The sequence below is a fragment of the Homo sapiens genome, chromosome 6 (genome assembly GCF_000001405.40).
Source record: "Homo sapiens chromosome 6, GRCh38.p14 Primary Assembly".
Lineage (NCBI taxonomy): Eukaryota > Metazoa > Chordata > Mammalia > Primates > Hominidae > Homo > Homo sapiens.
The window spans coordinates 52219941-52738197 of NC_000006.12; the positions used below are offsets into that span (position 1 = coordinate 52219941).

The following is a 518257-nucleotide window of genomic DNA, read 5'->3' on the forward strand; positions in this document are numbered from 1 at the left end:
GCCTAGTGAAGCCATGGGTGTGGGACTGCCACTGAGACCCCAGAAATATAGGACCACCAGTGTGCAGTAACAGTCAGGGAGAGTTGCAGGTATGAGACTCTAGCATGAAAGGGCTGAAGTGTGAGCTGAGCCCAAGAAAGCTAAGGGAAGAGGACTTCTTGAGGTTTTTGGGGTTCATTCCCAACCCCAGTATGTCCAGGAGGCAACACATAGAGTAAAAGATTATTCTACAGTCTTGAGATTTAGTGTCTGCTCTTTTGGGGTTTCAGACTTGCTTGGGGCCCATTACCCGTTTTTTCCTGTCTGTCTCTCCCTTTTGGAATGGAAATATTTACTCATGCCTCTTCCACCATTATATTTCGGAAGTAGATAATGTGTTTGATTTCACAGGCTCACATCTGGAAGGGGTTTGCCTTGAATTTGAGATGACTTTGGACTTTGGGTTTGGACTTTTGACTTGGTGCTGGAACAGGTTATGAAATTTGGAACTATAGGGATAAAGTGAATGTACTTTGCATGTGAGAAGGACATAAGTTTTGGGGACTAGGTGTGAAATGCACATTGTACCCTATAAATACGTATAATTATGTGTTAATTTTTTTAAACTGAAATATTATACTGCCACAAAAATATGCTTCCAATATGGTTTTCATAACATGAGAAATGTTTAAATTAAGTGTCTGTAAAAGTTGTTTTATAAAATGAAGAAGAAGAAGAGAAACTTGAGCTGGTACACACTCTCGTCCTCTCCCCATGGGATGCCCCCACCACGTTATGATGCGACAAGGCCCTCACTAGATACAACCTCTCAACCTTAGACTTCCCAGCCTCTAGAACTGAAAGAAATAAATTTATTTTCTTTATAAATTACCCAGTCTGTGATGTTCTGTGATGGCAACAGAAAACAGACTAAGACAACCCAAATGCCCATTAACTAGTGTATGAATAAATCAATTTTAGTATATCCATACAATGGGGTATATTCAACAATGAAAAAGAACAAACCACTAGCACACAATGACATGAATGAATCTTAAAAGCATTATACTAAAGTGAAAGAGCTAATTACTAGAGAATACAATCTCAGACAACCTGCTGCCCAAATTTTAGCAAAAGCTCTGTTGTAAAAAAAAAAAAATTGTATTTATATTTGAACCATACATTCAGTCTGCCATTTCACTTATCAGTGATGAGCATACAATTTTGCCCAAGCACAAGTTCCAAAAAAGAAAAAGAAAAATATTTGTAGGCTACCATTTATTTTATAAATTTTATGTTTTCTTTCTATCGAAAGTTTAATATCTGCAACTGGCCTTAAGCATTCATTTAACATTTCTTTAACTGAGGATTTCAGATTATTTGCCAAAATTTCTTAAATGACACACAGAGTACATAGTACAGTATCTGGTTTCAACATTTTGCCGTTGAATAGATGTTGTTGTTGGGTAAATTATTCACATGTCTTCACTGTCCCACATAACTTAGACTTTATCTCTGTGTCACATCCAGTTGCTTCCCACAAGCCCCTGCCTCCCTCGCCTCGGTCCACCTTCTCTCTCAGCAAGCTCTGTGGTTAACCAAACTGTCTACAGCCCTCCTGATCAACTGATGGCTCACCATAGTGATGCTCACCACAATAATCTTATAACCCTGTTCTCAGTTCCAGACAGAAAAAAGGAAAAAAAGGTGCATATGCTTTCTTCACTGCAGCCAAGTAGAAATCCTCATCTTGAATAATAATATGGGTGAATTAAGCACAATCAGAGAGAAAACCACTCCAAAGCCATTCTCTTTGGTGACTCTTCTCCTTCCTTCTAAGACTCTTTGTCTACCCTCAGCATCAGCCTCAAGATGAGGGCTAAAGAAAAATTAAACAGGACAAACTTTTCTCCACTTCTGGAAAAAGCAAAATATCCCACAGTCATTCATAACTCGATCTGGAATACTCCTGAATTGTTACTGTAGTTGCAATTTTTCTAAATCTCTTCAAACACTGCTAGATCAACAAGTCTAAATAAGTTCTAAACAAAATAAGAAAGAACAGTTGAAAAAGGGAAAGAAGGAAGACGGGAGGGAGGGAGGGAGGGATGGAGGAAGGGAGGGAGGGAGGGAAGTCCTACAAGGAAATTGTTGTTCCACATACATGACATTTCTAAGCGTTCATTTTGGATTACTCCTTAAACGCCTTGAAATGGGCTTTGAGCATTTTACAACTAAGAGAACTAAGGTAAGACAGGTGTCCATACATGTGCTAAGTACTCAGATGTGACTTAAAGAATCGATTCTCTTAATCACTCATGTTTATGTAAGCAGCACATATTAGAAAATGGGTCCCAGTGCTTTGGGAGGCTGAGACAGGAGAATTGCTTGAGGCCAGGGGTTCAAGACCAACCTAAACAACAAAGCAAGATCCCCCCACCGTATCTAAAAAATATTTGTTTAAAAAATTAGCCAGGTGTGGTGACACACTTCTGTAACCCCAACTACTTGGGAGGCTTAAGTGGCAGAATCACTTGAGCTCAGGAGTTCAAAGTTACAGTGAGCTATGTTGCACCACTGCACTCCATCCTGGGTGACCAAATGAGCCCCTATCTCAAAAAAAAGAAAGAAAAAGAAAATTAAGTTGATCCATCTTAAGAATAATCATGACTCAGCTACACTATTCTTCCACTTTCTCATCTCTATTCAGATCAGTTTCAATTAAAGGACAAATTTTAGAGACATGTATTGTGTCTCAGCTTACAGAGTGATTTTTAATGGACAAATGCATGTGATTGACTGCATATTGTTTTTATTGCATGTAAACATAGCATGTCTAAACAATGTAAACATAAGACAGACAAATTATAAGGCTAAGGTAACTCCTGTTAAGGAGATATGTATTAAATTCATCAATATCTCTCAGCAACTCACAAAAAGGCTATGATTCCTGGGTGTTCTGTTGCTTGAGTATGTTTAGGAACATCTGCCCCAATAATCCCTATGTCTATTCTGCCAATTTTTTCATTCTCTTCCAGACCTTAACATCCACCCACAACCCCTCATCATTCTCTTCTTGCTCCCCAGAGCACCTTTCTGAGATGAAGGCCTCCAACGTGCATCTTTTCCTCAGTTACAACCCTTCTTTCTGCCTCAGAAGCACTCATCCCCACGTCTGCCCTCTCACCCTCTGCCACCTCCTTGAAACCATGCGTGATTCCCTTTAGCCTTGGTATCTTTCATCTCATTTTCTTCTTGGCATCTTTCATCTCCTCTTCTCTGTGGTACCCTACTGCTGTAAAAGAGATTTGTCCATCTAAGATGCCTAGAAGTTAAACATCCCAAGAACTCTTTATCCAGCACAAATGTGTACAACAATGTTTTGAGAAAAGTGACTCGAGGAATAATGCTCCTTGTCTTTGTTTAGCAACCTCTCCCACAACATCAAGCAGCAGCACACTTCAAAATGTGAGGACCAAGGGTGACCTGTCTGCCCCAATTCTTTTAGGCTATGCTGCTGTGAAAGGGTGCACAGGCTAAGTCTTCTCAGGCCTCAGGATACTCTTGAGAGCTACATCCTCAGTGCTCACATTGCCATGGTCACCTCATTGTGCAGATGAGGACAGCTGGGTCCTTTACCAAAACCAAAGAAAATACTTGTTTCTTTCGATGGCTGAGTCTCAGTGTTTTGTCGTAGAGCATCATTCCCAATCCTTATGGTAACTGCTACAGCCACGATTGCATCTCTCACAGTCAGATGCGATGACCAAGCAGTCAGAACCTGTCACTTCTACTTCCTCACCTCTCCTTGCCTCCTAAGCCTTTGTATTTTGCTTCTATGACAATAAAGCAATGAAACTTGATCTCTGCAAAATCATCTTCTAATCATTTTTTGAAGAACGTCTCCACTCTTGGTTTCCCCCACATTTCACTCTTCTGGTCATTTACTTCCATCTTGGTCTCCTCTGAGACCCCTTTTTCCTTCCCCCAAGAAAATATCCCCCAAGGAGTTGTCTTCAAATCAGCTTTAGCAAAATGACACATATTGGCCCAAGTGACTGGGAAGGGGAAGGGGCTACAGGACCTAAGGCCCAGGAACTAGAACTGAACTCTCCACCTACCAGGACTCTCACTGTCTACATCCATCTCTCATCTCTGCTTGCCTCTGCCTCTGAGTATTAGCCTCATCCCCTCCTACTGCAAAGAAACTTTGCTTATATGGTGGGGAATGTGCCCAGGTGCAGCGCAGCCATGAACTCCCAATGAAAAGAGAGCACTTTCTTCTCCCTTGTTGGCTGAGGCTCTAGGTAGTTCCAGTGTCTTGATGCTGTCACAGAAACCGGTGGCCTTAGTACAGAGTTCCTCCAACAAAAATGGTTACTGTATGCTGACATATCTCTGAGAAAATCCTAGGAAAGTTGAATAGGTGACAAAACCTTGCAAGGTGCCCACTAGACACTGGAAACAGCAATAACTCCTGATGGATGGGAGGGCTCAGCTCTTGCTAAATAATTTATCCTTCACACTCCCATGAGAATCTTATCCGAGGCTTTCCAGAACAGTAGTTTTCCAAACTGGCATTGCCTGTACACCTGGAAACTTGCAGAAAAACCAGAGGAATAAGTGAGAGAATAAATAATAAAAGAATCGTAACTTATGAAGACTTCCTTGTAGATACCAGTGATTATTTGGGGGGGTTTCTTGCCCAAGAGAAGCCACAGGTAAAGTTGTGAAGTTGAGAAAGATGTTATTTGGTGTCCTACCCTCTTCTTTCTGTCTCTCTTTTCCTCATCCTCTAGACACCCAGTGACTCCATGGTACCTTTCATCATCAAAATCAAGGACTATACATCCGAGGTCTCTCTAATTTTTTTCCCAAAAGAAAATTCCCTTTTATGGTGAAATAATCTCAGTTGGCAGTAAGGAAAAAGAACCTCATAAAACTAATTCACATTAACGTGTGCATGCCTAATATACCATCTTTCCCTGGTTTGTGTTTCTGAATCCCAGGTTATATAGACTGAATCACCAACTATCTCAAGGACTCCACAATTTCTATTTCTGGACTTTACCTTCAGCTTCTTCCTGTGAAACTGGATCAATATATCCAATTACCCATAGGCATCATATTTAACATCTAAACTCATTGTCTTCTCTACCTGAAAAATGCTTGTCTTTAAATAGTGTCATTTTGGTTTCCAGCAGAGGCATCCACCCATTGGCCCCATCAGACCCTGGAAAGTTTTCCCAAACTCCTCTGTTTCCTTAGCCTCTCACCACCCCCAACCCCAATCAGAGATGAACAGTTACCAAATCCTACTGATTCAATATTTCCCTATCCTCCAGACCCACTGACGTTTCAGGACTTCATTATTTCTTGCTTGAGTTTTAACAATAACATTCAACCATCATAGCATCTCCACACAACACCAACCTGATCAAATCTGATCCGATCTCACCCTGTTACCAGAGGGAGCTCCCTAAAACCCAAAATCGATCATTTCACTCCCTTGCCTAAAACCTTGAAATAGCTCTCCATTATTTGGAGAAGAAAATTCAAATTTCTTAAAGGCCTTAAATCCCTTCATATTTTGGTCCCCGTTTATCTCTTTGGTCACACGTTCTTCTGCCCCCCTGCCCCAGAAACTGTACTTCATGTTTCTGCTTTGCCAACGGTTCATATTTTCTGAGCATGGGATGCCATTCTGTGCCACCGTGCCCATGCACACACTGTGCTTTCCAGCCAAAAACCCTTCTGCTTCCCAGTCTTCCCAGTAAACTTCTATTCGTCCTTTATTTAATGTAATTATTTGTTACTTACTTATTTATTTATTTTGAAACAGAGTCTCGCTCGTCACCCAGGCTGGAGGGCAGTGGCATGATCTCAGCTCACTGCAATCTTCGCCTCCCGGTTTCAAGTGATTCTCATGCCTCGGCCTCCCGAGTAGCTGGGATTACAGGTGCCAGCCACCACAGTCAGCTAATTTTTGTATTTTTAGTAGAGATAGTGTTTCACCATGTTGGCCAGGCTGGTCTCAGATTCCCAGCCTCAAGTGATCCACCTGCCTTGGCCTCCCAAAGTGCTAGGATTACAGGTGTGAGGCACCACACCCAGCCCAATCATCCTTTAGTTGGAACACCAATGTCATCTTCTTTGGCAACCCATATAGGACCAACCCTCTATCGAAAAACAACTCAATGTCAGTTTCTTTCATCTTGACTCTGTACTTCATATCTATTTATATTGTTATATTTGTCACACCGTATTGGAATTGTTTTTGTAGACATGTTAAAAAAAAAAAGAAATTTCTATTTAAAACCACAACCAACTTAATTGCTTTTGCCCTCAGGGAGTGGCGTTATTTTTCCCCTGAGTAGAAATGTTTGCAAAATACTTGGAAAGGCAGTATTTGGTGCAAGGGATAAGGTCTCCAGGACCTGCATTAGCAGACAACAGAGAAACAAAAAGCTAAACCATACTGCAAATGGAAGGTGGTAAGCAGGAAGGGGGACAAGGTGAGAGCTGAGGAAAGATGGAGTCAGGGGCAGAACTACCAGGAAACAGGCAAGGAGCCCATGGAGAAGTGTTAGCCTCTGACGATTCCTCAATGCCAATGGTGGCCAAAGAATGTTTAAGAACAGGAATACCTACTATTAAGTGTGGAGTTAATTGCACCATAGTGCTGCTGAGTAGATCCCGCTGTCACTCTACATCCCTGGTGACATCTAGCGCACACGCAAATGCCGGGTGTGCTTTTCCCACAAGGCAAAGCGTCTAGGTCAGCTCAGAGCAGCGCCGTTTGCAGGAGGTGGGCCGCGAGTGCAGAAGATCAACACTGCAGCACCTTAGGAAGCCAGCGCCCTAAAGGAAGGCTAAGATTCCCTAAGGAATCCCCACAGGTATGGAGGGAAGGCCCACTGGGTGGTTTGAACCAATTATTGACTAAATTTCAATAGACATGATGACCCCAGCTGACAGGGGTTGAATTTGCTAACTTTTTTTCTGTCTCCCTTCTCAACCATGAGCATCATAACAGAAAGAATGGTGCCATATTGATCTTTCACTCCCCAGTGGGGAACATGGTGCTGCATGTTTAAAAAGAAGGTTTTCAGAGGATATCTAGAAAATGGAATCTACCTTACCGGGTTAATGTGTCAACCTTCTAGAAGTGCATATTTTTCAAAAAGCCCTCAAAAGTGATGTCTTAAAGAGAGTATTTCAGCAGCGCACAAAAATGTATTTTGGAGGCAGAGTCTCCTCCCAGTGCCTCATAAATTACATCACGTAGAAAAATGGTCTGTTTTGCTAAGCTTGAGTTGCAGCCATAGCTGACATTCCTGGAGCCATACAGGGATAGGAACAAAGAGCGGAGGCACTGGAAGTGGAGGAGGCAAGTTTTCCTAAAGACATGAAACAGCACACCCACAAAGACAAATGGTCACCCGCTCAACCCTACTGCCCTTTCATGTATCAAATTCAAGAAGTTTGGTGAAGACAACGGATTTCAAATAATCTTTATATTAAATATGATCGTCATGCAATGTTAACTTTTATGCATTTAACCTTGAACCACTACTAGTAAAATGAGGGTCATTTTGGAGGCTAGAAATGTAGGTCAGACATCTCAGTTTAAGTTTGTGGAAGGAGCACTCCACCAACACTGACTTCCTCCCCTTGGGGTTACTGTAAGAAGTTGTCTGTTTGGGTCAGATGGTGAGAAGCCAACTTTGGGCCCCATAGTGCTCTTCATTGTCTCCCACACAGGGCATGCAGCAGTCAAACCGAAACAGCATCCTTGCTGCTTGCTTTCAGAATCCACCACATGGGTGAGTCAGAGACATTTCCCACCCTGCATCTTCTGCTGTCATCAAACACATTGTTTAGCTGGGCTGGCCACTGGAGAAAGCAAATTTTCTGTAATAGACTAATTGAATTGAATTGGGGCCTAGACACAATGAACCTGAATTATGGCTTTGCAGAAGGAGACATTGACATAGAGATCACAAATGGGTAGATCATACCTAATAATTGCTAGAGTGAATGCTCTTCCAGCCTGGAAACAGAATGCTTAGGCTAATCAAATATCCAACTTGATGAAGAGTTACCCATGCAAGAAAGATTTTTCAAAGAAGAAGAAAGCACTCAGATACACGTAAGCATACTATTAGTTTTCTATTGCTACTTTAACAAATTACCACAAAGTTTTTGGCTTAAAACAGCACACATTTCTCTTACAGTTCACTGGGCCAAAATCAAAGTGTCAGCCAGACTTTTCACCTCTGGAGGCTCTAGGAGAGAATTATGGTTTGCCTTTTCCAGCTTCCAAAGCTGCAGTCTTTGCATTCCTTGGTTTGTAGTCCCTTCCTCCATCTTCGAAGCCACCTCTGTAGCACCCTGTTTCCATCCTCACATTGCCTTATGTCTCTGTAGTCAAATCTCCCCTGCCTCCCTCTCATGCAGAGTCCAGTGATTACATTCAGGGCCCACCCGCATAATTCAGAATAATCTCCCCATCTCAAAATCCTTGATTAATTACATCTGCAAAGTCTCTCTGGCCGTATAAGGGAATATTCCCAGGTTCCAAAGACTAGGACATAAATATCTTTGGTGAATGTTATTCAGCCTAGCACATCATGCAGGAAAGAATTTTTTTTTTTTTTTCTTTTGAGACGGAGTCTCGCTCTGTCGCCCAGGCTGGAGGGGCAGTGGCGTGATGATCTCAGCTCACTGCAAGCTCTGCCTCCTGGGTTCACGCCATTCTCCTGCCTCAGCCTCCCCAGTAGCTGGGACTACAGGCGCCTGCCACCACGCCTGGCTAACTTTTTGTATTTTTAGTAGAGACGGGGTTTCACCGTGTTAGCCGGGATGGTCTCGATCTCCTGATCTCATGATCCGCCCACCTCAGCCTCCCAAAGTGCTGAGATTACAGGCTTGAGCCACCATGCCCGGCCAAAAAATTTTCAAATAAGAAAATCAGATACACATGGGGCTGTAACACAACAGAACATTCCCTTGATTATGTAGAGAACAGTATCTAAGGTTGTCATTATGAATATCAATTCATCACCACATTCTAACATAAATTTATCACCATATTCTATTCTAACACAGCAATGCTTGTTAATACAGAGTGCTGATAAATAACTGAAACCAGAGGCTCAGCTCTATTTTACTTCAGAATAAATTATGAAATGTGGGCTTGTTTTTCATTCAGTATCTTGGGGCAAATAGCAGAATCTGAAAATCTGCATTTCCAGGAGGCAAGCATTTTCCTGCCTTGCATAAAATATGTCTTGAAGCTCCTTATTTTTTTCTGAAAAATGCATGTATGTGGGCCCCTTAATTATGCAGATGTAAACAGACACTTGAAAAGCCATGGTTCCCGGGGACTAAATTGCTCTTTGTAAAAGGTGATGTAAAAGGTCATATATACTGTAGGCAGAGTTGCATTTCTTCAGACTATGCCCTTTGTAGAAAAGTGTCTTTCTAACTAATGATATATACTGAGTTGTTGTGTACTGTTGCTGATTATTATATAGAGGTGTGTATTTTCATGCTTTTCATTTTAGTTGTTGAGATAGCCAAAATTGCAGCAAAGATATAAAGGCACAACTTTGAACTCTTGCTGGATGATAAAACAAAAAATAGAATTGGGTTAGATATAATCCAGCTTCCTTAGAAACAAATATCAAGCTAAGTGAACATTTAGAAAATGTAGGCCAGGTGTGGTGGCTCATGCCTGTAATCCCAACACTTTAGGAGGCCAAGCTAGGAAGAAGGTACAAGGCCAGGAGTTCAAGACCAGCCTAGGCCAAATAGTGAGATTTTGTCTCTACAAAAACAAATAATCAACCCATTGTGGTGGTGCACACCTGTAGTCCTATCTGTCCTATCTACTCAGGCTGAAGCAGGAAGATTGCTAGAGCCAAGGAGCTCAAGGCTGCTGTGAGCTGTGATTGGGCCACTGCATTCCAGCCTGGGCAATAGGGCAAGACTTTGTCTCTAAAACAAAAAGAAAGAAAAGAAAATGTAATAATATTGGGCTATGGCAGTCTAAAATAATTGTTCTTGGAACCTGATGTGATTACTAGTGCCATGTAATAAATCATCCCAAAATTATATTATGTAAAACCAAAGCCATTTTATTTTGATAACAAAAATTCAGGAAGAGTTCAGCTGGGCAATTCTCTTCAGATCTCGTGAGCAGGCAAGCATCATAGGCATGTAGTTTGTGTAGCAGTAGCACAGGGCCCTGCACTTAAAAGGGCCCCACAGTTGCTTTAATGTTCTGTTTGACAGTCTTAATTTTTGTAACAATAGGCCCCACACTTTAAGTTTTGCACTGGAATCCACAGATGATATAGCTCGACCTACTCATGATGTTGCATTCAGATATTGGCTGGAGTTTCATCGACTGAAGTCTCAGCTAGGCTGGATGTCCTTACTCTTCACATAGCTGGCAGTGGATACTGGCTATTGGCTGGGAGCTCCTGTGAGACTGCCAACCAGAGCACCTACAAGTGACCTTTCCTGGAGGGAAAATGTAGTTGGACTTCTTGCATCGCAGTTGGCTCCCCAAGAGTGAACATTTGAAGGGAATAAGATGGAAGCTGCATAGACTTTTATGACCTAGGCTTGGAAATCATGGAGCCTGACAGAGTTTACCAGGCCTCTATCTGCAGGTGGCTGAGTGGGGCAGGAATTGATGTCTAAAAACAGACAGTTGGTCAAAGTGGTGAACAATTTCAGGAAAAGTTTAGAGGAAATGAGGATGTTGCTTAAAGCTTCCCAGAAAACCCTGGGGACAAGGGCTTGGTAAAGGACTGGACTTCCCATAGGCAAGCAAGATGAGGGCCATTATAATTTGAGATATTGATGGAAGCTGGCCAACCCAAGGATCTATTGGTTAGCTTTCTAATGAGCTTTCCACAAAGCTTAAAATGTCGTAATTGTATGACTAAGCAAATATTGTAGCTTGCTCTCCCTGACCATTCACAGAAAAAGTGATCCTCAGAAAAGATGCCATGGTTTAGAGCCTCTCACAAAGGGAAGTGATTTGTGGCAGATCTCCCACAAAAGGCAATGGAGCTTGGTGATGAAATGCAGAAGTCTACCACCATATCACTATTATAACCTTAGGAAAGATACTATCTCAATCTGTGCCACAATTTTCTCATATGTATAATGGGCCTATTTAATATTTCCTACCTCACAGAGTTATGATGATGATTAATTAAGTGCATGCATGTGAAGTTAGAAGTGTGTTTTCTGTTGTAACCAGTGAGCAAGTGTTAGCTTTTATCACAAAGCATTCTAGTACTAATGAGAATCATGGAGAATCCCTTGGTACTCATCTACTGTACAGTAGAAGTAATTATATCATTGCTTCACCCAGCAAAACTCATTTCCATATGGCAAGAACCACAATTCATTCCAATTCTTAAACCGAAATCATAGTTCTTAATAGATCTCACAAAGCTCAGCAACACAGATCCGAACAGAAAGATCTGTTTTCTTTTATATTTAATTCTATTTTTTCTGTACTTTCAAATACAGCAGCCAGAAGTTTGGCATCCCATATGTAGACACACTCAATATCAAAAGGCAGAAGCAAACCTTGCTTTCTTAATGGATCCCACTTGGGGTTTGAGGTGACCGCAGAAGACAAACAGGCTTTTGACAAGTGGTCTGTGGGAAGTCTGAGTGTTTTTTCCCTTAGAGGTTGAGAAGCCCAGGAATGTGAGATCAGCAGATGCCTGGGACCCTGGGGAACTCTTGCCTGATGGATTAGTATCTTCAGAATACTAAGCACTTTTCCATGAGCATGGTGTCCCTTACAAGGGGGACAGTCGCACTTAGATCCCACTCCAACGTTCAGCCTGCACGCCCCATCCAAGCAGTGCCTCCCAGAGCTGATTTCTGTCAAAGCCATGAGAATGTGGTTGTGGGAAATGGTTACAGGGCTTCTGGTGTTGTCACCACTATAAACAAAGTCTGGTCCTCACCTCAGGCCATACAAAGGGCTGCGGTGTGTCACCTATAGATAGCACGTAACAAAACCACAGAGGTAAGCCAGTGGAATCAGAAGGCTCCGAATATGTTCACAGCCACAACCCCAGAACAACTCATAAACTCATTTTTGTCTAATGCATTGATTTCTTTGGCTTTCAAAACAAGAATTTAAAGGTGGAAACATTCATTCACAGGCTCTGCATAACCACTAAGACTAAAACAGCTCGTTGGAACTGGGAACTGCCCTAAATGCTTTACATGTATTATTTCTTTTAATCCACTTTACAATCCTATGAGACAGACATTATCACCCCGCTTTATAGTTGAGGAAACTAAGACTCAGAGAAATTAACTAATTTGCCCCAAGGTAGGCCATAGATATGAAAACACACACACGCGTACAGAATTTTGATATTCAAGGCAACTATCCATATGCAAAGACATAAACTCTTCTGTTTGTATCACATAGTTTATAATTTTAAAAAGTAATTAAAACAGTTACAAGCATTATTTAACTTTTTAAAGTTAATAATTATTCTTTTATTTTTGGAGCTAAAGGTCCAAAAATAAAAGAATAACTAAATAAATTCTGGTTCATCAACTTGAAAGAATTACACAGCTACTAAAAATCATTGTGAATACTTTATGGAAACATTGGAAATACATAGAGTATAATGTGAAGTTAAAAATTACCAAATACAAATTGCATGTATCTTACAGTTACAGCCTTATAAAATATATATCTGTGAGGCAAATGAGCAGAAGAGAAAGAAAAACATTAATGTGATCTATTATTGTGGTAGAATAATAGATGGATTTTATCTTTCTTAATAATACACTAAACAATACACCTACCATGTCAGTAACTATTCCAAGTACCTTATAGATTATTATTCTATTCTCTCAATGACTTTATGAAGTAGGCGCTATTATCATCTCTATTTTACATATGAGGAAAAAGAGACACAGAGAGGCTAGGTAACAAGACCCAAATCATTAGCAACTAGTACAGCTAGTAAGGTCCAGAACTGATATTTTAACCCGGCATCTGGCTCCAGCGTCCACACACTAAGTCATTATGCCTTGCTCTCTGATATTGCCATGACATCTGTACCATTTAAGGGAAGAAATCAACATTTTGCCAGCAAGAACATCTTGATGCTCAAATCGTGATCATTTTTTATCTTAGTTTTGAAATATGTTCTTCTTCACTACTGAACAAAATTCTCAAAATCAGTACCCACTGAACTGGCAGGGAGCCAGAAATAGGTCACAATTTTTAAAGCACACAGTTATCTAGCTGAACGTGTATCACTCCTAAAACTAATTGAGCTAAAAATATTTTTCTTCCAATTTATACCAGCGGAGTGGGATACGATAGACATCTGGGTCCAGGGGGAATTTTTTAATGAATTGAATCTACAGCTTTCTTAACTTTTCACAGATGGAAAATTGATTTATACACAGGATCTATATACTAATATATACCTGCACTATATATACTATACTATATTATTATATGTATAGAAATTAAATAAAGAAAGCAAATTTGAAAACCATGAGGAACAATATAACTGTGTTTTTTTTTCTTTTATGAATGCCTAATCTGCCAGCAAACTGTGGTATCTAGACATAAAAATGGGTTCTGAGTTTCTTTGGGCCAAGCAAAATGGGAAACCTAAGTCCTCCTGTGCCTCTTGAAATAATGACTACCAGTTACCAAGCCTACTATTACCTGGTTACTGTATTAAGTAATTTACCTTTTTTTAATTTCGATTGCTTTACACAGAGCTCTTTAAAATAGATATTATATTGCATTTAACGTATGAAGAAGCTGAATCTCAGAAGGACAAAATTGACTAAATTCATACAAGCAGAAAATGGTAGAACCAGGATTCAAAGCCAAAAGCTGTCTACATATTAAATGCATATTTTCTACCTCTCCTTTTAGGGAAGGGAGTGGGGGAAGAAAAATCAACTTACTATTTTTCTCACTGTAACTTACAAGTAAAATTTATCACACAGAGCTTTATATATATAGGTGACTTTTATCCAAATTTGGGGAGGTAGGGAACGGGAAAGGAAGAGAGAAACAGAGACAGAGAAAGAATATGTTGGTTTTTTTCCCCTTAGCCAAGCATTCATCAAAAAGAACTGGATGTTGAAAGAAAAGACTATATGCTTTCAAGTTTCCACGTGGAAAGAAAGGTTTCTCTCTCCACACATGATGAAGCAACGTTGTATTTGAACACCTAAACTGCTCAACTTCAGCCACTTCTCCTACAGGAAAAACAAAGGCTCTCCCAGAAAGCTGAGCGCAGAGCAAAAGAACACAGCCTACGCACTCTGCCTCAGCAGTGGCTTCCAGTCACCAAATAAAACAAATTACCCATAAAACAGTCATTTCTTTCCTTTCAACGTATACTGAGGAATCTGGGAACAACTGGACACAGTTCGCCACCTTGTGAGCAGGAGAAGACGTGCAGTTTCCTGAAGGACAGCCAACCCTCAGTGCAGAAGCCACAGAGAGAAGCTTTGTGACTCAGGGCCCCAGGCTCCAGAGCACCACATACGATGTCTTTGGAGATGTGCGGTGCGGGGTTATTTCTGCACTCTCTCCCAGGGCCAGCCTGAGGCCACATAAATAACTGAAATGGGTCTTTATTGCACACACTACAGCATTGCTGCAAAACCCTTATCAAAGTCATGAACTTGGAGTCAACGAACCTGTTTCTGCTACTAACTACCAAGTGACCTTGAGCAAGTCGCCTAATTCCTGTGGGCCACATTTGCAAATGAGAAAGATTGACCAGGTGATCTACAGGGGCTCATCCAGCTCTAAAAATGTGAGTGTGCTGTCGGAGTGAAATTGCTTTCTCTCCGATCTTCTCACTGGCCTTCAGATTTCTGATCTCTTTTGCACTCTATCACCAAAGTTATCTTGTGAAATATAGCGATACTCCTGTTGTTCCTGTAACGGAGCTTACAAAACCATCCATGAGTGGCCCATTTGCCCACTGTTCTTTGTCTACTACCAAGTGAATTCATTCATTTATTCATTAAAGAAATATTTGTTATGTGTTCCCCACCGCGTCCCCATGTCCACACTATCCTGAGCAAATAGAACTACTTTCAGTCCCCCAGCATACCAGGTTTTTTTGTATCTCTTGCCTTTGCTCATGCTGTTACATTTGCTTGGAATGCCTTTCCCACATCTTCCTCCAAATCAATTCATATTCGTCTCAGTGCAAAAGTCATCTTGTTTCTGAAACTTTCCAGGAATTTCCTATATCTTCCTAACATTTCATACCTTGATTACAGTATTTGGCACACTGCCTTGAAAGTACATGTGTACATGTGTAATGAAATGTGAAATAATGTCTTTCTTTTTTTGAGGCAAAGTCTTACTGTCACCGAGGCTGGAGTGCAATGATGAGATCATAGCTCACTGCAGCCTCCAACTTCTAGTTCAAGCGATCCTCCCATCTCAGTCTCCCAAGTAGCTAGGACTACAGGTGTGTGCCACCATGCCTGGCTAATTGTGTGTGTGTGCGTGTGTGTGTGTGTAAAGAGAGAGAGAGATGGGATCTGTGTTGATTAGACTGCTCTTGAACTCCTGGTCTCAAGCAATCCTCCCTCCTTGGCCTCCCAAAGTGTTGGGATTACAGGCATGAGCCACCACACTGGGCTGAGATAATATCTTGATACACTCAGTGGTGCAATTCTTTTCCCCCTGAAATTTCCTTTATGCTTCCCTCACTACTCAGACAGAGGGCTTTTTACATGCACTACCCCTAGGGTACAGCTATTACTGCCCAAACGAACAGAAAACTTTCTTCACACAGATGTGAGCATCACAATGAACTTGTGAAATTCAGAGCAAAATTGTGAAGCTGATAGCTATGAGAGGAAGGTATTTTACATGTTAAGAACCTGAACATTTTAAGTACAAAAGTCAATATTTATATCCTAAGCACAAGATTCTGGAGCAAAGAGATAGAGAAAGAGTTCGCCTCCCCAACCACTCCCATTCCACACCCACCAACAGACTAAACAGGTCAAAATGGGAGCCAGGCTCCTGCTGACTGCCCATCCTCAAGCCAAGTCCTAGGTGGGAGTGAGAACTTATAGCCCACTTTCTCTCTGGTACCTGGGAGGCAGCAGCATTGCCGACGTGCTCTGAGTTAGTGGCATGCTGGAAGTAAAGGAGAAAATGTGGTGTGCAACAGAAGCACCAGAAGACCTCTGAGTTTCCTCAGAGTGGCATGGAGATCAAAATCTGGAAGCTTGCGTGCCCCTAAGATGTTAAAGAGATGGACAAAAGACAAACAGTGACCCCTAAAGGGCCCAGAAGTCAGAGGAGGAAACAAAGTGGCCACCATGGCCCTTATGACCAGGGGCTCTTTGGATGGCCTCTATTAACACATGGCCCTTCCATATGCATTTCTTACTTTTCTTTGTGTCTCCACTGGCTAGCACAGTGGCCAAGAAGTACTTGCTTTGTAAAATAATGTAGTTGGGATAATGAAGCAGGAAAGTGTCACTAGGGAACCTGAGTTCTGTTTGCACCATTTTCCTTAACTCTCTATGTAACCAACCTCCAAGCATCATTAATAACAAAACAACTCTAACACTGGTGCTCTGATGAGGAAATATGAAAAACAAATGATAGGCATATAGAATTCCAAAATGTGTAGGGCTACACAGTCTGTGAGTACAAGCTGGGAATGCAAACAAACACCTGAAGTATTTTTAAATTATTAATACTTTATTATATTAGCACTGAATATATTAATTTTTCTCCTAACATTTTAGATATCAAATATAAAGTGTAGTACATACACACATACATTGTGAATATTTTCTGTTTCCATCCGTGCAGGTCTTATTAAGAGTCCTGTGAAGTGGAGGGAATTGGGGGTCAGACAGGACTTGTTGCAGAGCACTGGGTAAGGAGTGGCATTTCTACAGCTTCTTCAGCTGAGTGGATATGCACCTCTTACTGCACATGGTGGATGACAGGGGTGACGCAGGTGCAGCCAACAGTCACCAGCACCTTCTCCAACTGGAAAGAAACAGAGCAGCCTTGGTGCTTCCTCCGGACGACCAGGGTCTCTTGCTGGATGGGAACGGAATTCATGGAGATGTCTTCCTTTCCTTGAGCATTGATGCAGCCCAAGTTCCTACACTGGGCCTGTACAACTTCCGAGGGGTACCGGTTGGGGTCCCAAGTGACACTGCAGGAGGAGCAAGCCAAAGCACAATGGTGAGGCATGGGGGAGGAAGACAGCGAATGAGAGCCCCACAGCACTGAGTGTTCACCTGCAGGGAGGCAGTTCTGCAGGGCTGTGGCACAGGTTCTGGAGCCACACAGCCTGGAAGCATACACCAGCCTCTGGCAGTGGCTTACCTTTCTAAGCCTCAGTTTCCTCAACTATAAGATGGGGATTTTCATATACCATTTTCTCATGCAACTGTTGAGAATACTCAGTGATACAAGTACATATAAAATACCCCACTGTACAAATGTTAGCATTCAATTAACATTAGATCTTTCATTGGCATTATTATTATTATTATTACAATTCTTTATTCTCTGCCTGGAGATTGAACGTCACTAGTCAGTCTTCCATCACTAGTCGGTCTACAGAGCCTGCTGCTTGGAAAGGAAAGCCACAGCCCCAGAGGTCTGTGAATCTCAGACCTTCTCTCCATTTCTCCTTTAATAGGCCCCTCTGCCTGGAGGCATAAAGACCACAACATTTATCCTGCCAGCTTGCCATTGTACATATTCCACTTGTAGTGTGACAGGACCCCCACCAGGTTACTTGAGGGTGTGTGTCCACTGTCTGAACCCTGAAGGACGGGCAGTGAGCCAAGGCCACCATGCACAGCCAAGGAGCAGGCCACCGAGAACCCAAACATCTCAGAGAGTATCTGAGAACCTACCAAGGAAAACAGTCCCATTGGACACACACAGTAGGCAAAGAGCCAGAAAATTCGCTTAAGAGCAGCTTAGAGATGGGAGGCAGAGCGGATCTCTAGATCTGTCCTGCTGTGGCCCTAGGGCGCCCCATAGTAAGTCTTAATAAACTCATCCACTCGCTAAGCTGGACTTGTCCAAGTCATTCTTTGATCTCTCCATATCTTCCCAGTTCGAGGCAGGGGGCACTACCGTCCCAAGGTTTTCTCATAACACACTCACATGAGAAGCTATGTGACAACCCCAGAAGCACTTCAATTGTCCCTGGAATCTACTTTGATACTTACATTTGGAGAGTATGAGGGAGTGCTTGGTCTTCCAAGAACCTGTATCTTAATGCCAAATTACAAGACTGTACCCTGAAGGTCTCCACCTAACATCCCATTTCCCAGACTGGCCTTTCTCCTCCACTCATTCCCACTCCTTAAATGATAATGTCTAATCTGAGTGAATCTCCTTAAACCGACTTTTCTGTTTCCCATTTATCCTCATGAGGAGATAATTATGCAATCTGCTTTAAAGAACCCTCTCTTCCAACACAGGAAAATTTGTGAATTCTATCCTAGAACTACATGAAGCAGAAAAAGGCACAAAGTCTATGAGAACGTGGAAGCAAAATATTAGGACCATCAACCACAAAGGTGAACCTAGTCCAAAACAAGAAAGATATGAGCTCCCAGGTAAAGTGAAATTTTCATTGTTAAGAGGATTTTCCCTTTTATTTTTTCTATGTATTCTACATTTTCTACTTTATGATTAGAATGAATTAACATATTTTTCCAAAGAATGTGAAAATCAGTCTCATTTGCACTTACGTGTAATTCCAGGGGGAGGTGGAGCGGCTCTCGATGTTACGTGACATGGAAACGCGCTGGTTTTCATTGATGATGCCAATGTCAAGCTTCATACTACCTCCTGGCACAGGCGGGCAACTCTCAGGCTTTTGGAAAAAAGTATGTCCTACTTTGGGGATTTTCCGAGCTGCCGCCTCACTCAGAAAGGCAAGCCCCAATATCGACAGCAGCAAGTACTTGACCTGGAAAATAGAAGACGCTGCAATCAGTTAGAGACTCGCCTCACCTACTAGCAAGAGATGCATGGTCTGGCGGAACTCAGCATTCCTGTCCTTTTATGGGATCAGGGCTTCTCTTTGCACCTCAGTTCCTCACCTGGAAATGGGAACACTCACACCTAAAGGTATCAAGGTGCCAAACTGAGAACTAAACTCAGTAGCCTAGCTAGTAACTGAAGCCCTCCATAGTCTAAAAGCTCCCAAACAGTGAGACAGAAAGATGCAAGGGTCTGAGATTGAGTTAAAATCCTATCCTGGCTTCCTTGCTGAGCCTCTAGTTTCTCTTCCTTCCAACTGGATAATAATGCTCACTTTATGAGACTACTAATGAGATTAAATAGAATGTTCTATATAAAACACCTATAAATCTGTATAAGAAAAATAGAGGCTTAATAAACGATAGCTCTTGTTTTTATTTCCAACTTGATATCCCATGAATCTCCCACAAAATCCTTCTTCGGAGCCACCCCTCTACCTAGAATACACTGCCTAGAATACTCTGTCTGTCAAAATCCTACCCTTCCATTAAGGCCCAGCTCAGATGTGATCTCCTCTAAGAACAGTCCCTAAAATGGTTCAATCAGAAGCATGTTTATTATCCTTAAATTATAAAGCTTTGATCATCTAGCACTCAAGCAGCATTTTTTAATTGTCTAGAAATGTAGTATTTGTGTTCCTGTCAGATCTACACCCATTAGATTGTAAGTTCCTGCATATTACACATTTTCCATAAACACTTTTGGAATGAATGAGTGAATGAGTGAATGAATGAACAAAATGATACAGCTAAATTGAACTATATAGTTAAGCTCACTGCATTAAGAAAAACATTACGCAAAACCAACGATAGCAAAGTTCCAATTATCCATGCTAATTGAAAGAAACCGGGGCACTAATGATGCACCACAAGAGAGAATATGGAAACTATTTCTCTTTAGCTCTGGAGCATTTTTTTTATACTTACGTTGAAATGCCAGTTTATCTGGTGTTATAGGAATGCGCAAAGAATGAAAGTGCACTGAAGACCTAATGAAAAGAAAAGCTACAAATCTTGCCAGATTCCCTTTGTCACAACCATGCTTTGCTCACCCACCATTGCCACTGACCCTTACTGGGGATGAGCAAGGCCCATCACCAACTCTCAACATAATACAGAAGAAGAGCTGAAGGCCGGGTGCAGTGGCTCACGCCTGTAATCCCAGCATTTTGGGAAGCCGAGGTGGGTGGATCACCTGAAGTCAGGAGTTCAGGACCAGCCTGGCCAACATGGTGAAACCTCGTCTCTACTAAAAATATAAAAATTAGCCAGGCGTGGTGGTGCACGCCTGCAATCCCAGCTACTCGGGAGGCTGAGGCAGGAGAATCCTTTGAACCTAGGAGGTGGAGGTTGCAGTGAGCCGAAATTGCACCACTGCACTCCAGCCTGGGCGACAGTGCGAGACTCCTGCTTGGAAAAAAAAAAAAAAAAAAAAGAGCTGAAAATAAGTTGCTTTTATTCTCTAGGCTTAGCGTTGTTCAGGCTCACACCTTCCATGAGTTAAGGTAGGGAAGGTGATTAGACATGTTGGTTTCAAAGGCCTTCCTTTTCATATTTTGCAGATACTAGAGACAAAAAACAATAAGAGTAAACAAAAAGGTCATAGTGTCCATTTGCCATACTGAGGAAGCTGACACTAAAAAGAAGTTGAAAGCAAGATTGACCCAGAAGAGTCAGAATGAGGCTGATTTGCCTTTAGATAATCAGCAATCATCAACTTTCATCCCCCACAATCGTTCATTCATTCAACAACTAGCTCTTGACTTTACAGTGTGGTAGCTCAGGGCATGGGCTTCAGAGTCAGAAGTCCAGGGTCTGTAACTCAATTCCAGGACTCTTAGAAGCGATGACTCTGTTTCCTCAAAAAAAAAAAAAATGTGAAGATTAAATGAGATGATCCATATAAATTATGAAGAACACTGGCAGCATATGATAAGTATCCAATACTGGCGACTCTTGCTAACTCTATATTGTGCTACACAGTGGACTAGACAGATGTGGAATTTACACTCATATACCTTGTCTTGACAAACTGCTATGGCGTTTGTTTGTTTGTTTGTTTGTTTGTTTGTTTTGATGGAGTCTCACTCTGTCGCCCAGGCTGGAGTACAGTGGCACAATCTTGGTTTACTGCAATCTCCGCCTCCCAGGTTCAAGCGATTCTCCTGCCTCAGCCTTCCGAGTAGCTGGGATTACATACGTGCGCCACCACACCTGATAATTTTTTGTATTTTTAGTAGATATAGGGTTTCATCATGTGGTCAGGCTGGTCTTGAACTCCTGACCTCAAGTGATCTGCCCACCTCGGCCTCCCAAAATGCTGGGATTACAGGCCTGAGCTACCGCGCCTGGCCTGCTATGACTTTTTTTTTAAAAGATGCCAACTTATATTAGAGGGTCTTAGATAACTTCCCAAGCCTACCAATCACATATTTAGGGTTCTTAAGTAAATTCCTCCTTTGTGTTTTCTCTTTCCTCTTCTGTGTCATACTCACTGAATCACTATTAATTTTCATTATGAAAACTTTTAAATACATACATTGGAGTTATATGACTTAGCAATAATTACAATGCTTCTAACAAGTCATTATTACATTTGCTTATATATTCTTAGAGTATATTAGAAAATTCTTTTACATCTCTTTAAACACTGGATTTTCACAACTACCTGGTGAGGTAATCAGAGCTAGTATTAATTATCCCAATTAGACAGGTGAAAGAGTTCTGTCCCAGAGGGAATAAATAACTTGATTGGGTTCACCAGCCTATGAGTACCAGTCTGGGGACTCAAACCTAGGTGTCAGTAGTCAGTGCTATTGTCATTGAAGGTCATTTTTATTATTACCAACATTAATCTTAGTTTTGTCTCATTAGAAGAGCTAAGTGTTTTAGGTAATGTGACAGCTGTACTAGATGTGCATAAGTGTTGTAGGTCACATAGCTCGTTATCAGGAAATCAGATGATGTCTGCAAATACTCCAATTTGCTCCACAAAGCTTTTGATCTGAAACTGTAGATTTTAGTGGTTATGTAATACAGAGCAGGGGCTCTGAACCAGGCTGTTGCTGGTTCTTAAGAATGATTTAAACAGCACCTCTCAGAGAAATCCAGAGCATGACTTGAACTCTTATATGCCACCTATAAAGCAGATGAATAGATATCGCTCTCAATCTGTATAATAGGGGACAGGGGCAAGGGAAAGCACCAGGTGAAGGTGAGCTGTAACAGGACAACAACCTTCTCAGCCTAGCTTTGCACCTCACTCTAATGTGAGCTCACCTGAGCAACCTGAACATCCATCCTCTATACTCACCAGCAATGTGTGGACACATGTAAGCATGCACCTGGCCAACCTCTAGGTCCATGAGAATTTGCCTCAACTACTTATTGAAGATGTCCTATCTGCCTGCACCTCTCAACTTCTAATCCTATTCCAATGCTCCTTGCACTGTTATGTTTCTTGCTGACAACCCAACAGATTTCTTTAAGGAAACTAGAATTAGAAATAGCTATGGAGCACAAAGCTACCCAACAGAATTGCTTGGATGCAATGGCTTTAAATTCACAAATCTTGCCTCTGAACCAAAGAAAAGCATACTGTATGTGGAGACAGAAAGCTTAGATTGGTGTACCAGTTCTTGTGCTTACAGTATCCAGCAATGTTAAATAAATAGCTTAATTGAGCTTTTGTTCATCTGTATAAAGTGGAAAGTATTCCCATCTACTTCAGTGGATTGATCAGAATTTCCAGGACAATAATAACAATATTAATATGAACAGTTAACACTTACTGAATGCTTTCTCTATCATTATCAGTCGTTGTTTATTAGAATGGCCAAATTAACTGAAAATTAAGCATACACAAATCTGCCAGTACAGAGTATAGACTCATTTATTCTCAAAGATATTAATTAATCCTCCCAATAAATGCCATGAGAAAGATGCCATTGTTATCCCCACCATACAGTTGAGGAAACGGAGGCACAGAGAAGATAAATAACTTACCCAAAAATCCTACATTTAGCAAGCAGTGGAGCCAGGTCTGCCTGACATCAAAGCCTATGCCCCTAAATATGGCACTTTGCTGAGCTACATGTAATCTTTAAAATAACACATAAATATAAAATAAAACATACCATTGCTATATGCCATGAACCTTTTATGATATTCAAGCTCTTTTAAGTTGTATGGCTTGTAAAAGGAGAAAAAAAGGAAATTATCTAAGCCAATAATATGATGCGGGATTTCCTAACCCCTGTTTTCATGTACCTCTATAGTAAATTCTTCTCAGGCCTTATCTGACTAATGTCAGGCAAGATTCCAGACCTGCTGGGGCTAGATTTTCATTGCATTAACATCTCTCTTTCCTCCAAGAAGAATGAGATGGTACAAAATAAATAAATAGCAATCAGAGACATGGGAAATTTCCCTTCTCTAGGAGCTGTCCAAAGTCAACACTGGGTGATTTCATTTCTTCCATCCAGGGCACTCCTGTAATCTCAGGGGAATCATTAAACCTCTTGAGGCCCCAGTTTCCTTGGTTAAAATGTATATGTACATAATCCCTAAAGTGCTGGCCAAGCTCCCACCATGAGATAAGAATTTCAGGCCAACCTGACTCTATAATGGATGGCCACAGGAAAGAACATGCTAGTTGTCTGTGATGCCAAGGACTGCACACACTAACACCACCTGGGCACACACTAACACCACCTGGGCAAAAGCCATTGGGTGAGGAGCTGCATTTTTTTTTCTTTGAGACAGAGTCTCGCTATGTCACCCAGGATGGAGTGCAGTGGCGTGATCTTGGCTCATTGCAACCTCCGCCTCCCAGGTTCAAGCCATTCTCCTGCCTCAGCCTCCCGAGTAGCTGGGATTACAGGCAACTGACCCATGCCCAGCTAATTTTTGTATTTTTAGTAGAGACAGGGTTTCAAGTTAGTCAGGCTGGTCTCAAACCCCTGACCTCAAGTGATCCACCCACCTCAGCCTCTCAAAGTGCTGGGATTACAGGCGTGAGCCACCAGGCTCGACCTAATTTCTGTATTTTTAGTAGAGACCGGGTTTCGCTATGTTGGTCAGGCTGGTCTCGAACTCCTGAACTCATGTGACCCGCCCGCCTTGGCCTCCTAAAGTGCTGGGATTACAGGCATGAGCCACCACGCCTGGCCAGGAGCTGCATTTTTATGCCATTATAACTTTTCTAGTTATTTTTTTCTTTTTCTCCACCAGACAGGAGTCAAAATTAAAGTCATCTCTGTTTTTTAAGAAGTAATTCCAAAAAGACCCCAATCAAACCTAATTCCTTAGGATTCTGTTTTCTGAAATCCTAGGCATGACAGTCCTTAAACCAGAATGATTGCTGCTACTCACCATGGCTGGGCCATGCAGGGTCTTCACTGTCATGTTGCGCTGGTGGCTTACTTTGTGCAGGAAGCTCTTTCTGTGAATGTATCTTCCTGTGTATGCCTGTGTTCTATCAATGAGAGTACCTGTTAGTTTTATAGCAATCATTGCCCCTGTTTCGATTGACCTGCTTACTGTCTTTAAGTTGTGGTTGACCCGGAGTTACTGACGAATGCAGGGGTTTTTTTTTTTATTCCATTTCCCGAAGGGGAACAAAAGGGGGACCCTAAAGAAAGGGATGACAGGAAAAGGACCAAATTTTTCTTTCCTTCTACCCTACTTCCACCCCCATTGCCCACAAATCAGAGCAAAATTTTTAATTTACTACAGAGATGAACCAAGTTAGAAATTGTTGTCAAATCTTTTTTGTTCTTCCACAAATTGCCAACACCCTTGTCACGGACCATATGTTCTACTTTCCAGTCACGCAATATGAATCGTGATTTAAATGGGAGAAAACTCATCCTTAGAGGAGCCTTGGTACTAAACTATCTTTACCTCCATTTTATGAATGGGAAAACAAAACTAAAGAAATGAATGACATAAGTGAAAAATTCAGAAATGATATACCCTGGTAGTTTTGTTATCTCCCTGAACTAATTATTTTTTAACCCCATGGTTAGACTCCTACTGGTGCTTAATAAATAATCACTATTCATTGTGTTGATAAAACAAACTGTTTTCCTCTGCTCTCACACCACAACCAGCAACACAAAAGATTTCCATGACCATGTATGTGGGCATTTATCTCCATCAACCAGCAAGCAATCAATTCTGCATCCAACGCCAGCTAAGCATCTTCTAATCCAATTCAATTCTGACGCTATCTCCAGGTAGGTAGAGTCAGATCCCACAGGCTGAAGGCTCAGTCCCACAAAACTGCTCCCACTTTAAGCACCAATCACAGGTCCAAGCCTCTGGGACTTCTGACTGACTGGCCTCAAGTTCAGGTTCCCACAAACCGCTTGAGTTTGATTAGGCTTGATTAATTTGTTAGAACAGCTCACAAAACTTAGGGAACACTAATTTATATTTACCAGTATATTCTAAAGGATATTTTTAAGGATACAAGTCAACAGCCAGATGAAAAGGTACACAGGGCAAGGTTTGAAAGGGTCACAAGCACAGAAGTGTTCTTTCCCATGGAGCTGGGGTGCACCACCCTCCCAGCACAGGGATGAGTTACTGTTTACCTTTCTTAGAACTTCCACAAGTTCAGCGGTCCAAAGGCTCTTTGTATCCCATCCTCTTGGGCCTTTTATGGAGTCTTCATTGGGCAGACATGATTACAACATGGAAAACTGTAAACAAATGTGATTGGATAAAAAGGGTATAACCTGATATTAACAGGTTGAATGAGGAAATTCAGCCAGGCCTGCCTGTTCAGATTTTTCTTGGCCTCTCTGAGCAGCCTTCCTTCCTCCTGGGTAGAGGGGAGGACCCTTCCTGAATTGAGGGTCTTATGGCCTATGATTAGACAAGGTAAATCAAAGAATTTCTTTATGGCCAGCTCCAAGACAAAAGGTGTGGGGGGTGATGTTAGATGACAGGATATTTTCTGTTTCTATGGTCTTGGGGAGAAAAGGTGGGCAGGAGAAGTTCAGAGAGGGAGATTCTTTTTTCTGAGGCCTATTTCTTAGGCCTAAAGTGCCCCAACATTACAATAAAAGACTGTCTTTTTCACCTTTATTGCTCTGAAGCTGTCTGAAGCTGCTTCAGGAAACAAAGACAAAAAAGCTAAATACCCTAACAAAAGATATGCTTATTATTTTTATCACTTAGGATATAACGAGGGCTGTGGGAGTTATGAACCAGGAGCCATGGACAAATATACATATATGTAAAATCACATTGATGCAACACTTAAATGCCCATTACCTTGGCTATCTCTAAGAATGGTTTTTTTTAACCAAAATTAATTAGCAAGTAGAAGCCTTTAAATGCAAGATTGGCAGCCCTGGCACTGCAGCTGGGGCAGCAGAGCCAGGACGGCCCAGGAACTGACAGACTGAGGGATAGGCAGACTGACCATAGCCGACCAGCCAAAGCCCATCAGCCTGCTCAAGAACCTGCTGGCCAGTGGCTTTGGTGGCATGTGCCTGGTGTTCATGGGGCACCCTCTGGACACTGTCAAGGTCCGACTGCAGACACAGCCACCGAGTTTGCCTAGACAGCCTCCCATGTACTCTGGGACCTTTGACTCTCTCCCAAAGACTCTTAGAAGGGACATCACAGGGCTATATAAGGGAATGGCTGCCCCTATCATCGGTGTCACCCCCATCTTTGCTGTGTGCTTCTTTGGGTTTGGTTTGAGGAAGAAACTATGACAGAAACACCCAGAAGATGTGCTCAGCTATCCCCAGCTGTTTGCAGCTGGGATGTTATCTGGTACATTCACCACAGGCATCGCGACCCCTGGAGAACCCATCAAGTCCTTGTTACACTTTCAGCCTTCTTCAGGGGAAACCAAGTACACTGGAACCTTGGACTGTGCAAAGAAGTTGTACCAGGAGTTTCAGATCCGAGGCATCTACAAAGGGACCGTGCTTACCCTTATGTGAGACGTTCCAGCTAGCGGAACGTATTTCATGACAAATGAATGGCTAAAAAATATCTTCACTCCGGAAGGAAAGAGGGTCTGTGAGCTCAGTGTGCCTTGAATCCTGGTGGCTGGGTGCATTGCAGGGATCTTCAACTGGGCAATGGCAGTCCCGCAAGATGTGCTCAAGTATCCCTTCCAGACGCACCTCCTGGGAAATATCCTAACAGTTTTGGAGATGTGCTGAGGGAGCTGATCTGGGATGAAGGAATCACATCCTTGTCTAAAGGGTCTGATGCAGTGATGACCCGAGCCTTCCCAGCCAATGCAGCCTGTTTCCTTGGCCTTGAAGTTGCCATGAAGTTTCTTAATTGGGCCACCCCCAACTTGTGAGGCAGAAGGCTGCTCAAGACTTCTGGATGCTGGAACTGTTGCTGAGAAGGAAGAGTAGTGGGCAGAACTAAGCAGACTTGGAGAATGAGGGGAGGAGACGGTGGGATCAGAGCTCTGCGCATGGACTTGGTGAGACTGTTGCCTTAATGACATCCTCTACCTTGTATAAGTTGGTGTGTCATTTCGCAACTTGAATTCATTCTTGTCAATGTAAGGGACCTTAAGAGGATTTGGAGATCTAGTAGTTTCTAGACCAGATACTACCTGTGGCAAGAATACTGCCTACCAGTTGACGGTTGGCCCTACCACACCCAAAGTGTTTCTCATTAAAGAGGTAATCTCAGCTTCTCACTGGAGGCACTTTGGATGCTTTCAACCAGCTGACCAGGGGCTGAGATCATCTTCAATCCCTAGCCAGGAACACCCACTTGATTTCCAGGGTACCACCTAATCCTGGGCTGCACATGGGGATTTGGACTTGAGCCCCACATCTGTGTCCAACTGGACTGGGCATATATGCTTAGGAAGAGATAACCTATTAGCTATTGATTTTTGCTTTTTTTTTTTTACACAAGTAATCAAAAGTAAAACTAGAGTAGAGTAGCCTAATTTCCCAAGAATGGGTGAAAAACTTTCCTTTCTACACAGTGAGGACAGTCCCAGCCTGCTGGGATAAGTGAGAAAACCCAGGGTGAAGGAAGGCTCTTTCTGCACAATCTTTTCTCATGAGAGCGCCATATTTTTGTTTCCAATTTTTGAAGGAAAAAAATTAAGCGTTTAAATGCTCTGACATGAAATTTAAATGACCTGCAAAAAGTTAATTTGTCTCAGTTCAGTTCAGGTTGTCAAACATTTGTTAAACACATTCTATGTGTCAGGCATTGTGCCCTAGAGATACACAGACATTCCCCAAAAAACAGTAACTTATCTTTTTTTACATTCATTAAGATTGGGTAAAATTACACATCATCTTTTCATAAGGCAGGACACATTCTAGCAGGGCAAAGTTATTTTCCTCTAGCGTAACATGTTCGAACAACTCTTTGCCATTTTCTTCACATGAAGAAAATGAAGAGAAAGTTGTTCTTAGGTTCATTGGAAGGCCCTGAAAAACCGATCAAAATTCTGTGATCACAGGCCTTCCATCCACCCTGCTCCCCTCCATGCCTGTGCAATCCTCTGCAGCTCTCTCTGGAACAACCAGAAGTGTAACTTCTACAAAAAGATTTCCTCAAATCACCCTTTCAGGCATTGTTCCCTTCCTCAACCTCTTGTGCCAATACTTGTGTATCTTGCCCTCACATACATGTTTTAGGATAGTTCCCTGGGATCTTCATATATTTGGGTAACTTTACCCTGCTTCCCAATAATCTCTACCAGCCTCCTTCTCCAAATATACATCCTCAAATATACAATCTAGATTAAACAGTGTATTCTATGCAAAGACAGACTCAAGTCCCCTGGCCAACCCCTTCTAGCCAGACTGAACCCCCTAAGCCCATCTTACGGAGAATTTTCAAGGCCTCCCCAGGAGTGACCTTCCATGTGCACAGTGAAGGTAGCTCCATGAAATCAAGAGCCATGTTTTCATCTTTGCTTATATCACTCATGCTCCCAAAGCAACATGTGCAATAGACCTTTAAATGTGTACTAAATTGAGTGGATTGAGTCACTCATTTTCTTCAGTGATCTCTTTTCCATTCAGAGCTGTACCTCAATGCATAGAAGAATATACCAGCTCTCTTGAAAGAAAGAATGAATAAATCAGTTGGAACCAAGAGTACCGAATTCAAAACAAGAGGATTTGCTAGATTGCAGGGGAGAACAAAATGGTTCTTTATGTAAGCAGGAGGCAACACTGACCTTTGGTCACAGTTTTCCCCCTTGGGGTAAAAACAACTCTTATCAGGATGCCAGACTGGTAACTGGCTATCACTGAGTTCAAACTAAATCAACAGATCCAGATTCTTATCTCATCTAGCATTCATTGAGCACTTCCTATAATGTAAATCATGTGCTAATACCAGGGACACACTAATGAACATATGATGGGCACACGGCTGACTATGGTGGAACCCTTCACTGACTGGCTCTATACCACTCATGATCTAAGCTGTCACCAGCTTTAAGAGTTTCAATAATGCATTGGAGCCATTATTCAACACACTGACAGCGAGATGACTACAGTCAACTCCAAGAGCCCACAAAAAGAGATACCAAAAGACTCTGTTGTCTTAGCAATGAGTTACACACAGCCTCAAATGTGGTAAAATACTATACTTCTTCAAACATCCAAATCAGCAAGATGTTTTCATGCCCTCATATGTGCTTGGAGCCATGATACATTTTGTTGGGGCTAGTAGCACAGGCAATAGACTGTATTATTACAGTCTCTACCTTAATGAGCTTAAAACAGTCATGGAAAAAAGTGAACACGCACATATAAACCAGTAAGATAATAATATGAGATTGCTGGGAATAATGATAAAATAAATGTACACATTTAGTTTAACAAATACAACTTTTAAAAACTTTTATTCTCATTTTTAAAAGGGGTATCTAGCCAGGTGTGGTGGCTCATGCCTGCAATCCCCACACTTTGGGAGGCCAAGGAGGGCAGATCACTTGAGGCCAGGAGTTTGAGACCAGCCTGGGCAACATGGCAAAACCCTCTACAAAAAATACAAAACTTAGCTGGGTGTAGTGGTGCACACCTGTAGTCCCAGCTAATTGGGAGGCTGGGGCCAGAGGATCACTTGAGCCCAGCTACTCAGGAGGTTGAGGCTGCAGTGAGCAGAGATTGTGCCACTGCTCTCCAGCCTGGGTTACAGAGTGAGACCCTCTCTCAAAAAGAAAAAAGAAAAAAAGTGCATCTAATCAAGATATACTACTGCAACATGACAGTATATCTGCAGTTACAGAAATTTATGCCTTGAAGTAAAGTGCTATCATAACAGAAAGCATGAAACAGTGGTCAGGTAGCACGCCATAGGCTGGACAGACGATAATCCATGCTCTACAATGGCAAAACATTTAGTTAAACCATTGCCTGCAATAACTTGAGAGGCAGATCTTGTACCTAATAAACTTGAAGCTCTAGAGAAAGAGATTAGAAAACAGAATGTTAGTTGCATGTGTTTGGATACTGTTGTCTGCATTTGGCCAAGTAACACATAAAAGAGATGAGCTCAGGAAAGAGTTGGCAGGTTGATAAACAAAAATGAAAGGAAATGAAGACAGTTCAGAAATTCAGAACCCTAATTACCCAGGCGTGGCGGTGGGCGCCTGTAATCCCAGCTACTGTGGAGGCTGAAGCAGGAGAATCACTTGAGCCTGGAGGCAAAGGTGAGCCGAGATTACGGCACTGCATTCCAGCCTGGGCAACAGAGCAATTGACTCTGTCTCAAAAAAAAGGAAAGAAATTAAGAAATTCAGAGCCCTGTAAGGTTGCAACAGAAGATTGAAAAAGCCTTTGAAAAAGAAATGCACAATAAAACCTTTCAACCAAGTAAATTACCGAAGGGCAAGAATTAGAATGAAGCATCTGGAAAAAAATGTTTAACTGGATAAAAGGACTCAATTAAAAGTGTAAAAGTATAGTTCTAGTAATCTGCCATCAAATCAAGACAGAGTTATAGGAATGAAGAAACAAAGAAATAGAAATGTTCTGGGAATTATGCCTCAAAAAGAATTGACTCAGATTAGAAGTTCACTAAGTTTTTGAGAGAGCTCTAGAAATTAATCAGGAACCAATCCTCAGTCCCCCAACCATCAAGGAACAAGAATTAAAGCTCTAAGAAAGGTATATTCACCAACACCATGTCAGATGTGACCAAAGAGATTACAGGGAGAAAAAATAAATTTTTTAAACCTTCCAAGAAGTGGAGCCAGGGACCACAGAGTAAAAAGGAAGTGAGCCTCTCCCAAAAAGCAGAAAACTACAGACCCCACAAACTCTACATCATTCTTGGGGTTTTTTTTTCCTTTTAATGCAAAACATTTCCAGTTTCAGACTTTTTTGAAACTACTAATTCAATGTTTCATATTTGTTTGAGTCAAATATTCAAAACCATTATGCACTTTCTAGAATCTCCACAAAATCACAATTCATAGAAACTAACCCTTCTTTTTAAATGTAATGATTAGGTATGAGTGCGGTGGCTCACGCCTGTAATCCCAGCACTTTGGAAGGCCGAGGCGGGTAGATAGCTTGACCTCAGGAGTTGGAGGCCAGCCTGGGTAACATGGTGAGACTTTGTCTCTACAAAAAAAATACAAAAATTAGCCAGGCATGGTGGTGCACACCTGTAGTCCCAGCTACTCAGGAGGTTGAGATGAGGGGATCACTTTAGCTAGGAAGTCAAGGCTCCAGTGAGCTGTGATCGTGCCACTGCACTCCAGCCTGGACAACAGATCGAGATCCTATCTCAAAAAAAAAGAAAAGAAATGATTATTTGTCAGATGAAAATGCTGTGCTAGGGTCTTCATATGCCAATATTTGTGAGAGTAGAAATTACTTGGGGTATAGGTAAACAAAACATAAAAAACACAGAAGTCTTCCTTTCCCTTCTGTCTCTGTAGTTGTCTCTCATTCATTCTCTCTCTCTCTTTCTCAAAGCATGCAATTTCTGATCTTCTGATGAAAAAAAAGCCGGGAGAGATGGCAGTGAGAGAAGGGGATCAGAGGCAAAAGCTGAGAAAAGAAAAGTAAGGAGAAAAAAATACTTCGGAAAGGAGTTTCCCCAGAGTGCTGTGTGAGGATCCCGGACGGAATACAGTTTAAGTGGCTGGACAAAGTTCCAGATCGCATGAGGGACCTCTCAATTCTGAATCTATTCTGTGGACCTGTGAAGGCTTTTGCATTCAAGTTTTATCTACTTGTTAGCGGAAACATCATTTATTAAACACTCACTCTGTACCAGTCTCTGTGCTGGGTAACAGGAAGAAAAAGTGCTACCAAAAAAAAAATTGCCATAACAGTTTTCTCCTTCCAAGAGAGCTGCAAATTTTATATCAGACCAGATGGCACTTCTGTCTTGAAGAGAACTTACCTTTTTGGAAGTGCAAAGACAGAGCCTATTCCAGGGTAAAGACAGGGAAATTGCTACACATAAAAAATAATATGGTCAGGCACAGTGGCTCATGCCTATAATCCCAGCACTTTGGGAGGCTGAGGCGGGAGGATCAATTGAGGCCAGGAGTTCAAGACCAGCCTGGGCAACACAAAGAGGCCTCCATCTCTACACAAAATAAAAAAAAAAATGCTGGGCATGGTGGTGTGCACCTGTAGTCCCAGCTACTTGAGGGGCTGAGGTGGGAGAATCGCTTGAGCCTAGGCAGTCAGGGCTTCAGTGAGCCATGATCCTGCCACTGCTCTCCAGCCTGGGTGACAGAGCAAGATCTTGTCTTCAAAATAATTATAATAATAGGAATTTCAGTTAACCCTAGAGAGAAGAGAAATGAGAGCTGCCATCCAGAAACTCCTAGTATCTGAGATGACCAGGGAACTAAGAGTCATGAGCTTTATATTCAAATTGTTTCAATGTGTATGTTGTGCTTTAATTCTTTAATTAATTCTTTAATTCTCTTCCATTATTTCCATGTCTAAGGTAAACCTCTTTATATACAAAACAGGTTTATGATGTCTACATGGAGCATATATATATATATATGGAGAGAGAGAGAGAGAGAGAGGACAACAGCCTCAGGAGGGGAGGCAGCACGTATGGATAGAGCAAGATTTAGAATGAGAAAGTTGGCTCTTTCTTACCCCTCAATCCTGCAATCTAGGAGAATCTTACTGCTCAAAGTTTGGTCCTGGGAACAGCAGCATCTAGCTTGTTCGCACCTGGGGGCTTGTTAAAACTGGAGACTCTCCAGCCCCCATCCCAAACCTACTCAATCAGGCTGCATTTTCACAAGATGCCTAAATGATTCATATCACATGAAAGCCTGGGATGCACCTCATTAGGGAACATTAGGGAAGGTGCTGAACTTCCCATAAAATTGCAGTGAGGTTCACGGAACACATTACATTTTCTGAAACAGAAATTGAGACTCAAGTATCCTTGAAAGGCTATTGAGATTTGAAAAAAAAAAAAAAAAAGACGTCTTAAATCTCAGAGCTTCACTCCCTCATAGCTAAGAACCATACCTATCTTCCTACTTTGGAAGGCTCTTTGGCAAGCGTGGGGATGAAGAGAATAATGGGAAACTGAGGCTGTTCTTTGTCAACGTTAGGCGGTGGCCTCCGTGGGCGTGGTCTGTCCTTGCAACCGCGGGCTGGCAGCAACTCCTCAGGGTTTCGTGCAGACTTCACTTACTCAGCAAGCAAGCTGATTTCCTGCGTTGAGGTGGATGGAATTAATCAACATGCTGCCAGAATGCAATGCCTGGGGAAAGCCCAGCTGAGCATCTGTCAAACACTGTCACATTTTCCTGGCTTCCTCCCACCAAAATTTCTCCTCAGTTTGATGAACCTGGGATCAGCAACTTTTGCTCCTGTCCTTTCCCCAAGGACAACAAACTCCACTGACAACCAACAGAGTTTTGGGATGGTGGGTGGGGATGACAAGCCTGGGCCCGGAAAGATGACCTTTCACTCCATTCTTGCCCAGGATTAAATTTCCGAGCCTTTAGGCATTGGCCCAAATCTCATGCCTGCCCCCCAACCTCATTTATTAAAGCAAATTCCTTTCCCAAACCCTCCACATGCCACACACTCAATTTTCTGCTTTTGCTCCACAAAATAGTTTGAATTTCTGAGTCTTCACCCTCTCCAGGCTAGTGTCTTGTTCCTGGAATGACCATTTCAGTTCTGCTCACCTGGGTTCTATCCAACCTCAATATCCACGTTCTCAGACCCAAAACCCACTCATGTCTTTCCTTCTTCCAAACTCTCATCATACTTTCATGACATTTCATTTAGCAATTAACTAGAGACAATGAGAGACAACTTTTTAACTGTCTACTTGAATGGCTATTTGCATGTGCTTTGGCTATTTGTATGTGCTTTGGCTTTTTACATGTTAAAGTGTTTATTCCTAATCTGCTCTCTGGATCTTAAACTTGTTGAAGGAGACAACTGTGACTTCTTTCCGCCTTTTACCCTTCCCACCATTCTCAAACCCCTAGCAAATTATTCTGCCCATAGCTGTAGATATTTATTGACTTGATTTAATTTGATGTTAATACTAGCTTATTTCTTCTTCTACCTAATTTCTTGCTACCTTCAATTTCTAATATATCAGTACTCACAAAGTTGTCAACAAAAATGATTAAAGTCGGAATGTTCTAGAGAAGAGAAAACTTACACCACATATTTTCAAAACTTTAGAAATTTTTCAAAAGGGAAAGAGATTGGACTATCTCTAGAACACCAAATCTTGATGAACAACTGGTAGTGATGTTCCAGAGTAGAGTTATGCATGGAGGGGCTGTTTGGATTGGACCACCTCCAAGGTCCCTTCCAAATTTGTGATCCTATGGAAATTCAACAAAAAATGGTATTTCATTTAAAGATACAATTTCAGTCTTGGAAGTAGGGGTGTGTGTGTCTGCGTGTGTGTGCGCGCGTGCGCGTGCACGGATGCACACATGTATATGGGGTGGGGTAATAATATATCTTCTGCCCTCTTCAGTTTTTTCCTTCTTCTGTGGAAAACAATCACATGACTCCAAATGCTAAAAATTCCAAGTGTCTTAACTGTATGTTTCCCATGAAGATCTGGATTGAGAAGAGAATAAGAGGCAGCAGAGATCCAGTGAGAGCACTGAAACAACCACACTTCTGAGAAATGTGTTACTTTCACTCCTGCACGGATCTGACTCAGAATGATGATTCTCAGGTTCTCCTAATTTCAGTTGAAATGCTGTGGAAGGACACAATGAAATGGCTTTCCTGTGAGGGACACTTCTTCATCTGTGCAGAGGTAAGGGCTTGAAGGATGTATGAAGGGCAAAGGAGAAAAAAAAAATGAATATGGGGAGGTACCTGGGAAGGAAAAGTGGAACCTGCCTGCTCTTCCTCTGTCTGCCCTCCGGGGTCCAGAGCAGAAGGCAGGAGCTCCTAAGTTAGCAGGGCTCATTCCACTGCTCTCTCTAATGCTTTTGGCCCTGAGAAGGACTGGGGGCAGGGTAGTGTCAAAGGAAGGTGGATGAGAAAGGACACCAAGGAAAAAATAAAGACTGAAATGGTTCTTGGCTATGCAGAGCCCAGCCCTTGTTTAAGCTGGAGAGAAGGCTTCTTGTAGATTGCACATTTATGTCGATTATGCAGATTTTGCGTTAAACAACTCAGGAGAATACCACTAGCAACTTTGTTATCCTGTGACATCTCTGATACCTTACAGGTCATCCCTAGACCTGGAAACCCATTAGTTTAGCCATTAAGTCAGGCAAGACATCTCCATATCTTTGATATCTCAGCTATCATAGATTTCAGGAGCCACACAGGTCTTTGGAAACAATCTGGTGCAACCCACTCAGCTGATGATGGGAGTTAGAATGGCTTTCCTACAGATAGCCAGTGGTGGAGAAGCTTGGCCTGGACCCAGGCCTCTTGACTCCCTCTAGACTCTGTCTACAAATAAAGGGATCCCTCTCTCCAGCTCTTTCAGGGCCATTTTTCCCTGGTCTAACACTATCAGCTCTTTAACAATGTGCTGACAAAGGAGGGAAATGATTATAATAGGAATAGCCCTGAGCTCTGCCTCCTGTCAGATCAGTGGGGCATTAGATTCTCATAGGAGAGGGAATCCTATTGTGAACTGCATGTGTGAGGGATCTAGGTTGTGCACTCCTTATGAGAATCTAATGCCTGATGATCTGAGGTGGAACGGTTTCACCCCAAAACCATCTGCTCTCCAGCCCCACATTCACCCTTGGACTGGGAAAAACTGACTTCCATGAAACCAGTCCCTGGTACAAAAAAAGTTGGGGGGTTGTCAGAGGACCAAATTTATAAGGCAAGCAGCACCTTCTAAGTGATACCTAGGACTTGGGGTCAAGATACCTGAGCAATTCTGTTCTCTAAAAATGAGAAATGAAATTAATCTTTGGACTTTTTATCTGAACCCTTTTTAGCCTTTACACATTATCTTTTACACATTTATCTTTGTATGAGAAAGGATTTTTTGTTTTGTTTTGTTTTGTTTTGTTTTGTTTGAGATGGAGTTTCACTCTTGTTGCCCAGGCTGGAGTGCAATGGCACAATCTCAGCTCACTGCAACCTCTGCCTCCCTGGTTCAAGTGATGCTCCTGACTCAGCCCCCAAAGTAGCTGGGATTACAGGCATGTGCCACCACGCCCAGCTAATTTGTTTTGTATTTAGTAGAGATGGAGTTTCACCATGTTGGTCTGGCTGGTCTCAAACGCCTGACCTCAGGTGATCCACCCACCTCGGCCTCCCAAAGCGCTGGGATTATAGGCATGAGCCACCGCACCCAGCCTGTATTAGGAAGATTAATGGAAACAAGATCAGACCAGGTGATTTCAATAATAGTGGGTTTTTTTTGTTTTGTTTTGTTTTGTTTTGTTTTGAGACAAAATCTTGCTCTGTTGCCCAGACTGGAGTGCAGTGGCACGATCTCAGCTCACTGCAACCTCTACCTCCTGAGTTCAGGCAATCCTCCAGCCTCAGCCTCCCAAGAAGCTGGGAGTACAGGCACGTGCCACCACACTGGCTAATTTTTTGTATTTTTAGTAGAGACGGGGTTCACCATGTTGCCCAGGCTGGTCACAAACTCCTGAGCTCAGGCAATCCACCCACCCCAGCCTTTCAAAGTGCTGGGATTACAGGCATGAGCCACCACGCCCAGCCAATGATATCTCTTAAGATGCAATATTCCACCAACGTTTCACCTCAGGTTTTCAAAGCTTATACAGTGGTAAAAGTTGCCTTTTCTGCACTTTCTCTGTTAATAATAGGAAGAATTTTTAAACCACTTCCATAACTCTGAATTGCAGATATTACTGAAAGTATTACGTCATGAGAAGTCTATGTGTGAGATCTTAAAAATAAACTTCAAATCTCAACCAGACTAAATGTGGCAATTTTTAAAAGGTAGGGATGGGATTGAGGATTATACCCAGTGTCAGCAAAGACGTAGGACAATAAAATCATCCTCATACATACGTGTGAGATATATATAAATCAGCAAGTTAGTGAGGTATACCTAAAACTTTAATAATGTTCCTATTTTTGGTCCAGCAATTATACTTCTAGGAAATTGTCCTAAGTAAAATAAGCATGTGAACCAAAATTTGGCAACATGGTTTTTCATCACAGCATAATTTGTAATCTGAAAAACTGATAATATCCAACTACAGGTATCTGAAAAAACATACCAGATAAGTTCTCTGTGGGTGACTAGATCATAAGTATATTTTATTTATTTCTTATGGTTATTTATAGTGTTTCACCAATGAAAAGATCCTAGTTTTGTAACAGGAAAAAAAAATATTTGAATTGTTCTTCGTTTAAGAATGTTAACAGGCTCCAGCAGGGCAGTTTCCTGATAACTAGAGTGACTACACTAGCACAAGCTTTGTGAGACAATATGAAATAGCAAACACCAGTCACTGCCAAAAAGGCCCCTTTGCTCTCAGGGCAAATCCCTGAGATGGCTCAGACAGCATCACCAGCTATGGATGGTCTTCCACTTCATCTCTGAATGCCAGTACCCACACGCCTCGTCACACTAGAATTCTGTCATCCCATCCACGAGATTCACTCATAGATGTAGCTCTGACCACCTCCAGCTCCCCAGAGCACTCCCAGCCCTTTGAAGGGAGCACACAGTATGCTGGTTAGAACATAGTAGTTGGCTGGGCGCGGTGGCTCATGCCTGTAATCCCAACACTTTGGGAGGCCAAGGTGGGTGGATCATCTGAGGTTGGGAGTTCACGACCAGCCTGACTAACATAGAGAAACCCTGTCTCTATTAAAAATACAAAATTAGCCAGGCGTGGTGGCGCATGCCTGTAATCCCAGCTAGTCAGGAGGCTGAGGCAGGAGAATCACTTGAACCTGGGAGGCAGAGGTTGTGGCAAGCAGAGATCGTGCCATTGCAATCCAGCCTGGGCAACAAGAGCAAAACTCTGTCTCAAAAAAAAAAAAAAAAACCATAGTTAAGAATCAAGAGTGCCAGTAGGATCTCCACATTCTAGCTCTGAGACCCTGGGCAAATTATCTAATCTTTCTAGGCCTATTTCCTTCTCTATAAAATTGAGACAATAAAATCCACGTCACAGAGTGGAAGATTTAATTATTATAATTTATATGGTGCCTAGTATATAGCAGCAGGGCCGTCGCTTCTCATCTGCCCCACACACGAGTACATAAAGTTGTGCCTGGGAGCCAAAGTTTGGTTGGGAGTTTAGAACCTATATACATCATCCCTATGTTAAACTCTAATTTTCTCAGCTTTTTATTCTCCCTTAGGGTTAAATGTGACCTGTCAACATTTGCCTTTCTCCTGCAATCAGATTTTCAAACATCTGACTTTTAAGTTCAGTTTCAAAAACATTTTTTGTCCCTAAATTCCTAAACCAGTTTGTTAATCTCAAGTGCCTAATCTGAAACTTGCTTATACAAATTGGATATACTATGAAGTGTCACTCTTAAAACTGGTTTTAAGATTCACCAAATTGAGTTATAGTAGTTATATTAGGGTAGTAAGGTAATTTTTATTCTCTAGCTTCCTGAATATTCCATGTTATATTCGTAGTAATATTTTCTTTAAATAGGCCAGGTGCAGTGACTCATGCCTGTAATGCCAGCACTTTGGGAGGCTGAGGTTGGAGGATTGTTTGAGGCCAGGAACTCCAGACCAGCCCGGGCAACATAGAGACCCCCATCTCTACAAAAGATTTAAAAATCAGCCAGGCATGGTAGTCCCAGCTGTCTGGGAGGCTGAGGTGGAAAGATTGCTTAAGCCCAGGAGTTTGAGGCTGCAGTGAGCCGTGTTTGCACCCTCCAGCCTGGACGACAGAGCAAGACTGTCTCAAAGAGAAAAAAAAAATAACCACACACTTTTGTTTTTGGAGGTTTTTATCAGGTTTTATTGTGGTTCCTATTCAGGACTACATGCACTGAAATTACTAGAAAAGCAGCACAGCACACATACGCAAGATTACAGGAGCTGACCTTTCTATTGCAAGGTTAAATAGTGGTACTTCAAGCTAGGAAGGTTTAGCTTGCTACAAAATATACCTGCTGGGAGAACTATTATCAGAATGGTAAATCTCAGCAGAGGCTAATATCCCCCTACAGGCTGTGGGAAAATACTTAGAACTTAACAGTAAAAATATTCACAAAAAGACTGAAGAGAATGAGCTAGGATTACATGCTGGTTAATAACGGACCAGCCAGAATCCAAGACATATCACTAAGGCGCCAGACCTGAAAAAGAAAGTAAACCAGGTTTACTTTTCAGGAATTTAAAATGGAGTTAAAATTAATTTTGTTCTAAAGTGTTTCTAGGATGGCCAGGTGCAGCAGCTCATGCCTGTAATCCCAGCACTTTGGGAGGCCAAGGCGAGCGGATCACCTGAGGTCAGGAGCTCGGGACCAGCCTGGCCAACATGGTGAAACCCCCATCTCTACTAAAAATACAAAAAGTAGCCAGACATGCTGGCAAGCGCCTGTAATCCCAGTTACTTGGGAGGCTGAGGCAGGAGAATCAGTTGAACCCAAGAGCCAAGATCATGCCACTACACTCCAGCCTGGGAGACAAAGTGAGACTGTGTCAAAAAAAAAAAAAAAAAGTGTTTCTAGAAATTCAATAAAATCTCTTGAAATAGCTGGCAACATCCTGGGACACTATCCACAAAATAAGGAAGCATAGAAATCACTGTCCCTAAAAGGCATATTTAACATGGTGACCAACAACTCATTCTGACCTGCCTCTCCAAGCAGTCCAACCCAGGTTTTATCAAGTGGTGCCAGTGCTAACGTCTTGTGGGTGGAACTGGCACTGAATGTAAAGAAAATCATAGCCAGGCATGGTGGCTCATGCCTATAATCCCAACACTTTGGGAGGCTGAGGCGGGAAGCTCACTTGAGCTCAGGAGTTCGAGACCAGCCTGGGCAACATCAACACCGTCCTTACAAAAAATGTAAAAATTAGCTGGGCAGAGTGATGTGCACCTGTGGTCCCAGCCACTCAGGAGGCTCAAGAAGGAAGATCACTTGAGCCCAGGAGGTTGAGGCTGCAGTGAGCCATGTTTGTACCACTGCACTCCAGCTTGGGCTACAGAGCAAGACTCTATCTCAATTTCAAAAAGAAAGAAAGAAAATCACATTCATTACCAGAAGGGACCTCAGAAATCACGTAGTTCAACCACCTCCTTTTCCAGATGTAGAAACCATGCACTTTCCTCTAAGTGGCCAGCCTAGCTTGGCATGTTAACTCTGGTACCTAGTGTCAGAAAAGGAACTCAGATGCACATGCCTTTGCTTACCAGTGCAGGGCTCATGTCACCCTGCCAACCTTTTGGCTCTCAGGTGAGAGTTCCTATGCAACCAGAGTTTAACGCTCCACCCTCCCCACTTCCCTACATGTACAGCAGACATGGCGTTACCTGGCTCTTGAGAAGTGGGGAAAGGAAAGGATGGCAAGGAAGGGAAAGAGCTTGCACAGAGCTTGTTAGGGCTGAGCACCTGAGGCAGCCAGCACACAGGTGACTCTTGTGCTTGCCATATTCTACTGACCAAACCCTCCAGGCAGAGCTCACTTCACAAGCTCAGAATCATTAGGACAACTGGTGTAGTCTGAAATCTCCTCAGGAGACATGAGAAAGAGAGGGCTGGCAGATTCACTCGTTTCTGTGAACCTTTCTCCTCTTTATCCCCCTTGATGTTTTCCTACCACCCGGCCCTGTTGTGAGGTAACACTGTCCTCAGGAGAAAGCTGAAAAATGCATTGCCGAGCTAGCGCCGAGAGGGTCCTCTCTGGGGGAAGTGCTTGCCTCAGAGCCACACTGACCGGAATGTGGGAACCATCAGAGAGTGGAAAGGCAGGGAAGAGATGAGAGTTCAGGAATGCAGCCAGGGTGAAATCATTGTAAATGGTTTTGATTAAAGGATCATGTTTCATAAACATTTGTCAAAATGAATCACTTTGTTTTAATGGGCCCTCGAACTTGCAGTAATCAAAACCACTGCCATGAAGTAGTAATACACCAGGTGGGAACCTGCCATCTGCTTTCCCAATTATGTTTCACAAGCATCCTACAAGGCAGGAATCATCCCCATTTTACAGCTGAAATAAAGAGTAGCATAAAACTTACCTGAAGTTATTCGGTAAATGGCGGAGAAGAGATTCAATTTCAACAATCCTTACCAAATTGTCCTTTTTGAAAACCACCCTTTCATTTTGCCACTTCATTTATCCAGGGGAGTTAAGGAATAAGGTGCCATTTTTCAAGATACAAAAACTTACTTCTCTAAGCTCCCCAAATTATTTTAACTACAGTATTTCAGACCACAAACCTAAATGTAAACAGACTTCTCTTTTGGAATGAGGCACGCAGATAATTTAGCAGTTTTCTCTGGTGAATCTGGGTCACCACTGCAATCTCTGCAGGGTGGCAACAGCGATACCCTCAGGGGTGACTGGACTTGAGACATGTCAGCCCACTTGAGCAGCCTCTTTCAGGTCCCCACAGTAGGTCCTGCAGTGGATCACCTGTCAACAAGCAAGAACCTATCCTGGAAAAGCTTACCAGCTCTTTTCTGTTCTTGTAAGCTGGGAACTACATAAACAAGTTTCTTAAAACTCAATGTAAAGGTTGAATCATGCTATTTTAATACAATTAGTATCTATTGTGGCTGCTATAGTCTTCTACCTACTATTCTTTTGACTAGCTTGAAGAGTGATGAAATGGTCAGCAAAGTCAACCTGATATTACAGCTATTATCACAATGGTAGGTGCACATATCCCCCCACTCTGTGCCTCAGTTTCCTCAGAGGTGAAGGACAGACTAAGAGTCCCATTGACAGAATGTTTGCCTTTCTAGAACAAATCACTTGAGGAGATCCCTAAGAACTCCTAGAACTGTTCTTCATAGCTGTACCCCATCAGTAGCACCTGACATCCTCATGGTCCTCCCTGGATTCCTATATCTCTGTGTGTGCCCTCATTTGGTATATAATCATACTTAATTTTTTTTTAATAAAGACAGGGTCTCGCCATGTTGCCCAGGCTGGCCTTAAACTCCTGGACTCAAGCAATCCGCCTGCCTCAGCCTCCCAAAGTGCTGAGATTACAGGCATGAGCCACCGTGCCCAGCTGTACACTTTATATTTTGAAATTTTCACCAACATATTGACATATCCCCAGCCTAGAAGCCTCAGAGCAGAAAGCGCCACTTTTGCACCCACTGCTATACCTAGCACAACTTCTGACTTATTGCCAATGCTCAACAAATGGCAAATTCTTCCTTCTGGTACCACTGCACTCTCTTTTGAAACTGTGCTCTCTAGACCACTTCCAGTAGGACTTAGATCTCGCTCGCATCAGTGAGGGGGAAAAAAAAATCCCAGATAAAACAGAATTCCCCAATAATTTTGTACTACTCCCTTTAAGAAAAAAATCCCTTTGTCCTAACGAACCAAAGAATATCTCCTGCTTTGTGGTAAAGGATCACCCCTCAGCAAAAATGGAAAAGAAAATACCTCAGCAATCTTACAGCCAAGAACTGGCACAACTTCAGAGCCACATCTGCCACCAGAAAGCAGCTTCCGGTCCATGTGACCGAGGCCCCCCATAAAGTCACATGATTCTTCTAAGTAACTTGAAAAATTCTTCAGAAGCTATTCAAACCATATAACGGTAGGACAGAAGTCCCGCCCTGGCCCCATCACAAGCTTCTGTGCAAACAGGCTAACCAACCCCAAAGAGTGGACACCCAGGTAGTTTCAAAAGCATCCTGTAGGCTGGGCACAGTGGCTCACACCTATAATCTCACAGTTTAGGAGGCCGAGATGGGAGAATCACTTGAGTCCAGGAGTTCAAGGCCAGCCTGGGCAACAGACAGACCTCATCTCTACTAAAAATTAAAAATAAAAACTTAGCGGGGCATGATGGCACGTGTCTGTGGTCTCAGCTACTAGGGAGGCTGAGGCAGGAGGATCACTTGAGCCCAGGAGGTCAAGGCTGTCATCAGCTGTGATTGTACCACTGCACTCTAGTCTGGGCACAAAGCGAGACCCTGTCTCAAAAAAAAAAAAAAAAAAAAAAAAAAAGATACTGTAACAAGATCTCATTATGGGCAAGAACTCCCAGGATTTTGAGGTGTCTGACGTATCGGGTATTCTATCTTTATGAAGGATAAGTTTAGATTCAGGCAAAAAGCGCCAGGCAGAGGGGCAATTCTTCTCCTGAACTTTTACTCACTAGCCTCCCGTGGCCATTTAGCTATTTTAAATTGGCAGGGTTTGGTCTATACTATCAATTTTGACTGATAAACGCTGGTGCTGCTGAAGAAGAAAACTGCCTCTAGAGAAGACATGACCCCCAGAGATCACAGCAGGCTGCTGCCACCTTGTGGTAGTTTGCTGCAAATGCGGGAGCAGCAAACCCTGCACGATTGCTCTCAAGGAAAACAATTCAATGTTATGTATAAAAAACACACTATGACTATTAAGACCATGTGTACGAAATGGCTAAGTTTATTCAACATCTCGGATATTCATCTGGATATTGGGTTTGTTTTGTGATACAATACATATTCACCTTAACTGGTGCTACTGCAAAGAAAGCTTTCTTGACCTGCATGACGTGCCTCAGAGCTTCTCTCCACCAATTGGAACCACCCAAAGCCTAGTCTAGACCAAAGTGCTCTGGAGAAAAAAAACAAAACAAAAAAACAGCAAACAGAAAACAGTTGTGCCCCCAAAAGTACTCAGAAGTCATATGTTATTTACAATTGGGTTTGTGTGGGATGGGAAGTAGGGCGGATGAGCCAGTGCTTTTGCAATGAAGATGCAATAGTCATTGTCCTCTCCCACTGTCTCCTCTTTCCTCACCCCATGGCAGCTTTCATGACCCATTCCCAAAGGGTCCACCGAGTCCTGAACTCAGCTTCATCACCAACATTCCTCGCCTTCAGTTGAATTCAACACTGTTAAGGGAGTAGAGGCAAAGACTTGGGTCAGGGAGAGGGTGGGAAACACAGAACAAACTCTCTCGGCACAACCCAAGTTCAGAGACGAGGCCTCCTCAGATGAGGAAGATGATGCCCTCAGACACCATGACCTGATTGTCATCCTGCATCTTGCTCAGAGCAGCCTGGATCTCAACTGAAGAGAAGGGCTCTTCGCTGTCCCGGTTGATGGATTCTGTGAGGCGATTCATGCCGATTGACTGCGCATGAGCTTCCCGGAACACATCCAAGAGGGCCACCTTGAATGCCTTCAACCTGCCCCAGACAGAAGAAAGGGGGAAGAGGAGTAAACAAACCCAAATGCTCTCAGGAAACAGCTATACTAGGAAAATCCATAGTATTAATACAGTAGAGGCGTCCCCTCAATATTCTTTCTCACACACACATCTGCCTCTGATGGCAGTGCTACCCTTGAGGAGCCCCCTTTAAAGCTAAACTATTGTACTAGCGTGTGGGAAATTGGCATTCCCATTCACTGTAAAATAGTAACCCGGTCAGCGTCAATGCGGGACAATTTAACAGCACTTACTAAACCCTTAAAAGCGTATATCCTTTGGCCCAGGGAGCCCATTTCTAGGAACTCACCTTATAGCTATACTTGCATGAGTGCACACTGATAAATTTAATACTGTTTTACTGTAAACAGGGAACAACCCAAATGTCTATCATCAGAGAATTTCATTAAATTTTTACCCATCCATACCATGGAAACCCTGCAGTCATTAAAAAGAATGAGATCAAACAAGCACAGTGGCTTATGCCTGTAATCCCAGCCTTTTGGGAGGCTCAGGTAGAAGGACTGCTTGAGGCCAGGAGTCCAAGACCAGCCTGGGCAACATGGTGAGATCCCGTCTCTACAAAAAGTAAAAAATAAACACTGTAAAAAAGTAAAAAATAAACACTGCACTCCGGTCTCAAAAAAAAAAGTGAGATCTATACGAGCTGATTCAAGCATTTTAAGATACAGTTGATGGTTGTCCTTGAGGGATAGAGTTACAATTGATTTTAATTTTTTTTCTAAATACTTTTCAATGTGTTTCAAATTTTTTTCAGTAAATACACTGTATTATGTGTTTAAAGTATAAAAAGAAAAAACGTAAAACTTGGCTATGGAGTTTCTTGGTGTCCAGTAAACAAAATTCATAGATAAAAATGTTTCCTAAAACCCTGGTGGTAAAAATTCTTCATTTCAAAAACAAATGGCCAAAATGTATCTATCCCACCAAGAAGAATCTGAGGTTACAGTAAGACATTAAGTTTTATCCTTATTGTAAAACTCTTCTCTCTCAGAAAGAGAGAATTATTAATTTAAACAACTGAAGATTCTGGGTAAAGGACATCCAGAAGTTCTTCATGCTTTTCTCATAACTTTTCAGTAAGTTTGAAATTAAATGAGAATATAAAATGTTAAAAGCTGCAGGCCTCTAGTTTTGAGTTCTATTGATGACCAGCAGTTTGTTTCCCACCCTCTCCAAGGGAACAAAGTCCCTTCCTCAGCGATACACAGAATTCTTGAAGGGGCAGGAGCAACATCCGTACTCACCTGGATTCACTCAACTCCACTTTCTGGGATTCCTTGGTCTCCTGTGAGTCTGCCGTCTTTGGAGTGTGTACTTCAGAGGGTTGATGGTTGTAGAGATGGGGAAGATAAGCAAGGTGAAGCCATTTCCACAAACACTAGAGAAATCATCTCCACTCCCAATCTCTCACTCAGCCTGCTGAACACTCCTATTTCCTAGGGTTCTTATGGGGCCAGGCAGAACAATTAGGATATAGGGAAATCTTCATTGGATGATGAAGGAATTTAGTCAGGCAGGAGACCCTCAATGTATATATTATCTGAAATGCTTATACCAGGTGAAACAGCACAGCACAGTTCATCAAGGAGGTGTATATAATATAGCAAAGCTTTTTCCAAAGTTTCCCCTGAAGCTCTCTTGGGACAAACCTCTTGGACATAGGCCCCAAGCAGGGAGCCAAACAAACAGGAGTCCACAAGAAAATAAAGTGCACAGAGCAACTGGAAAAGTCCAAGAGTCACAGGAACAACCTCTTTCATCAGTAAGTGGGCTCACTCACCTTGAGGCATTTCCTCCTCTGTGTCACTGAAGTCATAGGGGTCGTATGAATCCCCATCTTTGGCATCTGGCTGGCGAGTCTTCCTTCTAAAATACCCACAGCAGTTAAGAGAGAGAAAGAGTTTGGAGACAGAAAGGCAAGGAAGCCCCATCACGTGCCTCTAACTACGGAGAAAAGGAAACAGAACCACTAAGTCAAAGTGAAGCACTAGGCTTAGGCCTTTGCAAACTGCTGCTTGTTCCAAACGAGACCAAGTCCCCAGACTAGAACACAAACAGGCGCTGCTTCCCAACGCTCTTTTCCACATCACTCACCCTTATAAATTCAACTATAAGCATGAAGGTTTTTCCCTTAGAATTTTGAAGTATATATTCAAAACCCTCAGTGGTTGGGTTGCTGTTCCTACTATTTAGCATTTCTTCAGTAGAGGGGTCAAAAGCACACAAGAAGGACTCGCTCTCCTTCTCTTTTACCCAGGGTATCTTCTTTTTTTTTTTTTTTTGAGACGGACGGAGTCTCACTCTGTCACCCAGGCTGGAGTGCAGTGGTGTGATCTCCACTCACTGCAAGCTCTGCCTCCTGGGTTCACGCCATTCTCCTGCCTCAGCCTCCCAAGTAGCTGGGACTACAGGTGCCTGCCACCACGCCAGCCTAATTTTTTGTATTTTTAGTAGAGACAGGGTTTCACTGTTAGCCAGGATGGTCTTGATCTCCTGACCTCGTGATCCGCCTGCCTCGGCCTCCCAAAGTGCTGGGATTACAGGCGTGAGCCACCGCGCCCAGCCTACCCAGGTTATCTTCATCCTCAAACCCCGCAGGTCTAGGAACACTCTCCATGAACAACCTGACATCAATAAGCAGCGCTGGTTCCACCTTCTACCCTCTACTTCTCTCCCCAGTCCCACTGGAACTTACTACTTTTTTTTTTTTTTTTTGAGATGGGATCTCTCTCTGTCGCCCAGGCTGGAGTGCAGTGGCACGATCCTGGTTCACTGCAACCTCTGCCTCCCAGGCTCAAGCAATCCTCCGACCCCAGCCTACCGAGCAGCTGGGACCACAAGTGTCCGCCACCACGCCCAGCTAATTTTTCTATTTTTTGTAGAGACAGTTTTGCCATATTTCCCAGGCTGGTCTCAAACTCCTGGACTCAAGTGACCCACCCGCCTCGGCCTCCCAAATTGCTAAGATTACAGGCGTGCACCCCCAACTTCTTGGCCACTAACTTTTTAATCTCATTTGCTTGCCCCACCTTACCTCTTCCTCTTCTGCTCCTGGTCCTCTTGGCTTTTCTCCTCTTCATCTTCTGTCTCTGATTCATCCTCACTTCGCTTCTTACGTTTCTTCTCCTTCTCCAGAACCTAAGACCAAGGCAAGTGTGGCTGGGCTAGAGGGGTCACTGATGCAGGGGAACTGCATCAAGAACTCCCAGTCCCTTCTGCATCATAAGCAGGAAAGACTTCCATGTTTCCAATGGTTTACCTAGCTCCTCTTGTCCCTAAGTCCCAGGACCAGGGGCAGAAGTAGAGACTGCTACCCATCTTTTCAAAATGCTGGGAAGTATGTTAAATGCTGTTTATATAGTAGGTACTCAATAAATGTTTACTGAATAAAGAAACAAATGTCTAGCCCATAATGGTTAAGTGAAAACAATCCATTTCCTTATAAATCAGGTGTCTAATTGAAATCCAAGACAACCCTTAACCTAGCAAAAAGCGAGGAAGAGTTTATCAGACTCACAACTCAACCCTTAACCTAGCAAAAAGCGAGGAAGAGTTTATCAGACTTACAACTCAACCCTTAACCTAGCAAAAAGTGAGGACGAGTTTATCAGACTCACAACTCAACCCTTAACCTAGCAAAAAGCAAGGAAGAGTTTATTAGACTCACAACTCAACCCCAAAAGGCTAACATTCACCAGACTGGGGTGGGAGTGGGCAACTAGGAAAAGGGAGTCTAGGCTTTGAGGCTTGATATCTAAAATGACAGAGGTGCAATGTCACAAACAGAAATAGGGAAACAGGATGAGTGGCAAGTTTGAGAGTTCAACTTTAAACATGAGCTTCTGAGGTGCCAATGGGACATTTGAAGAGACTACCAAGAGGAAAGGTAGAGTGGGACAAGGAAGATTACCAAGGTAGCTCTTTTGAAAACACCTACTTTTTTTTTTAAGATGCAAAGGAAGTAGGGGTAGACAGAGAAGCAGCTAACTGAAAGTACAGCACATCAACTAAACCAGAATCTCTAGGAGCCCTGGAATCAGCATTTTAAAGCTTTCCATCTGATTCTCTGGTGCAGTCAGGGTTGAGAATCACTGAGTGTTTCAGAGGAAAGAGTGAGGCAGACTGATGACTGGAAGACAAATACTGCTTTCTGTTGACAATCCAAATGTAGCCGTCAGCCACGGAAGGCTGGGAAGCCCATGCATCTGTAATATATCCAGGAGATCCTCTCATGCCCAGGCATCTGAATCCTCACCTTCTTAAAGTAAGCATACTGGACCAACTCCACAGCTTCCTCTGCATCCTGCAGGTCCACAGTCTTGCTCATGCGGGCCTTCGCATGGGCTGTGGCCAGTCGAATCAGAGTTTCCAGTGTTCGGGCTGTAACTGGAGATGTCTAGGGAAGAAAAGGGAGGATTGCTTATCCCAAGTCTTTTAGGCATGCCCATCAATCCTACTGCACAGAAAGGGAAATGACACTACCAGAAAAGCCCCAGGAGGCCCAAGCAAAGAATTCAGAGTTCTGTGTTCTCTACAGATACCATATAAAAATGAGAAAGATGATAGCAATGATCAAGGAAATATACACAAGAGTGTTGCAGGAAGGAGGAGCAAGTGAACAGGGAAGATTAGGCATCTAACAACTGGAAAGATAAAAAGCTACAGCGTAGAAAAGAGAAGGGAGAAAAATCATCAGTGATTGCAGGCCTGCAATGCAGCAGGAAGTTTGCCTTTATATACATTCTGTCATTTCACCCTCTTAATAACTTGGAGAAGTTTTATACATGAAGGAAATGGGACTCAAAGACCTTCAAGGAGATTTTCCAAAGTCACACTAAAGGAGGGATAGGAAAGAAGTAATCTGAGGACAAAAACGTAACTTCAGTAAACTCAGTCCGGAGAAGGAGAACTCTGACACATTCCTAACAAATGTTTCTCACAGGGGCCGATGAATACCAAACTGGGATGCCTTTATCTTTTAAAATGCTATTGTCTGAATGGCCTTTCTTGACCTAATCAATCAGAATGAATTGGAAATGAATGAATCAGAAATCTCAGTGTTTAGGACTAGATATGTGTACAAGTTTCAGGTGATTCTGATGTATCCAATCCTCTCATTTTATGGATAAGAAAGCTGACCTGACAGGTGAAAGGATTTGTCCACAGTCCAAAAGCTAGCTGCAGAGCTGGGATCAGACATGAAACTACTTCCAGCCCGGACGTGGTGGCTCACATCTGTAATCCTAGCACTTTGGGAGGCCAAGGCAGGCGGATCACAAGGTCAGGAGCTTGAGACCACCCTGACCAACATGGTGAAACCCCATCTCTATTAAAAATACAAAAGAAAAATTAGCCCGGTGTGGTGGCGCATGCCTGTAATCCCAGCTACTCAGGAGGCTGAGGCAGGAGAATAGCTTGAACCCGGGAGGCAGAGGTTGCAGTGAGCCAAGATCATGCCACTGCACTCCAGCCTGGGCAACAGAGCGAGATTCCATCTCAAAAAAAAAAAAAAAAAGAAAAAAAAAGAAACTACTTCCTTCTGTCACACCTCCCGGGTCTCCCATTATATGACCCCATCACTGACGTATCCTGGTCACTTCTTGTTTCAAGTTTCCTAAATTACCATGTATATCCACAATGACATTCAAAAATAAATACATTCACATTTAAATTCATTCATCAAATCTTGTAATAATTTAGAAAGCTACCGGAGTTTGGAAGTCATACACTCCATGACAAGTTCTAATTCTTAAACCACCTAAAAAGCTGGTGAAATCCTGGCCTGCACTAGCAGACCTAGAGAATCCAAATTCTCTTGGAATTCACTTACAGACCCCACACTAAGACAATTAAAATAGTGTATGACGCTCAGTTCTAGGTTCAATGAGAGGGCCTGGGACACACCAGAAGTTCGCATGTGGAAAGGAACAGTTAAAAAGAAAGTAAGCTGTTTAATGAGGAAGACAGGCGATACACAACCTCCAGAAAACAAGACTAACACCCACAGGTAAAAGTTGTGGGAAAATAGGTTTAAGCTTAATAAATATTCTAAAATTTCAAAACAGTGATGCTCTGCGCATGCTGTCACTGGGGGTATTAAGAAGTCCCGGCCGGGCTCATGCCTATAATCCCAGCACTTTGGAAGGCCGAGATGGGCGGATCACGAGGTCAGGAGATTGAGACCAGCCTGGTCAACACAGTGAAACCCCGTCTCTACTAAAAATACAAAATTAGCCGGGCATGGTGGCACGCACCTGTAGTCCCACCTACCCGGGAGGCGGAGGTTGCAGTGAGCCCAGACCATGCCACTGCACTCCAGCCTGGGTAACACAGCAAGACCGCATCTCAAAAAAAAAGTCCCAGCAGGGATTTGAAAAGACAGAGTGGGTGAGGCTTGAGTAGATGATCTGGGATCATGTCTAATCCAAGAATCTATGTCTATGTAACATAATAAGAGTTCTGGACTTGGGTCTTTCTGCTGTAAAATCCTATGTGAACTACACTGCCCCTAAAAGATTTAGACAAATTTGGGCCGGGCATGGTGGCTCACACCTGTAATCCCAGCACTTTGGGAGGCCAAGCCGGGCGGATCACCTGAGGTAGGAAGTTCCAGAGCAGCCTGACCAACATGGAGAAACCTGGTCTCTATTAAAAACACAAAATTAGCCGGGTGTAGTGGTGCATGCCTGTAATCCCAGCTACTCAGGAGGCTGAGGCAGAACAATCGCTTGAACCAGGGAGGTGGAGATTGCAGTGAGTTGAGATCGCGCCATTGCACTCCAGCCTAGCCAACAAGAGTGAAACTCTGTCTCACCAAAACAAAAACAAAAACAAAACAAAAAAAAGATTTAGACAAATTCATGGACACCTATATTAGGTTACCAGAAATTGCTTTGAATAACCATCATGGTTGCCTGTTAGTCATTTTTTCAAAGTCCAGTCCAAATATCATACTCTCTGGGAATCCTTCCTTGACATTCATACCCCTTCAGGGAAGTCTAAAAGAAATTAACAGTTTATTCGTCTATGCTCAAATAGCCTTTCACGTTCATTCCTTTGTAAGTACCACACTGGGGTAAATATTTATAAATATGTACGGAAGTCTTTCTATCTACCTTTGTGCTTCCCCCGCTCCGGATCTGAGCTCTTTGAAAAGAGTGTTTATTAATTTTACATTGCTTGTAAGAGGAAAGACTAGGTCACTTCCCAGAAGTCACTCCTATGTTTGCTGAATGAATCACAGCTTCTGGAGGCCAATGTCATTTTAACTAATAAGAGACATGTTATCTCTGGGGTCCTTATTTCATTTTCCTTTATAAAAGGAAATGATTAAAATTGTATAACAGGAAGCCCTTCAGACCAGGAAAAAAGTCACTAAGTTAAAATGCTTTCAAAGCTCCCAGATAGCAGGGACTCCTGCCCAGCCATATACCTAAGGGACCCCAAGCCTAGGCTCCCCCAGGCACTCACCCTGGCGGTGTCTGAGCTCATGCTATCCTGGCTGCGCAGGCGTGAATACTCTTCTGCAATGTAGGTGGCCGACTCCTGTGTCAGGACAGGCTTGATGATTTTGGCCACATGGATGTACTTCTTCATGAATGCTGCACTCACCATCTTCTCCCTGGAGCCACACACAGTGAATTCCATCTCCCTGCCACACCTTACCACCTGCCTGGATTAGTGGCTTTGCCTCTCAGAAAAGCCAGGGTCAAAACAAAGCCTAGAACCCATTATCATAACTCCCATTTATATGGAACATAGACAAGACTCTTTCACATATTTTTATTTAATTATTACAGGTATTATTTGTAAGTTAGGTAGTTTAGGCAGAAAGTTTAGGTATTATTTGCTCTATTTTGTAGGTGGGAAAACTACAGCTCAGAGAAGCTCAAGTTGACTAAAAGTTTTCTGACTCCAAATTCTACATTCTTAAACCAACAGCTTTGAAGATTATGCTATGCTTCTTACTGCATCATGGCCAAAAATAGGTGTAAGATCCCACATTTCATGCTTTGAGCACCTGATCACACGTCTCCTTCACCAAGTCTACCTACAAAGTCTCAAATGTTTGCTATCTGCTGACCCTTCATCACAAATGGCTACATGACACTTGCCATCTTTCATATATAAGGCACACCCACCATCAGGCGTATCATCAAAACTCTATTTTAAGAAAAGACCTGAACCTGCGCTGAATCACCTAAACATTTACAAGGCAACTGGCCAGGATAAAGGATATATTGTGGACCCAGAAAAGAAGAAAATTAATCCACGTGGTTATGACTCCAGGCATGGCTTTGACCTGGGCATATAAGGCCTTAGCTAAGCTTAGATATACACATGCTCTAATATAACACATATTTCAGGTTCCCTTGAGGAAGAGTTATGAGAATGCTCACTTTTTCTTCTTGGTCCCATGTAGAAGGTTGTCATGCTTCTCATAAATCTGGGTGTCCTGCTGATCTTCCTGGCTAAAGTTGGGATCATCTGTGGCCAGGATATCCACAGCACTACCCAAGGGCATAGCTGGTATACCCAAGTTAGGAGAAAGGAGAGTAATAAAGAGTTTAACCCAGGGGAAATTGCTTCTTCTATAGCACAAGAAGGGGAGACACCAAGATTCATAAAGAAAGGGCCCAAAAAGAATCAGACACATGGAACCCACAAATAAAGATAGTGGAACTGCCTGGCTCACACAAGATGCTCAGTTATTCCCAGACCCAGAAATGGACAAAAGACACACCTTAGGATACCCTCCACTAAGCAAGAAGGGGAGGTGGCTAAACAGTTGAGGGCTCTTCAACATCAACCCGGACACTGAAACACCTACCACCACCTGGGTTGGGCCTGAGAAACTACCATCTGTTTAGCGCCTTTCCATTAGTTACTCTTACTATTCTTATGGCCTCACCATCGCCATCCTGCTCCCCAGGTGCTCTGTAACGGTGCATCCGAAGGACATGGTCTGAGATCTCCCGATCCTGCTCAGGATCCATCTGATCCAGCATGATGAAGAGCAAGTCAAATCGTGACAGCAGTGAGTCCTGTAGCCCAATGTTCTCCATTGGAGTCTTATACTGGTCATACTGGGGAATGCGAGGACAACAGAAGTGGACATGACATCAATAGGAAGAAAGAACAACAAGGCTGCTGCAGTTCTGGGAGTGGGAATGAAAGGCTTGACCTCAAAGAGCAAAACAGACAAAAAGCAGTGAAAAAGGGAAGTGTTTTAAAGCCATTAAACAATGTAAATCATCTCTTCTACCTGCAACCCTTCTTTAACTGAGCTTCCTAGGAAGCCCCACTTTCTACTACAGGAACCTCTAACAGGCTGAGTGTAGGTCTGAAAACCAGGCCCCTGCTTCCCAAACCTTATTCTGCTCTTCTCATTCCCAAGGCAGGACCTGACTCTGAAAGATGATCCCTTTCCCCTACCTGTCATAAAGACAGGGCAAGTTGGTTAGGCTACAAGCACTTAGAACTTTTTGGAGTCCCTTACTCAGAAGATACAAGTAAAACCTCAACTAAAATGGTCAATGATCTATATATCATAACATCTTAGAAACTGGCCAGGCACATCCACTCACACCTGTAATCCCAGCACTTTGGGAGTCTGAGGCAGGTGGACTGCTTGAGCCCAGGAGTTCGAGACCAGCCTGGGCAACATGCAAAACCCTGTCCCTATAAAAACTTAAAAAGAAAAAAAAATTTGCCAGGCATGGTGGTACGCATCTGTAGTCCAAGCTACTCAAGTGGCTGAGGTGGGAGGATCACCTGAGCCCAGGGAGGTCGAGGCTGCAGTGAGCCAGGATCACTCCACTGTACTCCAGCTTGGGTGGCAGGGTAAGACTATGTCTCAGAAAAAAAAAAAAAAAATCAAGGGAGTTTTTCCTTGGGATTCAAAAACCCCAATACTCTCCTTTCAATTCTGGGCCTACTGGACTGATACTTACCCATCCACATACACTTCACAGTCAGAGAACATAACAACCTTTAGGTAATAATGATTTTGACCATGTTCACGTTTCAGGTCCTGCCATTTTTCTTGTATTTCCCAATCACTCTTGAGAATGACATAAACATACATTATCATTTATTTTATTTTATTTTACTTTTAAAGATGAGGTCTCACTATATTGCCTAGGTTGGTCTCAAACTCCTAGGCTCAAGTGATCCTCCCACCTCAGCCTCCCAAAGTGCTAGGATTACAGGCATGAGACACTGCGCCCAGCCCTATCATTAATTTTAAAAGCTATGGTTTTCAACCTTGGCTACACATTAAAACCAAACCTGTGGAGCCCTTCTAAACCATAGCTACCAAGAGCTCCAACTCAAGAGATTTTAATTCAGAAACTCTGAACGGGGGACCATGCAACTGTATGTATAAAAAACACCATCGCATCGCAACAAGGTGTTCCCATACACTGTGGGATTGATTATAAACTGCCAGGACACAGCATGAGCTCTGGGCTCAAATCCTGGCTCTGCGATTTTCAAGTTTGTGGCTCTTGAGCAAGTTACATAATCTTTTGTACCTCCATTTTCTCATCTGTAAAATAAAGATAACTACACATTGTGAGGTAGTTACTGATAGGATAAAAGGAGTTGGTAAATACAAAGCATTTATGAGCATTCATTAATAGAAGTATTAATATGGTACAATCTTTAAAGAGGGTAATTTTGCAATCTCTACCAAAAGAAAAATGCACATAACTCTTAATCCAGTAATTTCCTTGCTAGGTATTTATACTACAGATATATTCCCAAATCTATCCACACACATAAAGGGATGGCCACTACAGCTTCATTCAAAATAGGGAGGAAAAAATGGAAACCACTAAATACCCATCAGATGGAGACTAGTTAAATACATCCCTGTGACGGAATACTAGAAATCTATTTTTTTAAAAGGAAAAACTCAACAAACCCCACGCACAGACAAATATAAAAGATTATATCTAGCACATCACAGTCATGGTAAAAACAGAGATAATTCTTAACAAGGAAATAGTGTATTTGCTGGTACATGCTTAAAGTTTTGTTTCCTGCAACACTTCAAAGCTGTTATTTCTTGGCAAAGTGACAGGAGAGAGAAGCAAGTCTTTTCGTTTTCATACTATATACCTGTTCTGTTTAGAAATTCTCCCGCCACATGCATGTAGTCCTTTTATTTAATGGACGGTTAAATATGTTAAATGGACTGTTTAACTGTACTGTTAAAAAGTTACTTTTAAATAAGGAACTTTCCAGGGGATTCTGCTGTGCAGGAATGGGTGAGGAACACTGCTCTAAACAAAGGACAATAACAAGAAAATGGCCTTACTTTTAGTCTTTGGCCTATTATTCCCCTGGGTCACCTAGAATACACTTCTCAGCCCAGTTAGTCAGCAAAACCAAATGAAGGTGAGGACAATGGTTGGGGCCTGATTCCACTTACCCTGCCGTAGACAGGGTTGGCAGCTGCCAAAACACTGCAGCGGGCATTCAGCCGAGCATGGATGCCAGCCTTGGCAATGGTCACTCGACCCTGCTCCATCACTTCATGGATGGCTGTGCGATCCATGTCAGACATTTTGTCAAATTCATCAATGCAAACCACGCCTCGGTCAGCCAGGACCATGGCCCCTGCTTCCAGACGGCGCTCTCCTGGGAAGTGAGAAGGTAAAAATACGTGCTACAGTCTAGGTTATAGGGGCCAGAAGGGAAGGATTTCAATCTCCTTCCTAGGAATCTCTCACTTTGCACGTGAGAATGCGGCAATGGTGTGTTGGCTCCGAGAAACTTAGAGGAAACCCTGGTGGGTCACCTTTTCAGCTCTAATCTAAATATTAATAGTATCTCTTTGTCCCACTTTGACCCCTAAGTAACTAGCTTCTCACAAATTTCCTTCATAGATTCTCTCTTCGGCCTCAACCTCAAGTAATACCCCAACTAGACCTCTGCCTTCTCTTCACTGGTCTCCAAATCCCTTCCTCTAGTTCATAAAATAGTACAATCTTCATTTTTATTTCCTTTCTAATGTGCTAAGACTTAATCCTTTAAATCGAAAACATTCCTGTAAATAGATGAACACCAAAGACTTAAATAATTCACCCACCATTGCTGAATACTCAGTCCTCTATAATCTGGACCCAACTAACCTATCAGCTGTATCTTCAGAACACAAGCCAGGGCACACAAAGGATCTATGCTCAGGCTCTCTGCTGGGCCTTTGCCAAGGACCCTTACACCCTTACCTGTTTCCTGGTCTGTGGTGACAGCAGCCGTCAGACCCACTCCAGAGGAGCCCCGGCCAGTGGTGGGGATAGCTCGGGGTGCAGTGCAAAGCACATACCGCAGAAGCTGAGACTTGGCAACGGATGGGTCTCCTGTAGGGTGGGGGCAGTGATGACTCTCTAGGAAACTCCCCAGCACCCCCAGCAAATTCTGCCTTTCTAGCACAGCTCTTGACACAACAGAGTCACACAGTAAGTGGATTTTAATATTTTTCCTTCGCTTTTCCCTTCACCACTCACGGAAGAATATTTATATACTATAAATCAGGAATTCCAGAGATGACAAAAAAAAAAAAGATTCATTTTAGCCTTTTGTCCTTTGATAGGACTGAAATACTGCTAAGTACAGAATATACAATCTTACATATTATAGGTCTCCACAACCACTCCATCAGAACAACAGTCTAAAGCAAATCCCCAACATCGTACCTATTAGAAGAATATTGATGTCCCCACGGATGTGGCTGCCATTTTCTAGGTCTCGTTCCACCCCTCCCAAGAGCAAGCAGAGGATTGCTTTCTTGACATAGTCATGCCCATGGATACTTGGGGCCAATGACTTGGCCAGCTGGTCAAAGATATCCTACAGGAGAAATAACCAATGGCAAGCCTAGTGAGATTCAATGGGACTTTGTGGAGCTCCACTTTATATACTTTGGCCTATAGAAAATACTTGAAGAGGGCCAGGCGCAGTGGCTCAGGTCTGTAATCCTAGCACTTTGGGAGGCCGAGGCAGGCAGATCACGAGGTCAGGAGTTCGAGACCAGCCTGGCCAACATGGTGAAACCCCATCTCTACTAAAAATACAAAAAATTAGCCAGGCGTGGTGGTGTGCGCCTGTAATCCCAGCTACTTGGGAGGCTGAGGCAGGAGAATCACTTAAACCCAAGAGGCGGAGGTTGCAGTGAGCAGAGATCGCACCATTGCACTCCAGCCTCGGTCACAGAGCAAGATTCCGTCTCACCAAAAAAAAAAAAAAAAAAAAAAAAAAAGAAAATACTTGAAGAAACACACAAACAGGTACATTGTTCCTAACTGCAAAAAATTATTTTCTAAGACAAATTACACTATCAGGCCATTATCAGAGTAGGCACAGAGCAGCCTGGATTCCAAAACTTGTTTAGAGGTTTAATCTTTAAGGGAAAAAAGTATCCCCAGGTTCAAAACATTTTAGGTTTAATAAGAACATGTACTGTGCTTGAACAGTAACCTTTATCATCACACATTCATATATGTAGTTCAATTCTAAATGTGGATATACATCCTATCTTAAAAAGATAAAAACAAGTTGGAGAACTAAAACAAAGAAAAAATGTTTAAGTAGTAATGCATCACTAACGCCTTCAGTAATAAATAGACTTACTGGTACACGGGCAAGTTAACACCTATCCTAATATTTGTACTAGGCTCATTTAGCAGCCCAGCAGGTAGCAGGTATTAAAATTGTTTAATAACAACAGAATTACTAAAGAACAAACAGCAAAAACACCCTTCATTTGTTGATTGAGACAAAAATAGAAAAAGCTAACACCAAACCTCAACCCTTCCTTCTGATCTAGTACAAAAATAGCCATGCACCAAAACACAACTCTTAGAAATCCATTCCCACCCTCAAATTTCTAAAGGATGCCCAGACCTTGGATCGGGTTTTACTGAACTTCTTGATCTTGGCTATATCCTCAGCAGAGAAAGAGGGCTGAGCATCCTTGCTCATCTGCTTAACATTACAGGCAATCAGGACAGTCCTGGGACAAACAGAATAAAGAGGAAACCCGTTATATTCAATTCCTAACATCAGTAGCTAGTACCCCTAGCAGGAGTAAGCCTTTTTAGGCTGCCAAACTAGACCAGCCAATTAGAGTTGGTGGGGAGGGGGCAGGTAGCTATTGTGAATTAAACAACTGGTTCTGTCTGTGATCCAAATATGCTGATCATGCCCCACCTCTGGAATTGACCCACAGAACTTCAGACAGAACTGTGTATGGGGACGAAGTGTAATTAAATGAGAAACTCCCAGGAAAGCCATGAGGCTGTAATCATTGTCACCAATAACTCTCATTTTTGGCATATGATGGTTAAGTATCACCAGCTTTATCTGATAGAAAAGAGGTATTGAAGGTATCCTGTCTCCCAGGCAGGTAGAGTGCTCCACCTATCAGATATAACTCTCTGGAATATGGCAAACTGGAGAAAGGATATTACCAGAAATGGAAGCTGTCAACAGCATTCCATATACTTTAAGGCAGACCCTTTACCTGAAGGTCCCAGAGGTGTAGCCTCCCTTCTTTCCAGGAAGGCAACGGTAGGTTCCCACCACCTGAACCCGGTCACCAGGCTTCGCTTTATCCACCAAGTCATCATCCAGAATGACGTCCACAGAGCGGGGGAGCTGGCCGGCTGGGGCCTTCTCCGGCATCTCCTGGATGGTGATGGTCTGGTGATCCTTGTAGACAGAAAGGCCATATTCTGTCTCAAGGGGATTGTTCTCCTCATCCTAGAAAAAGGCACACAGAGGGACAGAGTGATCTCCGTCCTGTCTTAAAAATGCCACACTCACCTGTCATGGCAAATAAGATGACTTCATAAAATTTTATTATTCAGTAACAAAAAAAGCCAAGTACCTTCTCTAGCTTTTTGTGTTCCTGTCTGTTTTAGTAACAACCATCGAATGGAAGGGGCAACCCATAGTCTGAATGGACTATGGTTATATTAACATCTAAATTAAGATTCTTACTTCCCCTCTAAAGCTGAATATATGCTTACATTCTGAAGCAGTTTTTCCACTCCTAGGTAATACCCAACAGAAACATTCACCCAAAGCCATGCATTGTAATGCTCATAGCAACATTATGCCTAGTAGTCAAAAATTTTAAAGTGTAAAAATGCCATCAATAGTGTAATGGTTAAACACGGTATATTCACATAAATGAATACTATACAGCAATAAAAATGTATGAAACACACCTATACACAACATGGATAAATCTCATAAACACAATGTTGAGCATAAAAAGCCCATAAGTATTTAAATAAAAAACAGCTGAAAGTAATCCATACTGTTAGACATCAGGATAGTGGTTACCCCTAGGTAACATGAGCCCTCAAGAGGGACTTCTGTGTGCTAATATTTCCTCATTTGGAGCTGGTTACACAGGTGTACTCAGCTTGTAAAAATTCATCAAGCTATACACTTATGTGAGCTTTCCTGTACGTATATTAAAGTTTTACTTCCTTCACATTTGAATTTTCTAAAAACACAGTTGTCACTTATTGAGTGTTTGCTATGTGCCAGGCACTGTGCTATTACTTCACAAAATTATCTCATGTAATTATCACAACAACTTTGTAAAGAAGGTATTTTCACACGTCATGCACAAGGAAACCAGGAGACTAGGAGAGATTAAGTAAGTTCCCCCAGGTCACACAGTTAAGTAGCAGAGTCTTGACTTGATACAGGTGTTAACTCCAAAGCCCACGCTCTTAAGCATCACCATAGACAACCTCCAGAAGATCTGGTCCAATGTATTTCACTTTTCAAGTAAAGAAGCTTGGCCACAGTAATCAACAGAAGAGTACTTCCCAAGTACTTCCTGAAGAGGAAATTCTAAAAAAGTGGAGATCTTAAGGTCCGAAGAAGACAACAGAATGACTTAGAAAATACAACTGGCATGAATTAAAGAGACACAGGTCCTAGTCCTTAAGGCCATCACTAACTGGGACCGTAAGCAAATTGTTTAACTTCTCTGATCTCAGCATTTCATCTGGAGGTAGACTAAATGATGCTAAAGTATGTTTAAGTTATAATTCTAAGATATTCATTCGTTTTTGTTTATGTTTCATTTCTCCACCACTGTGAAGACTAATGACGAGGACTGGGTCTTATTTATATCCTTGTCCTCCATAGCGCCTAATAGTGCTTTGAATACAGTAGTTCTCAATTAAAATTTGATGAGGGGAGGAGAGGAATTGTTTGATAGAATCAGTTCAGACATCAAGTAATCCATATAAATGATCTTTTGTCTCCAGAGGAAAACCTTGCATTGTCCTCAATCCAGATCAATCTGAACACCAAGAAGAAAGCATTTTCCTATGCCAACCTGCTCCCAAACCCGCAACAAAATATTTGTAAAGATTACATAACAGTCTAGCATTATTTTTCTACTTTTTAAAAAGCAGATTCTAAAATTATAACGTTGTTAAAACATCTATGTAGATGACTTCTTCTTTTGACTATTCCTTAATTTTCTAAAATGAACAAGTGTTTTCTTAAAAAAATAATAAGAGTTGTGGCTGGGCATGGTGGTTCATGTCTGTAATCTCAATACTTTGGAAGATGGAAGCAGGAGGATCACTTGAGGCCACGACTTCCAGTCCAGCCTGGGCAACATAGCGAGACCCTGTCTCTAGAAAAAAGTGAAAAAAAAAATTAGCGGACCTGGTGGTGCATGCCTATAATCCCAGGTACTCAGGAGGCTAAGGTGAGAAGATTCGTTGAGTCCAGGAGTTTCAGGCTGCAGTGTTCTATAATGGCACCACTGCACTCCAGCCTGAGAGAGACAGATCCCGTCTCTAAAAAAAAAAATAAGAATTGTGAAGCCAGGTGGCGTAGCACATGCCTGCAATCCCAACTACTTGGGAGGATCACTTGAGCCCCGGAGTTTGCAAATTTAGTGCACCATGACTGCACCTGCAAATACCCACTGCACTCCAACTTAGGCAACATAGGAGAACCTCATCTTTAAAAATAAATAAATAAATAAATAAGAATTGTGGGCTTTTCATATTAAACTCTGGCCTGCAATCAATCTTTCCTTTGGATTAATCCTTATTTTTCACCCTTTACAGAAAAAAGACTTCAGATATTACACAATTCCTTGCCTTAAAACAGGTATCTTTGATTCCAACCTCCAAGACAGCTCAACTGATTTATCCCCCTTACCTTGGTAGGATAGACAGAGCTGGAGGGAAAGGCCACCAGGGTGGTGAGATCAGAATAACGTCGCTCTATGGTCTTCTTAGTAGCAGGACAGTAGTGGACACTGCGGACGACTTTGGGACGAACTAGAGAACCTAGGGATGGAAAATGTGCATATATAAACTCACCCAACTAGACGATGATACAGGTGGAACCCAAACATATGCAAGCCTATAATGACTCCAAATACTGTGTTTTTTTGACTAGGTTACGATATTTCAATATTACCTTTTATTCACTTTTTTATTTATATATAGACCACCACCATATCCATGTAAAATTTTAAGTACCACCAATCCCAACTAATAAATAGGTGGAGTTAGAGGTTGGAATTAGAGATTGCCAGGAACCAAGACTCCTCCAGCTCTCAGCAGAATTCATCATTCTACTAATACATGTGATTACTCAAGGTCCCCCAATCATTGTACACACTGAGCCCTCCAAGTTTTACCACGTAATTCCAATGCTCCACCTCTTTGAAGCCACAAGCTACCCAGATCTACTTTGCCTCTCCTGCTTTCCCCATCTCCCTGTCTATTCATTTCCTAAGCGGCCCCCTTTAACCCACTTACATTTAGTGACAATGCCCTCCACACAGACCACACAGCTGAGGAAGCAGGAGGTAAGAGTCCGCGGGGAGACGTGCTTGGAGCCAAAGCTGCCTTCCAGTCCTACGTAGAACTCCTCATACTGCTTGGCATAGGTAGCATCAATGGAGGCCACAAAATCCTTTAAGGCCCGCTGGAAGGCAACCAGCTCCTCAAAGGCATTGTTCAGAAGCCTGTACATAAGCAAGAGAAAGAAAAATTAGACTGGGCAGAACTCAAAAAAATGGATCCTCAAAACAGCAGACATTCTTAGATCATTAAAAACAATGAGAAAATCCAGCTTCTGCTTTCTCCTATAAGTCTCAGTAAAACACCATCCTATAAGACTCAGTAAAATACCAGAACTAAGGACCAACTTCACCTCAACTTATCAAAGATATAAAAATGATATTCAGCTAAACATTGGAAGGAGGGGCATTTGGGAGGAAAATGCCAACCACCCACTTTTTGAAAAAAAAAAAAAAAAAAATAGGTGCAGGTGAGCTACGAGGGCTTGTAGATCAATCCTGTTTCATACAAGTCCTCTCCTGAGAGGCTGTTCCAATCTGGCCAAGAGGGAAGGGAGCCATTCTCACTGACAGCCAGTATATCCCCTTGCCTCTCACCGGTTAGCCCTCTTCTCGTTTTTCCTGCGCAGGTCATTCACATTGACAATCAGCCGGTATTGGTTGTCACTGATCAGCTCCCGAACTTTGCTCTGATAAATTCCCTGGTCTTCCTGCAAAACAGCCACCACATATCACCATAGCCACAAATTTAAAAACAATGTTTCTAAACAGAAGTAGTTCTCATAGCCAGATAGCTAAGTCAATCTCTGCAGCAGAGCTGAATCCCCAGTAAGTATGTGCTCATCAATTTCTCCCTTTCATTCACTGTTTTTAGATTCGAAATAACACCCTAAGAGGGGACTATAAGAATTATAATGACTTCCTCAAGGTCCATGCTGTTATTCCCATCATCATGGACAACTTTTCTGCATGCTGTAATTTCTGTCTTTAGTGGAGAATTAAAATGAGCTCATGAGAAGTCTAAATGGACAGTAAGTGCAAACTTTGTTAAAATGTTAAGTTAAACCTAGCAATGTGAATGTTAAAGGTAACAACGTGAATAGATGGATATGTTGTTTCACTGTAGTAATCATTTCACCATGTATATCAAAACATGTGCACTTCAAATATATACAATAAAAATGTAAATAAAACAGACTCTTAATAGTCACATTAAAATGGCTTTTCATTTAAGAATTATGTAAAAAGTAATATTTTTTCCAATCATCTCTATAATACGGAAAGGGTTCTCATACCCCGACCTAAAGGAATAGAGAATCTCAGCTATTTGGTCACATCATCAACCCTTCAAGATGGTTTTTTCAACATTCTATGGCTTTAAGTCTTGGGTTGCACATAAAATCCCCTTGGCCTGCACACAAAACACTTTTTATCTGCATCTTAGTTGGTATTGAAAAAGAATGCAGCCGAATTATGGAGTCTTTTCCTCCAGGTAAAACGTCAGTCCCTAAAATCTGAGCACTCTGCAACGCGGCTGGTCACTATAGCCCTAGGGCAGCCCCTCCCCCACAGTCTCCTCAAATCAAGAGAGAGCAGTGAAATGCAAAAGGCCGAGGTGGGCTTTGCCAATCTGCTTGCACTTAATGGGAACCTGTCGCCTTTTGCGCGCCCGGACCATCGCTTGTACTTAAGAGAAAGCTGGCTTCCTAAGAGTTCACTTATCGAACACAAACTAGCGAGTCCGGCGTTGAGAAGTTACAAGATTGGGGCTGGAGGCTCGGGCCCGGCAGGCTCCGCTGCGGCACACGGTCTGGAGGTCTGGCGGGCCTCTGGCTTCCCGGCCGGGCCGCGTCCGCAGGGGCTCCGAGCGCTAGAGCCCGCGCGCCGGCGCCTCCCTCACCTCGTCGTCCAGGAAGTCCAGGTAATCTCTCTGAGCCTCCCGCAGCTCCACATCGTCCAGCACCACGGTACCCGCCATGCCCGCTGCCAAAGAACTACCTCCACCAAAGTCGCGTGGAGGTTCCCAGGATGACTCCACCCCGGCGCGAAAACTTCCGAACTCTTCCCGCCACCAAAGGTTACCTCGAGGAAGAGGCGGGGACCTTGGGAGCATATAAGCATTATGATTGGCTGAGTTCTCTGAGGTCGGACTAGCGACTGTCCAATCAAAAGCTTCTTCTTCTTCGGGTTTTCCGCTGCGCGCCCCGCGGTGGCGGGAAACGTACCATCCGGGATTCTCTGTTCCTCCCCTCCCTCCGCCTCACTCACTGACGAGCAAACTGACCAATAGGGCTGAGAGGAGGCTCACAGAGGCTGGTCATTGAGCAGCTGGAGGGGACAGGCTGGCGAGAGGGAAAGCATTGCGTTCTGGGAGTTGTAGTGTTCTCCCTCCTTTCCGGATGTTTTTGCAGGGTTTTTCAAGCTGCAGAACTTTTGACCCGATGCAACGACCAAATTCAGAGGATGGTGCTTTATAACGCAGGGAGATGAAAACATAAAAGCAAATCATTTTTAAGATATATCCAAATCAGAACTGCCCTCCAGTGGCATCCTAGTGTAAAAGTGGATTTTGAGAATCTATAGGATAGAATATAGAACTACAGTACCTTAGGGAAAGATTAGTTAAAAACCCATTTGCTATCTGATACCGTTGCCTGACGAACTCCATAAAGACATCGCCGCAGAGAAGGATGAAGTGAAAAAAAAAATCTGTGTTTACCCTGCCCCCTAGAGACTTCATCGTGTGTTATACAAATTTTGGAAACCGTTACTACTCCATCTTACTTAATAACAGGTAAATTAAAGGCTTTCTGGTCTTATAAAAAGATCACAAGATCCTTTTAAGTAACTTAGCTTACTGAACGATCAGCTCAAGAGGGGAAAAAGTGTTTCACGTCACTTTGATTAAATATCAATCAGTAACTAACAGCAAATCTGAAACCATAATGACTAAAAGATCATCGCACGTCCAAATTTGTATGTTTGTTTTCAGTCCGTCGTGGTTGGCTTTTTCTTATATTTCTAGTTTTATTTTGAGATATAATGTATATACAGTAAAATGCACAAATCTTAAGTGTACAGCTCAGTGAATTTTTACCTGTGCTTACACCCATGTAACCACTCTGCACAATAAAGAGCAAGCCCATTGCCCCAGCATGTGTTTTTAATTTTACTGAACAAGAAGCTGAAATACTGGATTGCCCAACATCAGACATTTGATAATTCTTTATCTGAAATTTCAGCCAACTATTAGCTTATGTTTTAAAGTCTTCAGGACTCACTATGTACTGATAAATATTCTAAGAATAATCTGCCTAAACAAAATATATAGGCCATCTATTTGTGTGGGTATATGTATTTCTAGTTATTATTCAGTTTATAGTTACTGTATGTTTTGTGCCATCCTAGTGGGCAGATAAATCGATCCTTAGCCAAAGCAAAAAGGCTGTCATTTGACTGCTTGCTTTTATGTTTATTAACGGGCAAAAAAAAAAGAAAATTCTAGAATAAAGATACTGTTTGCCGTTATATAGCAAGAGGTAATTACTGATTTATTAAGACTTTTTACTCATAACTCTTATTTTATGAACTTATTGGACAGAGTACTGAGATATCCTCTGCTCTGGAAACAATTTGAAATTAACACTAAAAGAACCGGGAAGCTTAGTTCAAACTAGCAAAGAAGTCGAGTCATTTGTAGTAGAAAGTCCAAAAGAGTGGAAATCTGAAAACCACATCTTTGATTCTCACACTTTTTTCTGGGCTTGTTTCCTTATATACAGTATAAGATGAAGAAACTGAATTAGAATATCTCTGATAATCTGTCTTACTCTAACATTCCATGAGCTAATGGCAAATTTGGAAACTATGTAAAGACAATTCTATTTAATGAATTAATCATGCCATGGTCTTTGATAAAGACTTGATTTGTCCCAATATAATCATCTTCAGCTGTGAAGGACACACCGCTATTTAATTGGTGTTTCTCCCTTCTTTCATTAGGGCATGAAATCTTTAAGCAGAGGAAATGTATTTCCTTTGTTATCCCCGACACCTGCAAACTGCCCAAAATCAATCAGGTTGTTGCTACAGAAAAATTAGGGGCATTTGTACATATCTCATAAAAAGTCCAGCTGAGCTTAGCCCGTAGTCCTCCTCTATCCTGATTCAAAATTAAAAAGCACATATAATCTAATAAAGTAGTGTATCTACAGTTTCCATACTTGGGTCACATTCCTGCTTTCCTCCATTTCAATTTTCTTTCCACCCTAGACTTTAATGGACTCAAGCCCATCTCCAAGGCTGCCTAAACGCTAGGGGGCTCCCTGGAGAGCAGAGTATACAGGAAGAGAATGGAAAGAAAACAAGATTGCAAAGAGATTGCAAAATAGATGTAATACTGCCATTTTTCTATGTCCTCAGGGTCCAAAAAATACCCAAAGACACAATACAAATCCATAATAAATATTATTACAAGAAATTATATATACCTTTGTTCAAACTAATGAACATTATATGTTGCAAAACATTTCAAATAATACCCTGTAATTAATAACTTGTTTAGGCACTCAGGAAAGTGCCATAATTCATTAGCAGTCCTTTGACATTTACTCAAAGGCCACCAAAGCTTGGAGGTGAGCAAATCTATGCCTCCAGGTGTCACAGCAGCTCAAGGAATAATCTGTAGGCACAGGCTTGCCCTAACCTCACAGTTCTGCAGTGTGAAGTCAGAATCTTCAGATGCTGTAGCATCTAGAGTTTCAAGCACCAAGACAGGCAGATTTGGTTACTCTTTCTGGCTGCTCTGTATATTACCTGCACGACTAGGCAACTTACTTAACCACTCTGTGCCTCAGTTTCTTCACCTTTCAAATTAGGTTAGTAGTATCTAACTCAAATGTTTAAGTATCCAGTGAAGTCATAACAGATGTAAACTACTGAAAAAAGTGCCTGGTATGTAGTAAGCATTAAATAAATGTTAACCATTGGTAGTGGTGGTGAATGGTAGTTGGAGAGGAGTCAAGGGATAGGAGAAGGGGAGGAAGCACTGTAGTGCATTCTGAAACAATTCAGACAACCAAATTCAAACCCCCTTCCCACTTCCACCAAAAAACTTACAATACAACCAACCCAGACACTTCCTTGAGTGGGACCTTTTTCTGCTGGAAGTCCAATTGGCTAAAAAAAATAACATAGGCAGGGTGTTGTTTGGCTCGGATTCCGACAGTGTTGGAAGCCATCAGATGCATTTACTCCATGCTCAAAGAACATTATGGAATACTAAATGGACTCCTTTATAAAACTCTTTTAAAAGAGTCTGGTCAGCCGGCACAGTGGCTCACACCAGTAATCCTAGCAATTTGTGAGGCCGAGGCAAGTGGATCACCTGAGGTCAGGAGTTCAAGACCAGCCTGGCCAACATAGTGAAACCCCGTCTCTACCAAAAATACAAAAAAATTAGCTAGGCATGGTGGCCGGCACCTATAATCCCAGCTACTTGGAAGACTGAGGCAGGATAATCGCTTGAACCCAGGAGGCGGAGGTTGCAATAAGCCAAGATCACGCCATTGCACTCCAGCCTGGGTGACAAAAGTGAAACTCTGTCTCAAAAAATAAATAAATAAACGAGTCTGATCACCTTTCTTGTCTCCCTTTTGCACTCTTCTGTTGCTTCCTGGAGTCCTTCCGGTTAGATATGCTAAAAAGAGCCGGAAAATCCAGGAGCCAGACAGAGAACATCAGTGATCATGATTTTCCCATTAAATATAACAACACAGTTGGCTTGCCAACAATTAGTGATTCATTGGTATTTGCCAAGGTTAATTTCAGTAATCTGATTTCTTAGTCCGTAAGAAGTCATCCCCATTCTTTTTCTTTCTGAGAGATAGGTTCACTATGCTGCCCAGAATGGTCTTAAACTCCTGGCCTCAAGTGATCCTACCACCTTGGCGTGAGCCACCATGCCCAGCCCCCATTCTTTTTTTTTTTTTTTTGACGAAGTCTCGCTCTGTCGCCCAGACTGGAGTGCAGTGTGCAATCTCGGCTCACTGCCACCTCTACCTCTCGGGTTCAAGCAATTCTCCTGCCTCAGCCTCCCGAGTAGCTGGGATTACAGGCAGGCGCCACCATGCCCAGCTAATTTTTGTATTTTTAGCAGAGACTGGGTTTCACCATGTTGGTCAGGCTTGAACTCCTGACCTCATGATCCACCCACCTCGGCCTCTCAAAGTGCTGGAATTACAGGTGTGAGCCACTGCACCCGGCTGAGCCCCCATTCTTAATTGTACAAGTCTTTACTGATGCTCTGAAGAGCTTTGCTTCAATGCTTAGAACCACAGATTTGCAGAAGGAAATGATTAAACACAAATTGAGTGAATATGAATATAGCATATGAAATGCTCTGATAATAACTCCATTCTGTAAATCTGTCTAGATTTGTTGTAAGCATGCATTTTTAAAGATACAGTCCCTTAATGTAATAAAATGATGTACATTGGCATGGTAGGGGAAAAAAGAAATAAATGTTTTTAAAAATGATGAAGAGCTTTAGCCATACCAAACAATCAAATATTAGTTAAGCATCTGTAATCTGTATACCTAATTCTGTCCTGGAACAAAGACTTTTAGATCAGTGCTGCTGGATAGAAATATACAAGACACATACATAATTCTAAATTTTATAGTAGCCACATTTTAAAAAGTAAAAAAGAAACAGTTGAAATTAATTTAGTAATATATTTAACCTAACATATCCAAAATATTGCCATTTCAATATGTAATCAATATTAAAAAGTGTTGAGAATTTTTTCTTTTTTCTTTTTCTTTTTTTTTTTTTTTTTTTTTTTTTTGACAGGATCTTGCTCTATCACCCAGGTTGGAGTGCAGTTGCTCAGTCACAGCTCACTGCAGCCTCAACATCCCAGGCTCAAGCAATGCCTCAGGCTCCCAAGTAGCTGGGACCACAGGCATGTGCCACCATGCCCGGCTAATTCAATTTTTTGTAGAGATGGGGTCTGGCTATGTTGCTCAGGCTGGTCTGGAACTCCTGGCCTCAAGCAATTCCCCCACCTAGGCCTCCCAAAGTGCTGGGATTACTTTTACTCTTTTTTTTTTCCTTTTTGCTGTCTTAAAAATCCTGTGTGTACTACCCCCATCTCAATTCAGACTGGCCATATTTCAAGTGTTTCATCACTACATGTGGATATTGACTGCTACATTAGACAGAAAGCTTTAGAGTATAAAAATCTCTCTTGAAATAGTTTATGATTTAGCTTGAAATAATAGTAACCATTCATTGAGCATGTACTATGTGCCAGACACTTTGCTAAGCACTTTATAAACCATAAAATCTCATTTAATTTTTACCTCACCTTGTGAAGTGGTCATTTTTAATCCTCATTTTACAAGTGAGAATACTAAAGTTTAAAAGATCTCAGAATTCTGTACTAGCAAGAGGCAGGGGTAGGATTTGAACCCAGATCTTTATTACTATACCAAATAGCATTTAAGAACAAATGAGGGCTGGGCACGGTGGCTACGCCTATAATCCCAACACTTTGAGAGGGCAAGGCAGGTGGATCACCTGAGGTCAAGAGTTCAAGACCAGCCTGGCTAACATGGCAAAACCTCATCTCTATAAGAAATTAGCCAGGCATGGTGGTGTGCACCTGTAGTCCCAGCTACTCCAGAGGCTGAGGCAGGAAAATTGCTTGAACCTGAGAGGCAGAAGTTGCAGTGAGCCAAGATCGCACCACTGCACTCCAGACTGGGCAACAGAGTGAGACTGTCTCGAAAAACAAAAAAACAAATGAATATGTTAAGGTTCAAACGTAGAATCTGATCCTTTACACTCAGTAGAATTTACTTCAATATTAAGTGAACAGGTATTTCTTATTTTAAAATATTTTAATTGAGTTAAAAATATGTGATATGGGCATAGTATAAAACATCATATTTATTAAAAATAACATATAAATTTGCACTGATTGAGGGAAGGCTAATGAGAGGAGGGAGTATTTGATTTGAGGATCAAAAGTGGGCAATATTGCCTCTAGAGAGATGTGGCAGCAAGGACATTTTAAGTAAAGGCAGACATGGCCAAGCCCTTAGGAGATACTAATGTGACTAGAATGAAGGGTCCACAGGAAAGGTGAGTACAGGGTACGACTGAAAGCAGCTGGGTACATTGGGCCTGACTCTAGAGGTCACAGCCAACAGAATAAGTACACAGTGCCTGATTTAGTAGGAAAAAGGGAGCCATTGATGGCTTTTGAGCAAAGGAGAGACTATCAAAGTTGTGCTTTAGGAACATTAATCTGGCCAGAGCATGTGTAGAATTAATTATTTCAATCAAATAAAAGGAAATGAAGCTGGGGCCAGGCTCAGTGGCTCATGCCTGTAATTCCAGCACTCTGGGAGGCTGAGGTGGGTGGATCACCTGAGGTCAGGAGTTTGAGACCAGCCTGGCCAACATGGTGAAACCCTGTCTCTACTAAAAATACCAAAAATTAGCCGGGTATAGTGGCGCACGCCTGGAATCCTAGCTACTCAGTAGGCTGAGACAGGAGAATCGCTTGAACCCAGAAGGCGGAGGTTGCAGTGAGGCAAGATTGCACCACTGCACTCCAGCCTGGGCAACAAGAGCGAAACAAAAAACAAAAAAACAAAAAAACAAAAAAAAGCAAACAACAACAACAAAAAGAAATGAGGCCAGGAAAAGTTGTTCAAAAGTGGATCAGAAAGGAAAGGATGAGGGCAAGACATTTCAGAGGGAAAACCGACAGATAGAAAAGCTATTTGGATAGAAGCAGGAGTGAGGGAAAAGGAGGGTGATATGGTTTGGCTGTGTCCCCACCCCCGAATCTCATCTTGAATTGTAACTGGCATAATTCCCACGTGTTGTGGGTGGGACCTGGTGGGAGATAACTGAATTATGGGGGCAGTTTCCCCCATACTGTTCTGGTGGTAGTGAATAAGTCTCACGAAATCTGATGGCTTTATAAGGGATTTCAGCTTGCGCTTGGTTCTCATTTCTCCCTTGTCTGCTACCATGTAAGATGTGCCCTTCACCTTCCACCATGATCGTGAGGCTTCCCGGCCAGGTGGAACTGTGAAGCCTTTAAACTTCTTTTTCTTTGTAAATTACCCAGTCTTGGGTATGTCTTTATCAGCAGTATGAAAACAGGCTAATACAGAGGGATAAAAATTATATGTAGGTAGCATAAATTAGACACAGTGCCTCGAGGGCTTACAGAAAGCATACAATGTTAAAGATCTTTATTTAGATCTTTAGTTAGAATGAAGAGTTGTTTTATAGTTAACACAAAGGAAAAGAAATTTCAGAGACAGTCAAGTCTCCCAAAACATCGGTAGTCAAAGGAAGAATTCAACCTTGACATTTAGTTTCAAAACTTTGGCGCCGGGCGCGGTGGCTGACGCCTGTAATCCCAGCACTTCGGGAAGCCGAGGCGGGCGGATCACGAGGTCAAGAGATCGAGACCATCCTGGCTAACACGGTGAAACCCCGTCTCCACTAAAAAATACAAAAAACAATTAGCCGGGCATGGTGGCGGGCGCCTGTAGTCCCAGCTACTCGCGAGGCTGAGGCAGGAGAATGGCGTGAACCCGGGAGGCGGAGCTTTCAGTGAGCCGAGATGGCGCCACTGCACTCCAGCCTGGGCGACAGAGCGAGACTCCATCTCAAAAAAAAAAACTTTGTCTGGGACAGTATAGAAAAGGAAGAGAAGTTGTATTTTGTTGAATTTTAAAACAAAGTACCATATACAAAGTATGTCTCAATAAGGGAAAGTATACATAAAGTATGCCTTAATCAAGTTTATTCTAAAAACCTAAGCAAAGGAAATAAATAAAATTATAAAAGCCTCATGACTGCATCTGGTTAGAAAGGGGGCTGGAGAGCCAATGCTCCTTGAAATGAGTTGAATATTTCTTTTAATTGTTTCCATGTTATTTGCCTGAGAAACTGTAGCTCCTATCCACAGCATTCACACCATCAGTGTGATAGGCTGATAGAAGCCAGGGCTTGGGACAACTGAATCTCATTGTATCCTTTACTCACCGAACATTTGACAACACAGGAGCAAAACCTGAAAGATGCTTGTGAGGCACTGTGAGATACAAGCTGCAGAAATGGTTGTATTGATCAATCACTTGCCCTTCAGAGAAATATAATAAAATCATCCTTCCTATCCCTCACCTCAAATCATACCCACAGTTCCCTTCCAGCATCTTACTACATTCTTCCAGGTCAATTTCAGGAATCTTTAGATAAAAAGAAACACAGTCCTTCGTTACTGTTCTTCCAGCCCTCCTGTATTCTGCTGGTTTTAGAGAGTGTAGAAAAGCTGTTGGAACTCTAATTTTACATTTTATGTACTATAAGGATCAAAACAAAAATATCTGAGAAGCTTAGAGATCTAATGTTCACCTCTTTTGCCCAGCCTTTCACTGGATTCTTTGATGAGCCTCCAAAAAATATCTCTGATCTGAAACCAAACCCAGATGGAAATTTTTCCTGGCCTCTGTCCATCTGGTCAGCCACCTGTTTCTCTGTTAATACAGGAAGGGGATATGAGAAAACTGAAGGTGTTGGCTCAGAGCCTGTAGAGGTCTGGGGAAGGTGGCTTTTAAAATAATCATTCTTTATTCACTGGCATGCTTCAGTGCCACCTTCATTACTTGGAAATGCAAAGTACTCCAACAATATTTATTAAAAAAATAAATGAATGTCAGAGTACATATTAAAATTTCAGAGCTGGAAGTCACCTTACAGGCCATTTAGTCTAAAGCTCCATTTCATAGTTTAGATAACTGAGGTCCAGAAAAATCGATTACACTCTAAAATTAACATATTTAAAATGAAATGTTTTTTAAAGGTAGAGAAATACTCAGGACAGAACAAGACCCTCAAAGAAAAGTAGATTTGAGCAAATCATACTTTTAAGATTCAAAAATACATTATTGAAAGACTAAATTAATGGACTGGGTGAAAGCAGAGCATACTTATTTGAAAAGAGATAAACTAGGAGATGGAGCTGAGGAAATTGCTCATGAGATGGCAGAGTGGGGGAAATGGAGATATAATATGAAAAATAATTTAATATTCTTTGCTTAGGATTTATATTTTATATCCCTATAAATGCAAAAAACGATGGTAAGCAAATAAATTGGTAAACACAAAGGTAAATCTAAGAAAGTCTTGACTGTAAAAATCAATACTAATAATAATAACTAGAAGGCCGGGCGCAGTGGCTCACACCTATAATCCCAGCACTTTGGGAGGTCGAGGCGGGTGGATCACGAGGTCAGGAGATCGAGACCATCCTGGCTAACACTGTGAAACCCCGTCTCTATTAAAAATAACAAAAAAAATTAGCCGGGCGTGGTGGTGGGCGCCTGTAGTCCCAGCTACTTGGGAGGCTGAGGCAGGAGAATGGCGTGAACCCAGCAGGCGGAGCTTGCAGTGAGCCCAGATCACCCCACTGCACTCCAGCCTGGGCGACAGGGTGAGACTCTGTCTCAAAAATAAATAAGTAAATAAATAAATAAATGATAATGACTAGGCAGAGAGTTAAAAACTAGATGTAAATAACTAGGATTGTCTTGCAGTATTTTTTTTTCAATGATGGAAAAGTTCTGTATCTGCTCTGCCCAATCTGGTAGCCATTAGCCACATGTAACTATTGTACATTTGAAATGTGGCTATGCAACTAAGGAAAATAATTTTTAATTTTATTTAACACTGATTAATTTAAATTTAAATAGCCACATATGGCAAGTAGCTATTGTATTAGCACAGCTTTAGACAATAATAACATGGCAAGTGACTAGAGCCAATCAAAGTTAAAAATCTAAGATCTTTGTATTATTTGGGAGGAGAATGCAGATTTTGAAGGCAGTTGTTTGTGTTAAAAATTTAAGGATAAAGCCTAGAAAAATAAAAAGAGAATGTATCATTTCTAAAGTAGTAGAGGAAAAGGAAACAAAGAAAACACTATAAATAAACAGAAGATAGTAAGAGAGGTGGAAAAAATTAAAGAAAAGCATGGTAAGTAGAAAGCACAAGAAATACAATGGAAATAAATAAGCAATGAACTAGTTTATTTTTTGGTAGAATACAGAAGTTTAATGGAGCTACCATATGAGAACACTGGGTGAAAATATCAGGTAACAAAAGATATACACAGTATTAGGCCTTTTTATATAAAGTTTCAAAACATACAAACTTACTATTTATTTTGCTAACACAAAAATATAGCAAAATATAACAATATTCCTGGGATGAATGACACAAACCCACTCATAGAAGAGGGACAAAAGAAGGGCAGGTCTTTGGTTGAGTATAAATATTTTATTTAAAAAAAAATACTTGAAGCAAAATGTTAACATATACAAAATCTGGGTAGTGAGTGTGAGTTTCAAACCATTTTCTGTTTGAAACTGATAATAGTTTCAAGCTATTATCTTTTATAAATAAAAACTGAAATTCAAAAGGAACACATTAGGCCAAACTATCCAAATACTTTCCTCTTTTCTTTGTGTTGGATTATTTCTATCTGACTGGTTTAGATCTTAGGAATTAAACTTGGTTTCTTGTTGATTAGGAAAGTTCTGTCCACAAAATAATAATCTAACATTTTATTAATGCCCTCCCCACAGCAGAGGACTAAGGAGCTGGATATCCCATTTCCTGTTTCCTTAGAATAGGGTGATGTGGTTTAGATGTTTGTCCCCTCCAAATCTCCTATTGAAATGTAATCCCCAGCCCAGGTGCAGTGCTCGTGCCTGTAATCCTAGCACTTTGGGGGGCCAAGGCAAGTGGATCACTTGAGGTCAGGAGCTCAAGACCAGCCTGGCCAACATGGTGAAACCCTGTCTCTACTAAAAATACAAAAATTAGCCAGGCGTGGTGGCACATGCCTGTAATCCCAGCTACTCGGGAGGCTGAGGCAGGAGAATCACTTGAATATGGGAGGCGGAGGTTGCGGTGAGCCAAGAATGTGCCACTGCACTCCAGCCTGGATGACAGAGCAAGATTCTGTCTCAAAAAAAAAAAGAAAGAAAAGAAAAGAAAAAAGAAATGTAATCCCCAGTGTTGGAGGTTGGAGGTGGGGCCTGGTAGGAGATGTTTGGATCAAGAGGGCAGATCCTTCACCAAATGGCTTAGCACCATGCTTCTGGTGATAAGTGAGTTCTTGCTGTGATCTGGTTGTTTAAAGTGTGTGGCACCTCCTATCTGTCTCTCTTGCTCCCACTCTCGTCATGTGATGTGCCTGCTCCCCCTTTACCTTCTGCCATGATTGTAAGCTTCCTGAGGCCCTCACCAGGAGCCAAGTGGACATTTGTGCCATGCTTGTACAACCTGCAGAAGCATGAGCAAATTAAACCTCTTTTCTTTATAAATTACCCAGTCTCAGGAACTCCTTGATAGCAACTCAAAAATGGACTAATACATGGGGTTAGCAAAACCTTCCCATGCCCCCAGTGGATACCTGAAATGGCAGATAGTACAAATCCTATATATACTACATTTCTTGCTATACATATGATAATGTTTAATTTATGGATTAGGTTCAGTAAGAGATTAAAAACAATAACCAATAATAAAATAGAAAATTATGATATACCAGCATCACTACTCTTACATTTTGGGCCAGCATTAAATTTAATAAGGGTTGTTGTAGGGAAGTGTGGGGCTCCTTGGTTCTTGTCTTCTCGACAAAAAGAATTCAGCCAAGAGACCAATTAGTGAAGCAAGCAAAAATGGTTTATTATGGAAATAAAAGTACACTGTAAGAGAGGAGTGGGCTGACCTGGCTGGGAACAGCCCCAAGAGTTCTGCAATGCAGTTTTTATTACGTTGGACTTTTTGTTTAAGTTCTGGCCTCTGTCTCAAGCCTTTGTCTTTGTCTAGTTTCCTGGCTTCTGTCTTAAGTCTCTGCCTTTGTCCCCATCTAGTTTCCCGACCAGGCTTATGGGACCCTCCCTTACTGTTGGTTAATGTGCATGATTGGGGCCCAGCGATCCATATGAATCCTACCTAATGGCAGTGTGTCTCATAACCACCACCCCAGGAAGGTCAAATCTGTACTTATTGCTCATGTGTATCTCTTAGGAATTCCCCTTTTGCTCTTTTCCCCCTCCTATTAGCATGTAGCTAGCTACTTTCTGACAGTTTAACCACAGAATGAACGATTGCTGGGCTTTTTTTTTTTTTTGACAGAGTCTCTCTCTGTCGTGCCCAGGCTAGAGTGCGGTGGCGCAATCTCGGCTCACTGCAACCTCCGCCTCCTGGGTTCAAGCGATTCCCCCGAGTAGCTGGGATTATAGGTGCCCGCCACCATGCCCGAGTGCGATCTCGGCTCACTGCAACCTCCACCTCCTGGGTTCAAACGATTCTCCTGCCTCACCCTCCCGAGTAGCTGGGACAACAGGCACACACCACCATGCCCAGCTAATTTTTGTATTTTTAGTAGAGACAGGGTTTCACCATGTTGGCCAGGATGGTCTCGATCTCTTGCCCTTGTGATCCACCCGCCTCGGCCTCCCAAAGTGCTGGGATTACAGGCGAGAGCCACTGCGCCTGGCATAATTTTTTGTATTTTTAGTAAAGACGGGGTTTCACCATGTTGGTCAGGCTGGTCTTAAACTCCCGACCTCAAGTGATCCACCCGCCTCAGCCTCCCAAAGTCCTGGGATTACAGGCGATTACTGGGCATCTTAAGGGGAGTTTCAGGGTATTCCTTTTTGCATACCTTGAAGAAGTAACATTTCTCAGTGTCCCCTCAAGGAGGGGACATTCCTTTCGGTATTTCCCCTCCTCTCTGCTCATATTTAGCATGCATGTTTCAGGCAGTCTCTGAGATGCTAGATTTTCCAGCACTTCCTCCTCCAGGGGCTCCCTCTCATGCTCACATCTAACCATCTGCCTGTTCTAACAGGGTTACTTGAACACAAGCACTGCGATACCTCAACAGTTGATGTGATCGCCAAGACCCTGTTAAGTGACTAATGGGGGGTAGATACACTGGGCAAAGGGATGATTCACCTCCCAGGCAGAACACAGGGAACAGCAAGAAACTTCATCATGCTGCTCAGAATGAAGGACAATTTATTATGAATTATTTCTAGACTTTTCCATTGAATATGTTCAGGCCACAGTTGACTGTGAGTATCTGAAACCAAGAAAAGCAACACTGCAGATGAGGGGGGACACTTGTATTCAACTCTGTTCTATTAACGGAATTAGTGAGTACCCTTAGGTGCCATTTTATGGCAGTAGAGGAGGAGGAAAGAAGAGACAGAAGAAAAGGATAAGGATAGAAAGGGAGAAGGGGAAAGAAGGAGAAAGGGTTGTGGTAGAGGGCTCCCAATTGCCTTTGCTCACACAGAAGCCGCCAGCACCATATCCCTATAAATGACAGTTGGATGGAACAACCTAGTCTTCTTGCTTTGACATTTTTCACTGGGTGCTTCTTTCATCATATTGCAATTAGTGTTTACATGCCTGTTTACTCCAGTGAACCATGTCTTGTTCTGCTTCTTACCCTGAGCACTTAGCCCAGTGCTTGACACACACAGAGTAGGCCTTAATAATGTCTGTTGAATTAACACTGAATACACAACTTCAGATCTTAATTGATTTCTTGCCCTCTTGTTTCCATTCATACAGCTTCCTTTTGTTCTGTGAGCCCTCCCAGCCTTTCTCTTTTGCTTCATTGAGTTCATGGTCCCCCTTTCAGGCCCTCAAAATTGTAAACCTTTATGCTTTTCCTTTTTTTTTTTTTTTTTTGAGACTGAGTTTCACTCTTGTTGCCCAGGCTGGAGTGCAATGGCACCATCTTGGCTCATTGCAACCTCCGCCTCCTGAGTTCAAGTGATTCTCCTGCCTCAGCCTCCCGAGTAGCTGGAATTACAGGCATGTGCCACCACATCCAGCTAATTTTGTATTTTTAGTAGAGACAGGGTTTCTCCATGTTGGTTAGGCTGGTTGCGAACTCCCGACCTCAGGTGATCCGCAAGCCTCGGCCTCCCAAAGTGTTGGGATTACAGGCGTGAGCCACCGCATCTGGCACTTTTATGCTTTTTCCATTTTTGGCTCTAAGTTGGGACACTTAAACTAGTTCTAGGTGGCCCACAGAGTGCCTTCTTAGGAAGACAAAGGAAACAGGCTGGGGACAGTGTCTGGGAACAGGAACTTTCTGGGGCCCCAGAAGTATCAGTATCACCAATTCCTGAGCCTGACTTTTTTTACTTTGTGAGGGGTTTGACAGGGAGCTATGGTTGAGAGGATAGAGGAGAGGAATGTGGCAGTTCCTGATACCAAGTTTTCATATCCTTCCCACCGCTTTGTCCCAGGCCGAAGCATAGAGGCCTACAAGCATTCCCTCACACCCAGCCCTGGCCTGCCAAAGCCAGCCCTGGTCTTTGTGGTAACAAACTTCTCTCTCTTTCCCTCCCCCTTTTTTTTTTTTGAGATGGAGTTTTGTTCTCGTTGCCCAGGCTGGAGTGTAATGGTGCAAACTCGGCTCACTGCAACCTCCACCTCCAGGGTTCAAGTGATTCTCCTCCCTCAGCCTCCCAAGTGGCTGGGATTACAGGCATGCGCCACCACGCCCGGCTAATTTTGTATTTTTAAGTAGAGATCGGGTTTCACCATGTTGGTCAGGCTGGTCTCAAACTCCTGACCTCAGATGATCCACCTGCCTTGGCTTCCCAAAGTGCTGGGATTACAGGTGTGAGTCGCCACGCCCGGCCACAATCCTCTCTTTTCAAAAGAAATCAGCTGTGCTTACAGCTGTGGGTGGGGTGGTGCTGTCTTACTAGAGCAAGAAGTCTAGCCTGGCAAGATATTTCTGTCAACTGCACTGTGGGAACCAATCTGTTCTGTTAAGTTGTAGCTCAAGGGATTTTCTCATGAAGACATGGGGTGCAATGTCTCCTGGAGGCCAGCTGGCTCACCTTGGGCCCATTTCCTCATTGGCCAACCAGCATACAAGACCTGCTCACCGGGCAGCAGTGAGCTGCTTGACAGCCATATTGAGGTGGAGGCAAGTAAGGAGGAAAGCTGAATGTCAGTGAGATATTGGCACAGTCTTCGTACACTACAGTGAGGCAGATACGTGTGGGCAGAGCCACCTGTGGCTTACTTAGAGGAAGGCTGCTATTTGCTTCAAGAGAGGACAAAACCAACAGGTCCATACTTATCTCTCCCTGTCAGCAGATTTGGGTGGCTGTGGCTGGCCAAGGACACAGCCATGAGATAGACTCATGAGACAGCCAGTCTCACTGGGCTCTGGACAGGACTTGGGTCTCTGGATGGGTCACAGCCTGGGTGAATGACAGCCAGGAGAACAACTCTCTGGTTCCATTCCTCCCTGCCTTAGGCTCTAGCTTGAGCAAAGTGGTAGCAGAGCACAGGGGCCTAGGACATTAGCAAGTTCAACTATATTGGAGCCTTCACAGAAGCATGTGTTTTTCTAGGAGCATCCCTGATGAGCTCCAGCAGTTAAAGGAGGATGAAAACAATAGCCTCAGCAAATTCTGCAGCAGTTGGGGGCATCCCTGGGAGTCTTTTTTCAATAACATTGTCCCTCACCTATTGCATGACCAGCCACTCTCTGAAATAAAGGTAGAAATAGGTGCAGGATCTTTCAAGTTGAGCCTGGCTAAGTGAGGTCCACCCTGACCCTCCCATCACCCACTGGGGTTGGAAAGAAAGAAGAGGAATCCTCCAAACTTACCGACCCACAGCCTCCAAACTGCCCCAATAGGAAGGCTATGCAGCAGGAAGGAGTTGTGAACTGTGAACTTTCACATAGCACAAAGGACTTGCCCAAACACTATGCTAAGAGACTTGACCAGACTTCAGCCTGGCTTCTGCCTACACTAGACTGTGTCCCTGTCTTAGTCTGTTTGTGCTGATATGACAAAATGTCTGAAACCAGGTCATTTATAAAAGAACAGAAATTTATTTCCACATAGTTCTGGGGGCTGAGAAGTCCAAGATCAAGGCATTAGCAGGTTCAGTGTCTGGTGAGGGCCTCTGTCTTTGCTTCCAAGATGGTGCCTAGAATGCTGTATCCTCACGTGGCAGAAGAGCAGAACAGCGAAAGGGGGCTAGTTACCTCCAGCCACTAATAAGGTCACTAATCACATTTTATAAGGTCACTGATCACATTTATGAGAGCTCCACCATCATGACTTAATCACCCCCTGAAGGCCCCACTTGTTAGTGCTATCACATTGGTGATTAAGTTGCAACATGTGACTTTGGGGAGACATTCAGACCACAGCAGTCCCTAAAGGTGGCCCCAGCCCCTGTGCGAAGTCTTTGCTCAGAAAAACACAATGCTGCTAAGCTGCAAAATGTACTGTGTCCCAACCCACTTTGCCAAACAGTTTTCAGTAATTTTCCACTCACTCCTTCTGTAATTTTCCATTTTTCCCAGACTTTCTTTGTCCTCTCTTTTTTTTTACTTCCCCATACCCCCTTTTAATTACCTCTATGATCTCCCTTTAAATGTCCCATTTACCATTGTCTTAGTTGGAGGTGAGCTCAGTTTATACTAAAGTCTCTCTTCAATACTGCAGTGGTTCGAATAAAATATCTTTCTTTAAAAAGTGACTGATGCTCTTCTCTTCAACAAGACCAATCTGGAATTTCCACCAATGGCCTCAGCCCTCATGCTCCCAGGCCAAGAAATAGTGGGACCATCCCAGGCACAACAGTGGGATCTATATGGGGTCTGCTGAGCCCCAGCAGAGATATGACACAGGCTCACTATCATGGAGAAGCCAGCCATCAACAGGCCCCTGAAGATAGTTGACCACAACACTGCCCTCCTGACCTAATCACCTCCCCAAAAGCCCCACCTCTTAATATAATCGCCTTGGGAGTTAGGTTTCAACACATGAATTTTGAGAGGACCCACACATTCAGATCATAGCACCATTAAACAACAACTTTGCCCCCTGCCCCTAGCCCCTGGTAATCACCATTCTACTTTCTATACATACATACGAATTTGATTACTTTAGATACCTCATATTATTGGAATCATGCAGTATTTTTCCTTTTGCAATTGGTTTCACTTAGCATAATGTCCTCAAGTTTCATCCATGTTATAGCATGTGACAGGATTTCCTTCATAATAGACAGGCCACATAATATTCCATCGTATGTATACACCACATCTTGTTTATCCAGTCATCCATCAGTGAACATTTGGGTTGTTTCCACCTCTTGGCTATTGTGAATAATGCCGCTGTGAACATTCTGTATCTCTTGACATTCTGTTTTCAGTTCTTTTGGATATATACCCAGAAGTGGATTGCTGATCATTCTATTTTTAATTTTTTGAGTACCCACCATACTGTTTTCCGAAGATGATGGGCATTTTTATTATTGGTGAATACCCTGGACTTAATATAATGCCTAGGCATAAAGGAGACCTTCAAATGCTTTTTGAATACATAAATAATAACAGAAGAGACTAAGGGTAATAAAAACACAGACTTAGGCCTCTCCACCGTGACCTTTTTTAGCTAAGGCTTAGCCATAATCATTAAAAGCCCTGATCCAGAGGCCTATCTATTCCACGCTTCAAAGCTGAGACAGAATGAAACATAAGAGCCAAGTGCAGTGGCACATGCCCGTAAATTCCAGCACTTCAGGAGGTTGAGACAGGAGGAACACTTGAGGCCCGGAGTTTGAGACCAGCATGGGCAACATAGCGCAATGCCCCGTCTCTACAAAAAAAAAAAAACATTTAATTAGCCATGGGTAGTGGCACATGCCTGTGATCCCAGCTACAGCTACTTGGGAGGCTGAGGCAGGAGAATCACTTGAGCCCAGGAATTCAAGTTTACAGTGAGCTATGATCGCACCACTGCACTCTAGCCTGGGCAACAGACAAAGACCTTGTCTTAAAAAAAAAAAAAAGAAACACAATTCATTTAAGGATCTTTTAATTAAAATCCTACATTTATTTTCCTTTTGTTCACTTTGTTATCTATCCATTTCCTTTATTAAATTTTTAAATTTCTTCTAACAGAAAAAGTATTGATGCCAGTTCCAATAGTTACTTTCCTGCCCTTTGGGGCAGGACAGTTCGATATGTGTACCTCCAGAAGCCCCAGCACACATTAGGAAGCCATCTTTGGTCCAGAACTTCTCTATCTGTGCTATCTTTCAGCACCTCCTCAAAGTCAGGCTGGTTTTCCAGGCGATAGCACAGATGGCATCCACAACCTCATAGAAGGCATGCTCAGCAATAGATCTGTCTACCCCAAGGAACTTAGCAGCAAGACACAGAGGCACCAGGGAGGCCAGCAATGCAACCCAGTAGCTACTTTCTGAGACACAGACAGAGGCAATTTTATGTGGATGGTTTTCCTTTGAAGATGTGTGGCCAGCTTTTCAAAGATAAAGTAAAATGTCTCCTTAGACATCAGGAAGGTTTGCCTCCAACTGTCGGGGATGTCTGCCCACTCAGAGGTCCTGCTGAAGATGGGACAATGTGGAGAGAGCTCTGGTCCTGTGGGCTCTAAGAGATCAAGCATCTGGCTCTATGAACAGAGAACAGATGACCTGCTTTGGTTCTCCAATATTGATTCAGTTTGACCTGCATGGTCTGGGCCAGGGAAGCCACCTGCTCAGCCTCTTCACTCTCAGCCACAAGCACAGCAGCAATGGCTCTCCTTTGCAGGACAGCTTGTGCAAGATGTTGCAGTCCCCCCTGAGCTTGATGCTGAAAGCATGCTTTGAGGGTGGTGGAGGCCTTTGAGTTGAGTTGGGTACAGTGATGTGTGAGTGTGTGTGACTTTCCTAATAAAAGTCAATGAAATTTTCCCCCAGGTAACCGTGGAAGCTCAGGGTTGAGTTAGTTGATGAATATCAGGCCTTCCATTATGAAGTGAATGCAGGTATGAATGAAATTATATCTGTGTAACCACACATCAGTATCTTCCCTCCATGTTCTTACAGAATCAGTCAGCAATACAAGAGCCAAAGTAAAACAGCTCAGAGAAAATAAGACTCATTCTTAGTGTGGATATCATTCTTTTCCTCACACAGACTTCCTCTCCTTAATGACCCCTTCCTTCTAAAGGACTTTTCATTTTTCCTGGCCTTCTTGTAGCAGGACGAGCCACAGACAGAGCTCCTCAGACACGGAATTAAAGAAGGAAGGAATTTATTCGGCTGGGAGCATTGGCAAGACTCCTGTCTCAAGAGCCAAGCTCCCCAAGTGAGCAATTCCTGTCCCTTTTAAGGGCTCACAACTCTAAAGGGGTCCACATGAGAGGGTTCTGATGGATTGAGCAAGCAGCGGGTATGTGACTGGGGGCTGCATGCACCAGTAATCAGAACGAGACAGAACAGGACAGGGATTTTTACAATGCTCTTCCATACAATGTCTGGAATCTATAGATAACATAACCAGTTAGGTCAGGGGTTGATCTTTAACTACCAGGCCCAGGACGCGGCGCCGGGCTGTCTGCCTGTGGATTTCATTTCTGCCTTTTAGTTTTTACTTCTTCTTTTGTTGGAGGCAGAAATTGGGCATAAGACAATATGAGGGGTGGTCTCCTCCCTTATTCTGACTCTCTTCACCAAGCAAACACATTGGCAAAATTCTACAGAAGTCTCTCCCACACACTAAAATCAAGGAGTGCCCTGAAAAACCAAAATAAGGGCCGGGCACAGTGGCTCATGCCTGTAATCCCAGCACTTTGGGAGGCCGAGGCGGGCGCATCACCTGAGGTCAGAAGTTGGAGACTAGCCTGACCAACATGAAGAAACCCTGTCTCTACTAAAAATACAAAAATAAAAATAAAAAAAAAATTAGCCGGACGTGGCGGTGCATGCCCATAATCCCAGCTACTAGGGAGGGCTGAGGCAGGAGAATCCCTTGAACCCGGGAGGCAGAGGTTGCAGTGAGCCAAGATTGCATCATTGCACTCCAGCCTGGGCAACAGAGTGAGACTCCGTCTCAAAAATAAAAATTAAAAAAAAAAAAATTGGCAAAATTCTACAGGAAGTCCCTCCCACACACTAAATTCAAAGAGTGCCCTGACAAACCAAACTGCTTCACCAGTTTTACTTGCCCTGATCATCTAACGTCCCCCACAAGCAGGCACATGAAGATGGTTAGTTTTTTGTTTTGTTTTTGTTTTGTTTTAAGACAAAAAGCCAAGACCTTTTTCAATCTCGGGTTTCTGCCTTTTAGTTAAAAAATTCACTCTATATTTCAATCTATTATGAGGAAGGACCTGCTTGACAGGAGTGAAAAAAAAATCAATTATTCCTTAAAGTTTTCAGAAAGAAAAACCACATGGAAGAATAGACTTTAACATTAGCATTGGATATTTCTAGATCTCAGCGCTCTCACATTGCCAAGTCACTTGGAATGTCTAATCAGCTGCCTAATGGAGGAACTGAGACTGCAAAGCATTCTTGACACACCACTGCAGTGCTTTCTCTTTCATACTGCAGTGCTTTCCTGCTGTTTCTTACTTAATGAAAATCTACTTCCATAATATCATGATGTGTTTTTTGAGCTGCTCTTTCTCTAAGAGCTGGTGTCCATCCTAGGTGGGGCTAGGAGTCAGAAGATGCATGCATATTCTAGCTCCAAAGGGTGTGTGACCTTAGGAAAGTTACCCTCCCTTTCTCTGTCCCAAGTGTTCTCCTTATAAAACAAGCATGTTGGACTCACCTAATCCTAACTAAGGCCTTTAGTTGCTGTAACATCTTAAAATTAATTCAAAAGACCAGATCTCACAGGATCTCTGCTAAGATGGCTATAACTTGTCGTCTTAGAGATTGTTTCTAAGGTAGTAAAATAAATACAACGTGGTAAATATTATGAACTCAGCAACGCATTCCACAAATATTTATTGAGCCCCTTTAATGTGCTAGGAATTATGACAGGCACAGGAGATGAAGTGAGACAGCCATTATAGATACTAAATCTCATGTTCGTTATCGGATCAGCAGCTTGGAAAAAGAATCAGTACTTTGTCATTTCTTTCTAGGTAGCTGTTTGTGACTGGAAAGTCTGTGCTTGTTATTGCTGGCAAATTCTTGACGTGGGCAGGACTGCATATTCTGGCACTTAGGACTTTAATGATTTCCATGAATCTTTTCATGTAGTAATTAAACATATTTCCTAAAATTCTATCTAGGTGGGAGTCACTGCCACCACCTTGAGACTTACTGTAGTCTCATTGTAATAGTATGCTTCCTGTCTACCTGTCTGAAAAATTACTCTATTACTGGACTTTTTGGCATCTTCCACTTGAAAATGACAACTTAGCCAACCGACAGTGATCAAGAGGAAATGAGAGTTTCTGTTCTCCTTTCTTTGCCTTATGATTTCTTTTGATGTAAGACATCATGATCCGACTTTAGCAATACCGCCTCTTCATCGGGCTCACAACTCTGTGCTACATGAATTCCTTTGCTTCCTCCTTAGTTATTAACTCAAGTTACCATCTTAGATGGCAGGCCTTTTCATAAAGCCACTTAAAGTCCCTCCAAGCAGTGCTAGACTGCTCTCACTGGACCCCACCAGGAGAGGTGGAGGTGGAGGGGAGCCTTAGGCTGATTCTTCCCCACCCCATTTTCTACCTAGGAGCAAGGCCTGCTGCTGCTTTCTATCTGTTCATTGGTTGAGACCTTTCCATCTGTTAATTGCTTGGAGAAAAGAGGAAGAAAAACAAGGGATCTTGGCCCCTGCCCTCCTCTTAAATCGCCATCCCCTACCCCCAACACCTTAAAAAAATGATAATAAAGTACATGAAGACAGTTTGAGAGCTTTAGGTTTCCCACTGAGGTTTGGAGCTTCTCTCATGGGAACCGGTCCCCAGGCTGCATTCACGAATTGCTCTCATCTCCATTCTCCCACAGGTTTGTTCTCCACCCGTACCCCCCACCTCGCCCGGCTATCTTACTCCCTGCGATTTCTATAGGAAAAAGTGTGTTCTTGGCAGGGCGTGGTGGCTCATGCCTGTAATCCCAACACTTTGGGAGGCCGAGGCGGGCGGATCACCTGAGGTCGGGAGTTCGAGACCAACCTGACCAACATGGAGAAACCCTGTCTCTACTAAAAATACAAAAAAGCCAGGTGTGGTGGTGCGTGCCTGTAATCCCAGCTGCTTGGGAGGCTGAGGCAGGAGAATCGCTTGAACCCGGGAGGCAGAGGTTGAGGTGAGCCGAGATCGCCACGGTACTCCAGCCTGGGCAACAAGAGCGAAACGCCGTCTTAAAAAAAAAAAAAAAGTGTGTTCTTAAACTGGAAAACCTCGGTATGTCAAGGCCTGCACTTCATGTGTCCGGGCCCAGATGAACTGAGGACTGACCTCAAATGCCTCGCTCACCTGGCTCCCAGCTCACCTGGGAGAAGCGTTTCTGTTCGCGGAACCTGAACTTCAGGTTCGGAGACGAGGAGGTGGCCGTCCCCCGTCCCGCCCCCAACCCGATGAGGGCGTTGTCAGCCAGGGGGCCTGCCAGGTGTTCACCCCTATCCCACGGACATCCTGCATTCCTGGCCGCTTGGCGCCCCACGGACCGATGGACAGACAGCACTGCAGCCACAGAGCGTCGCACAGTAGCCACCGCGCTGGCCCCGGGCCTCCGCTCACCTCCCTCCCTCTCCCGGCCTCCCCACTCTCACTCCTTCAGCTACCTTCCCCTAGCTTCCTCCAAGCCTCCTTCACTTTTTTAAGTAACTTCCTCCTCCTCCCCGTTTCTCTCCCTGCCCCTCCCCTCCCCTTCTTTCTATGATTTCCAGCTTAGAAAAGTTTCCAAAAGGGTCCAAGGAACTCCCATCTGCCCTTTTCCCGGATTCACCAATTGTTTCCTTTCTCTCCATATTCAGACACTTTTAATAACCTCAGGGATGGTCCCTCCCTCACTCCCCGGGACACCTGAAGGATCTCTCTGCGTCATCTGTTGTTGAGGGGCCTGCACTTCCAGACACAGAAAGTTGACTTTAGAGTTAAAGAATAGTAAACTGCATTTACAGCTCTTGGGAACTTTTTAAAAAGAAGAAGAAGAAGAAGAAAGTAAAAAGAATAGTCAATTGCAAATGTCCCCCAGAGGAGGTAACACATGACTGCAGGGTATCATTTTTGGATCTTAGATACCTGGGCTACCTTGCTGCTATTAACACCTAAAATGAATGAGTTTAGCAAACTTATTTCAAGCTGACTCTTAGCTGAAAGCATATCCTTGCAGCAAAGGAGTTGATCTGCAGGGATAGGTCAGGGGAAAGGAAGAGACCAGAGAAAGAAAGAAAAAAGTATCCAGTCTAAAAAACAAAAGTAAAACAACAGCAAACCATTAAAACCACATGTTCTGGCTTTCCACTTCCTGTCTTTGTAGTAAAGATTTCCCTGAGTGAATACAAAACAAAATTCACAGACCTGATATTCCTTGGTGTGGCAAGTTGGCTGCTAGAAGACTTTGACTGGTAGAGAAATAAATGCTTAAATCCGACCTGCAACAAGATTGTTCTGGCTTTGTCAGCAGGCTTCTTGACCTGTTGCTTCTAGAACCAGCTGTGTGGCCTCCAGAGTCCCTTCCTTCTCTGTGAGGAAGGATGTGGACTGAAAGACTATTGGCACCTGCAACACTGAATACTCACAGGGCAAGCTCATGGCTTGTGGACTCAATTCTGCCAGGGTAACTGTTTTGTTGTAATTTTTAAAATTAGTTGATAACATTAAATTTTAGGAGATTGCTTATAAAAATCTGGATTTCTGGCCGGGTGCGGTGGCTCATGCCTGTAATCCCAACACTTTGGGAGGCCGAGGCAGGTGGAAAACGAGCTCAGGAGTTTGAGACCAGCCTGGCCAAGATGGTGAAATCCCGTCTCTACTAAAAATACAAAAATCAGCCGGGCGCAGTGGCGGGCACCTGTAATCCCAGCTACTCAGGAGGCTGAGGCAGGAGAATCACTTGAACCTGGGAGGCGGAGGTTACAGTGAGCCAAGATCGCTCCACTGCACTCTATCCTGGGCGACAGAGCAAGACTCCGTCTCAAAAAAAAAAAAAAAATCTGGATTTCCAGCCTTTTGAAAAAAAATATGCTTTTTGTCAACACTGGGCCGATATTTCCCACGTATCAGCAAAAGACAGTTATTAGACACATAGACACAGTCCTTACCAAGCCAGATTCACACTTTGCTACCTGCCAGATCCCTCTAGGCATTTGGGAGTGAGGGGTTCTGCTCCTCCTCAGCTCTAACTCCGTGCTAGTGGGGGGAGAGACATAATAAACAAGTAAACAAATACATATGATTTTTTACAAAAATTATAATAAGTTCTATGAAAGAAATAAAGCAGGGAACTGAGGCAGAGGCAGCATTCTAGGATAGGTAGGATAGGTGATCAGGGAAGGCTTCCCTGTGGAGGTGACTTTTTTGTTTTGAGGCAGGGTCTTGCTCTGTCACCCAGGCTGGAGTGTGGTGGTACAATCATAGCTCACTGCAGCCTTGAACTCCTGGGTTCAAGCAATCCTCCCACCTGAACCTCCCAAGTAGCTAGGACTACAGGTGCATGCCATTGCACATGGCTAATTTTATATTTTTTTGTAGAGATGGGGTCTTGCTCTGTTGCCTAGGCTGGTCTCAAACTTCTGGCCTCAAGCAGTCCCCTACCACCACGTCCCAAAGTGTTGGGATTACAGGTGTGAGCCACCGTGCCCAGCCTGGAGGTGACCTTTAAGCTGAGATCTGAATAGTGAGACGGACCTGGACTAAGTGTATCTGGAGAAGAGTGCTCTATGCAGGAGGAACAGCAACTGCCTTAATATTGATGACTCTTTGTACCATTAGGGATGAGTATCTGAACACCTTCTAAGAGTTAGGTGGTATACTGCTTTTTGTTTTTTAGTTTTTTTGAGACGGAGTTTTGCTCTTGTTGCTCAGGCTGGAGTGCAGTGGCACGGTCTCGGCTCATTGTAACCTACACCTCCTGGGTTCAAGCGATTCTCCTGCCTCAGCTTCCCAAGTAGCTGGGACTACAGGCGCATGCCACCACGCCCAGCTAATTTTTTGTATTTTTAGTAGAGACGGGGTTTCACCGTGTTAGCGAGGATGGTCTTGATGTCCTGACCTCATGATCCACCCGCTTCAGCCTCCCAAAGTGCTGGTATTACAGGCATGAGCCACCGCGTCCGGCCTACTGTTTTTATATCTAAGTAGCATGGTCCATGATGGTCAAGGCCATTTATAATGGGGTTATGCATCTTACCTAACTGACCCAATGACTATGTCTATAATGTAGCAATCCTTTCCTTTAATAGAGCCGAGACCCTCTCCCCAATATCCAACATTCATCCCTGCCTCTGATTTTCTTTTTGCTCTTCTCTGACCTAAAATACTATTTCTCTCTTTTGTCCTTCAAGGTTTAAAGTTCTATCTCCCCCATTAAGAAAGATTATTCAGTTGGAGCTGTTTAGTACCTTGACTGTAATAGTGGATAGGTAACACTACATAAGTGATACAATTGTATAAAACTTAATACATACACACACACACACGAATACAAGTAAAACTGGGGAAATTGGAACAACATCAGTGAGTGTGTCAATGCCAATATCCTGATGGTACTATCATACTACAGTTTTACAAAATGTAACCACTAGGGACACTGAGCTAAGTGTACAGGGGAGCTCGCTGTATTACTTCTTTTTTTTTTTTTTTTTTTGAGACGAAGTCTTGCTCTGTTGCCAGGCTAGAGTGCAATGGCACAATGATCTTGACTCACTGTAATTTCTGCCTCCCAGGTTCAAGCGATTCTCCTGCCTCAGCCTCCTGGGTAGCTGGGATTACAGGTGCATGCCACCACACTCAGCTAATTTTTCTATATTTAGTAGAGACGGGGTTTCATCATGTTGGCCAGGTTGGTCTCGATCTCCTGACCTTGTGATCTTCCCACCTCGGCCTCCCAAAGTGCTGGGATTACAGGCATAAGCCACTGTGTCTGGCCTCTGTACTATTTCTTATAAGCATGTGTAAATCTGTAATTACATCAAATTTTTAAAATGAATAACCAAAAAATTATATTTCTCATAGAAACAGTCTTATTATTTTTTATTAATTTTTTTACAAAATAGATTTTTCAACTGGTTCATGAAAATGAGCAAAATGTATTGTCTAAATAAAGCCATACCAATTTTTCACCTTATGAGAAATGGAAGTTAGGTTCATTTGGAATAATCTCTTCTCAATGAAAACTTGTTGGTGCCTAGCAATGACTTCCCTTTTTTTATGTTTATAGGATGCCCTTCAAGAACTTTGCCCAGGACTCTGGCATCTATGGTTTGCAGAATCAACCTTCTTCCCCTTTTCACAAAATGGAATAGTGTGTACCCAGCCACAGTCTTCTGGCGTCTCTCCCCGGCCCCACAGTCCCTGAAAAGCTGCCAACAGTCTTCTCATATATAAATTCTGTTGGTACCCCAGCCGGAATTTGTCCAAGCTTGGAGACATAAGCTCATTGAAAGCTAGGCATTCTCATACAATACCCCATTTATTTTGTGCCTCAATGTCTTCCTGCTGATATTTGTATGAAGAACATTCAACTTTAGAAAAGTTGGAACAGGGAAGCTGGTGTTTAGAGGTGGAAGCCAGTAAGTTCCGGGTGCAAATCCAGATTCTTTCATTCTCCAAAGGTCTGATCTTGGGCTAGGTTATCCAATTCTTTGAACTTCAGTTTGCTAATCTGTAAGATGGGAATAATAATCGCTATTATTATTACTATTAGGTTTCAGGTTGTAGTGAAGATTGAATAAGATAATATTTGTAAAAATGCAGAGCACGAATGGATAGTAACAACAAAGCAGGTGAGATGAACAGATCTGCTTCCTCATAGATATGGGGATTAATGGGATTTCAGAGTTGGAGAGCACTAGAGAAGTCACCCAGTCCTACCTCCTGCTCAGCGAGAGTGGTACTCATGAGCCAGCACATTTCAGCATGAACCAGCTTCTCCCTGTCACCTATCACCATCCCATTCGCTCCTCAACAACATGCCTGTACCTTCCATCCCCCATCAAAACCTTTAGAAGGCCTTTTCTCTGTGCCAGTACTTTAAACCCTTTATCTCATTAATCCTTACAACAACCCTGTGATACGTTTTTAATGTTCCTTTTACAGCTATGGAAACTGAGGCTCAGAGATATTAAGTAACTTATCGAAGGCTACACAGTTAATAAACAGGATTCAGCCCAGGTCTGTCTGTAACCAATGCTCCTACTCTTTTCTGCAATATTACATGGCCTTTAAAAAAAAAATTCTTATTTTTCTCAAACAGCTCATTCTTGGCTTTATCCATTTTGTCAGCTGTCCTGAAAGTCCCTCTTTTAGGTGTCCGTCTTTTAGGTGTATCCTTCTGCTATGCACTAAATAGTGTCCACTGAAAATTCATATGTTGCAATGAACTTTAATCCCCAATGTGATGGTCTATGGAGATGGGGCCTTTGGGAGGTACTTAGGATTAGATGAAGTCTGACAGCGGGACTGTCACACTGAAGTCAGTGCCCTCATAAGAAGAGGCACCAGAGAGCTCACTCCACCATAGCCCCAGCACACAAACAGGAGGTCATGTGAGTAAACAGTAATGGCAGCCTCCTACAAGCCAAGAGAAGAGGCCTCAGGATGAGACCTGCCTTGCCAGCACCTTGATCTTGGACTTCCCAGCCTACCGAACTGTAAGAAATAAATTTCTGTGCCTTAAGCCATCGAAAAGTCTATGGCATTTTGTTATGACAGCCTGAGCAGACTAAGCCACCTTCATTGCATCTACATTCTCTTTTCTCAATGCGGCATTTTTCAAATCTGAGCTGACTAATGAGTTTGCATTTCAGCTTGATGGGTCTCTCCAGCTCTCAATTTCCTGCCTTCCCCATTGTTCATTGTATCCTCAGTGTTCAGTTTTTGACAGTTCTCTTATTCTCTGGAGACATCCTCCTGTTTAGTGTCTCAGGCCATGTAATCAGATCTGTGATTTTTCCCTGAATGGTTTGACATTTGCCTTCATAACATCTGACAGTGTCCATTCTTGTGTACTCCAAACTTTGAAAAGATACAGGTCTGCTCAGTTCTGGGGCATAGTGAAAAAAAGAAAGAAGGCATGGATACTTTTACCTAGGCTTCTAGTCCTTCAAGTTGACCCCATTAGTTTCTGCTTGGAGAAACTTTGGGGTCCAAGTTATGCCCAGACTACAGTGTCCCCTTACTTCCTCTGCTTCCTAGGAGCTGCAGTTCTTGGCCAGGCAAATCAACAGGTTAACAGATATGACGCGTAAGCTTTCCTGCCCTTACTGATACCTCCTCTCCCCGAATTGCTCTAGCATTTGTTGTTTATTCCTTCCAGTTTAGCCCTTGATTGCTGGGCCTTGTATCCATTAGGCAAAGTGCTCAGGACCTACATTTCTTCTATTTTTAATTGGCTCTTATTGGCAAATCTGGAATCAGGCAACATCTCATTCTACAAAATAGAATGAGTATTCCTGGACCTACAGTTCTTTCTAGGTCCACAAAAATGTCTGAGACTTTCAGGGATGAGGGGAGAATGACATTAAAAAAAAAAGTTTGCAAAATCAAAATTAATATATGTATCTTTAAATGTCCATAAATTTAACATGATGAAAATTAATTAACTGCAACTCAATTCTACTCTAATTATGTGGTGATATACGTGGTGTTTGATGTAAAATGTGGGTTCAATATATTTTGTACTATGTGGGGGTAGCAGAGCCTCTGAGATTAGAAATGCCTGGGACCTACTGGAGTCTTAAAACTGCTCTGCTTGATTGTTTTACTCTATGCTTTGTTCTAATTTCTTACATCATTCTTGATGATTTAGTAGCATCATGCTACTAAATAGGTAGTCAAATCCTTTAACATATTGCTATACCATGTGTTAAGTACTGTGTTCAGTACTTAGGGTGGGAGTGAGGGGTGATTCACAAAAGATAAAATGGGGGCCCTGGGCCTAAGGAGTTCAAAGTCTAGTTGGTAAGAAGCAGCTTTATCTTTCCCCACTTTCCTTTGCCTCCCCTCGCTTCTTTCAGTTCTTCAAATTCACTGAGTTTCTTCCTTCCTACCCCAGGACCTTTGCAGATGCTGTTCCTTGGAATACTTTTCCTGCTACCATTTGCTCAACTTCCTAACTCCTATCCATTCTTCATTTTAAATGTCACTCCCACTGGGCACAGTGGCTCATGCCTGTAATCCCAGCACTTTGGGAGGCCGAGGTGGGCGGATCACGAGGTCAAGAGTTCGAGACGAACCTGGCCAATATGGTGAAACCCCCGTCTCTACTAAAAATACAAAAAAAAAAAAAAAATTAGCCAGGCCTGGTGGCGGGTGCCTGTAGTCCCAGCTACGTGGGAGGCTAAGGCAGGAGAATCGCTTGAACCCGGGAGATGGAGGTTGCAGTGAGCCAAGATCTTGCCACTGCACTCCAGTCTGGGCGACAGAGCAAGACTCTGTCTCAAAAAAAATAAAAATAAAATAAAAATAAATGCCACTCCCTTAGAGACTTTCCCTGACAACACCCTGCCTTCACCCGCTAACCCATCTAATTTAGGTTCTACCTGCTATTCTTTCATAGCTTCCAAATGTTTTTGGTTTTGCCTTTGTAGCCCTTAGCATTTGGAATTACTTTACGCTTGCTTATTTATTTACAGTTTATCCTGCCTCACTTAAGGGTAGAATGAGGGTAGAGAAAAGGTTGGTTTTGTTCACTGCTGTCTATCAAGTGCTGATCACATCGTCTGGCAGACAGTAAGTGTTCATTAAGCATTTGTTTAATAAACAAAAAAGGAAGGGCACACACTCTTAAAGCAGTTAAATAGCAATGTGAAAATGCCTAGGATGAAAAGGAAATCAGAAGCAAGATATGGATATATAAGGGAGGGGTTGGGAGAGTTTCAATGGAGAGGAAGGATGGCTGGGACCTGGATAGATGGAAAGGAGGAGGCTGGGCATGCTGAGTTGGAGGCAACAGCGTGAGGAAGAGCCTGGATTGCTGGTCTGGGAACAGTTGAAACACTGGCCTGGCTGCCTGATTCACTCTCCCGGGTGGTAGAAGACCACATCAGACAAGTAGGTTCAGGCCATATTGTGGAGGGCCTTGAAAGCTGTCCTAACAGAAATGGGAAGCCATTGATGATAGTGATGAGACATCATAAAAGCAGTGGGAGATTAACTGCAGAGTGGATGGTGAACTGGACAGAGAACAGAGACAGTGTTCAGGGAGATCAACTAGCAGATCCTTGCAGTTACTCATAGTTGAGATTATTTATTTATTCATTCATTCATTTATTTATTTGAGACAGTCTCACTCTGTCATAAAGGATGGAGTGCAGTGGCATGACCTCAGCTTATTGCAACCTCCCTCTCCCAAGTTCAAGCGATTCTCGTGCCTCAGCCTCCCGAGTAGCTGGGATTACAGGCGTGTGCCACCAGCCCAGTTAATTTTTGTATTTTTAGTAGAGACAGTTTCACCATGTTGGCCAGGATGGTCTCGAACTCCTGGACTCAAGTGATCTGCCTGCCTCAGCCTCCCAAAGTGCTGGGATTACAGGCATGAGCCACCGTGCCGGGCCCTATAGTTGAGAGTCTAAGGGCTCTTTGAAAGCAGGGATCCTATTTTTTGTATTATTTTATATCCAACACTATCCCATATTAAATTCTATGTACTCTATGGTTTGAACCATAAGTGACATAGACAAGAAAACAAAATCTGACATTAATTCACTAAATAATACTTAGTTGGAAAAATGTGAAAACAGAAGCATACATTTCCTTGAAACTTCAGAACAATCTGAACCATGGGTTTATTTTGTTTTATTTTTTATCATCAAGTATTTGAGATAATTAAAGCATGAGTTTACATTTTTTCTTTCTAAATAAAAAAAGAAACAATTATTCAATCTTCATTGCATAGATGGTAATAGGGACACAGACGGAGAAAATCAGGACTATGTCGTGTGTTTGTTGCCCTAATATTGCTGCCATTTTTCTCCCACTGCCCAATACAGCATCGTCTGCCCACTAAGCACAAATCTCTAATTACGGAGGCTCTGACTGCCACTGGGTCGACTATTGGCCTCTGTGACTGGGTGTCTCCATATATTTCCTCATCTTATCTAGTTCTTTTCAAGTTTCTCTTTGAAATACAGACCTTATCAAGTGAGAAAAATGCTTACTCCATGTAAAATATAAAGCTGATACTAAAACAATATTGAATTAAAGGAGAATGTGAAATATAAATATCTATGCATTTGTTAAAAATGATAATGTTGTTTGTATTTTTTGCTGTGGAGGAAACCCATGTGGCAAAGACCTTCATGTCCATTCTTCCTTTGGTTCATATAGTAGAACCCCCATGATGAGCTGGTCGTGCCATTTCTTGCAGCTGCATGTGGACATGTGTCTAAGTCCTTTATAGGTCTATAGTAACATGCTTAAATAAGAATATCTTATATCTCATCCTGTCATTCTTCCTAGAAGCTCAAAACGTTTTGTTTTCAAAAATAACACTTTTCATTAAGCAAAATTTCAATATTCATAATGTTCAAGATATTATAATATTTCTATCACCAAGATATTTTACAGCTGTTTTAAAAACCAACCACTTTCCGGCCGGGCATGGTGGCTAATGCCTGTAATCCCGGCACTTTGGGAGGCCAAGGCTGGTGGACCACGAGGTCAGGAGATCAAGACCAGCCAGACCAACGTGGTGAAACCCCATCTCTATTAAAAATACAAAAAATTAGCTGGGCGTGGTGGTGGGCACCTGTAGTCCCAGCTACTCAGGAGGCTGAGGCAGGAGAATGGCGTGAACCTGGGAGGCGGACCTTGTAGTGAGCTGAAATTGTGCCACTGCACTCCAGCCTGAACGACAGAGAGAGACTCCGTCTCAAAAAAAAAAAAAAAACACTTTCCAACACACTCAAGAACTTTTTTTTACTTATTTTAATACCTGTGTATGTCTTTGAAAGAAAATGGAATAATGAAGAAAAAAGCAAGTGGCATAATTGCATTTTTAAATGTGAAATAATTTTCTTGGCAATTATTTGCACAAAAAATATTTAGACTATTTATTTAACATTTTAATGCCCAGTTTTATAATATATAATTAATAGTACCAATATGTCACATGGAAAAACTGATGCACAGAAGATGTATGTCAATCACGGCTCTCTGCAGTAAGCAATGGAAGCCAACTTCAGCTAATTTAGCACAAAAAAGATTTATTTTAAAAGTATTGGGGGTCAGGTGCAGTAGTTCACACCTGTAATCCCAGCACTTTGGGAGGCCAAGGCGGGCGGCTTGCTTGTGACCAGGAGTTAGAAATCAGCCTTGCCAACATGGTGAAACCCCATCTCTACTAAAAATACAAAAATTAGCTGGGCATGGCGGTGCATGCCTGTGCCTATAATCCCAGCTAGTCAGGAGGCTGAGGCAGGAGAATCACTTGAACCCAGGAGATGAAGGTTGCAGTGAGCTGAAATTGTGCCACTGCACTCCAGCCAGGGTGACAGAGTGAGTGAGACTCTGTCTCAAATAAATAAATAAATAAATAAAGTATTGGGAAAATCATAGAATTTTCCAGGGTGTGAACACCGTGACTTAGAGGCCACATTGCAAAACTGACATTCCTGAGGAAGTTTAAGTTCTGTAGTCTTAAAGTGGAACTATCTAGTGGAAACTAAACATCCTGGTGGAGCAAAGGCACAATTTGGTGACTTTGGCATGCCCATGAGGGCTGAAGGCATTCTTGATTATAAAATCAGGAAATCATGGCCTAAGGCTTAAGTTTAGTTTACATGACAGATGATGACCAATATTTCTAATTTAATTCAAGTGCAAATACATCCACCGTCTTATCAATCTTACAAAATTGAAACCACAGGACATTTTAAATAATGCATATATCTTATCTGTTGTATTACAAATACAGATTAACAAACCCAATATTAAATAGCCACCTAATTTATTTGTGCATATTCAAGCCTCAAAAAGTTGCCCCCTTCAACCCCACCCCAAACTCTCACAGTCATTGAAGCCACTATTCAGAATTTAAAAGGAGTTAAAATGGATTATTGGTGACAGTTCAGGCACAGGGCAAGAGCCAGTCCTGGCATTCTGACTGAGAAGGTTGCAATACCAAATGGCTTGTTAATTCTTCCTCTGACCAGAGCAGAAAGTACTCTTCTCTACAGATGCTTGTTATGAGTCATCCAGATGCCTTAACTCTGGCTGATTTCAAGGTTAGAGAGACAGAGTGAGAAATAAAACGTCTTTCAACACCTGCACCTCGATTTTGGCCATGCCCTTTGGGACCAGCATTTCAGGACGATGTCCACAAGGAATGTGGACTTCACCTGGAAGTGTAGTCTGATAGTTATTTGCTGCTTGTGAAAGAGGAAATGCCCCACTGATGTTCTTTTATTGCACAATCTCACTACTTTCAAGACAAGAAGAAAGAGGATTGATAATAATAAAAATTTCTAGCATTTATTGCACATACACTGTGTGCCTGGGATTGTGCCAAGCACTTAGATACTTTATATCCTTTCCTCCCTGCAATAATTTCTGCGCAGAAGATACTGCTATGTCTCCATTTTACAAATGAGGAAACTGAAGCTCTGAAGGTTATACAGCTTCTTCAAGGACAAACACATAAATAGCAAGAGGTAGCCTGGGACTGGAATCCAGTTTGTATAATGCCAGAGCTGGTGTTCTGAGCCACCATGCCACACTTCATATCTTTCCTGTAGGATCCTCTAGTTTTCTTTCCTTCTTTGCCCATTTTCTAACCAGGACTGCAGACTTTCAATATTCTCCACTCCTTACCTGTCAGTCCATGGCAAGACCTCTCTTGCCTGTCAGTCCATGGCAAGACCCCAGGACTTTAATTATTAGGATGTTCTTACTAGACTCTCAAAGAATCAGCCACAGGATGATGAAATTATCATGCTAAGCACTTTCTCTCTCTCTTTTTTTTTTTTTTTTGAGACAGAGTCTCACTGTGTTGCCCAGGCTGGAGTGCAGTGGCACAGTCTTGGCTCACTGCAACCTCCACCTCCTGGGTTCAAGTGATTCTCATGCCTCAGCCTCTGGAGTAGCTGGGATTACAGGCATGTGCCACCACACCCAGCTAATTTTTGTATTTTTAGTAGAGGCGGGGTTTCGCCATGTTGGCCAGGCTGGTCTCGAACTCTTGACCTCTCCAAGGTGATCTGCCTGCCTTGGCCTCCCAAAGTGCTGGGATTACAAGTGTGAGACACTGTGCCCGGCCTAAGCTAAGCACTCTCTTAGAGGCTGCTGTGCAAACTCCTGCTCCATCTGCTCTGAGTTTGCATCTCATAAATGGAGTGTAGCCTTAGTAGTTCTGTCTGGTGTGGCTTTACCTCTGGTTGCTTGGGACTTGAGCCATTTCTTCCAGCCAACTCCGTGGCCACCAGGAAGAAGACCAATAAAGAATAGAAACTTCAACTCCAAGATATATTTGGAACTTACTTCTTGGCTTATCTGACAGAAGGAGCCCCACAAATTCCCCTCTGACTCAGCTTGGGTTTATGCTTTCCCTCTGGGCCCTAAGTCCCTGCATGCTCTGCTCCTATCCCTAGGCCTGGCAGAGGAAGGGTTTTTCTTCTCAAGCCCAGGAGATTCCCCTCCTGGGCTCAGGCCATTCTGCACTAACTCTGCCCTTTCTAATTGTCTCCTTCTGGAGCGGGAGAGTCTCCAACATTCCAGGTTCCCTGAAAGCCCTACCCTCTCTCCTGAACCCTTTTTCTGCATCCACCAGTCCTTCTTAAGGCTGTATTCTCTAATCATTGATAGTTTTTTAGTTGATTCTCTTACAGTTGTCAAATAGCAGTTATATCACTTGCAGGTACTAAAATTTTCGCCTCTTCTTTTCCAATTTTTAAGCCTCTAATTTTAAAATTTTGCTTAAATTGAGTACAAGATACTTTACAAAACCAAAAATCTAAAACATGTAATTTACAACAAGAGAATAAAACCTTTTTTTTTTGTTTTTGAGATGGAGTCTTGCTCTGTCTCCAGCCAGGCTAGAGTGCAGTGGCACAATCTCGGCTCACTGCAATCTCCGCCTCCCGGGTTCAAGGGATTCCCCCGGCTCAGCCACCCAAGTAGCTGAGACTACAGACGTGCACCACCATGCCTGGCTAATTTTTTTTTGTATTTTAGTAGAGACAGGGTTTCACCATGTTGGCCAGGATGGTCTTGATCTCTTGACCTCGTGATCCGCCCGCCTTGGCCTCCCAAAGTGCTGGGATTACAGGCATGAGTCATCGCACCCGGCCAAGAAAGCCATTTTTACAGCAGAGGTTACTACATTGTTTTATGGTTATAATTATATGCTGTAGTTATAATCTTTCAAGTGGCTGTCTCGATTATTAAATTATGATCTTCCTGGAGGGCAGGAACTGTTATTCACCTTCATGTCCCCAGCACTTAGCTTTGTAATCTTGACAAATGGTTTTCTGAAAAATTAAAGAAAAACCAATAATGCCACTATAAATAGGTTAAAATAACTATCATTTATACGGTGTCTGCTAATGTCGTCTGGTATGAATGTCAACAAGCCTTATTTCTCAAATTTTTTGAGACCATGGAACATAATATGGTTTTTAGGTCACAACACATTCTCACTTCATCCTAGATCTCAGTTCTGCCAACAAAGTATCTGCTTTAGATACCCAACAACTTTTCTCTATCACCAAACACCATCTGCCCAAGACCACATGAACTGTGCTGGGCAGCTCCAGTGCGCTGGACAACCCAGAAAGTTGAAGACTCCAACCTTCAGGTAGAGGGCAGAAGTAATGTGGATTTTTCTTTTTTTCTTTTTTTTGAGATGGAGTCTCGCTCTGTCACCCAGGCTGGAGTGCAGTGGTGCCATCTCGGCTCACTGCAAGTTCCGCCTCCCGGGTTCATGCCATTCTCCTGCCTCAGCCTCCCGAGTAGCTGGGACTACAGGCGCCCGCCACCATGCCCGGCTAATTTTTTGTATTTTTAGTAGAGACGGGGTTTCACCGTGTTAGCCAGGATGGTCTTGATCTCCTGACCTCGTGATCTGCCCACCTCAGCCTCCCAAAGTGCTGGGATTACAGGTGTGAGCCACCGCGCCCGGCCAGTAATGTGGATTTTTCTGAGTACAGCTTGACACAGCATTTTGTAGGGCATGAAAGGGGACTGAAATCATTTTGACCATATATCCTTTCCTCCCTGCAAGAATTTCTGTGCAGAAGACACTGCTATGTCTCCATTTTACAAATGAGGAAACTGAAGCTCTGAAGGTTATGCAGCTTCTTCAAGGACAAACACATAAATAATGAGAGGTAGCCTGGGACTGGAATCCAGTTTGTATGATGCCAAAGCTGGTGTTCTGAGCCACCATGCCAGAACACAGATGGGGCTGGGAGCAGTGGCTCATGTCTGTAATCCCAGAACTGTGTGAGGCCGAAGCAGGTGGATCACCTGAGGTCAGGAGTTTGAGACCAGCCTAGCCAACATGGTGAAACTCTGCCTCTACTAAAAATGCAAAAATCAGCCGAGTGTGGTAGCAGGCACCTGTAATCCTAGCTACTCGAGAGGCTGAGGCAGGACAATTGCTTGAACCCGGGAGGTGGAGGGTGGAGGTTGCAGTGAACTGAGACTGCGCCACTGTACTCCAGTCTGGGCAATGGAACAAGACTCCATCTCAAAAAACAAACGAACAAACAAACAAAAAAAACCCACAGATGGTAACTGACCTCAGCCACAACTTGAGGCTACTTCCACTGCCTCCAAGTCTCCAAGTCAAGTGTGCTTTCCATTAGGAATTCTTTTTTCTGAGCAGATCTCAACTGTTGGTTTAAAATAGTCAGTAAACCATGCCATAAGCATACGTGCTATCATCTCAGCCTTGTTTTTCCATTTATAGAACAAATGCAGAGTAGATTTTGCATAATTCTTAAGGGCCTTTAGATTTTCGAAATGGTAAATGAGTGCTGGGCTTCAACTCCAAGTCACTGGCTGTATTATCTCCTAATAAGAGAGTTAGCCTGTCCTTTGAAGTTTGAAGCCAGGCACTGACTTCTCTCTAGCTATTAAAATCCTGGATGTCATCTTCATCCAATAGAAGGCTGTTTTATCTACACTGAAAACCTCTTGTTTAGAGTAGCCACCATCATCAATGATCTTAGCTAGATCTTCTGGATAATTTGCTGCACCTTCTAAATGTGTTAGCACTTGCTACTTCACCTTGCACTTTTAAGTTACAGAGATGGCTTTTTTTTCCTTAAACCTCATGCATCAACCTCTGCTAGCTTAAAATTTTTCTCCTGAAGCTTCCTCACCTCCCTCAGTTTTCACAGAATTAAAAAGAGTTAGGGTCTTGCTCTGGATGAGGCTTTGGCTTGAAGAAATGTTGTAGTTGGTTTGATCTTCTATCCAGACCACTCAAACTTTTTCCATATCAGCAATAAGGCTATTTCGCTTTCTTATTATGCATGTGTTCACCAGAGTAGAACATTTCATTTCCGTCAACAACTTTTCCTTTGCATTCCCCACTTGGCTGTTTAGTGCAAAAGGTCCAGCTTTCTGCCCACCTCAGCTATAAATATGTCTTACTCACTAAACTTAATCATTTCTAGCTTTTGCTGTAAAGTGGGAGACGTGCAAATCTCCCTTTCACTTAAGCACTTAGAGGCCATTGTAGGGTTATTAATTGGTCTAATTTCAATATTGTTGTGTCTCAGAGAATAGGAAGGCCTCATCAGAGGAAGAGAGATGCGGAACAGCCAGTCATTAGAGCAGTCAGAACATATACAGCATTTACCAATTAAATTTACCGTCTTGTATGAGCATGGCTCATGGCACCCCAAAACGATTGCAATAGTAACATCAAAGATCGCTGATCATAGATCACCACAAAAGATATAATGATAAGGAAAAAGTTTGAAAAATTGCAAGAATTAACAAAATGTGACACAGAGACATGAAGTGAGCATATGCTGTTGGAAAAATGGAGCTGATAGACTTGCTGGACACAGGGTTGCCACAGACACTCAATTTGTAAAAACACAGTATCTGCTAAGTGCAATAAAACAAGATATACTTGTATTCACGATCTCTGTCTTCTATCCATGATAGAGTCCCCTAACCCTGTGGCTTTCCTGAGTGGTATGACCCAGACACTTGTCCCTCAGGGGACTGAGCTCCTGATCACCTTGCCCTCCTCAGGCTCTGGCTGCTGCAAGGGAGTACCAAGTAGATCACCTGGGGTCAGAAATATTCTTTCCTTTCCCCATTTTATAACAACAGGGCTACCTCCTCCAGAAGATTAAAACTAGTTACCTCTTCAGGCCTGCTGATTTCTTGGCAGGAAGGACCTAAAGTAACAGGGCAACAGACGATGCTTCAAATAGAATGGTACTCTCACTGTATACCCTGGTGGAACATCCTCTTCCCAGGAGTGGAGATCTCTAAACTCACAGGGCCCAGACTTGCAGGGACAGGATGCAAACATTCTCCAAGTGGGTCCCTGGCAGTGTGGGTAAGCAGGGCCACTCCTGCTCCTACCGCTTGGTTCTCAAAACCGTGTGTTCTACCTATTTGGGACACCACACCATATGATGATGTTGCTTTAGGATATACTCTGTAAGGGTCGGGCCTGGTGGCTCACACCTGTAATCCCAGCACTTTGGGAGGCTGAGGCAGGTGGATCACTTGAGGTCAGGAGTTTGAGACCAGCCTGGCCAACATGGCAAAACCCCGTCTCTACTGAAAATACAAAAAATAGCTGGGCGTGATGGCGGGCACATACAATCCCAGCTACTTGGGAGGCTGAGACAAGAGAATCACTTGAACTCCGTGGGCGGAGGGTGCAGTGAGCAGAGATCATGCCACTTCACTCCAGCCTGGGTGAAAACGTGAAACTCCATCTCAAAAAAAAAAAAAAAAAAAGGATATACATTATAAAGTATCACCTTCAAGCTGGCCTCTCATTTGCACCTCTACAAGCCATTCTGCTGCTCTATGTGGTGCAGTGTTGTTAGCGATGGAAAAGATCTGAGTTACCACGAATTACTGGCAGTGAATCCATAGGGTCCACAGCAACTTAAGTCTGTGCCTCTTCAGAAGAAAGAATTTGACTGAGGGGCATAAAGCAGAAAAAAATACCCAGGCAAGTTTCAGAGCAGGAGTGGAAGTTTATTTAAAAGTCTTTGGAACAGGAGAGAATGGAAAATTCTCTTGAAAGAGACTCAGCCGGACACCTGAATGTCCAAGAAAGAAAAGGGTGCAAAAGAAGACAGAAAAAAGGGGGTCTTTAACCTTGATCCCAGGACTTACAGGCTCACCTCTTTCCCATAACTCTTCCCTTAGGGTGGGCTTTCCTCATATGTGGTACTTTCCTTACCCTTTGGAATTGAGCAGGCACTGTGTGTATAGGGAGTTATATGCATGCCCATCTGAGGCTTTCTTCCCTTTTCCAGTGGAGTGTACCTGGAAGATCATACGTCCACATTTTTGTCTCTTAACACGCATGCCCAGGAAGTTGCTTATCCCTAGGGCCTGCATTCAATTAACATTTTGATGTTAAGAGGTGTGGACCGTCAGGAATTGGCCTCTCCCTGGTGCTTCCAAATTATCATTTTTAGAGAGGCAATGCGATAATTGCTGAGCCATCACTCAACATTTCTAGTGGGTGCGGGGAGAGCACTCTCCTGCCCCGCTCATGCCTATCTACCTGTAACAGTATGGATAGAGCCATTGAGTCCTATGACCATGTACTCACTGTCACATCTTATGGGTTGTAAAGTGTGTCCTTTATTCCAGTTTGATCTTTTGTAGGATCTCCTCCCAGTGGATCAAACACTCTGTAAACCTCGGACAGTGGTGCTGTCTGGGGCCTTGTAAACAGGAAAGACGGAGGCAAAGCTAAAATATTTGTTGATTCCAGTCAAGATGAATTGTCCCTCTTATCAGAGCTTTCTTTATTGCTTTGGTAAATGAAATGTCCTCTGGACCCTACCATGGAAAATTGTCCTCTGGTGGGTTTTCCATCCTTACATAACAAATCCACTCAAACATACCCCTTTCTATGAGATATTTGATTCCTTTTTCCACTGTTTGCAACAGAAGTTCTGATATTTACTTCTCATTTAATGTGGGCATCACTTTCTCCAAATGTGTAAAGAGCCATCCCAGCAGTGTACTGGGGTCCATGCCAGGATATTAAATCCTATATCCCAGAAAAATGGTCCCATATCAATCAACTCTCCCTCAGCCTCTTCCTCTTGATCCTATAACCTCAGAATCTAAACCCATACATCATCTTATTACCAGTGGAGGGTCTTGACTACTAGTTGTCCAGGTCCTTGGTGTGTTTTTTGTTTGTTTTTTTTGAGACATTCTTGCTCTATCGCCCAGGCTGGAGTGCAATGGCACAATCTTGGCTCACTGCAACCTCCACCTTCCGAGTTCAAGCGATTCTCCTGCCTCAGCCTTCTGAGTAGCTGGGATTACAGGTGCCCGCCACCACCCCCAGCTAATGTTTGTAATTTTAGTAGAGACGGGGTTTCACCATTTTGGTCAAGCTGGTCTCGAACTCCTGACCTCAGGTGATCCTCCCGTCTTGACCCCCCCAAAGTGCTGGGATTACAGGTGTGAGCCACTGTGCCTGGCCCCTGACAGCTGGAATTTATTAAAGCAAGAAAACACTCCGCAGGGTGGGAGTGGTCTCAAGCAAGCAGCTCAAGGGCCCAGTTACAAAGTTTTCTGGGCTTTAAGTACCCCGTTTGAAGTTCTTATCGGATACCCCTTACCTGGATGAAGGATTGGGTCTGTGGCTAATTAAAGGCTGAGGTGGGCCGGGCGCAGTGGCTCACGCCTGTAATCCCAGCACTTTGGGAGGCTGAGGCGGACGGAACACGAGGTGAGGAGTTCGAGACCAGCCTGGCTGACATGGTAAAACCCTGTCTCTACTAAAAATACAAAAATTAGCCGGGCATGGTGGTGTGCTCCTGTAGTCTCAGCTATTCAGGAGGCTGAGGCAGAAGAATCGCTTGAACCCGGGAGGCGGAGGTTGCAGTGAGCCGAGATCGCACCCCTGTACTCCAGCCTGGGAGACAGAGTGAGACTCCGCCTCAAAAAACAAAACAAAACAAAAAGAAAGAAAGGCTGAGGTGAATTGGGGCCCTATGAAGATAAAAGGGACGGCCCGTGCTCGGCCTGCAGCTAATCCAAGGCACTGTCCCTTTCCATCTGGTATGTGGTGGAAGGGGGAGGGTTGCAGGGAGAGTAGCCTTTGATCCTTTGTTACTCGGAGTAGGGAGATGTAGTTTTTCCCGTTTGGTTTAGCCTTAGGAAGTTTGTGTTAATTGGCTTCAGGTTGCCTGCCTTCAGTCCCACTTGTTTTCCTTTTGATCCAGCTTTGGGAAGTCAGCATGAATTGGCCTTAGATTTCCTGCTCCCAGAACTTGGTGTTTTCTCTTTTAGGAAGTCAGCACAAATTGGCCTTAAGTTCGCTGTCTCTAGGCCCTATTCTCCTGCCTCAATCTCTTTCAGCTCTGCTGGTGCAGACTGACCAGGTCCTGCAGCTCCTGTAGTCCTTTTCCTCCTTTAGCTGCTGAGAATTTAATCTTTTTTCTTTGGAACCTTGTACTTTTGTGCTTCAGTGCCTAGCCTGATCTTCAACCTTGTCTGTTCTCCAGCTATAGATGAGAGTCTCCTTGTACTGACAAGAAAGCCCTCTGACTTTTATGTTTAGCTGATTTAATTGCTGGGTTAATCACCCTCAGCCTTTCCTTGTCTTTCTCCAGAACATCTTTTGCCCTCAGCAACAGTCATCTGATCCTACTGTCCTTATAATTGCTAATTTCCTCATGCTTCTCAAATACTGGTTCCATTGCCCCAGCCAGTGCATTCCCTTCCAAAGGTATGCCCTTCCAGAAAGTGTTAGCAATCATTCTGCTACTGTGTGCAAGGCTTTATCCATGCTCTACCAACCACCCGTGATGGGTCTGTCAACCAGAAAGTATCTGAGGCAGGGCTCCATCAATTTAGAAGTTTATTTTGCCAAGGTTAAGGACATGCCCAGAAGAAAGAAACACAGAATCACAGAAGTAATCTGTGGTCTGTGACTTTCTCTAAAGATGAATTTGAGGTCTTCAATATCCAAAGAGGGAAAGTGGGCTGGAGGGGAAAGAAGGAGGGTATGGTAGTCTACATGTTGCAAGGGAAAAGGAGTAGGTAGGGGGATAGTCAATGATGTATTCATATTGTGCTCAGTAAATCGGCACTTTATATAAGGTGAACATAGAATGGAGGTATTTAGCCTTTTATTTAAATATCTCCTGTGGAGATATTTAGCCTTGTATTTGTAGTTATTTGCTTAGGAACAAAAGGAAAGGCAGTTTCTTCCATAACTCAGCTTTCAGCTTAATGTTTTTTTCTTTTGGCATAGTGAATTGGGTCCCCAGATTTTCTTTTCCTTCTTTCCAGCCAGTTGGTGGGTGACCAGCTTCAGCGCCTGCTTTCTTGCACCACATGGGTCTCTGGAACTGGGATGACCCTGAAGAGTTGTCCCCATGTTGGGGACATTGACCAGTCATTGAATGGAGCCTGCCCTGGGAGGGGGAACGAACCTTGGATAAAGTTGCTATCTTCATAGGAGGATAACTACAAGAAAAAGGGCTTAGTGGCCGGGTGCAGTGGCTCACGCCTGTAATCCCAGCATTTTGGGAGGCTGAAGCAGGCGGATCATGAGGTCAGGAGCTCGAGACCAGCCTGGCCAACATAGTGAAGCCCCATTTCTACTAAAAAAAAAAAAAAAATACAAAAATTAGCCGGGCTGTAGCAGGACAAGCCACAGACAAAAGCCTTCAGACACCAAGTTAAAGAAGGAAGGGCTTTATTTGGCTGGGAGCTTCAGCAAGACTCACGTCTCCAACAACCAAGCTCCCCAAGTGAGCAATTCCTGTCCCTTTTAAGGGCTCACAACTCTAAGGGGATCCACGTGAGAGGGTCGTGATCGATTGAGCAAGCAGGGGGTACGTGAATGGGGGCTGCATGTTCTGGTAATTAGAACGGAACAGAACAGGACAAGGACTTTCAGTGCTTTTCTATACAATGTCTGTAATCTATAGATAACATAACCGATTAGGTCAGGGGTTGATCTTTAACTACAGGCCCAGGGTGTGGCGCCGGGCTGTCTGCCTGTGGATTTCATTTCTGCCTTTTAGTTTTTACTTCTTTCTTGGAGGCAGAAATTGGGCTTAAGACAATATGAGGGGTGGTCTCCTCCCTTAGGCATGGTGGCACACGCCTATAATCTCAGCTACTTAGGAGGCTGAGGCAGGAGAATCACTTGAACCCAGGAGGCAGAGGATGCAGTGAGCTGAGATCACATCACTGCACTCCAGCCTGGGCAAAAGAGCAAGACTCTGTCAAAAAAAAACAAAAACAAAAAACCCACCAATTGTTCAGGAAAAAATGGTAACACCTTTTGTGTTCCTTTGTTCGGAGACTTAGTAGCTTGTTCTGGGGAAGTTTCCCCACTTGATGACCCAGACCTCCCACCAAACAAATAAAAATCTGGGAGTGGCTTGGTTAATGAAACTACTGATAAGGGGTCAATTGGCCTCTTACCTTCCTTGTAAGCTACCCAACCCAGACCAAAAATAGGCTAGTGTGGGTGTGGACTCCAGGCTGTCCCACAGCAGAACAGGCAGGGAAGCTTGTGTAACCCCAACAAATAAATCAAGTACTGTGTGCTTCTGCTTTGAGGCCTGTTGCCATGTGGAACCCACGCTAATCAGACACACGAATCTACCTCCCAAGACCTTGAAAGATAATTTATGTCTTTAGGAAGCCTGGTGAAAAGGAAGTTTTATCACATTTAATAAAAAAAATTATACTTTAAAAAATCCTACTTGGACAGCTCATTTCTGAGTTCCCTCCATCCAAGCTGCTGCTCTCTACATCTGTCTTATCTACTGCTGGCAAACCCTAAAAGCCCCTTTCATCTACCTTCTGAATGTATTCTTTTCCTTTACAAGTATATACGCAGAAAATTTTTGTAAGTTAAATTTGTCTTTCTCTGCACTTTTCAATTCTCCCTCCCTCATAGTAAACATCACACAAAGGGCAAACACAGACTCCTTAATAGAGTGGAGTGTGGGGGGAGGGTGAAGTTTGATCCTGTCACACTTGGATTGGTAAATATATTTTTAATGCTATATTTGACTGTGGCACACTTCACCAGGTGAGAACCCAATAATAAATTAAAATGTTTGAATTGTCCCTTCTTTGCAGCTGCCATCTCATTCTTATGATCACCCACCCCATTCTCGGTCTACTCATTGCCTATTAAAGTGTTTCCATGGTGCTTTGTCTGCAATAGACCTGGCTGCTTTCCACTCTTCCTTTCTTTTCTTTTTTCTTTTCTCTTTTTTTTTTTTTGAGACAGAGTTTCGCTCTGTTGCCCAGGCTAGAGTGCAGTGGCGCTATCTCGGCTCACGGCAACCTCTGCCTCCTGGGTTCAAGTGATTCTTCTGCCTCAGCCTCCCAAGTAGCTGGGCATACAGGCATGTGCCACCATGCCTGGCTAATTTTGTATTTTTAGTAGAGATGGGGTTTCTCCGTGTTGGTCAGGCTGGTCGTGAACTCCTGACCTCAGGTGATCTACCTGCCTCGGCCTCCCATAGTGCTGGCATTACAGGTGTGAGCCACCGCACCAGGCCCCACTCCTCCTTTCAAAGAAGCCTTGCTGACCTGCCCTATAAAGGAGAACACATGAATGTGAGGTGCAGGCTTACACAAATACATAAATATAATTTTGCATATCATTTCAGGGAGTTCATGGACCACTGGATAAGCTCCAGTTAAAGACCACTTATTTAGTCTTCTTGCCTAACAAGCTCTCAGTTCCTGAAATTCTGATGCCAAGATTTTATTTATTTTTATTTTTTGAGACAGAATCTCGCTCTGTCTCCCAGGCTGGAGTGCGATGGCGCGATCTCAGCTCACTGCAACCTCCGCCTCCCAGGTTCAAGTGATCCTCCCGCCTCAGCCTCCCAAATAGCTGGGATTACAAGCGTGCACCACCACTCCTGGCTAATTTTTGTATTTTTTAGTAGAGACAGGATTTCACCATGTTGGCCAGGCTGGTCTCAAACTCCTGACCTCAGTGATCCGCCCACTTTGGCCTCCCAAAGTGCTAGGATAACAGGCCTGAGTGACTGTACCTGATCTTTGATGCCAAATTTTAGCTAACCTAATACACACTTAGATGCCTGCAATAAGATGCAAAATCATTTTTTTTTCTGTATTGGCAAGTGAATAGTCTTTATAAATTGCATAAAGCATGTGTAGATTGTGTACTAGAGAAGCCAACATTTTTATTCATTCATTTGTTCATTTGTTGATTACTCATTCATTTTACAAATATTTGTTTAGGCATTACTATTTTGGAGTAATACATTTATGTAAAATCAACCTCCAACTTTAAAAATCAGACCAGTTAATGGGAAGAACCAATATGTAAATAGACAGTTAACAATAGTGTGCTATGGCTGAGGGTGCTGAGGGAGCCTTGGAGAAAGTGAAGGGTGAGGGGAGGGTGGCGTGGAGAGGGCACCTAATTCAGCCTGGGAGTTGGGTATGGGCTGAGAGTGATTTCAGGCGGAGCTTCTGGGAGAAGGTGACACATAAACTGTATCTTGGGGGAGTTCTTAGAGTTCTCAGAAGGCAAGAGTGGGAGAAAGATAATCTCTCTAGATGGATCAATACTTTCAAAGAGCCAGAGTCAGAAAAGAGCATGGTGCATTGGAAAACTTGTCATTGGTTTGCTTCGGCTGGAATGGAGTGTGGATATGGAGACATGGCAGGAGCTGGAGCAAGGGCCACTTCACACAGGGTGTGAAATGCTAGTTGGAGGAACTTACTCTTTATCTCAATGGGGTGTGGAGCCTCTGAAAGCTATTTAGCAAGGCATGATGTAATCAGATTTGCATGCAGAATGGCAAGGTACAGTGGTAATCACACCCATACATGGGGATTGTTTCTATATACGTTGTATTTAAAACTGGAAAATAATAAAGAATTAAAATTGTGAATGACTTGCTTTACATAAATTAAAATAGGTACCAGGCTATGCCTTTAATAACAGCACTCTCAGCTACCTGTTTTTTGCTTTTTTTTTTTTTGAGACGGAGTTTCGCCCTTGTTGCCCAGGCTGGAGTGCAATGGTGTGATCTCAGCTCACCACAACCTCTGCCTCCCGGGTTCAAGAGATTCTCCTGCCTCAGCCTCCTGAGTAGCTGGGATTACAGGCATGTGCCACCATGCCCGGCTAATTTTTTGTATTTTTAGTAGAGACGGGGTTTCTCCATGTTGGTCAGGCTGATCTCAAACTCCCCACCTCACGTGATCCACCTGCCTCGGCCTCCCAAAATGCTGGGATTACAGGCATGAGCCACCATGCCCGTCCTGCTACTTGCTTTTAAATATTATTTTGAATGGTGTTAATGCCAGAGCTGAGGAAATAGCACATATAACTCACATTCCAGCTTGTCTTTGTCCTAGCTCTTAGAGAAGAACGCTATATAACCTCTAATACCAATGGAGATTTAAGTATTGTAGTGCTTCTTTATAACTTTATATTTATTTCCAATTTATCTTTATGTTTTCCAATAATTACATTTTTAGTTTAAAAAAGAGAAAAAATAGAAAGGAAGAAAACATTCATAGGACAGGTATATCATTAAGTGAATATTTTACTTACTCACATGTTTATAAAATGTTTTTATGAATATAATACCCCTTCCCTGAGTAGTCTGTGGTCTATGCTTTACTTTCCAGCTAAATTTTAGGAAACTGCATCAGAATTTAAGTCAAGGGAGTGAGTAATGCATGGTGAATATTATCTGTTATTGGTATATTGCAACAGGAAAAAAAAATAAAACCTAACTGACTGAGTGACTCAATGTCTATTTCAATCTCCTTTGAGTATGCCTTCCCATACTGCAGAATTGGGAAGCCAAAAACTACATTTTCCAAATTCCCCAGGTAGAGTTTCTAAGGATGTGACTTAGGTTGTGACAATTAGACACACTGACATAAGACTCCAAATTCAGAGTTGAATGAGTTGTTGGGGCACAAGGCGGGCAGGGCAGGAAGCATCTATTCTGCTTGTGCGGAGCACAGCAACCCTAGGTTGTGAGTTTGCTAGCTCAGCTGACACTCCCTAACTGTGGCAGAAGCAGCAACTCCCCTGGCAACTCAGTTCTGAGTGTGACTTTGTTCCTAGTAATTCAGCCTCAAATCCACTTCTTCAGCTCTCCCACTGATTCTGTAAGCCAATTAATACCTTGCAATAATCTTTTTGGCTTAAACTAGCTAGGGAAGGCTATGCTTTCTGCACCTGAACCATGACCAATGTAGTCAGCGAAACCTGAGCCTTTGAGAAAAAGCTGAGGAGAAGCCAGAAAAGTAGCAGTAAAACCAGGACAGGCTGCTACCCTACAATCAAGACAGAAGAGAGTTTCAATAAGCAATGAAACACTGCAGAGAGGCCAAGACAGACACAAATATGAAGTAAAAACGATTCAGCCAGGAGGTCAAAGATGATGTGGAGAGGAGCCATTTCATGGAGTGGCAGGGGAGGAAGCCATATTGCAGGTGGTTGAGGAGAGTCTTCCATTTTATTTGGACTTAATTTTTTTGAGACAGGTCTCGCTCTGTGGCCCAGGCTGGAGTGCAGTGGCGTGATCTCGGTTCATTGCAACCTCCACCTCCCGGGTTCAAGCAATTCTCTGCCTCAGCCTCCTGAGTAGTTGGGATTACAGGCACACACCACCACGCCCGGCTAATTTTTGTATGTTTAGTAGAGATGGTGTTTCACCATGTTGGCCAGGCTGGTCTTGATCTCCTGACCTTGTGATCGATCCGCCTTAGCCTCCCAAAGTGCTGGGATTACAGGAGTGAGCCACCACGCCCCACGTGGACTCAATTTATGAAGTAAGAGTCAGGTGCTGACTACATGATGTGAGAGGTACAGGAAGGTTTTTACATTTCCTATTACTGTGCCTAGAAGCCTACATGGTGGCCCAATCAGGAGGTAGGAATTTTTCTTCTGTCGTCATCTATTAAAGGGGCTCTAGCCCCAACTCTGCCACTGGGAGTTCTGTGAAATAGTTCTCTGAAATTCCATTTTAAAAGAGAAAAAGTTCTTTAGAAAATGGGCATATGGCTAGGTGCAGCTGCTCACACCTGCAATTCCGGCACGTTGGGAGGCCAAGGTGGGAGAATTGCTTGAGCCCAGGAGTTTAAGACCAGCCTGGGCAACATAGCAAGACGCTATCTCTAAAAAAAAATACAAAAATTAGCCGGGTATGGTGATGTATACCTGTAGTCCCCACTACTCAGAAGGCTGAGGTGGGAGGATTGCTTGAGCTAAAGAGGTCGAGGCTGCAGTGAGCTAGGATTGAGCCACTGCACTCCAGCCTGGGCAATGGAGTGACACCCCGTCTCAAGAAAGAAAGAAAGAAAGAGAGAAAGAGAGAAAGAGAGAAAGAGAGAAAGAGAGAAAGAGAGAAAGAGAGAGAGAGAGAGAGAGAGAGAGAGAGAAGGAAGGAAGGAAGGAAGGAAGGAAGGAAGGAAGGAAGGAAGGAAGGAGAGAGAGAGAGAGAGAGAAAGAAGGAAGGAAGGAAGGAAGGAAGGAAGGAGAAAGAAAGAAAGAAAAAGAAAGAAAGAAAGAAAGAAAGAAAGAAAGAAAGAAAGAAAGAAAGAAAGAAAGAAAAGACAAAGAAAACAGGCATACTAATACCTGTCCTGCCTTCTGCACAGGCAGAATGGTGAAAGAGATAAGAGCACAGGATTTGGACTTGGTCAGACCCAGGCTTTAATCCTGATTTTGCCGCTAGTTAGCTGTGTGACCTTGGGCAAGTTATGTATACCTAGCTTTCTCCTCTGGAAATTAGGGATAAGAGTATCAGCTTCACAGTGATTATGACGATTAGTTGAGGTATGTAAGGCATTCAGCACAGTGACTGGCAGGTAGCAAGCTCTCAGAAGATGACAGTTAATTTCATAAGTGGTCCAAAATACCTTTTGGGAGATAATGCTCACGAGTGTTTTATTCACAGGGTTGCTGGCCAAATGAGAAAATGCACAGGAAAGCAAAATGTAACAGGCCTATCAGGATGAAAACACTGTGAGAAAGGTCACACATTAAACCACAAATGTTTTGGGTTCCTTGACAACTAGATTGTGCTACAGAGTTGGTAGGGTAGGGAGGAAGAGGAGAAGCTGAACTTCAACTGCTGCAGTTTTTCCTGGGGCTGGCCCTTGTTAGAATAATAGACACTCTACCATAGAGAGGCAGTTGATTCACCTATACCTGTTGGATAAAAAAGAAAACCATGTGGCTGGTGGAGCTGAGAAAGTGGAAAGAATAAAGGGAGCAGAAGATATATTGCTTGAAATCAGGCAAAAGTTCCATATATCAAAAGCCTCATTCTGGCTGACTTCATCACCAAACTCCCCTCCCAGAGGCCTCTGCCTGGGCTTTTGCAGAAAACATGTACAAACTCTATGCAAAGTAAGAATCCAAAATAGCTTATTTAGAAATAAACCACCTGCTTGTACAAACAGGAAGATCTGAAATCCCTGGAGTTGGGCAAGTGAGTTCCTTGCTTCCCTGCCTAGCCCAGCCTCCTACTGGACCCCCACTACCACAAAGGGATGGAATTACACTCCTTTCTCTCCAGCCTCTTTGCTTTGCTTTTTCCTTTTATTTTTAGTTGTCATGTAATAATTGTACAAATTGATGGGATATGGAGTGCTATTTCTTTTTCTTTTTTTTTTTGAGATGGAGTCTCGCTCTTTCACCCAGGCTGGAGTGCAGTGGTGCAATCTCAGCTCACTGCAACCTCCGCCTCCCGGGTTCAAGCGATTCTCCTGCCTCAGCCTCCTGAGTAGCTGTGACTACAGGCACGCATCACCATGCCCAGCTAATTTTTTGTATTTTTAGTAGAGACGGGGTTTCACAATGTTAGCCAGGTTGGTCTCAATCTCCTGACCTTGTGATCAGCCTGCCTCAGCCTCCCAAAGTGCTGGGATTACAGGCGTGAGCCACCGCACCCAGCTGGAGTGCTATTTTAATACATGCATACAATGAGTAATGATCAAATCAGGGTAATTAGCATATCATCACTTCAAACACTTACCATTTCTTTGTGTTGTGAACATTCAAAATCATCTTGTAGCTTTTTGAGAATATACAATAAATTATAATTAACCACATTCGCAAAGCACCAGAACTCTCACCCTCCTCCCCTCCCTCACCCACCCTTCCCAGCCTCTAATACTCACAATTCTACTCTCTACTTCCATGGGCTCAAAAAATTTATTTTATCTCCCACATGAGTGAGATCATGCGGTATTTGTCTTTCAGTGCTTGGTGTATTTCACTTAACATAAAGTCCTCCAGGCTCATCTATGCCATGAATGACAGGATTTTCTTCTTTTTTATTCCAACCCCTTTTCTTTGTTCCTTCTCATGGGAACACATCAATAAAGGCACCTACTGGTGGCCAAAGGGGGCTCTCTGATGCCACCACCCCATTCCCTATCCTACCCTTTATCCCATCCTTTATTCCTGTCAGAGACTAAACAGAGACAGGGGAATGAGTTTTCACTGTGGATTACTTAATTTTTTTAGGTCACAGTGTTCTAATCAGTAATCATCCATCTTTCTGTTACCTCATTCTGTGAGGCGAAGAATTTAAAGCCTGCTTGAATTCAAGGTCAGGCTGCCTTCTGCAGCTGGAGGCATCCCCAGCAGGCCAAGGCTTCACTCTCTCAGCTGGTGTCAGGGACCCTTAGGGAGTGGACAGAATAGCATGTGGAAAGAGGCAGTGTGACCAGCCTTGCCACCTGTTTCACAGGTGGCACTGCTGGCTGAGTCAGTCTGCTAAGGAGGACAGCCCTGGAACTGGTCAGAGAAGGCTTAGTAAATCTCTTCTGATTGCTAACCTCTGAGACCTCACAGCCTATAATTTCCCAAGACAGACCTGTTATTACAAACAGTCAACCTAGTAATCACTGCCCAAGCCCAGGTGTCCTGAAGAAGTAGGGTGGAAGCTTGCATTGAAAAAGGAAAATGATAAGGAGATATTTGCCCAGCAAAGATATTCTGTAGAACAGATAACATGGGCACATTGTACTGCCTTCCTCCATCTTCCCACAGCACCTACCAAAGTCCTGGCAAGCCATCAAATTAGGCTTATAGGTAGCTGCCCTTTCTGAAGGCTACATTCAAATTTTTCTAAAAGATAATTTGATTTCATTCAGTTCAACCCAGTGAGTTTATACATTTATTTTAGCATCTATTCTATGCTTGGTACTGTGAGGATGAGCCATGAATTAAAACATCAGGTCAGCGTATACTCGACACAGTTGTAGAAATGAGAACCTTTACTTTTTCACAGTGAAGACCGAGGAAGCTGAAAAGAATGCTTTTGGTTTTCTTCCCTCTACCCCAGACTCTCCCAAGGCCATACTTTTCTCTCTCTCTCTCACTCTGGGGGAAGAAATATTGAAATTTTTTATCTAAGGCTTTTTCCTAGAATTTGAACTGCATAGGGAACATTGCTTCATCATCAACATTTTCTTTCATTTTCAACCTCTTTCCACCTGCCCTAAAAACATGTTTGAATCTAACCCACCCCTACTGTTCTTTCTCTACCTTCATTTCTTCCTGGGATACAGTTTTTCATCTTTTGCTCATGCAATTAATTATTCATTCATTAATTTAACAAATATTTAGTGATGAACAGTATGAGTAAGGCCCTTTCCTACGCTGGAGACAAAAATGAATAAAGCCTTGTTCCTTTAATGAAGCAGTCCCTAACCTTTTTTGACACCAGGAACTGTGTGGCCTAAGTGAGTTACATATTCCCTCTGAGACTCAGTTTACCCTAAGATTCTGTTAACTGGGAATAACTATGTATTTGAGAGTTATTGTGAGGGTTAAATGATATATCGTGTGAAAAGCTCCTGTCACATGGTCAGTGCTAAACAAATATTAGTCACCTTTCCTTGCATGACACTATACATTCTTAGCTCTTTGCCCATTTCTCAGACTGCTTAACCTAGAATTTCTTTGCTGGATCTGTGTTATCCCTATCCCCCTGAATTGTAGGCATTACTTAATAGAAATTTGTTTTTGAGGGTTACCCAGGATCCCCTCACCAAAATTCCAGGGAAAGTTCAGGACTGTAGTTTGGAGACCCCGCCCCTTCCCACTTCCAGCACCATCCCTCATCCCCAGCCTGAGTGGTCTTGGGACAGCAGAAATGGGGGTGACATGTGACCCAGGTTTGGCCAATCAGAGCCTTGCATTCTCCTGAAAGAACAACGATTGGTTCAATGATGGGCACGACACTCCTCTAGACTTCTTTGCTTATATGAGCCGCGAATTCCTCTTTTTGCTTAAGCTCTTTGGATTGGGCTTTCTGACACTTAGAAGCAAAGGAGTTTGAACTGAGAGAGAAATAAGTTAACACTCACTCCTCATTCATTTAACAAATGCTTACTAAGCATCTTCCATTTACTAAACACTGTGCTAAGAAAGTGGCTAGACACCATCCCTATCTTCAAGAAGCTTATAGTTTCATAAGAGAAAAGTAAGTAGGTAATGACAATACAGTGCTATTGGAACTACAGAAAGGGGCTGTACCACACGCTCTTAAAGCCCATAGAGGGGACAATCTAAGTTGGTGTCATGGAAGGCTTTCCAGAGTGTATAATCTACATGGAGACCCAAAAGATACAAGGCCAGGCAATGATAAGGGGAGGGGTGAAGAATGTTTCATGCAGTGAGAAATGGTAAGCAAAGGCTTAGAGAAAATAGCACATGGCATTTTTGGAGACCTGTAAGAAGTGTAATAGTGTTCTAGGGAGAAGGTCAATCAAGAATCTAGAGAGGTAAGCAAGAGCTAAACCATGAAAGACTCTGTAAGCTTAAGGAGTTTCAGTGGCAATTTGAAAGCCTTTGAGCAGGCACGTAGGAGGAAATGGTCACCTACTGCTGCAAACACAAATGTGTCATCCATTCCCACAGCTGTAAATCTCCTCTACTTCTAGGTAGATTAGGTCCCAATCTATGTCTCGGGCCTTGTCTTGAGCTCCAGGTAGGCAACTCCATGAGGATTTCCTATGGGAACTTCAGATAAATCTCCATCTTACTCCCTTCTCTTCTTGTTCTGTTTAAGTCCTCAAATTCAATAATAGCATTGTCCTCTTTCCAGTCGCTGACTGGCTTTGGGGCCCTGAGTCATCTTTATTTCCTCCCTTCCCTACACGACACTCAATGGCTGCCAAGTCACGGCAATTATATATTCAGAATGTCTCTTCCATTTTTATGTGAACTGAAGGAATTATATTTTTAATTTCCCAGAAAGCTTTTTCATCTTTCTTCTTCTGGTAACTGAGCTGGGTATGTGACCCAGGCCTGGCTACTCATAGTGTATGCGGCAGATAGATGCTAGGGTGACCCCCACAGGATCCCCACTTCCTGGCGTTCATGCCTTCATGTGACCCTCTCCCCTTAAGTGTAGGTAGAAACTATAACTTCCTTTTATGCAATAGACTATGGCAAAGGTGAGACGATGTCACGTTCATAATTACATTACATTGTATGAGATTCATCTTGCTAGGAGACTTGCTCTGGAGACTTTAATTGCTGTTCTGATGAAATTCGTAGCCATGTGGGGAAAGCCCACCTGACAAGGAACTGTGGGCAGCTTCTAGGAGGTGAAAACAGCCTCAAGCCAACAGCCAGCAAGAATCCACAGACCTCAGTCCTACAGCTACAAGGAAACAAATTCTGTCAACAACCTCAGTGAGCTTAGAATAAGATATTTTGCAATTGAGCCTCCATGTAAAAACCCAGCACTGGCCAACCCCTTGATTTCAGCCTTGCAGAAAATCCAGGTAAGCTGTGCCAGGAGCTGTACTCCTGACCTATGGAAACTGTGCGATAAGAAATGCATCTTGGGTTGAAAAATTACCTATTGGTTACAATGTGCATTATTCAGGTGATGGGTACACTAAAAGCCCAGACTTCACCACTATTCAATATATGCATATAGGAAACCTGCACTTGTGCCCCCCAAAGATAGAAAAATAAAGATAATAAAAAATAAAAAAGAAACGCATCTTGTTTTAAGTCACTAAGTTAGTGATAAATTTTTATGCAGCAATAGGAAACAAGTACAATGTCCCATTCTCATTGCCTGGAAGATATGTTAGTTGCATACATACTGACTATTTTTCTGTATGTTCTTTCTGTTAGAATACTAATTATGTTTTAGATATTGGGAAACCATGTGCTTTGAGGGCACCTCTCCAACTCTAGCGGGTATAGGGTTAATTGGTCCAAGCCAGCCATATTTTATCCAGTTTGCCTCACCAACGACAGGCTATGCCAACATGTGTATCCTATTCCATAAAATTTAAGAGGATATTTCCTGGGACACTTTCCTCACCCTTAATATGGATGCAAGTCAAGGACTTGTTTCTTCCTGCCCTAGACTTTGCTACTTGATATGATTCTAGGATATGCAGGAGCCATCTTGCCCTTGAAGGGAAAGTTAAGAGAACAGCAGAGAAGTCTACCAGGGACCCTGATGTTATTGAGTCTATATATATATATATATATATATATATATATATTATTTTATTTTTTATTTTTTATTTTTTTTTTTGAGACAGAGTCTTGCTCTGTTGCCAGGCTGGAGTGCAGTGGTAGAATCTTGGCTTGCTGTAACCTCTGCCTCCTGGGTTCAAGCGATTCTCCTGCCTCAGCCTGCCGAGTAGCTGGAATTATAGGCACACACCACCACACCTGGCTAATTTTTGTATTTTTAGTAAAGGTGGGGTTTCACCATGTTGGCCAGGATGGTCTTGATCTCTTTTTTTTTTTTTTTCTTTTTTTTCAGTTGGAGTCTCCCTCTGTCACCCAGGCTGGAGTGCAGTGGCACAATCTTGGCTCACTGCTAGCTCTACCTCCTGGGTTCATGCCATTCTCCTGCCTCAGCGTCCTGAGTAAGTGGGACTACAGGCACCCGCCACCATGCCCAGCTAATTTTTTGTATTTTTAGTAGAGACAGGGTTTCACCATGTTAGCCAGGATGGTCTCGATCTCCTGACTTTGTGATCCGCCCACCTCGGCCTCCCAAAATGCTGGGATTACAGGCATGAGCCACTGCGCCTAGCCCAGTCTTGGTCTCTTGACTTCTTGATCCGCCCACCTTGGCCTCCCAAAGTGCTGGGATTGCAGGCACAAGCCACTGCGCCTAGCCTGAGTCACTATATGAACCTCATAACTTCTTGTAAGTAAAGTATTATATCATCCTCATTATTTAAGCCATTTTTAAATGGGTATCAGTAACTCTCAGCCAAAAGCACTCTAACTGAAACCTTGTAAAAGATTCAGAGCAAGGAATGGGCATGTCACCAAAGCAGGGCCTCTCGGAGCTGATTGATGTCTGGATTCTGGACAAAGTTCTTTAGGCTTGCTAAGTTGGAGAAGGAAGTGAATCCCAGACTAATGGGCACTGTCTTTACCACCACAATCACAGGGCCTCTGTGCAGAAATGAATGAGGCCAAACTTATGGAGAGAGGAAAGACATAGCAGTAATAAGTCGCCATGCTGTCACTGAAGCTTTGGTTTCCTGCAGCTCATTTTGTTTGGTTCTTTTAAATTACCTCACATTCTTTCCAGTTATGTCAACTAATAAATGCATTCTTTTGCTTACATGAGGTTGTGCTCTATTTCTATCAGTTGCACTGAAAGTAACCCAAGAATACACTTTCTTTTCTGCCCCTCTAGAGCCTGCAGCCCACTGACATAATTTATTGCCCACTAGTTTGTCTCTCTCACCCTTTAGTCTATTGTTTCTCTGTATATGGTTAGCCATTTCCCTCCTGAAAAGCCCTCAGGGCTCCTCATGGAAGGCAGCTAGAAACCAGAATTCCTCAGACTGACATTCACAATCTAGCCCCAGCCTACCTTTTCAACATTTTCTATTACAGTGTTTCTTAAACATTTCACTTTTGACTATCACTCACAATAGGAAATATTGTATATACAAGCATTTTAAACTTTTATTTTATTTTATTTCATTTGAGATGGAGTCTCACTCTGTCGCCCAGGCTGCGGTGCAGTGGCACGATGCATTTTAAACTTTTATATTCAATTGTTACAAAAATATTAAGAGCTCCTACCTTACCTTGAGATGCATCATAGTAATAAGGTTTTCTTTCTGTCTTTAATTTAATTTATTTATTTATGTATTTTGAGACAGTGTCTTGCTCTTTCACCCAGGCTGGAGTGCAGTGGTGTGATCTCGGCTCACTGCAACCTCCGCCTTCCGGGTTCAAGCGATTCTCCTGCCTCAGCCTTCCGAATAGCTGAGATTACAGGCGTGCACCATCATGCCCAGCTAATTTTTGTATTTTTAATAGAGACAGGGTTTCACTATGTTGGCAAGGCTGGTCTCGAACTCCTGACCTTAGGTGATCCACCTGCCTCGGCCTCCCGAAGTGCTGGGATTACTGCACCTGGCCTATTTCTGTCTTTAATTTTAAGAATCAGTTGTTTAGTGACATATTGAATATTTTAAGAAAAGTCTTTTTTTGTCATTTACATATATGAACAGGAAATGAAGTAAGTACCATTTTCAATATAAAAAAAAGTGTTTATACATTCAAAGTTTCCCCCAAGAAGAGCTCATTTTTTAAAATTTAATTCAAGGGAAGCCAGTAGAAAATGTTCTGTCAAGTTACCTAAAATATAGCAGATCTTTAGTCACTTGAAATAGAATTAAGTGAGTAAAAAGGAAGTTTGCATTAGTGTTGATATAACAAGTTTCAGTTGAAAGGAGTTGGCTTGCTGCACATTGATATTCTCAGCACTCCCAATCTCTGTTATGAACACATTCCTCTATCTTTCAGTAACATCTTGTATCCTTTTCTCATGGACCTTGCCAACCTCCAGCCACCATGTTGTGTTTCATATATTTCTTAACTTTTTATTTTGAGATACTTGTAGACTCACAATTGTAAGAAATGTTACAGAGAAATCTCCCATACCCTTCACCAGTTTCCCTCAATGTAACATCTTGCATAACTATAGTACAATATTACAACCAGGAAGTTGATGTTGATACAATACACTCATCTTGTTCAAATTTCACCAGTTTTACATGCACCCACTTGTGTGTGTGTGTGTGTGTACATTTAGTTCTACATAGTTTATCACAGGTGTAGAATTGTATGACCACCACCACAGTCGGATATGGAGAAGTTTCATCCTGGGGATTCCTCATGCTGCACTTTTAAAACCACAGCCACATCCTGCTCTTCCTCCTCCCCTAACCTTTGGCATCTACTAATCTAGGGGTCCCCAACCTCCGGCCATTTTCTGATACCAAGCTGCACAGCAGGAGGTGAGTGGCAGGTGAGCAAGCATTGCTGCCTGAGCTTCGCCTCCTGTCAGATCAGCCACCGCATTAGATTCTCATAGGAGTGGAACCCTATTGTGAACTGCACATGCTAGGGATCTAGGTTTCATGGTCCTCCTGAGAACCTAATGCCTGATGATCTGAGGTGGAACAGTTTCATCTCGAAACCATACCCCTACTCCCCATCTATGGAAAAATTGTCTCCCATGAAACTGGTCTCTGGTGTTAAAAAGTTTGGGGACCATTGGACTAATCTGTTCTCCATTTTTATAATTTTGCTATTTCAATGATATTGTGAAAATGGACCATTTAGTAAATAACCTTTTAATATTGCTTTTTTTTTTTTTTTTGGCTTAGCATAATTCCCTTGAGATTCATTCAAGTTGTTTCCTGTATCAATGATTCATTCTTTTATGTTGCTGAGTAGTACTCCATGACATGGATGTAACACAGTTTAACTGTTTCCCAGTTGAAGGACATTTGGGTTGTTTCCACTTTGGTGCTATTATAAATAAAGCTATTAAAAATTCATGTAGATAACAAAACTAAACAAATGCTGGTTACAGCCCACTAAATTGATTGCATGGCCAATGAATGGGCATGACCTGCATTTTTTTTTTTTTTTTTTTGAGACAGAGTCTCACTCTGTCACCCAGACTGGAGTGCAGTGGGACAATCTCAGCTCACTGCAACCTCCTCCTCCTGGGTTCAAGCAATTCTCATGCCTCAGTCTCCCAAGTAGCTGTGATTACAGGCGCCTGCCACCACACCCAGCTAATTTTTGTATTTTTAGTAGAGATGGGGTTTTGCCATGTTGGCCAGGCTGGTCTCAAACTCCTGACCTCAGGCGATCCGCCTGCCTCGGCCTTCCAAAGTGCTGGGATTATAGGCATGAGTCACCACACCCGGCCTATGACCCGCAATTTTTAAAAAATGTTTTCAGTTACTTGGCCTTAGTAACCTTGTTCTCAAGCCACACTAGAGGTCTTGCTTTCCTCATACATGGCCCTTAGGCTCCCTATTTCTGTACTCCTGTTAAGGCTGTGCTTTGTGCCAAAAATTCTCTCCCTGAAGCATCTTTGGCTATTGAAGTCTCACTTATTAATATAAGTTAGGAATGCTTTTGACTACAAACCGCAGAAAAAGTGGACAAAAATATTTGATATCATTTGGATATTTGTCCCTGCCCAAATCTCATGTTGAATTTTAATCCCCAATGCTGGAGGTGGGGCCTGGTGGGAGGTGTTTTGATTACGGGGGTGGATCCTTCATGGCTTGGTGCTCTCTTTGTGACAGTGAGTTCTCGTGAGATTTGGTTTTTTAAAGGTGTGTGGTACCTTCCCCCCACCACTCTCTCTCTTGCTCTGCCCTGTGACCTGCCTGCTCCCCCTTTGCCTTTCTGCCATGATTGTGAGCTTCCTGAGGCTTCCCTGGAAGCCAAGCAGATGCTAGCACCATGCTTCCAGCAAAGCCTGCAAAACCATGAGCCAATCAAACCTTTTTTCTTTATAAATTACCTAGTCTCAAGTATTTCTTTCTTTTCTTCTTTTTGAGACAGAGCCTTGCTCTGTTCCCCAGGCTGGAGTGCAGTGGTGCGATCTTAGCTCACTCCAACCTCCGCCTTCTGAGTTCAAGCAATTCTCCTGCCTCAGCCTGCTGAGTAACTGGGATTACAGGTGCCCGCCACCACAACCGGCTAATTTTTTTATTTTTAGTAGAGACAGGGTTTCGTCATGTTAGCCAGGCTGGTCTTGAACTCCTGACCTCAGGTGATCCGCCCACCTTGGCCTCCCAAATTGCTGGGATTACAGACGTGAGCCACCGTGCCCGGCTGTATTTCTTTATAGCATTGCAAGAACAACCTAATACAGGAAAGAAAGGAAAGACAGAAGAAAGGAAGAAAAGAAGAAAGGAAGAAAGAGGAAGGAAGGAAGGAAGGAGAAAGAGGGAGGGAGGGTGGGAAAAGAAGAGATTTTTCTTTTGCCATAACAAGTATTGCCTAGAGCAAGGGTTGACAACCTTTTCTATGTCCAGAGAGTAAATATTTTATACTTTGCAGACTAAGCGGCAAAATTGAAGATATTGTGTAGGCACTTATATAACAGAAAATAAAATCCTCCCTGTCCTATTTGCTTGAGGTGGGCATGCTTTGCATCCAGTTGCCTTCTGCTGCAGACAGTCTTGGAAGAAAGAGCTTATCAGCCCAAGGAGGGGCCTGGCCAGCCAGGTGTGTAATAAATATTGCCAACCCCCCATGGTCAGTTTCACTCTCCACCCCGGTAACATCCAGTGCCCTGTGCACCCTTCTCTACTCCTGGCAAGCCCAGCCACATCAATTTGGGCAGCTAACCAGAGACAAGGTGGCTTGCAGGGTCACCAACTCCTGGAGTGAGATTCCAGCACTCAGTGCCCAACAGCTGTCAACAATGGAGTCCCCAATGTGTTGGTGGCAATCAGCTGGGCCCTAGGCACTGCAATGCATACCTGCCTACTGGCCTGGGGGCAAGTGCTGGGAGCAGAAGGGAAAGTAGGGGCAGAGGATGCCTTGGCTTAGTCTCTTGGCTCCCAGTGCTAGCCTGCTCAGGCGCACCCTGAGGCATATAAACAGATTTGCCATGGGGGCTGCAGTTTGCCAATCCTTGTTTACAGCAAGTAATTGCTAGTTATTGTTTGGGTAGCTTGAAGATATCAGGACTGACATCTCTGTGATTCTGTGATTCTCTTGGTCTTTCCCTCATGGTCTCAAGATAACTGCTTCAAATCCAACCTTAACATTTGCATTCAATTCAGGAGGGAGGATAAAACAGAAGGGACCATAGACTGTCTCCTTTACTAACAGATGTTTTTCCAGAGCCATGACCAGCAGATTCTCTTTATGTCGCATGGGCCAGAACTGGGTCCATGGCTTAATTCTCAATGTCTCTCAAAATGGTGATCTGCATGCCACGGCAGCACTGGGCTTCTGTGGTCCTCATTTAGCAGACAAAGCAGAAAAAAAGTTTATCTCTTTACTAATGATTCCTGCCAGTCCTGGTGGTCCAGTTCAAATGGTCCAGTTTGAGTTACATTCCCATCCCTGTGGCCAAGGGGGTAAGAAACAGTGCTTGGCCAGCCTGGGTCTATTCCTTTCCCATAAGCCAGGGGATGTGATTGTCAGTGCTGTGGTGTGAGGGAGGGTGTGTTTCTAAAGGAAAATGTGCCAGGCAGAAACAAATATGTACTCCAGAAGGGAGTCAATATGCTTTTGCCAAATTAAATTGAAGTATGATAATGAAGTAGTTATATGCAAGATTTTAATGGATTCTTAAATACTGCTATCCTGGCAGCATTCTGGGCTGTACACAAAATACTTGATAGTATTTGCTTTCAAGAAGTATACAGCCAGCTGGGCACGGTGGCTCACACCTGTAATCCCAGCACTTTGGGAGGCTGAGGTGGGCAGATCACGAGGTCAGGAGATTGAGACCATCCTGGCTAACACAGTGAAATGCCATCTCTATTAAAAATACAAAAAACAAATTAGCTGGGCATGGTGGCATGCACCTGTAGTCCCAGCTACTTAGGAGGCTGAGGCAGGAGCTTGCAGTGAACTGAGATTGCACCACTGCACTCCAGCCTGGGTGACAGGGTGAGACTCCACCTCAAAAAAAAAAAAAAAAAAAAAAAGTACACAGCCTGGAATAAACAATGGTTATTTAGCTATAAATAATTATTTTGGTGACAAGTGAAAAATATATGGCTGGGCACAGTGGTTCATGCCTGTAATCCCAGCACTTTGGGAGGCCAAGGCAGGTGGATTGCTTGAGCTCAGGAGTTTGAGACCAGCCTGAGCAATGTGGCAAAACCCCATCTCTACAAAAAAACAAAAAAAAAACCAAAAAATTAGTTGGGTGTGGTGGCATGTGCCTGTAGTCCCAGCTATTCAGGAGGCTGAGGTGGGATAGCACGAGCCCAGGAAGTTGAGACTGTCATGAGCCATGATTGTGCCACTGCACTCCAGCCTGGGCGACAAAGCAAGACCCTGTCTCAAAAAAGAAAAAGAAAAATATATAGCATAGACAAAGCCATGAGATTCTGAATAACAGGGACTCAGAAGTCAAAAGTATATTTTGCATAAACAAACTGAAACAGAGAAGATTTAAATGATGTATCTATAGGTGCACTGAAAGTCGTGATTCAGGTTGGGTCAAAATACAGAGTTGTTACCTGGGAAGGATCGATTAAACTTCCTGAGTTCATCCAGTTTGGAGTTTTTCAAACAGGCCCTTAGATGAGAGGTACTCTATCCTGGCAGACATAGGGAGTACCTACAGACTGTGATCATGTTTCACCTTGGCATGCTCAAAGCATCTGGCTAGACATTAGACATTTTCTGTGCCTGGCAAGACACATGCTATCTGCAGCCTGTTTGGGACTCGGCCATGAAAGAACCATTTAACAACCAGTGATACAGTACATCCTTGATGACTCAAGACATTCTAGGTTTCTTCTTTTTCCTTTGCCAAGTTTAGACTAGGACAGAGGAAGGGGTAAGTGGCAGTGGAAACCATAAGGCAAAGAGTAGATAGTTGCTGGGTATGTCACACTAAGGTGGGGTTATTAGGTAGAGATGGTCAGAGGACTTGGTAATAACAAAAACAAAGAGCAGAAAATCCTCCTAATGTGTCCTATCCAGTTCAATGTTGCCTTTATTTAACAATTACCAAATTAAACCACTATGCCACAGCATGTAGAAATTCTCACTTGTCAGCCACAGTCAAAATCTCCTAAAAATTCAACAAGATTTGATTCAAAAAAATCACACACACTCCCTAAAATGCAGTTATACCCTCCTTACTAGTGACAATAATCAGGGTAAATAGCACAAACACCAATTCATATTTGCCATTAAATAATGCAAGAATATTCCAGATTTCCATGATGCTGGGGGTATGAGACTAAGAAGGAGGGAGTATTGAAGGGACAGGCCTCTAGAGTGAATATAAGAAGCCCTTCAGTCTTCACTCTGACACATCTGTGTGCTATCAGACCAGGTTCTTTAGCTTTCTGGGTCTCAGTTTCCTCATCTGTCAAATGACAAAGTGACTTCTAACGTCTCTTCTGACTCTATTTTTAAAAATCTTTATGCCTATATTAAAAGCATTCTGAATGCTTTTAACTCTTCTGGTTATTGGCAACAGAAACTCGAGCTAGCTAAAGATCAAAAGAGATGTTTATTAGAAACTCTAGTTTGCAAGGAATGGGACATTAGTAAATTTTCTTTGGCTCAAACAAGATCTAATTCTGTTCTTCCATCTCATTGTGCTGGGAGGAGCATGTAGGATAGGGTGTGTGTAGGTGCAGGGGTCAAGGGTTGAGAAGGGATGCTATTCAAAGTATTTAACAACTGCTATAACTACAAAGACGCATACCAGGGGAACATCGGTCTGGGTGAAAGTGTTTGGGGGTTGGTGAAATGGTCAGAGGAGGCAGTGAAGGAGAATGGATAAAACAAATAGCTCTTCTTCTTTCCGATTCTTTGCCTCCAATAAACAAGAATATGGGTACCTCAATACATTAGCTCAACACATAAAGATACATGGGCATGTAATGGAAGTCAAGGGCAGAGATACAGCCAGCTTGCCAGAATGAATGGAAGCAGGGACTTGAATGCCCCTAAGAATTTAGATTCATCTCTTGCAGCTGCTCTTCTCTTTAGAACTAGTTCACTCTCTTATCTCTGTCATCTGCTGAGACAAGTTTCACCTGGTTTTCCAGTTAGCATGCTGCCAACATCGCCTGAGTTTACTTTTTGTTGTTGTTGTTGTTGTTCAAAATATCACATAGCAAGGATGAACCTAATCCAAATTCCTCTTGAAGGGTATCTAATTGGCAAAGCTTGGGCCAGGTACCCTTACTTGGACAATCTAACTGTGACAAGGCTAGGATCCTGTTGATATTACTATGTGGATGGTGGCATAGGAGGGATACTGACAGTTTTAACAATTGGTATGTTATGGGCAGAACCATTGAGAATGGACACAAGCCATTAACAATCCACTGGTTCCAGAGCCAGACCAGGGCATTCTAGCTAAATATCAGCCTGGGATGAGGAAAAAAGAGGACCAATTTTCAGAAAATGGAGAATAATTGTTGTGAATTGAGCAGTAATCCAAGAGTATAAGGAAGAATCCAAGAGTACATTACAGAGTATAAGAAAGAAACAGTCAACCCTTTTAAAAAATGAAGTAATAATGTTCCTGGAAACTTTTTAGCAATTAGAGGGATTAAGTGCCATTTTGGTTTTTATTTGATTATAGGTAAGAGTTCCATACAATAGTGTGCTAAGTATTGCAAACAATAAAGGAAAAATACAGCATAAGATACCTCTTACACTCTGCCCCCAGAAGTTTTCACACTGATTTGAGAAGTCAGACACAGTGAACATTTACAGAACTAGGCATTTAATTGTATAGCCTACACAGCGAGTGCCCTAGGAGTCAGAAAAGAGTTTCCTGTGGCTAGACTAGTCAGGGACGCCTTCAGGGAGCAGCTGAGGATGCTTTCTACAGCTCCTTTCAGCATAAAGATTTTCCAAATTCTATGGATTAATAAAGAGACATTCCTCCATTTGGATTTTGAAGGATGTACTCTAAAGGTGTGGGAAAGCCTTCTAAGTCAAGGATGGGAATGCAAAAACTTTTGCTAAAAGTTAAACACCAGTCTTCTGAATAAAGTACGGATGCACCCTACAAAATGGATGAAGCTTGAAAACGTTATGCTAAGTGGAAACAGACACAAAAGCCACATATTATATGATTCCATTTGTATGAAATATCCACAATAGGCAAACTCACAGACACAGAAGCATAATTAGTGGTTGCCAGGAGCTAGGGGCAACAGGGAATGCAGAGTGACTGCTAATGGATGTGGGGTTTCTTTTGAGGATGACAAAAATATTCTGGAATTAGATAATGATGACCATTGTACAACCTTCTAATTATACCAAAACCCACTTAATTAGACGCTTAAAAAATGGTGAATTTTGGCTGGGCATGGTGGCTCATGCCTGTAATCCCAGCACTTTAGAGGCCAAGGCAGGAGGATCACTTGACACAGGAGTTTAAGACCAGCCTGGTTAACACAGCAAGACTTCATCTCTGTGAACAAATTAGCTGGGTGTGGTAGTGTGCACCTCCAGTTCTAGGTACTCATGAGGCTAAGATGGGAGGATCCCTTGAGCCCCAGATATCAAAGCTGCAGTGAGCTATGATTGTGCCACTGTACTCCAGCCTGGGCGACAGAGTGAGACTCTGTCTCTAAAAAGAAAAAAGACAGGTGAATTTTATGGTATGTGAATTATAACTCCATAGAAATAAAAAAGTGACAAAACCAAAATAACTTGCCAGCCTTCTGGTTAGAAATAACTTCTTTGGGCCGGGCACGGTGGCACACGCCTGTAATCCCAGTACTTGGGGAGGCCAAGGCAGGTGGATCACCTAAGGTGAGGAGTTTGTGATCAGCCTGACTAACATGGTGGAACCTCGTCTCTACTAAATACAAAAAAATAAAAAAATAAAAATAGGCCGGGTGCGGTGGCTCATGCCTGTAATCCCAGGATTTTGGGAGGCCAAGGCGGGCAGATTACCTGAGGTCAGGAGTTCGAGACCAGCCTGACCAACATGGGAAACTCCATCTCTACTAAAAATACAAAATTAGCCGGGTGTGGTGGCACATGCCTGTAATCACAGCTACTCGGGAGGCTGAGGTGGTAGAATCGCTTGAACCTGGGAGGCGGAGGTTGCAGTGAGCCAAGATCGTGCCATTGCACTCCAGCCTGGGCAACAAGAGTGAAATTCTGTTTCCAAAAAAAAAAAAAAAAAATAGCTGGGCATGGTGGCTGAGACAGGAGAATCACTTGTACCCAGGAGGCAGAGGCTGCAGTGAGCCAAGATCATGCCATTGCACTCCAGCCTGGGCAACAAGAGCGAAACTCTATCTCAAAAAAAAAAGAAATAACTTATTTGGGCTGGGCGCAGTGGCTCACACCTGTAATCTCAGCACTTTGGGAGGCCGAGGTAGGCGGATCACAAGGTCAGAAGATCGAGACCATCTTGGCTAACACGATGAAACCCCATCTTTATTAAAACTACAAAAAATTAGCCTGGCATGGCTGCACATGCCTATAGTCCCACCCACTTGGGGGGCTGAGGCAGGAGAATCGTTTGAACCTGGGAGGCGGAGGTTACAGTGAGCCGAGATCGCGCCACTGCACTCTAGCCTGGTCGACAGAGCGAGACTCTGTCTCAAAAAAAAAAAAAAAAGAAGTAACTTCTTTGTCATTTGTCTTCTTTTTTTACCCTCTCAACCTGTACTTGTCCTACTTATACCTGTGCTATGAATGTCCACTAACAACCTCCTCATCTATCATACCAGACCAGAACTCGCCCCAGTCTTCAATTGCAGCTGAGTATTTTCCCTGGTGACCCCATAGATACCTCAAATAAAACATGACCAAAATGAAACTGCAATTTTTGAATCAAATCTCCTTTTCCTCCTCTACTTCCTCTGTTAGTTGGTAATTTCCCTAACCACCAGTCACTTAGGCCTTCTATGTGCAGGTAATTCTTCATCTCATTTATTTGTTTGTTTATACATTTAGCTAACTTTTTAAAAGACTTGTATCTATCAGGCAGTGTGCTTTGTCCTGGGAGCATAGCCGTGAACAAGATTCACATGATTTTAGCTGTCATGGAGAAGGCTTTAATAAGAAATTCCAACATAGTGAGATAAAAAACTACGACATGGAAAATACGGAAATCTATATGAATGCACAGCATAGGATCCAGCTTCCTACCTATAATTAGCCACCAAATGCTACTGACTTTGCCTTTAATTATGAATACCTCTTGGATCTGGTGTTTGCTCTTCAGCCACAGTAACCTTGCCTTCCTTCAAGCTCTTAGCATCTCGCACCTACAACTGCTTTCTAACCAGTGTCCTTGTCCCAGTGTCTCATGCCTGGAGCCTTGCTAAGTCTCAGATCCTTCTCCCACACTGCTGCCAGCAAGATTTTTCAAAAACAAAATATCTCTTCGTGTGAATTCCCTGCTTATAATTTTTTATCTCCAATAGCAAGCAACCCAGCACCTGAGGGCTATAACTTGCTCCCATCAGAGCAGAGGTCCACATCAATAGAGCTTGAGGACATGAAGGGGGTTTATCCTTCTTCCCCAGCTCTGGTGGAAAATCATTGTGTAGTTCAAGTTCCTTCTCAGGATATGCAAAGTCCTTCAAAATGTGAGCCCGGCTTACTTCTCCAGTCTCATATCTTGCGATGGTTCCTCCCATTTGGTAGGATAGATTTTCTTTCTCTTTAACCTTCCCCAGGCTTCATGGTTTGCACATCACCAAGCTGAGAATGCTCTCTAAGGCAGAGAAGTTGACAGATTTTCTTTTAATATCATAAGTTATCAGGTGGCTAAACTAGACCACATGAAAGGCCTGATGATCTTTTTCAGATATTTGAGCCTAAGGCCAGTTCATGGGCTCTATCCCCCCACCTACTTGATTTGAAGCTCCTGACCCAGTCCAGTAGCAGCAGTGGATGAAATTGAGTGACTTAAAATGTACCTAAGACTGAACATAAGAAGAGGCCAGGTGCAGTGGTTCACACTTGTAATCCCAGCACTTTAGGAGGCTGAGGCGAGAGGGTTGTTTGAGGCCAGGAGTTTGAGCCCAGACAGGGCAACATATGGTGACCCCATTTGAACAAAAAGTTAACCAGATGTGCTGGTATGTGCCTGTAGTCCTAGCTACTCAGGAGGCTGAGGCAGGAGGACTGCTTGAGCCCAGGAGTTCAAGGCTGTAGTGAGCTATGATTGTGCTACTGCACCCCAGCCTGGGCAACAGAAAGAGACCCTATCTCTAAACAAAACAAAAAAAAAGAGAGAGAGAGAGAAGAGAAGGGAAGGAAGGGGAAAGGGAAGGGCAAGAGGAGGAAGAGGAAGAAAGAAGAATGAGGAGGAGGAGGAGGAGGACAACGATGACACTGGGCAGAGCTGGGAGTGGAGGGAATGCAAACATTTAAATGGGCCAAAGAAATGGGGAAGGAGAAAGCAAGCAGAGAGCCCAGAGGAGAGATGACTCTCCTGCCCTTGCTTACACAAGGTGCTGACCACACAGCCACTGCGAAAGTCGATACTAAATCTTGGTGCTAGTTAGAGGAACTGGTAGGTTGAGTGAAACAGGAAGAGGAGCTGCTCCTGAATATCTGTTCCCCTGAGGATTTTATATGAGTCAGAGCATGTCATGGGAACCCAAAGTAAAGGACTGTGTTTACTTTCTTTTATACTCCATGTGTGTGATGAGGTGACTAACGGTCAAACTATTTGGTCACGGACTGTATAGCTCTCTCTTCCATGCTGAGGGGTATAAGCAGGAGTTGCACCCATGATTTTTTTCCTGTAAGTGTCATACTGCTGTGTGCCTCTGTGCTTTTGCACCTGCTATTCCTCAGCCCTGAATGCTTTCCTCCCCTCTTGTCTGCTTATTAGTCTCAGCCTTCATGACTCACCCTAAGCTTTTGCTGACCCTCCCAACACTAAAAAGCTTGGTAACTAGAGAGCTAGGAATGCCTCTTCTGTTTTTTTCATAGTGTCTAGTGTACCTTTCTTGTAGCCCTTGTAACACTGCATTGTCATCATTTCTTTAAATATGTTTTCTCCACTAGATCAGAGAGTGAAGATTGCACCATGTTCATTTCTTTGTCCTGAGATCTTAGCAAAGTGCTTTTAGCACCTAGGTGGTTTTCAATAAATATATTCTGAATGGATGAAATAATTAATAATAGAATATTGCATACTGAGCAATAGCCATGTGTCCCCTTTGTCCCCAGACTAAATTTTATTTAGTGTCTTCATGGCATTGTAATAAGGTACTTCCCTTCTGACCTAAACAATTTGCTGACCCCTTGTCAGAAATGTGGAGGGATCAGGGCTAATTGGATTTGTCCAAAGAGAAAAAGAGAGAGATTTAAAGCAGTCAGGCCTCATCCTGCTGCAGCGTTTGCTGGACTCAATCTCAATAGAATTGCATCCACTGGCACAATTCTTTTCCAGTCCTGATTTAATAGAGGGGACAAGAGATGTCAAATGCACCATTAAAGAGAAGCATAGGTAGAAGGCAGACTGCTCAGATCCAATGCTGCTAGTCAAAGGACCAGATGTACCCATTAGTGGCCGTTAGAAGGGGGCTCATTGCCTATGAATCTCAGGTTCCTGGAAGTCTGAGCACGCCAAGACTGACCTCCCTGCCACCCACACCTGCTGTACCACAGATGATGAACTGACTCTGACAGTTTTTGGTTGCCTGTAGCAAGTTACCTCTTTTAACATCTAATTTAAAAGAGAATAAATATTTGTTGTTGTTATGAGCTCAGAAGCACAGGATGTTCACAAAGCACCCCACACATCACCATCACAATTGCTATAATTAACTTTACTGTATTTTTGTTGTATAATAATCTATAGCTAATTATAGCCCATTAGAGTTGTATGTACATACCGAGAAATTAGCGACAGCCATTTACGTATGTATTTATTTTATAAAGAATATTTGGAAAATATTGGAAATAATTTTTTAAATGTTATCCTGGAAATGTCATTATAAATGTACAGCTTCTTTCTCTTTATTTATTTTTTTTTTTGCAGTGCATGTACAGCGTATCTTCTTTGAAAAAAAAAAGGATCACTTGGCTGGGCATGGTGGCTCACACCTGTAATCCCAGCACTATGGGAGGTCAAGGCAGGCAGATCACCTGAGGTCATGAGTTCAAGAACACCCTGGCTAACATGGTGAAACCCCGTTTCTACTAAAAATACAAAAATTAGCCAGGCATGGCACACTCCCGTAATTCTAGCTGCTTAGGAGGCTGAGGCAGGAGAATCGCTTGAACCCAAGAGGTGGAGACTGCAGTGAGCCGAGATCGTGCCACTGCACTCTAGCCTGTGCGACAGAGTGAGACTCTGTCTCAAAGAAAAAAAAAATTGGATCACACTGCACTATAACCTGCTCTGTTTTACTAAACCATAGAACCACAGACTGCATATTTCTCTGTGCCATACAGTCTATGTGATTTTTGAAGACTGCACAGTATTTCACATCATGCATAGACCCTAGTTAATTTAGTCAGTCCTCAGTCATCATACCTTATTGCAGGGAATACTTGCTTTGTAAGCCTCCTGCTGGAACTTCCCCTTGACATTGCCAGGATTTGAAGGCTCTTGTCAAAACCCCCAGGCTGTCAGATGATTTTTGGAGGTTACCTGGAACGTTTAGGGAGAAAGACCCGATAAACCTGGCTTTCACACTCAGAGTAGCTTCCAGGGTTCTTCCTGGATGTCCTCAGGGCTGGAGGATCCCAGGCTAGTGGGAAGGATAATCAGAGAATTTTAATTTAATTGAGAGGGAGAACAAAGGAGAATTTTACTTTAGTTTGAACTATTCAGGATACTTCTTCAGTATGTCAAATTCTTGCAACTCAGTTTACTTCAGTTTTTTGTTTGCTTTTTAAGACAGAGTCTTACTCTGTCGCCCAGGCTGGAGTGCAGTGGCGCAGTCTCGGCTCGCTGCAACATCTGCCTCCTGGGTTCAAGTGATTCTCCTGCCTCAGCCTCCTGAGGAGCTGGAATTACAGGCATGCCCCACCATGCCAGGCTAATTTTTTGTATTTTTAGTAGAGACGGGGTTTCACCATGTTGGTCAGGCTGGTCTCGAACTCCTGACCTCGTGCTCCACCCGTCTCGGCCTCCCAAAGCGCTGGGATTACAGGCGTGAGCCACCACGCCTGGCCAATTTACTTCAGTTTAATTCAATTTGACAATTTAAAAAATTGAGCGGTTCATTACCATAGCACTGCTTGCTGGGACCAGAATTAACCCCTGCTCATTCTTTTCCCTTCTCTCTCCCTTCCTCTCAGATTGGAAGACATGCTTCTCTTTAACTGCTTCTTCTTGTCCTCCTTGTTTCCACCCCGGGGCATGTTTTCTTCTGGAACATTTGTAGGTCATTCTAGCCTTCTCTAAGGGTTCAATAGTAAATGATGATGGACTCCTGGACTAAGTGGATTCTCAATGTGCCAAGAATTTACATTATTTGGTTCACACATTTAACAAATATATTTTGAACACATACTATTTGCTATGTCATATGGGTAGGACAATGATTATCATGTATACAAACCTCTCTCCGTAGGAGCTTACAGTCCAGCGGAGGAGCCAAAGAAGTAAAAAGAGATCTGCAAAATGAAAGTATCACAAGAGAGGTCAACTCAAGATGCTATTTCCCATCAGAACAGAAGTCACCCTTGACTAAAACCACAACTTTAAACTTGGCCCAACATCCAGTGCCTTGTCCCCAGGGGTGCAAATATGGACTGGAAAGGACCCCAATTTATCTGCCCTGCCCTGAGGTCTGGGCTGGGATATAGCCCAGGTCTCATCTATCCTGAGGGGCCTTCCAGATGGACACATGGACAGCCAGTTCTGGCCCCCTGACTTACTCCTCTGTAGTGAAAACAGACTCAGTAAACACAAGCTGAATTAAACTGGCCAATTGTTGCATTGATTTTTTTTTTCTTTTTAGATAATTAAAACCCTGAAACCAAGGCAGAGTCAAGCATGAATAATGCAATTGCTACTCATCTTGTCCAAGATTGCCATTTTCACCGTCCCATCCTATTTAAAGAAAGAGAGAACTGAGATAAGTATCCCTGAGAAAGGCTTCAACTAAAGAGCTATGGACAGGGACACTCTGTCACTTCCTGGGATTTTGACCCCCAGCTGTCCAACAGAGGAGGGTCTGTGCCTTCGCTCATTAGCCTAACTTAGATGATAGGTGACAAACTGAAGTGAGCTATAGGGAGTTGTCCACTTCCAGGCTGCTATCAGTATACCAGCTGGGGTGTGGCAAAGTCCAGAGGTTCAAGCCTCGGTTTTTCATCCTGGGTGAGTTCATATGGCTTTCCTTTTCTAGTCCTAAGCCTGAGAAATTTCTCTCCAAAATCTTCTTTTAGAACACAGTCCAGATTGAACTGAAGTTGGGCAGAGTAAAAAATGTTTACTTCTGGTTGGGCACAGTGGCTCACACTTGTAATCCCAGCACTATGAGAGGCTGAGGTGGGTAGATCATTTGAGGTCAGGAGTTCAAGACCAGCCTGGCCAACATGGTGAAACCCCGTCTCTACTAAAAATACAAAAAATAGCTGGGTGTGGTGACGGGCGTCTGTAATCCCAGCTGCCTGGGAGGCCAAAGGAGGAGAATTGCTTGAGCCTAGGAGGCGGAGGTTGTAGTGAGCTGAGATCGCACCACTGCACATCAGCCTGGTGAGAGAGTGAGACCCTGTCTCAAAAAAAAAAAAGAAAAGAAAAGAAAAGAAAAGAAATGTTAACTTCTCGAAGCTTTTGGTATCAGTCTGAAGTTCAATCTTTCTGATTTTCCCAGTGCTCAGGAATTGCCCACCTCCCTCTCTCCCCCAGGATAAAATGACTGAGAATCAGGAGCAAAGTGGATAGAAGAAACAAAATTGTCAGACCTTTTAAAGAGGAGGGAAACCAAGTCCATTTACCCTAAGGCTTTTTAGTTGCAAATTTCTGCTGGAGAATAAGGAAAGGCCTTGTGTTTTGATATCTACACTTTTATTTGCTGTTAAATTACCATGATCCAATTACACACTGTATTTCCTAAATCTGGGTTTTGTTTAGGAACAGGTGTTAAAATGAACACTTACACACATCAAATGTTGTTGGACTGTAGGAATTCATATTATTTTATTAATACTATTCAGCCATAAAAAATGAAATCCTTTGCACCAAAAGGGATGGAACTGGAGGTCATTATGTTAAGTAAAATAAACCAGGCACAGACAGACAAATACCATATGATCTCATTCATGTGTGGGAACTTAAAAAGTTGATTTCATGGAGGTATGGAGTAGAATGATGGTTACCAGGGGCTGGAAAGGGAGGGGGAAGTGAAGAGAGGTTGGTTAATAAGTACAAACACACAGTTAGGTAGAAGGAGTGAGTTCCAGTGTTCAACAGTACAGTAGGGTGACTATAATTAACAACAATATATTATATATTTCAAAACAGCTGGAAGAGAATATTTGAAGTGTTCCCAACACCAATAAGTGATAATGGTGGCTCACGCCCATAATCCCAGCATTGTGGGAGGCCACGGCAGGAGGATCGCTTGAGCCTGGGAGTTTGAGACAAGCCTAGGCAACATCGTGAAACCTGGTCTCTACAAAAAAAATACAAAAAATTAGTCAGGCATGGTGGTGTGCACCTGTAGTCTCAGCTACTTGAGAGGCTGAGGTGGGGGGATCACCCGAGCCCAGAAGGTTGAGGCTGCAGTGAGCTGTGATTGTGCCACTGCACTCCTGCCTGGGTGACAGAGTGAGACCCTGTCTCAAAAAAATAAAAAGTAAATTGAAATAAAAAAATTAATTTAAAAATGTTTTTAAAAAGATAGATGTTTGAGGTGATGGGTACTCTAAATACCCTGATTTGATCATTACATATTGTATGCATATGTCAACATTTACATGTACCTCATAAATATGTACCATTATTAGCATCGATTAAAAATTTTAAAATAAATAAATTAGATAAGACTTTTAAAATAATGCTAAGTCCTTTTATCATTTATTCTTATAGTTTGCCATCTGAAACTCTTCAACTAGGAACTAGTTACATTAGAGAATGAGAGATCAGATATAAGGCCTCAAAACCTCACATGTGCCCAGGGCTTACGGAGGGCCCAGGAGCAATTTCTACATCTCTTTTTTGTCTACATGGGTTAATTTATTTGCTCCCTGAATTGTTATTATTAAAAGTAAACAAAAAGGAAAAAATGGCATGAGCAATTCCTAATGAAAATCAAATTAGCTTTAGTGAGCCCCTACCATTCCACCATTAAATGGATAAAATAGACAGACAGTACAAGAAAATCATGATTTTTATTTTTAATCTGACTAACCACAGTTCTTTAGCATCCTGTATGTGAAATTAGTATCATGGTTACTTTTCCCAGTTGGCCATTTGGCAGGGGATCTAAATAGAAAAACTAAGTATGGATGGCTATCTGATCATGGAATGTCAAGGAATGATGGATTTGACTTCACGGTAAAAAAATACAGACATTCAAGTTTCCCCAAATTCTTCCTATGTAGTCCACTGGGATAGTATATCTTTTCTGCAAGTAGAAAGCATTGAAACAAAGATCCCATAAACAACCACCTAAGCTGGGCACGGTGGCTCACGCCTGTAATCCCAGCACTTTGGGAGGCTGAAGAGGGCAGATCACCTGAGGTCAGGAGTTCGAGACCAGCCTGCCCAACATGGCGAAACCCCTGTCTCTACTAAAAATACAAAAAAATAGCAGGGTGTGGTGGTGGGCACCTGTAATCCCAGCTACTCAGGAGGCTGAGGCAGGAGAATTGCTTGAACCCGGGAGGTGGAGGTTGTAGTGAGCCGAGATTGCGCCATCACACTCCAACCTGGGCGACAAGAGCGAAACTCCGTCTCAAAAAAAAAAACCCACTTAAATGAAGTCATTGTCTTTTCACCCATTTAATCAGGCCTTCATTATAAGATATGTGGGTACAATTATTATTTTTGTGTTAGAGATAAGGATTCTGAAGTATAGAAAAGTTAAGTTACTGGCCAGGCATGGTGCCTCATGCCTGTAATCCCAGCACTTTGGGACCAACATGGCAAAACGGCATCTCTACTAAAAATACAAAAAATTAGCTGGGCGTGGTGGTGTGTGCCTGTAATTCCCGATACCTGAGAGGCTGAGGCACAAGAATTACTTAAAAAAAACCCCGAGAGGCCAAGGTTGCAGTGAGCCGAGATCATGCCACTGCACTCCAGCCTGGGCGACAGAGTGAGACTGTCTCCAAAAAAAAAAAAAAAAAGGAAGAAGAAAAGTTAAGTTACCTACTGAAGGCTCTTACTCCCAAGGCCACACTTTTAACCACTATGCAAAGTGCCTCTCCTTTTCTCTGACAAGATAGTGAAGAAATTAATAGTCCTCAGTCCTTTCATAAGATATAAAAAGAAAACAAAAATAGTACAGCTTTTAAATAACTCTTCACTGTAGCAGTTTTCACAAACAGGTCTACTTTTAGTATAAACCAGTATATATACCAGAATGTTCCAGGCAAGTGGTTTTAACTATTTCACACTTCCATTTCTCCATGTTACAATAAGACTACCAGTTTTTACCCCTTTCCTACTTCATATAAGTGTATGAAGTTGAGTAATATGATGTCATCAAACATACTTTGAGCTTCTTGGAAAAGTGATATGTAAACACAAAGTAGAGTGTTTATAAAAACAGTGTCAATGTGGTATGTATCCAATGTAAAATAGATCAAATTATTTTATTAGAGATTCGGACAAAAATAACTCTTTAATCTTATCTATTTTTTCATCATTTTGCATACTGCCTGTGTCTGTGGCTTTCAAGGGCAATCTGAAAGGGAACTAGGTCTGATACGTGTTGATTGGATTCGCAGTTTAGCATTCTCCTTATTGAGGAAATACTGCAGTACCCAAGATCTTGGCTGTTTCCAGGTTTTGGAAAAATCTCAGGTCAAAATTGTGTTGCCAGATGGGATTATTACATAGAGGAAAGTTGGCTGTGAATTTCCATATACCAAAGGCCATCCTAACTGTCTTTTATGAAGGACCCAACAGGCTTTTATTATAATTCAAAAATAGCCAGGTCACCCTAGGACTTTTTCCAGTGTTACCAAAACATCACTTTTACTGCCCAAACGGAAGTAGGCCATTACCTCACAGTAGAAAATAAAAGAAGCTAGCTTGAGACCAAGGTAGTTTTAAAAGGCATGAAGGATGAGAACCACCATTCTTATTTAGTGGCTCTGGACAGCGTCACTTGGAAACAGAACTGCCTCATGCACAGATAACAATGCCTGACACCCATTACACTTTACATGCACGTTCACATCTGCCTTTTGGATAAAGGGCAAGAAGAAAGGAACATTTACCATTGAGAAAGAATTAGAAGCCTTGTTAGTCTCCTTTTAAGACTTCTTCACATTCCACATGGATTAACTGTTAGGGAGAAAAACACTGCAAAAATAATCAGCAATGCATTTCGGAGGCTCATCAGCTCCCGGCTGACAGCTCACGTTAGTTGGATGAAGGCTGTGGATAGGCTTTTAGATGTGCTAACCTGTAATTTTGTTTCTAGAGTGGCCCAAAGTGGAAGGAGTTTTCACTCCCTCTCAATAAGCCCTCTTGTACGGTTGTGACCTCTGGCCTATCATAGGTTTTTGACGATAAAGGAGAGCCCGGGTTTTTGAGGTTAAGGGAGAGTTCCCTGACATCTTTGGGGTGAAGAAGAGATGGAGGGAGCAAAGCTGCCAAAGACCTCCTGTGACATTTCCACTAGTATCCACCTATAAGTAAGTGCTGGACTATGATTCCCTGGGGAGATCAGTGGCTCTAAAGACAGGCCCCTGGGCTCTTTCCTGGCTCTGACTCAGCTTCAAACCTGCCGTGCAACTGCTCAGAGTCTAAATGTCTTCATTTATGGAACTGAAATAATCCTGCTAAGATTACTTTCTTTGCTTCGTGATGTTTGCCTGAGAATAAGTAGCTGGGACTACAGGCGTGTGCCACCACGCCCATCTAATTTTTGTATTTTTTGCAGAGACAGGGTCTCACCTTGTTACCCAGGCTGGTCTCGAACTCCTGGGCTTAAGCAATCTGCCCACTTTGGCTTCCCAAAGTTCTGGGATTACAGGTGTGAACCATCACACTCGGCTAAAATGTTTTGAAAAATGGAAACATTGTACAAATGTGAGATGTTGTGCAACATGTCACTGAAACACGGTGGTATAAGAGAAGTTTTGGGAACCAGCAGACCAGAATTAGGCCTGAGAAAATCTTACAGTAAGCAGACCAGAATTAGGCCGTCTGAGAAAATCTTACAGTAAGCAGACCAGAATTAGGCCTGTCTGACAAAATCTTACAGTAAGCAGGCCATCTTCCCAGGCCTTCTCTTTTCTCCAGATAATGAAGAAGGCTTTTTAAAAGCAAAGCCAACTTGATTTGTTAATTGATCATCCAACTTCTTAACTGTCTTTTTCTCATGGTAAAATACCGAGAACATTGTGGGTGAGGAGCAAGTCGGGAGGTGGAACCCACCCCCGCACCCTGCCTCCAATAGATTGTATGTGTGGGTCGCTATTGCTGGGACCCACGAAGGCTGTGGATTGAGGACACAGGGTAGAAGTGGGATCTTCTGCAGGTCAGTGTCAGATGTGTCTGTGTGATGTAGTCATGGGAGAGGCGCGAGTCTTGGGCGGGTGTATCTTAGGGGTGTGGAAGTGTCTGCAAGGGCCTCCGTGGTATGTCATCACATTATTTATATCATGGGCATGACCCTGAACGTTCACCCGAGAGTGGTGAGAGAAAGGCCAGGATTTAAATCAGTCTTGACAGCGCAGATGAAGTTTGTTATTGTTTTCCGCCCTTCCCGAGGGACTTCGGAAATGGCCCCCTGAGAGGTGAATTCTTGGAAAGAATATGAGGGCGGTTAAGGCGTCTCTGTCTCAAACTCTCCGGATTTTTTGCAGCTACCAGGGACTGCGAGGGTCTGCGTCCTGGGTGGAAGGAAGCGGCGTCAGTCAACTTCCTCGCAGCGGCGGCAGCGGCGCGGGCTGCAGCGGAGCGCGCGGGTCTGCGCATCCCGCCCCCGGGTCGGGAAGGGGCGGAGCTGGGCGTCACCCGCCCCCGGCGGTCTCCTCCTCCCGGCCGCTCCCCCGAGCCGAGCCCGCCGCGGTCACAGCCACCCGCGGGAAGCTCGTGGCCGGGACCCCGAGGCGGGAGCGCGGGCTGGGCCGGGCTGGGCTACGCGCACGGGCTCGGCCGCCGCCCCTGCCGGTGAGTCCCGCCGCGGGAGGCGCGGAACGGGTCGAGTTGGGTATTGGGACCGCGAGGTCGGGGAGCCCCGGGGCCCGAGCTCGGGAGGCGGGGACGTCAGGATCGCGGCGTTGGGGAGTCCTCGCACCCCGAGCTCAGAGGGGAGGTCCAGAGTCGCAGCGTTGGGAACCTGAGGCCAGGGGCCGGAGTTTAGGGCCCCGATGTTGAGTCTCCGAATCCAAGCCCGGAAGGGGGGACGACGGGTTAGGATGCTGGGGAGCCCTGGAGCTCTGAACGGCTGTAGTGGGGTGGCCAGGACTGCGATGCTGGGGAGTCATGGAGCCTGAGCCTGGAGAGCTGGCGGGGGTGTGGGGACCGCGATGTTGGGAAGGCTGAGCCCGGAGGGCGGGAGATTCAGGACCAAGACGTGGGGGAGTCCGACAGGGCAGAACGAGGGGCGTCCTGTCCGCATTTGTGGGGCGCCCTCCGCAGGGCGGAGGGGAACGGAACCTGGGAGGGGAGTGCGGAGGAGAGGAAGCCCGGGGCGGTAGGGAGAGCCCGAGGAAGGGCAGCCCGAGGTAGGGGAACCCCGGAAAGAGTAGGGTGGGTCTAGGCATGTGCTTTCGCCGGGGAAAGATGGAGGGGGCTTCTCTGAGAGGGTGGGCGCGAGGAGCGGAGTTGTGATGGGAACCGCCGGCAGCTGGCTAATGGGCGGATGCTGGGGCTTGGCTGGATGGGAACGCCGCGGTGGGGTGTCGGAGGTGGCTGGTGGGGCTGGAACGCTGGGAACGTCTGTCTAGGCTATGAGAACGCAGCGCCCTCGGTGGAACAGGGTCGTAGATAACTCGAGAGGGAATCTAGTCTAGGGAGCAAGACCGGGCATCCCCAGACGGAGGCGGGTGGGGACCTCGCACTCAGCGCGCTTGGGGAATATTCGGAGCCTGGGTTTGGGGGCTGCTGCACCTTGCCGACCCGGTGCGGGGACCTGGAGGTAGCCGGGCACAGCAGCTTCCTGTGCAGCTGTGGGTGCTCCAGGCACTGGCAGACTAGTGGGAAGTCCAGGAGCCTTGGCAGGCTCATTGTCTTGACCTAAGTTGCATTCCATATTTCTTAGCTGGGTTAGAAATGATTTTGTCCAGGAACCCAATGAGAAGAGCCTGGGCTAAAAAAATTAGTTATGGAGTGAGATTTCAAATGTACAGGTAATACCTACCCGTGTGTGTGCGCGCCTTAGGGATAACTCATACAATACACTGTATGTGTGATTTTTAGACCCACGTGTGTACTACTTGTTCCAGTACTCTGAGAAGCTGTTTCTGGGTAAAAACGAGGAAAATCCACAACAAATACACACACCAAACAATGTCCACAAACGCACTGCATTCCAGTCGAGTTAAACATGAGAGTATTGTACAGTTTGGGAGTATTTGCTTGTCAGTGAAGACTCCTGTTACTGAAGTTAATAGGAGTTGCCTGCATGGAAGGTAGACTGCCCTTGACTGCCCTGTTAAGGTTATCCACAACGTGTACCCAGCCCTGAGCTGCTGCACCCTTGACCAGGTCAACTGGAAGGGAGCCAGACTGCTTAGGACCTCAGTGGATGAGTATCCAAGTGTGTATCTAAAAACAAAGGACCAAGGCATGGCTTTGTTTTTGTTTTTGTTTTTTATTTCTGCTGTTTGTCCTTGGGTGCGTGTCCTTCAATTATTAGTTAAATGTTGACTATCTTACATTAACCCATCTTGTATTGTTAATTATGTATGGTAATTATTTCAGTTATTTGGCGTAACAACCAATTCTGGAAGACCCAGAGTAGAGGAATCTTATTAAGTGGATATATCCATTGAAAGATATGTTTTTTTTTTTTTTTTTTTTGCGGGTGTGTGTATGCACCAGATTTCCTTCTGGTGCATATAGGTCCATCTTCTGACACACACTGAGATTTGAGCTTCATTGGATAAACAAGGATTATTTTGGCAACTAGCATTTGTTGGGTCTGTTTTTAATTCATGAAAAGGAAATCTTTAATAATTATGCAAGTTAACAGGATAGAAAGCGATTTATTCATTTTACAAGAATCATTTCAGGATAAGCATATTTCCATTAAGGGTGTGTGTATACCTTATTGAGTGGTCAGGACCTTGCATCAAAATCTGCACTATCATTCCTGCAGCAGTGTACTTATTCACTTGGACGTAACACTTGCTGATGCTTCCAATTCTTTATCCAAATGTTAAAATAAATATGCCAGTATTTATACATTCAAATCAGTATTTCTCCCCTTCAAAAGCCTGCTCTTGGCAAGCTGTGTACTAATTCTAGTGATGCTGTCACTACTGAGAATAATTTTGGAGCTCCTGCTTTGGAGTTGCCTTCCGAGTTTGCAACACATTTCCTGATTGCCTCAGTGGTGGCAAACCTTCCTCAGCTGGGAAACAGCCAGGCACTGTGCGGGGCCAACTTGGGCTTCCGAGGTGGGGAATCGAGGTTGTCAATAAGTATGCTCATTAAAGTAATGAAAATTCTCTTGAAAGACTGGCAGTTCTAAAAGGGGCATTTAGTAATGGCATGGAGTATGTATTTAGGATTGGAAGGAATTACAGTTGGTCCCTGAATAACACCGGGGTTAGGGGCTCCCATCATCTCCACAGTGGAAATTTTGAGTACAACATTTAACTCCTCAAAAACTTAACTACTTTGAAGCACAACCTTCATTTTGGTGTTTATGCTCTGGTATGTATGTAAAGTAATTGGTCCTGTCACTTTATTGTTATAGCTTATGGCTTATTGGGCTAGAAAAAGTAAGCCTTTCTTTGCCCCTCCTGATACTTGTTACTAGGCAGTCTCTGTCATTGTGGATTTTTACAGAAAGCAAAACAAAAATACAAAAGACTTGTTGTCTCACCAAAAAAAAAAAGGTACCCAGAAAGCCATTTGCCCCAGCTGTAGGTAATGCCTGGTGCTTGATTTTTGATGTGAAAGGATCCACAGAAGTAAAGGGAAGAGAATGATTTCTGAACATTCATTTCAACTTTGGGATTTCATGGCACACAGTAAAAAATGTACTGAACATATCCCTTTTTAAAATTCGCATTTTTTTTTTCAGGTTGTGTTGCATAAAGCTTCATACAGCCACAGCTTGAATCTTGATCTAGCTGTGGTTTGGGGCAAGTTGTTTCATCTCTTTTGGCCTCAGTTTTCTTAAAATGAAGATATTAATGAGTATGTACCTCATGGGGCTGTGATGAAGATGAAATAACATTGATGCGTGTAGAACACTTGAGTTCGGTGCCGGACACATCATGAGTGCTCAACAGAGTCTACTTATTCTTGTTAGGAATATTATTTATTGATAGTCTTATGTTAAAATTCCTTTGAAGCCATGTGGAAATTTATCATTTCCCAGGTAATGATATTCCCTTCAGTTAGGTTTTGCAACTAACTACAAATAGAACATTTTGGTTTTTGCCCTCCTGGTCTTTTAAGAGTTTTTAAAGGGTAACCTGAAAAGCAACGACAATTAGTTATTTTTTATTTATTCAGAAACGAGGAAATACAGACTCCAAATAAGTGGAGTCAGTGCTCCCAGTTACTTTCTTTTGAATTCAGATTTTTTTTTTAAATGAGCATTCCTGTTATGATTGTATATTATGTATAACAGTTTGGTGTGGTAAGGCAAATCTGAAAGAAAAAAGTTTAAAAGCCTCTTCTCTAATTTTTTTCCCTTCATCCAATGAAAATATTATTCTAACGAAACAGCTACAGTTCTCTTGGCACGTATTGAAAGAGACGATTCTGGTAAACATTCCCTTCATTCCAAATGTGAGTTTTGCTCTGCTGTGTTTTTTAAACAATAGGGAAGAATAGCCTGGCACTGAAATCTCAGCTCTTCTGTAAATGTCAACACTAGTTTTTTTTCAAGTTTATAAATTTTATTTTATATATATATGTACATATATTAGAAAGATGGGAAAGTTTCATCTTAATTTTAATCAGATGATTAGGGGCTGCTATGAAATAGTTAATGTTTCATGAAATGTTGACCATTTAGTGAGAATTCTCTGTTCTAGGCAAGCAAGTGCTGGAGATGGAGAGGCTTGAGACACAGGCTTTGCCCTTCAGAAGTTCATTCACATCATGTGCTCTCTTACAATGATGCAGGAACAAAAGCTTCTTCTCCTAATGGCCTGTGGAGCTAAGAATTCATATGGATTTTACTACATGATATTTTCCTTCAATTTCTCAAAGAAGGGTAAATAGGTGGATCTCTCAATAGTGTTCATATTTTTGAGGTGGATTAACTCTTTCAAAATTAGATCCCAATATGTACTCAGAGGCCATAAAAGGAGAAAATAGCTATAATTAGTGAATTACAAAGTATATCTGCAGGATGGGGTGGTATTATTGCTATACGAAACTTTCCTGGAATGTTGTGTTTGGTTTTTGCTCTGTCTTCTGAGTAGCGGTTTATGTACTTGTAAAGGACCAGGAAACAATATACATTGTGGCTTAGACTGGAGCCATGATTCTTTTTTTTTTGAGATGAAGTCTCCCTCTGTCACCCAGGCTGGAGTGCAATGGCGCAATCTCGGCTCACTGCAACCTCCATCTCCTGGGTTCAAGCAATTATCCTGCCTCAGCCTCCTGAGTAGCTGGGATTGCAGGCGCGCACCACCACACCCAGCTAATTTTTGTATTTTTGTAATTTTTGACCACCATGTTGGTCAGGCTGGTCTCGAACTCCTGACCTCGTGATCTGCCCATCTTGGCCTCCCAAAGTGCTGGGATTACAGGCGTAAACCACTGTGCCCAGCCTGGAGCTGTGATTCTTAATGGGGAGAAGTGGGTGGTGAATTTGCCCCTTTCCCCCAGAGGATGAAATTTGGTGGTGTCTGGAGACATTTTTGATTGTCATACCTGGAGGGGGAGGGATGTTACTGGCATCTAATGAGTGGAGTCCAGAGATGCTGCTAACCATCCTAAAATGCACAGGACAGCCCCGCACAACAAACAGTTATCTGGTTCAAAACATCAGTAGTGCTGAGAAGCCCTTGGCTAGAGCGTGGGATTTGGAGTAAAAATAAACCTGCATTAGCACCCTGACACCACCATTTCTTAACTGTGCCACCCTGGGTGTGTTACTTAATCTGAGTATCCATAGGATGCATATCTGAAGAGATGTGAGTTAGAGTGTGTATGAAATGCTTAACACACAGAAGGATCGCAATAAGTGTCAACTCTTAGTATCATGACTGGTAGATCTAGGTCAAAATCCAAAGACTGTGCTTTAAACAGACACAGCTTTTGTTTCTTAACCTATTATGTACAGAAAGAATTCAGGTTTCTTGTTTTCATTTGTGTGCCCAAGGATAGGGCAGGGGCACAGATGTAGGGCCTCCAGCGTCTCTGGTACCTTCTGCATTTTGTCCTAGGTTCTGCCAGACAGCTAAGTGTACTCTGCAGATCAACCACGCAAACAGGACAGTCCCCCAGACTTGTGTAGAGGAAAGATGAGGATGGAGGAGCTTTCTGTTCCATGTGGGCTACACTTGGAAGGGGGAGATAGCCAGGCCAGGAAGCTCCTTCTGATTGAACTTATTATCTCCCAGGCTTCTGAAGGCTCTTCTCAGACCCTTGTCTAGACATGACCAGAGAGTTTCCTTTGCTGTGTGAGCAGGTGAGGAGGTCTGGCCATTTCCCTCCCCTTTGCTTTTCTTTAGCCAGGTATGGTGATTCATGCCTGTAATCCCAGCACTTTGGGAAGCTGAGATGGGAAGATCGCTTGAGCCCCAGGAGTTCAAGACCAGCCTGGGCAACATGGCAAGACCCCATCTCTACAAAATATACAAAAAATAGCCAGGTGTGGTGGCACGTGCCTGTAGTCCCAACTACTTGGGACGTGCACACACACACACACGAGCCACATGAGTGAGTAATCAACTCAGTAACAAGCAGATCTTCAGCAAACGGGCAAGTGGAGCAAATTCTGGGCACAGAGAATGTTTAGCAGATAAGGATGTAAATAAGTAACAGTGTTTTCTTAGCTGTGATCTAGAAACCATTGGTACTGTGGTTCTCAGTCCTGGCTATAGGATAGAATCACCTGGGGTTGTCCAAGAATATTGATGCCCTAGCCCCACCCCAGACCATTGTTTGCGAGTCAAGGTGAGTAGCACCTGGGTATCAGATTTTTTTAATTTTTGGGTGTGAGTTGAGGGTCAAGGACCACTGCCGTGTGAAATGCATGACTTGTATTTAAAAAAAAAGAAGAAAAGGGAATTAAAAATATCTAAGTAACGTAAGTGTTGTTAAACTTTTGTTTAGTCTTGGGTATATGTTGGCTTCTAATTGGTTGTGGTCAAAGTTTGAAAAACATTGTTTTAGAACCTTAGAGGTGTTTAATTAATACTGATAAATTTACCTCATTCAATATTTCTGTGTGCACATCTGCTGGACAGTTTTCAAAGTAGTTTTATATATCTTCTCAAATATGACTTTTGCTACCATCCCATGAGGCATAAAGAGCAAATATACTGATTTTTTTTTAACAGATGAAGAGTGATATGGTTTAGCTCTGTGTCTCCCACCCAAATCTCACCTTGAATTGTATAATCCCCACGTGTCAAGGGCGGGACCAGGTGGAAATAATTAAATCATGGGGGCAGTTTTCCCCATGCTGTTCTCATGATAGTGAGTGAGTTCTCTCGAGATCTGATGGTTTTTTAAGGGGCTTCTCCCATTGCTTGGCACTCATTCTCTCTCCTGAGAGAAAGATTTTTCTTTTCTCAATGTCTTGGAGGGTATAGGCTTCCAAACCATCTGGGTGGCAAATAAACTGTTCATATTTTCCTATGTGAGGAATATTCAATACCATATCAGAGCAATATTTTTTGAATGAGCAAATAATAATTATGATAAATGTTAATATACAATGGAGGTAATAGGTGACTTCAAAATTTCAAGACAAGTACACCTAGGGAAGACCCAAGGCTGGTTCACCTCTCTTTCCAGGGTGACCTGGTTCCTGACTTTAATCAACCCTCAGTTCCTAGGGCTGTAAGAATTTGAGAAAGACCAGAGCTAGGGTTATTGATTTAAGAGCTTTTTGTTGATTTTGAGACACAGCTAACAGTAGAGGTGGTGACATTTATCCTTTTCAGGTCCAAGATTAAAAGGAGCAAAGAAGAAGAAAAAAATCTCTATTCTCAAAGAATAGAGAATTGAGTACTTTCCAACAATATTGTGAAACTCTGTATTTGCCCTGTCCTTAACACCTGCTCTTTTGACTCCAAGAGAATACCAAAAGGTTCAAAATAAATCCGTAGTCAGGAAACTGGAGGTGAGCTACAAAACCAGGCGAAGATGGACATAAAATATACATACTCTGCTGAATAATGTCTATGGATCATAATTTTGGGAGAAATGACTGTTGGTGAAAACTATAAAGAGAATTTGGTAAATCTGTATAAAATATGGAAGAGCAGATAGTATATAGTCAGTGATGGAGTTTAATGGCTCTCAAATTAGAAAATTTATATTTTCCATGGTGAATTCATTCCAGAAATCCCATCTTAGCTTTTTTATTCCTGCACTTAAGCAAGATAAAGTCATTACTATTATTCCCTTGAGTTGTCAGAGACCCTGAGTACTTTAGAAAGTGGAATTAGTTTCATGGGCTAATACTCAATTGCCTGCAGTGCTAAAATGTTACCCAGATAGGTTCAAGAATGTCACTGAAACCAGGTGGCATTTCAAGAAAGTAGAAACTGATTCCGCAAATCTTGGTTTGATGAAGAGGTTCATGTTAATTCATGAAGTGCTAAAGGTATTTCTTGGATTGCATGGGTTTTTTTTTTTCCCCTCTTTAAAATATACTGAATAATGACTTGTTTATGACTTATATCTCTGGAACTATTGCCACCTTCTGAGAAGCTGCTGGTCTGAGGGTCTCAGACAATGTCTTTGTCTCATCTGGGATGTAAATATCTTAGATTTTTGTAGGTCTCAAGAATCAGTCTAACTCGGACACTTGGGAGGGAGAGGGAGAAAAAGGCAATAGATGTTGTTGGGGCATAAATGAAATAAGGCCAGAGCGGCAGAGGTGGGGTTCAAATAGGATATTTGTCAGTTCATTTACAGGGATATTTTTGGCCACTTAATAAGTACCCAACACTGCTAGATTCCTTGAGAGATGTAAGAGAAGCGTAAAGCACGTCTTTTTGTGCTTAAGGAGCCTAATACATTTGGAGTGTCTGCTTTTTTTTTCCATGAAGGAGAAAACTTTAGAACGTTTATAATTGTGTGTAGGACTCTGAGGCACTGGTAGTAGGTGCAGTACCCCTCAGTGTGAGACAGGGTAAAGTCAGTGGGAGCTCTTACAGTTTGAGTGTAATTCAGGAGAAACAACCTGAGTGAGATCTTGAAAGAAGAAGAATATCCAAAGAGGGGGACATTTATGATGGGAGACATAGCTTCTGCAATGGCACAGAGGCAAAAATCAGAATAGTATATGGTATGTAAGGCCCTGAGGAAATCACTTTATTTGGCTTCATTTTTCTTCGTATCACTTGGCACCACTTCACATGTATGTGTGTGTGTGTTTACTCCCTATCTTCTGCATTGGATTGCAGTGGTCAGCTACATAAGGAATACATAGAGCAGGACCTCAGATCTAGATTCCCTTTTGCAATTGGGTGTTTGCAGAAAGGAAAAAATTAAATCACTCATTGAAAAATATTTTTCAAGGGTCTACTTTACTATATGCTTGGTTGGCAGATTTCTAGGTACAGGAGATAACAGAGATGAACAAGGTCCCTGCCTTCATGCAACATATATTCTCTTGGGGGAGACAAACAATAAACAAGTAAATCAGGAAATGTATGATTTTAGGTAGTGAAAAATGCTATGAGGAAAAATAAATCAGGATAAGGGGAAAGAGAGTGCCAGTTTTAGGTAAGGGTAAGGTAAGGGTAAAATTTTAGATTAGCTCGCTTTTAGCTTCCCTAGAGAAGCCAAAGACCACTGAAGTCTTTGCTAATGGAGTTCCAGCTTTATTATATGCTCATCTTGTCCAGTGACCCTCTCAACAATATATGTACAGTGGACATTCAGCAAGTATTTCATAATAGTAATAACAATGGTCTTGCTAGACTTGAATTGGAGCACTTTTTTTCTCCTTTTTACTGTCTATAAAAGAAGCATGAATAGAAGAATTCTTCTATTACAGAAGAAGCATGAATTGCATAGGAGAGGACACACAGGTACTGTTGACAATAACACAGTGATCCATACATCCATCTCTGTGGAAAAGAAGATTGAACACAGCTGCATCAAAATGTAAAAGAAAATATTAAACTCTTTATAATTATGTGGCTGTGATACATCTCATGGCCTAGAGAACCATTGGGTCTAAATATTAACCAAATTCCAAAGGAGGTAATAATATATCCATGCATATGTAAAAGCATACAAAGACATAAAATAGCTACCATGTATTGAGCAATCACTGTGTGCCAGGCATTGTGCAATGTACTTTACTTGCATTACCTTTGGTCCCTGCAACAACCTTAGGAGGGAGATATCCCAGTACAAATGAAACAGAGATGAAGTGGCTAGTGCAAGGGCTCTTAAAGTTAGTGTCAGAGCAAAGATGGCAGATGCCTTGTTTGTGTGGGGGCATGAAATCGTGTTTGGAAATGCTGGTTTAATTAAGGGATTCCTTGGAGTGCATATCTAGCTTGGCATTACTCCAGGGTGGAGTTCCCTGTCTGTCCAGCTCAGCACTCTATCTAAGAAATCCTAGAAGCTGGGAATTTCTGGGGCTGGCTCTGAATTGATGTAAGTGGTTTCCTGAACCCACTGGAGGCATGGAGTGCATTGAACATTTTTTCACTATTTTGTATGCCTGTGAAACCACATACATGTCTGTCAGGCAGCTGCACGAGCCATTAAAACTTGGAAATGCTTAGCTTTTGGCTGGAAATGACAGTAGCTCAGTTTGGAGCCACTACCAGCTCAACTAAAGCTGACTCGGAACTCTGATTCTGTATATCTGTAAAAGATCTAGGTAATGAATATTGGAAGGATGTGAGATTTAGTAAACTTCCAAAGCATAGAGAACCAATAATGATCAACTTATTGTTACTGATAGTGAAAAGGTTGGGCAGTAGTGGATGATCTAGAGTGACAGTGAAGTTCTCCATGTGTTTAACTCCCTCATGTTGGCCCCAGAACCCACCCATGTTTCTAGAGAGGCAGGCTGGTCTCTTGGCACCTCTGTGACCTGGAAACAATGCCCTCAAAACCTCTGATCTACAACAGATTACATTTAATGAGCACATGTGTGCTAAGAGTTTTACATGTATTTCTCTCTCTCTTTCTTTCTCTCTCTCTCTTAAACTTTCTGTTATTGAAATTTCAAACAGGCAGAGGTAGACAATATGGTATAATAAATCCCCATGTGCCCATCAACCAATTTCAGTAATTATTAGCTCATGGCCAACTCCATATATATATATATATATGGATATATATATATATATCTTCAGATTATTTTAAAGCAAATCCCAGACATCATATTATTTGTGAACATTCTAAAATGTGTTTCCAAAAGGTAAGGACCCTTTTATTATAATTCTTTAAACTTCACAATAACACTGTTAGATATCACTATATCCCTATTTGACAGATGAAGGCTCTGAGACACAAGGAGTTTAAATTACTTGCCCCTGGTCACCCAACTTGTAACTGACGGAGTCAGGATTCAAATCCAAGTTGCCTAACTCCAAAGCCCATCTTGTTTACTGCCATGCTACATGGTTGCTACCAGACCCCACTGTTGTAGCTAATCCTTGCATTACAGAATTGGATCCTGGGATTAACAAACTCCCACGGACATGACTGTTGATTTCTATGAATTCAACCATTTTCCCATTGCTGCAAATTGGGTTCATTTAGGTACACAGGGACAGAATAGCTGTGAAAGGCCCGTCTGAAAGAAAGAAAGGACCAGCCTGAAATATTAATGGATTCTATTAGGGCAGCAAAACTGATAAAGCAGTCAAACCCTTCTTGTGATAGTGTTTTAAATCTTGGAGAAATCCACAATGAAAAGGACTTAATAGAAAATACGACTGTCATTGGGCCATAGCTGCCAAGGGAACTAAAAGGTTTCTTTTAAATGAATTCTCCTTTGGTTTTCTCTTGGCGGAAGGAATCAGCCGTCCCACTGAGTCTTTTCAGTTTGTTTCTAGCACAGCTAATTGTGTTTATTTGTCTCCGGAATCACATGCCTCTCTCCTCTCCCTTGCTTTTTCTTAGGGTCTCTTGCCTGCTGTGTACTGCTTTTACTGCCAGAAATGTTCTCCTCACCTGGGAGCCAGTTGGCTGCCAACACTGAGTAGGTACTGGGAGGCTGATTCTGCCTCTCCAGAGATCTGACCTGGCCTGGGTGTCCAAGATTGCCTTAGGGTAGAGGGAGAGATTGGATAAGCTGGCTACAAAAGGATCTGTTTTTTTTTTTTTTCCTCAGATGTGTCCACTTGGTCCATAACAGCATTAAGAACAGAGCAGACAGCAAGTAAATAAATCGTATTGACTAATTGATCAAGATAGCTTTGCTAGTTGATACGGTTTAGATCTGTGTCTCCACCCAAATCTCATGTTCAGTTATAATCCCCAGTGTTGGAAGTGGGGCATGGTGACTAGATCATGGGGGCAGTTTCTCATGGCTTCACATCATCCCCATTGAAGTTGTCATCCTGATGGTTCTCATGAGATCTGGTTGTCTAAAAGTATGTGACACCTCCCCACTCCCTCTCTTACTCCTGTTCCAGCATTGTGAAGTACTTGCTCCCCCTTTGCCTTCTGCCATGATTGTAACCTTCCTGAGGCCTCCCCAGAAAGTGGGCAGATGCCAGCATCATGCTTCCTGTACAGCCTGCAGAACCGTGGCCAATTAAACCTCTTTGCTTTGTAAATTACCCAGTGTCCAGTATTTCTTTATAACAATGAGAGAATGGGCTAATACACTAGTCAAGTTCAAGAAACTTTGGTTCTCCATTTTTCCTATCAAAACATCACATTGACTTTCCTGCTTAATAGTTTCCTTTGTCATTGGGATCACTGCACTGATATTTACTCGCTTCTTTCCTCCTCCTCCCCTCCCTCTTTTCGTTTTGTTTCGTTTCTTTCATTTCTTCTTTTGACAGGGTCTTACTCTGTTGCCCAGGCTGTAAGTACAGTGGTGTAATCATAGCTCACTGTGACCTTGAGCACCTGGGCTCAAGTGATCCTCTTGTTTCAGCCTTGTTATTAGGTAGGATTACAGTCACATACCACGATGCCCAGCTAATTTTTTGCAGGGTCTTGCTATGTTGGTGCCCAGGTTGGTCTTGAACTCCTGGGCTCAAGCCATTCTCCTGCCTTGGCCTCATAAAGTGCTGGGATTATAGGTATGAGCCTATAGGTATTTGCTTGATTCCTAAACCTCTGTTTCCTTTTCTTCCCCCTTACCTGTCCTGTCCCATCACAGAAGCCATATAACTGCTGGAGAACTTCCTAGCTCTTTTTTTAACCATCTTACTCATAGAGTTCTAGAAGATGGTAGTTGTCAGGATGCAATTGAAGAAAAGCCTAGAAATTCCACCTTTGGCTCTCTATGGGACATGCCAAGGAGGACCTCATTATTATTAGAGATAATAATTAATATAATATTATATTAATATAATAATATTAGAGATAATGAGGGAAATACATTTTCAGGGACAATGTATTTTATTTAAAGATATGTTATTGCAAATATTTTGAAATAGTTTTTTATTATTGATATGATCACTACTTTTTAAAAACGTTTAGTGGGAAAAACAGTAGACGACAAGTCACTTAGTTGTCTATAGTAGAGTCAGCTCGGGGGTGGCAAATATATGGCTCTGTGCCACTGTTCCCTCCTGAGCCCCACCTCCCTCAAGAGCTTGTGGCAGACATTGTAAATCCATAACACCTTGCCCTCTAAACTCCAGTCCAGGCCTGGAATGCTGCTCAACACGTGATTTCAGGAAGCCATTACCAAGCAATAGAGGTTGGCATGACAAGTGAAATCTATTTGCCATCTCCTAAATAAGTAGTCTATAAAGCCCTTCCTGCACTAAAATTCAGTGAGCTCTTTAGCCTGTGGTCATATTAGGTCCCTAACAGCTAGGGAGCAGATCTCCTCATTCATTGACATTACCACATAGATGCCAAACCCTCTCTGGAAAACAGAAGAGAAAGCAAAATTTTTTTGATTAATTTTTTTTTAAGATGCAGGGTCTCACTCTGTCACCTAGGTTGGAGTGCAATGGTGTGATCTGATCATAGCTTACTACAGCCTCCCCTCCTGGGCTCAAGTGATCCTCCCTCCTCAGCCTCCCAAGTACTTGGGACTACAGGTGCATGGCACCACTCCTGGCTAATTTTTATGTGTTTATTTATTTATTCTTTTGTAGAGACAGGGTCTGTGTTGCCCAAGCTGGTCTTGAGCTCCTGGGCTCAAGTGATCCTACTGCCTTGGCCTTCCAAAGCACTAGGATTACAGGTATGAGCCACCATGCCTGGCTGGGATGCTTTAAACACTGATGGTTCATGGAAGATTTGGAAGTTGCAACTCTCCCTTTGCAACTTATAGTAGGTCCTTCAGTGGTTTGTCAGTAAGACTAAATCAAATCATTCTTAAGGAAGAAAAATGCTAATGCAGTGCTGAAGGGGAAGAAAAGGAATTGAAACCCAGAGCCTGTCCTGTTCCTACTCTGGTATAGCAGTTGTATTAAACTGAATCTAGATTATGTGTAGTTTAATGAGATGGGAAAGCAAAAAACTTAGTGCCTGGTTATAACTAACTTGCTGTCACATAGTAGTTCTCTTTTGAAGAAATTTGGAGAGTATTAAGATAATGCGTATGAAGCATCAAGACTTCCTTGGTGAGGTTTTAAGTGTTCATGACCATATTTTAGACAATGTATTGGACAGCAGTAATGGCTTAGGCCAGTCCGTAGTCACCAAAATCATTGTGAGCTGGTAGGCTATGCAGGCAGAAGCTGTGTGGGCTGCTCCAGGCCTGCCTGTCTCTAAGAGGCTTGACAGAGGATGCCAGGCTGCTTTCTGGGTGGTTAAGATCAGACTGTGTATGCACTGGTGTGGTTTTCTCTTGTTTTAATCAACAGTACATTCTTTTGCAAGGAAAAGACAAACTGAGGCTCATTTTGGAATGCTCTGATTTCAGAGCAAGGACAGGCAGAGATACTTTTCCATTTTGGAAGTCTCAACTGAATATTGGATATGGGGTGAGGAAAAGCAGGAAGAAAAACCCATATAGGTTAGACAAAATATTAGATTAGCCAAGTATTTTTAAAGTATTTTCTAAAAATTAGATAAGATTTAGAGCTTACCCCCACCCCATTAATTGTATACTTTTGTCTAGTGATGCGTATGTAAAAATCATACTTAAGCTGAAATCACTTCTGGCTTACTGTTGTTCTTTATTTTCTGCATCTTTTTGGATGTCATATAAAAAGAGGCCCCCCAAATCATCATTTGCTTGTTATTTGGGAATGCGAAAGTAATTGAATTCTCTGGAGGGATGAGTGGTGGTTGAGGCTGAAATAGCAAGTTGGGAATGAATGCAACTTTTCAGTAGATACTATAATCCTTTGTCAAAGGGAGTGCTGGGGTGATGGAAATGAAACTGCAAGTGCTGACCTTGAATTTCTGGTAACATTGAGTGCTTGTCTCTTCCCAGCCCATGTGATCTATGGACTTGCCCAAATAGCTTCTTGCTGGTACTGTATCCTCTGTTTTCTAAAGGCACCTTAGGGACTTCAAAAGGCACACTTTTGCTTTAAAATGCATCGTATTTTAATGTTAACTCGATGGTAAACTTATATAATATTGGCTGTTAGACACTGAATAAGCTTAAAATGGAAAAGTGACACTTTCTCGACCTGCATTCATCTTACTCCTTGTAATTGCATTCATTTTTTTTCAACTTTAATTCAGAAATCTTAAGTAGTTGGCCTTTATTATTATTTTCAGTTTACGGCATTATTGGTACCAGAAGGATTGTGGTTTATTTTAAGTATATGATTCATTTAATCTGATGGGACTCAGGCTTGGACTGTCTGCTTTCCAGCCCACTTTGCCTCCAAGATCAATGCAACCTCAAAGAAGGAAAGTTTTAAGTTTTTTAATGGTGTTTATGATTGATGTACCTTGTTGATATTAATAACTGTATCTGCTACATTATAGCTTTGATTAATCACAGTCTTCAAGTAAACTGACTTGCTGACATATTCCACTTTAGAGAAAAAAATATCAAAACACAGGAAAATCAAATGCTATTAGGACTTTTGTTTAAGAGCAATTTCGCAGGGAGAACATCCTTGGGACTTGTTTAAGAAGCAACTTCCCAAAAGCCTAGGAAGTTTTGTTTAAGAGCAAAACTTAAAGGGGAAACTTAGTTTTGGTTAAGAGCAAAACTTAAAGGGGAAACTTAACTTCCCCTTTAAGTTTTGCTCTTAACCAAAACTTCCTAGGCTTACCATAGACACAGTCCTATCTTCTTCGCATTGGTATCTCTATTAGCCAAACTTTATATGGAAAGAGATAAAGGACCTGGACAAAATTATGTTCACTTACACATTTAGGAAAGTGGACTAATACATTGGTAGAATGATTTCCAATAAACGAGGTTGAAACAGAAAGCATTTCCTGAATAGCATAAAAGTTTAGGGTGTGGGCTCTGGAGCCAGACTACCTGGGCACAGATTCTGGCTCCACCACTTCCTGTCTGGATTTTGGGCAAGGGACTTCACCTGTTTCCTCATCTGTACAATAGCTAAAAATAGTAGATTCCATTTCATAGAGTTGAGAGGAGTAAATGTTTTATTTATTTAAGTCACATGCAATGACCTTAGAACCATGTGTAGTAGAGAGTAAGTGCTCAATATATGTAAGTCATTTTAGTAATTATCACTGGCAACTGGATAAAGAACAGTAACAGTGAAGAAGAAATGCTATATCTCTGGTTTCTGGCTTGAGCACCTGGGTGCAGCCATTTACTGAGATAGGAACAAGAAGCACAGGACAGAAGTAGGGTTAGTGGAAGAAGCTTGATTCTCTTTTGGTAGTGTTCATTTGAGGTATCTTTGTTACAGCTAAGCAGAGTTATCAAGTGGGCATCAAATATACCCCATTCCAGATATAACAAAATTTTGTGGAATATTATTCAACCTTAAAAAGGAAGAAAATTGGCCAGGCGCGGTGGCTGAGGCATGTAATCCCAGCACTTTGGGAGGCCGAGGCGGGCGGATCACGAGGTCAGGAGTTCAAGACCAGCCTGACCAACATGATGAAACCCTGTCTCTACTAAAAATACAAAAATTAGCTGGGCGTGGTGGTGTATGCCTGAAATCCCAGCTACTTGGGAGGCTGAGGCAGGAGAATCACTTGAACCTGGGAGGTGGAGGTTGCAGTGAGCTGAGATTGGGCCTCTGCACTCCAGCCTGGGCGACAGAGCAAGATTCTGTCTAAAAAAAAAGGGGGGGAAGAAAATTGACCAGGCATGGTGGCTTAAACCTGTAATCCCAGCACTTTGGGAGGCTGAGGTGGGTGGATCACCTGAGGTCAGGAGTTCGAGACCAGCCTAACTGATATGGTGAAACCCCTTCTCTACTAAAAATACAAAAATTAGCCAGGCATGGTGGTGGGCGCCTGTAGTCCCAGCTACTCGGGAAGCTGAGACAGGAGAATTGCTTGCACGTGGGAGGCAGAGATTGCAGTGAGCCAAGATCGTGCCACTGCACTCCAGCCTGAGTGACAAAGCAATACTCTTTATCAAAAAAAAAAAAAAAAAAAAAAGGAAATTCTGGCACATGCTATGACATGGATGACCCTTGGGGATATTATGCTAAGCAAAATAAGCCAGTCACAAAAGGAAAGCACTGTATGATTCCACTTATATAACGGACCTAGAGTAGTGTTCTCTGAATTCATAGAGACGGAAAGTAGAATGGCGGTTGCCAGGGGATTGGGAAGAGGGAGCCATGGGGAGTTGTTTAATGGATACAGAGTTTCAGTTTTGCAAGATGAAAAGAGTTCTGGAGATCGGTTGCACAACACTGTGAATTGATTTAACACTACTGAACTGTACACTTAAAATGGTAAGATGGTAAATTTTATGTTAGGTATTTTACTTTATTTTTATTTTTTGAGACAGAGTCTCGCTCTGTTGCCTAGGCTGGAGTGCAGTGTCGCGATCTCGACTCACTGCAACCTCCGCCTCCTGGGTTCAAGTGATTTTCCTGCCTCAGCCTCCCGAGTAGCTGGGATTACAGGTGCGTACCGCCACACCCAGCTTTCTTTTTTTTTTTTTTTTTTTTTTTTTGAGATGGAGTCTCGCTCTGTCCCCCAGGCTGGAGTGCAGTGCTGCGATCTCGGCTCACTGCGAGCTCCGCCTCCCGGGTTCACGCCATTCTCCTGCTTCAGCCTCCGAAGTAGCTGGGACTATAGGCGCCTGCTACCGCGCCCGGCTAATTTTTTTGTATTTTTAGTACAGATGGGGTTTCACCGTGTTAGCCAGGATGGTCTCGATCTGCTGACCTCGTGATCCGCCTGTCTCGGCCTCCCAAAGTGCTGGGATTACAGGCGTGAGCCACCGCACCTGGCCGCTATTTTGTATTTTTAAGAGATGGGGTTTCACCATGTTGGCCAGGCTGGTCTTCAACTCCTGACCTCATGAGATCCACCTGCCTTGGCCTCCCAAAGTGCTGGGATTACAGGCGTGAGCCACCCGACCCGGCCTGGATTTTTTTAAAGTGTGAGCAGAAAATAACATGTTAAGTCACAAGGTGATAAGTAGTACTATGGAAAACAAAGAAAAAGTAGAGCAGAGTTAGGTGTTGTGGAATGCCAGGGAGAGTAGAAATGCGGTATTAAATCAATAGGGTGGTTGGGAAGCCTCCTTGAAGAGGTGAGATTTGAGCAAAGACTGGAAGGAGTTGTTTGTCTCTTGGCTACTATTAAAATCTGTGTCTAAATCTGCCAGGGTCCACCCGTGGTATGGCAATGCTCAGTCAATAATCAAGCTGTGTATATCTTTTAAAGTACATATTCGTGGGCAGCTGTGGACGTGGACATTTCAACTCATTTGGAAAAACAATCCAGGCAGTCAGGTAGCACTTCACAGATTATAATCAGATATCATCTGAGACTTGAGGTTATGTTACAGTAAGGACAAATGGTTATTCTTATATGTGGCCTTTTCTAAAATCAACCTATAACCTAGAAACAAACACCAAGGGTTTGATTTCTTTAGTTATTCCAAAATTTGCATGTTGTTGTTTGTCCTGAGAAGTTGTGGTGCCTTGGGAGCTGAGAAAACGTACATTTTTCAATATGAGTTTTAAACGCCTTCATTAAGACTAGGATTTTCCAGGCTTCAACTGACCTTCCTGTCAACTTAAAGAGGGCAGCTTAAAAATCCTTACTTCATGTATTCTTTATTTGATGGATCATATGGCATGGAATGGTGAGCTGCTTATAAAAATCCTGTGACCTGGACATGTTTTATTACAAATTTATGAGGCTGGTATAAACAGGTATCAACTTGCTATCATTTAAGCCAATACTTTGTACTCACGAACAAACTGAAAGAGGTTTGCATCCTTGGATACTTGAACTGATTTTTCCACATATAATTTCTTAACCTCATTTTTCTAGGTCTAATAAAAAGAAGTATACTGAGCATAAATCTCTACTTTGGAACAGGAAAAAATCTCCCCCACCCTCCTCCTCCCACTGAACTTTGTGGGGAAATTAATATCTATGGATGGACAGGCACCTTTGCTTTTCCCCAATCCTGTCTTCTGGTCAAGAATTCTAAAGCTACAACACTAGCAGCAACTCAGAACACACATGGCTGTTTGTAACTCTCTTGCCAGGCCACATTTATAGAATAATTGCTAAGGTGACAGGAACTAGGTGGGGGAAGAGGAAACGGATTCTCTCTCTAAGTCCTTTCTACACTAATGGCAACAAGCATTGGTGGATTCAAAAAGCACAGCAATGGCTGGGTGCGGTGGCTCGGGCCTGTAGGCCCTATACTTTGGGAGGCCAAGGCGGGTGGAATGATTGAGCCCAGGAGTTCAAGATCAGCCTGGTCAACATGGTGAAACCCCAGCTCTACAAAAAGTATAAAAATTAGTCAGGTGTGGTGGTAAGTGCCTGTAGTCTCAACTACTCAGGAGGCTGAGGTGGGAGAATAGCTTGAGCCCAGAGGTTGAGGCTGCAGTGAGCTATGACTGTGCCACTGCACTCCAGCCTGGGTGAGATCTTATCTCAAAAGAAAAGAAAAAAAGCACAGCACCAATCTCAGAAATTGCCCCCTACTCCAATTTTTGTTAACATTCTTATCCACCCAATGTTTGATTTCTTTTAGTTCTGAACACAATTCTTATAAAATTACTGGCATAAATGTAATATTTTGGGTGATTTAACAAGAAAGGAGGAGAAATATTTTCCTTTATCTTTATGCATACACAGCTCTCTATGGGCATTTAGCCTCAGCTGGTTGTTGAGCTCAGGGTATACCCTAAACATTTAGTTTCTCCCACATACATTAGAGAGCCCCATGAAAATACATAAATAATAACACATGAGAATGTAGCAGCCATTAGGTGTATATTATTGTCATAAGATATATATCATTAGATAATGATAGCAGTACTTGGTAGCAAAAGGAGAGTTTAGTGGATTCAACAGATGTTTGTTGAGGGGCCACTCTGGCAAAAATCTGTGCTAGGGTCTAAGCAGGGAGGTACCATACAACACAATACTTGCCCATAAGAAACTTATGGCCTACTTGGGAATACTCAGGTAACTACAGAACAAGGTTGTATATGGTAGCATCATTTAAGTGATACAAACTGGAGGATGCAGGAGAATGGATGGAAGAAGATATTGCTTTGACCAGGTGAGTTGGAAGTCATGGAAGAATTGGCATGTGAGAAGTGCCTTCAGGGACAGATAAGGTTTTCTGACAGGAAGCTATTCCAGGTAAAGGCAACAACCTGGGCAAAAGTCTATAAAGGAATCCCCTTCTAGTCATATACATATCCAATAAGACATGGGCAAGACTAGACTGCAGCCTAGGGTGTCGGAGCAAATCACTAGAAACAACCTCCATGTCCATCCACAGGAGGATGAACTAAAGAATTGTGGTATATTCATACAGTGGAAGTAGTCAGCAAAGAAAATGAGTCAACTAGAGAATAGCAACTAATGTGGAAAAACACAAACGTAGATTAAATGAAAGAAGAATGTTAGGTACAAAATTTGTATCAAGGTTAAAAATATCCAAAAAAATCTTATTTATAAATTTCATGTGGTTTTATTGTATCATTATATGTAGATATAACTATAATTTCAAAATGTTTTCATGTGAAAACAGTGGGAATGAAAACCACCCACAATGCATAGAGACTGCCAGTGGGGAGGGTGGGAAGGGAATGGGTAGACATAGGAAGCTACGTTTCAGTTGAATCCATTTTTTTTTAAGACAGGGTCTCACTCTGTCACCCAGACTAGAATGCGGTGTCACTATCATGGCTCACTGCAGCCTCAATCTCCCAGGAGCAAGCAGTCCTCCCCCTTAGCTGGGGCCACAGGCACATACTACCATGCTCAGCTAATTTTCTAAAAGTTATTTTGTAGAAACAGGATCTCCCTATGTTGCCCAGGCTGGTCTCAAACTCCTGGGTTCAAGTGATCAGCCTCCCAAAGTGTTGGGATTATTGGTGTGAGCCACTATGCCCAGGTAATTGTATCTGCTTTAGAGAGAAGAGGACAAACAGATAGATACACTAATATATTTATAGACACATATAAACACATATACTATGTACATATCTATTTTAAGATCTAAAGTAGACATCACGTTAACGTGATAAATGTTACGTTATTCTCTACACTCTTCTACATACTTGAAATATTTCATAATATAAAAATGAAGGAGAAAGTCACAGTTCAGGTTTAGGAATAGCAAATGGTATAGAACAGTGATTCTCAAACCTTAACATGACCCTTGGCAAGAAATACATTTTATTTTAGAAACCAGGAATTCGGCCGGGCGCGGTGGCTCACGCCTGTAATCCCAGCACTTTGGGAGGCCGAGGCGGGCGGATCACGAGGTCAGGAGATCGAGACCATCCCGGCTAAAACGGTGAAACCCCGTCTCTACTAAAAATACAAAAAATTAGCCGGGCGTGGTGGCGGGCGCCTGTAGTCCCAGCTACTTGGGAGGCTGAGGCAGGAGAATGGCGTGAATCCGGGAGGCGGAGCTTGCAGTGAGCCGAGATCCCGCCACTGCACTCCAGCCTGGGCGACAGAGCGAGAGTCCGTCTCAAAAAAAAAAAAAAAAACCAGGAATTCCATGACAGTACTTATCCTTAATATACTGGATGTACTCTAACATGTTAATATTTGCTCTTTTATTCTGCATGATATCAAGCAGTGGTTGATGCTTACAGATGCAGATAAAGGCTAGGTCCTGGAAGGCTTTGACGGTCAGGCTCAGGAATGTAAGCTTTAGTTGGCAAAGAGGAAAGGCCCACTGGTGGCTTTGGGGCATGTTATGTGAGCTAAACTTTAGCTAAATCAAAAAAGGTGGAACTGAGGCCAGAGATTGGATGATCCAAAATCAGTCAGGAGGTTATCACCATTAGTGTAACTGGAACAGGGTATGGGTCTGCAGGGGAAGTGAAAAAAAGGGACAGGTTTTGCATTTGCTGTGATTAAAAATAATACAGATAATATGGATTTGATGACTGGGGTTTCAGGGAAGCGGGAGGGAAATGAGACAAATTTCACTCTTGATTTCAAGGCTTGATGCCTGAGAGATTGGTTACATCAATAACAACTATGTATATCAGGAGAAATTTGGTTTTAAACACTATGTTTAAGGTGCTGATGGGGACATCTACACATACGTAGTGAAGCCATGGCTGAGGTTAAAAGGAATGCATAATGGTTTCACAATGTACTATGGCTTTCTATAGCAGTACACAGTACCTGGTGAGGGAAAAAATGAAAGGTGTAATCAAGGTGGGGCCAGGCAGGCAGACCTAGCAAAGGTGTGGCGGGTGGAGGGTGAGGAGTGCTGGTTAGGGCAGAGTGAAATGGCTAGCACTGGGTTGGGTTTGTATTGGGATGGCAGTGAGTCCAAATGCAATGGGTCACTGAGAGAAGAAGAGTTGAGAGACTAGAGGTTATGAGACACCCAAAAAGTATCTTTAGCAGGTGTGATGAAATATTACAGGTGGAAGTTAGGAGTGTTGTAATCAAGGAGGAGGAATTTCAAACCTGAAATCTTGGAGCTAAAATAATTCTAAGTTAGAAAAAGAATACTATTCTGAAATTCATATGGAAACAAAGAGCCTAAATAGTGAAAGCAATCCTAAGCAAAAGGAACAAAGCCAGAGGCATCACATTACCCAACTTCAAAATACTACAAGGCTATAGTAACCAAAAGGCTACAGTAGCATGGTACTGGTACAAAAAAAGACACACAGACCAATGGAATAGAGAACCCAGAAATAAAGCTGCACGCCTACAATCAACTGATCTTTGATAAAGTTGACAAAAATAAACAATGGGGAAAGGATATCCTATTCAATAAATGGTGCTGGGAAAACTGGCCAACCATATGCAGAAGAATGAAACTGGTCTCCTACCTATCACCATATACAAAAATTAACTCACAATGGATTAAAGACTTAAATGTATGATATGGTTTGGCTGTGTCCCCACCCAATCTCATCTTGAATTGTAGCTCCTATAATGCCTACGTGTTGTGGGAGGGACCCGTTGGGAGATAATTGGATCATGGGGGCAGTGTCCCCCATACTGTTCTCGTGGTAGTGAATAAGTCTCACAAGATCTCATGGTTTTATTAGGGGAAACCCCTTTCACTTGAGAGGGGGAAACCCCTCTCATTCTCTCTCTACTGGCTGCCATATAAGACATCCCTTTTCTCTTCCATCGTCTTCTGCCATGATTGTGAGGCCTCTCCAGCCATGTGGAACTGTGAGTCAGTTAAACCTCTTTACTTTATAAATTACCTAGTCTCAGGTATGTCTTTGTCAGCAGCATGAAAATAGACTAATACAATGTAAGACCTCAAACTATAAACATCCTTCAAGAAAATCTAGGAAGTACCCTTCTCGACATAGGCCTTGGGGAAGATTTATAACTAAGTCCTCAAAAGCATCTGCAACAAAAACAAAAAATTGACAAGTGAGACCTAATTAAACTAAAGAGCTTCTGCAAAGCAAAAGGAAAACTATTGGCCATGCACCATGGCGTATGTCTGGAATTCTAGCACTTTGGGGGGCAAGGTGGGTAGATTGCCTGAGCCCAGGAGTTTGAGACCAGCCTGGGCAACATGGTGAAACCCCACTCTCTACAAAAAAATACAAAAAATTAGCTGGGCATCTGGTGTGCGCAGGTAGTCCCAGCTACTTGAGAGGCTGAAGTGGGAGGATCACCTGAGCCTGGAAAGGTTGAGGCTACAGTGAGCCATGATCACACCACTGCTCTCCAGTCTAGGTGACAGAGTGAGACCCTGTCTCAAAACAAAAAAGAAACTTTCAACAGAGGAAACAGACAACCTACAGAATGGGAGAAAATATTCATACATTATGCAGGGGTCTAATATCCAGCATCTATAAGGAACTTTAAATCACCAAGCAAAAAACAACTCAATTAAAAAGTGGGCAAAGGAAATGAGCAGACACTTCTCAAAAGAAGACAGACAAGTGGCCAAAAACATATGAAAAAATGCTCAACATCACTAATCATTAGAGAAATGCAAATCAAAACTACAACCAGATACTATCTCACACCAGTCAGAATGGCTATTATTTAAATTAAAAAAAAATAACAGGTGTTGGTGAGGCTGCAGAGGTTAGGGAACGTTTATACAGTGTTGGTGAGAATGTAAATTAATTTCAGCCACTGAAGAAAGCAGTTTGGAGATTTCTCAGAGAACCAAACACAACTACCATTTGACCTAGCAACCACATTACTGGGTATGTACTCAAAGGAAAACAAATTGTTCTACCAAAAAGACACATGTACTCATATGTTCATCACAGCACTATTCAAAAATAGCAAAGATCAACCTAGGAATGAACCTCAGTGCCCATCAACAGTGAATTGAATAAAGAAATTGTGGTATGTACACATAATGGAATACTGTGGAGCTGTAAAACAGAATTTGCAGCAACATTATCTTAAGTGAATTAATGCAGAAACAGAAAACCAAATACCACATGTTTTTACTTATAAGTAAGAGCTAAACATTGGGTATACATGGACATAGAGAAGGGAAAAATAGACACAGGACTACAAGAAGGGAGAAGGAGGGACCGGGGCAAGGTTGAAAAACTACCTGTTGGGTACTATGCTCACTACCTGGATGATGGACTCAGTCATACCGCAAACCTCAGCATCATGCAATATACTCTTGTAACAAACCTGCACATATACCTCCTGAATAGAAAAGAAAAGTTGAAAAATTTTTAAAATGAAGTAATTCTGAGTGATAAACAATCACAACCTTTGTAGATACTACAGGTTAGGCAGGTAGGTAATTGTAATATCATGGAGATGAAAGCTGTAGCTTTGTGATAGTTTACAATTACTGATCTGAACTGAGTAGATTGACTTTTCAAATGAAGCTCTTCTATGGAATAACTAATGATTTTTTTTTTTGAGACGGAGTCTCACTCTGTCACCCAGGCTGCAGTGCAGTGGCACAATCTTGGCTCACTTCTCTGCAACTGATTATTAATTACTACTTCTAATTACAGAAAAGGCCACACTGGGAAGTGGAGCAGGGTCTTCAGGGGTGCCCTTAGGAAAGAGCCCTGATGGGATGTCTTGGGAGAGAAGGCTCTGGATAGTGCTCCTGGGTCACTACAGTGAGCCAGGATTCCTAGTCCATCAGCAGCTCAGAGATGGACAAGCACTATCTTCTCATCTAATACTTCCTTTTCATTCACAGCTGATAGATGTTCTTTCACAAAGACGCAGTCAGTTGGCTGGACTCTTGGGACACGGGTCAGAATTATTGGGGTCTGCCCATACCTTATTGTTGATTTGGTTTAGGGCTTTGAATAGGTCACTTAAATTCAGTGTACCTCAGTTATTCTCACAATCAAGTAACACAAGCTAAAATCTTTGAAAAAATATTTTGAATAACTTCCTTATGCAACCCAATGAATTTCACAATTTAATATAAAGGAAGACACATGTATAGCCAGTTATAGCATAATGCTAAGAGGATGCTATAAACTGAAGTGTCTCCCCAAATTAATATGTTGAAATCCTAACCCCTAATGTAAGGATATTAGGGGGTGGGGCCGTTAGGAGGTGATCACCTAGATCAGGGATCCCCCAACCCCCAGTACCTGTCTGTGGCCTGTTAGGAACTGAGCTGCACAGCAGGAGGTGATCAGTGGGCGAGTAAGCAAAGCTTCATCAGTATTTACAGCCGCTCTGCTTTGCTGGCTTTACTGCCTGAGTTCCTGTCAGATCAGCAGCAGCATTAGATTTTCATAGGCGTGCCAATCCTATTGTGAACTGCACATGCAAAGGATCTAGGTTGTACTCTCCTTATGAAAATCTAATGCCTGATGATCTGTTACTGTCTGCCATCACCCCAGATGGGACCGTCTAGTTGCAGTAAAACAAGCTGAGGGCTCCCAGTGATTCTACATTATGGTGAGTTGTATAATTATTTCCTTATATATTATAATGTAAAAATAATAGAAATAGGCTGGATCCGGTAGCTCATGCCTGTAATCCCAGCGCCTTGGGAAGCCAAGGTGGGCGGGTCACTTGAGGTCAGGAGTTTGAGACCAGCCTGGCCAACATGGCGAAACCCCATCTCTACTAAAAATACAAAAATCAGCTAGGTGTGGTGGTGCATGCCTGTAATCCCAGCTACTTGGGTGGCTGAGGCACAAGAATGGCTTGAGCCTGGGAGGTGGAGGTTGCAGTGAGCTGAGTTGGCATCACTGCACTCCAGCCTGGGCAACAGAGCAAGACCCTGTGTCAGGAAAAAAAAAAAAAAGCAATAAATGTAATGGGTTTGAATCATCATGAAACCATACTCCTCAACCCCCAGCCCCCATACGTGGAAAAATTGTCTTCCATGAAATTGGTCCCTGGTGCTGAAAAGGTTGGGGACCACTGACCTAGATGAATGCCTAGATGAATGGTATTACTGCCTTTATAAAAGAAACTCAGGAGAGCTCCCTTGCCTCTTCTGCCATGTGAGGACATAACAAGAAGACAGTCATGTTTGAACCAGAAGTGGGCCCTCACTGGACACCAAATCTGCTGGTGCCTTCATCTTGGACTTTTGCAGCCTCTAGAAACTGTGAAAAATAGATTTCTGTTGTTTATAAGCCACCTAGTCTTTGATATTTCCTTACAGCACCCTGAATGGACAAAGACAGAGGGCTTAATAAGACATGATGAGTTCTACTTCAGGCTGTCGCTAAGCTTCACAGGGGAGGGGTTATATCTGAGCCTGAATTTGAGAGAGAAGTGGGTTTTGCCAGGCACAGCAGGCTACAATAACATTGGCGATGTCAAGTGTGTGGCTTGTTCAGGCAATCAGGACAGTCTGTTCTGCCTTTTGTATGCAACAAGAATAAAAACGAGTTCTAACAGTGCTCCAGTGTTATTTTACATTATGTTTCTCTGCCTGGCCCCTCCTTTTCCTAAGTCTTTGCTTAGGCATTCTTGGTCATAAAAATGACAAATGGTAGGAGATGATAGACCAAAAACAAGCTGATGGTTAGAAATTCAGCCAGCAATTTAAATATTGGTGCGGATACCTAGCAAGTGGATGAACCACACAAATAAATAAGATCCAACTCAAATGGTGTTTTCTTTTGAAAACCCACATTTTCGTTTTCTTAGATCTCACTGGTTTTTACCTTTAGAAGCAGGCAAAGGATAGTCATTCACTTTGTTTTTGAACAATGATCTATTGACACATTCTGGGGACATCTTTCCTCTGACTGTTTGCTGATAGAAATAAAGCATAGGTAAGCCAGTGTTCCTGTCTCCAGAGGCTTGCAATTCAATAAGCAGAAGAGAGAAGGCTCTCTACACACACAGTAGTGAAGTAATGGGCAAGCCTGATGTTCTCCTTACCAAAATATGTGGAATAGATAGATAAGGGTTGGGGGCGGGGGAGGAATCAAGATGGCCTGGAGAAGGCTTTGTGGTGATTTGGAATTGAACTAAGGCCTTGGAGATATCTAAGGAGAAATGAAGAATAAAGTGACTTGCTTGACTCTTTATAGCAAATAAAATTGCTGGGTCTTAGAACCACCAGGAGAGTGTACTGTTGTCACTGCAGAAGAGTTAATGTTTAATTGCTAGGGAACACAGCTTTCTTTATATGGTGCTCCAAACTCTAGCTCGATTTGTTATCTGATTTTCTGCTGTGGAAAGGGCATTTCCAAGATTGATTTCCTGCCAGTGGAAATGAGCAGCTCTCTTCACGTTCACCCGGGTTGGCCCGGGTCCCAGCTGGTTTGCAGATCAGTGATGAAGCTTCCTGCCGGTGAGAAGCTAGATCTAGTTGAGAGGTTGCCTGACTGAAGCCAAACCACACCTAACGAAGCCGATAGTTACACTCATGTAGAAAGTCCAGGGAGACACCTGTCCCTAGGCTTTAATTAGTGGGAGTTTCAGACAGCAAAGTTTACCTTTACTCAAACAAGAAGCCTCAGAAGAACATGATCTTCACACCTGAACTGTTGATTGCCTGGAGACTGCTCAGTGTGTTCTCCCAGTAAATTGTTCCCAGCTCCTCTGACTTCTCCCACTCGACAGATTAAACACAGATACTATTTATTCCATGTGGCAGATGCATTCTCTGTCTGTAATGATGCATTTTGAAACCAGTACTTTCTCAAGTGAGATTAGCTGAGATGTGGAAAGTATAGGAAGTGACAGAACAGACAGAAATTCTAGCTAGAGGGTTCTAGTTAGATAAAGAGAAAAAGGCACTCAGAGGAAATTTGCTCTGCTCATCTTTCCCAGGGCACAGCAACAAATTAAGGCTGTCTTTTCTTTCTCCTCTTAGGAATATTATAGGGCACCACAGAGGAAAAGATTCATAAGTGGAGAGCTCACTGAGCCCAGAAGGACACATCTTGCTGCCAGATCTGTGGCAAAAAGGTGTACCTTACTTTTTTTTTATAGGCACGGTTCAGCCGTACCACAAACCCACATGGTCAGGAAGTGACTCACGTATTAATGCCGTTTGAGTTTGTGTGCTGTGGGGAAGGTCTTTTGACAATATTGTGTATACTGGCTTTTCCAATCTAAGAGAACATCTTTGCTGCATTAACAGTAGATGTTACATATTTTTTTCCCTTTAAACCCCCCATGACCAATAGCTTACCCTATGGCAAGTATAGTTAGGTTACTCGTAATAATTAATTTGGTATGCTAACTAGTTGAGCTCACAGAAAAATGCAAGTATGGGTGTATTCCTTTATAATGCTGGGGTGTTTCTTGGGGAGGGTCTTAATATTTTACCAACTTAGGTTTTACCAATTTTTGCATATTTATGTCAAATATTCCTATTTGCAGAGTAGTACTAACTTTTGCTTTCCAATTACAAAAGTAGTAAATGTTTGTTGTTAAAAAGTACGATAATGATAGTATTTCCAGAAGAAAAGTAAAATTCCCCACAATCCCTTCATGGCAATAGCTATATTGTTTTGATTATATGCACTTCCATACTTCATCTGTACCATGTTTGTATGATTACAAAAATAGGGCTGGGCGGAACACATACTTTAAATTTGTTTTTTCCTTTACATGTCTTTGACTCATTTATTCATTCAAGAAATCTTTTTTGAGAATGTACAATGTGCTAGTCCATCACTTTTCTAAGTGCAGTGGAGACTACAGTGAAAAACCAATGGAGCTCACATATCATGTGTATCTTTGTATAACAATAAATGTAAATATGCTAGTTATTTTAATAAGTGCATAGTATTCTATTTTATAGATTTATCTTAATTTACACAATCAAATACTCCATTTTTGGATGTCGAAATTCTGTTTGTTAGGTTTTGTTAAATATAGGGAGGAAATATGCACTGACCATTGGTGAATCTGAATCGATGTTCAAATGATCTCTGCTAATAACAGGATTGCACTGGTAGTGCCATTCTTTCAAATATGACTTTACAAATAGTGATATGCTCCTTGGAAGATGTAGCTATAAAGATCAGTATGAGCCCAGAGTTCTCTCACTTAACGACTATGGAGATCCTGAGGCATGTGAGACTGTTTCCAACTCCACCTCTGGCTCAAAGGCTGCTTAAAGCACAGTTCCAGTCCTTATAAATGGACACCAAGTTGTCATTTTGGCTGCTATTCCTTTGCAGCCATTTATAATTATGCAGTGATGTGTGAAGCTGGGCTTCTGTGAATTCTGGAAGCATTTCTTTTGCCTTTGATAGGAATTGCTGCTCATTTGTCCTCTATCCAACAACCAGCAGGTCACTTTCCTACCATCTGTGTGAGTCCCACACACAGTGACATGAAGTGATGTCACAGGATCTGTTTGTTGGTGATTCCAGCATGCTGCTTGATGTTCAGTACAAAGCAAAACATAGCCCAGATGAATTACAGAATTTTACAGTATTAGAGCTTATATAGATTACACCCCCATCTTAAGGACAAGGGCACCAAGGCATAGAGAGGTTGAATAATTTGCTTAAAAATCACTTAGAGCACTTTGGGAGGCCTAGGCGGGCAGATTGCCTGAGCTCAGGAGTTCGAGACCAGCCTGGGCAACACGGTGAAACCCCGTCTCTACTAAAATGCAAAAAAAACTAGCTGGGTGTGGCAGTGTGCGCCCTTAGTCCCAACTACTCGGGAGGCTGAGGCGGGAGAATTGCTTGAACCCAGGAGGCGGAGGTTACAATGAGGCAAGATCGCGCCACTGCATTCCAGCCTGGGTGACAGAGCGAGACTCCATCTCAAAAAAAAAAAAAAAAGTGTCACATAGTGATAGAGCTAGAACTAAACATTGGGACTTCTAATTTCTTGCCCAGTGTTCTTTCCAGGGAATCAGCTATTCCAAGTTTGTGGTAGATTCACATAGCATCCTTGTAATAGGTCAGGAAACACTATTGCTTTGGAGTGCTTCTATTTGTCATCCAGATAAAATGTCTTCAGTACCAAACAATGCCAGTTTCCCAAATATGGAGCTTTTCTTTAATTCCCCACTTTGTTAATTTGGGAAAGGCTTTTTAGGTAGCTTGCTATATGCATAGCAGATTTAGTGATCTCATTGTCATTGTGCTTTCCATTAGTAGGCTGATAAATGACCTCAGGTTTATGATTGGAATGTCTCACTACACCAGTTCTGTAAAGCTAGCCACAACAAACCATGTGTCTCTTTAATATGAAAGAAGCCCATCAGATTTATGATCATATTTATCTGGGCTAATAGACCTATTTGGATTATTTGATAGATTCCACTCAGATTTTGTGGAAGTCACATTTTATTCTCTTAGGGAGTATTGGAATCTGATTTACAAGTAAACTCAGTGTCAAAGATCTGAGAAACTTTGCAGTACTGATTGTTTTTGTAAGGCCAACTGCAAGTTATTTTTGTTAATGAAGCAAAGCAGTATTGCAGCAGCATATTTGAAGTTGTATATCAAAAAATATTGGGGTTTAGTCATAGAGGGCATTTTTTGAGGCATAGTGGTTAAGAACGCAGACTTTAGAGTCAACTGCTTAGTCACCTCCTGGATCTATCACATACTGTGCAGCCTTGGACAAGTTATGTAATCTCTCTGTAACTGTTTCCTTATCTGTGAAATGGGAATGATAATAGTACTGGTGTCAGGTATTGTTGGGAAGTTTAAATAAGTTAATATTTTCAAAGCACCCAAAACACTGTCTGGTATGTGCTAAACATCATATAAGTGTTTGATACTATTATTCTGACACTTTCTCTCTCTTTTTTTTTTTTTTTTTTTTGAGACGGCGTCTTGCTCTGTTGTCCAGGCTGGAGTGCAGTGGCATAACCATGGCTCACTGTAGCCTCAATCTCCTGGGCTCAAGTGATCCTCCCACCTCAGCATCCTGAGTAATTGGGACTACAGGTGTGCGCCACCATGCCTGGCTAATTTTTAAATTTAGAGATAGAGTCTTGCTGTGTTGCCAAGGCTGGTCTTGAACTCCTGGGCTCAAGCTATCCTCCCCGTTCGGCTTCCCAAAGTGCTGGGATTACAGGTGTGAGCCACTGTACCTGGTCGATTTGGACACTTTCCATTCATTCATTCATTCGTTCATTCAGTGATTTCTTGGAATATCAATGTGATAGGCACAATGCTAATGATAAAAATATTCTCAGCCCTCAAAGGATCTTGCAGTTTAGTGGTCAGAGAGACATATAATGCAAACCATGTAGGCATACAGTAAGGAAAGTCCTATAATGAAGGACTTTAAGTGCAGTGGCAGTTAGGTGAAGGAGCACCTGAGGGGAAGCCTTCACAGGGACCATTTGAGATGGGACATGAAGCATGAGTAGGAGTTGGCCAGTGGACATCAGTGGTGTGGGCATTCCAGGCATGCATAGAAGCACAAAGTCCTGAGAGGATGGCAGAATAACTGGAACACAAAGTGTCAGAGTGGGAGATGCTTTGGGGACAGTTAAAGAGACGCACAGGTAGGGGACCAGGAAGGCCTCCTGTATCCTACAGAGGTTCCTGTGAGAGATAATAAGGACTCAAATTCAGACAGGGGCCAATGAGAGGGAACCCAGCAGATGGAGGAGTTGGCCAGGAGCAGTGAGTGCAGTGACACGGTTACACCTGTTTCTCAGGTGATAGGAGACGTGCCCAGGTGCTGCTCTGCTTATCGATATAGTTCCTCTCTGAAAGTTAAATGGTCTTTTATGGGTACTTCACGTATTTTTACTGTGTTTTCAGGGGATAACAACTATCACCAAAAACGTGTCATTTCATTGTTTTATTGAAAGTTACTGAAAAGGAAATGCATTTTAGGTAGTTTCCATCAGTCAGAACTACGAAAACAAAACCAAACCTTAAGAATACAGATGATCCCCAACTTAGGATGGTGTGAAAGTGATACACATTCAATAGAAACCATACTTTGCATTTGGGGTTTTGATTTTTTCCAAGGCTAGTGATAGGTGGTGAAATACTCTAGCAATTCTGGGCAGCAGCAGTAACCTGCAGCTCCCAGTCAGCCATGTGATCTCAAAACAACCAGTACCCTACGGTGTCCTCTGTTGCCAGATGACTTTCCCCACCTGTAGGCTAAGTGTGTGTTCTGAGCACATTTAAGGTAGTGTAGGCTAAGAGTGGTTACGTTCAGTAGATTAGGTGCATTAAATGCATTTTCAACTTAAGACGTTTTCAACTTAACAATGGGTTTACTGGGCTATAACCCATCATATGTCAAGGAACATCTGTATTTAGCTTAGTTCTGTGATTTACTTTTAAAAAGAACACCTAAATGCACAATTTTTGGCTAAAATGTCAGATTTTTAACCATGAACTTGGGATTTTTACCCCATTTTTCTCTTTCCATTAAAAAAAAAATTTGAAAGGCGCTTCTAAGATAAATTTTTAAGATTAGATCCCGGCCGGGCACAGTGACTGACGCCTGTAATCCCAACACTTTGGGAGGCTGAGGTGGGTAGATCACCTGAGGTCAGGAGTTTGAGACCAGCCTGACTAATATGGTAAAACTCTGTCTCTACTAAAAATTCAAAAAATTAGCTGGGCATAGTGGCATGCACCTGCAGTTTAGTCCCAGCTACTTGGGAGGCTGAGACAGGAGAATTGCTTGAACCCGGGAGGCGGAGGTTGCAGTGAGCCAAGATTGCGCCATTGCACTCCAGCCTGGGCGACACAGCGAGACTTCGTCTCAAAAAAAAAAAAAAAAAAAAAGATTAGATCCCTACATAATGCAAGGCATTATTCAACATTTTTTAACACTTTCTTATAAACATTAAGTGAATTCATGGTACATATACTCAGTAAATAGAACTTTTAATTCCAATTCCATTATAATCTGACTCTAATTAAAAATCCTTAAAGGAGATAGGGGAGTTCAAATATCCCACTGCTCTAGATGTGTCCAAATGAATGTCCTCCATGGGCACTTCAAACTCAACATTTTCAAACATGTCTTTCAGCCCAGACCTGACCCAGGGAGGCAGTATTATGATGATTCCCAGGAGTGTTACAAAACAAATAATATTCCTTTTTGATTTTAAAAAATTGCATTAAAATCAATTATAAGGTAGAAAATACGTGTGGATAGATTTATTTTTACTAAGTTATATCCTTCAGTGGGCTCTTTATTTGAAATATTACTAGGACTTTATGTACATGTTTTGCCTCTTGAAAGTACTATTCCATTACTGACCATTTTGTTATTATTCATTCTGTTTTCTTCCTAAAAAGTGGATAGACAGGAAATCACCTCCTCTCACCCACCCACCCTTTTTTATGAGGACAATGACACTGAGTAATTGATTGTCTTAGGCATAGCCACACACCTGAGTAGAGCAAATACTAATAGCCAGACTTCCTGACTCCCAAACCATTACTTCTTTTTTCCTTCACCTTTGCAGAAGAGAAAGAAATTGGTGCCATGAGCCTGGGCCTAAAGAACTGTTCATTCAGTAAATAATTATAAGGTGTCTTCTATATGCCAGATATTATTTTCAACATGGGGACTTCTGCACCTAACAGTCCCTGCCTTTAAAGGAGCTGGTGGCTAATGGGAAAGTAAGTGGAGTAAACAAACGAACCCAGCTCCATGAATGAAGAAAACTGGGAGAGGCAAGGCCAGAGTCTAATGAAGGCTGGAGAGAGCCCTAAGCCAGTCTGGGAGTTAAGAAAAGCTTCCTGGTGGAGCCGACTTCTAGTTAGAGTGTTGAAAATGACCCAGAGTTGCTGGGCTAGAGGGTACTGAGTTTGCATGCATGGGAGATAGAGTGTCAAGAACTCCCAGTATTAAGAGTATTAAGATCTGGGCCAACAAATTGGCCTTAGAGGTATGGGCTCTGGGAGAGGAGGCTGGAATAGGAAGGAAAACAGAGAAAGGATCTGTTTGAATAATTAGGGCTTAGAATTTGTATTGTAAACAAACAATGGTGAGCTGTTGAAGAATTTTGAGGAGGGAATGATAATCAGATTTCCATTTTTAAACTGTTGCCCTGAAGTGATTTGGAGAATGAAGTGAGGGTTGGGGATGTGAGTTAGGAGAGCCATTATTGATGATGAAAGGTCAGTTATGAGACTGCTATTGTCATCATTAACATAAGTTAATTTTGAAGACCTAAATTAAGGGAGAGCAGTAGAAATGGAAAGGGCAAATGGCTTCCAGAAATGTTGAGATAAAATCAGCAAACCTCGATTCTGATTAGATGTAGGGGACGAGTCAAGTCTGGGTTGAAGGAAATGTCTGGAGATGAGTCTGAAGTGCCCATGGGGGACATTCTTTTGGACACATCTAGAGAAGTTGGATATTTTAATTCAAACCTCAGAAAAGATCTGGTTGGAGGCAAATTTGGAAATCAGCGGATACAGGTGTAGCTGAAGCTAAGGGCCTGGGAGAAGTACCTGTCTGAGAGGCACTGTGGATGGTGAAAAGGGGGCAGATACCACAATTGACAGGGATGGTGGGAGAAGAAAGCCAAGGTGGGGCCAGAGAGGGTAGTGTCATTGTCACTTAAGCCAAGAGAGGAGGCATTGGTTAGCATTGGGAATCCTTGCAGAGCTCAGGAGAGATAAGCATTAAAACAGGGTAATAGTTTCACGGGAGAGAAATGACTCTCATTTCCTCTGTAACATCAAACCTAAACTTTCACTAATTCCACTGCACCTAGCCCACTCCCTTCCTCATTACTCCCCAGTAGCCCCTCTGCTCACAGACCTACCAGGAAGTCATACCATTCCTATGCTCTTATTTTGCCTCTTTGCTAGAATGCCCCAATTCTCACTTGTCTGAGCTCTATCCAGCCTTCTAGGGCTAACACAAGCCCACTTCCCCCCAACGCTGCCCCAGGATACTCCGAGTTTGTTCTCTTCTATAGATCTATTTGTATTTCGCTCTAGTTTACACTTGTTTATGTGTGTCATCTGGTGTTGTTGGCTGTTGATTCATGAAGTTTGACTCTTCTAAGCTTCTTGAGGTAAAGGGTCTTATTGTATTCTTCCTCTGCGGCCTTTGTAGCCTGGAATAGTGTTGAATAGATAATCCTTGCTCTGAAAAAGATTTCTGGTTGATCAAAATTACAAGACTTGAGATTATCCAGTTAATAAAAATTCTTGAGGAAGATTTAAATTTCAGCTGTCCAGGAGCTGGAGTGAACCCTGTGCAAAGGAGATTGTTCTAAGGTAGAATCTTGGTCAGCTGATAGTCACATCAGGTTAGGTAGGAGGGTGTGGGAACAGAGGCCAGAAGTGAGGGAGGGGCTCTCTTACTCAGTGCAGCCACCTGGGAAGGCTGGGAGGCTTCAACATCATGATGACAATATGTGGTTTCCTCCAAAACGGGCTCAAATTTTACAGCTGGTCCTTTGAATCATGGAAGCATTGCCCATACCTGCTTGGTGAAAGTGAGGCCTAAGAGGGAGGGGGGCAGACCCCACTTGACAGTGGTTTCTGAAGTTAATGATGATAAAAGAATTATAACTCATGGTACCATTTTTGTAGCTGTGTTAGCTGCTCTCAAAGGGAGAATTTCATGGCAGAGGAAGAGGTGGTTGCTAAGGAAATGACAGAAAAAAAGAAAACAACCCAAACCCTCTTTCTGACCACAAGTTTAGAATTTTTCTTTTCTTTTTTCTTTTTTTTTTTTTTTTTTTGAGGCAGAGTTTCACTCTTGTTGCCCACGCTGGAGTGCAATGGCGTGATCTTGGCTCACTGCAACCTCCACCTCTCTGGTTCAAGTGATTCTCCTGCCTCAGCCTTCTGAGTAGTTGGGATTACAGGAGCCTGCTAACACACCCAGCTAATTTTTTGTATTTTTAGTAGTGACGGGGTTTCACTATATTGGCCAGGCTGGTCTTGAACTTCTGACCTCAGGTGATCTGCCCACCTCAGCCTCCCAAAGTGCTGGGATTACAGGTGTGAGCCACCATGCGTGACCTTAGAATTTTTCATGACCTTGCACTACCAAAGGGAAATTTAAGTCCTTTCTTGTTGTTGTTTTTGAGATGAAGTCTCGCTTTGTCACCCAGGCTGGAGTGCAGTGGCACGATCTCGGCTCACTGCAACCTCCTCCTCCTGGGTTCAAGTGATTCTCCTGCCTCAGCCTCCCTAGTAGCTGGGATTACAGGCACCGGCCACCATGCCCAGCTAATTTTTGTATTTTTAGTAGAGATGGTGTTTCAGCATGTTGGTCAGGGTGGTCCCGAACTCCTGACCTCAAGCAGTCCACCCACCTCAGCCTCCCAAAGTGCTGGGATTTACAGGCGTGAGCCACTGTCCCTGGCTGGGAAATTTAAGCCCTTTTTACCCTCAGAGGACAGATCTTTGCAACCCTCTCATTCCTGAGAGGTAAGGAATCATATTCTGAGTTAGAGCCTATGGTGGTTGTATCCCTGGACTCTCAGGTTCCTTTGTGGCTATTGGGTTACACACTCCAGGGGGTGGAGTTATTAAGAAGACCCTGAGATCTCTGTGGCTGCATTTTAAAGATCTCATTTGTAAGGGAAATGATGATTCTGCCAATTTCTCTCCCCTTGTGCACCTTTTCTTTTGAAGTTAAAGTTAATATCCCTTTGGACTTGTACCTCTCTGCTTCTTAGTTCTATAAATCTCTTCCTAGTTTATTTTCTGAAAGAGTGAAGTAGAAATAATTTCCAGAAAATAACTTGTCAACATAAAGTCATGAGGGAGGCTGGTGATATGAGAAATAGAAGGAACTGTCAGAGCTCTGCAGTCATGGTCTTCTGCAGACCAATAATAAGGCAGTATCATGTTCCGTCCTTTCTCCCTCAGAACAGACAGATGCCAGTTAGTTCCCAGGTCTGAATTGTGCTCTCTTCCAATCGCTAAACTACTAAAACCCAAAGTTTTAGTCTTTAGAAATTCAGTTGAGTTGTCAGTTTATAAGAACCTGCTATGTGATGGATACGCTATTTTAAGGATATGAAGATTAGTAGGAATTGTGTGGTTATATATTATTTAACTCTGGATGCAGGAATCGTCTGATTGGTTTGGGTTCCCAAAGATGAGAGAAATAGCCTTGATTTTAGACAGCATGCAGACAGGGATACTGGGAGCATCTTTGGGGATTCCTTCTTCTATAGTCACTGGGGTTATACCCAGTGACTCACCTTGATTTCTCCCAGCCATAAAATCAGACTGGTAATTTCATCTGGTTTGCTCTCTACTTCACAAGAGGTAGTAGAAGACTATATCTAAAGAATAGAGCACTTTAATTCCCCAGAACTCCAACAAGCCCAGCACCCCCAGATTATATGTTGCTAACAGCAACAGGGCAACTTGAGAAGTTATCCCACATCCCAGGCCCATTCCTGTAGTTCGTCCACCAAGGTCAGTTGGAGAAACTTCCATCCAGAACTGAACTCTAAGGCACTCGGATCCCTCTGCTGGCTGATAGCAGAAGCACCACTTAGCTTTTTCTTTTCTTTTTGTTTTCAAATGAATTCAGGTATTCTAATTAGCATTTTCTTTCTCTCTCCCACACTCCCTCTTTCTGTGTTTCTCTTTCTGGCTGACTGTAATCCTTAATACACTTCTCTTGGTGTCTTTAATTCCTACATTGAGCTTGAGTTCATAGCCCATTCCTGGTAGAAGACCACTGTCTGATGGGTGCTGGCTAAATGAATGCCTCAATACAGGGTTACAGGGGCTGCCATAGAAATAGGTTCAAGGTATGGAGGGGACATTAGGCCCTGAACTCATGAATGATTCCTGCATCTCATATCAGTGATGGTCATAATAATGGCAAGTAGTTATGCAGACTTGGAACCAAGCACTTTGTTAAACACTTTACAGCCATTATGTCATATAGTTCTTTTTCAGCCCTGTAAGGCAGCTTCTCTGTCATTTACTCCACAGATAACAAAGCTCAGGCTGGATTCATGCAGCTTGTTGATGGTGGGGCTCAGGATGTGAGTTCAGGTCTCTCTGGCACCAATGTCATAACTGCAAACTACAATGACTTCAGATACTCCAGGCTTTCCAAGCCCATATCTTGGCAGAAGTTCTTTGACCTTGCTCTCTGCCTAGAAGTCTCTTCCGCCTTTATCTTTTCTCAGGAATTCTGATTTTTCCTTCAAGATTCAGTTCAGGGTCACTTCAAGAGGGCTATACCCCCATCCTTTCCCTGTTTTGGTTGTTTGCTGAGACCTCTGTGAACCAGTGTTTGTCTCTAATGGAGCACTTATTGCACATTTTTGTGTTGATTCCCCTACATGTCTGTCTCCCCAGTAAACTTTGATCTCTTTGAAGGCAGGAAGTGTATCTTACCAGTCTTTGTATCCCTAGTACCTAGTACCTAGCACAGAGCCCAGCTCATAGCAATAAAAATGACAGCAATATTTCACATTTACTACGCACTTACCTTGGGCTGGGCAGAGTGCTAAGCACTTCATTTTTTAGACCCTCTCATTTAACTATCACACAACCCATATAATATATAGAATTATGAAGAAACTGAGGCTGAGAGAATTCTATAACTTGCCCAAGGTCACCCCAGTAAGTGGCAAAACTGGAGCTTGACTCCAGGTCTCCCTGAACTTCTTTACATTTTATTAATTTTCATGCCCTACACTTTTTTACCTGATTAGGTATTTTTTCTCTTCCAATATTGATTGAGACGTATGAGTAGGAATTACATTTTCTTTGCTAAAATTAGTAAGCACCTTGAACAGTACTTGCTGTATGTGCTCCAGTACTTGCTGTATGTGCTTGCTGTATGTGCTCCATTTAGATAAATCAGATATTAAATTTTTCTGAAGAAAAAAGCTTGGGAAACATAATTACATAAGGTAACTAGAAATGATCAAAATCTATTTCTTTACCTAGCAACTTCAGATGAAATTTTGCAGCAGTTTCATGAAATATTTTATGAAATAATTGCTGTATTCGTCTGTCACTGAGAAATACAAGTGTAAGTTAAGCATTTCTGAAGCCTGAAATTCACCGAGTGCAGTTTTAATTACCCAAGAGAAGCAAATCTAAAACTACTTGCTTTTCAGAGCATAATTTAAAAAATGAACAACAGTCTTTGCAATGAGATTTTATGTTAAATTTAGGTCACATGTTAATTTTAACTGTTAGGATATCCTAGAATGTGCATTGTTCTTTACCAACCTAACTGACGAGTCAATTTGCCTGTCTTAAATATGAGGCTTAGTCAGTTGCTCACCTCATATTTTCAAAGTACCAGTGAAATTAGTGGATAGTTTAAGATTAGGTAGGTGCTAAAGAAATACAGTCTATCATTAGCTATATCAATATTTGTAATTCTTATACTTCAATATGATATTTCATGCTATTAAAGCCTGTTTATTACATTTTAATATCGAGAAAAGCCCATATCCTTTAAAGGTTACCTTACTTATAATTAAATCTTGATAATCATTAAGTCATTGGTATCACTAAATTATGTTAGGGTAGCTAACATTTCCATTTTACAAGATGTAACTTTGCCTCACACTGAGTGTAGTAAACATAGAATATTGGGACAGGCCAGGCATGGTGGCTTAACGCCTGTAATTCCAGCACTTTTGGAGGATGAGGTGGGAAGATCATTTGAGGTTAGAAGTTCGAGACCAGCCTGGCCAACATGGTGAAACCCCATCTCTACTAAAAATATAAAAATTAGCTGGGTGTGGTGGTGCATGCCTGTAATACCAGCTACTTGGGAGGCTGAGGCAGGAGAATTGCTTGAACCCGGGAGACGGAAGTTGCAGTGAACCAAGATTGCGCCACTGCATCCCAGCTGGGCGACAGAGCAAGACCCTGTTTCAAAAAAAATCTTCGGGAGGCTGAGGTGGGCGGATCACCTGAGGTCGGGCGTTCCAGACCAGCCTGACCAACATGGAGAAACCCCATCTCTACTGAAAATACAAAATTAGCCAGGCGTGGTGGCACATGCCTGTAATCCCAGCTACTTGGGAGGCTGAGGCAGGAGAATTGCTTGAACCCGGGAGGCGGAGGTTGTGGTGAGCCGAGATGGTACCATTGCATTCCAGCCTGGGCAACAAGAGTGAAACTCTGTCTCAAAAAAAAAAAAAAAAAAGAAAGAAAGAAAAAAAAGAATATTGGGACAGTAAGGGATCTTGGTCCAACTCCATTATTCTACAGATGAATTAAAGGAGGCTCAAAGAAGCTGTCTGCAGCTCCTTGCTTCCTCTACTGTACCAGAAAGCCACGTTGCATTAAAATAACCACGGATCCTAGCCGGCCTGGTGGCTCACGCCTGTAATCTCAACACTTGGGGAGGCTGAGGAGGGAGGAGTGCTTGAGCCCAGGAGTTTGGGCCCAGCCTGCTGTACATAGCGACACCCCTGTCTCTACAACAACAGCAGCAACAAAAAATTATCCGGGCGTGTTGGCGTGCATCTATGGTCCTAGCTACTCTGGAGGATCACCTGAGCCCAGGAATTAGAGGTTGCAATGAGCTGTGATCGTGCCACTGCACTCTAGCCTGGGCGACAGAGTGATACCCCGTCTCAAAAGAAAAGAAAATAGCCATAGTTCCTTGTCCGTCTTAGCTGCATTCGTGTCTCACTGCGGCTTTGCCAATTTTCCTTTCTTTTCTGCAGGTTGCATACCCTGTCCTGAGGGCGCGGCACGGAGTGCATGCGGGCCGCTGCCATGACGACCGCCATCTTGGAGCGCCTGAGCACCCTGTCGGTCAGCGGGCAGCAGCTGCGCCGCCTGCCCAAGATCCTGGAGGATGGGCTTCCCAAGATGCCTTGCACTGTCCCAGAAACGGATGTGCCCCAGCTCTTCCGGGAGCCTTACATCCGCACCGGCTACCGCCCCACGGGGCACGAGTGGCGCTACTACTTCTTCAGCCTCTTTCAGAAACACAACGAGGTGGTCAACGTCTGGACCCATTTACTGGCAGCCCTGGCCGTCCTCTTGCGATTCTGGGCCTTTGCCGAGGCTGAGGCCTTGCCATGGGCGTCTACCCACTCCCTGCCTCTGCTCCTCTTCATCCTGTCGTCAATCACTTACCTCACCTGCAGCCTTCTGGCCCACCTGCTGCAGTCCAAGTCAGAGCTCTCCCACTACACCTTCTACTTTGTGGACTATGTTGGCGTGAGCGTTTACCAATATGGCAGTGCTTTGGCTCATTTCTTCTACAGCTCTGACCAGGCCTGGTATGACCGGTTCTGGCTTTTCTTCTTGCCAGCAGCTGCCTTCTGTGGCTGGTTATCTTGTGCTGGCTGTTGCTATGCCAAATATCGTTACCGGAGGCCTTATCCAGTCATGAGGAAGATCTGTCAAGTGGTGCCAGCAGGTCTGGCTTTTATCCTAGACATCAGCCCTGTGGCACACCGTGTGGCGCTCTGTCACCTGGCTGGCTGCCAGGAGCAAGCAGCCTGGTACCACACCCTCCAGATCCTCTTCTTCCTGGTTAGCGCTTATTTCTTCTCCTGCCCCGTGCCTGAGAAGTACTTCCCGGGTTCCTGTGACATCGTGGGCCATGGGCATCAGATCTTCCATGCATTTCTGTCCATCTGTACGCTCTCCCAGCTGGAGGCCATCCTCCTGGACTACCAGGGGCGGCAGGAGATCTTCCTGCAGCGCCATGGACCCCTATCTGTCCACATGGCCTGCCTCTCCTTCTTCTTCCTGGCTGCCTGCAGTGCTGCCACCGCAGCCCTTCTGAGGCACAAAGTCAAGGCCAGACTGACCAAGAAAGATTCCTGAGGCTGGCAAGTGGGGCAACGTGTGGAGGAAGCCCCTCATAATTTGGAGAAAACTTGATACAATAGAAGCTGACTTTTAAGGCATTGGCTTTTAAATTAATACATATATCCAAGGATATGTTATAGCTGCAGTGTTTGAAAGCCAAAGGATTTAAGAGTTTTGTTGTTGTTAATAAAAGGAATACTCCTTTTCCTTTTGGATCATAGCTTAACAAGGCACAGGAAGGGAAGGGATCTTGACTAAGATTCATGAGACATTGAATTAAGGAGAATCATCTTCATGCCTGAAAATTTAGCAAAATTCCGACTATGGCCTCCAGGGGCAATTCCTAAAAGCTGAATGGATAATAAAATTGGACTGGAAAGTAAGTAGGTGGCTGGTCCTCACCCTGTTGGAATGGCTATCCTACTATGCTGTTCTTTGGTAATGGAATAAATTGACCCAAGGACCGAATTTCATTTGGATTTCAAATTGTCCAGAGTGGAAAAGCCTTCAAGATGACATGATGAATTACTCAGTTCATCTGATTTCTGGTCCCTCCTTTCTCGACAACTATAATACTAACCCTTTTCTCAGGATAACTGTCTACACCTGGCAGTTTTCTCTGACGTGCTGTTCACTCACATCCCTACCTTGCATGGTAATATAAAGGACTAGGAAGCAGTCATACTTCCAGGAAATGCTTGGATTCATGTGGACATTCAGGAAGCTTATTCTCATATAATACTAATCTAAACAGTACTAGAAATTACAGTGCCAAGAGCCACCAGGAGGCCCAGCCAATAAGCATAGATACTATATGGTATCATGGGACCCATCTATTTTTTACCAGTGGACTACAGGATTACTTGAGAGTTATCAGGGCTGCCTAACAGACCAGGAGATCTGGGGGTTGCACCAGGGAATCGCCATATTTGACCAGCATGTTTTAAAAGCTCTTGGTAGGATTAGTTGGTTCTAAGGATCCCTCTAGGGACCTCATTATTTCAAGAGGAACCCAAAGTCCAGCCTCCTACATAGATGCTGCCCCACGAAGGACCCACAAAACTAACCTAGTTCAGGGTTCTCAGGCAGGCAGTTCTGCTTCAGCTTAGAGCAGAACCCATAAAATACTCAAGTACTGGGATAGGCAAGCATGTGTGTTTACTGTGGATTGGTCCCTGAAGGCTCCTTTGGGTGAGAACATGTGAACCAGGCACCCTGGTTTGTTTGGAGCATTGCTGCCCAGAAGCTTCTATGGGATAGGTGGTGCTTGGGATTGATGTGTTGTGGCCATGCAGCCCTCCCTGAGGATTGACTTCTGCACTAATCCAGTGAAGGAGGCTGTGTCAAAAGAAGGGCTCAGAAGCCCTCTTTTCAGAGGCAATGATTCCTGTCAGTATGAGGTCCCTTAGTTACTAAAAAGGGACATGATTTAACTCCAGTTTGATGAACCTCCTCCGAGTTTACTTTATTGTCTTCAAATCTTTTGTTTTCTTCCTTTTTGTGAGATTTGTGGGTTTTGTGCCTTATAAATGGAAATGTATGAACACAATATATGCTCATGTAGAATTTTCTGTTCTGGGTTATTGGGATAAGAAAAAATATATATTGCTCTTCAACTAGTGAATGAAAGAAACTTCAGAAAGCTAGAATTGCTTATCAATCAAAAGACTTTCTCAATCTATTTTGGCCACAAACAAACATATTCAACTGAAGCTTTCCAATAATCTTTATATCAAGAAAGCATGCGTCTTGTCAGCTACATTGTTTTCTTAGATGGATTTCTCCTGTTAATCCTCAAATATCTGAACTTCTGTGTTACCCAAGTGTCTTATACAAGCTTCTGGTGTCTAGGACAAATTTATGGCAAATAAAATTAGCAAAACTGAACTGGGTTGAACTGAACAAGAGGATGGGGGAATTGTGCAAATACGTTGTTAGTAGAAGGTCAATTTAAAATAGGGACTAGAAATTATTTGAAGTTTTCTTTATTACGGATTCAAAGACTTATTTTGAAAGTTGGAAGGAGAAGGGAGGGAAGAGAGCAGAAGGGAAGAAGGTGTAAGTCAAGCTCTTGAATATAACTGGTGGTATTGTGGGCAGAGATCTTTAGTTCAAATCCACGTATTTTTTAAAAGAGAGAACCGGAGGTAGAGCAATGATCAGATGGGTGCACAGACCAGTGCCAATCTGAACATTGTTAATGGCCTGTGACATGATGAGCACAGGAACAGGCATGAAGATATTGCCATACAATTTTAATTTATACAAGTATTGGCCCCTCAAGTGGTTGGAAATTTTTTTTTTAATCTCTTTTTCTGAGACAGGGTCTTACTCTGTCGCCCAGGCTGGAGTGCAGTGATGCAATCACGGCTCACTGCAGCCTCGACCTCCCCAGCTCAAGCAATCCTCCCACCTCAGCCTCCTAAGTACCTGGTACTACAGGCGCGTGCCACCACACCTGGCTAATTTTTGCATTTTTTGTAGAGACAGGGTTTTGCCACGTTGCTTAGGCTGGTCTTGAACTCCTGAACTCAAGTGATCCGCCCACCTCAGCCTCCCAAAGTGTTGGGATTACAGACATTAGCCATCACGCCTGCCCTAGAAACAGTTTTTTAATAGGAGATATTTGAGAGGCATTGAGGTAGGAGACTCTATGACATGCCCTCAGAATATCAGAATCTTCTTAGAAATAAACTAGGAAATGCAGATGTTTTTAACTACTCAGACTTTTGAGGAATTAATCCTTTTAAAACATTTTTGTTAAAGTTAGTGTATCAGTAAGAAACAGACCTAGTTTAAAAGGAATAATCAACAATTTTATAAAGGAGATGGCTTATTCAACCATAGCCCCTCCAACATATCTACTGGAAATTCTGCTGGTTAACTTTATCTCTCTCTCTCTTAATTTAGACTTTCAACCTATGAAAATGTAAATACCTTTGAAAAAACTAAACTATCAGTCATTTACATCCTCTCATGAATGAAATGCAGTGTAGGGAGAGGAGATGGCAGGACACAGCAAACAGGACACATTTGCCTGCTTCTCTCTTGCCTAATTCTTCCTGACCTGTATTTACTGATGCTTAATAATACTTGTAAGACTCTAGGGGTTCATTTCCCATTTCAGCGGAAAGTACTTCACTCAACAACAATATTCTCAAGAGTCTTCTACTGGAAGCTAGAAAGAAATAGGAATTTAAGTCCATAGAATGAAGGTAGTTATTCCTGCCTGTGTTGCCCACCTGTTCACAAAAAGTACCTTTATGCTTGAAAACATTAGGTTCTTTGGTTACTGCACTGTAGTTTCAAATGGATCCTCCAGATGGCATTCATGTCTTACTCAGAAAGGGCACTGCCATTGTCCCCAAGGCTTCTGTCTACTAATTCTATTGGTCTTGTGTTTTGCTTGCTTGGCAAAAAAAAAAAAAAAAAAAAAAAAAAAAAAAATGGAGCTATTTTCTGTCTATATAAATCTACTTATATGAATAACCATTAAAGTGATTTTGTATATGCATTGTTGTAGTGTCAGCAGTTTAAAGAAACAGCTACTTTGTTTCTTTGACAAGGTCTTAACAAGGACTACCCTGAAGAGGCCCCCTCTGAAAGGTTTTATTTATACAAACATTGTCAGGAAAAGGAGGTCAGGACACTATCTCTACCAAGAAGCAGGAAAGTATAAAAACTTTTAAAAAATCTCCATGCCTTATCCCCCATACACATATCCCCCATACACACACCCTAATACCTACTTGTGAGTAGAACAAATTGCTTCCCCACAAAATGCTATGAAGTTGATTTCTCTGAAGATTTCAATGTAATTAAATAAATATTCCTAGTTTCATAGATGATAGTGTAAAAGATTTCAACATTTTTAATTCATTGGCTACAATTTTATAAATGTAAAAATTATGAATTATACTATGATTTAACTATAGCAGGTACTACAATGTACGTGTTGTGAAATGTGGCATCTATTAACCAACTAATTATGTAGCCTTCAAAGTTAGATTAAAAGAGCTGTGTAAAAGGTGATTCTCTAGGCACTGCTGAAGCTGCAACTGCAGCTTCAGGCTATAGTACTATCATAATCACTAAGAAAACAGCATTTCTATGGCTAGAGGCTCCACTGGTCGAATTATGGTTGTCACTCTTGCCCAAACCCTTTTTTTTTCACCAGCAGGGGCCCCAGGCAGTTTGAAAATCCTTCTGTTGTTACTGTTACTAGTTTAACCACTCTTCAGTTATTAATTTAGCAAGAATTTATTGAGCACCTATTGGTGAAAGGTACCACCTTGGCTCTGGAGACACCACAGTGTGGAAAAACACACTCTGTGGGCAGAGAGTCTGCCGTCTGCTAAATGAGGACCAGTATCTTTTCCTTGGGCCATGAGGGTCCCTCTCCCCGGATCGTGGTTCCAATCACAGCCTGAGGGCCAGGAGGCTGGGACCTGGTTTGGGCCAGAACTTCTTCATAAGGATTAAGCCCTCTCTCCCCTTTACCTCCAGAGGTTGGAAACATCTTCCCCTGTAGCAAGGCAGTCACCTTAAAGCTGCCTCTACTTCCCGTTACTCCTGCTACTTCTCCGACCCTTCTCACTACCCTCTAGTTGTTTTAACTCAGTCATGGGGATCCTTGACACATCCAGACAGAGAGAGAGAGAAGGCCTAAATTTCCACAAGCAGTAGCGACTTCCCAGGTACATAAAGTCCCATCCTTCAAGGAAGAGGATGTGTGGTTCCAACCTGAATACAGGTTCCTAACTTGGTAAGTTGAAAACAGCATGCTGCACTCTGGCTACCTCCTTAAAACAATAACCATATCCTTTGTGGAATTATTATAGAAGTAATTTAACATGGAAGGAAAATCATTGCATTAAAAAGATAATTCATTTAAATATTAACTTTGGGAGCATATCTATCTATGGTAAGGGCTTTTCTTACATAACAGGATTCTCACTGGAAGAGGTATTCACTATATTTTAAGATTCCAAGAGGCCTGGACCATATGGAAGGCTACAGAATAACAGCTCAAATTTTATTGTGCATTATGATTTCTAAAACATTTCCACATCAATATGAGCTTCTAAACTGTATGAGGTAAGTAAGGCCAAACAGGTCTCCATTGAACTAGGAAACACTAGAAAGGTCAAGTGACTGGTTTGAAGCCACACAACTAGTTATAATGTTTAAACTCATTTTTCCTTCAGAAAAATTCACGGTCCAGCTAATCAGAAACATCAGCACCAAATACTTGCAGAGCTTTTTACAGCAAATGAAGCACTTTTATGCATTATGTACACTTTGACATAATCTTTTAACTTTTGATCCTAATATCTCATGCATAGCCAGGGTTGCATCATTTCTTTTTTGAGTTAAAGTGACTTCACTCCACCCACATCCTTGGATGCAGAATAAAGCATTCATTGCATCACAGAGGCTTCTCAGAACCCCAAAGTTCATTGTCCATGGGCCCTTGGGGACTGGATTATAAAGTCAAGTCCTACTCTCCAGTCAGTTTCCTGAAAATATGTTTGGATCCTTGGATGAGAAAGTCCTGCCAAATCTCAAATCCTCCCTTTTATCTTTTGATGGGATTGTCAGTTCTTTAAACAATCACCTTTCCCCGGGATTTTGACAAGAGATATGAACTTGAACATGGGATTTAAAAAATGTTTCTCTGCCATATGAAAGAGTTTTGCAGACTTACTAGAAAGCACAAAAAAGTCTTTGATTATTTCTTAAAGCAATATATGCTTATTAAAGAAACTAGAAAAGTAGTAAGAAAAGATAATCCTTGGATCCATCAGTAAAATAAAATCCCTGTTAGGGAAAAATAAGGCTTATGTCAAAATATTGTCAATGATAAAAGGTGTAGCAGTGTCATGTAAAGATTCCTGAAAAAACAGATATTGTAAACTAGAAATTTTAAGCAGCCTAGTATTTTATTCTTTAAGTTACAAAATCAACCGTCTGGCTCAGTTTACAGGAGTACCGAGAATGACATTACACTCCCTTCTGACATTATATTATGTAGGTAATTTGATGTTGTTGTGGCTGATACTGGCTCATTAATCCAAGCCAATGATACATTGTCTCTCATGTTGAAAGAATTGCATGGAATGTTTCTCCTGAATCAAGCTCTCAGAGAGGACTGTGCTAGAAATACCTTTACTGGAGGTAAGGACTGGCCTGCTGAACCTGTGAGTATGTGGATTCATTGTCAGTCCTTCCACAGTGACCACTGCTGGATACCAGGCTCTGTTCTAGGCACCTGGGATACAGGAATGAATAAAACACACAAATTCCTGCCCTTATGGAGAAACAATGAACCAAATCAATAAATTATATATTAGAAGATAACAGTGCCAAGGAGAAACAGAGAGCAAGGAAGAGAGATAGACTGGAGAAATTGGTAAGTGTGCCATTTTAAACAGGATCAGGGAAGAATACCAAAAAAGGTGATGGAGCCAGCTCTGTTTCTCACCCAGGCAAAGGGAAGAAGTGCAAGGGCTCTGAGCCTAGGGCATGCCAGGAATGGCCAGGAGGGAAAATGCAGAGAGGGAAAATACAGCAGAAGATGAGGACAAGTTGTATAGGTCTTGTGAAGAATTGCTTTTACTGTGACTTTGGGAATGGGGTATGTGAGGAAGAATTCTGTCCAAGGAAATTCAGGGTAGCTATCTATCGATATGGATTAATTACTAATTGCACATTACTTTGCCTTTAGGAAATAGAGCAAATTCTGTTTCCTGCAATATGCACAAAACCAGACTGACATCAAGTTATTCCATGTGTAGGCCAGCAAACTCTGTGTTCCTGTGGCCACACTCTCATGCTTGCAGAATTCTTCCCAGATTCCTCCCAGAGCATTTTTAAAGTGCCCAGAATGTTGACCTCTGCTTCTGACATAGGCTTTGAATGTTTTCTCATTCTTTGGACACTAGTTTGTACTCTGGATAATCCTCTGGGCAGAAATGACATGACATGTCTAAGGCAGAGCCTATAAATTGGGGATAATAACAGTTTACATTATCTAGTACTCACCACTTGCCAAGAACTGAGCTGAGCTGTTTTCCTAGATTCCTTCATTTAACCCTCATAGTAGCCCTGTGAGGTAGGCACTAATACTGCCTCCATTTTGCAAATGAGGAAACTGAGGCATAAAGTAAATTTGCCCACAACTACCTGGCTCTTAAGTAATGGAATCTCACAGACACTCAGGCCTTTGAATCCAGAGTCTATATTCTTAGCCACTAAAATTAAGTGAATGTAGAAGATTCTTTCCTCTAACTTCTCACATTGTCACTTGTGTGAACCATAAAAAGTTTAAAATTAAGAGGGAAGTGTAATGTAGATTTCCATCTCCCCACCCCTGATAAATGAAGTAAACCTAAGGATGCAGTTCTCATTTTATTTCTAGACACTTTAGCCAAGCAAAAGTCCTTATACTGTTATTGTCGAATGGTACCAAGGCTGAGATTCCTAAGTGTATTTTGTGCTAGAATACAACATGGCGCTACTCACATTACAATCTCAGAAGCCCTCTGTAATGACCTGAAGGATCTGAAGGACAGAAACTCACTTTAAGAACCACTGACTTCAAATTATTTTTGCATGCTTCTCTAATGTTTATAAAATGACTCTAGTGAATACTTTCTCATCTTTAGGACCTTTTAATATATCTTATTCCTCATTAAAATAAATTTGAGCATGATTCCAGGCTAAACAAATTTCTTAAAGACAGCAATGGCAACATGCAAAATATCTCCATCTAGTGTTTTCTCTTTTCTAAACAAGAACAAATTATCTTGGAATCTGACTAATTTTGCTCCAGGAAAAATACCTTTGCACACAGTACCCGGCACAAAGTTTGTGTTCGGAAAGTGCTAGTGGTAATCACACAGTCATTATTTCTTTTTCTATTTTTTTTTTTTGAGATGGAGTTTTGCTCTTGTTGCCCAGGGTGGAGTCCAGTGGCGCAATCTCAGCTCACCACAACCTTTAGCTCCCAGGTTCAGGCGATTCTGCCTCAGCCTCCCTAGTAGCTGGGATTACAGGCATGTGCCACCACGCCCCGCTAATTTTGTATTTTTAGTAGAGACCAGGTTTCTCCATGTTGGTCAGGCTGGTCTCGAACTCCCACCCTCAGGTGATTCGCCCGCCTCAGCCTCTCAAAGTGCCGAGATTACAGGTGTGAGCCACCGCACCTGGCCCACAGTCATTATTTCTATCACTTCACGCTGAGCAGGGTGTTGTGAGTTCTGCACAAATTCATCCACACTCTCCAAGGGCTCCCAGACGTCTCTCACCAGAACAGGAGCTCTCTGTCCTTGGGAGGGATTTTTCTCCACCCACAACGGAATAAGATGTAGTTCATCTTCCCTGGGAAATGGGGGATTTCTTGCTTTCCTCCACATTCCTTCCCTGACATTCAGTCTGCATGATCAAAGACTCTCTCAGGCATCAGGAAGAACCTTCCATTGGTACACACACACACCACCCAGACATTCTGGCAGCACCGCCCTTTCTCACTATGGTCCCCAAGTGTTCTCAGACTACAGAAGAAACCCTACTGGTCCACATACTCATTTTTTCTACCTTTTGATTCCCATCTATTATGTGTTTGTGTCCCTTAGATATATTGAAGTCCTAAACCCCGCTGCCTCAATTAGTGACCTTATTTGGAGACAGGGTAGTTGTACATGTAAGCAGTTAAGATGAGGTCATACTGGACAATCTCTTAATTCAATATGACTGGTGTCCATATAAGAAGAGGAGAAGACACAGAGGAAAGACAGCCATGTGAAGACACATAGACACACACAGGGGACAGCATCATGTGACAATGTAGGCAGAGATGGGAGTTATGTATCTGCAAGCTAAAGAGTGCCAAGGATTTCTGGTAATAAGCAGAAACTGGGGGATGGGGTGTGTGGGTTAGGGTGGCGGGGCAGGCAGAGAGAGAGAATGGCCTTGCCAGCACCCTGATTTCAGACTTCTAGCCTTCAGAACTGTGACAGAAAAAAAATTCTTTTTAAGCCACCCAGCTTGTGGTACTTTGTTACGATGACCCTAGAAAACTTAATACAGCATCGCAGGGCCAACCTCAGTTTTAACCTCCCTATGAAATTGACAGTTTTTTCTAACCAGTGGCTCTTGGTCTCTCAACTCAGCAAGCACAGGTAGAGAATGGGACACGAAGACCCCTCCCTTCCCCCCCATCTATACCCTATTAAAGGGAGAAATGGGATTTGCAGATCTCAGCAGAGATACAGATGGGAAGCTTATCATGTGTGTGAATACAATAGAACCTCTGTGGTAGGGAGTTAAGTACAGAGAAAATGTTGTGAACAGCCAGTTTCAGTGTGGCTGTGTTTCCCATCTGAGTCTACCCTGTGTAAGCAGGTGCTCCTGGGTTGCACCTTGGCAACTTCCCACCTGGGTCTTTGCCTCTACTCTTGGTACTCACAACCAACTCATCTACCTGCAAGCACCTTCATCTTTGGGTGCAAAGGTTTTATATTCACCGTCTGCCTCGCATTCTAGTGGTGATAAAAAAAATAGTAAACCAAACAAATAGGGAAAAGACCATGGCTCCACGGAAAGCTCCAGCCATCTAGCCTCCTCTGTGGCCCACCAGAAAGCTGTTGTGCTCTTTTCATAAACTCTACGTTGAAAAGAGATTAGATGCCCTCCTACCCTCTAAAAGGATCTGGGTGTGTGTGTGTGTGTGTCTAAAAGGATCTGGGTGTGTGTGTGTGTGTGTGTGTGTGTGTATGTGTATGTGTGTGTGTGTGTGTGTGTGTGATATTTATTCAGAGTTGGTAGGTGGGGGGTGGGTAAAAAGGAAAGAAAGACTTAACTCACACAAACCAAACCCTTCTACATGTTGCATTCTCTAAAGTGCCCAACATATTTCCCTACCCCCCTTTTCTCCTTTCTTTTTACCTTAATCTGTCTTTAATTTTCCATAGTTTTTCCAATTCCCAGTCACTGACCAAACTGTCCATTCACCATGCTCCCCCAGACAATGGTAATAGCAAACAGTCAGTGAGCGCTTACTATGTGCCAGGCACTACAGTAAGTGCTAACATATATGAACTCATTTAATGCTCACAACAACCTTGTGAATTGGGAATAACAATTATTATTCCTGTTTATGGCTATTAAAAGGTTAAGAAACTTCTGCAGGGTCACAGAGCTGGTAAGTGGTAGGATTTGCAACTCTGCAGTCTGACTCTGCAGTCCATAATATTTTATTTTTATTTTTTTATTACGAAAAACCTTGAGCATATACAAAAGTAGATAGAATTGTATGATGAATTCCCATGTAATCACATACACAATTATCAAATCATGGGGAATCTAGTTTCATCTACATCCCTACTCACTTGCTTCTGTCCATATTATTTTGGACATTATATAATTATATAATATATACTATCTCATATATTATATAAGATATTATATAATATCTATAATTTTATAGATGTTATATAATTTTTCCTACAATACATGCTTTTTATGTATCCTTAAAAGATGAAGACTCTTTACACAAGAATACAATATCATTATCATGTCTAAAAAACTGAAGAACAATTCCTTACCATCAAATATCCTGTGTTTGAATTCCCAATGGTCTCACAAATGTGATAATTATTTCAAAGTATTTAGTTTAAATCAGGATCCCAATAGGACCCACACATTGCAATTGGTTGACTTTTTACTTAAATCTCTTTCTAATTTATAGGTTTCCCTTCTACCCCAGTCTTTTTACTCCTTTCCAATTCAGTTGTTGGCCAAACAATCATTTGTCCTGGAGAGTTTCCTACAGTCCACTCACTTTACCGCTACATCATTCTGCCTTTGGGGTACTATATTGTAGACTTTTCATTCCATAGATTTTAAAGAGGGGAAAACTCAATGAAGTGATTTCTAGACTCACTGGAGCTTTCATGAACTACATGAAATTATAAGTACATGTGAATGTGTGCATTTTAGGGAACCAAAGTCTAAAGCTTTTACAAGATTTTAAAAATGATCCCATGACCCTCAAACAATTAATGGTCATTAGCTCTGGTCCTGGCTTTTCATTTTAGAGATGAAAAGCAGGAGACTTGGATAGGTAAATTGTCCAAACTCACACAAATATTCTTAACAGGACAGGAATGTGGCTCTCAGGACCTAACCTGTTCTACTTTCTGTTTCATGCTGCATATGTGAAAGGGGAAAAGGAAAGTGGTTTGAGATGCTCAATAGAAGGTGTCAATTTCCCTATTGTTTCAAAGTTGCCATTTACCTGAATTAATGAATTCACTTCTTGTCCACATTTGGAATCTAAAACTCTAGTCAATGTTACTACCACAACATTCTCACACTTCTCTTTCTCCGTACTATTGAGAGCTTTATTATGCCAGAGATGTCTCACAAGCAGGATGCCAAGATCAATGATCTGTCCTGAGCTAAATGAGGACTGTCTTTCCTAGATGTCAGAGGATTGAGGTGGAGTGTAAGAAATACTCAATTGGGAACCAGTCATTAATTGATAGTTCCTTGATCTCTTTTGGTCTGGAGATTTCTCATTAGTAAAATGAGCTAACCGGACTGTGTCAATTACTTTTCAAGCATTTTGACTGTGATCATGATATACTCTCACTATGAATGTATATGTATGTATATATCTTGAAAAAACTTTCACTGAATTATTCTTACAAACAAAATGGAATGCATCTGGATAGTTTCTATTCTATTCTTTTTTAAAAATAATTCTCGTTGTGGTCACAACCTATTAAGTTGATTTGAAGAACTGCTAAAGGAAATCTGCAGCAGTTTGAAAAATACTTTCCCACGTGACCGCTGAGTCATTCATTCATTAACTGTAGTAGGTCAGTAATTTTCCAACTATTTAATGGACATCTATGTAGTGCTAGGCACTGTGATGAGAGTTAGGAAAATGGCAATGAAAAAATGAAGACCATCTTCTTATGACGCTTATATCCTGTGAAGTATGTTCCATCAGCTTTGACAAGGAAAGAGAATTCCAACGGAATCAGCTAAAGCTATTGAATAGGTTTGACTTAAGGGAGGAAAAAGCAGCAGAAATACAGGTTTTTCCAAACCCCAGGCAGGAGCCCACATCAAGACTAAAATAGTCTAGACCCAAATGATGTAATTTTTGTGTCAAATGAAGATCTCCTGTGGATCCTAAATCTAATCACTGGATGTTTCTCCTTTTCCCATACTTTGCAAAGATCGAAGTGGATGACTGGGCCCTCTTTTTAGATAAAATATTTCAGAGGCCATGGAGTGATGGAAAGGAATGCTAGAGAGCACTCTGACTGAGGGACACCCCCTGGCCATATTCACGTGCTCACCACACCCCCAAGTACCTGCAAAACCTGCAGGTATGTAATTGGTTGTTTTCTTTTCCAGAAATTTTGCTGTACCATTTTTACCCAGCAGAGGGAAGCAGAACACCAAATCACTGCAGAAGTAATCCAGGACACATGCACACACAGCCCTTTGGTATTTTTTGTCCTGTGAATTTAGGTATTATAGAATGAGAATGTCACAGTTTTGAAAACAAATTCTGGGTAAAGTCAGCTCTGGGCAAAATGCTGAAAGAGGAGAGGTTTATTTTAGCTGACTGCTTATGGCCTGTCCCATCAGGATTGCCTGGAAGACATTACCCAGCCCACAAGGCCCTCTTTCAGGCTTGGCTCCTGGCAGTCTGACCTTTCAATTTTTTTCCATTCCCCAAGTTTTGGAACACCTGCTAAAATCATGCAATATTTCTGTGGTCTTCTGAGTCAGGCTTTATGCAATGGCCTTTCAATCATGGCATTTCCTACTTTAGCTGCCAGGAATGGTCAGTTTCCTGCCCTCTTTTATATATTCCACTAAGTGGGAAATGGTGGGTACAAACTGAAGTGCAATGCATGCTAAGTGGTCATGTAGACTGGAGTGCAGTGGCATGATCTCTGTTCACTGCAACCTCTGCCTCCCCGGTTCAAGCGATTCTCCTGCCTCAGCCTCCTGAGTAGCTGGGACTACAGGCATGTGCCACCACGTCCAGCTAATTTTTGTATTTTTAGTAGAGATGGGGTTTCGCCAGGCTGGTCTCAAAATCTTGGCCTCAAGTGATTTGCCCACCTTGGCCTCCCAAAGTGCTGGGGTTACGGGCATGAGCCACTGCACCCGACTGGGATACAAACTCTTAATCACAGCAGACCTTCTGAGGATCCAGGTACCTTTCTGAAGCCCTGCCTTTCCTCCCGCCCCACTTCTTTACAGACTTGTCCCTGTGCCTTTTAACACTAATGCAGTACGTCTGACTTCCCCTCCTCAGAGATGATAGCATTTTTAGGAGGCCATAGACCAACAGAAGTTGTCTTCATGCATTTCTGGGGTCCGAAAGTAGTTAAAACACACCCCTTAGCCATTTAACTGGCGTGCTTTTCTGGAAAGAAAGGCATGAGCAGAGGGCACTCCTCAAATAGAAACAGATGCGATAATGGACAATAGGCTTAGGCATGACTCAGCCTTTCCAGCTCCACACGCTCCTTCCCTACCCAACCCAGGAATATAGATCCAAGTGCAACCATGCACTTAGTCAAGAAGAGCTCTTCAAAGTGTGTCCTAATGCCATGAAATTTACTTTTAATAAGAGAGTGGGTAGGGAGGGATCATGGAACTTCTAACAGTTTAAGGTTATCATGAAGAGTCAGCAAAAATTACAGTAACCAGTGATTCTGGGTAATCAGCGTCAATGAGGTGGAGAGAAGTGGGAGAGGTGCCTTATCTTTGAAAGGTTAAACTTGCCATCTTTTTTTTTTTTTTTCCTTTTTTTGAGACGGAGTTTTGCTCTTGTTGCCCAGGCTGGAGTGCAATGGCGCGATCTCGGCTCACTGCAACCTCTACCTCCCGGGTTCAAGCGATTCTCGTGCCTCAGCCTCCCAAGTAGCTGGGATTACAGGCATGCGCCCCCATGCCCAGCTAATTTTGTATTTTTAGTAGAGGTGGGGTTTCACTATGTTGTCCAGGCTGGTCTCAAACTCTGACCTCAGGCGATCCACCCGCCTCGGCCTCCCAAAGTGCTGGGATTACAGGCGTGAGCCACCGCACCCAGCAAACTTGCCATCTTGACATATTCCTCCAGTGACTGGCATCCATCCTCAGTTGGTGTCTAAGGTATAATACAACGGACAGGTACTTTAAAAGTTTTCAGTAACTTCCACAATGCTAACCAATGTTTGAGGAATATGATTACATTTATTTTTTTAAAAAATAAGCAAGTTTTGTAAAAAGCACCAAAGGCAAAAAAACTTCATTGAAGTTTTTAAAAAATGTATTAAACTGCTGCATTAAGGTAATGTACTTACAGAAAAAGAAAAAGAGGTTTAAAAAAGGACAAGAACAGGAAACAGATGTAGTAAGGGGAGAAGAGTTAGAAAGGAAACTCTCTGGGCAGGGTATGGTAAGCAGGCATCAATAACTGCCTCAGGTGCCACTTAATGCATTCATGTCCTGGGCCTCCTGAGCGTCACACAAATTAGTGAAACCCAACAGGGGGATTTGCTCTGACAAGCAGCAATAAAAGTAAAGCTGCTGTCTGTATTGGCAGTAAACTACCTGTGACACTGAGATATGCCTTCTGTGTCTGGCTTATTACTCTATCATGTTCCTAAACTGGCTTGTCACAAACGCCTGTTACAAAAATCAGATTCCTGGCCTCCATGTCAGACCTAATGAATCCAAATCTCTCGGCACGTGGGTTTTGATTACTTTTTATTTTTAAGCTCCTCAGCAATGATGGATAGCTTTCTCCCCCCCCCCCCAAAAAAAATGTTTCAGGAATAGGATTATGTTTCTTTTAAGAAAAAATAATTTAAGCAAGTTTTGTAAAAAGCATCAAAGGCTATACCTATGATGCTGACAATATTTCACCTCACTTATCTGCTTCTTTCCCAAGACTTAGTCTTTCTCTTTGAAGGAGCTGTGTTCCTCCTAGTGGTTCTGATCTTTTTCATTGCAGCTGCAGGTACAAACGAGGGATTGAGGTGACCACCCTTCAACCTGCAGCTCTTCAGTCAACAAAAATCAAGTACCTATCAGAGTGCACCCTGCCCTGCAGCACATATTCAAGGCTTTCCCTACAAAAACAAAGGTGTTTAACCGAAGGGATTGATGGTAGAATAAAGAGAGCTGGGCGCGGTGGCTCATGCCTGTAATCCCAGCACTTTGGGAGGCGAGGTGGGCGGATCGCTTGACCCCAGGAATTCGAGACCAGCTTGGGCAACATAGTGGGACACTATCTCTACGGAAGGAGGGAAGTAGGGAAGGAAGGAAGGAAGCAAGGAGGGAAGGAGGGACGGAGGGAAGGAGGGAAGGAAGGAAGGAAAAAGAAAAGAAAGGAAAGAAAGAAAGGAAAGAAAGAAAGAGAAAGATTGATTTTAAAAAAGAGTTAAAAGGGGAAAAATACAATGTGGCAGTGGGAGAATTAAGGATGAGATGATTGCATTAGTTCATTGACCATCCCTGAGCAACAGAAACACAATCATGGGTAATCCTCGGCCCCTGCCTACAAGAAGCATGGGTCTAGTTTAGTAGCACTGCCAACTGGACCGACCATTTACACTTCTGTGTGAAATGGGGCAGAGGGGGGAGAAAAGAGTGCCTGAGCTCACAGCGTTGGCGGGGCGCAGTGAGGTCCGCCAGGACTAGGTGGAAGGAGAGAAGGAACGTCCCTCTCTGCAACTCATCTAAGGGCCTGCTCGGACCCCGGATCTCACAGCGAGAACTACCGCCTCGCTACACCCGCCTTTCCCCGCGCCACCCAACAGCTCCCACGTCTCATCCTCCGGGAGCGGGGCGGGGCGAAGCGGAAGAGGAGGGGCCGACACAACCACGCCCACTAGCCGCGCTCCAAGGCCGCGGCCCACTTACCGCGAGAACGCGGAGTCCTGCGGATGGCGCACGCGCAAACCTCCTGTGATGCCTGCGCCTCCTGGCCCCGCCTTCCGCTCGTGGGAGTTCCGGATGTTTAGCGTTACCATGGATCCTGGAGGTGCCCGCGAACACTGCTTGTCGCCTGGGCAACCGGAGAGGACGAAGCAGGACCTAGGTGGCGGCGGTGGTACCGGCTGCAATGGTGTCCAATCCCGTGCATGGCTTGCCCTTTCTTCCGGGCACGTCCTTTAAGGACTCTACGGTGAGCAGTTATCTGCCAGACTCCCACCTGTCCCCACCTTCCAGCAGCCCAGGAGGTTTCCCCGCTCAGTGCACCTCCATTCCCCTCCACTCAAGTCTGTCTTCTCTCCAAACACGTCTTCTGTCCTGACCCTGTTCTTTATTCTGGGCCGAACTTCTGCCGTTCTTCCCTAGCCATCCTCATCCCCTCTCTCCGATCCTTTGCCCTCCGCCTCATCCCTCTCTAGTTTTTTCCCACTCCATCTTGGCAGTGTGTTGGCGCCTTCATTCTCATCCCGTTAGCCGCGTTCTTTCTTACGGCCCTGCTCCTCCAAGCCCCTGCCTCTTGTCCCTTTAGATCACTGTTTCCCCCACCCTACTCCCAACCTATCTCTGGGCCCTCTCCCTAGCTCGTTCTCTCACATCATAACCTGTCTCCGTCCATCGCCGCCCTTAAAACCCCCCGCCACTATGCACCTTCAACCTCATTCCCACAGGTCCGTCATTCCCGCCCCACCTCTTCCTCTTCTGAATCCTGTACCCGGTAGTATCTCCCACTCCCAGCTCCATTTCCTGTTTTGTATGTATATCGATTCCGCTCCTCTTCTTTCCGCCAGGTCTTTTTCCTTTCTTCTTTATGCTTGCATCCAACCCCATTCTTTTTTCTCCATCTTCTACATTTTCCACAATTTAGTCCCATCCTCTCCCCATTCCTTTCTTTCTCCGTTGCGGGTTTTCCCCAAAACTTGCTCACCTTCCTCCCAAAGCATCTTTCCCTGCTTTGTAAGAGATATTCCTTTCCAGTTCCCTCAAGAATTGATTAGTTGCTGTTTATTCTTCCCCGGCCCTGTTCTTTTTATTCTAACGTTTTTGTAAAAAGATTCCTGTTTAGATTTTGTTTTGCTCCTTCCCCAACCTTGTGTTTTTATTTGCATTTTCTAGACAAAATTTTTTAAAAAGTAGCAGCAGCTTGGATTCTTTTTTTTTTTTAAACTCTTGCCACAGTTTAGCTCTTAAAATTATTTGGTTTGTTTTAATTCTGACAGGGCTACTGAAATGTATGTGCTGAAAAATCAATAATGAGATTCAGTAGACTGATCATCATAGATGAGCTAACAGTAGTTTATGTTTATATAGTTTAATACTTTAAACTCTTGCCTTCCTCTCCAGCTTCACAAAGTTAAAATATTTTGTCAATTTATTTTCTTTGGAAGAATCAATTTAGAATGAAATCGAAAGTTTGGTGAGAGAATTTGTATTCTGAATCTCTGTAATTATCCCTGCATTAAGACACAACATCATAGATTTTTAGTTTCAGTGGACTTTTCAGTTTTATGTAATTTAGAAAATGTTGTAGGCACTTGCCTGCCCTATACAGGATGAGCTTAAGCTTTTGGTGTTGGTGAGTATAGACAGGGCTGAGTTGATACAGGGAATTACAGAGGTGTGGATGGAAGTGCAAAGCTCTAAAAACATATTGCTGTATTACAAGTAAGAAGAACTGTGCATTGGACATATTTCAGATTTTAAATACACTGGCCAAGTGTCAACCAATTTGCCCTATTTGAAATTTGAAAAGCATCGTCAGTATATCTTCAGCAGTGAAGGACTGAATATGTATTAATGTAATTCTAAAGACATGCAGATAAGAAGTTAAAAAATTTTTAAAGGGGAGTGGGAAAACGATTTTAAAAAAAGACACACAGAAGGTGAACCATAATGGACAAGAGGGGTGGAAAGGGCCGAGGTTGCCTTGCCTGGGGTGTCTGTGAGTTATGGCTGAATGATGGTAGAGACATTTGTCTAAAACAAAGAAATAAACTGAAGTCACTGATGTTGCTTCTGTCTTTGGTGGTGGAAGAAGAGCTTGAAGTTCCATAAATTACCCAATGAGGATGTCAACTCAGCGCATTTTGTTCTATGTCATGTTTACTATATACCTGGAGCAGTCCCTGTCAACTGACTTGTGACTCTGAATACATGACCTTTAAAAACAAATGTCATACATTTGTTTTTATGGGTTATATACAGTTTATAACCCTTTTAGCAAAAGAAGTTTATTCTGTTGTACCTTTCATGTTAGTACAGATCTTGAAAGATGGTAGGCTGGGCTCTAAAGCAATTAGGATGTAGAAAGTTTTTTTCATAAAAATATTTTTTATGATTAATCTTAAATTGTATCTATGTATATATTTGAATATTATAGATAAGTAATTGTGAAAGTATCCTCACAACAGAAAAAGGAAACCATTAACATAACCTCTAATTTGCCTTTCTACTCTTTTTTATTTAATCTTTTAAATAAAAATGTGTTCATTGTAAAAAATCAACATAATTTAGAAATGTATAATACAGAGGACCAAACCAGTCTCTTCATGCACATATTTCCATGCTTATAATTGCAGTACACATATAATTTTATATGTTGCTTTTTCAGGCTTATTAAATCATAAATATTTTCACCAGGTTGCCACGTGATCTCTAAAATCAATATTTTAATGACAGCACCATAATCCATTGAGTGAGTTTTCGATCATTTACTCATGTCTTCATATGACTGTCTTTTAGATTGTCTTCAACATTTACCATTGTAATGGGCAGCTTCAGGCATATAGTTCTTTCTCATAATTCTGAATCATATTCGTAAATAAATGGTCGGGGTAGAATTATTGAGTTCAAGACTTTAAATATATACCATCCAGTTGCTTTCCAAAGAGTTGTAAGAATGTATCACTGTCATTGTGACAAGAGGGACAGGTAAAAATAAATTCATTCCATGTAAAAATAAAATTCACAGAACCGTATCTTCTAGGTTCTACAGTTTTTACGGCCCCAGATATCAGATGAAAAACATGAGAAGACTAGTGAAAAACTTAAGAGTATAGATGAGATACTCTTTTAATCTCTCATGCAAGGTGAATTGGTAGTTAAATTGGGCATTACAGAGCACAGCTTTAAATTTTACTTTAAGCTTAGGTGGCTACTTCGCTCCTTGTTCTTGTTCAAGTGTTTTAACTTAAAATACAGAATCTTTTAATGTAGGTAAGCTTTTGTTTTGTTTTGTTTTTTTGAGACAGAGTCTCACTGTTGCCCAGGCTGGAGTGCAGTGGTTCAATCATAGCTTATTGCAGCTTGGACCTCCCAGGCTCAAGTGATCCTTCCACCTCAGCCGACTATAATAGGCACAAGCCACCACACCCAGCTAATTTTTTTTTTTTTTTTTTTTTTTTTTTAGTTTTTGTAGAGACAGCATCTTGTTGCCCAGGCTGGTCTCGAACTCTGGGGCTGAAGTGATTCTCCCTCTTCAGCCTCCCAGAGTTCTGGGATTATAGGCACGAGCCACCATGCCCAGCCTTAATGTTGGTAAGCTTCTTGATGTAAGTTTTGTGATGCTTATAAGCAAAGATTCAAGTTATATTTTTAAAAGTTAGTTTTTTTTTTACCTAACAAATATTTGTCTAATGTTATTAATGACACATTCTTTTCTTCTTCAGAAAACAGCCTTCCACAGAAGTCAGACGCTGAGCTACAGGAACGGCTATGCAATTGTTCGACGTCCAACAGTTGGGATAGGCGGAGACCGGCTCCAGTTCAACCAGCTGTCCCAGGCTGAGCTGGATGAGTTGGCCAGTAAGGCACCAGTCTTAACTTATGGCCAACCTAAACAAGCCCCACCTGCGGATTTTATTCCTGCGCATGTGGCCTTTGACAAAAAGGTATCATCTGGAATTTTAGGGTACCCCTTGAATTAGGGTCTGAGAGCCAACTGCTTGCAAAAAAGTTAAAACAGTAAACCACAGAATTTCCAAAGGGCTCTGAGGAGAAAATTGTTCAGATGCCTTAACCCTTAGTCATGGACAGCTGAACTCAGGCTAAAAAGAGGCTTTCTTTAGTCAGGAAGCTGATTACAGGGAGTAAAGTAGTTCCCTGTAGACTTCACCAGACTATTTTCCAAATGCAGTTAAAGAAAAGTTGGCTATAATTCTGAATTCTTGAATTTATATTCTATGTTTATCAGCCGTGTGTTCTCCACTTTTTAAAGGTAACTGTATTCTGTAATGGTGACATATCTAATCTTCATGAGATGCAGAATATCATTATGAAAACAATGACTCCATCTATTGTCAGTTTTCTGCAAGGCAGTCTCCATAAGTTTTTGGTTTTCAGGGAACATTTCATGTTTGATATTACATAACCAATGGGTGGTATAACATTTTTGTTTGTTTCTCATTTATCTTTATGTTTTTGCAATGTGAGTTTCCTCATTTCCATCTATTGACATTACCACATCATTCTTGTTTTTCCTTGTCAATGAGCCTCCTCTTTTCACTAAAGTGAAGTAGCCCTAGCCCTGACCATGTAGCAGAATCACTGGCGAGATTTTTAAGAAAGTTACGTTATTCCAACCCTCATCAGTTCTAATTTCCAGATGAGCTTTATGTGTAACTGGTTCTGAGAAGTACTGATCAGTTTTGATAAGTTAGCTTTCTTAATTTACTCTTAGTCTGTTTCTTTTCTTGTCTTAATTTTTATTTTATTATTCCTGTTAAATGTCTATAACATTTTCATCCAGCCAGCCAACTTTTATTGAGTACCTGTTGTAAGCTAGAGGCTGGGGAGGAGCTATGCCATTTACATGATAGTCACTTATTTTTAAACAATTTCAGTCTCTCAACTAGAATCTGTATCATTTCCTCTTCCCCACTTAACTCATTTATAGGGACACATTCACATATGCATTCATAGGCCGAACCTAAACATCCACTAAACAGTATGATTTATATAATTGGATGTATCTTTTCCTTTTGCTTGTTTCTTTTGTTTATTTGTGGCTTTGACAGACATTGCAAAATCAGCAGAGAAGGGAGAGGGCTGAAAATACAAGAGAGAAGTGGGATAGGCACTAAATAATTACCAAGATATGAATCCTGGTATGTTTAATTTTTACTGAAAAGAATAGTAAGTAACTGTTATAAAGTAGAAGGTGATAAAGTGATATATGTCGTAAGAAAGTATTAGTAAAATTCAGAGGAGAAATTGCGCTTGAGTAGGAAATAGGCTTCCTATTTTTTGTTTTCTATGTTATTTTACACTAATTGTTGTTACTTAATTTGTACTTATTTAATATTCATAATTCATTTCTTTAAGGATAGTGCACATAAAAATATTATTTTTATTTTCCAATTCATTTTACTTGGATCATCACAATTTCTAGATAAATGAGCCTTAGCATAGATAATGGGGTAGAGAGAAGCTAAATGCATGACTTTGAAACTAAGTTTGTTTGTTTATAATAAGGGAATTATGGTTTCTCTGAATTAAATGAAGGTTCTAATTTTAAATGAAGGACCTCTAATACCCAGAGGTCCACATAATAGCCAACATATTTGTCTATATTTTGGAAATTCTTAGGACTGTTCCTCATAGACAGAATATAACTTCATTTCTTACTTAGGTAATAAAGACCAGGACATCTATTCCAAGTGCCCTCATCTTTTCCCCTTGCTCCTGTATAATTCCAGCATCACCTACTATATTGTGTTTCCCAGACTGACTTCCAGCTCTTTATTTCTGATGTTCTTCTTTCATCTTTTTCATCTTCAAGTTTCATATTATTTCTATTTCAGACACTCTAGTGACTGCTTCTCTAGCTAGAGTCATATCATCCTGTCCTCTTTCTATAATACCTTGTGATGCCTTTAAGCAAGATAACTTTGTTTCTCACTTGACTGTCAAATCACTTACAATCTGACTTCTCCCTACCCACAGCCCCAGAATACTTTCTCCTAGGTAGCCAGTGCTGTCCTTTTACCAGATCTAGAGAGGTTTACTTTGCCAGCATTGTCTTTGGCTTGTTTATGCCATCTGACACTGTTGACCCTTCCTCCCTTCTTGAAACTGTGCTCTTCTTTTGCCTCCATGACTCTCATTTTCCTCCTTCTTTCTATGTGGTTGCTTATTCTTTAGCCTCCCTTCCTCTTTTCAATTCTTAACTTACAAGTATTTTCAAGGCTCTATCTCATTCTTTATATAATTTTCTTGAGATCTCACCCACTTTCGTGATTTCAACCGTCACCTCACCGTAGAGAATGTCACTATTTAGTTCCAACTCTGACATCATTGAGACTCCAGATCTGTATCCCCCTGGCCCATGGGATATCTTCACCTGGATGAACTGTTGGTACCTCAAGTTCTGTATGTCTCTAACTTATCTCTATCCCTCACCTTTTCCCATAGATCTGCTTTCCCTGTGTGGTTCCACTAGGTAATCCAAGCTTGAAACCTGAGCCATCTTTGGCTTTTTCTCTCCTTTATCCTCCACACTTAATGAGTTGCCAAGTCAAATATCTCTCACTTTCATTTCCTCTGCCACTATCATAGTTCAGACAAGCCAAATGACTACCTAACTGTTGTTTTAGTCTCATTCCTAGTCCTTATGCTTATAACAGGTATGCTGCCTTGTTTATTCTCTAGAGTTCAGCTCTGATTATGTCATTTTTCTGGGAAAATGCCATCAGGCTTTCTTAACCAATACAGTAAACATTACCACCATTCACCTCACTGTGACATGAAAGTCATCTTTCATTCTTCTTTCCCCTCACAATCCACATCTAATCTATTAGCAAGTTCTATTGTTTCTGCTTCTAAAATATGTAACTAATTCATTTACTTATTTTCATCCTCACTATTACCATAAATTTATTTTCCACAGAGCAGCCAGGCTTATTTTTTGAAAATCAGATTATGTCACATACTGACTGAAACACTTCCATGGCTTCCCTATCATCTATAAAGATCCAACTCTACAGGTTCCTCACAGCCCTACTGGAGCTGGCCCTCCCTGCTCTCTCCCCAGCCTCATCTTGGGTCCTTTTTCTCACCTATCATGTTTCAATACATTGGATTTATTTTTACTGATTTCCTTGAAATGGCAGCATTTGAAAATTCCAATTCAGGGCCTTTTTGTACATGGCATTTCTCCTATCTGAAATAGCTTCCCCACCATCCTTAAGTGGCTGACTCCATCTTTCCTTTCAGTGAGGCTTTTCCTGGCCACTCTGCTATGGCAGTTCCTCCTCATTTTTCTATATCACTTCCCTCTCTTTTTTTTTTTTCCCCTTTGCAGCACTATATTATAATTTGTGTTGCTGATTTGTTTAGTGTTTATCTGTCCCACCTGAGTGTATACTTCATGAAGGTAAGGACTTATATAGTTTATTATATATTTAGTGCTCAATAAATATCAGTTCTAAAATGACATGAATAATTAACAAAATTTATTTCTTGTCTGTGTCACTGCTGAAAATTGGCAAGTCAAACACGTACCATATATGCTTATAATAATGTAAAATTAAAAATGTGACTTGGCTTTTTATAATTGTGTGTGATATGAAAATATTTATGCAGCATTTCCCCCCTTCATCTTGAAGTAAATACAAATATTTTTATGTTTATTGTGGCATTCTGAGCACTTCCTGGGAGTTAGAAGACCTGGATTCTAATTCTGGGTCTCCTACCAGCTAACATTGTGACCTTGTAGTCACAATCTCTAATTTCCTCGTCTATAAACTCAGAAGGTTAGAATACATGATAATCAGGAGCCCAGCCTGCTATAAAATTCCATGAAAAGTATATTTTTAAACACAGTATTTAAATATAATTTTTCTTTTCTTTCTACGTAACAATCAAGTTCTTATTCTACCTGGGAAAGCTGATGTTATCCCACTACTTTAAAAACAATTTTTTTTATTTCCATAGGTTACTGGGGAACAGGTCGTGTTTGGTTACATGAGTAAGTTCTATAGTGGTGATTTGTGAGATTTTGGTGCACCCATCACCCAGGCAGTATACAGTGCCCCCAATTTGTAGTCTTTTATCCCTCACCCCCTTCCCACCCTTTCCCCCTGAGTCCCCAAAGTTCATTGTGTCATTCTTATGCCTTTGCATCCTCATACCTTAGCTACCACTTATGAGTGAGAACATACAATGTTTGGTTTTCTATTCCTGAGTTACTTCACTTAGAATAATAGTCTCCAGTCTCATCCAAGTCACTGTGAATGCTATTAATTCATTCCTTTTTATGGCTAAATAGTATTCCATCATATATATCACATTTTCTTTGTCCACTTATTGATTGATGGGTATTTGGGTTGGTTCCATATTTTTGCAGTTGCAAATTGTGCTGCTATAAACATGCATGTACAAGTATCTTTTTTGTATGATGAGTTCTTTTCCAATGGGTAGATACCCAGTAGTGGGATTGCTGGATCAAATGGTGGTTCTACTTTTAGTTCTTTGAGGAATCTTCACACTTTTAGTTCTTTAAGGAATCTTCCATAGTGGTTGTACTAGTTTACATTCCCACCAGCAGTTCCCAGTTCATTGCATCCACACCAACATCTAATATTTTATGATGTTTTGATTATGGCCATTCTTGCAGGACTAAGATGATATCACATTGTGGTTTTGATTTACATTTCCCTGATCATTAGTGATGTTGAACATTTTTTCATATGTTTGTTGGCCATTTGTATATCTTCTTTTGAGAATTGTCTATTCATGTCCTTAGCCCACTTTTTGATGGGCTTCTTTGTTTTTCCTTGCTAATTTGTTTGAGTTCATTGTAAATTCTGGATATTAATCTTTTGTCAGATGTATAGATTATGAAGATTTTTTCCCACTCTGTGGGTTGTCTGTTTACTCTGTTGACTGTTCCTTTTGCCGTGAAAAAGCTCTTTAGGTTAATTAAGTCCCAGCTATATATCTTTGTTTTTATTGCATTTGCTTTTGGGTTCTTGGTCATGAAACCCTTGCCTAAGCCAATGTCTAGAAGAGGTTTTCCAATGTTATTTTCTAGAATTTTTATAGTTTCAGGTCTTAGATTTAAGTCCTTGATCCATCTTGAGTTGATTTTTATATAAGGTGAGAGATGAGGATCCAGTTTTATTCTCCTACTTGTGGCTTGCCAATTATCCCAGCACAATTTGTTGAATAGGGTGTCCTTTCCTCACTTTATGTTTTTGTTTGCTTTGTCAAAGATCAGTTGGCTGTAAGTATTTGGCTTTATTTCTGGGCTCTCTGTTCTATTCCATTGGTCTATGTGCCTATTTTTATACCAGTACCATGCTGTTTTGGTAACTATGGTCTTATAGTATAGTTTGAAATCAGGTAGTGTGATGCCTCCAGGTTTATTCTTTTTGCTTATTCTTGCTTTGGCTATGCGGGCTCTTTTTAGGTTCTATATGAAGTTTAGGATTGTTTTTTCTAATTCTGTGAAGAATGATAGTGGTATTTTGATGGGAATTGCATTGAATTTTTAGATTGCTTTTGGCAGTATGGTCATTTTCACAATGTTGATTCCCACCCTATCAGCATGGAATGTGTTTCCATTATTTGTTTCATTATTTGTGTCATCTGTTATTTCTTTCAGCAGTGTTTTGTAGTTTTCCTTGTAGAGGTCTTTCACCTCCTTGGTTATGTATATTTCTAAGTTTTTGTTTGTTTGTTTGTTTTTCAGCTATTGTAAAAGGGGTTGAGTTCTTGATTTGATTCTCAGCTTGGTCGCTGTTGGTGTAAAGAAGAGCTACTGATATGTGTATATTAATTTTGTATCCAGAAACTTCGCTGAATTCTTTTATCAGTTCTAGGAGCTTTCTGGAGGAGTCTTTAGGATTTTCCAGGTAAACAATCATATCATCAGTGAACAGTGACAGTTTGACTTCTTTACCTATTTGGATGACCTTTATTTCTTTCTGTTGTCTGATTGCTCTGCCTAGGACTTCTTCTAGTACTGTGCTGAAGAGGAGTGGAGAGAGTGGGCATCCTTATGTTGTCCCAGTTCTCAGAGGGAATGCTTTCAACTTTTCCCCATTCAGCATTATGTTGGCTGTGGGTCTGTCATAGATGGCTTTTATTACATTGAGGTATGTCCCTTGTATCAATTTTGCTGAGAATTTTAATCAGAAAGGGGTACTAGATTTTGTTGATTGCTTTTTCTGCATCTATTGAGATGATCGTGTGATTTTTGTTTTTAATTCTGTTTATGTGGTGTATCACATTTATTGACTTGCGTATGTTAAATCATCCCTGCATCCCTGGTATGAAAACCACTTAATCGTGGTGGATTATCTTTTTCATATGTTGTTGAATTCGGTTAGCTAGTATTTTGTTAAGGATTTTAGCATCTATGTTCATCAGGGATATCAGTCTATAGTTTTATTTTTTGGTTATGTCCTTTCCTGGTTTTGGTATTAGGGTGATACTGCCTTCATAGAATGATTTATGGAGGATTCCCTCTTTCTCTATCTTGTAGAATAGTGCCAATAGTACCAGTTTTTCTTTGAATATCTGGTAGAATTCTTCTGTGAATCTGTCTGGTCCTGGACTTTTTCCTGCTGGTAGTTTTTTAATTATTTCAGTCTTGCTGCTTGTTGTTGGTCTGTTCAGGGTATCTAATTCTACCTGAATTAAGCTAGCAGGGTTTTATCTTTCAGGAATTTATCTATCTACTCTAGTTTTCTAGTTTATGTGCGTAAAGGTGTTCATAGTAGCCTTGAATGACCTTTTGTATTTCTGTGGTGTCAGTTGTAATATCTTCCATTTTGTTTCTAATTGAGCTTATTGGATTTTCTCTCTTCTTTTCTTGGTTAATCTTGCTAATGGTCTATCAATTTTATGTAGCTTTTCAAAGAACCAGCTTTTTGTTTCATTTATCTTTTGTTTTTTTTGTTTGTTTATTTCAATTTCATTTGTTTCTGCTTTGATCTTGGTTATTTTCTTTCTTCTGCTGGGTTTGGGTTTGGTTTGTTCTTGTTTTTCTAGTTCCTTGAGGTGTGGCCTTAGATTGTCTGTTAGTGCTCTTTCAGACTTTTTGATGTAGGCGTTTTGGGGTTTGAACTTTTCTCTTAGCACTGCCTTTGCTGTATCCCAGAGGCTTTGATAGGTTGTGTCATTATTGTCATTCAGTTCGAATGATTGTTTAATTTCCATCTTGATTTTATTTTTGACCCAAAGCTCACTTAGGAGCAGGTTATTTAATTTCCATGTATTTGCATGGTTTTGAAGGTTCCTTTTGGAGTTGACGTCCAATTTTATTCCACTATGGTCTGAGAGAGTGCTTGATATAATTTCAATTTTCTTAAATTTATTGAGGCTAATTTTGTGGCCTATCATATGGTCTGTCTTGGAGAAAGTTCTATGCGCTGTTGAATAGAATGTATATTCTGCGGTTGTTGGGTAGAATGTTTTGTAAATATATTAAGTCCATTTGTTCCAGGGTATAGTTTAAATCCATTGTTTCTTTGTTGACTTTCTGTCTTGGCCTGGCTAGTGCTATCAGTGGAGTATTGAAGTCCCCCCCTATTATTATGTTGCTGTCTATCTCATTTCTTAGGTCTATTAGTAATTGTTTTATAAATTGGGTGCTCCAGTGTTAGGTGCATATATATTTAGGATTATGACATTTTCCTGTTGGACAGGTCTTTTATCATTATATAATGTCCCTCTTTGTCTTTTTTAATTGCTGTTGCTTTAAAGTTTGTTTTGTCTGATACAAGAATAGCCACTCCTGCTCACTTTTGGTGTCCATTTGCATGGAGTTTCTTTATCCACCCCTTTACCTTAAATTTACATGAGTCCTTATGTATTAGGTGAGTCTCTTGAAGGCAGCAGATGGTTGGTGAATTCTTATCCATTCTGCGATTCTGTATCTTTTAATTGGAGCATTTAGGCTATTTACATTCAACATTAGTATTAAGATGTGAGATACCATTCTGTTCATCGTGGTATTTGTTGTCTGTATACCTGGATTTTTTGTTTTTTGTTTTTAATTGTATTTTTGTTTTATAGGTCCTGTGAGATTTATGCTTTAAAGAGGTTCTGTTTTGATGTGTTTTGATTTGTTTCAAGATTCAGAGCTCTTTTTAGCAGTTCTTGTAGTGCTAGCTTGGTAGTGGCAAATTCTCTCAGAATTTGTTTTTCTGAAAAAGACTGTATCTTTCCTTCATTTATGAAGCTTAGTTTCACTGAATACAAAATTCTTGGCTGATAATTCTTTTGTTTAAGGAGGCTGAAGATAGGGCCCCAATCCCTTCTAGCTTGTAGGGTTTCTGCTGAGAAACTGCTATTAATCTGATAGGTTTTCCTTTATAGGTTACCTGGTGCATTTGCCTCACAGCTCTTAAGATTCTTTCCTTCATCTTAACTTTAAATAACCTGAGGAAAGTGTGCCTAGGTGATGATCTTTTTGTAGTGAATTTCCCAGGTATTCTTTGAGCTTCTTGTGTTTGGATGTCTAGAGAAGTTTTCCTTGATTATTCCCCCAAATATGTTTTCCAGACTTTTAGATTTTTCTTCTTCAGGAATGCTGATTATTCTTAGGTTTGGTTATTTAACATAATCCCAAACTTTTTAGAGGCTTTGTTCATATTTTCTTATTCTTTTTTCTTTGTCTTTGTTGGATTGGGTTAATTAGAAAACCTTGTCTTTGAGCTCTGAAGTTCTTTCTTCTGCTTGTTTGATTCTATTGCTGAGACTTTCCAGAGCAGTTTGCATTTCTATAAGCACATCCATTGTTTCCTGAAGTTTTTATTGTTTTTTATTTATGCTATTTCATTGAAAAAAATTTCCCTTCACTTCTTGTATCTTTTTTATTTCCTTAAATTGGGCTTTGCCTTTCTCTGGTGCCTTCCTGATCAGCTTAATAACTAACCTTCTAAATTATTAGGTAAATTAGGGATTTCTTCTTGGTTTCAATCTATTGCTGGTGAGCTAGTGTGATTTTTGGGGGCATTAAAGAACCTTGTTTTGTCATATTACCAGAGTTGGTTTTCTGGTTCCTTCTCATTTGGGTAGACTCTATCAGAGGGAAGGTATAGGGCTCAAGGCTGTTGTTCAGATTCTTTTGTCCCACGGGGTGTTCCCTTGATGTAGCATTCTCTCCCTTTTCCTATGGATGTGGCTTTCTGAGAGCCGAGCTGTAGTGATTGTTATCTCTCTTCTGGATCTAGCCATCCAGCAAGTCTGCCAGGCTCCAGGCTGGTACTGGGGGTTGTCTGCACAGAGTCCTGTGCTGTGAGCCGTCTGTGGGTCTCTCAGCCATAGATACCAGCACCTGCTCCAGTGGAGGTGGCAGGGGGGTGAAACGGACTCTGTGAGGGTCCTTAGCCTTGGTTGTTTAATGTACTATTTTTGTGCTGGTTGGTCTCCTGCCAGGAGGTGGTGTTTTCAAGATAGCATTAGCTGTGGTAGTATGGGGGGAACAGGCAGTGGGTGGGCCCCTAGAACTCCCAAGAGTATATGCCCTTTGTCTTCAGTTACCAGGGTGGGTAGGGAAGGACCGTTAGGTTGGGGCAGGGCAAGATGTGTTTGAGCTCAGACTCTCCTTGGGCAGGTCTTGCTGTGGCTGCTGTGGAGGATGGGGGTGAGGGTCTGAGGTCAATGGAGTTGTGTTCCTAGGAAGATTATGGCTGCCTCTACTGTATACTTCAGGTTGTCAGGGAAGTGGGGGAAAGCCAGCAGTCATAGACCTCACCCAGCTCCCATGCAACCCAAAGGTCCAATCTCACTCCCACTGTCCCGCCCCTCTCCAACAGCACCAAGTCTGTTTCCAGGCAGTGGGTGAGCAAGGCTGAGAACTTGCCCCAGGCTACCTGCCTCCCAGCTTTGAAAGCAAGTGGGGCTTTCCTTCTTCCCCCACCTGTGGAATCTGTACACTGGATTCACACCTTCTCCCGAGTTCTGGCCAGGAGACTTCTCAATTGGTTCAAATCATTACACAGTTCAGCTGGAGGTTCCCTTCTTCCTGTGGCCTTTTCCCAGTGCCTCTGGCTGCCCTCCCCAAGTACCCCTGTGAAGCAAGGCAGAAATGGCTTGGTAGGGGACCCCAGGGAGACCATAGGACTTTTCCCGCTGCTTCCTCTACCCCCGTATTTCACTCGCCTCTCTGAATTGACCCAGCTCCAGGTAAGGTCAGAATCTTCTCCTGTAATCTAGACCTTCAGGTTCCTCAGTGGGGGTGTGTGTTCGGGGACAGATGATCTCCCTTTCCCACTTCCATAGTTTGGGCACTCACAGTATTTGGGGTGTCTCCCGGGTCCTACAAGAGCAATTTGCTTCCTTCAGAGGGTCTGTGGATTCTCTCTGCTTACCTAATTTATTCCTGCAGTCATCCTGGAGCAAAAAAGCTCACAGTGCAAGCCTTCACACGCTGCTCTGCCCGTCTGAGTGGGAGCTGCAATCTAGTCCTACCTTCCATCTGCCATGATTCCAGGGAAACTTTCCAAAGAGCTTTTCTACATTAACTCTTCTATCCCATTCATTCTTTGTGGGAGGAGCACAGAACTCTTAATTCTGTTCTTAATAAATAGATAAGTGCCTTTTAAAAATTAACAATTAAGTAATTCTTTTCGGTTAGCATATTCTTTACCTGAGACCATATATATATATATATATACATACACACATATAACAAGACCATATATATATGTGTATCTCCTTGCCTCCCATTCTCAGGCCAACTTCCTGTTGCCATAGGCATTTTCATGCCCACCAATCTTAGAAAACAGATGGTTTGGGAGCATGGCTGTGGCCACAGACTTGATCTTTGGTTATCTTCTCTGTGATTCTCTTCTCACTCCTTTGGTGAGTTGTCCAGGTTCATGGCTTGAAATGTCCTCTTTATGATGATAAGTTGTCCTCTAAACATATGTATACATAAATGCCTATTTGCCATCTCATCTTGAATGTCTAATAAATATCTCAAATTAAGCATATCTAAAACTGAACTCCCAATTTTGTCTTCTTACCCCCAAAATCTGTTCTGCAGCAATCTTCTTCATATCAATTTGATAGTAATTCTATGCTTTCAGTTGCTTGGCCAAAAATGTTTGCATTATCCTTGAATGTTCTGTAATATTTACTTCTTCCCCTAAACCCAGTCCTGCAGTATAAATTACCCCCTGCAGTATACAACTTGTGCTGTCACTTAAATTCAGTAAGTCTAAAATCAAACTCACCATCTGCCATACCCAAATTATCTTCTCCTTATGTTTACATTTCTATGAGATCACCACTATATCGCCAGCACTGGGTTTTCCTCAACACCTCATCTGCTTCCACCTTCCCACTTCCTTACTATCAATCCAGTCAGACTTCTGCTTTTCCATTGCTGGTAATTAATTACTGCAGACCTGGACTATTGAAGGGGCTTCCAGTCTGATTGCCATGCCTAGTACTTCCTCCTCCATCATAGCCTGCATACTGCTGCTGGGTTTCCTTCCTCTGCTTCTGTTATTACCACTGCTTAGAAGCCCCCCTTGTATCCTCTGCTGATCTAAAATCTTTCACTCTTCAAGTCTAATACATCTTTTGTTTCCTCCTAGTTAAGCTTTCTCTGACCACTTTAGTCCACACAGATTCCTTCTTGGAACCACGATAGCATTTGTTACCTGAGAAGTAGCAAGATGTGTGGAGAGAATATTGGGTTGTGAGTTAATAGTCTGAATTTCAGTTCCAGTTCTGGCCCTAACCCCTTACATGGCCTCAGGCACGCCACCTTACCACCCTGGGTCTCAGTTTCCTCCTTTATAAAATAAGTGGGGTTGGGCTAGCTGATCAGTTCAGCTTTAACATTTTATGTATTTATAAATATATGGCTCAGATACAGGCCATTTTATATATGAATTACTATGATCATGTCCCCCCTTTCAGTTCTTTGCAGTTGATCTAAAATGTTACTTCAACATTATCTGTCCTTTGCTTTTACCATGTTATTTTTCTCCTTCAAACATTCCACTGCACTTATCCATTTTATCTTTTTATTATGAGTTTTAAGGCCTTCATTATATTCACATTTCTCCTATGCACTTGTATGCACTTGCCAGTTCTCTTGGTTTTTATCTTGTTTTTCCACAGTAGTTACGCTACCCATTTTTTTTTTTAGCAACAGTGTCCGTGTATAGAATTATTTCATCTTTCCATTTATCAAGCCATATTTCTGTTTCATTTAGGATCTTCTTGATTTGTTCCTCTTATTCTAGTAGAGGCTTGGGTAAACTATCTTGCCTGCTTAGAATCCCATTCTAATACTTTCTCTCCTTGAAAAGACACATTAAAAACAGAGACAAAATAACAGAAATTTAAAAATCCCAAAGCATGTTAACATATTCTTTTTATAATATTGTTTTATGCTTTTTATTTTTTATTTTTTTGAGATGGAGTTTCACTCTGTCACCCACGCTGGAGTGCAGTGGCGCTAACTCAGCTCACTGCAGCCTCCACCTCCTGGGTTCAAATGATTCTCCTACCATAGCCTCCCAAGTAGGTGGAATTACAGTTGCCCACCACCAAGCCTGGCTAATTTTTGTATTTTTAGTACAGACGGGGTTTCACCATGTTGGCCAGACTGGTCTCAAACACCTTAACTCAGGTGATCTGCCTGCCTTGGCCTCCCGGTGTGCTGGGATTACAGGCGTAAGCCACCACGCCTGGCATAGTTTATGTTTTTTAAATGTGTAATCTATATATTGATACCATGTTGACTTCACATTGATGATGATGCTCCCCAGAGGACCAATGGTTTGCTCAATGTAATATATATGTTCCTGAGCACAAGGAGGGTATTTACACACGTTTTAGAGATTGTATAGCGGATTGATGATGAGGGTATGTACACACCCTTCAAAGATTCTGTAGTGGATTGATGATGTGAAAGTCATTCATATAAAGTTTATAATAATGAACGTAATTAATATACATTTACAAAGGACTACACTTCTAAAGAAGTGCAATTAACCCTTCATTTTCAGTTTGAAACCAAAAATCGCAATCTTATCCAAGATTTTTTACTCTTCCCAGAAGTTCTGGGAGGGACTTTTGACATGGAGGTGAAGCTAGTAGAGTTAAGTCCTTTAAGATGTATTCTCACCAAGGAACATATGCAATAAATAGTTTATACACATTGTGAGTATTTAAAGCAGATGTCAGCAAACTTTTTCTGTAAAGGGCAGTTAGCGTATATTTTGGCCATTGCAGTGGTTTTAGCCTGCGTAGTCTGCCACAACAAAATACCACAGATTGAGTGGTTTAAATAATAGAATTTATTTTCTCACAGTTCTGGAGGTTGGAGGTCCAAGATCAAGGTGCCAGCTGGTTTGAATTCTGGTGAGGGCTCTCTTCCTGGCTTGCATACAGCGGTCTTCTTGCTATGTCTTCATGTGGCCTTACCTTGGTGTGTACATGTGGGAGTTAGGGGAGGGAAGTAACTCTCTTTCTCTTCTTCTCTTCTAAGGCAACCAGTTCTATGGGATTAGACTTAAAGGTGGCATACCTCTATCCTTAAGATCTGGTTTAACCTTAATTACCTCCTAAGGATCCTGTCTCCAAATATAGTCACATTGAGGGTTAGGGGTTCAACATATGAATTTTGGGGATGAGGGGGACACAATTTAGTCTGTGTATCTCTGTCACAACTATTCAACTCTTCCCTTGTAATGGGAGAGCAGCTGTTAACAAAAAAGCGTAAATTATTTACATAATTATTTGTGGATTGAAAATTTAAATTTTTATAATTTCCATGTGTTATGAAACATTTTTTAAAATTTTTTAAACCATTTAAATATGTAAAACCCACTCTTAGCTTGCAGGTCATAAAAAAAACAGGTGGCAGGTTAGATTTGTCCCATGGACTATAGTTTGCAGTATCTGTAGTTTTAGAGTATCAAGATTTACAGGATAGAAGTGATGAGTGTTAAAATCTCCCTGTGTGGTTCTGTTTTCAGGAAGGTACTTGATATTTTTCAGATGACTATGACAAGCTAATAGTACACCATTTCTCCTTTCCTTGTATGTTATAGGTACTGAAATTTGATGCCTATTTCCAAGAAGATGTTCCTATGTCAACTGAGGAACAGTATAGGATCCGTCAGGTGAACATTTACTATTATCTAGAAGATGACAGCATGTCTGTCATAGAGCCTGTTGTAGAAAATTCTGGAATCCTTCAAGGCAAGTTAATAAAACGCCAGCGGCTAGCCAAGAATGACCGGGGTGACCATTACCATTGGAAAGACCTAAATCGAGGAATAAACATCACAATTTATGGCAAAACTTTCCGCGTTGTTGACTGTGACCAATTCACACAGGTATAGCATATATTTTTGAAAGTTGTGGGGTCTGAGGCATCATTCTAATTTATAGAAGGATACATTTCATTTATTAGGGTAAGGGGAGGACATTGGTAATCTGTCCTGCATGAATTATTATGAATGGCTAGGTATTTGCATGTGTGTATGTGCTAATATGTGCCAACACTAATAGTAACATAATTTTTTCAGAATGATATTAATACTTATTCACTCAAAATCAAACTCTCATCATAGCTGAATAATTTGGTAAGAAACCAGGTTAAAATGGCAGTTCAAACAGGGAGTAGGGGAATAGCATCCCTGCTGGGATGTAAGTATGGAAGAGGGATTAAACGTTTTATCTTAAGTGTGAGTTTACAAAAATAGCACTACTTCTATTAGCAGATATGAGCCTAAAATTTTTTGTGTAGCTCATATATTTTTGGTAAATGATACTTGCTATATTCTAGGAAAGCTTACCATCTAAAGAATTTCTGAAATGAAACCATTTTTAAATGAAAAAACCTCTTCTATATGTAAAAAGTCCTCTATTTCGTAAGTTTGGATTTTTTAATACAAAGGAAACTTTTATTAAAGTTACATGCATAGAGGATATAGGTGGCCTTTCTTTACTACAAAGTGTAGGAATTAGGAAGTCAATTCCAAATTTGTCTTAGTTAAAAAAATATTTCTAGCAGCAAAGATATAGTTTCTGAAGTATTTTATGTCCCTATTCCAGGATACCTAGTGCCATATGTGACTAATTTTTACCATGCACTGAGCTCCTATGAATCCATTATTGTTTTCATTTAGTAGTTTGTTTAACAGATATTTATTTGCATGCCTGCTTTGTTCCATGCACTGTTCTAGGTGCCAGATGTTTTCAGGAAGGTACTTGATATTTTTCAGATGACTATGACAAGCTAATAGTGCACCATTTCTCCTTTCCTTGCATGTTATAGGTACTTGCCCCTATAGAGGTTCCAATCTTGTTGGAGGAGATAAGCAATAGCAAATAAATAGATTGGTTATATGTCAGATGATGATAACAGCAATGGAGGAAAATAAAGCTGAGTAAAGGGAATGGAAGTTGAGGGGCTCTTTATAGAGGCGGATCAGAGAATGCCTCAGTGATAAGATGACATATGAATAGAGGCCTGAAGGAAGTAAAGAAAGGAGCCATGGCATCAGTGCCATTCCAAAGCAATAGAGAAAAATAGCTTCAAAAGTAGAGGTGCTAGACCATCTTTGAGATATTCTCCCGTTCCAACATATTTTTATCTCTTTGCTTTTTAGGTGTCTGAGGTCTTATATATCATAGGCAGTTTCACAATTGTACCAACAGTGAGAAATGATAAAATGTTATCTAAACATAAATGTATTAACAATTATTTTTACAGTTGTGTTTTCATAACAATTATTTTTACAGTTGTGTTTTTATGGGCAATTTGAACATTTGCAAGTTAATCACTGAGCGTTTGACCTAATCTATTTATAGTCGGTTCTCATTATTGACAGTAATTAGGACTATAAAGTCACCACAAACACTGAATTAGTGAATACTGAACCACTAGTCTTAGAGGAAATACAGGGTTAGGTTCCCACTAATCTCTGGCCACATTTTTGTCAACTGATCAATACATAAGTTTGATTCATGTATGTTTCTGTTTAAAGACACCTTATTTAATATATACGGTTGATTCATTAACATTAAACTCACACCCAACAGCACTATAACTCACGTCTGAACAAAGCTTATCTAAGACATGCATTTTCTCCATGAGGTGTGTTACAGCCTTCTTGTGCTTAGGAACACTAAATAGCACTTCATCACTAGGCACTGGGACCCTTTAAACAGCAAAATCACCAACAAAAAACACAAAAATGCAAAAAATCTGGCACCTTCATGTATATGTATATGTATGTGTATATGTATCACATTTTCTTTTTCCAGTTTACCATTGATGGGCATTCAGGTTGATTCCATGTCTTTGCTATTATGAATAGTGCTGCGATGAACATACTTGCGGGTATGTCTTTATGGCAGAATGATTTATATTCCTTTGGGTATATACCCAATAATGAGATTCCTAGGTCAAATGGTAGTTCTGTTTTCAGGTCTTTTAGGAATCACTACACTGCTTTCTACAATGGTTGAACTAATTTATACTCTCATCACCAGTGTATAAACATTTCTTTTTCTCCACAACCTTGACAGCACCTGTTATTTTTTTACTTTTTAATAATAGCCATTCTGACTGGTGTGAGATGATATTTCATTGTGGTTTTGATTTGCATTTCTCTAATGATAGTGATGTTGAGCTTTTTTTTCATATGGTTATTGGCCATGTGTATGTCTTCTTTTGAGAAGTGTCTGTTCATGTCCTTTGCCCACTTTTTAATGGGGTTCTTTGCTTTTTTTCTTGTAAATTAAAGTTTCTTATAGATGGTGCATATTGGACCTTTGTCAGATGCATAGTTTGCAAATATTTCTTTCCCATTCTTTAGATAGTCTTTTTACTCTGTTGATGCTTTCTTTTGCTCTGCGGAAGCTCTTACGTTTAATTAGATACCATTTGTCAATTTTTGCTTTTGTTGTGATTGCTTTTGGTGTCTTTGTCATGAAATCTTTGCCCATTCCTATGTTTAGAATAGTGTTGCCTTGGTTGTCTTCCAGGGTGTTTATAGTTTTGGGTTTTACATTTAAGTCTTTTATCTATCTTGAGTTGATTTTTATATCTGGTGTAAGATATATGGCTAGCATATGGCTAGCAGGTTATCCCAGCACCTTTCCCCATTGCTTATTTTTGTCAACTTTGTTGAAGATCACATAATTATAGGTGTGTAGCCTTATTTCTGAGCTCCCTATTCTATTCCATTGGTCTATGTGTCTGTTTTTGTACCAGTACTGTACTGTTTTGGTTACTGTAGCCCTGTAGTATAGTTTGAAGGCAGGTAACATGATGCCTCCAGCTTTGTTCTTTTGCTTAGAATTGCCTTGACTATTCAGGCTCTTTTTGGGTACCATTGAATTTTAAAGTATTTTTTTCTAGTTCTGTGAAGAGTGTCACTGGCAATTTGATAGGAATAGCATTGAATCTGTACATTGCTTTGGGCAGTATGGTGACTGTAAAGATATTGATTTTTCGTATCCATGAGCATGTAATGTTTTTTCATTTGCTTGTGTTATCTCTGATTTCCTTAAGCAGTGTTTTGTAATTCTCATTGTAGAGATCTTTCATCTCCCTGGTTAGCTGTATTCCTAGGTATCTTATTCTTTTTGTGACAGTTGTAAATGGGATTGTGTTCCTGATTTTACTCTCAGCTTGGCTGTTGTTGGTGTATAGGAGTGCTAGTGATTTTTGTATGTTGATTTTGTGTCCTAAAATTTTGCCGAAGTTGTTTATTAACTTAAGGAGTTTTTGGGATGAGGCTCTGGAGTTTTCTAGATATAGAATCATGTTTTCTCCAAACAGGGATAGTTTGACTTTCTCTCTTCCTACTTGGATGTCCTTCATTTCTTTCTCTTGACTGATTGTTCTGGCCAAGACTTCCAATATTGTCTTGGATAGAAGTTGTGGAAGAGGGCATCCTTTTCTTGTGTCAGTTTTCAAGAGGAATGCTTCCAGCTTTTCCCTGTTCAATATAATGTTGGCTGTGGGTTTTTCATAGATGGCTCTGATTATTTTGAGGTGTGTTCCTTTAATACCTAGTTTATTTATTTATTTATTTTATTATTATACTTTAAGTTATGGGGTACATGCGCACAACGTGCAGGTTTGTTGCATATGTATACATGTGCCATGTTGGTGTGCTGTACCCATTAATTTGTCATTCAATTAGGTATATCTCCTAGTGGTATCCCTCCCCACACCCCCCACCCTATGACAGGCCCCAGTATGTGATGTTCCCCACCCTGTGTCCAAGTGTTCTCATTGTTCAATTCCCACCTATGAGTGAGAATATGCAGTGTTTGGTTTTCTGTCCTTGCGATAGTTTGCTCAGAATGATGGTTTCCAGCTTCATCCATGTCCCTACAAAGGACATGAGCTCATCATTTTTTATGGCTGCATAGTATTCCATGGTGTATATGTGCCACATTTTCTTAATCCAGTCTATCATTGTTGGACATTTGGGTTGGTTCCAAGTCTTTGCTATTGTGAATAGTGCCGCAATAAACATATGTGTGCATGTGACTTTATAGCAGCATGATTTATAATCCTTTGGGTATATGCCCAGTAATGGGATGGCTGGGTCATATGGTATTTCTTGTTCTGGATCCTTGAGGAATCACCACACTGTCTTCCACAATGGTTGAATTAGTTTACATTCCCACCAACAGTGTAAAAGCATTCCTATTTCTCCACATCCTCTCCAGCACCTGTTGTTTCCTGACTTTTTAATGATCTCCATGCTAACTGGCATGAGATGTGTGGTTTTGATTTGCATTTCTCTGATGGCCAGTGATGATGAGCATTTTTTCACGTATCTGTTGGCTGCATAAATGTCTTCTTTTGAGAAGTGTCTGTTCATATCCTTCGCCCACTTTTTGATGGGGTTGTTTTATTTTTTCTTGTAAATTTGTTTAAGTTCTTTGTAGATTCTGGATATTAGCCCTTTGTCAGATGGGTAGATTGTAAAAATTTTCTCCCATTCTGTAGGTTGCCTGTTCACTCAGATGGTAGTTTATTTTGCTGTGCAGAAGCTCTTTAGTTTAATTACATCCCATTGGTCAATTTTGGCTTTTGTTGCCATTGCTTTTGGTGTTTTAGTCATGAAGTCCTTGCCCATGCCTATGTCCTGAATGGTATTACCTAGGTTTTCTTCTAGGGTGTTTATGGTTTTAGGTCTAACATTTAAGTCTTTAATCCATCTTGAATTAATTTTTGTATAAGGTGTAAGGAAGGGATCCAGTTTCAGCTTTCTACATATGGCTAGCCAGTTTTCCCAGCACCATTTATTAAATAGGGAATCCTTTCCCCATTGCTTGTTTTTCTCAGGTTTGTCAAAGATCAGATGGTTGTAGATGTGTGGTATTATTTCCGAGGGCTCTGTTCTGTTCCATTGGTCTATATCTCTGTTTTGGTACCAGTACCATGTTGTTTTGGTTACTGTAGCCTTGTACTATAGTTTGAAGTCAGGTAGCGTGATGCCTCCAGCTTTGTTCTTTTGGCTTAGGATTGTCTTGGCAATGCAGACTCTTTTTTGGTTCCATATGAACTTTAAAGTAATTTTTTCCAATTCTGTGAAGAAAGTCATTGGTAGCTTGATGGGGATGGCATTGAGTCTATAAATTACCTTGTGCAGTATGGCCATTTTCACAATATTGATTCTTCCTACCCATGAGTATGGAATGTTCTTCCATTTGTTTGTGTCCTCTTTTATTTCATTGAGCAGTGGTTTGTAGTTCTCCTTGAAGAGGTCCTTCATGTCCCTTGTAAGTTGGATTCCTAGGCATTTTATTCTCTTTGAAGCAATTGTGAATGGGAGTTCACTCATGATTTGGCTCTCTGTTTGTCTGTTATTGGTGTATAAGAATGCTTGTGATTTTCGCACATTGATTTTGTATCCTGAGACTTTGCTGAAGTTGCTTATCAGCTTAAGGAGATTTTGGGCTGAGAGGATAGGGTTTTCTAAATATACAATCATGTCATCTGCAAACAGGAACAATTTGACTTCCTCTTTTCCTAATTGAATACCCTTTATTTCTTTCTCTTGCCTGATTGCCCTGGCCAGAACTTCCAACACTCTGTTGAATAGGAGTGGTGAGAGAGGGCATCCCTGTCTTGTGCCAGTTTTCAAAGGGAATGCTTCCAGTTTTTGCCCATTCAGTATGATATTGGCTGTGGGTTTGTCATAAATAGCTCTTATTATTTTGAGATATGTCCCATCAATACCTAGTTTATTGAGAGGTTTTAGCATGAAGGACTGTTGAATTTTGTCAAAGGCCTTTTCTGCATCTATTGAGATAATCACGTGGTTTTTGTCTTTGGTTCCGTTTATATGATGGATTCCATTTATTGATTCGTGTATGTTGAACCAGCCTTGCATCCAAGGGAGGAAGCCAACTTGATCGTGGTGGATAGGCTTTTTGATGTGCTGCTGGATTCGGTTTGCCAGTATTTTATGGAGGATTTTTGCATCGATGTTTATCAGGGATATTGGTCTAAAATTCTCTTTTTTTGTTGTGTCTCTGCCAGGTTTTGGTATCAGGATGATGTTGGCCTCATAAAATGAATTAGGGAGGATTCCCTCTTTTTCTATTGATTGGAATAGTTTCAGAAAGAATGGTACTAGCTCCTCTTTGTACCTCTGGTAGAATTCGGGTGTGAATCTGTCTGGTCCTGGACTGTTTTTGGTTGGTAGGCTATTAATTATTGCCTCAATTTCAGAACCTGTTATTGGTCTATTCAGGGATTCAACTTCTTCCCAGTTTAGTGTTGGGAGGGTGTGTGTGTCCAGGAATTTATCCATTTCCTCTAGATTTTCCAGTTTTTTTTTTTTTTGGTGTAGAGGTGTTTATAGTATTTTCTGATGGTAGGTTGTATTTCTGTGGGATCGATGGTGATATCCCCTTTATCATTTTTTATTGCATCTATTTGATTCTTCTCTCTTTTCTTCTTTATTAGTCTTGCTAGCGGTCTATCAGTTTTGTTGATCTTTTCAAAAAACCAGCTCCTGGATTCATTGATTTTTTTTTTTGGTTTTTTAATTAATTAATTTATTTATTTTTTTATTATTATACTTTAAGTTTTAGGGTACATGTGCACATTGTGCAGGTTAGTTACATACGTATACATGTGCCATGCTAGTGTGCTGCACCCACTAACTTGTCGTCTAGCATTAGGTATATCTCCCAATGCTGTCCCTCCCCCCTCCCCCTACCCCGCAGCAGTCCCCAGAGTGTGATGTTCCCCTTCCTGTGTCCATGTGATCTCATTGGGATTCATTGATTTTTTGAAGGGTTTTTTGTGTCTCTATCTCCTTCAGTTCTGCTCTGTTCTTAGTTATTTCTTGCCTTCTGCTAGCTTTTGAATGTGTTTGCTCTTGCTTCTCTGGTTCTTTTAATTGTGATGTTAGGGTGTCAATTTTAGATCTTACCTGCTTTCTCTTGTGGGCATTTAGTGCTATAAATTTCCTTCTACACACTGCTTTAAATGTGTCCCAGAGATTCTGGTATGTTGTGTCTTTGTTCTCATTGGTTTCAAAGAACATCTTTATTTCTGCCTTCATTTTGTCATGTACCCAGTAGTCATTCAGGAGCAGGTTGTTCAATTTCCATGTAGTTGAGTGGTTTTGAGTGAGTTTCTTAATCCTGAGTTCTAGTTTGATTGCACTGTGGTCTGAGAGACAGTTTTATATAATTTCTGTTCTTTTACATTTGCTGAGGAGTGCTTTACTTCCAACTATGTGGTCAATTTTGGAATAAGTGCGATGTGGTGCTGAGAAGAATGTATATTCTGTTGATTTGGGGTGGAGAGTTCTGTAGATGTCTATTAGGTCTGCTTGGGGCAGAGCTGAGTTAAATTCCTGGTTATCCTTATTAACTTTCTGTCTTGTTGATCTGTCTAATGTTGACAGTGGGGTGTTAAAGTCTCCCATTATTATTGTATGGGAGTCTAAGTCTCTTTGTATGTCACTAAGGACTTGCTTTATGAATCTGGGTGCTCCTGTATTGGGTGCATATATATTTAGGATAGTTAGTTCTTCTTGTTGAATTGATCCCTTTACCATTATGTAACGACATTCTTTGTCTCTTTTGATCTTTCTTGGTTTAAAGTCTGTTTTATCAGAGACTAGGATTGCAACCCCTGCTTTTTTTTGTTTTCCATTTGCTTGGTAGATCTTCTGCCATCCCTTTATTTTGAGCCTGTGTGTGTCTCTGCACGTCAGATGGGTCTCCTGAATACAGCACACTGATGGGTCTTGAGTCTTTATCCAATTTGCCAGTCTGTGTCTTTTAATTGGAGCATTTAGTTCATTTACATTTAAGGTTAATATTGTTAAGTGTGAATTTGATCCTGTCATTATGATGTTAGATGGTTATTTTGCTCATTAGTTGATGCAGTTTCTTCCTAGCATTGATGGTTTTTACAATTTGGCATGTTTTTGCAGTGGCTGGTACCGGTTGTTCCTTTCCATGTTTAGTGCTTCCTTCAGGAGTTCTTTTAGGGCAGGCCTGGTGGTGACAAAATCTGTCAGCATTTGTTTGTCTATAAAGGATTTTATTTCTCCTTCACTTATGAAGCTTAGTTTGGCTGGATATGAAATTCTGGATTGAAAATTCTTTTCTTTAAGAATGTTGATTATTGGCCCCCACTCTCTTCTGGCTTGTAGAGTTTCTGCCGAGAGATCCGCTGTTGGTCTGAATGGCTTCACTTTGTGGGTAACCCGAACTTTCTCTCTGGCTGCCCTTAACATTTTTTTCCTTCATTTCAACTTTGGTGAATCTGACAATTATGTGCCTTGGAGTTGCTCTTCTCAAGGAGTATCTTTGTGGCATTCTCTGTATTTCCTGAATTTGAATGTTAGCCTGCCTCACTAGTTTGGGGAAGTTCTCTTGGATAATATCCTGCAGAATGTTTTCCAACTTGGTTACATTCTCCCCATCACTTTCAGGTACACCAGTCAGACGTAGATTTGGTCTTTTCACATAGTTCCATATTTCTTGGAGGCTTTGTTCATTTCTTTTTACTCTTTTTTCTCTAAACTTCTCTTCTCACTTCATTTCATTCATTTGATCTTCAATCACTGATACCCTTTCTTCCACTTGATCTAATCGGCTACTGAAGCTTATGCATGCATCACATAGTTCTCATGCCATGGTTTTCAGCTCCATCAGGTCATGTAAGGACTTTTCTACACTGTTTATTCTAGTTAGCCATTCGTCTAATCTTTTTTTCAAGGTTTTTAGCTTCTTTGCGATGGGTTCGAACATCCTCCTTTAGCTCGGAGAAGTTTGTTATTACTGATTGTCTGAAGCCTTTTTCTCTCAATTCATCAAAGTCATTCTGCATCCAGCTTTGTTCCATTGCTGGCGAGGAGCTGCGTTCCTTTGGAGGAGAAGAGGCACTCTGATTTTTAGAATTTTTAGCTTTTCTGCTCTGGTTTCTCCCCATGTTTGTGGTTTTATCTACCTTTGGTCTTTGATGATGGTGACGTACAGATAGGTTTTTGGTGTGGATGTCCTTTCTGTTTGTTAGTTTTCCTTCTAACAGTCAGGACCCTCAGCTGCAGGTCTGTTGGAGTCTGCTGGAGGTCCACTTCAGACCCTGTTTGCCTGGGTATCACCAGTGGAGGCTGCAGAACAGTGAATATTGCTGAACAGCAGATGTTGCTGCCTGATCCTTCCTCTGGAAGCTTCGTCTCAGAGGGGCACCTGGCTGTATGAGGTGTCAGTTGGCCCCTACTGGGAGGTGTCTCCCAGTTAGGCTACTTGGGGGTCAGGGACCCACTTGAGGAGGCAGTCTGTCCGTTCTCAGATCTCAAACTTCGTGCTGGGAGAACCACTACTCTCTTCAAAGCTGTCAGACAGGGACGTTTAAGTCTGCAGAAGTTTCTGCTGCCTTTTGTTCAGCTATGCCCTGCCCTCAGAGGTGGAGTCTACAGAGGCAGGCAGGCCTCCTTGAGGTGCCATGGGCTCCACCCAGTTCGAGCTTCCCAGCTGCTTTGTTTAGCTGCTCAAGCCTCAGCAATGGCGGATGCCCCTCCACCAGCCTCGCTGCCGCCTTGCAGTTCAATCTCACGCTGCTGTGCTAGCAGTGAGAGAGGCTCTGTGGGTGTGGGACCCTCTGAGCCAGGTGCGGGATATAATCTCCTGGTGTGCCATTTGCTAAGGCCATTGGAAAAGTGCAGTATTAGGGTGGGAGTGTCCTGTTTTTCCAGATACTGTCTGTCACAGCTTCCCTTTGCTAGGAAAGGGAATTCCCCGACCCCTTGTGCTTCCCAGATGAGGCAATGCCCTGCCCTGCTCCGTGGGCTGCACCCACTGTCTGACAAACCCCAGTGAGATGAACCCAGTACCTCAGTTGGTAATGCAGAAATCACCCGTCTTCTGCGTTGCTCATGCTGGGAGCTTCAGACTGGAGCTGTTCCTGTTCGGCCATCCTGGAACCTCTCCTACCTAGTTTATTGAGAGTTTTTCTCATTAAGGGATATTGAATTTTACCCAAAGTCTTTTATATAGCTATTGAGATAATTATGTGGTTTCTGTCTCTAGTTTTGTTTATGTGATGAATCACATTTATTGATTTGTGTATGTTGAACCAACTTTGCATGCTGGAAATGAAGCCTACTTGATTGTGGTGGATTACCTTTTTGATGTGCTTCTGGATTCAGTTTGCAGATATTTTGTTGAGGATATTTGCATTGATGTTCATCAAATATATTGGCCTGAAGTTTTCTTTTTCTGTTGTGTCTCTGCCAGGTTTTGGTATCAGAATGATGCTGGCCTCATAGAATGAGTTAGGGAGGAATCCCTCCTCCTCAACTTTTTGGAATATTTTCTGTAGGAACAGTACCAGCTCTTGGCTGGGTGCGGTGGCTCACGCCTGTAATCCCAGCACTTTGGGAGGCTGAGGCGGGTGGATCATGAGGTCGGGAGATCGAGACCATCCTGGCTAACACAGTGAAACCCCATCTCTACTAAAAATACAAAAAATTAGCCAGGCGTGGTGGCAGGCGCCTGTAGTCCCAGCTACTCGGGGCTGAGGCAGGAGAATGGCGTGAACCCAGGAGACAGAGCTTGCAATGAGCCGAGATTGTGCCACTGCACTCCAGTCTGGGCGACAGAGCAAGACTCCATCTCAAAAAAAAAAAAAAAAATAGTACCAGCTCTTCTTTGTATATCTGATAGAATTCAGCTGTGAATCCCTCTGGCCCTGGGCCTTTTTTGGTTCATAGGCTATTGATTACTGATTCATTTTCAGAGCTTGTTATCAGTCTGTTCAGGGAATCAGTTTCTTCCTAGTTCAGTCTTGGGTGAGTGTATGTGTCCAGGAATTTATCCATCTCTTCTAGGTTTTCTAGTGTTGTGCATACAAGTGTTCATAATATTCTCTGATGGTTGCTTATAATTCTGTGGGGTCAGTGGTAACATCCCCTTTGTTGTTTCTAATTGTGTTTATTTAGATCTTCTCTCTTCTACATTAGTCTAGCTAGTGGCCTATCTTTTTAATAAAAACCAACTCCTGGATTCATTGATCTTTTGAATGGTTTTTTGTGTCTTGATTTCCTTCAGTTCAGCTCTGATTTTGGTTATTCCTTGTCTTCTGCTAGCTTTGAGGTTGATTTGCTCTTGCTTCTGTAGTTCTTTCAGTTGTGATATTAGGTTGTTAATTTGAGATGTAACTTTTTGACATCGGCATTTAGTGCTATAAATTTCCGTCTTAATACTGCCTTAGCTGTGTCCCAGAGATTCTGGTATGTCATATCTTTGTTCCATTACTTTCAAAGAAATTCTTGATTTCTGCCTTAATTTCATTATTTACCCAAAAGTCATTCAGGAGCAGGTTGTTTAATGTCCATGTAATTGCATGGTTTTGAGTGGTTTTTTTAGTTTTGACTTCTATTTTTATTATGCTGTCATCTGGGAGTGTGTTTGCTATGATTTTGGTTCTTTTGCATTTCCTGAGAATTGTTTTCTGTTTGATTATGTGGTCGATTTTAGAATATGTGCCATGTGGTGATGAGAATAACGTATACTCTGTTGTTTTTGGGTGGAAGGTTCTGTAGAGGTAGGTCACATCCATTTGGTCCAATGTTGAGTTAGGTCCTGAATATCTTTGTTAATTTTCTGCCTCAATGATCTGTTTAATACTGTCAGGGAAGTTTTAAAGTCTCCCACTGCTGTTGTATGGGAGTCCAAGTCTCATTGTAGATATCTAAGAACTTGCTTTATGAATCTGGGTGTTCCTGTATTGGGTGCATATGTATTTAGCATAGTTAGTTTTTTTTGTTGAGTTGGATCCTTTACCATTATACAGTGCCCTTCTTTGTCTTTTTTGATCTTTGGTGGTTTAAAGTCTGTTTTGTCTGAAATTAGGACTGCAACCCCTGCTTTTTTCTATTTTCCATCTGCTTGGTAGATTTTCTTCTATCCCTTTATTTTGAACCTTTGGGTGTCATTGCGTGTGAGATAGGTCTCTTGAAGACAGCATACCATTGGGTCTTCCTTTTTTATCTAGCTTGTTATTCTGCATTGTGGTTTTTTTGTTTGTTTGTTTGTTTTGTTTGTTTGTTTTTGAGACAGAATCTCACTTTGTCACCCAGGTTGGCGTGCAGTGGCGTGCTCTCAGCTCACTGCAAACTCTGCCTCCCAGGCTCAAGTGATTCTCCTGCCTCAGCCTCCCGAGTAGCTGGGATTACAGGTGTGTACCACCATGCCTGGCTAATTTTTGTATTTTTTAGCAGAGACTGGGTTTCACCATGTTGGCCAGGCTGGTCCTAAACTCCTGACCTCAAGTGATCCACCCACCTCTGCCTCCCAAAGTACTGGGATTACAGGCATGAGCCACCATGCCTGGCCTCTGTGCCTTTTAAATGGGGCCTTTAGCCCATTTATAATTAAGATTAGTGTTGATATGTGTAGATTTGATCCTGTCATTGTGTTGTTAGCTGGTTATTATGCTGGTTTGTTTGTGTGGTTGCTTTATAGTGTCACTGGTCTGTGTACTTGTGTGTTTTGTATTGGCTGGTAATGGCCTTTTCTTTCCATATTTAGTGCTCCTTTTAAGATCTCTTGTAAGGCAGGTCTGGTGGTAATGAACTCTGTCAGCATTTGCTTATCAGAAAAGGATCTTATTTCTCCTTTGCTAAGAAGCTTAGTTTGGCTAGATATGAAATTCTTGGTTGAAGATTTTTCTTCTTTAAGAATGTTGAATATAGGCCCCCAATCTCTTCTGGCTTATAGGGTTTCAGCTGAGAAGTCCAGTGTTAGCCTGATGGGGTTCCCTTTGTACGTGACCTGCCCTTTCTCTGTAGCTGCTTTTAACATTCTTTCTTTCATTTTGACCTTGGAAAATCTGATGATTATGTGGCTTGGGGATGATCTCCTTGCATAGAATCTTGCAGGGATTCTTTGTATTTCCTTAATTTGATTGTTGGCCTCTCTAGCGAGGTTGAGGAGGTTTTTGTGGACAATATCCTGAAATATGTTTTCCAAGTTGTTTGCTTTCTCACTGTCCCTTTCAGGAATGTCTGGTGAAATTTGAGCACTTGGTTTGTCTTTCCTATTTTGCTAACACGTTTTCTGGTCTAATATAACCAGTGGGTATGCTTTCTTTTTTTTCTTTTTTGGTGAGGGGAAGGGACTTAATCATATACAGTATTTGTTTTAAGTGAATTAGAAAATTGGGAATATGATTTCAGCCTAACTTGGCCATTGTGCATCTTGCCTCCAGACCTAATAGGAATTACATATTGTTTGAAACCATGGTTAGGTTCCAGATATATGAAAGTAAGCAATCCTAAGACTTACTCTGTTACAGGCACCTAACTAAATTTGATTGATTTAAATTATTTGAAAACAGTTATTTTGCCATTGTGCCTCCCAACTAGCTTAGCAAATACCTAGCAATATAACAATATAAAATACTTCAGGTAACTCTCAATTATTACCTGCATTATGGAGTTGGCTCAGTTGGAGACTTAATACAGCTTACATGCGCTCAAGCAGCAAACTAATGTTTAACTTAAGCAATGGCATAGAAATCATTATTACACTTTTTCTTTCTTTTTTTCTTTATTTGAGGCGGGGTCTTGCTGTGACGCAGGCTGGAGTGCAGTGTCATGATCATGGCTCACTGCAGCCTTGACCTCCTGAGCTCAAGCAGTCTACTCACTTCAGCCTCCTGAGTAGCCTGGACTGCAGGCAAATGCCATCAAACCAGTCTAACTTTTAAATGTTTTTGTAGAAACAGGGTCTCACTATGTTGCTCAGGCTGATTGTGAACTCCTGCGTTTCAGGAGTCCTCCTACCTCAGCCTCCCAAAGTGCTGAGATTGTAGGCCTGAGCCACAGTGCCTGGCCCATACACTTATTTTTATATAATCAGTTTATAACTTACTCTGAAAAGCTCCAAGAAAGATGATCATTGTTAACTTTCAATTATTTAGGTATTTTTAGAAAGCCAAGGAATTGAGTTAAATCCACCAGAGAAGATGGCTCTTGATCCTTACACTGAACTCCGAAAACAGCCTCTTCGTAAGTATGTCACCCCATCAGACTTTGATCAACTCAAGCAATTTCTCACCTTTGACAAACAGGTAAGTGACATAGGAACCACAATAGGCTTACTTATTTCCAAATGTGACCTACATTTATTGGCAAAAGGTTTGGGTAGCTGTATTGGTAACTATTTTGAAACATTACAGCTATAATTGAACTGTTTGGACACAGTACTGTCTTTCTGCTTTCATCAAGGGTTACAGGTACAGGAATGCCTACATTTCATATGGAGATCCAAAGAAGATCGTGGAGTTGCGGAGTTGTTTTGTGAACCTCACCAAACATTTAAATCTCAAAGCAATTCCTGAGCTACATCTGCTTCCCACCTTACGTTTCCAATTGACAATTTCTTTCCCTTAAAATGAGCTAATTTCATAGACTCCTTTGTGAAACCATAAATCGATTATTAGGAAATTTCACAAATATGCATACATGTAGGTTGTAATGTTAAAATGTTTAATTTCACAGAAGCCCCACTACAGATGCTTCCTTGTTAAATGTTATATTAATATTGGAGTCCAGAATGTTCTGAGCATTTTCCAACTCTGTTCCAACCTTCCTAATCCTCTCCCTTGTGAGCTGATGTGTATAAGCAGATTTAAATCCTTCCCTTTCTGTACTAAAGGGAGAAAGAAAAGGAAGAGATCACCCTCAGTGCTTCTTTGCTGCTCCTTTTCTTTAGACATTTAACCCCTTTTAGTTCAGAAAATGTAAACTAGCACTAGCATGGTCTTTTAAGGATTTTGTTCATATCAGTCATATATCTGTTATTATTTTGTATTTAAAGATTGTGTTTATTCCCACGATTTGAAGAAGCCTAGCCAAAAAAAAAAAAAAAAAGATTGTGTTTATATTATTGCTAGAAGATATGTGTTGATGGGACCAAAAAAAGACTGGTTAATAAATAAAAATTTTTTCTACACTAATTATATATAAACCATATTCACATGTACCTTTATTAATATATATATACCACTATGTAAAGAACTTCATTGCTCTTTTAATTTAGCTTCTCTTTCACTGACTAATATTTTGGATCAAAGTGAGCTCTTCTTTTTTGGCACAAACTTATAATCCTATTATTTAATTCTTTCCAGCTGCTGACATATAGTACATAATTTCAGATGTTTTAGTATGTTTGATGAATATTTCTTTTTTTTTCAATTTACCCCATCTGAAATTACTTCATAGTCTTTCCAGCTAGTCTTTCCATCGTTGATACATAATTGCCAAAGTAGCCAAGTTGAACTCCCTACTTTTAGGATTCTTGAGTCACTACTTTGGATTCTTCAAAGGTCCTTCGATTCTATGCAATCTGGGATGATACAGACAGCATGTATGGTGAATGTCGGACCTACATCATTCATTACTATCTTATGGATGATACGGTGGAAATTCGAGAGGTCCACGAACGGAATGATGGGAGAGATCCTTTCCCACTCCTAATGAACCGCCAGCGTGTGCCCAAAGTTTTGGTGGAAAATGCAAGTATGTTTGATTCAGTTTATTCTCTGTTACTTGGGATGTTTTTAGGTTCTTAAAGGAGTTACTTAATCAGTATGCAAAATTCGTTTATACTTGGAAGCCTCTAGCTATTTTTGCTTAGATGCTCAGAAAATGGCTTCCCACAGCTTTCCTCCTTTACTTGCCCCTCGGTCCAGGCGTGCCCCCAAGACAGTCTGGTACCCAGGTCAAGGAAACAAAACCAAAACAACAGTGGGAGATTTATTTAAAGTGCAGCAGAGCAAGGTTTCTGAACTGAAACAATTTAATATTAGATTTTTAATGCATTTTTCAAACAGGCTTGTTTTCATTCAAGGATATGAATGAAAGCTTAGCTTTTCTTTATATGCTTTCCTGACTTTGCTTCTCACTTCAACTACTTCCTAAACAGGAAGTTTCTATGTGGTTTAACTTGAGATTGGAAAAGGCATGTCTGTGACTCATAGAGGTGAGGTCCATTGTGTCAAACCCAGCTCATTCTTTACTGGTTTAAAATTACCTAGCATGGGCTGGGCATGATGGCTCACTCCTGTAATCCCAGCACTTTGGGAGACTGAGGCGGGTGGATTGCTTGAGCCCAAGAGTTTGAGACCAGCCTGGGCAACGTGATGAAACCTCCTCTCTACAAAAAATACAAAAATTAGCCATGCTTGGTGCCGCACACCTGTATTCCCAGCTACTTGGGAGGCTGAGGTGGGAGGATCATCTGAGCCTGGGAGGTCGAGGCTGCGGTGAGCTGTGATTGTGGTGCTGCACTCCAGCCTGGGCAACAGTGAGATCCTATCTCCAGAAAAAGAAAAAAAGTTACCTACCATATTTGAGAGTGGCAGTGCAACAAAATGGCAGCAAATACCTGCTGTTCACTGTTTCCTGGGATGAGTAGGCTTGCTTTAGTTATTGTCTTAGTAGTTTTTACATTTCTCTTAGAATAATGTCATCTTGGTCACATGTAATGACTGATAGCTCTTATGTTTGGGTGGCTGACAGGATTCTGTAAATGTGTTCACTGATTTTTTTTTCTTTTTACTATATTTTTTGGGAATTAGGATATAAGAAATTTCAGGTATTGGGGCTGGGCACGGTGGCTCACACCTGTAATCCCAGCACTTTGGGAGGCCAAGGCAGGTGGATCATGAAGTCAGGAGATCGAGACCATTCTAGCTAACATGGTGAAACCCCATCTCTACTAAAAATACAAAAAATTAGCTGGGCGTGGTGGCGTGCACCTGTAGTCCCAGCTACTCAGGAGGCTGAGGCAGGAGAATTGTTTGAACCCGGGAGGTGGAGGTTGTGGCGAGCCAAGATCGTGCCACTGCACTCCAGCCTGGGTGACAGAGTGAGACTCCATCTCAAAAAAAAAAAGAAAAAGAAATTTCAGGTATTGAGCAAGAAGTTTGTCTACATTAGAGGTTATAAATAAATGTGTAGTCTGAGGCTAAATTCAACGTGTCTGTACATATTGCTTCACTTGCACAGTGCTTTTTTATGAAAAATGCAGTATTATTTGTGGGCAAGGAGTTGGAGGTTTCCATCATTGAGAGAATGGATAAGCAAAAATGTAGTGAAGGTACATTTTGATTAATATACAGTAGTTAGAAGCAGTAAACAAGATGTACACAGAAAGCAAGTGGATGGATCTTAAAAACATAGTGCTGTGTAGGAAAAAATACATGAAATTAGATATATAATGCTATAACACATGCAAAACATAGTACACGTAGGACACATTCAGTCACATAGCTGCATTAGAATGATTGCATGTGAGGAGAGGAGAATGAGATTGGGGAAAAGGATAAAAGGGAGTGAAAATTGTCATCATTTTAGAATTAGGAAAGTTTATGTTATATATTTTTTTAAAAAAATGAAAATACTGCTAATTCAGCTTGTATTCTCAAATAGAAACAACTGGATCTGTGCCCTAGTTCAACATAGTTTGGCTTCTACCTACTATACATATTCTTATAATCAGTTCTCTACAGAACCGTCTTAGAGTTCAATGACAATGGGACTAATATAGTAATTTTGGCCTTTCAGAATGCTTAAACAAGCCTGAAATCCATGCAGTTCGGAGCTAACAAACATTAGATTTACAATAGATAAAGAAAATGGATAGGAATATATTCAGGGTGGCATGAAAAGTCTCACTGAAACTAAATCCCTTTAAATGACAGATTCCAGGTTTGTCTCTGCTTTATCAATGTGACCTATATTGAAAACTTAATATATAATTATCCTCTTCTATAATTTCCCAATTAAAAATTTTTTATCAAAGTTGCATGGAGAGGCAGCCTGGTGGCATATATAGGGTTCTTTTAAAAAGTAGGAAACAGGCTGGTCGCTGTGGCCGAAGCCTATAATCCCGTCACTTTGGGAGGCCAAGGTGGGAGGATCACCTGAAGTCAGGAGTTCGAGACCAGTCTGGCCAACATGGTGAAACCCCCTCTCTACTAAAAAATACAAAAATTACCTGGGCATGGTGGCAGGTGCCTGTAGTCCCAGCTACTTAGGAGGCTGAGGCAGGAGAATTGCTTGAAGCCAGGAGACAGAGGCTGCAGTGAGCGGAGATTGCGCCACTTCACTCCAGCCTGGGCAACAGAGCAAGACTCCATCTCAAAAAAAGAAAAAAGGTATCAGTCATGAGGTACAGAAAAGGCTATGTTCCCATCAGCTACATAATTCCTTTAACTAGAAGGGTAGTGTTAAAAGAATGATGTCTAATTGACTCTCAAAGGCATTTATCCAATGGGTGATTTTTATTAAATTCAATTAAACAAGAGGTAAATAATCTGCTATGGGAACCATTTCACATGCTAAATGCTATGGAGGACAAAATGTAACTCCCATTCCTAGAATCCTATCTTTCAGTCATTTCTAGTGTCATTAAGAAGACAAGGCATATAAAATACACAAAGCTGTTAAGTAATAACATGAGTATACCAGATTATCTGATTATGTAATTAGTTAAGTCATGCAGACCGAGGTCAGAAGGACAAAGGTGTGGGCCTGAAAAACTAAAGAAGTCTTTGTGGAAGAGCTGGGATTAGACTCAGATTTAGAATGGCAGAGAACAAAGAGCTCACTAGAAAGAAGAACAAGAGCAAAAGTTGGGAATTAGGAACAAGTATGGCATGTTTGGGGGCGCCCAAGAGATGGTGGCTAGGCAGAGAGTTTGTATTAGACAGTAATAGGAAATTATGGGAGTAACTTTCAGAAGTCCTCTCAACCAGGGCCTCCTTTTAAGTAGCTAAGATAAATCAAAATTATATATTTATAATGGATGGAGTTAAAATATCAGAAATTCAGAAAGTTATTTCTTCGTCAAGGGCAATTGCATATTACCAATAGGTGGCAGGTAATATCAAAACAGGACATCTTTTGACTTAACAAAAGCTTTCTACTCAGCTCTTGAACCCAAGGAACCAGGTTCTGAAAGTCTAAATATGTTAGTTATCCTTCAGACTGGCTTTCATAGTTTGATCTTGCCCTTGCCTGTTAGATGAATCTTGAACACCCCTTAGACCTTTAGTGTTCCAGAAAGTTGAATGTATTTCCTCACTTTCTGTGCATCTTTGTTGGCTCACTCAGTCATTCGAATAATATTAATCGAACATCCATATAGATGAAGGAAACACCATGCTAGGCAATGGAGATCTGAAACTACTATAAGCCCCATATCTCAAAGACTTTACAATCTGATGAGATCAACATACAGATCAATGAAATAGAACAAATTGTCCAGAAATAGATGCACACATATGAGGTCATTTGATTTTTGACAAAGGTAAAAAAGCAATTTGGTGGAGAAATGATTGTCTTTTTAACAAAAGGTGCTGGAACAATTCAATAGCCTATGCAAAAGTAAATAAATAAATAAACTTCAACCCTTACCTCACCATACATAAAAGTTAACCCCAAATGGATCATAGACCTGGGCGACAGAGTGAGACCCTGTCTCAGAGCAGGGGGAAAAAAAAAGCAAATGTAATGAAAACAAAAATTGACAATTGGGACCTAATTAAACTAAAGAGCTTGTGCATTGCAAAAGAAGCTATCAACAGAGGAAACAGCCTACAGAATGGGAGAAAATATTTGAAACAATGCATTTGACAAATGTCTAATATCCAGAATCTATAAGGAACTTAAATCAACAAGAAAAATAACAAATAACCCCATTGAAAAGTAGGCAAAGGACATGAACAGACACTTCTCAAAAGAAAACATACAAATGGACAACAAACATTTTAAAAATGCCCAACATCACTAATCATCAGAGGGATGCAATCATACCAGTCAGAATGGCTATTATTAAGTCAAAAAATAACAGATGTTGGCAAGCTTGCAGAGAAAAGGGAATGCTTATCACTGTTGGTGGGAATGTGAACTAGTTCAGCCCCTGAGGAAAACAGTTTGGAGATTTCTCCAAAAGTAGAACTACACCAATCCCATTATTGGGTATATACCCAAAAGAAAATAAATTGTTGTATCCAAAAGATACTTGTATTCATGTTTATTGCAGCACTGTTCACAATAGCAAAGACATGGAATCAACCCAGGTGCCCATCACTGGTGGATTGGATAAAGAAAATGTGTTAATGGTACATATACACCATGGAATACTATATGGCCATAAAAAATAAAATCATATTCTTTGCAGCAACGTGGATGCAGGTAGAGGCCATTATACTAAGTGAATTAACACAGAAACAGAGCATTGGGTATACACATGGACACAAAGACAGGAACAATAGACACTGGGGACTCCAAAAGGAAGAAGTAAGGGAGAGGGACAAGGGTTGAAGAACTACCTATCAGGTACTGTGTTCACTATTTGGGTGACAGGATCAATAGCTCAAACTTCAGCATCATGCAATATACCTGTGCAACCAACCTGTACATGTACCCTGAGTCTAAAATTTAAAAATAAATACATAAATAATAAAAGTTTTGCTTTTCAAAAGACACTGTTAGGAAAGTGAAAGGAAAAGCTAAAGATTGGGAAAAATATTTGTAAAACATATTTGAGAAGGTACTTGTCATAGGATATATAAAGTGGCTCTTAAAACTTAGGAAAACAACCCAAATAAAAAATAGGTAAAGGATTAGAATAGATACCTCACCAAAAGCATGCATGTATGACAAGTTAGCACACAAAAATATATTTGCCATAGTTACTTATTAGAGAAATGCAAATTAAAACCATGTAAGATACTACTGTATACCCACTAGAATGTCCAAAATTAAAAAGACTGACCATACCAAGTGTTGACAAGGATGTGAAGCAGCTGAAAATTTCACACACTGCTAGTGGAAGGTCAGCTGAAACAACCACGTTGAAAAATAGCGTGACAGGTTTTTTTGTTTTGTTTGTTTGTTTGTTTGTTTGTTTTTTTGAGACGGAGTCTCGCTTTGTCGCCCAGGCTGGAGTGCAGTGGCATGGTCTTGGCTCACTGCAAGCTCCGCCTCCCAGGTTCACACCATTCTCCTGCCTCAGCCTCCCGAGTAGCTGGGACTACAGGCGCCTGCCACTACGCCCGGCTAATTTTTTGTATTTTTAGTAGAGATGGGGTTTCACCATGTTAGCCAGGATGGTCTCGATCTCCTGACCTCGTGATCCACCCGCCTCGGCCTCCCAAAGTAATCTGAGATTACAGGCATGAGCCACCGTACCCGGCTGACAGTTTGTTTTTTAAAATTGCACATATATCTACCATACAAACCAGCCATTCTTTTCTTGGGTATTTGCCAAGAGAAAGGAAAACATATGTCCACACAGAAACTTATGTGAATGTTTATGGCAGCTTTTTTTATAATAGCCAAAAGTTGGAAAGAATGCAAATGTCTATTAACAGTTAGTGAGTAAACAATTATTGTATATCAGTACTTTGGAATACTACTAAAAAACAAAACAATTATTGATGTATGAAACAACATGAATGAATCTCAAAGTAACTATGCTAAGAGAATGAATTCAGACAAAAATACATGCCATATAATTCCATTGGTGTAAAATTAATATAAATACAATATAAATAAGCAAAATAGATCAGTGATTGCGTGAGGATGGTGAGAAGGAGAGTTAGATTATAAAAGGTCATGAGGAGACTTTTGGATGTGATTGGATGTTTATTATTTTGATTGTAATGATGGTTTCATGGGTAAATACATATGTCAAGCAACATCAAAATTGTATACTCCAAAAATGTGCAGCTTATTGTAGTCAATTACACCTCAGTAAAGTTGTAAAAATATAAATTCCTATCTAGATATGTCATAGTCAAATGTAAGAACACTAGATTCGAAAAGATCATGAAAGCAGCTCCAAAGAAAAAGGTAACCCATACCAGATGGAAGTTAGAATGACAGCTGACTTCTGTAGCAACAGTGATTACCAGAAGACAGTAAAATAATATCTTCAGAGTGCTGAGAAAAAAATAAGAGTTTAATGCCTAGAGAAACTGTCTTTCAGGAAGACAGTGAAATACATTTCCAGGCAAACAAAACAGATTTTACTAACAGCAGACCTTTACTGGGAAACTTCTAGAGTATACTTCAAGTGGAAAGAAAATGAATGCAGAAGTAAAGTCTAAGATACAAAAAGTCGTGAATAAAGAAAATAGCAAAGTAGGATAAATCTAAATAATCATTAACTATACAAATTAAAAGAACAATATTGAATTTGTGAGAGTTAAAAATATCAAAGTAGAACTGACATGTATTACAGTAATAGCATAAGAAAGGGTGATAGGATTAAATATATAACAAGTTTTGAAAATTTTTTTTTAACTTTTAAGTTCAGGGGTACATGTGCAGGTTTGTTTTATGAGTGAGCTTGTGTCATGCAGGTTTGTTGTACATTTTGTCTCCCAGGTATTAAGCCTAACACCCATCAGTTATTTTTCCTGATCTTCTCCCTCCTCCCACCCTTCACCCTCCAATAGACCCCAGTGTGTATTGTTCCCTCCTATGTGTCCATGTGCTCTCATCATTTAGCTTCCACTTATAATTGAGAAACGTGGTACTTGATTTTCTGTTCCTGCATTAGTTTGCTAAAGATAATGGCCTTCAGCTGCATCCATGTTCCTGCACAGGATATGATCTCATTCTTTTTTATGGCTGCATAGTATTCCATGGTGTATATATACCACATTTTCTTTATTCAATCTGTCATTGATGGGCATTTAGGTTGATTCTATGTCTTTGCTATTATGAATAGTGCTGCAGTGATCATACACTTGCGTTTCTTTATGATAGGATGATTTATATTCCTTTGGAGATATACCCAGTAATGTGATTGCTGGGTCGAATGGGTAGTTCTGTTTTTAGGTCTTTGAGGAATCACCACACTGCTTTCCACGGTGTTTGAACTCATTTACCCTCCCATGAACAATATATAAAAGTGTTTTTAAAAACATACTTAAGATATAGGCAAATATCTTTAAAAAGAAAAATAAATAGCAAAAGAAACTGATGAGGTATAAAACAACTGATGAAGCTATATTAGTATAATACAAAAAGACATTTGGGCAAAAAGCTTTGATTGAGATGAAGAGGATCATTACCTATTGCAAGAATATTTTATTTACTAGGAAAATATAATAATTCTAAACTTGAATGCAGTAATAACATGGATTCAAAATATAAGAAAAATCTGTAGCACCATTATTCAGTGAGACTGGAAAAATATAGCATAATAGTGGGAGCCATTAAAACATTTCTTTCAATAGTTGTTAGATCAAAAAGACAAATCAATAAACAGGTATAAGACTTGAATAATATTATTATTCATTTAATATATATATGCTTACCCAACACCCAATTTTCAACAAAATTAAGTTAGAAGTCAATTTTGGAAATATAACATGAAAAAAACCGTGTATTTGGAAATTGAAAAACATATTTTCAGATAACCCATGAGTTAAAAAAAAATATTGTCAGAAAATACCTAGAACTGAATGGTAGCAAAAACTCTTAAAACTCTAAAAAAAAGAGGTACTTGGAGGAAAATATATAGCTTTAAATGCTTACTTAAGAAAGAAGAAAGATGACAATAAGTTAGGCATATTTCTTAAAAAGTTAGAAATCTAAAGAATTTAAAAATTAAAATATTAAGAAATTAAAAGAAGGAAATCATAAAATAAGAGGCTGAAAATAAAGAAATTGAAAACAAAGGTAACAGAGAAGATTTGTCAAGTCAAAAGTCATCTCCTTGAAAGGACTAATAAAGTGACAAACTATAGACAAGATTTATGAAGGGATAAACAAAAGAAGGCACATATACACCATATTAAAAATGAAAGAAGTGGCTGGGCATGGTGGCTCACACCTGTAATCCCAGCACTTTGGGAGGCCAAGGCAGGCGGATCACTTGAGGTCAGGAGTTCGAGACCAGCCTGGCTAATGTGGTGTGAAACTCCATTTCTACTAAAAATGCAAAAATTAGCCCAGCATGGTGGCACGCACCTGTAGTCCTAGCTACTTAGGAGGCTGAGGCAGGAGAATTGCTTGAACCTGGAAGGCAGAGGTTGCAGTGAGCCGAGATTGTGCCAGTGCACTCCAGGCTGGGCAACAGGGCAAGACTGTCTCAAAAAAAAAAAAAAAAGCATTCTTTAAAGTGCCATAGCCATTAAACATAAAATAAAATAATAATACAACTTTATGCCAATAAATTTAAAAACTTAGGTAAAATGAGTAAAGTTTTTTTTGTTTTGTTTTTGTTTGTTTTGTTTTGTTTGTTTTTGTCTTTGAGACGGAGTCTCTCTCTGTCGCCCAGGCTGGAGTGCAGTGGCCTGATCTCGGCTCACTGCAAGCTCCGCCTCCCGGGTTCACACCATTCTCCCGCCTCAGCCTCCCGAGTAGCTGGGACTACAGGTGCCCGCCACCACACCCAGCTAATTTTTTTTTTTTTTTTTGTATTTTTAGTAGAGACAGAGTTTCACCGTGTTAGCCAGCGTGGTTTTGATCCGCCCACCTCGGCCTCCCAAAGTGCTGAGATTATAGGCATGAGCCACTGTGCCCGGCCAAAACGAGCAAAGTTTTAAAAAAGTATAACTTGTTTATGAAGAAATAGAAAACCAAATATCTTCAGCCATTAAAGAAATAGATTTAGTTTAAACATTTCCCACAAAAAATCCAGCAGATCCAGATAATCTTACAGATGATTTTTGACAAACATTTAAAGAACAGGTAATTCTAAGCTTAACACAAACCCTTTTAGAGAGAAGAACTTCTTAATTCTTTCATTTAAAAAGGCCAGTGAAACCAAAGTCACCATGAGAAAGAAAAACTACAGTCATTCTCACTTAAGAAGATATGTGCAAAAATCCTAAACAAGATATCAGTAAACCTGATCCAGCATTATATGAAAAAATAATTTGTTGAGCAAACAAAGGCAGATGGCTGGACAGCACACACACATATACCAGATCTCCTGGAATATTGTATACTAAAGGAAGTTAATATAATCACAAGCTATGTCCCTCATTGCCCATCACTTCCTGGGGAAGCTCAAAGGGAGGTAGTAGGGTTGAGAATAGACATAGGGAGACAGATCCCTTGGACTATAGAGCTGTTATTAATAAGATGCATTATTAGGGAAATACCAGGCCCTCCTTTGCTATGATCAAGGGCTGGAGTTCAAACTTTTATGCCTGTTATAGCAGAAACTTAGCCTTATTCCAGTTTTTCAATCTCAGTAATTACTAGTTAGGAGAACATCAGCCTACTTTTCATCCCCCTTGTGATCAGGGTTCTGTGCCAAAGCTTTGTGGTTACAACTATAAGATGTGGCACTCTACTAGAACTGATTGACTCTTAAGATTTCCTTGGATGCCAGGCTGCAGGTAATCAATCTTAAACAAGTTAATCCTTAGTTCTCATGAAACAGTAAGACAAGAATGGAATTATTCCACAAATGCAAGATTGATTCTACATTTGGAAATTATTTATTCCCACATGAATGGATTATTGTCATCATCTCATTGACTGTCCCTGCCCCCTGTCTCCAGGACTAGCTTACACTGTCCTCATAGCAGTGATTACAACCTGAAATGAAACCATCATTTATATAATTTTTTAGTGTCTGTCTCCCCAAAGAGAATATTTTCTCCATGAAGTCAGGAATTGTATCTACAGTGTTAATTATCGTAATCCCAGTATTTAGCAGTGTACCTAGTACATGATATAGATGGTCACTAGTAATTGCTGGATGAATGGATAAACGGGTGGGAATTTGAGCTAAATGACTTGGATCTTTCCTAGACCTAGGACTTTATACTTACAGAAGGACATTTGTTCTTTCCTCCTGTAGTGATTTATTTTAAGCATTAATTTGCTAAAATTAGTGATTTATAGTGATAGTTTGAGCTGAATATGGGAGAGAGACTTCACAAAAACCGTATTATGTACGTGTCGTATCAACAGATGGAAATACACAGCCAAGTGTTCTAGTGGGAATGTTGGGGAGACCCTGACTCTTGACCAGAGCAAAAGACTGCACTCCCTCAGGTTCTCAAGAATGCCTGGCAGTTGTGTGTCAAGTCTTTCTTGACACACTCATTCCTTCTTTTTTTCTCTCTAACACCATCTTATATTAGAGAACTTCCCTCAGTGTGTGCTAGAAATCTCTGACCAAGAAGTGTTGGAATGGTATACTGCTAAAGACTTCATTGTTGGGAAGTCACTCACTATCCTTGGGAGAACTTTCTTCATTTATGATTGTGATCCATTTACTCGACGGTATTACAAAGAGAAGTTTGGAATCACTGATTTACCACGTATTGATGTGAGCAAGCGGGAACCACCTCCAGTAAAACAGGTAATCAGATAGTACTTCTTAGTGTGGTGAGAAAACTAATTTTTTGAGGTAGAAATTTAAGAAAAAAAGACTTCTATGCAAATATTCGATAAATAATGGACAAAGTATATGTAACACAGTAGTTCACAAAAGAAGAAATACAAATGACAAAAAAATTATGAGAAGACCCTCAATCTAACTGATAATCAGTGAAATAGAATGAAAATAATGATGTTTTTGGATCTGTTCAATTTTAAAAGATTCATGATATCCAGTGTTTGCCCTATATGAAGAAATGGGAATTTTCATATACTGTTTATAGGAAAGCCAGTCAGAGTAAACTTTCTGAAAGGCAATTTGTTGTCTATTTTATTTTGAAAAAAATAAAATAGACATTTTATTTTTATAAGTAAATAAAATGTATATTTTCTGGCTGGGCACAGTGGCTCATATCTGTAATCCAGCACTTTGGGAGGCCAGGGCAGGTGGATCCCTTGAAGTCAGGAGTTCTAGACCAGCCTGGCCAACGTAGTGAAACCTTGTCTCTACTAAAAATACAAAAATTAGCCGAGTGTAGTGGTGCGCACCTGTAATCCCAGCTCCTCGGGAGGCTGAGGCATGAGGATCACTTTAACCTGTGAGATGGAGGTTGCAGTGAGCCGAGATCATGCCATTGCACTCCAGCCTGGGCAACAGAATGAGTGAAAGTCTGTCTCAAAAAAATATGTATATATTATATATCTATATAATATATATAATATCTATCTATATATATATTATAAATCATATTGTTTATAATATATGATATTGGATATATATGATAGGACACATCATAATATGGTTTATATTATGACATATAGATATAGATATATCTCATATCTTTTACCTGGAAATATACTTTGGGAACTCTAAAAATGTATATGGAAGAATGTGTATTGTAGCATTATTTATAAAAAAATAAAGTGTGAGGAGATTGACAAAATAAATGATATCCACTCATGAAATGGATGTATGAAAATACATGCATTCATACAATTAAAAGACAGTTAAAATACACCCATTCATAAAAGACTACTATGTGTGTAAAGTATCACTGGGCCCTTTCTCCTCAAAAGAAAGGCATGAATAAAATTATGGAATGTTTGAGTACCTCCAGCCAGGGCCCTGCCTTCCCTTCCAGCGGCTGCTCCTCTTGCTTGCAGTTGGCCTCCAGTCGTACTGAGTTCTCTGGTTCTACCAGTACAGCATCTTGTTTTACTCCCAGGAACTTTTGCTTGTGCTCTTCCTCCTTGAACCACTTTTCTGTTATTCTTACATGCAGCTCTTTTTTATCCTCCAATACCCAGTGTAGGCTTCTTCCCCAAGAAGTCTTTTCTAAAGCTCCAGGTAGGGCAAAAAGCCTTTCATCTCTATTCCTGGGGTATTCTCTGCCTCCCTCTACTAGCACTTCTCTATTATATTAAATTATCTGCTAGTGAATATTTTGTACTAGATTGTAACTCCCTTGAGGCCAAGGACTATGTCCTATTCATCTTTCTCTCCTAGTACCTAATACAGTGCCTAATAAATAGGAGGTATATAATATGTTTCTTGAACTGGACTGAAGAAAATTGGCTATGAAGGTGTTCTGCAAAAAGGAAGTGATGTCTTAGGCAAAACTTTTAGAAACAATGTTTTATAGAAACGATTACAAAGAAGGATTTGGATTTTGGTATGCTGTGAGTTCCCAGAGGCAATACAATTTCTGGAAGGAAGTGTGGGTGATAATACCTCTTGCTGTCAGTTTTTTCTCTGATAGATTTCTTTATCAATGATGTGTTCATTGATTAAGAACAATGATAAACCCTCTCCTGGTGTAATGCATTGTGAAAAGAAAAAGAATTATGATAAACTCTCTGCCCCCAAGTTTCTTGGCAGCATTTGATGCAGTACACAGGGGAAAATACCATGAGAACAGATTTAGATTTTGATCAAGGAAACTATTTTACCACTTCAGTTAATAGATAAGGATGGTTATCTAACCAGGAGGTAGAGTAGTGAGAGATTACAACATAGTGATGCCCTTTTCTTGGTGAAAGGACTTTGACTTTTTTTTTTTTTTTTTTAAGACAGGGTCTTGCTCTGTGTCCCAGGCTGGAGTGCAGTGGTGCAGTCTTGGCTCACTGCAACGTCCACCTCCCAGGTTCAAGCGATTCTTGTGCCTCAGCCTCCCCAGTAGCTGGGACTACAGGTCGTGCCACCACACCCAGCTAATTTTTGTATTTTTAGTACAGACGGGGTTTCACCATGTTGGCCAGGCTGGTCTGGAACTCCCTACCTCAGGTGATCCACCCACCTTGGCCTCCCAAAGTGCTAGTATTACAGGCATGAGCCACCGCACCGGCCTGATCTGTCTTTTGAGCCAATGGAATTTTTTGAGTCTTAGAATACCTCTGTTCCCCATCCTTATTACTATCATCTTTTTTTTCTCCTAACCTATCTTGAAGTAAAGAAAAGAGAGGGAAGCCCTGGATAAAGAGCAGAGGGGAACTGAAGATCTACTGTAGATTTTGGTTGGTTGTTTTGCTCTATCCCAGCCCTTTTGTATAATAAAACTAATTTTATATAATAAAACATCTATACATATGGCACATTAATTATAGTGTTTGGTCAGTTTCTTTCCCGTACTTTCTCTATAATAAATAGCTCTATAATAAACAAATTCCACCTGTCCATGAAATTTGTTAGAGATAAATAGAATGCCAATTACCAATCAGCAAACGCTTTTTAGTCATTATACCTCAGTCATTTTAACCCTAAATAACATAAATGGAAACCAGGGATAGGAATTTGTAGCAGAGTCTAGAGGAATAAAGCTAGAGCCAAGCCAATGCAGGGATAGAAGTAGATACGAAATGGATATATTCAATTCGAGAGGTATGGCACTTGTAAGTCAAGCTTCTCTGCTAGATCAGGAATAAGTAAACATAAATGCAATAGCCAGATGTGTTTTCTGTCAGGCTGGCTCCATCTGGAGGCATGCTGGTAGGGAAAAGAAAGAAACCAGAACTAGGAGAGCTAATCTGCTATGGAGACTTCCCCTGAAAGCAGTATCTGAAGGTTATGGTACTCTGGGGTTCTAAGGGTACTACTAGCTTGGTTGAAGATGTCCAGACAGAAACTCTGGTAAGTGGATCATATGAGCAGGAGTATCTAGGAGTGATGATATCCATAGTCAGATGAGTGTTCATCTAGTTTACAACGGGACCCACCCAAGCAGTAGCTTGAAGTATGAGAAGCAAGGTGCAAGGATACCGTACATATGGACTGATATTTAGGGAAGGTCTTTATTCCAGGCAGGGGAAGTGAGTATATTCAGGAAAAACAGGTAAAGTTTGTTAAAATACAATAGGAATTTGAGAAGAAGGCCCAGAGGCTTTATAGCTACCTTCTTATTGCAAAATCCTTCAACCCTCAGTGACCTCCCTATTGGCCCCCCAGCCAGGATGCTCTCATTGTGTGGTGTTGGTACAAGTGCAAAGCAAGTTCAGATACCACCACTTTGCAGTTTCTGCCTAGCCTCCAGAGAAAACTCAGATGCTTAGCATGTAGGCCGTCAGCTCAGGGTTCCTCTGTCCATAGTTACCTGTAAATTCACTGAGTAGTGGTTTTGCAATTGAAGCAAATTAGGTCATTTTCCATCTGCTAAATCCACTAGTCATATTCTAGCCATGATTACCACATTAACTACAGTCCCAGCAAGTGATTTTGGGGTCAGTGTTCCAAGTAGTACGCCGTAGACAAATTTAATAGTCCTTTGTTGTTGAAGAAATACTCTGTTATGGATGGTACTAGGGACTATATGGACTTACTTGTTAAAGTGCCTGAAAATAATATATAAAAAGATTTTGTGGAGGTATATACAAGAGAAAATGTGTGCTACACAGGACCCTCACTGGGGTGGGACTAGGTCCTGCTTTTGTAGTAAGGGGTCAGTGGACATCAGCAATAGTTTCTCTGTAGCCCTGAGAGTTACTTTAGAGCATCATCAGTTACTTCTGTGATCAGTGAACATGATGCAAAATCCACAGAGGAAGGGGATAAGTGATATGTTATATTTTCTGACTATATTTGTTTATGTAGAAAATATATTTGCATAAGTATTTTCTAGAGTTTTTTCTTTAAACTTATAGTTACCTTTAATGTAATCTTAACACAAGTAGTATCTGCCTTACTTCTTGCTTCCTATGTATCTCCAGGAGTTGCCTCCTTATAACGGTTTTGGACTAGTGGAAGATTCTGCTCAGAATTGTTTTGCTCTCATTCCAAAAGCTCCAAAAAAAGACGTTATTAAAATGCTGGTGAATGATAACAAGGTGCTTCGTTATTTGGCTGTACTGGTGAGGCTAATTTTTATATACTAAAGATTCTCTTCTATCTCAGTACTGTGTACAATTGTTTATTTTATCTGTAAGCTGTAGATTAACAGCTGTCAGAGTTATGTGTTGACTCAACCAACCATTGTATCTAGTACCCAGCCTTCAGGGAGGTTGGATAGTATTAAGTATGGTGCCCCTGAACTAAGACCTAGATCAAGTCCTATCTCTCCCAAGAATCTTTCTTAAGATCATTAATCTCTCACTCTTACACCTCAAATGTTGACAGATCTTTTGCCTCTTTTATTAAGTAACTATGAAATTGCTTAATATTCAAACCATGTGTGTATCTGTGTGGCTTTTTGGTATACTGTGATTTCTTTGAGGTTAGGGACCATGTCTTAGTAAGTTTTGCGTTTATCTGTGATATCTTGCCTGATATCTTGAGAGGTTATGTGACTAATAGTTAAGAGCATGGAGTTGGAAATAGACATACACTCAAATTCTGCATATCCCATTAATTAGCAGAATTGTATGAGAGAAGTTGCTGATAGAAATTCAAAGTGTAAGGTCTTTAAAATGGAAAAAAAATGTAGAATAGGAACCTAACCATTTTATTAGAAATATGAACATAAATAGCAGAAGTTGAAATAAGTTATATCTCAGAATAGGAATTAGGAGCTGGGGGTAGGAGGTGTCAGGTGACTTTTCAAACTATATACATGTATTTGAAAAGATAAAAACTAAGGTGAAGACAACTGAATAATAGATTTTAGAAAACGATTGCACAAAGCTTTAAATAAAAAGAGAGTTCTGGCTAAAAACAAAATTTTTTAAGAAAACAACAAAACAGCAAAATGTAGGCCAACTAGAACACTCTCCATAAGAATTCTGACCAATAAAGGTTTTGTGGTACTAGATTCTTTCAGTTACTGTTAAAATTCAAGCGGCTTGTTGAATTATTATATGGTAACTATAACTCCTTAAGGGCAGGAATCATGTCCTTCTAGACTTTGTAGGTACTCAGTAACTGTTCGTTCAGTAGGCAAAAGAATTTATTTCTGCACACATTATCCATGAGTAAGGCAATACAATATTGTACCCATTTTATGTTTCAAAACTTAAGAAACAGAAAGGCTAATTGTCTTGTCCCAGGTCCAGTGCTGCTTAGACAGGGGTAGGACTAGAACTCAGCCTTCTGGCTTTCAACCCAGTATTCTTTTGATGAAGAACCAGTATAATACTTAGGATTAGAAAAGGGAAAGGAACTCCTATGAGTCTGTAAACTGCAAAATTGTAAGCTTACCTTTGATAATGAAAAACCTGGAAAAATTAATACAAAGTTGATTACAAAAATGGCTATGAATAGTGTTAGATATTGCTAAATGAGGAGAAAAGATAAATTTCTTTTGATTGCAGCCTTCTGTACTCACAAGCAACCTGGTCAAACATGATATATCACTAAAAGTTAAAGCATTTACAGAGAACTTCTATTTCTAGCAATGATAGACCAAATAATTTGGATCAGCCCTCTTGCTGAGGTGTATGTTTGTGTGTATGTGTATGTTTATGTGTGTTAGCACTTGAAGGTGCTGGACAACTAGCAAGATGTGAAGAATCACAGAGCAAGAACCAGGGGAACAATGAGAACCGCAGAAGTGAACCTGACATTTGGGTTCATTTTTCCGCTAGGCGTGTTTGCTGATTCCAGAAGACCCACCTGTGAGGACAAACATTGGAATCTATTTAGGGCCTGTCAAAGGCAGAAGCTCCTGGGAAACCCTCTGTGCTTAAGTCTGTCTGTAGCTAATCTTTGAAGGGACTGTTGTCTGGCTTTGAATTATCATAGTCCCTGATTGTCTCAGTTTTACAAATCAGATTAAGGTGATCCTGGATTATAATAACCCCAGGTGACTGTCAGAAGCAAACAAATTCTCTGCAGATGACATCATTTTCAGCTTCAATTTATTTCTACAATTTTAAAAATACAATGTGTGGCACTCACAAAAACAATATTAATAATACAATGTTCAGAAACAAGACAAGATAACATAAAGAAAAGTGACCAGAAATAAGAGACAATAGAATATACTTATAGGGATTTCAGATACTGGCACTATGAAACTTAAACTTAAGCCGGGAGCAGTGGCTCACACCTGTAATCCCAACACTTTGGGAGGCCAAGGAGGGCAGATCACTTGAGGTCAGGAATTTGAGACCAGCCTGGCCAACATGCTAAAACCCTGCATCTACTAAAAAAATACAAAAATTAGCCAGGCATGGTGGCATGCACCTGTAATCCCAGGTACTCAGGAGGCTGAGATATGAGAATCGCTTGAACCTGGGAGGTGGAAGTTGCAGTGAGCCAAGATTGTGCCACTGTACTCCAGCCTGGGCGACAGAGCAAGACTCCGTCTAAAAATAAAATAAAATAAATAAATAACTAAATAATAAAATTAAAAAAAAAATTTTTAAAAACCTTTGTTTACCATGTTTAAGGAGATAAAGAATAAGATTGAGAATTTCAGCAAAAGATGAGAAATAAGCCAAAAAAGTCTATTTCAGTTTTGAAAAATCATCACATTAACAGAATAAAAGAGAAAAATTAAATTTTGAAAAGCATTTGCTAAAATCAATCTAATATGATTTAAAAATAAAACTCGCATATACCCCTGAACCTAAAATAAAAGTTTAAAAAAGTAAAAATGAAAGAAAACAAAACTTTTAATAAAAAAAAAGAATAAAAGGGGGTTTCCTTTATCTGTTAAAGGTTATGTATGAAAAGTCTACTGCAAACAGCTTACTTAGTGATGAAATGTCGAAAGGGTACTTTCTGAGATTAGGAACAAGGCAAGACTGCTATCACCCCTTCTGGTCCACATTGTTCTGGAAGTCCTAGCTGGAACAGTGAAACAGGAAGCGAATAAACAAGTATATGGATTGAAGAGGAAAAAATAAAATTGTCATTATCCAAAATGAACAATTGTATATATAGAAAATAAAGAATCTACCTTCTACATTAGGGAAGTCAATATACAAATAGCAACAAAGAAAACATAAAGTTAAAAAATACCATTTACTATAGCATCAAAAATATTAAATTCCTAGGTATAAATTAAATTCCTTGGTATAATATTTTAGGTGTTACATACAAAAGATATGTAACACCTAAAAGATGTATCTTTATCATACAAGAGATATGTAATATCTTTTACATACAAGAGATATGTAATATCTTTTACATACAAGAGATATGTAATATCTTTTACATACAAGAGATATGTAATATCTTTTACATACAAGAGATATGTAACACCTAGGTGTTACATATCTTTTAGGTGTTACATACAAAAACACTTTAGGTGTTACATATCTTTTAGGTGTTACATACAAAAGATATGTTACATACCAAAAATATGTAACACCTAAAATATTATTGAGAGAAAATTAAGAAGACCTAAATAAATGAAGGGATATACCATGTTCATTGGCTAGAAAATTCAGTATTATAAAAATATTTTCCCCAAATTGATCTATGGTTTAAAATTAAGTCAAAAAATCCAAAAATGTTTTTATTTTTACAGACAAATTGATTCTATAATTTAAGTGGAGAGGCAAAGCACCAGGAATAGCCAAGATACTCTTGGAGAAGAGCAAGATCAGTGGATTTTGCTCACAAAAATATCACTGTGTATTAAAAGTCACAGTAATTAAAATAACATGTTATTGGTGCAAGGATAAACAAACCAATGGAACAGATTAGACAGCCCAGGAAAAGACATATGACAAATACAGCACTGCAGAGGGGCTGGGAAAGGAAGATGTTTCTAATCAGTGATATCAAACAATCAGATATTCATGTAACAAAAAAGAAAATTTGACCTCCATCTCACTCCAAAAGTGGAAATCAGGTCTAGGTAGATTGAAAATCTAAATGTGAAAGGTAAAACAATAAAACTTCTTAGCAATAAATAATCTTAACATTATAGTAGGGAAAGATTTATTTAGTCGGATACAAAAAACCAGTCATGTTTTAAAAATGGATAAATGACCGGGCACGGTGGTTCATGCCTGTAATCCCAGCACTTTGGGAGACCAAGGTGGGCAGACTGCCCCAGCTCAGGAGTTTGAGACCAGTATGGCCAACATGTTGAAACCCTGACCCTACTAAAAATACAAAAAATTAGCTGGGCATGTTAGTGCACGCCTGTAGTCCCAGCCACTTGGGAGGCTGAGGCAGGAGAATCACTTGAGTCTGGGGGGCGGAGGTTGCAGTGAGCCGAGACTGAGCCACTTCACTTCAGCCTGGGTGGCAGAGAAAGGCTCTGTCTCCTTAATTAATTAATTAATTAAAATGGATAAATTTGATTATATTAAGATAAAGAATTTCTGTTCTTCCAAAAAACACCATTAAGATTGTAAAAAAAGGCAAGCTTCAAGTGGGAGCAGATGTTTAATACAGAAATCAACCAAGATCTTATATTCAGAATATATAAAGAACACTCTGAAATCATTAAGAAAAATGAGCAAGAAACTTGAACAGGCATTTCACAAAAGAGGATATCCAAGAGGCAACTAAACATATTAGAAGGGCCAGGTGCAGTGATTCACACCTGTTTTCCCAGCACTTTGGGAGGCGGAGGCAGGAAGATCACTTGAACCCTATGTCATAGGGCAACATAATGAGACCCTATCGCTACAAAGATAAAAAAATAAGTTAATTGGGCTTGGTGGCATGTGCCTATAGTCCCAGTTACCTGGGACACTAAGGCGGGAGGATCACTTGAACCCAGGAGTTCGAAGCTGTAGTGAGCTATGATCCTGCCACTGCACTCCAACCTGGGCAACAGAGACTCTGTCTTTAAAAATATGTACATATGAGAAGTTGCTTAGCTTCGTTAGTAACTAAAGAAGTGCAGATTACAATCATAGTGAGTTGCCTCTACCCACCCATCAGAATCATTAATATGTTGATGAGAATATGTAACCATAGGAACTCTCATACTCTTTACTAAGAGAGTATACCCACTTTGTAAAACAGTTTGGCATAATAAATTTACTAGATGGTGCTAAGGGTGCAATATATGTTCACCAAAAAATAAGAATGTTTATAATAGCGTAATTCATAATAGCAAAAATAGACCTAAATGTCTACCTACAACAGACTGGATAAGTTGTGGTATATTTGTGTCATAATTTGATTTCTGTTCAATGAAAATTAAGGAACTACAGCTACTAATAACAACATGGCTAAATCACATAAACATAATTTTGAATGTAAGAATCCAGACACAAAAGAATGCATACATATTATGTAATTCATTTATATGAAGATTAAAAAGCAGACAAAACAAAACTTTATGGATGTCTGCTTTGTAGCAAAACTAAAGAAAACCATACAATTCAAGGCAATGGCCTGTTTGGTGGGGGAAGGATAGAATATTGATTGGGAGGTTCTGGCAGCGTTCTGTTTCTCAACCTGGATGGTGGTTATATGGGTGTTTACTTTATTAAAATTCTTTCGGCTGTGCATTTTGATATTTTTATTGTTGTTTTGGGTTTTTTTTTTTTGCAGTTTTCTCTCTGTGTTACTGCTCACAGTAAAAAAAATTAAAAGAAAGCCAACAGAACTATTAGTAAAGAAATAGTGGATATCTTTATGTGGGCAGGAAAAAAGAGGTGATATTCTGGTCATGGTAATTTTCAGATGTTTTCCCCTGACCTATTGGGTGAAATAGAGAATGTATTCATTAGACTCATCACAAAAGTTCTTGAGGAAGAAAGGGTGCTTGACAATAAGGGGAAAAGGTTTATGAGTGAGGCGGGGACTTCAAAAGAAAATATATGGAAATTCAAAAAGAAAGGAGTATGCTATAGAAATGATCAGAGACAAATTAATTAAATCCCATGGAGGTCAGACTAAGACACTGGATGTGTTCTGAGAAAATAACATGTACTAAATCCTAGTAGGCAATTGGTGCCTAAGTAAAAATATGCTGGTAAACTCTCTGGGACTGAGAGTGGAATGCTGGCTGAGAAACTTGGCAAAGCTTTCGAAGAACAGAAACATGATTTGAACCATAATCTTCAAAGCAGCTGAATGTCTTCCAAGAGATACGCAAGACAGTACCATGTGTGGTGTTTGTTAAGAAAATATTACAGCCTCTGTTTATTTTATTTACTATGAGTGCATTTATTTTATAGCCTCTGATATTTTTATATGTGCCTTTTAATGCACAAACTATATTTATATAGAAGAACATATGTTTAATTATTAATTCATTCAACAAATATTAAAGGACTACTCTGGGCTAGATATGGTTCTAGATACCAAAGGTACAGTGGAGAACAAGATAGACAAATATTTGCTCTCATGGAGCTTACATTCTAGTTGACATTCTAGTCAAATAAATACATTGTATAAGGATAGGTAGTAACATGTGCTGTAAAAAATAAAATGAGACAGAGAATGATGGGGAAGGGGCTCATTTATATCAGCAGAATGGGGAAAGCCTCTCTGAGGAGGTCATAGCAGAGCAGAAACCAAACGAATAGCTGAGGGAGCCAGCCAGGGGAATACCTGAGAGAGCTTCATGTAAGACCGAGACAGTGTGCAGTGAATGGAGGGCAAAAAGGTGGAAATGACAGGTCGGGGGCCAGCCAGGGCTCTGCAACCAGTGGTATAACAAGGCCAGAGGAATGGGCTGATGGGAGCAGTCCAGGTAACAAGAAAGTATAGATAACAAGCTGCAGAGAATTTAAAAATAAAACCAACTAAAAGTTGGTCTGTTTCTTCTTATTATCATGTGCCTGTAATTCTAAACAACATCAGTGATACTCATCCCCAAAGGGATGGCTCCTCCATACAGTAGAATTTCAGTTAATTAATGTAAAAGAAAAGTGGGAAGTAGTAAAATTATCATTAGGCACACACTGCTGTAATCATGGTTGCAGATAAGATCCAGCAATGGCTGCTAAAATTAGTGGGAAAACCTTTGAGGAGAAACAGGATTCCCATAATCTCAAAACATCTCCCCCAAGATGTTTTGTAATTGCAAAGGGAAATATGGTAACTTTAAGGGAAGAAATCCAGCAGAAACCTTAACCAAGTGATCAAGGTCAGTGTTATCCATAATAAGATATATTGACATCATAAACTCCCTGGTATACACTAAAGACATGGTATCTTTTCTGGGTTACTTTTGCCAAAAATGCAAAAATGAGATGCCTGAGGAACATTCAAGAAAATAATTGATGAGTAGTCTTCAAAAGCGTCAAAGTCATGAAAGAGAAGGGCAGATTGAGGAACTATCTATCACATATTGGAGGAGACTAAAGAGAAATAATAACTAAATGCAATGTGGGATCCTGGATGGGATCCTGAAACAAAAAGAGCATTTGTGAGAAACAGGGTGAAATTTGAATAAGGACCATAGTTTATTTACTAATATTGTACTATTGTTATTTTCCTGGTTCAGATAATTGTACTAATGGCTATATAGGATGTTAACATTAGGAGAACCTTGGTGAGGGGAGTGATAATTCTCTGTAATATTTATGCTTTTCTATAAATGTAAACCTCATTCCCAATAAAGACAATAATTTTTTTAAAGTTTTATAGTACTCTTTCCTGCCATAATAAACCATTACCATTGTCCCCCCCAACCCCCCGGTATGCCCCTGCTTAGAAGTTTGTATTTTATTCTAAGTGTGCTAGAAATTCTTTGAAGGTTTGAGAGCAGAGGAGTGATATGATTTGATTTTAACTATATTGTAGTTGTTTAACATTTATATTTTTATTACATGGGTGTACAATCCAAATGATTTGGAGACTATTAGATGAAGGAATGATATGAGAAAATTATTTTACTAAGAGAAAAATCTAATGACTTTTTTAATAGATGAGGAATTATTACACAAACAATCCCATGGTCTTAATGAGAAGATGTGCTACAGTTACAATATGAGCGGATTTCAGTCAGGAATAAACAAATCTGTATTAAGTTTTGTTGGAACTGGAATTTCTTCCTTAGGGGTTGTGTGATCACTCTGCAATTTGATTTAGAAAAAGTCTCATCTGACAAAGGGCTAATATCCAGCATCTACAATGAACTCAAACAGATTTACAAGAAAAAAATAAACAACCCCATCAAAAAGTGGGCAAAGGACATGAACAGACACTTCTCAAAAGAAGACATTTATGCAGCCAAAAAACACATGAAAAAATGCTCATCATCACTGGCCATCAGAGAAATGCAAATCAAAACCACAAAGACATACCATCTCACACCAGTTAGAATGGCAGTCATTAAAAGGTCAGGAAACAACAGGTGCTGGAGAGGATGTGGAGAAATAGGAACACTTTTACACTGTTGGTGGGACTGTAGACTAGTTCAACCATTGTGGAAGTCAGTGTGGTGATTCCTCAGGGATCTAGAACTGGAAATACCATTTGACCCAGCCATCCCATTACTGGGTATATACCGAAAGGACTATAAATCATGCTGCTATAAAGACACATGCACACGTATGTTTATTGCGGCATTATTCACAATAGCAAAGACTTGGAACCAACCCAAATGTCCAACAATGATAGACTGGATTAAGAAAATGTGGCACATATACACCATGGAATACTATGCAGCCATAAAATTGATGAGTTCATGTCCTTTGTAGGGACATGGATGAAATTGGAAATCATCATTCTCAGTAAACTATCGCAAGAACAAAAAACCAAACACCGCATATTCTCACTCATAGGTGGGAATTGAACAATGAGATCACATGGACACAGGAAGGGGAATTTCACACTCTGGGGACTGTGGTGGGGTGGGAGGAGGGGGGAGGGATAGCATTGGGAGATATACCTAATGCTAGATGACGAGTTAGTGGGTGCAGTGCACCAGCATGGCACATGTATACATATGTAACTAACCTGCACAATGTGCACATGTACCCTAAAACTTAAACTATAATAAAAAAAAAGAAAAAGTCTTGTCTACAAGGTAGTTTCTCAGAATCACTTTCAATTCTTTGATTTTATATTACTCTTATCCCTTCTTTTTGAATTTTATTTTTTACATTATGTATATAAATTGATTTGCTTAAAAAACGAAACCTTGCATAATCATCTTAGTGTTCATGAAGTTGAACATAATGTCAGCCAACAGGTCTCAACTAGCAGCCTGTGGTCAGAATGTAGCCCACATATATGTTCTAGTATACTGTGTTTGTTTGGGCTTCATGGTGCTTTAAAAGAGTTGGAATCAGTACTTTAAAATCAGAGGTTTAAAATAATAATCCACATTTTTATCTTTTGAAAAACTGAAAGATCTAGCAACATTGGGCCTACATTCTCACAAGGCAACAATTGAGTTGAGTTGGTGCGGCCTCCCTTGGGAAGCTTCCCTTAGATGAGGCATGTTCTTCCCAGAGACACCAGAGTTTCCCCATAGATGGTTTGTTTATATTGTAAAAACCCAGACTGCTTCATTTATATCCTATACCTGGCCCCTATAGGCATTTAAGTTGGCACATCTGCATAGACCATGAACCTTCATAATATCCTCTTTTCTTCACCTTTGTAGGAATCCCCCATCCCAGAAGACAAAGACCGCAGATTTGTCTTCTCTTACTTTCTAGCTACCGACATGATCAGTATCTTTGAGCCTCCTGTTCGCAATTCTGGTATCATTGGGGGCAAGTACCTTGGCAGGACTAAAGTTGTTAAACCATACTCTACAGTGGACAACCCTGTCTACTATGGCCCCAGTGACTTCTTCATTGGTGCTGTGATTGAAGGTAGGTCTAAACACAGTCCAGAATTTCCTACTGGCTGCCTGAATGAGTTCTTAATTGGAATTTAATTCATTTAACCCTGTAAGAGGCAATTAGATTGTATTGCAACTGAGATAAAGCTACTATCCTTGTATATATGGTATAATGTGTTAATCGCCTTCCTAATCAATTAAACTCTTAAGTTGATTGCATTTGTTGGCTACAGATGTCGACAATAAGTTTTGTAAATACTGAGCAAACGACTGCATATTAGTATGTCGTTTAAAGAAAGCTCATTAGTTTCTGTCATAAATGCATACCTGTGAATTTATCATTGGAGGGTTAATACTATTTTACTCCTGATTGCGTGAGAGAACATCACCAAGCTAAGTGTGTTGCTACCTTCTCTCCAGTGTTTGGTCACCGGTTCATCATCCTTGATACAGACGAGTATGTTTTGAAATACATGGAGAGCAACGCTGCCCAGTATTCACCAGAAGCACTCGCGTCAATTCAGAACCATGTCCGAAAGCGAGAAGCGCCTGCTCCAGAAGCAGAAAGGTGTGTGTTTGATTGCTAGGGTTTGGCACACTCAAGATATTCAGGAAGTAATTCTTGAGAAAACAAATGAGTAATCACATTTTAGATTTTCTGATTTCTCTCACCAGGTGGGAATTATTAGATATAAACAGAAGGTTCCCTGTGTCAATGTAATAGCTAGTAACTTAGAACTTTTTCAACTTCATTTGTTTAGCAAATACAGTTGACCCTTGAACAATGTGGGAGTTAGGGGTACCAGCCTCCCTCCACAGCTGAAAATTCATGTATAACTTTTGACACCCCAAAACTTAACTACTAATAGCCTACTCTTGACTGTAAGCCTTACTGATAACATAAACAGTTGATTAACACATATTTTCTGTCATGTGTATTGCATCCTGTATTCTTACAATACGGTAAGCTAGAGAAAATTAAGAAAATAATAAGAAAGAGAAAATTATTTACTATTCATTAAGTGGTAGTGGATCATCTTAAAGGTCTTCATCCTTATCTTCGTGTTGAGTAGGCTGAGAAGGATGGGTTGGTTTTGCTGTCTCAAGGGTGGCAAAGCAGAAGAAAATCCAAGTTTCAGTGGGCCTGTGCAATGCAAATTCTTGTTGTTCAAGAGTCAGCTATAATTATTAAATGCCTATTATGTGTCAGAGACTATCACTAGGCCCTTGGACTTTTATCAGTAAACAAAATAGACAAGAAGTTGCTGCCCACATTGAGTTGACCTTCCAAGCAGCAGGAGATAGACAATAACACAAATAAATTATACAGTATATTGGGTGATGAATGCTGTAAAAATTGGAGCAAATTAAGAGTAATAAGTGTTTCTGGAGAGTGGCAGTAGGTTGTGAAGGTAGGTCAGGGTAGGTGGTTGTACCTTGAGGTGACAATGAACAAACACTTGAGGGGAGTTAGCTGGGTGGATTTCTGGAGGAAGTGCTTTTCAGGAAGAGGAAATAGCGCATGCAAAGGCCCTAAATACTAGCAATATTTTACTTAAAGTACTCAAGGAACATTGGGAAGAAGTAGGCCAGTGGGGGTGGCTGAAATTGAGTGAGTGAGAGGAAGAGGAGTAGGAGATGGAATTAGAAAATTAACAATGGGCTAGATTGTGTAGGACTTACTAGGTCTTTGGAAAGGTGCTGGCTTTTTTCTCTGAATGAAATGAGCCATTGGGAGCAGGGGCATCTGAATAGAGGAGTAGCAAGATTTGACATATATTTTAAAAGAACTATCCTGGCTGTTTTGTTGAAAGTAGATTAGGAGAGAGATTAGTTAAGAGACTATTGCAGTATTCCAGGCAAGAGACGGTGATGTTTGGGCCCAGGATGGTGGTATCAGTGGAGGTGGGGAGAAGTGGTCTGATTTGGATGTATTTTGAAGGTAGCACCAATTGGACTTCAGATAGATTTTCTAGGGGATGTGAGGGGAAAAGAATAATTAAGGATGACTCCAAGATGTTTGGCCTGAGGAACAGGAAGGAAGAAATTGTGATCACCTGAGATGGGGAAGATGCGGGATGTGGGTAGAGCAGTTGCCTTCTTTGTTGGTTGGGGTGGGGATTTCAGTTCTGGATATATCGTATATTAGGTTTAAGACAGCCAAGTAGAGAGCATATAGTCTGTTGGATATGTAAATCTGGAGTTTGAGTGAGAGGTCTGGGCTGGCGATGTAAATGTGGGTGTTGTTGGCATATAGTGATATTTTAGGCTGTGAGACTGCATGATCTCTCTCTCTCTCTCTCTCTCTCTCTCTCTCTCTCGACAGGATCTCGCTCTGTACCCAGGCTGGCATGCAGTGCCAATAGTGGAATAATAGCTCACTGCAGCCTCAAACTCCTGAGATCCTCCTTGAGTTCAGCTTCCCAAGTAGCTGGAACTACAGGTGTACACCACTATTCCTAGCTAATTTTTAAATTTTCAGTAGAGACAGGGGTCTCAGTTTGTTGCCCAGAACTCCTGGGCTCAAGTGATTCTGCCTCCTTGGCCTCCCAAAGTGCTAGGATTACAGGCGTGAGCCATTGCTCCTGGCCTGGGTGAAATCTCTAAAGGAGTTAATGTAGCTAAAGAAAAGAATGGCTCTAAGAACTAAGCTCTGGGGTCCACCAACGCTTACAGTTAAGGAGACTGAAAAGGAAAACGAATAAAGCAGGAAGAAAATGTGGTATCCTGGATGTCAAATGAAGGGGTAGCATAGGACTGTAAAAAATAACATGCAAAACAATTTTAATAATCAAAGGGAAAATGTACAATTGTTCTGTGCCCTTTAAAAATTTTTGTCACTGCCAGGCGCGGTGGCTCATGCCTGTAATCCCAGCACTTTGGGAGGCCGAGGTGGGCGGATCATGAGGTCAGGAGTTCAAGACCAGCCTGACCAACATGGTGAACCCCCGTCTCTGCTAAAAATACAAAAAAATTAGCTAGGCATGGTGGTGCAGACCTATAATCCCAGCTACTCAGGAGGCTGAGGCAGGAGAATCACTTGAACCCAGGAGGCGGAGGTCGCAGTGAGCCAAGATTGCGCCACTGCACTCCAGCCTGGGCGACAGAGCAAGTCTCCGTCTCAAAAAAAAAAAAAATTTGTCACAGCATTAAAAATGTTATGGTTGTAAATGTATAAGGACATGAAAAAATAGTAAAACTAATTTTTACTTAGCACATTGTAATTTAAAACACTGATAACATTAATAATTAAAGTGTTTTATTTCTTTATAAAAACTTTATCAAAAGTGGTTTGAGCAGCACTTGCCTACTTCTCATTGTATAACTTATGATGCAGACTGAACGTCTGTTCTGTGCCTTGGTGAATTGTCATATTCCTGTTTAAGATTGGATCAACTTCCAACATTTTATGATTTTTGCTTTCAATGTTATAAAATATGTCTTAGACTTCCTTTAATGAGAATGAAATATCTCTGAGAGTTCTTTTAATGTGAAGCATTTTATAGGCATCTGGGATATCTTCATTCTTTTTATTACAAACACTTTTCTCATTTATGTTGATAGGTTTGCCTTCACCAGTTTCCACTGGCTGCACATCCAGATTCTCTTGAAAGGCAGCTGTGTCGACATTCCTACAGTCAGCTTTCTCTTCTATAACTCTATTTATATTTGACTTGAATTCACTTCTTGCATCTTTGCTGTACTTTCATCCTTATTGGCCAATTCTCTCTTTTGATTTTCCATTTTTGTAAAATAAAGTTTGTGTATCACTGAGAGACAAGGAGGCAAGATAGCTACACACTTTACTGTCTGCGTGAACTATAAAACAAATATACAGTGACTAGTCACCAACAGACTTTGAAAGAAGTGATGTAATTGTCACTGATTGTGATATGCATCTGTTTAATTACATTGTGGTTAGTGGACTAAAGTCCTGACAGATAAGTTTGTACTTTATGCAATTACTCATAGTTATTAACTGTGTTAACTGAAATTTGAACCATGTTGTTGGGGGAATGGGTTATTTTACTAAATGGTGGTAATCGAAATTCATGCATCTTGTAACTGTGCAAACTGAGAAATGCCATCATATCAAGGAAGACAGACTTGATGGAGGACAGGTGAGCTTCAAAATTAGGGCTCAGCCAGAGAGAGTTATTGGCTTTTCCCAAGAAAGAATTCCAGGGAGAGCTGGTGCTGTTAAACAGCAACTGTTTTTAAGCAACAGTGTACAGCAGCAGCTGAGGTTCTGCTCCTTGTAGAGTAGGGATACCCCATAGGCATTGTGCCCAGAATTGTAGCTCAAAGGCAGTTCTGCACTCATATTATGCAGAAATTTCCAGGAAAAGGGTGGTAACTTCCAGGTGTTCGCGTCGTTGCTGTGGAAAGGGGTGGTTACTTCCGGATGTTGTCATGGCAATGGTAAACTGATATGGCGCACTGGTGGGCATGTCTTATGGAAAGCTGCCTCTGCCCCAGACCTATTTTAGCTAGTCCTCAATTTGGCCCTGTGTCTGAGCCGAGCCTCCAGAGTCGAGCCCCACTTCCTACCTCAGAATGATTCATTATGTCAGATGGGGATTTAGCAATATTAAGGGAATTGGGGACCTTGGAGACCTTAATGAGGAGTTTCAGTGGAATGGGAAGAGGGGGAGAACCTGATGGCAGTAGATTTAAGAGAGAATGGGAGAGAGGAATTCTGGATCAGAGCGGAGACTACTCTTTTGGGGAGGTTTGGTGCAAGGGACAACAGAAAAATGGGGCAGCAGCTGGCAGAGAAAGTGAAGTCAGGAGAAGTTTTTGTTTTATTTTGTTTTTGCTTTTGTTTTTACATAGAATAAATAGCATGTTTGTATGCTAATGGGAATGATTCCATAGAGAGGAAAACATTGATAAGTGTGTGAGAGAGCGGGGACAATTTCTGGAGTTTGTGAGAGGATGGGGTTTAGTATGAGTGGAGGAATTGGCTTCAGATAGAAGCACCAACTATTCACCTAGGGCAGTATTTCTCAAACTTCCGGGTCTTGAGACACCTTTATACCCTTAAAAATTATTGAGGGCCCCAAAGAGTTTTTATGTGTTTATATCTATTGCTATTTAGCATATTAGAAATTGTATCTGAAAAATTTTCAAATATTAATTTATTTTGAAAACGATAAACCCATTTCATGTCAACACAACATAATTTTGTGAAAAATCAGTTTTTACAAACAAAAAAAATTTAGTGAGAAGAGTGATATTGCTTTACATTTTTGCAAACCTCTTAATGTCTGACTTACTTAGTAGTAGAAGATGACTGGATTTTCATGTGCTTTTGTATTCTGCCTGCGGTGATAGCCTGTGTTGTGTGACCTTTGGAAAACTCCATTGTGCACTTATGGGAAAACAAGAGTAAAAAGACAAATAATGACTAAGTATTATCACAAGAATAATTTTGACTTCACAGACCCCTGAAGGGTCTTGGGAACCTCCAAGAGTCCTGGGATTACTCTTTAAAACCTTGATCTAGGGCAACAGGCAAAAGGCAGCATATGTGGGTTCAGATTCTGGTAGGTGGGTAGATATTGGGAGGCCTTGTGATTGTTTCGTGATAGTAGTGCAGTAGAAACAGTGAGGATAGAGGGAGATGTTGGAGGTTTCAAGAGAGAGGAGAAGTTATGAAATGCTCTATTTTATTGAATATATAAATATCAATAAAATGAATATGAAATAAAATCTAAAACAGCATATTTTAGCTACTACTAAGAAAGAAAAAATTGCCAAATATAATCCATATCATTAATTGAAAATGCATGTTAATTCCACAGATGTTAAAATGTAAAAAAAAAAATTGTCTCATTTCATGGACACATCTTTAAAAAAAAATGCCTCAGGACTTAAACAAATATGATAGCTCTCCAGGAAAGTGGGAGGTTGAACGGACTAGAGAAGCGTAGTTTGGTGGTTGGACAGCATTAAAGGCCCACTTCATATTCATAGTCATATATTTAATTCAAGTACTTCCCGAAAGTTTTTTTCTGTAATTGTCACTTGTTTATGCAAATACCAGCAGACACTGGAAAGCTTCTTGCTTCAGCATACCACTAATTAAATCATCTTTAAAATTTTTTTAAATTTAGTAATTTAAGTTTTTTAAAATGTAGTAATGAGGAAAAGATACCACTGTGACTCTTAGAATATGATATCAATAAAAATAAGGAGAAATTCAAATTTTAGGTTGCCATATGGATATGGTTTGTTTGGCCCCAGCAAGCTATGGTTTTAGATATGGTTTGTTTGGCCCCATGAAGCCTTATGTTGAAATCTGATCCCCATTGTTGGAGATGGGCCTCATGGAAGGTGTCTGGATCCTGAGGGCAGATCCATCATAAATAGCTTGGTGCCATTCTCATAGGAATGAGTTCTCACTTGTAGTTCCCATGAGAACTGTTGTTGAAAAGAGCCTGGCACCACCTACTCTCTCTCTCTTGCCTCTTCTCTTATCATGTGATCTCTGCACATGTCTGCTCCCCTTCCCCTTCCACCATGAAGGGAAGCAGCCTGACATTTTCACTAGAAGCAAATGTTGGTACCATGTTCCTTATACAGTCTGCAGAACTCTGAGCCAAATAAGCCTGCTTTTCTTTTTTAAATAAATTACCAGCCTCAGTTATTTCATAGCAACACAAATGGACTACGACATGGGGTAAGAGATCCATTGCCATCCTCATTTTGATCCTCACCCCCGCCCTTCTTCTCTTGTGATGGGTCAGAGAGATGAGTTAGGAAAAACACATGGAGACGATACAAATCCACTGTCGCATCTTCTGTGCCTCTTAGCTATTCTGCGTTTAGCTCCCGACTCACCCATCTGATAAAGAATCGCGATCTAAGGAAATGCAGTTACAAATATATTTTGCCACTCATTGCAGAGTCATGAAAGGGGATCATGAGTACTTGTCAGACCAGTACTTTTTATGTCAATTGTCAGTTCTAAGATGATGAAATTTGGAGTTGGCCATTTGCTTTCTCTGAGCCAGAAAATTAGAATAATGCATAGGTAACTGAGTATTAACTTCATCTTCAAGTTCTTAAATTCTCTTTGGGTTTGGGGTCCTCCACTGCAGTATTTTGAACTCAAGACTTAAGGCCAGCAAATGCACACACTTATTAACCTACCTTCCACAGGAAATCCACATGTGTGAATAGCATAGATACATACACACATTTGTTCATATGTATTATTCTTGTTCCATTAACATGCCTATTTGTGCACTTTAGCTTCAAGAGGACCCTACTCACTTACTCAATTATCTTTTTAATCCTTTTCTTTTTCACTTCTAGCTACTTTTCCCATGAGAATTTTCCAAATATTCTCATTTTCTTTTCCATTTTCTTTAAGGAGATAGAAGTAATTGGTTTCAAATATGAGATCAAATGATCCAATGTGGGCTTCATCAGTTTTCTCACCCTTCATCTTAGAATGTTTCTCTACTATCACTCTTCTTCTCTTTACCTTCTTTTGTCAGAGATAAGTAACTCCTCCTATTTCTTCAAATCTAATTCTTCTATTTTGTGTCTGTAACCACTTTCCTCCTGACTGCTCCAGAATCTTTTTGACTTTTTTTAATGACTGCTTCATAAATTGCTTTCTTGAAGGTCATTGGTTGTTTCCAAGTATAATGGACTCTTCTCATTTAGTCATTAATTCAACAGATATTTGAGCTTATACCATATACCAAACTTTATATTAAATGCTTAGGCAATTATATGAGAGAATAGGGAGCTCATAATCTAGAGCAAGGGTTGGCAATTTTTTTTTTTTTAAGTGAAGGGACAGGTAGTAAGTAGTTTAGGCTTTGTGGGTCATACCTTCTTTGGCATGACTACTCAACTCTACCCTTACAGCGTGAAAGCAGCCGTAAACAATACATAAATGAATAGGAGTGGCTATATTTCAATAAAATTTTATGTATAAAAAATAGGCAGCAGGTTGGCTTTGGCCTGGGTGTCATAGTTTGCTGACCCCTTGGTATAGTCTTTAGTTTTTCTGATCTACATATAATATTGATTACTCTTTATTACCCCTCTTTTGAAATCCTCTCTTGAGTTCTGGAAATTCAAAGTTTCTGGTAGTCCTACCTCTCTTAAAGCCTATTGTGTGTGTCTTTCCTACTTCCGTCTACTAGGTTGGCATTTCTCAAGGTCCTGTTTTTGGTCCTTTTGCTTGCCTTCTCTAAACTTTCTAGACATTGCAGTATCTGAATTGCTCTCCATTCTGCTGAATCTATTTTCAACATGTCTTTGTCCATCTGAGCCACCAGCATCTCCCACTTTGTACAACTAAAAATGAAGCCATTGTCATTTTCATCTTTCTAGCACACCTGCTCTTCCTTATTCCTTCTTTTTGCTTATCTGTCTCATTTTCTAAGTGGAGGACTTTGCCAGGATGCTCATAGCAAAATATTCTAAGAGCACACAGAAAACTGTGACATCCCTCTTACCTCTGGAAGATTAGCCACTCTATAAAACACGTTCACTTTTATGGAAGTTATGGAAGGTCATTGGAGGGCTTGGCACAGAGTTCAACTAGCATGTTAGGACCTCCGGCCACCTCTCAGTTGGCAGTCCCTGTTGGACATAACCAGCTGGCCCCTCTGTTTTCTTGTTGAGCCATGTGAGCAAACCTTGCCCTGTAACTTGCAGCTCTTTTCCAGAGTGTGCCCTGACTTGGGCTTTGGCAATAAAGTAGGGGCTGTAACTTTAACTAGCTCTTCCTTAAACAGTACCACCTATTGCCATCTATCTGTGAATTTACTCCATCTTGCTCAAAGGCAGCAGATGCCATGGGTATTTTTCCTGCTGTATAAAGGGGAATGGGAATCTGGCTTCTTTGGGAAAGGGAGAGTTATTGTCTCTTTCCCCAAATGATTGGATGATCACATTTTAACTTTATATGTTTCATGGCTCTAGTTCTTGGAAACACATGCAAGATTGAGGTTTGACTGCTTTCTGCCACTAAAATAGCTCCCTGGTGGTCATTCATAATTTAGTATATATGATTTGAATTACATTCATCAGATAAACACATTCTGCTTCTATAATTAATAATGCCAGAGAGCATTTAGATATTGGGGATTATTACAACAATTTTTATTGTTCTTGGCTTACTACAAAAGTAACACATGACCAGAATTTGAAAATTTAGGGAATAAAAATCTAGGTAATAGAAATGGAAATAAACAAAAATTTTTGAAAATCTTATAACTCAGAGATAACTGCTTCTAATATTTTGTTTTTAAAGATGCATATAAAGTGGAAAATTCTGTAATACTATTTTGCTTTTTTCACTTGATAGTCTATCATGAACCCTTGTGAAATGAAATATTTGAAGACACAGATATGAAGGGACCAAGGAAAAGCTTTGTTCCTACCCCATCTTTCATGTACCCACTTCTTACCCTCCACTCCCCATAGGTAACTACCTCTTTCATTTATTTTTTTGAATATCTTTTCAGAGTTTCTTTAAATAATATAAGCAACTTTAAGTATATACTCTTATTCCCCCACAACTTTTATAACACAAGGTAACACTCTATACATACTTTTATGTCTTGAGTTTCTCACTAAAAATATCTTTATACTCTTTCTGCAGCATTGTCAATGGCTGCAGTATTATTCTGTTGCTTTATTGTAGTGTAAATTATTTAATTCCCTATTTTTGGACATTTAGACTATCTCAAAACAATCTTATAGATGTATCTTTGCATACAACCCATGATTATTTCCTTAGGATAAATTATTTGAGATTATTTGCTGGACTTTTGCTTCATGTTTCCAAATTTTTCCTGAAAGGTTATTCCACTTTATACCTTCCCCAGCAAGACTTGCCAGCAGGTAAAAGAGGGAAATAAGTTAAACAGAGGCTATTTGCAACAGTGAACTTTAAAAATATTATACGCAAGAAAAGTAAATACAGAAAAGCAATGGTAGATTGATAGTTTTCAAGTTACGGAAGGAGAGGAATTCAGTGAGAGGTGACTGGGCATAATTGAGAGAATATGTTGGAACTGGAGTGGGATGTGAGTGCTAGTTTTGCCGCTGACATGGGATCTGGGATCAGTCACTCGGGTCTTCAAATGTGTTTTCTCATCACTGAAAGAGGGAAGAATGCTTACTGACTTTATGTGGCCCATTTTGTTCTAAAAGGATTTATGAAGATGAAATATGAGGGAATCTTTCAGCTCTAAAATTTTTAATTTTATAACTGTACCTTCATGTTCAGAGGAAATAAAAATTGAGCCTCTACTTATTGTGGTTGTTTTTTGAAGGGTTAGACCTCTCTCTTCCCAACACCCTGTGTTACTATTCTCTCTTAATTTCAGTAAATGCTAAGCCCAAACTTCTCACTCTACCTCACAGAGCAATCTCTTAGCTTCCATAGATAACCTTTCACAAAATTCAGTGTGAATTGGAGAGGGAATAATATTAAAACTATAAAAGGTTGATTCTTGGCTACAGATCTATAGCTATATATTTATATCTATCATCTCTCTTTATATATATCACTCAGGCATTTAGTTGTAGATGAGGAAACATTAATCTGCAACAGTAGTAAGAGACAATGATGTGATTCTCACAGATACCAAATTTGGCATGGTGGTGGTATTAGATTTGCCTCCTTGTGATGCAGTGATTAACAGATGGCAGGAAAGGAGGCTGAGCAAGAAGGGAGGAAATTCAAAAACTGCCCCCAGTCGGGCCTTCCTGATGTGGAGGTCAGCTATCGGCCTGTGGGCAAGTGTTCAGTTATTGGTCAGCTCAGTCTCAAAGCTGTGATTAGAAGCTTCCCTGATTTCATCAAGTAAGAACTTTGGTCACCGAGATGAGACTGATCAAGAATAAATACCATGTGCAGTCATTTCCTTCCTTTCTCTACAGCAAGCAAACTGAAAAGGATCCAGGCGTGCAGGAATTGGAAGCATTAATAGACACAATTCAGAAGCAACTGAAAGATCACTCATGCAAAGACAACATTCGTGAGGCATTTCAAATTTATGACAAGGAAGCTTCAGGATATGTGGACAGAGACATGTTCTTTAAAATCTGTGAATCGCTTAACGTCCCAGTGGATGACTCCTTGGTTAAGGAGGTCAGTATGAATTACTCTTCTGAGTTCATTGCAGAGGCTAGGCACTGATCATTCTTTTCTAAAGGCAATTGTGTGTGTATTTCACTACAACTGGGCCAGATTTAGGATGTTCAGATCAGATCTACTATTCTGTCCTGATTAGGTATTGCCCGTTGATTCTAGCATTGGTATTCTTTTCTAATTGCTGTTGCAGGGCATCTCTTTAAGTGGGCCTGGGGCTGGACAACACAGAGTGGTTAGTAGACCAACATGTCAGGACTGAAGAAGGGCAACAGAGACGATCCAGGAGGGGTGGCTACCAAGGGGAGACTCAAAGATAAGTTGATAGAGCAGACTGGTTGGCAGCCTTTGATACCCTTCACAGCTGATACCTACACTGGCCCATCAGTAGGGTTAGCATGAAAGAAGGCATGACCACTGCAGGAGGGCTGTGGCATCTGTCAGTAGTGGTAGCATGGCCAGCAGCTGATGGAGGAAGGGCATGGAAGTTTTCTTCCTTGAATTTTCATAAGTGAGTTGAAGGGGGACTTTCATGCCTTTTCTTCATTATAAACCCTTTAGCCAGGGTTCCCTTGGAAGTCAGAACAAAGTCCCCCTGAGAAATGCCAAGGACTGTGGCTTATGATCATTGAGACATTCTTACTGATTAAAAATATTGAGATTCTGAGGCCTTTTTAAAGATCTTTTAGCCAAAACAGGTGTTCAGAATTTAAGAGTCATTTAGGAAAGGGTTTGGTTTAGGGCTAGTGACTAGGTTGGAGATGAGGATTTTTCATAGACAGAAACATTAGCAGGGAGTGAGTAGGAGGGCAGATAGAAGAGTATTTGTTCATGTGGACCAAACACACATTTAGCTCCCCAAATTTTAGGTTGACAGCATGCCCAACTTTTGATTTTCAAATTCTTCATACTGTCTGATGTGGGAACTGACATGGGAGAGAGGGATGGCAGTCATTGGCAAGTGGAGCAGGGAAGTGGGGGTGGGACAGATTTGCACATCTTATAAAAATAACCACAGAAAATCAGTCTGTTACCAGTCACAGTCGAGTTTTAAGGGACACAGGTTGAGCAGTGGCATAACCAGACCCTTCCGTTAGGCTGTGGTAGCAAGAGCCTGCTATTTAAAAAGTCTTACTCCTCATGAGCTGAGTGGACAGTCTTTTATTTGAATATAAAAACAACTAAAAGTGCTTTTATAAATATGGATGTTAGTTCTGAAATCTTGGGAAATGTGGCAGACTGCCACGGTTACTTGAGACATCTCTACGACAATTACTACTGTTACTACTTGAGACCGTCATTACGAGAGTTAACGAAGGAAGATGAAAGCAGAAATGAAAACTTAAAACAAAAGTAACTATTTTAAAGGAAGGGAAAGAAGAGAGCTCCCTGCTTCTAGTGAGCAAAGGCAACCGCCCGAGCTGCTACAGCCCTTCATATTTATTGGGTAGAAAGAGCAGGGATTAATTGATCACAGGTTCACATTATTGCTAACAGGCTTCAGATGTGTCTAATCACAAGAAACACTTGTGCCTGGGTCGTGACTGCCTTCAGCGTTCCTTCTGGGCAGCAGACGCAGTTTGTCAGTTTGCCAACATCCTGCTTTCATGAGAAACAGTTTACTGTTTACTCATAGAGCCTCCAGTGGTATACTGAGTTGATCATGACGCTCATTCTTTCGGCCTTCAACAGGGAAGGTCATTTACTCCATCCAGCTTTGGTTTCATTAAGTGTAAGATGGGGATAATGTCTGTCCTACCTGCCAGGTTCACAGGATCATTTCAGAATCAACTTGAGGATACAAAAATTCTGAACTGATTTACAAAGGCTCGGGATCATTATGCATAAGCGCACTCTGCAGTTGAGCTGACGGAAGCCCTGCAGATCTGTCTCACCTATTCTCTTTGCTCTCTCTGCAGTTAATCAGGATGTGCTCTCATGGAGAAGGCAAAATTAACTACTATAACTTTGTTCGTGCTTTCTCAAACTGACCTGCTGATGAGAAAATGCAAGACAATTTTTGATACTGGAACTATGCTTTGAAATACACCTTACACTCTTCATAGAGGCATTTACAGGGTTCCTGAAGTTTTATTTCTGTTTTGGTTCTTCTTTCACTCCTACTGAAGTCGAAACTAAATTGGATCTAATAGGATCTAAGATTGGTGCCTTATTTAGGGTGATAGGGGTATAGCAATGTCTAATTTTGTGTGTCAAATTGACTTGGCCACAGGGGGCCCAAATATTTCCTTTCTTTCTTTTTAAAAAAATAAATTTTTTTAGAGATGGGATCTCACTCTGTCATACAGGCTGGAGTGTGGTGGCACTATCCTAGTTCTATGAAGCCTCAGACTCCTGGGCTCAAGTGATCCTCCCACTTCAACCTCCCCAGTAGCTGGGACAACAGGCTCAAGCCACCATGCCCAGCTAATTTTTAAAATTATTTTGTAGAGACAAGGTCTTGCTAGGTTGCCTGAACTTGTCTCAAACTCATGAGCTCCAGAAATTCTCCCACCTCAGCCTCCAAAAGTGCTGGGATTATAGGCATGAGCCACTGTGCCCAGCCTCAGATATTTCATTATTCTGGGGGTTTCTCTGAAGGTATTTTTCGATGAGATAAACATTTGAATCAGAAGACTAAGTAAAACAGATAGTCCTCCCTAATGTGGGTGGGCCTCCTCCAATCATTTGAAGACATGAGTAGAATAAAAAGGCTGACCTTTCCCCAGGTAAGAGAATTCCTCCTGCCTGACTGGCTTCAAATTGGAACATCAGCCTTTTCTTGCCTTCAGACACAAATGGAAACATCAGCTGTTGGTCTGGAGCCTGCTGACCTTCAGACTGGACCTAAACCATCAGCTCTCCTAAGTCATAGGCCTTTGGATTCAGACTGGAATTATACCTTTAGCTCTCCTGGGTCTCCAGCTTGCCAATTTACCCTGCAGATCTTGGGACTTGTAAGCCTTCATAATTGTGTGAGCAATTTCTTATAACTCTCTCTTTCTCTCTCTCTACATATATATATATATATATATTTTATATGTACACATTCATACACACACACGCTTATATGTATACATATAGTATGTATATGTGTATATATATTATGTATATACATATATGTGCACACATCTCTACTAAAAATAGAAAAATTAGCCAGGTGTGGTGGCGTGTGCCTGTAGTCCCAGCCACTCGGGAGGCTTAAATGGGAGAATCACTTGAACCCTGGAGGCAGAGGTTGCAGTGAGCCAAGACCACGCCACTGCACTCCATCCAGCCTGGGTGACAGAGCAAGACTCCATCTCAAAAAAAAAAAGGTTAGAAAAATGCTGCTTTTAGAGAGCCTGGCCTTGAGAGAGGAAGGAAAGACTAGTTGCAGTTACTATTCTCTGGTGAGCTCTGACTGGCTTTTTACAAACAGGGCTTCTCTTTGGTTGAAGTCAGCCACTAAGTTCATCTTTAAACATGCTATCTCAAATTCCCCGAAGCCACCCAAAATGTGGTATGAATGAGGATAGAGTTACACAGAATTCAGACTGCTTTGCCCTCTCAGAACTTCTAGGGAACTTCCCTTGGTGTTTCCTTCCCTAACGAGCTCAGCCACTTGTAACCAGCTTATTGAAAGGGCTGTGAATGTATTATGTTGATTCCTTTTCTGTTCCAGGTTATTATCTTGGGAATAACCCATGTTTTGTTTTGTTTTACCCTCAGTCGCTCATAACTATTTAAAACAGTATCTCTTTCAAGTACAGATGCTCCTCTACTTATGGGGCTATGTCTCAATAAACTCACGTAAGTAAAAAATATCACAAGTTGAAAACACATTTAATAACCCTGATAAGCCCATTGTAAAGTAGGCAAATAAGTTGGACCATTGAAAGTTGGGGACTATCTGTATTTTAGAAGTTTTTTCAGCTTAAAAATTACCAAGCTCTATCCTACTTGGCCCAGCTCAGTCCTTCCCCCAGGCTTAGAAGCCTGTGGTAAAGAGTGTGTGTATACTGGGGTGATGATAGTGGTTTCTTCTTACTCCCTTCTTTCTGTCTTCTGCTCCCTTTGTTCCTATTCAGCCATGCTGCTGTTTCTAGCCCATGTAGGCTCTGGGAAAGGTTAAGCGGGTAGAAACCAGAGAAAAAGGGCAAAGTCTTATTTCTGTGGCTAGTAATGTCGTAATGTGGGGCCAGGTCTGAGTGACATGTGCCGAAAGGCTGACTCTTTCTCCCAGAGCACCTTTTCTCTCTTTTTGGATTCAGGGGGTACATGTGCAGGTTTGTTACATGAGTATATTGCACCCAGGTAGTGAGCATAGTGCCCAGTAAGTAGTTTTTCCACACATACCCCCTCCTTCCCTTCCCACTCTGGTAGTCCCCAGTGTCTATTGTTCCCATCATTATGTCTATGTGTATTCAATGTTTAGCTCCCACTTAGAAGTAAGAACATGCAATATTTGGTTTCCTATTCCTGCATCAATTCACTTTAGGATAATGGCCTCCAGCTGCATCCATGTTGCTGCAGAATACATGATTTCATTTTTTATGGCTGCGTAGTATTCCATGGTGTAGATATACTTCATTTAAAAAATCTAATCCACCATTGATTGGCACCTAGGTTGATTCCATGTCCTTTGCTCAGAGCCCCGTTTTGGTGAGTTCTTAGAACTCTTTCCAACCGGAAACTGCCCAGTGCACCACTCTCAGATGGACGGGACCCAGTCTGTACCTGATCACCCCGGCTCTAATGGTATGGTCTCCAAGGCTCCTTCTGATCTTCCCAGGAGGCCCTTTCAGGCTGACACACCTTCCAGGGTGTGCACTCTCGCCATGTTCTCACCCAGATGGCTCTCTTGGCTGTGTAATTAGGCAGCTCAATCCCTTTCCTTTAGACTGTTTCAGGGGAGAACCAGGTACCCCAAATCTTATGCTCTCCAAACTCCAGGGGACAGACACATGTCAAACCCTGAGTCTTTTAAAGTATACCCTCACTTAGCTTGCAGACCCAAGGCACTCCAGCCCCTTTCAAGAAGCTTGCACTTTCTGATATTTTCTCCATCACTCTTGCCTCCTGTGGTAGAGGAGCTTTGGGCTACTCCTTAACAAATCATTCATGGATCGGCAGCAAATCTGCAACATATGGATATATTTGCCAATTTTTGTCCTCAGCTTTGGGTCTCAGCCAAAATGGAGATTTAGGAAAGTCTCATTTAGCATCCTCTAGCCTGCTTTTGGCTGTTTTGTTTTGTTTTTGTGTTTGTTTTTTAGAGACAGGGTCTTACTCTGTTGCCAGACTGGAATGCGGTGGTGTGACCATAGCTCACTGCAGCCTCAAACTCCTGGGCTCATGCAATCCTCCTGCCTCAGCCTTCTGAGTAGCTAGGCCTGTAGTCTCAGAGGGAACTGTCTTCAATAAAGTTGGCACTGTCCACATACACTCCTTAAGTTTGCTGTCCACTTCTTGCCTTGCATCTCCTTTTAAGTTTACTTAAGACTGAGAAGCTGAGATCTGACAGCACCAACACAAGGTATAAAAGAGATTTCATGAAAGACCAAAGCCAGCAGGCCATTTCTGTGGTGTCCAAACACTCGCTGCTCACCTGTTTATACAAAGCAGCAAGTATAGGAGCCACAAACGTCAGAGCAAATCACTTTTTCTACTAAAATCCTGAATGGCAGTGCAGCCATTAGATGTCACTAATTACCTTATGCTACAGTCATAGCTGGCATGCATCTGGAGTGTCAGGTTCAGGTGGTGGAAGGGAGCTGAGCATTACCCTGTAGCAAGCAATATTGTAGGAAGCAGAAATGATCATCACTTCAAACTGGCCACCAGGGAGTTGAAAGATTCTAATACACACACACACCCACACACACACACACACAAAGAGAGAATGAGAATTATTAAGATTAGCACTGGTAGCTGAAGCTATCAGGTCTAACTGAAGCATTTGACTAAGACTGCTTATAGTGCTTACGGCTTTGGGACTAATAAAAATCTGCCTTGCGGGTAAAGATGGGCTGTGAGTTAGCCACTACTCAGAAACCTGGGCCTGTACCTTGTCTGCACCATCAGGGGGCCTTGAAAATACCATCCAATTAAGGTGTATCAAATCCATATCTATAGGCTTTGAGGGTATTTGGGACACATAGGTAGAGAAGACGTCTCTAAATGTTGTCCAGAGAATCCACTTGGTTAAGTGACTCCTGAGTATCCTGCTGGCACATAAGTTCATTTTAAAAAGCCAATATGAGTGCTTTATATGTACCATGAACTTAGCATTCAGTATCTCTAAATCTCTCACCATGACTCCCCACAAAACATGAAACCCTTTTGACACAGATGCACAAAAAGACTCGGAAGGGTTAACTGCTTGAGTTCACCTAGCTTCTCATGGCAGAGCAGGACCCAACTCTACAATGAAGCTTGCCATGCATCAGAACCACTCACCTTCACCTCAAGCAAACATTTCCTCTTTCTCACACCCCATGGGTGTCCTTGACTAACTGCCACCTGTAACTGCACTCATCTTTTGAGATCTTTTTCCAAAGAAAGATGGTTCTGGTAAACACAGCAAGCAGCTACAGCCAACAGCAGCCATGTAAGTGACACCAGCAATCCCCACTATTACTAATACTTGGATGTCTTCTAGTCAGCACCAACATATTTGTTGGCCTTTACACAAACGAAACCCCATTTCCTCCAAGCTAAATAACATCATAGTATAGTAGGCATCAAGGATGATGTGCTTGTTTCTGGAGCTTCCTACCCACAAACCCCATGTTAAGAAAACCTCTTTTCCACTTTACTATTAAAGAGTCAAATAAAAATGATGCTTATTGCTATCCAGCACTTGACATAACTGACTCTCCATCCTTAATTCCCTAATTCATATCACAATGGACAAATACGGGTCAAAATATATAAGAAATGACTAATATAGTGAAAAATAATAGACATGAGGGCTAAAATTCATTGCAAACTCCTTTAAGCAAACGTAAACATCCACGTTAAAAGCATCACTGTATAAAAGCACGTCAAGGAAATAATTATGAGACAATTCTGATAATTTTCTGCCTTTTATTGTTATTTCAGAAAATATTTGATCATTTGTTCCAAAATGTACATTTAAAAAATCCATACAAAACTGTAATTTGTTTTAAAACCAGACAGAAACAGTGGAAAAATGATTTTGAAAAAAAGTTCACCAAAAGCAAAAAGACACCCCTCCCCCCAACCCTTTTTTACATGAAAGCATAAATACGGCAGGTACAAATTTTCCTTGAGTTCCTTGTTGAAATTTGGTCCATATGAACAGGCTAGAGTAGAAAACAGACACTTTGTCCACATTTGCATTATCAGTTGCTCAGGGCACCAGCAGCCTTAGTTCATCCTTCAGATGTTTTTTTAAACAGAGGAACCGAAAAATGAGGTTTACAGTCTCATCACATGAACACTCAAATCTGTACCCAAGGAAACAGCGGTATTATATTTACTGTCACAGCTAGACCCTATCAGGTGAACAGGGCTCTCCACCTGCGGCTGTTGCTTCGCAAAATATCCTTCCTCTCCACGTGAACAAGTAGCTCTAGAGTGCTTTTAGGCAGAGTGACGGTGATGTCATGGGCACCACGCCAATCTTATTCCTGGACAATGACTTAAGCCCCATCGTGAGAATGGTTTTTTCCTCTTCAACACATTTTTTAAAAATAGACCTCTAAGATGATGCTACATGTTCTAAAAGAGTGCCACAGAAACCCACCCAGGATCACAAGAATGACAACAAAAGGAAAGTGGCTATTTCTTGTGTAAGGGATGACGACTCCCCCTCCCATGGGTCCCATTTCTCCCCCAGTTGCAGGTGTTTTAAGGGACAGAAAGGCTGTGGAAAGGACCACTGGCTGGGAGAGTTATTGCACAACCCGGAAGAGTGAGAAAAACGTGGGCGGGCAAGGGGTAGGGGAGAGGGTTGCTGCGACTAAAACAAGGTAACACTGAATTAGGAGCTCGAACAGTTCTGCAACAGTCAGACATGTATGTGTTTATGTGTTAGCACTTGGAGACTGGGAAGTAAAAGTAAACACCTTTATCATATAAACTTTGGGCTGAATGGGAAGCAAAATAGACCAAAAGAGGTTACGGCAAGTGGGCCTTTTAAAAAAAATCTGGGGGTGGGGAAAATAACGGAGAAGGAGTTTGCTATGTGGGGCCAGAGGAGAGTTTTCGAAGTGGGGGCTGGAAGCTCTGGGCTTCTCTTAATAGGTATGCTTGTGGTTGGGCCACCTCACAGACTTCCACAGCCACCCAGCTGGGCCAGAAGAGAACTGACACAAGGGAGAAACCAAAAACAAAACAGAACACACCACAGACCCTAATCCTGGGCAGCGGGGTTAGAAACAAATGGGGTGAAACTGTCACAATCCGTGTCCCTTTTATATATAACTATACTGAGGTATGGTGTCCTTGGCTGCCGTCGAGCCCTGGCAACTGGGGGCTGGCCACGGAGTACAAGTTGAAAACCACACAGCAAAGTAAGGCACTTATTCTCACACACAGGCGCACGCACGCAATCTGCTTGGGACAAAAAGTCTACAGGGGTTGCCAAGCACGAAAGGCTACATGGAGACTGCAAATCCCAATGCTCGTCTTTATAGCTCTGCCACTCCAGGGAACTCCATAAAAGAATGAGGCAGCTTTCACTGGGGAGAACTGGTCTTCAGCCTTTGCAAGGTGGAGCTAACACTCATGTGAGTAGTGGGGTAGAGTGAGAAGTTGGTAAAGTCTTCCTCACTGGGACAACCTTGAGCTGGAGAGAGATCCTATTTAGGTTTTCCAGTCATCTGACAATGACCTAATCCTCCAATAATCCTGAAAATCCTCTCCTGAGAAAAGGAACCATAAGCTCGGAAGGCAGAGTGAGGGAGGAAGAGCACTCCATTGTCTTGACTCAAAAGCTTTCAGCACTCCCTCTGTTAGAGGAGAGAGCTTAGAACATCAAGAATTGAAGTTTGTGCACTTGTGCCATAGGCCCTTAAGCAAAAGAATTAGTTATGTGCAGACTTCCCTACCTCTCACACCAGGCCTAGAAAAACCAACTAGGAAGGCTGAAGCATACAAAGGAAACCCAAGCGAAGGCCTTTTCTAGGCACAAGGGGGTCGGCAACCCACTTCCAATTAAAGCATCCATGGAAGATAAGAATTTTGTTGTGGAATCCTGGGAGGAGATGCACTCTTTCACCCAACCTCTTATTAGCTGCTTAGAAAAAAGAAGGGGTACTGACAAAGGAGGTCCCAAAAGAGACCCCAGAAGCACACACCCACCCCAAGCTTCAGGGGTTCTTAGGGTCCCAGGGTTTCCGGTCAAGAGAAGGATCTGTGAACGTGGCCAGGGCAGAGGTGTCTATTGGGGTTTCTTAAATGTTGGGAAGTTATGCCTTGGGACATGAACAGACAAGTTTCTCAGCAACCATTTCGGTCTGGTGGCCCAGACACACATGGGATTAGAACTGACTCAAAAGGGAGGACAGCAGATCCCCCGCCGGCTCAGCCTGCTCCCCTCTCACCCAGAACCATCCCCTACCTTCAAAAGGAACACATGCAATTTATTAATAGTGCAGCTATCAGCGCCCGGATGGTAAAAATAACTCCCATCATCACTGCACCTCCAAGGAGGGGAGCGGGTAGCACAGATCCTTGGTCCACCAGCGCCACCTCCCTCTCCTCCTGCTGTGTCTGTTGGCTTCCCCACAAATGTAAGTTAGTTAGCCAGGGCTGTCGAGAGGCCACAGTTGCTGGGGTAGGTTTACGTCTTTTCTCCTGCTCTTGGTGCATGGTGCTGAGCTCTCAAGCTTGGAGGTGTCTGGCAGAGCCTTCACAAATGGCTTGGCACTTTGGGGCAGGAGAGAATGCATAAAACTGAAGAAAACAGCCAAAGTGGCCAAAATTAGAACAAGCTAGCCCAACACGCTCATAGGATGAAGTGGAATTATTTCAGCTCTGGCAACACAGTCTGTGTCAACCTGCCACAGACTTGGCTCTGCTGTGAAATAAACGTGCCAGGGAGGGTGGCAGGGGGAGGGGGGTGACAAAGTACCCTACAACTACCCTCTAACCACCCCCCCCAAACATCCCTGAAGCCCAGGCTGGCAAGATGCCAGCCCCACTCATGGTCTCAGGGTTTTTTTTTGTTTTTTTTTTTTTTTTTACATAAAATAAACCCTTAGCACACCCGTCCACTGGGAAGCAGAGCCTAAGCTGACCCCGGCCACTGGGCTGGTGGGACCACATCCAAGGCATGAAGTACTGGCAGCACGGGGAGCTTGCAAGAGACAGGGACATGAAGTTGTGGCGTCTCTGGCACGCAAGTGTCCTGGGACAGAGCAATGGAAACCTACAGGCATGAGAATGAGGGTTGCTTGATGGCAAGATTTCAGCTGCTCTGCTCACACTACCTCTCCAGCAACTGGCACAACGCAGGCACCTGGCACATCCCAGCATGCCATACATATCTGTTGAAGCCACAACTCAACAGTTTAACCTGGACTCACCTGAGAGAGGCCTCCTGCATGTGAAGCCCTGCCAATGACACAGCCTGGAGAGCACCTAGGATGGGTGTTCTCTAATGGGGGAGGAAGGTGGGCTTAGGAGGCTGCTGGCTGAACATGCGATTTGCAGTTATTAGGCAAGGTGGGGGGCCTGAACTCAATTATAGACTCTGTCAGGGCTGTTTGACTAAAGTGGCTAAGGGATCCCATATCAGGTCTGCTGTGTTGAAACCAAACTGCCCTTTTACCAACGTTTCTGCTGTGCAGCCCAGAGAAGTGTCAGGGAAGGAGAGGGAGAAATGGGGGAAATACATATTTTCAAAAACACTGTCTCACTTCCTAAGGGTAATCAAAAGCAACCACGGGTAGCTCTTCCCATTTCTGCAACCTTATCGTAGAGAGGGATGAAGGCCTCCAATGGCGTTAGGAAACAAATCCCTCAGTTACTGGGAAGCTAAAATTTATCTATGATGTAAGTGACTTGGAGAAGGGGAGTTGCCTTGATGAAAAGACCCATTTCCCCCCTTTTGAATCTAAATCCAAGGTTTGGTTTCTACTGTGATGTCAGAAAGATGACCAGTATTCCAAATGACACTACTATTCCTGCACCTACCAAGAACTACTCCCCTTTGCCTCAAAACAGAGTTCGGAGGTTCTTAATTGGGACTTTTGTTTTTTTAGACAGAATTTCGCTCTTGTTGTCCAGGCTGGAGTGCCATGGTACAATCTCCGCTCACTGCAACCTCCGCCTTCTAGGTTCAAGCGATTCTCCTGCCTCAGCCTCCCGAGTAGCTGGGATTACAGGTGCCTGCCACTACACCTAATTTTTTGTATTTTTAGTAGAGATGGGGTTTCACCATGTTGGCCAGGCTGGTCTTGAACTCCTAACCTCAGGTGATCTGCCCACCTCGACCTCCCAAAGTGCTGGGATAACAGGCGTAAGCTACTGCGTCCGGCCGTAATTAGGACCGGCTTTTTAAAGCTGAACGCCCCTTCTAAAAGTCCTCACAAGGCACCAAAAGGACTTGGAGGCCTTCTCTTCAGGTGGAGGGGAGGGGAAAGAATCTGTGAGGGAAGGGGCCAGAAAGGCGCCTATCATCTACCCAGAGAGTGACTCTCAGTCAGTCATGGTTTCATGCAGTCTAAAATGCTGTAGTTGTGCTCAAAAAACGACAATTCCAAAGAACACTCAACAAGGGCGGCCAGATGAACAGCGGTCCAAGTGACCCTCCCTGAACACCAAGGGACCAGCATGGGGCTGAAGCCCTTGAGACTTAGTGTTTCTGCAGCTAGAGATGAAGTCAAGGTAGTAAGTTTGGCCCCTGACGGGGCTGGCTGGCTCTGGAGGTGAGGACCAGCCTATCTCAGGCAGGTATATGAACTGCTGTTTGGTTTGGTTTTGAATGCTTGTGAATGGCTGAAAAAGCAATGGCGACTGGGACTGCTGGAGAAAGGCCTAGGTCGACTCCACTGTGGGTTCTGCCACCATTACCTTTCTGGAGGTGCCTGCTGCGCAGTTTGCTCTGCTCTCGCTCTAAGCAGTGGGAAGACGTGTCCCCCCCCACAGAGCGACAGCAGGCTGGCTTCCAATCCGCGGCCAGCCACTGGTAGGAGCTCGAGTCACGGGACCCAACCGAGTTCACACCATCCTTCTGGATTGAGTTGTCACGTCCCAAAGCCAAATGCCTTGGCATTTACAACGAGCAGTGGCTGCTGTGCCTCAAGATGGTACATGCAGAACTGGAATCATATATCTCGTCAGTTAATCAGCACCAAGGAGATTATGATCCGAGATGGCCGCTCTCTTCTTGCCCATCCACATGAGGACCACCAAGGGCCTACCAGCCCCAGGCTTCTGACCGGCAGGCCCTGGGGGACCGAAGGACAGGACTGCAATCTTAGCTCCCCTCCCATTGTAAAAATCAGACAGAAAAATTGCAAGATAAGGTGAAAATAGGAAGTAAAAAGGAAAAGCAGCAGCCATAAGGCAAGAGACAGAGCAAGCAGAAAGGTGCCAGCCATGGGCGCCTGGCGTTCCAGAAAAGCCAGCACAGGACAGGAGTGAGGACAGGAGGTGGCCTGAGGGGGAGAAAGAGAAAGATTTTTGGCTTTATTGAGAATGGTTTGTGGAAGAATAAGAGGAAGCCAAGAAGAAGGAAAGCGAAACGCCCCCTCCCCCCATTGCAAGACAGGTTTCGGCTGTTTGAGACGGAGCATCACAGGCAGGAAGGAGGAGGCAGGGAGGGGGCCTGGGCTCCTTGCCCCCTGCTCGGCCCCCACCAAGAGGATTCCTGTTCTTAGCACTTTGGCCTTAGGGAGACTTGAGTTTCTTAGTCCGTGGGGAGGTTCCGTTCTCTGCCTTCACCACTCCATTTTCATGGTAACCTGGGAAGTGGAGAGAGACAAGCATACATGGTGTTTCTGCTGGAGCTAAGGCAGAAGAGGGGAGGGTGGGGCCAGGCCAAGGAAGGGGCCCGGGCAGCCCAGCTGCTATACATGGATGCACCAAAGGGGCGCCAGGCTGCAGCCTTGCACAGCAAATGCAAGCCAGCAGACGGCTCCCAGGAGGGTCCTGTCTTCCCCAGGGCCCTGGACTAGTGGCCCTGTTTGAGAGGCTTGGTCTCTGACTGCACTTTAGCAGGAGGGGCCTGGGATGACACACAGTAACTCAGCAACAACAGAGGCCAGCCTGCCCAAGCCTGAGGCTGGGGCTAGATACTCGCCGAAATCACTTAGATGCTGTCACTGCTCACTGTCCTCAGTTCTTCTCAGGCCCCTGCAAGGCATCAGCCCACTTCCAGTTCAGCAAGAACTCCCAGGAGCAGTGGCCACAGAAGGGAGGGGGACAAGAGGCTGTAGGAACAAGGCCTCAAGCAGGATGCCTGACACTCCTCTGGCAGAAAAATTGTGCTCTATTGTTCAAAATACCTCCGTGCGCTTGCTCAAATTCAGAGGTACTGGCTGCAGTCTTATGCCCCATACCTCCCCCGCCAGCCAGGCCTGACTCTGTGACACACCCAGCTGCGCGCGTGTCTGGTTCAAACACACATAAGCCTTTGCCAAGCAGGTGGCCACCTAGAGAAAAGCAGGTGAGTCAGAAAGCAGCGCCCAGTGCAGACAGGCCCCCAGGCTGGGCAGAACGTGCAGGGCTGGCAGGGCCTGAGGACCTGCTGAAGGTGGGTGATGACTGGAGTGCGTGCACGGGCCAAAGGATAAGTGTCCCACCCCTACCCCCCACCTAGCACTATGTCACTGTGAGTCATTCTTGGAGACAGAGGAGGAGCCAGCAAGCTGGGAGGCAGGGGCAGGCTAAGATGTGGAGCAAAAGGGCAGGTGAGGACAGAGGCCGCCGTCCGGCACTGAGAATGGGCGGCGGCGGCAGTAGCAGCACTTGGCTGGGGTCCAGAAGCCACCCTGAGGACACGCTTCCTGCCAGAGTTCCCCACCCAGCCACTGCCCTGCCCCGTGGTGGCCAGGGCTCCCAGCCTAGTTAGGGCCAGCCCCACCCACAGCCTGTCCCTGGCCCACACCCAGCCACGTGCCAATCAGGGAGCTAGGAGCCCCAGCCCTGAGGTAAGAGTCAGGAAGGAGAAGCTGGCAGGATTGGTCTGGGCAGCGCCCAAGAAGCCAGGTGCCTTGGCTCCTCCCACCCATCCCAGACAGACTTCCCTGGCTCCACTCTCTGCCAAGGGCCCTGGCACTCACCAGATTCCCTCTTGATGAGCCTGGCTGGTAGTCTGGGTGTGGCTGGGACTCTCCGCTTTGCACTCTGCTCATTCCAGTATTCCCGCCAGTGCCGCAGCTGGGAGTGGATGAAGCGCCACATGAGCCAGGCCTGGGCGGCACACACCAGCAGCAGCACGCAGAGCCTGCAGAGCAGGGGGTTAGGGGCTTAGGCTGGGGCTTGGGCTCACAGCCTTGGGCTGGGTTGTGCAGGGGAGAACAAGGGCCAGGGGCCCTGCAGTTCCCATGGCTTATCACGTCCGCCTTCACCACTGGCCCTCTTCGATACCACCACTATCACCAGGAAGAATGTGTGCTTCAGTCAGTCTCTGCTCCAGCATACATCACATGTGCCAGGGAGACGGGAAGGAAGTGGCGACAGACGTACGGCCAGCTCTACAATCACGCTACTCCTATGACGAGGGAGGGGTCCATGGCTGTGTCTGTTTTGCGCCCATTGCACAGAACAAGACTAATGTAAGCTCCACAAATATTGGTAGCATTCAAATGAACTGAATTTCTGGAAGAGTGGCTTCTCATTTAACATGTCACTTAAAAGTGGAGCAACCCTGGACAAATCACTCTCCTGGGCCTAGGGGCTCCGGAAAATAGTGGCTTCCTCACTGCCACAGGAGGCCACTGGCCAAGCCATTAAGCACATGGTTTTAAAGCACCCACACACAAGAAGAGGAGAATGATATCAACTGAGAGACTGGGTGTGATGCCTCTGTGCACCACAAAGTGCCAGACAAATGTAAGGGATTCCTATTTGGACTACAGTCTGAGCAAACCAGGACTAGGGGATGAAGATGGTTTGGATGGAACCAGAGGCTGCTATCTCTTCTCCCCTCAGGCCTGATATCCAGAGATTTCCAAAAAATAACAATATGTGGGAGACTAAAGGGTCTGCTGCCTCCAGACCTTCTGCAAGGGCTGTGCCAAGTTCAGGAGGCTCCCTGGCTTATCACCTTGGACTTCTGCTCGACTCACCTGCAAAACAAAGTGTTGAAGTTCCCTTTCTCGGGATCAAATGCCTGGTTTTCCATGCGAGCCAGTCCAAAGCCAATGGCCAGCACGGCAAGGGTGAGGATGAAGAGGCGGGTAACCCCAAAAACAGCAGCCCAGGCACTGAACCTGCTCACAGAGGCAGAAGAGGGATGTCAGTCTTTAGCGCCCTTGAAGGAATCTTCACCCACTTCTCCAGAAGAGACCCCGAGTGGGAAGAGGATTCAAGGGTGGCTGGGGAAAGTGCTTGAGGGACGAGATATCTAAAATCAGATGTTCCAGAAAAAAATAACGGGAGGGCACCACCTGCAGGTAAGCGGGCAGTGTGCAACCAGGGAGGGACCCTCCAACCATCCGGGCCTCGGGGGAACCCCTGCCCAGGCCTCTAAGCGGGCCAGCCTGCAGCAGACCCACTTACAGTTTCTCGTTGTTTTCATCTGCAAAGTAGAAGAGTCTAGCCGTGTGGAAGAGGAACTCAGTTGAGTACTGCAGCAGCAGCAAGATCAGGCCCAGGCGGCTCAGGCTGGGGGTGGGGAAGACTAGACTTACATTCCCTCCAAGATGCTGCGTGGAGCAGAAGCCATTGCATCTTGGCTCAGGCTGTCCCCTGTGCCTGGCTGGGCTCTGCTTTCCACTCCCACTTTCCCTGGCTGGCTCTGCTCCATCCTTTGGATTCAGTTTAGCTCTCACACCTTTAAGACATTTTTCCTAATACCGACCCGCTGGCCGTTCAGCTGTCCTGTCTCAGTCAGATGCCCTTGCCTGCTCCCACAGCAAACCTCGCATAGGCCCTTCACAGTACTTAGCACCTTGCACTCATCACCTAGGCTGGAACCAAGTACATAAAAGGTACTCAGAACACATTTGCTGAGCTCTGAGTATAGGAATATGAAATGTTCCTGTTGTCTGACTTTCCATTATCCAAGTCTTCACAGCTCCGAGGTACATGCAGAAGCAGCAAGTGCTCCTTCTGTGTGGCCCTGCTTATACGTTCTTCCCCGGTCCTCGCCACTGCTACGGTGACAGTGCAGACTGGCTTCTTAGACCCGTTATGCATGTGACACATGACCATCCAACACAAGGGCAGAGCTGGCATCACCCCACAGCCTTCAGCCCTCAAAGACCCATCCGGGAACTGACGCTGCTACAGGCCACCAGAGACAGGAGACAGAGTTTGAGAGCTCCTTCCCTGCCTCAGTCTTACTAATCCAAGTCAGTCATTCACACAGGATGCCTGCTGCAAGGACCTAGTCCAACGCACCTCGGGATTTCCAGGCACCTCGGCAGAAAGTTACACACAGTGAGCTCTGTAAGTGCCAGCCTAGAGAAAGTGTGGGGTGCTTTTACTGCATGGATAACACTCAGCAAAAGCCCAAATTATCAATGACACAGCTTATTAACATCAAAAGGATTCTTTTCATAAAAGAGGCTCTTCGAGAACTAATATTATAGCAATTCTTTCTGCCTCTAGAACAACCAAGAGAGACCTACTCTCCATGTCATTATAAACCAAAGGGAAGGGAATTCCAGGGCTACGAGCTCTAGCAGTGTTTGCATTGGACACTGTGAGGTAAGAGCCCAGCTTTGGGAGGCCTTCAAGCTGCAAAGCCATGGTTCAAAGGCCGACATCCACTGGAAGTCTTCCTGGCTGTCTCTGTTGAGGGTCTTCTTCTGGGTTGCAGAGCAGATGATACATACTGTGTTATGGTGTTCATCACTCTCAACTGTCCTTACTTATGTCTATAACTGTCTCTTCAGAATGAGAATGAACCACTGAAGATAAAGAATCTTCCATTACCATCTTTGTATTGCCAAGTCTTAGCATAGTGCTAGGCACACAGAGGATGTCAACAAATGCCTGATAATTATATGAGTGTGTGGACAGATGCATGGACATAAAAGGGCAAGGAAATCTGGCTGGCTCCATGGTCTCACTCACTTTAAGAGGTATGCTCCAGCTATATGCACCAGGTACAGGCAAATATACTGGAGCTGGCGGGGAATTTCCTCCTGGAAACAAGAGAAGCAGATGGTAAATTTGCTAATTCCCTAACTGAAGATTCAGGGAAGGGGGAAAAGTGCAGGGGGATGAGAGAGGGCCAGGCTCCTCTGGGCTGCTTTAACACACAGTCCCATGTCCCACGAGTCCCACAGTCCCACTGCACCAGGCTGCTGAAATTCAAGGGCATTCAGGTCCATTCCCAAATTCCAGCAGCCTTGGGTCTAGTGTCAGAGGGTGAGGTTTGGATTGAGAAATAAGAGACAGGGACTGGAGAAGAGGGCTCTTGGAAATAATTCAGAAGGAAACTATAAAAAGTAAAAATAAAAAAAGACTATGGAAATGGCAAAGACCTCTCCTTTGACATCTATAAGATGAGAGTTAGGTTTCCTCCAAAGCCACAGGTCTGGTGGAAGAGGCAGGCAAGAGACTGACACTGGTGGTCAACTACATGACACTTCTCCAAGAGATGACTCAGCATGTTGCTCAATCCCCAACATATTCCTATCACCACCCAACACTCCATGCTTCTGGAGAAAAGGAAGGGAGGTACCCCTGGGAATAGCAGGAGGGGAGTGGTCAATGAATGGCCTCCAAGAAGGGAGAGAAGTGAGCACTCACCTTCCGTACCTTCTGGAAGTATAGCTCAGGAAGTGCGTGCAGCCAGTAGGCCAGCTGGCATAGGTAGAAAAACTTCACCTGGAAGCTGGAGACAAGGGGGCAAGTCACACGGGCAGGATAGAGAAAAGTGTCCCTGCAGGTGCTGGCCAAGCACAGGAGGGAAAAGCATGGGCTGAGACTCTGCCTGTGAGGAGCTGGTCCAGGAGCAAGGGAGTTAGGCCAGTGACCGCCGCACCCTGAGCCTGGGACCCTGGCTTCTCCATTGGCCTGTGCCCTTGTTCCACATACAAAACCACTTAAAGGACACGGAAAGTCCACAGAAAGAAACAAACATGATTAAAATAGTGCAGAGGAGGAGGAATCCTTCAGCCTTGAGGAGGGAGCTGATTACAGAGCACTGTTGGAGATAGGGACCAACAGATACACTGAGACAACAAACAGCTCTAAGTAGCAAGGGAAGGTTCTAACTCAGCCCTACATCCTTTGCTATTATTGCTCTTAAAGATCTCGGGAAAGGCAGCCAGGCGTGGTGGCTCACGCCTGTAACCCCAGCACTTTGGGAGGCTGAGGCAGGTGGATCACCTGAAGTCAGGAGTTTGAGACCAGCCTGGCCAACATGGTGAAATCCCATCTCTACTAAAAATACAAAAATTAGCTGGGCGTGGTGGCACATGTCTGTAATCCAAGCTACTTGGGAGGCTGAGGCAGGAGAATCGCTTAAACCCAGGAGGTGGAGGTTGCAGTGAGCTGAAATCATGCCATTGCACTCCACCCTGGGCAACAAGAGCAAATCTCCATCTCAGAAAAAAGACAAAAAACAAAGATCTCGGGAAAGGCAAAGGGTGGCCTCCTGAGGGAGATGGCCCCAGGTATTGCCCTTGGGGTACACTGCCCTCTTGGCAGCACTATATGAGGCAGAGGACACTGGCTCTGACAGACCACCAGCCATGGCAGGCCAGAAGGGAAGACACTCTGTGGATGTCAGGGGGTCGCCAAGAAGGTAGAAACCCAGAGGGCATTATGGAGAGAGATGTTCTGCTTCTGAATCTGTCTCATGCAGTTGAGGGACCTCTGTGATGGGAGCCAGCACAGATGGAATTTCATCTGGGGATTCTCTGGTCAAGCATGCTGAGAAGAAGTGGCTTCCAGACAAGTCTACCATCCACAATAGGCTCAGGGCATGATCTGCTCGTCAGGCCAGCTGGGCCTGTGGTGTTCTGGCCACACTCCGCTGGGACAGGAAGGCAGTGGGCCCGGTCGCTCCTCCCTGGGGCTGAGTCAACAGAATACTCACGGGAGGTGCACATGCGGGTAGTCTTCCCAGAGGCTTCTTGGGTTTGTTAAGTATCCTTCCTGCAGTGGGCAAGAAGAGAGACCATTTAGAGATGTGGACGTGAGACCTGCTGGGGCCCTGGGACCGGTCCAGGGGTCAGGGATGCATCCAGTCCCCACCTGACAGAAAGAGGAAGGAACAGGAAATGTGAAAACAGAGAACTTCTCTGTGTGGGACCCCTGGCGCTTGGCTGGTTTCTTTACTGTGGAAGAGTCATGCTGGAGTAGGAAGGGCCACGCTCTGAGGTCCAACGACCCATATCTGAAGATGAGTCTGACAAGCGAATTAGTCTTGCTCCTCTGAGCAAGCTAATTAGTTTCCCTAAGCCACAGCTGGCTCATCTGCAAAACAAAATAAAAATACCCACCCTCACAGAGTTATTGTTGGAAATGAATGGGATAGTTTATGTGCCAGTGTCTAGTCCTGTGCCTGGCATGCAGGCGCTCAGGAAATGCCTCCATAATGAATAAGCAAATGAACTCTAGAATCACCACTCGCTGGAAAAATGAAAAGCCTACTTTGGCTTTTCACAGCCTGCTGAATAAAAAACATGGCAGGACCCCATAGGCCTCACCATGCAGCTGGACTCTGACACCTACCACACTGTGTCATTACTGTCAGTTGTTTCCATTACTCTTGCAAGTCCCTTCACACTAGGGCCTTTTCTTGCCTATCTTTAGAATTCTAACATGTAGTCCAGCACCTTATATGGGGTGGGGATGGCAACATGAAAATCCTTCCATCACAAAACATCTAGAAATGCTGGGTGAAATCTAATGAATATTCTTTTAAATGCAAAGAGCTGAGCTCACAGTAAGAAAGGGAAACCCCCTGGGACCCAAAGGGAGAGGGAGGCTAAAAGGCAGAGCAGTAAAGTGACACTGTAGCAGCCCAAAAGGCACTAGTTATGGGCCAGGGTTTTTGTGCCCATGTGAGAACAGAAGATGGTGCCTTGGGAGGTGGAACCCAAGACCTTGTATAAGACCAGGACCTCTGAAAGGCCACAATCTCAGAGAAAGGAAAAGACTAGAAAGTGTTTGCTGACCAACACAGGGAAATGAAGATGTCTGCTCAGCCCATACCCAAGGTGAAAACAAAATCATTTATTCTAAAAATCTGCAACCTCAGGTTCACTCTGAGTTTGGAGGTGAAATATACTACCTGTGTGATCCAAAAGCCGCCAAGGTAAGAAATTAGAATTAATAGTGTGGTGGGCCAGTGATACCCTGGGGACATACCCTCATCCAAGGATGCTCCACAGATAAAACCTTGCTAAAGATGAATTTATAATCCAAGAGTACAAAGCATGGGAAGAAATAATCTACCACAAGCAAGAGTCAGCTGAAACTACAGGAGTGCAATACACACCAGTTGGTTGAATGAATGAATGATGAATGCTTTGGGCAATTTCTCTCTTCTGAAGAAAGGGCTCTTATTTGTCACTCAGAGAAGGCAGAGCAGATTAGATTAGGATGACTTCATTTTAGAAATGGGAAAATGAAAAAACAGATAGGAAGGATCTCCTGAAATAAGATAGTTTTGTTTTGTTTTTTTGATATGGAGTTTTGCTCTTGTTGCCCAGGCTGGAGTGCAATGGCACGATCTCAGCTCACTGCAACCTCTGCCTTGCAGGTTCAAGCGATTCTCCCGCCTCAGTCCTCCTGAGTAGCTGGGATTACAAGCACGCAACACCACACCCGGCTATTTTTTGTACTTTTAGCAGAGACGGGGTTTCACTATGTTGACCAGGCTGGTCTCAAACTCCTGACCTCACTTGCCTCGACCTCCCAAAGTGCTGTGATTACAGGCGTGCACCATTGCGCCCAGCCAAGATAGTTTTTCAGTAGCACAGCTGAAATCCGAGTTGGGCCACAAGCCTTCTGGTCCAATAACTTCAGGCTAGGTTGCTTCAGTAAATCAGAAAATCAGCTGAGCTGGTGGCTTTGATGAGAAGGCTGAGAACCTCAGATGTTCACACTGGGATTAAAGGCAGAGGTTTTACAGTGCTCAGAATGAGGCCAACAGGGTTTAGTAAGAAGCATTCTAGGTTATTGTCTATTAGGATCTTTAGTTGTATTTCCAAGTGAGGGCTGATCCACCCACCTTTGAGTCACTAAACGCCCTGTGACCTATCAGCATGCCTTTCGGGTATAGTCCACGGCCCTAATCCCACAAACTTGGGCCTCCATGAGCACAATAACCTGACTGATAAGTCCTTTTATCGGATACATCTATACCACTGTAGTCACAGTCACCTGGATTAGAAGGAAATGATCTCACTTCGAACTTACATGGCCTCATTTCTAATCTCTTCTCACTACCACTCTCTCCTCCCTGGGTCACGTGCCGATTGAGGAATAAAAGTGGATGAGGCTCTCGGGTGGTGGCGTGTGTGGTGGCGGTGACAGTTGTGAGCTCTCTCAAATACACTGCTTCTATCACCTCTACCCACCCACTCTGTCGGGCATACGCCTGCCTTCATCAGCTCTCCTGCCCCAGGCTACCTCATTCCAGGGACATCAGAAAGGTGAGAATGTCTCTTCCTAGAGGAAGCAGGAATGTACTTAGCAGGAAAAATGGTACTTCTGAAACTGAGGTGGGAGAGAAAGTTTTGCCCAAACAAGACTCGCCAAGAAAAGCAGCACTGAGAGCAATGTAAAGCCCAGAAAATCTCGTGATTTTAAACAGGAACGCTCCTTGGCTTGGCCTCTTACTTAGAGACAAAGAGGTCAGAACTTTGAAGCCAAAAAGCAAAGAAACTCCCCAGAAAAATGTTGCCTGCTTGTGAATGTCCAGTCCACGGGGACTGGAGGAGGAAAAGGGTGGAGGGAGGAGAGCAGGGGGAGCCAGAGGAAAAATGACTCACTGCTCTGAGAACAGCCTTTTCCAGACCTCTGTCCAGGCAGCTGTCTGAAGGAGGACTGAGGCTGGGGCACCCTCTGAGCTCAGGCACGCAAAGCACCTGAGTCCACAGGGGGCTGAGTGTGACCCAGCAAGCACCTGAAACCCACCCCAAATCCCATCCACTGACAGGCCCCAGCAGATGGTTTGGAGAGGCTTTTGAAATCCTTTGTTCTCTCGATTCTACAAATCCACCCATGAGCTAAGCAAGGCCTCAACAAGGTGGAGAGATCCCTCCTGTTTCCCCAGCAGCCTTCCTTTTGGTGTGTGAACAAACACAACCACGAAGAACAGCATAATTCAGATATAGCACAGGCAAGTGCTACATAAATTCAGACATACCTTATATTATTTGACCATCAGAACAACCATGCACTAAAAATCTGCCCTAAAGCAACTAGTCTGTTAGTAGAAACCGGTCCTGGTACAAGCACCAGCATTAAGGACATTCCCTCTACTTGGTTCTAAAATCTACGGTGGATTTTAGGTTCTAAAAGATGAAGCCAAATATAGCAAGGAAGTCAGACAGGGAAGACCAAACGCCCACCCATCCTGCTTTCTCCAGTGGAGTGTTTTTTTTCTTTTTCCCTCAACAATGAGTAGTCGATCAAAGGTAGATTAAAAGTTGGAGGCTGACATTCCTATAAAATTATTGGCGGTCCAGCCACACTCCCACTGCTCTGCCTCTATATATGCAGAGAGAAATGTTTCAATCAAACACCAGAATAATACTGGTATTTCTGGTGGGAGGAATTTGCTTTTTTGAACTTCTCTATATTGTTCACTTTTTAAAAAATGATCATTTATGATATTTATTAAAACAACCAATTCATTACTTTAAAAATGTTGAAGGCTGGAGAGAGAAGATGCATTTGCAGTTTATTCACTCATTCTCATAGCCAACATTTAGTGGGCACTTAGTATGTGCCAGGCACCATACCAGGGATACAGCAGTGAGCACCGTGCCTGCTAGCAGGCAGCTCAGAATCTAGTGGGAGAAACAGAGAATACAGAATACACAATCAAGAGAAGCACCAGCAACAGGCACAGTGCAGAAAATGCAAATTGGTGGGGGGTTCTCTGAGGAGATGGTATTTAGGCAGAGACTTGGATGGCAAGAAGGAGTTGGCCATGGGATGGCAGGGGATGGAGCCCTTGAGCAGAGAAATCACCAGTACAAAGCCCAGGATGCAGAACAGCCAGGCCAAAAGTGGGGGTGTGGCCAGTGAGATGAGACCAGCAAGATTAGCAGGGCCCAGATCACATGAATGGGGAGGAAAAAACGATTTCACTGCAAGTGTGATGGGACTTTTAAGCACGGGAATGTATGGTTTTATTTCTGTTTTAAAAGATCCATCTGGCTGAGCAGAAAATGGATTGGGGTGGGAGGGTACAAGAGTGGAAACAGTCTCCTTCTAGAAAAAAGATATTTAGTGTCTAGGCAAGAGATGATGGTGGCTTGGACTATACAGATCGAGGTTTCTCAATCTTGGCACTATGGCCAGATAGTTCTTTGTTGTGGAGGCTGTCCTGTGCATTAAACGCCATATCGTAGCATCCCTGGCCTCCACCCACTAGATACCAGTAGCATATTGCCAAATGTCCCCTACAGGCCCAAATCTCCCCTGGTCAAAGGTCACTAGACTAGGGTTGGTGGTGCAGGCAGAAAGCAGCAGACAGTCTCAATGTGTTTGGGAGGCAGAGCTGGCAGGACCTGCCGATGAAATGACTGTGGAGAGTGAGAGAAAGAAGAGTCATGAAAAAATTTGCATCATAACAGAAAAATATTATTTTTTTAAAAAAACAAGCTGTTTTTATGCCTTTTACAGAACTACATCTCTTCTTCTTCAATCACTTTCCTTCCAGGAAGCACAGTTCCAACGGAGGAGGGCAAGGAGTCAAATGTTGTTAGGAAGAGTTGGCGGGGGTCGGGGGTCACTGGAGCTTTCCGTGGTCCCCTGGTCTCTGTGCCTATTGAATATGTTGAGTGGGGAACTGGCTCTTCCCAGAATAAAAAACTGTTATGTGCCTCCCCAAGAAAAGCCTATGTGCTCTCAAACTAATTAGCATCATGTTCAAATCCTTGAAGAACTGAGAGAGGCAAAGACAGAGCTGTTGAGCATTTCACACCCTGGAAGGCGTGTTAAGCAACTTGGCTCTAGCCTCCAAATCTGGTCGCCACGTGTCACAGCTGGGGTGGAATGTTTGGGGGTGAAGTTGAAAGGGTAAAAGTGATTCAGAGATGAGGCAATCCTCCTGAACGGCGTCTTTGGTATCTTGAGGCTGTTCTGCTTCAAAGCAGCTTAGGCCTCCGGGGGTGGGCATGAACTGAACGTCAAGGGACTGGGTGTGGTCTGAAACCTGGAAGTCTAGGGACTTGTGTGCATGGCACAACAGCAGGGATGCACTGTTCACACAGTGTCAATCTGCCCCTGGGACTGTGACAGCCTTGCCTGAGAGGACAGAAGTCTTGGGCCCCCCATTTAAAATTCCTAGTATTCTGCTTAGGAAAGCTGCTCTATGATGAAATGATAATAGGAATAAAAACAATGTACAAAAGGACACGTTGACTCTGGCTTTGAGAATAGGAATTCAACATTCAACTCTGGAGACAGAGTTCCTTGTGATGGGAGCGCCCATCACTGTCACTGAAAGAAGAGGAAGAAAGTGAGGGATCTGTGGAAGGCCGGGAAGGAAATCTTAAAGAGGTCACAGGGTTGCTGAATTTTCCAAGACCCAGGCATGGATTTCTCAGGGGGCCAGGTTACAGGAAGGTAGAGCTCCAGGTGGTGGTGGGTACTAACTCAATACTTCCTAGCAGGACAGGCAAGGTCTTGTTACAGGAAACTCCAAAGGACCATCCACATTCCTTTCTATGAGGGAATTTTGCTGTATCAAAGGCTGCTTGAAATAAGAGTCTGTTTACATAGAAAGGAGGGGAAAATTGTCTGGTCCTGCAGGCATTTGTTGAAACGGCATTGACTCTCACAGGATTTGATGAGCTGACAGAGTGAGGCTGGCCTCGTTTATAGAAGGCCAAGGTAGTAAAACAGAGAGTAAGCTGGGCTTGGAACTCTATCTCCAAGTCCAAACTATCCTTTGCTGTTTCAAAACCACAGAACCACAGGCATACTGCAAAATTTGAGCTTGGAACTCTTCAATCTGTAACATGGGTATCAGAATGAACATCAAATGTATCTTATGGGACAGTGTTTGTAGAAGAGCCTTGTAAAACAATACAGTATTATGTAGATACATGGTATCATTACTGCAGTATTGCATAATGATTATAACAAGTGGTGACTGTTGGCCAAGATGACTCTCTCCAGCTATAAAATGGCATCTCTCTGTAATACCATGAGGATGCAAACATAGCTTCAGTTCTAAGAAGCTAAGAAGGTTCTAAGAAACTTGTTCCCCTTAACAGAAAAAGAAAAAGAGCAAGGGGTCCTTTGCAGTCATTTGATTAGCAATCCCAGAGCTGGAATTGCCCCTTGGTTTGAGCTCTCCCGCTTCAGCAGTCCTGAGAATGGCTCACCGTCACCACCACGTAGAAGCACCAAATCACCGAGGTGAAATGAAAGACGACCAGCTGTCCAGATTCATTGAACTTGCTGTGTTTGACTTTGGAGAGATGAAGCCGTTTGCTGATTTTCTAAAGAATAAAGAAAACCCCTCATATTAATATACAAATGTATCCATATTGGGCAGGTTTCAAACTCTTGTATTCTCCCCACAGAAGGGTTGAACATCGTTAGAAGTTTGCAGCTGGCCATAATCCAAGTCATTTGGTGTAAGCCTACTGCGTGCATACAGTGCTTGGTCTAAGGCAAGCATTTTGAGAAAGTGGCAAGATGAATGTCTCTAGCCTATGTGTAAAGAAAATAACCCCAATTACTCAATGTGCCCCAGACCCATAAGGACACCATCTCCAGACAGCTTTCTCTCTGTGTAATAAATACTGCTGTCCCATGTGCTGATTAAAGGAGGCTGTGAACAGAAACCAAAGTGTGGTGAAGGAAGCCCAGGCAATAGACCCAACCAGTGCAAGCAAGTTGGAGGATGAATGGGTGCAGAGCTGCAGTTTCCTCCAAGGCCAGGTCCTCCACCCCAAGGCACCTCCCCAGCTTCTGATCTCAGAATCCAGACATGTCACTTACATCTAAAATGTACTCCTGAACCACAGCATGCAAGATGATGGTGATGAAGATGTAGAACAAGATTGTGACCAGGTCCTTAGGGCCATAGTGGTAGTGCACGGTCTCACTGTCTGTGGAGGTAATAAAAGTCCCATCAGCATCCCTGGGGGAAGGAAATACTCTGGGACCCAAAACTGAAATGAGATGGGAGGCGAAATGCGCCATCAAATGCTACCCGTTTGCTATAGCCTCAGACTCAGAAGAAGGTTTCTGCCCCAGAATCCTGCCCACCCTCTGGTCTTAGCACTTGGAAGCACCAATGGAGATGGCTAAGGAGAACCAAGTGCATGGCTGTATTGTCATAACAGTATCTCCTGAGTCTGTGCAGCAGAGCACAGTGGTTATAACAGAGCCAGGGTTAGAGACCACCAATCCCCATCACTGGCTCTATCACTCCCTAACTGTGTGACTGTGGATAAAGGACTAACCTCTTTGAGCCTCAGTTTCCTCCCCTGTAAAATGGGACTATAGTTATGCTTTCTCAAGAAAGCACCGCGTAAGGGCTAAATGTGGACTCAGAAGCTGGACTCTTCAGTTTGTATTGCAGCTCTGTCCTATGTGACCCAGGGGTATCTCCATGTGTGACTTTTCTGTACCTCAGTTTTCTCATCTGAAAAATGAGGACAACATTTCCTGCATAGTAAGTTTATTATGAGAATTAAATGAATAAATGCGAAGTGCTTAGAACAGTGTCTGGCACATAGTTAAGTGCTATATATGCACTTGCTATTATTTTTGTTGTTGGGCTAGTGCAAGGATCAAATGAGATAATTTGCTTACAACAGTACCAACAATTTACAGTAAGTCTGCAATAAATGGTGGCTTATTAAAATACAATTAAATAGTAATAAATTAGACAACATCCCAGGTATAGAAATCTTGTGAAACTCCGCCATTGCAGCCTGTGGACAGAGGAGAATCTGCATCCTTGCTCCAGTCAGTGGGCAGCAGGCTGCGGGGCTGTGAGCCTGGTGGCCGTGTGCCTGGGTCTGGGCTGCTCTCTGCAACCCCCACCTCCACCAGGCAAATGGCTGCTCTCCAGCTGTGCTGCATTCGCTCTGAGTCACACACACATGAGTCATCTCACTGCTGGGATGCATTTACCAGAAGGTAGCCAGGCTCAGTTTGTTTCAGGGTGGCCAGGGAACAAAGTCAAGCTGATTGGGTCACTCTGGGAGTCCACCCTAATCTCAGCCACCCTAGACTGGGAGAATGTAACGGTGGGCAGTGGTGAGGGGGTGGGAGGAGGTGGCGAGGACAGAGAGAACATGATCTTGGAAATCAGACAAACTTTCCTTTTTCCTCTCCCTCTTCCTTTCCACAAAGACCTATTCTGTGAGAGGCACTGGGCTAACTGTTGAAACATGGAGATAAAAGACACCACCCCCGGTTGGAAAACATACAGTGCAGCAGGGAGACTAACAGACAGATGTACGATTACACTACAGACGGGCAGCGCTCCTGAGAAGCACATACAGTGAGCCACAGCAGGCGAGGGCCCCACTCTGGCTAGGGTGGAGGTTGTGGGTAAACTGTTCACTGGTCAGGGTGAACAGAACGGCATTGGAACTCGGGGACCAGCAGGAGAGGCCGGTATTGGGGACATCCTAGCCAGAGAAAGCAGCATCCACAAAGAATGAAGGGACTGAGGCTGGACTGCTGGGGGCGGAGGGGAGGTCACCGTGGTGAGCGGCGGGCTGCTGTGCGTGGCCTTGTGTGCCATGTAAAAGGGTGTGGACTTTATCCTGAAGGCAACGTGGAAATATTGAAGAATTCAAATTAAACAGGAAAATGATGACATTTGCGTTTTGGAACATTTACTCTGGCAGCAGTGAACATGCCCAGAGGTAAGGACACCGGTTAGAAAGCTGTTCCTGTGATCCAGGTAAGAAGCCACAGGGCCTGAATCAAGGCAGGAGAAGAGAGAGGAAGGGAGAAGGAGGGCTGTCAGTGAGAGAGAGCTGATGAGCCTTGGCCACTGAGGACCGAAGGGCTGGGATCCAGGATGGGGAGTCAGGCACTGAACACCCGAGGAGAAGACACGAAGATGAGGGAGAGGAGACTCATGGCCCAGCCTCTCCACTCTACCACATGTGACGCCAGGATTACATTTTCCTTGCCTTCTTCATAAAGAGACCAATTAGGTGGCCGCATATTTTGAAATTATAAAATAACTAAACATAGTTTCATCATCAAGATCATCCTTACTAGGCATAATGGGATTTATACTCAACCAAACAAGCACAGTCCAAAAATCAGTGAAACAGTACCTGACAAGACCTTAGATTATCCATTTTAAAGCCCTTTACGAGGGTCACCTGCCATTCTTGATACCAAATACTAGGGTTCCAAAGAAATATGACTATAATCTGAAATCCTTCTTGAAACTAGAATGAATGTAGAAATAAACACAGACTCGTGTTCCTCTGCTGTTGAGACCTGCGCACATGCATCCTCATTGGCTGACGAACCACGCACAGGGCTCCATGCTGGGCACTGGGAGACGGCAGTGAGCAAGGTGGGCACAGCCCCTGCCCTCTTGGAGCTTAGCGGGTACACACCACATCCTTGTACACTTAAACACCAGCAGCCAAAGAACTGTAACTCAACAACAAAAACCAAACAACCTGATTCTAAAAGGGACAAAGTTCTTGAAGAGACATTTCTCCAAAGAAGAAATACAAATGGCCAATAAAGACATGAAAGATACTCAACACCACTCATCATTAGGGCACTACAAATCAAAACCACAACAAGGTTATCTCCTCACACCCATAAGGACGGTTACAATGAGGAAAAAACAAACAAGCAAAAAACAGAAAAACAACAAGTATTGGTGAGGATGTGGAGAAACTGGGAACTTTGTACATTGTTGGTGGGAATGTAAAATGGTACAGCCACTGCAGAAAACAGTATAGTGATTCTTCAGAAAGTTAACAATACAATTACCACATATTTCAGTAATTCCACTTCTGAGTGTTGGGGTAATTGAAGGCCAGATTTCAATAAAATATTTGTACATCCATGTCCATAGCAGCACTATTCACAACAGCCAAAAAGATGGAAGCGACGCAGGTGTCCATGGATTGATGAATGAATAAACAACATGTGCTGTATACATACAGTGGAAGATGATTCAGCCTTAAAAAAAAAAAAAGGAAATTCTGACACATGCTACAACATGGGTGGACCTCGAGGACATTAGACTAAGTTGAATAAGTCAGTCACAAAAGGACAAATACTGTATGATTCGATTTATATATGAGTTACCTAGACTAGTCAAATTCAGAGACAGAAAGCAAAATGGTGGTTACCAAGGGCTGGGAGTGAGAGGAATGGGAAGGTGCTATTTAATGGGTACGGGGTTTGTTTTGCAAGATGAAAAGTGTTCTGAAAATTGGTTGTATAATAACGTGAATGTACTTAACAATACTGAACTGTACATTTAGAAATGGTTAAGATGGTAAGTTTTATGTTATGTGTATTTTACAATTTAAAAAACAACAACAGCCAGCTGTGTCAATGCTCTGAAGTGGACTGAAGGCTGGGGGTGTGGAGCAGAAGGTTGGGGACCTGCAGAGGTGGGAGATCAGGAAGCACCCCTTAGAGGTCAGGGCAAGACATGCGGACTGTACCCTAAAGGAATGAGAGCTACTGGAGGATTTTCGTCACATGTTCATAGAGACCTCTCTTCCTGCCACAGGGAGAATGGGTTAGAGTGGCAAGGCTGGAAGCCAGGAGAGCAGTCAGAAGGTGCCCGTGGGAATTCCAGGCAGAGCAATCGGAGAAGAGATGGGCGTCGGATAGAGTCAGTGACGGAATCAAAAGAACCAGCTAACAGCTGGCTACGCGGATGGATTCTCAAGTTCCTTCTGGAACAGTACCTATATTCTATAGCCTCTTTCATGGTTTTAAAATTCTGCAACATGCATTATCTCGTCTGATCATCCTAACTATCTCATGAGATAAGCAAGGAAAGTGAATGAGGAAAGAGTTCACAGAGTTAAGGGACACAGTCCGTTTCTTGGGTTTCCTCACTCCTAGAACCCAGCCACCAAATGCCACCTCAAGGTCAACACAGCCCCCCATCCCACCCCATCACAGCTCCATTTCTGGTAATATACCATTCCTCTGACCTCTTACTCCTACAATCATAAGGAACAGCTTCATACACAAATAATCAAAAGCTATATTCTGATTCGCACAAATTATCTCCATGGTTTCCCTCCTTACCTGCTATCCTCCTACTTTTTGTTTTGTTTTGTTTTTTGAGACAGAGTCACCCAGGCTGGAGTGTAATGGCGCAGTCTTGGCTCACCACAACCTCCCGGGTTCAAGCAATTCTCTTGCCTCAGCCTCCCAAGTAGCTGGGATTACAGGCGCGGGCCACCAGTTCCGGCAAATTTTTTTTTTTTGTATTTTTAGTAGAGATGTGTTTTTGCCATGTTGGCCAGGCTGGTCTTGAACTCTTGACCTAAGATGATCCACCTGCCTTGGCTTCCCAAAGTGCTGGGATTACAGGTGTGAGCCACTGCACCCAGCCCTATCTTCCTACTTTTGATCAGAGGAGGAAAGTAGTAGGTTGGTGCAAACGTAGTAATAAATTGGTTTGGCCCTGTTTTCATAGAACTATAGAGGTTGGACCTTTGTCCCCTTCCAGATGCCTACAAACAAACTGATGTTTTTGATTTTTTTTTCTTTTTAAATTTTGGTTGCCACTAATTCTTATAAAAATCCTCACACAAGGCTGGGCGCGGTGGCTCACACCTGTAATCCCAGCACTTTGGGAGGCCGAGGCAGGCGGATCAAGAGATCAGGAGCTCGAGACCATCCTGGCTAACATGGTGAAACCCCCGTCTCCACTAAAAATACAAAAAAAAATTAGCCGGGCGTGGTGGCGGGCACCTGTAGTCCCAGCTACTCGGGAGGCTGAGGCAGGAGAATGGCGTGAACCCGGGAGGGGAAGCTTGCAGTGAGCCGAGATTGCGCCACTGCACTCTAGCCTGGGAGACAGAGCGAGAGACTCCATCTCAAAAAAATAAAATAAAATAAAATAAAATAAAACAAAACAAAATAAAATAAAATAAAATAAAAATAAATAAATAAAAATCCTCACACGACCCAGGTTAGAGCTCCCACTTCTCATAGACTGCCCCTGTCGTGCATGAGCTCTCAAAAAGAACAGCAATCGTTTGGCAATAATCTATTCTATTTTTTTAGAAGAATAAGTCCAGCACATCTCTGGCCTATGAGGCCAGAGAGGTGACTCTGATTTTGGATCAAAACAAAACGCCTACAGGGACCGGGGGGAGCACAAATGAGCCAGGTGGTCCAGGTGTCTTAAGATAGCTGCTTTCAATACAGAGGCCCACTGCATTAAGCAGGTCATATTCTTCACTTCCACAGAGAAATATGCTTTCCACTGCTTTTCTTTAAACATATCACCCTCTGGTCTATCTTTCACATCTCCACTTTGAGAGAAACAAGTTTAAGAGATATCCACTGACCTTTTAACCTTACTAAAATAAATACACGTTAAAACTGAGATAAACAGTAGTAACTGGCAGCCTCGATGTCAGGAACACACTAGAGAGGAGGGGCACACCCCACACTGTGTCCCACAGGGGTGAGGGAGGCAGTGGCGTAGCTGCATCTCAGCCACTGTGGCTGCAGGAGAGGCGCAACCCAGTGGCTGGAGTCCCAATGTTTCAAAAGCAAAGAAAAATCTTTACGTGAAATCATCTGATTTTAAAATGCTGGTGACTAATTCGAAATTTTTAAAAACACTGCATGGGCCAACACCAGACTGGCCAAAGAAAACACATCTGTAGGCCAACTCTGACTACAGGCCACAGATTTGTAACCTCCAACCTTCATGACCCCTGATACCTTTCCAACACCAATACTCTATGAGCCTTCTTCCTATATAACCCTATGGAGTACGCCAATATGCTCTAGTGTAGGAATTAATCTAGCTTTGGGAAAAAGCACCTTCAATAATGACCTTCCTACTGTAGTGGGTTATCCCACCTCCCATCAAAAATGACACTTACTTTGCTTATCTTTGATTACAGTTTAAAGAGAGACCTGAAATAATCAGAATCTTGGCTGTTTTGACAACCTCTGTGAGCAGCTGTCCCTTTTGGGGAGTCACATTCTGCTTGACCTCCTGCTCCGTTTCCTATGACTAATAGATATTTTCCTGTTTCCTTCTGAGGTCACCTGCAAGCGGCTTCTCCTGCCTGCCTTTACATTTCCCAGTCCTGTCTGGATCCCACTGTGCGGTCTCTGACCTCCTCTGCACAACCTGAGCTGGTGTCCACTTCTTACTGACATCCCATCTGCTTCTGAGAACTCATGTGAGCCAGGGCAGGCATCTGCCCTAGAAGCTTCTTCTTTTGTCTGAAAGCTAGTTGTTTAAAGAGCATCACTGTACTCCTAGTTTCTTTCCGAATCCCTGCAAATCTGGATTTGTAAAATTTTCTTCTATTGGTTGCTGTGCCAAGAGCCAACTCTGTTTTCGTATTATTTTGAATTTTTTACACTATATATAAATCCAGAATTAGATATGGAAACACCACCACAAACAAAATCTGGAGGCAAATGATCACCTGGGGAAAATATTTACAATTCAGATCAGAGACAAAGGGCTAATCTTGCTAATATGTAGTAAGTTGCTATAATTTCACAATAAAAGGATTTTTAAAAATCGAGTAGAAATGAACAAAGGATATAAACAGACAAGCCACAGAAAAAAGAAACAGAAAAGATGGCTGTTATACATTTAAAAAAATGCTCAGCCTTACACAGAAGAGATATGCAAATTAAAGCTACACTAAGATACCATTTCATACCTATCAGATTGGCAAAAATACAAAGCTTGACAATATATTCTTGCTAAGGCTGTGGGGAAACAGACTCTTTCTTACACACTGCCAGCAGGAATGTAAAACGGTACCACCTCTTTGGAGGGCAATTTGGCAATTTCTGTTGAGATTACAAACGCATCAATCCTTCGATGCAGCAATTCTACTTCTGGAAATTTATCCTGCAGCTGGTACCTGCTACAGTCAAAATGACGTGTGTACAAGGTTACACACCACAGCACTGTTTTTAATGGTAAATGAATGGAAACAACCCATGTTGTTTTATCTATAGGGAACTGGTAGATATAGTTATAATACACCAGGGTTACTCAACATGTGGCCATGGGCCAATAGCATCAGTAACACCTGTGAGCTTAAAAACACGCATTCTTGGGCCCTACCCCAGGCCTATTGGCTCAGAAACTTAAAGTAGAAATCTGTATTTAACTACACCTCCAGGTGATGCTGACCCAGCAAAAATTTAAAAAATATTTATGTAAGCAATAGAGCGATTTAAAAACATCAGAGAGAAATGAAATCAAGAGCAGGTAAAACTGTAACTGAGAGATTTATGAATCAGAATACCAGTTACTTTAGGAGGGGTGCTGACTGGAAGGGGCAGAAGGAAGCTGGGGTGCTGTATCTTGATCTAGGCTAGAGCTGCATTAAACCTCAAAACACATTTTTAGAAAGTTGATGACGCTCTCTGCATATTGATATGAAATGATATCTAGGATACATTATTTGGTGGAGAAAAAAGCCAGGTACAGAAGAAGCATATAGTATTCCATCTTTTATGTAAGAAAGGGCAGGAAAGAAAAATATGCATTTGTATTTGCATAAAGCAACTCTGGATTGCCAGTTAAGAAATTCTTGGGGCGGGGGGTGGGTACACAAGACACAACAGGGACTGCCCACAGGGAGTAGGGGTGTGAAAGGGACGGAGGGCAGGGTGGGAACAAGACTCTCTCCCTCTGTAGTCATGGACTGGATGGGGCACAGGGAAGCTAGGAAGTGGGAAATACTCTATCTTGGTCTAGGTTCAATCGGTACAAAAAACCTTGACCTAGGTTAGAGCTGTACAGGAAAGTGTTTTAATACAGATTTATACTTGAACTGTGTGAATGTATTTCTATTCAAAAAACAATTTTTAAGTAAGTCTTCAAATTCTTCCTGCTTTGTACAGATAAAGTGGTGTCTTCTTCTCTACCTTGTTGCTCTATTTTTTTTTTCTTCCATAGGGAGCGAGAATGGGCATGAAAAGACCTGGAGCTCACTTCTGGAGCCATCAGTTGTCTGTCATATGACCCAGGGTCCCTCTGTCTCAGTTAACCCTTCTGAACAATGGGATAAAACCATCTACCTTTTCTCACAGAGCTACACACTGTAAGGTGCTATGCAAATAGATGAAAGTATTATGCCTACTTCCAACAGAAACAATCAGACGCTAAAGGAACAGAAGAGTCACTTGCTCTATCCATGCATGATACTGAGCACCTCTCATGGGAACATTTACTCTTCAGAGTAATCCCGGGATTATCTCCATTTACTGACATGGCAGCTGAGGCATAGAGGTGAGCAGTCGCTGTGCCCCCAGGACCTGCAGCTAGGCAGCAGTGGGGCCAGGACTCAGCTGTGCTACTGACGCCAGGGCCAAATCCATTAGCTCCCCATCAGGCCTCTCTGCCTCCTGATACCCCTTCAAATCACACAGAAGGTGCCCTCATTAAACCCTGAAGGCCTGCCCCACTCCCCCAGGTGGCAGGGAAAAAAGAGGAGCTTAAGACAGGCATGGGGCAAGCAGCCTCCAAGGGCAGCATTGTCCCCACTCTCCAGGCTGCTGGCCTACTCCCTCTGTGGCCTCCCAACCTAGAAGATGTGACCAGTGGTGTTTTAACTACAAGCATCACCATAGTTCTCAGACACATAAGCACAGATACACACACACACAGAGGCTGTTATGGGTTGAATTGTACCTCCATTAAAAAATATTTGGGCCAGGTGCAGTGCCTTAGGCCTGTAATCCCAGCACTTTGGGAGGCCAAGGCGGGTGGATCACGAGATCAGGAGTTCAAGACCAGCCTGGCCAACACAGTGAAACCCCATCTCTACTAAAAATACAAAAATTAGCTGGGCTTGGTGGCAGGTGCCTGTAATCCCAGCTACTCAGGAGGCTGAAGCAGGAGAATAACTTGAACCCAGGAGGTGGAGGTTGCAGTGAGCCGAGATTGTGCCACTGCACTCCAGCCTGGGTGACAGAGCTAGACTCCTGTCCTAATTCAGATTGAGTCTTTACAGAGATAAATTAAAATGAGGTCATTAGGGTGGGACCTGTTTCAATATGACTGGTGGTCTTCTAAAAAGGGAGAAATTTAGACACAGAGACAGACACAAACAGAGGGAGGGTGATGACAAGAGACAGGGAGATGACGACCATTTACAAGCCAAGAGAGACCTAGAACAGATCCTTCCCTCACAGCCCTCAGAAGGAATCAACCCTGCCACCATCTTGATTTCAGACTTCTGGTCTCCAGAACTGTGAGACAATACATTTCTGTTGTTTAAGCCATTCAGTTTGTGGTACTTTGTTATGGCCATCCTAGGAAATACACACAGACAGACACACACACACACACACACACACACACACACACACACACACACACACACACACACGCCAGAGAATTAAAGATCTGACAGATCTTCAGAGTTACCATTTTAACCCCACATTGCATGCTTTGTAATATATTTTCTCCATTTTTATAGTAAGGAAGGAAGATAAAGAAAGGATACTTCCATGACATAAAACAATGTAGCAAAGATGAATGAAGGGCTGAAGAGAAGTTGATAAGATCCCAGGTTTCTGCATTGCTTTTTGTTTTTGTTTTTTTTGGCCCAGGCTGGAGTACAGTGGCACAATCTCAGCTCACTGCAATCTCTGCCTCCCAGGCTCAAGCGATTCTTGTGCCTCGGCCTCCTGAGTAGCTGGAATTACAGGTGTGCCCCACCACACCCAGCTAATTTTTTTGCATTTTTAATAGAGACTGGGTTTCACCATGTTGGCCAGGCTGGTCTCAAACTCCTGACCTCAAGTGATCTGCTCACCTCGGCCTCCCAAAGTGCTGGGATTATAAGCATGAGCCACTGCACCCGGCCTGCATTGCTTTCTTGATGCACCATTCCTTTTTATAAAGCTGTAACCCTCCCTGTAGCTTTCCAGAAAGAAATATACAAGGATTCCTAGGTGCCAGGCACATACTACAGACTCCACTGTACTTCAAAGTTCTGTGGCTTCTGCATACAACATCGCCTGGGCATGACACATGCATTCCATAGGCTGCCTCACGTGAAGAATGCTTACAGCTAGGGGAAGGTGTGAACTTTTTAAAATTCATTGAGAGCTATAAAGAAAAAATAATCTCTCAAGAATCACATACAAAAAAATTTTTTTTAATTAAGGCTTTTTTTTTAAACTTACAGAAAAAATAACAATTTCAACAAACCCACTGTTAAATTGACAAAAATTATTTCAGTCAAAACAACTGATTAGAAAAAAAAATTATCCAGCTGGGCATGGTGGCTCACACCTGTAATCCCAGCACTTTGAGAGGCCGAGGTGGCGGATCACTTGAGGTCAGGGGTTCCAGACCAACCTGGCCAACATGGTGAAACCCATCCCTACTAACAATACAAAAATTAGCCGGGCGTGGTGGCGGGCGCCTGCAGTCCTTGCTACTCGGGAGGCTGAGGCAGGAGAATAGCTTGAACCCAGGAGGTGGAGGATGCAGTGGGAAGAGATTGTGCCACTGTACTCCAGCCTGGGCAACAGAGCAAGACTCTATCTCAAAAAAAAAAAAAGAAAAGAAAAGAAAAGAAAAAAATTATCCTACCTAGGTAGAAGAAACGATTTGATCAGGAGAAATAGGAAAGTGAAATTCAAGTAAAGATGTGGGGTGGGGTCCAGGTCAGAAAGGGTGCGGGGTGGGGTGGGGTGGGAGGAAGAGCAAGATGATTCACTAGGAGAAGACATTTGGGGGCTCAGTGCAGCAGTTCAAAGATGTGGGTCAGCAGGTGCTGGCCACCGTTCCCGCTGACTGCAGGCTTCAGGCTGGTTAACAATCAGCCACAGCCACTCTGTGGTTCTGCTTATTTAAACTGCCACAAGCTCCACATGGAATGGGATAAATTATCAGAGCTACGACAGGGAATTGCATAAAAATCAAGCTGCGTCTGAAGAAGACACTTCTAGGTTGCACGGAGGTGTTCAGTGTGTGAAAATTCATTGAGCTGAACACATGATTTGTCCACCTTTCTGCACAATTGTTACACTTAATAAGTTTTAGTTATTGGAAAAAAAAATCAAGTCCAGGGCTGGCCATAAGACCTGGGTCAGAGGCTCCCCATTCTTTTTCAGATGGCCAACCAATAAGGCCAGGGACACTGGGGGCCGTGGTTTTTCTCTTATTCATACAAACAGAACCTCAGGGCCAGAGAGCTTTGTGGCTGTTTGGCTCAACAGGGCCAGGACAGAGCCAAGTCTCTACCTCCCTGGTTGGGACTGCCTATGCCCACTGCCCCATTTGATAAACCCAGCTTTTCTAAAGCTTTCCAGAACCCTGGTGCTGTACAGGTGTGAGCACCCCAGCCCCTCCTTGGCTCTCGCTGGTGCATCCTTGGGAGCACCAATCAATTCTCTGAGCCTCAGTTTCCTTGGCTATAAAAGGAGCAGGCCAGACTAGATGAGTCTCAAGTCTCCTCCAGGTGTATGGGCCACAGATTAGGTAGCTTTCATCCGTAATCAAGTATGGCTTCCATCTCCAGAGCCACCGCTGCCCACCTGTCTCTTTCCTTTCTTGACCCCCATGAGCTCATCTTACAAAGAGGGGCTCAGCTTGATAAGTGATGTCAATCTTTCAAGTATATGATACAAGCAGGAGACAACACTAATTCCTGCCAACCAGCAAAGGGAACAAGAATCATTTTGAGCCCTGGAAAAAGGCCTTTGGCTGAATGAGGCTTTAAAACCATCTGTCTGAGGTTGTTTTGACTGCAGCAAGTCTCATCCTAGAAGAGGCTGCGAGAACAATGGCCAAGCTATAGTGTAGGAGGTTCTCAGGCCTTTCATCTCTGGCTGCAAAATGCAACAGAGCAGATGGTAGTAATAAAGCCAACTGGGATCCTCAGGGCTCTGGGATGGATTCTTGTTACCTTTGATCACTGTAAAACAAACCTTTCTCTGGAAGAGTTCCCTCAACCTTAGCCTTGGTGTTCTAGGTGTGCAGCAGCAGGCAGGCTGAGCAACATCAAAGCTACCAGAACTTCTGCTCACACTGCCTTACAAACGTGTACATGACTTTTTTTTTTTTTTTTTTTTTTGAGACCGAGTCTCGCTCTGTCACCCAGGCTGGAGTGCAGTGGCGTGGTCTCAGCTCACTGCAACCTCCGCCTCCTGGGTTCAAGTGATTCTCCTGCCTAAGCCTCCCGAGCAGCTGGGACTACAAGTGCCCACCACCACGCCCGGCTAATTTTTTTGTATTTTTAGTAGAGATGGGGTTTCACCGTGTTAGCCAGGATGGTCTCGATCTCCTGACCTCTTGATCCGCCCGCCTCGGCCTCCCGAAGTGCTGGGATTACAGGTGTGAGCCACCGTGCCCAGCCACAAATGTGTACATGACTTCTTAGGAAGCTGTATAGCACCAGCTGGAAACCAACTCCACCAGTGATACTCCCCACCTCCCCCCAGCTTTCCCAGACCAAATATTTATAGAAAAACAAAAACTAGAAAAGGACAGAAAGATGCAAATGAGTTACTGGGTTTAGGGGTTTCCCTATCCTACCTTTGAGGTTAGAAGTGTAGGATTATTTGAAAGCCTAGAGATTTTCGCCCACCTCATTTAAAGCCGTGCTTCTCGGGCTTTACGGGGCACAGGAATCTCCGGAGCTCTTGTTAAAATGTAGGTTTTGATGCAGCAGGTCTGCGGTGGGGCCTGAGAGTGTGTTTTTCTCACAGGTTCCCAGGTGGTGCCGATGGTGTTGGTCTACGGAAAATCTGAGTAGCAAGCCCTTCAGAGGACTCCCAGGGCTTCCTGTCTACAAGAACCACTGGGGCTGAGGGAGTGGTCATCACTCTGGATTTTGCAGATGCAAGATGGAGATCCAGGTGTTAAGTGTTTCACCCAAGACCATTCAGCGTTAAGTGTTTCACCCAAGACAATTCAGCAAATTAGTAGCACAACCCAAGACAACCTTGTGGCTAAATGCTTAGCCCATTTGGGCTCACCTGTTCTAGATCAGAAAGGAAGCCAGCAGGCCTGGAGTCTGCCTGTGGGAAGAATCAAACTTTTCTTTTCTGGCCTTTATAGTCTATACATTTCTGATCACACACTAGATACTTTGTGGTAGTTTAATTAGAAAGAAGACTCAGAGTGTGTAATGGTAAGACCAGAAAACACATATTTTATTCCTTGCCAGAACCGAGCAGGGTGGATGGTTGTGGCCAGTTAAATTTGAATTTCAGATGAATGATGATTAATTTTCTAGTATAATGCTATCTCATACATAATTTGGGACGTAATTATACTTTTAAAAAGATATTTATTGTTTATCTGAAAATTTAACTGGCAGTCCTGAATTTTTATTCGCTAATAGAAAGGCAAGCAGGAATGAGGAGAGCAGAAGTTAGTAAAGGAATATTTCCTGCTTCATCACTGTTGTCCTTAAAGAAAACCTCAAGGACGCCAGGGTGGCAGGGGCTCCACCAGGATGCATAAGATGCATCACTGCCACTACTGTGTGCATCTCTCTGAATGAAGCTTAATCTTTTTAACCAGCTGATTATAATGCACAAAATCATAAATTTATAGCTGGTGTTGTGAGCTAAACTTGTGTCTCCCTCACCTCCACCAAAACTCTTGTTGATGTCCTAACTCCCAGCATCTCAGAATGTGACCTCATTTAGAAACAGGGTCTCTGCAGATGTAGTTAGTTAAGATGAGGTCACCGTGGAGTAGGTTGGGCCTCTAATCCAATACGACTGTGTCCTTATGAAAAAGAGAAATTTGGACACACAGACTGACACGCACACAGGGAGAAGTCCGTGTGAAGACTGACACTTCACACGCGAAGGAACTACCAGAAGCCAGGAGGGAAGCCTGGACTAGATCCTTCCCAGAGCCTTCCAAGGAGCGCGGCCCCTCTGCTGGCCCCGTGGTCTCGGGATTCTAGAATCCAGAACGCTGGGATGGTAAATTTCTATTGTTTCAGCCACTAGGTTTGTGGTACTTTTGTTACACCGGCCCTAGGAAACTAATACTGGGAGCTGGGAAGACGAGAAAGGAGTATAGAAGAAGAGGGAGTTACAGCAAAACAAAACCATCAAGAAAAAGCCTCATCCACATTACTTATTAGCTTTGTTCCTTAGAACTTGAAAACATCCGCTGAGGAAGACACAGGGAGTTGGAAATGATGGACCCCCTTGTATGAAAACAGTTACTGGCTCTACTAAAATTCAGTTTTAAATGTTGAGTTGAGCAAGCTATACACTACTTAAGGAAGAAACCTTAGAAGTCAGAATTTACCCTGGTTATGCAAAAAAAAAAAAAAAAAAAAGGTACATTTCCAAGAGTAGAGTACGATCTAAGGAGATTTTGGGGAGGGTTTTAAAAATCACAACCTTAACAGACTTGTTATTGTAAAGTGTTTTTTCCCATGAGAAGTTTGCTTTCCTCCAGTTCTTACAAACCAAACATTACCATATTGGGTTAGTGATTAAGAAGCTCAAAACAAAATTAAGCAGGCTATCCTGATTTCATTGTCTCTCTTGATTATTTGCTTGTCTTATTTCCAACAGCCCCAAATGGCAAGATTTAAATAAAAGACAGGCTACTTAAAACACTTTATCTTCTCTTGCTAAAGTAACTGAAACCCCCTCCATTTAGCATGTACTTCACTGTACCTTTTCCTCTACCCAGGCCTGTTCTGGGCCTGGAGGAGGATTCCAGGAGCAGAATTCAATAGTGCCACCCTGGGAAAATGCCAAACCCCACTGGTTCCAGTCACGCTGGCCTATGTACAGTTACTAGAACCCCCTGAGGTGTCTGCGCCCTCACTTGAGGGCTTTTGCACATGCTGGTCCATGTGCCCGGAGTGCTTTCTTCTGCCCAGACCTCTCACTCTACTCACAACACAACACAACCCCCACACTCAGAAACATCTTCTGTCGCCACCCCTTTGCTTTTCCTTACCACATAACCTTGTACATTTCCTTCATCACCCTGTTACAACTACAATTTAATTCATTGTTTACTTGTTTATTACCTATCTCTCTCTAATAAATGATGTTTCATGACATCAGAGATCAGATGGGTTCTGGACATTATTTTACACCCAGACCCTGGCTAACAATAGGCACACAAATATTTGCCTAGCTTGATTAATTAATTAAGCAAATGAAGGCATGACATGATCCACAGTGGCACTCCACTACCCCCACTCCGCCTTACTCAAACATTGTAGGAAGCTTTTTCTGCCCAGAGGGTCTGAGTTCAGCTCTAGAGTGTGCTGTCTATGCTTCTCATGCTGTTGTGAGAAGAATGCTTGAGGATATCACTTGTCTGCCAATGTCTCTGGGAAGGTTTCAAACTCAAAAATCAACCCTCTGATCATGATCTGGCTTCACAAATAAGCCCTTCTTATAATAAAAGGATGCCCAATCACATGCACTTCAACTTTTTTGGTCTCCAGGATAATTCTTTCTCATGGTAAATTAGTAAGACAGCTCTGGGTATGTGGGGTATGATCCAGCATCCCCTGTAAGTTGACTTCAGGGAGAAATGTAATGAAAACACCAGCACAATGTTTGATGACTGGCTATCTCTATAGACATTTATAAACTGGTATTCTGATTTTTTTTTAATCCTGTGCATTTTATATTTACAAAACAACTTTAAATTTAGGGTTTATGGGTCATGAGTATTAAATGACAGAAGGTATTTTGGCAATACATACATAAAACCTTTACATACTACTTAACCCAGAAATTCCAGTAATAGGAAGTTATCCTAAGAAAGTCATCACAAATAAATGTAAAAATTTAGCCACAAGAATGTTCACTGTAGTACTATTTACAATAAAAACAGGAAACCTAAATATCCATATGGGGCTGATTGGATAATTTGTGGTAATCCCTATTAAGAAACATCCTGCAGCTTTTCAGAATATCTGGTTAAATGGAATGATAATCGAGGACACACAAAAAGGTTCATCATATTATAAAAACAAAAAATTGTGTTATAAATCAATATTCCAAAACGTTCTAACTTTAGTTTTTTTCTGGGTGATGGGGTCCTGTGTAACTTTTATCTTCTTATGGTTTTCTGTGTTATAATTTTTCTCTAAGAGTTATATATCACTCATATAAATGTATTTTGAAAAAGTGTTTAAGAATAAATTTTAACTAGTCACAAAAGGTCAAATACTATATATGATTTCACTTATATGAGGTACCTAAGGTAGTCAAATTCACAGAGACAGAAAATGGAATGGGGGCTGTTGGGGGCTAGAGGGGGTGGGGAAAGGGGAGTTAGGGTTTGGTGGGCAGAGTTTCAATCTGCAAGATGAAAAGAGTTCTGGAGATAGATGGTGGTGATGGTAGCACAACAATGTGAATGTACCTAATGCCACTAAGTTACACACTTACAAATGGTTACGATAGTACATTTTATGTTATATAGATTTTACAATTTTTTTAAACTAAAAAATAAATCAGTAAATCTTGAGTACAGCCAAGTCTCTGTTATTAGGATTTTCAAGAGGCAAGAGTAAATAAGCCCGGATTTGACTTAGAACACATAGCCCTGAGCCACATCATCCACGTGCCCCCCAGCACTAGAGTGTGCCCTGGGATGAGCGGGCATCTGTCTGCTTCCTGACCACTGGTGCTGGCCACATGTTTCCTGGCCCACTGAGGACAGAGATGCTCTCCAGTCTCTTTAGTAGCATAGAGCTTTCTTCCTCTTTTGCCAATGTCCCTCAGTTTGACTCTCAGATGAAGAAACTGACTTGGTTGCCCCAGAAAAGCATGGCTTCCTTCCAAGCCTGGCCACAGTGACTGCAGGGGATGGTGGGCCCAGGAAAGATTCATGGCTATATCCTCCATGAGCCACAGGTTCAGGAATTTGCCCCCAAAGTCCTTTAGCTAGTAGCTGGCAGAGCCAGACAAGGAAAAGAATCTCACCTTAAAGTCAAGACAAGTCACCTCTCTACTATAAAGAGGAAAAGGCCGGGTGCAGTGGCACATGCCTGTAATCCCAACACTTTGGGAGGCTGAGGCGGGTAGATTACCTGAGGTCAGGAGTACAAGACCAGCCTGACTAACATGCTGAAACCCCTTCTCTACTAAATACAAAAAATTAGCCGGGCGTGGTGGTGCACATCTGTAATTACTTGGGAGGCTGAGGCAGGAGAATCACTTGAACCCGGGAGGTGGAGGTTACAGTGAGCCAAGATCGCGCCATTGTACTCTAGCCTGGGCAACAAGAGGGAAACTCCGTCCAAAAAAAAAAAAAAAGGCTGGGCACGGTGGCTCACGCCTGTAATCCCAGCACTTTGGGAGGCCAAGGTGGGCAGATCACCTGAGGTCGGAAGTTCGAGACCAGCCTGACCAAAATGGAGAAACCCTGTCTCTACTAAAAACATAAAATTAGACTGGCACGGTGGCGCATGCCTGTAACCCCAGCTACTTGGGAGGCTGAGGCGGAAGAATCGCTTCAACCCGGGAGGTGGAGGTTGCAGTGAGTCGAGATCAGGCCATTGCACTCCAGCCTGGGCAACAAGAGTGAAACTCCATCCAAACAAACAAACAAACAACAACAACAAAAAGAATAAAGAGGAAAGAACTAGGTTCAGCAAACAAAAGTCCTTCCTTTGTTCATCAAGAGGCTGCCCAGGACTTTGCCACTGAGAAAGGAGCGATACTCTGGTGCTGGTGGCGGGATCGGAGAACCCCTAAGTTGCAGACCTGTGCCCGAGGGCTGGACTCAGCCTTCAGATGTGTTGGTTTGGTTTACACAATGTTGACCCGCATGGTGTTTGCAGAATTTCTAAATTAGTTGGCAACATTTAAAAATCAGAGTATTTCTACCTAAAAAGAGATTTCTTTGGATTCTTTTGTAGGGGGTGGAAAAGGAAGCTCTTAGGCTCACAGGTTTTACACTCCTATGTGACAATTGGCTGGAAGTGAGCAGCAGCTACTCCTTTAGATAGACCCTCTCCCCTGTCCAGTTCAGCGATTTACCTGCCTGGCCTTGCTGCTCCTTGAGCTGTAGCCCCTCAACTGTACTGGGAACTGCCTGTGAGGCCGCTCTGGTACCTGGCATGATGCTGGCTGGGCTCCCTGTAAGTGCTTGGAAATGCTCAGCCACTATGGGGGAAGCTTGTGATGCAGCAGCTCTAGTCAGTGAGCCTTAACAACAGTCCTGTGACAAGACTTGTGGCTGGGCCTGAGGTTTGGTCCTTACCCCAACCCAGTCAGAGTGCAGCACCCTGGGCCCCAACCATGCTTCCATGCACTATCAAAACGCAACATCCTGCCCATTCTCCTCTGAAAATGTTAAAAGGAAGCCATGCTCTGGAGAACAGATCAATGGTCATGATGCCTCACATCCTGTCTCCAACAGAACTCAATGTTAGATGCTTTGGAGAAAGGAGTAGGAGCTGCACAAAGCACCACGTGGTGCAGCAGGTCCTCTTCTGATGAAGAAGACAGAGAGCAGAAGAGAGGGAAGTTCTTAGCGGTTAATGCTGCACCACTGCAATCTCAGTGGTGGAGGCTGCCAGAGGCTGGTTGAAATATCTAAAAAGATTGTACACAGCTAGGCGTGGTGGCTCATGCCTGTAATCCCAGCACTTTGGGAGGCCAAGGCAGGTAGATCACGAGGTCACGAGTTCGAGACCAGCCTGGCCAACATGGTGAAATTCCTTCACTACTAAGAGTACAAAAATTAGTAGGGCGTGGTGGCACACGCCTGTAATCCCAGCTACTTGTGAGGCTGAGGCAGGAGAACTGCTTGAACCTGGGATGTGGAGGTTGCAGTGAGCCAAGATTGTGCCACTGCACTCCAGTCTGGGTGACAGAGCAGAGACTCCGTCATGGGGGAAAAAAAAAAAATTGTACACAGATGGGGAAAAGGAAGCTTTCCAGGTCCTTCAGGGTTAACAGGGCCAGGAGAAGATGGAGACCAGTGATTCTTACCTGCTGTAGGCACGCTAATGTTATACTGAGGTAAAATAAATAGAAAGGCAGTCTTGGCTGTGACCTGTAAAACAAAGGAAAAGAGTTCCAGTTTAGCTTTTGGCCACATCAAAAGAAACAAGTGGAAGCTGCTAACCGCCCCTTTTACATCTTAGACCCTCAAACCTCTTGACTGAACGGTTCTGCCTAATGCAGAGTTAGCATTAGTTTTTGTTCTATTTTTCTTTAATGACATACCTCTCAATACCTGTACCCTGGGACTCAGATGGTATCTAGACTGGTACTCACTGCAGATGAGATGAAACAAGCTGTGCATGGCAGGACAGGAGCTCACAAGTGAATAGTACAAATTTGTCAGCCATTCGTTCATTCAGATATTTATCAGTTTAGTTCTGTGCATCAGCATTGTGGAAGACAGAAACTAATAAATAAAGTCACAACCTTCAAGAAGGTTAGGACCTAGCTGAGGTTTCCACAGCACTTTGGCTGCCTGTGCATTGGAGAGCAGCCCTGAAAGTCGACACCTGAGCTTCAGAAACAGAGAATTCCAGCTGCTAATTTCACATCTACCTTACTGGGAGGCATGGGGCCAGAAGTAACATCCCACATTCCTGGTTTGTTTATTTCAAAAACTGCCTTTAAAATCTTAGTTGTGCTGTGAAACAAAAAACTGTGGTTGCCACCTAGTTATGAATGGCCAAATCAGTACTGTGACAGTTTAGCCAGCAGGGGAGGGATGACAAAACCTGGGGGTTTGAAGGTTGGACTCAAGAATCGACTACCTGGGTTCAAATGCCAGCTCTGCCATTTTCTTGCTATGTATCTACCAGCAAGTAATCTTATACGCTGAGCCTCAGTCTGCTTGTCCATAAAATCAGGGGTGCTTGTAATACCTCAGCTAGTTTGGGTACTACAGACTGGTGTGGCGCTGGCCCAGCTGCTAGCGTTGTTCAAAGCTCCCCAGAGGTTTCGGATGTGCAGGTGGGCCTGAGAACCACCATCCACACTGTTCTGAAACCTGCAGCAAGGCCAGGTGAGGAGGCAGCCCAGGACCAGGCCTTTCCCAAGGGCCCTCTGGAGACACCTCGTCAATAAAGGGGTGCTGGTTCTTCTCTAACAGAGGTTTGAAGGATGCACATGTGAGGGATAGGGTGGAGGACAAACACACTGGACAGTGGCAAAGGCAGCATGGAAATGAGTGAATGATACATCACAGATGCCCTGTGTTGCCCAGACATGCCAGTGAGAGGTCACTATCCTCAGCTACCTCTAGAGACAACCCTCTCCTTTAAAGAGCAAATCTCCCCACTCCCCTGGTCAACAAGACCCATCCCATTCAGTGGGTGTCATTTACTCTGTACACAGAGATGCAGGACAAGACTTCTCGTGTCTTTGTGCTGCAGCCTTAGACATGTCCTATCAGGCTTGCAGGGAAAAACCCAAATGAGATTAGCTAAGAGGAGTGATAGAAAACACCAAGCCCTATCCGAATATACAGGTCTTCCTAATCCCCACCCTAAAACCTTATTACCTTTGGTCAAGACCTTTTTCAGTGTTCTCGACCTACCTTCCTGTCCAACTGCCTGTATTTTCTTTAGAACAGATGTGCTGGGTTTCAGCCAATATATTCTACTCACCACTTCCTTTGGGGAGTTTTAGCCACTCTCAGTTTGCGTCCTACCTTTCCTATACCCACCACCACACACACACAGCTCTCCTGATTAGAATCTCACACATCCCTTCATGACCCACCTCAATTGTAACCTCTGTGAAGCCATTCCCAGCTGTTCAAGGGGCATGATCTCTGCTTGCCGGATGCACTCTGTGTCATGCTCTGCTGTATTTATCATTTCCATACCCTTGTTCATAGTTCTCATCAGGCTCTCACCTCCTCCACAGTTCTCATCAGACTCCTCACAGTCCCACAGGCAGGGACTGTGCCGTCCCGTTCCCATTTATCCTCGCAGCCCCTCTTACGTAAGGAGCCCAGATGCACACAGTAAGTGCTCAGTAACGGCTCATTGCTTAAGATGAAAAATCAAAAGCCAAGTCAGCTTCACTCAGCTGTACTTATTCCCCCTCTGTCGTGGGAGCTGCCCCCAGTGCCATCATCCAGGCTGTCCTCTACCATCAACGGCCTTCTCTGTGAGACCTTTCCAGGCACTAAGCCACCTGAATCCAGCTCTGCCACAGAGCCCCTCCTGCCCACGCTAGCCATGTTGGCTCTCCCTCTCTGAACTCCACTCATATAGGTCATTCCTGGCCCAACCACCTAACACTTCATATTGTCTGACATGACTCCTCTGAAAATAAACCTCATCTTCTCAGCCTGAAATCCCTGTGAAGGAAGATCAGAGGAGTTGGAAGAAATGAGAGAAAGGAGGAGCCAGGAGAAAGCAGGCAGGCATAAACCAAACACTCTACCCTGCCTAGGCACATATCTCCCACTTGATTTCATTCAAGAAATGCACATGTCTTTTAGAGCACAGGGTGGAGACCTCTGTGGGGCTTGGGTTGTCTGCCATCCATTCTCCTCTCTTAATGGCACCAGGGTTTCCTGAGGGAAGCCTCTCTCCAGCTGTGTGTGGGCATAGGATGTGTGTGGGGTCACTACGGGGGATGGGAGGATGGAGGGGATAGACCCTCTCCTCAGGGCAGGAGCTGGGCCAACCGGACACCCTGCCCTGGGCTCTGGGTCTTGGGCGGGTATGAGGAGGTGCTGCTGGCCCCCACAGAGCCTCCTTCAGTTGGCCAGGGTCCACTTCTAGGACACATTATCATTCAATGGGAAGAGCACTGGTGTTCAACTCCGGCTGCACATTAGAATCCCTGGGGGAGCTTCTAAAATCTCTGTGCCTGAGCCACACCCCAGCCAATTAAACCAGACTCTTTGGGGCATGGGCATTTTGTCAAACTCCCCAGAGCATTCCAATGCGCTGCCAAGTCTGAGAACTTTTGCATTTTTTTTAAAGGAAGATAGACATCTGGTATGTGGGCTCTACATATATTCTTGCCCTCACCCAACATATACAGTTAACTGTCATCATTCACATGAATTATGTTCTCTCAAGTCACTGCAAACACTGAATTAGTGAACACTGAAACCTTGTTCCTGGGAGAAATACAGGGTTAGGTTCCTGCAAGCCTCTGGTCCCATTTTTGTCAACAGATCAATTCATAACCTTGTTTTATGTGTGTTTCTGTTTAAAGACACCTAATTTAACATATATTGTTGATTCATTAACATTGAATTCATGGCCAACAGCGCCATAACTCATGCCAGAATAAAGCTTGTCTAACCACATATGCTATCTCCATGAGGCACATCATAGTCATCCTACGCTTAGGATGCTAGACAGCACTTCTGCATGACAGTTGGGGGCCATTTTTAAATAGTGAAATCACCAAAAAGCAGCAGAAAAATGCAAAAAATGTGGCACTAAAGAGACTACGAAAAGGACATCTGTCTACAGGATGAGAGCCGGAACTGGAGGCAGAGTGTCGCCTTGTTTGGCCTCAACTGGGAATGTGAGTGTTGGGCAACCCAAAAGTGTTTGCAGCTCTGCACATCTCTGTGAATGACCAAAGAAGCTGATTTGGGGGTTACAAATAAATCTCAGCAAGTAAGCGAATTTGCAAAAACAAAATCCACAAATAATAAGGATCAAACGTATCAGGGAAAACCTGAACGTCAGCACCATGAGGGCCAAGATTTTTTTTCTTTTTTAACAACTGTATTCAGGTATAATTTACACAACAAAAAAAAAAAATCACCCATTTTAAGTGTACAGCTCTAAAGCATTTATCTTTATTTTTAAACTGTCTCTTCCTTGGGGAAACATAAGCTGTAGGAGCGTGGGGATCTGACCTGCCTTGATGATCTGACTTGCCTTGTTTGAGGTGCACATCCATGGATGGCTTCAAACTGCCCCAGAACAGAGCGGCACTCAGCAAATGCTTAAATGAACACAGTGACTAAGCAGGAGAGAGTCGGTGCTGTGCTCAGCTATCTGACCCTCATCCTGTCATCTGTCCACGATTATTCTTCTCTGTATGTCTTCTCTCTCTCGGTCTGTCCCAGAGCTGGGTGAATAGTAGGTTTCTCATAAATTCCTATTTGACAAACTCATACTGTAAGCAGCTATAATATTTAGTGACTACAGATGAATGCTTAACATGTTTTCTGAACATGATTCTGAGAGAACAGGATCTACGGCCATAATCATGACAAAAATACTAGATCCCAGTATTTTTCCATCCCTAGCCCCCCTGGTAGTAGCAGCAGAAACCATTCTAAAAAGTGCAACTTTCTCTGTAAACAGCCATGCTTGCTCCCACATTACCATATCTCAACAAGATGGTGTCAGTTTCCCTGGTTTATAGATGAAAAAGCCAAATTTGGGGCACAGAGAGATAAAGTAGCCTCCCGAGACCTCACAACTATACAAGCAGAAAAGGCAACATTCAACTTGATTTTTTAAAAACCTTGTCCCAAAAACAAACTTAGGAGGCACACAATACTGCACATAGAATAGAATGGTAATGTAAAATGGAAGCAGGAAAGAACACAAAAAATATGCATTTTAGGCAAAGAAAAGAAGCAAGGAATGAGGCTGATCCACAAAAATGCATTCCAGGAAGTCCTACTCATTGGCTAAAGGTGGCCAGAAATTTGGCTCCAAGCTTTTCTGCAGCCACCTGAAGGAGTGATCAGCTTCTAGATTGACCACATCCATCCATTAAAAAAGCAAAAAGCACTAGTCAAGAGCAGACTTACTTCTTCAGCCTTCTTCTGTGCCTTAAAAGGTCCTTTAGCACCCCAAGTCTTCACTCCATGACCCTCTCCCGACCTCAGACTAGGGATGAAACCACTAACAAGTCCCTCTCCGCAAGCACCAGCTGAGTTCCTGTAGCACACAGGGCTGAGAACCAGGAGCCTATTAAAAATGTCATTCCAATTATTTCTCATCCCTCTAAGGCTGTTTATAGGAAACATTATTGAGTTTAATAGCATTTTAAATGCCAAGCTCAGTGGGTAAAAGGTTAAAAGTGACAACGTGCTAATACACTAATGTAAAAGGAGAACACTGAATTATGTAGGAAGGGTCACATCACACACACACATATACACAGAGAGAAAGAGAGAGTGAGAAAGAGAGAAAGTTTCATTAAATTTTTAACTAAAACAGGGCATCAAACACAAAGGCAAAGGCCTTGAGCATGCTTGTGTAGCCATAACAAACCAAAACTGTTTCACATGCCATGCTGTATTAGGGGCACATGAACCTGAGCTCTTGGCTGCAACTAGACCAAGGATGCTGGTGAAATAGCTGCTTCCAGCTAAGCATAGTGGATGTGGATTCCAGTCCCAAGTCTGCTGTGGGCCAGCTGGGTGACCTTGGGCAGGACATTTCACCTCTCTAGACCCCAGTTTACTCATCTATTAATAACGACAACAACAGTTAATGTTATCGAGTGCTTATTTGGTGCCATGCATGAGTCCAAGGGCTTCACATAAATCTATCTCATGTCATCCCCACAATGACCCTACAAGATAGGTACTAATCATGTCCCCATTTCACAGATAAGCACGGGAAGGATAAAGCCAAAGGAGCAGCTCAGAACGAATGTCCTTAAAGGTCCTTCTCACCCTCAGCTCGAAAAGGTAAACTTTACCTGATTCTACTTACTTTCCAATGCCCAAAACGCAACCTTACACTGACAAACTTTCTAAGAGGTCTTTCCAGAAGTTTAAAATATATTGTTGCTTCTTCACTTTGTGAAGATAAGGTCTGGGTATCACCTATGTCTGACAGAGCAAGAAAATAAGGCCTCTCGGGTTAATCCACCACCTGCCAGCCACAGGCACTGGGTACACCTAGGCTTCCAGATGCCCAGATAGGTTCTCCTTTCACTGCAAGTTGTTAGCTGGTCACCAAAGATAAAAGAGAAGAACTGTGATGAAAGCAGTTTCATGGCTTCTCTTTTAAAGTATTAAATCCTTTGGTTCAGTTTATTCTGTTTTTTTTTTTTTTGGCAGACACATCCATGCATTGGCACTTGGAAGGGGCTGTGTGGGCAGACCAGCCCCCGGGGGCAGACAGGGTACAGAAGGCCTTATTTTACAGGAGCAGCTCTGCTCTTAATGACTTCTGTCCCACGGACACCACACCTCCCACCTAAAGGACAAAACACAGAGACACATATGTCCCACGACTGACAGTGAGGACCCTCATTTTTTCTTCCTGAGAAACACAGGGTAAAGCCAAGTGACAGGTCCTGCTGAGGCTGGGAAATTAGGTACCTAAAACTTCCCTTCTTCTCCCAGCTCGGCCTGTTTTTGGAAGCCAAAGGGTCTTCACTAAGGCTTTCCCCAGATTGATTTTGCATCTTTCTGCGGAGGAAGTGAATAGGAAAATTTCAGGCAGACAAGAAAACCTTGGAAAGTTACGCCCAATTGGTGGGGAAGAGATTTTTGGGTTTTTTTTTTTTTTAAAAAAAATAGTCTTTTAGCCTTTTTTCCTGGAGTGTTTATGTCCCAAGCCCACTGATCACCTGCATGCGCCAGGTATGTGGTCGGGGTGTGATGGACGTGGGTTTGCAGCCCCTCCACTGCTCGATAAAAGGCAGATACAGCTGAAACAAAGATGCTTTTCACTTGTGCTTTCTGAAAATCTCCGTTTTGAAGGGCCAGAGGCTGTCTGTGAGGGCTGAGCGCCTGAATCACAGGGGGCAGAGTTATGACAGTACCTTTCTGTGTGGCTTTTAGCAACGCCTAGAGATTCTGGTTTTTCACCTGAAAAACTGCCTTGATACAAAAATCAGGCAAAGCTAAACAAACACGCACACAACAGATTCTCTACAAGCCTGTGATCACGATGTTGAATAGACTCACTATTAACAGTTTTGATAGCAGTTTTAGATTAAAAGTGACATTGTGTATTTATGAAAAAAACTCGAAATTTGAATAGCCACAATAAAATTATATTACTTGGTTTGTTACAGTCATTGATTTAAAAGTCTAAACTTTATATTGGGATACAGAGGAATGTAGAAAGAGTCACAATAAAGGGTTTAAAAAATCTTTGAAGTTGGGCTTTTTAAAAAAGAGAATAAAGCTTGAACTTGCCATAATATACATCCCCAATTTGGGAAATTAATCGGGTACTGAAAAACAGAGGGTGGCCTAGGGAAAGCCCTTCCCCACTGCCTTTATATCCACAAGTTAATTATAACTTTAAGAAGACTGTGTATTTATGCAATTTATGCTGGTATAGCTTGAACTTGGCCTTCTACGTGCTTTATAGATAGCCTTATATAAAACATACGAATTTGCTGAAGTAAATGTATTACTTCTTTGAGAGCCTTAATATATATATTCTCATCCTCCCCTAAAAAAAAGCACTGACTAGGTATTTCTAATACTTACCACTTGATTATATACTTCACTCTCACTCACACCCACCTGCCCCCACCAAGTAGCTTTTCCCCTTATCTGGATAGCATAGCATACTCATAAACCATTCCTTATGGAAGCTAAAAACTACATAAAAAATTTTAAATGCTCAGGCAAAATAATTTTCCAGAATAGTGACATTCTTAATATTTATTTCTCCTGCATCATGGGGCAGAGTTCATATTACTGGTTGTGTTTGGATATGAGTAAAACACACATTGGTCAGAACAAAATGTTTTTACTTTTGGCCAAAAGCCACCTGTTCTGATGCAGTATCATTGATACATTAAAAATAATAACATAAAAAAGAAAGGATTATGGAGTGAAAAATTTTAGGTTGTGAGTTATTTTTGGAGAGTTCAGATTAGGTAATATTTTAGACTTGACTACAGAAAAGAAACCCCTCACCGGTGTAGCACAGTGTCATTTCAGCTGTAGTTTTTAAAGATGTTTTCGCTCCGTAAGACAGAAAGCAAAAAGAGAGGAGGGTCATTCTAATCAGTATAGATGTGTCTGCGACATCCTGTCTGTCACTAATCTTCAGCAAGCAACAAGAGTGGGTGCCAGGGAGAATCATCCCCAAGGAACTTCTGGCATTTCCTGGTATTCAGGGAAATAAAAGGATTATTCAAGGTCTCCACATACTCAGGGTAGCTGGACCAGGCAGGACCCAGGTATATTTGCCTTCATTTGCTTGTTTGCTCTTAGAGAAAGCCAGAGTTGGCAGACAGTGACCTGCTGCAACCATTTCAAATTATTCTCCACCACCTTGAAAGTTTCAAACATCAGCATGTTGACCCCCACATTTTGACTGAAGAGCTAGGCACGTGGATTAGAGCCTGCTAAGAAAATGAACCATGAGTTCACACAGCGATGGAGCAGGGTGAAGCCATCTCCGGGGGCCATAAACCAGGCCCGTCAGCAGGGCTGCAGGCCAATTCTCACAGGAAGCCTTCAAATTCCTCTGGGTATTTGTGTAGGGGCACATAAAGACAGGCCTTGACCCTGGATGTCAACCTCCGCCTATCATTAAACTAAGCAAACTGAGGCCGGAAAGTGAAAATATGAGTTTTTTAAATGTTAGATGTGTGATCTCTGTGTCCTAGTTTCCATACTACCCCTACTCCATGGAGGAGTGTGTCAGTAAAAGAGCTTAAATGAGGGGTCCCAAGGAGTTGGCCATGGTACCATTCCAGTAGCTTTAGAAGTCAAGGTCAGGCTGGGGACCTCTGCTATGTGTGTCTCACTTCTGAATCACCTTGGTTTCCTGTCACTCTCTGTTACAGCAGTGCATCCTCCTCCTGTGGGAAATGCATCCTAACACACTCGGCACTGGCGTTTGAGTCCATCTTGCTCGAGTCTACAAAGACCGGCCAATGACCACCTACGTGAGGGAACCCGATAAGCAGAACTTCATGATGATGATTTGATTCCAGCGTCTTAAACCAAGGCCAAGAACATTAATGAAAAACATCCAGCACTCAAATGTCTCTGTTTGTCAGCAAATAATATTCACAAGGGGATATTCAGAATCATCTTCAAAGTGGAGAAGGAAAATAACAACATAAAAGGCAAGAGTTCCCAGGAAAATGTGCTACAGATGAACAGGAGATACAAATATAACACCAAAGGCAGGGCCTCAGGTAAACACTCCCCACACTTTGCCACAAACCAGTCTCCGCATACCCCTAAGCCAAATAAACAAAGCCTGGGCAAATGTCAATATTTAAATACCATATCCCAAGGTTTCTCTCTCACATACACAGTTATATACGTATAAAATCTCATTAGACTAACTTGAAAGTGGGTTTTAACTAAAATATAAAAAGACTTGGGGATTTTTTCTCAGTCCTGCTAGGCTAGTCTCCATTCCAAGCTCTAGCATCCCAGGAATCTGATGGTGACTTCATGCAGGGCAAAGGTGGCCCAGGAAGAAAACCAAAAATTAGACGGAGAGGCTGGACCCCCATCTGAACTCACAGCTGGGTCTCAGAGGTTGACAGGAGGCATCAGACACCCTCGGCCATGGCTCAATGTGCAAAACCCCACTTGGGGCTGAATGCAGGCCTTGGAGCAAGGTCCAGGAGGCCAGGTGTCCCCCACCCGAGGCCCATTAAGTAAGTCTCTTTCAGGGGGCTACAAGAAGGGACAGGAACTGCCTGGGACACGAATGACCTTAAGCTTTTGCCAAGAAGCACAGATAATCTCTCTGTAAGAAAATCACAGGGTAAGAGCATAAGAAGGGGCGGACACACACAAAGAGAAGGAAAGAGGAAAGCAGCTCTCCTGCCAAGGCCTTGCAGGAGTAGGGGAGGAATTGGGAGCATGGTTCTCTTCCTTCATTCTCCTAGTCACTGCTATGAACCCCACCCCCACCTATTGCACACATACCCAAGGCCACACAAGGAACCAAGGCCATGGCCTTGCCAAGGGCAGCTGGAAGAACCAACCCCAAGTGCTGTTTCTGCCATCTCCCTCTGACCAAGCTCCGGAAAAGACAACAGATCCATCTTAAAATTCCACAGGCCCTGTTCCATAGTCCTCCATGGCTCCCTATTGCTCAGGAGAGAATCAGGACCTATGCTGACATTCCAACTCCAAGGTGGCCCTACCTTGCTTTTCATGTTTTGCCCCCACTCCCACACTCAGGAATTTTGCTCCAACCCCACACCCAGCACCACCATCCCAGGTAGGAATGGTACCACCGCTCAAATGTGCAGCCCAGACAGATAAATCAGTATGCAAAAAAGTCATTTACAACACAACAGAATCATCATTCTCACAGGGCAAGTACAGGCGGTTCAGGATGGAGAGGCTCCTGACTGTGAGAACTGAGGCTGCCCCACCCCAGGGAAAACTTCACCAGCAACGTTCTACCTGATCTGCACTCTGAAGGGCTGAAGAGGCAAACAGGAGGCAGGAAGGGTGCTACAGGCTGAGGGAACTGCATGCACTAAAGCAGAGAGAAGGGAGAAATGTGACTCCCTGGGAAAATGAGGGGCCTGTGTATGGATGGTAGTGAGGCTGGAAGGTTGGCAGAAGGCAGGTCCTATGAAGGACCCTTTACAGCAGCAGATATAAAAATAGAACTTCATCCTACACATGAGAGGTAGCCACTGATGGTTTTCAAGCAGGGGACAACCCAAGGTGATTTCCATTGCACAAATCTCATTCTTCTCACAGTGTAGAGAAAGGGCTGGAGACGGGAGGTGAGCTAGGCAGCACAGAGACTTAGGTTACTGCAAGAAGAGATCATCCAGGCCTGGACTTAGGTAGTGGCAACAGACCTGGGGTGGTGCTAGGCAATTTTCAAAAGACTTGATGGCACAATTAATTAAGGTGAGGGAATGGCCAAAAGTGGTGCTCAGGTCTTGTTCAGGAAACAGACACACAAATGTCCAATTTAAATAAAATGTGCTAGGGGTGATGACAGATATTCACAGGGTGTTGTGGATGGCTGGGGGTGTGAGAGGGGAGAAGGGCGCTGAGAAGGCACAGTCAGAGGGGCCAGAGGAAACCCAGAAGGAGCCCAGCAGCCCAGGCAGGAGACCATTGTAAGGAGTCAGCTGCACACCTGCAGATGCCCCAGGGAGGACCAGTCAACTCAGGACTGAAATGTGAGCAGCCCGTGACCAGGTTTTTGTTTTGTTTTCTGATGGGTCCCAAGTGCCTACAACAGCGCTTGGCACATAGTGGGGATTAATAAATATTTATGTAATGAATGTGTGAAGTGTCCATCAGATTTGTAAACCAGAGGTCACTGGTAAATGCTGCCAAAGCTGGAGGAAAGGAGGGGCAGAGCTGGTGTGTATGGGTGAGCATGGAGTGGGAGTGTGGAGACAGAAGTGTGGACTGCTCGGTCTAGCAGCTCAACTCTGAAGGAAAGCAAAGAGCTCGGGAGCTAGAGAGGAGTGGACAGTCAGGGAGGTGCGGGAGAAGCTTAGACCACGTGTGGTGACAAGAAGGACCATGGAGAGAAATGTGGTTGGACATGCAGAAAAACAAGGGGGCCTAGAGAGGATGATCTCCTGGGAATTACACCAATCCAACGGGTATTTCTTCAGGAACTGAGATCCAGTGCTGCAGAGAGGGATGCCCAAGAGGGTGCACTGGGCCTGGGCAGCTTTTGTTAAGACCACGCCCTTTCTCAGTTCCCCAAGACCCCTGCTGCTTGTGCAGTTCGGACACCTTGTCTTGATACACACACCAGCTATGGAGAAGACGCTCAATAAACACCCCATGAATTAATGTACTTTCAGAGGAGCTAGAGGGGAGAGAGGCAAAAACAAAATGAACATCCTTCCTCCACTATATTCGCAAAGGGGCTGGGAAATTTTCTGCTATTTAATCAATTCTTTTGAACCGATGCTACACTGCCACTCTCAGCAGCTGTGACTTTACTTTCATTCATTTCTCTAGAGGGACAGGCAGGGCCACCTAGATGGATTTACAAGGGATGACTGTTCTGCACGTTCCCAGGGGGAGAACTGTCAGGGTGCCAAAGGGGTGGAGGGCCACGGGAGGCCTCCGGTCTCCTCTCAGCCTGTCAGCCTTTATTGCGTCGGCTGGACTGACAGAGTTCAGAATCAGAACCCACAGATATGCAGATAAGCACCTGGCCATGGGCCAGGATCCATATTCACACTCTACAGCCACAGTGACTGCTGCCATAACCATGGGGCAATTCCAGATCTGACAATGGCCACACAGGGTTTTCTAAACAGATATGTCATGGAAAGCATTAGAAGTATGGTGTGTTTGTGTGCTTATGTTCATGTGCACAAAGCTGGCTGGTAAGGCACTTTCACACCCTAGTAATATGTCTTTGTTTAGCACTGTCCCTACAAAACAAAATATAAACATTTTTAAAAATCAATTCTTCAATCACAAAATATTGAGCACATGCTCTGGGCAAGGCACAATGCTACTGGAGATGAAAGCAATTACGAGACCCGCTTCCTTCTCTCAAAGGCTCAGGACCAGAATCCAGAGTCAGGCTATACATCTATCTACTCCAACTCCATTATCACGAAGACGATAAAACCAACCACTCTTCTTTGAATATTTACTGCAAGCCAGGCAAGGTAAAGGCATTTTACACAATCACATCAAATAATCCTCAGCAACCCTGCAAGGAGCGACAATGACATCTAACGTGTGAGATCTTATGAAATGCCAGGCACTGTGCTAAACGCCAAACAGGATTACCTCATCTAACCTCCAACTCTATAAGGAACTGCTACATTACTACTATTCACTGAACTTCTATCACCTGCCAGGAACTGCTCTGAACACTTACAGAAATGATCTCACTTAATGCTCCCAGAGGCCCTAATGTGCAGAAAAGTGAGGCCCAAAAAGCTTAAGCAACACGCCCCAAGGCACACAGTTAATAAGCCCCAGAAGCGGGACTAGAATCCAAGATCCATCTGACCGTGACATCTGGACTGTTAATCACCATGCTACCTGAACGATGTGCCTAAGATCTAATGATCAAAATGAGACCTTGATGCATAAAGGGTTCATTTTAAGACAAGAGATGTCATAGATCAGGACAGCGTTAGGCAAAGGGCAAGTGGAAGCTCCTTTGCTTTCTCCAGGGCAAAGACCATGTCTTTATTTATCTCCATACCCACAGTGTTCTTGGCACAAAGGAGAGACCCAAAAAACATCTGTTAGTGCCCTGGGTTTGGAGATTTCTGGACCTTCTCTGAGAAGATTTCTGCGAGGCGGTGATTTGAGCCAGAAACATGTACAGAAAGTGGATAAAAGGGGGCAGGTGAGGGTTAGAACAGAATCATGATGGCACTGAGAAAGGACTGGAGAAGGCCTAGAGATACAATGGTTTAGCTTAGGATAGTCATAACGGCTTTACGGGGGCTGTCCACCGTGTGGTCCAACTTCAGATCTCAGCTGTGCCCATTTGTTTCAAATGAACTAGTCTAAAATGGAAGAAACGATATCTGGCCCTCAGACCCCTTAAAGCTTTCCTTCCCTTCCTTCCCTCCTTCCCTCCCTTCCCTCCTTCCCTCCCTCCCTCCCTTCCTTCCAAAAGCTGCCCAAAATCAACTGTCTGTCTCCTGAGTTCATCAGTGGGGATACCATCTATTCCAGCATGGTGCGCATTTCAAAGCTTTGCTTCCCACAATGATTCAAGCCAAGATAAAGAAATGATTGTCTCCCTCAAAGTATAAAGGAGGCAACATCGTAACATAAAATTTGAAAGTCTCTTCAGCCACAAAACTCTAAAAAACCATCTCATATTTCATAATTAAACAATTAAATTTCATCAGTTACCTAACAAATACGGGAGTCCAAGCTCCTGCATGTGAAACAGTCAAGAAAGCCATTTCCTGTTGGATACAGATACTCAAAGACTAGTAGTAATTAGACACGGTGATTAGAATTCCATTTATGCTGCACCAGAAACTCCTCTTGGTCCCTGAGGGCTAGGGTGCAAATCACTGGGGCAAGAGAAGGAAATGGGTTTAAGTGGTGCTTGAGTATTATCTGAACCAGCCAAAAGATGGAAGTGGAAGCATTTAATGCGCCATCACTTTAAGAAGCAATGGTGATTCTAAATCTCACCAGAAATCAGGGCAAGAGTAGCTTAAAGTTAGATGTGTTGCACTATTTGGCTTATTACAATCAGGAAACGTCTGTCCAAAAGTCCTATTCTCAGAGATGGTAGTATTTCAGGGACATCAGTTTAGCTTTGCCACCCTTTGATTGCCTGTTGTCATATATGAGGTAGGAGTCAAACAGAAGGCAGAATAGCATCTGTAAGTTCTACTGGGCTGCACAATGCTCCATCCTACCCTGTGTCCCAGAACAGACAGCTTCACCTTTATGGAGTACTTCAGTGGGCTTCCGATGGAATCTGCAGAACATGAGAGAGCATGAAAGGGGTATTCATCACCTGGCTCCTTTCCTGCTGGACAGTTCTGGCAGTCACTGCAACCCTCCACCAAAACTCCAGCCCCTCCCCTTCAACCACAGCTCTCAATGGTATTTCCTCTCTCCCTTCCTTCTTAGTTCTAGATCCATGCTATCCTCAGCCCCTTCAAGCTTAGGGATAGCTCCCCACGTTCGCAAGCCTTAGAATGCTTTACTGTTCCTTATCTGTTTCCCCTGAGCCAGTCCACGCCCTTGTTAATAGTGCCTACATAACCATTCCTCAATTACCCCACCTGTTTCCTGTTGGGACTCTGACTGATGGAGATATGCTACTCAAATAAAAGAATACTAACACCATATGATAATAATTAACCTCATCAACGTAACTGCTGGCAATGGGACACTATTTTTATTTTTTATTTTTATTTTTTTTGCGACAGGGTTTCACTCCCGTCATCCAGACTGGAGTGCAGTGGCAAGATCTTAGTTCACTGCAGCCTCTGCCTCCCAGGCTCACGTGATTCTCCTGCCTCAGCCTCCCGAATAGCTAGGATTACAGGAATGCACCACCACACCCGGCTAATTTTTGTACTTTTAGTAGAGATGGGGTTTCATCATGTTGGCCAGGCTGTTCTTGAACTCCTGGCCTCAAGAGATCCACCTGCCTTGGCCTCCCACCTGCCTTGGCCTCCCAAAGTGCTGGGATTACAGGAGTGTGCCACCATGCCCAACCGAATAGGACACTTTAAACCAGCAAAATTATCCTCCACACACATCCTGGTACTACCCCTCATGAAACGCATGGGAGGCAGACAAATCGCCACTCTTTATGGGCCATCTAATTTCCAAAGGACCAACAGTGTTGATAACCCACTTCAGAAATGGTTTTCTTTAGGCATGACACCCTGGGACTGGCTTCTCACAAACTCAGATCAAGATAAACCACTGTGGTGGACGAACAGTTTCCTGCCTGAGTTTTTCAAGGGGGCCTTTACTGAGGCAGGAGGAGGTGAATATAGGATTTTGAGGACACCACTGGCCTCAGGCTGCAGTGACAAATATGAGTCCTGGCTTCATGAACACTCGATCACATAGCTTTATTATTTTGGAAAAACATATCCGTTATGAATGGGGACTGGCTCTACACTAACCAATAATGTCTCCTAATTAATATCTGATCTGTTTCAGCCCGGAAGGCAAAGGATCTTTTACCTTTATGTGCTCAGAGTGCCACACAGGGTTGCTTGGATGTAGGGATTACGCTGCTAGTCCCTAGCCATTTACCTCCCTTTCACAAAGGGATTCTTTCTAACGTTTTCAGGATAGAGCAGCAACTGGAGTGAGGGTGGGCATGCAGGGGAGGGTGAATGAGGGAGGAGAGAAAGTCTGCAAACAAACGGGCCACTTATCTCCAGGAGTCTTTCTACCTTTTCCTACAGCTGAGTAGCTTGGGGGCAGGTTGTCTGCCAAGCTTCCCTGGCCCGTGTAAACACTCTGGCACCAGCTGGGGTTTGGAATCTGCTGAGTCTCTGCCAGCTGGCAACCTGGAGATGGGTCAGATTAAAGGAATGCATAATGAAGAAGTGGGTGGGAGACAGAGGCTGTATTTACACAGAGGGGGTCTGCAGGGGTCAGTACGGCGCTAGCCAAAGGGGCCTCTGGAAGTGGAAAAATAGGAAGGGAAGAGGAAGGGGTTTCAATGTGCCCAAGCACCATGCCCCACCCAACTGGCCCAAGACTGTTATGTTCATTTATTTTTTTCCTTTTAAAAACTGACTTCTTTGTCCCCTTCTCAGTCCCCCACAGCATCTCCCAAGCCAATTACACACAGCCCTTTGAAAGGTTTGCAGCTGGCCGCTCGAGAAGGCTCAGCGTGATCAGACAACACGGACACTTGATCTTCTGAGATCCCAATTTGGGAACGTTAACACGGAAACCCTAGCCACGTGCTGACAAGCAGGCCCTGGGCCACATTCTGCCCCAGACTGAGCCCTGGCAAGAGGAGAGGGCACAGATAGCCAGCAGTCTCAGGCAGCCATCCTGGCTTCCAGCCTTAAAGAGAGCGAGATTCCAGGCTCCTCCCCCATGCAAAGCCCAGGGGGCACGGATGCAGAGAGGACAGCCCTGGGACAGGACCAACAGGCTCCCCAGCCCTTTCACTACCCCGAGGAGGCAACGAAGACAAGAACAGACTGAAATCTGTTGGGTACTTGGTGGCCACACCTGCTAGGAAGGCCACCTGCAGCTCTACTGAAGCCCATGCAAATAGGTAAAGCTCAAATGGCTGTACATATATTACTAAGAGGAAGCAGAAGGGAGAAAAGTGCAGTGAGGAGGCAAGAGACCTGTTCCCTGACAGCTCAGCCACAAACCCGACGGGCTGCTTCCAGCTGCTCCCATCCACCTCACTGGGCCTCAGAGTTCTCATGTTTTAAGGGTGTTCTCTGAAGTCCCTTTGTATCCACGGATTCTTCCCCATGCTTCTGTGACACGGCTTCACTTCCAGGCTCCCAGTGCAAGCCTCAGCTCTTCTTGCTTTCTTGGAAATCTCTGCTGTAGCAGCCACTTCTATTCCGGCGACACTCAGATCTACTTTTCCTGCTGAAATCTTTCTCCCCAGGATGGGAGGTGGGAGGCTGCATCTTTACCTACATAGTGCATGATTAACTCCCGTTCAACATGCCAAACCTGGTGCCCAGGAGAAAGCTCTATACTTGCCTATGTCCCAGGCTGCAGTCAAAGACTCCCCACCTTTCCTTATAGCCCCTTGTTGGCTTTTTCCTTTACTATTTTATTAAATCCATCATTTCTACTCCCAATGCTGCTAAGAGCTTCATATTCTCATTTGCCACCAGCCTGTAGGAGAGACTTCTAACTGGATCCTCAGCCTCAAGACTCAAAACCCCTTCCTCCCCTCCCACTATCCATAGCTAGAATAGCCAGGCATATACACACAAACATACACGCACACACCACAGCCCCTCCATTGCCTTCTGCTGCTTAAAGGATAATGTCTAACTCTTTAATCTGGCATTCCTAATCCTCCCTGCCTCTCCACATTTGATTATCACAACTTTCCAAACTAATATGATAGTCCTGGATGTCCTAAAGGATATATTAAGGATATTATTCCATTAAATACTCTCCAAGATCAACAAATGTATTTGGTAGAGAAATATGTAACTCATTAATACTATATGAAGGCTCTGACAAGTCCTGCAATAAAGAAACAGTAAAGAAACAGCCTAGCATTTCCCAGGGCAATCTGGCCCAGGAACCCTTGTGTAGCAGCATGTGTAGTAGCCGCTTTCTTTGATTCTCTGAATGTCCTTTCTTGCCTGCACTCCAGCCATCTGCTCTGCCTTCCATTTGTTCATCTGCCTTGGCTTTCCTTTGAGAGCCTGCTCCAGCCTCACCTCCTCCTTCCTCCTCCCCATTCTACCATCACTCCTCTTGGCTGCTTCCTCCTCACACCTGAAGCACTCACTGCCTGTACCTCTTTGTTGAGAGATAGTAGAGCACAATAGTTAAGAGCCCAGATTTTGGATTCAGAAAGACCTGTGTCAAAATCCCAATTCTGCCCTCACTAACTCTGAAATGGAGTTGTTCAGTTGCTTGGTGTAGACAGAGATAGAATCCATAAAGAGGACTATGGAGGGGACTAGTGGGATTAGAAGGTCAAATGTAGCACAAGGCCTAGCACATCACAGGTATTCAATAAATAACAATTAGTCATTCTTCCTCTTGTTTTTTATCATTGCTTTGTCATTTATCATTTTCTGGGTTCTCCTGCCCCTACCCTTTGCATAAATCAAGCTTAACAAATACGTGCTGATAAGCCACCAGCAGCAACAGCTCCATCTTCCATGGGACAGCAGGAAGACACCCCAACCTGCCAGCCCTGAGCACACCATCCGCCCCAGCACACCATCTGCCCCAGCCTACCAGCCCTGAGCAAGAGGCTCTCCCAGGCAATCAAGTCCTAGAACTTCACAGAACCCCTCAATGTTACCACCCAGCCCTGTCCCCACCGCCTGTTTGCTTACTGCACCCCTGGGAAGGGATGCGGAGGCAGGGCATCCCACTTTGGTTTTGAAAACCAAAGTGGGCCAGGCGCGGTGACTCCCACCTCTAATCCCAGCACTTTGGGAAGTAGAGGCAGATGGATCACCTGAGGTCAGGAGTTCGAGACCAGCCTGGCCAACATGGTGAAAACCTGTCTCTACTAAAAATACAAAATTAGGCGTGGTGGTGCGTGTCTGTAATCCCAGCTACTCGGGTGGCTGAGGCAAGAGAATCGCTTGAATCCAGGAGGCAGAGGTTGCAGTGAGCAGATATCATGTCACTGCACTCCAGCCTGGGCAACAGAGTGAGACCCCATCTCAAAAAAAAAAAAAAAAAAAGAAAGAAAGAAAACCAAAGTGAACAGATCTCACCCAAACCCAAAAGCTGACTGGGTAACTTATTTCCACAGCCTCTCAATGGGGCAGCAATGGGCTACTGTGTTGGGGTTTAAATTTTTCAAATTTTCACCATTTCAACAACCATTTCACCAAAGGCCATTTCATCCATGTGCCTTGTGTAGTTAATGTCTAGAAGTAAGAAGTTACATTTCCACTTAGAGTCAATCCTTTTTTTTTTTTTTTTTTAACAGAGGGTCTTGCTCTGTGGGCCAGGCTGGAGTGCAGTGGGGTGCAACCACAGCTCACCACAGCCTCAACCTCCCAGCCTCAAATGATCCTCCTACCTCAGCCTCTTCAGTAGCTGAGGTACACGCCACCATGCCGAGGCTGGTCTCGAACTCCTGGCCTCAAGGGATCCTCCTGCCTCAGCCTCCCGAAGTGCTGAGATAACAAGTGTGAGCCACTGTGCCTGGCCAACTTCTAGTCAATCCTGACTTGAGTTTTTCTTGATGCTTTTGTATCCTTCTCTGACTGGTCTAATACCCTCACTTTCACCTTCTGAGTCACTGTTCAAAAGGCTTCTGAAAAGTAACACTTTGATTTATGTTAGATGGGAATGGTATCTGTAAGATCCAGGGTGCGGGCTTCTCTTTCCAGCATCCCTTGGCTGTCAAGCCCCCTCCTCCTGCCCTCTTCGCTCTCCCACTTCCACCCCCACCCTCCACCTGTGCCCTGGCTTCTACCCCCAACCCACCACCTCTCCCCCAGCAGCAGGCTTATCACTAATCCAAACTTTCTATTTTTCCATTCCCAAAACAAAACCACTTTAACATTGCCTTTTTCTGATCATCAAAATAATATGCATTTCATTAAAACAAATATATATATATGAATAGACAGATATAAGCGTGGAGAAAAAAAGTAAAATTACTTGAAATCCTACGACAGAGAAAAACACTGGTGCTATTTTGATGATCATCCTTACAGGTATTTTTCTATAAAAATAAAACACATCCAAACGTTTACAGAAAAAGGCCCACACCAATATGGTATTCTGTAAGCTGCTTTTAAAAAAACCATAACCATATGTTTTGGACATCATTCTATGACACTGCATACAGATTTATGTCACCATTTTAAATTGATCTAACCAATCCCTTACTGGTAGGCATTTAGGACAACCTCATCTTTAAAAAATGCTAACATCTCAAAATATTTGGATATACTATTGAGTGGGAAAAAAATCAGAATTCAGCCTGTGCATTCTTATTACAACCATAAAAAATCATAGTGTCCAGGCACAAAAACAGAGTAAAAATTAAGTCAATTTTTTAAAGTGGAAGAGCTATAGGAGATCTGCTTATAAAAGTGGTATTTACACAGAAAAGAAAGTCCTTCAACAAAAACAACATGTAAAACGCAAAATCTCTGTTATTTTTAAACATGTTATGATGGTTAGGTCACGCCTCAGTATAAAATATTTCAAGCAGCTGATCTCCATTTAATTTAACCTCATAGTTTTCTTCCCAGTGGGAGAGGGAGACAGCACTAAGCAGTGCTGAAGCCATATGATCTTTGAGAAGGGACAAGGTGAGGGGTAATTCTGGAGCTTGTGGCTCTTGGGGGAGGGCATTCATGGGCAGAGCCGGGGGCTGGGGGCTCAGGCACGCAGGGAGAAGTGGGGCTCAGAGGTCACCGAGAAGCCCTCCGCAAACCCACTCAATCTGTACTTTTTGTTTTGTTTGGCTTTTTTTTTTTTTGAGACAAAGTCTTGCTGTCTCGCCCAGACTGGAGTGCAGTGGCACAATCTCAGCTCACTGAAACCTACACCTCCCGGGTTCAAGTGATTCTCCTGTCTCAGCCTCCCAAGTAGCTGGAAGTACAGGCATGTGCCACAACACCCAGCTAATTTGTTGTATTTTTAGTAGAGATGGGGTTTCACCATGTTGGCCAGCCTGGTCTCAAACCCCTGACCTCAAGTGATCCACTCGCCTTGCCCCCACAGAGTGTTGGGATTACAGGCATAAGTCACTGTGCCTGGCCCAATCTGTAAATTTCTTAACAGTCTTCGTGGGTCAGGCAGCAATGTTTGAGTGTAAAAGGTATAGGCCAGGCACAGTGGCTCATGCCTGTAATCCCAGCTCTTTGGGAGGCTAAGACAGGCAGATCACTTGAGGTCAGGAGTTTGAGACCGGCCTGGCCAACATGGCAAAACCCCATCTCTACTAAAAATACAAAAATTAGCTGGGTGTGATGGTGCATGCCTGTAGTCCCAGCTACTCGGGAGGCCGAGGCAGGGGAATTGCTTGAACCCAGGAGGCGGAGGTTGCAGTGAGCCAATATCGTGCCACTGCACTTCAGCCTGGATGACAGAGTGAGACTCCATCTCAAAAAAAAAAAAAAAAATCATTTTGGGAGGCCGAGGTGGGCAGATCACCTGAGGTCAGGAGTTCGAGACCACCCTGGCCAACATGGCAAAACCCTGTCTCTACTAAAAATACAAAAGTTAGCCAGTGTGGTGGCGGGCACCTGTAATCCCAACTACTTAGGAGGCTGAGGCAGGAGAATCGCATGGGCCTGGGAGGCGGAGGCTGCAGTGAGCCAAGATCACACCGTTGCACTCCAGCCTGGGAGACAAAGCAAAACTCTGTCTCAAAAAAAAAAGATATGTCTGGTGAGGAACGGATGCACCAGGATGTACAGACTGTACATAACCTATAATATGAAAATTAGAGGCACATAAAATGGCTGCTTAATGACAGAGACAATACTCATGGAATTAATTAATTAATATTCAGGTACTCTGAACAAATACATTGAGTCCTTACTGTATATCAGGTTCTATAAGGATGCCATGCATGCATTATTCACTTATTTGGTCCTTTCAAAAACTCACTGAAGTAGGTACAAGAATTTTCAACCCCATTTTACTGACAAGGAAACGGCCACAGTTAAGTAACTTCATCATGTTATCTAGTTAAGTACAGGAGTCGGTAAAGAATCAGACAATCTAAATCAAAGCCTGCACTCACCACGCATGCATAACACCGTATTTATAAGCCCCATGTGACATGGCAATGAGAAATGGAGAATCAGGGTGTATGTCCTGATAAGGCAACTGAGCCTCAAATCTGCAGCCTATTTTTCCAGGGAAGAAGAGCCTGTGAGTTAATCATCATAATAAACCTTTTCCAAAAGGAGCTCTATATACTATATAAGAATGCCCTATCTTTCACTTTCAAGAGGTCTCCATGGAAATGAACAAAATCAAATGTGACCTGGAGCCAGTTCTCTGCAATCTGTTTAGTTTTACACATACCCCTAATCTGGGACTTCGGCCACGTCACCATGGCCATTTTTTAGACACAAAATGAAGAAAAGGCACTTAGGAGTAATCACAGAAGTCACTCCTAGAGGAAGCTGAGCTTGCAAGCTGAAGGACAGTATATTTAGCTTAAATATGATGACTGGAAAGTCTAGGATACTATATTTGGGCAAACTGTTGATTTGGGGTTTGGTGAAGTTCTGGTTTTGGCAGCAGCGCCCTTCTCCTGCCCTACCCCCACCTCAGGCCACGTGGGCTCAGCTATAGAGCACAGCTCTCGCACAAGCAAAACCTGCAGACTTGGCCTCCCCGGGGTTCTGGGGAGCAGAGAAATTCCTTCAGGGATTGACAGGGTGAGAAACTACTTGCAATCAGCAAGTAGCCAAACCGGATGCCAGAAGAGAAGGAGCCCGGGAGCACCAGGTGGGAGCAGGCCCAAAAGCCCCCCACGTCCAGTCCCATAAGGAGTACCTCACCACTCTGGCCATCCTGAACTGTAACCACTGGTTTTCCTATCTGTCTTCCCCATTAGACTGAGCAGGGAGTGTATCTTGATAATCTCAGAGCAGCTGCTCAATAACTGTGGAATGAACTGAAGAGTTCTGGAGATTGGTTGCACAATGTGGATGTGCTTAACACTACTTAACGGCACACTTAAAAATGGTTAAGATGGCAGATTTAATGTTACATGTATTTTACATAATTTTTAAGAAAACACAATAGTGACACTATTACAGCAAACAAAAGGTAATAGCACTTGGATCCTTCTAACACTCACTGTATGAAATCTGGTAGCGTGTAGGTGGAGTAATTTGAGTTTAGGAAGTATGGGAGGGTTAATTAGGTGACCTCCCATACACCCTGTTAATGGTGAATCATGATTTGCTGCAACAAAAAGTCACAGAGCAATGGCAAATACGATCCCTCTATTAGGCTTTTCCATGTGTCCTAAAGAAGGAAGATTCAGAAAAATGTGTCAGTGGCTAGAGATGTGGCCCCAAACCCAACCACGAAATCACACACCATTAATTCCAACAAATATTTTTCCTCACACCCTTCTAGCCTCAGACCTTGGAGCTGGCACTCTTATTTATTAACAGAGAGAGAGAGAAATGGAAAGCTGTTCAAGAACCTGTGCCTTCCTTATAGGACAAGAAGATGGCATTTCACAAAGTGGGATCTGTGGAATGTTACTATACACTACTTGGAAAGAGATGATCACAGACTTGAGAAATGGTGGATGGTACTTTAGTAAGTTTATATGCTCTGTGAATCTCCAAGAAAGGGGGCATGGTAGAAAGAGTTCTGCACACTTCTCTGGCCCAGAACCCCCAGCCCCCACTGTCATCCCCAGGGGTTTCAACAGCTTGGACTCCACATCAGGAAAGATCAGTGTAACAGACGCGACGGATTACTTGGAATATCCTGAGTTCAGATCCTGGCTCACCAATTTACTAGCTGTATCATCTAGGGCGAGTGACTTGAATTATCTTGGCCTCCATCTCCTTCTCTTTAAAATAGAGTAAAGGACTCAGGCTGTGAAGTCAGACACACGGACCTTGAATTGTGGCTCTGGCATTGATGAGCAACGAGAGTCCTTAGTCTTTCTAAACTTCAGTTCACTCATCTGTAAAAAGGGAGGCACCACAGTATCTGCCACACAGGCTGATTGTGGGGGCTGAATGACAGAATACAGGTAGAGTGCTTTTTACAAGACTGAGCACAAAGCAGGTAGTAAATACAGAAGACACGCTTGTTATCTTTGATTCTATAAACTGTGAAGTGCTCTATAAATGCTACCTATTCTTTAAGGCCCAAGTCAAGTCCCATTCTTCATGAAGATTCCCTGATTGCTAGAACCTAAACACTCTCTCACCTCTGGGCTTACCCCATTTTTAAACTATGTTCACAACAAATGTATCTGCACTGAATCATATGCCAATATGTGGTATTATATCCTACATTACTATCTAGTGGTTCAGACATAATTCTTATCTCAAGTTTTTTTTTCCCCCAAAACAGAATTGTGGGAAGTTAACTGAATTTAAAAGCAATACACACCTACTGTAAGAAAATTTTAACAAAGAAACATATAGGCCGGGTGCGGTGGCTCATGCCTGTAATCCTAACACTTTGGGAAGCCGAGGCAGGTGGATCACCTGAGGTCAGGAGTTCCAGACCAGCCTGGCCAATGTGGTGAAACCCCGTCTCTATTAAAAATACAAAAAAATTAGCTGGGTGTGGTGGTGGGCGCCTGTAATCCCAGCTACTTCGGGAGGCTGAGGCAGGAGAATGACTTGAACCTGGGAGGCGAAGGAGGTTGCAGTGAGCCGAGATCATGCCATTGCACTCCAGCCTGAGTGACAAGAGCGAAACTGTCTCAAATAAAAAAAAAAAAAGAGAGAGAGAGAAACATATAAAGTTGAAAGCTGAAGTCTTCCATAAACTATCTCCTAGAGAGATACCAATGTTGACAGTCTGCTGTGTATGATCTTTCCAGGTGTTGCCTGTGCATATATAAACATAAAGTTTCTTTAATTAAAATAGGCTCATCCTATACATACTAATTTGTAATCTATTTTTTTTGTCAGATATCAGTCCATGTCAACACAGAAAGATTGATCTCATCCTCTTTTAAACAGCTAGAGTATTCCATTGTATGGCTATACCACAATTTACCTAATCTGTTCATTGTAGGTGGATATTTGGGTTATTTCAAACGAAGTCTGCCGTTAGAGCAGGAGCTGTGTCCTGTGTCCCGTGTGTTTTGGCATCTCCATGGAGTTCACACTGTCGTATGAACTCTAACAACATTTGCTCTGAGTCACAGAGGATTACTGGCTCACAGTTTATCAAATATAACTCTCAATAACCAGCACTGCTGGGTCAAGCCAGAATAATGGGCAATATTCATAATACTGGCCCTGAGCTATCACTCTCAGATCAAAATACAAGCTGTTCAATATCGTTTTGATGCTGGCTCCTTGCCTATATTAAAATTAATTAATGACCCAGCAATTCCACCCCCAAGGTATATATCCAAGACAACTGAACACGACATCCACACAAAAACTTGCACACGCGTGTTCAGAGCAGCATTATTCATAATCGCCAAAAGAGACAAACGTCCATCAACTGATGAATGCATAAACAAAATGCACTTCGCAGTACAATAAAATGATTCAGTCATAAAAAGAAATGAAATACTGATACATGCTACAGCATAGATGAACCCTGAAAACATGCTACGTGAAAGAAGCCAGGTACAAAAAACCACATATGGTATGATCCCATGTATATTAAATGCCCATTTGCGAGTCCAGAGACACAAAGTAGAGAGTTGTTGCTGGGGTGGAGATGCAAGTGGATATTAAGGTGGGATGGGGAGCAATGGGAAATGAATGCGAACAGTTTTTTGTTCGTCTGTTTGTTTTGTAGAGACGGAGCCTCGCTCTGTCACCCAGGCTGAAGTGCAGTGGCGCAATCTTGGCTCACTGCAACTTCTGCCTCCCAGACTCAAATGATTCTCCTGCCTCAGCCTCCCAAGTAGCTGGTACTACAGGTATATGCCGCCATGCCTGGCTAATTTCTTTTATACTTTAGTAGAGATGGAGTTTCTTTTTCTTTTTTTTTTTTTTTTGAGACGGAGTCTCGCTCTGTCGCCCAGGCTGGAGTGCAGTGGCGGAATCTGGGCTCACTGCAAGCTCCGCCTCCCGGGTTCACACCATTCTCCTGTCTCAGCCTCCCGAGTAGCTGGGACTACAGGCGCCCACCACCACGCCCGGCTAATTTTTTTTTTTGTACTTTTAGTAGAGATGGGGTTTCACCATGTTAGCCAGGATGGTCTCATCTCCTGACCTCGTGATCCACCCGCCTCGGCCTCCCAAAGTGCTGGGATTACAGGCGTGTGCCACCACGCCTGGTCCTAGAGACGGAGTTTCACTGTTTTGCCCAGGCTGGTCTCGAACTCCCAAGCTCAGGCAATCCACCCGCCTTGGCCTCCCAAAGTGCTAGGATTACAGGCGTGAGCCACCAGGCCAGCCAAACAGGTTTCTTTTGAAGATGATGGAAATGTTTTGAAATTAGATAATGGCGATGTTGTAAAGCATGGTGAATACACTAAAAATCACTGTATCATACACTTTAAAAATCACTGTATCATACACTTTAAAATGGTAAATTTCATGGTACATGAATTCTATCTCAATTTAAAAATGCAAAAAAAAAAACTTTAAAAAGGGATTATCAACTGGTAATTCCACTTTACCACTCATGTATTGAAAATATATGAGATCCGACAGAATGTCAAGTGCTGTGCTGGGTACTACAGATACTATGGTAAGCAATGCCTCCTGCCCTCAAAGAATGCACAGCGAGGTTATGGAGTATGACGGGCTGCACATGATAAACTTGGGGGTCATCAGAACCATGATAAGGGAAGCACAGGGAGAAAGGAGGGCTTTCCAGAAAAAGTGGGCTGCAGTTTGAGGAATGAGGAACAGCTGGCCAAGTGAAAATAGGAAGCATGTCCCGAGTAACTTGTATGAGGTGCCAGAGGCAACAGAAACGTCACAGAGGAGCTGAAATATAATCAATAGGAGAGAGCCCCATGATCCAAATGTGCCCAACAGAGTAACTTTAAAACTCCAACATGTATTTTGCCTCCTGTTACATACCAGGCACTTGCTAGATGCTGAGAATTTTTTTAAATTATACTTTAAGTTCTAGGGTACATGTGCAGAACGTGCAGTTTTGTTACATAGGTGTACACATGCCATGGTGGTTTGCTGCACCCATCAACCTGTCACCTACATTAGGTATTTCTCCTAATGTTATCCCTCCCTTAGCCCCCCACCCCACCACAGGCCCTGGTGTATGATGTTCCCCTCCCTATGTCAACGTGTTCTCATTGTTCAACTCCAACTTATGAGAACATGTGGTGTTTGGTTTTGTGATGCTGAGAATTTAGCAGGGAGCAAGATCAATGAAGGCACTGGTAGAACTTTTAGTATGTAACCATACATTTTCATGGGTATACAGTAAACAGTCTATGGCTAATTGATTCACTGACCTGGACGTGGTATTTTAAAAGGACCAGTACAATTTGTCAATATCTATCAAAAATACAAATGCAGTTAACGCTTTGACCTTATCATCCCACTTCTGGGAAAATATCCAACAAGATATGCCTGTATACGTACAAAATGACATATGTGCCAAGATATTCACTGCTGCATTGTTTATAAGAGCAAAACACTGGAAATGACCCAAGTGTCCATCAAAAGGGGACTGGTTAAATGAATTAAGGTGACCCTGCACAATGGAAGACTGTGCAACCTTCCATATAAATGAGGAAATTCTCTGTGTACTGACATGGAAAGATCCCCCAGATATTCTGTTAACTGAAAAGGCAAGGTGCAAAAGTATAAATAATACACTTCATTTTGTATAGGAAAGGAAACAGACAGATAGACAGACAGATATAAGGATGTATCTTATTTATAGCTTCTTGTATTTGCTTAAATAAACCCAACAAGACAAATACATAAAAGCCAATAAAAAGTGGTTACTTGGGGCCGGGCGTGGTGGCTCACATCTGTAACCCCAGGACTTTGGGAGACTGAGGTGGGCGGATCACGAGGTCAGGAGATCGAGACCATCCTGGCTAACACGGTGAAACCCCGTCTCTACTAAAAATACAAAAAATTAGCCAGGCGTGGTGGTTGGCGCCTCTAGTCCCAGCTACTCAGGAGGCTGAGGCAGGAGAATGGCGTGAACCCAGGAGGCAGAGCTTGCACTCCAGCCTGGGGGACAGAGCGAGACTCAGCCTCAAAAAAAAAAAAAAAAAAAAAAAGTGGTTACTTGGGGACAGGGGAGCTAGATGAGAACAGGTGGGGAGGGACAGTTCTCAATGAATTCCTTTTTTATGTTTTTTATTTTTGAGTCATGTGAATGTATCACCTAATGGTACCTAATCAAAAACACTTATTTTTTTTTTTTTTGCCACATGAATGTATCTCCTAATGGTACCTATTCCAAAAAAAAAAAATTTAAGCTTTAAAAGGCTAAGATTATAGGCTCTCTTATCTGCATGCACATGCTAAAGTAGCCAGCATTCCTAATGTGCTCAAAAGCATCTCTTACTGGTTACCCGAGAACCCAAAAGAGACAGCAGGGATAGAAAAGCTTCAAATGACCACCAGCAGCAGAAAGGCAACTCACACACACACCATCCTGTGTGTGCATGGGACCATACCTGACAAACTCATACTGACTACGTGGTAGGTACAGAGGTGCTAGGGATACTGAGAAAATGTGAAACACCTCTTTCCTTGGGTCATGGAGGGATGGCTCACAGCAAGTGCAAGGAGCCATGCCCAGCCCTACTGCCAGTGACCTTGCTAGTACAAATTGGAGTCACTCTCACACTGAAAAATCTTCAATGGCTCCCTATTACCTAAGCTGAGGACCAAACCCCAATTTTTAAACACCTCCATGGCCAGAACCCTGCCTGCCAGTCCGGTGTCACCTTTCACCACTTCAACCCTTAACCAGCCCCTACCCAGCCCACTCTGGCAATACAGAGACACTTGCCATATTCCCCCTGCGCCCAAGCCTTCTCTCTGCCTGGAACTCCCTCTCCCCAGCACATCTGCCTGCCCCATGCCCCTTGAGCCTCAAGGAACAGCCCAAACATCTCCTTTTTAAAATGAACAGTCCCTACCCTTCCCAGAGGGTTTATGCTCTCTTCCCTGACACACACACTGTACCCACCACACACAAGAGCAGCAGTGACACCACCACTCCCTAAGGACTCTCAACTCAATGGAAGCAGAATCTACACCTCTTCATCCTTTATCCCTAGCCCCAAGAACAGGGCTTGGCAGAGAGCAAATGCTTGGTCCAAGTCTGGCTGAATGAATAAACAAGAGAAAGACAGAGGTGGGGAGAAAGGAAGAATTAACCCTCTCAGGGCAGAGGGGCTGGAAAGCGCGTTCTGAGCAGGTGGTGCTTTTGCCATATTTGAGGTGGGCCTCAAAAAAGAAATAGCAGTTATAGGATGAAATGGAGAATGAGATGACTTGGAGTGCAGGGTGCATGAAAAAAAGCAGAGAAGCATGAAGGAGGAGGGAATGTTCAGGGAACACAGGTAGGTTGGTCTGCAATGAGGGTCAGGGCAGGGACGAGGCCTGAGGGAGGTGCAGAGTCCAGGACAAAGGCTGATCAGATTGTGGGGAAGCTTTGAAGCCAAGCTAATTGCTCAGCCTTTAGGCGGGCATCTTGGAAGGAGTCTAAGTAGGGAGACCCATGTTCAGCTCTGTGTTTGAAGACAATCTGTGACAGCTATGAGGAGAAAGGATCAGAAAAGATGAGAGTGTGGGGTCCAAGTTAGGACCAACCATGGCCATTTAGGTGAGGAATATCAAATGCCCAAGCTAAAACAAAAGATCATTAGGGCGAGAGGAGACCTGGGGGCAATTCAGGAGGTAAAACCACTGGACTCAGTGAACAGACACTGGGGGCAAGGCAGGGGAGGGCAAGTGACGGCTGCGGGCTTCGGTTCCGGTATAAACACTTGTTGAATTTCCCTCTCCTAGAGACCATGCAAACTACAGTCATGCATGGGGATGGTGGTATGGGAGCTAATACAATTGTGGTGTCACCAACAGGCCTTGGTAAGAAGACCCCTAGATACTAAACTAATCTGCTAGAAATCAGACAAAGGGAAAATCTCACTGCATCTATTTCTAGGGGGTCTGGCAAAAGTTTAGAGATGAACAGCACACAATGGATCCACCAGTCCTCTTCATGTTATCACATGCACTTCAAAAAATTACTTACTGACACCTTCATCAGGAACTTCCAGGTGCAAACTATAGGTAGATCTCAGTACATAGCGAGTGCTAAGTAACTTTTCTGAATAAATGTTACATACAGGCTGTGCCTACTTCTTCTGTCCACTGAACACGCCACGTCCCTCCCAACCTCCACTATCTCTGGAAAAGCCTCCACAAAGGAAGTTCCCACCCTCTGTGCCTCCACTGAACACTGGAACAAAACCAGTTTCCTTAGGTAAGTCCACGGTATTTGCATGCAAGCATCATTATGGCTTATTTAGCTAACAAAACAAAAGATAGAGGGAAAAGATGTTCTAACTGACTGGGTCCCTACCTTTTAAGAAATTAGAAGTTACATGAGATGCAAACAAATACCTTTTTATTATAATAAGTCCATAGGACACTTCAGTGATAAAGCCATACGAAGGCAATGCAAGAAGGTGAAACGGAATGATATGCACGTTCAGGAGCACCACTGGCATCACTGCACACGTCAGGGTTATAAGAAGGTCTAGAGAAAAGCCCTTTCTCTCTCCCAACTTTCACTGTCCTTGCCCGCCCCACCACTGTCCTGCTGCTTGCCTGTGTCACATGAAACATATGAGAAAGAGAGCTGAGAATGGCCTTGCAGTTTCTGAAGTCTCTGAATCAACACCAGAGACAGTTCAGCTGCTTTGGGGGCTTGCTTCCTGGTTGGGGGTTGAGACTGAAATTTCCCCAGGTGGAAGTCCTAACCTGGACCAGTGCCCCAGCCTCCTAACCAGACTTCCTGTCTCTAATCTCTCATCTCATCCCCTAAACCACTCTAGTAGTCTCCAGAGCAACCTCATCACACTGCTGTCTTTCCTAACAGTCTTTAAAGGCTCCCATTACCTCCAGGACAGTCTCAACTCCACGGCAGGACCTAAGGGGCCCTGGGTGATCTGGCCCCACCTCCACCCTTGTCCCCACTGCATCCCACCTCCAGAGCATCCTATGACACCAGTGTGCTGAGTGTCCAATGCTTCACACCAGCTCATCTGTCTACAAAGGACGGACTATTCTATTGCCCTCCCATATCTCCTTCTTTCTCTGGCCTTATCTAGCATCCATCTATCCCTATTCTGAGCTAGGAGACCCCCCTCCATGTTCCCAAAGCATCCCCTCTAGTACACTACACTTACTGAGTGAGCACCACTGTGTGTGCTAGACCAGAAGACCCATATGGCAGCTCAACTGGGGTAGTCATCATCAAGTGACTGTACTTGCCTCCTTTTATCTATCTCCCTTATGAGATGGTAAATTCCTTGTGATTAAGCAATGTGTCCTTTTTCTCTGTGTTCCCAGCATCTAGAATGATGGTTCACACAAAAGCACTGCTTAATCAACATTTGCAGAACAAGGGGCAAGAGGTCAAAACCAGCTCAGTTCAGACTCACGTCCCTTAGGCCATGTGAGCAGCAACCCAACTGGTAGGGCTGAGAAACCAACAACATTGGTCAAGTTACACTTAGCTATGACACAGCTGCAGGCTAAAGGCGTGGTAAGTGGTCAGTGAAAATCTGGCGAGGCCATAGTTGTCATGCCTGAAGTTATCTGGACCCAGGAAATGCAGGGAAGAGTAGCTGAGAAGTGTCACATTCTCTTCTTTCTGAAGCTCCAAAAATGAGCACAGTAGAGAGAGTTGTATCAACAAATATGTTAGCTGGCTTGAATTTCAATTTCAGCGTTTTGTACAGAGTAGGTGTATGTGCTGAATGATTATAAATAAAATAAAACTCAATGGCCAAATGGTTGAATAGTGTTGAATGTAGATATTTCCCAGGCTGGGCAAAGAATGACAGAAATGTTTCTTTTACATTTCTTGGGTAATAAAATGTACTATGCAGCAGACCAACTTTGCTTTTTACTTCAGCGCTATAAAACTGTAGCTTTCCAGAAATTTCTGCGGATGAATCAGTCTGGATAGCCAAATTCTCCATATTGCCACAGATTTAGTTTTGAAACTTCAACATTGTTCATTATGGATGGCAATCTTAAAGTCTCAAAGCCAAACCCAGATTCCTTTCCAATATACAGATTTTCTCCTTCTCCACCATGGGTTCTGCTAAGACATATTTCATGCCAACCCCAAATTTGTGCTAGAATCTGGTTTCAACTCAAATAATAAATGAAACCAAGATTAGAAGTGAGCCCACTAACCTAATGGAGCACAATGTTTGCCTAGCTACTACTCCTAAATCTATAGGATTGGGGAAAGGTGCCTCTCTCCTTCTCCTCCCAATTTCTGACTCGCAATTTGAGTTTTATACACATTTTCCAGTCCTGTTCTACATGTCCATGTTAAGAAGGCACAACCAGGCCGCCGGACATTTGACACATCCATGAAGCAGGTGAGCCCCAGAGAGGTGAAGGGCCTTGCATGGGCCACAAGGCTATTTAATGGAAGAATCCAGGCCCCTGTCCTCGCCCCTTTCACTGCACGCTTCCCTGCTGCAGGCCCTCCATTGGCACCAGCCATAATTCATTCCTCAAGAACCCTGAAAGAAGGGCACACGTTCCAGCCATCATAACCAAACCAGAACCCTGCTATTCTTTTAAAAAATCAACTACCACCTGTTCCTTTCTACTTCAACATTCCTCCTCCAGTCACAAAATCCATACAAACAAGTTATTCCTTGCCTGTTGAGGTCACAAGTTGATCAAGTACAAAGTTGGACTACAAACTAAAAACACAGTCTCAACTCCAAAACCATGGGTCTGAAAAGTTCCAATTCTGCTCTAAGTTCTGAGGAATTCTTCTCAGCCGGAAACCAGGCATTGTGAGGCTCGCCCTGTGATTTCCTGCAGGACTCCAGGAATTGCTGGAGGGAAAGCCTGTTCATCCTGGGATTGCTCCTCCAGGTCAGGAGCTCCCAGACTGCTCTTAACCTTCATGAAAGGAGCTGATAAATAATTATGTAAATTCTGTCTCTATCCTTTGTCTTGAGGTAGGTACGTCCTTCTCCCTCTCCAATAGCCACAGACGTCTTCATAACAGTGCTGGGCCCCTCAACAGCCTCTTTTTAAAAGTCTCTATAAAAAGAAAAATTAAATACCCTCTAAGACAGAATATCTACACTTATATAATAAAGATGAAGGAACAAACTGATTAAACTAACAATACTCTGTCCCTGCAAAATTCAGGGGCTTTATTAAGAAGTCCTCTTTCCATTTCAAAGGCAGGGCAACTGAGGCTCAGACAGCTCTGTCCTTCCCACCAGAGGTACAATCATCAGCTCCACCAACCCAAAAAAGACATTAGAGATCATGTTTGGGTTTGATGTTTAAAGTCTTAAGAAACCATATGGAAGAGTTCTCCTAACTCCAGCCAGGGTTTCAATCAATACAGGCCAGCACCTTGATCTTCAGAACTATGAGAAATAAATGCAGGGCCAGGCACGGTGGCTCATGCCTGTAATCCCAACACTTTGGGAGGCCAAGGCAGGCAGATCACCTGAGGTCAGGAGTTCGAGACCAGCCTGGCCAAAATAGTGAAACCCCATCTCCACAAAAATACAAAAATTAGGCATAGTGGCAGGCACCTGTAGTCCCAGCCACTTGGGAGGCTGAAGTGGGAGAATCGCTTGAACCCGGGAAGTGGAGGTTGCAGCAAGCCAAGATTGCACCACTGTACTCCAGCCTGGGCGACAAAGCAAGACTCCATTTAAAAAAAAAAAAAAAAAAAGAAAGAAATGCAGGTTGTTTAAACCACCAAATCTATGGCATTTTTGTCATAGCAGCCCAAACAGACTGCCTTTATGCAATAACGTATGTATAAGGGTACAAACTGTGCCTCACAAGGTATCTAAAAGTGACCACCACTCTTCTGCTTGAATACTAACCACACTACACCCAGGGCATTAGTTCTTAATTTAATAAACCACCCTTTCCATCAACAGCAATGGCTCGAGGTTGAGGCCCAATAGTTTGAGGACACACCTGCCACTCACATCAAGTTTAAGACCTGACTCCTATCCACAAATAATCTATCAGCTTTAAGCTACCATACTAAGACCTCTTTGAGAAGAGGGACCCCACCTATTCATCTCTGCATTCCCAGAGCTCAGCACAGGCCCAGAACAGGCACTTAAGCACTCAATAAAAAGCTGCCAAATAAATGAGCAAAGCACTCAATTTCAAGACTTCTACACAAATATTGGCATTCAAATATTGGAATTCAAATTCACTAGAATTCCAGTGGGCAGAGCTGTAGAAGACCACCAGAGATGAGTCAGAAGACTTGGATTCTAGCCCCCGTTTTGCCAAAAATTCACTCTACTATCCTGGGCAAATCTCCCAGCCAATGAGGGTCTTATTTTGTTTTTCTGTAAACACAGTAGAAGACTTCTTAGGTTTCCCTCTAAGATCTTAAACTTATAAAATACAAAGCAAAGATGTGCCCTTGAGCTACAGCTACAATGTTAACTTGATGATAAGGGCAGTAAAAATATAACAGCCAGAGTCATCTTTTCTTACACAGATGCTAGGTAGCAGCAGGCAGTAACTTTACTAGCAGGTAAAGCTCCTGTGTGTTTGCTTATGTTCACACGTTTGGGTCACTCCCTGTAGTCTCTTTCAGGGAGATGCAAATTTCAATAATTGTTCCAGGCAGAAAAGCCTCCAAGTGGAACAAAGACCTACAGACATTACTTCCAGGTAATAAACAGATTCCACTCAGACAAAGAAAAATAAAGCAGCCGGTGGCTACATTCCACAGACACCCCATTTGTGGAAGCATTGGGGCTGAGCTCTAAATGTGAGCCAGACGTTGCTGAGTTCTTATTTTGGCTCCGACTCTAACTTGGAGTGGATGGTCCTTGGCCAAGTCTGTGCTCTAGAAGCCAGGCTCTGGATGAGTATGGCAACCCCCATAAACCATCCCGATTACAGGGTGAGGCGAGTGAAGCATTTCACAGATGTAAAGTGCTGCCAGCCCCTCCAGACAAATGAGGAAAGCCGTCACGAGGCAACGTGGCTTGGTGGAGAGCCACAGAGCAGCCCCTCTCCTAACCTTGGGCTCCTACAAACTCACCAGAGGCCTCAGAGATCTGCCCCAATCCTCCCTGCCCACCACCCCCCCCCCCACACGCACACACACTCTGCCTCCATTTCCCCTGCTGAAAAGCAAGGACTTTTTGCAAGAGTTACTTGCAAAGCTCTTTAAACCACACAGTTAACTCACAATGTTAACCAGCTGCGACCAAGTTAGGTGTCGTTCTCCTCTACTATGGGACATCTGAGACAGTAGAGGTATACCAAGTCTAAGTAATAGAATGTATAAAAGATAAAGGTCTGTTTGTGAGATAAGAAGGGCTGTTCAGGAACCATGTTAGTACTTTTACTGTTTCCCCCCCACCCCTTTCTTTAACCATTAGGTACCAATGGATACCAGATACACAGAGCTGGATAAAAAGGTTAAGAGATACTATCAGTAAAGTTTCCCACCAAAGCCTGCTAATAGCGCTCTCGCTGATTAGAAAGCACTTCTGTCATTTGGGAACTCTAATCCGCTCTTATCAACCCTCTGGCTTTGCCATTTATAAGGGTAGGAATGAGAGGTACATCAGCTATGCCACAGAGTGATTTCTGGGGCCCCTGCCCATGAAGAAGCAGATCAAAAAGGAGCTCATGCCTGCCAGAGTGAAGCTTTCACCATAGCAACACATGTTATTCTACAAACAGTCGGGACTAAGGCACTCTGTTGTGACCGGTCCGGACAGCGCCCTCGAGAAACGAGTGACTGAGGGTTCAGACAACAGAGCAGGCAAGAGAAAAGTGATACCTATTTAACTTGCAGGGCAGTCTCCCTGTGGTTTTTACTTCTCCACAAAGTAAATAGTGGCAGCCCTAAGACCCTCCAGTACCCACGGACTGTGTTCTAATAAGATAGATGTCAAAGAGAAAACAGGTGTTCTCCATGGAGCAGCTGCACCACCAGGCTCCCTGGGGAAAAGAAGTTCTGGGGTAGAGAGATTGGTCTGTTTGGAGATTAGATGGCTAGCAGTGGAGAACTTGGGGGAAAAGTCTCCATCTCAAAACATATCATCTCTAAAATGAAATACAGCCAAGATGCTCAATGAGCCACCTGAGGATGAAACGTGGACTCCCAGACCCACCAATGAAGTCAGTACCAATAGTCATCCGTGTACTTGTTGAGACCATTAAGTGCCCATGTGCCAGGTACAGTGCTGGGTATTTTTACACATATTAGCCTTCACTGGGTAGTTAGGGTTAAAATGTCATTAACCAATCAATGTCACTCTTCTGGATATCACATTTGTGCCAAGGAAAGAAACAGGAAAAATCAGTATGCCCTTACATCCCATAGGATAGGATTACACTTGAGGCTTGACCAGTAGAAAATCTAGCTCCAAATTTCTGCTCTGTTGCTCATATCATGGAGACATCTGTACAGAAATCCAACCACAGAACAAGAGCGCTCAAGAGAGTACGTGACCCTCCTTGGTTTCCTCTGTCTAACTTCTCTAGAACACCATGGATAGAGTAAGTAAAAGGCTAAAAGGGAGATGCATAAAGTTAGGAACTAGAAAAGCTGGCAAAGGAACTTCTTCGAAAGTGCATTAGAAGTTAGTCAAAGAGGCCAGGCGCAGTGGCTCAGGCCTATAATCCTAGCACTTTGGGAGGCCAAGGTGGGCGGATCACCTGAAGTCAGGAGTTCAAGACCAGCCTAGCCAACATGGTGAAACCCCGTCTCTACTAAAAATACAAAAATTAGCAGGGTGTGTGGCATGTGCCTGTAATCTCAGCTACCTGGAAGGCTAAGGCAAGAGAATCGCTGGAACCTGGGAGGCGGAGGCTGCAGTGAGCTGAGATTGCACCACTGCACTCCAGCCTGTGTGACAGAGCGAGACTCCTTCTCAAGTTGATCCGTGTCCACAGATGTATTATGTGTGCCATTTGCACACGTCTTTCTATGAACACAATAGAAGCAGGATTGTTTTATGATGCTGCTAACATTCACAGACAGGACCCGCAGCCACATTTCAGGTTATGATGCCTACAGGTATGTCTGGGAGGATATGAACCAGTGCCATGGAAGCCATGTACTAGCAGGTGGTGACACAATGGGCTCCCATTGTATATGCTACAAACATTTCACCCTGACAAGTCAATCAGTGTCAGGAGCAGGGAAGAAGGTGGTTCCTGAAGAAAAGGTAAATCTGCCAAATCTGCCTCTAAAACAATCAAAAAGCAAAAACCAGCCATCACCAAGAACTCCTCTGGGTCCCTCAACCTTTAAGTCATCACAGACCAAAAAGAAACCAAACCTACAAATGATAGGCTCAGAATTGTGGAAACATTTCTTTGCAGCTTTAGAGCCTGTAAATGAGCTTAAAAAAAAAGTTTCAGTCCTGAACTGACATTTTAAAGGTAGTATATAAATTGCTTCCTCTCTCTTCGGTGCACCCCCTTTTTCCTCATTCTCCATTCGCTAATCAAAGACTTTTCCTCTTCCCCTGCCTGTTTCAATTTGAAACGTGGCACAGAACAGGACACTGGAAGGAGAAGGGAAGGTGGAGGGGGAGGAGGCTACTTTCAAATCTGATACACATACCCCCCAACCAGCTGTCCACACCCTGGTTGATGGTCAGGCCAGACTCCACCTAAGACAGGACTGAAGGACCAAAGAGTTGAGTAGAAAACTCCCCCTGTGCCACCTCTCCCAAAAGCAGACTTAACGGTGGAAAGGAAGGAGGGGGAAAATAAAGTTCCACATTCCTGACATTTTTTAGCCAAGTGCTGTGGCTGCACAGAGCAGCTTCTCTATTCCAAGCAGCCTGTAGGACTGGGAGAAAACCTGGGTTCAGGGGGGAAAAGCTGCCCCCTGCCTTCGAAACAGGATGGCTCAACACTAAACCAAAATTGGGGTAGCAATAGGGGTGAGTGGTGAGGGGAGAGACAGCCTTTCATATGTGTTCCCAAAAGGAAATTATCCCAAGGGAAAGAATTTAGAGTCATCATCTCCCTGGGGACAGAGAACTAAAGCCCTGGGGTCCCTAACGGGGAAACAGAAGCCCCCTGAATGCAGAAGAGGTGACCAGTGAGTGGGGGAAAGAGCAACGCAGGGATGCAATGCAGACACAAGGGCTGTGGCTGCCTGGCGCGTGGGCTGATGGGGGAGAGGGACCCAGCCCATTGGCAGAGGCACGACAGAGGTCCCCAGAAGGAGGAATGGCCAAGAGAGTCGCTCTTTGTGGGAAGAATTATAATTGAGTTTTCCTGGCTCAGCTTCCGAATGAAGGAATCCTAGCCAGGGCCAAGTCAGAACCCCAAAAGCCTATGTCCTCTCACCCCTTTCTCCCATTCCCCTTGCACCTCTTCCTGCCGTCACTTCTAGGAAAAGGGTGGTGAGTCCCCAGTTGCACCTACCATCGCACCATATGCATCCCTACATACCCACACATGCACACCACACACTTCCAGAGAGAAACCCAGAAGATCCTAAGTGATATCCAGCCAGTCCTGTGCTTGGTTATGAGGCGTCTCCCCAGGCTTTACTCTGAGTGTGAAGATGCCCACATTTGTTTCTCTGTGGTACCTACAGTATCCAGGACGCTTCTGCTCTCATTTGATAGAGGCAGCAGTTCCAAACTCCCCCTCCCCACCCCCAGGAATACTTATCTCTGTGGAGAGTTAGTTAGTCGGTGGGTAAAGACAGTGAGGCCCCCACCATGTGCCCAGCACAGAAGAACACAAGACCTTCTTACTGGAGGCTTAGGGCAAAGCCCTCTTTCTCCCAGAGAAGCACAGACTGATGATCTCACAAAGTACCTCCAAAAGAAGGAGACACCTGCCCTGTAGGTCCTGTAGGTTCAAGGTGCTATGGGAAGAAGTGATGGGCTTGGCAGGAAAAGGGGGCCTGTAGGCATTTCAACCAGGGGCCTTGCTACACTCCCCAATACAAGCCTAAGGGGGAGGAAGAGTAGTTTTGTTTGTTGTTTTTCTCGTCTTGGGCCTTTCTCTTTCACCAGATACTGGAAGTAACAGCTCTTAACACCTTTCAACTTTTAGAGTGGCAGGTTTAATGCACAGGACTTTCCATAAGACTAGAGACCCAGGGAAGGAGGTAGGTACCAAACTCAAATGCTGGCAGCCCTTTCTGAGCAAAGATAAAACAGGGAGGGCCACAAACCCTAACAAATGCTAGAAATATGACGGAGAGAGCCACAGGCTATGCGAGAAACTTCGTCGCTGCAGCCTGTGGCTTTGAGGTTTACAGCTGTCACGTGTATCTTTCCAGCCACACCCTCCAAGGCTGGGGACACGCACTTGGAGGCCTCTTAGAATGGAGGACAGCAAACAGACAGCAGAGAATGCGCTGGGCAAAGGAAATTCTGTTATTTTGTTAAGCTATTATTATGATAAATAATCACAGGGCTCCAGGCGCAAGAGACTTTTTCATGTTGGTAGGAGATGTTATGGCTTTTGTTGCTGATATGATCTCAGTTAAACCTTACAACCACCCTGTGACGAAGACCAGTTTTATGAACGTCTTTAATGATGGGGAAACTGAGGCTGCAGTCAGTTTTCAGTCAGACTAGTCACAGAACAGGGACTGAGACACACGGATATGACTCTGTGTGACACCACACACTTCCAGGGGAGAACCCAGAACAAGGTGGAGCAAGCCCGACCCAATATACCACTAGAGAGAGCTGTGAGAGGGAGAGGAAGGAGAGAGGGACTGAACTAAAGGAGCACTATCAAAAAGTGGAGTGGAGACCCCAGTCCTAGCACCACCGTTTATTTCCTACAGACCCTAAAGCTCAGCCACGGACACATTCATTCATCCAACCCTGACTTGGCCACCACAAGAACGTTCCCAGCTTGAGGGCAGCTTCGCCAGCCAATTAGGGCCCTTGTCATTCGTAGAGATACAGGGAACCCGAGACAGAGGGACAGGGAAGGAAATTTAGCCAGGCAAGCCATCCTCCATCTCCAAGGAAGTTTGTAAATGATCACAGCTTCCTAACCCAACCGTGAGAATGCAATAAGCAAGCTGACGCAGAAGGGAGGACAAGGAGTCTCAGGAACCAGAGGAGACCACGGTGAGAGTGAGGGGAATGTCGCTCACATATCTCACTTCTGAGACAAGATATACCGCAACAAACCCATGCCAAGCTTCCTCCAGTTCTTCCCACTTTTGAATATCACATTTTTCTTGCTCTGCAAGAGTAGGGAATCCTTCCCATCAGTCTTGTGAATTCTGACCCCTTGCTGGCTTTCTACAACTCCCTGCCTGGGAGGCCGACACCAGGACATTGCTGTTGGGGGTGGGATCCCCATCCTCTGCCCCCCACTCCTACACTATAAGAGAATCAACTTTCCCCAAAAAGTGGAGGGTATCCCTGTCTCTCTTCTTGTCTCTGTAAAGGGGGTGAAGCTCTGGGTCGCCGCAGATGGATCTAAAGGGACAGTTCACGGAGTGGTAAAGGATATCCAAAAATTGGCCTTCTAGAGCACAGCAAAAAAGTGGGAGCGAGACGAGAGCAGAAGGCCACTGCTGGGATGGGGCCAGGGCCACACGTGAACATCCGAGCACGTTCCAGAGCTGAGATGCAAAACACCCAGAAAATCACATAGGAAGTGGAAAAGGTTCTGGGTCTCTCCCACTGGAAAAGCCCAGAAGAGCTAGTGGCCACCCCTTGGGGCAAGAGGGGGTTGTGCAATGACTGCGGGTCTGGGAGTCTCTGGGCTTGGCTCCTGGACGCCAGAAAGGGAACCCCACGCGTCAAGCCATGGTGGCAGCGCGGCGGTTGGTTCGAGGCCAGGCTGGGGTTTCAGGGCTGCAGACAGAGCTGCAGGATACGATGAGTGCCCAAGGGGGCGGCAGAGCATGGCATGGCTGGCACGGCGCGGAGCTGGGGGTGCTGTCTGGGCTGGCCGGGGTACAGGCCGGAGGGGTACAGTGCACAAAGCCGGGGTGCAGATAACGTACACGGCAGCCAGGAGCCTCCGATCAGAGGAGGGCCCGCTGACCTGCAGGGGTGTGCCGGGCGGTGCACGACAGGGGGCACTGTCCCTCCAGCTCCCTCCTCCCCAGGCTCTCACCTCGAACATAAGCCCGATGAGGACGCAGAGCACCAGGCAGAAGCCGATGTCCGCATGGTTGTGGATGACGAACTCCTGGCTGAAGAGCGGGTAACTTTTCGTCCTCCTGCGGAAAGCCATGGCAGCGGGCGCGCAGCGGCCGGCGGGGCCCGCACCCTGCGCTCACGAACCGCAGCGCAAACTTCTCCAGCACCGGCCCGGTCCGCCCGCCGGCCCGCCGCCCGCTCTCCCACAGCCGCTCGCCCGCCCAGCGCGGAACAACTTCGGGGCCCGCCCCCTTCCTCCGCCCGCCCCCGGCCGCCCGTAACCGCCCCCGGCCGCAGCCCCCGCCCAGCCCCCGCCCAGCCCGCGGCCCGCACTCGGCGCGCCTGGCCCCGCCCCCCGCGGGCTTAACCCTCTAGCCGCTGGGCACGCGCGGGCTACCGGGGCGGAGGCGTACGGGGGCGGCGAGCGGGGCTCGGCTCCTCCTCGTCCCGCGCCAGCGCCGCGCCCGGCCGCATTCTCGGGGCCCGAGGCTCAGCCGCTCGCGGTGGAGAAAGCAGGCCGCGGAGGAGGCGGGCGCCCAGGCCTGCCCGGACAGGAAGTGGGCCCAGCTTTCCCACTCCTCGCTCCGCTCCTTCCTCCGCGGGAAGGGCAGGCCCCGGAGGCAGCGAGCGCCCCGGGGGTGGCCGGGCAGCCGGATGCTCCCGGGGTTGCGGGCTGTGGCCCCGGGGGCTGAGGGCGGCGCGGGTGCGGCGGAAGCAGGGAAGCCGCGAACCGGCCTTCTGGCTGGCCACAGCGCCCTGCACGGACGATCAGTGAATGGAGATTACTCAAGTATTTATCGAGAACTTGCAGTGGGCTAGGCACAGTTCAGGTAGATCAACAAACCGAAAGACCCTGCCCTAGGGGAGCTTTCGCTCCAATGCGGGGAGAGGGTGGATGATTGCAGTTTTGCCCAGTAATTTTTGGGACCCTCATGCCACCATTAATTAGCTACACACATTTCACCGAAAGTCTACCTTACATATTAATCAGAAGAAGTGGAAGAATAAACACAGAAGAAGCAAAAAAGGAAGGAACTTTCTCACTGAAAGTTTCTATTTAATATTAAGTCTTAAAAGTACTCCTGGAAGGACAAAAGGTGTTCTTAATAAATTATATTCGCAAATATTGGATTTAATCCTACCAGTAATGAAGCAGTCAGTTACTTTCTAGATGTGCAGAAATACGTAATGAACAAAAAAAACTAATTCCTATTCCATTTTTTATTAGGTCCACAGTTATTTCACTTCTAAATAAATATGGTTTTTTAAAAGTGGCACGCGGTGGAATGTAATTGAGACAGGATGGAGTTCCTAGAGAAATTTTACTTCCTCAATCTGCACTCCACCTTACTTAAAATACAGTCTTGGGTCTGTAATTCCCTTATCTGACTCTCAAGGAAATGACAAAGTAATGCCTAGATTGGACTAAACCTCATTTAACTTCAAGGCTGACCTTTCTCAAAGTTGAACCTTCGTCTTGTGAGGAACAGAAAGATCAAGAACTCTGAAGCACCTCGACTTTCCACCTGTGAAGATGTGTTCAAATTTGCAACGTGCGGCCACACCTATGAGGTTGAACTTTATACAATTGGTTTCTTTATAGGTTTAGATGGTTGAATTTAAGTTACCCCCACTGCTATTATTATTATTTTGAGACAGAGTCTTAACTCTGTTGCCCAGGCAGGAGTGCAGTGGCGAGATCTGGACTCACTGCAACCTCTGCCTCCTGGCTTCAAGCAATTCTCATGCTTCAGCCTGTAGCTGGAACTACAGGTATGTGCCACCACACCTGGCTAATTTTCGTATTTTTTAGTAGAGGTGGGGGTTTCACCATGTTGACCAGGCTGGTCTCGAACTCCTGACCGCAAGTGATCCGCCATTTTTTGAGACGGATTCTCTGTTGCCCAAGCTGGAGTGCAGTGACGCCATCTCGGCTCACTGGAACCTCCTCCTTCCAGGTTCAAGCAATTCTCCTGCCTCAGCCTCCTGAGTAGCTGAGATTACAGGTGCCCTCCACCCCCTGCTAATTTTTGTATTTTTAGTAGAGACAGGGTTTCACCATGTTGGCCAGGCTAGTGTTGAACTCCTGATCTTCAGTGATCCACCCGTCTTGGCCTCCCAAAGTGCTGAGATTACAGGCCACTGCACCCAGCCTTTTGCTACACATTTATACTAAACTATATTATGGGGCAGCACAGTAGGTTTGTTTACACCAGCATCACCAGAAACACGTGGTTAATGCATTGCGCTACAATGTTACAGTGGCTACGACATCACTATGTGATAGGAAATTTTCAGCTCCATTAAGATCTTATGAAACAACTGTTTTATATGTTGTTTGACCTGAATATCATTACGTGGCATATGGGTATATGTCCTCCAGTTTTTCAACATTCCTTCCTTCAAAAAGAGGCAATTCGTTCCCCCACCTTGAGTGTGGGCTGGACTTAGTGGCTCACTCCTAATAAATAGAAGGTAGCATAAGTGATGGTATGTGACTTCCAAGACTAGGCCAGAAGAGGCATTTGAGGGTTTCTGCTTTCTTTCTCTCAGGTCACTCCCTCTGGAGGAAACCAGCTGCCACTTTGTGAGGATACTCATAGTCCTGTGGAGGCATATCCTCCATATGGCTGAGACCTCCTGCGAACAACCATCACTGACTTGCCAGACATGAGTGTGCCACCTTGGAAGCAGATTTTCCAGCCCCAGTTAAGCCTTCAGATGACATCAGCCCCTGCTAATCTCTTGACTACAACCTCATGAGAGACCCTGAGCCAGAACTAGCCAGGTAAGCCACTCCTGAATTCCTGACCCACTGCACCTGGGAGAGAATAAATATTTGCTGTTTTAAACCACTAAATTTTATTGTAATTTGTTATACAGCAAGAGATAGCTAATACACACTGCTAAAGCTTACAATCTTTTAGAATTGACTGAGACATCATTACAATTCAGTGTGATGATGGTGACTCTAAGAACAACCTGAAATATGCACACTCTGAGTACAAGGAAAAGGTAACCTAATTCTCTCTGGGGTGTAAGGGAGGAGGTCATTTGGGCTGGGCCTTTACCTGACAAATGGTACTGACAGAGAATGCAGAAAAGGAGTGATAGATGAATTTGGAGAGTTAAGATAGAACTGGATTGTGGCAGGTTTTGTATGCTGTGATAAAGAATTGTGACTTTATTCTGCAAACAATGGGAAGGAATGGAAAGTTGGTGTTTTTTGTTTATTTGTTTTTGAGATGGAGTTTCCCTCTTGTTGCCCAGGCTGGAGTGCAATGGCACCATCTCAGCTCACTGCAACCTCCACCTCCCGGGTTCAAGAGATTCTCCTGCCTCAGTCTCCCAAGTAGCTGGGATTACAGGCATGTGCCACCATGCCCAACTAATTTTGTATTTTTAGTAGAGACAGGGTTTCTCCATGTTGGTCAGGCTTGTCTTGAACTCCCAACTTCAGGTGATCCACCCACCTCAGCCTCCCAAAGTTCTGGGATTACAGGCGTGAGCCACTGTGCCTGGCAAGAAATGGAAAGCTTTTAAGCATGACCAGATCTGTCTTTAGAGGAGAACTATCAGGAGTATGGAAGACCATCCTGATTTAAACAGGAAGACCACTTTGGAAACTATTATAACAGTCCAGTAAAGAAATGGACACTTCTCTCTTCTTTTTGAGACAGGGTCTCTGTCACCCAGGCTGGAATGCAATGGTGCAATCACAGCTCACTGCAGCCCCAACCTCCTGGGCTTAAGTGATCTTCTTGCCTCAGCTTCCGAGTAGCTGCGACTACAAGCACACACCACCATGCCTGGCTAATTTATTTCTATTTTTTGTAGAGACAGGGTCTCCCTCTGTTGCCCAGACTGGTCTCGAACTCCTAGGCTCAAGTGATCCTCCTGCCTCTACCTCCCAAAGTACTAGGATTATAGGCATGATCCACTGCGTCTGGCTAGCACTCCTCAAAGAACAGTAGCAGTAAGAATAAAAGGGAGTTGAATGAGTCAGAACTTGCATCTGGGATAACATAAATGATGGTGGGACCATTAAAAAATTTATTTGGAATAACAGATAAAGAGCATGTTTAAGGGAGGAGAAGAAGATGGCCTCTGCTTTGAACAAGCTGAGGTTGAGGAGCCATGGAACACTTTGACAGCTCAGTTGGAAACTGTTGGATTGGACTTGGGGAGGGAAAATCACAACTAAAGTATTTTCAGTTCATCTTCAGTAGGACTGTTGAGGTCATCAGGTTATATAAGTGTTCTGAGAGAATGAGAAAAAGTCTGAGGTCAGCAGAATCCTAGTGAACCCCGACACTCGGAATGGGGGAAGATGAGGAAAAGGAAAGCGTGGCGTAGAGGAAGCCACGACATAAGAATTTCGTTAAGGACAGGTTGAATCAGGCAGAACAAGAATGAGATGAAACTCCCAGATTCAGCCATCGTGGCTTTTAGAGACCACTTAATTGAACATTAGAGTGGGCTTAACAGTAGGTAGAAGTTGAGAAAAGGAGGTGGGTAAAAACGTCTGTTTGTAAAAAAATGTTTTGTGAGAAAAAGAGAAATGGATGGTGTTTTGAGGGCTATGGAAGATCTAAGGAAGGACCTTTAAATTATATTTAATTTTTGAGATTGGAGCATATTTGGAGACAGAGAGGAAAAACCCAGGAGAGAGGGAAATACTGAAAATACTTGAGCTACGGGAGATCAGTGATGAAACTGAGGAGGAGGCTAGAGGGTGGCTCCAGCAATAGGAACAAAAGGGAAAACTCTCCTGAGATGGATCAGGGACCTAAAAATGGGTGAATACAGTTCCATCTGGATGTGGAGGAAATAACAACCCCTTACGTTTATATTGCACTTTCCAGTCACCCTGTGAGGGAGGCAAGACAGTTATTACCAGCCCTTTCTTGTAGCTGTTCTGAGACATGAATGACCAAGGGCCACATAATGAGTGGGTAGCTGAAGCTGGGCTCAGACCAGCCAGTCAGGCTCTCAGCACAGGGTTCCCTTTGCTGGACCATACTTCAGCTTGCTCAGGCTTCCTAAAGCACAGCACTGTCAGGCAGGCACCACCTGTGTCCCTCTCTGCCTGCCTAGTCATGGCTGCCAACAATTCGGCTGTATCAACTTTTTTTTTTTTTTTTTTTTTTTTTTTTGAGACGGAGCCTTGCTCTGTCACCCAGGCTAGAATGCAGTGGCATGATCTTGGCTCACTGCAACCTCTGCCTCCTGGGTTCAAGTCTCCCAAAATTACCTGGGATTACAGGCATGTGCCACCATGCCTGGCTAATTTTTATACTTTTAGTAGAGATAGGGTTTTGCCAGGTTGGCCAGGCTGGTCTTGAACTCCTGGCATCAAGGGATCTGCCCACCTTGGCCTACCAGAGCGCTGGGATTACAGACATGGGCCACTGCAATTGGCCTCAACTCTTAACTAAATTAGATTACTCCCTCTTTACAAAACAGAACTTATGGTTTCCAATCTCTATGTCTGTGTGTTTTTGTTCACCTCTCAATGTTAACCATCTTTCAAGATAAAGAGTGTGCACCTCTTCTATCACTAAGCTTCATGGCATTAGTCTGGGGGCATCGACACAGCAATTTGTGTGTAGCTCTCAGCTAGCACCAGGTCCTCCTGCAATCGGTGTGTTTGTCTATGAATTTTACCCCTCATTACATGGTGCAATCCTTCAAGGCATGAATTCTGCCATGGAATACTGTCATAGTCTAACAGCATAAAGCACAAGAGTCCCGCATCTTATGTTCTCATCAGATATTGGTTGAATGCATGATTGAATGAGAGACGCTGTTGCTGTAGGCTGTGTAAGAATGACCACTATCCCCAGCCTTATCTACATGGAGCACAGCATGCTTTTGTGTTGATGAATTCTTTCCAGTAGCTGTCCTTTCCCCAAAGTGGAAAATTTATTTTTTCACATAACAAGAAGCCCAGAGTTAGTTTATTCCTAGGGATAAGTAATGCACCCAAGACCAGGGTCTTCCTATCCTCCCACTTTGAAACTTGTTTGCTTTTGTTGCAGGCTTACCCCTCATGGTTACAAAGTGGCTGCAACAGCTCCAGGTGTTCTATCCTTTAACACAGAATAACTCAAACAACAAGACCCAATATTCAGACAAGAAGGAAAGGGACTTTTGGAGAGTGAAGAAAACTTTCCTAGAAACCTCAAACTTCTCCCCATGCCTTATTGGCCAGATTGTATCCCATGCCCATTTCTAAACCAATCATTGGCAAAGTGAGTGGAATTGACGTGATTAGATTAACTTTACCAAGAATGCATCCTCAGAGAGGCTGAGAAAAAGTCCAGCCTCCTTTGAAGAGCCTGGCTACCTTTCACCTGAACAAAACAAGAATTCTGATGAAAAATGGAGAATGTATGTGGAGCAGGCACCCGGAGTGTCTATGCCAGGATTTTTTTTCAGTGCGTTTCACCGGTTATATTTTTGTCTCTTTACCTTACAAGATATGTGGCACGTTTGCCTAAAACAAGCCTTGCTTTCTGATTTCTGTGCACTAGGCACTTAAACCTTGCAAATGTCGCTTACCTAACAGTCACTGTCAAGGAGTACCTGGCTAAAGAATCTCCAGCTAGACAAAGTAGAAGTGTCTGTGCTCTGGCAGTTGAATATATTGTATCAGGCTCAACAGCACCTTTCACCAAAGGATGAGACTTCACAACCATTAGATCTTCTTTTATTTTGTTTTTATTAAAAAAAAAAATTTTAACACACCATTGCTAACTTGAAGCCATTAGATCTTCTTACCCCCAATACCACAAAAGTTTAGTGGAATCAGGGGTATACCAAGGCAGGTGGAGTAGGGGAGCTGGGAGTGGTCAGCCCCCAGGGCAGGCAATGAGGGATTGTGAATCTGTGAAGAATTTTAAAGCAATGATACAGCTCTAAATGCAATGTACTATCCTGGACTTAGCCCTGGAAAAGAAAAAAGATATTAGTGGAAAAACTGGTAAAATTCAAATAATGTCTGTAGTTTGGTTAATAGTATTATACCAATGTTAATTTCTGTGTTTTGATAAATGTACCATGGTTATGTAAGCTGGATGAAAGATATGTGGGAAATCTCTCTACTATTTCTGCAACTCTCCTGTAAACCTAAAAATGTTTCAAAATAAAAGATTTAATGCTAAAATTGACTGAAAATTGATCTGCTTTTTTATTATCACCATGCACTGCACATGCTAAACGTTAGGAATAAAATACTTCCTCCCCTCCTCCAAATCTTTTGGTCTAAGTTCTAAACAATTGCTGTAGATGCTGTTGAATCTTAATAATATATATGTAAATTTCAACTTAGCATATTTTTATTATTTGTTAATGAACTTTGCAGGCTGGGTGCAGTGACTCATGCCTGCAATCCCAGCACACTGGGAGGCCAAGGACAGAGGATTGCTTGAGCTCAAGATTTCAAGACCAGCCTGGGCAACATAGCAAGACCTCATCTCTACTAAAAAAAAAAAAAAAAAAAAAAAAAAAATTAGCCGGGCATGGTGGCTTGCACCTGTAGTTCCAGCTACTGGAGGCGCTGAGTCAGGAGGATAGCTTGACCCAGGTGGTTGAGGCTACAGTGAGCCATCACTGCACCTCTGCACTCCATTCCGGGTGACAAAGTGAGACCCTGTCTCAAAAAACTAAAAAAAAATTAAACATTGCATTCTACATGCAAGTTAATCCTAGAAACTCATCTACCCAAACAGCCCCTGATGTGTGCAGCCTCAGGTGAACATATTTGTTCATACCCTATTGGAATCATCTGAGTTTGTTTGGGGCACAGTTCACATCTCCAATCTGGTACTACAGATTCTTGTGTTTAAACTAAAAATTTGAAAAGTGATAGCATGGTGATTGTAAAAACAAAGAAACAGGACTGGTTACTTTAATTCTGTCATTCTACATGACCACTTGAGCCTTTTATTTGTGTTTAAAACTTAAGTTAGTGAAATAGAGGACACAATGCCAGTACTATCATTTGTTTCATAGAATGATTTGTGTGTGTGTGTGTGTGTGTGTGTGTGTGTCATTCTTTTCACTTTCATTGAGAGGAGCAGGGGGTTAAAAATGATCTGCTCCAGGGCTGGGCATGTTGGCTTGTGCCTGTAATCCCAGCACTTTGGAAGGCCAAGGCAGGAGGGTCACTTGAGCCCAGGAGTTTGAGAACCACCTGGGCCACATAGGGAGACCCTACAAAAAAAATTAAGAAAAAAAGATCTCCTCCTGGTATCAGATATGCTAAATATAAGAGTGAGTGGAATTGAGATTCGAGGTATTAGTAACTACCTTAGGGCTGGGCACGGTGGCTCATACCTGTAATCCCAGCATTTTGGGAGGCCGAGGCAGGTGGATCACCTGAGGTTTGAGACCAGCCTGGCCAACATGTAGTGAAACCCTGTCTCTACTAAAAATACAAAAAGTAGCTGAGTGTGGTGGTGCACACTTGTAGTCCCAGCTACTTGGGAAGGTGAGGCAGGAGAATTGCTTGAACTCGGGAGATGGAGGTTTGCAGGGAGCTGAGATGGTTCCACTGAGCTCCAGCCTGAGCGACAGGGCAAGACTCTTGTCTCTCAAAAAAAAAAAAAAACTACCTTAAACATTATATAGATCCACTTTCTCACTTTAGAAGCAAAGAAAGGAAGGCTCAGAACTTGCTGCCATTAGTAAGGATTTCGTGAGTGGGGTTGAAAACAGGCCCCCTCCCTCCTGGTCTGTTGTTGCCAGCACTGCCTCTGAACCCTACGCCTGTTCTCCTTTAGCAGACAGGTGATAACTCAGAAAAACCAAGTCCCTTGTCCAACGGCCGCTAGTGACTCAGTGGCAGAGTAGGCACGGGAACCGGCACTCCTGACAGCTCCAGGGCTCTGACCACTGTGCCCAGTTTCCCCTTTCCAGCTCTCAATCAGCTAGAGACAGATAAATTCCAGGCAACTAGTGAATGTGCCACCTGACTTTCAGATGGGAAGAGGGGAGCATTATTAAAAACAGACTTAAAAAAAAAGACACAACTTGACACTAGACAGGAGTAAACTTCAGCCAGAATTCCCATCACCAGAAAAATACTGGGATATGACATTTGGGAAGCAAGGGAACAATTTCAGGCACTGTTTTCCTCTAATTTGGGAGACATCTTTGTTGTTGTTGTTGTTGTTGTTTGTCTCACTCTGTCACCCAGGCTGGAGTGCAGTGGCACAATCTCGGCTCACTGAAACCTCCACCTCCCAGGTTCAGGTGATTCTCCTGTCCCAGCTTCCTGAGTAGCTGGGATCACAGGTGTGTGCCACCACGCCTGGCTAATTTTTGTATTTTTAGTAGACCTGGGGTTTCACCATGTTGGCCAGGCTGATCTCGAACTCCTGACCTCAGGTGATCTGCCGCCTTCAGTTTCCCAAAGTGCTGGGATTACAGGTGTGAGCCACCATGCCCGGCCTAATTTGGGAGGCATGTTTGGATGAAAAGTATATTAGAAACTTAAGCTGCTCACAAATATGTTTATTCCTTAGTTTTTCTTTTTTCTTTTTTTTTTTTTTTTTGAGATGGGGTCTCACTCTGTTGTGCAGGCTGGAGTGCTGTGACACGATCGCGACTCACTGCAGTCTTGGTCTCCCAGGCTCAAGTGATCCTCCCACTTCAGCCTTCCCAGTAGCTGGAGCCACAGGCGCATGCCACCGTGCCCAGCTAATTTTAAAAATTTTTTTGTAGAGACAAGGTTTCACTATGTTGCTCAGGCTGGTCTCAAACTCCTGGGCTCAAGCGATCCTCCCACCTCAGCCTCCCAAAGTGCTGGAATTAACAGGTGTGAGCCACTGTGCTGGCCCTTAGTTGTTATACATACACAGAGAAAGCAATAATTATCAGAGGGACACTGTTATGTTGTAGTATGCCATCACACTGAGGAAAAGTTCAATAGAAAGAACTCTGTGGAAAGAAGATTTTCATGAGCCAAAACACAACTCATGAACCCCTGTTACTCAACTGCCATGCCTGCCTTCTCTGAGCAGTTGTCTCCTAGGCTGCAGAGAAACTCAGAAACTATCTTGTTTAAATTTAGGTATCTCTCTATGAACCTTGTTACCAGCCCTTGCAATTTATCCCATCTCTGCTTCTCAGATCACAGCCCAGTGTTCAGGAACCATTTGCTTGTTAATTATCAGGCACAGACAATGCATGCAACTACCAGTGTTCTGTCTTTACACAACTCTCTACCACAGTAATTGGTTATGTATGCCCTGCTCCCTGCTGGACCAATAAATGAACTCTTACTACGTGCTTGGAAGGATGATGGATGAGTGAGCAGAAGATAGATGGATGGATAGGTAAATGGATGAGTGATGGATGTGTGGGTGGATGGATGCATGCATGGATGAGTGGATCGATGGGTGGTAGGTAGATGGATGAATGGGTGAATGGATGGTTGCTTGTGTAGAAAGGTGGCTGGGTGGATGGATTAATGGACCAAAGTGTGGAAATCTGTATCATTCCATTTTTATGTTGATACCTGAGGTAATTACACAGTGAAGATGCCCCAAGTGGATTCTGCTTCCACGTAAAAGATATGTTCAGGACGAAAGTTATGTTTAGATTTGGTAGAAGTTTGCCTTGGGGTAGACTTTAAGACCCTGAAAGGCAGGGATCATAGCTTTCCATCTATGAGAGAGTAACCATCATTGCCTGCCACATAGTAGGTACTGAGTAAATATTTGTTGACAAACATGTATGAATGAATTATTTGGGAAACACAAGGATGGCTCTCCTTGACTCTGAAGTTCAACCCCACATTCTGATTCTTCATGCTTATACAGTTTTAAAATTGCATTTCTTTATAAATCGGTTAGGCATCCAGAAGTGTCCTGTTATGATGCAAAACATTCTTAGATGTTAAAAATATTAAACCCTTTGCATCTGTTGTCCCTTTGTCAGGAATTAGCTGGTCACATTACTGTCTCCTTGATTCTTTGCTGATGATGTTGGGCATGGGGCAGGTCTGGTGGTTTCTCTGACTGGGCTGAAGGACTTTTGCTGACAAATAGGAGAGGGTCCTTTACAGTAGGAATCACCAAGCCTGCAAGGAAGGACCCAAAGACTCCCCTCTCTCATGATCTCAGCAGCCAACCCCTGCCCATAGTGCCTTCTTGGCAGCCGTGCTCCTGATTTGAAGGGAATTCCTCACTTTGTCCCATGGGTTTCTGCAAGCTGAGCAGGACACCTAGGTGAGGACAGAAGTAAAAAGAGAAGAGGAAAGGTGAGAGCGAGAAAGAAAACATGAGAAGGGAGACACACAACAGTAAGAAGAGAAGAGAGGAAAGAGAGGGATATGAGCAGGGGGTAGGAGAGACAAAAAATAGATTGTATTTGCAGCACAATGCCTCTAGTAATAATATTACCATTATCTTGCCTGAACAGATGTGCAAGGACTCCCGTCTACTCATTATCCAACATGACAATGGAACACGTTTCTATCAGCCTCATCGGAAATCTTGGCAGATGCTGTCAGAAAGTGTGTGCTGTTCCTGAGATGTGATTTTTCAACAGTGTAGACTGTACTATTTGACTAGGGGTGGGAAAAAGAGGAGCGGGAGTTGATTGTGCTTTCTTTTGGTTTTGTTTTTAATTTTGAAATTCTTCTCTCCAAGGGGGCCTTGCCTTGGACTATGTCCAGCTTTGCTGAATAGCCATGTCTGCATGACCAGTGGACTGGGGCTGGCCAGCAATCCCAGGGCCACACCAAAGCCCAGTGCCGAGGGCCCATTTCTTTGAAATAGTTCCCTCATGGCTCTCACTTCCCCTTACTCCAACATTATTCGTACCTACCATGCCCCGCTATTCCACTTCTGCCCTGACCTCAGTGTCTTGCATTGAGACATTTGAAGAGTGTGGTTCAAGGAAAGAGCATGTTTGTTCCCAGCTGAACAAGGCTCAGGGAGACTAGCAGTGCCAGAGACAGGAGTGGGCAACATTTCTGTGTGAATTAAGCCATGCAGTGTGCAAGTTCCCCATGGCAAACACCACCTTTCCCTGGGAAGACAGCCAAGGCCTGGAGCCCCATGTAGGAAATCTCCTGTGAGAGGCCCTTCCTGAGCTCCACAGAAAATGATTCTTTTCATAGGCACTGAGTCCCCTTTTTTTCTAGCCATAAATGCCCACATCACAGTCCCCCTTCCTGGCCTTCTACACTCTGCTCCCGTGCCAAGTGCCCTCACCCAGGCCCCCTCATAGCTCATGCACCCCTTTCCCTTCCTTTCCACACTCAACTGGCCTCCCCAAGCCCTCAGAAAGCCTATTCCTTTCCCCTGCTGTGCTGTTGACTCTCCCTCCATCCTGCACTCTATGCCTCTCACTTGAAACTGCTCCATGCCGTGACCTAACATCTCCAGAGGCTCCTCTCGGGTTGAACAGACATGATTTGTTGACTTTGCCAGATTAGCAAAGGGAGCAAATTCCATAGATTCCTCTGCCCCTAAGTCTCAAAGTGCAGACCTTCATCTTGATAGCAGGAGCGAGGTGATGGAGGCAGCCTGGGATTGCATAAAACAGTAACAGCAATATGATGACTCTGTAGGGACAATTACTCCCTGGCAGGTCTAAGGGCTAAGCCTTAATCTTTCCAACAAGGCTCTGCAGTAGGTATTATTACTAGCCTCATTTTGTAGTCGAGAGAATGGAAGGCCGGGTGCTGTGGCTCATGCCTGTAATCCCAGCTCTTTGGGAGATGGGCAGATCACTTGAAGTCAGGAGTTCAAGACCAGCCTGGCCAACATGGTGAAATCCCGTCATTATTAAAAACACAAAAATTAGCCGGGTGTGGTGTAAACCCAGCTACTCCAAAGGTTGAGGCACAAGAATCGCTTGAACCTGGGAGGCAGACGTTGCAGTGAGCCAAGATTGCACCACTGCACTCCAGCCTGGGCAACAGAGCAAGACTCTGTCTCAAAAAACAAAACAAAACAAAAGGCCCGGCAAGGTGGCTCACGCCTGTAATTCTAGCACTTTGGGAGGCCAAGGTGGGTGGATCACCTGAGGTCAGTAGTTCAAGACCAGCCTGGCCAACATGGTGAAACCCCGTCTCTACCAAAAATACAAAAATCAGCCAGGCATGGTTGTGGGTGCCTGTAATCTCAGCTACTCGGGAGGCTGAGGCAGGAGAATCACTTGACCAACACTCTCGCCTTAACCTGGGAGGCAGAGGTTGCAGTGAGCTGAGATTGTGCCACTGCACTCCAGCCTAGGCAACAAGAATGAGACTCTGTCTCAAAAATAAATAAATAAATAAAAGGAAAAAGAAAGATGTTAAGTGACTTTTTCAAGGCCCTGAGTTTGCAAAAGACAGACCCCTAGCATGCCTGGGGAGGGGCTTTGTGCACTCATCCGGCTGCCTTTCCTGGCATGCCCTGGGGATGGCAGGAAACCTGGATCCCTGCCCAGCTCTGCTGTTTCTAGGTAGGTTACCTCAGGTCAGACACATTCATTTCCCAAGTTTCTGTTTTCTAATCAGAAAAACTGTGGGATTTGAGGTGATTTCTTAGGGCCTTTTCCATATGGTGATGCTGTCATTTTTTTTCCTAATGATAAAAGTATTCAGAAAGCTCTTCAAATTTTCTGGACTCAGGGTCAGTCCTAGGCAAAGAGAAGAAATAGGAGGCAACATTGATCTTTGGTGACACCTAAAGGCTCTGTGCAACCTTTTCCTCTGTCCAGAGTAAGCCTTTGGTGTAATCCCTGCTGCCTCTGGGGACCCCAGGGCAAAGTCTTGGGGAGGGCGCAAAGAGGGCTTGTCCATCACTTGAGGACGCAGAGGACGCATGTGCCCTGCACATCAGGATGAGTAAACCTGAGCTCCTTACTAAAATAAAGCTGTCTTTTGAGTGTGTCCTCACTTGTAACCGGGGTAAATGCACTGACCAGTGCTAGTCAAAGATGACCTCAACAACTGCTCCATTCCAACTGTCTTGGGCAAGAGGGGAGTGACTGTTTATGCTTTGATATGAGATGGAGTCATAAATACTGTTTCAGATGTTTCAGATGCCAGGGGAACATATGATCAGAGACACCAGCATCATACTGTCATGCCAGGAAACCTTCAGTGACTGCCTGCTAGAGGAAGTTCACATCCCTTAGCTTGGCTTCAAGGAACTCCAGGAGCAACACTCTCGCCTTCCCACCTTGGCCTCTGCCTTCCCTAGCTAGACACCCATGAGTATACATTCCCCCAATTCCCCGACCAATTTTGACTGAGCCAGCAGCACATCAAGGGTTAACCCTTACCATTTGTGAAAATTTTGTATCATCATATTTGGTTGATTCTAAGATGCACACTTTTTCTCATATTAACCTCTTACTCATTTAACATTGATGTTACAATCAATGACATGTCATTGTTTTGTGGCACTTTTTCTTTCTTAGTGGTTTGTAAAATAATGGTGCATCGTGACTGAAGGCCTCTTGGATTTGCTGAAATACTGGAAGTAGCATTCTCCAGATTTGAGCTCTAGCAGCTCTGCCAGAAGCCGGGAACCTGTGTGCCCATACTCTGAGTTTGTTTTCCCAGTTAGGACTGGGTCCTAGTGTAATGGGGTGATATCTGGGAACCTATATAGCTCCCTAGATATAACCAAGGGTGATATTCAAAGTGTTTAATGACCATACCAGGCCAGGTGCATTGGCTCATACCTGTAATCCCAACACTTTGAGAGGCTGAGGCGGGCAGAACATTGAGGTCATGAGTTTGAGACGAGCCTGGCCATTGTTGTGAAACCCTGTCTCTACTGAAAATACAAAAATTAGCCAGGCATTGTGGCAGGTGCCTGTATTCCCAGCTACTCAGGAGGCTGAAGCAGGAGACTCGCTTGAACCTGGGAGGCAGAGGTTGCTGTGAGCTGAAATTGTGCCACTGTACTCCAGCCTGGGTGATAGAGCAAGGCTCCGTCTCAAAAGAAAAAAAAAAAAAAAGAATTACCATACCAATTAGAAGAGAAGATGACTGAAAACAACTGGCTTGTGTATCCTGGAGCTTACCTGCTGAACCCCAGGCCTACTACCGTGCTCCTTACCTGTTTGTTCTCCACTCATCTCATTCCTTATTTTATGGATACTTGACAGCACACTCAGGGAACATGGCCTGTTGCCCATTCCCAGGAGACATTCCCTAATCAGGGTGAGCCAAGCATGGTTACCCCAGGCTACTTTAGGGGAGGGTATGTGTACTAGTTTTCTGTTGCTGTTGTAACAAATTACTACAACTTTAGCTCAAAACCACACACATTTATTTTCTTACAGTGATATAGGCCAGAAGTCTGGTTCATGTCTCACTGGGCTAAAATCAAGGTGTCCACAGGGCTGTGTTCCTTTCTGGAGGCTTGAGGGTAGAATCTGTTTCCTTGCTGTATCAGGTGTTGGCTGATTTTAGTTCCTTGCAGCTGCAGGACTGGGGTCCCTGTTTCCTTGCTATCTGTTATCTGGGGGTCTCTATTAGCTTCTAGCAGCCTCTCTTTTTTTTTTGTTTTTTGTGGTTTTTTTGTTTTTTTTTTAATGATTAAGTATAGAGTTTTTTTTAGGCTAAAGCTTGAGGATAGCCACCTGAGGGCATACATTCAAGTTGCCCTGAGTGCACATTCCTATTAGCAGTAGTTACAGGTGGCACTTGTTTGTTTTTATTGCTACATTATATTTATACATATTTAAGGGATCTCTCTCCTGTTCTTATACATCACCTCCTACATCTCATCCCCAAATACTTCCCACGCTGCCATCTCCCTTACTCCCCTGGGCTAATGTGATTAGATGGGGCGCACTGGTAATCCAGCATAGCCTCCCCATCTCAAGATTCATGCCCTTAATCATATCTGCAAAGTCCCTTTTGCCATGTAAGGTAACATAGTCACAGGTTCCAGGGGACTAGAATTTGAACATCTTTGACAGCATTATTCTGCCTATTACAGTATGTAAACCATCCTTGCCAATGAAATGTAGAGAGAAATCTGCTGAGGCTTGCAGGGAGGATTTTGCTCTCTGATTAAAAAGAGAGACATTAAGGAGGTCTGCTTTGATTGAGGTGATGTGAGCTTGGCAGCTATCTAATGACCATAAGGCCCTAACATCAAGAATAAAAGCAGACACACTGAGAACAGCAGTAAGAGTATCAAAGTGAAAAAGTAGAAAGAGCTTGGCCTTTTGATAACAATGTTTAGCCACCAAGCCAATCCTAAAGCACCTACTTCCAGACTTCTTGAGAGATACTTTGCTATCTTTATTGCTTAAGCCACTGTTAGTTAAATATTGTTACTTGTAGCTAAAATCATCCCAATAGTCTGTTACTTATAGCTAAATCATCCCAGATCATCCCAATATTCTGTTATTTGTAGTTAAGTCATCCCAGATAAAATTTAACACCTTTATTATTGGTCCATTTCAATAATACCTTGATTTACTGCTTGGTAATTAATTTGTCTGTCCTACCTATTAGTAGTATCTTGGTCCTACTATAGTACTCATACTACCCACCTCCTCCCTAAACTTTTGCCTATTTAACTAAGGTCCTGGCCTCCTGCCTAGTTTCTCCTGACACCCTCTTTAGGGGCTAGGCAAGGCCCCTATATTTCCAGTTATGGCTGGGGATTAGTCTTGGATGAACAGATCTCCCCAGCCCATGACACTGCCTATAGATTGTACCTCCTAATTGAGATGATTGTCTGAATTATACCTGACTTTGCTGCCTTTAAAACATGATTACTTGGAAAGCTGACTGACTTCACAGTGGCTCCATCTCCCCAGCCCTGACCCATCCAGTTTCACTGTTTAATCCTGCATTTCCAGGGTCACATCATAATACACTCTGTCCATCTTGATATCTCTGGTGTCTCTCCTTTTGTTTTTTTGAGACAGGATCTCGCTTTGTCACCCAAGTTGGAGTACAGTGATACAGTCTTGGCTCACTGCAGCCTTAACCTGCTAGGCTCAAGTGATTCTCCTGCCTCGGCCTCCCGAGTAGCCGGGACTACAGGTATGCACCACCATACCTGGTATTTTTTTTGTAGACATGGGGTTTCGCCGTATTGCCCAGGCTAGTCTCAAACTCCTGGGCTCAACTGATCTGTCTTAATATCCAGGCATACTAGACCACTGGCCATTCTTTGACTAGTCTTTTCACTTTTATGCTTTTACTCAACTTCTCATGCTGGTCCTGTAATCAGAAATGCCCTTTCTAGACTCTTATATCTTTACCACTAAATCCTCATGACAATCTTGTGAGGAGGTGCTATTATTCCCATTTTGCCAATGATTAAAAAAAATTAGGTAACTTATTTAGGGTCATACAGAGTGGCAGACTGGGATGCTAATGCAGGTATCTCTTACTTCAAAGCTCATGTCCTTTCATTCCCATGTTTGGCATTTTAGAGATAGATAGTGCCCAACCCAAGACTTGAAGGACTTATTTCCCTCAATGTGTTATAAGCACCCTGTGGGCAGGTCTGATTATTTATTGACCACTAGAGTCAGTGGCGTGCTTGTAAAGGGTTAACAACTGACTCTCCAAGGGGCATGGGGGAGGCCCTGATTTACAGAGGTTTTCTGAGTCCTGTGGAGTAAATACTCCCATCTGTCTGATTCCGAGCTACTAGCATGACGTATGTCACTGAACAAGGGGTAGGGAACAGGTGCGCAGTAGCACACGTTAGAGGGTATTTCCACTACACAGACATCATTCATCTGAGCAGCCTCAAGGGCACAGTTAATAGTAAAATGGGAAATAATTAAGAAATGATGAGTTTGTATCTTTATTAACTTCATTTTAAATCTGATTTATTCAACAGTTATTTTATGTAATTTAATCTTTAATAATCATTACATTTAACAATCAGTTTGCAAATTTCCTAAAAATTTAACAATTAGACTCATAAACTGGTTTGAACTAGCTCCAGCTCACCACTGCTAGAGTCTATTATAATACTTTGCTTTTAGTAGACACGGAATGGTGGTAAGGATGCTAATAAAAAGAACATGATTCTCCACTTATGAGCTTTGAATGCAACTGGTAACCCAGATTTCAATATTCTTTCCTACATCTGAGACTTTCTTAGTTCTATCTCTCACACTTAACAGAAGGCCAAACAAAAAATAGTTGAGGGTGGATACCAAAGAATAGCCAAAGCTCCAACTAAGGACTGTGAATACTGAACTCTGCCCAGGGTCAGGGTGGGGCCCGATGCCTGCTTGCAGTTGAAAACAGTCCTCTACAATTGGGCTTGAGCAAGCCTCTGAGCTATAACTGTCTTTCCTCCTCGCCTCTTCCTGACCACACCCACAACAAGAGAAGCACTGAAGAAAAAGCACCAGTCATAATATTCTATTACATTCCAGAAAGGACAACCTCCCAGGAAGTGGGGAGCCTAGAAAGAAGTAAAACCTAAATTGCATCCTCCCAAAGGAGGCGAAGTCCTGAACTTCAGCTATCTTAACCTTTTGTTATGGGTGCAGTGCTGATCTTAATGGAAACTGGAGTGGGCAGGCACAGCTTAGGGAGAGAGGGACAGCTGGTGAATCAGCTGTGTTGCATTACAGTCAGCACTATCCCTGTCATGGTTCAGGGATTATACCATATATGGACTCAGGCTCAGGACAGGCGAGCCCACTGATTTGCTTCAGGACTCCCCTAGAATTGCATCTTGGGATTAGGTCATCATTACTAGAAAAGGGAGACCCCAGAGAGGTTGTCAGTATGAAGAAATCAGGACCAACTGTGGTCTGGTAAGGCAAAGATGAAAGAAGGAGGGTGCAGCCGAGCTGTGCTTGGGAATGAAGTCCAGAGCCTGAGAAAGCTGTGGGAGTGATTCTGAGAGTGGTTGCAAAGGGAGTGAGGGTTACAGCAGAGGACCGGCCCCCTTCTGCAGACTCCATCCTGCCTCTCACCCGCCTGGGGCTGCAGGAGCTGTATCCTGAGGCAGACTCAGTCCAGTTTAATAGGGATCAAGGGGAATAGCTCCCAAATTTTAAACATGAGAGGCAGTTTCTCTTACTGTGGGTGAGGGTGGCTGTGATGCTGCTGAAGATGCAGAAACCCTACTGGCCAAGTTGGAGACAGTCCAGGCTCTGAGTTATTCTAAGGTCAAGGTGGGTTCACCCAAGCAGAACACAGCTCATTAACCTCCATCCCCCAACTCTCTGTTCAGGCTGGGTGATACAGCCATGTGGGGCTATGGGCATCTAGGGGGAAAGAGAGGAGAGAGGGATGGGGGAGTGATCTGGGAAAGCAGCTTTTAAGAGATGGCCAATAAGTTGTATCTAATTTGTAAAGATTAAACTACTTTTTTTTGGTGTTTGACCAATTTCATTGCTTTAACTTTTTTTTTTGTTTTTAAGGACCAGCTTGAAGTGTTTCAGGACACTTCTCTCTGTGTGTGCCTCTTGATTTTGTTCAGAAGCCCAGTACTATGGAATACTCTATCGCAGTGATAATTAACTACTCGATATGCAAAACACAGACAAATCTCACAAACATAATGTGGAGCAAAAGAAGCCAGAAACAGAAGAGTACTGTGAAATCCCATTTATGTCAAGCTCAAAACCAGGCAAGACCAATCTGTGATGTTAGAAGTCAGGATAGTGGTCCCTTTGTTGGTGGTTGTGGCTGGGAGGGGCTAGAGGGCTCCAGGAGTGCTGGTAATGCACTAATTCTTTGTCTGGGTGCTGTTTACACAATGTGGACATACTGGGCTGTCCATTTATGATCTGTGCACATTTCTGTACGTATGCTGTATTTCAATCAAAAGTCTCAAAAAAAAAAAAAAAAAAGAGAGAGAAAGAGAGAAACCAGAATGTAATCTTGTGAAATAAGTAGTCACAGGAAGTATGAACTATGTGCCAACCAAAATAAGCCTCTGAGGATTGGTGAGGCTGGAGAACAGTATCATAGGGCTAAGAGTCAGAGAACCTGATTTCCAGTCCCACTTCTGTTATTCACTGGCAAAAGGATGCTGGAAACTTAGCTCCCCTCAACTCATAACAGCCAGTGATTAAATGAAGGCCTTCAGGAAAATCTAAAGATGTTCCCCATTCCATGCCTTGCCAGGAAAGGTTAAGGATCCCAGCTGAAGACCAAACACGAAGAAACTTGGATGACTAGTAACAATCTCATGTTTGTATAATGCTTCCCACTCCCAAAGCACTTTCATAATCATTATGCCATTTGATTTTTCATAATAAGATCAGGAACGCAGGCTCTAGGGCCAGACTGGCTGGGTTGGAATCCTAGCTCCATCTGTTGCTAGCTGCTTGACCTTGGGCACATCGTCCCTCTGCCTCAGTTTCCTTATCTGCAAAACAGGGACATGAGGGGATTCAATGAATTTAACATGAAAAACATTTACAATGATGCCTACCACAAAGTTATCATTTGATAAATGTTAGTTAAAACAGGAACAAAAGTCCAGATAGTGTTATCTAGATTTTATAGCTGAAGAAACTGAGGCTCACAGGTTATCACAAGACTAATTCACAGCAGATCCAGAACTGAAACCCAGGCCTTCTGGGTTACAACACTGACTTGTTAGGTTATCTGGAATAATCTAAATGGACTTGTCTATTTTTATGTGATAATAATAATAACAATAATAACAATAACACTACCTTTTACTGAGTACTCACTAAGTGTTTTACATACTATGTCTCATTTAATCCTCATAAGAATCTATGAGGCACGTGTTGTTATCCCCATTTTAAAAAGGGACAAACTGAGGACTAAACATTGAGAAAGCAAACCTGGATCACCCAGCTAGTGACAGGGAAGGCCAGATTCTGAATGCAGGTCTCTGCAAACCCAGGACCTGCGTTTTCAACCACTTACATTCCATAACCTCTGGATAGAAAAAGACCACCATGGTTACTGCTTTATAAACATTTGGGGGTTTCTGGGACAAATTGGGTGATTTTTGTAAGTTCCCCAAGGTCAGAAAGAGCCCTTCTTATCCATCTTTCATCCTTCTCCTGTGCATCAGGTACTGGACCTCCATAGGTGTCCCAGAGGCTCCCATGGAAGGATTTGCAAATCAGGTTCCAAGAGCTTAAAAAGCCAGGCTTAGTAGTGGAGAGGCACCAGATGAACTCTTGATAGCCCAGGCAAGAACTGGGCACCAGCAGCATTACTTGATGGTGTCAAAGAGGTAGAGGACCAAATGCCAGGATGCAGAGGGAGCCATGGTGCCTGGACACAGAGACTTTGCCACAGCTATCAAGTTTGCAAAATGAAAACAAAGGGAGAGATTAATGAGACTCCACCTAGAAGCAGCCACTCCTGGACAGGCTGCCCTTCCTAGATGGCTTCAGATGGCTGCCAGGGAACATCTGCCTGGTTAAGATTTCAAGTGAAGACCTAATCGAAGCAGCCCTTTGGCAGGCTTTGCACTGGCCGGCCTGACTCTGACATACGCTCCGATGCCCACACATGGTTGTGGCTGGCAGCTCAGACAGACACGACTGTTTTGGCTTCTGTCATTTCTTTTTCTTCCTCCAGGCGCTCAAGTTCTTGATCCCAGCTCGCCTGATTAGGGGTCGTCATCAGTCCGCGCACCCTGCCTGTACTTCCTGGGGCCCCCTGGTGGATGATCAAAGGATAAAGGGATAGTTGGAGGCAGGAAAGAGAGAGTTGGGGATGATAGTGCAGTGGACTGTGTGGATCTTTCCCCATAGGCTTCTAAGAAGTCTTTTGTGAATATCTCTCTCGTCCCCCACTGGGTGAATGATTTACTATGACTAAAGGGGCCACACACACAACAGCTCTCACCCTGGAATGGACTTTGAGAGGGAAGCAAAAGGAAGCATTGCCTTCTTTCCTGGACTTCCCTTTGGAGCACCCCACAACTCTCAGGGGATTTAGAAGGTAACACATTTAGAGCTTTCCCAAAAGAATGTGCAGCTGTGGCTTGAGCAAAAGGTGTTTACTCCCACGGAGGTGGGATTTTTATTGCTAGTTTCAACATCAAGTAGGTGTGAAAGTTATATACAAATCCTGACAATCAATACCACCTGAGAAAGGCGAGAAAGAGGGCTGCATGGGCCAATGCTTCACAAACTTAAGGTGCACAGCTTGGAAGCATTGAATTGTGGGGGGTGGGGATCTTGTAAAGTGAAGATTCTGAATGAGTAGGTGTGGGGTATGGCCCACAGTCTGTGTTTCCAACATGCTTCTGCCACAGGAAGACTGCTCTGGACTAAGAAATAGTCCTGTGCATTTCTTAGCACCAACGCTCACCTCCCCCCACCAAAAACATGAAATAAAACAAAACAGGGACATTGCATTTCCTGGAAGTGTCTTACATGACACCAATTAAAACTATCTTTTTTTCTTGCTCATAAATATATTCTTTTTCCTTTTTTTTGAGACGGAGTCTCTCTTTTTTGCCCAGGCTGGAGTGCAGTGGTGTGATCTCAGCTCACTGCAACCTCCGCCTTCCAGGTTCAAGCAATTCTCCTGCCTCAGCCTCCTGAGTAGCTGGGATTACAGGAGTGTGCCACCACACTCGGCTAATTTTTTGTATTTTTAGTAGAGATGGGGTTTCACTATGTTGGCCAGACTGGTCTTGAACTCTTGACCTCAAGTGATCCACCTGCCTCGGCCTCCCAAAGTGCTAAGATTATAGGCGTGAGCCACTGTGTCTAGCCTAGAAATGTATTCTTTTTTTTTTTTTTGAGATGGAGTTTCGCTCTGTCGCCCTGGCTGGAGTGCAGTGGTGCCATCTCGGCTCACTGCAACCTCTGCCTCCTGGGTTCAAGTGATTCTCCTGCCTCAGCCTCCCGAGTAGCTGGGACTACAGGCGTGCACCACTACACCCAGCTAATTTTTGTATTTTTAGTAGAGATGGGGTTTCTCCCAGCTAATTTTTGTATTTTTAGTAAAGATGGAGTTTCACCATGTTGGTTGGCCAGGATGGTCTCGATCTCTTGACCTCGTGATCCACCCGCCTCAGCCTCCCAAAGTGCTGGGATTACAGACATGAGCCACCGCGCCCAGCCAAAACTTATTCTAAAAGGTTTGACTGATGTACATAAAAATCACTGGAAAACATAGTTATAGGTAAATTTTATTATTTCTTTGTGTTTTTCTACATTTCCCAAACTTTCTACAAATGAACCTATATTGTTTTTATTTTTCTCGAAGGCTAAGTTTGAAACATCTTGTGTTGTTTCAAGACCTTTCTTTTCCCCCGGTGCTAGCTAGACCAGAATGGATTGTTTAACATCTCAGGGCAGATGTCTGAACCTTTGCAGGTGTTGGGAGACTCAGAATCTTCTGGTGTTGAGGAGACCAAGCTTGGTCAGGTCGGGACCATGTTGAATCACTGTTTAACACTGAAGGAAGGCCAGGGAAGGCCTGTGAGGGACACGCAGTCTCTGCCTCCTGAGGTCATGCTGATCGCTTGCTGGCCCAAGTCTAATTTATTTTAGTTTCTATGTCTGTGAACAAGGCCAATGTGCATGAATGATGGTCTGGCATCTCGATCCATGTTTACAAATCAATGAGCAGACCACCTAAATCAGTGAACTGTGCATTTTATAGATGAGAAAAGGCAAGTTGGGGGAAAGAGACTGGAGAGGGTGGTGGTAATTATAGAAATGAGACTTTCATAACTCAAGTTTCCATCCCATGGCGTTTTCTTTAAATAAGGGATTCCCAATCTTCAGAAGCACTAGTGCAGTATAACTTTGGATAAACACAGTTCTGTCTTATCAGCACATTGTTTTGTATTCAATAGGTACTCAATGTTTAATATGTTATAAAATATAATTTTTGAATACATTTTTTTTCTGTGATGGTCGGAGCACACAGCACAGAGCAATTTTAGGAAATTGCCATGCTTTCCAATAGTAGCTATAAGCTTTGTGTATCCAGTCACCCAGGACCTATTTGTTAGATAGGATAAAAGAACATTGAAGTGACAAGATTTGACAGAAAATCTAGGCAATACCATTCAGGACATAGGCATGGGCAAAGACTTCATGACTAAAACACCAAAAGCAATTGCAACAAAAGCAAAAATTGACAAATGGGATCTAATTAAACTAAAGAGCTTCTGCTCAGCAAAAGAAACTATCAGAGTAAACAGGGAACCTACAAAATAGGAGAAAATATTTGCAATCTGACCAAGGTCTAGTACCCAGAATCTACAAGGAACTTAAACAAATTTACAGGAAAAAAACAAGCAAGCCCATCAAAAAGTGGGCGAAGGATATGAACAGATACTTTTCAAAGGAAGAAATTTATGCAGCCAACAAATATATAAAGAAAAACTCATCATCACTGGTCATTAGAGAAATGCAAATCAAAACAACAATGAGATATCATCTCGTGCCAGATAGAATGGCGATCATTAAAAAGTCTGGAAACAATAGATGCTGGTGAGGCTGTGGAGAAATAGGAACACTTTTACACTGTTGGTGGGAGTGTAAATTAGTTCACCCATTGTGGAAGACAGCGTGGCAATTCCTCAAGGATCTAGGACCAGAAATACCATTTGACCCAGCAATCTCATTACTGGGTATATACCCAAAGGATTAAAAATCATTCTACTATAAAGACACATGCACACGTAATGTTTATTGCAGCACTATTTACAATAGCAAAGACTTGGAACCAACCCAAATGCCCATCAATGATAGACTGGATAAAGAAAATGTGGCACATACATACCATGGAATACTATGCAGCCGTAAGAAAGAATGAGTTCATGTCCTTTGCAGGGACATGGATGAAGCTGGAAACCGTCATCCTCAGCAAACTAACACAGGAACGGAAAACCAAACACCACGTGTTCTCACTCATAAGTGAGAGTTGAACAATGAGAACACATGGACACAGGGAGGGGAACATCACACACCGGGGTCTGTTGGGGAGCGGTGGACAAGGGGAGAGAGAGCATTAGGACAAATACCTAATGCATGCTGGGCTTAAAACCTGGATTATGGGTTGATAGGTGCAGCAAACCACCACGGCACATGTATACCTAGGTGACAAAGCTGCACGTTCAGCACATGTATCCCAGAACTTAAAGTAAAATTAAAAAAAAAAAAAAAAGAACATTGAAGTGACAAGATTTGGGAGGACTGAAACAAAACAGACTACAAGGAACAGGAGAAAAGGGACAATTGTAAGAGTGGTAATATTCTTTTATATTTATGCACGTAAGATGGCTGTACTGGTTTCAAGCATCTGACTTTTAATATTTGAAGAAATAAAATTCTTGCTTAGGTCCTTCCACCCGCTGTTCAAGATTGAAGATTGACCTTCTGTTACCATCTTAGCTGATCTGTCTGCTGCTGCCTTTTTGCTTGTCCTACTCAGTTTTAAGTAATTTTCATCCTTCATGCTCTGGGCTGCAAAAATAAATATAAGCAACATTTGCTGTCTTCATCTCCAGTCTTCATTCTTCTAGGTCCTTTATTCCCTCAACCATGACCTTTCCCACCGGTGTTCAATATTTCCGTGGCTTCCTCTTAGAAAAAAGGAGAAATTCCTTTATACAGAGGTACAAACAACTGATAACGGTTTAGAGTAGCATAAATAAGTTCTATTTCAGGCCAAACTGGCAGACAAAATTCTTCTCCTAAGGATCTCCTTGCCTGGTTTTGATCCTTTGTTTACGGTGTTAGGATGTCTCTTGGTCTAGGAGTACCTCCCTAAGGCTCTCTATCCGCTAGGGAAAGGCTCCCTATTTGCAACCTTGCCCTAACCACCACACCTCTCCCACTCTCACCATCCCAACAAAACCTTCCAAACTTGTCCCAGCTTTCAGTGTCTTCATCATAAATGTACCAATAAGTCCCCTTAATAGTGAGATCAGGGGTAAGTGCATTTTTGAGAAAAGAGAACTTTAAATCATCAAATGTAAGTGGACCTGCTCTTTTGTCCAGGGGTCAGATAAAGGTTGATGGCAGATGAGTTGGGCTGTGGCCTAGTGCTTTTCTTCCCTCCATTCCAAAGCACCTTCCTCAGGCCTTGTAGGTGTCAGTGACTTACTGGTAGCCTGGGAGGCTCAAAATGCCCCAAAAGTAAATCAGATAAGATGAAATCACAAGGTGGTGTTTGCTGAGGTGGATTGTCGCCATTTAGGCAGGTTTCCATTGGCTGTTTCTGATCTGAGGTCCCTGGCTGAGTAGACTGAGACTTGACCAATTCAATTTCCCTTGTAGCAGATGTAGCACATGTCCAAAGCCTCAGTCATCATGAAGTACATTTCCTGAGCACTTGGCTAACGGAAGGGGGCTCTGCATCATATGGAAGAACCAGAAGACCAGATGTGGGGCTTGGACACCCATGTCTCTTGGCAAGAACCAGCCCTGAGTTCCCCATAAACCTGCCATGCCTCACCACTGTCCTACAGTGGAGCTCTGTGATTGATCATGGAAAGCAGTCTGCCATAGAGAAAAACAGCTGGGAAGACTCCAGGACATCCTGACTTCTGGGGAGTTCTAGGATCAGTGGCTAATAAAAACAGTGCTTCATTCATTTGCTGTTAGGGGAGCATGAGCTGGAGTTCTCAGACCCAGGTCAAGCCCGCATAAACTTGAGAAGGGAGCCCTCTGTACTTAGGGGAAGAGTCTGGCATCTTTGATTTGCTAGGCTGCAGGGGTATCTGGGTCAGCATGTCAAGACCCTAGTTTAGAGTATGGGTTGGACACCTTGTCAGGAGCTTGAGCTAGGGTGGGTCACATACTCCCTGGAACTCTCCAGGGGACCTTTTTAACCAACAGTCATCCAGCTCTGACTCATTCTTAGTCCACTTAAGACTGCTGACAGGAAGGGGCCTCTCAACTTAACTGAGGATGTTAGATTGGGGCAATTGGAGAAATATGTTCCAGGATGTGTATGTTTGGGGGACAGGATGTACCACTTATTTTCTGATCTGAGAACAGATGTGATTCGATTAAAAAAGACTCCAGGAAGGGTAAGTTACATGCAAACACAAATGTTACCAGTTTACCTATCTTGAGAGGCTTTATAACATAGTGTTAAATCCACAGACTTTAGCATCAGACAGATCTGGGTTCAGATTCCAGCTGTACTTGCTGTGTGGACTGCGACAAGTTACTTAACTTCTCTGGACCTCAGTTTCCTTATCTAAAACATAGAGATGATGATAATAATAGTCCCTTCTAAATAAAATTATTGTGAGGATTAAATGAGTGAATCTAATCAAAGTGGTTAGAGCAGTGCATTATTTCATAAGCACTCAATAAGTGTCATGTATAATGTTGGGTATGTGAAAGCCCATCATTTTTTAAAAATAAAAGTCAGGTTTATGGAGGTCCCTTTTATGTACAATAAAATCCATTGCTTTTAGTGTACGGCCCTGTGAATTTTAACAAACACAATCGTGTGACCACCACCACAATCAAGACGCAGAATAGTTCTATCGTCTCAAAAAGCTCCTTGGTGCCACTTTGTCATCAAACCCTCTACCCATCCTTAGCCCTGGGTAACCACAGACCTGTTTTCTGTCCCTGTAGTTCTGTCTTTTCCAGAATATCATATAAATGGAACCATACAGTACCTAGCAGAAAGCTCATCATGTTTAAAGGCTGGCCTATATTTGGTATCCAATAAATTTCTAAATGCATTTAGAGAATCAAGTCAGAATTTTTACTCCAGATCAGATTATATATTTTTTGTTGGCGTATTGAAGAGGTATAGTATTTTTGGAATGGTTCCTGATTTCATTTCTTTATTGGTGTGTCTTCCCCATATGCTGTGGCTACCTGTCAGCCATTGAGTCTCAACCTTGAGGCTAAATAGTTGGTAAGGAGGAGGATAGGGCATCATGAAAATCTCAGATATTCAAAAAGTGGGGAAAAAAAGAAACTTTCCCCTTCTTACCTGAATGGACAGAGGGAAAGGAACTAGAGTCACGTGAGGAAGTGAATTATATGGTTCCCCATCTCTTCATTTTGGGAGAAACCTGGAGAGCTATGGAGAAGAATGCCAAAAGCAGGGGCATTTTTTTAATTTGTTTGTTTTTCCAATTCATAGCTTGCACTCTTAGAGGATATTGCCTTGTAGCCTGCCTTGCATCAGACCTAGGAGATGGCCATTTCAAAGTCAATTTGGTGGCACAGTGACTATCTCAGCTCCCATATGGTATGGAGGAGGCTCAGAAGTGCCTTCATGAAGTGGGAGGAGAGAAAGTAGCTGTTGAGAGTGGCCCACTGTGACAAGCGGAGATGCCTCTGCAAACATGGGCTAACCACCTAGACAAGGCACTAGACCGAGATGGCAGTTGAGAGGGACTTCACATGAAATCCTGTCAAGAGGCCAGGAAGACCCAAGCAGCCAGGATCACCCCCAAACTCTGGCTGAGAGACCAGATGTTGGAGCAAACCTACAACTGACTTAGCTGCAAGGGTCAGCAGGGAGGGCAGTGCCCAGACTAGCTGCTGGGGATCAGTGGGCAGGGGCAGGGGAGGGTAGGAGGGATGAGTAGAGCATCCTCGGACACTTCTTGGATTCCAGAAGCTCTTTAGTCTTATGACGATTCAGTTAACACACCCCTCTCCCCCTATCCCATTTTATGGAAGCAGAGGAGAAGGTGATAAGATTGGGAAGATTGAGCGTCTTACCTCAAGTACTGGTTTCATTATTGCAGCAGACTAAGATGATTCAGTGGGCCAGGGCTCATGAGAAAGTCAGGCCAATTAGAGATTTAAAAAAAAAAGGAGCTATGTTTTCTCAGCCCTCCTGAGCATAACGTGTGTAAATCAACAGCCCCACTATAGTCTCATTACAACTTCACAGCTGCTTTACCTTAATTTCTGGGCTATTACGTCTTGACAGTGCCCTCTAATAGTGTAGCTTTAAGAATTTTGGTCTAGCAACTTCTGCGAGAGCTGGACATTTTAAGAAGTAGTGCAATGCATATATACCTCTTCAAATAATGATTTAGAAAAGTTTTGTAACTAAAGTAGGTGTTCCATAACTCATGTTTCAGTTCAGGATTTTACCCTTCTTCCCTCCTCTCCCCTCCCTTCCCCTCCCCTCCCTTTTGTTCCCCTCCCCTCCCCTTTGTTTCCCTCCCCTCCTTTGTTCCCCTCCCCTTTGTTCCCCTCCCCTTTGTTCCCCTCCCCTTTGTTCCCCTCCCCTTTGTTCCCCTCCCCTTTGTTCCCCTCCCTTCTCTTTGCTTCCGTTCTCTTTTTTTTTTTTTGAGGCAGAGTCTCCCTCTGTTGCCCAGGCTGGAGTACAGTGGTGCAATCTCAGCTCACTGCAACTTCCACTTCCTGGGCTCAAGCAATTCTCATGTCTCAACCTCCCAAGCAGCTGGGATTACAGGTGTGCGCCACCACCCCCGGCTAATTTTTGTACTTTTAGCAGAGACAGGGTTTCACCATGTTGGTCAGGCTTGTTTCGAACTCCTGAGCTCAAGCATTCCACCCGCCTCGATCTCCCAAAGTGTTACCCTTCATACTTCTTCAAATGGGCCCCTTCTCTTTCTTTTTGGATACACATAAAGGCACATTAGACTGTTAGATGTGTTTATGCATTTCCATAGGCAAACATGAGCTTTTAATAATGAGCAATCAGAATGAAATTTTACTGCCAGGAAAAGATTAAGAAAATGATTATAAATAGCAGGAAGAACAAATGCTCTTTATTTGGGAACAAATAAACTTTAAATGTTAGGATGGGTTACAATGTCAAGGTGATAAAATAATTAGTAGTTCATATTGAAACAAACTTAACACAAGAGAAACTCCATCAGCAATTATATTTCCCATGTGTAACTGGCCAGGAAAAATATGAGACCTAAGAAAGCAGAAAAGAAACTTCTTTGTACACATCCATTAAAATGGAATGTTGGAACATGAATGCACCCTTTAGTATATCATTATTTTTATGCACCCTTTTATCACTCTGAAGCAAGAAAATCAATCTAGGGAAAATGCGAGAGAGAGTTGGCATTTTGAAATGCGCTGAGAAATTCTAAATTATGAGAGGTACTGACAAAGCTGGTATTTATAGCTCTATCAAGGATTTTTATAATATTTACATCTATCTGGGCTATAAACACAGTCAGAGCTCACAATCCTATTTCAATTTATTAATGCTGTTTCCATCCTCAAAGTCACTAGATTAAAGTATCATGACACTCTTCTTGCAGCCAAATCCATGCAAGACAGAGTCACACTGAGAGGTTAGCTTGGATCAAGATTTAAAATACAGACCATTTAAAATAAAGGTCACCCAAGCCAGACTATGCACTTTGACAAGTTATAAATTGGATCTAAATTGGCATCATCAAGGACATACATTTTTTAACTAATCAGCTTAATTTAAGATTCAAGAGATATAGCTTTCATATTCATCTGCAAGCATAAATTCTTACAGCAAAGTCAGACATTGCCCAGGCATGTAAAATGTCCATGGAGCTGAGGGATTTCTGATTCCTAAAACTGTGGCAGAGTTTTCTCTAAAACCCCACCTTCTTCAGATTCTGTAGCTGGAGGAAACATATTCAAACAGGAAGAATTAACAATTGGCTTCCTCTTAGCACCTCTGTTCATTTCCCCCAGGTCTTAATTTCCCCTTCCTTTGGTGAGGTCTTCCATTTCATTCATTCATTTATTGATACATGCATTTGTATATTGCATTATTTATCTGTTGTGATATAACAAATTACCCCCAAGATTTAGGGGCTTAAAACTGCACATATGTATTTGTTTTCAAATGTTTCTATTATTTATTTATTTTTAAAATTTAATTTAATTTTAAGTTCCAGGACACATGTGCAGGATGTGCAGGTTTGTTACATAGGTAAATGTGTGCCATAGTGGTTTGCTGCACCTATCAACCCATCATGTAGTTATTAAGCGCCACATGCATTAGCTAGTCATCCTTATGCTCTCCCTTCCTCCGCCCCCGACAGCAGGCCCCGTTATGTGTTGTTCCCCTCCAAGTGTCCATGTGTTCTCACTGTTCAGCTCCCACTTACAATGTGGTGTTTACTTTTCTATTCCTGCTAGTTTACTGAGTATAATGGCTTCCAGGTCCATCCACATCCCTGCAAAGAACATGATCTCATTCATTTTTATGGCTGCATAGTATTCCATGGTACATATGTACCACATTTTCTTTATCCAGTCTATCATTGATAGGCCTTTGGGTTGATTCCATGTCTTTGTTATTTAGAATAGTGCTGTAATGAGTATACACATGCATGTATCTTTATAATAGGATGACTTATATTTCTTTGGGTATATTCTCAGTAATGGGATTGCTGAGTTGAATGATATTTCTGTCCCTAGGTCTTTGAAGAATCCCCACACTGTCTTCCATGATGGTTGAACTAATTTATAGTCCTACCAACAGTGTAAAAGCATTCCTTTTTCTTCCCAATCTTGCCAGCATCTGTTACTTTTTGACTTTTTAATAATCACCATCCTGACTGGTGTGAGACAGTATCTCATCGTGGTTTTGAAGTGATGCCGAGCTTTTTTTCTTACATTAGTTGGCCACATAAATGTTTTCTTTTGAGAAATGTCTGTTCATATCCTTTGCCCACTTTTTGATGGGGTTGTTTGTTTTTCTCCGGTAAATTTGTTTAAGTTCCTTGTAGATTCTGGATATTAGACCTTTGTCAGATGAATAGATTGCAAAAATTTTCTCCCATTCTGTAGGATGTCTGTTCACTCTGATGATAGTTTCTTTGGCTGAGCAGAAGCTCTTCAGTTTAATTAGATCCTGTTTGTCAATTTTTGCTTTTGTTGCAATTGCTTTTGATGTTTTCATCATGAAATCGTTGCCTGTGCCTAGGTCTTGAATGATATTGCCTAGATTTTCTTCTAGAGTTTTTATAGTTTTGGGTTTTACATTTAAGTCTTTAATCCATCTTGAGTTAATTTTTGTATAAAGTATCAGGAAGGGGTCCAGTTTCAATTTTATGCATACGGCTAGCCAGTTTTCCCAGCACCACTTATTAAATAGGGAATCCTTTCCCCATTGCTTGATTTTGTCAGGTTTGATGGATGTAGATGTGTGGTCTTACTTCTGAGTTCTCTATTCTGTTCCATTGGTCTATGTGTCTGTTTTTGTACCAGTACCATGCTGTTTTGGTTTCTATAGCCTTGTAATATAGTTTGAACACTGGTAGCATGATGCTTCCAGCTTTGTTCTTTTTACTTAGGATTTTCTTGGCTATACGGGCTCTTTTTTAGTTCCATATGAATTTTAAAGTAGTTTTTTCTAATTCTGTGAAGAATGTCAATGGTAGTTAAATGGGAATAGCATCGAATCTATAAATTACTTTGTGCAGTATGGCCATTTTCATATTGATTCTTCCTATCTATGAACATGGACTCTTTTTCCATTTGTTTGTGTCCTCTCTGATTTCCTTGAGCAGTTGTTTGTAGTTCCTCTTGAAGAGGTCCTTCACTTCTCTTGTTAGCTGTATTTTTCGGTATTTTACTCTCTTTGTAGCAACTGTGAATGGAAGTTAATTCATGATTTGGCTCTCTGTTGCCCATTGTTGGTATATAAGAATGTTTGTGATTTTTGCACATTGATTTTGTATCCTGAGATTTTGCTGAAGTTGTTTATCAGCTTAAAAAGCTTTTGGGCTGAGACGATGGGGTTTTCTAGATATAGGATCATGTCATCTGCAAACAGAGACAGTTTGACTTCTTGTCTTCCTATTCGAATACGCCTTATTTCTTTCTCTTTCCTGCTTGCCCCGGTCAGAACTTCTAATACTATGTTGAAAAGGAGTGGTGAGAGAGGGCATCCTTGTCCTGACTGCACATATTTATTGTCTCTCAGTTTCTGAGGGTCAGGAATCTGGGCGCAGCTTAGTTGAGTCCTCTGCTTTGGGGTCTCTTACAAGGCGGTAATCAAGATGTTGGGATCTCATCAGAAGGCTTACTGGGAAAGGATCTGCTCCCAAGCTCATGTGGTTGTTGGCAGAATTCAGTTCCTTACAGGTGGTTGGACTGAGAGCTTCAGCTTCTCCCGAGGGCACCCCCATTTCCTTGCCGAGTAAGCTTTCCCAACACAGCAGCTTGACTCTTGAAGCATGTAAGCCAAGAAGGTAACTAGCAGGATGGAAGTTACAATCTTTTGCAACCCAATAATGCAACTGGCATACCCTCAACATCATCATATTCTAAAATTTAGAAGCAAGTTACTTAAGGTAAGAAGATTACACAAGGCTGTGCAGACTAGAGAATGGGGATCACTGGGAGTCATCCTAGAGGTTGCCAGCCACATGTGTTAAGAATTTATTCAGCATCCCCTAGCTGCCTGACACTGCTGGGTGTTGGGACTGTAGTGATAAACATCCTGCTCTTATCAGAACTTGCAATAAAGCTGGGGGAAGGGAGGAGACATTAAATAGATTATTGCAATTGTGATAAGCACACTAAATAAATACAGGGAATAAAAGACGCCCATCGTTGTCTAGGTTGAGGAAGATAGAATGTTAGGCAGGGAAATTTCAGTGGAGACTTGAAGGACTGGCCTGACAGGCAGAGGGAATCCGGAAGCAAGAAAGATCATGCTGCAATTGGCAGAAGAGTTGCTGGAATATAGTTTGAGAGTGGGAAGACCAAGAGAAGGAAGTGGGGCTTATCTGCTGCTATGTTAAGGTGGGTGGTCCTGAGAGGTGACATAGAAGTCCCCTTTGGCCACCTTTCTCCTTGTCCTGCAGGTCATCTCTCCGCTGGCCTCTGGACTGACTGCTAGTCCTGAGGTTGTGACCATGCTTGGACACTCCTGACTCCTCTTTGTCCTGTAACAATGTCCTGCTGATATTGTACCAAATGATCCCACATGGCATAGTATTATAGCAGGACAGGTTCTTCCTTCTACATATCGTATTTTTTGAACAGTTTTCAAACAAAACTAGACATGATATACCCCTAATATATAAAACAGATAAAAGCAGAGCCACTTAGATCTGAAAGTTACAAGAGGAGAAGGGCACTCGGGAACGTGTTCCCCCACATTCCCATGGTGGTCCCCAAGCGACCCCTCTGGAGCTCTAGGACTCTGCAAATTCTCATTTGAGAGGCACATGTGTAGGCCACAACATTGCCAATGGTTGCTCTCAATGACTCATTCATTTGATTACTTGTATTTAATCTTTATGATGTGTCAGGGATGAAGTAGGCACTGAGAATACAAAGGTGATTAAAACAGTCTCTGCCCCTCTGTAAACTCACTGTCTAAGGAGGGATTCACACGGATAAGTGAATGCTGTGGTGTGAATGTGTCCCCCAGAAGTTTCTGTGTTGCAAACTTAATTGCCATTGTAACAGTATTAAGAGATGGGGCCTCCAAGAGGTGATTAGCCCATGAAGACTCTGCCCTTATGACTCACTGCATTATAAAGTGATGTGCAATTAGAGAGGTTTGAGCAGCAAACAGTGGGCACAGGAAGATGTCACAAGCAGAGAAGGCTTAAACAAGAAGCCTGGTGGTGCCTGTCTTTGAGGATTTTTCTCTTGCATCTGAAATTCCTCCGTTACTCTGCCCATTTCAGACCACGCCATCTAGATGGCTTTCTGGAGCCGTTTCTCACTAGGCTAAAACAACTCTCCTATGCTTTTTTTTTTCTTTTGGGATGGTGTCTCACTGTTGTTGCCCAGGTTGGGCTGCAATGACGTGAACTTGGCTCATTGCAACCTCGGCTCACTGCAACCTTCATCTCCTGGGTTCAAAAGATTCTCTTGCCTCAGCCTCCTGAGTAGCTGGTATTACAGGAGCCTGCCAGCATGTCTGGCTAATTTTTGTATTTTTAGTAGAGATGGGGTTTCACCATGTTGGCCAGGCTGGTTTTGAACTCCTGTCCTTAGGTGATCCACCTGCCTTGGCCTCCCAAAGTGCTGGGATTACAGGTGGGAACCACTGCACCCAGCCAACTCTCCTATGCTTTAAGTAGAAAAGCCTCAATTGCTCCCCTAGGTTCTATAACAACCATGATGTTAGAAAGTTTGTATTAGATTTTAAATTTCTCATAGTTTCTGGATTGGAATAGAAAATGAGCAACTTTACATGGTTCTGTGCCCCAAATTGTCTTTCTTCACTTACAGGAAGGAAGGAGTGAGAACACTCCCTGTATCCTACCCTAGTATATTTCCTGCCTACCAGGGCTCTGCACAGATGAGGAACTGGCAGCCTTTGACCTCCTATCTGATCTCTGAGTCTTAGCCGTGAGGTCACCTATCAGGTCTAGCATGTTCTGTTGGTCTGCTGGATCCTGCCTCATGTATTTGACAATCCAGAATTCTAAGGTAAAATGGCTTGCATTTGCTGATTAATTATCCAGGGATTTGGCTAATCCTTCATGATGATGAACTAAAAGTCCCTACCAGTCCTCAATTAAAAAAAATATGTAATATTATTTAAATAGAGATGAGATCTCGCTATGTTGCCCAGGTTGGTTTTGAACTCCTGAGCTCAAGTGATCCTCTTGCCTTGGCCTCCCACAGTATTAGGATTACAGGCGTGAGCCATCTTGCCCAGCCGACACCAGCACTCAAACAGTAAATTCAGTAAATTTACAGCCCTAAAACTGTAAAGGACACAATGGTAGGCTGAGGTTATACAAGATCAGAACAACTGGGGCATTCAGAGAAAAAGAGTTCAGACCGGATGTTGGGTTGTACAAGCCAGGCAGTCTGTTGTTTAATTGTTTTATCTCTTGGTGACCATTTGGCATCTTTTTGCTTAGCCTCAAGGCATGTTTAGATAATAGCAAAATAATCCAGCCCAGCTCTCTCCTCCTTCATAAGAGCTTTCTTCCAACAAAGAGTGAGCTCTGTCTTTGTCTTACAAACTCAGATCACCTCTGGATTTTTCCATATCCTGTTAAGTAGTAGTATAGTATCTTGGGATACTTCTTAAAAGGTTTCATTAAAATTTTACACTGTTTTCCTTCTCCCGTGATGCACTTTGTCTGCCAGAGTAGATTGTAAGCTGTTTTTGGGCTCTGGCAATGCTTTACTCATATTGGTATTTCTTATCCTTTCCTATCTCCAGAATATTTAGCGCAACGTCATACAGGAAGTAGGCACCCTATAAATATTTGTGTATGAATGAATAACCATGGCGCTTTCCTCAGGCATTACACAGCCAGTCTCAATGACAGGAGGGTGACCTGTGGGTGCATTTGTGGGGGAAAGGAGTTCTGGCAGGCAGTCTGTGTGGGCTACATATGGTTCACAGCTGGCACACAACCTCTGTGGACCCCAGGTAGAGTATGTGTGAATGTCAACATCTCTATGCCCTTAAAAATATCCTTAATTAAAATTGTATGGAGGGCAATTACTATTCACTTAACCCCAAGTTGAACTACACATATCACTAGGCTTCACTGGAGCCCCTTCATTTTGGTGTCATCTAACCATTTGTGCCACATTTCACTTATTTACCCAAGTAAGCATTCTTTGGAAACAACCAACCTGAGGATTCTATTAAGAGCAGCATGGTTTTTATTTCCTTTCACTATTGCTGTTTACCTAGATGACAGGCAATTAGTTTCACCTCCTTCAACCTAGATGAAAAGTTGAAGAGCGAATAATACATCCAGATTGTCATGATGCCCTTATTCAAAGACAGGATTTGCTTTTTAGTGCAATTATAGAGACTGTGTGTTCTTAGCCTTGGATAATCCTGCCAGAAGGGGTTTAGACTTCTGTTCTTAGGATAGTCCTTCCCGGTTTTGTGACTGAGTGATTCTCTCATTCATCAGGCAACTTTCCTCCAGCCATTAAAGGTGAGAAGGACGGGTAATATTATGAATTGTTTATCAGGCTTATGGACATTATGAGAATGAATTGCTTTTGGTTTGTCCCTTTTGGAAAAAAGATACACCGTAAAATATGGATTTGTAGACTTACCATTTTCCCAAATTGGATCCTGTTCCTATTTCCTTTATTTCTAGCAATAGAAGCATTTTCTACTTGACAACCTTCCAGAGGCAGCCAGTCGACTCTTAACTAAGTCTTCCTTTTCAAAGTCTGTGCATCTGTCCTTTTTTATGTACCTCATTTAGTCACCTAGTGACTACTACAGAGCACGAGTGAAATGCAAGCCATTGTATTGGTTGCAAGGGATAGAAATAAGAATAACACTTGGTCTCCCAATTAGGAAGCTTGCAAAGCTCCGTCAGTGTCACAATTATCAGCTATATTCTCAAAATTTTTCCTCACACCCGGGAAAGTGAAGTTTCAAGTGTCATCTCCCTCCTGCAATCTCTTATTAATTTTCTCTATCAAGCATTCTACTGACAAACTAATATTCTTAAGCAAACATTTTAATCATGTCATTTCATGGATTGAACACATGGACACAGGAAGGGGAACATCATACTCTGGGGACTGTTGTGGGGTGGGGGCAGGGGGGAGGGATAGCTTTAGGAGATATACCTAATGCTAAATGACGAGTTAATGGGTGCAGCACACCAGCATGGCACATGTATACATATGTAACTAACCTGCACATTGTGCAAGTGTACCCTAAAACTTAAAGTATAATAATAATAATAATAAAAGGAAACATTCAATAGCTTTTCACTGCTCACAGGATCAAGATCAATCTCTCTTTCCTTTTTTTTTTTTTTCTTTTCTGAGTTGGAGTCTCACTCTTTCACCCAGGCTGGAGTGCAGTGGCGTGATCTCAACTCACTGCAACCTCCACCTCCCGGGTTCAAGCAATTCTCCTTCCTCATCCTCCTGAGTAGCTAGGATTACAGGCGTGTGCCACCATGCCTGGCTAATTTTTGTATTTTTAGTAGAGATGGGGTTTCAGCATTTTGGCCAGGCTGGTCTCGAACTCCTGACCTCGTGATCCGCCCACCTCGGCCTCCCAAAGTGCTGGGATTACAGGCATGATCCACCGAGCCAGCTAAGATCAATCTCTTAACCTGAATGTTCAAGAGTTTCTAAAATCTAAGATAACCTTATTTCCTGAATTTACTTCCCATAACTCCTCATTATACATTTTCTGCCTGGACAAATTGGTCAGATTACTACACTAAAAATATACCTCCATTTTTTTTTACTCCAGTCTATTCATCCATATATTTAAGAATGTACTGGATGCTGGGCATGGTGGCTCATGCCTGTAATCCCAGCACTTTGGGAGGCCGAGGTGGGCAGATCACTTGAGGTCAGGAGTTTGAGACCAGCCTGGCCAACATGGTGAAACCCCGTCTCTACTAAAAGTACAAAAACAAGCCAGGCATGGTGGTGTGTGCCTGTAATTCCAGCTACTTAGGAGGCTGAGGCATGAGAATCACTTGAACCAGGGAGGCGGAGGTTGCAGTGAGCCAAGATCACGCCACTGCACTCCAGCCTGGGCAATAGAGCAAGACTATGAAAAAAAAAAAAAGAATGTATTGGATGCCTTCTATGTGGTGGTGCTGTGAAAAAATATGGTGCATGGTTTCTGCACTCAAAGAGCTTATTGTTTACTCAAGGATGCAGACAAGTGACTTGAGCATGGCAATGATAGAAGGAACACTGGATGTAATGAAGCACTGGATGTGATAGGAGCCCACAGAACTGCACCTAATCCAGCCTTGGAGAAGTTAGAGAACACTACTTAGAGAAAGTGATATCTCATGTGAGACACACAGATTGAGTACGGGTTAGACAAGAAGCTGAGGAAAATGTACCAGAGCAAAAAACCAGTGTATTTAATGGCCTGATGATTAGAATCCAATGGATTGGAATAACTGAGAGAATTTGAATCAGAATGGAATGTGGAATACGAGAGAGACAGAGAGACAGCGTGTGTGTGTGCGCACGTGTGTGTGTGTGTAGGGTATAGGTAGGGCAATTTCAGGAGGAGCGGCTGAAGAGAAAAGCAAGGCCACATCATTCAAGGTCTCATAAGCAAGGCTAAGAGGTTTAGGCTGGCAGGTTTGGAGCAGCAGAGTGTCATGACCACATTTGGCTGTCATCTGACAAATACCACACACTGGTCCTGTAAATCAGTGCTGTACCTGTCAATCTTTTTTATTTTCTCATTATTTATACAAATCTTTCCCACTTGTCAAGCTCCAGATCAAGCCTCTTTTAACCATTTCAGCATACAGTCATCAATTTTTGTTTTTTCATAACACCATCTAACTATTAATCATATGTAGGCTTGTATTGACATCCAACTTTGTGTGCATGACTTATATCTGCAACAAAATTGTAAATCATGTTAAGATAGAAGCCATCTCCATACATCTTTTTACAGGAGTCAGCAAACTTTTTCTGTAAAAGGCCAGAGAGTAAATGTTAAATTTAAATTTTGTAAGCCACATACGGTCTCTGTCATAGCCATAGGAAATAGATAAACAAATGGGCATATTCTGATAAAACTTATTTACAAAAAGAGGCAGCGGCCAGATCTAACCCACAGGCAGTAGTTTGCTAACACATGCCTCATAACATCCACACAGTACCTAACATAGAATATGTGTTTAATAAATATTTGTCAGATAAATGAAGAGGCAAGGAATTGATGTTTTGGAGAATTAAGTAAGGCCTTGCTTTTCAGGATCATTATTAATGATCTTCTTAAGATGTCTGCAGTTTCCCTGCATTAGTCTTGAAAGTATGAGAAATGCAACTGAATCATTCTTTGAGAATTCAGGCCTTTGTAGGGTCTTAGAAGAATGATATGGAAGATTTGCCTAAATCAACACATGACAAATATATCCCCTGGTGGCATTTCATACCAAATTCTTGCCTTAAAGATAATAGGTACCACTTGGTTGAGTGCTCACTACATGCTCTTATATTAACTTATGTGAGGTATGTATTAGTATACCCATTCAATAGACTTGAAAACCCATTCTCAAACAGTTATGTGATTGGCTTGAGGTCTTGCTCATTATGAACAAGTAAAGCTGAGACTTAAGCCTAGATCTGCTTGATTTCAAAGTACAAGTAATTTTAAGGTCTTATTTAGTTAAAATTTTTTCTATATTAATCAAAGGTATTTTAGGATCTTTCCCTTCCATCATAATTTCTCCTAACTCCAGATGTAGAGGCTACTGTACTGTGTCTGGGGTGGGAGATATAAATAAATACACATAGCACTGGATAAAGAAATAAATTAAGGAGGGATACTCCAGGGGAGATGGTGAGGGGTATTTTAGGGCGATTCATACTGCTGAGACATTGGAGAGCAGAATTTAAACTATGCAAAATAAGTAGGACTAATGCTTCTCTCACTAACTTCAACTTCAATTCAAGCCCTATGGTAATAACTAGTGGGTTGGAGTGAAATTGCTTCTTTCCTACGGCCCATTTGAGAGGTATAATGAATGGTTCCTTACATAAGGCTCCCTTGTATGGTGTGATCAAGTACACAAAACTGAGTCCTCCAAAAACAGAGGCCCGTGTCCAGGTTTTAAAACCACCAACCAACCTGCATCCAGAAACAGTCATTTATTTAGATTTGCAGGAACTGAACAACTTCAGAAATGTTCCAAGACAAACGGCACAGGGTAAAAAACAAACAGCAACAGCTTGCTCGCATGATGTTTCCAGGAATCACCCTGCCCAATAAAGAAAACAACTGCCCAGATCTGCATGTTAACCCATTCACATCTGAGACTGTAACTCTGGGTTTCAATACTATTTTAAAGTGCAAAAAATAATAAAGATCTCACGTCTAAGACCTTGAAAATAGGTTAGGAACTCAATGAAAAATCAGAATTTCTGTTCTATCACCCTACTGCCTACTCTAGGGAGCAAATATGCAAATGTTTACTATAACATCGCATGGGGCCAGAAAAAAATTGGAAACAACCTCAATATCCATTAATGGGGAATGGCTAATAAACTAGTGTAGTCGTATTTGTAGAATATCATGCAACAAGAAAAAGGAAGTACTAATGAGTACTAATAAGTACTCAAATGGACAGTTCTTATCATCCAGTTGAGTAAAAAAAGTAAATTGCAGGACATTATGTAGTTTGACAATATCAAAAAATCAAAATATCAAAAAAGTACCCAAAAATAGAAAGTAAAGCTAAATTTCAGCAACTCTATGTCTTTTCTGAGAGTTAATGTATTGGAGAAAGTTATGGAAAAACACACAGCAAATTGATGAGTCGTTCCCCTGGAGAGGAGAATGGGATATGGGCTGAGGAAAAAGTGGGGACTTTAGTTTTATTTATAATATTTTATTTATTTATTTTTTATTTTTTTGAGACAGATTCTTGCTCTGTCACCAGGCTGGAGTGCAGTGGTGCGATCTCGGCTCACTGCAACCTCCGCCTCCTGGGTTCAAGCTATTCTCCTGCCTCAGCCTCCTGAGTAGCTGCGATTACAGGCATGCGCCACCACACCCAGCTAATTTTTGTATCTTTAGTAGAGACAGGGTTTCACTATGTTGGCCAGGCTGGTCTCCAACTCCTGACCTCAAGTAATCCACCTGCCTCGGCCTAACAAATTGCTGGGGTTACAGGCATGAGCCACCATGCCCCTGCCCGGCCAATATTTTATTTTTTTACAAGGAGATGTATTCATGCATTAGTTATATAATTATAAATTAGTAATAATTATCAAATTGATAGTAGTAACAACTTGAAAAAACGAGGCTTCTTGGTTACTAATATGAGGATCCCACCTAGATATATGCCAAATTCATGTAAGAAAAAACAAATCTCGAAGAAGAAATTTAGACTTCTCAAGGAAGAACTTCCATTATTAGTGTTTTGAGACTATAAAACAGATAACCAAATGAAACTGTGAAGACTTTCCTATGAAAAGCTTTGTTATTAGGAAATACTTAAGGAGTATAATTGAAGAGTAAATAAGGGGCCACCCCTCAAATGAAGTGGAGTAAAATACCCGAAGTTATGCTCAGTTTTCCAATATCCAAGCAATTATTGATTAGAAGACTCTGATGAAAACGATTATGTGTATAATAGCACTGGAAAAACATAAAACATCCTAGAAAGTACAGGATCTATATGGCCACAACTTTATTAAGAAATATAAAAGAAGATTGAGATTAATGGAGAGAGAATGTTCCTTGGTGAGAAAATGAATTGTAGTAAAGGATAAACAAATCATTTCCAAATTAATTTACAAAATTAAGTCCATCTCAATAAAAAATCCCAGTGAAATTTTATTTTATTATTAGAATTTGAGAACATGATTCTAATTCACTTGGAAGAATAGACTGAAGAGAAACATCAAGATTTTTTTTCTTGTTCTACTATATGTTAAAATGAACTATTATACGTAAAATTGTAGCACAGAGCTTCAATTTTAAAAATTTTGTGGTATCAATACAATAGTCAAAATAGGAATTAATGTAAAAGAATAAGTCTAAAACAGATAATCTATATACCTCTCTCTATATATGTGAATGAAATATCACAATCCAATGATGGAAGAAAGGATTATCAGTAGGTGATTTTTTTTTTTTTTGAGATGGAGTATTACTCTGTCACCCAGGTTGGAGTGCAGTGGGGTGATCTCAGCTCACGGCAACCTCTGCCTCCGGGGTTCCAGCTATTCTCCTGCCTCAGCCTCCTGAGTAGCAGGGATTACAGGTGCATGCCACCACACCAAGCTAATTTTTGTATCTTTAGTAGAGACGAGGGTTTCACCATTGTTAGCCAGGCTGGTTTTGAACTCCTGATCTCAGGTGATCCACCCACCTTGGCCTCCCAAAGTGCTGGGATTATAGGCATGAGCCACCGCGCCCAGCCAATAGATGATATATATATGTTTTTTATACTTTAAGTTTTAGGGTACATGCGCACAACGTGCAGGTTACACATAGGCATGGGCAAGGACTTCATGTCTAAAATACCAAAAGCAATGGCAACAAAAGCCAAAATTGACAAATGGGATGTAATTAAGCTAAAGAGCTTCTGCACAGCAAAAGAAACTACCATCAGAGTGAACAATAGATGATATTTTTAAACAAAAGATTATATGAAAACAACAACTAAGCCAAACTTAATTTCAGTGTTTTGACTTCACAATTTCCATACATCTTTGTATCCATTGAAGTTCAGAAAAAAATTTCTGTATAAACATAAGATATATATTTTTATTTGAAAATGTAGATTAAGATATTAATATTTATAGAGAGGAATATTCTAAGCATAAACAAAGAAAGAGGTCATGAAAGAAAATATTATATTTCGAGCATGGAAAAAAGTAAAACTGATTCACGGGGCTTCTGAGTTCTACAATTGCAGGGGAAGGATGGGAACTCCTGGAGCCTCCATACGTCTTGCTTCTGTAGATCAAAACCCAGCATCATCCCAATTAAATAGAGGCACTTCCTCAACATACATGACAAAGAGATTTAGACAGAGTGGTTACTTATCACACAGCAGATCACCTCCCTCCTCTATTCAGATCCTTTCAGTAGCTTTCATCACACTCCAAGTAGAAGCCGAAGTCTTTCCAGTGGCCTCAAAGCCCTATGGCCACCTCTTGGACCTTGTCTCTTTCTACACTTTTCCTTAATGACTCCACTCCAGCCACACTGACCATTGTACCTGCAACCCATCAGGCACACTCCTGTTCCTGGGCCTTTGTTTTTGCTGCTCCTTCTGCCTTAAGGCCCTCTCCACTTTCTTCAACCCTCTCTGTTTCTTTTTCAGCAGGGCTGCCTCTTCCCTGGCACTTGCTTTATTTTCCTCCATACTACTAATCCCCACTGACACTATATGTTTACTCATTCCTCTGTTTTTTGTCTCCCTGCCTCTGGAATGTAAGTTTGAGACAGAGTCTACTTTGATCACTCCTATATTTCCAGCATCTAGGGCAATGTCTGCATATGGTATTCAGTATTTATTGTTAAATGATTGAATAAATATACTTATTAATTAGTACTTTGATTTCCAAGTAACAGAGAACCATTTGAACTAAAGTTGAAATTAGCTAAGGGTGGAGAGGGAGCTGGACCATAGAACCAGGGACTGGAGTGTTATAAGCATCTGAGGTTATTCTCTTTCTCTGTTTTCCACTTCATACTTGCCTCTCTCCATAGAACCCCATCTCTGTTTCTCAGAGCACATGGTGAACAAAGGGCCCCAGCAGCACTCAAGTTTTACCACAACTGGTCCAGTTACCTGGGGAAGAAATAACCTAATTCTGTTGATTCTCATTTCAAGTCCCTGGGGAGGCTGTGAATGACAGTCTGGACTGATGCCCATCCAGGAGCAATTGACTGTGGTCAGGGTGAAGGTAGGGGTGGGAATTTCATTGTGATCCTATGGCTGCCCCTCTGCAACCATGCATAGAGGGGAGGGCAATTCCTAACAAGGGGTATTAGGCAGGCAAGCCAATAGGCATCTACTATAACATAAAATTAACTCTTTCAGTTCAATTATAAAAAAATGCCAAAACCTAACTTAAAATTGGAAAAGATAAGAACAGATAGTTTGCCAAAAAGGAAATACAAATTGTTCAATACATTTTAAAAAGTAGGTTGGGCATGGTGGCTCATGCCTGCAATCTCAGAACTTTGGGAAGCCACTCAGGAAGATTGTTTGAGGCAAGGAGTTCTCCAACTATAACAGCCTAGGTGATATAGTGAGATCCTGTCTCAAAAATTAAAAAAAAAAATAGCTTGGCATGTTGGTGTGTGTCTGTAATCCTAGCTACTCCGGAGGCCAAGGCTGGAGGACTGCTTGTGCCCAGGAGTCTGAGGCTGCAGTGAACTATAATAGTGCCATTGCATTCCAGCCTGGGTGACAGGGTGAGACACTGTCTCTAAAAATAAAAAAAATAAAGTGTTTGATCTTATTTATCATTCAAAAATACTTTATGAGGTGGTGGTGTACTATAAAGTATTGTGATACTGGCATAAACACAGACATGTAGACCAACAGAACAGAATAGAGAGCCTAGATATAAGACTTCATGAATATGAGATGAAGTGATCTTTGATAAGGGTGCCAAGGTCACACAATTGGGAAAGGACAGGCTCTTCAACTAATGGTGCTGGGAAAATTGGATATCAACATGAAAAAGAATAAAATTGGACCCTTACCTTATACCATATACAAAAATTAACTCAAAATTGATCAAAGGCTTAAAACTGTAAAACTCTTAGAAAACATAAGGGCAAAGCTTAATGACAGTAAATTTGGCAACGATTTCTTGAATATGTTGCCAAAAACACAGGCAACAAAAACAAAAATAGACAAATGGGACTATATTAAAATGAAAACTTTTGTGCATCAAAAGAAACTATCAACATAGTGAAAAAGCAACCTACAGAATAGAAGAAAACATTTGTAAATCATATATCTGATAAAGGGTTAATATCCAGAAAATATAAAGAACTCCTACAACTCAACACAACAAAATAAATAATCCAGTTTTTTTTAAATGGGCAAAGTACTTGAGTAGATATTTCTGCAAAGAAGATATACAAATGGCCAAGAAACATGACAAGATAATCAACATCACTAACCATTAGAGAAATGCAAATCAAAACCATGTGAAATATTATTAAGTTGCTGCAAAAGTAATTGCAGTTTTTGCCATTAAAAGTAATAGTAAAAACTGCAATTAATTTTGTATCAACTTAATATCTGACATCCACTAGGATGGCCACTATCAAACAAAACAAAACAAAATAACAAGTGTTTGTGAGGATATGGAGAAGTTGGAACCTTTGTGCCCTGTTGGTGAGAATGTAAATTGGGTAGCTGCTGTAGAAAACACCATGGAGGTTCCTCAAAAAATTCAAAATAGAATTACCGCCTGATCCAGCAATCCTACTTTTGTGTATATACCCAAAAGAATTGAAAGGAGGATTTCAAAGAAATATTTGCACACCCATGTTCATTGCAGCATTATTCACAATAGCCTAGAAGTAGAAGCAGCTCAAATATCCATCAAAGGGTGAATGGATAAACAAAATGTGATCTATACAAACAACGGAAAATTATTCAGCCTTTCAAAAGAAGGAAATCCTTTCTCATGCTACAATATGAATGGAACTTGAGGACACTAGACTAAGTGAAATAAGCCAGTCACGAAAAGACGAATACTATATGATTCCACTTATATAAGGTACCTGGAGTTGTCAAATCCATAGAAACAGAAAGTAGAATGGTGGTTGCCAGGAGTTGGGGGAAGGGAAAATATAGAGTTGTTGTTCAATGGGTATAGAAGTTTAGTTTTGCAAGATGAAAAAGTTCTAGTGATATGTTGCACAACACTGTAAATGTATTTAATACCACTGAACTATACTCATAAAAATGATTAAGATGGTAACTTTTATGTCATGTGTTTTTTACCACACAGAGGAAAGAACCCTATGAGGATTTGTACATGCATTGAGGTTTGAGATGCTAATAACTTTGATACTTAGAATTTCAGAGCTTATAAACTCTTAAAAATTATTTTATATACATTATCTGGAGAATATAACAAAACGTGAACAAAGCAATGAATAAGATGGGAGGAGATAAGTTATACCTTTCAAAAATAGTGTCCACCAAGGAGATTTAATGTTGTTTTACAGATACAGAACAAGTAAGGCCTTCCCTCATTGACCAGAGTGCAAAATTCCAATTGTTAAAAAAATTGTATGGATGGTCAGATAAAGAAATTTGGTGATCTCTGTCTTAGGCATAGCAACCCACTTGGTAAGAAGAAAGGAAAAAAAAAGATATACTAATCCCATCTATCAAATTGGTAAATATAAATATTAAAATATAAAAATATTGAGAAATAATATGCATACGGTAAAGGACAAAAATAGTACATGTAATAGTCAATAAATTTTCACACACACACACACACACACACACAAACACACACACACACACACACACACACACAGTGAAACCAAACTTCTAACAGTCTAGAATCCTTTCTCATTCCCCTTTTCAGTCAACCTCTCTTGAGAATGTTTTAAAGATAAATACTAAGTATTTGTTGTTTGACATGCACTTTTCATACATCATTAATAGAAGTGTAATTAGTGGAAGCTTTCAATAAAGCAACTTTATAATATTTTTAAGAGTATTAATTATACAGAAATTCTTTACTAAGGAATTAAGCTTCTTGGAATATATCCTAAACAAATAATCGGAGATGCAATAAAACATATACATATAAGGATGCCTACCACCACAAAAATAGTATCAAAAAATTGGAAATAGCCTAAGTACCCATCATGAGGGAATCCTAAGATTAAAATATATTCACTTGGCAGGGTGCAGTGGCTCACACCTATAATCCCAGCACTTTGGGAGGCCGAGACAGGTGGATCACTTGAGGTCAGGAGTTCAAGACCAGCCTTGCCATCATGGTGAAACTCCATCTCTACTAAAAATACAAAAATTAGCCAGGCATGGTGGGTGGCATGCACCTGTAATCCCAGCTACTCAGGAGGCTGAGGCAGGAGAATCACTTGAGCCCGGGAGATGGAGGTTGCAGTGAGCCGAGATTGCATCACTACACTCCAGCCTGGGTGACAGAGCAAGACTCCGTCTCAAAAAATATATATATATACTTGATGAAATAGTTTGCAGACATTAAAAATTAGGCTTTTGCTGAAAACAAGCAATGGAGAAAGGACTCCCTATTCAATAAATGGTGTTGGGATAACTGGCTAGCCATAAGCAGAAGATTGAAACTGGATCCCTTCCTTATACCACATGCAAAAATTAACTCAAGATGGATTAAAGACTTAAATGTAAAACCCAAAACTATAAAAACCCTGGAAGGCAATACTATTCTAGACACAGGAATGGGCAAAGATTTCATGACAAAGATGCCAAAAGCAATTACAATGAAAGCAAAAATTGACCAATGGGATTAATTAAACTAAAGAGATTCTGCAGAGCAAAAGAAACTATCAAGAACAAAATGATGACCTACAGAATGGAAGAAAATATTTGCATACTATGCATCTGACAAAGGTCTAATATCCTGCATCTATAAGTAACTTAAACAAATTTACAGAAAAAAACAAACAACCCCCTTAAAAAATGGGTAAAGGGCCGGGAGCGGTGGCTCACGCCCGTAATCCCAGCACTTTGGGAGGCTGAGGCGGGTAGATCACGAGGTCAGGAGATCGAGACCATCCTGGCTAACACGGTGAAACCCCATCTCTACTAAAAATACAGAAAATTAGCCGGGCATGGTGGCGGGCGCCTGTAGTCCCAGCTACTCGGGAGGCTGAGGCAGGAGAATGGCGTGAACCCACGAGGTGGAGCTTGCAGTGAGCCGAGATAGCACCACTGCACTCCAGCCTGGGCGAAAGAGTGCTTCTCAAAAAAAAAAAAAAAAAAAGGGGGGGTGGGTGGGGGGCAAAGGACACAAACAGGCACTATTCAAAAGAACACATGCATGTGGCCAACAAGCATATGAAAAAAAAAGCTCAACATCGCTAATCATTAGAGAAATGCAAATCAGAACCATATGAGATACCATCTTACACCAGTCAGAATGGCTATTATTAAGAAGTAAAAAAATAACAGATGCTGGTGAGATTGCAGAGAAAAAGGAACGTTTATACACTGTTGGTGGGAATGTAAGTTAGTTCAGCCATTGTGGAAAGCAGTGTGGCAATTTCTCAAAGACCTAAAAACAGAACTACCTACCATTTAACCCAGCAATCCCATTACCAGATATATACCCAAAGGAATATAAATTGTTCTATCATAAAGACACATGCATGCATATGTTCACTGAAGCACTATTTATAATAGCAAAGACGTGGAATCAACCTAAATGCCCATTAATGGTAAACTGGATAAAGAAAATGTCATACATATATACACTGTGGAATACTATGCAGCCATAAAAAAGAACACGATCATGTCCTTTTCAAGAACATGGATGGAGCTGGAGGCCATTGTCCTTAAAAAGCTAACACAGAGGCTGGGCGCGGTGGCTCACGCCTGTAATCCCAGCACTTTGGGAGGCTGAGGCGGGTGGATCACGAGGTCAGGAGTTCAAGACCATCCTGGCCAACATAGTGAAACCCCGTCTCTACTAAAAATACAAAAATTAGCCTGGCATGGTGGTGGGTGCCTGTAGTCCCCGCTACTCGGGAGGCTGAGGCAAGAGAATCACTTGAATCTGGGAGGCAGAGGTTGCAGTGAGCCGAGATGGTGCCACTGCACTCCAGCCTGGGCGACAGAGCAAGACTCCATCTCAAAAAAAAAAAAAAAACTAACACAGAAACAGAAACTCAAATACTGTATGTTCTCACTTAAGTGGGAGCTAAATGATGAGAACATATGGACACATAGAGAAGAAAAACAAATGCTGGGGTCTACTTGAGAGCAGAAGGTGGGAGAAGGGAGAGGATCAGGAAAAATAACTAATGGGTACTAGTCTTAATACCTGGGTGACAAAATAATCTGTACAACAAACTCCCATCACAGAAGTTTATGTATATAACAAACTTGCACATGTACCCCTGAACTTAAAATAAAAATGAAATAAATAATTAGGCTTTTGAAAAATTTGTGACAGGAAAAAAAACTCATTATGATTAGATATTAATAAATAATGAAGAAATAAAATAGTAAATTCAATGTGATCCAAATTTTGAAAAACATTATTTTTCATAGAAAAATTTACTATCTTGGTATTATCTTAAATTAATGGCATTATAGATAACTTTAATTTTGTTCTTTTGTTTTTTGTATTTTTCAAAAATTTTAAGAGTCACATGTATTTCTTTTATAATCAGAAGAAAACAGTTTTTTTGAAAAAAAACAAGGAAGGAAAAAGTAAATGAATCACAATTGGTTCAGTTCCTTTGATAATGAAATAAATGCCTTTCCATGGTTGATCGCAATTTCCATACAATTTACTCTGGAGACTAAAATAAAGGAAACAACAAAATACAGAAGAGATCAAAAGTCAAATGGGTACTTCTATGAAGAATCTCATGACACACCTTTTTTTATAGACAATTCATAAAGGCTCATCACTGTGATGTTTTGTCAAAAGGAAAAGACCATGAAAGTTGCATAAAGTTCTGTACTATTTCTTCCATGGAAAGAGAGTGGGGAGATAAAAGAAAAAGCCAAACCCTCTGTAACAGCTCATTTTTATCTTCTTTCTGGAGTTCATAGGAGAGGTCAAAATTAATCCAATCTGGGATCTTCTGGAGGGAACCCAAAATCCTTCTAACACCCACATAACATAGATTACATGCACAAGCAAACATTTAACCTGCTCTTTAATAGTTTTGAGTTCCTTACCAAAGAGCAAAATATGAGACCAGAAACTTTGTATTCCCTGGTGGACCTTGAAACAACTCCCTGCTTCATTTTTGCTGGAAGTTAGAGGGGGAAAAAATAAATTTACCAGCCTCTGTACAACACAATCCATATGGATGGAACAAGATTTTAGAGTTTAATTTATATTTATTTTTATGTCACCCTTTAATGTTTTCTATTCTTTCTGTGTACAGAATATATAAGCACAATGGTACATCTACATACTTTAAAAATAACTCTCTCTATATATATATGTATACACACACACACACACACACACACACACACACACACACAGTGGGGTGTGTATGCTTGCATTTTTTTTAAATGATGGGGGCACATAAAAAGCAAATTGGAGACCCTCAGTCTATACCAGAGGATCTCAGCCTCAGCCTTCAACTGTGAAACACGTTGTAATTAATATTTTATTGATAATAGGGAAACACTGTATCAGTTTAGGATCTTAAACAATCAGAGCAGATCCAAGATTATCCCTTTCATAGAATCACTGTCACTTCTTACATAGTTTGTATGCTTTCTTCAGTGGAAAAGATAAGCATACATCTTGCCCAATTTTCTCCAAAGCCCCAAATAAGACCTCACTTCTGAGGTACTATTAATAATTAAGAAAACTGAAAATCATTGTAATGCATTGTAGTTTCTCATTTCTTTTAAATGAGAAATGTAGATAGATGTATAACAGGAATAAAGGAATAGGCAAAAGATACATAAGTGGTTAATTAACAAGAATGATGCCATGAACACTTATATTAATAATAACACTTATCATTACTAAACCAAAGCAATGATATGAATGAAATTTGCATTAATGCTAATTAAATTAATGCTATTACTTAAAAATTCAACAGATGGCACATTAAAATAATTAAATAACTTTTGCCTAAACTTATTCTTCAATCATAATACTTCCTTGCCTGATTAATATACCTGTAGAGAAATGTACTGAAAAACAACTAGTCATGATTTTTAAAGTTTAAAAATTAGACTGGTCCTGTGTTTTACCATGTTTTTGTAGTTTTTGAAATTCTAAATGACTGACAGATATGATGGATAAAATGCTTTTATGAACACCAAATCAAGAGAAAAGATCTGGGGTACTATTTTCTTATTTTTTCTATAAAACATTTCTAGATTTTTTCAGTATTTGGATAGACCATGAAAGAGTGTCATGCTTGTGGCATCATCCATCATTTGCATTGCAGGAGGAAAAAGACAAGAATCTCAGGCCTATTTTTCAGTCCCATCTGAAGAGGTAATTTCTCCATCAGTATTCAGGAAATCCAAATTGCTTCTCCAGCTCTAGGTAGTTTATGTGGACTAGAATTACACAGATGCTGATGGTGTCAGAACCTAGAGAGGCCCAGAGGTCAAGAATGGAAAGGGAGGCCAGGTGTGGTGGCTCATGCCTGTAATTGCAGCACTTTGGGAGGCTGAGGAGGGCTGATCACTTGAGGTCAGGAGTTCGAGACCAGCCTGGCCAACATGGTGAAACCCCATCTTTACTAAAAATACAAAATTAGCTGGTGTGGCAATGTGCACCTGTAGTCCCAGCTACTTGGGAGGCTGAGGCATGAGAATTGCTTGAACCTGGAAGGCAGAGGTTGCAGTGGGCTGAGATCACACCACCGTACTCCAGCCTGGGTGACGGAGCAAGACTCTGTCAAAAACAAAACAAAAAAAATAGGAAAGGGAGAACTGTGGAATCGGGGACAGACCATGGCCACAGATGGATCAATGTGTTGATGTTATTCAAAGCTTATTCAAAGACAGACTGGCAGTTGGTCAGAATAGCATCCTAAGTCAACACCTCCAGCTACTCATGGTCTACCTTTGCCATTAATGGGATCATAAAACATGGTATTAAGGTGACAGGTCATTTCATTCCATTTAGATCTCATAGTGGTTTTGCCAAACCTAGAAAATAGTATGTGTCAGAAAGGCAAAAATCAAGAACCAGAGGAAAAAAATCAATCTAAACCAAATCAAACCCACCAACCAAACAACAACGAAACAAATAACAGGAGCTTTCTAGTCTTTGTACTCAAAATGGTGAACAGATGTTCCTCAGATCTACTGAGAAATGGCCTGAAGTTATAATAATGGGAATTTAGACAGATCATAAATTTGGTACAGATGGAATGAAGAACCCAGGGGGTTAAAAATCTCATTATAAATAGGAAAGCAGAGGTAGTGGGTTGGGGAAGGTGGGTGAAGATGTTTTCAGAGGAGAGTTAGTTAACATGGGAATGGGTTACTGATGGAGATTGTTCAAAGAACATTTGCTCTTAGCAGACATTAAAATAAGATGGACTCTCACCTCTCTGGAGCAGCATAAATAAATTCTTAGGCCTCTCAAGATTTTGCAACTCTAGGATTATCTGTAGGGTGTAATTAAATATTAGTACCAGAGTTCTTTTTATGAAATGTTATGAAATGGACATCTCTCGGAAGTAGGTCTTCCTGGTCAAGATAAACCCTATTTCCCTGTCCTTAGCAGGACCACATATGGACAGATTACCTAAGATTTGTGATTTTGGGGACAATGAGAAATGCTCCTCATCTTTGGGAACTTAAGCAATGGTCCTCAACAATGGCTGCATATGGTAATCGCCTGAAAAGCTTGAAAAAAAAATTGATGCTGCAAGACTTATACACTGAAAACTATAAAATGTCACTGAGAGAAAATAAAGAAGGCCTAAATAAATGGAAACATGTCATGTTAATGAATTGGAAGGCTTAATATTGTTAAAATTGCAATACTCTCCAAACTGATATACAGATTCAGCACAACTCTGTACAAATCCAGGCTGGCTTTTTTTTTTTTCGGTAGAAATTGACGTGATCCTAAAATTCATAGGGAAATACAGGGACCCAGAATAATCAAAATAATCTTGAAAAAGAACAACAGGTAGGGCGCGGTGTCTCATGCCTGTAATCCCAGCACTTTGGGAGACCGTGGCGGGTGGATCACCAGAGGTCAGGAGTTCAAGACCGGCATGGCCAACATGGTGAAATCCCTTCTCTACTCAAAATACAAAAATTAGCAAGGCATGGTGGCCTGTGCCTGTAATCCCGGCTACTTAGGAGGCTGAGGCAGGAGAATCACTTGAACCTGGGAGTTGGAGGTTGCAGTGAGCCGAGATCACACCAGCCTGGGTGACAGGGTGAGACTCCTTTCAAAAAAAAAGCAAAGTTGTAAGTCTCACACTTCTCAATTTGGAGCTTAGTACAAAGCTACACTACTCTAGACTGTGTGGTACTGGCATAAGGATAGAGATAGATCAATGGAATAGAATCAACAGTCCAGAAATAAGCCCATGTGTCTATGTGGCCAACTGATTTTTGACAAGGCTCCTTAGACAATTCAACAGGGAAAGAATAGCCTTTTTAGCAAATAGTATTGGAGCAGTTAGAGAATCCACATGCAAAAGAATAAAGTTGGACCCCGACCTCATACCATATATAAAAATTATCCCAAAATACACCAAAGACATAAATTTAAGTGGTAAAACTATAAAACTGTGAAAAAGAAAACATAACAGGATTCTATGAAATTAAAAAAAATTCTATGAAAAAATATTGATGCCTAGTCTCCACTCAGATTAATCAAATTCAGATGTCTAGGAATGAGGGTTGGGCATTTAAATTTTTTATCGCTTCCTGGTGATTTAGAAACACCACGGGCTTGCAATAAACCATCAACCTGTTTTGATTGTGTATTCGTTGGCAGAGATTAACATGATTTTTGACTCCTATTGCACTAGTAGTTAATTTTGACTGGGGACAGACAGCCAGAAAAGGACTGAAGCAATCCTAGCTAAATGCCAGAATTCACCAGTACCGTTAACAGAGGAATATGTTGTTACATTATATCCTAATGTACTTTTTACAAATAAGTTTTCCCTAGAGCTAGCTATTCAGTTGGCGTGTTCCCTCATTCTCCGTATTCCCTCATATTCTCCATATGGTAAGGTTTTTCAAAGGATGTAACATTAATGTCACATTATCCTTAATGACAGTGTCAATATAACAATATGTAAGTTCCTTCTTTTAAAATTTACTCCTGCTTCAAATTTCCCACTGGTATAGCATGGTAGACCCTAGCTGTCACCCCTAGCTCTTCGGACCCAGGAGTAGGATGCAGCCTTCAGACCGTAAGTGGTCCAAATGGTGAGGTGGGAGTACTTTAAGTAGTAGAGCCTAAACTCTTTCACTTAAGTGAAGGCAAGAACTACAACTGTCCAGTGGTTTTAAATTTTAGTTTATCATTTGTTTAATATTCCCACTTAATTCCAAAAAGGAAGTTGAAGCAATCTATTTCATTGTTTGAGAAAGCAGATTTAGGCTCAGAGGAGGCCTGATAAGCAAAATATTAGGTTTCCAGCATGGTTCCTTATGCAGAGAGACTTGAGTCTAATAATTCCCCCTAACCTGGATATTATATATCATTTTGGAAAGTGATTGTTTTCTACAGGGTCTAATCCTATGACGAGAAGCAGCAGGGACAAAGCCATGCAGAAGATACAAACATAATTGCAAAGTTCTAGTGCACGCCTACTGGGAAACACCTTTTTTTCTGATAAAATGCCGGAATCATACACACATATGTTTTTTGTTAGAAAAGTTTTGTATATTTAAATGATAATCTTTCTGAAACATGTAAGTCTCTAAATAATGGGTTTCAAATGTTTAATCTGTTGTTAATAAGCATAGTGAATGAGATGCAAAACATACTCCTGGGGCATGTCAGAGTTACATAAAATAACTCTATCTGTAACTTTACTACTTTTTATTCCATATAAAAAAGTATATTAAAATTGAAGTAAAAGTAATGTTATTTATTAATACTTGAATCTAGGTAGTAGGTATAAGACTATTGTTCATTGTACTAGTCTTTGCTAATACTGAATTGTATAGTTATATGAATATTTAATTTGGGGGTGGATTCAATAGAAATGCAATTAGTATAAACTATTGAGGTAGTTTCAATATTGGGATAATATTGAATCTGTTGAATCTAAAATTACCCTAATAATAATATCAACTTAAACAAACATTTTACTAGAGACTTCTGGCCTAGTCATGATGGAGTAACTAGTACCAGACATCCCTCCACTCTCAGCAACCACAAAACCACACACAATATATAAAATAACTATGATAAGACACTGGACGGCATTCAGGGAGGACTGTGATTCCTTAAAGAAGGGAAATAGGTAATCTATACATACAAAATGGCTTCACTGATAAATTATCTCAAACATTTAAGGAAAAAATAATAATTCTACAACATTCATTTTAGAAACACTTAAAAGCTTAAAAAAAAATTGAGACAGAGTCTCACTTGATCACACAGCCTGGAGTGCAGTGGCACAATCATAGCTCACTGTAACCTCCAATTCCTGGGCTAAAGCAATCTTCCAAATAGCAATCCTAGCAAGTAGCTAGGACTACAGGCAGGCGCCACTACACCTGGCTAATTTGTGTGTGTGTGTGTGTGTGTGTGTGTGTGTAGAGATAGGGTCTCACTATGTTGCCCAAACTGGTCTTAAACTCGTGGCCTTAAGTGATCCTCCTGTCTCAGCCTCCCAAAGTGTTGAGATTATAGGGACGAGCTGTTGCATCCAGCCAACAACTCATTTTATGAGTCCAAAACTATTCTGATATCAAAACCAGAAAAAGACATTACAGAAAACTGACTAATATCGTCATGAACATAGACGCAAAAGTCCTTAAAATTTTAGCAAATTGAACCCAATGACATAGAAAAAGAATAATGCATCATGATCAAATGGAGGTTATACTAGGAATGCAATGTTAGTTTAATGTTTGAATATAAACTGATGCCATTTAATAGAATAAAGAAGAAAAAGCATATGATCATCTCAATAGATGTAGAAAAGCATTTGACAAAATTCAACAACCATTCATGATAAAACCTGTCAACAAACACAGAAGAAAACTTCCTCAACCTGATAAAGCAGTGGTCCCAACCTTTTTGGCACCAGGAACTGGTTTCATGGAAAACAGTCTTTCCACGGACATGTGAGGTGGGCGGGGTGGGGGGTGGGGAGTGGTGGTTTCATCAGGGCATTAGTAGATTCTCATAAAGAGCATGCAACCTAGATCCCTCTCATGCGCAGTTCACAAAAGGGTTCACAGTCCTATGAGAATCTAATGCCACCGCTGATCTGACAGGAGGTGGAGTTCAGCTGGTAATCCTTGCTTGCCTGCCGCTCACTGCCTGCTGTGTGGCCCGGTTCCTAACAGGCCATGGACCAATACTGGTCCACGGCCCAGGGGTTGGACCCCTGTGATAAAAGACACCAATGAAAACTTTATAGCTGACAACCTATTAATGGTGACAGATTAAAACATTTTCCCCCTAAGTACTGGCCTTGATCAGGGCCAGTATTTCTACTTTCACCACTTCTATTAGAGGTCTTAGACACCTCTATTAGATGTCTTCAACAGCACAAAAAGACAAAAATAAAGAAGAGGCACAAAACCATAAAAGAAAGAGTAAAACTGTCTTTATTTGCAGATGATATGATTACACAGAAAATTCTAAATAACTTAACATAAGCTACTGGAGCTAATTAGTAAATTTAGGAAGATTGCAGGATATAAAGTTAATATATAAAGTTCAGTTGTATTTCTATATGTTAGCAAATGAACATTTGAAGACTGAAACTTAATACCATTTAGAATAACACCAAAAACTCAAAATATTTAGGAATGCACTTAATAAAATTTGTGTAAGACATACACCTTGAAAAATTATAAAATATTGCTAACAATCAAAGAAGAAAAACAAATGGAAAGACACTATCACTTATCGTTAAGATGTCAATTCTCCCAAAATTGGCCTGTAGATTCAACACAAGCCCGATCAGAATCACAGAAGCCTTTTCTGTAGAAACTGGCAAATGGACTATAACATTTTTCTAGAAATTTGAAGGCCTTAAAAGAGGTAAAGCAATTCTTAAAAAGCACCAAAAAAAAAAAAAAAACAAAAAAAAAAAACAAAATCAAAAGCAAAAAACCAAAGTTGGAGGATGTATACTATCATTAATTTCAAAATTGCTATAATGCCATGGTAATCAAGACAATGTGGTATTGACATAAAGACAACCAAATAGATCACTGGATAAGAATACAATATAAGAATAGTCCCATATATATTGATTTTTGACCAAGATAGCAAAGAAACTAAAAGGGGAAAGGAAACACTTTCATCAAACGGTGTTGGAACAACAAGCTATCTATGCAGAAAAAAACACTTGAAATTCATACCTCACGCTAAACACAAAAATTGATTTGAGATGAATCATATTGCTAAACACGAAAGCTAGAACCATAAAGCTTCTAGAAAAAAAACACAGGAGGTTATTTTTACAACTTACAGATAGGCAAATATTTCTTTTTCAGCACACACAAAGCACTAATTGTACAAGAAACAAATTGAAGAAATGAACTTTCATCAACATTTAAAACTTCTGTTCATCAAAAGACACTGTTAAAAATTGAATAAACAAGCTGCAGATGGGAAAAATATTCACAGCATATATATTTGACAAAGGACTTGTATCCAGAATAAAAAATAGCTCCTGTGACTCAATAATGAAAAAGACAAACAATCTAATTTTTAAAAAGCCATCAAGGAAATTTCTGCTTCCAGAAAAATTGAGTAGACGTACTTTTCTCTTATACTTTCTGCCAAGGACAGCTAAAAAAACCCTGTACATTTTATATAAAACAAAGAAAAGAAGACTCTGAAAGGTGGAAAGAAGGCAGACCAGCAGTTGACCTCGGGATCACAGAAACAAGTGGGTGAGCTCCCTGGGCTTTGTTTTTGCTTCATATACATATATCCCAGACTAGTTGCTTGAGAAGCCAGCAACCTGGAAATATCAATGGAAACACACACACACACACACACACACTCACACAATCACCTAGAAAAAGCCTGCTCACTCTTGCCAAAGGATCAGAAAGGGACAGCTTAGGGAGACAGAAAACTATTAGACAATAATGACTCTACTCCAGCTAAACACCACAGAAAAATCTGTGATCTCACCCCCGTCCCTGCCTGCTAAGACCAACTGGGGACCGTACCCTTGTGAGGTTATAATGAGGCACCCTACGCATCCTTCCTTCCTGCTTCCCCGCTTAAGGTGGTGTTAGAAATCAGAGAGCTGGAAAAAAAGTCCTGGCTTCACTCCACTCTGATTTCAGTTGTTCAACTTTTTAAAAAAAACCTGCTATGAGTTGATGAATCACCATTTTAGCCTAAATAACTTTAACTAGATTTAACTGAGAGCTCTAATTCAACTTAAAACTCTTTTTGCTAAGATCTAAACTCTACGTACTCTCTTATCTCAACTTTCCATCCTTTCATGCTTCTGACTACTTGATTCTTGTTTTGTCTTTAATTGCATCAGCCATGCTTGCCCCACTTCCTTTAGTGCCCAGTCTATATCCTATACTGCATCTCCTCAATGATGCTTTTTGTTTAAATGACTTTTATTGAGCTATAATTTGCCTGCATTATTCAGCCCCTTAAAATGTATAATTTGTTCAAATGTCTTATCATAAAAAATGATAGGTAAGCAAGGTGAGGGATCTATATATAAATATATATATGATACTTTTTTTTTTTTTGAGACGGAGTCTTGCTCTGTTGCCCAGGCTGGAGTACAGTGGCATGATCTGGGCTCACTGCAACCTCTGCCTCCCGGGTTCATGCAATTCTCCCTGCTTCAGCCTCCCAAGTAGCTGAGATTACAGGCACCCGCCACCACAACCGGCTAATTTTTGTGTTTTTTAGTAGAGATGGAGTTTTGCCATGTTGGCCAGGCTGGTCTTGAACTCCTGACCTCAGGTGATCTGCCCACCTCGGCCTCCCAAAGTGTTGGGATTACAGGCGTGAGCCACTGTGCACAGCCAGTGAGGGATATCCTAATTGTCTTTATTTAATCATTCCACATTGCATACACACATCAAAACATCACATTGTACTCTGTAAGTGTATACAATTATGTACTCTGCAAGTGTATACAATTATGATTTGTCAATCAAAAGTAATATTAGTAATACATTTTTAAAAATGTAAAACGCCAAACACAACAAAATATACAATTTCATGAGTTCTAAGGCATGCAAATACAAGTGAAACTACAGCTACAACCAATATATGAGTATTTTCATCACCCTCAAAAGTATTATCTTGCCTGTCATCAGTCCATCCGTCCCTCCACCCTCAACCCCAAGTTTTTGTGACTGTATTTGCATTCTTACTATAGTTCGTATTTACATTTTTATGTCTGGCTTCTTTCACTCGTCAGAATGGTTTTGCATGCATGTTGCATTTATCAGTAGTTTGTCTCCTTTTCATTGCTAAGTAGCATTCCATTGTACAGCTAGACAGTACATTTTGTTTATCCACTCACCAAGTGAAAGGCATTTGGGTAGTTTCCAGTTTGGGTAATTGTGAATAAAGCTACAATGAACACTCATGTTTTTAAAAATGATGGCACAGAAGAATATTTAGTGATAGGGAAAGATGTTCATGACCAATTGAATTGTTAAATGAAAAAGGTTACAAAATGAACCCTTTTTTGTAATAAATATATTGGCATAAATAAGTAAATACACAGAAAAAGTCCAAGACGTTAATGAAGGTTATGGCTGGGTGTTGAGATTATATGATTTTTAAGTTAAAAAACGAAGTGGGCAAAAGAGTTGAACATGCACTTCACAAAGGAAGATGTGCCAATAAGCACATGAAAAAGCACTCAAAATCACTAGGCATCAACGAAATGAAAATTAAAGCACAATGAGATACCACTACTCATAGCAACAAATATGGGCAAGGATGTGGAGCAATGAGCACTCTCATCCATTACCGGTGGGGATGTAGAATTGTGCAAGCACTTTGAAAACTGGCCTGGCAGTTTTTCATAAAGTTAAACATGCACCTACTCTATGACCTGGCAAATGCACTTCTAGGTATTTACTCAGGAGAAATGAAAACATCTGGAAACAGAGAAGACTTGTACATGAATGTCCATAGCAGCTTTATTCATAATACTGAATACTCCAAGAAGAAAATTAGATTTCAAAAAATGTTTTTCTTTTCTCTTTTCTCTTTTCCCAGCCTTGGCCTCAACAAAAATAGCAACAAACTAGAAACAACCCAAATGTCCATCAGCAGGGGAATGAATAAACAACATGGATATTTACATACAGCAGAGTTCTGCTCGGAGATAACAAAAACACAATAGCTCCTGATACATACGACACATGGATAGGCCTCAGTATTGCTATACCGAGTGAAAGGAAGTCAGGCACAAAAGGGTACATATTGTAAGATTCCATTTATATGAAGTTCTGAAACAGGCAAATGCAATCTATTGCAAAAGAAATCAGGACAGTGGTTTCAAGTGGGGCAGGGAGTGGACAGAGATTGACTGGGATGGCATGATGGAAATTTTGGGAGTTATGGCAATATTCTATATCTTAATGGGATGTGGGTTATACAGATGTATGCAACTGTTGAAACTTGTCCAACTGTATATTTAAGACCTGTCGTTTCACTATATAAAAATTATACTTCAACAAAAATAAGGAAAATTAAAAAGAAACAAAATCTAAATCTTTTTATTATGAAAGTTTTCAAGCACACAAAAAAGTAGAACGTATACTGTACTGAGCACTCAGTCATATTTGAGTAATCACTTGCTAGCTTCAGTTATTGGTAATAAATTGCTTAAGACATAGGTCCCAACAGTTCCCTACATGTTTGTGAGCCAAGAATGATTGAATGTTCACTTTCTAATGAAAGGCCTTTCTTCTCCCCTTGACAGGTCTCATGATTTGGTAGCATTTTCTTGCCTTCTCAGGGATTTCAATGGAATATCAGAATTTGACTCATTGAGATCTATTGAATAAATTTGGTCATTTTTAAATATCAGCGGGGCGTCATCTTTTAGGGCTTTTCCACTAGTAAACATTGCCTTTTAGAAGAAGATACCCAGGACTAATTATTTATTCTAAAATAATCTCAATATTTTTGCTATTTCACCAAGCAAAGAATTACAGCGATAGTTTATACTAATACTTCTCTGCATCATGTTTTAGAAGATAAATGAATAGAGAGAACGAGGCAGATTTAGGTTAGAATACTGTTTTTACCAATTGTTTTCTATGTGACTCTGAATAAGTTTCTTTTCTTTTGTTTTTCTTTCTTTTTTTTTTCTTTTTTTTTGAGATGGAGTTTCACTCTTGCTGCCCAGGCTGGAGTGCAATGGTGCGATCCCAGCTCACCGCAACCTCTGCCTCCCAGGCTCAAGTGATTCTACTGCCTCAGCCTCCTGAGTAGCTGGGATTACAGGCATGTGCCACCATGGCCGGCTAGTTTTGTATTTTTAGTAGAGGCGGGGTTTCTCCATGTTGGTCAGGCTGGTCTTGAACTCCCAATCTCAGGTGATCTGCCCGCCTCGGCCTCCCAAAGTGCTAGTATGTCCAGAATTGGTTCCTTCAGGTGGGTTCTTGGTCTCGCTGACTTCAAGAATGAAGCCGCGGACCCTCGCCGTGAGTCTTACAGTTCTTAAAGATGGTGTGTCCGAAATTTGTTCGTTCAGATGTTCAGATGTGTCCGGAGTTTTTTCCTTCTGGTGGGTTCGTGACTTCAGGAGTGAAGCCACAGACCTTCGCAGTGAGTGTTACAGCTTTTAAAGGTAGTGCGGACCCAAAGAGTGAGCAGCAGCAAGATTTATTGTGAAGACCAAAAGAACAAAACTTTCACAGTGTCGAAGGGGACCTGAGTGGGTTGCCGCTGCTGGCTCGGGTGTCCAGCTTTTATTCCCTTATTTGGCCCCACCCATGTCCTGCTGAATGGTCCACTTTACAGAGCGCTGGTTGGTCCACTTTTTTTTTTTTTTGAAACAGAGTCTCGCTCTGTTGCCCAGGCTGGAGTGCAGTGGCACGATCTCAGCTCACTGCAAGCTCCGCCTCCTAGGTTCACGCCATTCTCCTGCCTCAGCCTCCCAAGTAGCTGGGACTACAGGCGCCTGCCACCACGTCCGGCTATTTTTTTTAATATTTTTAGTAGAGACGGGGTTTCACCGTGTTGCCAGGATGGTCTCGATCTCCTGACCTCATGATCCGCCCACTTGGGGCATTTTACAGAGTGCTGATTGGTGTGTTTACAAACCTTTAGCTACACAGAAAAGTTCTCCACGTCCCCACCCCACCCAGAAGCCCAGCCAGCTTCACCTCTCACTGGGACTATAGGCATGACTACTGTGCATGGCCATGAATAAGTTTCTTAATCTTTCTGACCCTCAGTTTCCACATCGATAGGCATAAGAATACCTATCTCAAAGTGTCATAAAAAGGATTAAATACTGTCTGTGAAAATGTCTCATGTCTGTAATCCCAGCACTTTGGGATGCCAAGTCTGGAGGATCCTTTGAGGCCAGGAGTTCAAGAGCAGCCTGGGCAACTGTCTCTACCAAGAAAAAAAAAAAATTAGCTGGGCGTGGTGATCCACCTGTAGTCCCAGCTGCGTGGGAGGCTGAGGCAGGAGGATCACTTGAGCCTAGGAGTTGTAGGCTGCAATGAGCTATGATTGCATCACAGCACTCCAGGCTGGGTGACAGAGGGAGACCTGTCTCAAAAAACAAAAAACAAAAACAAACAAACAAAAAACAGAAAAAAAGAAAATGTCTTGGTATATGCCAGGAACTTAGTAAATAGTACTACCTTCTCTTAACTCCTTAACAGAAGGTAAGAATGAAGAACATTCCTTCCTCTGTATTTCAGAAGTAGGTACACTCTTTGGGGGAATTTATACAAGTCCAATTTGAACTCTTTTACAGGTGAGGTTGGGAAGGATGGGTCAAGGTAGGTGGGGATGGGTGAGGGGTGAGATATCCTTACCTTTTATCTCCCTAGAACATCATGAATATTTTATAACTACTAATGATGAAAATATTGTTTGTACTCTCTATTTTTCTCTGTGAAAGGGTGTTTGGAAAGTCATTTCTTGTTGTTATGTTTGGTTTCTAGTGCTCCCTGGGAAGCACTGATCTTGGATTTGGCTGCTGTGTGGGAGACCAGTGTTCCTCTTAGCTGATGGTGGAGACTCACGTCAGTGCAGGCTGCAGCGATGACTCTCAAACTGTGAACAATGCTCCCCAGTGTGTGCACGGGAGGGCCAGCATATGGAGACCTCGCGGAGAGCCAAACGCGGGCTCTCTGCACTTCCTTCAGTTTTGTTTAAATACAGGATCCGGTTTGCCTTTGTCACCCGCTGTAGCACCACCAGGCTTCATTCACTGTGAAGCCTTGCCAGATCTCTGTAATAAATTACCTGGGAGGCCAAGGCGGGAAAAGAGGAAAGAACAAGGTAAAGCGCTTTGAAATCTGACTTTCTCCCTGGAGTGTTCAGTGTTGCCTATTTAGAAGGTGCAGGGTTGTGCTAAGGTGTGTGCTGGGAGCTTTGTAGGCTAAAGTTTGTAGAAAAAGTTTGGTTCATTTCAGTCATCACTTACAAATTTTTTCTATTAAGTGTTTAAGATTTCCAAACTTAAAAAAAAAAAAAAACAGGTTCAGAGTATTTTTAAAAAGGCATTGGTCATTTGTACAGCTTACATTTCACTAAATCTTTACAACAATTTTGAGAGGTAGGTAATACTAGTATCCCTCATTTTATACTGAGGAAACTAAGGCTCAAAGAGGCTCAATGCTTGTCTGGTATCATATAGTCAGTAAGGAATAAAACCAAATCTTGAACCCTGGCTTCCTGGCTCTGTGTCTTTTCCTAGCAGACTGACCATCAAGGCTGGACATCCCTTTCAGTTCTTTTGAGAACAGACTAGTTGGCTAGATGTGAAGAAAACAAGCTTTGGAGTAATCTTCCCTCTGCACAGCCTGTGATATTGGGATCCAGTGAGTGACGGTGAGAGGTGGAGATGTATGAACGAGACCTGAGACGTTGGACCTGAACATCACAGCAATCACTTGCAGGGCTAAGATTCAGGGCCAGCTGTCCATGGATTCTCCCGAGTTGGATCGTCTTTCACACACCTGCTTCCTGAGGTTACATCTCTTTTCCAGCCTAGGAGCAACCAATAAAGAGCAGAGAGCAAAGAAAAGCAGACACACAAATCATCTCTAGACTATGTCAAGGGTATCCCCAAAATGGGAAAGAAATTCATGAATGTACACACAAAATGTCACGTATTTTTGTTTTACATTAAAAACACTGTGTCCCAGAAGTAAGGAGTAGAATGGTGGTTGCCAGGAGCTGAGGGGTTGGGGACATGGAGATGCTGGTCAAAGGGTACAAAATTTCAATATGCAGAATGAATGAGTTCTGGAGAGCTAATGTACAGCATGGTGACCATAGGTAATCATGTGGTATTATATTGTGACATTTGCTGAGAGTAGGTTTCAAATGGTCTCACCACAAAAAGGAAAATGGTAACCATGTGAGGTGATGTTTATGCTAATTAGCTTGATTGTGGTAATCATTTCACAACATGTATGTATATCAAAACATCTCATTGTACACCTAAATATATACAATTTGATTTGTCAATTGTACATCAATAAAGCTGGAAAAATGTATTCAATCCTATATAATAGATTGGGAAATTACATAGCCATATCTGATTATGAATTCAGCAAAGCTTTTAAATATGTTTTTATTTTACTATTCACAAGAGCACCTTGGTGCATTTGAAATTAAATCCTTCAATGTGGAGAAAACAAAACACTGTCTCACTGAGCACAAAGCTTGTTCAATATTTTTGTCAGCGCGATGTATTTTTGTTAGCAATGTTGACCACTGAAATGATTTCCTTAGCAGATAATTTTCCAGTAAACCTCCCACATCATTGCAAACTTCCTGTTCCCAGCTGCTCTTCCTCTTCTTAAGCCCCTCATTATAGGCAGTAGGAGAGCTGATAATCAGCAGAAAATTAAGCTGGCAGGGTGTGTGCTTAAAGGCGTCAATTTCCAAGGGAAGGAAGTGTTCATTTTGTTTTGTTTTATTTTGTTTTTATGAAGCATTGCTTTTTACTTGTGTTGTGCCTTTTGAACTTAAGCATTATTTTTTGACAATGGAGACTTTTGGTTTAGTGCAGTTCTCTGTAACTGGACAGTACTCAATAGAAATTGTTGAATTGAATGTTTAACATATGCTTCTCTTTGACCAAATAAGGAATATTTTATGGGCCATTTTTCATTTTAGATGAGCTTATAGGAATAGGCACTCTTTGGAAATTGGAGAAATTAATTCTTAGGGAGTGTAGTCCAAGTTTAATTCTGGGTCTTTGAGTGATACTTTTAAAACAAGTGCCTTTGACCCTTGATTAAGTACAAAATAAGCACATAGCTAATGTAAACCTCTTAAATCAGTGGTTATCAGGCTTGGCTGCACAGTGGAATAACCTCAAGTGGGATGTGTGGGAGAATTAAAAAAAAATACTGCTGCCCGGGTCTCAGACTCAGAAATCCTTATGTAATTGGTCTAATCTACAGCCTGTCTTCAGGGTTTTTAAAAGCTTCCCAGGAGATGCTAATGGATAGCCAAAGCTGACAACCATTGTCTTTAATGAATGAACACATTTAATCAGCCTGTACTAAGTACTAGGCACTGACGCTAGGCACCTGTTTCTGTTATCTTTTATTAATGTGGAAATTGGCACTCATAGAAGTTGATTTGTTTACCATCACAGAGCAGAAAACTGTTGAAGATGGAAAGCAAACAACAACAACAAAACCTAACAGTCCTATGGCCTCCCCACATTCTTTGCCATTTACATCATAGTAGTTAAAAAATATGCTGGTGACTGCAAAAGCCAATGTATCAACCTTTAAAATGAAGAAATAATGAAATGAAAACTAACTTTGTTGAAGATTAGGACAGTCCTTGGGATGGTATGTGATATAAGTTTTAAACTCTGTGTAAAAATAAAACCTGAGTGCAAAGCCTGTTGGATATATGTCTACTTCTGCCACATTCTATTTTCCAAAACCCAGCAATATCTTCTATTGAATTGGAAATTGTAGACTAATGTTAAGAAGGGCCTAATGTCAGCCCTCACTGCATTGGGCACCAGAGATGTGTTTAGTCACTGAGAAGCAGGACCTGGATAACTGCCACAGAGAAAACAGGGGCTGAGCTGTCCACACAGTGAAACTCACAAGGCACACAATGGCAAAGTCAGTTCATCCAAAGGACCTGTTGTAAACTGCTAGGCTGCGGCACTGAGATTGTGTGTCAGTTACAGATATCCAAGCTGCTTTGAAATCCAGGGAGCAGCTAATCAGTTAAAAAGCGTTCAACTGAGAAAAAACAAAACTTCAACCATACCCAACTGTGACTGTGATGGAGAAGATTAGCGCCTATCTGAAGGTGGTTTGTGACATTAATGTGTGTGTGTGCTGTGTAGGTTTGGTCTGAATAACCCCTTATTCACAGCACCATGATTCAGGTGCCCTGTCAATGCTTCCTTCTTCTCTCTAAATTCTCCTCCTTCAAGGTCTTGCCTCCATCCTCAAACAGTGTTGGTCCATCTGCTGATAAACATATGGAATAAGCAGGACTTGTAGACATTTTTAGACCCTATCTGGAGCAGTGAGAACTGTCTATTTCAGAAAAAGATAGAGACAAAAGCAGATGCAGAAAGGGAGGCAGACACAAAGAATGAAAGTGCCAAGTAAAGAAAGTGACAGGCAGGTTCTTGGAGACTGAGGTAGAGAAGCACAGACAGGATAAGACAGAGAAAAAATAAGGCAGAGACAGGGAGAACCCCAAAAAGAGAGAGAATAGAAAGAAACAGAGGTAGAAACTCTTGAGAAAGCTAGGCAGACAGTAATGACAGCTTCAACCGGTCAGTATTGGAGGGAGAGAGGAATAGAGAGAGGTAGCAGAGGAAGTCAGATAGGAGACAGCGGTAGTCCAAGAGAGACACATTCCGAGCAGAGGCAGACAGGGTGAAAGGGAGATGGAGGTCAGCAGAGAGCTAATGCCAGGCAGGAGTATGGAAAGTTTTGTGTGCATTTCTCCTAGAGAAATGAGAAATGGGACTGGTTTGCCAGGAGAGACAGCCTTTCCAGTCAGGACTCTTGAAGTGTATGATTGTAGTCATCCTAAATGGAAATGGGATTCCTTCCTCCCCAAGCCCATTCCTGCTCCATCTGGAGGGCAGTCTGGTGAATGTGGTTTTCTATGCTGGTATTCTGGGCCGTAGGAGGGCCTCACAGAACTGCAGAATGTTGGAACTGAGATCTGCATGGTAGATGTGTGTGGTTTCTTGGCCAGCCCCTCTTCACTTACCCTGTTTCCAGGAACGGCCTCCAATGTTTGTGGGGGATCCACCCTTCCCCACTTTCCATCCCTGTGGTTTTTGTGGAGTTGACAGTCCCTCCCTACCACCTCGCATTCCAGGGATGGTGTCCGACCCAGGACTGGCATATGATCCAGAGTGTCAGTTTCTCCTGTGGTCAGTGATTGGTTCAGGGATAAGAACATAACTCAGTCTCATTTTGGAGGGTCTGTTTGGGCTTCTGAGTTTGCCCTCAAATCCACATTTGAACCATGGAGACATGTTGGCTGGTACTGGGGCTGCCATCTTGCCGCCATGCATGGTCTGAAATGAAGCCAAACACATGGAGCAGTAGAGAGTAAAATAAAGAACAACTTGGTTCATGTGGCCTCTTTGGAACACTGTTCAAACTGTTTCTGAAGTTAGAACTATCTCTAGATTTTATTTGCAAGAGCCAATAGAGTAACTTTTTGCTTAACAGTTTAAACCAGTTTCAGTTGGATTTTCTGTCACTTGCAACTAAATCCTAACTGATGTAACGTCTTAGATACCATGCATCACCACATTTTATAGAAACTGAGTTTAAGTAATTCATCTAAGACTATGGCTAGTTAGTGGCAGGATATGAACTAGGTTTTTTCTACTATGTACCCCCTTAAACCCACTCTTTCATTCTCTCCACTTTATTTTATTTTTAAATTAAGATATAGGGCTCATTTCAAATATATGTTTTTACTCCAGTGACTTCATAAGTTCTAGAAATGCTAGCCCTAAGCAAAATTGCCACCTGATATGGTTTGGCTGTGTCCCCACCCAAATCTCATCTTGAATTGTGGCTCCCACAATTCCCATGTGTTGTAGGAGGGACCTTCATGGGGTGGGTCTTCCCCATGCTATTCTCATGATAGTGAATATGTCTCATGAGATCTGATGGTTTTATAAAGGGGAGTTTCCCTGCATGAGTTCTCTTCTCTTGTCTGCCACCATGTGAGACATGCCTTTCACCTTCCACCATGATTGTGAGGCCTCCCCAGCCAGGTGGAACTGTGAGTCCACTAAGCCTCTTTCTTTTGTAAATTGCCCAGTCTCAGCTATTTCCCCTTTCTGTGTGTCCTCTCTCCCTTCCTAAGCCATGGTAAGCAGAATATGACAGATATCATTGATACTTTTATGTGAGCTTACCATACAGAACATTTACCTTTTAAAAAAGAACAATAAAAAGATGCCAAATAAATAAATTTCTAATGCAGGAATTCCAAATATTGTAGCATGTGGTTAGAAGACATGCTTTGGAGTTGCCGAAACTTCTTGGAATTCTTTGAACTGTCAGCTCTGAGCACTAGGTCCAATATTTATTTATAAGATTATGAGAGAAATTACTGAAGAATCCTGAAATGTGTCTCTCATATAACAAAGTTTAGAGCAGTGGTTCTCAAACTTCAGTGTGCATTAGAGTTACTGGAAAGCTTACTAAAACACAGATCAGGCCGGGTGCGGTGGCTCACACCTGTAATCCCAGCATTTTGGGAGGCCAAGGTGGGTGGATCGCTTGAGCCTAGAAGTTTGAGACCAGCCTGGGCAACATGGCAAAACCCCGTCTCTACTAAAAACACAAAAATTAGCCAGGCTACTCAGGAGGCTGAGGCAGAAGAATCACTTGAAACTTTTGCTGCGGTGGAGGTTGCTGTGAGCTGAGACTGCGTCACTGCATTCCAGCTTGGGCAACAGAGTGAGACTCAGTCTCAAAAAAACAAACCAAAACAAAACAAAACACAGATTGCTGAGCCCCATTCTAAAGTTTCAGATCTGGTGGGTCTGGAATGAGGCCTGAGAATGTGCATTCCAACAAGCTCCCAAGTGATGCTGATGCCACAGGTCCAGGCACCACACTTTAAAGATCACTGTTTATATGTAAGAATAAACTGAGAAAGGTCGACTATGTGATGTAAAATCTCAATACTGCTTTGCTACAGTCCCAGAAGTTAAGCCTCACTCAGCAAAGATATGGGCTAGGGCTTCTTGAGACACAGCCTGGGCAATGGAGGGTGGGGGCTGGTGTCCTGCAGGTGAACCCACTTGTGAATCAGAAGCCAGAATATAGCCAGGAGTCCATGAGTGCTCAGATCGGCTGATGCTTGGGTGGTAGGAAAACTTTTTGAAATACAAATTTAGGGTTTCCCCCTTTCCCATAATTCCTATTAGTCTAGAAGCTGCCCTACCTGTGCTTCTCTTCCCCAACTCTCTCCATTCCAGGCCACAGCTAGAATAGCTCTATTCTCATTGCATCAGGGAAGGGATGATGTAGTACAAGTAAAAGAAGAAGTCTGTTCCCTGGCTTTCCTATATCTAAGTATGCAGGCAAGTCAGTTCATGAGTGTATGGACAGGGCACTACACTCAGAAGGGCTCTGAACCTGGGGTTTAATGCTCCTTGATGACTGTCTGGATATTTTTAATACTTTAATCTTTGATTTTGTGTCTTGTAAAATCCAATGGGACAATGGCATGTGCTCCAGGGGCTTGGAGCCTTGGCTTTCCTTCAGTCCTGCCTTCCACTTCCTCCAGGAATGGGTTGTCTGCCACTCACTGCCCTGTTTCTGGGTGCCACAGGCCCTACCTGCTTGGCCTTCCTCTCCTTGAGTCCTGCTGTCTGTCTCCTTCCATGCCTGTCAGTGGCCTTTTGGCCCCAGGCTGCTGGTGCCACAGCAATTTGGTAGACAATTCTGCAGAGTCTCTTGCCATTTCCAACCCAGGAGCTAAGTGTGTGCAAGCAGGAAGTTTGCAATCCCTTGGTGTTGCCTGCCTGTCCTGGGTTGGTGCTGTGGGTCCATGGGAAGGGGAGACTGATTTTGTAATCTCCAACCTGAAATTTTCATTGTTCACCAGTTTCAGAAATGCCATAGCTGGCCTGAAACAGCCTCAGGAAACCTCTGCATTTTAGAGTGGCAGTGATGCAACAATGTGTCAGCAATAGCTCGACTGAGATTTTTCACTCTTCCTAGCATTGCATGGGAACAGAAGACTCATCCTTTTCACCTCAAAGAAGTAAAGAAATGAGCAGAGAGAGAGCTGGAACTAGGGAGCCTTGGGTCAGAGATGACTTAGGCAGACCAAAGGCAAAATAGAAAGAGGGATGCCTCAGGGGATGCCAGCGTGGATAGATAGTGACCCAGACTAGGCGAACCCCACAAGTGTGTGCACGGTATAAATTCCATCTTGACAGATTAAGTTCCTGCCATCAGATGAAATGGGGGTTTGAAGTAGAAAATAAGTTGCATTATAGAAAAAGAAAGAATATTAAATTTCTTAGCCAGGCATGGTGGCTCATGCCTGTAAAGCCCAGAACTTTGGGAGATTGAGACAGGCAGAATGCCAGGAGTTTGAGACCAGCCTGGGCAATATGGCGAAACCCCGTCTCTACAAAAAATATAAAAATTAACTGGGCATGGTGGTGCCTGCTTATAGTCCCAGCTACTTGGGAGGCTGAGGTGGGAGGATTGCTTCAGCCCAGGAGGTGGAGGCTGCAGTGAGCTGCAATCACACCACTGCACTCCAGTCTGGGCGACAGAGCGAAACTCTGTCTAAAAAAAAAATAATAATTTCTTGCCTCCTTTTACATAGATTAAGGTTTGCAGCTGCCACGCTTGCCCACAAAATGGGAAGAGGAGTTTGCATGTGTTAACAGCATGCAAGAAAAGGAAACCTCTTATAGGCATGAGAGCTGGGAGAGATTGGTCAGACCTGGCAAGAAACCACTTTTCAGGGGACTTAAAAGAGAGCTCTAAAAGTCAGCCACAAAGGCCAAATTACCCTAGGGGTCAAGAAACATAAAGACTGAGGCTGGTCAGAGGAAGCCTACCAAAGAAGCAGTAAGTATGGATGCACAGCTTTCTTATAAGAGAGCTGTTTAAATTGCTCTTTAAAATATTTTGTTCTATTACAGACATATGTTCCTTTTGTACTTTATCTGGGAGAAAACTTTCCTTAAAGCCACGTAGATAAACGGTTTGGAAAAAAAAAAAATGCTGGTTGCTAAGGGCAATGCCAGGACGCAGGGGAAAAACACTTGATGAAAATTAACAAGAACTGAGTCTCAGAAAGACTGAAAAGAGTGAAGTGACCAAGAAGCCTGATTTTTATTGGAGAAAATTTTGTTTGATTTTTTTCTTTTAATCAATATCTTCTAATTTTTTCTTTTTATTGACATCTTCTAATTTTTCTACAACAAACATGTTTTAGTCGTGCAATTTTTACAAGCAGAGAGACCTCTACAGTGCAAGGGGACTCATAGTGCTTGTGGTAAAGAGGCATTTATGATTCTAATCTCCCTTTCTCTGCATTTGAGAGAAGAGGAGGAAAGAAAGGAGGAAAAAAAAAAGAGAGACAAAAAAAACCATAGTTTCATTTTCTTCCCCATTAGCTGAATCCAGACATAAATGAAAGAACAAATATTTCCAGTGAGGAACCAGGAAGAAAGCAGAGGCAGGGAGGTCCTAAAGGGGACCAGGTCTTTAGAGGCCCAAAGCCTACCCTTAGGAGTCCTCTCAAGGAGTTACTATAGACTCAATAACAGCCTACCTGCAGGATGAACCACAGCAGTTTACTGTGCTTTTGGGATTATACTGGTGGTGACAGGAGGTGGATTTTGTGTCCAGACTAATTCCATGCCAATACAAATTCTCATATAACCAAATATGTTCCAGATTGCAGTAAATAATACAAAGCTCAGATAAAACAGAAACCACTGCATTGAAAGTGCGGGAATAGTTCCCTGGAGCTCCCTGGAACTGGATTTGACTTATGGAAGGTTTTAACTTCTCCATTGGGTGCCAAACCAGCCATAAGAGAGAATTCCTGATATGAATGCAATGCATACCTGTGATAGACCAAAACAGAATAAGCCATTCCAAAAGCCGAAGCACCCAAGGAAAACCAAAAGAGAGAAGAGAAATACAGACTCAGGAAAAAAAAAAAAAAAGGCACTTGATGACTGAGAGTAGATAACTGATTTGTTCTAAGGAATCAGGTAGGGTAAAAAGAGGTTCTTCAGAAGGGGGTCAAATCCTGACTCATTTGAGAGTGTACGCCCTGCTTGGCCAGGTGCCCTTCTGTATTGGGGTGGCCTCTATGCAAAAAGAACTGGATTCTGGCTCTCAGAAGCTCATGTTTCCTCTCTGTCAGGGATCTTGTTTAGCTCATGATGGAAATTTTGTCCTCATCAGCATCAGTTTTCAAAATTCTACACACTGATACAAAATCAAGAGGGAGGGAAGAGTCCCTTTGGGATGTTTCATATCATGAATCATCAGTCCCTTCCTAACTTTCCTGGGAATTTCATCCACATACAGAGGTCCCATTGACTTCTGTGGTTCTTGTCAAAGCCAAATTCAAGAATGGAAAAGATGAGCTGGAGTCAATTTCATGTTTTGGACTCATCAGCTAAGTTCTGTTGCAGTCGGGGGTCAGAGCAGCTTAGCTTTAAAGAGGCAGAAATAAAAGAGCTTGCTATTCAAGTAGCTGGGGGTTTCTAGCCCTCTGATTGTAAATGGATTCAATGATTTATATGCAGATCATTGAGCAGGGGATGAATGAACAGCAGAGCTCTGCAGTGTCCTTTTTAAACATGCAGTTCAGCCTGTTTTGGTGGTAAATGTAAACATGTGCAACTAAAGGAAGTGCTGGTGTCAAAAAGCCTCGCCAATTTTATTTTATTTTAATTCTACAGCACACAAGGGAGGAACAGAGTTTAAGAAAGTTCACTCAAACCTGTGCAATCCAAATGCTTTCTAGAGACATAAAACATTGGGATTTTGAAAGACTTCTCTGACTTAAAGATCCAATAAGAAAAGTTACAGTTTTTTACTCACTTAGGCTAAAGCCTCTCTATATAATATTGCTCACTCTTCCAGGAAGAGAATGGAGGAAAATTGACCATGTCATAGTTATTAGAAATTCGTTCCTTGGAGGCATGAGTTGTTCTGTGTTATCTGTAAATAAGTCATAAGACTTTGCTTCATTCACTCATTCATTCATGGATTCACTTTGTTCATTCAAAGAACATCTATTAAGTCCCTTCCCTGTACCAGGCACTGTGCTAGGCACAGGACATAAAAAATTAAATAAGATGGATTCAGTTTCATGTAAGGTAGAGTAAATAATATCTCTCCCACCAAATGCAGCTATAAAACCTGGATACATTAAGCAGGTATTTAAATACCATGAGAAGTAAATATTAACAGGTAGATTGACGAAAAGACCATAATTTGAAGTACCACTAAACTGATGGTGAGCTTATGATTTTTTTTCTTCTGGTACTCCCCGGCCTAGATTTAAGGCAGACTAAAACCTAGATGTGAGCATTGCCAAGAACAGAGAGAGAGCTGCAGGAAAACCTTTTAGTCCTGACATGAGGAGTGCAAAAGGAGTCTCCTAAATTTTCCATTTTCTTTTGTCCTTCTTTTTCTTTTTTCTAATCTTTCACATCACCCAGCCTGTGATGGCCCGTAGGCACCTAAAACTCAGGGAGAGGAACTTCCTTTCTGATTGGAAGAACTGTGGTTCCCAAAGGGTGGCGCAAATGCCTGTTGTTTTTTTCTCTATCCTCCCACCACTTGGCGCCTGTATTAAAGAGTCTGATTCTATTTTTGATGTTTGACTGCTGACAGCTTTCAAACCTCACCACTCCCCCATACCCTTTGGCCCCACATCTGGGCAGGCTGATGTAAGAGCTCAGATGCTCCCTTGGCACTGGATGGAAGTTCAAACCATGTAAGCTCCAGCCCACATGCAGAAACTCTCACCCCAGCCTCACCCGCTAGCCATCATAAAAACAAGCCAGTACCCTTTGTTGGCTCTCTCAAGCCATTTTCAGATCAACTTGGGGACTCTTTCTGCTTTCCCCAGAAAGCTTCATCATGTGAGTGATAAGCCTCTTCTTCCCCTCTTGTTGCATGTGTGGCATCATTGATCTCAATATCCAAACTAAATTTTGTTTTGGGGAGGGGCCCATTTCATTTTGGTTGAGTGACCACAACAACCCCAGACAAGGGCCCAGTTATGGGAAATGCAGAGCAGATTAGGCTCAAAAAGGGACTTTTAGGCTTTAGGGAACCAGAATGTACCAGGGAGATCTCAGAGAGGAGAGAGCTGGGAAAGTGACCCCATGAAGTTGTTTTAAAAACTTGAGAGTGGGTGCAGTGGCTCACACCTGTAATCTCAGCACTTCAGGAGGCTGAGTAGGGAGGATCCCTTGAGTCTAGGAGCTCGATACTAGCCTAGACAACATAGTGAGACCCTGTGCCTACAAAAAAAAATTAAAATTAGCTGGGCATCGTGGTGTACATCTGTAGTCCCAGCTACTTGAGAGGCTGAGGTGGGAGGACTGCTTGAGTTCAGGAGTTCCAGGTTGCAGTGAGCTATGATCATGACATTGCACTCCAGCCGGGGTGAGACAGCAAGGCCCTGTCTCAGAAAAAGAAAAGACAAGGAAGAAAGAAAGAAAGAGAGAGAGAAAAAGAAAGAAAGAAAAAGAAAGAAGGAAAGAAAGAAAGAGAAAAAAGAAAAAGAAAGAAAAAGAAAGAAAGAAAAGAAAGAAAGAAAAAGAAAGAAAGAAAGAAAGAAAGAAAGAAAGAAAGAAAGAAAGAAAGAAAGAAAGAAAAGAAAAGAAAAGAAAGAAAGAAAAGAAAGAAAGAACAAACTTCGGCTTATTCCCAAATGGTGCATACATAGATCTGACCATGAAAAGCGTATCTTTAAACTTTGAGAACTGAACTATGGGAGAGACCATTACCCATGTGCCAGACTGGCCACTAGGTGGCATATACATCAGCTGGATCTGCATTGCACTGCAAAGCCTTTGCAAACAGAACTGACATTGAAGCTGCAACCCACAGAAGGTTGGTCGGAACTTGGAGCTTGAAATCAACTGGTTTGACTGATGGCTAAAGCAAAAATGTCAACATTCCATCTGATTTAAATAACACCAAGAGTCTCACAAGCTAATATTCAAAATGTCCAGGATATGATCCAAAGTTATTCAGCATACAAAGAACCAAGAAAATATCAATTTACATGTGTTAAAATTCACAAACTGTATACCAAAAAAGTCAGTTTTACTGTATGTTAATTTAAAAAATGATGCCATTTCCTTGCAGTGAGTACACAATCTAGTTAGGGAGATAGAATCATAAATGAATAACGACATGATGTTAAATACCCTATGATGATTTAAAACAAAAACATGGATAGGATAATGCGGGAGCACAGAGGGATACCTAGCCCAGTCTGGGGAGTGGAGATCAGGAGGTTGAGATTAGTTTTCAAGAAGAACAGATGTTTTAATTGATTCTGAAAGAACAAGTAGAAGAAGCTAGGTAAAGTGGCAGAAGGTATTCACTCCTAAATAAGGGGCAGTCTGAGCAAAGATATCAAGAAAAGTAGAGGTGGGAAGTATAAACGGTTCTATTTTATTGGGGTATTAGCTGACAGGCAGAGAGTGGCAGAAAAGATGGTGGATTTCCCAGGACCAGGTCATGGAAGGCTTCAAATACCATCTTATACCACATTTAACCCTATTAGAAATCCTATTGGGAATAAATTCTTAGTTTTGTCAACATTAACACGATGGTCACAGCAAAATCATGGCATCCCTGTGGGCCTTGATCTCTTGTGGCAGAAACTATTGGTATACACCAGGGTCTGTTTGGTCTTCCCTGTTTTGCAGCTTCCCTTGCAATGAGGTTGGCTGTGTGATCAATCCTGCTTATGGATGTGAGGGAAAGTGCTGCATGCCATGCTCTGGGTTTGGATGTTAAGTATCCAGGGTGCCTTTCCAAAAATCTGTTTCCCTTTCACATTGACCTTAGAGGCCATGTGTTGAAGAGCCATCAGACAAGATGGAAGGAACCTGGATCACTGAGTCATCACTTGACTGACCAGGAACATCTATGTGCAATTGCACAAGTGAGCAATAAACTATCCTCCTGTTAAACCACTGAGATTTCATACTTTGTTTTTTAATACATTATAGCCCAGCTTATTTGACTAACAGTTTCTCCATCTCTTTATCAAGAGCATGAATAGCCTTCCTCCAAAGTCTTTCCCAGCTCCATAAATCCAACTTATTCTAAGGAGGCCCTCTCCAGTCAGCTGGCTCCTTCCTGGTGCCTTGCTCAGGCTTCTTGGGATCTGTCCTGCCTATGTTCTTCCTCTCCAGGATAGTTCTATATCTTACCTTGGAGAAGGATCATGACACCAGAGGCACTCAGGATTGGATAGATCCTCAAAGCTCACCTAGTCTACCTTACTTTGTAGTGCCTGAGTCACCTCTGCAACATCCCTGCCAAGTGGTGGTCCAGGGTCTGGTTATTGAAAACCTCCAGTACCCGGAAACTCATTGCTTCGCCATATAAAAGTTCCTTCTTTCTCTACATTCTAAAAAGCACACTGCACTGCCCATAATGACTAACCCCCGTGGACTGCACCTAAGTTCTCCCTATTTTATTTTTTAAATGAATAAGTAGGGACTCCATTTAAATGAATGAATAGTAATTGCACTTGAGATATCTGAGCCTTTTTCTGACCTCTTCCTATTATGGTGACATTTTTTTTTCTTTACACAATGGCTGTGTCTTTGATGAATTTGTGTAGCCTGTATATGAGTTCAGAAATTATCCTTATGTCCATCAACTCCATGTGCCCTCTAGCAGAGAGCCCTTTCTTTGAGAAGATCTTGTCTGTAATGTCAAGGACAAAGTCTGATAATAAGTCATAGCTGTCCTGCAGTTCAAATCTTTGGAATCTTTAAGTCTCTATATGTCCACAGGGAATCTCTAAAACCACAAACATCTTTAAAAGGTCAATACAATGAAAGAAGAAAACAAAAATGAATATCCTTATCTGGCTGGAAAGTTTTAACGTGAAAGCTTTTTGTAGTGAGGGACTCTCTGATATAGAGGCTATTCAGTTCATAATGCTGGATAATCAAACCCAAAACTACAAAAGGAAAAATTGACCAATTTGACACATCAAAATTTCAAATTTTACCTTGCAAAAGACTGCTGAGAGCATGAAAATACAGACTGGAAGAAAACATTTGCAAACCACATATGACAAAGGACTAGTGTTTAGAATATATAAAGAACTCCCAAAACTAAACAGTAAGAGAAAAAATTCCAGTTAGAAAATGGGCAAAAGACATTAATATAGTTTGGATATTTTCTTCCACGCAAATCCCATGTTGAAATGTAATTCCCAATGCTGGAAGTGGGGTCTGGTAGGAGGTGTTTGGGTCATGGGGGCACATCCCTCATGGCTTGGTGCTGTCTTCATGACAGTAAGTTCCCATGAGATCTGGTCATTTAAAAGGTATGTTGCACCTCCCCCACCTTGCTCCTGCTTTTGCCATGTGAAGCGGCTGCTCCTGCTTTGCCTTCCACCATGAATGTAAGCTTCCTGAGGCCTCGCTAGAAGCTGATGCCAGAGCTATGCTTCCTGTACAGCCTGTAGAACCGTGAGCCAATTAAACCTCTAAATTACCCAGTCTCAGGTATTTCTTTCTTTTTTTTTTTTTTTAATTTTCATTTTTATTTTTATTGATCATTCTTGGGTGTTTCTCACAGAGGGGGATTTGGCAGGGTCATAGGACTATAGTGGAGGGAAGGTCAGCAGATAAACAAGTGAACAAAGGTCTCTGGTTTTCCTAGGCAGAGGACCCTGAGGCCTTCCGCAGTGTTTGTGTCCCTGGGTACTTGAGATTAGGGAGTGGTGATGACTCTTAACGAGCATGCTGCCTTCAAGCATCTGTTTAACAAAGCACATCTTGCACCGCCCTTAATCCATTTAACCCTGAGTGGACACAGCACATGTTTCAGAGAGCACAGGGTTGGGGGGTAAGGTCACAGATCAACAGGATAAGAATTTTTCTTAGTACAGAACAAAGTGAAAAGTCTCCCATGTCTACTTCTTTCCACACAGACACCGCAACCATCCGATTTCTCAATCTTTTCCCCACCTTTCCGCCCTTTCTATTCCACAAAACCGCCATTGTCATCATGGCCCGTTCTCAATGAGCTGTTGGGTACACCTCCCAGACGGGGTGGTGGCCGGGCAGAGGCGCTCCTCACTTCCCAGTAGGGGCGGCCGGGCAGAGGCGCCCCTCACATCCCGGACGGGACGGCTGGCCGGGCAGGGGGCTGACCCCCCCCACCTCCCTCCCGGACGGGGCGGCTGGCCGGGCGGGGGGCTGACCCCCCCACCTCCCTCCCGGACGGGGCGGCTGGCCGGGCGGGGGGGCTGACCCCCTCACCTCCCTCCCGGATGGGGCGGCTGGCGGGGCAGGGGGCTGACCCCCCCCACCTCCCTCCCGGACGGGGTGGCTGGCCGGGCAGAGGGGCTCCTCACTTCCCAGTAGGGGCGGCCGGGCAGAGGCGCCCCTCACCTCCCGGACGAGGCGGCTGGCCGGGCGGGGGGCTGACCCCCCCACTTCCCTCCCGGACGGGGCGGCTGGCCGGGCAGAGGGGCTCCTCACTTCCCAGTAGGGGCGGCCGGGCAGAGGCGCCCCTCACCTCCCGGACGGGGCGGCTGGCCTGGCGGGGGGCTGACCCCCACCTCCCTCCCGGACGGGGCAGCTGGCCTGGCGGGGGCTGACCCCCACCTCCCTCCCGGACAGGGCGGCTGCCGGGCGGAGACGCTCCTCACTTCCTAGACGGGGTGGCTGCCGGGCAGAGGGGCTCCTCACTTCTCAGACAGGGCGGTTGCCGGGCGGAGGGTCTCCTCCCTTCTCAGATGGGGCGGCTGGGCAGAGACGCTCCTCACCTCCCAGACGGGGTCGCGGCCAGGCAGAGGCGCTCCTCACATCCCAGACGGGGCGGCGGGGCAAAGGCGCTCCCCACATCTCAGAGGATGGGCGGCCGGGCAGAGACGCTCCTCACTTCCTAGATGGGATGGCGGCCGAGAAGAGGCGCTCCTCACTTCCTAGATGGGATGGCGGCCGGGCAGAGACGCTCCTCACTTTCCAGACTGGGCAGCCAGGCAGAGGGGCTCCTCACATCCCAGACGATGGGTGGCCAGGCAGAGACGCTCCTCACTTCCTAGACGGGGTGGCGGCCGGGCAGAGGCTGCACTCTGGGCACTTTGGGAGGCCAAGGCAGGCGGCTGGGAGGTGGAGGTTGTAGCGAGCCGAGATCACGCCACTGCACTCCAGCCTGGGCACCATTGAGCACTGAGTGAACCAGACACCATCTGCAATCCCGGCACCTCCGGAGGCCAAGGCTGGCGGATCACTCGCGGTTAGGAGCTGGAGACCAGCCCGGCCAACACAGCAAAACCCCGTCTCCACCAAAAAAATACGAAAACCAGTCAGGCGTGGCGGCGTGCGCCTGCAATCGCAGGCACTCGGCAGGCTGAGGCAGGAGAATCAGGCAGGGAGGTTGCAGTGAGCCGAGATGGCAGCAGTACAGGCCAGCTTCGGCTCGGCATCAGAGGGAGACCGTGGAAAGAGACGGAGAGGGAGACCGTGGGGAGAGGGAGACCATGGGGAGGGGGAGAGGGAGACGGAGACCGTGGGGAGAGGGAGACCATGGGGAGAGGGAGAGGGAGAGGGAGAGGGAGAGGGAGAGGGAGACTGAGACAGAGTCTTGCTCTGTTGCCCAGGATGGAGTGCAGTGGCGCGATTTTGGCTCACTGTAACCTCTGCCCCACCCCGGTTCAAGCGATTCTCCTGCCTCAACCTCCCGAATAGCTGGGACTACAGGCTCAGGTATTTCTTTAAAGCAATGCAAGAACGGCCTAATGCAGACATAAAGAGACATTTCACCTAATAGTGGCAAATAAGCCCATGAAAATCTCATCGTTAGCCATTAGAGAAATGCAAATTAAAACCGCGATGAAGTCTCCTCATAGTGCAGCTGCCATTACCGCTGCCCTCTGCCCTCCGGCCTGTCAATCTACCTGCAGCATGAGCAGCCTGCACCTCTACAGCACATCGGTCACTGGCTCCCACAAAATCAAGTCCCAGCAGAGTGAGGTGACCTGAATCCTGGATAGGAAGCGCATCTAATACCAACTAGTGGACATCTCCCAGGACAACGCCCTGAGGGATGAGATGCGAGTCTTGGTGGGCAACTCCAAGGCTGCCCCACCCCGGATTGTCAATGGGGACCACTACCGTGGAGGCTTTGAGCTCTTCATGGAGGCTGTGGAACAAAACATGCTGCAGGAGTTCCTGAAACCGGCCTGAGTCAAGCTGGCCCACAGTTCCCCTGCTGGACTCCATCACCACACTCTACTTACAGCTCTCACCTGGCCAAGAAAGACCTTGTGACCAACTCCCTGTCATTCCTAACTTGACCTTAGAGTCCCTCTCCACAACACAAACCACTTCTCCCCCTTTCTAAATGTAGTCTCCTCTTCTCTATTCAAAGGCAACATTCCTTACCCACTAGTCTCAGAAATTGTCTTAAGCGACAGCTCCAAATGCTGGCATCTCTGTTGCTTCCATCGGCCAGAGCTTTGCCAAAGGCCCCACAATCCCTCTCCAGGAGGACCCTAAGGACAATTAAATGTGCTGTTCCATTGGAAAACACACACACACACACACACACACACACACAACAAAAGAGAAAACCATGATGCAATATCACTACACACCTAGCAGAAGGGCTAACGTATAAAATAGTGACACCACCAAATCTGGCAAGAATGTGGAGAAACTGGATCACTCATTCATTGCTAGTAGGAATATAAAATGGTACAGCTTACTCTGGAAAACAGTTTGGCAGTGTCTTAAAAAACTAAATATGTACGTGTTATATAATTCCACTCAGAGACATTTATCTCAGGGAAATAAAAATGTATCTTCACAAAAATGATCTGTATACAAATGTTTATAGCAGGTTTATTCTTAATAGCCCAAACCTGGAAACAATTCAGATGGTTAAACAAACTGTGGCATATCCATACCGTGGAATACTGGTTAGCAATAAAAAGGAATGAACTACTGATACGTGCAACGACCTGGATGAATCTCCAGAAAATTATGCTGAGTGAACAAAGCTAATCCCTAAAGGTTGCTCATGGTATGATTATATTTATATAACATTCTTGAAATGACAAAATTATAGAAATGGAGAACAGATGAGAGCTTACCAGAGGATAAAGAGAAAGTTGCAGTGGGTGGGGAAGTGGGTGTGGTTATAAAAGACCCACGGGAGGAAAGGATATTTGTGGTGATGAAAATGTTCTGTATCTTGACGGTATCAAAGTCAATGTCCTGTTTGTGATATTGTATTATTAGAATTTTGGAAGATATTAACATTGGGGGAAACACCATTGAGGGAAACTGTTTGTGTTATTTCTTACAACTGCATGTAATTCTGCAACTATCTCAATATAAAAAAATTAATTTTAAAAACACTCCCCAGCCGGGCATGGTGGCTCATGCCTGTAATCCCAGCACTTTGGGAGGCGGAGGCGGTGCGGGGAGGGGGGATCACCTGACGTCAGGAGTTTGAGACTAGCCTGGCCAACATAGTGAAACCCTGTCTCTACTAAAAATACAAAAATTAGCCCGATGTGTGGCAGGTACCCGTAATCCCAGCTACTCGGGAGGCTGAGGCAGGAGAACCGCTTGAATCCAGGAGAAGGAGGTTGCAGTGAGCCGAGATTGCGCCATTGCATTCCAGCCTAGGCGATAAGAGAAAATTGTCTCAAAACAACAACAAAACACTTCTCATACCTAGGTTGCAGCCCATAGCAATTAAATTACAATGTCGGGAGAAGGAGCCAGACATCAGTATTTTTAAAAGATGTCCAGGTGATCCAACAGGCAGCAAATTTGGGAACCACTGAATTAAGCATCTCAGAAGCCTCTGAGATGTTTAAGAAGAGAAGGAAACAAAAGTTTTCCTAAAGTTCTCTTTATAGAGATATCTTTGTAAAAAGGAACAACATAGACGCATCCTATTACATTTTGGCCACAGCCTCAGTCAGTATGAGGGAGAGGCCTTGGACATTTCTTATTCATCTGACTTCACTAATTGAAAACTTAAGCCTAAAAGCCAACATTACTAACTACTTTGCTACTGGAATAATTTACCAAAAATGTTTTATTTATTTATTTTTCGAGGTGGAGTCTCACTCTGTCGTTCAGGCTGGAGTGCAGTGGCGCAATCTCTGCTCACTGCAAGCTCTGCCTCCCAGGTTCAAGCAATTCTCCTGCCTCAGCCTCCCCAGTAGCTGGGATTACAGGTGCGTGCCACCACACCTGGCTAATTTTTTCTTTTTTTAATTTTTAGTAGAGATGGGGTTTCACCATGTTGGCCTCAATGCTGGTCTCAATCTCCTGACCTCAAATGATCCACCTGCCTCAGCCTCCCAAAGTGCTGGGATTACAGGCGTGAGCCACCGTGCCTGGCCCCAAAAATGTCTTAAAAAGCCATTTCATGAATAATGCAATTCCTTCCCCTTCATCTTCATCCCAATACAGTAGATTTATAGTTTCACTTTCTGCGGTTTTAGCCAATGGTTGTCCAAAAATATTAAATGGAAAAATTCCAGAAATAATTAATAAGTTTTAAATTGTGCACCATTCTGAGTAGCATGATAAAATCTCACACCAACTGCTCCAGCCCACTTGAGATGAAAATCATCCCTTTGTCCAGCATATCCATGCTGTCTATGCTACCTTTTGTTTAGTCACTTAGTAGCCCTCTTGGTTATCAGATCAAAAAAACATAGTAGACTGTAATACGGTTCAGTACTATTCAGTTTCAGGCATCCACCAGGGGTCCTGGAATGTACTCTCCATGGATAAGAGGGCTACTGTAATCTTTATGAAATGAACCCTGAGAGGAGAGCTATAAAAATGCTCCTAGGTGTTCCACAGTCTGCGTAAGGTGTTACAGGTGTGTTGTTCTGTTTCAAAAGTAACACTTCATCTACACCTGGCTGGCATTTCAGATCCCTTTAATATTCACTCCCCTTATTTCCAAGAATTTTTTTTTTCTTTTTTTTAACACAGGGTCTCTCACTCTGTCACCCAGGCTGGAGTGCAGTGGCACAATCCTGGCTCACTGCAGCCTCATCCTCCAGGGCTCAGGTGATCCTCCCATCTCAGCCTCCCAAGTACCTGGGACTACAGGCATGCCACCACACCCAGCAAGTTTTTGGTATTTTTTGTAGAGATAGGGTTTCACTGTGCTGCCCAGGCTGGTCTCAAACTCCTGGGCTCAAGCCATATGCCCTTTGGGGGCTCAGCCTCCCAAAGCTCTGGGATTACAGGCGTGAACCATTGTGCCCAGCCCTTTCTATGAAATTTCTTAGAGATCCCGCTTAAACTTGTTATAACGAGCAGCCCTCTTAGAACAAACTATAAAAGAAAGGAGGGAGAAAGGGACTGAACCGTTTCTCTCATTAAACTTGTACCCAATTTGACCTTAACAGTGAGCGTGTCCCATTGCATTGTTGAGAGGATTTTAGAAGGTTCCTGAGTTGCATATTTTCAAGTATTATCATGCCCTATTTTTCAGTCTAAGCCTTCTCTTGGGACTTTTTCTTTTAAATTAAAAACATTGTTTAAAATGTGTTATCAGAGTAACATTAATGTAATGAGAAGAGGCAACCTTATCAGATAAGATAATCTGTTTTTCCTGAAGGATGCCATTTTCATTGCATTAGGTTGTTTGCTCACAGAGACCTGTAGACACATAGATTAGCCCTGCACATCAAGTCTTCTTTCTCACCAAGCCAATTTCCTGTTTGATTTTTACACTCCAAGAATCACAAGTACAGTAGCAGCTCCATGGGGACAAACAGAATAGGAAAGATTGAGTTATCTTTAATATTTGTTTTTGTTTTTTATTTCCAAGAAAATCTCTTTTAGAAAAGATGAAGTTGTCTTGTCCATATATGCCAGTGAATGCATGTAAATCCATTTACCATAGAGAAGAACACAGTTCTTTTACTGTTAAAGCCAAATAGAAGAGTCAGTAGTCATGTCATCCAAGACAGAGGCTCTTCTGGCCTTCAATGTACAGAGACATGTTGCATTAAATTCAGTTAAGGGCAACCAATGAAAAACAAGCTACACACAAAGATTACCTCTCACCCCATCATGCAAAGTTTCCATTCAGCAACATCTGGAGACTGCACAGCCCATTTGATTTAAATAGAAGACTCAGAGGCAGAAACCATATTCAGCCCAGATTCTTTGTGAACATAGCTTGTTGCTGAACCAATTCACTCTGCTTCTAATTCACAAATCTTCAGCCCTAAGCGGCATCATTTGGTTCTTATGAGGCACAGAGCCCTTTCCCCACCCAGGGCCTTTGCTTGGTCCATTCTCGCTGCCCGCATTGTGGCTCCCCTGGCTCTTGGCCTGCTGGCTCCCTCTCAGACTTCAGGTTTCAATTAAAATAACAGCCCTTCCCACTCTCCTTACTTCAGAGTTAGTCTCTGACATGGCAGTCTGTTGATTTCTAAGTCCTATTCCAGGGCTTGACATCTCATAGTTGCTTGTTGAATTAATAAATGTTAACTCCAAAAAATAATAATAAATGCTTTCTCCAGTTAAAAAAGTAGATATTACACCGTTTTTTAACAGAATAGTAGTGACAAATAACAATTGATCGCCTTAGCTGGGTGTGGCAGTTACAGCTACTTGGGAGGCTAAGATGAGAGGATCACTTGAGCCCAGGAATTTGAGGCCACAGTGAATTATAATCTTGCCACTGCATTCCAGCCTGGGCAACAGCGTGAGATCCTGTCTCTTAAAAAAAGCCCAGAAGAGTATATTTTAGTTAAACATACACATGCCTGTGATCATCAAATACCAAGACTGTAATGATTAGCTCAAGCTGTTGAGAAGCAGAAGCTGCCTTCTAATGGTGACATGCAGGATGCTCAGGCAGAATTTTAAATGGGTGCCACATTGAATACCTGACCACTCTATTTCAGAACTGTTCCTCCTCTGGATGCTTATATGCATTTATTATCTATTCCATTCACCCATCCAATAAGCACTACTACTGCTTTAAGACTCTTATGAACCTCTTCCACTAAAGTTTAAGCTTCTGGATACCAGGGACAACTCTTTTTAATAATAATGGCAAATACTATTGAGTATCTCTTACGTGCTAGTCATAATGTTATGTATTTTCCTGTATTAATGTATGTGGTGGAGCTTTGACTTAAACCCGGACAGAATGACAGCAGAGCCTGCACACCTACACTTTTCTTAAACCTGGATCTGGGCCGGGCACGGTGGCTCACACCTATAATCCCAGCTCTCTGGGAGGCCGAGGTGGGCAGATCACTTGAGGTCAGGAGTTTGAGACCAGCCTGGCCAACATGGTGATACCCCATCTCTACTAAAAATACAAACATTAGCCGGGCGTGGTGGCGAGTGCCTGTAATCCCAGCTACTCGCGAGGCTGAGGCATGAGAATCGCTTGAATCTGGGAGACAGAGGTTGCAGTGAGCTGAGATCGCACCACTGCACTTCAACCTGGGAGACTGAGTGAGACTCCGTTCTCAAAACAAAAACAAAAACAAAAAACAAGCAAAAAGCCTGGATCTGACACTTCTTAGCTGTTTGCATGACCTTTGGTGAGTTGCCTCAGTTTCCACCTCTGTAAGGTAGGGAGGATAGAGTATCTACCTCAAGGGTTGTTGTGAAGATTAAGAGTTGATACTTGTAAAATGCTTAGAATAGTTCCTGGCACACAATAGGTACTCATTAAGTGTTTGTTGTTTGTTGTTGTTGTTATTGTAACCATTATTGCTTATAGGAAAGTCCCTTGTCTGGGAAACCCTCGGTCCTGGTTTTAGCATGGAAAGTCCCATGGCCTTGGTAAAAGTTCAAAACGGGTCCATATGGCAGGCTGAGGACAGAGAGTCAGCCTGGCGCCCTGGTGGTCACTCTCCACTGTCCTGCATCTTTTTCAGAGCTCACCTCTGAAAAACTGCCCCTTACTCTTTGTAATTGCCACCCTCCCAGTATTTCAGGACACTGTACTACTTAGCCAACAGGGTGTACAGAAATCATATACCTTTTTCGCACATTCTTCTATGTACTAAGCTTGTCCAACCCGCCTTATTCTGTTGTCGTTGTTGTTCTGTTTTGTTTTGTTTTAGGCTTTTAGCAGCCTGAAGCCGTGGTTTTTAGTTTCTGTCTCTAATGAAGCTGAAAAGAGGGATGAGGAAGGGGCTTTACTGGCCCAGCCAGAAACAGAAACTAAGAACCTGTGACTGTATTCAGTCTCTTTAACATCCCAGATTGTAGACCATCACTCTAGTTTCCCCACTTCCTGTTAACTTTTATAACTATCTCTGAACTTTAACAGAACACTATTTTGTGTTTGCAAATAACGTGCTAAAACGCCTTTCCTAGCCGAATCAAACCCTAGCATCTAGTGCCCCCTGCTGCCCTTTCATAGGAAAGGCAAGAAGGATGAAAGTTTGATTCACTGACAGTAAAATTTTTACTTGTCGAGATTTCAATAGGAATCGGTATAAATATCCTAAATTATATTCACGTTTCATCTTTTCTTTGAACCTACTCCTTGACTTGGTTTTTTGTCTTGCCTTTGCGAACATTCATTTTTGCTTAATTATATTTTTCTCATTTATATTTGCTTTCCTTGAATTTCCTTTTGGTTGTTTTGCTATTGCTATTTGAACTTGTTTTGTCTTGGCTCTTTCTCACTTTGGCCATGCCTTGACACAGACGCGCGGGGTCGAGAGGCTGCGGGCTCGGCGGGCGGAGGGCGCATGGGAGCCTCTTGGCCCTGGACCTGCCCCTGCAATCCTTCCGCGGGATCTCTTGGACCCTCTCCAGGGTCCTGGCTCTGAGACGTTGCTAGAGGACAAATCCGCGGGATTTAGAGCGCGGCCAATGGGACAGCGGTGCCTGGCTGAGTGTCAGGCAAAACTAGCCAATAAACATGTAGTTTGGGCAAGGTGGGTCCGTCCCCTAACTCGGACCTTATAAAGCGCGCCCGCTGCTCCCACAAAGCCGGGCTGTCCCAGGCTGAGGCGGTTGCTCCCCTGCCGGGTGTGTTAGAAGCAAGTTAGAGGAAGAAGGTCTTGGGGACTACGGGCGCCACCGAGAACCCATACGAGGCAGCCGCCGACGGCGGGTCGCCGGGGCGGGGCCAGAACGGCGCCAAGGCCAACCAGAACGGCGGCAAGAACTAGGGGGACGCGGGGCAGGTGCTGTGGGAGTTGGCTGGACCTGTGGGATCGACGTCTGCGCCGTCCAGGAGCCGCCCAGGGGAGAGAGCGGAGACTCGGGAGGAGGATGTGCGCTCCGACCCGGGCAAGGCTTCCCATCCCTCCCTTCCTCTTCTCTCCTTCCCTCCACCTGGGCTCGGAGTCAGGATCTGACCGCGGGCTCTGCCCAGGAAGACCGAGTTCCTTGAGAGCGACACCTAAGCGCCGGGGAAGACAGGGATAGAAGAGACGACAGCCCTTTGATAAGAGGGTTTTTAGACTAACTTCCACCTGTGACGAGTGCATGGGGCCTGCGCCCTGAGAGGTTGCCTTTCCTTTTCCTCTCCCACCCTGGGGGTTTGTGGTGATGTTAAGTTCTGTTAGGACCAAGGTGGATCTCAGTAAGGAGGTAGAGTAGATTTGTGAACAGCTGTCGGAGGTAGAATCTTTGCAGACCCAGAGTGGGTGGGTGTAGACACTTTGCCATGGGTGGTAGCTTTATTTGTAATCCTCCCAGTGAAAGCTTTGGGAAATCCAGCCCTCCCAAACTCTTGCCTTTCTTGTAAGACTTTCTAAGCGCATGGCTTTGTCGTAAGACTTCTCGTGGCCATGTGTCTCACCCTACCGTTCGTCTCACCAATGAACCAGAGCTGGGATACCAGCAAAAAGGACCCAAAAGACTGTTTCACCACAATTGAAGAGGTCGTGGACCATCCCCCAAAATGAATCCCAACACTGGAAGACCAAGAGGGTTGACGTTTGCTATCTTGAAAGCTGCAGCCCCCGTAGAGAAGGTAAGCTGTGTATTCCATCAAAGGTCTGTGTGTGCAGGATTGCATTTCCAAGAGAAGGCATTCCTGGATCATGATCATTTTGTCTGAGCTGCATGTGGCCAAGTGCACTGGGGGAAGCAGAGTTTAGGAACTTGTTCCTGTATGGATTAAGTGGGAAGTGAAAAGTATTAAATATATGGGCGGGAGTGGTCCAGGAAGGGGAGAGTGGACATTTAGTACCTGTTTGGGCCCCTGCACTAAATGCTTCACATATAAGGATTAGAAAAACACCCAAAGATTCTTAGATAAGCATTTCAGTGCCATTTTACAGAAGGAAAAACTAAGATGCAGAGAGGATTAAGCAACTAGAAGAGACCACATAGTGAGTAAAGCGTGGAACAGCAAGGATTCCAACCCTGTAGCGCAGCTTTATGTCTGGAGGAAGCAAGTCTTAGACTGGGACTGTCAGGCCAGGAAGAAAACTCAGAGCATGGACAAAAGGTTCAGAGGGAGTGAGGACCGATTTATATGTGTTGAGGTAAACCAGGTGGATTTCTGTTTTGGAGAAAATTGGGAAGTCAGGCTTAGGTAGAGGGTGGTGTGTTTGGAGGGGATAAAATATTTTGTGCACCTGTAGTTTGTGTATTCCACCTGTGGTAGAATCTTGTGGCTCAGAAAGAAAGAACCTGCCTCGGGTAATGCTACTAAGAAATGCCAAACAGAATTAGAACCAGAGTCTACTTAACCCCCTTCTCAGAAGAAATTGTCCAGGTTTTAGCACTGAAAGTCTTACATCTTGGGAAACTGAACCGTCCCAGTTTTAATGCTAAAAGTCCCTCATCCTGGGAAATCCCTTAGCTGTGGTTTTAGCACTGACAGTCCTGCTTCCTAGGAAACTCCTTACTTCTGGTTTTAGCCCTGAAAGTCCCCAAACCCCTTAGTCCTTGGCAAATCTGGATGATTGATCCACTTACCCTTCTGTTGGAACAGATCCTAGAGCAGAAGGAGCACAGGCTGGGCTGCCATAGCATGGACCCCCAAAAAGCCACTGTCATGAAGAAATATCCTGTGAAGAAAATCTTTGCAGGGCACCTGAACTCCCAAAGCCACTGAGGAGAAGGTAAGGGAGTACTTTGGTGAGTTTGGGGAGGTGAATTTCTCCCCAGGATATGGTTTATGCTCCCCACCAGCCACCAGTGGATGCTTTTTTCTGTTTTCCTTGGCTGGTGGAGTTGTCAGTGGAGCTGCTCTCACCTCCTTTCTTGCCTTTGGAGGGCCGCCTTTTCTGAGTTCCCTTTAGGGCCTGAGCCAGGGGAAGGCATTGGCCCTGAGCTTTGCCTGTGTTTCCAGATGGAGGCCATTGAACTTTCAGTGGATCCAAAGTCTAACAAAAGACAATGTCTTGTTTTCGTCACCCCCCAAAGAAGAGGAACCTGTGAGAAATATTCTGGAGAAATTTAACACCATCAGTGGAAGCAAGGTGAGGAGTCTCTACCTCCATGTGCCTCCCCTCCTGCCTCTGGAGAGGTAGCCCTTTGGTTAATGGCAACCCAATAGGGTAACCAACCATCCCATTTTAGCATTGAGAGCATTGTGTCCTGGGAGACCCTTCCCTGGAATGTAAATAATCCTGGTTTTAGCAACAAAGTGTGGAAGGTTGGAGGAAATGCACAAAACCCGTAAGTTTTAGAGGGTCTGAAAGCAACATTGTCTATCAAATGGATACGGCACAGATTATTCATCTTTACTTGTTGTCACCCATTTGACCACTGATACTGGCAACCATAATTTGTAGTTCAGAATGGTCATCCATCCATCGTTGCATCATTCAAAGTGATGTGGCTTAAGTGTATATAATGATTATTAATAGTTCATCTTCGACTTTGCCTGTGGATTAATTGGTGTGCTTTGTAACAAGATAGTGCTAGTTTAATTTTTTAACATTGTGAATATTGTGACCATGTTTTCTAAGAGGTCAGATAATGAGAATGGTTATAATACCAATGCAACCATGACCCCATCACTGAAGAAGAAGGCTAAACGACTATGTAATTTTGATGATGGATGGAAGGACACATACTACTGAACTAGGAAGGTAAATAACCAAAACAGAGCATACTACATAATATACAGAAAAAAATTTGAGATTGGACATGGTGGAGAAGGGGATGTGCAAGCACATATGGAGGGCAAATCTCACAAGTAAGATGGGACAGGTGAATGCTTCTAAACCAATCAAAAATACCTTTGTTTCCCCAAAAGACACCAATGCTCAGTCAAAAATAGCAGCTGCTGAATTAGCATGGGCATACCAGGCAAATAAGCCTGCATTGTCATAGCGTTCCCTTGATTGCTCTATGAAACTGAGTAAAGTTTCATTTCCTGATTCAAGAATTGCAGCTAAAATATCCTCTGGACAAAGAAGAAGGGAAATTTTTTGATAACAGATGTGTTGGCTCCTTACAGTATAAAGCCAATTTCTGTCATATCTCACCAACAATCCTGGTTTCTACAGTACATCAATTTTAAGTAATATGCCAAATCATGGCAGCAAAAATATGTTCCCTCTAGCTGTTAGGTACTTTGACTTGAAAACAGGAGTTTCAAATCATCTTCTTCATTTCTGTGAGGATTTTAATGAAACTGCTGAAATCATAAAATATTGTTGATATTTTGTCTAAATACAAACTAGACTTAGCTCATCTATCTGTGTATTCGTCAGACAGTATAGATGTAAAATTTTGGCAAATTGCATTCAGTCTACAAACTTCTTACCAAAGAAAATGAAAAGATCTTATCCATTCAATGCCTTGTACATCTTATATACAACACTGCTAAAAAGGGATGTGAGTTGCTTAAATGTGACATTGAGACTTTCATAATGAAAGCTTTTGGTTACTTTTCAATTTCCTCAAAAAGTGCAAAAGCACTTATGGAGATTTTTGACTTCACAGAAATGGAAGGTAACCTCTTTAGACGTGTGCCTGCAAGATGGCTGTCATTGTAAGTGAGCCATAGAAACGATGCTAAAATGTTGGCCTGCCATAAGATCATATTTTCAAAGGACAAGAATAATGTCCTTTGACATTGTTTGAAATCTGAAAGGAGAAAAAAATCAAGAATCTGAAGTGGGCCTTAAAAAAATCAGTAAGTCCCTTGTGACTCTGATTTTTATGAATCTGTCTCTCAAAAGCCAGGGTGCCCCCAGAAGAACTGAGACAAACTGAGTTTCTGAACATTTGAAAATGAGGAGCAGGCTCAGGATCCACAGGGTGTAACCATCCCGTGAGGCCCTGCCTGAGCAGCCAGCCAGTCAGTGAGGCTCTTCACCTTACTTCCATTTCTCTGATTCCATCTATGTACAACTTACGAAAACTTGCATTATTATAGACTGGGAGTTCTTAAATTGGAATCTGTGAATCTAAAGGGGCCAGAGGATAGAAATCAGGAAATCTGAAAACTTCGATGGAAAAAAGTTTTTATTTATTTCCATCAGGAAAATAGGCAACAAACCACAGCAGTATTAGTACCTGTGTCTCTGTCATCACTAGGAATCACAGATATCCACGTTACAGATATCTTAAAATATTTATGTACAGCACCACTCTGAAATTATGGTAATAATTAGATCCACCCCCTAGGTCTTGTAATCTTTAATATGTTAATAAAGAAGCACATCTATTATGTGACAGATTTAAATGTTTAAGAATTTGATTTCAATGAAATTGCATTTCAATAAAATTGGCTTCCTTTGCAATCCTGTGTATTTTATTTTGTGCATTTCTCCAGACTGCCAAAGAGGTTGGTGACACATTGAAAGTTAAGAGTCTCTGCTGTGGATCATGCATAGAAAGCTTTACAAAACAGTTGAGGGGAATAGGCTTTCCTGCATCCTTACCTTGGGCTGCAGCCTTTCCATTAGCTGGAGAAGGCAGCAGCTGGTGCCTATGAGTTGAGAGGGCAGTGGTCCCTTTGCCTAAGAACCATCCTGTTCCCACATATTCAAGGGTATGGAATTCCCATAATATTCAAAGAGTTTTTCTTTAGTTTTAGGTGATACGCCTTGAGTAGGAATATCATGAGGCTGTTTCCAGCTTCGAGTATGTTGGTGATAGGGTGTAAGGGATCTCAGAGCATCTAGTCTTGTCCATATCTTAAATCCAGGCACTGAGGTCCAGAGGGGAGTTATTTACCCAGGTCACATCAGATGAAGATAATGAAGTATTCCAAGAGGATTTTAGTTTTATTCCAAATAGGGTAAGTGTTCTGAGAGTGTGAGGAGAGAAGGTGAGGAGGCTGGGGTAAGGATGGGCATAGAAGGGGATGGAAAGGAGGGCTGAGAGAACTCAGAACCAAATTTCAGGCTATCACTTTCTCCACGCCACATTCCAGTGCCTTGCCATCAACTCTTCTGTGAATCTTCAGGAATTTTATTAATTCCCCAGGACCAACTTAGACTTTCATAAGTTAGATGTAGTTATATTACTTCCCTGAAGCACTTTTATGCACAAAGAATAGATGTAGCAAACAAACTTCACAAGATTTAATTTTTGAGTTTCCTTTTTTATTCTGAGGAATTCCGCTGTAATTCTCAGTGACACAGAACCTCTAGAGCTACTTCACTATGACAACCTTCTTCAAATCTCCAAAGGGCTGTTACATAAGGAAGAGGGTCGGAGTTCTGTATTCAATCAAGAAGGCAGAAGATTGAGATGATAAGTTGCTACAGGGAGGCATAATTTAAAGTCAATTTAAACTGTAATCCCAGCACTTTGGGAGGCAGAGGCGGGAGGATTGCTTTGAGCTCAGGAATTCAAGACCATCCTGGGCAACACAGTGAAACCCCGTCTCTACAAAAAAAAAATAGTCGGGTGAGGTGGCACACACCTGTAATCCCAGCTACTTGGGAGGTTGAGGCTGGAGAATCGCTTGAACCCAGGAGGCAGGAGGCAGAGGTTGCAGTGAGACGGGATGGTGCCACTGCACTCCAGCCTGGGCGACCGACTGAGATCCTGTATTTAAAAAAAAAATAAGGTCAGTTTAAGTTTCGTTCCTGGGATTGAGCGGATTGCCTTGCATTAGGCAAGGTTTTAAGTGCTTTCCAACTCTGGAATTCTATACCTTTCCCAGTAGATATCTAAACCCAGCAAATCCTGGGCCTGAAGTTTAAAACTAGGATCCTCGTCTCCCAACCACATCTAGATGATCCCATAGTGTAATGAAGGGTGCTTGGGCTTTGACACCAGGCAAACTTGGATTTTGACCTGGGACAACTAAGTCACTTGACCTCACTGAACCTTAGCTCCCTCCACTGACAGTGGGGACAGTCTGCTGGAGGGTGTGTAGAAGACCTCGGGTTGCCTTTTGGAGGTTCTGGAAATGTCCCTTGAAAGATGAATGGAGTTAATTTAAAAATCTTCGCCTTCTGTAATTTTGGCTTCTTGCAAACACGCTTCCTGCCAGTCCTGCTCCGTCAGGCGGGAGGCAGCAAACCCCAGCCCTGGCTCCAGGACAGGGCCGAAGGCAGGATAGACGGAGCAACGGGTCCGGCTGCCGCCGGGATGTTGCAGCACAGGGCCTCCTGGCTGCCTGGCCTACAGGCCGCCCGGATTCAGCCGGAGGGCATGGACCGGGTGGAGTCCTGCAAGGCGAGAAGGGACACAGCGCATGCGCGCGGCAGGGAGGGCGTTTCCAGGAGGGAGCGGCCTTTGCTCAGCGCGAGACGGCTGGGCGCCGAGTGGGACAGCGCTGGTGCGGAGACTGCTTCCGGACTCCAGGTACCGCGCTTGGCGGCAGCTGGCCCCAGACTTCTGTCTTTTCAGCTGCAGTGAAGGCTCGGGGCTGCAGGTGAGCTGTGCATCCCGCAATGGAGACCTTCCTGCTCTGAATTTTCTTACAAAACTGCAGAAATATAAGGGGCGTTGCTTAGCGGGCATCCCCTCCCCCGCGCCAAACCTGTACAGCAAACGATGATGCAGAGGACCTTGAGGGGATTTTGCAGGGCATCGGTCTTACCTCCGCGGTATCATTTTTCTCCTCCTCCCGAGTTTCTGCCTTCTGGTATCCCTAAATATCCCACCTATCCTGCCTCCTACCTTCCTGGATCTGGGGTGGTGGGGTGGGCTCATGGACCATTGCAAAATGCTTGGCAGGATTTTAACCTTCTCAGCACCACCCAGACCCCACTCGAAAATGTGCCTTTTGTGCCCTCCAAGAGCTCAAGGGTAGGTAATTGTTATATCTTTAGCATGTGAAAATGCTTTTTATGTAACAGTTCACCGAAAATCTCTTAATTCTCCGAATTTTGGAGGATTTGGGGCGGGCAGCGAGGCTGTCCCCTGTCACCTTGTTTTGTACCTGGTATGGTAAATCGTTTTGCTGCATTGCATCCAAGATGCGTTTTAGTCCTTCCAAGGCTTGAGCATCACATTTGTGATGAGAGCGTGTGATGTGCTGTGCACATCCTCTCCCACCTTATCCCTTCCATGTTAACACAGCCTCTGGCTTTAATGTGTGCTTCTGGCCTGGCCACATGGCTCCGTCATGGAATAGGTGATTCTTTTGTCTGAATATTCTCTGTGAGAACAGAATCTTCTTGCAAGCATTGGGAGTAGATTTATTTTGCCTCTTTAGAACAACAGTCAGTTCGCTAAGGAGATTAAGGGGCTACCTGTTTCCTGGCAATAAAGCTGTATTGGGTAGGTCAGTTACAGAATGTCTTCAGGCAGAAGCTGTTCCTTTGGTTCACTCACTCATTTATTCATTTAACAAGTATTTTAAGTACCTGCCTTGTGCATGGCAGGGTTCTTGGTGCTGTGAGGAGGACAAAGATAAACTGAACCTTGGTTTGCCCTCAAGGAGCTTGGCTGGCTGAGAGTTGAGAGAATCCCAACCAAGTAAAAGGGTATGGGTCCTCAAGAGAAGATCGCAGGAAGAGCTGGGGGGCTCAGGATGGAGTGGAATTAATCTTTCACAACAGCTACTTAGCTTTAGGAGAAAATTAGGTCTAGAAGTTACACCTGATAATGAAAGAACTCTCATAAGCTTCAGATCTGTATGTAAGGGTGTTTTCCGGACTGTGTGTTGGGCGTCTCAGACTGAATACATTCTAAACAGGTCCCATCATTCCTAGCCACCTCCCTCTTCCCACCGCCACACACCTGCTGCTGTTCCCATGTTCTCTGTCTCAGGGAATAGCATGAGGCTCCCCGACTCCCTACTTCTCCTAATGGTCTAAGCCAGATACCTAGGGGTGAGTCATCTCTGATTCACCCCTGACTTTCCCTTCCCGCCTCAAATTCAATTCTGATTCTACCTCCTGAACTTCTGAAATCTGTCCACCTTCTCTCCATTCTCATTGCCATTTCTCTAGATAAGCCTACCGTTATCAACTAAGCTCTTGCTTACTTTACTGCAACAGCTTCCCGATTTATCTCCCTGCCTCACTTCACAACCCATCTTCACTACTGCAACTGGGAAGTGCTTGCTGGAATTTAAATCTGATTGTGAGGCTCCCTTCAGTGATCCTTCATTGCCCTTAGGACGGAACCAGACTCCCTTTACGGGGCTTATGTGGGTGTACAGCCCTGTCTTTCTCACCAGCACCCTCTCTTTTCACAAGCCCCTTGCACTTTTCATTTTGAGAACATGCTTTCTTGTGCCATTAGGGCCTTGCACATGCGCTCCCTTCTGCCAGGAACACCCTTCCCTGCACCCTCTTCACTTGACTTATTCATGCTCCCCTGTAGGGTAAATGCACCTGACAGCAATAATTAAAGCATACCCTTAGAATGACCCTGTGTGGCAGATGAACCTGAATGTGTTTTCTGAACTAGGGAACCCAGGCCTGCCCAACCCAGAGATTTATTTCTTGTCTATGAAGAACATCTGAGCCCCTGCCCCACCTGTCCCATAGAACAGGGGCCATACGGGGAATTGAGGCCTTGAATTTTGAGTTAAATCAAGTTGCCAGGTAGAGGTCATTGAGGGGAGGGTGTTAAGTGAAAATGCTGCATAAATTGCATGATGTTTGCAAGCGGTTGTTTTCCTGCCCAGCTCACCACCACTGGACTCCCTCCTCTGTTTGTAAGCCCCTAATGGGTCTCTTTTGGCCTCTTGAACCTGTTGCCTTCCTTATTGAGGTTAATAGGGGTTTGGCACAACATCTCTCCAAGGTCCCAGCTGGGACCCTGTTTGATCTGGGCATCCTTAGGCTCCCAGTCCTTGCTGGGTGCCACTCCTTGTTATGGTACCCACACCTCTCCTCTTAGGGCTCATTCACACATCTGCCTCCTACAGCTGTGTTGTACTATAGTTCCTGGAGGACCAAGGCCATGTCTTAGCACTTACCATTGCTTCCTGCTGCCTTGCCTAAAGAAAATGCTAAATAAATAGCTGTTAAGTCGAATTGACTACAAATATATGTTATAATACTATGGTATGATTCATTAACTAAATTACAAATTCACCCTACCTCAGTTTTCTCAGTGTGCTGAAATAGTAATAGCCTTACACATGTCAAGCTTAAAATAGGTGTAAGGGTGAATGAGAAGAGTAATCATTGGAGCAGCTAATATTTGTTGAGTGCTCAGTATGTGCAGGCACTGTTCTAAGTGCTTTACAGTATTAAATCATTTAATTCTCAGAACAATCCTATAAGGTAGATATTTTTGTTATCCCTATTTTAAAGATGGAGAAACTGAGTTATTGAGGTTCCACAGCTAGTAAGTGGTGGTATCAGGTTTGAAGATAAGCATACTTTATAGCATATGGTTAGCTCCTTTAGAAAGATAATAAGTAGGATCAAACATGAGAAGTTCATGGGGCTGAACATTGTAAGTTACCAGATGGAACACAGTGCCCTGTGGTCACAACTTTAAGCTATGAAGAGCATGTGATTGATCCAGAATTGAAAACTCTGAAGAACATGTTTGGTTTACATGTTCGCTTTTTTTCAGCAGCTAACTCAGTTATCAGAGGTGATGTTGCATAGAGGTTAGGACTGAGACTTCCCTAAGTCAGAGATCTTTGTTTTGCTGTATAACCTTCAGGCATTGCTTGCATTCTCTGTGTGCCACTTTCCTCATCTGGAAAATGAGGATAATCATGACAGTACATACCATAGGGTGTGGTCATGATTACATGAGTTGATACACATAAGGCACCTAGAATGCCTTAGAATGGCACCTAGCACATAGTAATTGCTCAAAAACATTATAACCTCTTTATTATTATTATTTGTTTAGCCATCATTCAGTCAGCAAATGGTTTTTGGACCCAGGTTCTCCCTACATGCTACATCCTACTGTACCACTTCTCGGCCACAGATGAGCTCTCCTGTTTTAATTCTCCTTCCTGCAGATGATGAGCATTTTTCAGTGTTGCCTCCTTTTTGGTGCTGTCATCTCCTGTGCCTCAGCTTCCCTCCCCCATACCCTTCCTCATAGTAAGTTCTAGTGGATGACTCTGAGATCAGCTCAAAATTCTTCTTCTTTTTTTTTTTTTTTTTTTTTGAGACGCCCAGGCTGGAGTGCAGTGGCACGATCACAGTTGATTGCAACCTCTGCCTCGCAGGTTCAAGGGATTTTCCGGTCTCAGCCTCCTGAGTAGCTGGGATTACAGACATGCACCACCATGCCACGTCCGGGTAATTTGTTGTATATTTAGTAGAGAAGGGGTTTCACCATGTTGACTGGGCTGGTCTCAAACTCCTGACCTGAAGTGATCCACCAGCCTCTGCCTTCCAAAGTGCTGGGATTACAGGCGTGAGCTACCTCGCCTGGCCCCTTTTTATGTTCTACATTAATTTATTACCAATTGATAATGGGAGATAAAAGGCCCATTAACCTAAATGATAAGCAATGAGAAAATTGTAAAAATATGCAAGGAATCTCACTTACCATTCCTCACATTTACAAAGATAATTACCTTCCCTGTGGAAGAAATATAGACGTGAGAAAGCTCAGAAATAAAGGCACCACTAGGGGTCTTAGAACTTAAAAAGCTGTAAAGAACTCCAGAACTCTTTTCATCTATTCTCCTAACTTGCAGGGAGAGTTGAGGGTGAGGGAGGGGCATGGTCTGAGGCCCAGTGGCCACATCTCTAGCCTGTGGCTGGCACGCTATCTACTGCATCTGAGAGAATTGTGGGCAGGGTTTCAGTGGAACTTCTCACCACTGGGTATGTTTCAGCTGCTGCTATGATGCACAGTAGGATGTCATTGTCATCCATTTAACTTCATGCTGGGGCTATATTGTATTCTTTAGTGATTTGCCATTGATTAAGTGTGGATGTCTCTGCTACCACAGAAGAGCTATCTTGCAAGGAAACTAATGACAAAGCCATTGTTTAAACTGAATTAGTCAATCTCCAAGAAGACATCCATCTGTAAAGAATGAGAGGACTAATATCTGTACAGACATGAAAGAATTATAAGATGGAATTGTGGAAGTTAAGGAATTTAGAGGAGGAAGAAGGCATTTGCTCCAGATCACTTTGATAGTACAGACTAGAGTCAAGGAAATTAGGAGGTAATTAATAAGGGTAGAAGTCAGGGGAGAAGGTTTAAAGGGAGGTGGCATACAGGGGATAGTCGGGCTTTTGGAGGTGGACAGGGAGGGAGGACATTTCAGGCATGGAAGTGAAAAGTGAAGATTGTAGTGTCACAGTTCAGTGAAGAGACCTGGCTGACCAGAGCAGAAGTTTTATTTGGGTAAGTGGAAAGAATTGAACAGCTGAGAGTATGGCAGATCTTGAAGACAGGCAGAGGAGAATCAGCTTGAGGTACCCCCCAGAGTGTGCTTAACAGTGATGAGGATGAAGGGGAAAGTAGAGGGTTGGGAGAGGTGAAGTTTGAACCTCTTTTTTCCCTTGAGACAGGGTGTCACTCTGTCATCCAGGCTGGAGTGCAGTGGCACAATCACGGCTCATTGCAACCTCAACCTCCAGGGCTCAAGCAATCCTCCCAACTCAGCATCCTGAGTAGCTGGGATCACACGTGCATGCCATCACACCCAGCTAATTTTTTGTATTTTTACTAGAGATGGGGTTTTGCCATGTTGATCAGGTTGGTCTCAAATTCCTGGGTTTAAGCCATCTACCTGCCTTGGTCTTCCCAAGTACTAGGATTACAGGCGTGAGCACCATGCCTGGCCGAACTTCCCTTTCTTTAGTAGACTAGAGAAATTAATTTCTGTAATTCTGTGGAATGTCTTTGTATTAGTCATTCTCACACTGCTCTAAATAACTACCTGAGACTCGGTAATTTATGAAGAAAAGAGGTTTAATCAACTCAACTTCCGCAGGCTGTACAGGAGGCGTGGCTGGAGAAGCCTCAGGAAACTTATAATCATGGTGGAAGGCAAAGGGGAAGCAAGCATGTCTTCACATGGCGACAGGAGGGGGAGAGCACGTGAAGGGGGAAGTGCTACACGCTTTCAAACATCCAGATCTTGTGAGAACTTTAGATCATGGAACAGCACTAGGGGGATGTTGCTAAACCATTAGCAGCCACCCCCGTGATCCAGTCACCTCCCACCAGGCCCCACCTCCAACACTCAGGATCACAATTCAACATGAAATTTGGGTGGGGACACACAGCCAAACCATATAAGCGTATCATTTTTAGATACATTCCCTCCCCAAAACTTTTTTATTTTGTATAATTTGTCCTTTCCCCCTTGCTTTAGAATTGCAACCTTGCCAATGGACCTGATCGGTTTTGGTTATGCAGCCCTCGTGACATTTGGAAGCATTTTTGGATATAAGCGGAGAGGTAAGCCTAACCCAAATTTTCATGAAAGGGAATTAGTGGGGGTTTGGAGGTTGTGCTAGGTCATGTGAGGCTCTGTAAGTAGGATGAGAAGCTAAAGATGCCTTAGAGGTGGCTGAAGACCAGCGTGTCTTGGAAGGGACTCATGAAAGGAAGAGGCTTCCGTGGGGCTGAGCATGACAGAGTGTTCCAACCTGGGGGTTCTGGGCCTCTCTTCCACCACAAAACTCTCACTTCACTTCATCATCAGTTGCATAGTTAATTGATTTAATCTCCCTCAGGACCACTGCTTATTATTAAATGAGGATTTTTTTTTTTTGCTTTACATAATCGTGGTACCAAAAAACTGAGTTATATTGATCCTGTGTGTTGTAATGAAAACATTGTTAAATATTCAGTTATCATATCCAAAGTTGTCTCTTCACCTTTGTCCAAAAGAGGGGGGAAAAAAACTCAGGTAATCAATTAAAGAGTTTTCATGGAGAAAAAGGAAAGGTCAAATTTTTTTATTTTACTTTTATTTTAGAATCATTTATAGTTATGATGTCTCCTAGTTATGTTTCATATATATACACAACCTTTAGTCATCTTTCTGACAAACTGTCTCTTACGTTTTAATGACATTTTTTAAATGAAGTTTTTTATTTCAAAGGGTATTGTATTTGTGGCAGTGGTTGACTTGAATTTGAGTGAAAAAGCCAGGTCTACATGGTTACCAGTTAGCTTCCTTCCTTAAAGGCTGCTAAGAAGTCAAAGACCAGAAGCACCGTATAGCTCTTGTAGCTGGGGGGCTGGCAGGTAGAATTGACCATCATCTACGATTCCTTAAAGCCTGTAATTCACCTTGGATTTTTGTTCGTTGTTTCTGTCTTAATGTATGTATTAGAGATGTGTATTTGAAGGAAAAAAAAAGATGATGGCACCAAAGTAAGACCTGTAAACCAAGTACTCAGAGGTTGATGTTTCACAATCTACTTTAGAAAGAACTCAGTTTAAAATGCTAAGATTGTTTTTGAAAAAAAATTTTCACTGTCAAAGACAATGTCTAAATAACTTCTATTACAGAACAGAAAAGAACATCTGGGCATTTTTGCCTGCCTTTATGAGAGGTGGAAAGAAAGTGGGGAGAGAGATATAGAGAGTGTGTGTATGTGTGTGTTTGTGTGTGTGTGTGTGTGTGTGTGTGTGTGTGTGTGTGTGTGGAAGGAATCATTTTATTCTAACTCACATCTCTTCATTGTTTACCAGCTGGTGGGAACAAATGAAATTACATTAGCTGTGAGGTCTCTGATTTCAAGGGCTTGTTGTCCACCTGCACAATATGGTTTCTTGGCCTCCTGCAAGAGCCCCCTACTAAGTGATCCTGGAAGCCCCCAAGGGTATTATGGGTTCACAAGGAAGCTCACTTTGTAGTATAATGTGGGTTAAAAGCATGGGCCACAGAATCAAGCATTCCTGCATTCCAGTCTTGACGCTGCCACTTACCAGCACTGATACTCAGGTGAGATGTTTCAACATCTGGGCCTCAGTTCCTCACCTGTAAATTAATCTGTTAGGATTAAATAAGATGATGCATGGTACACATTTCACATGGTGCCTGGCATAGAATAAAGTTTTAATCTTCTTGTTTTTTTCTGCTGCTACTGCCCTGCCAGTGGGAGGTCTGTGAGCCATGAGGCATAATACCTTTTTCTAGTTTTGTACTCTAGTTTTGTATTATGTTCTAAGCTGCCAGTGGCTCGAATGTCTTAGAATGTGTGTGTAAAGTGAGTTAACTCTCCTTTGACTTAGAGCTTCCCTAGGTATGAGTCCTATGTAGCTGGGCCAGGAGACCCTTCTACGGGACAGTTATTGAGAATAATCTTGGGTCGGTGAAAGATGTGATGTCGAAATGGTGTTTAGTGGGAGGACACAGATGTATCCAAATCCTAAACTAGACCAGCTGTGAGACACAAGTTGGGTTAAACGGAGAAGCTGATAGATTTTTATTTTGATGGGGGTACAGTGGGGAGAGAGGGCAGCCAGTGGCGGGACACAGGATGCTGAGCACTGTGCTTGCCTGGGCTCACCCCTCCTCCCAGGTAGGTCTCCAGAGAGGTGGATGACCAAGAAGATGCTATGATATGGAGGCTCTTCCTAGGCCAGGTAACATCGAGTGCCCAGAGTGAAAGAGGGCCAGATGGCATTCCCTGCCTTGTCCCACACTAGGGCTGAACCAGACCTTACACCTTCCTACTCCAGTTGAAGGGAAGGGCACTGACACAGCAATCCCTTCAGAGAGGTGCAGGTGTGCTTGCTGGGCAGGCTGCTATTTGGACGACCATAAGAGCACCTGCAGGGAAGCTCCCAGATGCATCTTTCAACTCTTTTTAAAACTCCTCTTCCAAGACTGCCCCACCCAGATCAGGCATCCCAGGAAGTGGGAAGGAAAAGAGCTTAGAGCTCCTTTTCTTGTAGCCCCCACTATGGGTCACTGAGCTTGTTCTCAGGATCTTTGCTTTCTTCCACCAGCGTGGTTTTCTTGTAAAACAGCCCACAGTCCTGCCACCTTCCTCAGGCAAGATGAAATGTCTCAAGAACCTTCCTGGTTCTTGCTGCTGGTGAGCCTGCCCCTGCTGTTTGCTGTCTGATCTCATCAAGACTGAAGTGTAGACACTGCCACTTTCTCCACATACTTAAGTGTGCGTGTTTGGTGGTGGTGGGGAGGGTGGGGTGGGGTGATCCTAACAGTAAATAAACCTTCAGGGTATACAGAAAGGAGCATCATAGAATCTCTAGGTGAGAAGACACCTTAATGGTCACCTAGTTGTGCATTTCAGAAAGTGTTTTAATCTCCTTAATATCCTTATCTGGTATCTTCTGCTTGAACATGACCCATAATAGGGGTGCATTAAATCAGTATTTATCAAGTGCTCCTATGTACCTGGCCCTGTGTCTCGCCCTGGGGAAACAGCAATCGCTCACAAGTGAGTAAGGGCAGACTGACATTCAATCCATGAACAGCATATAAACATATGATCAGGAATAGCGGAAGACTATGATGGGGGCCCTTGTTCAGAATGGTGGGTTGGAGAAGACAACACTTAAGCAGACATCCGAAGGTGAGCTACACTTGGCCAAGTGAACAGTGCAGAGACAAGCAGTCTGCACAAGGAACAGTATGTCTGAAAGCCATGACGAATAGAGTTTGGTATATTCAGAGAACTGAAAGAAGGCCAGGGTTCCCACAATATAGCAAACTGGATTATTTTTCCTAAGAGCTTTGGGAAGCACTAAGGTTTTTAATTAGGAGAGTGACCTGTCCAGATGTATGTTTTTAAAAGATCATCTTACTGTGTTTGAAGAATAGCTTTTGGGGGAAACAATGTGTAATTTAACATTATCTCCAACTGTAACATTCTAAGCCACTATATATTTATATATTTATATATATATATATATATGTATATATATGTGTATATATATATGTGTGTATATATATGTGTGTGTATATATATGTGTATATATATATATACATATATGTATATATATATATACACATATATATATGGCATGGATGATTAACCCCGTTTTACAACTGCTAAAACTTAGAGAGGCTAAGTGACTTAGCCAGAGTCCTTTAGCCAGCAAGTGAAAGAATTAGGAGTAGAACCTAGCGTGTTTGTCTTCTCATTCAGAATGCTGCTCTGGTGTGTGTGTGTGTGTTGTGTGTGTGTGTTTGTGTGTTGTATGTGTTGTGTTTGTGTGTTTGTGTGTGTGTGTGTATTGTGTGTGTATGCATGCATGTGCTGCAGTGGTTCTTAACCCTGGCTGCACATTTGAATTTCCAATGGATATTTTAAAAATGAGATGCTTTGACCCTACCCCCCAGGGATTTTAACCTAACAGATTCTAAATAGGGTGAGTTCCATGAAGCAAGGATTGTGTGTGTCTTATTCATAGTGTCACTGCCATGTAACCCACTGTCCAGTGCACAGAAAGTGCTTGGTGTTTGCCACAGTGCTCTGGGGTGGGTATGTGGGTTGGGGGCTGGGAGTGTACTGGTGGGGTGAGTGCATGGGATAGGGACTGGGTAGCTGGGGTCAGTATTCTGATTCTTCGTCTTTCTTGGTAGGGCCTCTATTAGTCCTTGAGTCCTGACATCTTGAGGCATGAAGGTTTGTTAATTATTCAGGATGGAACCATTGCTTGGTTTGTATAGCACTTCTGTCTTTACCTCTATAAACTAAAACTACCTTTGCATCTTAGTTTTTATCATCACAACCTCATTGCAAAAAGGAGGCAAAGAGAATAGGAAAAATTAAAAAAGAAGGGCTTAAGGAAGTTAAATAATTGTCCAAGATCATGTAATCAGTGTCCAAGCCACCAGAACAAGGCAGGTTTTCTTATTTCCCCAAGTGACATCTAACCCCACTGCACTGCTGTGCCCTCAGGGCTCCTCTGCCTTGCATTTGGGTTCAGCAGGAAACAGTCATCTCCTAGAAAGTATCCATGAAGAGGCCTATTCTTAATTTGGCTTTGTCCAGTTACTGTGCCCAAGTAGGAATACATTTGAAGGTGCCTGTATCATACTAGAAGTAATGGAATGAATTCCTTTCCTTTTGGGATTCTCTTTGTGATCTCATATTTTTTTCCCCTTCCAGGTGGTGTTCCGTCTTTGATTGCTGGTCTTTTTGTTGGATGTTTGGCCGGCTATGGAGCTTACCGTGTCTCCAATGACAAACGAGATGTAAAAGTGTCACTGTGTAAGTAAGGCATTTTTCCTGGTTACAGAGACTCAAACATTGGAGGTGATCTTTTTGATACCCTATGCTAGATATACTAGAACATATTTAGTCAAATGGCAAATGGCCATATGCATGTGTTGAGGCTGAATACAACACTTATTCCTTTCTAGAAAGACCTGATAAAAAATGATGGTACTGCTACCAGGCCTTCCAACTCAGAAGAATATTTCTATAAAAACTCGTTACTAGAAAAATTGAATTAGGAAAAGCAAGGAATTATTTTCAGATTTTCTGCTAACTCTCCTAAATGCATATTTAGCATAGTTTTTACATTGCTGTGGAAATAACTAAAAAAGAGACAGCCTTGCATTATTTCATTTAATTCACAAACATCTTTTAGATTCTGCACTGCCTTAAGACTTAACCTAAAAAAGCAAGGCTGACGCTTTTTTAGCTACTTCCCTTGTTAAGTTTAATGGGAGAATATCCACAGAAAAAATGGAAACCTGTGTGTTTAAAGTCACCAGGACACTTGACTTTCATCTCACTTGAAAGAGATACACAGTGAAGATTTAGAAAACCATACCAAGGACATTTTCTCTAGTTGATTTATTATTCAAAGTGCCTTGGTCGTGTATGGAAAAAAATATAAATGAAGACAAAATTGTTCTATATTTGAAGGAGAGTGAGAGATTTGGGGTTTTTTTTTTTTTTTAGTTATTTTTATAAGGGGCTAGGGATATTTTTAGTAATGAGGTTGTGTTAGATGTATCAGCCAGATGTAGTGATATTAGGATTTTTATTGATATGCATTTAAATAGTTCACAAGTATTTATTGTCAGTCATTTTATTTTTTATATCAATAAACAGTTTTTCTTTGAAAGCTGTTTTTAAATTGTGGCATTGATGTCCTAATCTCTTACATAAAACTACCTCTCCCTTCATAGATACAGCTCCAAAAAGGCTGACATGATGCTTCTGAATAAAATACTATTGCTTAGACTATTATTTAGTCTCCAGGCATCAAATTCTCCAAAATGGGATGCTACAAAACAAAACCAATCAGCCTTCTTTTTAGTATTTTTTTTTTATTAATCAGATCTTACTTGTAAAAGATACATTAACTATTTTCTTTATATTCAGTTAACTGAACATTAATGAGTGTCTCCTGTGGGTCCAAGTGTGCTACTTAGTGTTTCTGAGGGAAGTTGAATAAAGCTCAGTGCTAGCCTTCAAGGCGTGTTCTTTGAATAGAAATTTAGGTTAGAAAAAGACTTTCTTAGCTAGGCATGGTGGCTCATGCCTGTAATCTCAGCACTTTTGGAGGCTGAGGCCGGTGGATCACTTGAGGCCAGGAGTTCAAGACCAGCCTGGCCAACATAGCAAGACCCTGTCTCTACTAAAAGTACAAAAATTAGCTGGATGTGGTTGTACATGGCTGTAATCTCAGCTACTCGGGAGGCTGAGGCAGGAGAATTGCTTGAACCCGGGAGGTGGAGGTTGCAGTGAGCTGAGATCACGCCACTGTACTCCAGCCTGGGTGACAGAGCAAGACTCTGTCTCAACAACAACAACAACAACAACAACAAAAAAAAAAAAAAGAAAAAGAAAAGGTCTTTCTCTTTTGAAGATATTTCAGGAATGGATTTTAACATGTTTGTTTACCCAGAAACCTTTTCGGCGAGGTAGATGATGATGAAGTGTTTCTTTGTTTGTTCTTTTGTTGTTTTTTTGAGACAGAGTTCGCTCTTGTTGCTCAGTCTGGAGTGCAGTGGCGTGATCTCAGTTCACCACAACCTCTGCCTCCCCGGTTCAAGCAATTCTCCTGCCTCAGCCTCCCGAGTAGCTGGGATTACAGGCATGTGCCACCATGCCCTGCTAATTTTTTTTGTATTTTTAGTAGAGACGAGGTTTCTCCATGTTGGTCAGACTGGCCTCAAACTCCCAACATCAGGTGATCCACCCATCTCTGCCTCCCAAAGTGCTGGGATTATAGGCGTAAGCCACTGGCCCGGCCATGAAGTGTTTTAATAGAGCACTTTATCTTTTCAAGACAATGGCAACTCAGTACCTATCCATAATAGTTGTAATGTTAGAAAGCTTTAAATGGTACCCGCTGTTTTCCCACAAGCATTGATAACATGTTTGAAACTCTGGTTCATGAATTAGTTTGGTTTTCAGTTACAGCTTTCTTCCTGGCTACCATAATGGGTGTGAGATTTAAGAGGTCCAAGAAAATAATGCCTGCTGGTTTGGTTGCAGGTTTAAGGTAAGTAAAACTATTTTGATCAATACTTTCCTCTGCTGTTGTTTTGAAGTGCTGAATTTTTGGGAAACATCAATTTTAATTTGAAAGATCAAAGTCCTTTTTGTTATAATAAGCATGACAGTAAAAACCTTAAGATAGCATGGATTCAGTGGGTCTTTGATATTGATGTACCCATGAACATTCTTATTGGATACGCATAGTGTTGCTGTAGTATCTGGTCACATAGGCATACTTGCCTTTTTCAGAAGAAAGAGCTAACTAAACTCAGCCTCATTTTTCCTCAAGATTCACCCATCTGCAACACTAAATGTGTTCATTTAAATCTAATACTCAGTCCCTTTTAGAGAGTTTGACAGAGTGACAGTGTGATACAGTTATTTCAAGTTTTTAAGGGACAGAAATTTAATATTTTTAAGAGTTTTTAAGAGAGAAGTTTTAATATTTTTTAAAAGATAAACAGAGGGCCTCAAGTTTCTCTTAATTTGATCCAGTAATTCTATCCATGAGATTAAGCATATTACCAAATAAAAATTTAGAGATAACATTTTAAAAATTTCTCCAGAAAGCTGGCTTTATATGTTGAAAGCCATAAACATGTTTATTTCCTTTGATAGACATTTTCACTTTTTGGAATTTATTCCAAAGCAGTGAGATATGCACAAAGACTGATGTTCATTGCAACTTTATTTCTAGTGAAAACACAATAGACTGAAAAATTAGGAACAACCTAACAGTTCACCAGTAAGGAGATGTTTGAAAAAATGTTTTGTCCATTTAATGGAATATTGAATGAGCATTACATTTTTATGTTTTCAAAAATGATTTGGTGGCATTGGAAAATCTTAGTGACATAATAAGGTATAAAAACAGGATGAAAACAACCACATATAGTGTGATTAAAAAAAGTTTGTGTATAAAAAAACAGGAAGGAAATATTTCAAGCTGTTAGTGTTTTTCTGTGGGTGATAGTGTGATGAATAATTGTAATGTTCCTCTTTCTACTTTTGTGTAGAATTTTCTAGTGTGACTATGTATTATGTTTCAGGGAGGGGAGGAGGAGTGTGATTACAAAAGACAGCTTTCCAGTTATAGCCCTGTTCTAAAAGTGATACTTGGTGGTGGGAAGAATCAGAAGTAGGGTTTATGGGCTGGGTGCGGTGGCTCATGCCTGTAATCCCAGCACTTTGGAAGGCTTTGGCGGGTGGATCACTTGAGGTCAGGAGTTCAAGACCAGCCTAGCCAACATGGCAAAACCCCATCTCTACAAAAATTAGCCAAGTGTGGTGGCGGGCACCTGTAATCCCAGCTACTTGGGAGGCTGAGGCAGGAGAATTGCTTGAGCTCAGGAGGTGGAGGTTGCAGTGAGCCGAGACTGCGTCACTATACTCCAGCCTGGGTGACAGAGTGAGACTCCATCAGAAAAAAGAAAAAAAAAAGGAAGAAAAAATGAAGTAGGGTTTATGGATCCGGAAGAAGGCCTCAGTTAATAGAAAGTAGCTGAGATTGAATTAGTAACTGCCCCAAGTTGGTCCTCGATTATTTTTTCAAGTTGCTTTATTTTACTAGCTTCTGAAAGTTTGTTTCTTCCCAAACCTTTCTCTTATAAACCCTCATCCAAGGTTTTCAGAACAACAGGTTCTGATTTTTCCTTATTCATTTAGCGAACATTTTAAAGTGGCTAATTCAGTTATGTCTGGGATGTTTTAATCCTCCAAGGGGTTGAGCTGGGAGAGCCCCCAAGCCAAGGATTAGTAACACTACTGGGTAGGCGAGTGCATGGCCCTTTCTGTCTTATGCCAGATAAAAGTGACTCTCCCTTTGTCTTTGTTTTATTTTAAATCCAGCCTCATGATGATCCTGAGACTTGTCTTGTTGCTGCTCTGAGCATCTGGAGGAACAGAAAACTAAGTTCATGTCATCCTGCTGTAATGGGCAGAGCATATTTTTTTTGTATTTAAAAGATAAACTTCAATATGGAATGCTAGAAACACAAATAGCACTGTCACCTCTAATATGAACATTAGTTTGAGGTAGTTTTTTTCTAAAGCAAAAATTTTAACTGTTTTCTAATTGTCAAGCACTATTTTCATTAAAAGTGTCTAATGAATCATGATATACTCTTCCATTTGTTGTGTCTATTTTTTATATATTTGGTATTTTTTGAAAATTCCAAATACTCATGTCTCAAGTAAGCTTAAACTACAACTTGTCACATAAAGGAAGTCTTAAGTGGAGTTCACAGAATGATAATGTATCTATTTGTCATTTGTGTTATATTTGAAATTATTAGAAATTATGCTTTTTCCATTTTAATTGTATTGCTGCCAGTGCTATTTTTTTCTTTAAAAAATTTTATTCTTAGCACACTGTTATGTCCTAACTGAATGTATTCAGTATTCAAATAAAAGACATTTTGGTTCAAACCTGTTTCTTTCATGTCAGTTTTTCCTCTGAATACTCAAATCATCTTTGACATTTAAATATTCAATTATTAACGAAAAGGGTTGAGAAGGAGGGTTTATTTAAGCCAACATTCTACTTCCTGAGGCGTAGATATTTTTTCTCTCTGAAAGAGTAACGATTCTGAAACAAACTGATTTTGTTTCAAATTACCACTTTATTTTTAGGCATAGTTATAACTTTTAATGTCCAAGGCACTTTTAGGGCCCAAATTGAACATCGGGAGACCTGAATCCCAGCCCAATTCTTCCACCCACTTGATGCTCTTTGGAAGGTCATTTCCTTTTCCTCTGACTCAGTTTCTCATTCTTAAGGAGGAATTGAACTAAATGATCAACCCTTTAGAGCTCTAAAAATCTACAGTTCCTATCCTGTTGGTTATGTGCAGTGGTGTCATACTTCAAACCCTTTCTTTAAGTGAAAGCGTAGGGTCCTCAACTGATAACGGCAGAGTTCATATGGTTCTGTTAGATTGGTTACCTTTCCCAACTGACTTTCAAGGAGGTTGTTAAACTTTCAGTGATAAGTAATTCAATTAAGGGAAGAAAAAAGCTGTACCAGTTGAACCGAATAGGAAATCTAGATAAAATTATTTGATGTACTTAAAAAAATCCCAATTTAAAGAAGAAGAAAGAAAATCCCATAAATCCTAATGGTGGCAAAGAGGTTGTTACCACAGGCAAGGCTGGAAAAAGCCGTCATCATTGAGGTGCTCTGCTCACTTGCTAGCTGTCAGAGATGACTGAGGAGAACCTTCAGATTCAGACTGACAGCAGCTTATAGTCAAAACTGATTACGATACTGAAGTAGAAACTAACTGTGAAATTGATCCTAGAAATACATGCTGTGTCTGCAGAATACTCTAGTGATTCAAAGTTTAAGAAACTGGTTTGAAGCTATGCTGTTCCCTGGACTTTTCCCAAAAGGTCATAGAAGTGAATGATAGTGATGTGTGTGCTTTTTTTGTTTTGTTTTTAAAGAAATCTTTGGCATCCATTTGCATATTTGTGATTTTACTCTTTTGCAATACGTAGAATCCAGAAGGATTCATATTTGGATGGCTCTGATTAATTGGTGTTTTCTTGTTTTATGAAAAGTAGAAGAGGCTCTGTAACTTACAGGTATTAGGCAGTTTATTTCCTCATGTCTTATTACTTTATTACATTAATGTGGCTTTATGATATTTTTATGGGTCTGCTACCAATGCATAGTGAAATATTTACTACGTTTCTTAGACTTTGTTTCATTTGTTAATACTCAGCTACTGTAGTGCTCATGTTTTTAAGAAACAGGCCATGTTCAAATTTAAATATATTCTTCACAGTCTCAATGGATTCTTCATCCAGTGGAGGCTTCCTTTGGCTTCCAGGTTGGAGAAATTTATTAATTGTGGGGATGTGGCTGATTCTGGCCTTGAATTTCTAAAATGCAAAAGAATACTATCCAAGAGAGAAGAATATAACAAAACAAAGTAAAATGCAAATGAGCCACATTCTGGTGGAGGTGGGGGATAATTGGGATTTTCATACATTGTGGACATTGCAAAGTGATACTGCCACTTTGCAAGTTAGCAATATTTCTCAAGAACCACAAAAACGTTCATAGGCTGTTACGAAGTGATTCCATTTTAAAAATTGTGTCCTAATGATGTAATCTTAAATGTGGAAAAATCTATACCTACAAAGATATTGTTGCAACACTATTTATAAAAACAAACATTCTAAAGCATCCTGGTATACAATAAAGAGAAGTCCTCATTTTTCTTATACCAGAAGCATTTTTCATGTTATGTAATCTTTGAAAACTTTAAGTGGCTGCATAGAATTCTATCCAATGAACATATCCTCATTTATATAGATGTTTCTCAGTTTAATATTAGACATTTAAGTTGTTTATGATTTTCACTATTTAAAATCAGGTTAGGCTGTGGCATGGGTGAAAGTGGCCACTTTGGCGGTGCCTCGTCCTCACAGCTAATGGGAAGCAAGCGTGTTCTAGAAAGCCAGAGTCTCCAGCGACCCCTCTTACCACCATCATGGCAGTCCCAGGTTGCAACAAGGACAGTGTCAGAGCAGGCTGTAAAAAATATGGCTTCCTGGTCACCTGACTTTTGAATGCTGCAACTTTCTCCAAGTAGACCCCAAAGGGACATAGTTTTGGATGTCAGCAGTGCAAACAGTGAAGATTGATGAATAAAATGAAGAATGAATAAATTGCAAGCATTACTGGAAAAAAAGAATAAATGAAGAGGAGAAGAAAAAGCAAAGAGAAAAGCAATTTTTTTAAAAAAGGAAAAGGTCTTATTCATCCAGTTCCACTGAAAAGGACATTTCAAAAGAAACAAAAATATCAGAACAAAGAAAAGAAAAAAAAAGCTGGGTGTGGTGGCTCACACCTGTAATTCCAGCACTTTGGGAGGCTGAGGTGGGTGGATCACGAGGTCAGGAGTTTGAGACCAGCCTGGCCGACATAGTGAAACCCTGTCTCTATTAAAAATACAGGAAAAAAAAAAAACTAGCCGGGCATAGTGGCAGGTGCCTGTAATCCAAGCTACTTGGGAGGCTGAGGCAGGAGAATCACTTGAACCTGGGAGGTGGAGGTTGCAGTGAGCCGAGACCACACCACTGCACTCCAGCCTGGGCAATAGAGCAAGACTCCATCTCAAAGAAAAAAAAAAAAAGAAAAAGTAAATCAAAAAAAGGAAGCCAGGTGCAGTGGCTCACACCTGTAATCCCAGCACTTTGGAAGGCAGAGGCAGGCGATCACCTGAGGTCGGGAGTTCAAGACCAGCCTGGCCAACATAGTGAAACCCGTCTCTACTAAAAATACAAAAATTAGCCAGGCATGGTGGTGTGCACCTGTAGTCACAGCTACTCGGGAGGCTGAGGCAGGAGAATCGCTTGAATCCGGGAGGCAGAGGTTGCAGTGAGCCGAGATCGTGCCACTGTACTCCAGCTTGGGGAACAGAGCGAGACTTGCATTTCAAAAAAAAAAGAAACAGAAAAAAAGAAAAGCATTCTTCAACCCCTACTTGTTATGAATCCTCCAAAAAGTAACTGAGGCTTTGGCTTAAGCCATTAAATTTAAAGATTTGTTTAAAAATTATTTGCCCTTCCTTGGAATTTGCTATATATTATGCTTTGCAATAAATCACAGCCTTTTCTATATAGACATTTTTGATGTGTGGGACCATTATCCCTCTGGCAATATATTTTTAATGTGCTATGACTGTAAAGTATTAAATCAGTCTTGTTACTTGATAGCCATGCCCCAAGTATAGCTATTTGTACATACTAAACATATCATTTTTGATGTTTGTGTCTCTGTGTTTGGCTGGTGTTATTACTTCCTAAGTTGATTGTAAAATGGCTTTACTACAGTCAACACAGTTCATCTACCTAGCAGTTAATGAGTATTGCTCAATCAGGTGTCCACCTTCTAGTGATGAAGCGAGGTATGGGGTAATATTTCACTCTTGACACTGAAAAATTTAATAGCTTTATAAGATGTAATATATAAAGATAGTGAAATTCTTTACTGTTGTTTTTTAAGTCTCGGGTTTTTTTTTAATATAGAAGATGAAGCTGCTTAATGGTCTTGACTAGGACTTTTAAAATGAATGGTGTCTGCGGAAAGATGATCATGAAAACATTTAAACAAAGTTTCATTGTTTTATGAAATGCAGAGTTTCTAGTATCTGCCTCCTTTGTTTTTGTAACAATTAAAATATTTCTTTCTTGTTAAAAAAGGTTATTCTGAACACAATAAATGGAATATACATATAATCAAGAAAAGTTTCAAAAATAGACTACATTGTAAAGAAATGAGGCAGACTAACAATGTTAAAACATGTTTATAATGTAATATGGGTCAGGTGCAGTGGCTCATGCCTGTAATCGCAGCACTTTGGGAGGCTGAGGCAGGAGGATCATTTGAGCCCAGGAGTTCAAGACATCTGCTTTCTCTTATCATGTTACGTTTTAGTTTACCACATTATATTGAAGTTACCGGTCTGTATGCTTGGTTTCACCAGGAGATAGCTGCCTTGAGGGCATCTTTGTATTTCTAGCACAGGCCTTGGCATAAAGAAGTTAGTAGGTTCATAAATGATGGTGAATGACTGAATGAAAGAATAAGTGGATAATACAAATTCATTCTCCCTGCAGTTCTTGGGAGCTATTTGGATAGCATTACCTGTAGCAGAGGAAAGCCCAAGAGGACACTGGGTTTGCACTCTTCAGTCATTAAGATGACTTCAGGTTGCTGTGTATCAGCCCAGCTCAGCCGATTGCCCACAAGAAAATCTTGTCTGTGGTCTCTCAGTGCCTGCATGATGGTTAATAAGGAAAAGGTAGAAGATGAAGGACACACCTAACATATAATTTAAAGTCAGCTTGATTTGGCAGAAAGTCTTCTAGAAGTTAAGAGACCTGGCTTCTAATCTGTTCTTTGCCACTGACTAGCTGTGTGAGCTCACGCAAACCCCATTTCTCTTGGGCTTCGTGAGGTGAAAGGAATGGAATAGCTTAAACCCTCCTGACTTATTCTGAACATAGGAAACAGCTTTATCTCATGTGCTTGTCTTCTTTTCATCTCCTCTCCCTGTAGCTATCCCGTGAACCTCTGTAGAGTGATTTTAGCACCGACCCTCCATTGGTGGCTCTTCCTGGGCTGATGGTATTTCTACTTGCACCATCTCAGGGTGGATTCTTGAGGTGTGCTGCTCTTCGGAAGGTACTGTGTTTGCAGGGAGAGTGTCATTCTCAGAGGGACCCAACCCTCATTTTTATAAGCGAATTTTCTTCAAATAGGGCTGTAAATTATGGGTCACTTTGAGTCAAAATTGATCAAATACAAAATGAAATGTAAGTTTGGAGGAGGTGGTCACTAAGGTACATTCTAGGCCATAGACTTCATGATGTTTTGATACTTGGGCATAGGATCAGGACCTAGAGAGACCTGAGTACAGGTTCCAGCTTTATTAGTTGTATGACACTGGGCAGGTTACGTTGCTTCTTTAAGATATAGTTGCTTCACCTGTAAATGAGGAAATAATTTATCCTTATTTACAGATGAAGCAACCACATAGTATCTTGTGGAGTTATTATAAAGATTAAATGGATTAATGCATGCGAATCATATAGCACAGCACTTGGCACTCAGTAAAGGTGAGCCATTATTATTATTAGCACTGTTGTTAGTGCAGTTACAGTCACATTTTTAGTTATGAGAAGTCTGCACTTCATAGTATCTTACAACAAAAACTTCATGCATTAGTTTACCACATGGTGGTGGTAAACATTCACTCTGTTGTCAGTATTTGTATGGTAAAAGATCTTAAGTTACATGCTGATTACAAAGGAATACATTATCTTTGAAACACTTTTGAAGGAAACAGTATGGGGAAAACCTGGGGGTTTAGAATATTCACAATTTGATCCAGTTGGAGCTAGGAACTCACCAGGTATAATTAAGGGAAAAGTCTAACCGAGGAAGTTAGGGTATCTGTCATCTATGCCAAATACATAAGTATCAACTAGATAATCTATGTTACATGATTAGGCTCTAAAACTGTTGATCATGATAAATATATTCAAATACATGTATTAAATCATTTAATGAGAACTATTGTTATTCAACCCAAAAAGGATAGGTTAAAACAGCATGGCAGGTGAGTTTGAAAAACTTAACTGGCTCTTTTTTCTTTGTTTTTACCAAGCCCTAACATTTTTCATCATCTTTTCCTAGACTTACTAATATTATAATGACTGCACCTGGAGATGAAGAGCATTAATAACTAAAGAAGGCATCCAACCCTGACCAAGTGCAAGCTTTCAGACAGCATTTTACAGCTGTTAAAAATGCAGAGACATGAACGCTCAAGTATTATGTTTAAAACAATTTTTTAACTTTTAGAATACTGCTTAGAATTCTAACCTTACAAACAGCCCTGAACCCCAGGACTGTCCAGTGTATTTTAGAAATAATATCCATCCCCTCTCCCCCAGCTCTTTCATTAGTGTGGGATTTCCTCCCTTAGAATCAGGTAACTGAAATTCTATCAGCACCAGAACCACAAATAGTGCTGAAATTATGCATAAAATAAAAAAAAATCCAGAAGACCAGGGTGTGAGGAAGGAGAGCAGATTTGTTGTCTAACTGCAAGTGGGGGAAGAATTTTGAGCTTTCGCAAAGGGTTTGGAAACCTTTATTGATAAAATTCTTTGTCTATTTTTAGTTTCATTTGTTTTTCTCCCCCTTGATTCAAGTCATAAAGCAGGGCAGGAGTTTGTTGCTTACCTTCTCACAGACAGGGAATAATCTTGTAGTGGCTCTTTCAAGGATGTATGCAAGATTCATCTTCTCTTCAGGCAGAGAGAGTGGCTGGAACATAATCATGTCACTCAGGTCCTTCAAGCCTTCTACATACATGTGAATCCTAGAAAAAGGGTGTTAATTCAAAAAAGAGTTACAGATAAAGGGAACTGTCATTTAATGGGCCAAAGAAACATTTTAAGTAGTGCCTCTGTTTTACCTGCTTAGTTATCAGGTGTTTTCATGGAACATTGTTCCAGGAACTGAAGCCAGGTGTTTTCAGAGGCATGCTGTTCCTTTGAAATATTAGGGAAGATGCATCTGGGAGATAGAAAAGTTGTAGGATCAAAGTGTGTGAGCAATTATATGTGTGTGACTATCAATTATGTAACACTAGTGTTAATAAAATACATATACACAAAGTATTAAAATAATCCCAAAACAGCAAATTGGGCAAATATCATTTATGGCTATTTAGTTGTTGTAATAATAGTGAGATCACCCATGCTGCTACTGGTGATGCATGTGGAAGAAGAGGTAATAAGGGCCTCTGCACTGCCAAACACATCTCCATCTGGATTGAAGGTTCTCAAACATAGTAGAGCAATTTCATAGAAGACAAAACTTACTCCACAAGTTCCCACTTGCCACCACCCACATCTCTGTGCCAAAGTGTATGGAAACATGGATGTTATGTTTGACAAGACACCATGACGTAGTGAGACTACTGGTGTGGGCCTTGGGAAACTTTGGTCTGGGTCCAAGATGAGTCTCTTATTAATCTTTTTGAACCACAGTTCCTTTAACTTTAAGCTACAGTAGCAGTGCATGTCTTGAAATGGACTCAGATTCTTTGCTACTTCTCCTATTGAGAGTAAGTTTCATTCTCCCCTTGAATCTGAGTGGGCCTTGGAGACTTGCTTGGCCAATAGAATGTGAGAAGTAATGTCCTTAGACTTGTATATCTAGGACATAAGCCTCACAGCTTCCACGGGGTTCTCTTGGAACATTTGCTCAGAGGCCAACCAGCTACTACGTACAAAGTCCAACTACACTGAGAACCTCATGCCATGTGGAAGCCCAAGCTAGTCCTGTGAAGAAGGCACGTAGAGAGAGACCGATGCCCCACTAGGCCCATATGGTCCAGCTATATGGCAGATGCACTTGATAGCAATACCCTGATAATGGTCCTATGGTCTAAGAAGAATGTGTGTTTGGAGTTCCAAGCTAAGGAATCCAGGAGTGGCCAACCTCTAGATTCATTCCTTATCTATGAGGAGCATCTGAACCCCTGGCCCATCCCATGGTGTGCAGGCCATGCAAGGGATTGAGGCCCTTTGTTCTGGGTTACATAAAGGTTGCCAGGTGGAGGTTGCAAGGGAGAGGGTGCTAAGTGAAAATGCTATATAACCAGCATGCTTTTTACAAATGGTAGTGGTTCTCCTGTCGAGCCTGCCACCACTGGACCGTGTTGTATGTAAGTCCCCTCAATAAATCCCAAGTCTTGTTTGCTGGCTCTAGGTCTCTTCTTCAGACTCTCAAACATGGTGCCATCCCTATTGAAGTCAATAGGGATCTGGCATGACAGCAGCCCTCCCAACACAAGTTCCAGACACATGAGTAAAGCACTCCATGAGAGACTTGGAGAGAACCACCCAGCTGAGCCCTGTCAACTCAGCACCGTGAGAGATCATATTCTATAGCAACAGATAACCAGAAGAGTACTATTCTGAACATTAGGATTGTTGTGGGTTTATACAGTTGAAAGAGTTTTAAAATACAAAGTTTCTAACATGTATGAGGTTTTATCACAATACTATACCAATGAAAGCACTAATAGTAAATAATTCATTTTCAGTTTATATGAAAGATCTATTTAAAAACTGTTTTTCATTAAAAGGAACCAGAGCTTCTTAGAGAAATGACTGAGTCCAGTTCTGGAGCAGGAGATGTTCAGAATTAATTGGGATTATCATCTTATACCAGATAATAAGGAAGTTATCAGAGATCACTCAGGTCAGACCAAAAATTCCCATTGGCTCCCATTGGCCAAAGGTGGGACAATTTGAGCATAAATAAGAATGATACCTGAAGTGAACTGAAACACATCAAAGATGTTTTAAATTGATGAGTTCATAATGATATGAAAACAACACTAATTAACTGGTCACTGCAAATGAAACAACTCATTATTTGGAAAATTGGTAAACAAAGGGAAAGAATCAAGCATCAGTCTTGAAAACTGTATGTCCAAGTAACCAGATAGTAGATGAAAGGAAGTTTTTTCTTTCCTTTTTTTTTTTTGCGATAGAGTCTCGCTCTGTTGACCAGGCTGGAGTGCAGTGGCACAAACTCAGCTCACTGCAACTTCTGCCTCCTGGGTTCAAGTGACTCAGCCTCTCGATTAGCTGGTATTACAGGTGAGCACCACCATGCCCAGCTAATTTTTGTATTTTTAGTAGAGACAGGGTTTTGCCATATTGGCCAGGTTGGTCTCAAACTCCTGGTCTCATGTGATCCACCTGCCTCTGCCTCCCAAAGTGCTAGGATAACAGGCATGAACCACCATTCCTGACCCTTGTTTTTCTTTTTTGATCTTTTATTTTTCTTGTTAGCCCTTTTGTTGTGTTAGCAAAAGGTTTTCTTTATAGAAATATTTCAGGCCGAGCACGGTGGCTCATGCCTGTAATCCCAGCACTTTGGGAGGCTGAGGCAGGCGGATCACGAGGTCAGGAGTTCAAGACCAGCCTGGCCAACACGGTGAAACCCTGTCTCTACTAAAAATACAAAAATCAGCTGGACGTGGTGGTGTGTGCCTGTAATCCCAGCTACTCGGGAGGCTGAGGCAGGAGAATTGCTTGAACCGGGACCCGGGAGGCGGAAGTTGCAGTGAGCCAAGATCGCTCCACTGCACTACAGCCTGGGCTACAGAGTGAGACTCCGTCTCAAAAAAAAAAAAAAAAGAACATTTCAGGTAATAGATGCAGAAGGAATGTTAGCCCTGAACATCAATGGCTACTGATATCATAAAGAATACACAACGACACTGAAAGTAGCCTTGCAAAACCGACTAGAACCTGAATCTGATAAAGCCTCTAAACCCAGCTACCAATTTATAAAAATACAGAGACAGGGGAACATGTTAAACTACACTGCAGGGATGTAATTTGGTTTCAGCAGAAATTTGGTTTCTAAGTCAGTGAGAAACTACTAGAAAGTAAGGGAAAACTTTTGTTGAGATTTCAAAATACGAGATCAATTTAAAAATGTTTACTACATTGAAATGTTTAAAGCTAAGTTTCTGAAAACACATGCATTTTTGAAATAAAACAATGGCTTCAGAAATTTATTTAAAACACATCTCATTTAGTAAAGATGGATTATTTGTTGTTTACCAATTAATGGTTTTCTAATTCTGTGCAATAATTTACAATTTAGGGTTGCTGTTAAAAACCCCAGGTAAGATAAGACTATTTTGTCAGTTTGTAGATAGGTCTGCCTATTGTAAAAGGACTGATGTCTGCACAAGGGAATTAACTAATGTCTGGGAGGCCAGGGGGCAGATATTGGTGTGACCAGAGATTAATGAAGTAGTTTCCAACAACCACTTCTAGAATCAATTGCGTGGGGATAGAATGCTCCTCCTCCGAAAATTTTGGGTCTGTGTTCTGGTGATTTACTCTGTGTGCCACTTCCACCTTGTGGAGGGAAACACAAATTCACAAGAAAGTGGTAGATGTACTCTACTAACGTCTTTGCTTTAGTAAATAAATAATACATAACTAATAAAGAGCTAAACATAGAATCAGAAAATTAAAGAAACTGTTTAATTGGCCATGAATTAGTCATTGTCGAAGGTAAATTTTGTACATAGGGTTTATTATACTAGTCTCTCTCCTTTGATATGTTAGATTTTGCTACAATAAAAAGTTAACCAGAGAAGAGCTTTGTATTAATCTGTCAAGAATTATGCTACACATGACTGCTAATAAGCTTAAAACTTTTTTTTTAAGTTTTATTCTAAGAAAGAAGCGATTGTTGTACCAGGCTTGTTCCTTCATGTTCCTTCCATACAAGTCATATTTTGCAGCTATGTATCTTAGGAAGGCTCTGGTTTCTACCTAATTCATTCCATGAGTTTCGACCATGGGCACTTGTCCATACATCAGGGTTCCACCTTAAAATACACAAAGGAAAGTTGGGTTATTTATTGTCTGTGATAATAATAACTGTTTTCTTTAAAGGTGGTACAAAATGGAACTATGTAATCAAATATTTTTAGAGGCCAAGTAAAAGGAGAAATATTTACCCATTCACTCATACAAAAATGTGTAGAGTGCAAGAAAATGATGTTGAGTACTCTGGTAGGCACAAAGCTTTCTGTCTGACCAAGAATTGTCCTTTCTCATTCCTTACTCTCCTTTCCTATGGTCACCCTCTTTTTACCTCTGGACTACCACGACATTTATCTACCCAACATGCTCTGCCTGGTTGTTTTTCTGAAGCCATAAGCCTCTGCCTAAAACCTTTCTGTTATTCCCCATTTTCTTATAGGAAAATAAGCATACATATTTTAACTGCCTGGAATTCAAAGCATGTCTTGACATTTGCCTCCCTGCACCTTCTTCTGCACATGGTTTCCCACCGTTCTCCTACATCAACCTTCCATGTCCTACCCCTCCCTTCTTGGAATCCCAGTGATCTCCCTTCTGGCTGACAGCTCTCTGCTTTGGGCTTACTTTTTCAATCTTCCCAAGGAATATTTGCATTAAAACCAACCAACCAATCAACCAACCAGCCAACCAACTGTAACTAGAGAGAACAACCGTTTAATTTAAAAGACTGGAGGGACTTTCTCTCTTTCTCTCTCTCTGCCTCAGAATGGCAACAGTAAGGCTGGCTCTGCCCTTTTCCCATTTAACACCTGAAGTTGAGGCAGTTCTCCTTTCCATTGTTTCAGGGTCTAGCTGGGAGACAGAACCACATCAGGTACTTTAGCACAGAACATTAAATATAAAGGAATGAATTATATCTTGGAGAACTGAAAACAACAAAGGAACAGTGCAGTATCATGAAGTTGGCAACTGTGAAAGCAGACATTATCCCTAGGGCAACAAAAACAAAGGAAGGGGGTTGGAATTATGACAGCTTAGAAGCTTGGAGGCAGGGCTCCTCCTAGTTGCAAGATCCAAGCACTACCTTCCTTATATGGAGATAGGATATGGATAGATACTATTTACATAATTTTCACTGCTCTTATTTAGAATATGAGAGAGAGAGAGAGAGAGAGCCTTTCATATTAATGGAGAGACCATCTCATCTCTTTGGTCTAATGCAACATCACGAATAACAAGGCGTTTATCTCACCTTGGATTAATTTCTCAAATTCTTCGTCTGTTTCAAAAAGGTTTTCTTCAAATTGAAAAATGAAAGAATATAAGAATATGTTGCTATTAACATTTTTATTGTTATTACTGTTGATATCACAGAAAGGAATAGAAAGTAAAAGGCCTAACCACCAAATAAACCAATATTTCAAGTAAGTTGTTGAACCCATGCTGTCGTTTTCTGGATCTTACGAAAGCAAGGAAGTTTTTATATAAAACCAAAGCAAAGGGTTTACTGAACTCAGTTGATTGAGAAATATCTATAGTCTACTATTGTGCAGATATAACTTGCCTGGTAAACTTTTCAGCCGCAATTTGAATGCAGGCTACTCCCCTTAATTGGCTCAGATAAGTTACTCTCTTCTAATTTCAGTTTCCTAACATGTGAAATGAAGCTAATACCTACTGGTGGTGCTGTCATGATGGTTAAATGACATGATGTATAGTAAAGACTAACTCCCATCTTGGCTCAGTATTTGACCTTTGTTATTTTTTTTCTCATAACTTTCCCTTGGGTGGTGTTTGTTACCCCTTATTCCTAGTGCTAAAGAACAGGCAAATATTTGATTGTCTCATTACATACCTTCTCTTTAAGCCAAAGAGGCTTAGACATAGGAATTAAGTTGCAGCTAATCTTAGAAGTTACTTGGTAACAATCTAATAATAAAACAAAATTAACTTAAAAGATCCTTTGTTGCATATTTAAAGAAACATAAATCAAGCTATCTTTTCTTACCACTCACAAGAGTTTTTAATCAGTGTTATTGTTAGATTGTTACCAATTAACTTCTGGATACTTTCGCTTTAAAATACATTTACCAATTAAATGTGTGCATTTTGTATAGCATAATTTTAACATAAAATTGAAATACAATTAGTTTTCCTGTATTATTAATATTTTCTAGCATAGAGATGTAAAAACCCAACAAAAACTGGAAAATATTATTTTTCCCAGATTGTATTCTATCCGTTTTACAATAAAAAATAATTTGAAATGTTAAATTTTACAATTTGGAGTAATAAAAAATATTCAGAGAAGATGCTAATACATAGCTTCCTGGTCATAATTCCTAAGTACTTAATGTTAAATAGTGTTAAACCTTGATGTCCTATCACTCTCATTCCTATACCTGAAGACCAGCATTAACTTCAACTCTCAAACACAAGAGTAAGAGACATTTCAGTCTCAGGGAATTCTGCCATTTTTATAAGACAAAGAAGATGGATGTAAAGCTCTCTTCCCCTTATTTATTTAAAAATATTTTCAATATTATTGCAGAAGTGCTAAAACTCATTGTAGAAAAATTAGAAAATACGGATAAAAATTTTCAGCCACCCATATTGGCCTTTCTCTAAAAATGAGCAGATGTTTAGTAGACATATTATTTTCCTTATGACTATGTCTTAATGAACAGAAATGTGGCATTCAGAAGTAGAAATTGGATGCTTACTAAATTTAAAAATAATCTGTATGCAAGGGTAGAGTGTGAGTGTGAATATGGGGAGGGAGTTCGTCTTTATCCCCTCTGCTCTTTGTTTTTGCAAAATAAGTTCTCTCTGGGTCTGCTTTACAATCCCCAGTACTAGATGTTTTCTCTTCACTACCTTCGATGCTCCAAAACACTTCCATGTTTCAGAGAGTTGGTGGGTCTCTTTCTCTCTCTCATATTTTCACCAGGAAAAAAGGAAAGGCAGCAGCTGACATTATAATATTGGAGCTCTTCTTAACCAAAGCTTCCTTTGGATGCTTAGGAAGCCTAGAGAGGTCAAGTGACTTGCCTAAAGTCTTTCAGCTAAATGGTAGAAGAACCAGAGCTAGGTTGCCCTCTCACCAAGCCTACTACATCTTCAATATTATCATCTTGGTAAATGTGTAATTTTATGTAAATAATTATTATAAAAGGAAGTCATCATATTCCAAAGTTAACAAATATGAGAATATGGACAGTGATTACCAAGGTATAAAACAAAGCTTTCCAAAAAGCAGCATTTTTTTCCTAAACATGCTTTACTTTACTTATTTTTTCCTAAGCACTATTTACTTACAACTTACAATATTTATGAAGTGTGATGAAAAATGCATACATTTGTGATTTCAGTTTCTCCTACAATTTTTCATGTCAGGAACTCTGAGGTAACTTAGGCTATCTGATCCGGCGAGTCTCCAAGAATCAGAGAGGCAGAGCTCAATCTCCAATTCCAACAAGGGCTTTACCAGGGTAAGCCCTGAGAGGAGGTGGGCAGACCGCGGGAGGGTGGCAGGTTGGAGGGAGAGGTAGGGTTGTGGGAAATAGGAGGCAGTCCAGCCTGCTGGCATTCACAGTTCTAGGTCTGGACATGAAACTATATGGGGTACATCCAGATTTCTCAGACTAGATACTATCTGAAGAATTTTCTGCTACGTTTTGATTGAGTTTCGCCGGATCACACCAAAGAGGTTTCGCTCCTGAACTTTTAAAAATCTTCAATTTTATCTTTTGCTTAAAGGCTAATTGTGTGAGGAGCTGTGTTAGGTACAGCAGGGGCTCCAAAGACAAGCAAAGCACAGCCATTTCAGCAAAATTGTAAATCTTAGAGCATAATTATTAAACTTTTGAAAATTTACTCTGACTCATAACACAAGGAAATTTCAGGCACAGGAGGTGGCTATTGGCTACGGTCATGTGCTACATAATATTTCAGTCAACCATGGACTGCTTATACAATGAGATTATAATACTATATTTTTACTGTAACTTTTCTATGTTTAGATACACAAATACTTTTTTTTTTTTTGAGACACAGTTTCACTCTTGTTGCCCAGGCTGGAGTGCAATGGCATGATCTTGGCTCACTGCAACCTCCGCCTCTCGGGTTCAAGCAATTCTCCTGCCTCAGCCTCCCAAGTAACTGAGATTACAGGAATGCGCCATCATGCCCAGCTAATTTTGTATTTTTAGTAGAGACAGGGTTTCTCCATGTTGGTCAGGCTGGTCTCAAACTCCCAAACTCAGGTGATCCACCCACCTCAACCTCCCAAAGTCCTGGAATTACAGGTGTGAGCCACCTCAACCGGCCTCACAAATACTTATTATTGCATTACAGTTTCCTACAGTATTCACTACAGTAACATGCTGTTCAGGTTTGTAGCCTAATAGTAATAGACTGTACCATAAAGCCCAGGTGTGTAGCAGTCTTTACATCCGGGTTTGGGAGAATAACCTCTATGTTGCTCACATGACAAAATTACCTAATTATATATTTCTCAGAATGTATCCCATTGTTAAGTAATGCATGACTGTCTAGAATTTCCATCTAACTCTGACAAACCATAATAATACCAACCCTAAGTCTAAAAAATGGTGAGGAATCAGAAGATCCAATAAAGAGCTTCATATAGCTCAGAAAAGAGAATTGGCCTTTTATTGTTTTGTAAAAATTAGGTCATCAGAAGAAGCAATGACAAATTCAGCTTTTTAAAAAATTACACTAAAAATATTTAATGCCCTCCAAAGATACTGGAGTGTTTTTGATAGGTAGGCTTTGGATTCACATTGTCTTCTGTGCATGTTTTATCATATTTTATTCTGATCTAATTCTAATGCAACAATACCTAAACATTGAAATTTTGAAAACAATTATAAAGGAATGAACCGGAGTCTTCCTCCACCCCCTCTCTTTCTCCCTCGGTCTCATCATTTGTCCATCTGTCATCTATCCATCTCAAAAAGGACAAATTGCAAAAACATAATATTGATTGTAAAGAGGAAAATACAGAATAGTACACAAAAGGAGCCGTTTATGTAAATTATTTCCAAAGGTCCACAAGTCAGAGGTTGGTGAGCCCACATAGTAAGTGCAAAAATATAAAGACTGGACTGACTGGATAGAAGTTGCTTAAGTGGAGATGGAGGTGATGGTTCTATTAAATTTTAGACTTATTTGTTAGTATTTTATATTTTAAACAAGATTATATTAATATATTAACTGTGGAGTTTCTTTCTTGTTAGAGACAGAGTCTTGCTCTGTTGCTCAGGCTCGAGTGCAGTGGCACGATCATACCCCAATGCAACCTCAAACTTCTAGGCTCAAGCAATCCACCTGCCTCAGCCTCCTGATTAGCCAGGTCTACAGGCATGTGCCATCATGCCCAGCTAATTTTTAAAATTTTTATGTGGAGACGGGGTCTTGCTATGTTTCCCATGCTGGTCTCCAACTCTTGGCCTCAAGGAATCCTCCTTCCTTGGCCTCCCAAAGTGCTGGGATTACAGGTGCCTACCACCACACACAATTCTGTCTGTGTTTTTAAAAAATATATATTGAAGGTAAACATGACAAAATATTAATAATTACTCAAACCAGGTAGTGAGATCATGTTTGTTTATTGCAATATTCTTTGTACTTTTCTTTGTGTACTTTCAAAAATTTCATTTAAGACTTAAAAATTCAAACCAAAAGATTAGAAAAAAAATGGTGATGAACCTTTTACAAAGATTTTTTTTGCATTATTGTAGCACTATCAGATTACATAAAATTGTACATTTCACAAAATATTTAAATATAAACCATGTTCTGGGCTGCATTCATATAAAGTATCTCCATTTCTAGAGAACAAATGAACTTAGTGCCTTCTGTCAGGGGTAAAACAGTGTATAGAACATTTTAGTGAATATCAAGTCACCGGGGTTACTTGCTGTCCCCATGTTAAACCACAGTGGAGCTGGACACAGGCTTAAAGAAAATTCCCTGCTCCTTCATCTTTGAATCTAAGAGACCATTTTGGAATGACTACAGAAATTTTTTTGAATGGGTTACAGAAGAGGCTGATTCCTTATATTTACAATTAATATGCATATAGAAAAAGATTTATTTTTGAAAGGTCTTTATGAACTTCAATAGCTTAGCTTTTAAGTATGTTGAGAACAGAGTTTTTAAAAATCCATTAAAAAATAGGAGACATATTTTTGGCAGTGAAAGATAATGCTCTTGTGTCAGTACCTACAAGATTGTTCTATACTTTTAAAGAAAATGATCTGTTTCTTATTATTCTTGAGACAAATGTAGTTAAATGAATGCAACACCTGGATGGTAAGAATGAAGTGAGAAGAAGCAGAGTTGCTTCCTTCCTTCCTTCCTTCCTCCTTCCTTCCCTCCCTTCCCTCCTCCCTTTACAAATTCTTCCTTCTTTTCTTTGCTAACCATATAGAACTTTATTGTATCACCTTGGATGAGCTTAGTATCAGCAAACAGTTATCACAGTATTTGGGCATTTATTTGAAAGAACTATGTAATTCACAGCCCAATGTTTAAAGACCGTGTGGTGAAAATTGCTTTTTCTTCTGGGAATCATGTAAAGAGTTTTCTACAACTTTTCCCTAAGTAAATGCTCAGTGACCCCAAGACAAAATAATCTGAATAAATCCACATCTTACCTCTACTCTAGCTGCAGCCAAGAGCCATCAGATGGATTCCATCCTGCCTCTTCCATTGAAGTAGTAAAGCTTGGGCTTCCCCTCCATGCTTAAGGATTTTTGAAAATCAACATAGAGAGACTGATTGAGACTCTTCTGCACAGAGAAGGATAAATACAAGCTTACAGAGCAGCACAAGGTTGATCACAAAGCTGTGGACTTGCAACTTATGCCCCAAATTAAAGCTGCTTCTCAGCTAGAAGGCTACTTGCATTCTGTGTTCTTTCTCACAAATGGAATTTATCCTCACAAATTGGTGTTCTAAATATCTTGAAAAAAAAAAAACTAAATGAACAACTGGTATATTACTTTTAAATAGGAAGAGAGTGAGGAAGCCAGACAGATGGAAGGAATTAAAGAGTAAGGCTGACCAGCTTTTCTTCCTGCAGGAAGGGGTAAGGTTTTAGCATACCAATCTTTTCTCTCTTTTTGTATACACATCTTCCTCCCTTTCCAATCAAGGCAAGCCCAGCCTGGAGAAACTGGGTGGAGTTAGGGGAGGCTGAAGTTTCACTTCCCAGATTAATCTTGGTATTTGAATTATTGCATCTTCTGAAACCTAGAATCAGCATTCAAGAGGATTTTCAAGGAGTCATTGGGACTTCAAATGAAAGCACAGAGTTAGGCAAAGTGTGCCTTTTCCTACTTTTTTTTTCTTTGAAAAGGTATTTTTTTTTTTTTAGAAACATAACCCATGGTCATTTTGAAGAAGTTAAAATAGTACAGAAATATGGAAATTAAAAGCCCCCCATCCCCACCCCACAATAGTCTATGAGGCTTGTGGGGAATTAGGGGTAGCCTTGGTTGGGTGCCAGGCTCTGGACATTCAAAGGCAGCTTGAGGTACCTGGAGAGGGAGTCCCGGGAAGCATAGGGAACTGTGAAAAGGGGTAGAGTGGCTTTAGAGATAGAAGTGGGCCAGGCATGGTGGCTCATGCCTGTAATCCCAGCACTTTGGGAGGCTGAAGTGGGAGGATGGCTTGGGGCTAGGAATTTGAGAACAGCCTGGGTAACATACTGTGAACCATCTCTACAAAAAATTTGAAAAAATAAAAAAAGCATTAGCTGAGCGTGATGATATATGCTTGCGTTCCAAGCTACTTGGGAAGCTGAGGCAGGAGGATCACTTGAGTCCAGGAGGCTGAAGCATCAGTGAGCCAAGATCATGCTGTCAGAGGTGTTTGAACCAGAGCAACTCCATCTTGAATAGGGGCTAGCTAAAATAAGGCTAAGACCTATTGCACTGCATTCCCAGACACTTAAGGCATTCTAAGTCACAGGATGAGATAGGAGGTTGGCACAAGATACAGGTCATAAAGACCTTGCTGATAAAACAGTTTGCAGTAAAGAAGCTGGCTAAAACCCACCAAAACCAAAATGGCTGCGGGAGTGACCTCTGGTCATCCTTACTGCTACACTCTCACTAGCACCACAACAGTTTACAAATGCCATGACAATGTCAGGAAGTTACCCTATATGGTCTCCAAAGGGAAGGCATGAATAATCCACCCCTTGTTTAGCATATCACCAAGAAATAACCATAAAAATGGGCAGCCTTTGGGGCTGCTCTGTCTACGTAGTAGCCATTCTTTTATTCCTTTACTTTCTTAATTAACTTGCTTTCACTTTATGGACTCACCCTGAATTCTTTTTGCACGAGATACAAGAACCCTCTCTTGGGATCTGGATCGGGACCCCTTTCCTCTAACATCTTTCTGGAATGCAGATGAGACTATAGTGTGGAAACCCCAACCCAAAGGCTAACTTTGGGTAAGTGGTGAGGTCTGGTAACATCTTTCCGGTGGACCACAGAAGGGACAATACTGAGGAGACCTCTGACCCAAAGGAAATAAACTGTAGCACTGATTGGCTGACTTTGGGTAAGTGGTGGGATAAATAATGGGATTGGGTTAGAGACCCAACTTAGGGGAGTTAGAACTGCTCCTAAGACAGAGTGGGTTAGAGGCCCCTCTTAATAAAAGACAAGGATGCTTGACCGACCTTGGGTTAGAGGTCCAACTTAGGAGGGTTAGAATGCCTTCTAAGATTTAGGGGGTTAGAGGCCTCTCTTGGTAAAGTCCCTTTTGGCTAAGAATGGGTTTGGCACTATGGGACATTAACTGCTATTCTCTTTGGATTAGTCCGTCTTACATTCTTTGCCGATGGCTATGGGTGACAGGATTAGGCATGTACAGGATCATGGGACATGGGGAGCTTTTTCTTCCCTAAAAATGGAAACTTGAGAGCTGATGAAACTGCTGGAAAAAATCCCTTCAGCTGACAAGCGGCTGCCTGAACTTTTCAGTGTCAGCTGCAATGGGTGGCTCTTTCTCTGGCCTCCCTGAGCTCTTCGCTCTTCGCTTTCCCCATCCTACCTCAGGCAGTGCTCTCTCTCTCTCAACTGGATAAATGAACAGTAAAAATTACTGTTTATCTGCTCTGTAAAGTTTTGATTAATGGGGAAAAGGATTTGCAAGGTTAATCTTAAGCTTCAGTAAATCTAGTGTGCTTTGTGTGTCTTTCTGCATTCTATAATGGAGAGGAGTACTTTAGGATAGAATGTGGGCCTAGGATCCCTATGAGTCTGCTGTTCAAGACACCCCAGCAAACTTGTCTTTATGACCAAGTTATGTCCTTGGGAGCTTGACCTTATAACCATGTGGCCATGGTTTCTCTTTTCACAATGGTGGCCTGGGTTCAGAGTTCAACTCCCAGCTTAGGGAATAAGTCCTTTATCTTATTCTGTCTCTCTGTCTCTCTCTCTCTCTCTCTCTATATATATATATATAACATGTGATATAAAAGAGCTTTAATCATTTGGCTTAAAAATAAGTGCTTTAAATCAAATTTTTGTCAGAAGAGTAAAAAGTGTAATGACTTTTATTTAGTTCATGTAACTTAAGTAATCTTTGGGAAATAAAGGCAGTTTTAAAGATTATTGGTAAAATAAAAATATCTTCAAAAATATAAACATTTGGTCTAAATTATGCAGGTCAGATATTAAGTTTGCTAAATGCTTTAAGGTCATAAACTGCTTCTTTGACTTTTGAAAATTGTTCAATTTACCTACTTTGGAGCATTAGATTCTAGATAAGGCCTGGGGACATGTGGAAAGCCATGCCCCCTAGCTGTGCTGGAAAGAGTCAGCCCTTATCTGCACTTCTGCCTGGTGTGTCCTAGGCTAGGCTCCACACCTAGTGCATAATTAAAATAGCTTACTAACCAGGTTTTTCACCATAAGTGAATATTGCTAAAAGTTACATTTAATTTGTAATTAAGACTACTGAAGAAACAGTTCTACACACAAGGCATATAGAGAATAGTGAAATGCGTTTTTGGTTAAAAAAAAATTATAACAAGCCATGAGAATGTGGATTTTTTTTGCCTAGATTAGAAGTTTAAAGGATTGTTTTCAGTTAGATAGAGTAAAGCTGAAGGTTTAAGCAGGTTGTGGAAGGTTTGTGAAAAATTAATCTCGTAAAAGAAATTCTGTGTATGAACATATTGGCTAAAGTTAAAGGGGTATTATTCAGTTTTTCTGTAAACTAAACTTTGGAATAAAAGCACAACAGGTTTTTCTTAAAGCAAAAACTTGCTTATGATCTGCTCCTTAACAAAAATTTGTAAAAGCTTATAAAAGCTTTATGAAAATTTTACCTTATGGTCAAACTGATTGAGATTAAATACGTTTGTCTATAAGATTTTATTAAGAATTGAGATTGACATCAATAATGCACTAATGCAACGGTGACATTTGGCTTATTTGGTGTAAAAGTCATACAGGAAGCATTGTCAAATATGAAATGGTGTTTGGTTTTCTTTGGGCTGTATTTGTATAAATGTGTTATTGGTATATGTACCAAAATTATGGAAAACTCCTATACTTCTCATATGACTTAATGTATCTTATTAATAATTGTAATTGTCACATAAAATCATTTGTGCCACAGAGAAAACCAAATTTCTTTGTCAATCATGTTTCTGAATGTGGCTATCCTAAGATGTTTTGTCATCCACAAACAATTATTGTCTTGTTTTGGTCCTCTTTATAAGGTGGTTTATAATCAACTATAGAACTCTACCAGGTGTTCTTAAATGCAAGTTTCTGATAACTTTGGAAATTGTGACATTAAAATAGAGGAAGCAACTTTCAGAACTCTTATGGAGGGCCGAAATGTTCACTAATATCAAGCAGAGCAAGAGACAACTGCATGGACTAAACTAATGGAAGTCTAAAGTAATCTTTTAAACTTTTTGCTTAAAATGCTGCTAATCTTTTGTTTTGTTTATCAGAATCAAGGAAACTTTTCTTTTTAGTTATTTATACCTTTTAGCAATTAAGGAAAGTATATGCCTATGAACAAAAATTGAAGCATTTTATTTGTCTCTACCTAATTTCTCCAGAATTTGGAAGCTATTTGTGAGTATTCTTAATTTATGGCGATATAGTTATTTGCATAAGTGCAATAAAAATCTCTTTTCTTTTGCAACAGGCGATATTAGTTATTTTACCAAGGCTTTAACTAGAAAGGTGTGTTTTCCTTTAATGAATTAAACTTGACTTATGGAGCCAATAAAAGTCCCTTGGGAGAAATGGCCTTATACCTTGTCTACACAGGGTTTCTGACCTGTGGTAAGTAAAGAATGCCACTTTGTAACAGGCCCAGGAGCCTTTTTTTGGCTCCTGGCATTTTTGGCTGTAAGGCATTCTAAGTCACAGGATGAGATAGGAAGTTGGTACAAAGTACTACTGGTCATAAAGCCCTTGCTGATAAAACATATTGCAGTAAAGAAGCTGGCTAAAACTCACATTAGAGGAATTTACTCAACTCGTAGGTATTTGAGGGGACAAACCCATGGGAGGGCTCAGCTCTAAAAAAAGTCTTATCCAAAAATTTTTTTTTTTTTCATGATGGAATCTTGCTCTGTCTCCCAGGCTGGAGTGTAGCGGCATGATCTCAGCTCACTGCAACTTCCACCTTCTGGGTTTAAGTGATTCTCCTGCCTCAGCCTCCCCAGTAGCTGGGATTACAGGTGCCCATCACCACACCTGGCTATTTTTGTATTTTTAGTAGAGACGGGGTTTCACCATGTTGGCCAGGCTGGTCTTGAACTCCTGACCTCAAGGGAACCACCTGCCTCGGTCTCCCAAAGTGCTGGGATTACAGGTGTGAGCCACCACGCCTGGCCTAAGATTTTTTTTATGGAACAGAGTTCCATTAAAGCCAATTTAAAAAGAGCTTAGGTGAAAAATAATTATTCTTGCTGCACTTCATACGAATAATCAGGCCAAGTATAATAAAGCAAATTGGTCTTACTATAGTGTGTCTTCAGTAAAAATGGAAAACTGGAGAGGGAAATATTGTTTCAAGAACTATGGTACATGTGTTATTAAATTCTAGTCTCATCAGTTGTTTTTAAGTTTGTTTCTGCAATTTAGGCTATCCCTACTTATTCCTGTGAACCAACCAGTGATCTCTAACTGCTGCTCAGAAAAAACAAAAGCGATGGGCAATGTAAAAATCTGGATCACTATTTTAAATCTGGGTACATTGGAATCAGCTAGTGAACCCATATCAGCTTGGTTCCAACAGTTGCCCAGTTCATGGAAAGCCTTCTAATTCAGTTTACATGGGGTAATTTTACTTATTTTGCTTTACTCTTGTGAAATATATTGTTGTTGTACTCTGTGTGGGAATGCAGGACAAGCTTACTGAGTGTTTTCTTAAATTGAACACTTATTATTCTTCCAGGTATCACCTTCTGTCAGAACTCAAGAATCATGAATGACCCTCACTATACCAATGCTTTCTGACTGACCTCCTCTCTAGCCTGAATATAAGAGACCCTGATAATTAGGCAGGAATATCTTTGCCCCTATTCAGCCTGAAGAAGTTACAGAAGATGGATCTTCGTCCCTCTGCCACCCTTATGATTAAGGGTTCTCTTATAAAAGGGAGGGGGGACAGATCAGAGGCATTTGAACCAGAGCAACTCCATCTTGAATATAGGCTAGCTAAAATAAGGCTAAGACCTACTGGGCTGCATTCCCAGATGGTTAAGGCATTCTAAGTCACAGGAAGAGATAGGAGGTTGGTACAAAGTACTGGTCATAAAGCCCTTGCTGATAAAACATATTGCAGTAAAGAAGCTGGCTAAAACCCACCAAAACCAAAATGGCGACGAGAGTGACCTCTGGTCGTCCTCACTGCTATACTCCCACCGGCACCATGATAGTTTGTAAATGCCATGGCAATGCCAGGAAGTTACCCTATATGGTCTAAAAAGGGGAGGCATGAATAATCCACCCCTTGTTTAGCATATCATCAAAAACTAACCATAAAAATGGGCAACCAGCAGCCCTCAGGGTGCTCTGCTTATGGAGTAGTCATTCTTTAGTCCTTTACTTTCTTAATAAACTTGCTTTCACTTTACTCTATGGACTCGCCCTGAATTCTTTCTTGTGTGAGATCCAAATACCCTCTTGGGACCCCTTTCCTGTAACAATGCCACTGCACTCTAGCCTGGGTTACAGAGTGAGATCCTGTCTCAAAAAAAAGGGAGTGTCTTTATGGTATGAATGAGAGCTGATTTATTTTGCAGCATAGCAGCTGGCTCATTTTTAAAACAAGCACTTCTACACATTAACAGCTCACAAAATTAACGAAGAAAAAAAGTGAGGCTGAAAATATTACTATTTTGGAAGACAGAATGAAAAAAAGTTGACCTAGGCCTATCTGCTGCCTATTAGAATCATCTGAGGGGCTTAAAACACACACACACACACAGAACCTTGGCCTCCCATACACACAACCTCAGCCCTACCCCAGAAATTAACCCCTCGGCTCCACGTTCCAGCAATTGATCTGGAACAGCACCCTGATATCAGTGTCTTCTAAAATCTTCCCAGGTGATATTAACATGCAGCCATGATTGAGAACCATGGAGCTGGACAATGATGAACAACAGCTGCTAAAACTACTAATAGAGAGCTTGACAGTGGAAAGATCAGGTTGACAACACTAAACATTGAGCATCATTAAAAGGGGGATAACTAGACATGAGGGTCCCTCTGATGTGACACAATGGAAAGTATGCAGTATTGCCTGCAAAGAACTCTTGCCAACATAGTTAACTTGGAATTCAGTCAAACTTCTAGATACCGGTTTATAGAAAATACAGAAAACAAAGACACACTTCAGGGATGCATAGTAAAATCAGCAAAATTTGTAGGTAGAACTCAGCTGGCTTACTATTCACAATGGTCTGCAGATAAGCAAGGTAAGGATCACCTGAGAGGTTGTTTGAAATGCAGCACCTTAGCTGCCACCCAGACCTGCAGAATCTGAGTCTATATTTAATGAATTTATACGCATGTTTTTTTGAGAAGTGCTGTTCTCTGGGCCTAGTGACCAATACGTTTCAAAGGACTTTCTGCTTTTATATTTACATAATAAGTTTTTAAAAATTGAACGGAAAACAAAGAAGGAGGAGGAGGCTGTAGATTAAAGAGATTTAAGACATATTTCAAACAAATGCAAAATGAAGACATTTTTTATATTCTGATTCCAACATGATGACTATGAAAATATATAGACAAATGCTCCTCAACTTACAATGAGGTTATGTTACTGGAAAGGGGTTCAGATCCAGACCCCAAGAGAGGGTTCTTGGATCTTGCACAAGAAAGAATTCAGGGCAAGTCCACAGAGTAAAGTGAAAGCAAGTTTATTAAGAAAGTAAAGGAATAAAAGAATGGCTACTCCATAGACAGAGCAACCTGAGGGCTGCTGGTTGCCCATTTTATGGTTATTTCTTGATGATATGCTAAACGAGGGGTGGATTATTCATGTCTCCCCTTTTTAGACCATATAGGGTGAACAAAGAGGTGAGCATTCTCAGAGGTCTTCTGAGATCTAAAGAACAGGTAGGTGAGAGGCTGCCAGGCTCAGAGCAGCAAGGAAGATATGCCTCTGACAGAGAAGGTCTAGACATCTGAGATTGTGGCCTATCTCAACCAGATAGGGCTAGGCAGAGCGGCAAACTATGATGGCTAATTGTACATGTCCACTCAACTGGGCTAAGAGATGCTCAGATAGCTGGTAAGATAATATTTCTGGGTGTTTCTGTGAGGATGTCTCTGGAAGAGATTAGCATTTGAATCAGAAGACTGAGTAAGGAAAATTACCCCCACCAATTTGGGCCAGCATCATCCAATCAACTGAGGGCCCAAATAGAACAGAGGGGTAGAGGAAGGATGAATTTGCTCTTTTTGCCTGAGCTGAAACATCCATCTTCTTCTGACTTCAGACATCAATGCTCCTGTTTTTCAGGCTTTGGTACTTACACCATTTAGTCTCCTGATTCTCAGGCCTTAGTACTTGGACTGAATTACACCACCAGCTTCCCTGGTTCTCTAGCCTGCAGATGGTGGATCTTGGAACTTCTCAGCCTCCATAACTGCGTGAGCCAATTCCTGTAATACATCTCCAGTTATATGTGTATATGTATCCTGTTTGTTCTGTTTCTCTGGAGAACTCTGACTAATATACGAGCCATTGGATGGCATACAGAGCTGGGAACTGCTCTTCCTGTCTGTGGGAGGAGTTCATGGAGCTGTAGGTAGCTACAGCAGGACAAGAATGGGAGCTTTTGGGGTGCCTGTCAGGAAGAGGGGTAAATACAAGGGACCTCTGTGAGGTGAAGCTATAGCCAGAGAAATAGTATTGGGTTTGTGTTGTTGTCAACCAATTGTAGCCCATGCTGAATGGCCTGAAAAATACTGATTACATGTTAGAGGCCTATCCTTCCCACCTCCCCCCATGCCTAGAATAGAAGCATCTCAATGACCATGTTCTTTGGGATTTTTTCAGTTTCTAGAAATGCCTGGCTCACTGGAGGTTCTCCGTGGTTGAATGCTGTGTTTTCAGTTGGGTGAGTGAATAATGAACAATGTTGTTAATAACAAGGACTGTTTGGATAATAGATTTCATCAAACTTCCTGAGACCAGGGGTCTCCCTATGTAAGGAAAGAAGGGAGAAAAATAGGAGACATTAATAAAATGTGTCATTCACTCATTCAACAACAATTTGCTGTGTGCCACCAGGAACCAATGCTAGGCACTAGAGGTACAATAATAATCAAAACCAGAGTGATCCTTGCTCTCATGAAGTTGACAGCCTGGTGGCCTACTGTGTATCAGTCTGCAGTCACAAAATTGTATGATAACCAGGACCAGGGACTGGCCCCCCACAGAACTCTACCTATCTCTGTTCCTCATCTCTGCTCCTCTCTGTTCATTTCCTTGTACGTGGCAAGTGTACATTGGAAGCTCCTAAGTTTTACATATTAGAGCTACAGCAATTGGAGAGAGAACTTGTTGCATCTCTTGACCCCAATTCCAAAAATGCAGGACAAGTAGCTGATCACCTTAGCTGGGATCTAGAGCCTACTCCTTAGATACCCATTGCCTGTGAAGAGAGGGAGGAATAGTGTTGTAGTGGAACATTGCAATTCCTGCGAGAACTCCTAGGATGGCAAGGGAAGAGGCATAGTTACCAGTTATTTCTTTTTCAGGGAGGTGTGGACACAAGGGGAATCCTGGACAACATAACAAGTACCCTCTGCAGAGATGGAGAGAAAACATGGTGGGGTAGGCTACAGTGGCACACTGTGTCAGCTGGGGAAGAAAGGCTGAGAGGCACTGTGCCCTGAGGCTTCCAGAGGGCCATGGGCAGGCAGGGCCTTGTGCTTCCGGGCAAGTGTGTTGAGAAGTTCAACAGACAGATCTGGGTTTGAATCCTACCTGGCTCTTTATTTGCTAAGAAGTTGCTTCACCTTTGAACTTCACTTTCTCCATCTGGGAAATAGAAATGGTCATACTTACCACCATGGGATTAATGTGAGCATTCAAAGGAAGAATATTCTCAAAGGACCGATCAAGTGACAGGCAAAGAGTAAGCACCCAATATCTGCCAGCTGTTGTTCTGATTTAGGACAAAGTCTTCTCTCCAGGGATGTTTACGTCCCAAAATGATTACTTCTCCTGGTTGATAATTATGCTGGACCAGATGATTGCATTTATGAACATTCTAGAAGGTGGGTCAACCTTGATGATGTTCTGATAAAGACCCTGGGTTGGAGAGATCCTGTAGTGAGTCAGTCTGGGCATTGAGGAAATAAGTTCTTACATTTTTGCCCACATGAATGTCTTTGAGGTGCCCCCAGCCAAATGGAGACTTTTCAGGAAATTTACTAAGATCCATAGTACATGTTACCTAATGTCTTTCTCATAACAGATATGGTTTACTGAGTATTTGTTATGTAGAAGACACTGGACCAAGTAGACAACTTTGGAACCCCCGCCCTGTCCACAATGATGCCCCTTCTCTGAGAACTGCTCTGCCTGTCCCACCTCCTGCATAGGGGTGATGGGCTCCTGCCAGTCATAATTGTGATATATAAACCATACCCCAGCCAAGGTGGGCTTTCCAGGTCCATTGAGTCACCAATTGAAACCAAGTCCATCTTCATCCTAGGAAGTTGGCACTGAGTCTTCGAGCAGCTGCATGTGTGACTGGAACTGAAGCACAAAAGCTCAGCGACTGTGGGACAGACATATTGTGTCACATGAAGAGAGGAACAATTGATAAACAGAGTAAAACAAAACTAGTGGACAGGGAGAGGTGAGGAGATTGAAAGAGGGCACCAAGAAATGTAATTGCAGTGCATCATTGCATTAAACTGGGAAGAGCCTTATGAATCAACTCTTCCTTGGATCTGGAAAGCATGTTGTTCATTATCTGCCAGCACCTATAAAAGAGAAATGAGTAGAACCTGCTCATTCATCAGTTGAATTGCTGTGCTACTTTCTCCAAGGTTCCTTTACAAGCCTAGTACTTACTCCCTAAACAGTGTTTGACAAAAGTGGGTGTGCACACCATCTGAATTGATTCCCTCCCCGCCACCTGCCACTGCAGAGTTCTTATAGTCCCAGCATGCTCCAAACCCTGAGAATAGCTAAATTATGATAGTTATATTGCTTTTCATATCAGCCTTCTAATAATCTTTTTCTTTTCCTTTTTTTCTTTTCTTTTTTTTTTTTTTTTTGAGACAAAATTTTGCTCTGTCACCCAGGCTGGAATGCAGTGGTACGACTTCGGCTCACTGCAATCTCAGTCTCCTAGGATCAAGCGATTCTCATACGTCAGCCTCCCGAGTAGCTGGGATTACAGGCATGCGCCACCACGCCCAGCTAATTTTTTGTATTTTTAGTAGAGATGGGGTTTCGCCATTTTGGCCAAGCTGGTCTCGACCTCCTGACCTCAAGTGATCTGACCACCTTGGCCTCCCAAAGTGCTGGGATTACAGGCATGAGCTACCACACCCAGCCTTTTTCTATTTAAAGGATAAAAACCTATCCCTTTTTGTAGGAAACACAAAAAACACTTCACTCACATATAACATGTCACACATACCCTTGCAGTGGGAGAATGTCTAGAGGCAACCAAGGATTCCATCCACTGGAGCCCCACGCTATTCATCACATTTCCATCTACCCATTGTCTCTCCAAGTTAATTCTCCCAGTTAATAACTGATATTGTACAGATTGTTAAAATTGATTCTAAGCAATGTCCACTCTGGAAAGGAAATGTGTTATATATGGAGAAAGAGATGAATCAGTTTGCAAATTCCCAACTCATCGAGTATCAGATAAATGAAAATGCTGAGACTTTGGAGTTGCAAAAGCCTGGATTTTGAGCCTCAAAATGTGCAAAATATATTCCATGTTCTGATTATCTATTGCTGCATAAAACATTACACCAAAATTCAGTAGCTTAAAACAGTCATTTAAATTTGCTCACAATTTCGTGGTTTGGGAATTGGGAAGGGCTCGGCTGAGTGATTCTTGCCTCAGGTCTTTCATGAAGTGTCAGTCAGATGTTGACTGGAACAGGAACCAACCGAAGGCTTGTGTGTGCTGAGCATCTGAGAGGCTTCCTCATAGGCTGGCAATGGATGCTGCCTTTTGGCTAAGAGCTCAGCTGGAGCTCTTGACTAAAGTACTCATCTGTGGCCTCTGGACATTGCTTGGGCTTCTCACAGCCATGGTGGCTGGGTCCTGGAGGAAGCATGTGGAGAGTGAGTGTTTAGAGACCAAAGCAGAAACTGCAAGACTTCTTCTGATCTAGCTTCAAAAGTCACACGGTGGTATTGTCATCATACTGTTGGTACTGTTGGTTTTAAGTAAGTCACCAAGGTCAGCCCAGACCCAAGGGGAGGGAATTATACCCCACCTCTCTTTAGGAGAAAGGCCAAAGAATTTACTGCTATTTCCAATCAGCAAGTGCCAAAAACAAATGATTTAGAAGAATTGGTGAACAGTGTAGCTACCCTCTGGAAATGAGGTAGAGGAAGAGAGTTACAGGGGGAAGAAAGAGACTGTAGACACTCAAGTTGATAGGAAACCCTTCTCTTTTCTCACATCAGACTCATCAAATTTTGGAGGAGGCAGATAAGACATGCCAGGCTCCCAGTACAGTTTAGGGTATCTGAGACCATGGGAAACATTGTATTACTTCTTGAAAACTCAGATGACTCACTAGCATTAAGTAGAAATGCCTGGGTGCTGTGCCTAGGCTGATAGGCTTGAGACAGCCTCAGAGCTCTCCTTGTTCCAGCAATGTACAGTTCCAAATGAAACAGACCTGGTGGTGTTAATGAAGTGGGTATTGCAGTCATCTGCAAAGACTATCACCTAGAGACTAGATGGGAATGAGAATGTCTTGGCAGGCTCCTGTGTGGACAGATGTCTGTTGAGGACAGGATAGGAACTTAGATGGAACCCTAGAAAAAATTGAGCATGTGTGTTGGGGAAGAGACCCAACAGATTTAGTTGGGTTAAATTTGGTTTATGTTACCTGATGAAATGGGACTCAAAATAGAAATTAAACTCAGTTTTAGAAATATATTTGTGAACTGACTCATCTCTCTCTCCACATAGAACACAATGTTTCGCTTTCAGAGTGGACATTGCTTAGAATCAATTTTAATAATCTGTAAAATATCAATTAAAAAAAGAAAATAAGCCACACAACAAATGCATTTATATCATAGGGAGCAGAGGGAATATTGTCTTGTTTTGTATTCAAAAGTCTGTTCTTCACAACAAAACTCAGTTTTAGAAATATACAGTCTTGCACACTTGAATTTGTGAACCAATTCGTCTCTCTTTCCATTTATAACACAATGTTTCCTTTCCAGAGTGGACATTGCTTATAATCAATTTTAACAATCTGTACAATATCAATTATAAAAAAAAGTAAGCTGCACAACAAATGCATTTATATTACAAGGAGCAGAGGGAATATTATCTTGTTTTGTATTAAAAAGTCTGTTCTTCACAACGATATCTGAGGCTCTGAGAGATCTGAGTTTTAGAATCCCAGAAAGATGGCCTGAATAAGATTTATTCTGAAAAAGCAAGACTGACAATGTTTGAAGCTTTTCTAAATCTTAAATTCTAAATCCAAGTGTCTAGCTTTATTGCCTGGATTAAATATTTCAAGTCAAAATGTCCTGACTTTTAGGGGCTTTTATTGAGTGTTTCTCTCCTAAAATAAAATGAAGCTAGGTTATGAGTGGGTCATCTTCAAAAAGATGTATTATCATTCTGATAATTTGAAGAACATACAATTATATAAAAGTACAAATCAAAACTAAGTAATTTATATGAAACGACTTCAATTAACCATGTAACCAAAAAAGAGCTACAAAGAATTCAAATAAGCTAAGTGCAACGTCTCAGGCCTGTAATCCCAGCACTTTGGGAGACCAATGCGGGCAGATCACTTGAGCCCAGGACTTTGACACCAGCCTGGCCAACATGGTGAAACCCTGTCTCTACAGAAAAAATACAAAAATTGGCCAGGTGTGGTGGTGAGTGCCAGTAGTCCCAGCTACTAGGGAGGCTGAGGTGGATCACTTGAGCACAGGAGGATCTCTTACGGCAGAGGCTGCAGTAAGCCATAATCACACCACTGTACTCTAGCCTGAGTGTCAGAGTGAGACCCTATCCACTCCCCCCCAAAAAAATTCAAATAAACTCAAAATGAAAGTTTGAAACATGAGAAACAGACTGCTAATTTATTTAGAAATATATTTTTCATAGTGTGTGTTCATATGTCTATTATTCTAAAAATTATTTATACATCTAGAATAGAATGGCAAATCTCTAGCCTATTCATTCAAATTAGTATCTATTATTGATTTGAGGTGAGAGAATAATGAGAGTATTTAGCTATAACTGAATAAATCAGGTTAATTCATTTTAAATCATTTTAGTTGTGATTTTGGCTTTAATGTAAGCTCTCGCTTTATTTTAAGCTTAGGATAAATTGAAAATAATTCTCAGTATCTGTGACTTAAGTTTTAAGCATATAGTAAGCACATTCTAGAATATTTCCTGCATTTTTAACAACTGAACTTTTTGCTTGAGAGAAAGTGGTGACTTCCTCAGTCAAATGGCATCAAACAGAGCTCCAAGCAATCGGTATTAATAGAATATCATCTTGCACCAGCTTTCTCTAGCTCTTTCTTTCCTTTTGTAACTACTTCCAAATCTATCTTTTATTTGAGGGAAATTATTAAAAAAAAGACTCAATAGACTATGAACATCAATCATTTCCCTCTACCTATTTGCAAAAAAGGAGAGATGAGAAGTAATTACTCTGCATTTACCTTGTTCTAACCAGAAGAACTTTAGCAAGCAGGCAAAGCTGCTAAGTAGGTAATTTCACAGCTTTCAAGTGTGCCTCTAAAATAAAAAATCAAAGGCAATAATTCCATCTTTAACAGGTGTAAGAATAAAAGGAATTAAATAGACCAGTAATTACATGCCTTTTAAAATTATGTTTATCCTCAGCCTAGGATTCTGGAAATGTATCATCAGTCATCTTGGCATTATGCCTCCATTCTGCTTTCTACTCAAACTGGCTTTTAGTAATGAGGATTCTTGGGCAATTTCAGAGGAAGAATAAAGACTTTCCATTACATTAAAAAGTCAATCCAGTAAGCTAGCACACAGTACAAGCTCATGGTTCCTTGAATATTGAATACATATTTTCTGGTTTATAGAAAATCTTTATATCCTGCTTGTGATATAAAGTGGGATTTTTTTGCTCCCATGAAGATGGTGCCTCGGCACATACTGGTCTCACTTAGAAAGGTCTGCACTTCACTCTCCTTGCAGGACATTGCTTGGCACTAGTTACTAAATTGTTACCAACAGTGGAAAATAAAGCTTTGTAAAATAATCGGAGATAGCTAGATAAGCAAACAAGTTAGTTTATTTAAACTGTATTGAAAAAAAATTAAGCAAAATCAATTCTTTTTGTAAGAAGTCCCAATGACATGTTACATATTAATCCAATGTTTTAAAATTGTGAATCTTAAATCATGGAACTTCATAATTCAGTGCAATTCAGCCCTTAAACATTTGGTACACGTTTTCTTCATGTATGTGTATGTGTGTGGACCATATGTTTAAGTTCAAACAGGCATCCTTATACTGGAAGCTTCATTTTAAGAAAACTTAACATAAAAATACTAACTTATAAAACATGATATTAGAGGCAATTAACCACATTCACAGGTCTGCTTTTAGTTTTGAAATGATTTGGTGAGTTTAAGGGGGATGCTCTTGGAGTATATTTAAATTGTTCTGTTAAAATGTTTCGATTGACATTTACCTTCTCTGTGAGCTGTATCTGGCAAATAGCAGTCTCAGTTATAGTTATGAGTTAGTAGCTGCCCTGTTTGTGTCAGCATAATTCATTTATTTTAGAAATTTTACCAACATTCTTATTGCTATGGTCTGAATGTTTGTGTCCCCCTAAAATTCATATGTTGAAACCTAATCTCCAAGGTGATGCCATTAAGAAGTGGGGCCTTTGGGAGGTGCCTAGGTCATGAGGACAGAGCCTCATGAATGGAATTAGTGCCTTTAGGGCCATTATAAATGAGGCCCAAGGGAGTTTGCTGGCCCCTTCTACCATGTGAGGACTCAGTAAGAAGGCACTGTCTGATATGGTTTGGCTCTGTGTCCTCACCCAAATCTCATCTTGAATTGTAATCCCCATGTGTCAAGGGAGGGAAGTGATCTGATCATGGGAACAGTTTCCCCCATGCTATTCTCATGATAGTGAGTGAGTTCTCACGATATCTGATGGTTTTATGTGTTTGGTATTTCCTCCGCTTGCACTTCTGTCTCCTGCCACCATGTGAAGAAGGGCCTTGCTTCCCTTTTGCCTTCTGCTGTAATTGTAAGTTTCCTGAGGCCTCCCCAGCCTTGTGAAACTGTGAGTCAATTAAACCTCTTTCCTATATAAATTACCCAGTCTTGGGCAGTATTTTTATAGTGGTGTGAGAACGGACTAATACACCGTCTACGAAGAAACAGGCCCTCACCAGACACCTGCCTGAGCCTTGACCTCGGACTTCTCAGCATCCAGAACTGTGAGAAATTAATTTCTGTTGTTTATAAACACCTCAGTTTACGGCATTTTATTCCAGCCACTGAATGGACTAAGACACTTATCCACTAGACTCCAGAAAAGTAATTTAATTTAGTTTGGCAAATCCACACACTATGACTGATTTTCAGTTTTATCTTCATTCTTTTTTTGGTACAGAAGCAGATGGATTTTTCCTCATAAGTTTCAGTTATGCTTTCAAATAGCTGTAGTGTGGAACCATACCTCCCAAAATACTGTGTCTTCTGGGCAAAATCTGCATGGAAGAGGGCCAGCCTTTGGATTCCCATTTCACCTAGAATAAAATCCATACTCCTTGACGGGACTTACAGCAGTGAGTCATCTACCACCTCCCACCCCCCTCCTCAAGCCACACCTCTGCCCTCTACTCTTCAGCCAAGCTCCAGGGGCTTGGGGTACACAGAGACACTGAGTACTTTCTCTCTTCAAACCTGTGAAAATGCTGGTTCCTTTGCCCCAAAACCTCCCTTCCATCTCTTTGCATACTTAGTTTTCTCTCAATTTTTATGTTTCCCTCACCATCCATCTAAAGTAAAGCTCTCCCCAACTACTCTCTATTATAGTCTGATATGGTTTAGCTCTGTCCCCACCCAAATCTTAAATTGTAGCTCCCATAATTCCCACATGTTGTGGGAAGGACCCGCTGGGAGATAACTGAATCACGGGAGCATTTTTCTCATACTGTTCTCGTGGTAGTGAATACGTCTCACGAAATCTGATGGTTTTATAAAGGGAAACCCCTTTCACTTGGTTCCCATTCTCTCTTGACTGCTGCAGCGTAAGACATGCCTTTAGCCTTCCTCCCTGATTGTGAGGCCTTCCCAGGCATGTGGAACTGTGAGTCTATTAAACCTTTTTCCTCTATAAATTATCCAGGCTTGGGTGTGTCTTTTAATTAGCAGCCTGAGAACAGTCTAATACATAGTCCCTGCTTAATTTTCTTCACATCCCAATCATAGGCTATAATTATTGAGATATTTATCACTCTTTCTTTTTTGTTTGTAGTCTGTCTCCTCCCACTACAATGTGAATTCCTTGAGGTCAAAGGCCTTTGTCCCATCTTGTTCAGCACTGTATCTCTGTCCTAGTGCAACATTTTATAGATTAGAACTAAAAAAATTATTTGCTGAATCAATGGATAAATGGAAAAGGCTCTTGCTAGTGATTCTGAAGACCTGGGTTCTAGGCTGATTCTACCATTGATCAGCTTTGTGTCCTTAGATAAATCTCAACCTCTCTGAACCCCAGTGCTTTCATCTGTAAACTAAAGGGGAGAACTAGAGGTGTTGAGTTTTGATGCTTGATTCTTCCTTCTTTGTTTCCTTACAATACCAGAACAACCAGTATTGAGGGCAACCTTAGAAGAAAGCATGCATGGGTCTTGAGGTAGAACAATAGGCTGAGGATGTATAATAACAGAATTTTAACCAGCTTCAGTGCATCCTCATCTCAGATGCATGAGTCCTGGCTTTCACCTACAATACGTAATAGCCACCTTCCTACTGTGTGAGAGCTGCTTCTCCACCACTACTGCCATCCTCTTCCATATCTTCCCCAATATTAGAATGACAAAACTATCACTTGAGGACGTGGGAGCAGCATGGAAAGAAACACAGATCTACAAAGACCCCTTGTTGGAATGTCCAGTATTTGTGAAGGTGTCATGATGGAGAAGAAGTTGATACAGACTGGCAGAGAGCAGTGGGGAGAACATTTCAAGATAAGGAGTGGAGTGCAATGAGTGGAATAGTGGTCATGCCATTCTGGAGGCACATCCAAGTTGCCCTGCTAAATACTGTGTTCACTACCCAATGTCAGCCTCGGTAATCTTTTCATAGCTTTCTTCACAGGACTGTGCTATGGAGGCAGGAGGGCTGTCCTTAATAACTTGTTATTTATTTCAAGAAAATCCTGGCCTTTTGACATGAAGCAGGACTGGGTGGGATCCATGTGACAACATGTTGGCAAAGAAGATATATAAATCATGAAACTAAGAAAAAATGAGCCACAGGAAAATCTGAGCACTAGTGCTTGGTGAAGGGTGGGAGACTGCGGCAGAAAGTTGCTGATGGAAAGGGAGCTTGGCCTGGTATTTGCAGTATAAAAGTTAAAGATAGACTGAGAAAAGACCTTGAAACTCATAGAACTAAGATGATTAGTTCATTGATTAAGAAATTAAAATTTGGCCGGGCGTGGTGGCTCATGCTTACAATCCCAGTACTTTGGGAGGCTGAGGCTGGAGGATCACGAGGTCAGGAGATCGAGACCATCCTGGCTAACACGGTGAAACCCCGTCTCTACTAAAAATACAAAAAATTAGCCGGGCGTGGTAGCGGGCGCCTGTAGTCCCAGGTACCCGGGAGGCTGAGGCAGGAGAGTGGCGAGAACCTGGGAGGCGGAGCTTGCAGTGAGCCGAGATTGTGCCACTGCACTCCAGCCTGGGCGACAGAGCGAGACTCCATCTCAAAGGAAAAAAAAAAAAGAATTTAAAATTCAAGACTTTGAGAGAGGAAGTAGAGCTAGAATGCAGACTACTCAAGTTTTGGACGTGAAAAGAAAGAAGGAAATAGCAAAAGGGAAAACTAGCCAAGGATAAAGAACTTTAAAAATTTGTTGTGGAGTGTTTCTTGGTTTCTTCTGAGGAGTGTGGGTGCATGGCTAAGAAGGTTAGGACAGTGGAGGCCTGGGCCTGTTTCTAAGCAGAAGGAAGCCTTCCAAAGGACAGAGGCAGCTGAAGAGACCAGCTGGAGAGCAGAAGGATTGTACAGCTTGCTTATGTACATAATAGATTTGTGATTGTTTATTTGCATCTATTGGTTTTATTACTGTATTAGGGGATATAATTGATACTTTAAAATATATGTGTATTTTATATAATGTATTATATGCAATATATTATATATATATGAAATATTGAGACCAGCCTGGCCAACATGGCAAAACCCCATCTCTACTAAAAATACAAAAAATTAGCTGGGCGTGGTGGTGGGCGCCTGTAATCCCAGCTACTTGGGAGGCTGAGGCAGGAGAATCACTTGAACCTGGGAGAAGGAGGTTGCAGTGAGCTGAGATCAGGCCACTGCACTCCAGTCTGGGCGACAAGAGCGAGACACTGTCTCAAAAAAAAAACAAAGTGTACAGAGTTAAGTGTACAACTGGATAAGTTTTTCAGTTTTGTTTTTGTTTTTGAGACGAGACTCGCTCTGTTGCCTCCAGGCTGGAATGCAGTGGTGTGACCTCAGCTCACTACAACCTCCACCTCCTGAGTCCAAGTGATTCTCATGCCTCAGCCTCCCAAGTAGCTGGGACTACAGGAGTGTGCCACCACACCCAGCTAATTTTTGTATTTTTAGTAGAAATGGGGTTTTACCATGTTGGCCAGGCTGGTCTTGAACTCCTGGCCTCAAGTGATCCGTCTGCTTTGGCTTCCCAAAGTGCTAGGATTACAGGAGTGAGCCACCACACCCAGCCTCAATTGGATAAGTTTTAACACACATATACACCTATGAGACTATCATCATAATCATGATACTGAACTTATTCACATCCTCATGCCCTTTGGAAATCCCTTTCTTCTGCCTGGCCCCATACCACTCATCTGCTTTTTGTCACAATGAGTTAGTTTGCATTTTCTAGAAGTTTATATAATTAGAAGCATACAGCAGGTATTTTGTTTGTTTGGTGTCTTTCACACAGCACAATTATTTCAAAATTCATCTGTGCTTTTTTATGTATTCATTCCTTTTTTTATTGCAAAGTAGTTGAATTCTTTTCCTGTGGCCACTCTAACAAATTACCACAAACTAGGTGGCTTAGACAGCAGAAATTATTCTTGCACATGTCTAGAGGCTAGAAGTCCAGAATCCAGAGGTCAGCAAAGCTGGTTCTTTCTGGAAGCTCTAAGGGAGAATCTGTTCCCAGCCTCTCTCTTGGTTTCTGGTGGCTGCCAGCAATCTTTGGTGTTTCTTGGCTTGTAGCTGCATCGTTAGATTCTGCGTCATAGAAATGGACAGTGGAAAAGGAAATACAGAGAGACTCATGGATTAAGGTGAAGAGGATGAGGGAATAAGAAAGACAAAATGGAATAAATTGGAAGGGGTTAAAAGGAAGTGAGGAGAACTTTGCACCTCTGCCTTTCAGTCAGCATTTTTTAGTTGTTCTTTTGGCAATTTACTCCAACTTGGATTTAAAATTTATGAGAAAAAAAGTCTCTGTTCCAGCAAAGGGATTGCCCAACCTACTGTGTCAGTCTAACGCTGACTCCATGACTGAGCACCAGATGGCGCACTGCCCAGAGCCAAGGGACCTCCCTGGTGGCTGTAAAGAGTTCAGTGCACAGACTCAGCCACTCTTAGGTGACTTTCCACAATTGCAAATGAAACTGAGCTCAGCCTACTCAACCTTCCCTTCCTCTTTTAGATCACTGAGAAAGTCTACTGTCCCAACCATATGCCCTTTTTCGGAGCAAAATTTCTCAAAACGGCTGCCGGTAGCTGCTGTCTCCTCTACCTCACGTCCCATTTTCTCCTCAACCCACTCCAGTCAGGCTTGTGTCCCCATCTTCTCTCCTCGGGTCAGCAGTAGCCTCCGTGGTACCAAATTCAATGTCCACTCTTCCATCCTCTTGCCGGACTGTTGGCCTCATGATGCCACACTTTCTTGGACTTCCTTCTACTTCACTGACCCCTCCTCTTCAGACGCCTTCGCTGGCTCCACCCAGCCTTCTCTTCTCCAACTGCTATCTCCCCCGAGGCGATGTCCTCAGCCCTTCTCTATCATCAGAGGTGTAACTTCCAATACTAGGTCATAAAAGACATTGTAGTTTCCCTCTTGCTTACATACTCCAGGGGAAGTTAGCTGCCATGTCCTGAGGACACTCAAGCAGTCCTACACAGAAGCAGGCATGCCAAAGAAGTGAGATGTATTGCCAACTTTCAGAGAGGAACTGAGGCCTCTGCCAACAGCCATGTGAGTGAGCCATCATGGAAACAGATCCCAGTCAAGCCCTCAGCTGACACAGCCTGTTAGTGACTTGATTGCAGCGTCCTGAGAAATGCTGATTCAGAACCACCCGGCTAAGCTGCTCCCAGATTCCTGACCTTCAGAAATTGTGTGAGATAATAAATATTTATTGCTTTAAGTCCCTAAACTTCGGGGTGAGTTGGTATATAACAATTGATAACTAATACACCCATGCTGGCCTCATCTTTCAATACTTCCTCGCCTTGCTCCCACAACACTAGTGTACCTAAAACACACCCAACTTGTTCCTGACCAACACCCTGTCTCATTGTTCCCTCTGACTAAGACCCTCGCTCACTGGATCTTCTGGTTCCTGTCATTCAGGACTTAGTCTTTCCTGGCATTCTCTGTGCCTAAAACAATTCAGGGAACAAAGTAGGTGCTCTATAAACTTTTATTGAATAGAACTATGAATAAAATACTTTAAACAGTATTTATTGGAACCATAATCCTTGAGAAGATTTTGTCAATTTCTGAGGTTAAAGTCTAATTTTTCTGCTAGGTATACTTAGCTGCCCTGTTGACTTAGAATGTTGCAACTGTATTCAAAGTTTCAAAGGACAAATATATTGAAACAGCTGCTGTGTGCAGAGGGAAGGTGAGTAAAGATTGGAGAAAGGTAGGAGGCAAGGCAGAGCAAAGTCAACACAGATTAAATTTGTGCTGACTCACAGCTGCCTCATCTAAGCAGCTCTAATTGGCAGAATGTTGCTAAAACATATTTGTTCTTCAAGAATATCCCAGAAAACTGGCAAGTCAGTATACCTAATGGCTCAAATATTGACCCAATTCCCCCAGTGCAGAGAAATTAATATCCACTTCAGTTATACACACACACACACACATATATATATAAACTCACTATTAAAATGGCGGATGGTGTAAGTATTAAATACCAAATGTTAATTACTTCTTAACAAAAATCTTCATACTTTTATGTCACAGACTACCCAGGAGTGATAGTCAGAATGTTTAACATCTGGTATGGTAAATATAATATATAAATCTGTATATATACCCAAAATTAAAAATAAATTTCCCTTTATTTTCTAGCTATGCTAAACTATATATAGCATAAAATGGATAACACTTTATAGCAAATCAGTAATAAATTATTGTCATAATGTCCAGTCATTTATAAACTGACCGTGTCTTCAGGGCTACTTAGGTTGACAGTGGATCTCTCTCTATGAAAGCCATCAGCTCCTGTTGGTGCAGACTTTTCCTGCAGCTGTGACTCTCAGTGTTTTCCTAGATCCCTGAACTGCTTTCTGCTCTTGTCTCAATGAAGGCCAGGGAAAGGAGAGCCCCAGAGTGCTTCATCATCCGTTGTAGTAGTTTAACCCTTCCCCAGTTTGTAAATAGGTGATATGGTTTGGCTGTGTCCCCACCGAATTCTCAGCTTGACTTGTAGTTCTCATAATCCGCATGTGTCATGGGAGGGACCATGTGGAGATAATTGGATCATGGGGGCAGTTTCCCCCATTCTGTTATGATAGTGAGTTAGTTCTCACAAGACCTGATGGTTTTATAAGGGGCTTCCCCATTCTCTGGGCATTCATTCTCTCCCTTGCTGCCCGTAAAGAGGTGCCTTCTACCGTGATTGTAAGTTTCCTGAGGCCTGTCCAGCCATGTGAAACTGTGAGTCAATTAAACCTCTTTCCTTTATAAATTACCTAGTCTTGGGTATTTCTTCGTAGCAGCATGAGGTCAGACTAATACAATAGGTATTTCATTAAACTTTCTTCAGCCACTCTTTTTGTTTGTTTGGTTGGTTTTTTTTGAGATGGAGTCTCGCTCTGTCACCCACGCTGGAGTGCAGTGGCACAATCTTGGTTCATTGCAACCTCCACCTCCTGGCTCAAGCGATTCTCTTGCCTCCGCCTCCAGAATAGCTGAGACTAGAGGTGTGCGGCACCATGCCGGGTAATTTTTGTATTTTTAGTAGAGACAGGGTTTTGCCTCGTTGGTCAGGCTGATCTCAAACTCCTAACCTCAACTTATTCACTCGCCTCAGCCTCCCAAAGTGCTGGGATTACAGGCATGAGCGACTGCACCTGGCCTCTTCAGCCACTCTTTTTGAGTGGTCATTTTGCCACCTGCAGGAACTTCTTTAATACAAATTTACATATTGACTCGTAATTCTTTATATGCAAATCTTTTTCCTTGGGGTTAATTATGCACCCCTCAAAGGCTAGGATTATTATACCTTATTCATCTTGTATTCCCAGCAGCAACCATTGTGAGGTAAATCTTACAAGGTTCACTTCAGGATGATAATAATAATAATAAATTATAAAATATCTCTTGTAAACTGGGGAAGGCTGGGTATGATCAGGTTGAAAACTCTATTGCAGAGTGAGAGTATAAGAGTCTACCGTTGGGATATTTATCTGCTGAAGAGGGAGCAGGTAAATGTGCAAAGGGAACTGGGAAACTCTTAGGAAGATATCTTGGAATATCTTGGTTGGTCTGAATTGACCTAACCCTCAGTAGACGTAGAAGACATGAGCCATGAGTCCCATGTCTCTGTCTGTCCTAACACACCTAATTGTGGCAAAGCTCACATTATGAAAATGTGCAATCGGGACCAGTGCCCTGGGTCTAACCCCCTAGATCTTAGATTTTCTGGGGAAGCATAAGTTATGGGCTTAGTACATGGCTGAAGCTAGAAATTGCTCCATCCTCATCTCTCCTGGACAGTGGCATGCCAGAGAAAAATGACTCTATATATCCACCTACATTTTGAGATCCCAGGCCTGAGGGATAGCAGGGAGGGAGACTTCCTCTTTCTTCTTGTGAAGGGACAGAGAATGAAGATTCTGGGACTCATGTGGACAAATTGTGGCCAGTGTTTCAACCAAACCGCCTCAGATCATGAAGTCTATGGGACAACAGGAACTCCATGTGGCAGATAGCAGCAGAGACTGATAGAATTTTCTACTGGTGTCAGGGCTACTTGACTCCTTGAATGGAATAAGCCCCTAGGTTGTTGGATTTAATGTGGGTATTAATTAATTAGGAGGCCAGTAGGCTGAGATGTCCCCAGTGCCTTGAGTCTTATGTAAGCAAGCTAAAGCTCAACTCAGCATGAAGGTCATATCCTAGGAAAACAAGAAACTTAAACTTAACCTATCAGAAACTGCCAACTAACTTCTAACTAGTGACTTTTCACCTTAACCAAGCAAATATTTTCTTTGTTTTGCTTCCATAAACACGTTATCAAAGTTCTCCCCTCACACCCCCTCCATGAAGTCCAAATTGCTTGTGGTTTGGCACTGCCCGATTCATGAATGTCTGTCTGCTCAAAATAAACTCTTTAAAATTTTAATGTGCCTACGTTTATCTTTTAACATAGGAAAGAGACTCCCAGAGGGAAAGAATGTTCTTGCTATTCTGAGATGGATGCTTAAGTGACTGAAAATGAATATTTAAAAGCTGTGATTTTATTTTATTGATGCCAGTTTGGCAAAGCAAGTTGTATACTTCCACAGCTCCCTCTTTTCTCAGGACAAAATTCAAACTTCTTGTCATGGCCTTCAAAGTCCTTAGGCCTGCGGGCCTTGTTCCCGGATCCTACCTCATCATCACTCCTGCTACCTCGTGCTTTAATGCTTCACTCAGACTGTCTTCTCTTTCTTTGAATACACCTTGCTCAGTCTCTCTCTTTTACACCATTAACCGTGCTGAGCCTCCATCAGGATTCCACCCCTGCTGCCCAACTATAGCTCTACCTCATAACTGCAACTCGTCTTGCCTGCAAATCTCAAGTCAGATATGACTGCCCTCCCTGAGAATCCACCTCTGACCCATGGAGTCCAGCTGAGGTGGCCTGACCAGGTGCACCCCCAGCATTATCTCATCCCTTAGCATGGAGTTGTGAGTTAAATTTTGTTCCCCAAGAAGAGTATGTTGAGTATGTTCAAGTCCTAACCCCAGATACAAATAAGGTCTCTGGAGGTGTAATCTAGTTAAGATGAAGTCACACTGGATAAGGGTGGCTCCCAATCCAATTCCTGATGTCCTTATAAGGAGATCATTTCTTATTACTACTTATTTTTTCATCCCACCAAACTGAAGGCTGGACTACCCCAAAAGTGGCAGAGGTGAATTCCCACAATTTCATTCTGAGGTGGGCCAGTTGGGATTCCAAAGAAAGAAGCACTAAATGCTAAGTTGATCAGTCCACTGCATTTACTAGGGGAACTTACAGTACTGCAGCAGTCCTCATGACAGATGAAAGAAAAGGCATGTTCTACCTAGAAAAGTCCGCAGTGAGGGGGTCAGGGTATGGAATCCATGTGAAACTTTAAGGAGTTTGGCTCAGAACCAGGACCAGTTTCTTTTTGTATTTGGAGCAACAACCTAGATATCTTTATCAGTGTCTGCAAATGTTCAAGGCCCTGGTTTAGCTTTAAGCCTGCTGGGAAAAACCTGCAGCTGGTTGGGTCATGGAGTGGCCAAGGCACTCTGATTTGCAGTCAGGACACAGAAAGAAAGCAAGGGAACTGGAGGACCCTACAGTCTACCTCTCTGACTGGCTCTTACAATTTCACAGGGCCACCTTTTTTGTGATGTTTCCTAAGCAGGCAGAAAAGGGTGGGATCTCCTATAAGGTCCTTTGCCCCTAAGTTTATGAAACACTGCCAACAAAACCTACACCAACAGTAAATACAGATGCACATGACAAGACCTAAAATCACCAATTCCCAAAAGCCTTACTAAGAGAGCTTTCCACCAAGGACTGCATCCCCCAGACCATGATATAGACCACTAGGAGTCAACCACCCTGTGGCCAATTAGCTGTAATTGCTTTTGTAAATGAGAGAGGAATTTATTAACTTCAGCTTCTTTAGGATGCATACGCAACATTCAGTTTTTAAAAGGGCACAGGTTCTGTGGTCAGTAAAGAACGTCATGTTCTAACAGGTCTGGAAGCTCTGAGTTTATCTTGGGACTTCAAGTGGAGAGGATCACCCAACTCACAGGTATTTGAGGACACAAACCCATGACTGGGTTCGGCTTTAAAAGTCTTATCTCTTGGGAGGCCAAGGTGGGCGGATCATGAGGTCAGGAGATCGAGACCATCCTGGCTAACACGGTGAAACCCTGTCTCTACTAAAAATACAAAAAATTAGCCAGGCTTAGTGGTGGGCACCTGTAGTCCCAGCTACTTGGGTGGCTGAGGCAGGAGAATGGCGTGAACCCGGGAGGTGGAGGTTACAGTGAGTGGAGATCGTGCCACTGCACTCCAGCCTGGGTGACAGAGCAAGACTCCGTCTTAAAAAAAAAAAAAAAAAAAAAAAAAAGTCTTATCTGAAATTCCTTGTGGAACAGAATTTCATCAAAGCCAATCCAAAAGGCCTATGTAGAAATAACCATTCTTGCTGCACTTTATGCAAATCATTATGCCAAGTAGGAGACTAAAAGTTTATTCTACGAACAACACATACGGTCCTATCATAATTTGTTTTTACCAAAAATGAGGACTGGAGAGAAAAATTGTACTCCAAAGCTTATCATACATTTGTCATTAAATCCTAGTCTCATTAATTTTTTTAAGCCTTTTTCCTGCATTTTAGACTAACCCTGCTTATTCCTGTCAATCAAGTGGTGATTTCCTGCAGCTTGGAAGAAAGAAAAAGGGATGGGTAATGTAAAAAATCTGGATTAATATGCTAGTTCTGGGCAATTATCCTGCAAATTCTGCCAGGAAATGAAAGAGGAGGGTGCCCATAACCCAGAGGCTTCTTTGGGAAAATAAAACCAAGGAACTTCATAGACCCCCAAAGGGAAATTCTATATCTTGGATTAACACCTCTAGTAAAGTAGAGGACGATCTACAGGCACTTAAAGATCAAATCAAAATCATTGACAGGCTCAGGGAAAATGCAGGCTTCAGCCCTAGGTGGCTACAATCCCTCTTTAATGAATTCCAGTCTTCTTTACGGAATTGGTTAACCCCTTTATTAAGCCCTCTCTTGCTTATATGTCTCGTATTGATATTTGGACCCTGTATACTCAATACTGTAACTCGAATTTTTTCTTCTTGCCTGGGGGCAATCAAACTCCAAATGGTGCTGCAAACTGAACCACACATGAACATGGCATTCTTCTGAGGACTCTTAGATAGACCCCAGGAGGAGCCCTAGCTGCTGTTCCTTACTCGACACCCCTTTTCAGCAGGAAGTAGCCAGAAAGAGTCATCGCCCAAAACCCCCTAACAGCAGTTAGTGTGACATCTCCACAGAGGGGCATGTTGTAGGAGTTATTAAGAAATTATTTTAGGCAGATAGAAAGGAAAAGGGGTCCTTGAGAAGTGTTTATTTTTAAAGCTGCTCTGGAAATGTTTCTGGTAAAGCCCCGGCAGAGCCAGGCAGGCAACCTTTGATATGCAAATGCAGGCCATTAGAAACTAGGTCCGCTCAAACATGGCAATTCCTGCCTTCTTCTTGCCCTTGCCCCGCCATGTGCCTAGCAGCAAGGTCGCCCCCACATATCCCCATGTGTGTAGAACATTGTGGTGGTGCCCTGTATTTGCATATGAAAAGGCTAGGGTGGGAGGGCCAGCTTTTTCCGCAGGCTACGTGAATGACATGCCTGGTCAAAGCAATCCCCTGAGCCCTGTGCAAATCAGACACCACCTCCTCCAGCCTACTCATAAAACTGGCTGGTATCCATAGCACTTGGGGCCTCCTCTTTCAGCTTTGGAGACCGCCTCCCTCTGTCTCTGTACAGGGGAGCCTCTTCCTTCTGCCTTCTCTTTTCTTTCTTGCCTGTTAAACTCTCTGCTCCTTAAAACCAAAAAAAAAAAAAAAAAAAAAAAAAAAGGCACAGATGCCTCCTTGCACAGCTGTTAACATGTCTAGAGCTACTCCCCTCTGTAGACCACTTTCCTCATTGCAGCTGTCTCAATGTTCAAGGCCTCCTAACCACTCTCAGTGTCATTCAAAGCTATGGAGACAAATCTTTGAAGGGTTTCCATCTTCTGCATGATATCAGTAGAGCCTCTTGGAGGCACAAGAGGTACAGTCAATAAGTAATACCATAAAGAAAAAATAGACCTATTCCATTGAACCTTCCAGATGGGCTGACTGAGGGGGACGGGGATGGTGTGAATCTGGAGTGCAGCTATGGGAAGCCAAGGGTACACCATCCAAGCCATCCCCGGGGGAAGCCAGGACCAAAAGTGAGTAGCACAGAGCCACTGGGAGCCATTTGGGGCAATTCAATATATTCCCGGCCTACAAGACCAGTCTGTAACAGACCAATCAGTGTCTCTAAGTGTGAAGATCTGTTGGCATTGAGCAGTTGGGAGGAACACTAGGTACCTGGTGTCATTTACCTGTGTGTTCTTAGAGGAACTATGTTATTCCCAATAGAGCTCTGCCACCCAGGAGAGCATCCCCGTTGTAGGGGTGAGCCATACAAAGCCATTCCACACTTGTCAGCATGATCCCTATTGCTGGAGTGTGTGTTTTTCAGGGCAGTTCTGACTTTGGTGCTTGCCTCCCTGCAGGACACGTTTAGAGAAAACCTTACATTATGTCCAGGATTGCTCAGTGTCACATCCCATGTTTGAGTGTGTGATGTCAGAGGTATCTAGGATACCCCTTTCCCTACATTGTTCAGTTATCCACATTTGCAGAGATCCAGTTTTCACTCAGTAGCAGTTCAGTCCACCATGGAGTTTCTCCTTGGCTGCTTAGGGATATAAGACCACATACCCAGCAGTTAGATTGGGCTTGCATACAGGTTGGGTGATGGGCCTAGCCCAGGAAAATGTCCTCTGAGGATATCCAAGCTCTAGTGGGAATGATATAACAGAAAAGGAGAAGGCTGCTCAAGCTAACAGCAAAAAGATAAGGCTGCTGAGATTATTGCAGAGGGAAGGTCTGGTACTAGTTTTGTTATACAGGTGGGGCAGGAGGCTGTGGGAATCTCTCCTGGAGGCTGTACTAGACCTCTGTCCCAGTGTGGGAGGAGCTACTGACTCCACAGTGACAGGGCTGGGTGAGATCCACTGGACTAGTGCCCACCAGTATGGGGCACTGCCTGCCCACTGCCAGTGCATCTACCAGGGCCTGTATCAAAAAGGAAAGTGGGGGTCAGGTTTAGGGAAGGGGTGCTCCCTACCTCAAGGAAAGAAGGACACCAGTCTAGCCTGGTGGCACTTTCTACACTTGATCTTAGCCAAAAGGCCAAGAAGCGATGGCACTTTCTATCCCAGGTCTCATCTCAAAGTTCCCTGATCAGGTGTTATGGGACAAGAGGAGCACAAAATCAGGGCATTCTGTGTGGAACTGAGTTCTGTTCTGAAGACAGTGTCTGATTTTCTCCATACCTGCACGGCTAGCACCAGGTTCTTTACATCTTCCTGATGTTCATAAGTAGACATTTTTCCCACAATGGGGGCCACACTCAAGGCACGAACAGCTTCCATGAAAACTACAACCCAGCTTCTCAGTGAGGAGAGTCCTATCAAGAGCTTAAAATTTTTCCTTTAGGAGGCCATTTTTTTCTCTCTATAAATCCCACTCCCTGCTGGTGGTAGGGCAGATGAAATTGCCTCTTTTTCAGTTCCATCTTGGATTAGGGAGCCTGTGCAGTGTGTTATTTGATCACTGGTGATAGTTCTTGGGGTACCATACATGATTTGCAAGCATTGCAAACACTGTATAGTCCATGTCTGATTTACTTTTCCACAGGGGAATGCTTGCAAGAGGCCACTCACAGTGTCTACGCTTGTGAGTGCATATCGATATCCCTTACTTTTAGGGAATGAGCCAATATAATCTATTTGCCATGTGTCCATGGCTTTCTCCCCTCTTGTTATGTTTCTGGTGGCCCCTGGCACTTGCCAAAGTTGGGCTTGGCAACAGACAGGGCAATTTTGTCTTATCTTTTCTATTTCTTGTGTGGACACTGGCAAACCAGCTTGTTGGGCCAGTTTTCAAGTAGTATGCAGCCTGCTATGACCTCCCCTCCAATGTATCCAATGTGCTACATCTGCATCTTCAGAGGTGACCACTGACCTGGCTTGGGCGAGAGTATCTGCATCTATATTTCCACTGGGGGATGATTGTTGGTGAGATGCTATGTGGGACACTGTGACTTCAGCCCCTGGTTGGTATAATTGATCCCAAATGCTTGCCCATAGTTCTGCCTCCCACAACAGCTTTCCATGTATAGACCATTGATCCTTTTCCCATTGGTTATCCACAGTGTCAACCCCTTTGTGACTGCCTGGGAATCAACATACAGGGCTACTGGGTATGGCTATTTCTTTATAGCAATGCCATTCTTGCATTGCTATAAAGAAATACCTGAGACTGGGTAACTTATACAGAAAAGAGGTTTAATTTGCCCATGTTTCTGCAGACTGTACAGGAGGAGTAGCACCAACATCTGCTTCTGGGGAGGCCTCAGGAAGCTTTTACTCATGGCAGAGGGTAAAGGGGGAGCTTACCTGTCACATGGCGAAAGTAGGAGCAAGAGGCAGAGTTTGGTTATAGGGGATGGAGGTGTTATATACTTTTAAACAACCAGTTCTCATGTGAACTCAGAGTGAGAGCTCACTTATCACCAGGGGGATGGCCCAAGCCATTTGTGATTATGTCAAACTTGATTGGATTGAAGGATGCCTGGATAGCTGGGAAAGTATTATTTCTGGGTGTGTCTGTGAGGGTGTTGCCAGAGGAGATTCACATTTGAGTCAGTAGGACTGGCAGAGGAAGACCCACCTTCAATGTTGGGGGGGCACCATCACTTTGGCTGCCAGCATGGCTAGAACGAAGCCCGTAGAAGAAAGTGGGATAACCTTGCTTGCTAAGTCCTCTGGCTGCCTTCTTTCTCCCGTGCTGGATTCTTCCTCCCGCTCCTCTTGCCCTTGTCATTAGACTCCAGGTTCTTTGGCCTTTGGACTCTGGGGCTTGCACCAGCGGCTTGCTGGGAGCTCTCGGGCTTTTGGCCACAGACTGAAGGCTGCACTGTTGGCTTCCCTGGTGTGAGGCTTTCAGACTCAGACTGAGCCACTACTGGTTCTCTCTTCTCCAGCTTGCAGATGGTGTATTGTGGGACTTAGCCTTGTAATTATGTGAGCCAACTCTCTCTAATAGACTCATATATAGGAGATATATATCTGTCTCTCTACCTTACCAGTTCTGTCCCTCTAGTGAACCCCAACTAATACACCATTCATGAGGGATCTGCCCGCAAGATCCAGATACCTCCCACCAGGCTCTACTTCCAACATTGGGGATGACAGTTCAACATGAGTTTGGGCAGGGACAAATATCCAAACTATATCAGGCTTTTCCATAACCACTAACCGGGTATCTTGTAACTCTGCCCACCCAATTCCAGGTTCCACCCGCATCGTATCAGTGGCTAGTTGAATTGCCACTGTGGTCCACCTGGGTGGCTGACCCACACTGGAGCCATCTCTGTACCTAGCATCCTTGGGTGCTTTCCTATCTCTGTCCTTTATTTGATGGGGTTTCTCTGGGGGCAGTGTTGGGATTGATTTTAAATCTATCAGTATGTTGTGCAGGTCCCAGCAGGGCCTGTAGTTCTATAGACAGAGGGCTGGAGGGAAGGTGTCTTCTCTGCTCGAGATATGCATACCATCTAAACAGAATCCTGTTTTTCTATGGCTGATGTAGGTCTGGCAAATAGGCCATCAATCCAACCCCTAATAGGATAGTCTGTTTTTACTTCCACTGGCATATCTCCAGGTAGCGGCTCTGTTTGCAAGAGGACTTGGTAAACTGCAAGGAGTTTTCATTTTTTCCAACAGGGTATAGTATTGCTGGGCTCCTCTGAACAATCCTGACCAAAAGCCAATGGGCATTTGTTGGTTACCCTCTCTCTGCCAGAGGGTCCAACCCATTGTTTTCCTCAGTCACAGAAACATTGAATTCAAATGGTCTCTCAGGGATGACCATTTACAGGGTTTGTGCTTGCATCACTAAGGCCTTTGTCTGAGTAAATGAGGCTTCTTTAGTGCCCCAGACCCCATGGGCTCCCTTCTTTATCAGGAGCTATAATGGTCTGAGACATTGGGCCAAGTGGGGAACACAGGTCTGCCAATATTCCAACAGGCCTTCAAAGGGCTGTAATTCCATAATGGTGTGAGGCCATGGGTATACCTGTATCTTGTCAATCACGGCTGTTGGTCTTACCTGACCAGATCACATCCAGGAATTTTACAGTGCCCCCTGGCCCCTGGACTTTCTTTGGGTTGCTAGTCCATCCTCTTGATTGCAGGTACTCTAGAGTCTTTTGGGTACCTTCTGCAAAGGACTCAAATCTGTAGAAGTTAGCAAAATATCTCCACATAATGATTTCAGAGACTGCCAGACATACCACTCAAAATGGCCAGGTCTCTGGGTACCAAGCCATGGCAGATAGTGGGACTATACAAGTACCCCTGGGGGAGCACCTGAAAGGTCCTCCCCGGTGAAGAAAATCATGTTCTGGGACTTTGGGTATAAGGGTGCTAAAGAAAGCTTTTGCTAAATCCGAGACAGTATGCCGTATACCTAAACAAGTAGCCAGCCTTTCCAGTATTTGAGCCACATTTGGAACAGTGTCATGTCTGGCCAAAGTCAGCTTATTTAGTTCCCAGCAATCAGCCATCATCCTCCAGGTCCCATCAGGCTTTCCTGCCCACCATACAGGGCTGTTGTATGAGCTCTGTGTAGAATGCACAATCCCCATTCTCTCCAGTCCTTGAAGAGTAGGACTCTTGGACTTATATCAGTGGTCGCTGGCAAACCACTGAAGGCTGCACTGTCTGCTTCCCTACTTTTGAGGTTTTGGGACTCGGACTGAGCAACTACTGGCTTCCTAGCTCTTCAGCTTGCAGACAGCCTATAGTGGGACTTCACCTTATGATCATGTGAGTCCGTTCTCTTTAATAAATTCCCTTTCATGTGTACATCTATCCTATTAGTTCCTTCCCTCTGGAGAACTCTAATACACCAGGCCACTACTGTAGCCACTATCCACCCCTGGCCACTAGTGAGTGGGTCTTCTGGTGCCTCCTCTTTTCCCATTTTTTCTTTTATTTTCTTCTCTGACTCTCCACCACCTGCAGGTGGGACTCAGAGCTGCCACCACACCCAAAGCTCCCGTGGTAGCAAAATTGAGACTGCGGACTCCTCAGGCACCTCTCTGCAGAGTGCCCTTTCTCCATTTTTTCCCATTGGGTGTGTATGTAACTAACAGAGTGGTGGTGCTGTGCATGCCTCTTTCCAGCTGTAATTCCTCCTCTACCTTGGGCTCCTTGCTTGGCTGCCAGCTGAGCCTCTGTTGCCAGCCAGACTGCCCTATCCCCACCACTATGCCTGGATTTTTTTTTTTTTTTTTTTTTTTTTGGAGACGGAGTCTCGCTTTTTCACCCAGGCCAGAGTGCAGTGGCACAATCTCGGCTCATGGCAACCTCTACCTCCCAGGTTTAAGCGATTCCCCTGCCTCAGGCTCCTGAGCAGCTGGGATCACAGGCATTCACCATCACGCCTGGGTAATGTTTGTATTTTTGGTGCTAATGTTTGTATTTTTGCTAGGGACGAGGTTTTACCATGTTGGCCAGGCTGATCTCGAACTCCTGACCTCAAGTGATCTGCCTGCTTCAGCCTCCCAAAGTGCTGGAATTACAGGTGTGAGCCACCAGGCCCAGCCTATCACCGGACTTCTTTACCCCATATTTGCAATTTTAAACCTTCCATCAGCCTAGGAGGTGTGGGGTAAGCATTTAGCAAGCGGACCACAAAGCTCCACATAGAGCTCTGTGGCCATCCTGGGATTTCCCTAGTCAGTTCGTCTTCCTCAGCCCATTTCT

General features: G+C 42.5%; 6 protein-coding genes, 6 long non-coding RNA genes and 4 pseudogenes across 30 annotated transcripts, besides 58 other annotated features; 10 read left to right on the plus strand and 6 right to left on the minus strand.

Moving 5' to 3' along the window:
• Nucleotides 7815-7914: an enhancer, noted in NCBI's record as "active region_24667". NCBI's record gives its function as "activates an Ori minimal core promoter by ATAC-STARR-seq in GM12878 lymphoblastoid cells {active_cell/tissue: GM12878}" and the evidence as "EXISTENCE:reporter gene assay evidence [ECO:0000049][PMID:35858748]".
• Nucleotides 7925-8094: an enhancer, noted in NCBI's record as "active region_24668". NCBI's record gives its function as "activates an Ori minimal core promoter by ATAC-STARR-seq in GM12878 lymphoblastoid cells {active_cell/tissue: GM12878}" and the evidence as "EXISTENCE:reporter gene assay evidence [ECO:0000049][PMID:35858748]".
• Nucleotides 14265-14324: an enhancer, noted in NCBI's record as "active region_24669". NCBI's record gives its function as "activates an Ori minimal core promoter by ATAC-STARR-seq in GM12878 lymphoblastoid cells {active_cell/tissue: GM12878}" and the evidence as "EXISTENCE:reporter gene assay evidence [ECO:0000049][PMID:35858748]".
• IL17F (interleukin 17F) lies at nt 16741-25749 on the minus strand. Of its 2 annotated transcripts, XM_011514276.1 has the most exons (4): nt 25683-25749; nt 24457-24559; nt 18790-19010; nt 16741-17228 (listed from the first exon to the last, which is right to left on the minus strand). In XM_011514276.1, the coding sequence occupies exons 2-4, from the start codon at nt 24487-24489 to the stop codon at nt 16991-16993; spliced, it is 492 nt and encodes a 163-aa protein (XP_011512578.1). In that variant the 5' UTR covers nt 24490-24559; nt 25683-25749; the 3' UTR covers nt 16741-16990. The 2 variants fall into 2 exon arrangements, with proteins under 2 accessions (XP_011512578.1, NP_443104.1); NM_052872.4 differs by lacking the exon at nt 25683-25749 and having other exon boundaries at nt 24457-24560.
• On the plus strand, nt 17146-18883 carry LOC124901328 (uncharacterized). The gene is made up of 3 exons (XR_007059607.1): nt 17146-17257; nt 18517-18654; nt 18802-18883. It is a non-coding gene; the product is annotated as an uncharacterized LOC124901328 (long non-coding RNA).
• Nucleotides 26434-28164, plus strand: SLC25A20P1 (solute carrier family 25 member 20 pseudogene 1; annotated as a pseudogene).
• On the minus strand, nt 44075-64802 carry MCM3 (minichromosome maintenance complex component 3). Of its 13 annotated transcripts, none has more exons than NR_158966.2 (18): nt 64657-64802; nt 63354-63466; nt 62713-62921; nt 62105-62235; nt 59421-59659; nt 58802-58910; nt 57595-57748; nt 57127-57258; nt 56328-56536; nt 53802-53976; nt 53290-53416; nt 52361-52511; nt 49146-49286; nt 47925-48028; nt 46671-46756; nt 46135-46204; nt 44455-44846; nt 44075-44268 (listed from the first exon to the last, which is right to left on the minus strand). NR_158966.2 is itself a non-coding variant. In NM_001366371.2 (18 exons), the coding sequence occupies exons 1-18, from the start codon at nt 64732-64734 to the stop codon at nt 44724-44726; spliced, it is 2451 nt and encodes an 816-aa protein (NP_001353300.1). In that variant the 5' UTR covers nt 64735-64802; the 3' UTR covers nt 44075-44723. The 13 variants fall into 13 exon arrangements, 9 of the variants coding, with proteins under 9 accessions (NP_001353300.1, NP_001353298.1, NP_001353302.1 ...); NR_158964.2 differs by adding an exon at nt 45295-45468 and having other exon boundaries at nt 44075-44846; NR_158965.2 differs by having other exon boundaries at nt 47925-48066.
• Nucleotides 44430-44849: a silencer, noted in NCBI's record as "fragment chr6:52129168-52129587 (GRCh37/hg19 assembly coordinates)". NCBI's record gives its function as "represses an EF-1alpha promoter that drives an FKBP-Casp9 reporter gene in an ReSE screen in HepG2 liver carcinoma cells {active_cell/tissue: HepG2}" and the evidence as "EXISTENCE:reporter gene assay evidence [ECO:0000049][PMID:32094911]".
• Nucleotides 64680-64759: an enhancer, noted in NCBI's record as "active region_24670". NCBI's record gives its function as "activates an Ori minimal core promoter by ATAC-STARR-seq in GM12878 lymphoblastoid cells {active_cell/tissue: GM12878}" and the evidence as "EXISTENCE:reporter gene assay evidence [ECO:0000049][PMID:35858748]".
• Nucleotides 65080-65279: an enhancer, noted in NCBI's record as "active region_24671". NCBI's record gives its function as "activates an Ori minimal core promoter by ATAC-STARR-seq in GM12878 lymphoblastoid cells {active_cell/tissue: GM12878}" and the evidence as "EXISTENCE:reporter gene assay evidence [ECO:0000049][PMID:35858748]".
• Nucleotides 67359-67428: a silencer, noted in NCBI's record as "silent region_17279". NCBI's record gives its function as "represses an Ori minimal core promoter by ATAC-STARR-seq in GM12878 lymphoblastoid cells {active_cell/tissue: GM12878}" and the evidence as "EXISTENCE:reporter gene assay evidence [ECO:0000049][PMID:35858748]".
• Nucleotides 76796-77015: an enhancer, noted in NCBI's record as "active region_24672". NCBI's record gives its function as "activates an Ori minimal core promoter by ATAC-STARR-seq in GM12878 lymphoblastoid cells {active_cell/tissue: GM12878}" and the evidence as "EXISTENCE:reporter gene assay evidence [ECO:0000049][PMID:35858748]".
• Nucleotides 79846-79915: a silencer, noted in NCBI's record as "silent region_17280". NCBI's record gives its function as "represses an Ori minimal core promoter by ATAC-STARR-seq in GM12878 lymphoblastoid cells {active_cell/tissue: GM12878}" and the evidence as "EXISTENCE:reporter gene assay evidence [ECO:0000049][PMID:35858748]".
• On the minus strand, nt 80724-88390 carry LOC124901329 (uncharacterized). The gene is made up of 2 exons (XR_007059609.1): nt 88206-88390; nt 80724-82526 (listed from the first exon to the last, which is right to left on the minus strand). It is a non-coding gene; the product is annotated as an uncharacterized LOC124901329 (long non-coding RNA).
• Nucleotides 80991-81285: an enhancer, noted in NCBI's record as "tiled region #10632; HepG2 Activating DNase matched - State 5:Enh". NCBI's record gives its function as "activates a minimal TATA promoter and a strong SV40 promoter by Sharpr-MPRA in HepG2 cells {active_cell/tissue: HepG2}" and the evidence as "EXISTENCE:reporter gene assay evidence [ECO:0000049][PMID:27701403]".
• Nucleotides 84251-84545: a silencer, noted in NCBI's record as "tiled region #10484; HepG2 Repressive DNase matched - State 5:Enh". NCBI's record gives its function as "represses a minimal TATA promoter and a strong SV40 promoter by Sharpr-MPRA in HepG2 cells {active_cell/tissue: HepG2}" and the evidence as "EXISTENCE:reporter gene assay evidence [ECO:0000049][PMID:27701403]".
• Nucleotides 86201-86270: an enhancer, noted in NCBI's record as "active region_24673". NCBI's record gives its function as "activates an Ori minimal core promoter by ATAC-STARR-seq in GM12878 lymphoblastoid cells {active_cell/tissue: GM12878}" and the evidence as "EXISTENCE:reporter gene assay evidence [ECO:0000049][PMID:35858748]".
• Nucleotides 90353-90422: a silencer, noted in NCBI's record as "silent region_17281". NCBI's record gives its function as "represses an Ori minimal core promoter by ATAC-STARR-seq in GM12878 lymphoblastoid cells {active_cell/tissue: GM12878}" and the evidence as "EXISTENCE:reporter gene assay evidence [ECO:0000049][PMID:35858748]".
• Nucleotides 98059-98118: a silencer, noted in NCBI's record as "silent region_17282". NCBI's record gives its function as "represses an Ori minimal core promoter by ATAC-STARR-seq in GM12878 lymphoblastoid cells {active_cell/tissue: GM12878}" and the evidence as "EXISTENCE:reporter gene assay evidence [ECO:0000049][PMID:35858748]".
• Nucleotides 99304-99363: an enhancer, noted in NCBI's record as "active region_24674". NCBI's record gives its function as "activates an Ori minimal core promoter by ATAC-STARR-seq in GM12878 lymphoblastoid cells {active_cell/tissue: GM12878}" and the evidence as "EXISTENCE:reporter gene assay evidence [ECO:0000049][PMID:35858748]".
• Nucleotides 105801-106406: an enhancer, noted in NCBI's record as "OCT4-NANOG-H3K27ac-H3K4me1 hESC enhancer chr6:52190539-52191144 (GRCh37/hg19 assembly coordinates)". NCBI's record gives its function as "activates a minimal SCP1, AML or CMV promoter by ChIP-STARR-seq in naive and primed H9 embryonic stem cells {active_cell/tissue: H9 hESC(naive and primed)}" and the evidence as "EXISTENCE:reporter gene assay evidence [ECO:0000049][PMID:30033119]".
• Nucleotides 106407-107013: an enhancer, noted in NCBI's record as "OCT4-NANOG-H3K27ac-H3K4me1 hESC enhancer chr6:52191145-52191751 (GRCh37/hg19 assembly coordinates)". NCBI's record gives its function as "activates a minimal SCP1, AML or CMV promoter by ChIP-STARR-seq in naive H9 embryonic stem cells {active_cell/tissue: H9 hESC(naive)}" and the evidence as "EXISTENCE:reporter gene assay evidence [ECO:0000049][PMID:30033119]".
• Nucleotides 117177-117346: an enhancer, noted in NCBI's record as "experimental_92086 CRE fragment used in MPRA reporter constructs". NCBI's record gives its function as "activates a minimal promoter by MPRAs in K562 erythroleukemia cells, with activity observed for both the introgressed and non-introgressed 6:52202000 or rs473642 variant alleles {active_cell/tissue: K562}" and the evidence as "EXISTENCE:reporter gene assay evidence [ECO:0000049][PMID:34662402]".
• Nucleotide 117262: a transcriptional cis regulatory region, noted in NCBI's record as "Neanderthal adaptively introgressed variant 6:52202000 (GRCh37/hg19 assembly coordinates) or rs473642 in the experimental_92086 CRE". NCBI's record gives its function as "modulates activity of the experimental_92086 enhancer by MPRAs in K562 erythroleukemia cells {active_cell/tissue: K562}" and the evidence as "EXISTENCE:reporter gene assay evidence [ECO:0000049][PMID:34662402]".
• Nucleotides 123151-123445: an enhancer, noted in NCBI's record as "tiled region #5108; K562 Activating DNase matched - State 8:EnhW". NCBI's record gives its function as "activates a minimal TATA promoter and a strong SV40 promoter by Sharpr-MPRA in K562 cells {active_cell/tissue: K562}" and the evidence as "EXISTENCE:reporter gene assay evidence [ECO:0000049][PMID:27701403]".
• Nucleotides 132337-132836: an enhancer, noted in NCBI's record as "H3K27ac hESC enhancer chr6:52217075-52217574 (GRCh37/hg19 assembly coordinates)". NCBI's record gives its function as "activates a minimal SCP1, AML or CMV promoter by ChIP-STARR-seq in naive H9 embryonic stem cells {active_cell/tissue: H9 hESC(naive)}" and the evidence as "EXISTENCE:reporter gene assay evidence [ECO:0000049][PMID:30033119]".
• Nucleotides 132751-132800: an enhancer, noted in NCBI's record as "active region_24675". NCBI's record gives its function as "activates an Ori minimal core promoter by ATAC-STARR-seq in GM12878 lymphoblastoid cells {active_cell/tissue: GM12878}" and the evidence as "EXISTENCE:reporter gene assay evidence [ECO:0000049][PMID:35858748]".
• Nucleotides 141615-141800: a silencer, noted in NCBI's record as "fragment chr6:52226353-52226538 (GRCh37/hg19 assembly coordinates)". NCBI's record gives its function as "represses an EF-1alpha promoter that drives an FKBP-Casp9 reporter gene in an ReSE screen in K562 erythroleukemia cells {active_cell/tissue: K562}" and the evidence as "EXISTENCE:reporter gene assay evidence [ECO:0000049][PMID:32094911]".
• Nucleotides 141974-142463: a silencer, noted in NCBI's record as "silent region_17283". NCBI's record gives its function as "represses an Ori minimal core promoter by ATAC-STARR-seq in GM12878 lymphoblastoid cells {active_cell/tissue: GM12878}" and the evidence as "EXISTENCE:reporter gene assay evidence [ECO:0000049][PMID:35858748]".
• Nucleotides 142211-187837, plus strand: PAQR8 (progestin and adipoQ receptor family member 8). Its single transcript, NM_133367.5, has 2 exons — nt 142211-142309; nt 183222-187837. The coding sequence occupies exon 2, from the start codon at nt 183274-183276 to the stop codon at nt 184336-184338; it is 1065 nt and encodes a 354-aa protein (NP_588608.1). The 5' UTR covers nt 142211-142309; nt 183222-183273; the 3' UTR covers nt 184339-187837.
• Nucleotides 166245-166354: an enhancer, noted in NCBI's record as "active region_24676". NCBI's record gives its function as "activates an Ori minimal core promoter by ATAC-STARR-seq in GM12878 lymphoblastoid cells {active_cell/tissue: GM12878}" and the evidence as "EXISTENCE:reporter gene assay evidence [ECO:0000049][PMID:35858748]".
• Nucleotides 168990-171474: an enhancer, noted in NCBI's record as "VISTA enhancer hs2064". NCBI's record gives its function as "enhancer in: hindbrain (rhombencephalon)[5/8] | midbrain (mesencephalon)[5/8]" and the evidence as "EXISTENCE:transgenic organism evidence [ECO:0001131][PMID:17130149]".
• Nucleotides 170116-170325: an enhancer, noted in NCBI's record as "active region_24677". NCBI's record gives its function as "activates an Ori minimal core promoter by ATAC-STARR-seq in GM12878 lymphoblastoid cells {active_cell/tissue: GM12878}" and the evidence as "EXISTENCE:reporter gene assay evidence [ECO:0000049][PMID:35858748]".
• Nucleotides 178549-178608: an enhancer, noted in NCBI's record as "active region_24678". NCBI's record gives its function as "activates an Ori minimal core promoter by ATAC-STARR-seq in GM12878 lymphoblastoid cells {active_cell/tissue: GM12878}" and the evidence as "EXISTENCE:reporter gene assay evidence [ECO:0000049][PMID:35858748]".
• Nucleotides 196651-196945: a silencer, noted in NCBI's record as "tiled region #10279; HepG2 Repressive DNase matched - State 5:Enh". NCBI's record gives its function as "represses a minimal TATA promoter and a strong SV40 promoter by Sharpr-MPRA in HepG2 cells {active_cell/tissue: HepG2}" and the evidence as "EXISTENCE:reporter gene assay evidence [ECO:0000049][PMID:27701403]".
• LOC124901331 (uncharacterized) lies at nt 197960-201041 on the minus strand. Its single transcript, XR_007059611.1, has 2 exons — nt 200269-201041; nt 197960-198508 (listed from the first exon to the last, which is right to left on the minus strand). It is a non-coding gene; the product is annotated as an uncharacterized LOC124901331 (long non-coding RNA).
• Nucleotides 200371-200962: an enhancer, noted in NCBI's record as "H3K27ac hESC enhancer chr6:52285109-52285700 (GRCh37/hg19 assembly coordinates)". NCBI's record gives its function as "activates a minimal SCP1, AML or CMV promoter by ChIP-STARR-seq in naive H9 embryonic stem cells {active_cell/tissue: H9 hESC(naive)}" and the evidence as "EXISTENCE:reporter gene assay evidence [ECO:0000049][PMID:30033119]".
• Nucleotides 200402-277258, plus strand: EFHC1 (EF-hand domain containing 1). Of its 3 annotated transcripts, NM_001172420.2 has the most exons (12): nt 201068-201128; nt 203747-203874; nt 204006-204227; nt 218364-218651; nt 232748-232897; nt 234155-234347; nt 244955-245175; nt 249393-249533; nt 259097-259310; nt 259700-259847; nt 270200-270410; nt 272330-277258. In NM_001172420.2, the coding sequence occupies exons 2-12, from the start codon at nt 203869-203871 to the stop codon at nt 272399-272401; spliced, it is 1866 nt and encodes a 621-aa protein (NP_001165891.1). In that variant the 5' UTR covers nt 201068-201128; nt 203747-203868; the 3' UTR covers nt 272402-277258. The 3 variants fall into 3 exon arrangements, 2 of the variants coding, with proteins under 2 accessions (NP_060570.2, NP_001165891.1); NM_018100.4 differs by lacking the exons at nt 201068-201128; nt 203747-203874 and adding an exon at nt 200402-200533; NR_033327.2 differs by lacking the exons at nt 201068-201128; nt 203747-203874 and adding an exon at nt 200402-200533 and having other exon boundaries at nt 232748-234347.
• TRAM2 (translocation associated membrane protein 2) lies at nt 277468-357120 on the minus strand. Of its 2 annotated transcripts, NM_012288.4 has the most exons (11): nt 356856-357120; nt 315843-315906; nt 296688-296797; nt 296066-296182; nt 289588-289646; nt 288294-288378; nt 287613-287683; nt 286092-286196; nt 285659-285802; nt 284651-284814; nt 277468-283330 (listed from the first exon to the last, which is right to left on the minus strand). In NM_012288.4, the coding sequence occupies exons 1-11, from the start codon at nt 356973-356975 to the stop codon at nt 283257-283259; spliced, it is 1113 nt and encodes a 370-aa protein (NP_036420.1). In that variant the 5' UTR covers nt 356976-357120; the 3' UTR covers nt 277468-283256. The 2 variants fall into 2 exon arrangements, with proteins under 2 accessions (NP_036420.1, XP_011513307.1); XM_011515005.3 differs by lacking the exons at nt 315843-315906; nt 356856-357120 and adding an exon at nt 299676-299867.
• Nucleotides 277874-278075: a silencer, noted in NCBI's record as "fragment chr6:52362612-52362813 (GRCh37/hg19 assembly coordinates)". NCBI's record gives its function as "represses an EF-1alpha promoter that drives an FKBP-Casp9 reporter gene in an ReSE screen in phorbol 12-myristate 13-acetate-treated (for megakaryocytic differentiation) K562 erythroleukemia cells {active_cell/tissue: K562(+PMA)}" and the evidence as "EXISTENCE:reporter gene assay evidence [ECO:0000049][PMID:32094911]".
• Nucleotides 279159-279208: an enhancer, noted in NCBI's record as "active region_24679". NCBI's record gives its function as "activates an Ori minimal core promoter by ATAC-STARR-seq in GM12878 lymphoblastoid cells {active_cell/tissue: GM12878}" and the evidence as "EXISTENCE:reporter gene assay evidence [ECO:0000049][PMID:35858748]".
• Nucleotides 283826-285025: an enhancer, noted in NCBI's record as "P300/CBP strongly-dependent group 1 enhancer chr6:52368564-52369763 (GRCh37/hg19 assembly coordinates)". NCBI's record gives its function as "activates an origin of replication core promoter dependent on BRD2, BRD4, P300/CBP, MED14 and CDK7 cofactors, with strong dependence on P300/CBP, by STARR-seq in HCT116 cells {active_cell/tissue: HCT116}" and the evidence as "EXISTENCE:reporter gene assay evidence [ECO:0000049][PMID:35650434]".
• Nucleotides 297667-297716: an enhancer, noted in NCBI's record as "active region_24680". NCBI's record gives its function as "activates an Ori minimal core promoter by ATAC-STARR-seq in GM12878 lymphoblastoid cells {active_cell/tissue: GM12878}" and the evidence as "EXISTENCE:reporter gene assay evidence [ECO:0000049][PMID:35858748]".
• Nucleotides 304786-305291: an enhancer, noted in NCBI's record as "H3K4me1 hESC enhancer chr6:52389524-52390029 (GRCh37/hg19 assembly coordinates)". NCBI's record gives its function as "activates a minimal SCP1, AML or CMV promoter by ChIP-STARR-seq in naive H9 embryonic stem cells {active_cell/tissue: H9 hESC(naive)}" and the evidence as "EXISTENCE:reporter gene assay evidence [ECO:0000049][PMID:30033119]".
• Nucleotides 305292-305796: an enhancer, noted in NCBI's record as "H3K4me1 hESC enhancer chr6:52390030-52390534 (GRCh37/hg19 assembly coordinates)". NCBI's record gives its function as "activates a minimal SCP1, AML or CMV promoter by ChIP-STARR-seq in naive H9 embryonic stem cells {active_cell/tissue: H9 hESC(naive)}" and the evidence as "EXISTENCE:reporter gene assay evidence [ECO:0000049][PMID:30033119]".
• Nucleotides 317030-317079: an enhancer, noted in NCBI's record as "active region_24681". NCBI's record gives its function as "activates an Ori minimal core promoter by ATAC-STARR-seq in GM12878 lymphoblastoid cells {active_cell/tissue: GM12878}" and the evidence as "EXISTENCE:reporter gene assay evidence [ECO:0000049][PMID:35858748]".
• Nucleotides 317260-317349: an enhancer, noted in NCBI's record as "active region_24682". NCBI's record gives its function as "activates an Ori minimal core promoter by ATAC-STARR-seq in GM12878 lymphoblastoid cells {active_cell/tissue: GM12878}" and the evidence as "EXISTENCE:reporter gene assay evidence [ECO:0000049][PMID:35858748]".
• Nucleotides 317600-317659: an enhancer, noted in NCBI's record as "active region_24683". NCBI's record gives its function as "activates an Ori minimal core promoter by ATAC-STARR-seq in GM12878 lymphoblastoid cells {active_cell/tissue: GM12878}" and the evidence as "EXISTENCE:reporter gene assay evidence [ECO:0000049][PMID:35858748]".
• Nucleotides 326129-326308: an enhancer, noted in NCBI's record as "active region_24684". NCBI's record gives its function as "activates an Ori minimal core promoter by ATAC-STARR-seq in GM12878 lymphoblastoid cells {active_cell/tissue: GM12878}" and the evidence as "EXISTENCE:reporter gene assay evidence [ECO:0000049][PMID:35858748]".
• Nucleotides 326359-326408: an enhancer, noted in NCBI's record as "active region_24685". NCBI's record gives its function as "activates an Ori minimal core promoter by ATAC-STARR-seq in GM12878 lymphoblastoid cells {active_cell/tissue: GM12878}" and the evidence as "EXISTENCE:reporter gene assay evidence [ECO:0000049][PMID:35858748]".
• Nucleotides 332277-332446: an enhancer, noted in NCBI's record as "experimental_92132 CRE fragment used in MPRA reporter constructs". NCBI's record gives its function as "activates a minimal promoter by MPRAs in K562 erythroleukemia cells, with activity observed for the non-introgressed 6:52417100 variant allele {active_cell/tissue: K562}" and the evidence as "EXISTENCE:reporter gene assay evidence [ECO:0000049][PMID:34662402]".
• Nucleotides 353396-353924: an enhancer, noted in NCBI's record as "H3K27ac-H3K4me1 hESC enhancer chr6:52438134-52438662 (GRCh37/hg19 assembly coordinates)". NCBI's record gives its function as "activates a minimal SCP1, AML or CMV promoter by ChIP-STARR-seq in naive H9 embryonic stem cells {active_cell/tissue: H9 hESC(naive)}" and the evidence as "EXISTENCE:reporter gene assay evidence [ECO:0000049][PMID:30033119]".
• Nucleotides 354526-354575: an enhancer, noted in NCBI's record as "active region_24686". NCBI's record gives its function as "activates an Ori minimal core promoter by ATAC-STARR-seq in GM12878 lymphoblastoid cells {active_cell/tissue: GM12878}" and the evidence as "EXISTENCE:reporter gene assay evidence [ECO:0000049][PMID:35858748]".
• Nucleotides 354926-354975: a silencer, noted in NCBI's record as "silent region_17284". NCBI's record gives its function as "represses an Ori minimal core promoter by ATAC-STARR-seq in GM12878 lymphoblastoid cells {active_cell/tissue: GM12878}" and the evidence as "EXISTENCE:reporter gene assay evidence [ECO:0000049][PMID:35858748]".
• Nucleotides 356833-357692: a silencer, noted in NCBI's record as "silent region_17285". NCBI's record gives its function as "represses an Ori minimal core promoter by ATAC-STARR-seq in GM12878 lymphoblastoid cells {active_cell/tissue: GM12878}" and the evidence as "EXISTENCE:reporter gene assay evidence [ECO:0000049][PMID:35858748]".
• Nucleotides 357262-364053, plus strand: TRAM2-AS1 (TRAM2 antisense RNA 1). Of its 2 annotated transcripts, NR_103447.1 has the most exons (4): nt 357358-357711; nt 358110-358453; nt 359435-359669; nt 362923-364053. It is a non-coding gene; the product is annotated as a TRAM2 antisense RNA 1 (long non-coding RNA). The 2 variants fall into 2 exon arrangements; NR_103446.1 differs by having other exon boundaries at nt 357262-358453.
• Nucleotides 369246-369390: an enhancer, noted in NCBI's record as "145 bp enhancer 62 fragment used in the MPRA reporter construct; PK_construct_1043". NCBI's record gives its function as "activates an SV40 promoter by MPRA in HepG2 cells {active_cell/tissue: HepG2}" and the evidence as "EXISTENCE:reporter gene assay evidence [ECO:0000049][PMID:23512712]".
• Nucleotides 369313-369324: a transcriptional cis regulatory region, noted in NCBI's record as "FOXA motif; enhancer activity is reduced when this motif is scrambled". NCBI's record gives its function as "necessary for full MPRA enhancer 62 activity {active_cell/tissue: HepG2}" and the evidence as "EXISTENCE:site-directed mutagenesis evidence [ECO:0005528][PMID:23512712]".
• Nucleotides 373865-382291, plus strand: LOC124901330 (uncharacterized). Its single transcript, XR_007059610.1, has 2 exons — nt 373865-373904; nt 376262-382291. It is a non-coding gene; the product is annotated as an uncharacterized LOC124901330 (long non-coding RNA).
• Nucleotides 437366-438053, plus strand: LOC724104 (SH3 domain binding glutamate rich protein like 3 pseudogene; annotated as a pseudogene).
• Nucleotides 443220-443319: an enhancer, noted in NCBI's record as "active region_24687". NCBI's record gives its function as "activates an Ori minimal core promoter by ATAC-STARR-seq in GM12878 lymphoblastoid cells {active_cell/tissue: GM12878}" and the evidence as "EXISTENCE:reporter gene assay evidence [ECO:0000049][PMID:35858748]".
• Nucleotides 444251-444545: a silencer, noted in NCBI's record as "tiled region #5928; HepG2 Repressive DNase unmatched - State 1:Tss". NCBI's record gives its function as "represses a minimal TATA promoter and a strong SV40 promoter by Sharpr-MPRA in HepG2 cells {active_cell/tissue: HepG2}" and the evidence as "EXISTENCE:reporter gene assay evidence [ECO:0000049][PMID:27701403]".
• Nucleotides 444251-444545: an enhancer, noted in NCBI's record as "tiled region #5928; K562 Activating DNase unmatched - State 1:Tss". NCBI's record gives its function as "activates a minimal TATA promoter and a strong SV40 promoter by Sharpr-MPRA in K562 cells {active_cell/tissue: K562}" and the evidence as "EXISTENCE:reporter gene assay evidence [ECO:0000049][PMID:27701403]".
• LOC730101 (uncharacterized) lies at nt 444461-449213 on the plus strand. Of its 2 annotated transcripts, NR_024405.1 has the most exons (3): nt 444461-445479; nt 446449-446578; nt 446809-449213. It is a non-coding gene; the product is annotated as an uncharacterized LOC730101 (long non-coding RNA). The 2 variants fall into 2 exon arrangements; NR_024403.1 differs by having other exon boundaries at nt 446449-449213.
• Nucleotides 444917-445036: an enhancer, noted in NCBI's record as "active region_24688". NCBI's record gives its function as "activates an Ori minimal core promoter by ATAC-STARR-seq in GM12878 lymphoblastoid cells {active_cell/tissue: GM12878}" and the evidence as "EXISTENCE:reporter gene assay evidence [ECO:0000049][PMID:35858748]".
• Nucleotides 450389-450889: an enhancer, noted in NCBI's record as "H3K4me1 hESC enhancer chr6:52535127-52535627 (GRCh37/hg19 assembly coordinates)". NCBI's record gives its function as "activates a minimal SCP1, AML or CMV promoter by ChIP-STARR-seq in primed H9 embryonic stem cells {active_cell/tissue: H9 hESC(primed)}" and the evidence as "EXISTENCE:reporter gene assay evidence [ECO:0000049][PMID:30033119]".
• Nucleotides 450878-451037: an enhancer, noted in NCBI's record as "active region_24689". NCBI's record gives its function as "activates an Ori minimal core promoter by ATAC-STARR-seq in GM12878 lymphoblastoid cells {active_cell/tissue: GM12878}" and the evidence as "EXISTENCE:reporter gene assay evidence [ECO:0000049][PMID:35858748]".
• On the plus strand, nt 451173-466648 carry TMEM14A (transmembrane protein 14A). The gene is made up of 5 exons (NM_014051.4): nt 451173-451305; nt 457147-457232; nt 461873-461974; nt 464138-464225; nt 466070-466648. The coding sequence occupies exons 2-5, from the start codon at nt 457163-457165 to the stop codon at nt 466107-466109; spliced, it is 300 nt and encodes a 99-aa protein (NP_054770.1). The 5' UTR covers nt 451173-451305; nt 457147-457162; the 3' UTR covers nt 466110-466648.
• Nucleotides 455318-455878: an enhancer, noted in NCBI's record as "OCT4-NANOG hESC enhancer chr6:52540056-52540616 (GRCh37/hg19 assembly coordinates)". NCBI's record gives its function as "activates a minimal SCP1, AML or CMV promoter by ChIP-STARR-seq in primed H9 embryonic stem cells {active_cell/tissue: H9 hESC(primed)}" and the evidence as "EXISTENCE:reporter gene assay evidence [ECO:0000049][PMID:30033119]".
• On the minus strand, nt 468005-477175 carry GSTA8P (glutathione S-transferase alpha 8, pseudogene; annotated as a pseudogene).
• Nucleotides 468721-469058, plus strand: SREK1IP1P2 (SREK1IP1 pseudogene 2; annotated as a pseudogene).
• Nucleotides 492875-494074: an enhancer, noted in NCBI's record as "BRD4-independent group 4 enhancer chr6:52577613-52578812 (GRCh37/hg19 assembly coordinates)". NCBI's record gives its function as "activates an origin of replication core promoter dependent on BRD2, P300/CBP, MED14 and CDK7 cofactors, and independent of BRD4, by STARR-seq in HCT116 cells {active_cell/tissue: HCT116}" and the evidence as "EXISTENCE:reporter gene assay evidence [ECO:0000049][PMID:35650434]".
• Nucleotides 502503-502617: a silencer, noted in NCBI's record as "fragment chr6:52587241-52587355 (GRCh37/hg19 assembly coordinates)". NCBI's record gives its function as "represses an EF-1alpha promoter that drives an FKBP-Casp9 reporter gene in an ReSE screen in HepG2 liver carcinoma cells {active_cell/tissue: HepG2}" and the evidence as "EXISTENCE:reporter gene assay evidence [ECO:0000049][PMID:32094911]".
• Nucleotides 504666-504715: a silencer, noted in NCBI's record as "silent region_17286". NCBI's record gives its function as "represses an Ori minimal core promoter by ATAC-STARR-seq in GM12878 lymphoblastoid cells {active_cell/tissue: GM12878}" and the evidence as "EXISTENCE:reporter gene assay evidence [ECO:0000049][PMID:35858748]".

Bases quoted from the DNA above. Each gene is read 5' to 3' on its own strand.
- IL17F (XM_011514276.1), bottom strand. From the start codon at position 24,489: ATGACAGTGAAGACCCTGCATGGCCCAGCCATG. The intron at 19,011-24,456 runs GTGAGTAGCAGC...TCTATTTTCCAG, and splicing joins CCCTGCATGGCCCAGCCATG to GTCAAGTACTTGCTGCTGTC. The intron at 17,229-18,789 runs GTAAGTGCAAAT...CTCCTCCTGCAG, and splicing joins ACCTCCCCCTGGAATTACAC to TGTCACTTGGGACCCCAACC.
- PAQR8 (NM_133367.5), top strand. From the start codon at position 183,274: ATGACGACCGCCATCTTGGAGCGCCTGAGCACCCTGTCGGTCAGCGGG.
- TRAM2 (NM_012288.4), bottom strand. From the start codon at position 356,975: ATGGCTTTCCGCAGGAGGACGAAAAGTTACCCGCTCTTCAGCCAGGAG. The intron at 296,183-296,687 runs GTAAGTGACATG...TTTATTCTTTAG, and splicing joins TTCAGGAGTACATTTTAGAT to AAAATCAGCAAACGGCTTCA. The intron at 289,647-296,065 runs GTGAGCCATTCT...TGCCCACTGCAG, and splicing joins GCTTCTACGTGGTGGTGACG to GAAGGATACTTAACAAACCC.
- MCM3 (NM_001366369.2), bottom strand. From the start codon at position 64,734: ATGGCGGGTACCGTGGTGCTGGACGATGTGGAGCTGCGGGAGGCTCAG. The intron at 49,287-52,360 runs GTGAGTGCCTGG...TTTCTTCCCTAG, and splicing joins TGAGCTCAGACACCGCCAGG to ACATCTCCAGTTACAGCCCG. The intron at 44,847-45,294 runs GTATGGATGGGT...TGTCTGGGGCAG, and splicing joins ATGACTGCAGGGTTTCCATG to GTTGAAGGCATTCAAGGTGG.
- EFHC1 (NM_018100.4), top strand. From the start codon at position 200,471: ATGGTGTCCAATCCCGTGCATGGCTTGCCCTTTCTTCCGGGCACGTCC. The intron at 200,534-204,005 runs GTGAGCAGTTAT...TTTCTTCTTCAG, and splicing joins CGTCCTTTAAGGACTCTACG to AAAACAGCCTTCCACAGAAG. The intron at 259,848-270,199 runs GTGTGTGTTTGA...CTTTCTCTACAG, and splicing joins CCTGCTCCAGAAGCAGAAAG to CAAGCAAACTGAAAAGGATC.
- TMEM14A (NM_014051.4), top strand. From the start codon at position 457,163: ATGGACCTGATCGGTTTTGGTTATGCAGCCCTCGTGACATTTGGAAGC. The intron at 461,975-464,137 runs GTAAGTAAGGCA...TTTGGTTTTCAG, and splicing joins AGATGTAAAAGTGTCACTGT to TTACAGCTTTCTTCCTGGCT. The intron at 464,226-466,069 runs GTAAGTAAAACT...TTTTAAATCCAG, and splicing joins GGTTTGGTTGCAGGTTTAAG to CCTCATGATGATCCTGAGAC.